The 576,716-nt window shown below is 39.1% G+C and overlaps 2 protein-coding genes across 5 annotated transcripts; both read right to left on the bottom strand.

The window, feature by feature from the left end:
• Positions 1-131,159: 131,159 nt before the first annotated feature.
• Positions 131,160-522,445, bottom strand: LOC149168517 (organic cation/carnitine transporter 7-like). 4 transcript variants are annotated; one of them, XM_089428283.1, is made up of 7 exons: positions 522,119-522,439; positions 472,156-472,329; positions 431,249-431,517; positions 354,338-354,575; positions 211,110-211,647; positions 210,669-210,871; positions 131,160-131,545 (listed from the first exon to the last, which is right to left on the bottom strand). In XM_089428283.1, the coding sequence occupies exons 3-7, from the start codon at positions 431,515-431,517 to the stop codon at positions 131,318-131,320; spliced, it is 1,476 nt and encodes a 491-aa protein (XP_089284409.1). In that variant the 5' UTR covers positions 472,156-472,329; positions 522,119-522,439; the 3' UTR covers positions 131,160-131,317. The 4 variants fall into 4 exon arrangements, 3 of the variants coding, with proteins under 3 accessions (XP_089284409.1, XP_089284408.1, XP_089284411.1); XR_016259749.1 differs by lacking the exon at positions 472,156-472,329 and adding an exon at positions 209,258-209,484 and having other exon boundaries at positions 131,321-131,545; positions 522,119-522,442; XM_089428282.1 differs by lacking the exon at positions 472,156-472,329 and having other exon boundaries at positions 522,119-522,432.
• Positions 273,529-276,082, bottom strand: LOC149168518 (uncharacterized). The gene is made up of 2 exons (XM_089426935.1): positions 274,519-276,082; positions 273,529-274,357 (listed from the first exon to the last, which is right to left on the bottom strand). Exons 1-2 carry the CDS (start codon positions 275,915-275,917, stop codon positions 273,705-273,707), a joined length of 2,052 nt encoding a protein of 683 aa, XP_089283061.1. The 5' UTR covers positions 275,918-276,082; the 3' UTR covers positions 273,529-273,704.
• Positions 522,446-576,716: the final 54,271 nt, after the last annotated feature.

Genomic DNA, 576,716 nt, shown 5'->3' with positions numbered 1-576,716 from the left:
GTTGATACAATGGCTAGATTTGATGATGTATTAGAGTTACTGAATACACTAATACACTCCACTATTGGTGGGAAGGTAAATGTTAGCAAAGACACTCTTTGTGACATTCAGACCTGCCTGCATGATGCACAAGAAAAGATTGATTTTTTGCAACTAGAATCTCAGTTCGAGCAAGATGAGCTTCAACAGATTTGTCATTCCAAATTGTTTTCTGCTCAAAACAATATGTTGTTCAAGGTTAAACCAGCAAGTGGTGAAATTAGTAAGATTGAGGTTGAATCATATCCAGAATCCAATAAAGCAGCAATTGTACATGCAGATGTAGAAACTCAGTTTGCACTTCCCAAGCCCATCATCAGACCTTGGGAACAGCTTGTCCACAACAAGCACAAAACTGGTCTTGGATATGACAAGGACTTGTCCTTTCATATTCCAGACTATGCCAAGCCCATTCAGTTTCAGAGTGCTGGATTCATTCATAATAGTTCACTTGCTCCTCATGACAGTTCAGCTTCAGCTGTTCCAGACTTTGCCCCTCTTCTACAGCAACAACAACAACAACAAAAACAACAGATCGTGAAATGCCAACACTGTGATCGAGTTGGCCATTTGAAAGATCATTGTTTTGATCTTCAACCATGTAAGCACTATCATAAAACTGGTCATTCTTCACACAGATGCTTCAGAAACAAACGTCCTGCAAGAACAAAGATTCATCTTGGATGGATCGCTTCTTGGCAATGGGCATCAACAGCCAAGAAGATATTCCAAACACATGTCATAACTTGTTCTAGAATATTGAACAGTCTTGCAGTCGAGTTTCCTCCATCATCTCACCTTGTATCTGACAGGGGGAAATGATGGTCATCTACAAGCTTCAAAGCCACATCAAGCGAGCCTGAGCCACAACCTGCCACACCAGTTTCAGAGTTGTAGCCAGAGACAAAGATACCTGAACATGCCTTCAGTTGGAAATCTGGGACACTTCCTCTAGCAGAAGACTTCAGCTTCTTGCCAATTTTGGAAGAATTCCAAGAACACAATTGAGAACACTTCCTCTAGCAGAAGACTCCAGCTTCTTGCCAGTTTTGGAAGAGTTCCAGGAATTGCATTAAGCATTCCAGAGTTGTTGGTTATCCTTAAACCATCACAGGTTGAGACTTCCCTTTTTAGGTTGAAGTTTTACCTTTTATGCGGGGTGAGACCTCCCTTTTATGGTTGAAGGTTTCCCTCTTTAAAACAATAAGATCACTTCCTCTAGCAGAAAACTTCAGTTTCTTGCCAGTTTTGGAAGAGTTCCGGGAACTGCACTAAGCGTTCCAGTGTTGGTGGTCATCCTTAAACCACTGCCCTTTATACCAACATTTCATAGAGCACATTCAGCCTAGTGCTGCCATGCATTTTTTGCACATGTTGTATTACAGCTCTCTTCTTGGACTCATACATAACCCTTCGGATTAAGGGGGGGAATGTTGGACACCTAATCCTAAATGGTTAGTGTGGAAGTTGAATGGACAAAAGCAGTCCAAGAGACCTTGGGATCTGAAACCCAAGAGTCACATAATGTACTATAAATGTATATCTTCTGTTAATAAAAAAATGTATTGCATGTTTTATCTTTCATATTGTCTTTGCTATCCATGTTTGTTTAACATGAACCTCCTCTGAAAGCTGCAACTTTTGGTGGTGGAATGAAGTCAATCCGACGAACGGTTTGCAAGATATCGACTGCCCTAGTTTGAAGCCGAAAACTACTGAAACTGAAGCTGCAACTGCAGAAGCAAAGATTGACTTGCGTGGCCTAGAAGATATCCTCATCTGAACTGTACTGTAGGTTCATCTGAACCTCCTCTGAAAGCCGCAACTTTTGGTGGTGTAATGAAGTCAATCCGACGAACGGTTTGCAAGATATCGACTGCCCTACTTTGAAGCCGGAAACTGTTGAAACTGAAGCTGCAACTGCAGAAGCAAAGATTGACTTGCGTGGCCTAGAAGATCTCCTCATCTGAACCGTGCTGTAGGTTCATCTGAACCTCCTCTGGAAGCCGAAACTTTTGGTGGTGGAATGAAGTCAATCCGACTGTCGGTTTGTGAGATATGGTCTGCCCTAGTTTGATAATGAAGCCGCTAATGCTGATGCTACTGATCTAGGGTTTGCTACTGCTGATATGAATCAGATTTATTGTACTATTTCTCTCTGCTGAATTATTGAAGATAAAAGAAGATTTGATCAAAGGGTTTCCTCACACATTGTGGGGTTTGTCTCTTGTTATAGACATTTTTGTGCCTTACAGCATGAAGCATGAAATGTCCATAATCTGAGGGATCCAAAGTCCCTAAACATGTTGTTCCTACCCCTAGAAGAACAAGGTCAGCAAACCACAACACTGAATATCAGTTCTCCACCTGAAAACACTCAAAAACAAGCTAATTCTGGATCATGTCAACTACTCCACTGAGCATCTGCGTTGAATGTCAACTGCTCCACTGTCTACCTGCGCTAAATGTCAACTGCAAAGAAGGCTACCTGCGCTGGGCGAGTTGGGACAAGTGGCACAGTCATTCCTCAAGGTGTCAATGCCCAGGAAGCTTCCAAAATGACACTTGGATCAGGGAATTCGACTGGTGATGAGTAAGAGGGTCTAGATCTCCAAGTGGAAGCAAGAGCCTCCAAGTGGACTCAAGAACTGAAGAATAACTGAAGTGGGAGAGGACACTAGTCAGCTTCATGCCAGCTACAAGCTGACTCATCCTTTCTCCAAAACTCCTATATATAGAACTCTCTCATGAGGTCTAGGGGGGCTGGAATCTTGTGAATGTAAGGAAGTGCTGTTGGTTTGAGTTTAGAACTATTGGGTGATTTGCTCTGAAGGAGGTGAAGAGGAGATTTCTTTCTGCTGGGAGGTGATGCTGGATTGGGCCTTTTATGGTTGTATCACTTCCTGAACTTTACTTCTTCCATTAATAAAGCATTTGAGGTTCTTCTATATGCATGTGTCTCAATGGTGTATTGTTATGCTTGTGTATTTGATTTATTCTAATCCTTGAATCAATTATGAATGTATGCTTCTTGTAGTTTCCCTCTCTTGCCATTTTGCAGGATCTTGGTGTAGCTGGGCCAGTGAAAGAGCAAGGAGCTGGGAGCAAGCAGCAAGGAGAGAAGATTGGATCAACCATTAGCGAAAGACATCAGTTAGTGGATCTCTTTCTCCCCTATTTTACTTTCATAAAGAAGAAATCTTAGATAGCTTTGCTTCGATTGTTGCTGAGGTACTATCACCCTTAGAATGGGATAGGGTCATTCCGTATTGGATACTTTTCCCAACAACAAATTGGCGACTCCACTGGGGATCGTATCTTGTTGGTTGTTTGTGTTTTTGCTATTCATTTCATAAACACAGGGAGTACCGAATCGAACTGCATTTGGATCTTTTCAAATGCAAAGTAGAGGGCAGCTACTCTAGCTCAGTTTCTGGGCATGTTTATGATTTGAAGAGCTGATCCACAAGGACTCTGAACAGCTTTTAGTGATAACTTTTCATCCTCCTAATTACCCTTTAGTGTGTACTTGATTGATAGCTTCTGATTTGGCCAAAAACTGTGAATTTTTGAGCAATCTGTGACCCGGAAACTGAGAAAAACGAAAGTTTATCTCTTCATTGCAGGCCCTGTGAAGGCAGTCTGCATTTCATCGCAGGTCTCGAAGGGGCTACCTGCGCTGAAGGTCAAACTGCCAGTGTACTACCTGCGCTGAACCAGTTTTGCCTAGTGCTACTGGGGTTCCCTCCTGTTTGTTGCCCTGTTTTCATTCCTGTTTTTGCAGCCTGTTATCAGTCAATGTACCTATCTAAAACCAACTTTCCTTGCCACTATTCCGCCTTGGTTGTATAAAGAAACTGTGTTTGTTCTTTGTGTATTTCTTATATCATTTGCAGTTTCCCATAACGAAAGTGAACTAGTCTTGCTGTGGCCTCTTAGATCTAGACCTGTGATAAGTGTCGTTTTGATCTTAAGAGTTAGTTTGTTTACTGTTCATAGCTGATTGAGCTTTTGCTTTCGTCATATGGTTTGAATTTATATATTTCTAGTGTCGAAACAAGTAAATCTTAAGGTGTCTTTTGATTTTGGACAAAAGCTTGTGTGCTTTCACTTGAAATTGAATTCAAAGTTATACAACAGCTTTCTTTTTGTATTGCACCAACATTAAGAAAGAGAAAAGAAATACCTGCATTGTGCATGTGCATTTTGACAGTTTGTATGTTGATTTAGGGAAAAGTGCATTAGTGTGTGCTCTATGATCTGTGTGAAAAGATGATGTCTTTCTTTTCCCTCAGTAGTTAAGATTTTCAAAGTTGAAAGATTGAAAAGCTTGCTTATCATCTTAGACTGCATTTAGGAAGTTGTATTATACATCTCGTGGTGATCCATAAAGGCAAACTGCTAAACAAGATCAACCTTAAAATGAATTGAATTTACATAACAACGCTTTGAAGCATAACGCAAACACATAGAGGTCTAAGCTAGAGACGTGTTCCGGCGTCGTTAAACGTGATATCTTAGCGTTGAGTGGTTGGGTGATTCCTCCACAGTGAAGCGATAAATATCAATACGGACTTGTGCTCCCACGTACCGTCGCGTATATATTGGGAGACCCCTATAGGAACAAAGCCTTTATCCATAGGAAGCCGTGTCGGCCGCCCTACTGATTGCAATGCAGTGAACACAGCATTCACGAAGATCGACCACCCGTACCGTAAAACGTATTCTGTGGTTTTGCGAAAAGTTTGGCACACCCTCTGCCTAGATCTCCAGAGCAGTTTCTTTTGGCCTTTTTCAAACTCTATAACTGAAAAAGTCCATCCGAGCATTTGTCACTTCGGGCTCGTTAAAACATCGAAGGAGACTAGAGTCATCTTTAGCTTTTTCTCGACTCTTAAAAAGTGAAAAAGCAAGTTGTGTCTAAAGCGTCGTTATAAAATTATTTTAAACGGAACATAATCACCTCCTATTCCTGCGTTGATCTGTAGGTTGAGAACATGGAACGCCCCAACCAAGGAATTCCACATGATGGAAATCCTAGTCCTTTCTCCTCTTGGGGAGAAGTTGGTGCGCCCCACATGGCCACATTGTCGCTTCCAGGACTGACAATTGGCCTGCCAATTTGGTTATTCTCAACCAATGTAGTTCAGAACACCATGGTTCCTGAACAGTCGAGTCAACAGTTAGATCAGTCTAGAGCTGCCCACCAGCCTTCTACTTCCTATAACTCTTCCTCCAATCCTTCATCTTCGCAAGGTAGAGCCGGCAAAAGCCAAGCTCCCATGGAGAAGAAGGAGAAGAAGAAGAAGGAGCCTAAGGCGACTAGGGGCAAGCAAAAGACATCTGACAAAAATCCACACACAGCACAGACCGGGCCTAAATCGCCATGTGTCATATGTAAAGGAGACCACTTCCATAGAGATTGTCCCTGTATTCCCCGGATACTAAGGGACTGGTCCCCTCGTTTGCACAATTCGGGAGCATCAACCTCTGATAGCCATCTTGAATGCTTACCGTCAACCAGCGAAAGTGAAGGTTCAAGACAAAGAGGGGGAGCAAGATTCCCCTGCAGGCTGTGTGAAGGTGATCACGCCATCCACCGTTGTCCCTTCTTAGACGAAGCGAAGAGAGTTTTGGAAGATCGTCCGGTTTCACCGTTGAGACTTCCTCCTGGATACAAAAAACTCGTGCCAAGTCCTTCGTTGGTTGAGAATACAGCTGGCCCACTCAAGTGGTTAGCTGAAGCGTCAGTCATTGAAAATGAACCTACTGAATCTAGACCGGACGAAATTCCAAAGGTCGAAACAGCAGTTGACCCGGTTCTTCCTTTAGAAGTTTCATCGTCAAATGACACCGTCACTGAAGATTCATCTTCAAATGACACCCTCACTGAAGAGAATAAGGATGACACCATCCAGATTCTTTTCATCAACACAGACTCTGATGAGCATCAGGGCAATGCGCCCATTCCTTTATCACAGGAAGGAACATCGTCAGGGTCATATCCGGCCGTATATTCGGTCCCACCACCAAGCAACCTGGTTGTATCCTTTGATTGGAATCAACTAGGCAGACCCCGGTTGCCAGCCAATATACCATTCAGAATCATAGTCCAAATATATAGAATGGTAATGGTCGGAACTATCATTGATGAAGGGGCATCTGTGAGTATCCTTTCCTCTATTGCTTGGAAAGCACTGGGTTCCCCGGCGCTTTTGCCTGAGATAAGAAATCTCTCGGGTTTTGATAAAGGAACCAGTCGACCATTAGGGATCCTCCCCAATGTGTCTGTTACATTGAAAGGGAAGACCGTTCAAATGAACGTGATGGTCGTTCAAGGACCCTTGGATTATAACCTACTCCTTGGACGAGACTATATATATTGCATGGGAGCAATAGTCTCCTCACTCTTTAGAGTAATGTGTTTTCCACACGAAAGAAGAATGGTCAAGCTCGTAGACCAACTTTCATTTCCGGGATCACGCATCGCAAATAGTCACATACCAACCCTGAATGGTCTATTCAATCAAGAAATGTCTCCACCCCCAGTCCTCCTTCCCGATGAGTGCGAGTGATTCGGAAAGATGGGATTGGAACCCAGGGGGCATGCATCCTGGTCTGCTTCGGGCAGAAAAAACCTTGGGTATAAGGTAGAATTTCCGCGGGAGAATATGACTAGTCCGTACCCCGTCCGTAGAGGAAGAGGGGTTGTTCTAGAATAGGATTCTTTTGTCAAGGTTACGTGTTAGACAAAGGTCATTCACCCTTGTCTATTTCGGTAGACATTGCCGAGGAAGTGTCTTGTTGAAAAAATAACAGGACCATCTTCGGGTAACCAGAAAGAGGCAAGCCTCACCCTTTAAAACAGATGTTTTGATGGATAAGTAGGGGCAGCCTTGAAATTGTATTTTATACCTGGGGGCATGCATACCTTTTGGAATGCAAGCAAAGAGCGGTTATTTATCTGTTTTTTGGATTAGTCGTTTCCAAACTTGCATAAAGAAAGGGGCGGGGCAAAGCTCAGTGAGATGAAGCTCCATAAAAAATAGAGATCTCACAGGGGACATTTCTTATCTTATGACTGGTATTTCGAGCAGTTTTACCGCGGAATTTATGCTCTTTACAAAATAGAAAAGCGAGATCCGAGCAGTTTTAGCATAAAGTTCATGCTCGTTAAAAAATAAACGCAAGATCCGAGCAGTTTTAACGCGGTCTTCATGCTCGTTAAAAAAAAAATAAAAGCAGTGAGCAATGTTTCCCCCAGAGTTTAAGCTCATTTTTAAATAAAAAATGAACCTATTCCGGTAAATAACCTTTTTGATCGTAAATTTATCAGCCATAAAAGCCTTGGTCGTGTTTGCACCTGCCACCTCCACCGTCATTTGGCCGATCGTTCACCTCCATATGATTGTTTACCCATTTTGAGGAACAGCTGCGAAGAGTGATTTCACCTAGCCATCCTTGTGACACTGCCGTGATTGGAAAATTCCAACCTGTACCTGGAATCTGCTGCTATCCCTGTTTATCACTCGTTCCTCAAAAGACGAGTCTTCTTTGAGCTCTTTTCAACTGACTCGTAAAATATGAAAAGTTTGCCGAGTTTTTGCCTTCCAGCTCGTTAAAGTGACCGGAAGAGCTATCCCTCCTCTAGATTTTAATCTTTTTGGACCTGAGGGATTATTGCACAAAAAGGTCGAGCGCTTGTTTATTCGGCTCGTTAAAGTTATCGAAAACTCATCCCTTCTATATTGTTTTATACTTTTTCGGACTTAAGGGATTAGATGATGAAAAAGGAATTTTGGAGTTATCTTTCTGTACCTTTTCAGACTCTCTAAAAATGAAAAGGACCGAGTTTTCCTTGTCGTTAGACTCGTTAAAATGATTAAATAGCGACAAACTTGTCTTTAGACGAGAACGAGTTTCCCTACCGCTAGGCTCGTTAAAACATAGCGATGGGCTTGCCCGAAGGGCAGGTTATAGAACAAGCATATGTTATCCTCCTCAAGCTTGACAAAAATAAAGAGGTACTGGTCAGAAATGACTGGGGAAAAATTGGGAGAACCTCAAAGCTTTAATGGTAGCAAGTCGCTCTTGAACATGACACTTTTCCTCCGTATCACATCGGGTTGGGTTGTTTCATTCACCGGTCTCATCACCATGGTCTCGCCAAACCATCCATATTTGGGTTAATGCTACCGATCCATCGCATCAGTGTCGTTATATGTTCAAGAGATGTCGTTCAGAAAGAGTCAACCGTGTCCCATCCACTGCCATACATTATCCTCCATCCACCCATGATCGCCACCCTGAATCATATGTCACAGAATGTTTTCACCTCCACTAAAATCATTAGCTCCGTTCCGTGTCACTGATGTGGGATTCATTAAGGCCCTCCTTTGACGGATCGCTTCTTGTCGACTTCAGCTCATTATCCAAGAAGTTGATCTAGGAACAACCCCCTCAGTACTTTGAAGCTTGCATGCCTCAATGGCAAGTTTCTCACTTCCGGCGACAGGTATACATCAATGACCTTTGACCAGAAGATTTTGCGTGGTGTTCGACGCCAAGTCCTTTATTCACACCACGTGAATTGTACTGCAGTACCTTGAGGGTCATTATCATTATCAGTGATTCCTCTCGCGCTTGTTAACGGTTTACATTATTGACCGGTAATCAAGCGATGTCTTTCCATGTTCGACTTCAGCGCAATTCTCACATGGATCGACTTGTACTTAGAGTGAAGATCGAACGAGTTTGAAGACCCCGGATCTAGTTTCATCCATCCGGGCTGCGATATATATTCAGGAAATATAAATACATTTGACATGTACATCATTACAGCAGATGATCATCCTACTCAAAGGATGATAATTTCAGTAGAGAATTATCAGTCTACCATCAGACGATCGTCTGTTATATGTACCAAAATGAATTTATAAAGCTGAGCATGGGAATGCCCGCCTCAGCTAGATCATGAAAGCAAAATGAATCATAATGTATTGTATTGTATTTTATTACAGGTCACCTCTCGGCGATTGAATGAACTTCGGATCCTCCTGATAAAGCATTTCACCTGATAAACGGCCTCATACTTTAGGGGGCAACTGTTATAGAAATTTTTGTGCCTTACAGCATGAAGCATGAAATGTCCATAATCTGAGGGATCCAAATTCCCTAAACATGTTGTTCCTACCCCTAGAAGAACAAGGTCAGCAAACCACAGCACTGAATATCAGTTCTCCACCTGAAAACACTCAAAAACAAGCTAATTCTGGATCATGTCAACTGCTCCACAGAGCATCTGCGCTGAATGTCAACTGCTCCACTATCTACCTGCGCTGAATGTCAACTGCAAAGAAGGCTACCTGCGCTGGGCGAGTTGGGACAAGTGGCACAGTCATTCCTCAAGGTGTCAATGCCCAGGAAGCTTCCAAAATGACACTTGGATCAGGGAATTCGACTGGTGATGAGTAAGAGGGTCTAGATCTCCAAGTGGAAGCAAGAGCCTCCAAGTGGACTCAAGAACTGAAGAATAACTGAAGTGGGAGAGGACACTAGTCAACTTCATTCCAGCTACAACCTGACTCATCCTTTCTCCAAAACTCCTATATATAGAACTCTCTCATGAGGTCTAGGGGGGCTGGAATCTTGTGAATGTAAGGAAGTGCTATTGGTTTGAGTTTAGAACTATTGGGTGATTTGCTCTGAAGGAGGTGAAGAGGAGATTTCTTTCTGTTGGGAGGTGATGCTAGATTGGGCCTTTTATGGTTGTATCACTTCCTGAACTTTACTTCTTCCATTAATAAAGCATTTGAGGTTCTTCTATATGCATGTGTCTCAATGGTGTATTGTTATGCTTGTGTATTTGATTTATTCTAATCCTTGAATCAATTATGAATGTATGCTTCTTGTAGTTTCCCTCTCTTGCCATTTTGCAGGATCTTGGTGTAGCTGGGCCAGTGAAAGAGCAAGGAGCTGGGAGAAAGCAGCAAGGAGAGAAGATTGGATCAACCATTAGCGAAAGACATCGGTTAGTGGATCTCTTTCTCCCCTATTTTACTTTCATAAAGAAGAAATCTTAGATAGCTTTGCTTCGATTGTTGTTGAGGTACTATCACCCTTAGAGTGGGATAGGGTCATTCCGTATTGGATACTTTTCCCAACAACATCCCTAGCTAGCCGCCACATCTTGTGTCTCTTGTCTTGGCTTGTTTTCTGTCGACCGTTTAATGTTCTATCTGCACTTTACTTTATGTACATGTGATTGCTAATCGGTGGAATATAATAAGAAAAAGAAGTAAATTGTTATAAGCATAGAACATACCATAACTTAACATGGTATCAGAGCTGAGGTGAAGACAAAGCCTGAGCAAGAGCAAGAGCAATCATTGAAGAGAAGATTGGCAAGGCTATCCTAAAAGAACTATGGGGTCCTCAATGCTCTTTCCTGCCAAAGACAAGCTCCGTGAGAAAGCTGACTATCACGGATGAAAGATGTCTATCGATCTAACCCTTGAAGATCAAGGAGTGTTGGACCATGTAAGAGGCAATATTGTTGAGCCTTCATCAAATGCATCTGCTGCTGCCTGGAACAAATGGAAAAATGGAGAATTCAAAACAAAGAAGATCATCCAGGACTCTATCGATAAGTGCTTGGTGGCCTACATCTTTGATCTAGACACCTCCAAGGAAATCTACGACAAACTGGTGAGTTTATTTAAATTTAATGATGCAAATCAAGTTTTGTTTCTTAGAAATAAGTTGAGGGAAATCAAGAAGGGTAAAGATGAAAGTATGTAATCATACTTCTTAAGAATCACCGAGATCAATAATGATCTCCTATCTATTGGGGAAACCATTACTGACAGAGAAATGGCACTCACAACTCTCGGAGGATTACCATATGAATGTTATGTGTTCAGGACTACTCTTCTGAACAATAATGTAATTCCTAGTTTCGAGGAATTAATGGCTAGATGCATTCAAGAACAAACAAGGGTAGAAGAGCAAGAAATGCCCTTGCCTAGAGGTCCTCCTGCTGCTCTTGGAAAAATAATGTTAAAGATGCTTTCACTCTTGGGTTTCGAGTTGATTCTTTATATCAAGTCGGTGGAAGTCCGCTAGGTGTCATGTCTTGCGACACAATGCTTCAGTCCGAACTTTGGCATCAGAGGTTTGCCCACCTTCATTACAAATCTCTACCCGATGTAAGATAGATGGTAACAGGGATGCCTGAATTCCAAGTAGAGAAAGAAGGTGTATGTCCGGGATGTGCCGAAGGAAAGCTCAAAAGGGGACCATTCCCCTCAAGCCAAAGCAAGACCTCCGATATATTACAATTGGTTTACTCAGGCATACCTGAGGTTGGAATTAAGAGGGAGACTTCTACACCACATACTCCTGAGCAGAATGGTGTAGTGGGAAGGAAGAACCACACGATGATGGAAGCTGTCCGGGCCATGCTACATGATCAAAGACTTAAAAAGTTTCTATGGGTTGAAGCTGCAAACATTGCCGTATATGTACAAAATCGATGCCCTCATCAAGCATTGGGTTCCAAGACTCCTGAAGAAAAATTCACCGGTAAGAAACCTGATGTTTCTCATTTTAAAATTTTTGGAAGCACTGTGCCGAAAGAGAAAAGAAATAAATTGGGAGCATCTGGAAAGAAGGGAATTTTCGTGGGCTATGGTGAAAATACTAAAGGCTATAGAATCTATGTAGCCGGTCAAAGGGAAGTCATAATTAGTCATGATGTCACCTTTGACGAAGATATGGCTCTCAGCAAGGTGATCAATCTTCCGACTTTGAGGAGCTCTCAAGAAGCCGACACCAGGGAACCGAAAGAAAAGGATGATGAATCAATGCCTGATGTAGAAGAACCCATGGATCTGATTGATCCTCATCCACACGAGCCTTCCTCTTCTAGGAAGAGGCCTTCGTGGCTTAGGGGGATACTTGATGGTGCTGAAGGACATGTTGCACCCTAAGGAACCTTCCATCAAAGTAAGGAACTTAACAGGTATCAGGGATACCTAACCATCATGAGCACGATCATACAAAATGAACCTTCATCATTCTCAGATGTCATTAACTATGGAAGGATGTTATGACCATAGAATATGAGTCTATTATGGAGAATGATGTCTGGGAAGTAGTTCCCAGACCCTAGACAAGACAATTGTTACTTCAAAGTGGCTTTACAAGATAAAGCATGCAGCAAATGGAAGTATGGAAAAGTATAAGGCTCGTTTTGTTGCTCATGGTTTCTCCCAGAAGGAAGGTATAGACTATAATGTGATATTTGCACCTGTTTCCGAATTATCCGCTCGATCATAGCCCTTGCCACTTCACAAGGATGGAACCTACATCAGATGGATGTCAATACTGCATTCTTGCACGGTTTGATCAAAGAAGAGGCCTACGTGGAGCAACCCGAAGGATTTGAGATTTATGATTGAAAATCTCATGTATGCAGGTTGAAGAAGGCTCTCTATGGGCTGAAGCAAGCACCCCGAGCATGGTATGAGAGGATCGATAGCTACTTGATGAAGTTGGGATTCACTAGGAGTGAAGCCGTTCCTAACCTTTACTTTAAGGTTGAAGATGATAAGCCTCTCATACTGGTGTTGTATGTGGATGACCTCTTTTTAACAGGTGCAAATCCTCTCATTCACAAATGTAAGAGGGAGATGGCTTCTGAATTTGAAATGAAGGAACAAGGACTTGAAGTGTGGTAGAAGCCAAGGGAAATTTTCATATCTCAAGGAAAATATGTGGTAAATATATTGGAAAGATTTGGTATGATGGACTGCAAGCCTGTGACTACCTCGAGGATCTTAACTTTTAGAAGTTATATGGTAGTGATGTCGGACCTGACTTGGGAAATGCCTCTGAGTTTCAAAAACTCATTCGCATTGATGTTCTTGGTGAACCTCTGTCCGAACATATGTTTTGCAGTTAGCATTGTGAGCTCATATTTGGTTGAGCCTCACTGGATTGATGCTAGGAATCTTCCGAGATGTCTTCAGGACACAATCTCTCATGGATTAAGATACACTGCCGGAGATGTGAGACTACTTGGATATACTGATGTTGATTGGGCAGGCAGTGTGGTGGACCGTAAGAGCACTTCCGGGTACTGTTTCACCTTGGGATCTGCTTCGATATCCCGGATGAGCAGGAAGCAAAAGTAGGTGGCTTTGAGCACCGCCAAAGCAGGATATATTGTTGCTAGCATAACCTCATGTGAGGTAGTCTGGTTGCGAAAGCTCTTCAGTGAGCTGTTTGGATTTACATTGGATACCACTGTGATTCTCTATAACAACCAGAGGTGGGATTCGATTATTGAGGAATCCAGTATTCGTCGATTGCTCCAACAAATAGACATCATCTTGGATATGGTAAGTTGATGAGCAAGGAGGCTCCATCGCATTAAGATGATGTACAGGTTGATACACCTTGTCAAAGCCCCGAGGAAAGATCTAATCTGTGATTTTCCCAAACGACTTGGAGTCGGTAAGAAACCCTTGTACAAGGGTCCTGCATGTTGCATACATTGAGCTCTGGGAGCTCTGAGGGCTTGCGGTTATTACTGGAGCAACATACGACCACTGGGTGACTCACCCTCCCCTGGTGGTGCACACTGGAACAAGATGATTCGCTCTCTTGTGGGACAAGATGATTCGCTCTCTTGTGGAACAGGATGATTCGCTCTCCTGTGTAGCAGGATGATTAGTTCTCCTGTGAGGCCTGGATTGATGTGTTCTCCATGGCGATTGTAGTAGGATTGATGTGTTCTCTTGTGAGGCCTGGATTGATGTGTTCTCCATGGCGATTGTAGCAGGATTGATGTATTCTCCTGTGAGGCCTGGATTGATGTGTTCTCCATGGCGATTGTAGCAGGATTGATGTGTTCTCCTGTGAGGACAGGATTGATTAGTTCTCCTGTCGAGGCATCCTACCCATGCAGTCTGGGACTCATGGGAAGTACCTCTCATCTGATCAATGAGCAGGGAAATGAAGTTAGGGACCATAGTAGTACCGATGGACGCATCATTGTAACTACCGTACTCCCTACGCTAGGATGACCTCCATTGATCTGGGATCAATGATACTGGTCTGGGACTAGTGGTAGGAGTTGTACCATACTATGACGCTGACTTCGGGTTGGTTGAGACTAGTCTGGGATCAGTGGTACATACTCTAAGACTGACTTTGAGTCAGTGGAGGATGATATTGGTCTGGGACCATTGGAGTTGTACTCACTATGACGCTGACTTTGGGTTGGTTGAGACTGGTCTGGGACCAGTGGTACATACTCTGAGACTGACTTTGAGTCAGTATGATACATCCTCGATCATTTCTTCTTCTTCATAATTCGGACAAAAGCTGAGTAGAACAGAACAATGCAAGAGCAGAGCAAAACAAAAAAAAATAGTACAGATCAGTGCAGGGCAGAATAAGACAAAGCAGAACAGGCAAAATAGAGCAGAGCAGGGCAAGGGTCAGGTTGTACAAGGCAGTGCATTTGATGGATGAATAGTAACAACTGATAGACAGATTGCAGATGAAGTTCTCCATGCTTGAGAGGGAGTGTTAAAATTGGCAACCAGGGAAAAACTTAATGTGGGTCATCTTATTCATGGCTAATAATATTTTTATTAGATTCCTCTCGTCGAGAGGTGTAGGATTGATATAAAGATCATCCAATTCCAATAAGTATTCATGGAGATATGAATTTATTTTGATTATGGAATTATTATCAAGCCGACCTACAACTCATGTAGGCTCAGAAGCCCAACAGTCGCATCTATTCACCCACCAACGTTGTGTATAAATATAAGAGGACTTTTCCTCATTTGGACTCACTCATCTCATCACATCTCTCTCTCTCTACTGCGCAGATATGAGTCTCTTCTCTACTGTGCTGAAATGGGTCTCTCTCTCTCACACATGTGAAGCCGGAAGCTGTTGAATCTGAAGCTGCAACTGCAGAAGTAAAAATTGACTTGCGTGGCCTAGAAGATCTCCTCTTTGGAACTGCGCTGTAGGTTCATCTGAACCTCCTTTGAAAGCCACAACTTTTGGTGGTGGAATGAAGTCAATCCGACGAACGGTTTGCAAGATATCGACTGCCCTAGTTTGAAGCCGGAAACTGCTGAAACTGAAGCTGCAACTGCAGAAGCAAAGATTGAATTGCGTGGCCTAGAAGATCTCCTCATCTGAACTATGCTGTAGGTTCATCTGAACCTCCTCTGAAAGCCGCAACTTTTGGTGGTGGAATGAAGTCAATCCGACGAACGGTTTGCAAGATATCGACTGCCCTAGTTTGAAGCCGGAAACTACTGAAACTGAAGTTGCAACTGCAGAAGCAAAGATTGACTTGCGTGGCCTAGAATATCTCCTCATCTAAACTGCGCTGTAGGCTCATCTGAACCTCCTCTTAAAGCCACAACTTTTGGTGGTGGAATGAAGTCAATTCGACGAACTGTTTGCAAGATATCGACTGCCCTATTTTGAAGCCGGACACAGCTGAAACTGAAGCTGCAACTGCAGAAGCAAAGATTGACTTACGTGACCTAGAAGATCTCCTCATCTGAACTACGTTGTAGGTTCATTTGAACCTCCTCTGGAAGCCGAAACTTTTGGTGGTGGAATGAAGTCAATCCGATTGTTGGTTTGTGAGATATGGTCTGCCTTAGTTTGATAATGAAGCCGCTAATGCTGATGCTACTGATATAGGGTTTGCTACTGCCGATATGAATCAGATTTATTGTACTATTTCTCTCTGCTGAATTATTGAAGATAAAAAAATATTTGATCAAAGGGTTTCCCCACACATTGTGGGGTTTGTCCCTGGCTAGCCGCCACATCTTGTGTCTTTTGTCTTGGCTTGTTTTCTGTCGATCGTTTAATGTTCTATCTGCACTTTACTTTATGTACATGTGATTGCTAATCGGTGGAATATAATAAGAAAAAGAAGTAAACTGTTATAAGCATAGAACATACCATAACTTAATAAGTTGTTGCAGACTTGTCAAGTTTCCGTAGCTACCTCCATGGTTGAGGTAGTAGCACCACTCTAGAATGAAATTCGACACATGGACATTGTTTCTAGGAGCTCCAATATGGATTGTGATTGTTCAAATTCCACCCAACTCACACATGTGCACCTCTAGGCAAAGATCAAGGGAAAATCACAGCAGTTTTGACCAGTCAACTTCAAATGCATTTATTGAGAAATCAAAAGCGAATTGCAGAAAACGAAAAAAATATTTTGTTCATAACGGAACCAATTAAGTTTGTAATGAGAAATTTTCCCAAATTCGTTACCATTTGGGAGACATTTCGAGTTCTTTAGGGCCCTATTTTGCAGGTTTTGTGAGAAAATGATGCACACATGTGTCAATAAATGCCCAGTCAAGAAAACAGAGGTTGGAATGGACTGTGGTTCATAAAATTCATGGAAATTAGGTGTCCATTCATTTTTTATATTTAGCCATATGAATATCCATGAAGTTACATTGTAATCACTATATAAACACTCCATTGAAGCAAAGGAGAGGGGGTTAATTTTGATATGCAACAATATTGATTTGAAATCTCTATTTCTTTTACTCTGTTAATGAAGAAGACATCTTGAAGTTCCAATGCGTGGCTGACTGATTTTTTAAAGCTTTGATACCGCCTGTTTGTGGAGGGCCCCTGCAAACAGTGAAGGTTTTTCATTTACATGTTTTTTTTATTATCAATTGTTGTAGTTTTTATCATGTTTTCATTATCATTTGATGTAGTTTCAGTTGTCTTTTATTACAATCATTTACATGATTTCTTTGATCATTAGATTTAGTCATTTACATGCTTCCTTGGATACAATCATTTATATTCCTTCCTTTCATCAATTGATACAATCATCTAATTGTGTTCATGTGCTTTTCCGTTATCATTCTTAAGTAGATTGAATTGATAGTTGCAGAGTAATGATTTTTATCATAGGATGCTTCATAGCTTCATTTAAAATTTTCATTCCTAGAATGTTTCATTTTCAAGCATGAATTTTTAGAATTCAATTTCATCTTTGGGTTTATGTAAGAATGATAGATCAATAGATAGGTAATTATGCTTTTAGAAATTTAGATGTGTGCTGCAATAGATCAATTTAGTTTCTTTAATAAGATAGTGTGAATTTTCTTAATTTCATTTTACAAGTGTGAGTTAATTTAGTTTTCATTTAGCAAGTGTGAGTTAATTTAGTTTTTATTCTGAAAGTGTGAGTTAACCTAGTTTTCATTCTGCAGGTGAGAGTTAATATAGATTTCATTCAACAAGTGAGAGTTAATTTAGTTTTTATTTTTGTAAGTGTGAGTTTATTTTAGTTTCATTTGGCAAGAGTAATTTTATTTTGCAAGTGTGAATTCTTTATAGTTTCATTCTACTAGTGTGATTTTACTATGGTTCCATTTTTCAAGTAATAAGTTTGCTTTAGTTTCATTTCACTATATAGGAATGCTGATTTCATTTTGAAATAGGAAATATAAAACAAATCTTAGAAATAAATTTTCAATAACTCAATCATTCATATTAATAATCCAATTTAATAAAAAGGGCTTCCAGCATATATTATGCACTTTCACTTCACAGGTTTACCAACTCTGGTCGATAATTTATGTAACCAATTTAAGACAATTAAATTGACAAACATACTGTTCTTAGCCTCTTCTAACATTTGAATGACAAAGGACTGGTCTTCATATTTGTGTACCTGTTGCATGAGTTTGTAGTTTTTATGGAGTTATGACAAATATGCATTGGCAATTTTAAGTTTATTCTCTTCCATCTTAGCCAATTTTGCTGATAATTTTTCTTTTTTCTAACTGAACTGCTGATAATTCATCGAGAGCTTTGGTAAGCTCTTCTGTAGATTCTGAAATTGTATTCCTTTCTAAAGTTTTTGCCACTGTAACTGTGCCTGTAGATGCTCCTGTTACTTCCCACTATTCTTTTTCTTTCTAGAATGCTTCCATGCCCCACTCCATCTTTTGTATCTATGCATTTTTCTCAACCACTATAGTAAAAAGTTTTTCTTTCTCCACTTCTACATTGGCAACCTCTTTAACATGAGGATGTTTGTGGAGGGTAGCTTCAGTTTCTTCCTCATTGCTTGAATGTATGATTCCTTGTTTTTTATGAGCTCTTCTGCTGGTTTGATATCCTTAGGATCATGTCCTAGCTTTATGATCAAATATTCCAGAGATTTGATCTTGTTATCTTTAGAAAATGATGACATATTTTCAATCTTTAACTGAGAATTAATGTTATTCAAAGATGGATATAATTTGGAAACGGTCATTGCTGAACTGATGAGTGATGAAAAGATTAGCTCCTTGGTTTGTTTATGTAAATCGATCTGATTGATTCATGTATTTCCTTGGTATCAATTGAAAAAATGGAGGCTTTATGGTCTTTAGCACTCCTGGGGGTTGGCACTAGAGGTTCCATGAAGGTCATCTGGAACTATCCTTTTTCTTAATCGAATGTAAAAAGTAGTAATTGTTGAGTCTTAGTTGTCTGCTTCCAAAACTCAGAGTAGGTGGAAGCCTTCAAAGCTTCATTCTTTAATTTTATTTCCCTGTATCTTGAAAAGATACTTTGCTGAGTTGAAATCTATGAATTGGATGATACTAGAGATTGGATTGTTGCTTCTACAGTAGGTGATTGTACAATTTTTTCTACTTGAGTAGAAGGAACGATAGGGGTCCCTGATAAAATAATTGTGGCTGATTGCTATGTGTCCCCTTCCTCTGGAGTTTCATCTTGAATAGAGATCACTTGAGGATTGACTTGAGAATCTAACTTGTGAGTATTATGATGGTCCTTGGTCTTTTTCCTTTTGAAAACAAGAAATTGTGCAGTCTCAGAGTCAGTTGAGGACATATATTCTCTATCCCTTTTGAATATCTTTTCTTTTGAAATAGGTGTTTTCATGGATGAATGAGTAACCAGTTGTTCTTCAGCTTCCTGTAAAGTACCCTCTCTCCATTCTTCCTAATTGGCATACTTTTCAATCTCAGGCCCTGGTGTGTGTGCATAAGAAGTACTTTTATGTTCCAGTCTAATCTTGGAAATGATGCCCTGAGGATCATAAGACCAAGAAAAACTAAGTTTGAATTTCATTTGACCCAAGATTGCATCTATTTATATTACAAAATATTTTGTCACACCTTCTGTTCACTTACTGTTCCATATCCCAAAGTGCCAAAACATTGACAACTATGCAGCATATCCATCATGATATACATACCAAAACCTCCCTAAAAAATCAAAGGAAAATTTCCCTGAATCCATTCTGAAGAAGGTTAACTAAAAACCTAAATTTTAGCATCAACGTGTTTTGCTACACTACCTACCTATGTTGATGGTAGGTTGCATAGTTCTACTCTAGTGTTTCCAATGTAGGTTTTGATATGAAAACCTTCTAGCAGGTTTTCCCAAACTAGAGGAGAAGCTCTGTGCACTAGAACCTTTGAGAACAATGAGATGGATATTGGTTGTTGGTGGTATGGTCGAGCTCTCCCATTTGGACCTCTTGGTCTTATAATCATAGGCTTTCCCCTTGAGATGTGGACCTTCCTCCCTCTTTTGTGGATCGCTAACTCCCTCTCCCTTCCTATAAATTCACTCCCTTGCATCCCCAAAATGTTGTTCATTGATTTTTGCATCCCTATGCTGATATTATGCTTACATGCTACTCATTCTAGCTTGGAGAAGGAGTGCTTGAAGAGTATTTTCTTGGACTTTGAAATCCACCAAAAGGAGGTCTCCAACATCAAGGCATAGGTTGTATGCTTCCCCTTTTAACTCATTAATATATACATCTGATGTTCACTTTCCATAATTGTGTAAATGTTTATGCTTTTAGCTTAATACTCCTTGATATATTAAGTAGTTTATGTTTGATGTAGGCCATCTATGCTCTTGTATTTTGCATAGCTCTTTGATCTTCCTTGTAGGTACTCGAACATGAAGAAAAAGTAAGGAGCGAGGCCTGGAGCAAAAGAATCAAAGTAATATCCAAAGGATTGAGAGATTAGCATATGAATGAGGTAGGTTTCTCCTTCTCTTTGTATTTGTTAAACATAAACTAGGAAAGTGTATGTTAGTTTGTTGCTAGACCCACTCATTAAGCTAGAGGGACCGCCTTTGTTCGCAGAGGGGATTTACCTTCACAACAAAATGGTGACTCCATTATGGATCTTCTTCGATCCTCTTCATATTGAGAGACCTAGTAATCACTCTATTATTCGACCACCTCCCAAAGGTGTCCTTCGGAAATCATCTTACAATCTGAATGTGTGAGCTGCCCAACATTACAATATTGTTGAAGATTTAGCTCAAGCACCTTCGACGATGTCTTCCTTAGAAGTTCTCCAATTTTTTCCATTGCAATGGAAAGAATTACTATCCACTATAGGAGGAATTGACCCTACTGATTCAAGTTTGATTACTTTTGACTTGGAAAATTATGTTCCATGTCTTCCACATCAACTTGCCTTTTTAATCCAAGTCATTATAAAGGGGAAGATGATTCATCTAACTTCGATTGATGAGGGTGATTCCACCTTCATTATGTCTCTCTCATGCTGGAAATCTATTAGCTCTCCACCTCTCAACCAATCTCCTAACACCTTAGAATTCTTTGATGGCAGAGGATCTCATCCTTATGGTATTCCCACAAATTTTCCCATAACGTTGGAAGGAAAAACCATTAACTTAGAAGTAGAATTCGTTGACTCCAATTTAAATTATAACCTTCTGCTTGGTCAAAGTTGGAATCATTCTATGTTTTGCATGGTTTCTTCTTTGTTTCGTGTGATCTGTTTTCCTCATGAATGGAAAATAGTCATCATTGATCAATTAGCCTTTTTCTCTTCTAGCTCTTCGAATGGCAATGTTCCATATGTGCAAAATACTGACATCCCTTATGAGAGTGTTGGGGTGGGTATTTTTAAAGACTCGTCTTATGGGAAAAATTTTCCCTCCACCTCCAAAAATCGCTCCCGTCAACATGATCTCCACTTATCATGATCCTTGGATCGTTCCTCACCCCGATCAGGTTGATTCTTTTGGCGATGGCATGTCGCTCAACCCAACAGAACAAGCATATCAAGTTGTTGTTTTGGCTTTAGTTTTCACTTTTGAGAGTCATGCTACTCTTAGTATGCATCTAGACACGTATTCATAGTCCCCTTGAATTGGTTCTTGGGATTCTTCGGATCCCTTGAACGAGACATTTCCCACCGACGAGAGTATCACCGAGGTTATTGGAGAAGCTCCCTAGAATGCATCTCATCATCGTTCCTTATTTCTCCCAAGTCTCGGAGAGAGTTCATTGTGTTTAGATACTTTTTTTTCCCATACATTGACCCATCCACTTCAAATGCCTATTTTGGTGAACGAAGTTTTGTGTGAGGGAAACATGGGGAACATTACTGCTACAATGCCCATTGACATTTTTGTTAAACAAGGAATTGTCGAGAACATCCATGTTAGGGTTTCTTCTCCAAATGAGATCAGGATTTATATTGCCCTATTAAAGGAATTATGCGATGTCTTTGCTTGGTCATATGAAGAAATGCATGGCATAGATCTCAGTATAGTTGTGCATGAAATTCCTACTTATCCAAATGCGAAGCTTGTTCGTCAGAAAATTTGCCCAGTGATCCCCAAAAAGGCATTCACTATAAAGGGAGAGGTTGAAAAACTTCCAAAGGTTGGTTTCATTTACCCCATTCCATTGACATATTGGGTTTCAAACATTGTCCCTGTGACTAAAAAACAAGGGACTATTCGTGTTTGTGTTGATTACCAAATATCAATCGGGCATTTCTAAAATATTAATTCCAACTCCTTTTATAGACCATATCATTGTGAATGTTCCAGAAGTGTGATTTTTTCTTTTATGGACAATTTTTCTAGCTACAACCAGATTAACATTATTCCCACTGATTAGCATAAAATTTCTCTTATGCGTCCATGGGGAACCTTTTCCTACAAAAAAACTCCCTTTTGGTCTAAAAAATGTTGGCACTACCTTCAAACGATCAATGTCTTCTATTTTTCATGACATCAAACACATCTTTCAATTGTATCTTGATGACTTATCAACCCATTCTTCTAAGCATCATGACCATCCTGACCACCTTCGAGCGATTTTTTTTCGTTTTAGACACTATAATATTCGTTTAAATCCACATAAGTGTGCCTTCTGCATTGAATATGGTCATATTCTAAGGTTTGTGGTATCTAAGGAAGGCATTTAGATAGACCCCCTCAAAGTTGAGGCCATTATGAATTTACCCCCTCCATTATCTTTACACCAGTTGTAGAACTTGCAACGAAAAGCTAATTTCCTTCGTCGTTTTGTACCCAATTATGCTGAACTTGCCAAGGGGTTTACTTGTTTTCTGAAAAAGAGGATCCCGTTTATTTGGGATGAAATCGCTCAAAAATATTTCGATGCATTAAAGAACACCCTCATTAGTGCCCTTATATTGCATCCCCCTAATTATCAGCACAATTACTTCTTGTACTTGGTCATAGCCGATGGTATTATTGCTATGCTACTAGTGCAAGACGATGATCATGGAAATGAACATGTGATTTACTACTTAATACAAAATCTTATTGATACTGAGACTCGATACACCCATGTTGAGAAACTGCTTTAGCAGTTGTTCACGATGTTCAACACTTTCGACACTATATTCTCTTGTGGAAAACCACGTGATTTCTAACTGCAACCCCATGACCTACATTTTGACTCATCAGTTACTGGAGGGAAAGTATTCTAAGTGTATTGTTATCCTTCAGGAGTTTGATTTGGAATTTTCTACTGCCAAATCAAAGAAATCACTGGTTTTCGCTGAGTTAATTTGTAACCCTTCCTTAACCACATCTACAACTTTTGATGACCTCATTCCTGACAAAACTCTCTCTCTCATCAGCACTCTTGCCCCATGGTACGGGGATATTATTGTCTATCTCCAAACCCAAACTTTTCAATCAGAATTGTCTAATTATGAATGTCGTCACATTCGACATCAGTCCCTACCCTATCGAATCATTGGCGATACTTTGTACCATGTTGGTGTCCATTTTATCCTTCGTAGACGTTTGACACTTGAAGAAGTTGAGAGAGTCCTAAATGACTTCCATTCTGGGGATTTTGGTGGTCACATGTCAGGATATGCTACTGCTCAGAAAATATTTCGTGTCGGTTATTTCTGGCCTTTGATCTTTAAATATTGCATTTTAGCAATCCAAAAATGCCACGCCTGCCAGATTTACAACCATAAATAGTGTGCCCCAACCAAACCCCTACACCCAGTTGTTACCTTCGGCCCCTTTACTAAATGGGGTATTGATTTCATGACATGTAACCCTCACTCGACTAGGCATCATGGTTATATCATCGTCGTCGTTGACTATTTCACTAAATGGGTCGAGGCGATGCCCACACGTGATGCTGACGGTAAAACTGCTGCTCAATTTCTTTTCAACCATGTCATAGCTAGATTCTGTGTCCCTCAAGCCATCGTTACTAATCATGGATCTCATTTCTGAAATTACAAGATAGCATAGCTCACTGATCGGTTGGGTTTGCGTCACGACAACTCAACTCCTTATTATTCAGAGGCTAATATCTTGGTTACCATGCTTCAACGCGCCATTGGGATGCATAAATAAAATTGCCATCTCATGTTATTTTCAGCTCTTTGGGCTTACCGAACCACAGCTAAGACAGTCGCAAGATTCACACCCTTTCAGCTGGTGTATGGTCTAGATGCAACTCTTCCAATTGAGTGTGAAATTCCTTCACTGAAACTAGCTGTCTAATTACTCCCTGATACCTCACATGAGCAGGAAAATTTACTTTACCTCGAAAGGCTCGATGAAACTTGTTGTCTTGCATCATTAGTAATTGAAGCCCAGAAGAAACGAATTAAGGCCCAATATGATAAAATGGGTTCTCCCCACGTTTTTATTGAGCATGACTTGGTCTTGCTATACGATCTAGCCAATGATAAATTGGGAGCTGGGAAATTCGAACCAATGTGGCATGGGTCGTACATTTTCAAACAATTTTTACAAAAATGTGCCTATGAGTTAGTAGATTATGAAGTAAATTATTTGGCTGAGCCTCGAAACGGGCTTTACCTAAAGAAGTTTTATACGTGATTTTCCTTGTAAATACTTATGTACGTTAGTGTGTTTTCATTAGTGTGCAGTGTGGTTTTGGTGTGTTATTTTTATTTTGCAAACATTTTCCTCTGCTTACCTCGTGCTGTACTTGTTTTGCAGATGTCATCCAACCATTACGTTGGTTTTGCTGATGGTTCTTGTCTTAATACACAGAATCTATTTTCCGTTGCATGGGAAATATATGACCCTAATGGTGAGTTAGTCAATTTACAAGGTATATGTTTAGGTCATAAGACTAATAACATTGTCAATATAATGCAGTTATCGAGCTTTTGTCAGAAGCTATCACTCTTGCCATTAGAGAGTTAATCGTGAAACTTGATTAACTCATTTTACTATAGCTTAATGGACAATATTCAGTTAGAAACCCTCAAATTTTGAGAATGTATTTGCGAGTTCGTCTATTGGAATGAGACTTTGATTTTATTACTTATCATAACATTTTGAGACGCATGAACACATTACAGATGCATTGGTGAACTACATGTCAGATAGACATTTACGAAACATGTAAATCATAAAGCATCACATAATGGACATGGTAAATAGAAAAAAACACACACACACACACACACACATATATAGAGAGAGAGTGTGTGTGTGTTTGCAAAAGAGTTTGCTACATCAAAATGACAAAATCTGTGTTCTGAGACACATGGCTTTATAAGCCTACAACAGTGTAGAAAGTAAACTAGAGTTGGCTATTTTCCCACATGGTGCTCATTATAGGACGAAATAGCCCTAATGACTCGGCCCAACAACCGATGCAGCTCGGCTGAAACCCCTATAGTGTGCCTTTGGTAGCGTAATGGCACCTCATCTATCGAGGCATACTCTGGAATGCCCTTGGTTTAATCTTCCAGGTTACGCTCTACCTTGACAATAGGATCTACTACTGGAGAAACCCCTGGAGGTCTCTCTAGTTCCACATCTCCAAATCATCATAAGTCAAATCTCAGTACACATACAAAAAAAATAAAAATAAAAACTTCAAAACTTCAAAGATAGTTTTTACTTGAATCGGTCCACTCTGCCCCTAGAGGAAGTGGAAGATCTAGATCTCCTCGGAAATTTGTGCCTGAATATGCCCAATCGTCAACCATGATTCATTGTTGACACAACCATCCAAAAAATGCTGGAGGAAATGAAATTTGTTGGTCACCTCCATGATGATGCATTAGCTCACCCCATCTGAGTAATCATGGATCTCTGGGTGTTGGTGCATCCATTTCTAACCACTAATAATGAAATAATGACACACATTCCAGGAAGAGCGTCACCAAAATGGATCTAAAACCAAATTGTTTTAGATTCCCTAAATTGCACTTGGTAAATTGGTGCTTCATGCACACCAACAAAACCTCACTCCAATTGAAAATTGTGGGATTCAGACACTTGATTTCGTACCGGAAATGAGACTTTGTTGCCTCATGCAACGCTTGAGCCCTAGCTATTTGAGCCATAGTATGCATGATTTTTCATAGTGGGAGATTTTTGATGGTTTTTATGTTGATTTTCCCACTTTGGGTCTTTTTGGTCCCTGGACAATTCCTCACAATGAGCAAACTTGTGCTCTCTCCTCTATTGTCCCTTTCTAGAAAACCCGGTAATGAAATAAATGTAAGAAACATCTATTTCTAGTTCTTTATCTCCTATCATGAATAGTTGGTGATCCACATCCCACCAACTGATTAGATGTTGTAATAAATTAGGTTTGGATCTAATCCCAGGAATCTTGAAGAACTTAAGAAACCCACTTTCTCGTAGGGCATCAACACAATCTTGATCCTGAGCAGCTTGATGGTCTTCAGCTTCATGTCCCCTTTCTTTCCATTCAACCACCATTTTGGACTAATTATCGTGTGGAAAATCAATAAAACAACATTTCATTAGCTTCCATGGAGACAAAATCCAAGATAAACTATTTAACATGGAAGATTTCACACAAAAAAATTTACCTCGGCGCCAATGCAACTGTTTATGAATTTTCTCGCACTACTAGCACAAGAGTCTTATTAATCACAGGGTGAGCAACGTGAATCTAATGGGTAAAACCCATGTTAGTCACCCACGATATAAAATTTTTGTAAGACCTCCTTGTAGCCTAATATATGCATGAAATGCATGAAATGAGTAACAAAATGAAGGGAAGGGACAAATCTCTTGCCTGCAACAAGTGGCTTAGTGAATGGTGTCCGGGATTGATCATGCTGTGATATGAAATGGGGTAGATTAGTAATGTTGTGATAATTCCCCATTCAGAATAAAACCTAAGATTCTTATCATTTTCCTATCAAGTGCTTAAGGATTCACCATTTTTTCTTATTTAACTGATTCCCATGAGATTTTCTCATGTAAATGTTATAAACAATTTAACATAAAACATATGCTGAACAATAGCAAAATAATAGAAAAGAACATCAAAATACAACACACAACACAGAGATTTGATGAGGAGTTCACCCCTCCTAGGCTACGTCTCCTTGTTCCAGCTTCCAATGCTTGGGCCTCTCTATTATGCTCAAAATTACAACAAAAGTGTGTTTACAATGCTCAAATTCCTCTGCAACCTGTCTCAATGAGTTCAGAATACTAAAAAATGACCATCTAGCTTCTTTTTGCATCCAATTCGGATAACAAATGAAGAATTTATGACTTCTCCTAGTTCTCCCACTATTCGTTCCACAAATTGTTCCAAAACTGACATAATCCCACAAATTCGCTCCAAGATCCACTAATTGAGTGAGAATTTGGCCATGTCGTGGGCCATAACTTGTCAGCCATATTGCAGATTGTAATCGGTGAGGTTTGGCAGGTTGAAGGTCTTGTTAACATGACAAAATGTTGCGATAGGGATATCTCGGACCCGACAGGGATATAAACTAGAATTCATAACATCTCACATACGGGAAATCTATCGCTCATCGTAATCAGCAATTGGAGCGGGAACATAAACGATGGTATTGACAGACCCGACAACATATAAACTATAACACATAAACATATCGCATCTAGGAATTATCACAATCAAAACTCATCATATTTCTCTATCGGCAGATAATCCCTATATCGATGAGTACTTGGTGTGATATGCAATTGCGATATATCGCATCACAACCCTGACTATGCTAGGGGTCGATTCTATAATTCCTCCTTTCCTGCGATTGTGATATGTGATATCGCAAATTGTAATCGACACTGCCTAGGGGAGATTCTTAATCCGATCCACCTGCGACCTGCAATATGCGAGGGCAAATGGTGGCCTGCCACTTGGCACCTCCTCATTCCCTAGGACCTTTGCCACATCATCCAATCCTGCCATGTAGACAAGTCAAACTTGAACTTTGACTTGCTCTACTTTTGCATATGAGCTCGGATTTGAGTGTTGTTCACACCATTGGATTCAAAATGATGAGCTCTTCGATCTAAAGTTGAGTTTAACAAGATTATGACACTTTGATTTTTGAGCATAAACTTTAGCACCTAATCACTCCTCCCCACTCGAAGCCTTTTGGACCCCAAAATATTATATTAAGTTATTGAATAGATGATGGTATTGTTCCCTCACCTTCCCCTCTTCAATCCATTTGGCCTTTGATGGATTTGTACCTTTGAGACCCACTCAAAGATAATCAAAATTTCCCCTCTTTGATGACCTCGTTCTTCTATCAAGTACGGTTTCTTGCTAAAGCTCATCAAGAAATTTTGGAGAAAAATATTCAATTGATGGAATCTGTACACTTTCTCCTTGATCTTTAGGCTCATACAATATCAAATTTTCAACATTAACAACAGAATAAATTTGCATATACGAAGGTAAATCAAGCTTGAAAGCATTCTTACCAATCTTTTCTAGAATTTTAAATGGACCATAACGGATTGGTTTCATCTTTTTACCTTCACCTTAAAGCCTTTCCTTACTAATGTATAGCCGAACTTCATCACCTACTTGAAACTGATGATCCACATGATGTTTATCATGCCTTGCCTTATACTTGCCTTGACTCTTTTCTAGTTGTTCTTGAACTATTCGGTGAATCAACTGAATTTTCTCAATGAATTTCTTTGGTCTATCTATGTCGTTATGTCCATATACAACTACATCTTTTTCAAAGATGAAATCCAAAGGTAATTTAGGCAAATAGTCAAGACATGCCTCAAAAGGCGAAGTTAGAGTAGAAGAGTGTTTTGCTCAGTTGTAAGCATGCTGAATATAATGTAACTCTTCATCCCACAACTTAGGATGCTTGCTGCAATATGCTCTTAGAAAATGAAAAACTTTCATGTTAACCACTTCATTTTGACCATTTTTTTGTGGATGGAAGGTTGTACTTTTCTTCAACTTGGTGTAAATCAAGTTTCATAAACTTGACCAAAAATTCACAAAAAATCGGGAATCATGATCACTTACAATAGAAGTAGGTAATCCAAAATGAACCCATACATTTTGAAAGAAAATTTGAGCTGTTTGTTCAACTGTAATTTTTTCTTTTACAAGGCATTAATATGCACATCTTGCTGAACCTATCCACAACTACGTACAAATAATCATGACCTTTTCTTGATAAAGGAATACCTCCTACAAAATCCATATAAACACTTTCCCATGGATGTGAAGGCATTGGAAGTGGTGTGTACAATCCTATTTTCCTATTACTAAGTTTATTGACTGCACATAATGAAAAACCTTTGATAAAATGAGACACACTTTCAAGCATATGAGGCCAGTAAAAATACCTCTGAATATTTTCCATTGTTTTACTTACAATAAAATGTCTAGCAATAAGAGAAGTGTGTGCTTCCCTTGTGACATATACTCTCTCTCCCTGCGGAACAAAAAGTTTTCCTAAATGATACAATAGATTACCATGTACATGGTAGTCTAATTCCTCAACTTGGTGGCCTTGACTCAAGTTGAATATAGGCTCTTGAAAGTCAGTATCATGTGCGTATTGATCAACATAAGTTTTAGGAAAACATAAATATTCTTGAGTAAAATGGCTACATTAACAACTAGTCTAGAAAGCATATAAACAACTCTATTATGAATACCTTTCTTGTACCTGATTACCAAGTGGAATTGCTATAAGAATCCGATCCAAAGAAAGTTCCTTGATTACTGCAATTTTGTTTGAGATTGAATATATTGCAAAGGTTGATGGTTGGTGTGAATAATGGTTTCTTTACCCATCAATTAATGCTTCCATTTATTCACACTTTGCACCAATGCATAAAGCTCTTTATCATACGTAGGATAGTTAATAACAACACCATTAAAAACATCAAAATGAAATGAAATAGGTTTACCATGTTGTAAAATAACTGCACCCTTGGTGTAGTCACTTGCATCTGTTTGTATTTCAAAAGGTTGATTCAAATCTGGTAATGCCAAAATTGTTGTTGAACTGATATTTCGTTTTAAAGCATTGATTTTTTTGTTGTTGTTTGCCTTTCCACTGGAAGACAACCTTCACACTGGTCAAAGCATGTAGTGGAGATGCTGTGGAAGAGAAATTGGCAATGAACTCCCTCCAATATTGCATTGCTCCCAGAAATCTCCTTACTTCTGTGACTAATTTGCGTATTGGTCAATTCACAATGACAAAAACTTTAGAGGGTTCAATCTTTAGCTCACAGCCTCCTCCAACTATGTGGCCCACATACACTATGGAATTTTTCTAGAATTCAAATTTAGACATCTTCAAAAATAACTATTATTTTTTCAAGATATCCAACAATTTCCTCACATGCTTGACATGATCTTATCGTGATTTGTTGAATATCAAAATATCATCTGAATAGACAATTAAAAACTCATCAAGAAAGGATCTTAAAACATCATCCATAACTCTCATGAATGTAGCTGGAGCATTGCAAAGGCCGAAAGGCATATCCAACCACTCAAAATATCCCTGTTTGGTTTTAAAATAAGTCTTCCAAATATCCTCCTCAACTATTCTAACTTGATGATATCCACTTCTCAAGTCTAATTTAGTGAAATGTTTTGCATTCTTCAACTGATCTAGCAAATCATATATTCTGGGTAGTGGGTATCGATTCTTTATGGTAATTTTTTTCAAAACTCAATAATCTACACACATGTGCGAGGTTCCATATTTCTTGGGTACCAAAAAAATTGGTGAACCACATGGTGAAGTATAGGGATGAATTACACCTTTATCTAACAATTCGTAAACTTGTTTCTTAATTTCTAAACTTTCCAGAATTGGCATTCGATACATACCGATGTTTGGGAGTGGATAGTCTTGTTGTAGCTAAATTTTGTGTTGAATTCCCTTTGTTGGTGGCAATACCTTTGGTTCTTGAAACATGTCTCCATATTGATTGACCACATCAACTAATTCATCTTTCAGCTTCACGTCACAACCTGCAAAGGATTCATGCTCTGTTTCATTCTTCTGCTTGATCATAAGGAGCCCGAGATTCTTGTTGTAATTGACCAGTCGCTTCATTTTCCATGCTCTTGCACAGGACAGATTAAGCTTCCTACAATGGCCTCTCACAATATACTCCACTCCATCTTTGAACAAATGATATTTTTCTCATATCTATGGAAAATGGTTTTCCTGTCATATAGATACGGGCTTCCCAACACAATTCCTGAAATATCTAGTAGCACCACATCTAATTCGACTTCATCAACGAAATTGGCAATAATTGCAAACCTGAAAATGCATTTCCATGTCACCTGAAGATTGATATCGTTGGTTATCCAACCCAATGGATACGGTTTATGATGAGGCACAGTTTCATGATTTAATTTCTTGACCAAGTCTGTAGAAATTAAATTTGCCTGAGATCCACTATCAAACAGCATATCAATCTTGGTGTGTTTGGAAATAACTTGGATATCGAATAGCTCAATTATGTTTTCCTCATTTGAAGGGTTATTGGAGTTATTTGCTGCGCTGGTGGTTGCCACGACTTCCTCTTTGTTTTCTTTTGCCATGAATTTTCCCTCAGTGATTGTGGCTGCAATATTTGATACATCACTTGAGTTAGAACCCAAGTATTGTTGTATAACAATGTTTGTCTTTTTTTTCCCTTTATTGTTAGATTTCTTCATTCTTAATTCAGGATGAAGCTTCTAGCAATGCGATTCATGATGATCCTCTTTGTAACAATTCTTGCACACGGGTTTCTGCCCTTATTTCTTAACATAAGCATTTTTCTTTTGATTTCCTTTGAAAGTTTTTCCCTTTGCACCACTCTGTAATGGCTTATTCTTACCTTCTTCTTGTACATTTTCCCCTCTTGCTTCAAGATGTGTAGCTTGAACACATACCTCATCAAGATTCGTGGGATTAAACATAAGAATGGTGTGTCAAAGATAGATATGCAAACTTCCTATATATTTCAGCAAAGTATCTCGTGACTTCAAGTGTACTCCATAGAAAAATTTAGGGGTGAATGTTCGCCCTTTGGCGAAATTAAGGGGTTTTAAATTTTTAGTGGGCGAATATTTTGTATCATAGTACATTTTTACAAATCACCTCAAATAGCCCACCTTATTTTAAGGGAGAGGGTAAAAAAGGTAAATTTAGCCCTTGAAATTAGGAGTTACAACCTTCCATTCGCCCATTTTCAAGAATAAGTTTTATTTAAGTGAATCCATTTGCCCATTTTCAAGAATAGGTTTTATTTAAGTGAATCCTATGGGCCAAAGGCCCAAATACCATATTTATAAAAGAGGTATGGTAAATTAATAAAAATATAAATAAATGAGAGGTATGGTAAATAAATAAAATATTTTTTATATTTACTCCATAAGTCACCTTATATACATGCAAGGGTGTAAACAAATAAAAATATAAGTAAAGTGGAGGTATGGTAAATAAATAAAACGTCTTTTTATACTTACTCAAAAGGTATGGTAAATAAATAAAAATATAAATAAACTAGACGCATGGTAAATAAATAAAACCTCTTTTTATATTTAGTCCATAACCCTCATTCTATTTATGAAGGCTCAAGAAAGAGGTTTTATTTAAGTGAATCCTATGGGCCAAATACCATATTTGTAAAAGAGGTGTGGTAAATTAATAAAAATATAAATAAACGAGAGGTATGGTAAACAAATAAAACTTTTTTTTTTTATATTTACTCCATAAGTCACCTTATATTTATGAACACTCAAAAAATGCGTTATATTTAGGTGAAACCTATGGGAAAAATACTATGGGACAAATACCATGGACTCGATTATTATTAATACCATGCAAAAAAACATTATTAACCCTAATATTAGTATTAATAAAAATAAAAATGGCACATGGTATTGACCCATGGTATTCACCAAAATGGCACAGGGTATTGACCCATGGTATTCACCAAAATGGCACATGCATTATATTTAGGTGAAACCTATGGGCAAAATACTATGGGACAAATACCATGAACTAGATTGTTATTAATACCATGCAAAAAAAATTATTAACCCTAATATTAGTATTAATAAAAATAAAAATGGAACATGGTATTCACCCATGGTATTCACCAAAATGGCACAGGGTATTGACCCATGGTATTCACCAAAATGGCACATGGTATTGACCCATGGTACATGGTATTGACCCATGGTATTCACCTGGAATGTAGCCTATTTAAATGGGGGAATTAAACCAGGATATTTGATACCTCTCTGGGGGATCTACTAACCCCCGAGAGGTATCAAATATTGTGATATGCAAACTAGCATAGAGTGAAAAACTATTTGATCCGATCAAGAGTAAAAATGGATGTTGTAATTTAATGTATGTTAAACATTTTAGCTTGGTTAAAATAAAAATCAACTATTAATTTTTATAAATTACTAATAGTAATTTTTAAGCTCCAGGTTTATGATAACCCATGGTATTGACACATGGTATTCATGTGAGCATAGACTATTTAAAGGGGAAATTCTATCATCTTAGATCCATCTTAATTCTAGGTCTACCAAGTGCTCAGAGGGATAAATAGATTTCATCCCCCTAAGAGTGGTAGATGTGCAGTTAAGATGGATATAGGTTGGTTTTTATGATAATGAAGATATTAAATAGACTTAAGAAATTATATTGTAAAAAAATCTTAAGGTGAATGGTTAAAGCATAGACATTGGACAAGTATTTTTGTATACTTCTGTTTTAAACTGAAACAAATCCAGGGCTAAAAGGAATGGATTGATTGCACTAGTCATTCTTCTATAACTTTCCAACATATGCTGGAGTAAACAGATTGTAATTTGGGTAATTTTTCTAATTACAAATAGGAACATACTTGTGTATTGGCAGGATGGTTACGAGGTCCCTAGAAGTGATGAATTTGAATTTTTCTTGGTTTTATATATAGTATTAGGTTTTTTCTCATGTTTTCTGTGAATGGCACGGGTGAATTTTATCCTACACCCACTAGGTTATCGATATGTAATTTCGGTAATTTTGATTTCAAAAGATATTTTAAAGAAATGCAATGATTTCATTTGTGTATTCAATAAACACAAGATTTTATAATTGAGTAAAATATTCGCCATGCTTGGTGAGAGATTCGCCAAAAAACTATATATACATATCATATTATTGATAAAATCGCCTTCCATTTTTCCTATATACCATGGAGATTCGCCTATTTATTATACATGTAAATTTGGGGGGGTTCTTAAAATTTTCCCTGGTCTACTCCTAGCATAAGAGCTCTTCTCCTAAACTCTTGAGTATACTCTTGCACATTTTGACCTTTTAACTATCTGAAATTTTTCCAATTCATGATAGCTTTTTTCATATGGGCTTAATAGAGATCTTACCATGTTTTTTAATCTTATATTGAGTCCTTGATTCCCACCATACAAGTGTTTCACCCTCCATTCTCAATGAATCCAATGAAATTTTGATATCATCCTCTTGAAGGTTCTGAATTCTACAATACACCTCCAACTGATGAATCCAGTTATCCAGTTTTTATGTGTTAACTTCTCCATTGTACATAGGAAAATCGAATTTAACATCAAGCTTTAGAAAAGGTGATTTACCAATTTCTTTTGCAGAATGATGATGAGTATGAGTAAGAGTTGTAATAGTGGAAGAGTGTGAAGATGATTGTGAAGAAGAAGATGAAGAAGATGATGGAGAGGGTGGAGGCTTGTCTCCATTCCCATTACCTCCTCTTGAAGAGCCTTCTCCTTTGGGAGGTTTGTAAATTTCTCCTTGCAATCTTCTATTCATCTCTTCATAGAGGACCTTCACCATATCTGTCATATCAAAGAAATCCTTTTTGAAGGTCTTCTCATCTTTTGTCATGATAGGTTCTCCTTCATGAGACATGGTCTCTGAAGACTCAACTGCAACTTCCGCAACTTGAGGATGTATTGGTGTAGAAGACTTTGGCAACCTTTCTCTTCTTCCCCTTGAGCCAACTATAAGGATTTAAACCAGCTTCCCTTCTCCTATTTTGAGATTTAACCTTGTTAGCATGACACAAACTTGCAAACAATTAAATCCTTATTTTGCACAAACCAAATCTAGTAAGCAAAAACCAGTTCTCTAATACCAACTTGATCTAAAATGGAGCATATTAGTAATGTTGTGCTAATTCCCCATTCAAAATAAAACACAAGATGCTTATTATTTTCTTATCAAGTGCATAAGGATTCACCATCTTTTCTTAATTAACTGATTCCCATGAGATTTTATCATGTAAATGTTATAAATAATTTAACATAAAACATATGCTGAACAACAACAAAATAATAGCAAAGAACATCAAAATACAACACACAACACAAATATTTGATGAGGAGTTCACCCCTCTTTGGCTACGTCCCCTTGGTCCAACTTCCAATGCTTGGGCCTCTCTATTATGCTCAAAATTACAACAAAAATGTGTTTACAATGCACAAATGCCTCTAGAACTTGTCTCAATGAGTTTAGAATACTCAAAATTGACCATCTAGCCTCTTTTTGCATCACATTTGGATAATAATTGAAGAAGTTATGACTTCTCCTAGTTCTCCCACTATTCGTTCCACAAATTGCTCCAAAACCGACATAATCCCATAAATTCACTCCAAAATCCACTAACTAAGTGAGAATTAGACCACGCTGTAGGCCATAACCTGTCGGTCGTATCGCAAATCACAATCGGCGAGGTTTGGCAGCCTGAAGGTCTTGTTAACACGGTGGAATGTTGCAATAGCAATATCACAAACCTGACAGGGATATAAACTGGAATTCATAACATCTCGCATCTGGGTAGTCTATCTCTCATCACAATCGGGAATCAGAGTGAGAACATAAATGATAGTATCAATAGACCTGACGACATATAAATTTTAACACATTAATGTATCGCGTCCGGGACTTATCAAAATCGAAACTCATCGAATTTCGTTATCGACAGATAGTCCCTATATATATATATATATATATATATATATATATATATATATGGGTACTGGGTGCAATATTCGATTGCGATATATTGCATCACAACCTTGACTGTGCCAGGGGCCGATTCTATAATTCCTCCTTTCTTATGATTGCGATATGCAATATATCAAATCGCAATCGGCACTTCCTGGGGCTGATTCTTAACCTGATCCACCTACAACCTGCGATATGCGATATGCGAGGGCCAATGACAGCCTACCACTTGGCACCTCCTCACTCGTTGGGACCTTTGCCATGTCATCCAATCCTACCATGTAGACAAGTCAAACTTGAAATTTGACTTGCTCTAACTTTTGCATACGAGCTCAGATTTGAGTTCTTTTCACACTTTTGGATTCAGAATGATGAGCTCTTCGATCTGAAGCTGAGTTTAACAATATTCTGACACTTTGATTTTTGAGCATAAACTTGAGCACCTGATCATGCTCCTTCCCTGAAAATTGAGGTAAAATGAGCTAAAAATGCTCTCACAATTGAAAATTGGTAAAATGGTAAAAATGATTTACTTTTTTCCCTATTTATAAGTTTTAAATAACATTTTCACCAAATTATGACATATTTCACTCATTTTTTAATATTTTTCCTCAAAATCGTTAATGTGTGTTTCCTTGTGCAGTGATAGGTCATATATTCTTGGTGACGATGATTTATATTCACTGATTCAACAAGTTTTATTTTATCACTTTTTCAGAATCATCATAAATAAACGAAAAAGCGACCCCCTGGAGTCATCTTTAAGCTCTTTTCTGACTCTCAAAAAGTGAAAATATTGTCGAGTACTTGTTGTTTTGAACTCGTTAAAGTAAATGAAATGACATCTACTCATTATGATTTTAACCCTTTTCTGGAATTAGATAGACTATTCTATGAAAAATGTCAGGCCAGGCAGTAACTCCATTAGGCAGAGAAATGATTCGTATATTCATTCAATCAGGTAGGTCTGCTATATACATGAGGGAGAGACTGTTCAGTTCATCTCTTGATGACTGTTCACATTTCTCATTTATTTATTTGCATATATTTACCCAATCACAAGGATTAGGTGTCAACATTCCCCCCCCTTAATCTGAAGGGATGTTGGTGGGTCTAAGCATCGTTTTGAATCGTTCAATCTTTTCTCTTCCAAGCGCTTTGGTGAAGATGTCTGCAATTTGCTCATTTGTGGAACAATGACGGAGATGGATTGTTTTGGCCTCAACATGATGTCGAATAAGATGATATTTAGTATTGATGTGCTTTTTTCGATCATGGAAGTTTGGGTTCTTGGCCAACTTTATTGCAGAGGTGTTGGTAATCATGAGTGGAGTTGATTGTACTTGTTTTACCTGCAAATCTTCAAGAATTTTCCTGAGCCACACAATTTCTTTTATTGCTTCAGCTGCTGCCACATATTCTTCTTCTGTTGTGGAATCTACTGGAACTTATTGTTTGCATGATCTCCAGGAGATAGCTCTTGATCCAAGACTCATAGCATATCCTGAAGTAGATACCCCAGTTTCTTTGTCTCCATCGAAGTCTAAATCAGAGTATCCGATCAAGCTGAAGTCATCCACCTGTGTGTACTTGATTCCAAAGTCTTGAGTTCCCCTAAAGTACTTTAGAACTCTTTTTACAGCAGACCAATGTCCCTCACAAGGCTTTTGCATAAACTTGGAGAGGATTCTAACAGCAAATGAAATGTCTGGTCTGGTAGTAGTTAGGTAGTTGAGACTTCCTACAAGCTGTCTATACTTTGTTGCATCCTCAAATTCTTTTCCTTCAATAGATGTGAGCTTTAAGTTTTGTTCCATCAGAGTAGTAAGAGGATTGCACTCTGTCATGCCAAACCTGTTCAAAAAATATCCAATGTATTTCTTTTGAGAAAGAAATATGGACTTTGGATGTTGGGTTACTTCAATGCCAAGATAGTAATGAACATAGCCCAAATCAGTCATTTCAAAACTTTTCCCCTATTCCTTCTTTATGGATGCAATGTAGCTTTCATTGTTCCCTATCATTAAAAGATCATCTACATATACCACAAGATATACAACTGATTTGCCAACTTTCTTGACAAATAAAGTTGCATCATCAAGATCAAAATGGTTGAAATTGAGTTTCAGAAGATGCTCAGTTAATTTTTCATACCAGGCTCGCGGTTCTTGTTTGAGGCCATACAAGGACTTCACAAGTTTGCACACTTTATGTTCATGTCCTTTCATAGCAAATCCTTCAGGCTGGGACATAAAAACATTCTCTTTTAGATCTCCATTCAAGAAAGCAGTTTTTACATCCATTTGATGGACTTTCCAACCGTTCTGAGTTGCTAGTGCAAGGAGTGTCCAGATGGTAGCCCATTTTGATGTGGGGGAAAAGTCTCCTCATAATCAATCCCTTCCTTCTGTGCAAAACATTTTGCCACATGCCTAGCTTTATGCTTGTCAAGTGAGCCATCAGCTTTGTACTTGTTCTTGTAGACCCACTTGCAGCCAATTGGTTTGGTTCCTAATGGAGGATCAACCAGCTTCGAAGTGTCGTTCTTTATGAGGGCATCATACTCCTTTTGCATCGCTTCTTTCCATTCATCATGAGAAGCAGATTCTTTGAAGGAATTTGGTTCAAAATATGTAGACAAGTTCAATTCACAATCATAATAAACATCCATATCAATAGGTGAATTAGAGTCATCTACATCACCTCCATTTTGCCGGTTTGAATTTCTGGTTCCTGTCTTTCCAACTTCATCAGGATGAACACTTTCAAGTGTCTTTGTTAGCCACTTTGGGGGACCTTTCTAAGATGGTCCAGGCTGCTCTGTTCATTGAGTTGGGACTAAATCAAGATTGAGTCTCCCAATTCTATCAATTACATCACTTGAAGCATCACCTGTTGTTGGAGTTTCATGCGGGGGAGAGTGTTCTTCAGAAGAAGATTCCACATGTTGATCTAGTATAGGAATCCCCCCTTCAAGATGTGGAATCTGATTATCAAATTCTTGAGATGATTTTGCTTTTGCGAATCTATCCAAGTGATCAAGTTGTCGCTCAACAACATTGTCAGTTTTGGATGATTCAACAAAAATTACATCTCTAGATACAACAAACTTTTTATTTACTTCATCATAGAGGTGGTATGCTTTGGAGGTGTTTGAGTACCCCAGGAAGATACACTTACGACTTCTAGCACCGAGTTTGTTTCTATGTACCTTTGTTATCAAGGCATAACAGGTGGAACCAAAGACCCTTAGATGCTTTACTGAAGGAACATGTCCATACCACATTTCATAAGGAGTCTTTTTTCTTATAGAATTAGATGTACATCTATTCTTTATATATGCAGCACATAGAATAGTATCAGCCCAAAACATTATCTTTACATTTTTGAAGAAAAGCATGGATCGTACCATATTTAAGATTGTTCTATTCATTCTTTCAGCTACACCATTCTGTTGGGGATTATAAGGCACAGTTGTTTGATGTTTGATCCCATGTTGGCGAAGATAGTTTTCAAATTCATTTGATGTGTATTCTTTTCCATTATCAGTGCGAATAGACCCAATATGAGATTGTGCATCATTTTCAATCCATTTATGAAAATTCTTGAATGTTTGAAAATCATCAGATTTGTTCTTTAATAAATAAACCCAACACATTCTGGTGTAGTCATCAATAAATGTCATGATATATTTATTTCCATTTGCAGAAGGAACAGGCATTGGACCACATAAATCTAAATGAATGAGTTCAAGTTTCCTATGTGTTCTTGAATGTGAATCATGAAAAGACGGTTTGCTATGCTCTCCTAGAATGCAAGCATCACATTGCTTAAGTTTCCTAGGAATTGTAGGCAAACCAGTAACACCATTTTTCTTCAACAAGCAGAGATTGTCATAGTTCAAATTTCCAAATCTAGCATGCCATAATAAACTTGATGGAAGTGTACCTTCTTCATGATGAGCATTGTATGAGAAATGTTGTGCATGAGTAGAGGTTCCTTGCAGTTTGAGAAGCCTTTCTTCTTCTATTCCCCTCATGACAAGTGAGTGGTCAGATGCTTTTCTTACCTCAAGCTTGCCATCAAACATATGAATGGAGTGACCTTGCTGGCGAATGTGGACTAAGGACAACAAGTTTCTCTTGAGCTGTGGGAGATATAGCACATGATCCAGAAGAAAGTCTGGAAGACCAGGCAGTTTAAGCTTGATTGTGCCAAGTCATGATGGCTTGATTTTTTATTGATCTGCAAAGTATACTACTCCATCAACATTGTTAGTGAAATCTTCAAAAAAATCTTTTCTATGAGTCATGTGGCAGGTTGCTCCTGAATCAAGCAACCAATCATTTTTCCATGAAGCAAGTGAAGCATTAAACAAATCTTCATTTACTCCAATATTACATTGTGCCTCAACATAGTGAGCAGATTCAGGTGCTTTACCTTTGTCTGTATCATCAGTTTTACCTTTCTGTTGGTTTCTTTTCTCCTCAGTTTTGTCCCATGGTAGCTTGCATGTAGAGGCATCATGTGATCCATTTCTTTTGCAGTGAATGCAGTGCAAATCTGCCTTTTCTCCTTGAGAATGTATGCCCCCCTTGCCTCTGAAATATCTTCCTCTTCCTCTTCGTCCACCTCTTCCTCTTGTAGAATCTTGAGCAGGATGCTTTTCTTTAAGAGCAAGGCACACAGTCTCTTCAAAAGATTCAGGGGTTGTCTTCTTTCCAAAAGCTTTCTCTCTTTCAGCAAACTTTTTCACAAGAGAGTCAAACGTTATATCTTTGAGATTTCCATTTGCTTGCAATGACTCAAGATAATTGGAGTAAGTAGGATAAAGTGCTGTGAGAAAAGCAATAAGAGGAATATCCAATTCAACCTTAGTAGATTTGATATCATGCATTATAGACTTTACTTCAGATGCAAGAGCAAGAGGATCATTATTTTGCAGTTCAAGAGTGAAGAGTTTAATCATGAGTTGAACAACTTCAAGTGCAGAATGCGAGTCATAGAGCTCTTTCAACTTTTGTAAGGCTTCAAAGGCAGTTGAATATGACGAAATATGGCGACTCACCTCTTCATTTACATATGCTGTGATTAATGCATAAGCTTTGCTATACTTGTTTTCCCAAATGACGAGCTCTTTGTCTAAGGTAGGCTGTACTGGGTCATTGTCTCCTTCTCTGACACACACTCCTTTCCACAACTCATTGAAAATGAGGGTGTGTTTTATCATCCGGGACCATTCAGGATAGTTCTCCTTGCCAGTGAGAACTATTCCCACCATAGATATGATTGAATGCATTATAAAATCCAAGAGCTGTAAAAATACTTCTTCTGTTAAAAGAAAATTGATTCTGATATCAAAATGTATTCTAGCCTCAAACAATATATTAAACACAGTCAAACGCAGGAGCGTTAACTATGTTAGTCACTTTGAAAACAGCTTTATGAAAAAAACACTATGGTAGTCCAAACAACACTAAGGTATAATACATATGTATGTATTATTATACCTCGCTGCCCTAAAAATCTTCACCGCATATTACATTTTAATGCATTATATGCCATGTCCATCATATAAAAGGCAATGTGAAAAAGGGCTAACATGCATACACTGTCATAGTTTAAATGTTAACACCATTCAAAAGTCCATCAACAGAGCCTCTCTTAAAAGACGCAAAGCCCAACTATGTCTCCTTATTAGTTAGTATAAACTGACATTCTTCCAAGCTTGTGTGCGCAGAAACAATAAAGAACTTCACCTTGGTTTAAAGAACATGCCATGAAGAAAACGTCCCAAGAAAAATGAAATGGCTCCTTCGACCATTCAGTCCTCCCTAGAAAAACAAAATGACTCTTTCAACCATTAGGTCATCCAATATAGGGCGTATGTAGTGTCAATACAATCGGAAAGCAGCATGTGAATGATGGTTCAACGCACATAAGAATTGAATGCAGGCATACCATTCAATGCTGTCCTTGAAATATTTTTCAACATATATCACGACCATTTAAACACCTTCACAGTCTCAGAATTCAGAACATAGATAAATGCAGAACACTCCTCCAAAGATAAATTCATAGAAAAGCTCACAATCATTTTTACCTCAACGCGGAATTTTACAAGTCAATCTCCCATAAACTTTCACAGCACAACAGAACAAGAAAACTAGTGCTTAGTAGCAATGTATACCATGTCAACCACTCATATCAGATCCAAAACATGACCACGCATACGCATATTAGGTTTATGTTGCAACAGGACAGCATTCCATCTTCTCACAATAAAAAACGCAATAACGTTCTGTCAGCCAGCATTAAAAAATACCGAAGCATTTATTCGAAGGTGTAAAGATTACCAAAAATGTGACAGCGTCCAGCATCCAACGTTCAACTCAGTCCAGCATTAAAATGTGACAACGTTCAAATGTGTGTGCAGAACAGGCCACCAGAGAGCAGAGGAACGTTTCAGGCTACCACCTAATACGTGGAGCAAGCTACCAGGACAGCGCTAATAATTATCATGAAATGCTAGGGCAGTCAGGACAGTATGGAGGAGCAGCATTGGCAGTGTCAGGCAGAGGAGCGTTTGCAATGTCAGGTGCAGGTCTGTATAAAAAGAATATAGCAGACAGGCAGAGGAGTTACAAGGAGCATGAGAGCTAAAAAGGAGTTGGCTCTGATACCATGTCAGGCTAGGCAGTAACTCCATTAGGCAGAAAAATGATTCATATATTCATTCAATCAGGTAGGTCTGTTATATACATGAGGGAGAGACTATTCAGTTCATCTCCCGATGACTGTTCACATTTCTCATTTATTTATTTACATATATTTACCCAATCACAAGGATTAGGTGTCAAAAAAAAAATACCTTAGTCAAACATGGCTAAGAGTTTCTCTTGGATATTGTTTTCTACCTTTTCAGGTTCAAGAGGCGATTTACAAAAATGGACCTTTGGAGTTTTATTTTTCATTTTTTTCAAACTCTCTAAACATGAAAAAGATATTGAGTTTGAACTTCGTCGGACTCGTAAAATGTAAACGAAGCAGGGCTTGTCACCATGACAAGACCGAGTTTCTCCTTCCTCGGACTCGTAAAACTTACTAGGATGGATTCATCCGAAAGATGAACTTATATGGAAAGCATATGCTATCCCCTTCAATTTTGCGATAAAAAATATATGGAGTACTCGCTAGAAATGGTGGGGGAAAAAGTGAAAGCGATCACCTCTTGTATTTTTTAAAGGAATCATGTTTCTCTTGTATGATACTCATATGTTTCCCGTGTCAGGTCTGGAACATCCTCACTTAGTCACTTGTCTTCCTGGGTTTGGGAAATCCATTTTGCCTCTCATATGATTTTAACATTTCATCATCATGAACTCTGATCCTATGTTGACTCAAATGTTGCCAAACTTTAGAGTTGTGTCGCCAATATGTTCAAGAGAAGTCCTATCTGCAGTTCTTTACCACTAATACATTGTCTAAATTTCTACCAAAGTCCTGGATCACACTTATCTACTCTACTACATCCTTTTGTTTCATGTCGATGATGCGGGATTCATTATGGCCCTCCTTCAATGGATCACTTGCTATCGACTTCATCTCATTATCCGGGAAGATGATCTATTAACTCCCTTCTAGTACCTTAGAACTTGCATGCCTCAATGGCAAGTTCTTTGCATTCGATGACAAGTTTACATCATTGACCTTCGATCATATGATTCCACGAGTGTTCAACTTTAGCTTCACTATTCACATTCATGGATTGTGTTGGTTGTACCTTGAGATACATTGTCATTATTGGTGGCTTCTCTTGTGCATGTTAACAGTTTACATCATTGACCAGTAATCAGGTGGTTTTCTATCATGTTCAACTTCGACACATCTATTCACATGTTAGAATTCGTACATTGATCAGGTCGAGATGGAGCGCAAGACCTTGGATTTTGTATGATAAAATCTAGGTTTCATGGAGTTATGAGTTATTCATGAATGTACACATGTTTCCACTGGACGGATCGTTGTGAGCATTCCATGGGTCCATATTCACAATCCTTTCTATTCGAATGGTTACAACCATACCGAGGATCCATACACATGATCCCTTCTATTCGAATGGCTGTGTCCATTCCACAGATTCATGTATTATTAGATGCCTATTCATGTATCATTAGGCATGATCATCAGAGATGTCAGATATGTATATGTATATGTATATTCTTGATTTACAGGTCTCCTGATTGTGTTTTTCTCATCCTTGCACTGACTATAAGCATCTTGGCCATCACTCATTTTTCTTCCTTCATGCTTTAGGGGGCATCTGTTACACAGTATATTTTCACACCTCATGTTCACTTCATGTTCCATATCCCGAAGTGCCAAAACATTGACAACTTTGCAACATATCTGTCATGATATACAGACCAAAACCTCCCTGAAGAATCAAAGGAAAACTGCCCTGAATCCATTATGAAGAAGGTTGACTAAAAACCTAAATTTTGGCACCAGCGCAATTTTCTACACTGCTTTCCTATGCTGATGGAAGGTTGCACAGTTCTACCCTAGCGCTACTAACGCATTTTTTATATGAAAACACATGGTGAACCTCTTCTGGCAGGTTTTCCCAAACTAGAGGAGAAGCTTCGTGCACTCGAGCCTTCGAGAACAACGAGCTGGATATTGGTTGTTTTTGATATGGTCAAGCTCTCCCATTTCGACCTCTTGATATTATCGACCTTATTAATATATACAACTGATGTTCACTTTCCATAATTGTGTAAATGTTTATGCTTTTAGCTTAATACTCCTTGATCTAGAAGTAGTTTATGTTTGATGTATGTCATATATTCTCTCGTATTTTTCATAGTTCTTTAATCTTCCTTGTAGGTACTCGGATGCGAAAAACAAGTAAGGAACGAGGCCTAGAGTGAAAGAATCAAAGTCATCTCCAAAGGATTGAGTGATTAACATCCAAGCGAGATAGGTTTCCTTATCTCTGCATTTTTTAAACATAAACTAGGAAAGAGTATGCTAGTTTGTTTGGTTTGTTGCTATGGGCTAGAGGGATCGCCTCTGTCCACAGAGGGGATTTACCTTCACAACATTTTCCTTTGTTGCAGCTCTGGTGTTGATGATGAAGGGCCCTATATGAGATTTTAATTTGAATAGTGCTTTCTTCTTGTAAGAAACAAAATGAACTTCATCCATATTTAACATTTTCCTAGAGTATTCCAATGCAAAGATCCTAACTGGTACAAAAAAGGGAAACCTATAAGGAGGTGATTTTGATCCATAAAATATAATTTTAGTGTAGTTATGGTATAAATACCAGTATCCAACTTTGGCTCACTCTGAAAAGTGTAAAAATTTCTTTATCTCTGGTGAAATCCTTGGGATTACATCACTGCTTAGAAAGCATAGTGAGGTATATAAAAATTTATCAACATAATCAGTATAAGAATACTCCTCTAAGCTATTTCTATCTAGATAATTCCAGTGAATGACTCACCAGGGGTTACCTTCGCTATCTGTCTTTTGTAAAGGGAATTTCATTTTTCTTGACTGATAAAATAGCATAAGGTAAACTAGGATTGACTGATACTTAAAGACACCTTCTGCTTTGAAATTGACAAACTGGTCATGGATTGAGTTGGCCAAAAACTTACTGTAATTGAAAAGGAGGGAGGGTTGTTTTCCAACTGCAAAAGTAGATAAAAATCCTAACACTATCTCATCTACCCACTGATAATTATGGCACCCAAGCAGTCAAGTTACCATAGAAATCACATGCTTGGAAATTTCATGGAAAATTGAAGCTGGATATGGGGCACTAGTCCTGGGTAATTCAGATTTTTTCGGAAGAAATACTAAAAAATCTAGGCTCTCTAAGGGAATGTCAGTTTGTTATATAATTCCATTAAAATATCAGCAGAAAAAGGATGATGGGAGGCATGATATTCAATTTGCAGGGCCTTGCAAATGCTTTAAGGGGAAATGGAGAAAATGAATTCATTGTTTTGGGAAATGACTACCCTTTGACTTGGAAAATATCTAAGGTGGCACCAGACAGAGAACTTAGAAAGGAAGTGAGTCTGGGGGAAAACAAATTGTGGGAGAAAGGATTCCCAGACACTTAATTCATCACTTTTATCCAGGTACTTTTGCTTTGCCCAATTATGGAGCTCGTAGAGGTCAAATTCATACAAGGTTTCTACAATTTTGTATAGGGTGTCTATTAAGGGGGATTTATCAAAATATGGTACTAGGGGAATGAGGGGATTTGATTATGTAGCCTTCCATTTAGCATTGTGGTTTGTCATTTTGGAAAATGAAAAACAGTGAACCGAAGGACAATACTAGATAAAAGAAAGTTGGATCAAGGAAATCTTGGAGTACAGGGTTACCCTTAAAATTGTTGATTGTGTGCAAGGAATTGACTGTTGAAAGTTGCCAAATGGTAGCAGTTTCATCCTTCATCCTATGATATCAATGACAAGCAAAATGAAATGAATTACTGGCCCCAAAATATCTTTTATAAAAGTTAATTCGGTTTGATAACGACAAGTTTAACGACTATGGAGTGAAGAGTATTTATTGGTAAAATGGGTAGGGTGCAAGAATTTAATAACATAACATTTAATTAGAAATTGGCAGAAATTTTGTATGTTGAACAAGAAAGGACACAGATGGGGAGTGAAGTGGAGTGGCGAGGGGTTACAGTTGTATGGAGGGAGGCAAGTGGCAAATGGACGAGTCATTGGAGGGAGAGCGGAGGTGGTATTTTTTTTAGGGGGGTGTGAGTAGGCGGTAAGTGGAATAGGGAGGGGACCCCCCAAAATCGCCCATCGGTTGCAATGTCATGGTCGGTAGTTTCGGAAGAAACTATTTTCCCCACCCCCGCCTTTTTGTTAACTATCGGGATCGCGGGAGGGAGCCGAAATGTCTTGTCCTTCGTAGATCTGTGTGGAGTAAATTTACACCATTGGTTCCAGCATGGTCTTTATTCAGAAAACAACAAATACCTTTGTCACATTATGCCATATAAAATACATATAAAACACTAATCAACTAAAGAATAAATACTAAGGTTTTAAACCTTATAAAATTTTTACATTTTTTGGAATTAAAGTGGCATTTCAATTTGCTCACTAGTTTTATGTAGGAATTTACAGGGTAAGTTCCTCAGACAGAACACCAAAGGACACCGCTCACAAATAGATCACGGATCAATACATGAGTATTCTTGACATGGTTAAAACCCTCAAAGAGGGAAACAGTCCACGGCCTGAGCCAACACAGCCACTTCATGCAATTTATTAATAAAAGAATGAAAATTTACATAAGCTTCTCTCATGAACAGTTACCCTACAAATGACCCTACATGCTCTTTAAATAGAGATCATGGACCAATTGGGTGTTAAGACACAAATCAAGTGTCGGTAATATCGAGGAGAGAATGAACTGTCAGATCACTACATATCATGACTGTCGGATTGTAAGTTACAACAGTACATAGTAAAGAAACACACTTTACCTAACTCTACACTAGACCAAGTTATTTTTAACTATTTCCTATGTGTCAGAATATCCTAACATCCCCCCTTAAGAACAACTTGGGATAGGATTGAAGGATGTACAAATATGACACAATAGGAGAAGGAAGGAGGCATTAGAGCCTATCCCCCCTTAGTGACAACTTCCTGAACTCCAACCATAAATCGAATTTTAGTAAACTTTGCCTTTGTGAGAGCCTTTGTAAAGATGTCTGCAACTTGATCATCTGTTGAACAATATTGCACTTTAAGAACATGGTCATGAATGAGCTTTCTGGTGAAGTGCATGTGTAGTTCAATGTGTTTGTTGCGCTGATGTTGGACTAGATCTTTGCATAGTTGAATGGCACTTGATTATCACACCAAAGTGTAGTCGGATGTTGCTGCTGAAAGCCAAAATTTGACAGGATTTTATGAATCCACAGGGCTTCCTTACTAGCTTCTATGGCACCATGATACTCTACTTCTGCTGAAGAAAGAGAAATGGAACTTTGTTTCTTGCAATCCCATGTAATAGGTCCTGAACCAAGAGTGAACACATAACCTGCAGTAGACTTTTGATCATCAAGGTCACCAACCCAAACGGAATCAGTGAAACCAACCAATAGAGGATATGCTTATGCACTGTAATGAATCCCAAACTGAACTGTACCTCGAACATAATGAAGTATTATTTTAGCTTCTTTCCAATGACTTTCATGTGTGTTTTGCATAAACCGAGCAATAGGCCAACAACAAAGGAAAGGTCAAGATGAGTATGGGTCAGATACAAACGTTTTCCTACAAGTTGACAGTATAAGGTAGCATCAACTTCAGGGGAAGTACAAGTGACTGAAAGTTTGGCTCCAAATTGAAAGGGAGAAGGGGTTGGCTTATAGTCTTCCATGTGAAAATGGCGTAGAAGGTCACAAGCATACTTGGTCTGGGAAACGGAAATACCTTCTTTGGATTGCAAGACTTGAAGACCAAGAAAATAATGCAAGTGTCCTAAGTCTATCATTTCAAAATTATTTTTAAGGCTAGACTTCACATGGTTTATAAGGTTGGGATCACTACCAGTAAGGATAAGATCAACAACATAAAGAACAAGAATGATAAGAGACTTGCCCACTTTCTTGGTGTAGACAATGTTGTTAGAATGACACCTAGAAAAGCCAGTTTCTAAAAGAAAGCTATCCATTTCGACATATCGAGCCCGAGGGGCTTGCTTGAGACCATAAAGGGATTTCTTAAGCTGACATACAAGACTGGAGTCTGTTTGTATAAAGCCAGTAGGTTGTTCCATATATATTTCTTCATGCAAGTAACCATGCAAGAAGGCAGATTTAACATCCATCTGATGGACTTCCCATTTGAAAGACGCAACAAGAGAAAGAACAAGACGGATAGAGTTCATTTTTGCAACAGGGGAGAAGTTTCAGTATATTCAATGCCTTTAACTTATGAAAAACCCTTAGCAACAAGACGAGCTTTATGTTTATCAACTTTTCCATCTGGTCCATACTTGGTTCTGTAAACCCATTTGCATCTAACAAGTTTTCATCCCTTTGGAAGAGGAACAAGATCCCATGTATCATTTGCCACTTATGAACAATATTCTTCATTCATAGCTGCGTCCCAGTCTGGATGGCCTGAAGCTTCTGCAAAGGTGTTAGGATCATAAGTCGACGAAGATTGATCCAGTAAAAAAGAGGCTTTATCAAACTGAGAACGTGTACGTCGTTGATGTGTAAGATCACCAGCAAGAGCGTCTGTTGCATCCCGAGTAGCATGGACCCATTTTGGAAGCTGAGGAGCTGAAGGAGGATCCTAAGAAGGTGGGGGAGGATTTTCACCCTCACTGTCATCATCTGAAGAAGAAATATTTTCAGAAGTAGAAGGGATAGAGAGAGGTGGTACATCAGTCGGACTAGGCTCGGAGGCTGATATATTTCCAGCAAACTTTACATCTCTTCTAATGATAACATTTTTGGACTTAAGTGGAATAAGTCTATATCCTTTGACATCTTCAGAATATCCAACAAAAATACATTTTTCACTCTTATGTTCTAAAGCTTTATGTTTCTCATCTGGAATATGGGCCCATGCTTCACTTCCACAAACATGAAAGTGACTTACATCTGGTTTAGTTGAGATCCATGCTTCTTCTAGAGTGATATTCTTTAAAACCTTAGTAGGAGTGCGATTTACTATGTAATTTGCATAGTTAATTGCTTCTGCCCAAAAATTAAGACTAAGTCCTTTAGATTGAAGCATACAATTAGCCATTTCCTTTAAGGTGTGATTCTTCCTTTCAGCTACACCATTTTGTTGTGGAGTATATGGACCAATATGTTGCATTTGAATTCCATTCTCAGTGCAAAATTGATGAATTTTTTGTTAACATATTCTCTGCCATTATCATATCTTAGCTTAAGAATTTGATGTCCATATTGTTTGTCAACAAAGGCCTTAAAGGCCAAGAACAGGTTAAATACTTCACTCTTGAGTTTTAAGAAGTATACCCAAGTGCGTCTAGAGAAATCATCAATGTAAGTTAAGAAATACGTGTAGCCAGAGAATGAAACAACTGGAAGTGGACCACATAAACCACTATGCACAAGCTATAAAGGGGTTGAGGTGTGCCAAGAGGCATGTTTTTCAAATCTATCCCGATGATGTTTTCCGAGTACACATCCGAAACAGACACCATCTCTGCAAGATACCATTGGAAGACCTGTCACCATATTTTCTTTATATAGATTCTGAAGGGAGCGATAGTTTAAGTGACCAAATCGCTCATGCCAAAATTTTCTCACTTCATCATTATGAGCAACAAATACAGAGGGAAGATTTGATGACCCAAAGTTGTTAAACTTATACAACCTTGTAGAATCAGTTTAGGATCTCTTAGGTCCTTAATTACAACATTGTGAGGTAAAAATTCAACGATTTTACCTTCACATGAACGTGTTATCTGATATAAAGATAGAAGGTTGCAGGATAAGCTTGGAACACATAATACATCATTAAATTGACCATTGTCTAGATGAACAGTTCTAGTCCCTACAACACTAAGAGATCTATCATCACCAACATATATATTTTTGGTGTTACAATCATTTAAAGAAGAAAACATGGCTTTACTTTTGGCCATGTGATAAGAAGCTCTAGAATCAATAAGCTACTCATGAGAATGAGAAGAGGAAGATACATTTAGTGCATAACCATACCAAGATGCTTGACAACCACATGCAGAAAGTGTTATTCCTGAAGATGAAGTTGAGGTTGAAGAGTGCTCCAAATGGATGTTATGCTTCTTCATTGCTGCTTCCAAGGCTTCCATCATTTTAAAGCATTTGGATTCTAGGTGGCCATCTCAATTACAAAAGTGGTAATGTCTATCAATCTTCTTCCCTTTGTTTTTATTTGCCTTATCATTTTGTGGAAATGATTTTTCATTTTGATTCTGAAATTGCTTAGGACCCTTGTTTGGTTTAGGACCATTCTTTTTAGGATATTGCTTCTTAAGATTCTTTGAATTTGGTTGTTGCTGGGCAGCTAAGGCTTTCTTAGAAGAGTTTCCAAGAAAAAGAAGACCAAGATATAAGAGCTTTTCTTGTTCTCTTATTAAAGAATCACAAAATTCATCAAAAGAGGGGGGCTTTTAGTCTTGTCCTTGAGAAATAAAGGCTTCTCTAGTAGAATGGAATGTGGAAACAAACACAGAGTATGCTGGTCCCAACTTACTAAGAATGGAATAGATAAGACTACCATCTTCATTCTTAACCTTAACACCTTCCAAGAGAAGTCTAAGGGTCTTGAACTTGGACAAAAAATATTCAATGGAATAAAAATTATTGGGGTCCAATGTAAGAAACTCATTTTCGAGTTGATGGGCTCTAATTTCATTTTTAAGTCCAAAAACTTTAGTGAGTTGTTTCATTGCTTCATTAAGAGTATCAAGTTCTGTGATATGGAATCTAAGGTCTGGAGAAATATACATCCCTATCAACCCACGTGCATGATCTTGCATATTTTCCCATTTGGCTGCCTTATCTTTATCTTGAGGTTTGGTTTCTTGGCCCGAGGCTATTCTGTAAAGACTTTACTTCTAAGTAAATCCACAATGTAGGACCACCATTGGAAGTAGTTGGTGTTGTCAAGAATAACTTGGCATGGACTTTCCATTTTAACAGAAAATGAAGCTGTAGATGCTAAAACTAATTGTTCCAATCGAAAGATCTTGAAAATTTAGGCTAATTAAAAAAAAAGGCTCTGAAAATGGCTTTCGGATGAAGAAGTTATGGCTTTTTTAAGAAAAGTTGTTGAAGACGCCGACGAAGTGCGTGAATGTGGAAATGAATGATAATGTTATATTTAAAAAAATTCCGCCCCCTTTCCAAACTTAATTTAATTAGTTCACTTAAAAAAAATAAAAAAATTATGTGACTCAATTTTATAAATAAGTGAAAGTCACTTTTACAATGGTACTTTATGAGCTACCCACTAAATTGTAACTTAAATAAAAGATAAAGAGACTTTAGAATTATAAGTGACTCACTTTTTATAATGGGTGAGAACACTTTTACATAAAATAACTTTAAAACATAAGATACATGTGCTTTTTGAAAAAGTAACTCAACAAAAAGAAAGAGTTGAACTCGAGACTTCTTATTCTCATAGAATAACTTTGGACCAAGTGAGCTAGTTTTCAAAAGCCTAGTAATTTTTTTTTTTTTCACAGAAGCTTTAGGGTGTGTGCTTACTTGAAAAAGCTCCTTTTTGCCTACAAAACAAAAACCAAAAAACTCAACACGGACATACAAAAAAAAAAGAAAAAATTATGGCTTGAAGTTAGTTTTAGCCGAAAACTAAATATTTCCCTCAATGTTTATGATTTTCTGAGATCACACTAAGGTGCAGTGGAAAAGAGCATACGCATGAGAAAAATCCTTCCTTTCTATTTCTGATTTGCCCAGATCACACAGAGTCATAGGGAAAAGAGCATACGTAGAAATGAAAGGTATAGGTCCGATAATAAAAAATAGAGAGCTAAATAAACCGAAATAAAGAGAGAGATGAATAGCTAAAACTGCAAATAAACACCGTATACCTCCAAATCTTAAAAATGACGTAGCTAGGGCTACCGGAAACCTTTTCGCATGAAACGAAAGGGGTTCCTCACTGGAACAGATGATCCACACAATAGAGCAGTCCTCTCGGCCCGAAAGAAGTTAGAAAAAGTAGATCTAGAAAACAACAGTCAAATGCAGTTGTAACGGCTTCAGATTTGGATCACCAATGGATGCAGCCATCAAATTGCTCTGATACCATGTAGGAATTTACAGGGTAATTTCCTCATACAGAACACCAAAGGACATTTCTCACAAATAGATCACAGATCAATACACCAATATTCTTGACGTGGTTAAAACTCTCAAAGAGGGAAACAGTCCACGACCTGAGCCAACGCGACCACTTCATAAAATTTATTAATAAAAGAATGAAAATTTACATAAGATTCTCTCATGAACGATTACCTTACAAATGACCCTCCATGCTCTTTAAATAGAGATCATGGACCAACTGGGTGTTAAGCCACAGATCAAGTGTCGGTAATATCGAGGAGAGAATGAACCGTCGGATCACTACATATCATTATCGTCGGATTGTAAGTTACAAAAGTACATAGTAAAGAAACACACTTTACCTAACTCTACACTAGACCAAGTTATACTTAACTATTTCCTATGTGTCAGAATATCCTAACATTTTATTTTTATAGGGATTCATTTATTTTTGGTATTTTTGTCACTTTTGTCATGTTCATTTTTTATCCCTTTTTATTTTTCATTTTCATTTTCTTTATATATTTTTTATTTTATTTTTTGTTCTTTCTTTTCTTTTTGACATGTAAATGTAAAATACAAAAGAATGTTACAACTGGTGCATTGGAAATTAATCTTGTAAGAAAATCCCTTTGATATGCTTGTTTTTGAGTTTAAGACCCAAACACCTGCCCTTGCTCCGTCCTTACTGACTACCCCATCGAAATCCATATTCAACTGGGATTCATCCTCTTCATCTTTTGTTCCAACATTTAATTTCACATCCTTTGTTTTTCTTGATTTACTTTCCAACTTTGTCACTTCTTCTTCTACACATATATCATTATATAGGATGAAAGAATCCATGTCATAATGCACTGAATAAAGTGGGTAGTTATTAGTTTTGTCTTGGTTTCTTACCATATATTTCATTAATGCTTCCCTATACAACCTCCTCTGTTGACCAAAGATAGGAATAGTTGCATATGTCATGTCCATCTACATGGTACCTTGTAACTTTGCCCCCCAAGATCTTGATAATAACATTCCATATTTGGGAGGTATATCAGCCACTACTATATCCATAACCACACTCTTTGCTAGGATTTGGGCCAGAGTCACACATAAATCCTTGATAAGACCTAAGCATTTTACTTTTATAGAATCAAAGGAGTAAAGGTCTTTATAGGGTCTTGTTATATCCAATCCCAACTTTTCCATAATGACTCTAGGCATGAGATTGTGTGAAGCACCAAAATCAAGCATGGAATTGTGAAAAATGTAGTCATGAATGTTTAGAATAACATAGAATGGTGACAGATTACCATCCTGTGACTTCCCTTCAACTTTAGGTCCAAATAATAATTTGGGTTGGTCATCACTTAGGTTAACCATATCTATTTCCTCCTCTATATTTAATGTTTTTATGACTTGAGATCTATAGACATTCTTCTTCATCAATTCAATCAAAGGAAAATAAATTTTAACCTTTGATAATTCATTTTCAATACTAGAAGAAATTTGAGGTTTATCTACTTCTTTAATACTTACATCTTGTTTCTGAGAAACTTATTTTAGGGAGTCATCCTTTATCTAGCTAGTGGAAGGTGTATCAATCTGAATCTTTTTTGGGGGGGTTTGTTGTAGCCTTCTAGCTTCTCAAATTTCACTGTTTGTGCACTTCCATAATAGCATTTTGATGTCCCTTTTTATAATCATCTAATTTTTTTGGGATGACTTCTGGTTGTGGTAACATGAACAAATCTTGTTCTTCCTTGGTTAAGAAAATATTGTCTATTTCTCCTTCCCCAAAGAGATTAATCTAATTCTCTTTAGGATCATCTACTATCTTAGTTTCCTCATCTACATAATTCTCCTAGAATGAAGTTCTGATTTGCTGCTGATCTATTGGGGCTCTTTGATCTCTTCGTTTAATTTGGGGTGGGTTCCTCCTAAAGTTGTATTTCTGATAAGCAAACCCCCTTGAATTTCTCTTGGTGGAGCTTTGTTGGTCAAACTCATTCTTTCCATCATCATTTCCATAGTTCTAACTAAAGTATCTACCTTTGCATCTGATGAAGAGGAAGAAGGTTCTTTTTTGATTGTCACAATTCTTTCAACTTTTAACTTCACTCTCTTGGCTAAAAAATTTACTTCTACACTAACAACATTTCTTTGCATTTATTCTAGGGTAGCAAGATTTCTCTATGTCAATCGATAAGCCATATCGACTTCAAATCCATCTAGAAATCGATTCAAAGCTAGCCCTCATGGAGGTTGTATCAGTACTGGAATAGAATTGTAAACATTGTTAAATCTAGTGCAATAATCCTGAACTGTTTCTCCAAGAGCTCTCCTTAGACTCTCATATTTTGCCAGGAGAGGGTTATTTTTTACTTCCCATATTGCAAGGAAACTTCGGTGAAATTGTTATAGATCTGCAATACTACGTGATGGAAATCCCCTAAACCATTTTCTAACTTCTCCTGCCAAACTTTGTGCAAAGAGGCTCATTTTCACATCATCATCATCACCTTCTTCCAAATCTAAGAAGTCATTCATCTTGTGTATGTGTTGTTGTTCTCTGATAGGACTAGTGCTATCAAATTGGGGTCTACGTTGGCCATACTTCAGGAGCATGTAATTCAGTTATGCTAGTAAAGCCAGAGGGGCATAACGTGTTGCCATGACTGGAATATGAGAAGAGGATGAAAATGCAGTTGTGATGGATGTTAGAGGTTGTAAAGAATGTGGAATTATGACTTGCTGAATTGGTATAGAAGGATTATGGATGGAAGATGAAATGGAAACAATGGTGCAAAGAGAAACCAAAGGAGGAGTTGACGATGAGGCAAAAGAAGAAAAAGTAGTTGATTGATCTGTAATGGTTTTTGGGCGACCTGATTTAATTTAGTCACCAAATCCTCAAGTTTTTCAAACTATTTTATAACATCTTTATCCAAATCTAAAATGACAGGCTGATGTGCTGAGATATAAGGTTTCAAAATATTTTCATCAAATACTGTCTCATGGACAAAGCTTTCTGATTTGTTTAGGAAAATACTCTACTCAAAATGTAAGTCAAATTCAATATCGTCAACAATTATAAAACTTTCTGGAAGGGAATTAACTCTTGGCAAATGATTATTGCTTGCTTGGATATCCGTAAAACTCTTCTTCCTAATCATCTTCTCAGGATTATTTACAATTTCAGGTGGGTTAGGATCTAGGTGGGATCTGGAGTAGATTTTCCTGGGAGCCAGATCTTCAAATAGATTATTTACAAATAGGTGTATGTACAAATTTTGGGTGGAAAAAGAGCCTAAATGGCATCTACTTCATTGTAACCCTCAAGGAATAGTTTTGGAGTTTTGAAAGGAATATTTACAAGGGAAATATGTTGTTTTTAAGGTCGTCCCCAGTATGGCCGCCATAATTTTATCACTCCATAATTTCCCTAGGCCGAGGATAGAAACCTAGAGGTAACTACAAAACCACTTTTAAAGCAAGGATCTAGACCTTCCAACTTCAGACAAGGATCTCTCTATATGATTTAGATTTCTGCTTCAGATTTTACGCTAGCTATTTGAGTTCGAGATGGGTTTCTAAAAATTTTGGTTGAAAGATACAGGAAAATTCCATTGGGCATAGAGTCATGAACCTTTGGGTAATCAATTACAAAATGACAGAGTAGCTGTAACAGGTAAGTGTGGAGCACCTGGAAGGTATGCTTTTGACAAGCAATCTAGTGGTTTTTCAATAATAATTGTAACCTTTTCTGCATTAGGAATTCAAAGAAGATAAAGGATTTTGATAAAATGTGCAAAAATAGACAAAGGAAGCTCAAGTGCTAATAATTGACGTTTTCTATGCAGGAAGACATGCAAGCAAGGAATTCCCACCCAAAAGCGAGAAGCAGAGGAAAAATAACTGTTGTTCCTCCAGTAGGGAACCAGATGCGGACACGATCAAGCAAAATCAGAATTGAATATTCCAGGAAAAGAATGCGGGATACCGGCTCCGCGAACGCAAGAAGGGTTGAACGATTAGCGAATCCCTCAAGATCTTCGATCCTGAGGGATCGCTGCTTTACTTATCTCTGATTATCTAGATATCTCCTTCATTTCTTTTATATAATGGCACAGCATCATTAAGCATGGGGACGACTGTTTTTGTAATTTTACAGTTCCAGAAAAAACTTTAATCATTGAGTCTCACTGAGACCTGATTTTGTTATACTTTTGTGAATGCGATTAATATAAAAGACTTGGTGTTTATTCCGTCTCTGCGTCTGGAGTAATCTAAGGCAGTGTACCATTGGCAGTTAAGGGCCCAGCTCCGAAGGACACTTGCTTTTGTATCATTATACGGTGATTTGTGTGCGGTTTGTTTATCTTTATTACTTAGCAGTCTGATGAATTCTTTATATGATGTGCTATGCTCTGTTATGCTTAATGAATGAATGATTTCTCTATGTAAAGACTCTGCACTGTATAATTGGATTTACACAGGGTCGAATTGTATCTTTATTCAGCCATTTCTGTAACAGAATACTGGTATGAACGTTACTGTCATTGGATTTATGTTAAACAATATTCGTGGGATTTGAGAGTAGCGTCATTCTATTTAAGAAACATAGTTGTATCATTCAATACTCTCAGATTGCTATATTAATGTAGAACATGTACATACAGGTGATGGTTGTTGTTTCATAAATCATTACGGATTGTTGTTCCATTTGATTATTGTTGTTCCATTTGATTATTGATGTTCCATTTGATTATTGATGTTCCATTTTACTGTTGTTCCATTTATTGCTGTCCCATTTCCATTTTGTTGTTCCATTTTACTTTCCGCTGATTTATTTACCTGCCTTTGTTGTTTTGGTGTGAGAGAAGGCCTAAGGCTGTACTGAGCCTCAACAAGACGCTGCTTAGCTCCCAGACCTATAAGTCCATGCTCTAATCCCTCTTCTTTAATCAGTTTCTAGAGGGAAGGGTTATTGATTCCGTACCCTTGACTGATCAACTGTTTTGTGTGATTCTATCTTTTGGTTTAGTTTAGTTACAGCTTAGCATCTGTTTTCCTTTGATCTTCTCAACCCACTGTACTACCAAGCATTACTCGGACAAATAGCCTCGGATTGAGCTACTTCCTGCAATAATAAAACGTTCCCGGATTGACTTATTAATGTGGAATAATTAGCGGTGTGAGAGACCCTAGTTACAGCTCTACATTTTGGCGCCGTTGTCATGGAAGAAGTATAGCCATTTGCCCTTTACAGAGTAGTGCACAAAAGCTGCTAGGGGGGAGTTGGATTTTAAAAACAGAATGTAAGAACCTGTGTACGGAGCATGTAAAAGCCCTGCTCCACTGTCCGCTCTCTTAGCAGAATTTCTGGTTGAATAGGATTTAGTAGTTTTTAGAGTGCATGACTAAGCAGAAAAAGCTAGAAAAGAATATCAAACCTCCAGTCAAACCTGAAAAAGCCAAAGGATTGGTGACCCTTGGCCGAACAACCTTCATAGACGAAATTTATAAGAAAACTGAATCTCAGCCGTCAGTAGGCCTCAGAAAGACTCATTCTAAGCAACCTACTAGCTCCCTTCAGGCTACAGCATCACCATCTGGAGCCTATGCTGAGGTGCATAGTCGGACTGATGAGCAGGACTTCCAAGAAATTGAAAATTCTGTGTCAGAACGGCTGCAAGAAGGGAATTTAAGAAATCTTTGTGAAGGAGAAGGGGAAACAGGGGAAATAGAGGAACCAAGGTCTCCTTCTAGGATAATCCAATTGTTAAACAGCCCAGACAGGGGGAGCGCGGCCAAAGTTAACCTTGAAGGCACCCCATTCCATCAGACAGAGATCCCAGATAAGGGAAGTGTCATTAAAACAGTTCCTGCCAAGGCCGTCCCTTCTCAACCTAGGAATACCCTCCTAGAAATTCCGGAAGGATATTGGCACATATTTGATCCAATGGCGCAGAATCAGCCAAATGCTCAAACTTCTACATTGCAATATCCTATAGTAGATTCTGCTGCAAATGCACCCATGAAAGCAATACCTCTTCAACACATCCCGACGTTTCATGGACTTACATCAGAAGACCCCGATGCATTTTTATTTGAATTCGATGTGTTATGTAGAGGGTACGATTACACCACTGACCCCCAGAAATTAAAGTTGTCCCCCTCCACTTTAAAAGGAGCAGCTCTGAGATGGTTCATGGGTTTAGGTGGTGGAGTCATAAACAACTGGGAGCAAATGAAAGAATCCTTTCTTAAAAAATATCAGGATTATTGTAGGTCGAGAGAGCTAAAAGATGAAATTTTCCAAATGACGGCCAGACCAAATGAAACTTTGGAAGAATACGTAGAACGCTTCCAGTATAATTTACAGAGATCCCCCTATGCATCACTACCTCTGCCCGATAATGTGTTGAAAACTGCATTGATTAGAGGAATGAAAGAGCAGTGGATTGAAACATTGAATATCATGGGAAAAGGGGATATTTACCAAGAGAATTTTGTTGATATCATTAATTTATGCATCAAGAGTTCAAGAGGCAGCACAAGGATAAAATCAACAGAATATGATAGGTTTGTTAAAGACAACAAAATATCAACAGAAGGGGTAACACGTGTAGAACTAGGGAATTTATTAGAAAATTTTAAAACTGATATTCTGGGGACATTAACTACTCAACTTGATATTGTGCAGGCTAAACAAAAGCAAATGGAGGCGGAGCAAAATCTGGCAATTTTCTGCCCCCGATGCAGAAGAAAACACAGCCACAAGGAATGTCCACTAGATACAGTTCAAACATGTGCTATCTGTATGAAAGACCACCTTACTGAGAGCTGCCCCTCACTTCCTGGATCGAAGGCAGTATACAAGGAAGCAGAAGAAGAATCAGAACCAGCATACTTTGTTAACCAACGTCGCCAATGGCAACCTAGGCAATCTGGTATGTTTTCTGACCCGACCTCTTCTTTTCAGCCTCCGCAGTACAATGCTCAGCAATATGGTATGTGGCAAAACCAATCTACACCCCCAGTGCCAAATTGGTCATCACAGCCGTTTCCTTCTCCAAATCCATGGATGAATCAGACAAGCCAATTCGGATGGCCAAATTTTCCGTACACCCCACCATATTGGCAGAATAACTCATACCCTCCGCAATGGATTCCCCCTACTTCACAAAGTTTGCCCTGGCAGACAAATTGGCCAAGATCGACATATCAGTCAACAGGAACTATTCCACTCCCTCAACCGACTCTGCCAGCCTTACAACAAAACCCCCAGTCTAATCTAAGGCCGCAACTCCCAGCCCAACCCAATCCCAATCCTAATAATAGACCAGTCCAATCCCTCCAAATCATAGAAACATCAGAAACTGGACTTGACCTAAGGGAGTGCAATGACCTTCAGTTACGATCTGGACGTATCATAGAAACAGAGGGAGACAAAACAGTTCACATTGATGATCAGTTACCAATAGAACAACCACCACAACAAGAGGATGTAAATAAAGAACAGACCCATCAACAAACAAATACATCCTCTCCTCCTTTCCCAGAACGATTAGTCATACCACGACCAGTACAACATCCAGACTTTGACATTCTGGGAGAGTTACAAAACCTGTACATAAAAATTCCATTCCTCCAAGCCATTCAAGATATTCCTATATACGCAAAAACTATAAAAGAATTGTGCATAAAAAAATCAAGGAGGAATACAACCACTAACCCAAGAGTCCAAGTAGTCGGCACCTTATCTGACTTATTATCGGAAAAAGAGACACCTATCAAATACGAAGATCCCGGAAATCCAATTGTGACTGTCCAAATCTATGGCCAAACCCTGACTAACGCTTTAGTTGATCTAGGAGCTGCAATCAATATTTTGACAAACTCTACCTGCCAAAAACTTGGCATCACATCAGTAGAACCTACTTCTACTTTGCTAGAATTGGCAGATCGATCTGTAGTTCGACCAGAAGGCACTTTATACGGTGTCATGGTTTCTGTAGACTCCTGGGAATATCCAACTGATTTCCTGATAATTAACCCAAAAACCCGACTGGATGGACATCCGCTAATATTAGGAAGACCTTGGCTTGCTACTGCCGATGCCTACATTGGTTGCCGGCAGGGAAATATGACCATAACTAAAGGACCAGATGTTAAAAATCTAGTTCTATATCCTCCAGCACAGCCAAGCCTGCCAATGATCAAAATCAATCAGTATCCTGTGTCATATCTTACTAACAATATCAGATCCCCATTGACTGTACAGAAGGCTTTAGATTTTAAAGATCAAATAGAAGATGATGCCATCAATAACTTCATTAGTCAAACTGAATCTAGATCTCACACACAGTGTTTTATGATAGAGGCAGCATTTGATAGTGAGCTAGAGGAAGACCCTTTGGAAGACGCACATGACCAAACAATACCAGTGACTATTGTTGCCAATAGTAAAGTAGTGGAAATTGAACCTGGTAAGGCCCTAAATATCAACGCCAACCTTACACCAGACCAAGAAGCAAAACTTGTAAATCTGCTACGAAAATATCAAGGATCATTTGCGTGGGATTACCCTGACATGAAAGGGATCGATCCCCAATTATGCACCCACCACATCTACATAGAAAAAGATGCAAAACATGTTCGTCAGCCGCAAAGAAGACTTAACCCCCATCTAAAAGAGGTAGTAAAAGCCGAACTTCAGAAACTTCTAGATGTTAATTTTATTTATCCCATCTCCGACAGTAAGTGGGTCTCTCCCCTGGTGGTGGTACCCAAGAAAAATGGAAAATGGAGGATTTGCGTAGATTACAGGGAGTTAAATAAGGCCACGCAGAAGGATCACTTTCCTCTCCCATTTATAGATCAAGTATTGGACACTTTGGCAGGAAAGAAATTCTTTTCTTTCCTGGACGGCTTCAGCGGATATAACCAAATCCAAATCGCCCCTGAAGACCAGGATAAAACTACCTTTACTTGCCCTTGGGGAACGTTTGCCTATCGAGTTTTGCCCTTCGGCCTATGTAATGCCCCTGCTACATTCCAAAGGGCTGTCCTTAGTATTTTCGCAGATCTGATAAATGACGGACTTGAAGTGTATATGGACGACTTTACACCATATGGAGATGATTTTGACCCAGCTCTAGATACCCTGGAAAAAGTCCTACAACGTTGTATCGCTACCAGACTTTGTCTGAGTCACGAAAAGTGTTACATGATGATGACAGAAGGGCTCATTCTAGGGCACTATATCTCAGCAGCCGGCATCCAGGTAGACCCGGCTAAAATCCAGATTCTTTTGCTTATTCCTACCCCCACTACTCAAACGGAGGTACGCAGTTTTCTTGGCTTTTCTGGGTATTACAGACGATTTATAGAACATTACTCACGTATTGTTGCACCTCTATATGCTTTAACTGGCAATGTTGATTTCCTGTGGATAGAAAAATGCGACCAGGCTTTTAAGGAATTGAAGAAGCTTCTATCAACAACCCCAGTCCTTCAAGGACCCAATTGGAATTTGCCATTTCAAATCTCATCTGATGCCTTGAACACAGCAATTGGTGCAATCCTAGGGCAAGAAGAGGATAAGAGACCATACGCTATCTACTATATCAGCAAAAATTTATCCTCTGCCGAACTCAATTATACTGTTACTGAAAAGGAATTCCTGGTTGTAATACATGCTGTTAACAAACTTAGACATTATATCACAAGCTATCCCGTTGTGTTATATACAGATCATTCTGCTATCAAATATTTGGCAAATAAACCTGTTACGAAAGCTAGAATAACGAGATGGTTGATCTTATTGCAGGAGTTCGACATTACAATCAAGGATCGACCTGGAAAGGAGAACCCTGTAGCTGATTTCCTCTCACGAATACCGAAAGCAATTGAGACAGCAACGGTGGAAGATCAATTTCCTGACGAGCACCTGTTTGCTGTTGCTGTTCGAACACCCTGGTATGCTGATGTCGCCAATTACCTTGCAGTCGGTAAGCTACCAAAACACTTAACCCCTCAGGAACGCAAGCAGATTGTTCAAAAGAGCACTCGGTTTTCGTGGATTGAAGGCCATTTGTTCCATACAGGGGCAGACATGCAAATCAGAAGGTGTATTCGAGAAGACGAAATCTTCGACATTCTAAAAGCCTGCCACGACAGGCCATGCGGGGGACATTTCGCTGAAAAAAGAACAGCACATAAAGTATTGCAGACGGGATACTATTGGCCTACAATTTTCAAGGATGCGAAAAAATTTGCACAAGCCTGTGACAGCTGCCAACGAGCAAGAAAACCTGGCCAAGCCGATGAAATGCCTCTGAGACCACAATTGGTCATTGAGCCATTTGAACGATGGGCTCTGGACTTCGTTGGGCCCATCAATCCATCATCAAATCAGAGGACATACATTCTGGTGGCGACAGACTATGTTACTAAATGGGTCGAGGCCGAATCATTACCTAGGGCTACAGAAGACTCTGTGATACAATTCTTGTTCCATTTGTTTGTACGTTATGGACTTCCGAGAGAACTAATCACCGATGGTGGACCACAATTTGTTGGAAATAAATTAGCTGCAACACTTAATAATTACCATGTCCAACATAAGATCACTACCCCATACCATCCACAGGCAAATGGGCAAGTAGAGAGTAGTAATAAGGTAATAGAATCAATTTTAACAAAGACCATTGCATCACATAGGCGTGATTGTGCCACTCGACTACCTGAGGCACTGTGGGCCTACAGAACCACATGGAGAAGTACTACAGGCTATTCACCTTATCAATTAGTGTTTGGAAAGCAGCCAATTTTCCCCATAGAATTCGAAATCCGAACGCTACGAACGGCACAGGAAGTCGGCCTAGATCTGAGTGAGGCACAAATCAATCGATTACAGCAGATTAATGAATTGGACGAAATCAGGCTCTCTGCATTACAGAATACAGCATTAATTCAACAACAGCGAGCTAAATGGCATGATGCACTTATCAAGAATAAAGTCTTTCATGAAGGAGACTGGGCTCTGCTATACGACTCTCGGTTTCAGGACTTCCCGGGGAAACTCCAGACTCGATGGTTAGGACCATACGAAATCCAGAAGGTACATGACAATGGGACCCTTACCCTGATCACAATTGACGGTTCTGGATATGCATTCAAAGTAAATGGCCACCGAGTTCGCCTTTATCGAAAGCCACTCACTCGGGAATCCTTCTGTCAGCAGCTACGACAAGATACTGATATGGAAATCTTAGGAGAGGAAGCGAAATCTTCCTCACCTATAATTTAAGAAATTCATTTTTATAACTTGTACATAACATCTTGTATATATGTTTCTTGATTTTTTGCTTGTATTCCAAGTGTTTTTGCTGTTCCTTTGAAAAGGAACAGCACTTGTGTTTTTGCTGTTCCTTTGCGAAAAGGAACAGCACTTGTGTTTCTTGCTGTTCCTTTGCGAAAAGGAACAGCACTTGTGTTTCTTGCTGTTCCTTTGCGAAAAGGAACAACACTTGTGTTTTTGCTGTTCCTTTGCGAAAAGGAACAAAACTTGTGTTTTTTGCTGCTCCTTTGCGAAAAGGAACAGCACTTGTGTTTTTCTTGCTGTTCCTTTGCGAAAAGGAACAGCACTTGTGTTTTTTGTTGTTCCTTTGTGAAAAGGAAACAAAGGAACAGCACTTGTGTTTTTTTGCTGTTCCTTTGCGAAAAGGAACAACACTCGTGTTTTTTGCTGTTCCTTTGCGAAAAGGAACAGCACTTGTGTTTTTTGCTGTTCCTTTGCGAAAAGGAACAACACTTGTGTTTTTTTGCTGTTCCTTTGCGAAAAGGAACAGCACTCGTGTTTTTTGTTGTTCCTTTGCGAAAAGGAACAGCACTTGTGTTTTTCGCTGTTCCTTTGCGAAAAGGAACAGCACTTGCGTGTTTTTGCTGTTCCTTTGCGAAAAGGAACAGCACTTGTGTTCTTTGCTGTTCCTTTGCAAAAAGGAATAGCACTTGTGTGATCTTGCTATTCCTTTTCAAAAGGAACAGCCTTTGCGTGTTTTTGCTGTTCCTTTGCGAAAAGGGATAGCACTTGTGTGTTTTTGTTGTTCCTTTGCGAAAAGGAACAACACTTGTGTGTTTTTGCTGTTCCTTTGCGAAAAGGAACAACACTTGTGTGTTTTTGCTATTCCTTTGAGAAAAGGAACAACACTTGAGTGTGTCTGCTATTCCTTTTCAAAAGGAACAGCATTTGAGTATCTTCGCTGTTCCTTTCTCAAAAGGGGACAGCATTTGCGATTTTCCGTTGTTCCTCTCAAAGAAATGGTATCCTACGAATGAATTCTTCTCTCAGGAATGCTATCGACATGTTTTTGCCCTTATTGAGGATGCTTTGCCTTCATGTTCTCCTCAATCTTGTAGATACAGCAATGAACTTATGCGGTGAACATAAAACCATGATATATCGAAATCAGCACATCATAAATCACTATCACTATGAAGCCAGTATGTATAAGAGGACAAGAGGAGGGACGTGAACTTTTCATCTTTGTTGTCATTGTCATTTACCGGTACCCTGGTTGGTGATCTTTATCATGACGATTCCCCTAAAAATCTTTCTTGATCATTACTTAGGAGTAAGAACGAACGATTTATATCTATCTGTTGGGATCGTAAGACTTTTTCCTCCATTCCTCGCTCTTAAGGAGTGCGGAACCACCCTTATGTGCAAATAAACAAGAGAAGGTGCTCTGCAAAAGAAAACAAAAACAAAATATGAAAATTGTCAAATGCAGGATAGGGGGTCTCATTAAGAGCCGGCCTACCATGATCATAAGGACGGAAGCGAAGTGGCATTCCCATAACGGCCACCACACCAGGGATATGGTCCGAAGGTAAATTAACAAGTAAACCTTGGAACAGGGGGTCTCATTGCGAGCCGGCCTGACCACGTTTCGCGCCTACCTTGTGAATGGCATTATGGCCATCTAGTCACCAAGCCAGCATAATGGCCTGCATTTTGACAAAGCACTCTTCAGAATATACACAAAGGATCATGGTTCCGGAGGGTGAAATAAACAACTCTGCCAAGGTTATGAACACCTGTTGGCAGCAGAGCTCTGTTAATGGCATAGAAGTCGTAATAATTACACCAACAAGTATGATACTAATTTTTTCTGTCTCTTATCCTTTGCAAAGATCATATGTCACACCCGATGTATATATCGCATGAATATTTATTACCACCAATCATGGCAACGGAACTGATAGTGACCACTGGAGACTTCGTACGCTTGACAGACGTCCCATCCCCTAGCTCCTCATTATATCACGCAGGCTCTTATGCAAAACGCGATCTACCTTTTTGCCTCGGTTTCGGCATTTCGTTGTTTTTCTAAAACATGGCATAATTTCATATGTTGTACTTTATGATTGGACCTCCGAACTGGCTGCTGCTCCTCTCTTTGACGGCTGGGGACAGCCTATCAGATCGCGGGGGGAAGGTAATCTCATTACTCCATGATTACGTGGCTGCACACCATTCGGGCGAGACAATGTACGAAGAAATGACATGGTTTAACGGTATGATGCTTCCATTCTACGGAAATTGCCATCCACGATCTTTTTATTTTATTTTAGTTGCATGCTCGGTGATCATCCTCTCTGCGTCGCAAACACCGCAAGCAGTTGTTGTTCCATTTCTGAGTAGAATCATGGGCGGAAAGACGGTCCGAAGCGAACCTCACAAGCTGACAGTTTCCACTGCTGCTCGCGAAATCCTAGAAAACGTAGGATGGTTGAATTACTTCAGCCGCCTGCAAGAATCAAATGAAGTCGTGGCGTTGGAATTCCTGCAGAATTTGCAGGAAAATTACTCCATAGTAGGAGGAAAGCGGATAGCGGTTACAGAGGATATCATCGCAGAAGTTTCAGGATTACCAGCTGTTGGACCCATATGGACGCCGAAGAAGGAAAGATTACAAAAAGCTATGGAAATTTTTCAGGACGAAGGCCAAAGCCTGACAGTCAAAGGGAAAGGAGTTCTGCTGGCAACATTAGGGGAGCCCTGGACCGAGCTAGCGAAGATAGTACAAAGTTATATCACTTGCGAAGGGAGAAAAGACGTGGTAAGACCTCGTCACCTGAAACTTTTAGCTGTTTTAAAAGGAAAATGTTCTGTAAATCTCCCTGCACTTTTAAATTCGCTACTACATGACGCGGCCCAAAGCCTGAAAAAGGCCCAGCACATAGATGCAGTCGTTAGCCACCATGGGCTGATTCGGTTGATAGTGAGCCACAGTCTCACCCAACAGCAAAGCACTTGGGAGGAACTGGTCGCAATAGTCGAAGGAGGATCGGCTGCACCACCCCCAAAACCTGAACAGTCCTCTAGTACGCCGGAACGATTAGAGAAACGCAAGAAGTCAGCAGCAGAAAGACATGCCGCTTCAAAATGGAAACAACCTTCCGATACGCCAGAACGACCAGAGGAACCCAGAGAACCTGCTGGCACACCCGACCTACCTGAGAGACCAAGGAAGTCAGCTCGGCTGGCCCGGATACGAGGAAGGTTGGAAAGAATTCAGGAAACAACGGCCCAGCCAATTGAAATTGCGGACGAACCTCCAGAACCAGAAGGAGGACCTTCCGAAGGAAATGTGGAGCAATCAGGGCCCAGGACTGGCCAGCCGGAAGGGGAAGAAAGGGCCACCGAACAGAACAATCAAGAAAATGAGCACTATGAGGAAGAAAGGGTTACCGAACAGGGCAATCAAGAAGAAGAAATAGCATAGCCAGGGGGTAGCCCATTGCAGGACCCTGTAGGTGAGGAGGAATTGGCAGCAGTTCTGGCCAATATGGGGGAATATGGCCAGCCCTCCAGCACAGCAGGCGTCCCTGACAGTCCCGCAGAGGGAGAACTACCCGAGGAAGTACATGCAGAAAAAGCAGGAGAAGAAAACCTGCCTGGTTATGATAATGAAGACAACAATCAGGGACAGTCTGTCCCCAGGACGCCGAAAGATATCCCAGATGAAGAAGGAGCGGGCTTAAGGGTCAAACCCTCTGCCGAGGCAAAGGAGATTAAGAAATTAAGGAAGAAACAGCAGAGGTTGTTGGGCACTATAGCCAGGCTCCGGCAGCAAATTCGAATTCTGAAAGCCGATTTGAGAATACAAAGGACCTCAAGGAAAAGGAGGAGGGCCACTACAACAAAAACCCCGAGGACAAGAACCCGTTTTGTTGGTCGAAACCCTATCAGGAGACCTACTGCCGAGGAACAGTCTGCTGTTCCAAATGTTAATGAGGAACAGGGTGTTGTTCCAAATAACATAGAGGAACAGACTGCTGTTCCATCTGACCCTGGAGAACAAACTGACATTCCAATTAAGGGAGAAGAGCAGCAAGATGTTCCAATGGCAGGGGAACCTCAGCAGCCTTTCATTTGTGTCAAGAAGGAGAAAGAGAATAAGGAAATCCAAATAGAGGCACCACCCTCAGGGGTTATTCGGGTTCTGAACTCTAAACAGCGCAATAAAAAGTTGCAGGCAAAATTCCCGGCCTCTACGGCTCAATGGAACAAGGATCCAAAAACGAGAAACTTGCACAGGATGATGAAGCAAGCCCAACAAGAAGCTGAACAACTAAGAGAGCAAGCAATCCCCCGGGAGAAATACGAAGAATTACAACAGCAACTTCGGAGTATGAGTCAATCCGAAAGCCAAGCCTTTGAGGGATGGCAGAAGGAACAAGATAAGGTTGCTAAGGTAACTCGTCGATTAGACAGTGTTGTTAAGCAGATGGACACTGTGTGTTCCTTATATAATGACGTTTTGACTTGTAGGGCCCCTGCTAAAAATTATGCTTTATTTTTGCTTGAACGATATTTGAGATTGAAAATAAAAGCCGTTAGGGCAGGAGCACCTATCCACATCAACACTGTTAATGATTTTATAGACTGTTGCAAGCATTATGGGGTTAAGGTTCAAAGGTTATTGTGCGAGTTTTACTTGCACAACCTTGTGCTAGACCAGGAAACTGATTTAAATCCTGGCCCTTTTGTTGGCGATATACAATTCCAAGCCTTCATCTCAATTGGGGTTAATCAGATGAAATGGCTCAGAGCTTATAACACCTTCCAGAGACAAGAAAATAGCCTAGACCTGTGGATACGAGCTGAACCTAGAGACCCAGTGACGCTATGGAGAGAGCATAGGAGTCTTATGAGGATCCCAGGTGTCATTGAAATAATAGGACCCATGCACGAAGACTTGATCCGAAATGGTCTGGAATATTTCCTGACTATTAAAGATCTTGCCCTCGATGCTGCAAAATTTCGATACCGGACCTCTAGTCCAAGCATCCAGCTCAGGGAACCATTCAAATATGAGAATTTTGAGCTGGCTGCCAGCCGATTGAACCTTTATGGGGAACGGATTCTGCAAGCAGGGCCATCCTGGTTAGGGTATCGATTTCGCAGTCCAATTATTTGGCACCCTGCACCCAGATATCAGGCCTTGTATGAGATGCCTGCAGATCAAATAGATCAGTTCTTTGATAATCTAGTCGCTCATCACGGTTGTCGGCCTCCTCATGAGATCCCTTCTTCGGCCTATTCTCTCACCGCCTTGCATGTCAACTACAATGTTTTCATGAGGCCATGAAACAGGGTAAGCAGGGGGGGTGTGTGGAGCACCTGGAAGGTATGCTTTTGACAAGCAATCTAGTGGTTTTTCAATAATAATTGTAACCTTTTCTGCATTAGGAATTCAAAGAAGATAAAGGATTTTGATAAAATGTGCAAAAATAGACAAAGGAAGCTCAAGTACTAATAATTGACGTTTTCTATGCAGGAAGACGTGCAAGCAAGGAATTCCCGCCCAAAAGCGAGAAGCAGAGGAAAAATAACTGTTGTTCCTCCAGTAGGGAACCGGATGCGGACACGATCAAGAAAAATCAGAATTGAATAGTCCAGGAAAAGAATGCGGGATACCGGCTCAGCGAACGCAAGAAGGGTTGAACGATTAGCGAATCCCTCAGGATCTTCGATCCTGAGGGATCGCTGCTTTACTTATCTCTGATTATCTAGATATCTCCGTCATTTCTTTTATATAATGGCACAGCATCATTAAGCAAGGGGACGACTGTTTTTGTAATTTTACAGTTCCAGAACAAACTTTAATCATTGAGTCTCACTGAGACCTGATTTTGTTATACTTTTGTGAATGCGATTAATATAAAAGACTTGGTGTTTATTCCGTCTCTGCGTCTGGAGTAATCTAAGGCAGTGTACCATTGGCAGCTAAGGGCCCGGCTCCGAAGGACACTTGATTTTGTATCATTATACGGTGATTTGTGTGCGGTTTGTTTATCTTTATTACTTAGCAGTCTGATGAATTCTTTATATGATGCGCTATGCTCTGTTATGCTTAATGAATGAATGATTTCTCTATGTAAAGACTCTGCACTGTATAATTGGATTTACACAGGGTCGAATTGTATCTTTATTTAGCCATTTCTGTAACAGAATACTGGTATGAACGTTACTGTCATTGGATTTATGTTAAACAATATTCGTGGGATTTGAGAGTAGCGTCATTCTGTTTAAGAAACATAGTTGTATCATTCAATACTCTCAGATTGCTATATTAATGTAGAACATGTACATACAGGTGATGGTTGTTGTTTCATAAATCATTACGGATTGTTGTTCCATTTGATTATTGTTGTTCCATTTGATTATTGCTGTTCCATTTTACTGCTGTTCCATTTATTGCTGTCCCATTTCCATTTTGTTGTTCCATTTTACTTTCCGCTGATTTATTTACCTGCCTTTGTTGTTTTGGTGTGAGAGAAGGCCTTAGGCTGTAGTGAGCCTCAGCAAGACGCTGCTTAGCTCCCAGACCTATAATTCCATGCTCTAATCCCTCTTCTTTAATCAGTTTCTAGAGGGAAGGGTTATTGATTCCGTACCCTTGACTGATCAACTGTTTTGTGTGATTCTATCTTTTGGTTTAGTTTAGTTACAACTTAGCATTTGTTTTCCTTTGATCTTCTCAACCCACTGTACTACCAAGCATTACTCGGACAAATAGCCTCGGATTGAGCTACTTCTTGCAATAATAAAACGTTCCCGGATTGACTTATTAATGTGGAATAATTAGCGGTGTGAGAGACCCTAGTTACAGCTCTATAGTAAGGATAGGCAAACTTTTGGATCTTATAGAATGATTGTGGGGTGAATAGGATGAATATGATTTGAGTTCAATTAAATATGGAGCATACTGGGATGAATTCTATATTTAAAATTAGAAATAAAACATGGATATTGCTAACAACCCAGAGCAGAGCACACTTAAGCGAATTCGGCCCTTAATTTTCTTACAACAATAAAGAGGGAAAAACATATGGAAACTAAGAAAAGAAACAATTTTACATAAGAAAACACATCACCAATTGCTTGACACGGGAATCCAGGAACAAAACTCTCTGTATTTATGTAAATTGATCACTTTGAGTACAATCCATGACTTACATCAATGTACATCTCTTTTCTTCATACAAGTTCCAACCTCATTTACATCTTTAGAAATTGTTTATATAGTTTTTACATAACAATTTTACAAATTAATAGTCATTACTTAATTATAGAAACATAGATATTTTAAGTATCTTTCAAGTTCATGTATGAAAAAATAAAAATAAAATATATTATGCGTGTCCTAGAACAAATATTGGAAAATATGCTTGTATTCAGGCAAAAGAAATATTTGTTCAACTGCTTCCCTTGAAAGTAGAACATGTCCCTAACTGAAGTTTTAACATTTCTTCTATCATAATAGGTCCCTTTGCAATAATTTCTCAAAATTGCTCCTTCTCTCTTCTCAATTCTACTGGAAAATCCTTAGCCTCTAAATTTGGAAATTGGTTCAATATTTTCAATCCTCTGCCTTTAAATCTGGAGTGGTCGTAGCTGTTTTCCACACAAATTTCAACTGTTAATTTCAAATAACCATTCCCCTCTTTCCTGCATTTCAACAACTTCCAACCCATTCATCTTCTAACATTTCCAGTAATTGTAGTATCGAGGTTCTATATGCCTTGTAATATAGCCATACTACCTTTTCAAAGCCTTTGCCTCATCAGAACGTTTGACTTAAGTAATGTTACAACAACAACGAATTTCGATATTCCCTTGGCCCCTTTGGCTTTAGCCCCTTCCCGCATTTCTTTACATAGGACCGAGGGTTGTGACCATTGGATTAGCCCTTGAGGTGCTAAGGCATTTAGGCTCTTGCCGAGGGCGATTTTCCTTTATAAACTGATTAGCGCCTGAGCTCTTTAATTCTTCATAACTGTGTGCTAGCTCCTCTATTGGAACTTTTGAAGTGTCACATGTTACAAAACATCGATATCCTTCAACCTCCGACTTGAAAACTCCGATCATGATGTCATTACTGCCATGTGGAACATTGTGAGTGGTGACATGTGTCACCCTGTTTTCCCCCTTAGGACCCCCAAAATGTTGAAACTTCTTGCCACGTGTCTGGCGTACCGCCACATCATGATGGCATCACATTAGGGGAATTTTTAGGTCTAAAATGGGCCTCCTAAGGAAATTATAAAATAATAGTGGACATAATAAAATAATATTAGATTACATCATCAAATTTTAAAGGAAAGAAAGAAAAAAGCTATTTTTTCAACTCGTATTTTCAACTTATCTCCCTATGGGTTTACTCAAATGTCGAGTGGAAATACTCGTTGGATGCAAAATTTGATTCCTCATCCAAGGAGTTCCCATGTTTCATACTTTCGATGGACCCCACTACAAGAAAAATGAGAAATACATGAAAAACGTGATTGCAATCACATGTTTTCATGTATTTCTCATTTTTCGTGTAGCAAGGTCCATCGCAAGTATGTAACATGGGTACTCCTGCGATGAGGAATTAAATTTTTCATCCAACGAGTACTACCACTCGAATTTTGAGTAAAAACTTAGGGAGATAAGTTGAAAATACGAGTTGAACAAGCAGTTTTATTATTTTATTACTTTTTAATATTTTTACTTTTTTACTCCAAAAATGGTGAATCATCCCCATGGTTGACATCATCATCTTGAATCCTATTGGTTCTTATAAAGTTTATTTTGGTTGTACATTTTTATTAGGAGGCCCATTTTAGACCTCAAACTCCCCTAATGGATACCACGTGGCTTTATCAGAACCAATTGTATTCTGCCATGTGTCCCTTATCAGAACCAATCACATTGCGCCACGCATCTTGCTAGAGAAGAAAGAAAAAGGCCCAGTCTACTCTGTTTTGCAATGAAAATCCTTTGTAAATTCATTTCAGTGTTTCTCAGTGGTTTAACACTATCAGCCCTTTTTCTCGTCACAACTTCACATATCGCAACTTTTTGCAATTGCTAATCCGCTTCATTTGCAATTCGTCGATTGTCGATAATATAGGACCCGCCAATACGTCGATCTCTGATATGCAGGGCCTCTTGATATGCGATCACCAATTTTCCCTTTTGTATTTCCTCTGATATTCGATTTCCAATGTTCCATGAACCTCCGATCATCGATATCGCTCTGGACCTCCGATATGCTCTTTTCCTTGCTTTCAAAGGTTTGAAACCTTCAAACTTCAACAAGCCATATCTTTTGATTCAAAAGTCCATTTTTGGACTTCCACATGCCATCGGAAAGATTTTTTAGAGAAATTTCCAATGGAGAGGGTCCCATGTAGACTTTGAGTCCTTTTTTGCTTAAAAAATGAATACAAACTTCTCTGCTCATTTGCTCTTTGAATAGTTGAAATTCCACTCACCATGATGATCCTCTATATGAAACCTGCAACTACCATAGGAATCCTTCTTAACCATGCATTACAACACACATTCTTACCAGTCTGGTTGGCATCAATGCCCACATTCACTCATGACAAGACACTCATGAAAACTCACTAACGACTCCTTAGGGACCTTACAACTGAAATCAAGGCTACTGGACCCCTTTTGACACACATATTTTCAATGACTTGAGCAATTTGATAACTTAGTACAAAACTAATTTAGACTATAATACATGTTGAATTTATAGGCTAAACTTTATAGGTAGATTCCCAAAATAAATAATTGGATACACAAACTTTTATTACTAGTATTATAGGACCCTAACAAGGGGTAAGAGCATGAAGACATCAACCCAGAAGAAGACAAATATTCAAGGGGCCACATAAGGAAGACTAGTTCACTCAAAAGAAAGAACGAGGAAGCAATGAAAATCCACTATGGTGACTGGCATTGCCTTCATGTGGGAGCCTTCACATGAGCGGGTCGAAGTCAGTTCCTACAAGCACCATAACGATGAGCGCGTGGGTATCTAAATATTTGCGATGTTTCTTGTTTTGATTAAGGAAATTGGTATGTCAGTGATAAGCTATGAAAAAACACATCTTGCTTGTCACCATTAACTAAATCAAACTCAAAACATGTTCAACTTTCTTTGTAAGAGTAGGGAATGTGGATGAAGGGAAGGGATGTTGATCAATGGTAGCGGCATTAGGAAAAAATGAAACGAAAGAAAATAATTAAACACTAATAAAGCAAAACATGCAACAAAATCATAACAAAACTAAATAGAGACAAACTGGAAATTGCAAATAAAAAGAAATCAACGTAACCTAAAAGGAAAGCAGAGTGTAACATGATGTCAAAGGTAGATAGAACAAGAGAAAGAAAGTAGGATTTTTTGTTTTTTATGTTATATATATATATATATATAACATAAAAAACAAAAAATCCTACTTTCTTTCTCTTGTTCTATCTACCTTTGACATCATGTTACACTCTGCTTCAAGGTAGATATATATATATATATCTACCTTTCTATATATATATATATATATATATGAAGTTGATATATGTAAAAGGTTAAGATTCAAGACTTCCCTAATGATCATATAGGGTGAAATTGAGCATATAAAAATGCATCTTGAATCTTACACCCAAGATTTGTAGTTTGTTGGACGACAATCATGCAGGAATGACCACCATGACAACCAACCAATGTGTGTAGCGATGAGAGTGGCTTAACAAGAAGTCATAAGTATTGGTGGTTTCACTGTATAACATGCCATCCAACAACTTTGTGTTTCCATGCACAAACATACTAGAAGAATAGTAAGACTCGTGTGCAACGAGCTCAAGGATCGGGTCAAGGGAAGTATCGATGCAGTCTTGGTCATAATTTTCCTCATAAAAAGAAGGGAGTGCATATGCATGACATGTTTCAACCAATGGAACTAAAGAAGTGTCTCCAAAGTCAAGAATAAATGTTCCTTCTCAGTTTCATTAAAGGATATTTTGTCATCTATATCATGAGAGTAGGAAACATTTTCAAGATTTAAAGAGGATGGTTCTCCTTTGAGCTCATTAAAGAACACTTTATCATCCTCCATGTCATGATAAAGGCTTTGATCATTGAGACTAGGTTCTAATTCACAAGAAAGGATTTATTTAGGGAGGGGTTCATTAGAGGACATATTATCTTTCATATCACGAAAACGCTCTTGAGAATCAAAGTTCCACTCACCTTGATCATACACATCATACATAACACTGCAACTAGTATAAAGAAAATCAAAAATAACGTTAGCACCAAGGTTATCATTATATATGAGAGATTCATTAAGGAATGTTTCTTCATCCATATTGTTGTCTCTCCTAGAGACAACCTTGGATTTCTTACAAGACTAGTGCCTAGGCACATCTAAATTCTATGTATCTCATATGATCCTCAAGAAACCAAAGGCATCATATGCATCTTCTACACATAGTAATTACAAATATACAAATATAAACATAACAACATGGTTTGTTTCCTTCATCCAAGGATATAAGCCATGTATTTCTGGTATCCTTTCACATATAAAACTCACAATAATAAGGATAAAACAAGTGGAGGCCGAGTAATCAAGGACTTACAGTTTAATCATATTTTGCAGAATAATGAATGAAGAGAAAGATAATAATAACTCGTCACATAGAGCTTGAAACATCAAGAGTTATATACTTATTTGAGTTAAATATAGACAGGTGGATGTAAGAAGGGTGAATGCCATGATTTCAGGAAGCACATATTTAAAGATATAATTTCAAATTTGCATACAGGCATATGTATTAACTAGTTAACATCAATGCATCTATAAGAATATAAGAGATATTTGTGGTAGATACAATTGCTTGAAATCAGAGAGGAAGTGTGAACATAATGGAAGTTTAAAAAAGAAACAACATATTGTAATACTCGAACATGGTAATCACCACTCCTTCATTCATATTAAGAAATATGTAGATCTAGAATTCGTACAACTTCAGAAGCACATACAGTTTTTTCCTAGAATTCACAACTTTTCTTCAATGTTTCTTCCTCGCTTTTATAATGAGAGGGAGGGTAAGAAAATTAGTGACAGAAATATATTCAGGTGGAAATTTACAGATGTCTGTATGAATCTTTGTCTAAGCATAAATCCTCTAACTATTACAACAGAGAGATTCCTTTCTTGAAAGAAAAATTAAATAACAATGCAGGGATCAAAACAACAAAACAAAATTAATCCATCACAATTGAAATGATGGTTTCTGGAAATATATTCATGCCACTCTTCTTTGCTGGCCTTTGGTCCTGGCATGTTCCTACTAAGTCATGGTTAATCCTCTCTCGGTCGGTTCTAGGTCACTCTCAGTATTTAACAGCCTTTGAAACAACTGCCAACTCATACGCCTTTTTAACTTTCTATTAGATAATATCGGTGCCTTGAAAAGTTTGGTGTCGTGTTTGATGGAGTACCCATGAGACTTTCGAACACTATCCTTTTAACATAGCAACACCGTGAAACAGGCGAGCCTGACTACCCTTTATGCCCTTGGAAATACAACCCCTTTCTGCTTCTTTTATGTGATTGAGGGCTTGAACCGAGCGCTTAGTCCTTTGGATGATAAGGCTTTCAATTGTTGCATTGGGGCCTCTTCCTTTGTTACTTGAAAAACCTTTAATAACCCCTTACATTGCATCGGCCAATATCCCGAATGCGATAAACTTATGAAATACAGCCTATGGAACATCGCATGAGGGGGCCCCTTTTTCTTATCGCAATCACAATCTCGCATCTGGCACTGAATACACTTCCCTTAAGTTCTTTTGCTAAGCAATTGTGATCGCCGATATGCGGGATGATGTCATCTTTGCCACGTGTTACCCTAAGAGTGGTGACACGTGTCACCTAGAAATGGTGCCATAGGACCCCTGAAAATGGCAAAACCTATGACACGTGTCCGCTTTCCACGTCAACATTTGTATTGCCATGTGTCCTCCGCACTGTGACTTGTCATCCGTACTTCCACGTCATTGGTGACGTCAACTGCCAGGTCTACTCTGAGGACTAATAAGAGGTAGCCACATGGCCCCCCCGGAGGAGAGAGAAAAAGTCTTGCCCCACCCTGTTTTTTCATTATTTTCCTTTGTATTCGGTTTTCTCAACCCCCTGGCAATGTACCACTTTGTTGCGATATCAGCGGTTTGCAGGTCTTTAAGTTGAAACCTCGTTGATCTGCCAATCGTTGATCACCAATACCACGTGGAGGAGAGATAAAGGGGGTCACCCATCCCTATTTTTTCTTCCTCTCCTGTGTTAAATTGTTTTAGTCCTTCCCCTGCAATAAACATTATATCGCAGATCATCCCCCGCAAGTTCTTGGAGTATGAAGTGGTTGTGTTCCTGCAATGACAACTGATTTGCAGGATTGTGATTCAGCCTTCAGCACCAAGAACCACGGATAATCCTTAAGTGTGAGCCCCGGGAATCCACTGATTGCAATTTTCCCTCCATACTTAGCCATTTTTTGGTCTATTTGGATTTTCCAAGGTAGACCTTCAAAATGCTTTATCATCTGCTCCAGGAGTCCATTTTTGGACTTCCATATACCGTTGGAAAGATCTTTCCAAGAACTACACAATGGGGAGGGTATGATTTAGCTCTAAGATCTTCTGTGGCTAGTGAAAGGGGCCCCAAACTTCACTGCTCTTGGGAAAATTTGACCATCTAGAACCCACAATGCAGTGAGTGACAACATTGGATCTAACTGGGGACAGTGCCTTATTCGCAAGGTGTTGAGGACCTGCAGACTAGTAGTCTTTCCTTCCATTGGGCTAGGATATATTCGTAAACAAAATATAATTATTTGAAAAGGACTTTAATGAAAATAAACTGAAAAATTCAAATAACAATTTCAACATACACACCGGATATTTACAATGAGCAAGAGACACATATCTCTAATTTTGTAAATAAAATTTTAGAAACTGACCATTTATGGGCAGTTCCAGCAGTTCACCATCCAAGTTTTCAAGCATGTAAGTGTCGTTTCCCCTTTCTTCTACAATATTTAAAGGGTCGAACCATAGCAAATCAAACTTCCCATGTTTGCCTTTGTCTTCTCATTTGACATCCCACATGAGAACTAAATATCCTTGTTGAAAAGGTTTATCCTTTTCCTTCTTGTCAAACATAGATTCCATCATTTGTTGGTAGTTTAACAGTTTGGTCCCCACCTGCTCTCTATTCTTGTGAAGCTCCACCAGCTGATTTATTCTTCTAGTCAAGGCGCTAGGCTCTTCCTCGGCTTCTTGCAGCAACTTAGCTACTGGCATTGCTAATTGGATAGGGAAGATAGCAGCCTTTCCATATACTAGCTCAAAAGGAGATTTCCCAGTGGATCTTTTGGGTGTTACATGGTTAGCCCACAGAGCAAACTTTAGTTGAGAGTCCCAGTTCCTTTGATTTTCAGTGATGGTCTTCTTTAGAACTCTCACCATAGTTTTATTAGAAGACTTAGCCAAGCCATTCCCTTGAGGGTAGTATGTAGTGGAGTGTCCAATAATGATGTTGAATTTGTGGCAGAAGTTGGTGAACTTGGTAGATTTGAAGACTTGTGCATTATCAGTGATGATTTTAAAAGGACACCCAAAGCGGGACAATATGTTCTCCTCCATGAATTTTATCACCACTGAATCAGTAGAATTCCTAGTTGGGATAGCCTCTACCCACTTGGTGAAAAAGCCAGTGGTTGTTAAAATCCATTTGTGTCGGCTGCTAGAAGGTGGGTTGATTTATTTGATGAAGTCCAATCCCCATTGTCTAAAGGGCTCCTCTACATGCACAGGAATCAGGGGGAGAGGAGAAAACTTCTATCTTTCAGCAAACAGTTGGCATCTTTGGCATGACCTGACCTTAGAATAAACATCTCCAAACAGCATGGGCTAGTAAAATCCTGCCTTGAGGATTTTATGTGTTGTTGCCTTCCAACTGTAGTGTCCTCCAAAAACTCCCCCATGGAAATCCTCCATCACTTCATTGGTTTCTCCCTCAACCAAACACAACAGTAATACCCCCATGGGGTCTTCCACTTGTTAGTTTCAGTATTTGCATACTGCCATCAGTGATCCAAATCCTCTTTCCATATCATATTAGGGTCCCATTTTTAAATTTTTGTCATTCCACTAGATCATTATGCAAAAATTTTGGTTACTGAAGGTTGAATTAGGGTTTCTTTTACTCCTTTTAGAAATTTACCCCTTGCTGGCTCATTTCACCTTTTGCTGAAGTATACCATTAGTCATGACTTGTCTTCATCATGACAGTCATTTTCATCATGGTCACAACCACTCAAAATCTCCATTAGGTCTTAGGGTTTCCAAGGTCCACTAAAACACCATCTCCTACATAAAATACCACCAAGTGTTTCATCAAAAAAATAGTTTGTAATTTGAATATTCAAGCAAAAATGTAATTTTATGGTTTTAATATGTAATAATTCTCATGTTTCCAAGTGTTGTAAGTTCAAAGTTCCATCAGCCAAAAGGAAGAGTTTCAAAGTCATTATGTTTTCAAATCCATCAAGAAGATCAAATCAGAAGATCAAGTTCAAAGGAAATAGTCAAGTGAAAGGGTAAAGTTTCAAAAGTTAAGTGAATTCCAAAGGGAGTTGTTCTTTCCCAAGGGTGTCCAAATCATCATTTTCCACAAGCACTAAACCGTAATTTCCTCTGCCACTGATCTAGGGTTGGATATGGAATCATAGACATATGAGTAGAGGAGGCATAATGGAGATCATTTCAGCAAGTATGAGGCCATTCCAACTCATAGACATCATGTCTCCATCATTTTTCAAGAAGTCATTCCAAGGGACAAATCATTTGCCACACATAGGGCCAGGTTAATTCAAACTATGTTTCTGACCAAACAAATATGAATTTTACAAATGTGAGAGAGGTGTTTTTCCATCATAGGAAAAGGATGAAAAACCTCCTTCAATGTTTACACAGGTGTCATGTTTTTAGAGAAATGTCAAAAATACAGTTGCTACAAGAAGTTTTTTGCATTTCCAGAGTGACCTTGTGAAGATCAATTTTTATCCTAGCTGGAGTGTCCAAATGACTTTCTTGATGAGTCAAATGATAACGAGACAAAAATAAATTTCCAATGAGCTATCATGAGCTCAAAATGGAGTTGAGGAAGACCTCCAAACATTTCCTCCAAGAGCACACTTCATTTTTTCACCCTCATTCTGCACTTTTTGACCAGTCTTGGGAGACTTGATTTTTGAGGGGCTATACTTGATCATTTGTAGTGTTGGATAGGTCCATTATGTAGCCAAGAGAGAGATATTTCCAATGATCTATCATGGTCTCAATTTGGACTCCAGGAAGGCACTCAAAAGTTGTTTTTGAAGATTGCGTTGTACCCCTGGCAAGTGGAGGGCGTGTTTCAGTGTTACGCTGCGCATTTGTGTTGTGCACTACACGTTTGACCAAATTTCTCATTAGCCTCCAAAAAAAATTCCATTTATCCAAAAAATTTAAGATTGGTTGTCCTCATCCTCCAGCAAGTAAGTAATTCTCAAATACACCCTCGTAGCATTCCTCAAGTCATTTTGTGGTGTTTTACATGTGATTGTAAAATTTAATGTTTTCCTTGATAGAAACCCTAGTATCACAGTCAAATCCTAATTACACATCCAATTTCACTCCCTAGTACTTATATTCCCTTCCCATATCACTATTAAACCCTTTCCCAACCCCCATATCATATCACTACTTCCCAAAGCCCTTTATTCCCAAAACCCTAAGACCTAGGTGTTCCATTTGCCTAGGCTCCCAAAACCCCCTAACCTGTAATAAAATTCCCTATCCTCAATCCCATCACATTCCCACTCCCTGTCACTTCCCTTAAACCATAAACCCCTTCCCTCATCTCTTTGAATTTCCTCACACCATTCCTAACTCCCCATACTTATATTCCACTACTATTTCATCTCCCTAGGGTTTTAGACACTAAGACACCATGGCAGAAGAAGAGAACATAAATTACAATGAGGAAGAAGATAGATTGGAGGAGGAAGATAGAAAACAGAGAATGACATATAAAGGAGGATGGCGAAGCATTATGCCATGAGGAACAAGATTGCCAGGACAAAGATTGAAGCCCTAAACAAGCAAGAAGAGGAAGGAAGACTTGATATCCTTGCTAAAGCCTCACTCCATGCATAAACAACATGATCAGAAATAATTTCACAAATTTTGAGAAGTTTTTGGGTAGTTTTGAATTTTTTGTGCTTTTCAAGTAATCATACACAGTTTTTTGACAGTTAGAATGCCAAGGGCGTAGTGCTAGGGCGCAGTGCCAGGGCACTGTGCTTTTGTTTGGGTCACTTTTTGGACAAAAGAAGACCACCATTGGATTTAGAGAAGGGAAGAAATGCAGGAAAATAACTTTACAAGCCTTGTTTTGCACAACTGGTAGGTGAAAAGGTGAAAAAACACCTAAAAAATCAATGTTCTGCCTCCTTTTTCACCTTGACGCTGCGTGTTTGACCAGTCTTGGGAGAATCCATTTTTGGAGGGTCAAATAAAGTCCATTTTGCAAAATAAAGGTAGATATGGAAACTAGATAGGATAAGATTTCTAACGAGCTATCCTGGGCTCAATTTGGACACCGGAAAGGCAGGAAGACGTGGGTATGAAGATGGTGATGCGCGTTTGACTAGTTGCCTAATTTTTCATTGTTTTTCTCTAGATTTGATTTTCCTCTTGGGAAATCAACGTTTTACTGATGCAATTGATCATGTAAATGTAATTATGGTACTTTTACTATTACCTAGGGTAAATTCATTAGGTAAATAGACTCTATGATGTTTAATGAATCAGTTCATTATAATTAGGGATGAGTCACTTTGACCACCCTACACTCTAACTATTAGTTCAGATTTTGGTGGAACTGCTCCTCCTCTCATGAATTTGACCCCTGAGGCTGGGAGGAATTTGTTTTGAGGCATATATATTTTATTTTTTAGTCTTTTTAAAGGTTAGACTCAGTTGGATGTTATATTAGTGATCAAAGACACTATTGTATAAGATTTTGGCTAATATTAAGAGATAAGTTGCAACGATTTCTTTGGGATACATGTGGTATGGATGTTTAGCATTGTTTCTTCTTTTTATCATTTGTATGAATGTTTCGTATGCTCATAAAACCATTTCATGTTTTTATATGGTAATTTTCAAGTTGATAGGAAGAATACATGTTTGCTCATGCTCTGTTTTGGGAAAGTTATCACAATTTGTCCATTTTTCTTCAGTTTAGGAAGAATACATCTCCTATGCTATTCCTAACTCCTCATCAGTCTTAAACCATCTCTACCTTTTAAGTGCTAAGCCTCTTGCCTACCTTGCCCCTCTGAATGTTTGCAATCATATCACATTTGCCCTGACCTAGTCTCTTTGACCTAATACCCTCATCTAGCAATAACCCCACCAAATCAAATCAAACAACCTTTTCACATCATAACTAGCCTAAAACCCTAATTCATTCAACTCTCTTGGTTATGATTCTTTGGAGAGAGCCCTCTTCAGCCTGGTAGGGCTAGCTACTAAGTCAAAATTTTGTTCTATGCTTACCTCAGCTGGACTCTTCCTCAGCCTTGGAGATTCGGAGGACTGATAACACCAGTAGAGCAGTCTATTGGATATAATGTATTTCTATGTCTGCAATCTCAAACTATGGTATTTTGATCTATCCAGTCCCAACGATCATCTTAGAAACAAGAGGTAATGAAAAATGTTCTTATACTTGGGCAATCCATCATACTTGGTATAGATCTTTTGTTTAGCTGTTTTAATTTTGCTTTGTTCATCCTCTAGATTGCCCTCCTCTATGATTAGGCTTATCCCTAGAGCTTGGCAGTTGGATTTAGACAAAATCTTGGCCAACCCCTGGCCTTTGATGAGCTTGGTAGGCTTGATTTCCAGCTCATATTCCTGTATTTTAGCTATCCATTTGCCCCTCTTTCCTTCGTTGCCTCCCTGCACCAGAATGTCTTTGACTGTAGTCATTGGGACAAACGATGTGATTTTGGATTGTAGTACATACATACAAAGTGACTTCAGTGCCTTGAAGTCATGGGCTGCTTGTAACCTTATTTATTTTTTTGTGACGACACAATAATAACGGTATGTGGAGAGGTGAAAGAAAAGATGTAGAAAGGCACTGAATAAATAGGGTTGCCTAGCACTAAGGCCTCAACCAAAGATTCTTTGATCCTTGTGAAAGAATCATGGGGAACATAGCTCCACTTAACTTTGTTCTCGTTCTTGCGCATACCTATGATACCTTTAACTATCTCAACATAGTTGGGTATGAATCGCCTTAAGAAATTTATCCTTCCCAAAAAGGCTTGTTCTTTCTTGTTTCTGGGCAGGGGAATAAGGATGATGGCTTAGACTCTTTCAAGATCAATCTTTACTCCCTGCGCTACTATGTGTCCAAGTAGCTTCCCCTCACTCAAGGCGAACTACTATTTCTTCGGATTCAGAGAGAGGCCATACCTTCTGCACTTATCGAAAGTGAGTTTTAAATGGAGGATATGTTCTTCATCAGTCTTAGAAAAGACTGTGATGTCGTCTAAGTAGACTACCAAAAATTTATCTTGCTCGCCCATGAAAGCTATGTCCATTGCTCTCTGAAATGTGGCCCCTGCATTTATTAACCCGAACGGCATGCGTGCATACATGAAGGTTCCCCACGGGGTGGTGAAAGCAGTCTTTCTCTGGTCTTCAGGGTGGACCACCACTTGGTTATATCCTGAGAATCCATCCATCATGGACATTCTGGCTGCACCTACTACCTTCTGCAATATATTATCCATTTTGGGAAGAGGGTAGTTATCTTTTAGAGATACCCTGTTTAAATTCTAGAAGTCCATGCATAGCCTTGTCTCTCCACTCTTTTTACAGATAGGGATCAAATTAGCTACCCATTCAGAGTATCTTATTGGGACTATGATCTTGGCCTGCAGCAGCTTCCTTACCACCTTTTCAATGGAGGGGACTAAGAGGTGAGTAAGAGTGGGTTTATTTGTCTGAGTTTTGGTTTGCATGGCTTTATCCCACCCTTCAAAGGAATTTTATGTTGAATAATATTTGTATCAAACGATTTCAAATCAGCATTGACCAAGAAAACAAATCTTTGTAAGTTTTGAATAGATCTAAATACCTTTTTCTGTATTGTAAGGGGGTTCCTTTGAACAGCCTGATCGTTTGGGATTCCTCCTCTAATCCGATGTTGCAGCCTTCTACCTACTCATCCTTCTTGGGGCCATTTGTTTGGACACTATGTCATCTTTATTGAAAATTATTTCAGGTGGAACAAGTCCACGAGGGATGGTGTTCCATTTTAATTACAAAACGTTTTTCCCATCCACTGTGTCTTTCCACGGAGTGGCTTCTTATTTTACTTCTTCTTCTTCTTGATCAATGGTGGAATGGGAAAACTCCCCAACGACTTCTATGAATCTTTTCATGTTCTCGTCATCTTTGAATACCTTCCAGTGTTTGACATTATTAGTTATTGAAGGCCTGTGTCTGACTTCTATCTCATATCTGAGGAGTGGATTCTATGGAGGTCTGAAAGTGCTTGCAGCTACTGCAAGAGAGTCAGCCATCCTGTTTTCTTCCCTGGGTAGAAATTAGATGTTAAAGGCCAGGAAGAAATTGTTGATTAAGTCCCACACTTCATTTCGATACGTCCTCAGCCTAGGGTGTTTGGCCTAGCATTGATTTCTAATATGCTTTACGACCAGTTCAAAATCTCCATAGACTGTAAGGCATTTAATATTCATCCTTTTTGTTGTTTGTATACCAAGGATCAATACTTCATATTCCACCACATTGTTTGTCTCTTAAAACTGCAGTTTGAATGAGAGGGGTATTAGGCTTCCCTCCAGAGATACCAACAATATTCCAACTCCATTTCCATATTTTTAGTTTGCTCCATCAAAGTATAATTTCCATATTTTATTTTCACTTGGTCGCAAGTCCTCTGACTGCCCTGTTAGGTGTATTGATGTTTCCTTAGGGAAGGTCTCACCCTCTTCTAGGAATAGACAAGAGATGTCACTATCTTTCCCATGCACTAGGGAGTTCTATGAGCCTTTAACTGGGGTCACGGTTTTCAAAAACCGGGATTCTCTGCACAACCTTCTTTGCTCACCTCCAAAAGTGGGAATGATGGCATAAGTCAGATATAGCTTGATAGAGCCAACTACCTTTTAACCCCAAGATATGGATAAGAGCATTCCAAAACGAGGACGTATATCAATGACCACTATATCCATTACCACACTTTTCACTGGGATTTCGGTCAAGTTTACCACCAGATCCTTTATCATGCCTAAGCACTTGACTCTCTTGGAGTCAAACGAGTACATATCCTTATATGGTCTAGTGATTTCCAAACCTAGTTGTTCCATTACTGATAATCACATGAGGTTGTGTGAGGCTCCTAAATCCAGCATGCAGTTATGCAACAAAAGGTCATGAATCACTAAAGTCACATAAAAAGGTGCAGTAGAAGGATCCAACTCTTCCACATGCGACCCAAAAAAGACCATTGGCCTCTCCTCCTGGAGGTTTAATCTATCACGGGCTAGTGTTGAGATAGAGGGGTCCATAAATTGAGATACCTGAGCTTTATAAATAGGCTGATTTAGAAGCTCAGTCAAGGGAACAAGAATTTTTACCTTCTCAAGCTCCTTCTGGAGATTGAATGCAGGTTGGACTTTTTCTGTACCTCCTGGCTCTGTTCCTTCTACCTTGCCACTGGCAGCTTTCGACAGAATAGGTGTCTCTTTTTCTATATGTCCCTCTGAACTAGTTATTTCCTCATTAGAGGAGACTTTTATCTTGTAAGGGTTAGGATTCAACTTACCCTTCCCTTTATTTAGTATTGGGGGAGCGACTTCCCCTTGTTATTTTGGTTCTCTCATCCTCTTCTTTGAAGATCTTAGATCATACTTACGTTGTGGTTGTGCTTGCATGAACTCTTCAAACTATTTGCAATAATAATCCCTATCTTCTCATTTTTTGTTTCTTCTCTATCATGGTTTGCCTCTTGGTGAGCCATATTATCATATTCTTCTTCGGTAAAAGTAGAATACATATTTCCCTGCATCTCTCGTGTATTTGATGATTGTTCATCAGGACCATCTTCCAAGTATAATGGATGGGGTATCTGATCAAGCTGCTCCTTTCTTTCCCTTGGAATTAATTGCAGTGGAGGCCTTCTATATTGAGGGTTATAACCCCGATTATTGACTTGAGCATTATGTCTGGAAAGGTTCTTGTTCTCAATTTCAAGCTTTCCAACCTTTTTTGTTAAACTCTTGACGAGTTTCTCTAGCTCGTCCCACTTTGGGTCTGATGATTCTTTATCTTGACCAGAGGAGGATGCCTCCTCTTTCCATCTTTTGGGTTTACTAGTTTCTTGCTTTACCCTTGACTTGCCTACCGAGACCATATTGGATTATACTTCAAGAGCATCAGTTTGAAGTTGGTCTAGAGTGACAGACTTTCTTTCTCTCAAGGAAAAACCAACGTCGGACTCAAAATCCCCAAGGAAAGCCACATGAGCCACAGTTGGAGAATGTTTTATGTCAGTAGGCAGGTTATTGTATTTCTTATTGAATCTTTTTATAAATTCCGAAGTATCCTCCAACTTTTTCTTAGGGAATTAAACTCAGTGAGGAAGTACTCATGATCCCTATTTTCTCCCCATTTCTGGGTGAAATCCTTTTCCAACTCTTCCTAGGTAGTGATGGAGGCATTGGGTATATCTTTGAACCATTTTCTGGGTTCTCCCTCGAGACTTTGTACAAAAAGTCTCATGACCACATCCATCTAATCCTCATCTAGGATGTGAGAAAAAGAACTGAAGGCTTCAATGTGACCCTTTGTCATGTTATCATCTTCCCCATTGAACCTAGGCAACTTCTTTAGGTGGTTTTGGGGAATTGCACTCAGAGGCTGAGGTAAAATAAGAGGTGCATACTTATTTAGCAAAAAGCCCGGGAGAGCCATCTGGATTGGTGGAGGGGGATTAAAATTTGATTGAGGAATTGGGGTCAAGACCATAGAGGTTGGAGGAGAAGCAGGGTACATCAGGGCCTTAGGATTAAATCCCGAGTAGTGAGCAATAGTGGGCTGAGCATTGGAGGCGAAGGTGGCAAAGGCTAATGAGATGGTAGTTTAAGCCGAGGGAGTTTTCTCTTTCTCAACTTTCTTGGAAAATAACTTTTCTCAATCATATAAAAATGGGGCTTTCTTTTGGGATGTATTTGAGTGAGTATGAGGCCTTTTAGAAGCTAGGGTTATGAATGATAAGGAGGGGGGTGTGGAGTCGCCAAGATGATATGAATGCAATCATAACAGACTTCTCTCACCTACATGAAGGGTGTTCAATTTGTCGTATCCCGGGGGAAAAATCCTCTAATAAGATCCCCGACAACGATGCCAAAAGATGTGGTCCCTCCCAGAGACAACATTGGATTTCTTACAATACCAATGCCTGGGCACATCTAAATTCTATGTATCTCATATGATCCTCAAGAAACCAAAGGCATCATATGCATCTTCTACACATAGTAATTACAAATATACAAATATACACATAACAACATGGGTCTGTTCCTTCATCCAAGGATATAAGCCATGTATTTTTGGTATCCTTTCACATATACAACTCACAAGAATAAGGAAAAAACAAGTGGAGGCTGAGTAATTAAGGACTTACATTTTAATCATATTTTGCAAAATAATGAAGGAAGACAAAGAGAATAATAACTCATCACATAGAGCTTGAAGCATCAAGAGTTCTATGTGTATATGAGTTAAATATAGATAGGTGGATGTAATAAGAGTGAATGCTATGATTTCAGGAAGAATACATATAAAGGTATAATCTAAGACTTGCATACAGGCATATGTATTAACTAGTTAACACCAATGAATATGTAAGAATATAAGAGATATTTGTGGCAGCTACAATTGCTTGAAATCAGAGAGGAAATGTGAACATAATGGAATTTAATAAAGAAACAACATACTGTAATACTCGAACATGGGAATCACCACTGTTTCATTCATATTAAGAAAGATGTAGATCTGGAATCCATACAACTTCAGAAGCACGTACAGTTTTTTCCTAAAATTCATAACCTTTATTCAATGTTTCTTTCTCCCTTTTATAATGAGAGGGAGGGTAAGAAAGTTAGTTACGGAAATATCTTCAGGTGGAAATTTACAGTTATATGTATGAATTGTTGTCTCAATGTAAATACTTTAACTATTACAGTAGGGAGATTCCTTTCTTGAGAGAAAAACAAAATAATAATACAGTGATCAAAACAACAAAACGAAATTAATCCATCGCAACTGAAATGATGGTTTCTGGAAATATTTTCACGACACTCTTATTTTCTGGCCTTACGTGTTCCTGCTAAGTCGTGGTTAATCCTCTCTCGGCCAGTTCCAGGTCACTCTCAATCTTTAACAGCCTCTGAAACAACTACCAACTCATACGCCCTTTTAAATTTTCATTAGATAATATTAGTGCCCTGAAAAGTTTGGTGTCATGTTTCATGGAGTATCTAGGAGCCTTTCGAATGTTGGCCTTTTAACACAGGAACATCTTGAAATAGGCAAGCCCGACTACCCTTTATGCCCTTTGGAATACAGCCCCCTTCTGCTTCTTTTATGTGATCGAGGGCTTGAACTGAGCGCTTAGTCCTTTGGGCGCTAAGGCTTTTAATTGTCGTGTGGGGGCCTTTTCCTTTGTTACTTGAAAAACCTTTAATAACCCCTTACATCGCATCGAATGATATCCCAAACGCGAGAACCTTATGAAATACAACCTATGGAGCATCACATATGGGCCCCTTTTTCTTATCGCAATCGCAATCCCACATCTGGCGTTGAATACACTTTCCCTTAATTTTTTTGACTAAGCAATTGTGATCGCCAATATGCAGGATGACGTCATATTTTCCACGTGTCACCCTATGAGTGATGACACATGTCACTTGGAAATGCCCCCATAGGACCCCTGAAAGCACCGAAAACGAGTGACACGTGTCTTCCTACCACGTCAGCATCCATATTTCCACATGTCCTTCATACTGCCACTTGTCATTCTTACTACCACGTCATTGGTGATGTCATCTGCCATGTCTTCTCTGAGGACCAATCAGAGGTCGCCACGTGACCCCCCGGGAGAAGAGAGAAAAAGTCTTGCCTGACCTTGCTTTTTCATGCTTTTCCTTTGTATTTAGTTTTCTTAGCCCCCAAGTGATGTACCACTTTATTGCGATATCAACGGTTTGCAGGTCTTTTAAAGTTGAAACCCTGCCGATCCGTCGATCACTGATGCCATGTGGAGGAGAGAGAAAGGGGATTGCCCATCCCTATTTTATCTGTCTCTCCTACGTTAAATTGTTTTAGTCCTTCCTCGACAATACAACATTATATCGCAGATCAACCCTGTGATTTCTTGGAGTATGCAGTGACTACGTGCCTGCAATGACATCCAATTTGTGGGATTGTGATATTGGCCTTCAGTGCTAAGAACCGTCAATAATTCTTAAGTGTGAGCCCCGGGAATCCACCGATAGTTGATCGCCAATTGTGATTTGCCCTCCATACTTAGCCATTTTTTGGTTTGTTGGGCTTTTCCAAGGTAGACCTTCAAAATTCTTTATCTTCTACTCTAGGAGTCCATTTTTGGACTTCCATATACCACTGGAAAGCTCTTTCCAAACACTATGAAATGGGGAGGGTCTGATTCATATGTGAGATCTTCTATGGCCTAGGAAAGTGCCTCCAAACTTCAGTGCTCTTGGGAAACTTTGACCATCTGAAACCCACAATGCAGTGAGTGACAACACATATCATGAAAGCATTATTTGTTACTAAGGTTAGATCAATCTTCATTAGAATAATAAAAAATAACATTGTGAGTGGGATGAAGAGGGTTAAGATCAGTTTTAAGATCATGACTATCATCACATATGCAAGGTTCAAGATCTTCTTGATAGAGCAGGGAATTGAATGGATAAACATGACATAGGGTTTCTTGCTAAGTCAGACAAGGCGTACGAAAAATCTAATCACACAAATTTGGAGTTACAAGTTCAAAACTTGTATACTCCCATCCATCGAAAGTGACTTGGTTTTACTTCTCTATCTTATACTACCTCTTGGCATTAGAGAGTACTACACAAGTTGTAGGGTCATGTGTACTCTCACAGAAACTAACCCAGTATTGAAAAACTGGAAAGAAAGGAAAATCATTGAAGAATTTCTAGAAAAGCACAGGGCCAACAAGACTAGAATTTCAATCTTCCGCCTCTCTAAAGAGTGTAAGGAAAAAGAAATGGAAGGCACTATGAAGTTCATAAACTCTTGTTGATCGAAAAAAAATCAAGAAATTTGTTAACATTATCCTAGGCAGATTCTATAGGAAGGACGAAAAAGATGGGGCAAATATGTCAAGGCAAGCATTCAACCAAGACTTGGAAAGATTTGCGCATGCTTTACGACAAGAAAACCAAGGAGAGCGAACCTAATCATTCCCCAGTATGGTAACCAAAAATATGTTGATGTTTTGGAATGAAGGTTTCACTCCAACACAACATCCACATCAATATCTCAAACTTCTCAGCGACTAAAGAGAAGTAACGAGAACACTATGCCACAGTTTAAAGCCACTCGAGTTGGAGTTTAGTACATGCTAACAATAATGCAACTCAACCCTCTCAATAGTCAAGGGACTATAGCTTACGAGGAAGAGTCCTACAACTAACAACCCTAACAACCAAATAAAAGAAAACAAAACCTAACTATCCTAACGCTAAACACGAAATTATATACAAAGCAACAAACTAATTAGGACTCTAAGGTTTCGGTCCTAGAGTATTGTAGATTCTGAATTGCATCTAAGTTATAAAATAAAGAAGATAAATTGACTACAATGGCCTTTATGTATGAATAATTAAATAAACGATAACCCTCCTTATTAATGTCAAACATTAAACACATAAACAAAGAAGTGAATAAGTGAAGACATATTGTATACTTTAGGTTCCTCATTAATGATGCTTTAATTGTTGTTTGATATAATTATGATATAAAAACCTCAATCATTTATATGATATGGATTATTAATTCATAATGAATAAGACTTTCTTGTACAATAATTAAATATTGTGAAATACCATTAATTGACCCCTTTATTGTATAATTTTAGTTAAACAAAATGAACTTATTAGGGCTTGAAATTGCAACCTCCAAGTTGCATGACAAATGACTTTACCACTAAACCATATGCACAACTTGTGAAATTAACTCTTTTATTATGTAGTTAAATTATTGCATATGTATTTATTTTACAAAAATAAAACCTTAATTCATTGTGTGAAAAAAATGATCAGATTACTAATGAATAGGACTTTTTTTTACAAGAATCAAATGTTAAAGGACATGTGGTCAATAAAAGGATTTATTAAAATTAAACAAAATAAAAAATTTACAAAAGTGAAACAAGATTAAAAGAAGACAACTAACTGAATCAAATAAACTAAAAGTTAAGACATTAGTTCACACATTATTTACAAAATTAGAGTTAGTGTATGAAATAGTAAAACAAAGTGAAAAGAAAAGAATTTACATAACATGAAAAGAACACACTTATTACAAAAATTCACAAAAGAAGAAATTAAAACATTTATACAAAGGACAGTAAAGATAAAGTTTGAAAATCATTAAAAAATTGTAAGCTCAAATTCCACAGACCAGCTAAAAAAGATTTTATCAACAAGTAAAACACTTCTACAAGGTGGGATATGCATGAAAATTGGAATGTAATGCACAATCATTTTAAACCCGCATAAAAGTAACAAGATCAATACAAACTTAAATAGTAAAACAACGAAAAAAATGAAATGACAACTCTTAACCTTTGCCCGACTATAAACCAGTAGAGCTATGCAACCACATTCCAGGAGACACTTGGAAAGGCATCCTGTAAAATGACATTGACATCAAATATCAAGCAGAAGTTAGTTGCATGAATAAGTCTCTTTATACATTTGAATGGTCTCGATCATCTTCGATTGGCCATCATATGAGAACTTGGTGGTTGCACCAGCTGCACTCGTTTGGAAATTGTCTCCACTTAATCAAAAACTTTGTTTAAGACTTCATTATCTGGTTCACAAGTATTAATCCCATACATTGTTTGTCTTATTTGCTTCGTTAAACAGAATACATATTTATTTATTATAATTTTCAAAACTATGTGCTCCCCTTGTTCTGGTTAACAAATGAGTTAGTACTCCACATGTAACACAAAAAAAAAATCCATCGCAGAAGGTGCAGAGCAAGGAGCCAGACATCACATGTTTCAATGAGATTTAATCGTCGTTGTGTTTACGATGACAATGTGTCTTCATCACGTATTTATCATTACACCAAATATCAACAATGTTCAGATCCACACAAGGGATCAGCTATTCAGTGTCATGGTAGTATTAGACCAAATATCAACAATGTTCAGATCCACACAAGCATCAGCTATTCAGTGTCATGGTAGTATAGCTCTAGAATGTTACGGATATTAAGTCCTAAAACTGTCTTGTTTATTACAACTAGTTTGTTTTCACAATCAACATCATCGACGTTGTAATAGTTCCCCTTACAAGAATTGAAAAATTCTTGATAATCTTTACATATCTTGCGCAGTTACTTGTGTGTAAATTGTATAGAACTACAAAGTGGCCAATACAAGAAGATAGCATGTCGAGACAACTTCTTGAAAATCCTTTGCAAAAGTGGCTTCCTAATACGGAAATCCTTCTTGTACCTCAGGACTAATCATCCTTTCCAATTACTTTGTAAGAATCCTTCATCACTCTGACAATAACATCCTTTCCCAAAAGTATCGGTTGTATATAGTGCCCATCTTATTAATTAGCAGATCTTCTGTGTTTGTTACATAATGATAGGGATCGTGTGTGTGTTTTATACTTAACTTCGAGACTTTCTCCAGGATCGAAGGGTCCATCTCAACAAAATGTATTTCTGCGAAAAATCTACAGATAGCTTCAATACCAATAGAGCTTGTTCCACTATATTTCCACTATATAAGTTTAGTTGTTGCCTTGGACACAATGATGTTGGAAAATTGTAGACATACAGACATCCTGGTCAATCCTTACAATATTTGAACTGGTCTACAGGTAAGAAATGGAGATTATTCCACTGCCAGGAGGAGGCGGTGAATCGCTGTCAAGGGATTCCTATGACAATTTGATGTTCCCATGCTTTATGTGCCTCCAAAAACCGTTCTTTAGACTGCCTTGCCCCAAACGCTGGTCAAGTGCATGCAGTAAATGGAACTCCACCCACGGAAATGTGTCTTAAAATCTGTTAGAGGATCTTGTGTAATAGAGCCATAGATCCATCCAACCTCTTTCTCATAAGTGTTCTCATGTGCATCTAATTTAAAAACATATCCGTGGACAGGACATTTTCCCAAACATCAATAAAATTTATATTAACGATCAATGATAAAGTTTCCTGAGGATCGACTCAATTTCAATGCTCTTCATGGATCGTTGAACCTGTGCTCCTCATAATTTATCTACCAGTGCACCGTTGAAACCCTATGTATCCCTATACTCCTTGAAAACTACAAGTTCAATATGATTTGTCCACAAATTCAATTTTCTATGGAAATTCTCAGCTATAAAACATGACTTGTCTTCCAGAGTTGTGCATCAATATGGACGATCCTCCTATGCATCTTGTATTTCATCCAACGCTTTAAATAGCGTAAATGGAGAAAATAATATATATCTTGTTAGATGAAAGAAATTTCCCACATCAATCATGGTACGTATAATATATCATTTTTATATTTTTGTCAGTGCCAACAATCCTTTGGACACAACAACGCAATTAGGTTGCATGTTGGTATGTACGAGGGTTTGACAACCTTTGCTTGCTGTGTGTGATTTTTTTTGTGAATCCCTATTTTTTTAGAGATTTTTTTGCGAAAATCGCATGGGATATTATTTGTAGACGCGTTTCGAACCAACTAGTGTGATTCATCGTCAGGACAAGTTGAAGAAACAGATCAACTTAACAAGTTAAATAATCTGAGCAGAGCCTCCAACGACTAACTTGACTAACATGAACGGTGAAAAAATGCATTAAACAACATAAATGTGTTTGGATAAATGCATTAAACAACATAAATGTGTTTGTCACTATCCATCAAGTTCGACGATATTGGACCCCTATTGGCATTTTGCCGGTCTTCAACTCATGAATTTGGAGCCTGCTTAAATTATTATGAGCATATGTAGAACTACGAACATATGTAGAACCGCGAGAAAGAGAAATATCGTTGACTTCTTTTGCTTAGATCTTATAAAATTAACACGAAAAGGGTAGGCACATATTTGAGGCCCCAAATATCACAACAAAATCTTCTTTCGATTAAAGGAGTCGAGAGAGGGCCTATCAGTTTTTTTTAGGACTTTACAATGATGAAAAAGTAGCATAGTTCATATGTTAGGAAATAAAACTTCTCAAATAAAAAACTAGAACTGAAAAGTCGTAATATTAGGGCCACGTATGTGGACATATGAAATAAAACTTCTCAAATAAAAAACTAGAACTGAAAAGTCGTAATATTAGGGCCACGTATGTGGGCATATATATGTAGGGACCAACTCTAAAAAGTATTCTCATTAAAAAGGCCCAAAGCTCATATGGTCAGAGAAAATCCCTTTTAATGTGTCCAATAAATTGTGATGTGTGAGTTGTGATAAAGGCTATCAAGGGGCCCTCTTTGCTTTGGAAGAAGGAAGAGTATCTCTTTTTTTCTTCTTGCAGGTTCATGTGTTAGGAGATGCGACATATGTATGAGTGGATTTGGGGATAAGAAGACACTTGCAATGGCTTGCAGAACTTTAAAGTCTTTGGTGAGCCTTAACATTGGCAACTCCAGAGGATGGTTCACATATTGCGAACCAGGACTTAGAAGAACTCTGGTGATATCATGAAGCTGAGAAGGGGGAAATCAAAGAGGGTAAATGAATTGAAGAGGTGGGACAAAGTATGAAATATCAAGGGTAAGAACATGAAGATATCAGTGCGACAGAAGACGAATCTTTAAGGGGCTATATAGTGCCGGCCATTTCACTCAAAAGAAAGAAGGGAGGAGCAATGAAAATCCACTAAGGTGACTCGCATTGCCTTCATGCAGGAGCCTTCACATAAGTGAGTCAAAGTTAGTTTCTACAAGCACTGTAAGTATGAGAGTGGGGGGTGTTGTCACACAGAATGTCTAGGTACTACGACAACGCTCAGATTGGGTGCTGTCACCCTGATCCCCAATCTCTCTGTTTAAGCTGTCTCCCTACAGCAGGCTAAGGGGGGTAGACCCTATGGAGAAATGGAATGAAGAGGAATTAGTTGGGAACCAACCAGTTCGGGAGACACAACGAGGCGATCAAGTACTTGATTAAGATTTAGCAAGACTTAGGATTTGATTATATTTTAAACTATTGATATCAGTGCCTTATAGAATCAATGATTTTGCTAGGGAAATTAAGATCAAGTAATCGGTTAGCAACTGCTACTTAGACGAATGACTATCTTATATGAAATGCAGAGCCTAAAACTAATGTGAGATGCAAGAATCTTGATTAATTTTAGTTAAATGCCCACTTAGATTGTGAATCCTTCAATCTTTTCTGTGTTAAGCCTGATTTCATAGTAATTGGCAGAGAGAAGATCAGGAGAATCACACTAAGGTGTGATTAACGATACCTCTCCTGAACTTCTAAAATACTCGGTGCCTCTGGCGTTGCAGAGAACTGTGGCTCTGATGATTGCAAGGTCATCGTTTTAAGTACTATTAAAACAAGTTTCTCAAGAATAGACAGATGGAGATCTATCTGTATATGAACCAAGCTTATGCTTGGAAGTAAATTTTATGTATGCAAAGTTAAATTATATGCAAATGCACCGGAAGCCGAGATGAAGTTAGACTCGAGGATGGGAAAACACTTATGTCGCAAAAACTCTCAATCACCAAAATGTTCTGTTTGTTTTATGGATGAAAACTTTAAAATAAACCCCTAAAAATATTACAATTAGACCACAAGTTTATTTCAAATCTTTCTGATACAATTATAGCTCAAAGAGAATGAAAACCTCTTTGCAATTTAATATTAATGTCAACGGATGTTCAAAAAATACTTGGCTTAGGAAACAGAGATATGCAATATATTATAATCCCACGACAATTTTTTTTTAAAATCGCCTGAAAATATTCGCAAAATGTTTAGCATGTAACGAGCATTAAATAATTCAAGCAATTACGATCAATTTCAATAGATGCATAATATTCTAGCAGTTAAATTTCTAGAGATCCAAAAAACTTTAAACAACCATAAAATTTAAATGTTGATCAATTCCAATCCTAGAATTAAAATGATTTATGTCTAGTGACCCAAATCTATGAAAATTTATCACCTTTGTATAGTTAATATTTAGATTAAAAAAAAATTAAGTGTGTTTAACTATAGAGAAATAAAAAAGTTTATACCACAAAAGTTCTCTTTAAGATTTTATCCTTAGCACAAAAAGACACCAAGAAGGAATTTTAAAAAATTGACAAATTTGATTAGTCCTTAGGAAAACTTTTTCAATGTGCTAAGTTTTATGAAACTAGACTTAATGTGGTAAATGATTAATCACAATATTTTTTAAATGCGATCCAAATAAATCAAAAGATTCAATAATTTTATTTTTTCTAATGGGCCAGAGGCCACATAAAAAAATTTAAAATCTTCTAATGTGAAAAATCGCCTTTGATTTAAGTTTTTAGATGGTCTCAAAATCACAATAAAAATGAAACCCTTTCTTTTATTTTTTAGTTTTTTTAGATTTTTAGGATTTTGTATATTTTTTGAATTTTTTAGTTTTAGAACTTTTTATTTTTTAGATTTTAATTTTTTTGAATCAAAATTTAAAATCATAAATAAAAAAAATAATAAAAAAAAAAAGGTAGAATGAAATCAAATAAAAAAAATAAAAACCAAATCGAATGTTCTTTTTTTAATGAATGTAACTAAAGTTGAAATAGAGAAATAAAACAAAAGCAATGTGACTAACTCTAACCAACTAATCTAATGTATATACATAAAATATAAAAATAAAGGAAAATCAAATTTGTTTAAAAAACAAAAAACAAAACCTAAACCTAAACCTAAATCTAACGCATTCTAAAACAAAGTAAAAGAAAATGAAAACACAATGTTATGTTTTGTTGTGCAGGTGCAGTGCAGGTTCGACGGATGAAGCGGTGACGGAGTTGTAGGGAGAGGTAATGAGCAGCAGACAGATGATCGATGGGTAGCGTGGAGGAAAAGTTGGACGGAGTTTAGGGATGGACGTGGGATGCAAGGGTTCGGTGGAATTGGAAGAGGGAGCTGCAATGATAGTAGCGGATGGATAGTAGCGTATTAGGGAGAGGGTCGATGAGGAAGGGAGGATAAGTATGGCAAAATTCACTATGTGAAAGTCTTTGACAGCGGATGAGGAGATTGAGGGTTTATGCAGGTCCAGGGTAGCGCGTTTATTTTTTATTTTTATTTTGTTTGCAGGTAGAAAAAAAACAAGTCGATGGATCTGCGGAATGGGCTGAGGGAATGAAGGATGCCGGCTGATTAACTAAAATGGATAGTAGCGAGGAGAAGAAAAATGTGTTGGCAACAATGGATGCAAGTGGTAGGGCTTTTCGATGAAAACAAATGGTTGCGACAGTGTTGAGAGGATGGAGGATTGTGGATCTGGAACTGTGGCCTTCTCCTAAAAAAATTCGAAATTTCTTCAGCAAGACCACAAAACAAAAACCCCAGGCAGTAAAAAGAAAAAACAGAAATTTCTCAAAAAAAAAAAATATGTTTGAAATTTTCTTTCCTGATTTTAATCATTTTTTTTTAGAAAATATGAAACCCTTCAGATGTAAAACCCCTATTAGATTTTCTCCAGATTTAAAATAAAAAATTTAAACCCTTGGATGGCAACAAATCTGGATAGTATCCCTGCAAAAATGATTTCGAGGCCAGATCTTACCCTCCAAGGCCTAGATTTGGCTTTAAAATCAAACCTCACCTTCAAATCTGCAACCTGTACCTAAAAACACAAACACCTAGAACCCGGATATACAAAAATAAATGAAACCCCAGAAACCTAAGTAAAAATAAATAATTTGTTTTACAGATCTATGCACAAGAATAGCAGATCTATTAGATCTGGTGAGTGTGAGTCCAACTCTGCTCCTAGATCTGATAACATAAGGCTCTTAAAAGCCAGATTTATCAATTTAACATAGAAAGATTTTAAAATTCTAAATTTAAACGGAGGTGCTTTGCCCAAAGCCCTTCATGCATCACCAATAAAAATCTTATGATAAGACCAGGATCAAATCAAACTAGGTTTTTTCATAAAATACAAATCGGGAGTTGGCTGGTTCAACTGAAAACTTCTCTGAATGCCCGATGATCTAAAAATTCAAGAATTTCCTGCACAACTCAATTCAACCATCGACATAGAGCGAGAAAACGACAATAAAATTCAGATCTAATAGAGATACCTACTATTATATTCAAAACTTAAATTACCATTCAAACCTCAGCAACTAAGCAAGATACTTGTACTCAAATCACTCTTCAGAGAGCTATCGTCAATGGCTTAAAAGAAATCTATGCATGAAAATGACACATCTTACAGTTTTTCCACGAAGAGTAACACCAGCAAAATTAACCCCAAAGTCTTTCTTTATTGCTCATAAAAAGATTACAAAAGAGCTTTTCACTTAGCACACGACTCCAAGGTTTGATGTCTTCAACTGACAAATGACCTCCTATTTAAAGATAAATCCCTAAATAGCTAGTTCAAGTGATCATCGTCAAAGCAATCTCAACCGTTGATGAGGATTAAAAGTTCTTTTAATATCATTCGTCGAAATTTTAAATTATTAAGGAAATTCGAAATTTTCAATTAAATGAATTTTAATTAATTCAAAAATTAAATTTTTGAATTAATTTCCTTAAAATTTTGACTTTGACTTAACCCCGAGGACCAAAGGCTTAAAATTTAGCAAAATAATTAATTTACCTTCGTCCCGAAACCTTTCGAAATTTGAATTTTAAAGAACCCACGAATTTTGCCTTTAGAAATTTTAAATTTACCTAGGACCTATAATTAATTAAATTTTTGGCTTAGGATTTTAATTAAATTTTTGGCCAGAAAATTTAATTAATTAATCTATGAGGGGATAAATTATTTTTCCAACCCTCAAGACACTTTACATCATGATTTCACATTTTTTACATCTCAAGGGAGAAAACTCATTTGCAAAAGACCCTCACAGACTACCCAATTCTGCGACACAAATATAATCCAGTAGACCAAGTAATTTGTAATAAAATAACCTAACCAAATAGTTATGATTATTCCCAAATCACTTTTACATAGACTTGATCTAGAACACTAGGAGTCCCCTAAGATCTCTAGTTACAAAATCCACTCCGTCTTTGGGGTAAGGCTGAAAGAAAAATCTGCCAATCGTCCGAGAATGGATTGGTGAGACAAAAAACCTCCCAGAATATAGATCGTCACCAGAAAAATAGGTTTATCTAGGAAATTACATACATGACATGAATCTACTAAGATTATTTAGAATTTACACATGTAGAAAGGGTTTACAATATAACATGATGATCAGGCTGATGATGATAGTTGAACGGAATGGACACGTCGATCAGGCACTATTCATTTTGCGAAAAAATGGGGGTTTACTGCTATGGGTCATTGACACGTAGTGGTCAACAAGGGAGTATCTAAATATTTGTGATGTTTATGGTTTTCATCAAGAAAATTGGTATGTTAGTGATAAGTTATGCACAAACACATCTTGTTTATCACCGTTTACTAATTCAAACTCGACACATGTTCGCATTTCTTTCTAAAAGAAGGGAATGCAGATGAAGGGAAGGGATGTTGATCAATAATTAGTGGCATTAATCATAAATGAAACGAAAGAAAATAAAAGCAGCACTAATAAAGAGAATCATGCCACGGAATCATAACAAAACTAAACAGAGACAAGTTGAAAATTGCGAATAAAAAGCAATCAATGTAACCTCAAAGGAAATCATAGCATAACATGTTTTCTAAAGAATATAAAACAAGAGAAAGAAAGTAGACTTTTTTGCTTTTTATGTTTTATGATTATATATAGGAAGTTTATTTATGTACAAGTTTAAGATTCAAAACTTCCCTGATGATCATAAAGTGTGAAATTGAGTATATAAAAATGCATCTTGAAACTTACACCCAAGGTTTGTATTTTGTTGGATGGAAATCAGGCACTAATGACTGGCATGTTAACCAAATGATGTGTGTCATGGTGAAAGTGGCTTAACGAGAAGCCAAAAGTATTATTGGCCGCACTGCATAATGTGTCAGCCAACATCTGTGCATTACATGCACAAACCATACTAGAAGAATAATAAGACTCGTGCACAACGAGATCAAAGCTCATGTCAAGGGAAGTATCGATTGCAGTCTTGATCATACTTTACCTCATAAACAGAAGGGAGAGAAAATGCATGACATGCTTCAACTGATGGAACTAAATAAATGTCTCCAAAGTCGATAACAAAATCTTCCTTCTCAATTTCATTAAAGAATATTATGTCATCTATATCATGAAAGTAGGGAGAATTTTCAAGATTCAAAGAGGAGAGTTCTCCTTTGAGCTCATTAAAGAACACATCATCATCCTCTGTGTCATCACAGGGGCTTTGATCATCGAGGCTACACTCTTCACAAGCAAGGACTTCTTCAGGGAGGGGTTCATTAAAGGACATATTATCTTTCATATCATGAAAACACTCCTGAGAATCAAATTTCAACTCAACTTCATCATACTCATCATACAAAACACTGCAACTAGGATAAAGATGGTCAAAACTAACATTAGGACCAAGGTCATCATCGTATATGAAAGATTCATTAAGGAATGTATCTTCATCCATATCATGAAAATTCTTGGTGACTAAGGTTAGACCTATCTTCATCAAAATCATCCAAAATAGCATTATCATTGGGATGAAGAGAGTTAAGATCAGTTTTAAGATCATGACTATCATCACACATGAAAGGTTTAGGATCTTCTTGAAAGAGTAGGTCATCAAATGGATAGACATGAGATAGTGTTTCTTGCTCAATCAGACAAGGGGTAAGAATAATCTCTTTACATGGATTGAGAGCAACAAGTTGAAAACTTGTATACTCCCATCCATCAAAACTAACTTGGTTTTCCTTCTCTAGCCTATATTGCTTCTTGGCTTCGAAGAGTATTACACAATTAATAGGGTCATGGGTACTCTCACAGAAACTACACTAGTATTCAAATGTGGAAAGAAAACAAAATCATTGATGAATTTCTCAAAAATAGTTGGGGCAACAAGACTAGGGTTCCAATCTTCTGCCTCTCTAAAGAGCGTAAGGCGAAACAGACGAGAGGTAGTACAAAGGTCATAAACTCTTTTTGATCAATAAAAATCAAGAAATTTGTTAACATGATCTTGAGCAGACTCTGAAGGAAAGCCGGAAAAGATGGGGCAAAGATGCCAAGGAAAACATTCAACCATTACTTAGCAAGAGTTGTGCATGCTTTACGATAATAAAACCAAGGAGAGCGAACCTAACTGCTCCTTAGTATGGTTGCCAAAAATATGTTGATATTTTGGAATGAAGGTGTCGCTCCAACACTACATCCACATCAACATCTCAAATTTCTCGGTGGCTGACGAGAAGTAACAAGGACACAACGCCACAGTGTAAAGCCTCTCGAGTTGGAGCTGAGTCAACACCAATAATAATGCAACTCAACCCTCTCGATAATCAAGGGATTGTAGTTGACGAGGAAGAGTCTTGAAGTTAATACCCCTAACAAAAAAAAAACCTAATCCTAAACACGAAATTATATACAAGGCAAAAATATAATCAAGACTATAGGGTTTTGGTCCTAAAGTATTGTAGAGTATCAGTTGCAACCAAGTTATCCCTTATGCATGAATATACATGAAATTATATACAAAAAAACAAACTAATAAAGACTCTAGGGTTTTGGCACTAGAGAATTATAGAGTCTTAGCTGCACCCAAGTTATAAAATAAAGAAAAGAAATTGACTACAACACCCTTATGCATGAATATTTAAATAAAGGATAGTCCTCCTTATTAATGTCAAACAATAGATACATAACTAAAAAAGTGAATAAGTGAAGGCATATTTTATACTTAATTTTCCTCATTATTGATGCTTTAATTGTTGTTTGATATAATTATGATTTAAAAATCATAATCATTTGTATGATATGCATTATTAATTCATAATTAATAAGACTTCATTACACAACAATTAAATATTATGGAAGAGAATTAATTGATCCCTTTATTATATAGTTTTAGTTAAACAAAATTAACTTTTTATGCTTTGAAATTGCAACCTCCAACTTGCTTGACTAATGACTTCACCACTAGATTGTATATACAACTCATGTAATTGATTCTTTTACTATGTAGTTTAATTGTTGCATATGATTTTATTTTATGAAAATAAAACCTTATTTGTTACGTAAAATATATGATCAAATTACTAATGAATAAGATTTCTTTTTTAAATCAAATGTTAAAGAATATGTAGCCAATAAAATGAGTTATTAAAATTAAACAAAAATAAAATATATACACAAGTGAAACAAGATTAAAAGGAGACGGCTAAGTAAATCAAATAAACTAAAAGTTAGGATATTAGTTCACACATTATTTATAGAATTAGGGTTAGTGTATGAAACAATAAAACAAAGTAAGAATAGAAGAATTTACATAACATGAAAAGAACACACACTTATTAGAAAGATTTATAATAGTAAAAGAAGAAACTAAAACATTTATAAAAAGAAAGATAAAGGTAAAGTTTCAAAATTAATACAAAAATGTAAGCCCAAATGCCAAATACCATCGAAGAGAGATTTGATTAGCAAGGAAATACCTTTATTTTATTGCATTCTCTCATCTAAGTACAGTTCTACAAGATGGGATATGCATGAAAATGGGAATGGGATGCATAGTCGTTTTAAATGGGCAACAGTGATCAAGAAGATCAAATCCTACATAACAGTCACAAGGTCAATACCAACTTAAATGGTAAAATAATGAAAGAAATGCAATGACAATTCTTAACCTTTGCTCGACTATAAACCACTGGAGTTGTGCAACCACATTCTAAAAGACACTCAAAAAGGGTGTTCTACAAAACAACATCGACATTACACAAGTAGAAGTTAGTCGCACAAAGAAGCAAACTAGGAATAAAAGAAAGAAAACTTTACTATTGGTCGCCCTCACTCACAAATGGGCAACATTTGGATGTGCAAAGAGGGAATCCTTTTGATTGAGTTGTTTCTTGCTTTTATAAGTCTCCTTATACAATTGAATGGTATCGATAGTCTTCAATTGGTCGTCAGATGAGAACTTGGTGGTTGCACCATTTTGGAAATTCTCCACTTGATCAAAAACTTTGTTCAAGACTTCATTATCTGGTGCACAAGTACATGTATTTGTCGTATTTTCTTTGTTAAAAAAATACATATTTATTTATTATATTTTTCAAAACTATGTGCTCCCCTTGTTCTCGTTAACAAATGCGATTGTTCTCGTTAACAAATGCGATGGTACTCCCAAGTGTAACCATAGTTACCAAATTCAGGCGTATTGGCAAAAAAAATCGCAAATTCGCTGATTCGGTTCAATTAAAAATTCGGCCAAATCGAATTTGGTACGGTGCATGAAGTATTTTTCCATCGCTTGAGCAATGGCAGGAGGAGGGAAATCAGCTGATGGTAAGAAACCTGTTCCCAGAGCTCTTCAGTTCTCCGTTGGGCATATTTCCAAAATATCTCGCCGCTGAAGTGCTCGTTGGCTGGAAAGGCCGCAAGAGATAACAAGAAGAGAAAGATTGTTTCACGCCACATTCTGCCGGCAGTTAGAAATGATGAAGAGCTAAGCAATGCCAATGGTGGTGTGTAAAGCAAGTAACCAGATGCTTGAGTTTGAAATCCAATCACGCTGGAAAACTAATATGGTATTTTTAGGGAGTCTGTGATAGGGAAAAATTAATTAAAGAAAAGAAATACTATATTGAAAACTTGCAGTTTGCAAATTCCTAAAAAAATAATAAAAAATAGTAATTTCTATATTAAAAAAATTATAAAATAATAAATCGTAATATCAAAAAATATAGAGTAATAACTTTTCAATTAACAAAAGCTATAAATAGCAAATTGGTTACAAAACAATAATTTCTATATAAGAATAATAAAAAATTAAAAAATTGTAACTTCTATATTGGATAAAATTATAAAACGGTAAATTTTAGTTTTAAATAGATAGCAAAAATCATAAAATAGAAAATTGGTTATAAATCAGTGATTCCTATATAAAAATAATAAAAAACTGTAACTTCTATATTAGAAAAAATTATAAAATAATAAATTTCAGTTTTAAATAGATAACTTTTATTAAAAAAATTAATAAGTTTAAATATTTGTAACATGTATATTATCGAATTTTTTCCGTATTAAATTTTATAGAGTCGAATTATTTCCGTATCGTATCAAATTCGAATTCGTATTCGTATTCGAATTTGGTAACTATGAGTGTAACACAAAAATAAACCATCGTAGAAGATGCAGAGCAATGAGCCAAACATCACATGTTTCAATGAGCTTCAACCGTCATTTTGTTTAGGATCATTGTTTGTCTCCCTCATGTATTCATCATTACACCAAATATCAATAATGTTTGAAGTCCTCGAACCATCTTGTTTGTTATAATTAGTTTGTTTTCACAATCAACATCATCAACGTCGTAATAGTTCCCCTTACAAGCATTGAACACTTCTTGATAATCTTTACATATCCTGCATGGTCGTGATTGATGCATTTGTGGGTGTTGCTTCTGTGTACATTGTATAGGACTACAAATCGACTAATACAAGATGTTAGCATGTCGAGACAAATTTTTGAAAATCCATTGCAAAAGCAGCTTCCTAATACAGAAATCCTTCATGTGCCTCAAGGCAAATCATTCTTTTACTTCGCAAGAATCCTTCATCGTTCTCACAATAACATCCTTTCCTGGAAGTGTCAATTGTGATGATGATGATGATGATGATGATGGTTAGCGTCCACTGAGACCAAATTGGTCTATCAGACCTACAATTTTCTTAATTTTTACTTGTCTGGCTCCTCGTCTTTCTTGGCGAGATTGGTGTTGTAGCTTTCTTTTTTTCTCTACAGTCTTCCAACTTCCTTTATCTTGCATCTCCTTCATCTCTTCTGGTTCTTGGGACATTGGTGTCTTAGCTTCGTGATCTATTGTGTTCGTTCTTTTGAAGATAGTTGGAGAAGAAGTTTGGTCTAGGAGATCTGCTTTGCTGTTAAATGAAGATTTATTTTCTGCGGTATTCGAATCCTCATAACTGTTGATTTGTTGGGGCGGGCTTTCTCCTTGCTTGTCTTGAGAGTTGTTTCTTTCTTCCCTGATTTCTTGTGACTTAGAGTTTTCTCTAGAATATTCTTCTTTGATGACAGTGTAGTGTTCTTTTTGTGCTCCTTCCCACCATGTAGATCTGTGGTGGTTTTTTCTAGCAAAATTTTTCTCAGAGGCTTTTGGGCAATTTTTGGCTAGATGCCCTGTCTCAAAGCAGGATCGACATCTGAAGAGGACACTTTCATAATCAAGTTTCTGGTTCCACACATAGTCTTTACTTGTTAGGTTTATTTCAGCTGGGAATCCGGCGCTGAAGTCCATTTCCACACAGATGCATGCATAGGTGGTTCTGGAATATTCGTCTGTTTCTGTGCACCTGCAGTAAAATTTCCCAATTGCATTTCCGATGGCTTTTAGCGAGGAGAGATTCCAGAGATGCAAGGGTAGGCTTGGCAATCTCACCCAAACTGGTGTTGAGGTTATCACTGCTGTAGAGGGATCGAATGATGGGTTCCATGGCCTCATGAATAGGCTTGATTTTTCCCAAAACCAAGGGCTGGAATCTAGAATACATTGTCTTCTTTCAGGATTTTCAAAATCTACTATAAAGAAACCCCTAGCACAGGGGTAGATATTAATTTCATTAGAAATGACAAGCTTCCATACCTCCGAGATCCAATTGTGGAGTGCTATCAGCCGCGGCCAAAAACCATTGAACCGGAAAATTAGGGCACTTTCGGAAAACTTCAAAGCTTCATCGAGTGAGTCTTGGACCACTTGGATAGTGGGAGCTGGGGCTTCACTGATGATATGGATAGGAGATCGCCCTCCAGAGGCGAATGAGCCACCAGTTATTTTTGCGAAGCTCGGAGCCATATTTTACTTGCCCGTAGAACCCAGTGGCAGAAAAATAAGGCAAAAGATAAGATTAGATCTAGATCTGGCCGCAGAAAATTAGAATTAGCTGCCTAGATCTAGATATAGCCGCAAAAAATTAGATCTAAAACCTAGCCATGAAGGGAAATGGAATTACCTTCAAAAATACCGCTGGACGTTTTCCAATAAATCTGGTTTGATTCACGCACACGGCATCCACTGAGTCACATAAGCATTACGACCACCACTCTAAAGTCCAAAATTTGTATATAGTGCCCATCTCATAAATTAGAGGATATTTTGTGTTTGTTACGTAATGATGCAGGGATTGTGTGTGTGTTTTATAGTTAACTTTGATACTTTCTCCAAGTCCGAAGGGTCCAGCTCAACAAAATGCATTTTTGTGCAAAATCTAATGATAGCTTCAATACCGACAGAGCTTGTTCCACAATCTAAGTCTAGCTACCATCCTTGACACAATGATGTTGGGAAATCATAGACATATAGACATTTCGGTCGATCCTTACAATATTTGAACTATTCTATAGTTAAGAAATGGATATTAATCCACTTCCAAGAGGAGGCGGTGAGTCTGTTGAAGAATGTAACTAGTTTCGGTCTTCCTAATTGTATTTGATTCAGGATCTAATGTATTTGTCAAAAGAAAGAAAAATAATTTCTTATTATAAAAGAAAAATTATTTATTAAGCATGGGTTTGATGCTTTATTATTTTATTTTTAGGTCAAAGCCACCATTGCAGGCTTCTAGGGTTTATGTCAAGAGTCCTTGTCCTTGTCATTATGTAAAATACCTTCTTGGGCTTCTTGAGTCAAGAAAGAAATATATTTGTGTGTCAAATATGTCATTTAGGCATCCTCCACCAACTTGGCCTCAAAGAAGGACAAGTCAGCGTCATCAAGGGAATTCAACCTCATAGATTCACTATATAGTATATATTAGCAACTATTCAATCTCATTTGAAGCACGAACCAAGAAGTTTGATTTGAAGTAGCTAGAGATAGAAAAGAAAAGTGAAATTCCCAAGGAGGAGGAGAAAACCCTAACGAAGAAGAAGGAGACATTTGTCAAGCAAGACGAATTTTTTTCTCTCTTTGAAGCAGTTAGGGAGGCCAAATTTTCAGATCTATAGTAGGGCCGAAATTTTGGATTGTTGTTGGGTTGACGCTACTAGAAAAGAAGAGACTACTGAAATTTGCATAATCATCTTGGAAGGTTGACTTGGTGGAGGAGGAAAATCGTTTGATCTGGTCTAAGGTCTTGGATTATCTCAAGTTTGATTTGAATCTACTACTCGAAGATTTTGATTGGGTTTTCCCCTATAGAGGGGTTTTAGCCCAGGTTGAGTGCGTATATATGGTTTCATTGATCCTCATGTAGTGATTTGATGATTTCTTGATGAAAGAAAGATAAAAGAAGAACATAAAGAAAGATAATAGGACTACAACAATATCATAAGTAACTACCAACATAAGAGAATGTTTTCGCCTTTTAGATTTTCTAACATGGTATTAGAGCTAAGGTGAAGGAGGAAAGAAAACGGTAGCTCGAAGGTCTATTGAAAGAAGGGATAAGAAGGAAGGAACAAAAGAAGGTATTTATGGAAAGGATCATATAAGAAGAAAATCCTATTATCTATATCAAGTAAAGGAGATATCATAAATTCTATGGCAACCTCAATGAAGACATAAAATAATCTAGAAGGAGCCTCCAACTAGAGGGCATGGAAGAAGAGGATGGATCTTATTATTGCTAAAGATAAAGTTTTGGATTTTGCTCAAAAAAGTTAAGAAACCTACATATGATGCGGGAAAGGAAATGTACACAGACACTGACATTTTGAACATGAATTTAATAGTAGATGGAGTGTAGGAAAATATAATCCCATACATATCCAATATAGACTTTTCACAAGAGATGTATGAAGTCCTCTTCATGTTGTTTACCATCAAGAACATTGGTCAAATAAATAGTCTCAAGAATTAACTAAGAACTAAAGATGACAAAAGATGATATTGTATCATCATATTTTGTAAGGATCTCTAGAATAAGAGATGAACTACAATCTATTAATGAAGTTGTGCTAGAAAAGGAACTCATGATCGCTGCACTACTAGGTCTACCAAAATCTGTGAGCTCTTTGGCATAAGGAATTAGCAGTCGGAAAGATAATCCAACCTTTGAACATATGTGCAATGCATGTAGTCAAGAAGAAGCATGCATCTTATTAGTAAGTGACAAAAAGGGGGATGAAGAAAAGAACACTTCAAATGCCTACTCTGCTCATCATAAGAAGGGAGTATACAAAAGTTCAAAGGACCAAAGAAGAAGGTTGATATATAAAAAATTGAATGCTACAATTGTCATAAGATGGGACACTACAAAAGTCAATGTCCTGAAAATCCAAGAAATAAGAAGAGAGAAAGAGAACATGCAAATGTTGGTGATGAAACTCCACCCAAAAAGACAAGACTAAAGAATCCGAAGTCAAAGACTTATACTATTAAGTCTTCTCTTACATACCTTCTAAGTCTATTATTTTATGTTTTGTAATGTTTTCTTTTATCTTCTGATTTCTAGAGTTCGTAGATCTAATATATCTTGTTAGAATTTTTTGAATTGTTTAAGTGTTAGGTATCCCTTAAAAAGAATAGATTAAGAGGGAGCCTTCACTACTTTACCAAAATATAAGTATATTGTTCCTTTTTCATCTTTCATATTTGGTTTCCTCCTCACATCAAAATTTATTTGTATTGTATATTCATAATACTTTCTTTTTTTTCCTTGGTAGGAAAGCTTGCAGAATACACAAAGGTTATGGAGGAAACTTCAAAGGAAATATTTGAATCATAAAAGAAGCTCTGTTGCAAGGGAAGCCCTTTGGAATAAACATTATGAGGTTTGTTAAATAACAACTCAATGTATGTCTTAAACTACAAGTTTTATTGCAAAGTTTTCTTCATACTACTAGTATGATCATTCTCACTTGAAATTTGCTTTATATTATTAACCTCTTTATGTCTAGGGTTTTGAATCATAAAGATTCTTGTTAGGGTAATTAATAATTAGATTGAATCTACCCTTGTTATATTATCTCTTGTCATTTTATCATTTTTGTGAAACCCCAACCTTTAAGTTTCACTATAAACCCTCGCCTCTTGATGTTAAGGGTATGTCAATGTCAATAATGAAACCCAAGTTTACTTAGGGGTTGTTGATAAAGTCTAGAACGTATAATAAAATCCTATTCTTTTGAATTTTAGGGTTTTGATAATGTCATGGTAAATACCCTAGTCCTTTATGGTTTGTTTTCAATGTCTAGCTTATATAATGAAACCCTAGATTTTTAGAAACTGGTGATTTAGGGTTTATGAACAAAACCCTTGTGATAACTAAAGTAAAGTCCTAGGAATGAAAACCTAAGTGTATATTCTTCCATATGATCGAAACCCTAACCTGGTCAAAATTGTTATCTAATTTTGGAGTTTGATATTTGAATCTAGGGTTTACAACAAAATCATAGAAAGAGGGAAATAACAATGAATCCTAGATATGAAATGATAGTTTGCTAATTTTGTTGTTGATATACATAATTTAGCTTTATTGATGAAATCTAGGGTTTTCAAAACACCCTAGTAGAGTCCAACGTGTAATTCCAAGAGCATATTGTTGAAACCTTATGATTGGATTGATATCTTGATTGAATTGTTGATATCTAAGGTTTTTTGTCTCGAAGATGGAGTCTAGGGTTTTTGACAAAATCCTAGCAAGATGTTGAAGTCTAGTATATAAAAGATGTGACCCTTGTTAATTATGAGCCTAACTAGGTTTAAGTATTTGATGTATAAAGCTTGAATGTTTTGATGCTTCCATTTTAATGACATGATTTTGATATAATTGACTTCATGCTTATGTATATTTGTATTTGGTTGTACTTGCTACTAAAGTTTTGCAGGTACATAATCTTCAAGATGTTGAAGATGTTCATAATTGAAGATGGTAATAATGATGAATATGATGAAGGAAGTTACAATAACGTTGATGATCGAGATGACCTTGATACCATGAGAAAGAAATAAAGCTGTGAAAGATTGAAGTCTCTTCAATGCTATAAAAGGAGGTTGTTGAGTTAAAGCTTGGATAGAAAAGGTATATCTCCTTACTTAAGAGGGAGTACATATTATGATAGTCATAATAAAAACCTTGAAGAAAGAATGAAACCAACAATGATTTACCAACAAGAGACTTGAGAAGTATTTAGGTTGTATTTTTTGCTACTGAAGAAGTGAAAGAAGAAAGCTTCCAACAAGTTGTATTTAGATAACTTGATGATGATATAAGTAGCATTAGAATTATTGAGGACCCCTAAGGCTTGTGTTTACTTGTATATATATTTGAAGGTTTATTACTGATTAGGATCGTGATTGTGTAGTATCTCTCTGTAAAAAGGTTGAACATTTGAAGCATGCTTGGATTGGTGGATATATCTGATTTAGTTTATTAGGAGAGATAAAACATCTTGGGGCAACAAGATGCTTGGGAGAACACCTAGCTGGCCTATGTGTTGATGTCTAGATCTTAATTAGGGAGGGTGGCCTTGGTCTTGGAGCTCTAACCTTGGACACACACCTAGATCCTTGGGTTGGTGTTAGAGCTTAAAAGCCCGATGGTACCTAAAGTGGCTAAAGCTTGAGTATACCTTAGTCCCACCTGATTAGAGTACCCTATTCAGGTATCTAATCTATAACACTGTGTGTGTTGTGACTCTTCATAGAACATACCATTTTGAGATGTTCCATGTACCTTTGTATATATGTAATTATTAATACCTCCCTAGTGAAGAGGGAATGTTAAAGAATGTAACTAGTGTCATTCTTCATAATTGTATTTGAGTCATGATGTAATGTATTTGTTAAAAGAAAGAAAAACAATTTTTAATATAAAAGAAAAAGTATTTATTAAGCATGGGTTTCATGCTTTATTATTTTATTTTTAGGTCAAAGCCTCCATTGCAAGCTTCCAAGGTTTATGTCAAGATTCCTTGTCCTTGTCATTATGTAAAAGACCCTTCTTGGGCTTCTTGATTCAAGAAAGAAATTTATTTGTGTCAAATATGTCATTTAGGCCTCCTCCACCAAGTCGACCTCATCAAGGGAATTCAACCTCACATATTCACTATATACTGGCAGTTATTCGATCTCATTTGAAGCACCAACAAAGAAGTTTGATCTACAGTAGTTGGAGGCAAAAAAGAAGAGCGAAATTCCCAAGAAGGAGAATATCCTAGTGAAGAAGGAAACATTTGTCAAGAAAGAAGTTATTTTTCTCCCTCTTTGACTCACGTGTGAAATTTTGAAGCTGCTGGGAAGGAAAAAATTTCATATTTGTAGTAGGGCCGAAAATCTAGAAGCTGGGGGCCGAAATTTTGGACTACTGTTGGGCTGAAGTTGCTATAGAAGAAGAAACTACTGAAATTTGCATAATCATCTTGGAAGGCTAACTTGGTGGAGGAGGAAGGTCTTTTGGTTTAGTCTAAGGTTTTGAATTGTCTCAAGTTTGATTTGAATCTACTAGTGGAAGAGTTTGATTGGTTTTTCCACTATAGAGGGGTTTTAGCCCTGACTGAGTGCCTATATCTAGTGTTGTTGATCTTCATGTTTTGATTTGATGATTTCTTGATGAAAAGAAGATAAAAAAAGAACATAAAGAAAGTTAATAAGACTACAAGAATATCACAAGTGATTATCAACATAAGAGAATATTTCTGCCTTTCTAATTTTCTAAAAGAGTCACCATAGTGGTTCATCGAGCAAGGGACTCATATCACAGTTTGATGTTCCCGAGCTTTTTGTGCCTCCAAAAACCATTCTCCAGACTACCTTGCACCAAACACAGGTCAAGGGCATGCAGTAACTCGAACACAATGTGTCTTAAAATTTGATAGAAGAACTTGTGTAACAGAGCCATAGATTAATCCAACCTATTTCTTGGAAGTGTTCTCACGTGCATCTGACTTAAACAAATATTTGTGGATTGGACATTTTTCCAAACATCCATAAGACTATATTAACCATCGTTGATAAGGTTCCCAAAAGATCAACTCAATTTCAACGCTCTTCAATGATTGTTGAACCTATGAAGAGGTCGGTGGAAAAGACCTAAAGAAGCTTGGGAAGAATGGGTGTGTACTTTTTAAACTTCTGGGGCAGTGGAATCGGAAAACCATTTCATTTTGGAATGTGATGCTTTCATAGACATCAGAGACAGTTACAACAGTGCGTTAACATCAGTTCCTTGACATTGTCTTTTCAGTGAGGGGACTGTTAGAAGGTTGGGTCAGCTCATCATTACTTTGAATAATAAGAGGATTGAATTACAAAAGGAAAAAAAACAGGGAAGCCAGTGGTTCCATAGACTATGGTTAATTTGATCTATCAAATAGAATGAATCTGAGACTTTAGAAGTTAATTTGAACGTTATTTGAGCCCTGGTTGAGTTTTTTCTAAAATCCATGTATTTGAAGTCTATGGCATAAAGGAGACGTAGAGCATGAACGTTGTGAGGATAGTTGAATGCAACATAAGGTTAGCCCAGTGGGACATCAAAACTATTGACTCTCTGTAAGTTTTATATCTTTTAGTCATAATGAAAGACAATTGGAGAAATTCAGTGGCATAATTTTTTTTTAGCATATCCTTGGATGTTAGAATACATGTTGGAGTTTTGAGTGCTTTTTGTTCTCAATAAAAATTTCCAATACTAAGTCGAATACCAATAATTGTTGGATTGTTTGCTAAAAGTCTAAGTTCCATGCACCCAAGGGCCGCTTGTTATTTTAATTTTGGGAGGCTTTATTTGCATTTACTGCGTCAAACGAGAGTTTACTTACAGTGAAATTTTTGAAAGATAATATTTGCATTCACAGTAAAATTTCTGAAGGATATTATTTGCATTTACTACAGTAAACAAGAGTTTAATCATAGTAAAATGTCTGAAGGATAGTATTTTCATTTACGACAGTAAACAAGAGTTTAATCACAGTAAGTAAAGTTTCTGAAGGATAATATTTACATTTACTGCAAACTGGAGTTTTTACTGAAATATTTTTGAAGGATACAAAGTTTTTATTGAAGGAATTATGAAAAATACTTAAATGAAAGATATATTTTTTTTGGTGGTTTGAATTAAATTTTTAATTGAAGAGTGGTCAATTTTCTGGTTGTTCTGGATTTAAAAAAGAGATTTTGTCTATTTATGTATTGGGTGGATGTAGGTTGCAGCCGAGTGTGAAGGGGTCTGTGAGAATTTTGCAATGAAATATCAGACTAGTGAGTAACTAACTATGTGAAGGTTGCAGCAGAGAGAGGTATAACGTAGAAGAAGTCGGAAAGCATGGAAGAAATGTGTTGGTGTCCAAATATGAACAAATTATTCAATCCTCTTTCTGACATTAATTCATCAATCTAGGTGCATACATTTTTCAAGGTAACGCGCAAGGTATATGCAGGAGCAAAGTTACAATCTTACATTAACCAAGAGTTCGTGACTAAGAAACTAAAGTATCATTGTAATAGTAATAGAAATTAAATCACAGAACTTAAAAAGGTATTCACAACAATGAAAATCTATAATAGCAATAAGGAAATAACACCATAGATAAAACAACATACATACAAAGGAACCACGCAACACCTGATCAGAAGGGCGGGCCCAAATCCCTGATCAGGGCTGTGGTAGAAAGGATCGAAGGCTAGATAATCAAAATATCAATATTGCATTAATAAAAATGAAAATACAGAAGTGTCATGTTACATTCTCAAAGCAAAACCTTCAATATCTGATCTGCTCCCCTACCTCCCCCATTTTCTCTGATTTGTGTCTTTTAAATATGCAAACAACAAAGGATAATTTACAACAAGATTGATTACAAAATAAAGACGAGATATGAGAGATATTTCCATCATGATTCAACTGGAACAAGTCGAATTTGGTCATTGCAATTGGGGCAATTTGGAAAACGACTACAACAGAAAATCTGCGAATATATCTTCTGAAGAACTTTGCTTTTCTCCCAATACAAACCGAATTTCTGAAAACTGCTCGTTGGGAAATTGATTTGGTTAGTTCTGAACAAAACCCATGTCTCGGATTTTTAAGATTATTTTTCCTTTGCCCAAAATGTCCAATGCAAAACTGTCACATTTTATTCCAGCGAGAATATTTGATTATATGTTGAAGATTAGATTTGCAATCTGTAAGAGAATTTGGAGGCTAAAATCATGAGTGATGTTATAACAAATTTATCTATAAACCATTATTAACAATATCACTCATAATAATCATCAATTTATTAAAAATAAATGAGAACAAATATTACTTATCCACAAGAGCATAATTAATTATGAAATGGAATTATATAATAAATTATGGTAAATAATGTGATAAAAGAATAATAGAAATGGATGAAATGGATGCTAAGAAGTGATAATAATAATGACAAATTAAGGACCCAACATCTCCCCCAAACTGAACATGATGTATTTCCTCATGCAACCCAATGCCTTTGTATCAACCAAGAAGGGGAAATAGTGGTTGAAAAATATGAATGAATATGCTCAGTGGTTTCTTCATGACATTCTCCTAAAATTTTAATAAATTAAAACTTATGTTATTTTACCTCAAGTTTATCTCCATAAAAATGTGGAATGACATATATGGATTGATATTTGTTGAAGTTAATGTATGCTAAGTTGATGTTGAAAGTGATGTGGAAGGTAGAAGACATGCATGTTGAAAGAAAGTAATATGAAATTGTAGCAAGATTTCCTTCCCCCAAACTCATTAGTTTCCCTGTCATTAAGATTTCTATAACACATCTCATGAGTATCCTCAATCAGTGATTCATCAGGGTTAGAATCAGAATTAGGCCTCTTTATCCTATCCCAAAATAATAGCAGTGTTGTTAAGCTAGGATTAAATAGAGATTGATTGGGTAAAACAACTATCTTTGGTTAAAGATATGAAACTTGTAGAATAAAAGAATGATAGATTAGATGATACAAAATGTCAAATATCAAATATCCTAGAAGTTTCATCCCTAACATGTAAAGTAAATATTTATAACTCAATAATAGATATAAAACATGACCACCATTATCTAAGAACTGATTAAATATTACCCCATGAACCATGAGTTCTAGCAAACCTTATATATGCAACAGTGACTTTATCGACAGTTAGTTTTGAAAAAATAAGGTAACAAAGTAGATCATAGTATTGAATTAACTTTTGTACCATAGGCATGGCCACTGCTGCCAACAGATGTCCATAGCCTCTATAGGGATGCCTTTTTAACCCATTGAGATACCGGTGTCCCATCTATTAGAAATAAGCACATAGTTACAAAATAATTTCAATTTACTTAAATGTCTACTGAAGATCATTGTTCTGACTTGGTAACCAGTTAATAACAATGCCATTCACGGGAGCAAACAAAAATGAACAAGTTCGCTCGTGATGAGACCTCTTGTCCTTCAATTTTATGACTGAAGGCCATTACCCTAGCTTGGTAACCAGTTGCGGTAATGTCACTCTATTAGGACCTATGATCATGGTAGGTCGGCTCGTGATGAGACCTCCCATCCTCTAGTTGACTATTTACGTTTAAAATTCAACTATGGTTATTGTTAATCAACAAAATATTACTTAATAGATGGGGTGGCATGCTAGCTCCTTAAAAGCTAGGGATGGCATAAAACATTTTGTAGTAACTATTTTCAACTTGGGTAATTTTGCTTCTCAAAAACTAATAACCTTCAAATGATTGTTGATAAATATATTTTTCTGTGTAATATTGGGGTTGAGGAATAATTCATTAGATAATGACGGAAAGATTTAAGTACAATTTTGTGGTCATTATCATAAATTTTACAAGATTAGGCACCTGACAAATTAGGAAAGTTGAAAGTTGGCATGATGAAATTATCCTTGCATAATTATTCCTTAAATATAAGATTATGTTTATAGATAAAAAAAGATAAATTGGTTACCCAATCATTATGTCAAAGAGGACCTAGACACTTAAAAGTATTTCCCATTCACCAAGTTAATGTCATCGTGCATGATTCAAGTTTCAATGTGTGTGGATAAGCGGGGGTTACAGATTGTTATGGATTATAGTAGTAATAATCGTGAGATGTACGAGTTGACGTGAAATTTTAACAACAATGATGACATGACATCATTATGATACATTTTATATTAAATGCAACATCTCTCCCCCACTCTAAGGTATGACCGTCCTCGGTCATGGTTGGTCATGTCATAAGTGAAACGTGAATCAAATACAAGGAGTCGATCGGGGACATACCTAGTGACTTACCTTGGCGAAGTATCAGCATGGGTGGAGTAACAACACTGAGTTCTTAGAAAAATTTTCACCACGGAGTAGCAGTACCGTAGGAGTAACAGCATCAAAGGAGTAACAACATCCGACACTTAGAAAATTTTCGAGAGTAACAGCAACGACAGAGTAATAGTACCCAAAGAGTAACAACATCTGATACTTAGAAAAATTTCAGGAGTAAACATCCAAAAAGTAACAACATCTGACACTTAGAAAATTTTCGAGAGCAATAGCATCCAAAGAGTAACAACATCTCACACTTAGAAAATTTGTGGAAGTAACAATAGCAGCGGAGTAACAACATCCAATACTTCGAAAATTTCCGGGAGTAACAATAGCGGCGGAGTAACAGCACCCAAAAAGTAACAACATCGGCGGAATAACAACATCCAAGGGGTAATAGCGTTTGACACTTGGAACATTTTCAAGAGTAACAACAACAGCGGAGTAACAACACCCAAGACTTAGAAAATTTTCGAGAATAACAACATCCAAGGAGTAACAACATCCGATGCTAAGAAAATTTTCAGGAGTAACAACATCCGACACTTAGAAAATTTTCGAAAGTAACAGCAGCGGAAGAGTAACAACACCCAAGGAGTAACAACATTCGACACTTAGAAAATTTTCGGGAGTAACAACACCCAATGGATCTGAGGAAACCATATACTGATAAGACTCGAGAACAAATAGATAAATATGGAGCAACATCATGAAACTTCAGAACTTCCTTTTATTTTGATGAAGGAACAAAATTTGTGACTTTGAACACCTGAAAAAAAAAAATATGAGAGGAATCAGAAAAGAAACAACAATTTTATTGAAAAACAATAAATAAATAAATAACTTAAGTTGTAACAACTATGATTTTGACTGCATCAATGTTGTTTCCTAAGGGAATATCAATATGTTTCCAGAAACAACAATCTGTCAATGGTAAATGAATGAAAAAATGTTTTGGCAGAAATGACATGGATTTCAAATGGAAATCAATTCTCCATTTCTCCTATTATGAATCCATTAGGTAATGAAAAGGTCTTCATGTTGTTGGTGAGAAATAACAGGGATAATTTTGTAACAAACTCTTATGATCAATTTCCATGGCACCTCGGAAGAATCAAATTTATATGATATTATATTTCTTAAGAGATGCTTGGATGAAAATATATTATTTCATTATCATTGCCTTCAATAATCACTCGTTCGAAAACAAATTGACTTCCTTTATTCTCTTGGGACTTACAAAAAAATGAGCATTTACCTGTAATAAAACATATAATCATGGAAGAAGAGAGGTGATCGGGCTCTATAAACCAAATAAATATAAAAAAATAACAAGTAGTTTACTCTGTAAAGAAAGTCCATGGAAAACAAATGACAAAGTAGAGTTAATTTATTACCTGCGGGTGAGCGGCGGCCAACCATACTAACCAACAGTGTTTTAATCATAACTTCTTTGTTTTTCATCCGATTGGAGTGATTCCAATGCCAAATGAAAGTGAATTAATATGGATATCTCCAATTGAAACAGGTTTTAAAAATTCCATGATATGATATGATATGTCCAATTTACTTAGAACAACCTGCACAATAGAGTCATTTTCGATTTCCCAACTTAGACCAACAGTTGATATTTTAAGCATAACTTTTTCGTTTGATGACGGATTGAACCGATTCAAATTGTAGATTAAATTATATTCATGTAAATATATCCAATAGAAATAGTTTTTGAAATCATGAAGAATTGATGGGTCAAAAATGTGCGAAGGAACAGTCGGAAAAACAAAGTTTTAAAGGTGCTTATTTATGATAGACAATCAGTATTTGGGTCATAACTTATTCATATAATATCAAAATAGGGTGATTCAAATTGTATTGTAAACTATATTAATAGGGTGATATACCATAAAAACAAGTTTAAAAAATGTAATCATTTAGGCTTCTAAAAGCTGATTGTCTCAACTATGTTCCTGAGCTGCCTATTAGGCATACTGTCAATGTTTTAGTCATAATCTTTTCGTTTCAAATCCAAATTGGATTAGAGAGTAGAAATAAAGGGCTACTTAGGATACAAACAAGTTTTGAAATTATGCCCATTTTGTCTCTCAAAACATGACTGTAGCGACTGTGATTTTAGCAATTTTATCAAACCCACACGCCATAAGATATGATAATCAAGCAATATTTTTTCGAAATGATGATGAGTGTTTGTAGAAATATGATTTTCAATATAATAAATCTACATATACAATTAAATTCAAATATTTATCACTAATATTGATATACTCAGCAAGTTGCAACAAACACAATTCCTTTTACATGTAAAGAAATATATTTAGTTATGTACTTATTTATCCTATTTTCTACACTAACCTACTCTACCTTGAAAAATAAAGTATACTTATGTATAAGAGCACTTCCAATGGAACCATTTTCGAAATAAGGCCTCAAGTGTGTACACACCCGAATTTGAGAAATGCATGTTAATAAATACTAAGGTATGAGATACCAACTTCTCTATTAAGGATGGTGCCAAGAATTGTTGAAATAGGGAGTGACGTTGCAAGCAAACAATAGAGTGAAACCAATCTTCAATATAGTCTTGATTTTCCATAGTTGTCATATCATGAAGTTATTTGACTAGGTTCCAAATTATGTTGTTGCTTTCATCCTTGACTTCCACCCGTGAGTTTTGAGGGCCTTCCTCTGCCCCTTTTGTTTGGATCTCTGTTCATGCAAATTGGTGTAGTGAAAATGTCAATATTTGGTCACAATGCTCAGGACCTGGAGCAGGTTGTCAAAAGACCATTCCCTCCCCAGGACGAGAGGTCAAGCGGAAATGAAAACAACTAAAGAAAAAGAAACCTAGGGTTCAGGGCCTAGAGTAGGGTATCAAAGGACCCTTCCCTCCTTAGGACAAGAAACCAACCAAGAAAATAATGCACACAAGGAAATCTAACGCTTGGGACCTGAAGTAAGGCGTCAAAGGACCATTCCTTCCCCAGGACGAGAGATTAGTTTTTCCAAATAAAAAAAAACAAAGATGCAAGAAAAATTTAAGCTCAGGACTTGGAGCAGGGCGTCAAAAGACCATTCCCTCCGTAGGATGAAAGATTGGGCCTAAAGATAAAAACGGGAAAAAACAAAAGAGAAACAACAAAACGAAGAAATGACTATGCTCAGGACCTGGAGCAGAGTGAGAAAAATCATTCTCTCCCCAGGACGAGAGATTGACCCTCTGGTCAATACAGATTGTGTCTTGCACCTTGTTAGCCTTCCCCGGCAACAACACCAAAATGTTGGTGTCTGAGTATGAACAAATTATTCAATCTTGTTTCCTACGTTAATTCATCAATCCAGGTGCGTATATTTTTCAAGGTAAGGCACAAAGTATATGCAGGAGCAAGGTTACAATCTTACATCAACTAAGGGTTTGCGACTAAGAAACTAAAACATCGTTGTAATAGTAATAGAAATTAAATCACAGAACTTAAAAAGGTATCCATAGCAATCTATGAAAATCTGTAACAACAAGGAAATAACACCATAAATAAAACAACATACATACAAATGAACCACACAACAATTGATCAGAAAAGCGGGCCCAACTCCCTGATCAGGGTTGTGGTAGAAAGGATTGAAGGCTAGATAATCAGAGTATCAATATTGCATTAATAAAAATGAAAATAAAGAAGTCTCATGTTACATTCTCAAAGCAAAACCTTCAATATCTGATCTGCTCACCTACCTCCCCCATTCTCTATGATTTGTGTCTTTTAAATATGTAAACAGCAAAGGGGAATTTACAACAAGATTGATTACAAAAGAAAGATGAGATCTGAGAGATATTTCCACCATGATTCAGCTGGAACAAGTCGAATTTGGTCATTGCAATTGGGGCAATTTGGAAAACGGCCACAACAGAAAATCTGCAAATATATCCTTCGAAGAACTTTTCTTTTCTCCCAATACAAACCAAATTTGTGAAAACTTCTCATTGAGAAACTGATTTGGTCCATTCTGAACAAAACCCATGTCTTGGATTTTTAATATTCTTTTGCGTTTTCCCAAAACGTGCAATGCAAAATTGTCACGTTTTGTTCCAGCGAAATTCTGAGTTGCAATATTTGATTATGTGTTGAAGATCAGATTTGCAATTTGCAAGAGAACTTGGAGACTAAAATCATGAGTAATGTTATAAAAAATTTATTTATAAACCATTATTTGCAGTATCACTCATAATAATCATCATTTTATTAAAAATAAAGGACAACAAATATTACTTAACTACAAGAGCATAATTAATTATGAAATGGAATTATATAATAAATTATGGTAAATAATGTGATAAAAGAATAGTAGAAATGGATGAAATGGATGTTAAGAAGTGATAATAATAATGACAAATTAGGGATCCAACAAAATGGCATTCACATTAAATTGTGGTGAAATTTGATAATTATTTAAATAAAAATTTCTAATGTGAACGCTAATTTTTGAGAACGCTGTGAAAGTTTTCTTTAAATGGAGAAAGGAATAAAAAATACCTAGGAGTAAGGAGTAACTCCCAGGATACCGCCATAATGTTCACATGTAAAATTCACTATTAAAAATATTATAGTCAACCAACAAACTGTACGTAAAAGGAGCCAAGATAAAAGAAGTGGTAAGGCTTGCTCCTTCCTTCTCTTATTTTCATTAAATGGAGTAATTTTGATTGGTGGCAAGGGGAGAAAATGAGCTTCTGGGATTGACATCAAGTTTTGATTTTGTTTTTGTTGAAATTTAAATAACAGAGTTTATGGATATAAAATCAAGAAGGGAAAATGACATTGTGGTTAGTGAAGATTATATAGCTATTTGGTCTATTGAAGGTCTCAAGTTCAAATCTTTATAGAAACAATTTTGAAAGATATTTTTTTTAAAGCTAATGTTGGGAGATATTTTTGGAGGTAAGAGTTTATGGATATAAAATCAAGAAGGGAAAATGGCATTGTGATTGGTGAAGTACATATAGTTATTTGGTCTATTGAAGATCAAGTTTAAATTTTTATAGAGACAATTTTGAAAGTTTTTTTTTTTTAAAGCTAATTTTGGGAGATATTTTTGGAGGTTGTGAACATGATTTCAGTATTTTGGAGGTTGTGAACATGATTTCGGTTTCCATCGGTTGGCGACCCCGAGCATGTCACTATTTGATAAATTTTCAACTCATGTATATTGGATATAACTAACAACAAACTTGAGTTTTCATGGTATTCATTGTATGGAGTAAAGATAAAAGTTCCTAATTGTGTAGTTGCAGCTATATAATCTCTTTATTCTTGAATCTTCTTTGTAAATGGGTGCATTTTCAATTGAACCCCACACTTGGTTAATTCATTGTAAATTTGTTTATGATGGGTGTATTTTCGATGGTATTCGACAACCTATTTTTCAAAGTTGATTGTTGGAGAAAATGGCCAATGTTAATAATTTGTTGCAATTATTACACAATTTAATGTCATCCACAGTTCATAACAGTGTTCAAGTCAGCTTTCTCACATCCACTCCTATTTGCAAAATGCGAAAAGCAAAATTGAATTTTTGGAGCTAGAATCCCAATTTCAGCAAAAAGAACTGCAAAAAAAGAATTATGAACCTGTTCTTGTTCAGAATAATAGTTTGTTTGAGCCCGATCATCAATTAGAAAATAATCAGAGTAATGCAATGGTTTCAAAAAGAAATGCAAATGAAAGTTCTTATGAGAAGTCTGATATTCCCAAAACTTTCATAAGGTCATGGGAAGAGATTAGACACAATAAACACAAAACTCGTTTGGGTTAAAAAGATGATATTCTAGATGTATCTTTTCACATACCAAATTTTGCTAAACCGATACAATTCTGAAGCATTGGATTTCTGGACGGTGTTGTTCTAGAACAAGTTGATAGATGCCAACAGTGTAACAAAGTTGGACATATGAAAGATCAGTGTTTTGATCTTCAACCATGTGAGCATTGCGAAAAGTGAAATCATCATACAAATAGATGTTCCAGAAGGAAGTCTACTGCAAGAGAGAAGGTAAATTTTGGATGCGTTGCTTCTTGGGATTGGACCAAAACGGCCAAGTAGATTTACAGGGCATATCAAAGAATATGTTTCAGAGTGATGACTAGCCTTGCAGTGATGAAGAGTACTTCTCACCTTGTATCTGACAAGGGGGGAATACTTGATGGTCTGTTACAGGTTCAAGTTCGAGATGTTAAGCGAGCCTGAGTTAGAGTTGAGTTGATCGAATTGATTGAGCACTTCCATGTTTGGAATTGTTTGAGGAATTGTTGTAATAGTTCCAGAGTTTGTGGTCACCTTAAAACCACATTTTTGGTTGTTCTGAGAACCACTATGAAGGTTCCAGAGCTGGTGTTGGTTGACACCTTGAGTTCTCGCATATTGGTTTGTGGTCATCCTTAAAAACCATTTTCTGACAGACATTTAGCTCTTGGCTGAGATGCATTTTTGCATTTTGAGCTCTCGTTCTTGGACTTTAGCATATCCTTTCGAATTAAGGGGGGATTGTTAGATAGCTTATCCTCAGGATTAACCTTGGGTAGTTATTGGAGTCCAAGAACTCCCAGAAACTAATTCAACAGTTTCCTATATGTATTTATATGTACAACATATACACAATTCTTTGAGATTGATTAATATACATTTGATTTGGTTTCCAGTCTCGTGTGTTATACAATCTAGAGTTTTAAAAAGGAAATTTCCCACATGCATCATGGGCACGTATAGTATATCATTTTTATATTTATGTCAGTGTCGAAAAGCCCTTGAAGACAACAACACCATTAGGTAGGTGGTCGCCTTGCATGTTGGTATGTACGAGGGTTTGACAACCTTTGCTTCCTGCATAGTTATTTTTTGTGCGAAGCCCTTTTTTATTTTAAAACATTAGCATTTCCCACATGCACAGTGGGAAATGCATTAAACAACATATATGCATCTATTGTTATCCATGGAGTTCGATGATATCAGATCCTTCTCGGCATTTTGTGGTTCTTCGACTCATGAATTTGGAGCCTGCTTAAATTACGAGAATATGTATAACTACAAGAAAGAGAGACACCATTGGTTTTTGTGTTTACCTCCTATAAAATAAACAAAAAAAAAGGTACAGGGTCAAGACACAAAAGAGAGACACCATTGATTTTTTGTGTTTAGCTCCTATAAAATAAACAAAAAAAGGCAAAGGGCCAAGACACAATAATATAGGCACATATTCGAGGCCCCAAATATCACAACAAAATCTTCTTTTCGATGAAAGGAGTCAAGAGAGGGTCTATTAGTTTTTTTTTAAGGACTTTGCGATAATGAAAAAGGAGCATACTTCATATGTCATAGGATAGAAAACTTTTCAAATAAAAAGCTTGAACTAAAAAGTCGTAATATTAGGGCCATGTACGTGGGCATACGTATGTATGGACTAACTCCAAAAGCTATGCTCATTAAAAGGCCCAAAGCTCATATGCTTGAGAAAATTCCTTTTAATGCGTAAGTTATCATAATCTCTAATCCCTTTTAATGCGTAAGTTATAACAATAAATTGTGATGTGATGTGTGAGTTGTGATAAAGACTATCTAGGAGGCCCTCTTTGCTTTGGAGGAAGGAAGGTGATTTTTTTTTTTTGTGTTTCTTCTTGTAGGTTCATGGGCCAAGTCATGTGACATACGTATGAGTGGAGCCGGGGATAAGAAGACACCCACAATGGCTTGCGGAACTTTAAAATCATTGATGAACATCAACATATCCCACTAAAGCAAATAAATGAGAAGGGAGCACACTATCATTGTCATTATCACACCATCATTACGATTATACATGTTTATGGTGGTGAGCTAGAGGGTGGAAAAGGGATGTGTAAGCCAGTACTTTAACAGTTATTACATCGAGTCAATGATCAATGATTTAGAGGAATATATGCTAAGGCTTCCATATGTTTTATGGTTAGATGATACTGCAATAGAAGACGCACATGGATTAACTACAAGAAGCAACCAACCAATCTTGCAGGCATATAAGATTGAAACACAACATGTCACAGGTCATAGCAAAAAGATTATAATGTAACAAAATTAGGTGTATTTTGTTGTAGCCATTTACAATGTTAAGGTTATACTGAATAGATTTGTCAATTAGCAATACAATTATTAGAAACTTAGAAAGTCGCATGATAGTTGAGTTTATATTAAAATATAACAGTGGTTAAGAAGTTGTGACCTATGAGGCTTAACCATCTCCATTACTTTGGTATATATACATATTCAAAGATTACCAAGTGGTGGGCTATCAAATAAGTGTTTATGTGCCTGGTATCTGTTGAAGATAATGGGCAATATCTTAGAATAGATAGAGTTGGTTCATGTAGCCTCGGGATAGGAATTGGTTTCTACTTCTTAAGATGTTGTTCTAACTTCCATAAAACCATGTATTCTATTTAATGTGTAATGTTGATGAACAATGTAGAGCGTTCTGCAGAGCCAAAATCTCCTGGTTTAGACTCTCTTTCGTAGCGCTGACCAATGGGTTTTATTTTCATTAATACAAACATTGCCATTTTTATCATGGTATCAGAGCGTCAGGGCTGAGGAACCTATACGCTGGCTGGTGGGTGGTTCTTTGAACCGAAATCGTCGCAGGTTTTGAGTGGATAGCCGTGACGATAGCACTATTACACTTCTCAAAATTTTTATTTTTAGATCGTTGTAGTTTTCCAGTGTACAGTTGCGACGGTCTCAGAAAATTGACGAAAAACTGTGACCGTCTCGAATATTTGGTGTATACCTGTGACACGTCTCAGAAAATTGGTGTATTTCTGCGACCGTCTCAGATATTGGGCGAATATCTGTGACAATCATGTAAATCAAAGAAACTGCATGGGGGAGCCAAGAACAACGTTGTAGCTATCAAAGACGCTGAGTGGGGAAGCCAAGAACAAGGCTGTAGCTCACAACAGGAGGTTGTCTAAAGGCTGAGAAGAAAGCCATGGTGATCTGCACGTGTGTTGTGAGATCAAACAACAATGATCTGTCTCTATCCCAGATCTAGGGTAAATTTAACATCTTTTATCTGTCGATTTTTTTTTTCTAAATCGCCAAGATGAATAACAATATTTTTGAAGCATGCATGAACGAGCATAACAAGCTCGATGGTTCCACTTATGCAAATTGGAAGTTCAAGATGCAGACTCTGCTAGAAGCGCAGAGTGCTTGGACGATAGTGAATGGGGATGAGCCGAGGCTAGCGGCTGGATCAAAATCGGTCCCAGATTGGGAGAAACGAGAAAGCAAAGCAAGGACAATGTTAAAGATGTCAGTGAAACACTGCATTATACCGCACATCAAAGAAGGTAAGTCAGCTAACGAGATCTAGGGAATTCTGAAGGAACTAACAATTCAAATTGTCTTTTGTTCCTCAAGAGTAAGATCCTGTCCATGAAGATGGAGGAGAATGAAACGATTGCTTCATTTGTAGCAAGGATCAAGGATATGAAAACCAAATTATCAAATATTGGACATAGAATGGACGATACAAATCTTATGACCATTACAATGAATGGTGTCACTAATGATTATCAGATGTTTATCACTGGGATTAATGCCAGAGAAAAGATCTCGCATTTTGAAGCACCGACAGGTACACTGATGCAGGGAGAAGAGAGGAGATCAACTCTGAAGCCCCAGAGTGCCGATCTTGCATTGGTGGCAAGGAAGAACTTCTACAAAGGGAAAGGAGGTCCACAACAGTGAAACGGAGCAAGTACACATAAACGGCCAAATCTAACCCAAGGTATGCACCCGAATAAAAACTTCTATGAAACAAAATGTTTTTATTGCAAAAAATTGGGGCATATTGCAAGGGAATGTAGGAAAAAGAAGTATCATAAAGAACAGCGGAAGCCAAAGAGACATGCAGGTCATCTTGCGAATAATGATCAGGTGCAAAATTTGAGATTGTTCATGGCAGATCGTGATGAAAATGTTGATGCAGACCTCTGGTATGTAGACTCAGGAGCGTCAATGCACATGACAGGGAACAAGCACTAGCTGGAGGATTTTAAAGGGATCAATGGAGGCGCACAGATTTACCTAGGAGATGACAGAAGTCATCAAATCAAAGGATGTGGGAAAGTTTCTATCATTCTACCTGATGATAATATCAAACAAATCTATAATATTATGTATGTGCTTAGCATAACAAAGAACTTGATTTTTGTATCAATGATTACAGATCAAGATTTGAAAGTTAAATTTTTAAAATCTAACTGTTACATTAAGGATTTGCTAGATAGCATGAAGACAATTGCTACAGGGATCCGAACAGGAGGACTGTACAAGTTGGATGTGAGACCTGCACCAGTTTGAGCATTGACAACAACGAGTCTAACTACAGAAGAGCTTTGGCACCAGAGATTCAGCCACATCAATTACAATGATTTATTGTTACTATAGAGGAAAGAGATGGTAAGAGATCTTTCTATGCTAAAGCAAGTACATAATGATTGCAATGCTTGTACTTTAGGAAAAATGCATAGAGAAGAATTCCCTGTTAGAGTAGAAAAGAAATAGAGGGATATAATAGAGTTAGTGCACACAGATCTTTGTGGTCCCATGCAGACAAAATCATTAGGAGCAGTGTATTTCCTATTGTTTATTGATGACTATACGAAGTTTTCTTGGGTGTATTTCTTAAGTAAGAAGAGTCATACATTCGAATACTTGAAGCAGTTTAAAAATATGATTGAAAGACAAACAGGGAAACAGATAAAAATTCTCCGCTTTGATCAAGGGGGAGAATACAGGGAAGATGAACTCATCAGATATTGTGAAGATCATGGAATTTTGTAGCAGTTTACTATACCCCATACTCCACAGCAAAATGGAGTAACATAACTCTAGTGGAATGAGCGAGAAGTATGCTAAAAGGTAAGAATCTTTCAAATGGTTTTTGGGTTGAAGCAGTGAATACTGCGGTTTATTTAAAAAATAAGAGTCCTACAAGAAGTCTTGAGTTTAAAAATCATTTTGAAGCTTTATATGGATATAAACCTGCAGTAAAACACTTAAGAATATTTGGATGTAAAGCATTTGCCCACATACCAAAGGAAGATAGAAGAAAATTAGACTCGAAAGCCATCAAATGTACTTTAATAGGGTATTGCTCATCATATAAAGCATACAAATTATTTAACCCCTCTACTCACAAGATCTTTGTTAGTAGAGATGTTAAATTCCATGAGTAGGATAATGAAGAACCTGATGGGCACTATGATGGATGGGACATTCCATACTTTGAGGAAGAAGAAGCAGAGAACAATCAGGGCTGCTAAAAGCAGAGGATGAACAACAACAGCAGCAACAACAACAGCAACAATAGCAGCAGCAGGAAGAAATAAGGTTTGAAACCACCACCCCACCACTCAGGAGATCAGGTAGGAAAGCTCAAATGCCTGCAAGATATAGGGAAAATGCATTTATAACTAGTATGATGAATGTTGTTGAACCGTCTAGTTATAAAGAAGCAAATGAAAGTAATGAATGGAAAATAGCCATGGAACAGGAATATGATTCAATAATCAGAAACAACACTTGGGAATTGGTAGAACTCCCTAGAGGAAAACAGGTCATAGGTTGCAAATGGTTATATAAACCGAAAATTAATGTAGATGGAACTATAGAAAAACTGAAAGCTAGGTTGGTTGCAAAGGGGTACACACAAAAATAAGGGATAGATTATGAAGAAACCTTCGCCCCTGTAGCTAAATTGAATACCATCAGAATGTTAATTGCTTTAGCTACTAAGAAACATTGGATAATGCAACAACTAGATGTAAAGTCTGCATTTTTTAATGGAGAAATGAAAGAATAGGTTTACTTAGAGCAACCGGAAGGGTTTGTCCAGAAGGGAAAAGAACATTTAGTCTGCAGATTGAAGAAAGCACTCTATGGACTAAAACAAGCTCCCAGGTCGTGGTATGAGAAAATTGTTTCATTTTTTCTACGAGCTGCCTATCATAGAAGTAAGAATGACCCTAATCTTTACACCATGAAAGATGAACAAGTGTGCGTAGTGCTGATTTCATTATATGTAGATGATTTTATAATTACTGGTGATGCTATATATCTAATTGATGAAATCAAGCAGCAGATGTCACAGATGTTTGAGATGAAGCATCTCGGTGAACTCAGACACTGTTTAGGTCTCGAGATCTAGAGAGATTCAGATCAAACATTTCTGTCTCAAGCAAAGTATGTCAAAGCCCTGTTAGAAAAGTTTAGAATGGATCAGTGTAAGTCTGCACCGGTACCATTGCAACATAATATCAAATTGCAGTGTGAGGATGGCTCAAAAACGTCGGATGCAACACTTTACAGACAGTTGGTTGGGAGTCTGATCTAACTAAACACCACTAGACCAGATTTGGCTTATGCAGTCAGCGTGTTAAGCCAATTTATGTCTAAGCCACTAGAATGCAACAAAGAATGTTTTGAGGTATCTACAAGGTACTGTAGATTATGGAATTATTTACACTGACTCTTCTGATGTTAGACTGGCAGGATTTGCAGATTCAGATTGGGCAGGAAATGTAGATGATCGTAGATCTATAACAGGTTATGCATTCAGTCTTGGATCCGGGTGATCACTTGGAGCAGCAAGAAGCAGAACACAGTCTCCTTGTCCTCAGCAGAAGCAGAGTATCAAGCCATGTGTGCAGCAACGTGCGAGGCGGTTTGGTTGCGGAGACTTCTCCAGGATGTTGGGGAAGAATAGACAATCACAACAACAATCAGATGCGACAATCAAAGTTCAATCAAGCTGGCCAACAATCCGGTGTTTCATAAAAACACTAAACATATTGATACTCAATTCCATTTTGTTAGAGAGAAAGTGCAATCTAAATAAAATCACCTGGAATATTGTAATACATGTGATAATGTTGCGGACATTTTCACTAAGCCTCTTGGAAAAGTAAAATTTCAAATGTTTAGGGAGATGTTAGGGATATATGTGAACCCATTCTCCATTAAGGGGGAGTGTTGAAGATAATGGAGAATATCCTAGAATAGGTAGGGTTGGTTCATGTAGCCTCAGGATAGGAATTAGTTTCTATTTCTTAAGATGTTGTTCTAACTTCCCGAAAACCATGTATTCTATTTAATGTGTAATGTTGATGAACAATATAGAGCATTCTGCAGAGCCAGACTCTCCTAGTTCAGACTCTCCTTCATAGAGCTGACCAGTGAGTTTTATTTTCATTAATACAAACATTGTCATTTTTATCAGTTTCCAAGTACTAAATATTGATATTCATAATAATATTTATAACAGGGATCCTTCTTGCATTTAGGTTCCTATATATTTTATGCACAAGAGAGATTATATCAATATCATTGATATCTCTAACTAGATTCCATGACCTATACTCACAAAGACTCAGAAGTTTTATATGCATCTCCAACAAATGTTCTACATATTCATGGAGTCTCTTCACAATGTTCCTGGCTTGTATCATCTTATTTTTATCCCATGGTAACTGAATGCAACAATGTACTAGTGCTGTAGCCGTTTCCCCACACAGCAATAGCTGTTCTCTGGCCTATTAACGTTGTTGTTGAGCTAGTACAATTTTCTCTAACGCATCAATCCCAAAACAAAAGTATCTTACCATCTAGCTATCAGTGGAGCATGCATGGTATCAATGGCATCTTAAGCATGTAATTATCTCATTTGTTAAGTTGTTAACCAAAAATGCTTTATCATTAACCTGGTCAAATCAAGCTTTTTTCTCCGTCCAGAAATATACTCAAATTCAAGCTTAGTGTATTCCCCTTCAAAGGGTCCTTTTTCTCAGCTAATTTTTATTATCTGGGATTCAAAAACAACAGAACTATTACATCTGGATCGCGTCTATTCCATACCTAAAGAGCCTAGCTGACAAAAAGAAATGCAGTTGATCTCAATATACGTCTCAGATCAGTGGAAAATTGAGTAATGTGTGGAAATAAAATATTTGACCTAGACGCACAACTCAAGTTAACTATTAGTAAAATTCTGAAATAGAAAAAGTTTTCCACGACTCAGCAATGATCAGAAAACTTGCTGCTAACATAAATAGAATGAAATGAACGATGAATTTTTTTTAAGAAGGTGAGCATATTGTGGGTTACATCAATGTAAACATACATTGCCACCGAAACTAAGTAGTGAAGTTAAATATACATTAGGTATAAATGTATTTATACTCTAGCTTCTACTTCAACTAGCACAATGTCATTTAGAATGGACAATGTCACTTAGGGCCCGTCCTTTGGTTTCTATAGGAAGAAACAAAACAGCAATTCCTGCCAATAGAATTACAACTTCAAATAAAGAAATAGCTAATGCCCTTCGACAGCTTTTTACCAAGCCTACAGCTATAACAGGGCATAATACTCCTCCAATTCGTGCAAATGAACTTGCAGCTCCAAATCCTGTAGACCTTATGGATGTTGGGTAAACCTGCAATAGCATCTAATTGGAGTCATTTCCTTCAATGACAGTAAGTAAATAAATAAAAAAACATTAGGATTCAGTCAAGTAGAAACAGGAACAACCTTGGTAAAGTGAAAAGTAATGAATTCATTGGCCATGCCAAATTTTCCAACCTAGAGAACTGTTAGAAAAACCTACGAAGTAATAGTCTTGTGAATTATTTTACTATATAAAATGCAATATTCCAGTTCAACAACGGAACTGTCATGAATATTTATAAAATTCTTCAATTTACCAACAATATGAGCATTACTAGGGTAAAGGCTTTCATAAAAAATGAGTAGTTTGGCAAAAAGAGATGAATAGCTTAAATTACGCAGTTCACTGAATTTCTTGGCTGCATTTTGTGTATAATATGTCAGGTGACATCCCAAGCAAGTATACTAATGATCTTCTAAGTTACACTCCAAAGAAGCTTCTCATCGAGAACTTCATAATCACAGACTGACATAACAGCCATTTATTTCCATGACAAGTTAGCCAATGTAATTAATGCATTTCAACAATAGCTTTAAAAACCATAACCAGGTTTTGAACCGGCCACCTATCTAACCAGGATTCAAACTGGAACTGGATCAAACCAAATCGAACCGGATTTAATAAACTGGATATGAAAAAAAATACATTAAATATTTTTTTTTAATAAAAAAAAAGTATATTTTAAAGATTTTGAACCATGATTCCAAACCATTAGAGACAAAATATGCAAAGTTGTTCATCTATATACCATGTAAGGGTGAATATATCAAAATGGCACAAAGTGCAATACATATCAACAACAAAATACATAATCAATGAGGCTCTAAGTGGCCTCTAGAGTCCAAAAACAATGCTACAAGTTATTGGGCCATTGGCCTACTACAAATCACTGATCAACATGATCACTCATCAAACTCATTATTGATTCACCACTACTAGAAATGGGATCATCAAAAAGGGCTACATAAATGTCATCTAGCTCAAAGTCTTCAAACTTGGATTGCTCAACCTTATAATATGGTAGAAATTGAAATTTTTTGACATGCCTAACCAATGATTTTGGTTTGAGTGAAGGTTCATTTATTCAACTTTGTAATATGGTAGAAAAAGCTTAGCATGCCTAACCAAATATATTGCTTTGAGTGAAGGGTGCATTTTTGTTAAGGCCATGGTAGAGGAGTTCAACAATCAATACCACCAAAATCAATGAAATTCAACATTCAATACCACCAACATCAAGGTACATAAAGGGCTTCATGCTCTTGATCAAATGGCAATCCCATACCCTCACACACGACAAAATCAAATGGAAACATTGCAACCCCCCAAATCATGAAATCCTGAAAACTATTAAGCCCACTGGATTTTGAGTGGGATCTAAAATTCTAGTTTTTCATATAAAATTGAATGAGGTCAGAACCACTCTCAAACATCCTGAGCCAATTCATGGTAATATTAAAAATTTAAGTAAAAAGATGAAAATGAAAGATAAAAGAAATGTCACTTCTGTTGAAGTTTTGTAGTTGCGGTTGGTATTCAAGTCAACAAAATTAAAAGAAAGAAAAATATTATTTTTGAGTTCATGTCGACTCCAGAAAGACAGGTCGGCCCCACCATACGAATGGGTTTGACCCTTGGTCATGTTGAAGAATGTAACTAGGTTCAGTCTTTATAAATGTATTTATGTCACAATATATTGTATTTGTCAAAAGAAAGAAAATAAAATTTTATTATTATTAAAATTCTTGTTAAAGCATAAGTTTCATGCTTGGGTCAATTATTTTTAGGTCAAAGCCTCCATTGCAGGCTTCTAGGGTTTGTGTCAAGTGTCCTTGTCCATGTCATAATGTAAGGAACCCTTCTTGGGAATTATTTGTCAAGAAAGAAGTTTATTTTATATTAAAAGTAGTCTTCTAGGCCTCCTCCACCAAGTCGGCCTCAAAACTGGACAAGTCGGCCTAAAACTGGGTAGCAGAATCACTATATAAAGGCAGAAACTCGACCTCATTTGTGACCAACTCAATAAGTTCAATCTACAACTTTGGGCGCTAGAAAAAGTGTGAATTTCAAGGAAGAAGGATAACTAAGGAGAAGGAGGTCTCTCACAAGCATAAGAAGTTGAAATTTTCTCTCTTCCCCACACATGTGAAGTTGTGCAGCTGCTAGAAGGGGCTGAAATTCTATTGTAACTAGGAGGGTGAAATTTTGTTGCTAGGGATTGAAATTTAGCAACTGGGAATTCGAATTTTTGGATTAGAGGAGTTGGATAAGAAGAGACTACTATATCATCTTGGAAGGCTAACTTGGTCGAGGAGGAAAGTCTATTGGTCTAGGGTCTTCATCCATCTCAATCTGAATTACTGAAGGAAGAGTACTTGACTGGGTTTCCCCCTATATAGGGGTTTTAGCCCCAGGTGTCCACCTACATCTGGTGTCCCTGATCTTTGTGTTTTTCTTTTGATAATTGCTTGATGGAACAAAGATAAAAGAAGAACATAAGAAAGTTAATATGAACATAAGAATATCACAAGTAATTATCAACATAGGAAAATACTTATGCCTTCCCGATTTTCTAACATGGTACCAGAGCTAAGGTGAAATAAGGAAGAGAAAGACAAGTTGAAGGTCTATTGAAGAAAAGGATCAAGGAAAGGTCATTAAAGAGGATCATATAAGGAGATAAGTCTACCATCTATAGGAACAATGACAAACTCAATGAAGGGAGAAAACAAACTAGAAGGAGCCTCCAACTACAGGGCCTGGAAAAAGAGAATAGATATCCCTATACAGAGGGATACATGGAATGAGATCTGTCTTCTCGAAATCTTAAGGATTAAAATTGAGAGAAGAACCGCTGACTTGCAATTTATACTCTGGTCACATGATTCTTCTCTCAATGAACTATCAATCATATTCTAAAGATTAGTCCTGATGATGGACCCACTTTGGGGTTTGAAACATCGACAGAATGAACATGATACTGTGGATAATTTGGATCATGCTACTCCAAGAAACAACCACAGAAGCTTAAAATCTAACAGAATAGATATCATTCTCGAAAAGAATAAAGTCTTAGATCTTGTTCAAGGAAAAGTCAAGAAGCCTGTTGATGAATCAAGTATTGTAGATAAAGTGAAGTTTAGAGAACTTGAAATACTGGCTATGAATCTAATAGTGGATGGAGTTAAGGATAACTTAATTCCATACATATCCAACATAAATTCTGCTCAAGAAATTTATGAGGCTCTCTCAAAGTTATTCATAATCAAGAACATTGGTCAAATAGCAAGCCTCAAGAATGAACTAAGAACTGTTAAGATGACAAATGATGATATTGTTTCATCATACTTTATAAGGATATCTAGAATCAGGGATGAACTCCAAGCAATAGATGAAGTTGTCCCAAGAAAGGAGCTCGTAATTACCGCCCTTTTAGGACTACCTAAATCTTGGAGCGCCTTTGCATCAAGACTCAACAGTTGGAAAGATATGCCAACATTTGAACAAATGTGGAATGCATGTAGTCAAGAAGAAGCCAAAATATCAATGGTAAACAACAAAAAGGAGAATGAAGAAGAAAACACCTCGAATGCTTACTCTCTACTCATCACAAAAGAAGGGAACCTTCAAGAAGTTCAAAGGACCAAATAAGAAAATGGATCTATCCAAGGTTGAATGTTATAATTGCCATAAGATGGGGCATTACCAGAGTCATTGCCCTGAGAATCCAAGAAATAAGAAGAGAGAAAGGGAACATGCAAATGTTGCTGATGAAGGACCACCAAAGAAGAACAAGATGGAAGAATCTGAAGTCAAAGACTTATTTGCTAGGGATTCTTAGGGACATTATCCCTTGCATATCCTTCTATTCTATGTTTTGAATTGTTTTCCTTTATGTTTTGATCTCTAGAATTTGTAGGTCTAACAAGTCTCGTTAGAACACCTTTTATTTTGATAAAGTTGTAGGTATCCCTCAAGATTGGATTGAGAGGGAGCCTTCACCATTTTACCGAAGATAAGTATCTTACTCCTTGTCTTATCTTTTATGTTTGGCTTCCCTCTCCTATCAAGATGTGTTTTGTATTATATGCTAATAACCTTTCTCTTTATATTTTTCCTTGGCTAGGAAAGCTTCTTAATTGCTCAAGGGTTATGTAGAAGACTTCAAAGGATAGACTTGAAGTATGAAAGAAGTTCTATTAAAACCCTTCAAGCATTGATGTCCTACAAGGTTTGTTAAGAAACAACCCAAGGTATGTTTGTATCCTATAAGCTTTGTTACAAGGATCTCTTTATATAAAGGTATGATCATTCCTTTTTTTTTTGCTCTACTTTACTAACATTGTTATGGTTAGGGTTTTGAATCGTAAGAGATTCTTGTTTGGGTGATTAATCATTAGATTGAATCTACCCTCATTATATTTTGATCATTCGTATGGAACCCTATAAGGTTCTCTATAAAACCCTACCCTAAGGGTATGTCTATAGTTATGAAACCCTAGTCTACTTAGGGTTAATGATGAAGTTTAGAAATCCTATTCTCTTGTATAAAGTCTTGGTATTGTTATAATAAAAACCCTAGTCCTTTAGGGTTTGCCGTTAATGTTTAAATGAATCCCTAGACCTTTAGGGTTTGGTAAATCAGGGTTTATGAACAAAACCTTTGTAATGTCTATAGTAGGATTCTAGGGATAAAACCCTAGGTGAATATTCCAAAAACCCAAGTATGAATAAATTGTTTTATATCTAGCTTTGATGTATTGATGTTTGAGTCCCAGGTTTACCTAGTAAATATTGATGAGAAATGCATCCTAGATATGTATATTCGAGTATGCTAACCTAATTGTTGTTGCTCATGTAAATTCTAAGGTTTGTAACAAATCCCTAATAGAGATTGATATTCTAGGATATGATGATATTGTTTTCGATATGATTTAGTCTAGGGTTTGCATCAAACCTTAGTAAAGTCTAAAACATTAGATGCATAGTAGAATTGTTATTTGATTGAATTACTGATATCTAAGGCTTTGTGTAACAAAAATAAAATATAGGGTTTATTATAATTATAGTAGAGATTGTCACATATCTTTGGAAATAATATTGAAGCCCTAGATAGAATGAGACTGATTTCTTGATTAAATTGCTTTATGTTGTAGTCTAGGGTTTGTAACAAAACCCTAGCAAGAAGTTGAAGTTTAGAAGTATGTGTCTCTTGCTGATTATGCACCTAACTAGGTTTAGGTGTTTGAATTATAGTAATATGATTCTAATATAGTTAATTTCAAGCTTCTATATATGTATTTCGTTGTACTTTCTATTGAAGTTTTGCAGGTACACAATCTTCAAGAAAATGAAGATATGTGTATAAGCATGAAGAAGAAAGCTATTAGGATGATGATGAAGATGACCTTGATAAAGTCGTGAAAGGTTGAAGCTTCTCCGATGTTATAGAAGAAGAAAGTAGTTGATCTCCCTAAGCTTAAGAGGGAACCTGGTTAGAAGAAAAGGTATATCTCCCCAGTTAAGAGGGATGGCATATTATGACAATGAATACCTTGAAGTAAGAAAAAGTACTATTGATGAATATAAAGTTGCAAACAAAAGACTTGAGAAGATCTGAGGATGTATTTGGTATCGCTGAAGAAATGAAAGTGGTAGAAGAAAGCTGCTAACAAAATTGTATATGGATAGCTTGATTTGAATGATTGAAGATCACGAAGGCTTGCGTTTACTTGTTTGTATATTTGAGATTTTATTACTGATTGGGGTTGTGAGTATACAAGTAAATCTCTCCACAAGAAGGTTGAATCACTTTGGAAGCATGCTTGGACAATTGGATATATCTAGTTTATTAAGGAGAGTTGAAGCATCTAATGGCGGATGCTTGGGAGGACATCCAGTTGACCTATATGTTGATGTCTAGATCCCAAAGAGGGAGGGTGGCGTTGGTCTTGGAGCTCTAACCTTGGATACACACCTAGATCCTTGGGTTGATGGTTAGCATGTAACCTTGATGCTACCCAGAGTGGCTAAAAGCTTTAGTCCATCTTAGTCCCATCTGGATAGATAACCCTGGTCAGGTATCTAGTCTGCGGCACTGAGTGTGCCTGAACTCTTCATAGGTCATATTGGAGATCTTCCATGTACCTCTATATGGTTGTAATTATCAATACCTCCCTAGTTAAGAGGGAGTATTGAAGAATGTAACTAGGTTCGATCTTCATAAATGTATTTAAGTTACATTATATTGTATTTGTCAAAAGAAAGAAAATGAAATTTTATTATTATTAAAATTGACTTATTAAAGCATGGGTTTCATGCTTGGTTCAATTATTTTTAGGTCAAAGCCTCCATTGTAGGCTTCTAGGGTTTGTGTCAAGTGTCCTTGTCCATGTCATAATGTAAGAAACCTTTCTTGGGAATTATTTGTCAAGAAAGAAATTTATTTTTTACTAAAATTAGTCTTCTAGGTCTCCTCCACCAAGTCAGCGTAAAAAATGGACAAGTCGGCTTACAATTGGGTAGCAGAATCACTATATAAAGGTAGCAACACGACCTCATTTGTCATCAACTCAGTAAGTTCGATCTACAACTTTTGGGGCTAGAAAAAGTGTGAATTTCAAGGAAGTAAAGGAAGAAGGATAGCTAAGGAGAAGGAGGTCTCTCACAAGCATTAGAAGTCAAAATGCTCCATCCTCACCACTCAAATTGGCAGATGCATCTATGGATGGTATAGTTCAATTTCAGGATGTGTTATTTGATGTTCCATGCAATGGTTTTCTTACATCAATGTGTTGCTAGAACTTCGAGGTCATGCCATGAAAGTGGTAAACTCTAAATGAGATCTAATAACACTTCATAATATTATAGTTTTATTTTGCCTTGTCATACCATGGGGGCATGGTTTTCCTTTAGAAGTGTTGTCATCTCTTGGTTCGATATGTACTAGTAGGAAATTATTTAAGTTTGAGTGCAAAATTGCTAGATTTTCAAATCCTTTTTAGCATCTTTTCATAACCTTTCCCTCAATTTTAGTCCTTTTTAACTTTCCCATATGACATAAACCTGTTTTACTCCATTTTCATGCTTATATGTGGGATTAAGCTCAAATTTTCAATGCATTTGTTTTAGTATTTTAAGTGAATTTATGACTAAATATTAAAAAATAACATACTTTCACTTATCTTTAACAACTAGGTTAGTTTGTTGATGATTACAAGAACATTTAGAGATTGTGATAATGCAAATGTTTATCACTTAGCTCCAAATTTGAATTTCCTCTGCAAATGTTAAAGATTTAATGAGGATTTGGGATGATTATTCAAACATTTTGGATATGAAGAGAATTATGGAGCTCTTGCTAATATTTTGTCATCAAATATCTTGGAGATATCCATGAGAAGGTATTTAGAGATATTTACTTGCTAATTATTAGCAGATGATTTTAACTACATGAGAGATTTGTGGATCTGAATCTGTTGTTGGTTATCTCAGTTTCAAAGCAAGTTTATATATAAATAAGAGTTCCTTCTCCATTCCAACAAAGGTCTCTGGAGCATACTCCAACTTATGATGGAATAGAATGTAATTTCTTAATATTTCTTTTCACATAGATTTTCATTCTCTATTTTTAGATGTTGTATGATTTGATTTAGCTTATGTTGTTATAGAGTTAGTTTCCTTCTTTTAAGGAGATTGAGCTAACTCCAAATAGATCATGGTCGTCTATTGCTTTATTTTGCTTTATGCAAGTAGATTTTATAATTGTCTTCACATTAATGCAAGTGTCTTTCCTTATGTAGCCTCGAGGGTTACCTCAATTGGTTAAGTTCCCGTAATTAAAGCACCTCGCTATTGAGAGGTCATGAGGTCAATTCTCCTTTACGCTCTCAGGGTTAGGCTTCGTTAATGAGCCAGCGAGAAGTGATCCCTTTGGGTGGATCTTCCCGAAACAATGTTTCCGTGGACGTAGTAGTCACTAATCTCCGGAGTCTATGCACCACATCCAAAAAAAAGTGTGTTTCCTTATGCAATGACTGTTTTAAGCTCATAGATTAGCTTTCTTTTCACAACAATGATTCATGGAAATAAGAAGTGCCTAAATCATGTCAAGAGATAACTTGGTGACAACAAGGTCTCGATAACATGATCAGTGTTAGTACATGATCATTGCCAAGAATGATTAAGTTTTGTTTTAATTAATGAAGTGTGGTTTGTTTCATTTTCGTAATTAATATTTGTTCATTGGATTATATTGTGAAATATACTAAACAAAGTATTGTTGTAGAAGATTTAGATCTTGAAGATTGAATACTTAACCAAAACATGATTTACAACACTTGTGGAAAGGTATAATTCAATAATGGACTTGTCTTTTGTTTCAATTATTTCATTTCACAAGTTTAAGCATCAATAGGATAAGCATTAAGCATTTTAGGTAAATCGTATTAATAATCCAATTATGCATATACAATGTTTTCATTTTAGAAGTTTACATACTTCGGATTCATAATAAAATGTTACACAAAGGTAGTGTCTTCCACATCCAAACCATAACATTTTTTGTTTTCCCTTTTCACTCCATCTAATCAATAAATAAATAAAAACTATCCCCTTTCTCATTTAACTTGTCAAACATCGTCGAAAAGGTCTAAATGAAGTAAATCCGAAGTCATTTAAACCAAGAAGGCTAAGAGATGGAGAGCCAATGAAGTTAAAATCCACACATGTAAAGCTTAAGCAATTGCCACTTTGCTATGAGGCCAATGCTCCTAGTCCCATGCTTGGTTATGAATATCTAACAAAAATTGGACTTGTCAATGAAACCAATGCTTACAAAAGAAGGAAAAAGTAGTAAGAAACAATGCCAAGGAAAAGCAATTCAATGACGAGAAAAAGGTTTCCAGAAAAAATTGTGTTAAGAATTGTTGAAACATCCAACATTTTAGGTGAACCCTTCACCCATCATTAGGGACATGAAGCAGAAAACATAGGTGAAGAGGGAAATATCTAACCTATAAAAATGTAATGGTGTCGGGAGAGAGATATTACAATTTGTTAAAATTAGAGAAGGTTTTATTATTCAATAATTAATAATATTAGTTAGAATTATTAATTAATTAATAAAATTCTTATTAACAAGGTGTAATTAATTAATTAATAATGTTATTAAGAAATATATGAAATAACCAATTATTAATTATTAATATTAAAATATATTGGAATATTAATAATATTATTAAAATGGGAGGTTAAAAATGAGATTTATTATTACTGATATTAATATTAGGAAAAATACCTATTAAAATTAAATGTAATATTAAAAATAATGAAAATATTATGATCAAAATTTAAAATAAATAATATATAATAGTGTTAATATTAAAATAACAATTAATAATATTAATAAAAAGAAGAAGTGGTGGGGGTATAAAATCCTTATTAATATAAAAACTGTAAAATTAAAATATTATTATTATTCTTAATATTGGGATTGATAACTATTAAAATTAAAATAATTAAGAATATTAAAAATTGATAATATTATTAAACGATAAAGAGAATGGAATAGTGGAGGGGGAATTCAAGAATAATGATAGGTTAGAAGGAAATAAATAATAATATAAGAAAATAAGAATTATTATTATGAAGATTAATATTCCCTATGAACTTAAGATAAAAATTATTATTCAACTCATTCAATTTAAAAAGGGGTTAAAGAAAAATAAACTAAGGAAATTGGGGGGATGACCCAAAAGAAAAGGAAAAGAACAAGGATCGAGGACAAGAAGGGAGAGGGAGCAAAGGAATAGGTTAGCGGTGGGTAGAGTGAGGAGAATGCTTAAGAGAAAGACAGTGGATGGTGGGTTGCCATGACTGACTAACTTTAAAACCATCTTCCCAGTTAAAATTGTTAGAGTACTTTTCAATTTATATGACTTCTCTAATTAGACGGGTATTGCATGTTGAATTTGGTAGTTATGGTTGGTCTTCATAATTTTTATTTTAGCCCTTGAAAATATATGTAATAAACAATGTAAGACATGTTCTTCATGTCGGCTTCAAAAGAAAGGAAATTTTTAATTTTTAATATTGAACTTTGGCTCAAAAACTAAAGTCGACCCTCTAAGAAGTCAGATTGGCTTGCCCCTATGGTCACACCAATTTGACCTCACAGAATTCTATATATGTCATTTCGTCCTCCTCCAAGTAGAAATTCGGATCACTTTTGAGGTACAATTAGGATCATCAAGGATGAGTCTGAGATCAAATTTGAAGCAGAGTAAAGGGCGAATTTGTGGAAGACTAAAGTCTGATATGAGGCAAAGCTTCTGGGAATACCAAGAATGGCAGGACCGAAGTTTTTGGGTACAAGATAAGGCTGAAATTCGGCCCTAGCGGAGTATAGTAGGCCAAGACTTTTGGGCAACATTGTGACTTGACATAAGGGCAGTTAGTTGTAAAAATTTCTAAACAAAAATTCTATTACTGCAGTAACTAATTTATTTCACCTACTTATTATTCCCAATAAGTTATTCACGAGATCTCTTCACTAAATGTTAAAATAAATTCTACTGCAGATATCACGTCATTATATAAAAATAAACATATGCACAAGAATCAATCACATCAACACAGTTATTTTTGGACAATTGTCCCCAAAAAAAACACAATGCGGGAAAACCGGTGCAGTAGAGGAGGGATTGTATTGATCTCTAGCAGCAGTTGCTTTTACAAAAAATTTACATAGACACTGGGAGAAATCACCTGAGACTTTTCTTTGAGACTTCCTGACACCCTAGAGAGGTTCCTTCAATGTTGCACGAAGCGGGAGCGAAGCGGAAGCGCGGAGCGCGGAAGCATCATTTTCCAAAAATCTAGGAAGCGAAGCGTCCGCGGAAGCGTCTGCTATATATATATATATTTTTATATTTTTTTGCATTTATACTCAAAACAAACATCCCAAATACCAAATTAATTGTAGAAGACATGAAAACATGCATATTTTTGCATAAATCAAGATAGATATGGCATCCATGATTCCATTGTAGTTACTAGTATGTACAACAATCATCTATATTCTAGCTATTACAAACATAGGACCTTTTTCATGAGGACTATGACTTTCCTCCAGTATTTCTATTTTCTTGCAAAATAAAGTCATTAAACCAAAAATTGGTTAAACATGAAAGACACTTACTTGGCAAGTGAAGAGGGGATCTTCACCTTGATGCTTCCTTTGCTTGAGCTGCCCATCACTAGTATCCTTCTTGCACTGTCCAGCACCAAGCATGACAAAAACTGCTCCAAATTGTATGTTATTATGGCTTTCGAAACTACTTTATCATCTTAAATCCTAAGGTATTTTGACTCCTTATTTGGTCTTTATGATATACTTGACATGGGACTGAGACCTAGCACGAAGTGGTATTCAACACTTAGCGTATTGTGTTGACACCAGGACTTCATGCTTCACTAAGAATTGCTACACCTTCACTGGAGTCATTGAGATCACCATTATACTAACAAAATCTATATTGAGATATTTATCTATCCATGAGAGCCATACTGAGATTTGTAACTCTGCCTTTATTAAGATCATGACTGTGTTTCCACGATTTCTTGACAGAGGATATCACTGTTACCCTTATCATCATAATTATGCCGAGAGTATATGATCCTCTTTATAATATGTATGTCGAGATTGTGTGTACTTCTGTGTGATCCTCGTCAAACATGCCGAGACAGTGAGCCCGTGATTACAGTTGTGCGTTCAGAATGCCGAGGCCAAGACTGTGATTTTGTTCCTGCATTAAGATCTTCATCATGATGGAAATGCTGCCTGTTTAGTATGCTGAAACAGAGTGTGCATCGAGAGTATGGTTCTGTGGAATCAAATTTACGTCGAGACAAGGTATGCTGAGCGTGTATTACTGTGTGGTCTCAGTTATGCCAGAACAAAGTACACCGAGAGAGTTCACCGAGATCTGAGTGCGGGTTGCGTGCGCTTCCGGGCGGGTTGCGTGGCGCAACCGGATGCCAGAATCGCCCTCCGAAGCGCGGATCCGGGCCACCGCCACCTAAAAACCAGGAAGCGTGTTTAAAAAACGGAATCGCGCCACCTGCAATTTGGAATCGCGCTTCGCCTCGAGATTCCGAAACGATTCCGCACGGGTCGCGGTTCCGGGTTAGGATCCGGGGGGGGGGGCGATTCCTGCAACCCTGGGTTCCTTTCTCTACTGCGTCATCTTTGCATCACTCTACATGGCTATGCGTTGTTCTGGTCCCTCTTTGCATCATCCCTGCATCTCACTGATCTGTGTCTCCCTTTGCACTGTCTCTCAGAGTCCCCACGTCACTCTTTTGAGCTACCCAAACTGCTGCTAATTCCCCTCTTCCTCCAACCTGCAACTCTCCCTCTAAATCGATCTCCTCTTTGAGAATCAATTTTCTTTGAGATACCGAGTATCTACTGGTGTATTTCCAAATGACCCTCAAGTATTCTCTTATACTTTTCCTGTTGATGAACCAACAACCGATATTAAGTCCCTAATCAACGACGAAGATTAAAACAGACTTGATCCTCGTCTCTTTGAAGATTCTCATCCTTATCTTTATTAATACCCATTAATATTTTTATTTTCCTAAGTTTAGACTTAGGAACCCATTAAAAATATTATTTATTTTAATAGCTCCTCATCTGGATGGAATTTCTCAAAACAATTTTTGGGTCTTGGAGGTTTCTTGTGCTTTAGCCTCTCCACCAATTTTCATGGCTAGAGCACATCCGATGCTACCACAAATCAACACTTCCTCTTAGCGAGGAATGTGCTCTAGTAATGTTCCACCACTGAACATCACATTGATCCTTCTGCACTGGTACCTGTGTTGATGCTTGGCCTGCGACCCAACATCCACTGCACTATTGCTTCCTGTATTGTTGTTGATGGCTTTGCCACTACCACTACTACATCTGTACTGCAGCTCCCTCTCAACATGCTGCCCATGTTGCCATAGCACTACCACTACTAACTGTTGCGCTGCAACTCCTGATACTTATCCATTTCTGTTACTAAAATGGATTCTTTACCATCCCCATCTTCTCCCTGAAATAAACGAACTTTGTTCTTCCTAGGGCCTTGGGGAGAACGTCTGCCACTTGTTCCCTTGTAGGAGTGTAGCTCAACTGTACAACTCCTCTTTGAACACAGTCTCTGACAAAGTGACACCTGATATCAATGTGCTTTGATCGATCATGAAACATTGGATTCTAAGAGAGCTTGATGCAACTCTGATTATCACATGTGATCCTAGTCGCATCCATCCTTATATTGAATAGGTTCACAAGAAACTTTCTGAGCCATATGGCTTCACAAGAAGCTGTGCTCGTGGCCATATATTCTGCTTCAGCTGAGCTCAGAGCTACGGATTTTTGTTTCCTACTACACCAGGAAGTCATCCCTGATCCAATGTTGAAACAGTACCCAGTGGTACTTTTCCGATCTATTGAACTTCCAGCCCAATCTGCGTTAGTGAACCCACTCAGCCTGATGTCATTGCCTCTGGTGTACAATAGTCCATGCTCGATTGTTCCTTGTATATACCTGAGAACATGTTTGGTTGCTGCCCAGTGCGCCCTCTTAGGTTCTACCATGAACTGACTGAGGGTGTTGACAACGTAACAAATGTCTGGCCTGGTATTGACCAGATACATCAGGGATCCTATGAGCTACCTGTACAAGGTGGGATCAACATCTTTGTCTTCTGATGCATCAATCTTCTTCCATTTAGTGATCATTGGAATAGCCATAGGCCTACAGTCCTGCATCCTGAATCTCTTCACGAATTCTGTAGCATATCTCCCTTGTCCAAGGAAGCTCTCACCCTTCTGCTGCCAAACTTCCAACCACAGGAGATAGTGCATCTGTCCCAAATCCTTCATGTCGAATTATGTGGCTAGATTCTTCTTGCAGTCCTTGATGAGCCTGGATGATCCTGTCAGGAAGAGATCATCCACATATAATACTAAGACTAGAGGCTCATTCTCTACAACTAGATAGTAGAGATTGGGATCTGCATCACTCTTAACGAATCCCATCTTCTGCAAGTAGCCATCAATTTGACCATACCAAGCTCTAGGTGCCTGTTTGAGCCCATACAAGGCTTTCTTCAATCTGCATACATGAGATTTCTTCTCATGTGTCTCAAAGCCTTCAAGCTGTTCAATGTATACTTCCTCTTCTATTACCCTATTCAAGAATGTTGTCTTGACATCCATTTGATGAATCTCCCACCCCGTCTGTGTTGTAAGAGATATCACGGTTCTAATAAATGTATACCCGGCTACTGGGGCGAAGGTCTCTTCGTAGTCTATTCCTTCCTTCTGATCATAACCCTTAGCCACAAACCCGGCTTTTTATTTCTCTACACTGTCATCTGCAACATATTTGATCTTGTAGATCCATCTCGAACCTACCACTAATCTGTCCTGAAGCCTAGGCACCACTTCCCAAACATCATTCACCATTATAGAGTTATATTCCTCCACCATCGCATCCACCCATACTTGATGCTGAATGACCTCCTAAAAACTGGAGGGTTCCCCAATCTGAGCTACTAAGGCCTGGCATTTTTCTGGCTGTTTTCGCTCCCTTTTACTGTTTCTGGGTGCACCAATGAATTCTTCTGCACCCCATAGAATCTTTCAAAGTTCCCGGCTCATTCTTCCTCTAGTAGTAGGTTCATCTGTTAGCTCTTCCTCTTCGTGTGATTCCTCCTGTTCTGAAGCAAAATTTATGGTACTAGTTTCCGCTGGTTGAAGTAGTTTGACCAACGGCTCTTCTTTTGACAGCGCTTCGGAAGGCATTTCTCGAGATTTTCTGAAAGCTCTATCCTCCATGAACTTTACATCTCGTCGAACTACTATCTTCATGCTCCCTGAAAGATAGACTCTATATGCCTTAGCATTCTCGCTATATCCCACAAGATGTTCTTTCTCTGCAGTTTGATCTAACTTATTCCCTTTCTCCTCAGGTATACGACAATACGCTAAACTCCCAAATATCTTGAAATGACTGACTTCAGGTGTCTTCCCGATGAAGACCTTCTCTAGAGTAATCTTGCCCAATGCCCTATGAGGAGTTCTATTCTGGACATAGATTGTCGTGTTACATGCTTTTTCCCACAGGAATTTTGGCATATCCTAATGATACATCATTGCCCTAATTGCTTCCACAATAGTCCTGTTCTTCCTTTCTACTACTCCATTCTGCTCCGAATTGTAGGGAGTTGTCCACTGTCTTCTGATGCCTTCCCTAGCGCAAAAATCAGTGAAGTCCTTGTCAACATACTCTCCACCATTGTCTAAGCGCATCACTTTTATCTTCTTTCCTATCAGATTCTCCACTAGAGCCTTGAACTCTTTGAATTGACCAAAACCTCATCTTTGGTTTTCAAAAAGTAGATCCACGTCTTCCTGGAATGGTCATCAATGAAGGTGACAAAGTATTTGGCATCACTAATAGCCTTTGTGGACATCGGTTTGCAGATGTCTGAGTGTATCAATCCTAGTACACTCTCGGCCCTATTTTTACTTCTTGGAAATGCTGCTTTGGCATACTTTCCTAGAGAACACCCTCTAGATACATCATCTCATTCAGTACTAAGATCTGGAACTCCTGTTACAATTTTTCTGAGAATTCTCAGAGCCCCATGGTGCAAGTGTCCCATCCTTTTATGCCATAGTTCATTCAAATCCTTGTCTCCATTACTGCCCATTAGTGCCATTGGTGATTCTAGCTGCAACCTGGACAACCTGTTACTTCTGATTCCGATCTGGACCTTCTTTTTACAGCTCGAGTGTTTGACGTATACTTTCTCCTTTATGAAGAAAATGTTATAGCCCTTGCTTTGAAGTTGAGATACGGAAAGTAAATTCATCCCCAGTCCTGGCACATGTAGCACATTGGTAGCTCAGAACCGCTCTCTTGTTTTTGTTTGAAAAACTATAGTACCTTTCCCTACTGCAGTACAATTTGCCTTATTCCCATGGAGATCTGGAAATTCATTCTTTCTTCCTGATAATCTAAATACATTCTCGGATTCTTGTCATATGCCATCTATATACCAAATCCCTAAGGAGGCAGAGCTTGCTACGCAAGCAACTACTTTTCCAATCTGGAAGCCAACATAGAATAATCATAATTTCTGTCTCTTGTGCATTCTTCTGAAAATCTACATGAGTCTCCTTGAGTGGATGCCTCTGCATCATGCTCTGACCCATAATCGATTTTCCCTTCCTGTCGTCGAATTTTCGCTCTGATACAATGTAAAAATTTCTAAACAAAATTCTATTACTACAGTAACTGGTTTATTTCACCTACTTATTATTCCCAATAAGTTATTTACAAAATCTCTTCAATAAATATTAAAATAAATTCTACTGCAAATATCACATCATTATACAGAAATAAACATATGCACAATAATCAATCACATCAACATAGTTATATTTGGACAATTGTCCTCGGAAAAACCCAATGCGGGAAAATCGGTGCACCAGAGGAGGGATTTTATTGATCTTCAGCAACAATGGCTTTTACAAAAAAAATTACATAGACACTAGGAGAAACCACCTGAGACTTTTCTCCGAGACTTTCTGACACCCTGGAGAGGTTCCTTTCTCTACTGCATCACTCTGCGTGGCTCTACGCTGATCTGGCCCCTCTCTACGTCATCCTTGTGTCTCACTGATCTGTGTCTCCGTTTGCGCTGTCTCTCAGAGTCCCTGCGTCACTCTTCTGAGCTCCCCAGACTACTGCTAATCCCCCTCTTCATTCACCCTGCAACTCTCCCTTTGAAATGGATCTCTTTGAGAATCGATTTTCCTTGAGATACTGAGTATCTGCTGATGTATTTCCAAATGACCCTCAAGTCTTCTCTTATACTTTTCCTGTTGATGAATCAACGGCCGAGATTAAGTCCCTAATCAACGGCTAAGATTAAAACAGACTTGATCCTTGTCTCTTAGAAGCTTGTCATCCTTATCTTTATTAATAACCATTAATATTTTTATTTTCCTAAGTGTAGACTTAGGAACCCATTAAAAATATTATTTATTTCAATAACTACTCATCCAGATGGAATTTCTCAAAACGATTTCTAGGTCTTGGAGGTCTCTTGTGCTTTAGCCTCTCCACCAATTTTCATGGCTAGGGCACATCCGATGCTACCACAAATCAACATTAGTGTTGGAAATACTGAGAGGGGGGTGAATCAATATTTCACTTACAATTAGTTAATTTTACTTTTACATGGCATTAATTAACTTCAACATCAAATCAAAAGCATAAATGAATAATACACTATATGAAAAGACAATAGACACTAGATTTTAGGTGGAAACCCTTCCAAGATAAAAACCACCAAATTCTTCTCTAATATTTTTATGAGTACACTATATGCTTTAGCTCCAACTAAAAAGGGAAGCCCTAACTTCCTAGTACTCTAGAAAAGCGTTCAATTTCCCAGCTCTAGTTGGAAGGATGCTCCAATGCCCTAGTTTTATCAACTGCTACTAATAGGATGCTCCAACACCCTTGCAAGCTCCAACTTGCCCTAGCACCACCCTGCCTCCCTAAAATGTTTTCAGGCTATAACCTGAAGGTGACTTCAATCACCTACCTAGCACCACCCAACCACCAAATATAAATTTGACCAGCAATTGTGGGCTCTCGTACCAGGGACAATGACCCACTTACAAGATATTCAATGAAACCCTTACTGCTGGACTCCTTCAACTGTTGTAGAATGAAGTGTCATTGAAACTTTGAACAATGACCAAAACTTCTTCAAACTCTGCTACTAATAAAATGATGATGAACTCCAAATCTTACTGCTGCAAGATGGAAATGATAATAGAACCCTTACTGTTGCAAGATGTGATGTTGCAAATTGATAATGAGATTGTTGCCAATAAACTCTTTACTACTACAAGATAATTACTTCATAACCACGCCACTGACAATGAAACCTTTGCACAAACTCAAAGTTCAATGACAAGGGAAACTTTGTTCTCAAGGTTTATTGTACTATGCATCTTCCACAAGCAAGCTTAAGTTATGATTAGGGAATACCTCAATCTTATGAATTACAAGTGCTCCTTCACATTTGCCCTTGATCTAGTACTATGAAAATATTGGTTATGGTTTCTCAAAAAGATTACACAAACCTCCATAAGGTGATCAGCGTATAACTTTTACAAAACAACCACTGCTACATTGAACTTTTTGCATTGTTACTTATCCGACGTCAAATTATGCTTCACAAATCAACAATGTATGGAAACGAATGCTTTCTATAGTAGAGGGTCGAGTGTCATAAGAGAGCTTGTAATATTCCTAATGGAAATATTAAGTAATAACAACCATAAATTTCTTAAATGCAACCAAGCATAAAAAAACCACAAAATAACATCACATTAACAGTTTATCCCCAAAGAAAGCTGAGCCATCTTATAATATTTCATGGTGGGAGTACAATAGGCAAGAACAAGTGCACTTGGGCTCAACAAAGGCAAGCTAGACAAATCCCAGGTGAGAAAACACGATGCCTAGATGATGGGAAGTGACTTCTCCTCTATGCTTTGCGTTGCCATTGAAATTTGCACAGCTTACTGGAAAGAAATGGTTGCTAGGGCCTTCTTCAGTGCTCAGAAAATTCTGGGAAATTAACCTCGGTCTCTCCTCCAATAACCCACAAAATTCCACGAAGGAATTGGCCAAATGTTGACCTCGGAATTTTGGCCCAATTTCCCCTAGCTCCTCTAGTTGTTGGCTGAATTGGGCCCCCTGTTTGACCCTTCAAATCTACCTAGAAAATTCTGCTAAATTAAGCTTGGCCTCTCCTCAATAAACCCAAAAAAACATAGAAGAATTTGCCCTAGTTTTGACGCTCCAAAATTGACCCCAAAATGCTTAAGCCTTCTTCTACTACTAGAAAATGTCATCTGTGATAGTGGGAGTGTTTTCTGTTCCTCAAAGGCTAAGAACTCTCCTCCAATTCCCCTCCAGTCAAATCCCAAACAATTCCAACTCCTTAATCCCACTCACCAAGCCTCCCCACAAATAGCTCCACCACCCTTTGCACAGTCCTGGGGAAAAAGACACAGGGCCAGCCATACCAATTCGTTCTGCTGAGAAAAGCACCTCTGCTCCTAGAAATTGCCTCCTTCCGACAAGTATTTGTGTGAGGAAACAACCCAGCAACAACAAATCTCTTTTCTCCGGCCCAATACCTCTGCACTAGTGCCAGGAATTCATGTTACTGCGTGGTATCCTCCCAGCTACTAAAGAAGAGAATAATTTTCCTCCCTAAGGTGGCACTCGTGGTCCACTGAAGAAGAGGGTGAGTTTTCCCCTTGGAAACGTCTAGTGCTAAAGAACACCTATGACTCGGCTAAACAACGTGAGCAACAATGTGTAAAATAACAAATTATCAAAAGTGCTCTATGTTGCCTTCAACCCCCTATTTATAATTATTACCTCCCTTTCCTTCTGGGTCCCTTAGCCAACTATTTTGACCCCCTCCCCACACAATTGAATTTTCCTCCAAGGGGTGTGTATTCCATGAGGGGTAGCCACCACCTTCCACTAAGGTTGGAATTTTCAATTTCTCCCCATGTACCCAAAATGTCTCCAATACCTAGATTACAAAATTGTGCTAGGCTTAGCACTTCCCCAATAAACTTTGTTAATCCTATTAAATGAAAAATCAAAATTGGGGATATCAGAGTCCTCCCCGCCAAAATTTGCTTGTCCTCAAGCAATGCTTGAACAAGTATCCACTCTAGTTGTTGATCCCCATTATCACTACAAAATGTGCTAGGGTCTCAAATGTGCCACTGAATCATCCCTGACCTTTGCACTGTCCTGACATGAAGGAATCCCTCAATACTAGGATCCCAAGCCATCTTGTCCAACATGAAGCTCCCCTTGCTCCACTCACTATCTTGCCCGGTATAAGTACCAGAAGCCCTCTGCATACCATCAATGAGTAGGGGATCATGATAATGTGGCACTATGCCCAACTCCTCGTGAAGTTTCTCTACCACGTAGTCCATCCCATGCACTCCAAGAGTAAATTCTCGAAGATACACCCAATCCCTAAAAAGATAACGTCTCGCTCACATGACCTTCTCCTGATATCATCCTGCTGACCAACCTGCCATGCTAATGAAGCCCCCCACTCCATCAGTGACTCGCTAAAGCCCAATGGAAGATTTGCATGATCTCCTCTGCAAGATCTCCCCCTATAGTAGCCAGCTCATCCCTAAAGGTTATTGAGCTATGAAGAGATGTAATGCTCTAGTTCCCCACTAATCTCAGAGAGGTGTCACCATGTTGACGTTGCACTACTTTGACTATGACACACTCCCCATCGTGCGCACACTATATCCTCCTCTCATAGGGCGTGGTGGCAAATGATCTATGAAGGCCAAGTTCATCAAGCCCGGGCATCTCCATGATGCCAATGTCTACCCCTCCACTGCCAATCTCGACCCTGAGCAACAACAGGATAAGTCCACCTCACCATGCAGTGGAGGTCTCAATGATTCACCCATGTGTTCAATCCAAGGTGAACTGGATCACCCTCTGCCATGATCCTGCTCATAACAAAGTGGAGTGATCCACCTGCCAATTGGATCACTGGATCCCCCAACCATACTGGGAGCTCATAACTCCCACTCTTCATGGGATGTCGTTGCATAGCACTGCTACATGCTAGAACCCATTTGGCCCTCATCTTTGACCCTTGTATGTGTCCCATGGCTGGACCCCAAGTATCAGGAGTCTGTCCGACACATGCCAACCTGCCTTACTCTTGCCAGACCACGTAGTGAAATCTGCTATCCCAAATCCGGATGATACACCTGGGCATTGCTTGGAGTCTGGGTACCCTCCTGTAAACAAAGTCTACCATCCACCGTCCCTCAAGCTCCTATGACACCTCAAACTGTCTCGCCAGAAGTGCATCAAGCAACGCCCTCGTACTCAACTCCCCACATGTGAGTCCTGAGCCCAGGAGTGGAACCTATGCTGCCTCAACAATAAGCCATGTCACCCCTAAGCCTGTATACGTCAACTCGTGCCTCCACCAAACATCTCAATTGTAGAGTCTCCTCCCCGAGCCCATGACACAAGGTGTCTCATCCAACTGCCTAGGGTGGTCCCATCATGTCATGCTGCCTGAGTGGAACGCATTAAGGGGAAGCAACCGAACACCCTGCGACTGCAAGCAACACTGGAGAGTGATGGGTGTGTAGATCCCCAAGGGTATGATCAAGAGTCTACAGGGGGAACTAAAGAATAACCCTATGGATGCCCCCTCTCTCTGCCTCGGATCTGCTGATAAACCAGTCGAAGACCTGTCTTCGTTGAACATGGCATCCTCGAGAGCTCAATTGCGTCCTTGACAATCCCAGGTGAGCTGCACCAATCGAAACACCTAATGCCTCTGTCCACAAGTCTCAATGGAGGCAACACTCCAAGGGCCCGATGTGCCGCACCATATGCCACTACATAGCACCAAGTACCACCACACTCCTCGGCATGCCACTGTATGTCACAATTTGTCCCTATACACCATAAGATATCCCCAACGACTGCTATACCATCTTGTACTGTCCGTGCCTTGTCTGTGTCAAGGCACCAATCACTCCCCGTGTGTACTCAATGCGATGTAAGACAATCCTACTCCACAATGCAATCCAACACACTACGACACACCACCATGCATCTCTATGCCCACCTATAGACCACTGCTCAATGCTAGATGCTCACACACATCCCTGGATGTAATGGCCTAGAGTTGTGTCCCTACATGTCGGCCCATACCCGATTGGTATCATCACCTCCACTGTTGCATCACTATACCTGTCGATGAATGGATCTCCACCCCAAATCCTCCCTGAGGGATCCAAGAAGTGAATCTCCTTGTGTCAGTAGTGATGCCACCACTGCTCTACTCCTCTACATCTTCTGTGCCCCACGCAAATGTGAAGAATCCCTAGCTCCATACAAGGCACCGTAAAGTGGCCTGCCAATGCAACCTCCTCCGACAAACTCCTACTAAAGTATACTGATCATCCTGTGATCTCGTGTACAATCGTCATACCAAGAAAACCCAACGAGTCTGTCCATAAACTGGTTGGCCACTGGTGCTGACTGAAAATCCCTAGCGAATGTGCGTGCTCAGCTGCTAGGTCAACTGTACCATCCAGGTCGTAGTCAACTAACATACCTGGGAAATGATAGGTAGTCCCGCTGGTGCCAAGAAGCTCCTGCTAAGCTACACCCAGCTCCACTACCATCTCCATAGCACACTCCACCGGTACCAACTTAGAATCTCTCGCCATCCAACCCCAAGAGAGGGATCAAATGCACGAACTCCCGCACATAGAACAACCCCAACATGCGGATGTTGCACCCTATGCAACTCTGATCGTCTAATCCCACTATCTAGGTCAACAGATGAGATCTGACTAGGTAGCTCCGTCTCTCTCTCTCCAATGGGCAAAGGTGACTCAACAATGTTGCTAGCCCCATCTATGTATGCCTTAAGAGGGCCGCTCCGACTCTCCAATGTGCCCTCTAATTGTACCATTAGGGAATCCAATTGTCACCCAATGTGAACTAACTTGGCCGCTGACTCGGCACAAACCACTGTCATGCCCTCTAGCTCCTCATTTTGCAACAGGGCAAATCCTATCGTACTGATGTGGCCTTCCTTTTTAATGTTAGAAGGTCGGCCTAAAACTGATGACACTGTTGTGTCCGACCATCGTCCAACACGTTTGTATCTCCTGGCGCCTCATCAAGGGTGGATACGTCTCCTGGCACCTCACCCATCTGTTGCATGTTATTATCACCCAAAAACTCGGACACGGCCCTGGTGACCACCTCAACGGATGGCACTATTGGGGTATACTCTACTCTGTCCACTATGATGTCAACTGGCACAGTCAAGGGAGTCTCCAACACGGGTGACCCCTGCATCACACTAGGTGTATCTAATTGCTCCCCATAATCTTGTGTAGATGGTTGCACCCCCACGGCCTGTGCAACTCTAGTGTCTCTTCTATAAGGACGAGGATAGATCTAGTCTGACACCTTCATCAACTGGGTCAAGAATTAGCGCATATTAAATCTCCCTTGAGCCATGGGTCATCTATGGTTTAACTCGTCAGTGTATACATGCACAAATCTTCCCTGAACTAGTTGGTTGCCCCATAGCTGGCCAAGATCATGGCTTTGATACCACTGTAATATTCATAATGGAAATATTAAGTAATAACAACAATAAATTTCTTAAATGCAACCAAAGATCAAAACACCGCAAAATAATAGCATATTAACCAGTGTTGATAATATCGGTATCGGGAAAATATCGGCGAGGGTCCAGAAAATATCTTATTGGCAATATCGACAAATATCGGCAAGCATAAAAAATGCATAATATATTCATTTTTTCCACATTTTTAAACATATAAAGCAATAGCAACATGAAATAAACACATTGGCACATAAATATGAAGAAAACACTGATATATATGATGTCAAATAAAAATGATACATCAAAGGCGATACCAAATCCTGCTGATCCCTGATAATTGTCCATTCAAGGACTCGAATGTGGAGAACCAATACAAAATAACATCACATATATAAAAGTATCTCATCATCATGAGTTATATGTAGCACAACAAATAAAACTAGCAGCTATCTATCTGAAATCACTGCCCTCTCCCCCTTTTACGGGAAAACATGATGGGTTGTTTGCCAGGCCTGCCCCTAGTAGTAGGAGGCCCTAACCCTGCCTCTGCACCTAATGTCAAATAATGAGTGCTAGGTATGGGGCTATGCTCTCCTATATCTATAGCAGATGGTGTTGATGGTGATGCTCCTGCAGTGTCCTCCTCCTCCTCTGAGTGTTGCTGCTCCTCTGACTCCGAGTCCTCCTCTTGCTGCCCCTACTCTAATGGATCATCTGCCACTGGCTCTAACCATGAAGGTGACTCCTCCAAGAGGGGCTCCTCAGACTCCACCCTCCACGGAGATAATACATCAATATTGTCTAAGCTAAGTCACATGACACGAGGACACGAGACACGAAGGACACGTAAATACGAGTATTCAATACGAAACACAACGACCTGGAAACAAGACACGGGGGACACGTTTTATATCTATATATATATATATATATATATATACCAAAATATAGTTTTTTATCCATATTAAATTGCAGGTTGCAGCTTATCTAATCAAATTAAAATATAATTACTTCTCAAAGTTCATAGTTCACTTTAAAAAATTAAATAGAATCAAAATTTACTATTTAGAAATTAGAATGTGATATGCTTGGTCTTGATTCTTGAATATTCAATGTTCATTGTTCATGTACAACTTACAAGCACATAAGAAAATAACTGAAGTCTAATCCTATTGATTTCCTCTGCCCTCTTGCGAGAAAATGCCACAGCTTTCCCTTTCCCTCTAGATGTAGATGCTGGTGCTGGTGGAGTTGGCAGTGGAGTTTGCTATGCTCTAGATGCTGAAGAACTAGAAGTAGGAGCTATAGGAGGTAGACGACGTCCTCTACTGGTGGCAGGGGTAGCCCGGGCAGGTGGTGTCACCTAGAAACATTACAATCTCCCAACCCTGAAATCCTAAAAAACTGATAAGTCTGTTGCATTTTGAATGAAATCTAAAATTCTACTTTCTCCATATGAAATCCAATGAGGCCAGAACCACTCTCAAACATCTTGAGTCATTTCATGGTAATGTTAAAAACTTAAGTAAAAGGATGAAAATGAAGATTAAGGAGAATGTCACTTTCTTTAAGAATTTAACATTACCAAGAATAGCATATCAATACTAGGGCCTAGAACGCTCAAACCCTCCTTGGTAGCAACCACATAGCTCTCCCCTTCCTTCTCCAGCAATCAGAAATGAAAATGATATGAAAAAAAACCAAAATCGGATTTTTATAGGCCGTGCAGAAATTTTTTACAGTCACCGGGCGATATTTTCGATTGTCGCGTGATATTTTCCAAAATATCGGCAATATTTTGGAAATCGCGCGATATTTTCAAAAGCCAAAAATATCGCGATATTTTGTCGGCGATATATCGGTTCGCCGAAAATATCGCGATATTTCTGAATATCGCCGATATCTCGGCGATATTATCAACACTGATATTAACAATTTATCCCCAGAGAAGCTAAGCCATTTTTTATATTTCAAGGTGGGAGTACAATATGCAAGAACAAGTGCACTTGGGCTTGCCAAAGGCAACCTAGACAAATCCCAGGTGAGAAAACAAGGTGCCCGGATGATGGGAAGCGACTTCTCCTCTATGCTCTATGCTACCCTTGAAATCTGCATTGCTTGCTGGAAAGAAATGGTTGCTAGGGCCTCCTCCAGTGCTCAAACAATTCCGGGAAATTAACCCCAACTCTCCTGCAATAACCCACAAAATTCCACGAAGGAATTGGCCAAATGTTGACCTCAGAATTTTGGACCAATTTCCCCTAGCTCCTCCATTTGTTGGCTAAGTTGGGCCCCCTGTTTGACCCCTCAAATCTACCCAGAAAATTCTGCTAAATTAATCTTGGCCTTTCCTCAATAAACCCAAAAAAACTCAGAAAGGGTTTGCCCTAATTCTGACGCTCCAAAATTGACCCCAAAATGCTTGGCCCTCTTCTGCTAATAAAAAATATCGTCTGTGATAGTGGGAGCGTTTTCTGCTCCTCAAAGGCTAAGACCTCTCCTCCAATTCCCCTCCATTCAAATCCCAAACAATTCCAGCTCCTCAATCCCACTCACCAAACCTCCCCACATATAGATCCACCACCCTTTGTGCAGTCCTAGGGAAAAAGACACAGGCCCAGCCACACCAATTCGTTCTGCTGAGAAAAGCATCTCCGCTCCTGGAAATTCCCTCCTTCCAACAAGTATTTGTGTGAGGAAACAACCCAGCAACAACAAATCTCCTCTTCGACCCCATACCTCTCCAAGCCCTGCGTAGCTCCTTTTTGTGTGTCCCACTAGTGCCAGGAATTCATGCTACTGCGTGGTATCATCCCAGCTACTAAATAAGAATAGTATTTTCCTCTCCAGGTGGCACTCATGGTCCACCAAAGAAGAGGGTGAGATTTCCCCTTGGAAACCTCTGGTGCTAAACACACTTATGACTCAGCGAAACAGCGTGAGCAACAATGTGTAAAACGAAAAATTATCAAAAGTGCTCTATATTGCCTTCAACCCCCTATTTATAATTGTTACCTCCCTTTCTTTGTGGGTCCCTTAGCCAGCTATTTCGACCCCCTTCCCACACAATTGACTTTTCCTCCAAGGGGTGCGTATTCCATGAGTGGTGGACCCCACCTTCCACTAAGGTTGGAATTTTCAATTTCTCCCAAGTCCCATGTACACAAAATGTGAAAATTCCAAACTGGAATCCTATTGTAGCAAATGGAAGTTATTCTCCTAATAGTTAATTTAGTTTAACATTTTATTTATTGTTTGCTACAACAAATACTGAATAAATCACACTGCAATCTACACACAAAAACACTACAGAAGAATAAACTCTAGAAGAAATGCTAATGCACACACATAAAATAACACAACTATTTTTTGGCCAAAGTCCTCAGAAAAACCCAACTTGGGAAAACCCAGCTTGGGAAAACCAGTACAACAACTGAGGGTTTTATTATTATGCAGCAGTGAAATAATATGAGTACAACTGGATGCCGAAACTGGCAATCCCACAGAGAAATACTAGAAAAAATCTGGAGAGGAATTTTTCTCACCCCATAGGCAATCTCCCGGCACAACTTGCCTTTAGAATTTCAACCCTCTGAGCCTTTGCGTCAACCTCTACGTAGCTGGCTGGACGTCTAGCCTCAAACTGGACTCTGATGAAGTCGTCCTGCCTTCTGCTAACCAGAAAGACGCTTCTCTGACACTCTAGGACTCCTTCCCAGCCTGGAATTGCAAATGTCAATGTCTCCCTGCAAATCGACTTTGACTCTAGAGGCCTCTGCGCTACCCCAACACCAGCCTCTCTATGGCTCTCTTGCCTCTTTGCAAATGCACTCATCAAATCTGGAAACCTTCCTCTGGCTGCACTGTCTCTACCCCTCTCTCACTGCTTTGATCTCACTAGCTCTCTCTCCGGCAATTGACTGCTGCTACTCTGGAAATCAATCTGCTCACAAAATCGAACCTCTCAAGTGTCACCTCCATCACTACATCGACCTCCTCTATAATCCTCTGTTGGAGCTCCAACGACCAAGATTAAAACATAATCGATGGCTAGGACCATCTTGGAGTCGATCCATGTGAGTTTCTAGATCATTCACATCTTGACTTAATTAATATTGATTAATTAACCATAGTCCCTAAGTTTAGACTTAGGAAATATTTAAAAACTGGTTAATAATCTAATTAAATCATTTCTAAGCGGAATTTCAAGAAAGGATTTATGGGTTTTGGAGATCTCATGTATTCTAACCTCTCCACAAAATTTCAAGGCTAGAACACATCTGATGCTACAAAAACTAACACTCCCTCTTAGCAAGGAATATGTTCTAAACTCTAGTGCTACTACACACCTTGTAGCAGCACCCTGTCTCTGCATCATCTCCTGTCACGCTGCTAATGTCTGGCCATCTGCCCACCATCCACTGCGCAACTCTGATATACGTTGCATCTGTGTTGCTACTGACTCTGTTGAACTGCTACCAACACTGTATCTGCACGACAACTCCCTCTTCATTTGTTGTTGTTGCAATTATAACATCTGCAACTGAAAAGCATCCAAAATACTGAATCAACTATGATCAATATAATGCATTTGTCACCCGAGTCTCTGACTATTGCTAGTATCTGCAGTCTCTGAAAACTCTACGTTGTTGCTGACTCTGCACTGTGCCAACTACATTGCTACAAAACCACTGCATCCAGCTGGAGATCTGCTCCACGAAAAATATTGAGTTTCTCCTTCGGCCTTTAGAATCACTCGATATGGAAAGATCGAATTTTTCTGTCCCTCACTTAGAAAAATCAAATCTCCTCAAGTAGCTCGGCCTCTTGGCAAAGTGACTGTGCTACCCCTAGGAATTTCGATTTGCTGCCCACACTAAACAACGAAATACCATGTGAAAATTCCAAACTGGAATCCTATTGCAACAACTAGAAATTATTCTCCTAATTGTTAATTTAATTTAACAAATTATTTATTCTTTGCTACAACAAATACTGAATAAATCACACTACAATCTACACAAATAAAAATGCGGAAGAAGAAATGCTAGCACACACACAAAATAACATAGCTATTTTTGGACAAAAGTCTCCGGAAAAACACAACTTGGGAAAACCAACTAAGGTTTTTATTATTATGTAGCAGTGAAATAATCTAAGTACCACTGGATGCCGAAACTAGCAATCCTACAGAGAAACACTGGCAAAAATCTGGAGAGGAATTTTCCTCACCCCACAAGCAATCTCCCAGCACAACGTGTTCAGAATTCCGGCCCTTTGAGACTCTGCACTGCTTTGCATAGCTGGATGGATGTCTAGCCTTGGACTGGACTCTGATGAAGTTGTTTTGCCTTCTACTGACCAAAACGCGCTTCTCTGCCACTATGGGACTCCTTCTCAACTTCTAGAACTGAAAACGTCAATCTCTCCCAGCAAATTGACTTAGCCTCTAGAGGTCTTTACGCTACCTTAACATCAGCCTCTCTATGGCTCTCTTGCCTATCTGCAAATGCACTCACCGGATCTGGAAACCTTCCTCTGACTTCACTATCTATGCCCCTCTCTCACTGCTTCGATCTCACTAGCTCTCTCTCCGAAAATTGATTGTTGCTACTCTAGAAATCAATCTACTCATGAAATAGAACCTCTCAAGTGTCACCTCCATCACCACATCAACCTTCTCTTATAATCCTATGTTGGAGCACCAATGGCCAAGATTAAAACATAATCGATGGCTAGGATCATCTTGGAGCGATCTGTGCGAGTTTCTAGATCATTCACGCCTTGACTTAATTAATACTGATTAATTAACAATTTCCCTAAGTTTATACTTGGGAAATATTTAAAAACTGGTTAATAATCTAAATAAGTCATTTCTAGGCGGAATTTCCAGAAACGATTTCTGGGTTTTGGAGATCTCATGTATTCTAGCATCAACAAAAAATTTCAAGGCTAGAAGCTATCCAATGCTACAAAAACTAACAAAAAATGTCTCCAATACCCAAATTACAAAATTTTGCTAGGCTTAGCACTTCCCCAATAAACCCCCTTAATCCTATTAAATGAAAAATCAAAATTGGGGATATTACAGAGCTCTCAGAATCACATGCCATTGTAACTGCTTTAGGACTTATGCCAAGCAGAAAATATCACAACTAAAGAACACTACTTGTGACTAAAAACCACGACTTGGATATAGGTTGGACTTGCCTAATTTATGCACAGGAGACTGCTCTAACAAGAGGCTGAACCATATAAGAAAAAACGTATTTTTGATATGCACATGTGCCTAGAAATATGACTGTATCAGCTAGCAAAAACCTTCAAGCCATAAGTAATTGCAGTCAACCATTGAGAGAGGTTGTCTAGAAGGACCGAGGGTTCCACTAATGTTCAATGAATACAATAGAGACCTTTTGCCATAGCTTGCCTTATGAAATCGAATTCCTATTGCTCAGAATCAGGTATAAAACTCACGATACTGCAAATGGACCACAACCAATCCTTGGTCTACTCCAAATGGAAGGCCAAAAGTCCTTGACTGAGCGCCCTATGCCAAACAATCAAAATGTGTCTCCTTCACTAGTCTACAAGAGCCACAAAGATATATGAAAATCTGTGAGCAAAACCGATGAAACCCTCAGTCGCAAGTCAACAAAGAAGTCAACCCTTCTAACCCTTCTGCGACTTCGACCTCCCTACAGGCCGAAAATATTTCAGAACCAAATCACTTCAAATGATGTGTTAGATGCAGTTTTTTCGCTCATGTGGGTTTTCCCATTGTAAATTCTTATGTCTCTTCTTTCGCAGCTTGGCTATCTCTTTATGACTGCCATTTTGTTTCTATCATTGAGATCTTCTGTGTAATTTCTTTATGATGAATTTGAATGAAAGAAAAGATTAGCTAAAGAAATCAGAAGAAGTAATTATTAGTTAGAAGATCCTATGAAAAATCAAGATGGTATCAGAGCATGTGTAAAAGAGAAGCTAGCTTGTTTCAAGTTAATATTAGGGTTTGTTCTAGCATGTTGAAGGAAATGTAACTGGGTTCGGTTTTCATTATGACTTGTAATTATAATATTATGTAAGAGATGAAACAAATGAATTATTATTCCTTGCATCATGGGTTTCATGAGCAAGATGTGTTTACCATAGGTCAAAGACTTCTTCTTGATGTCTTTAGGATTTATTATCTTAACATAAGTATTATAGAAGTCATGATGTCAAAGATCTACGCTCCAAAATGAATGTCACTATTCCCCTTGCAAGTCGGCTAAAATAAGACAGTGATCTCCTTATATGAAATGACGACTCAACTCAAAGGTTCTCATGTCGGCCTACCATACCAACTCTGGTCCCTTTATATAAGAAGCGACTTCACATTACAAGTAAAAAGTCTTTGGATCATCTTTGAGCATACAACAAAGAAGTGAGAATGCAATACAGTGAACGAAGGTGACATACAACTCTAGGTGAAGTCTATCTCATATATATATATATAAACACTCTCGATGGAAGTTTGTCTCGTGATCATCACAGAGAAGAAGAAAAGGACTTTCACAAGACAATGCAACGAAAGCAAAGGACTATCATGTTGGAGCGAAGAGCCGAGGAAGAGAAGCCAAGGACTGTAACAAGACAACGAAGTTATAAGGAGACCGAAATCTGAAGGTGTACAACAACATAAAGACAAGTGTGAAGATCGAAGATTGTGGTTTGAAGGCCGAACAGTGCAGGGGATAGTGACAAGCATCTTGGAGGTAATCTTGAGTTAACTAATTTTGTCAAGGGTATTGGTATTCGTCAACTAAACATCTATAAGAAGAGATTGAAGGGTTTTCCTCTCAAGACGAGAGGTTTCAGCCTTGGCTTGAAAGCTTAAACATTGTGTTGTTATCTTATTGATTTGGTTGTTATTTGATGTATTGAACACACACTGTAATAATGAACTAAGATAATAAGATGTACACAAGTAGTAATCAAGTAAGATAATTTTGAAATAAAACATGCCCTCCCTAAATTCTCAACATGGTATCAGAGCTATGGGTCAGTCAAGGGCATCTAAGTGTCACTTATGAAGGTTATCTCAGAAACGATCAATTACTTAACACTATCTCAAACATCTTTTCACTGTCTCATCATAAGATCACATTTCAGAGAAAGGTTACAGTGCTACATCATGGTGTCACAGTGTTGGTACCTCAAGCACTGAACTATCATCTCCATATTGGATTCCTCCCACTATCTCTGCCTCAAGGAGCTCAGACAAAATCTCAGTGAACTTATGAAATCACAATGAGCAGTCTCGGTGAAGTCTCAAAGTCATCACAGTAACAAGTTGTTTGGGATTCAATCATCTCTATGTTCTCGGTGATCCTAAACAAGGAGGTCTATGTTCACAATCACCTCCCTTACTGTCTCAAGAATATATACTTAAGTCCAAGACTTCAGAAGTCTCAATGATCACAGTAAGAAGGTTCAGTTCTCCTTTTCATCTCGGTGCCAAATTACATTATATGAAGTGTCAACAGTATATGAAGTATCAACTTCGGTAATTATAGTCATGCACTCAACTTCAATTATCAACTCATGTTCAGTTCGATAGAGTATATCAATGTCATTCCTGGGATCCTCACTTCTTGATCACTGAACCTCTTCTATGCAATAAAAGACAGTGTCGGCATAAATTATAGTCTCAGGCTAAGTCACCTGACATGAGGATTCGGGATTCGTAGAATATAGGGATTCGAGTGTCGAATTTGGACACATTGACCCCTCGGAACAGGACATGTAGGATTCGTTTTATATATATATATATATATATATATATATATATATATATATATATATATATATATCTATATATATATATATATATTTCTTACACAAATTCTCATTAATTATACAAATTCATTGATTTCAAACATAGATCTTCATCTAGATGTTAGTTTTACTATTTACAAAGTAAGTTAGTAACATTATAGCATGCATAGTACATACAAAATTCAAATACATGTCACTGTCACATAAATCATAAATGATAAATCAATGAATCATAAATTCTAAATTCATAAATGATAAATCATAATACATATTCAATTCATCAATGATCCAATAGGAGAAAGACAAGATAGTAAGATAAAGACACTGACAGCTGTAGTTTTCTCATTAAGTCATCAAATCAAAATGTGTTACATAGGTAGTGTAATGCCAATGGCAAATAGAAATAGAAAATATAAAACAACTACATACAAGCCTCAAGGCAGTAGGTAGCCCATGACTCATGATTCATCAATCCTCATAGTCATCATCAGAATCAGCATCAATGTCCTCATCATCATGGTCACCACTGCTCTCCTCTACATCCTCCTCCTCCCCTGTATCCATAGTCACCTCTGCATCTGCTGGTGTGGAGGATGACCCCTCTACAATATCACCGTCATCAAATCTAACAGGCTCTAGCACTGGATCATTGAGATCCATGTTGGCCAATGCCAACTCAACACTGTTGTCCAGACCCATATCATCAGGAAAGACATCCCACATCTTTGTCTTTCCCTTCAACCACTCTTCCCTTTTCCTGTAAATAAGACGAAGGTTGGTGTGCACATACACCATTGTCTCAACCCTGTACTGCTCGAGCCTGCTTTTCTTCACACTATACAAATTCCCATATGTGCTCCAATTCCTCTCACAACAAGAGGATGAAGTCACCTGAGAGAGGAGCCTCATGGCTAACTGGTAAAGACAAGGGCTTGTTGCCCCATGATTTGCCCACCAAGAATAGGGCTTCTTAGCCCCCATGTCTCTAATCACATCATATCCTGCAAATCGACCAGTGCCAGTGGAAAACTCTGCAAAGGCATCCTCCACCTCATCAAGCAATGCTCTATCCTGAAAAACCCACCTGAATGCATCTTTCCTCCCTTTTGAGATTTCACCATCCATGTGAGGAGGTAATCTGTGGGAAGGTCCACCATTCAGCCACTCATGGCTGTAGTATTTTGGGTTCAATCAGTGAGCCAAACAATGTAAAGGTGTGCAATTCTCATCCCATCTGCTGACAAGAATATCCTGTATAGTACCACAGAAGGCCTCTGGCGATGTCTCGTACTCGGGGCACTCACTCTATAGAATAATGCTCCTCACAGACTCAATCATGGAATCCCATCGCTCATAAACCTCTCCTAGGACGGGTTTGTCTGTATCTGCAAATCAAAGCAAAGAAATGATAGGATCCATGATCTGAATAATTAGGTCTATCCTCTCCCACCAAGCATCATCTAACACTGTGTCCTTCACCCTTTTAGAGGCTACTTGATCTGTCTTTCTCCAAAAAAACCAAAACTCAGAAATAACCATGGCCCCAAGAGCGGTCTTGACCTCCCTCAACCTCTTCAACATGATGAATGAAGAGGCAAACTGTGTATTAGCAATCTTCAACAATGAGAGATTGTTGTACTCCTTGTAGATAGTGAGGGCATTTGTATGATTTTGCACAAAGTTACGGATATGTCGTGCATCCTCAATAATGTTACCAATCCAAAGCACATCAAAAGCAATGGATTTCAGTGCTAAGTTCAATGAATGGATAATGCAAGGTGTCCAAACCACTCGTGGATATTTAGCTTCCACAATCATGCCAGCAGCCTTGCAAACAGGTGCATTATCTGTAATGATTTGCACACAAGAATCAACACCTACATCTTCAATAACTTAAATAAATAACTCACCCATAAATTGTGCATCCTTGTATTCTCCAAGTGTATCCACTGCTTTCAAGAAAACTGGACCATTCAAGGAAGACACCATGAAGTTGATGAGTGAGAGTCATGTTGGATCTATCCGTCCATCAGAAACAATGCTAACCCCAGATGTTGGCCATGATGATTTAATAGGCTCAAACATTTTTTGGACCTCTTGTTTTGCCTTCGTCAACAATGTGGTTCTAAGCTTCTCTGAACCAGGAGGCACATACCATGATGGAGACCCATGAGTTAGAGCTCGGCACATCTCAATAAATAGAGGTGAGCGTGAAACATTAGAGGATATGAAGTTTTGATAGAAAAAGAAGGCAATGGTGAGATCAAGCTCTTCCCGTTTCTCTTTTTGAAAAATCTTGTCCATTGGACCAAGTGATATTGCCTTTCTTTTTGCTGCTTGTCCCCCAATAGAACTCTCAAATGGAAATTTGGCGGTGCCTTTCCTCAAAAATGGAAGGGGGTCATCATTCTTGGTTTTTCTTGATTTTGCAGCCACATTTACCATACTAAAAGTGAACTCTTTTTCTATTTCTTTCCTATTTTGTAAAGGAACAACTTTACAAGCTCTAACTCCACAACTTGGTAGAGCCAACAAATGGCATTTCACACGGTAATATGTGCTTGTGAAAGAACTGTGGCAAAAGTTGCATCTCCAATGCACATTGCCTCCTCCCTTCCCCTTTGTGCTTGGCCCATCCTCTCTTGTGACATATTTCCACAAGGGATATTTCTCAATGTTGTCTTTAGAAGGAAGTCTTCCCTCAACATTACTTGCAGTAGACTCTGATGATATTGGGGGAGGAGGGGTATCTCCAATGGGGACATTCTTCCCCTTCCTTTTCCCCCTACCTACTGCCCTTGATTGAGCCATGAATACTGTAAAAAAAAAAAAACAAAACATGCACAAATTTGTAAAATAAATGCATATACAAACTGCTGTAATAGAAATGCAAAAGAAAGAGATGAAATGCACTTACTTGGTGCTTGAATCTCCTTGCCGAATGCTCCAAACCCTTACCTCCTTGGCCACACCTCACTATTTGCAAAAATGAATGAGAGAAATGGTAAACAATTAAAAGAACAACATTGTTTTAAAGCTGCGGGTTTCACTTTTACGGGATTCAAAACCCAAAATCAGGACACGATGTGTCCTAACGGGGCACGACCGAGATTCAATCATGTCCCATAAGGACACGTCGTGTCACGTCTTTGGGATTCAGATCCCAGTGAATAGTGTCTAATTTGTAGGATTCAGACACTTCAACATTTTTGGACGAATCCGGTTTCAGAGGTCTCAGGTATATATATATGGCAAAATTGATCCAAGGAGTACCTCTCACAATCCATGTTATACCATTGTCTCAATCTAGTTGCTGCAACAAGGTAGTTTCGGTGATAAGACAGTCTCTCTATACAGTGCTACCCACAACTTAGTTATCTATGTTATTCGGTGACAAGTTCAGGCTCACAACACAGTGCCTCTCTACACAACTCGTATGTACAGTGCTCATAGACATCACTGTCTCGGTACAGTGTCATAACAATATACTTGTCACAGTCTCGGATCTTGTTTATGAACATGATCTCAATAGCATGGTGCTCAGATCAAAACATAAGTCTCTCTATATCACTACCATAGTTTGGATAATGCTCGATATAGGTGTTTGTTGATGCACTCCTAGGAATACTGAGTGTGATAAAGTCCACTTGTGGGATAGCAATATCTCTAGCATGTCAACAATGTGTTCAAATATAGGAGTCAAAAGTACCTTGAAGATGAATTAGGAGTCAAGATGATCTCAAGGTCACGAAGCAGTTTCGGTGATGTCAAGATCACAAATGTCATGCTATGGTGCTAGAAGGTCTCCAAGAAAGTCTTGATAAAAAGATACTAGTGGTTAATGATGGGCAGCTCAAGCAAAGGAAGCATCAAGGTAAAGATCTCCTCTTCACATGCCAAGTGAGTATCTTTCATGTTTAATAAAATTTTGGTCTAATGACTTTATTTTGCAAGGAAATAGAAATACTGGAGGATAGTCATAGTCCTCATGAAAAGGTCCTTGCATAAAATGAGGAGGATAGTTTTAGTCCTCATAAATGAGCGAAGTCATTGAGTAATGTCTCCTTTCAATTCATAAGGTAGACCTTAGGGAAGCTGGTAAAGGAATTATGAACATTATAAGAAAAGTATGGTACTTAAAAGGACATAGATAAGAGGAAAAGAAAATTCATGTCACTAGATAGGATGGAAGGGGTTGAATGAAGCCCATGGTAAGAGGAAGTAGAATTCTTTAAGTTGGCCTCTCTCTATAAATCTCTTTTTGGGCTCCTACATAGAATGTGACTACAAAATATTATAGGATGTGGTGTGACATCATGAAAGTATTAGAAACAAGATCTTGTGACATCATCACGAGGGTGACTACATTCACAAGGATAAGTAAGATACCTCTGTCAACAACTTAGGGTTCCTATGAAAGAAGGCAAGTTGTAGGCAACAACTTTACAGAAACCTCAAAGACAAAAATACTCACCCAATACAGAAGGGAGATTTTGAAAGAAGTTCGCAGATTTGAACGTCACAGATTGCTCTTAACGAAAAAGAACACTGACCTTACATTCTTGAAGAGATGTAGAGATTCGTCAATTGTTCTTACCTTTGCCAAAATCAATCATTATTTGAGAAGCCAGCACAATAATCAAGTCGGCTAAGCATCTCATGCATCTCTATATATTTGACAAATAAGCCCAGTCTTTCAATTAATTCTTTCACATCCTGAAGATGAACCATTGTTGCTGGTTCAAAACGTCAATCTAAAAAGAAATTGAATGCGATGGATCCAGAAGAAAATCTACACAAACATGAGACTCGTAGAAACCTCAAAGACAAAATACTCACCCAATACAGAAGGGAGATTTTGAAAGAAGTTCGCAGATTTGAATGACACAGATTGCTCTTAACGAAAAAGAAGACTGACCTTACATTCTTGAAAAGATGCAGAGATTCGTCAATTGTTCCTACCTTTTCCAAAATCAATTATTATCTGAGAAGCCAGCACAATAATCAAGTCGGCTAAGCATCTCATGCATCTCTATATATTTGACAAATAAGACCAGTCTTTCAATTAATTCGTTCACATCCTGAAGATGAACCACTGTTGCTGGTTCAAAACGTCGATCTAAAAAGAAATTGAATGCGATGGATCCGGAAGAAAATCTACACAAACTTTACAGAACTCAAACATTTGAGGAAGACTCATCATGCAACAAAAGGGAAAGATCTGCTAGATAGGGATCTTTAAGATCCTCAAGATTCTCTGATGGAATCTTCACTAGAAGATTCACTGACTCAGGAATGAAGCAAGTGTTTTAATAGGAACTCCAACTTATGGAGTTCCTGAATGATGATATGATGATGTAAGAGCAGTTCAAGGAGTTCAAGATCTTTCAATCAAGAGAGTTGTTGAAAGAAGCTTGGATGATCTAAAGGTAACATGGATCACTAAGAAGCATGATCAAGGAAATAGGATCTCCTCCTTGGTAAGAATGCAGGAAAGCATAAGTCGCACTAGATGAAATCAAAATAATAGGTTCTCATCTAAAGTATGAGATGGATGACTATAATCAAGGAACTCTCATTGGAAGCTATTGGAAGGATATGTGTGATGAAAGGGAGAGATCACGAAGATATGCAACCATGAAGAAGAAATCGATATCCAAGAAAAAACCAAGAAGAGTTGACTAGTAAGATCTCCCGGAAAGATATGAAGTCCCTTATGAAAATATGGAAGAGATAGAGACCCTTGATGATGAATAACCTGGGGAGATGTGTCAACATGTATGAAGGATTTTGATACCTATAGAAAGATGTCATAATGAAGAACCATCTCGAAAGGTATGATTTGATTTAATATTATGTTTTGATTTCTTGAATAATATCTGGGCAATGCAGGGCTACTCGAACAAGAGTTGTAAATACAAGTACAACTAGCATTCATGTGGTGGATGGAAGAAGCATGATGAGAAAGAAGTAGTCATATAACGAAGGTTCCAGATATGAAGAAGGCCACTTTCCATGAAGAAAGAAATGACATGATGAACTAATGAGGAAAGTGATTGATGGTTGTTGCCCTACAAGGATGAAGCTCAATTGATTTTCATGACATCAAGGAGAGAAGTTGATCAAGCAATTGAAGGACCCACGAAGAAGTTGTTGATGTCTAGAAGAGTCCCTAGCTAAGAGGGAGCTCTGACAGATCCTTGATCAAGAGGTAATTTGGATTGGATCACCCTGATTAAAAAGGAATGACAGTTGTATTTTAAATTTTTTCTATTTCATGTGTCATGCACCAGACCAAGATTAACAGTCGTAATTATAGGTGAAGGCCATGAAGAAAAATGTAAACAAATGATATCCTCCCTAGTTGAGAGGGAGAGATAGACACAACATTCTTGTCTTCACTTTGGAAAAAAGAATGGAGGATTGGATAATCATTGGGCATCTGATGCTCTTTGAGGATGTGTAGGGCATCCAAGATAAGAGTAGGCAAGAGGACCGATATTCTTTGAGGGCTGGGAACCCAAGATAAAAATAGTCCTAGAAGGTCATACTCGATGAATGTTATATACCTAGGGGGGATAATATGGGGTACCAAGGGTGGTACCCAAGGTAATAATGTAATAATGGGATGGGCCATAGTAATAAATAAGGTGGTTAACCCATGTCATGTAAGGGACCACAAGTAGTTAATAATAATGTAATGGGCCCATGGTATTAGTTGATGGTATGAGGGAACCATGGTAATGATGCATGGTATTGTATGTATGAGGCCTATATAAAGGCTAGAGACTCCACATGGAGGAAGATGAAGATGAAGAGAAGTATTATTGTATGAACAAGCATATGGCTTGTGGAGTGTTCTCTTTCCTTAAGGAGTGAATGTATGGTGTTGCCCTACCTTAAGGGTTTTGATTAATAAAGTGAATCATTTCTATCTATTTCTATCTTATTTCTGGGTATATTGTGTTCTCATATATTTTTGGATCAGATCTACAACAATTGGTATCGGAGCACTTTCTTGGGCAAACCGTGGAGAATTTTTTTTTTTTTTTTTTTTTTTTTTGCAGGGATTTTTGGGTGGCGAAATTTGCAGATCAGATCTGTACGTTTTGGTGCCAAATCTGCAGAATCTAATTGCAGATATGTATTCCTTGTGAAAAAATACCCAAATTCAAAAAAAAAATCAGTTGAATCAGAGTCCGGATGAAGGAGATATCCCTGATTTAAAAATCAATGGGGTTGCAGACAATTTTCAGGACAGCGAGTTTGCGGTGCAGATCTAGAAGTCTTGGTGCCAGATCTGAAAGATCTAATTGTAGATCTGGAATCTTTGTGAAAAAACACATGATTTCAAAAAAAAAAATCAGTCGAATCGGAGTCCGGATGAGGGAGATCTCGCTGAATTAAAATCAGCTCTTTTTGCAGAAATTTTGGGTGACGGCGGGAGAGTAGCAGCGCAGATCTGAAATTTCAAGTGCCTGGATCAAGATTTCTACCACATGGGCAGATGCAGAGTGGTTGTTCCATTTCTAAAAACAGGTTATTATAGAGATTCTGAGCAATATTGACGGATCTGTGACCATTTCAATATTTTTGTGATGACGGGCCTAGATCGGAGTTCAAGGGACTTGTATAAATTTGACGGTTCTCACACGTCAACATGGCTAGCAAAAATGGATCAGTATTTCAGATTGAATCATATCCTAGATGATTGGACTAAGCTTATGGAGGGGACCAGGTACTTGGACAATGAACGATGGCTATGGGCGGAATGGCATCAGCGTTGCAATGGACCTTTTCAGAATTGGGATGCCTTCAAAAAAGCTCTTATAGAGCGCTTTGACCGTAAATCAAATCTTGTGAATAAGCACACACAGACAGACACACAGCCTAGCAAAGATTTTATTTTTACAGACAAGAAGGAAACCAAGGAACCTAAAGGGTTATTTCCTACTGGTATATCCTTATTGCAGATTCATGGATTGATTCAGAAAGAGAAGATCATTGTTTCTATCAATCCTAGTTGTAAACATAATTTTATCAGTGTTAATTTGGCAAAAAAATTTAAAGTCCCAGCAAAACAAATTGAACATACAGAGGTTGATGATAAGGATGTTCAAATTTATAAGGATTTGAAGCTTTCTATGGATAAGTATGTGTTTCATGGTAATTTTTATGCTTCAGATATGGATAACATGGATGTTGTTTTGGGATACCCTTGGATGGAATCCGTGGGTACTATCAATATTAATGTGCAGAAGAAATTCCTGAAGCTATGGTATAAAAAGATGAAAATTACATTACAGGATATTTCCATCCATAAACAGGTAGAGCACATGGAGGCTGAAGCAGAAGATGTTCAAGGGACTGACATATCAGATGATGAGCAGTTGATGGTCGACAATCAAACACAAACAGAGGCTGAAGCAGAACAAGTTACAGGGGCTGACACATCTGACAAGGGTTCAGTGATTGAAGTCATATTAGAAAAGAAGCCACGACAACAGGCACCACAGCAGGGTGAATTAAAGAAAAAGACACCGTGGGTTAAAACTTCAACATATCATCACCCACATCACCCCGCAAGAAAACAACCAACAAGATGGCAACCAACTAGCCACAATGACAAGAACCCCCGTATGATGGATAGCAAGGAGCCTAGATCCACCTACTACACATCAACACAGAAGAGCTGCCATGGTCAACTTCCATCTCAAGCGAGCGAGGCACCAGCGAGATCGAGGGTTCACCTTTCTCTTGGATGGCTAGATGCACGTGCATGGTATCAGTGGACTACTCTTTTGAGTAGATCTTATTATTTGTGTTCTTCCCATGTTTCGGGGACGAAACATGCTTAGGGGGGTGGAATGTTATATACCTAGGGGGGATAATATGGGGTACCAAGGGTGGTACCCAAGGTAATAATGTAATAATGGGATGGGCCATAGTAATAAATAAGGTGGTTAACCCATGTCATGTAAGGGACCACAAGTAGTTAATAATAATGTAATGGGCCCATGGTATTAGTTGATGGTATGAGGGAACCATGGTAATGATGCATGATATTGTATGTATGAGGCCTATATAAAGGCTAGAGATTCCACATGGAGGAAGATGAAGATGAAGAGAAGTATTATTGTATGAACAAGCATATGGCTTGTGGAGTGTTCTCTTTCCTTAAGGAGTGAATGTATGGTGTTGCCCTACCTTAAGGGTTTTGAACCACTTGTTGTAGATCTGACCCAGAAATACTATAGCTCTGATACCACTTGTTGTAGCTCTGATACCAATTGTTGTATATCTAACCCGGAAATATATGATAATGGAAATAAACCCAGAAACAATAAGAGAGAAATAGATAGAAATGCTTCTTTATTGATCAAAACCCTTATGGTAGGGTAACACCATACATTCACTCCTTAAGGAAGGAGAACACTCCACAAGCCATATGCCTGTTCATACAATAATACTTCACTTCATCTTCCTCCATGTGGAGTCTCTAGCCTTTATATAGGCCTCATACATACAATACCATGCATCATTACCATGGTTCCCTCATACCATCAACTAATACCATGGGCCCATTACATTATTATTAACTACTTGTGGTCCCTTACATGACATGGGTTAACCACCTTATTTATTACTATGGCCCATCCCATTATTACATTATTACCTTGGGTACCACCCTTGGTACCCCATATTATCCCCCCTAGGTATATAACAATGAACACTCGGGTGGGTATGTACCTTGAGAGACAATGATGAAGGTGTCTATAATCATTGGTCTCACCAACATTGTGCTTTGATCTATTGAGAGATAGAGATGTTAGTCAAGGCCTTTCTATGTGACAATGTTGGTTATAATGATGTTATACAGATGGATTACTAGTCTGACTCTTCTTATGAGATCTCTTTAGTGTTGAGAATAGCCATGTACCATTTAATGAATACCTCCCTAGTTAAGAGGAAGTGTTGAAGGAAATGTAACTAGGTTCGGTTTTCATTATGACTTGTAATTATAATATTATGTAAGAGATGAAACAAATGAATTATTATTCCTTGCATCATGGGTTTCATGAGCAAGATGTGTTTACCATAGGTCAAAGACTTCTTCTTGATGTCTTTAGGATTTATTATCTTAACATAAGTATTATATAAGTCATGTTGTCAAATATCTACGCTCCAAAATGAATGTCACTATTCCCCTTGCAAGTCGGCTAAAATAAGACAGTGATCTCCTTATATGAAACGGCGGCTCAGCTCAAAGGTTCTCATGTCAGCCTACCATACCAACGCTGGTCTCTATATATAAGAAGCAACTTCGCATTACAAGTAACAAGTCTTTGGATCGTCTCTGAGCATACATTGAAGAAGTGAGAATGCAATACAGTGAACGAAGTTGACATATATCTCTCGATGAAGTCTGTCTCATATATAGATATATATATATATATATATATATATATATATATATATATATATATATATATATATATATATAAAACACTCTCGGTGGAAGTCTATCTCGTGATCATCATAGCGAAGAAGAAAAGGATTGTCACAAGACAGTGCAACGAAAGCAAAGGACTATCATGGTGGAGCGAAGAACTATGGTAGCCGAGGAAGAGAAGCTGAGGACTGTAACAAGACAGCGAAGGTATAAGGAGACCGAAATATGAAGGTGTACAGTGACATAAAGACAAGTGCGAAGATCAAAGATTGTGGTTTGAAGGCCGAACAGTGCAGGGGATAGTGACAAGCATCTTGGAGGTAATCTTGAGTTAAGTAATTTTGTCAAGGGTCTTGGTATTCGTCAACTAAACATCTATAAGAAGAGATTGAAGGGTTTTCCTCTCAAGAGGAGAGGTTTTAGCCCTGGCTTGAAAGCCTAAACATTGTGTCACTATCTTATTGATTTGGTTGCTATTTGATGTATGGAACACACATTGTAATAAGGAACTAAGATAATAAGATGTACACAAGTAGTAATCAAGTAAGAGAATTTTGAAATAAAACATGCCCTCCCTAAATTCTCAACATAACCCTAGTCCAACTCTAGTTGTAAGGAGGATGTAAAATATTCCTAAAGGAAACCAAGATCTATTTCGTTTGTTTGTGCCCTAAAAATCCATTCTGCCTGTATGATCTATGTTTTAAATTCAAATCAAAATCCTAAGCTTGTGACAGTGTAATATCCCTAAGGAAAATTAACAGTGAATATGCAAAGCAAACATAGAAAAAACACCATAGAATAATGCCAAACAATCAAATCACAAATTGGCACCAAACCTGCGCTACTTAGTTCTTTTTATTAATGAAAATGGGTGTACAATGAGGTGTTGGAATGAGTGCACCTGGGCTTGCTCAAGGCAAGCTAGCAAAGCCCCAAATGACAAATAAGACACCCTCCTCTAATCTGCTGCTATGTTGCTCAAGGTCTGCGCTGAAGATGCCCAAAAATACACTGCTAGATGAATGGATCTGCTGCTAGGGCCCTCTCCGGTGGTCAAAAAATTCTGGAAAATTAATCTCAGCCTCTCCACCAAATACCCAGAAATAACCACAAAGGAATTGGCCTTTACTTGACTTTAGAAATTCGGCCCTATTTCCCCTCTATAGCTCAACCACTGGGTAATTCGACCCACCTGTAATTTCTACTGCAATGCTCCTCAAAATATCCCCCGGGCCTTCACTCAAAGTTTCAGTCCAATCCCTAACACACTCCTCCACCTCCCGGAGTGCTCCCACAAAATATTGTGTTGTTGTAGCTGCCTATCTCTCAGAAATTTGATCCTCCTACTGCTAGTGCGAAAATGGCAAGGCGAAACTCCCTCCTTGGGCTAGCACTCGAAGTCCACCAAAGCAAGGGCTGAGATCTCCGCTCGGAGACACTAGTGTGCTAAACAACACTTGTAGACTTAGCTTCAGCTCAAGCATGCTCTTGTCTTAGACAATTTTGTAAATGATGGATGAATGAACAAAATGAGTGTCTCTTCCTCCTTTTGTCAAGTGGCCTCCAAAATTGCCCATGTGGGCCCACATTGAACTCCTCACACCAATTCCGCTCCAACGAGAGCGTACTTCCCATGTGGGTCAAAATTCTCTTGTGGTGGCCCCCACGCTCCACCAAAGTCGCAATTTTTCCTCTAGCTCTAGTGTTTGAGTGCCTCTTAAGCCAAAAGTCAAATGTGGGTCCTCTAAGCCCACTTTTCCTAAGTGCATCTGTGGAATAAACCAAAAATGAGCAAAATTGACATTTACTTAGCAAAATACTAAGTAGGAATAGCACATTGGCTTCTTCCTTGACTTATTTTGCACCTTCTGATTTCAAATTTGCTTGACCAAAATTGTATATCCTAATATGAGGCTGACCTACCTATTTATAGTCATTGGAACCTCCATAATGAGCTGACATGAACTGAGGTTGAGCCAACGTGTCCTTTTGAGGGATTTCATTATTGTTTTGAAGTAGACTTGAAGGAGGTGACTTTATGCTTGCCTTGGAGGGCTTTCATATTTGATTAATGACTCATACAAAATATAACATGCCCAAGAAGGGTCCTTCATACATGACATTGACTCAATTTGACTTTATGACCATGAATATTCCTTGCTCATGAAACCCATGAGACAAGCATTACAATAATAATTTTATTTTTCTTCTTTTCATCAAATACATTAAATCACAATTACACGTCATTATGAAGATTGAACCTAGTTACACTTTTCAACACAATTCTTCCTTGCAAACTTCACAAATAAAACTGCAAAAGAAAATAGCGCTAGAAACTGACAAAATCTAACACACACACACATAAAATTTACATAGTTATTTTTGGACAAATGTCCTCGGAAAAACCCAACTTGGGAAAATCAGTGCAACAGATGAGAGTTTTATTATTATTATGCAACTGAAATTATGAGTACAATAAAATGATGCCAAACTAGTGTTTCTATTTGAGAGAAATGATGGCCAAAATATTTGAGGGAATTTTACCCTCCTCTCTAAGCAATCTCGGCTTAGTCTAGGCTCAGAAACTATCCCCAAAATAAACTGCGTCAACCTCTACGCAAGCCATGTGCAGTCCTTTGTATGCCCAACTTGGAACTCCCTCTGAATCAGACGTCCTTCCTGTCTCTGCTGCTGGAAGTCTTTGTCCAGGCTCTTTGGAAATTTTCCCGACCTTCGGCACCAAAAACAACTTGCTCCTCAGCTAAATTGAACTATTCCTTTGAGGCACTACTAGCCTCCTGGAGAATAATTTCGGCCTCCTCTATTAACTCTTCTAGAACTAGAAACTCCTCCAGAAAATCTCTACGTTGCCCCTCTGCCACATGCTACTCAATCACTAGCTTGATCTCACTGTTGAATCGCCTTCTATTAGGAAATTGAACTGCCTGGATCACTGAGTAGCTGCAATTGGTGTATTGGCCATCTACCCATCAACTTCTTCTTATAATCCTCTATTGGAGGACCAATGGCCAAGATTAAAACTTAATCAAGGGCCCAGATCAATTTCTTGTCTATCAGTGTGAGTTTCTAGATGATTCTTACCTTATCTCAATTAATATTGATTAATTAACCATATTCCCTAAGTTTAGACTTAGGAAATATTTAAAAATCAACTAATAATCTAATTGAGACACTTCTAGGTGGAATTCTCAGAAACAATTTATGGGTTACGGAGATCTCATGTATTTTAGCCTCTCCCCCAAGTTTCGAGACTATAACACCACCGACACTACAAAAACTATTAAATAAGAGTGGGATTCAACTTGCAAAAAAATTCATATTTCATGACAAGTCCAAGCACATTGAGATCAAATATCACTATATCCGAGATATGGTGCAATGAGGCTCCATCATATTAGGACTAATGATCAAATAGTTGACATACTTACCAAGCCTTTGCCAAAAGGGAAGTTCTTGGTTTTCCGAGAGCAACTAGGGTTGACAGATGTGACCCTTCCTAGAGAAGTTAGTCGTGGATGATTAGCCTTGGTTGTGCGAGATCCTTGTCATGTGTTGACAAGTGGATCCCCCCAAGCAGAGATGAGACTTGGTTATGTCAGATCCTTGTCAAATGTGTTATCCCTCCAAGCAGAGATCTGACTTGGTTGTGTGAGATCCTTGTCATGTGGGTTAGCCCCCCAAGGAAGGATGTGACTTGGTTGTGCGAGATCCTTGTCAAGTGGGTTATTCCCCCAAGTAGAGATGTGACTTGGTTATGCAAGCTCCTTGACAAGTGGATTATCCCCCTAGGGAGATATGAGACTTGGTTGTGCGAGATTTTAGTCATATGTTGGCAAGTGGCAACCCCCCTAAGTGAATATAGGGTGATAGATTAATCTTCCCTATTGTCCGTGGATATAGGGTGGTAGTCAGAGTTTCCCTATGATGATTCTTCTTCATTAGAGTGAGACATCATTGTTCCAAATAATATAGAGCAGAGAAAGCAGAGATTTTTTATTGCAAAAAGAAATTCCTCCCTAGCTGAGAGGGAGTGTTGAAAATTTGGCAGCTCAAGGATGAATTTCTAAAAATAGAAAGTTTTAAAATAGAATTTCTAAAAACAGAAATTCTAAAATTAGAAAGTATCAAGATAGTAAATCACCTTGCATCAATTGGTAATCAAGTATTGTTGATGGAAAATCCCTTTTGACCATCAATCAATCATAATAGTTCAATTTCAACTTAATCATCATCATTATTATTATTAAAACGAAATTCATGTCACCTAATCATGGTTCTCAATAATGTTCTCTTACACTCATTATTGACATGGCATATTCCTCTTAAAATCTCATTAATTCTCTTGCACTCTCTTACATTGAATAAAAACATGTCATAAAAGATTCCTCTTATGCACTCTTTAATGCATATGTTGCACTCTCTCTTAAAAGCATAAGTTACAAATGCATGCGTAACTCCTGAATGGCATGAGTTGCATTTCTTAAATGGGAATGAGTTACACTCCTCTTGGCATACGGATTACTCCTTTATGTCATGGATTTGTTGCTCCTCCTATATATATGCCTCATTCTTTCTCCACTCACTACTTGTGCATTGTGAAAGAAGAATTCAAACTTAAGAAAGAGTAGGAGAGAGTTGAAGAAGATTGTAAGAGAGACTTGGAGAGTAAGAGCAAAACTTGGTGAGCCAAAGTTGATTCAATGTTTCAGTGGTTCAATGTTGATTTAGTTGAAGGGAAGGTTGATTCAATGTGTGCATCTGTTGCTGCTACTTGTGATCTTCCTGCTATAGCTTGTTCAGATTTGGGTGAACTCACTCATTCTCTTGATCTCTCATTATACTTTGTATCTCTGTTGAACAATTGGTTTCTAATAGAAGAAGAATCCAGTTGGGTTTCCCACTTATGGGTTTTCCCTAATCATTGAACCTAAATTCTCTGTGTCTCACTTTTGTTCTTGGTTATCTTTTATTGTGCATTTGATTTATGTTCTATCTTCAATTTCTTATATAATATTGCAGAATAATAAAGTTTTGTAATAAGTGATTGTTACAACATAGAATATCAAAAGTTCAACATCTAAATAAGATTTGATTGGGTTTTCCCCCTTGTGGGGTTTTTCCCTGGTCTTTGACCTAATTCTTGTGTCTCTTGTTATTGTGCATTGTGATCTCTTATTTCTCCTTACTATTCATTTAATTTTTGAAAAGTAATTACTTGATGAAGTGAATTAAATTGTAAAGAAGGCTTAATACATTCACAAGTACATCCCAGTAGTTTAGAAATCCTCTTCCACTTGGTTTCTCAACATGGTATCAGAGCAAGAGTAAAGGCATAAAGTTGTGGATCACCTCTTAGGAGATACTCTTGAAAGAAGCTCCTAGAAAGTCCTTGAGAAAATCCTGAAAGGTATGATTTCTACCCTAGCTTGAGGATGCTCTCATTATACTACTCACTATTGCAAAGTCAAATCTCCATCCATCTCTGTTGACCAAGGTTATTGTCTTCAAGATTAAGCATTTGATTCTCAAAGGTTTGTTATATGAAGATCTAAAGATTTTAAATGAATTTGCATCAGTTGATACAAGTTTGTATCTGCTTGAATCTTGCATTAGCATCTTCACAAATCTCTTGAGAAGACTAGTAATTTATTCATTCTTGTTGACCACTTAAGTGTCAACTACCCTATAGCTGAGTACATTTTTTTCAAGCATTGCATCACGGTCAGAATAGTCAGACATCCAGAGGTCATAATTATCTTTCAGCAATTTGTCAAAGTCGTGTAATCCAAATTCTGCAGACCTATTGGCCATTATGTTAAAATTGTTCTAGTATGTTTATAAAGCCATGTAACACACCTAGGTAAGCCTAAGAAATTTCGCTAAAGAGTTTCACTCTAGGGATTTTTTTCCTCAACTAATTATTTGTGTTTTTCAATTGCAAATATTTGGTTGAGTTTTCTCCCAAGCATACCCCAAAAGTTAGAGTGGGGCTTGATGGTGAATTCTTTAGTGAGTCCTAGTGTATAGAGTTTATGTAAACTATCATACTAGATCATGTTTGAAATTTTGCAAAATTAGGTTGTGTCTAGAGGTGAATTTTTTAATTGTCAAAATTCCCCTTCTAAACGAGATTTCTATATTTGAAGTAAAAAGTGTTGTCTATAGAAGTTATAGGGGGTATGAGTATTTAAAATTACACCTCAAGTCCTAAAATTTCTATCTAGACACACTTTGAGGGTGGAAAAATATGTTTGAACCCTTGTAGAGTCATTATTTTTATTTTCCAGAAAAAAAGGGCACAATAATTAGCTGGAAAATGGTCAAAAAATTAAAATAAAAGAAAATAAAATTATCTCCAAGCGGAAAAATAAATTAAAAATGAAAGTGGACTTTCCCAAAAGGGAATCAAGTTAAAAATGAGAAAGGTCCCATTTCCAAGATAGAAAAATCCCACAAGAAATTCATTGGGCCAAGAAAGAATTATTTCTCTAGAAAATTGAATTGTTGGTCCAAAGGAGTTATTTGAAGGAGAAAATTTCGAGAAAAATATATTTTGAAAATGCTCCAGTAGTCCAAATGACTCCAAAGTCGAAGAATGGTCCACCCAACTCATCAAACAAGGCAAACAAATTTTTCTTCTGGACCTGTGCACTAGCATAAAGGGTTTGAATTATTTTTGGAGGGATCAAGCCACAGATCAAGTCAACTAGCAGATTTTTCCACTTGGAGGGTTATAGTCCTCCCATTTTCTATATAAGGAAGATTCAAGCTCCTCATTTGAACATTAAAAATCTTGAGCTCTTGGCCAAGTGAAGCTTCGCTACATTTGTAATATTTTTTCTGAGCAATAAAATAAAGTCTTTAGGGGCTAAGCTATGGTATTATTCTTTAGTTATATGGAAAAATCTTTCTCATCTATTGTGTTTTATGATTCTACTAATGTTTTAATATTGTTATTTCCATTAGCTCTTGAAGATTCATCAGTGCATAGTTATCTTGCATTGTTGTTTAGATTTGGAAATGCACTTTAGATAGAGTAGATCTATTGGTTTTCGGCTAACCCTTAGACTCCTCTATCACTGTGCTATCCAAATCTTTGTGGGTTTAACAAAAAAAAAATTGAAGTGTGTAGAAATTAATTGTATTGATCAAATCTTGAATACTTGGGGACATTCGCAATCGAATCAACCAACTATTAAAGGCATAGAAGCTGAAGAATCCCTAGTGGGATCATTTGAAGACTTATTATCATTCAAAATCAGAAGGGGTTTCGTTGCCATTTGCTCTAGATAAAAAATTTACCTATCTTTCAATCTCTCAAAACTTTTAGGAGATATTATTGATTTATCTGCTAAGAAAGAGATTATTAATTTTGTAAATAGATTTTGCATATATTTGTACTCTAATCCTTGTATATATTTTTCTCGTCTTGTATATTTCAATTTGGGATTTTTTCTTTTCCCTGTTTCATTTCCAGATCTGAAGAGAGGACGAGGGTTCTTTGGTTTTGTTTTGCAGGTTGATCCATCTCAAATATCAAGGAAAATCGAAAATTTTAAAGACTAAACCCTCATCTAGGCTGACAATTAAGGTTTTGTGGCAAATCGAAAAAAAAATTAGAGGGTTGTCCATTATTAGACCTCTCCTCAGGTTAATACCTAGATCTCTCTCTTTGGCAAAGCCGCTAGCCTTGAGAGACTTTTCCTTGTCATTTTTGTGGCTCAAAATTTTATTTAAATTTTTTTAGAGGCCGCAGGCTCTTGTGCATTATTTCCATTAGGCCGCAAGCCCTCTAGGGCTTGTTTTTTGCCTTTGATTTCAATATACTAACCACTGGTTTTGCAGAGATAAGACGGATTATTTTGAGGGAGGTTTTCATCATAAATTTGGGCAAAGATTATTCCTTAAAGGCTTGGCTAACTTCTTGAGGTAAGCTGCATAATTTTAGGGAGTCGTCCTCATTCTGGAAGTGATTTCTTGGAGGGCCGATTTCAAATTTCTGAAAACAAATTAAATCTTGGACATTTCCGGCAGTAAAAGCCAAAATCCCTTGAGGATCTAATCAGAATTTTAAATTTTTGAGGGAAATTTCAGGTTCCATTTGGGGAATATCATCACCTAAACCTTCGAAATTTCATATCTATTTTTGGTATGAGTCGTTTATCAATTCTAAGTCATTTTCTCCTTGGCCGCAAGCCATAAGAGGCTTTTCTCTTTATTGTGTGTTTTCCCTTTCTGAAGTAAGTTGTCTGCAATTCTTTTTAAGCCATTCTCCTTAGCCGCAAGCAATTCCATAATTAAACTCTGACCGAAATTTATTTATAAGGAGAGCGAATAATTTTATGGAGCAGAATCGGTTCTCTTGGGCACTTGGTGTTTAAACTTTGACCTTCCTCCACCCCTTGTGTATTCTCCTTTTGAGCTTGGACGTCATTGAATGAATGAAATTTTAATGTCCACGAGACTAGCTATAGCCTATGGGACCACTAGCTTCCCTGTTTTTTTCCTTTTGCAATTCAATCCTCTTATTATTCAAATTAATGATGAGAGTATTTTTTTCTTTGGAGCAAGTTGATTTCCTTTGGGAAAAAATCATTACAAAAGGAATTTATCTCATTAGTATTTTAAGGAGAGGTATTTAAATTTTTTATTTGTAAACCCTCCATGAAAGTCTTAAAATCCTCTGTTGATGTATAAGAGGGTTATTCCTTTGTAATTTTAATAATAAAAGAGGTTTTTCTTGAGGGGAGCTTGAGGTCTCCCCCCATGGTATCCCACCTTCTGTTTGGGTAGGGGGTCTTCATTTCACTGACTAACTTACTAACTTAGTAGTTAGATCGTATTGCTAACTTTTCCATTTTGCACTTAATAATTCATAATATCTAATTGTTAAATTTAAATCTTACACTTTGCTAATAGCTTTTGAATCACTGATGTTTGCCTTGATCTAACTATATGGTGATTTAACTAGCTATTTAAGTTAATTTTGCATTTCAATAGTTAAATCTAATTTGCTAATTCATTGGAATTTGCATTGCTTCATTGAGTAATTTTTCATTTGCTTCATTAAGCATTGGCATAAGCTAATCTTATTATTGTTCGAAACACTGAGGGGGGTGAACCAATATTTCTTTTCAATTGTTATTTTACGAGTTAGATTCTTCACAATTTAAATCAAATCAATGTATAATAATCGTATTATTAATCAAAAAGGAATTGTATACAATATAAATATGTTCCCAAGAACCAATATTTCTTTTCAATTGTTATTTTACGAGTTAAATTCTTCACAATTTAAATCAAATCAATGTATAATAATCATATTACTAATCAAAAAGGAATTGTATACAATATAAATATGTTCCCAAGCTCCAACTTGGTTTTGATGAGGCTCTGACTTCTAGGGCTTCGACACTATTTATTAAAGGCACCAACCTTGAGTTTAGGAGCAGAAAATCCAAGGACACCAATCCTATGAATGCTTTGTATTAGCGAATATGTAATGAGAATCTTTACGTATCACTTCACTTCATTAGTTTGTCAAGTCTATCACTGCTGCCAACTCAACCACCCTGTATCATCCTTATGAGTTGTCCAGTCATAGAGATGTCATGTCTTCAACCTCTGTCGCATAGGAAAACCTCAGTACTTGCTGGTCCACACAAGTCTCTTTTTAGATTAGCCTTGTATCTCAATTACACCACTGTCCTGAACAATCACTGCCCATAATCCTCAAAGTAAATTGATCCCTGAACCGTCCACAGTTTTCTACAAAAGAAATGACCCTGCAATCGTTAATGAATACTGAAGAGGACACCTAGTCACTGTCCAACTTAAGCCAAGAGAGCACTATCCGCAGTAGCACTGTCGGCAGTCAAGATAGAGGTTAATCAGCAATTTAGAGGAGGATTGTCATCACACTAGCCTGCAATGTTGTTGCTGTAGAAGCCTCCAAACAGCACTGTGGTAGCCGCAATAGATGTCTGCACTGCAGCAGAAGGAAAAGGTTTTTATAACCCAAACACAGACCTTATTCCAACAGTCACATCAATCCGCAAACCTGAGCCATAATCCGCAGTTATGAGCAAGGTCTTATACCCCAAAACAGAGACCTTACTCCACCCTAATCCGCAGTCAAAATGATCCGCAATTCTGAGCTTGTATAGTTCACGAGATGTGAACTTGCTGCGTCTATATTTTCTTAATGAATCTGAACTGCTCTGTCCTCCAAAGGTGCGGAGTTCCTTCTATTTATATATACTCTTTTGTGCATGAAAAAACAAAGGGACATGTCTCCTAGCTAAGCCGACATGAGATTGACAAGTTTAGGTCAGCTTACTGACCAGAATTATACCCTTATCTTTAAAAAATTCATATCTCTTAAAATAATTGTTGTTTCGGAGCATGTGATAGTTCATTAGAAAGCTAAAAATATGCTCTAAAATATGGTCTAGGTCTCGTGATGACATTCTTCCTCTAAGATGGAGAAAAATATTATTTAATGTCACTGATCATCATTAGAGCAGAAACGGAGGCAGGGCAAAGTGCCTTGGAGTGTTGGGCTTCTTCATCGTTTCGTTCCTTCATTGATTGCCACCAAGTCCCTGCCTTCTTCAATATATTGACATCAATGACAACTACATTAACAATTATAAAAGAGTAAATTGTGTTGAGTGCTAATTTAATCATACAAGTGGAATGGTATTTGCTATTGGTAAATCTTAAATACATTTCACATTTTGAAGCATTTGATTAAGATTTCATTACCAATTTTCATTAGATATCATTTACTTATGCTTTATTGAGAAATTCACAATTGTTTCTTTAGGATATATTGATCATATTAATACTCTAAAATGAACATCTTAATTTGATCAATTAAAAGTGGAGTTGTATTTTGTTATTGATACATTTGAAGCATTTCACTTTTGAAACATTGTGGTATATCTCATTGTAGCATTGCATTACATTTGCATCTCATTGGCATATTAAATCTAGGGTTGCATTCTTAAAATTTACCTCCAAGCATTGCTAAAATTGGCAACTAGGGCCAAATTCCACTTTGGACAGTTCATTTGATGGAGATGATTGCATTGAATTCCTCTTTCTGAGAGGACCAAAATCAACCTAAAGATCATCAAATTTGGACAAGGGAAAGTGTATTTTTGAATTATAAGCCCACATGTGCATATTTGATCAAGTCGGCCCTAAAGCAAATTGGACACCCTTGGAAGGCTATAAATACAAGTGACCTCCACCTCATTTAGACATCATCATGGATCATTCTTCTATTCTCTTTCTTGTTTTTGGCTCGCACAGGTCTGAGGCAGATCCGCAGAGGAATGGGTTCGCAAGAAGGTGAAATTACAAGGTCTGAAGTTCGCATCACTGTTTTAGGGTTTTGGGCCTCATTTGCAGGCATAGCACACAGAAATCTCGACCACAGTCGCTCGTTGGCCGGCTTATCTGTGCAACTGAATCATTTCAATCGCTCGCACAACATGTCCTCCATGCGACCGGTGTTGAAGAATGTAACTAGGTTCGGTCTTCACAATTGTGCTTGAAGTCAAAATGTAATATATTTGTCAAAAGAAAGCAAAAAGAATTTTATTATTATTTTAATTGACTTGTTAAAGCATGGGTTTCATGCTTGGGTCAATTGTTATAGGTCAAGCCTCCATCGCAAGCTTTAGGATTATTTATTTGGGTTAAATTCAATTTGTTGTTTGGTCAAGACTCCTCCATCAAGTCAGCCTCTTCATCCAAGTCTCCATCAAGACGACTTCCCTCAAAAGTTAAAGAACTCATGTCAGCCTACATAGAGATACATCTTTTCATGATGATCATGTCGGCTCATTTATGATGGACGAACCACTATGGATTTCAAAGAGGAAGTTTTGGTGCTATAACAGAGATAACAAGTTCAGACTTTTCCAAAAAATGAGATCTTAGCATTTCGGTGGAGGCACAGTCTTGGCATTTTGTGAAGGCATAGTATTGGCATTTCAGTGAAGGCATAATGAAGGTATAACTTTGCTATATATTTCAGAGATGGATTCAATGCTACTACAGTAAAACAATCTCGATGCAATCATTATTTCGGTGCAATCACATGATGAAGGGTTCGGTGCTACCAATGTGTGAAGGATTCAGTGCTACCACAGTGAAGGTCTCGATGCTACCACAGTGAGAAAGTCTCGATGCTAACACAGTGGAAAAAAAAGTGCTATCTCAGTGAGTAACATGACAAGGTTGACTTGATGGATGGAGGTAGTCCTAACTCTAGTTTGTAAGGGTCTTGGTCGTCTCATCTTGAATCTATTGAAGGAAGAATTTTGATCGGGTTTCCCCTAGATTGGCGTTTTGCCCTGCCAGTGTGCCTACATCTTGTGTTCTCTTCTATTTGTTGCTTGGCATTAGTCCTGATGATAAGAAAAGATAATTCAAACGAACAAATAATAATAATGAAAAACTTCACAAGATACTGTCATAATAAGAGAAATCGTTTAACTGCCACACTTTGGATTTCTCAACAATCAGAAGTTAGGGTTTGGTTTTTCAATTATCCAAAGTTTTCACTCGTTGACTGCAATGTTCGACAGTTGACCGCAGACAGTGACAGTTCATTACAGGCTTCAGAATCAAGGTTTTGAGTATGAGCATTATTGGGCTTATTTCATGGATGTTGTTTAGTTGATTTTTGTTGGATAGTTTTATGAATGAAGATATGGATCATTGAACTCTCTTTTGCTGAATAATTCAATGACAATCTAATAAGAAGAATAATTTGAAAGGGTTTTCCTCTTAGTGGGTTTTGCCCTGGTCTCCGACCAATCCTGGTGTCTCTATGTGTGAATTCTTTTCTTCTATTGTTCCTTTATGTTACGCTGCATTGATGATGATGATATCGTTCTTTCTACATAGTTGCATATGTTGCTAAATAATGATGTAAATCTGAATAATGTTATGGGGTGAATTTAATGTGTAAATGAAGAAATGAAATTATCAAAGCAAAGAGCAATATAGCCCCAAGAAAAAATTAACAAGCATAAGCTTGGTTGATAGAAATTTTAGGACAACCTTCTCCACTATTCAATTAAGAAGTTTGACCTTTAAACAATGGTTAAAAAAGGTGACCTTGCAGTACTCTTGTAGCCCAATCCCTTGTAGGAATGGAGGCACTTGGGTTGCTAGAAGCCCTGGGTAGGTATCGTTAATGAGGCCATTGCCTCCTTCCCCAACACTTCTTCCAAAAACCTTGTTCTAAGACAAGTTTTGACAATTGAGGAAGGCATACACCATAGTATGGGTATATAAATTAAAATCAACCAAGATGATTGCATTACACGTAGTCTAGTTTTGCATTCATCCATCTAACTTTCTCTCATTTTGCATCAAGTTGATTTGTGGACATTTTATCCTACATGCAACATTGCATTATATTTCTCTTGTACTTATCATTTGAATTACTTGTTCATTGTCCTTTGACATTGATTCATCTTATTTGAGCCTCCTTTTGAATTAGGCATACAAGTTTCTTTCATTTTGCAAGTTATATCTCACTGCTCATATTTCAATTTTGTGTTATCATTTTGTACTAACACTTGTCTTGCAACATTGTCTATCTTGTCGTTTGAGGTCTAATTATATTTTGCAAGTGTTATATCTTCATTGAGCATTGTTATAAGGCATTGGTATATCATCTTTATATCTTGTTGAATGCCATATTGATCTTATTGGAATCCAATTTGGTAACACTTACATTGCTCATTAATTTTCACACTCGCTAATTAATGCTTAACTCAAGTTACATTGAGTGGCAATTGTTTTACCCTTTGTCTCCTAGAATTTGTTGTTTCAACAAGTTTTCCTTTACTAATCAACTTTAGGGACTACCCCCCTTAGCTTACCTAGGAGAGAGCTTAAACGGAGTGAGTAGGGAATAGGTGGCAGCCCCTGCTCTAAGCATTGTGCCTTGAAGTTTATACCTTGTGGGGTTAGAAATTTTTCCCATGTTTAGGTGTACATCTTAAGGCAACAACAGTTCTCACTGCCTAGTACTTGGCTAAAGGAATCATGTATTTGAATATGTCTTTGTACATAAAAGGTAACCTTTGTCAAAGTATAAGAATGTTTAAGGACTAATTCAAATTATGTTTCGAAAAAGGCAATTCACCTCTCAAGCATATCCATTCGACTCTAAAAGAGCAATATATTCTATCTATTCTCGTTGAAGTCTACAACATACTGTTATCTCTGTGATATCTATCCGAGCACCTATCCAAACTCTGACATATAGTTTCGAGGTCAATAAGGACTTATTCGAATTCTGTAGCATATATATGTATTCTGCAGCAAATGTCCAAGATCATCAGTGATTAGACAAGTCAATGGTATATTTATCTCAGATCTTAATTTTGTAGCAACAAATCTGAGTTCCTTGTTGGAAAATCCAAGATTGAAGGTGACAAATCTGAACTTTGTGACATAGATCGAGTTCCTTATTGGCAGATCCAAACTTTGTGGTGTCAGATCTAAATTCTACTACATAGATCTGAGTTCTTTGGTAGCATATCCTAGCTCTGTGGTATCAGATTCGATTTATGTGACATTATTCTACGTTTTGTGTTGACATATCCTAGCTTTGTGTTAACAAATCCAAATTTTGTAATATAGATCCAAGCACTGTGACAAATATTAGCTTTGTGAGGGTAGATCTGAACTATGTGGTGGTAGATCTGATCTTCGTTGTATCAGATCTGAGCTCTGTGACATTAATTCTAGTCCAAGGGTGACAGATCTGAATTGTTTCTCTTTTAGTTCTATTACCGGTTAAGGTTTGATCTTAAGGAAGAATCAAAGTCTGTTGCAAAAGTATGTAGGCTTGGAATGCATTACGTCATAAACTCTGCTCCAAGATTCATATCTCTATTAGCCTGCCTGAAAATAAAAGAGATACCATGTGATGATCAAATTATCTCAGTATATGTGCAGAAGCTAAATCAGAATACGGTACTGAGCCATTTGAAGATACAGTACTATCTCAAGTCATTGAAATTGTGAGTTCTGAAGAGTGACAGAGCCATGTGGATATCTGATTACTTGATGTGATAGAAGGCTTGCACTGAAATTCAAGATTCCAAGTTTGAGTACTCCCTTTTCTCGCACTACAAAGGATTCATCTAGAAAGGAAGGTGTCATCAACAGCATGCTTGAAATAGAAGATTATGATGATGATTATCCAAAATATCAAAGCAAAACCCGAAGTCCTTGCTTTAGGTAATAGAGGGTGATGAAGTCATTCCTTATACATGGTGATAAGGACATTGTTCTAACATCTGATGACAAAAGATTTTTTAAAACCCCAACAAGATAAAAAATTCTTGATTGAAGTATTGGTATGATAATGTTGCAAGTATTGACAACAAGGTATCTCTATATGAAATTGTTATCTCATAGCATCCAAACATTTGAAAAAGACCTAAGGTGTGGAAGCATGTCTTGGGTTGTCCTTAGGGTTGTAAGTGTTTAAGGTTTGAAAACCCTAGCAAGGGTTTGATCTAGAATTTGTGGACAAACCCTAGATTGACCATTTCATTATGCTAATGCAAGGACGAGTGTCACATATTCAAGGTTTCTAAACCCTAGACAAAATTTGAGGAATTATTAAATTATAGGGTTTGAAATTAAAGCCCTAGCCATACAATTGTAAACCCTAACCAATCAATAGGGTTGGAAAAGAAGGCCTAGGGTTTGTGGAATGAACCCTAGGAATGATTGCTTCCGCTTGAAAGAAGAAACCTTAGCTATTGGATGATGAGGTGAACAAGGCAGATTTGATGATTGGATGCAAGAAGACCAAGATCAAGAGGGAGCCAATACACTCTCAAGAGATAAGTACCTTCTTGATTATTTTTGCTATTGTTTCATTTTTATCTCTTGTCTTTGTATATCTTGCTTGGCTTTATTTTTTCTCCTTTGACCTCTTGATGAGAATTATAGTTGTGGCAATCGGTGGAAGAACAAGATGGCAAGAAGACTTCTGATTGATGGGAATTGGACTCAGAGGGAGCAGGAAGAATTAACAGGTTTAAAATTGTAGTCTATTGTGACTTCTGTAATATGCAGAAGCTTTCTGAAGAATGTTGCTGAAGATAAGCTCTCTTATGTGCTCATGACCCATCACTAACAAGAGCAGTAGGAGTTGGTTAAAGAATCTTGATTCTACACAAGATTGAGAATATGAAGCTTGATAGACTCCTTGATGAGATCTAGTATTATGAACTTTGTGTATCCATGAACATCTGCATGATGTGGAACCTAGTAAACCTCCGCTCCTAACTTGATAAAGTCTATCGATTGGCTCATAAAAATATTTGATGCATATCTATGAAGTTTTTGAAGACTTGGTTCTTCAATGAAAGAGGGAGTTGGTTGTTGAACTGGATATGAAGAATCTTGGGTCATAAGTTTGATAAAGTCTTCCTTGAGCAAGGGAAGGTTATTATCAAAATCCTGCAAAGGCTTGGGTTGCTCATGACAACTTCCATGATAATAAAATTGAGAGAACTGACTCATTCTATTAATTCATTTTTGTACAAGTAGTAGATTGACTCTGTAATGTATTTGTTGTGTTGGATTATAGCTAACACCTTTATGTTAATGCTGACTACTACTACTCCCTGTTGTTGATGATATCAGGTTGCAAGTATTCTCTGACTGAGTCAAAAGCACTGATGCTACAACCTAGGGTTGTTTTTGACTGCTATGGTTCTTGGATAGTTTTGCTAAGGCGAAATGAGTAGCATCATGTGCAGTGACTCAAGAAGCAATTTGGCTTCTGATATTGCTTGTTGAAGTGTTTGCAAACCACAGTGTGTTATTTTTTGTAGCATCAGATGTGTTCTAGCCACAAAATTTGATGGAGGCTAGAATACATGAGATCTCCAAAACCTAGAAATCATTTCTGGAAATTCCAACTAAGAATGACTTAATTAGATTATTAACTATTTTTTAAATATTTCCTAAGTCTAAACTTAGGGAATATGGTTAATTAATCAAAATTAATTACGTCAAGGTGACAATCAACTAGAAACCCACACGAATCGACTCTAAGATTATCCTAGCCATTGATTAAGTTCTAATCTTGGTCGTTGGTGCTCCAACAGTGGATTATAAGAGGAAATCGATGGACACTTGGAGAAAACACATTTGTAGTTCGATTTTCTTGGCAAATCGAATTCCAAAGAGCAACAGCAGTTTTCAGAGAGCTAGAGATCAAAGTAGTATCAATGAGCGGTAGAGACAGTGATCCAAAGGAAGTTTTCCAGATTCGAAGAGGCAGCAACAAGGGGCCGAGTTATTCCCAGTGAGGCAGTGGAGAGGACTGAGCAGCTGCTTCAGAAGCAATTTGATTTTGCTGGAGAAAAATTCGTTTTCAGTTCCAGAGGCCGGGCAGAGGGTCCAGAGTGCCGAAGAAGTGATTTCCTCAGTAGAGACAGGCAAAACAACTTCATCAGAGGCAGTTCAGAGGCTAGACGTCATAGGGTATGTGCAAAGCAATGCAGAGGATGACGCAGAGGGTCCAGGAGGATGAGTTTCTGAAGAGAAATTGTGTTGGGATTACTTGTGGAGGAAGGGTAATTCCCTGAAATAATTTTGCCAAATTTTCTTACTGTTTGGATTGCTAGTTGGGCATCCATAGATTGTACTCAGATCTCACTGTTGCATAATAAAATAAAACCCTCATCTATTGCACCAGTTTTCCCAAGTTGGGTTTTCTCGGGGACATTTGTCCAAAAATAACAGTGTCATTTTTTATGTGTGCATGCTAGTATTTTCTTAGTTTACAACGCTATTTATTTTCCATAGTTTTATTTGTGAAGGTTGCGGTGTGCTTATTTCATTGTTGTCATAGCAATAAACTAAGTAATTAATTTACCAGATAGAAGAAATAATACCAGTTGTTGCAATAGGATTCAAGTTGTAATTTTCACATGGTATCAAAGCGTGAGTGATCAGTTAGGAAGCTCAGAGGTGGAGAAAGAATTTCACTACTCAGAGGAAGCAGGAGGCTGAAATTCTTGAGGCAGTGTAGTGCTCAGAAAGGCAAGCCGAATTGTTGGTCCAGTAGTTCGATTTTCAGTTGCAAGGGTGCAGAAAATTCGATTTGCCCAAGAGTGTTATTCCAGCAGTTAGAGGGAGCCGCTGCAGCTCAATTTTCGCTGAGCAGATTTCTGGTTGGACATAGAGGGTTTGTGCAGTAGCAGAACTAGCATCAGGTGGAAGAGAGAAGCACACACAACAAAGGGAAAAAATCTCTCAGGGAACTTCGAGTCTCAGAAGTTCGATTTTTCCTTGCAGATTGGCAGTAGTTGTGAGCAGATCTTCTCACTCCAGAAGGGAGTGCAAGTAGCAGAGTAGCAACCAAGCAGAGGGAAAGAGGGAGTTTTCGACAGATTCACAGATGGCCACAACATGACTTAGAGATCAAGAGAGGTTGGATGGCTCCTCCAACTATGTCATATGGAAGGCCAAGATGTCCTTCCTGTTGGATGTATATGGCCTGAAGTTCTATATAGACATTGTTGTCGCAGTTCCTCAGGATGCAGGCTAGCTCAAGGAATATAGAAAGGAGATGGCACGTGCGAAGCGTTTGATCCTGGATGGAGTCCAGGACCATATAGTCTCACATATAGCGGCCAAGCGAACGGCGAAAGAAATGTGGGATGCTCTCTCCACCCTATACCAGGGTACTTCCGAGCAGCGAAAGATGTTCCTGGAGGAGAAGCTGAGATGCATCAGGATGTAGAAGAGGGAAGGCATAGATCCCTTCCTCACCAAAATTCAGGAAGTCTAAGACCATCTTTCAGTTGTTGGGAGAGTGCCTCAACCTTCAAGGCTAGTACAATTGGCACTCAACAGTGTCTCAGAGGATTGGCTGGTCTTTGTCCAAAGTATATTGGGCAGAGACACGCTACCAGGATGGGCCAGAATGTGAGACGATTTGCAGCAGGAAGAATTGAGACAAGCTCTATTGAAGAGCCCCATCAGTGGCAATAGTAGCGACAGACAGAAGATGGTGAAGGACGACGCGAATGTGGCCCTCGCATCAAAGGTCCCAATCAAGGGCAAGGGGAGAAGAGAAAGAAGGACCTATCAAAGGTCAAGTGCTTCATATGTGGTGAGCTTGGTCACTATAACACGCAGTGTCCCCTTAGGAAGAAGGACAAGTCGGAGAAGCAGGACCAATAGGCAGCGTCAGTTGAGATTGACAAGTTGTCCTCTAGGTTGGAGGAAGACTTCGCGATGTTGGCAGCCATATCTCTAGGAATGAGGTGAGGTGACTTGGAATTGTAGCCCCAGAGAACTATAAATTTGGGCAAGGTCCTTGAGGAGTCCACCTCATTGATCATTACCTCACTATGGGGGCCCACAATATTTAGCAGCAGGATGGATCAGTGGCAGTTGATGGAGTCAATACCAGAGTGACAGTTGTAGACTAGTACCAGTCAGATGCTAAGGAGCACAGTGCAATGTTGACAACAGAGCAGGTGGCTCAGTGCAGAGTTAGCAGCAACGCACATTCTTCAGTGACAGTGCAGAGGCTAGAAGCAGTCAGGACTCGGGAGACAGATGCATCATGTGACAGTGCAGAGGCTAGAAGCAGTCAAGACTCAGGAGACAGATGCATCAAACTGAACACAATTGATTCAGTATTATGGATGCTTCTCAGTTGCAGTTGCAGCAGCAACAGATGAGAGGGAGTTGCGACGCAGATGCAATGTTGGCAACAATTCAACAGTGTCAACAGCAGCGCAAATGCAACATCAGAGTTGTGCAGTGGTTGGTGGGCAATATGGCCAGACATCAGCAACGTGACCAGAGGTGATACAAAGACATGGTTTTGTGGCAAGATGTGCAGCACTAGAGAGAGAACACAGTCCTCGCTAAGAGCGAGTGCTAGTTTCTGTAGCATTAGATGTTTTCTAGCCACGAAAGTTGGTGGAGAGGCTAGAATACATGAGATCTCCAAAACCCATAAATCGTTTTTGGAAATTCCACCTAGAAATGACTTAATTAGATTATTAACCAGTTTTTAAATGTTTCTTAAGTCTAAACATAGGCAATATGGTTAATTAATCAAAATTAATTAAGTCAAGGTGAGAATCATCCAGAAACTCACACGGATCGACTCCAAGATGATCATAGCCATTGCTTAAGTTCTAATCTTGGTCATTGGTACTCCAACAGTGGATTATAAGAGGAAGTCAATGGGCACTTGGAGAAAACACTTGTGGTTCGATTTTCTTGGCAGATCGATTTCCAAAGAGTAGTAGCAGTTGCCGGAGAGCCAGAGATCGAAGCAGGGTTAATGAGGGGTAGAGACTGATCCGAAGGATGTTTTTTACATCCGGAGAGGCAGCGCAGAGGACTGCGCAATTGCTACTGAATCAATTCAATTTTGTTGGAGAGAAATTCATTCAGTTCCAGAGGCCGGGCAAAGGGTCCAGAGTGTCGATAAAGTTATTTCCTCAACAAAGACAAGTAGAACAACTTCATCAAAGGAAATTCAAAGGCTAGACAACGTAGGGTATGTGCAGAGCAGCGCAGAGGCTAACGCAAAGGGTCCAGGAGGATGTGTTTCTGAAGAGAAGTTGTGTCGATATTGCTTATGAAGGAAGTGTAATTCCCTAAAATAACGTTGCCCAGATTTTCTTGTTGTTTGGATTACCATTTGGGAATCCCTAGATCGTACTCAAATCTCACTATTGCATAGTAAAATAAAACCTTCATCTGTTGCATCGGTTTTCCCAAGTTGGGTTTTTCCGAGGACATTTGTCCAAAAATAACGGTGTCATTTTTTACGTGTGTATGCTAGTATTTTCTCAATTTACAACGCTATTTATTTTCTGCAGTTTTATTTATGAAGGTTGCAGTGTGTTTATTTCGATGTTGTCGTAGTAATAAACTGAATAATTAGTTTACTAGATAGAAGTAATAATACCAGTTGCTGCAATAGGATTCTAGTTATAAGAATTTTCATAGAGTGATATTCTGTGATAATTGAAACTGCATGAAGCTATCAAAGAATCCAATAAATTGACACCAAGTATCACTACATTCTTATAGGGTGCAGAATGGAGCAGTGAGCTCCAGTATATTTCCACTGATGAACAGACCGCTGATAAAAACCTCTCCTAAGAGGAAGTTGTATATTTTAGAAATAAGTTGGACTTGTGGAGATTGCCTCTCTACTTGAGAGGGAGCAATGATCTTCTTAGATATGTTATTATTCCTATGTCACACTAACCTGGATAGGGTTGTAGTCCTTGATTCAATGTGACCTGAAGAGGGAGAATGGTTTGATAGGTTGATCAACATTGTGGATAATCATTCTCCTTATGCCTGTGAAAATTCTATCACTGCAGTAACTGGTTTACTTTTCCTACTTATTCCACCATAAGTTATTCATGAAATCACTTCAATAAACATTAAAATAAATACTACTGCAGATATCACACTGTAATACAAAAACAAACATATGCACAAGAATCAACACATTGACATAGATATTTTGGACTAATGTCCCCGCAAAAACCCAATGTGGGAAAACTAGTGCAGCAAGTGAGGATTTTATTATTCAGCAATTTTCTAGTACAACAGGGTGCCAAACTGGCTTACCCATAGATAGACAAATTCTCCAACACTTCTTTTGATCCCAGCGTCAGCCCTGCTGACCTCTGTGTGGCCTGAAACCCTCTGCGTCAGCCTGTTGAGACTCTGCGCAACCTCTCTAGCCTTCTGCATTAGTCCTGCAGCCTCTACATGGATGACGCAGGCCCTATTGGCTTTGTGCAGTCTCTGGTGCCTCTGCGTGGCTCCCTCTGGCCCTACGTCTGCCTTTTTTGCCTCTGCATTGATCTCCCGTCTCTTTGTTCCGTACTTGCTGCCTCCTCACTGCTCACCAGACCAGTGGTTCAATTTCTCAGCTAACCTTGCTCCAGAAATTGAACTGACTGGTCTCCCTCAGTGTCTTCTCCAAGTGACCCTCAAGCCTCCTATTATACTTTTCTTGTTGACAAATCAACGACCGAGGTTAAGTCCCTAATCAACAGCTAAGATTAGATCTGGCTTGATCCATGACTTTTGGACCATTCTATCACATTTTCATATTCATTCACATTAATATTTTATTTTCCCTAAGTTTAGAGTTAGGGATTACATTAAAAATATTAATTATTTTAATATCTCCCAAACTGTTTAGAATTTGCCCAAACCCTTTCTGGGTATTAGAGATCTCATGTGGCGTAGCCTCTCCACCAATTTTCATGGCTAGAGCACATCCAATGCTACCCCAAATCAACACTCCCTCTTAGTGAGGACTATGCTCTGGCAATACTCCTCACTGAGCATCACCCTGATCATTCGGCATCGGTTTCTACGTTGATGCTAAGCCTTCCTACTCAACATCCTTTGTGTTGTTGTATCATGTACTGTTGCCCATGGCTCTGCCACTACTGCATCTGTACAACAACTTCCTCTGCATCTGTGCTGCTGCTGGTCCTTTCTCCCAACACTGTATCTGCACTACAACTCCCTCTTCATTCGTGCTGCTAACACTCATTTCTAGTTCTGAAAGGGGTTCTTTACCATCCCCATCTTTTCCCTAAAGTAGTCAAATTTTGACTTTCCAAGGGCCTTGCTAAGGATATATGCCACCTATTCTCCTGTAGGAGTGTAGCTCCACTGTACAGCTCTTTGTCGGACAAAGTATCTGACAAAGTGACACCAGATATCAATATGCTTCGACCTATCATGAATCACTGGATTCTCAGAGTTTGATGCAACTCTAATTATCGCACATGATCTTGGTCGCCTCCATATTTCTTCTGAATAGGTTCACCAGTAGTTTTCTAAGCCATATGGCCTCACAGGAAGTTGTGCTTGCTGCCATATATTTTGCCTCAGATGAGCTCAGAGCCACGGACTTCTGTTTCCTACTACACCAATAGGTCATTCCTAATCCAATGTTGAAACAGTACCCAGAGGTACTTTTCCGATCCACTAAACTTCCTACCCAATCTGTATCAATAAATCCACTCAACCTGATATCCTTCCCCTTGGTGTATAAGAGCCCATAATCAACTGTTCCCTGTAAATACATGAGAACGTGTTTGGCTGTTGCCCAGTGTGCCCTCTTTCGTTCCACCATGAACTGATTGAGGGTGTCGACAACGTAGCAAATATCTGGCCTGGTATTGACCAGATACATCAGGGACCCTATGAGCTGCTGGTATAGGGTGGGATTGACATCCTTGTCTTCTGATGCATCAATCTTCTTCCAATTGGTGATCATTGGCATAGCCATAGGTCTACAATCTCCCATCCCGAATCTTTTCAGGATTTCTGTAGCATACCTCCCTTGCCCAAGGAAGATTTCTCCTTTCTGCTGCCAAACTTCCAACCCTAGGAAGTAGTGCATTCGTCCCAGATCCTTCATATCGAACTTTGTGGCTAGATTCTTCTTGCAGTCCTCAATGAGTCTGAATGATCCTATCAGAAAGAGATCATCCACGTATAATACTAAGATAAGCAGCTCGTTCTCTACGAGTAGATAGTAGAGATTTGGATCCGCATCACTCTTGACAAACCCCATCTTCTGCAAGTAGCCATCTATTCGACCATACCATGCTCTCGGTGCCTGCTTCAACCCATACAAGGCTTTCTTCACTCTGCATACATGAGACTTCTTCTCATGAGTTTCAAAGCCCTCTAGTTGTTCAATTTATACCTCTTCTTCTATTACCCTATTCAAAAATGTCCTCTTGACATCCATCTGACGGATCTTCCATCCCATCTAGGCTACAAGAGATATCACGGTCCTAATAGATGTATACCTGGCTACCGGAATGAAAGTTTCCTCATAGTCAATCCCTTCCTTTTGAGCATACACCTTAGCCACAAACCTAGCCTTGTATTTCTCAACACTGTCGTCCACAGCATATTTGATCTTGTAGATCCATCTCGAACCTACCACAGATCTGTCTTGAGGTCTTGACACCACCTCCTAGACATCGTTCACCATTATGGAGTTATACTCCTCTACCATTGCATCTAGCCAGACCTGATGCTGAGTTGCCTCCTTGAAGCCGACAGGCTCTCCATCATGAGCTACTAACGCCTAATATCTGTCTCCTTGTTTTCGCTCCCTCTTACTGTTCCTTGGCTCACCAATGAAGTTCTCTGCATCACGCAGAATCTGACGAAGTTCCCTGCTAGTTCTTCCTCTGCCAACAGGTGCTTTTGTTCGCTCCTCCTCCTCATCCTGAGAATCTTCCTAACCTGAGGAAGAATTCTTCACTTTTGTTGGTTGAAGAGGCATGACCAACGGATCCTCTTTCAACTGCTCCTCGGAAGGCATTTCACGAGATCTTCTGAAAGCTCTGTCCTCCATGAACTTTACATCTCGTTGTGCTACTACCTTCCTGCTCCCTAGAAGATAGATTCTGTATGCCTTAGCGTTCTCGCTATATCCCACCAGATATCCCTTTTCCGCAGTTTAATCCAACTTCTTCCTCTTTTCTTCGGGTATGCGGCAATATGCTAAACTCCCAAATATCCTAAAATCACTGACTTCAGGCGTCTTCCTAGTGAAGACTTTCTCTGGAGTAATCTTGCCCAATGCCCGATGAGGAGTCCTGTTTTGAACATACACAGTTGTATTGCATGCTTCTGCCCACAGGAATTTTGGCATATCTTGATCATACAGCATGGCCCTAGCTACTTCCACAATAGTCTTGTTCTTTCTTTCTTCTACCCCATTTTGCTCCGAATTGTAGGGAGTTGTCCACTCTCTTATGATGCCCTCCTTAGCGCAATAATCAGTGAAGTCCTTATCGACATACTCTTCACCATTATCGGAGCACAACTTTTATTTTCTTCCCAGTCAGATTCTCCACCAGAGCTTTGAACTCCTTGAATCGACAAAAAACCTCATCCTTGGTTTTCAAAAAATAAATTCAAGTTTTCCTCGAGTGGTCATCAATGAAGGTAAGGAAATACTCAACACCACTGAGAGGTTTGACGGACATAGGTTCGCAAATATCTGAGTGTATCAATCCTAGTACACTCTCGGCCCTGTGTTTGCTCCTAGGAAATGTCGCCTTGGCATACTTTCCTAGAGCGCATCCCTTGTATACATCATCTCGTTCCGTACTCATATCCGGAACTCCTATTACAGTGCTCCTGAGAATTCTCACAGCTCCATAGTGTAAGTGACCCATCCTTCTGTGCCATAGTTCATTCAAGTCCTTGTCCCCATGACTGCCTATTAGTGCCATTGATGATTCTAGTTGTAATCTATATAACCGATTACTTTTGATCCCGATCTGCACTTTCTTTTTCCAGCTCGAGTGTTTGACGTATACCTTTTCCTTGATGAAGTAGACGTCATAGCCCTTTCCTTGTAGTTGTGACACAGAATGTAAGTTCATCCCCAATCCTGGCACATGCAACACATTTGTGGCATAGAACCGCTCTCTCGATTCTGTCTGAAAAACTATGGTAACCTTCCCTACTAGAGTACACTTTGCCTTGTTCCCCATGGTGATCTAAAAGTTCATCTTCTCTTCTTGATATTCTGAGAAACACTCCCTGATTCTCGTCATATGCCACGAGGCTCCACTGTCTATAATATATATACCATACATCTGATGATGCAGCACTAGTCATGCACGCCACTTCTTCTTCTAGCCTGGAAGCCAACATAGGGAAACCAAAATCTCTCTCTTGCGCAATCTTCTGAAAATCTACGTGAGTCCCCTGAGGTGGATGCCTCTGCATCGTGGTCTCAACCCATAACTAATTTTCCCTTTCTGTCTCTGATTACTTGCTTTGATTCCATGCGAAAATTCTATCACTGCAGTAACTGAATTACTTTTCCTACTTATTCCACCATAAGTTCTTCATGAAATCACTTCAATAAACATTAAAATAAATATTGTTGCAAATATCACACCGTAATACAGAAACAAACATATGCACAAGAATCAACACATTGACATAGATATTTTGGACTAATGTCCCCGGAAAATCCCAATGTGGGAAAACCGGTGCAGCAAGGGAGGATTTTATTATTCAGCATTTTCTAGTACAACAAGGTGCCAAACTGGATTACCCACAGACAGACAAATTCTCCAACACTTCTTTTGAACCCAGTGTCAACCTTGCTAACCTTTGCGTGGCCTGAAACCCTCTGCATCAGCTTGTTGAGACTCTGCGCAGCCTCTCTGGTGCCTCTACGTGGCTCCCTCTGGCCCTGCGTCTGTCTTTTCTACCTTTGCACTGATCTCCCGTCTCTCTGTTCCGTACTTGCTGCCTCCTGACTACTCACCAGACCACTGTTTCAATTTCTCAGTTAACCCTGCTCCAGAAATTGAACTGACTGGTCTCCCTCAGTGTCTTCTCCAAGTAACCATCAAGCCTCTTCTTATACTTTTCTTGTTGACAAATCAACGGTCGAGATTAAGTCCCTAATCAATGGCTAAGATTAGATCTGGCTTGATCCATGATTTTTGGACCATTCTACCACATTTTCATATTAATTCACATTAATATTTTATTTTCCCTAAGTTTAGACTTAGGGATTACATTAAAAATATTAATTATTTTAATATCTCCCAAACTGTTTAGAATCTGTCCAAACCCTTTCTGGGTATTGGAGATCTCATGTGCCTTAGCCTCTCCACTAAGTTTTGTGGCTAGAACACATCCGATGCTACCCCAAATCAATAGTGCTTTGTACTATGAGTTGTATAAGGTTTTTACCCTGAGTCTTGTACACTGACCTATATAGGGATAATGTTCTTGTGACAATATTTCTGTGTCTTGTGCTTTGATCTGTATAGGGCTTAACATCCCTGTGTCAAGTAGATTGACCTGTATAGAAATATGGGCATCTTCTTGAGTCATGTATTTGACCTATATAGGGCTTAACATCCCTGTATCAATACATTGACCTGGATAGGAAGATGGAAATTTTCTTGTAAATGGCACTATGACCAATAACCTAAAGGATAATAATCATTCTCTTGATTATTGTACTATGACTTGGATAGGATTGTAGTCCATGAGTCAAGTACAATGACCTGGATAGGAGAATAGGGTTAAAGGCTATCGGGTTGGATAGGAGCCTCCCAAAATTTGGCTCTAAAGAGCTTATTATTATTCCCATGCATGGATAAGCCAATACTCTAGTACTAGTTGATTGGTTTATAAGGTACCATGGCTATGAACTTATGTGACACTAATTGATTGTTGTCTCTTGGGGAGAGTATGCATGAAGAGTACCATGGTGATTTGGTACTGGGTAGTGATGTTGGTAATCCTTTGATGATGCTAATATAATCTTGGCCTTTTCTTGGAAAACCTTTTCAACTTGTATGACATCTTGACTATGATTATGAATACCTCCCTAGCTAAGAGGGAGTGTTGAAGAATGTGTAGGTATGGTCGATCTTCATAATTATCATTGTACTTAAGAGGAACAAAATTATTATTGTTTCTAGAATGTTCTTCATGCTTTTGATTTGGTCAAAATGTACTTTTGGAAAGAAGAAAATTATTATTTTATTTATATTTTTAAGTGGCACCACAAGTGCTAACTTGCTTAGTCAGATCACATGATGGCTAGTAGGCTTGCCTTTGAACTCTCTCATTCGGATCACATTATGGCTAGTTGGCTTGCCTAAAAACTCACTCACTCGGATCATATGATGGCTATATAGAGAGAGGTTAATTTGCTCTCCTTCGTATGTTATTGGAAGTTGGAACACACATACCTTACTCATTGGCTCTCCTATGTGAAGTGATCCAAGATCTATAGAACTTCTCATTACATTAATGATCTGAAATCAATGATTACACATATGTTCATTATACTTATGATCTGAAGTCAGAGGTTCGAGATCTCCTTATTATACCTATGATCTGAAGTCAAAGGTTCGAGATCTACTTATTATCATTGATATCTAAAGTCTGGTATTCGATATTTTCTTATTATCATTGAGACCTGAAGTCTTGTATTCAAAATCTGCTTATTATCATCGAGATATGAAGTTTGGTATTCGAGATCTTCTTATTATCATCGAGATCTGAAATCTGGTATTCGAGATATGCTTACAATCATCGAGATCTAAAGTTTGGTATTCGAGATTTGCTTATATCATTGTGATCTAAAGTTTGGTTTAAGAGATTTGCTTATTATTATAGTGATACAAAGTTTGGGTTTGAGATCTAAGCCTAGGTCTAAGTTCTAATCTGACTATCTTTTGTGATACGATGTGAGGATCAATGACTCGGTGATTTTTGTTGGACATTTAGTTGTGGAGACTTAACACTTGTGGAAGCCTTCTTCGGTCAATATAATATTTGTCTCAATTTATTGTTGAAGGATCTCTCTAAGAAAGATTTGATTAGGTTTTCCCCTTGTGGGGTTTCTCCCTAGTCTTTGACCTAATTCTGGTGTCTCTTGTTATTGTGCATTGTGATCTCTTCTTTCTCTGGTGGTTATCCCAACCACAAGGAAAAAACTTGATTTTTCTTCTTTAATTAGATTCTTCCCTCTCTCCTTGGTCTTCGATCTTCTTCTTCTCTCTTGCACAAAAATCGAAGTGAGCGAGTGAGTGATAAAATGAGTTTGAAGTATCTTCCTTTTATAGCCATTCAAGAGGTCGAATAGGGCCTCTTCAACGCCAACTTGACAAGGTAGGGCCAACTTGGTCTTGTGGGACAAAATGACTCTTTTGACACAAAATAAAAATAAAAAATTGTTACACATTGTCTAAATGGGACTTTGACACATGGAAATTTTTCTTCTTGACTAAATAAAACCTAGAAGCATGAAGAACATGCTTCACTAGAAAATAATAATGATAGTAAAATGTCTTCTTTTCTTCTTTTTGCTTTTTACATGAAATACATATTGATACAAGTACAAAAATAATTATGAAGACCGAACCTAGTTACATTTCCAACATTCTTGACTACGACTTTCAGGGTGTGATCTACCAACAACTTGGAGTCATTGTTGTGACAATGACCCAAGTTCAAATCCTTTTGGACATGGTCATCCCCCATGTGGAGTTTGTTGTCATTGTTGATGTTATGGAATATTGTTGATGTAACCTTTTGTGCAAAGTATTGTATGACACTCTCTAGGTACCAGCAAACCTTATTCTTCACTTAAGTGTGTTAAAGTGGCTCAAGGTTCTTTCCACTTTTACTGCCCATAGGAAGGACAAGTTCTCATCTATTGATATTATGAATTGTATGGACATGGATTCATTTAATATCAAAGGAAAATTGTTTTTTATCAAATAATTTGTACTTCCATATATTTTTATACATGTTGAATCTTTCCCTATTCAATTCAAACTCTTCACTCTTCTACCTCATCAACTAATTTTCTATTCGAACTCTAGTAACCTTGATATATATAGTATTAAGCATACTCTCATACCAACATACCTAGTTTTTTGGGATCCATAGCAAATATTTTATCCCCATAATTACCTATCCATCCAAAATTGCTTAAAACTACATCATCTGTCATATAGGAGTGTATATGGATTTTGTCATTTAAGATTTTTCAACACTCAAGTTAATACCGCCATAGATAATAATTAAGAACTAGCAGATGTTGACTGAGCTTGTGTAATGCTCCATATTATGATTATATAAATAAATAATAGTATTATAAGTTACATGATTAAAGTTAACTTCAAGACGAAGTTCCTTGAAGGGGGGAGTATGTAATGACCCATATTACTAGATAAGTAATATAATAATTGTTAGTTTCTAAGTTTACTTAGTTAGAAACCCTCCATGAACTTTATCTGATTTATTCCTACCTACTTGTTATTTTCTTTAACAAGTTATCTTCAATGTAAATACTGAAAATAAACACTAGTGCATGCTCAACATATTACAGATCAGCAACTAAAAAGAAATAGAAACAAACACACCATATGACACCATTATTTTTAGAATAATGTCCCCGAAAAAACCCAATGTGGGAAAATCGATGCAGCTATCTGAGGGTTTTCTTATTAAGCAATATCAGAGTACAATCTGGGTGTCGAAACTGGCCTACCCAACAGAGAATTTCCTTGGCAGTAATACCTCTCAGTTTCTAACAAATCTACTGGTTGAAACCCCGGATAATCCTTCTAGCAGCTACTCAGCACCAATCTACCCCAGAAACCCCAATGTCTGCCCAATCTGGATTGCGTCAGCCTCTCCTAGCCCAGCGCTGGCCTTGCGTCAGCTACACTGGCCTCTCTGGTGCTCTGCGCAACACTTAGTTGCCTCTGTGTGAGCACTGGCTGCTCTTATGTCTCTCTCTGGCTATTCTGCTGCTCTCCCGGCACTATCTCTGCCTCTTTGCCTCTCTGTACTCAATGCCCCTCAGCTTCTCTGTGATCACTGATTCTATCTCTCTTAGCAAACCCCGCTCTAGAGAATAGAATGACTGATCACTCTAGTGTATTCTCCAAGTGACCCTCAAACCCCCTCTTATACTTTTCTCGTTGACATATCAACGATCGAGATTAAGTCCCTAATCGACCGCTAAGATTAGATATGGCTTGATCCGTGTCTTTTGGACCATTCTAATGCAATTTTATATTAATCCACATTAATATTTTAATTTCCCTAAGTTTAGACTTAGGGACTCCATTAAAAATATTAATTATTTTAATATCTCCTGATATGTTTAGAATCTACCCAAACCCTTTCTGAGTATTGGAGATCTCTTGTGCCCCAACCTCTCCACCAAATTTTGTGGCTACAGCACATCCAATGCTACCACAAATCAACACTCCCTCTTAGAGAGGACTGTGCTCTAGCAATACTCCTCAATGAGTATTACTCTGATCATCCGGCATCGGTCCCTGTGTTGATGCTAGGCTTGCTGCCCACCATCCTCTACACTGTTGTATCCTGTACTGTTGCTCATGGTTCTGCCACTGCCACTACTGCATCTATACGACAGCTCCCTCTGCATCTATGTTATTGTTGTTCCTTTCTCCCAACACTGCATCCGCATTGCAACTCCTCTCATCATGCTGCATCATGCTGCCCACTGTTGCACTGCAGCTCAGTTACTGAGAAGTAAGTAACTGATCTCCCAATTTGACCTCCCTGTTGGGCTAGAGACACCCACTGATGTTGAAGCTCCCTCTGCCGCTAACAAGTGCTCCCTTTCTAACCTCTGCACTGCTGCAACAACTCCCTGCATCTCGCACCCTTGCACACCTTTCTATGCCATCCTGCACTGGTGCAACACTCCTGTGCCTCTCGCACTACTACAGCCTGCTAGCCTTGCGCTGTCTCGGGACTCCTGCACTGTAGCTCTCTCTGCCACTCCATCCGCTTTCATCTCTACCTGACTCAACCAGTCCTGCTACTCCTCTTCAAGGCTCTCGTAGCAAGGTCTAATCCAAGAGGCTGGGTACCTCAAGGATCTTGCCCCTCATCGCCTGTAGTCCACCTGACTACAGCTCAATGTCTCCCCACTTCCGCTCAAGTGATGCGTGTACACTCATGGCACAGTCATCTTCTGTCGAAACTTCCTTCTCTGCCCGTGTTGGCGCTACCTTAGTCTCGGAAGACTATCCCTTACTCTTCTTCCTTGGACACTGGGTCACATAATGACCCAGCTCCCCACAGTGGAAGCACTTGATCTTGGAGAGATATTTCTTCTTCCGCTTCTCCTGCTTTCCCTCAGATGCTAGGGCCACATCTTCCTCCTCCTGCTTGACTTTGATCCCCTTACTGCTGTTACCTGTCTTCAACTGTTGTCTGATCTCTTCTTGGCGAAGAGTTGCCCACATCTCGTCCCAAGGTGGAAGTGTCCTCTGCCCAGTATACTCTGGACAAACACTTCCTAGTCTTCTGAGACAACATTCAGGTTTGTCCTCACCATTAGCTCCTGATCCAGTGTCGCCCCTATAGCAGTCAACTAATCTCGGATCTCATTCAGTGCTCCGAGGAAAGTGTCAATCAATTGTCCCTTCTTCATCTGATACGACCTCATCTGATTCTTGAGCAAGCGCTCTTCTCTGCACAGAATTATGCTGGTACAGCTTCTTAAGAGCCTCCCACATCTCAAATGTTGTTCACTTCTCGGTTATGTGTGGTACTACATGATCCTTGACCCTGTCAAGGATAATGCTCTTGGCCCTCGCCATCACCTCCTCGTACCTGTCATTATCACTGGGGTCAACTGGGACAGCTATTATCTTCAAGGCGAAGTTCTTGACACAATTCTTGTCAAGTACGAATAAGATTCTGGCCTTCCAAACTACGAAGTTCGATGCTCCGTCCAGTCTATCCTGGTCTCTTACTCAGTGTAGTGCCATGATGCTCCTCTACTTCCCTCCTAGAAGTTCTCTATTCAATTCCTCTGAGTCTCTACTTCTTGTCTAGAAGTTTTCTTCTGGACTCCCTCTGAGTCCTGATTTCCCTACTGGAAATCCTTCTATCGCTTGTTGAGATGCCCCCTACTCTGATCGTCTTGTGCAACTGCACCACTAATTCGGGTTCCTCGGCTAGAAACCCTTGGTAGCAACTCCTCTGGCCTTGCTCTGTCAAGTATTGTTCTGACTATAGTACCTCACCAGCTCCACTCTGCAATATTCCTGTAGCCTTCTAAACCCCCGCAACTGCCTATCTGTGGACTGCATCAGCCCGTCTCTCCCTCACGTTGGCCCTGCGTCACCCCAAATGGGTCTGCGCCAGCCTTGGGAGGCCCTACATCAACCCTCTGGGCCTCTACATCAACAACGTTGGCCTCTCTGAGGCTCTGTGCAGCTCCCAGCTGCCTCTGCATGGCCCTGGTTGGCTCTGCATCACACTCCTTGGCTTCTGTGTTGCTAGAAACAGCTTTTGTCAACTTGGGACAGCTGTTTTCTGCTGCTATTGCTCTGCTCAGCTGATGTCTTTCAGTCCTCCTGTGATCTGCAATCATCCTCTGATACCATGTTGAAGTTTCTAAGTTTACTTAGTTAGAAACCCTCCATGCACTTTATCTGATTTATTCCTACCTACTTGTTATTTTCCTTAACAAGTTATTTACAATGTAAATACTGAAAATAAACACTAGTGCATGCTCAACATATTACAGATCAACAACTAAAAAGAAACAGAAACAAACACACCATATGACACCATTATTTTTGGATTAATGTCCCTAGAAAAACCCAATGCGGGAAAACCGGTAAGCTATTTGAGGGTTTCTTATTAAGCAATATCAGAGTACAATCTAGGTGCCGATACTGGCCTACCCAACAGAGAATTTCCTTGGCAGTAATACCTCTTAGTTTCTGACAAATCTACTGGCTGAAACCCCGGATAATCTTTCTGGCAGCTACTCAGCACCAATCTACCCAAAAACCCCAGCGTTTGCCCAATCTGGACTGCGTCAGCCTCTCCTAGCCTAGCGTTAGCCCTGCGTCAGCCTATCTTGGCCTGTGTCAGCCCCAGGAGGCCATGCGTCAGCTCTCTGAGCCTCTGTGTCAGCTACGCTAGCCTCTCTGGTGCTTTGCGCAACACTTCGCTGCCTTTGATGAGCACTGGCTGCTCCTATGTCTCTCTCTGGCTGTTCTGCTGCTCTCCCGGCACTATCTATGCCTCTCTGCCTCTCCATACTCAATGCCCCTTAGCTGCTCTTCGATCACTGATTATATCTCTCTTAGCAAACCCCACTCTAGAGAATAGAATGACTGTTCACTCTGGTATATTCTCCAAGTGACCCTCAAGCCCCTTCTTATACTTTTCTTGTTGACATATCAACGGCCGAGATTAGGTCCCTAATCGACAACTAAGATTAGATCTGACTTGATCCATGTCTTTTGGACCATTCTAACACAGTTTTATATTAATCCATATTAATATTTTAATTTCCCTAAGTTTAGACTTAGCGACTCCATTAAAAATATTAATTATTTTAATATCTCCCGAACTGTTTAGAATCTGCCCAACCCCTTTCTGGGTATTGGAGATCTCATGTGCCCCAACCTCTCCACCAAATTTCGTGGCTAGAACACATCCGATGCTAAAGTATAATGATGATAATAATAATAATAACTACTTATCTAATAAAAAGAAAAACACTAAAAATATAAGATAGTTTATGGGAAAGGAAAATGTTAAGATAAAGAAAGAATTACACAATGACAAGTGGATCTTAGGGATTGAGATATTTATGATGGATGGATTCTATATAAAAAAGGAGAAGAAGGAGAAAAAGATCTCTTTTGCTTGAGCAATTGAGGACAAGGCTAAGAAGAATTGGCATGGTAGAGGAAATGGGCTCAGGGGTGACTTGTTGTTGAGAGGACTAGATTAGCAAGGTCTACAATTGGATGGAGATTTGTCCTCCACATATTTTTTTTGGTAAGCAGGATCGAGTTTGTAGCGCATTGAATCTAGGACAAACTTTGTGCAAGTAAGCTATTCTTGGCAACCATCGAGTAAGTCATTTTCTTATCAATAAATTATTAAAATTTTATTGTGGTAAAATTTAATTATGAATCTTTAGAAATTAGATCATTAGATGATGCTCATGTTTCTTAGGAGTTTACAATGTTTGTTGTGCCCCATGGCCCTTATATTAGTTCAGCAGACGGTGATGTGGAAGATACGGAGAGAAAATTTAAAAAAAAAAAAAAAAAGTGTGATAACATAATCAAAGTTAACTTCAGGATGAAGTTCCTTAAAGAGGGGGAGTATGTAACACACCATATTATTATTAAATAATTAAATTATAATAAGTTACATAATTAAAGTTAACTTTAGGATGAAATTTCTTGAAGGGGAGAGTATGTAACGCCTCATGTAACAAAATAAGAAATAGAATAATAATAAAAAACAACATTTCCTCATATTATTATTAAATAAATAAATAATACTAAATTCTAAATATTCATGATTAAATTATACCACAATAAAATTAAATTACTTTCCGATAAAAAATGATTTATCTAATAATCACCAAGATGGCTTACTTGCATGAAGGTTGACATAGACCCAACATGCTCCATAGTCGATCCTTGTTTGCAACAAATATGTGGAGGACGATTCTCCACCCTACCATAGACCTTGTTGCTTGAGTTCTCTTAGCAGCAAGTCACCCTCGAGCCGTCAATCCACGACTATGCCAGCTCTTCTTAGCCATGTCCCCAATTTCTCAAGCAAAAGAGATCCTTTTCTCCTTCTCCTTCTTATATAGAATCTATCCACAAGAAAGAACCCGATCCTTAGGATCCACTTGTCATTGTGTAATTTTTTCATTATCTTAACCTTTTCCTTTCCCATAAACCTATCTTATATTTTTTGTGTTTTTCTTTTTATTAGAAAAGTAGATATTATTAGAATCAACATCATTATACTTTATTTATTATTTTGTTTCTTATCTACATTGATATTTGTTTGTTTGATTATTTATTATTATTATTATTATTATTACTTATTTAGTAATATTGGGCATTACAACTTGGCAAAAAGATCACTAGTTCCAAGGTAAAAACTAAGCCTCATGATGATGAATTTATGAAAACAAACATTTCTTTTACTGGAGAGAAGAATACATGCTATCATGCACAACTATTCTATTTCAGAAGTGAAAGTACTCTGTAAGATGAAAATGTTCGATCTTTCAACAAAGAAGCTCATTTTGAATTTTGCATGTGCCAATAGCTACATATTTATGGAAGTAGGGGCGAGGGAATGTGCAAAATTATTAGTCATTTGAGATAATTTCAATTTTGTGTGAAATTTATAGCCATTCAAAGTTACAAGTTGAAAACCCTAGAAATTTCAATATTTCACTACGAATGAAGAAAAGAAATGCACAATAGATGAAGAGAAGTGAATGTGAATGTATATGAAAATGAGCTATATTTCCCATGCATTTATGCTAGTCAACTCCTCCTCTAGGTTGATCAAACACTTTTCCTTTAGGCTGATGCTAGTAATTTACACCACCAACTATTACATTGATCCTATCCAATCGCTGTTCAGTCATACTTTTGCAATTAGATTGGCTATAGTTTTCTAATAAATTTCCTTTCTTTCCCTTGAGTCTATGCTGTGCTTTATCTTATTAGAGATGCATCAAGCCAATTCTGCTGCAACTATGAGTGCAATAAACATCATTGAAACTAATTCAAATGCCAACATTTTCTAGTGAAAAATTCAAAATCACTAAAATCAAATCAAATCATTAACTTTCACCACCAACCTCGGGGGATGTGCTTTATCTCATTAAAGATGCATAAAGCCAATTCTGCTGTCATAATAGTTCAACTAGCTATGGTTGCAATAAACATCATTGAAACTAATTCAAATGCCAACATTTTCTAGTGGAAGTTTAAAAATCACTACCATCAAATCAAATTATTAAATTTCACCACCAACCTCGGGGGCATAAATGTAGACAACTGTAAAGGTTCCTGTGATGCATAGGCGTGCTCCAGAGAGAAGAAAAGTCGTGACAACTTCATGTTGAGGAAATATTAACGGAAGAAGAAAAACACAAGATAGGAAAAACATTGTAGCCATTGACAATTTGCGCCCAAAACGGTCCACAATAGTTGCTGACAATAGAAGCCCAGGAATCTCTGCCACCATGAAAAGCCAGTTGTAATAGAATTTGTTAGGATTAGAGCCCAGCAAACTATAATCTTGAATAAAAGTGTGAAATATGAATGTTTCATTTGAAGATAGCATAAGCATAGGTTGTACTTTGTAACATATCGTTCATTTAAGTTGCAACCCACAAGGATTAAAATTAAGTACAGAAATAGGACAAAATGTAGCAAGCATTTTGTATTCAATCACGTCAGATGGAAATCGTACCTGCAAAACTTGAAATAAAAACATCCCTGTAAAGACTACTCTCATCGGAAGCAATTAAAGGCATAGTGTCTGATGTGCAATTCCCACCTCCACCGCTCAATTCGGAAGTAAGCAAGACAAGTCCATAGTAGGAAAATGCATTTGCAAATAATACTATCCATAGAAGAAGTGTTGACCTGATTAACGACGGGGAAAAAAGACTATAGACCTGTGAGAGTACTCCAGTTTCACTTTTTATTTCCATGTGGCTCTCCTCTAATTTCCCATGGGCTTCCAACAAACAAGCTTCTTCTAACCCATCAATGGTATCTACTTCATTGAGTTCCATGCTGAGATCATTAACAAATCTCCCAGGTGGAAGTTGCTTTTTATTTACATGTGCAATTTTTTCAAGGATATGGCGTGCATCATCAGTTCTACCCTTCAGCAAAAGATACCTCGGGGATTCTGGGACTGCAACATAGAACAGAAGCAGAATCAACAAAGGTGTCGAAGATAGTCCAAGTAACCACCTCCAACCCAATGTTGGCATCACAATCTGCAATATTAGAAAATAGAATATGAATATAGTGTTGAGATTTAAACTGCAGGGAAAGAAACACTTATCAACATATAACATTTCCCGTAAAACAAATTACACCTTATAATCTATACCTGGTAGTCCCTTGTATTGTCATGAAAGACTACTGTATATTTCTATCCAGATCAAATCAAACGGCAAGGAAGCGAATTCTAGAATCTCAGCAGAGTAGATAAAAAGAAGGAATTGTTTGCTTCAAGCCAATGCCATGCAAAGAGATTACGGAAAGGTGGATTGCACCGCATAAAGGTGACAATCAAACAATGAAAAGAAAAAATTCAACCAGTAATATATACTCCTACAAACTCTATTGGACCCAAATACACTAATATGAAAATGCAGAAGATGACAATTGGGCCAAGTTCCACCACAAGACGCAAATGAACAGAGACTCCATTAAGCTGATCACAAAAGGAAACATTTTAGGAATAAAAGAACCAGAATCACATGGCAGGTTATTTTTTCAGGTCAGGTGTAATTTTTCTAACATACGTAGCAATCACCACTCTAACACAAAACTGGAATATAAGGTTCAAAAGGCAAGCAGGCCAAAGGTTGAAGTCAGCAGTCTTAAAACTGTTTTAACATTATAAAACCTAACTTATTACTAGAAGCCAAAGTGACCACTTTTGTTGACGCAATTATCAAGGGACATGAAATGGCAGTCTGTGCAGGTGCAGGAAAGTACGGTTAGAATCGACATGGATAGCAAGTTGGTGCTTGACATTTATCCAACTACTCCACTGCAGAACCCCATGTACCAACTAAATTTCTTGTCAGTGAAATAAAATGTGCAACCAGAAACTAACCATAGTCTTCACCTAGCTTTCGTACATAACTAACAAAACTTACCCTAAATAATTAATGAAAATTACCTAAAAGCATACAAACAGAAATGTAATTTCAGGAAAAAGGCAGAGGAAAAAGGAAAAGGAAGGTAAAGCAGAAATGTAAGTTCAGGAAGAAGGCAGAGGAAAAAGGAAGGTAAAAGAAGACAACCAACAGAATTCACTCTTACAACAAAGTAGACGCCAATCAGAGAGGTGAGAGATTAGTTTCGATTTTCCAAATTACCATTTTGATAGATTCTATGTTCCAGACCCCATCATACCTAGCTCAAGTTACATGGTGGAAACACAATCTGTTGAAGTCGTGACATATTGAATGATAGTTTATGAGATAATAAAAATATTTTCTCATCACTATTAACGATCTTCTCTAATTAGTAATATAAAAACTTTTCTAATATTGCACATGGAAAATTGTATTTTTTGTACACATGTACTATCACACTCTCAAGGTTATAATACCAAGGGTATCTGTAGTGCAGTGATCATATTATAATGTACATTATATAGCATAGTACTTTTTAGCAAGTGGTCAAATAAAGTGACTTAAGAAATTATGTTCATCCTGTGGTCAATAACAGTTACTCAAGAATTTCACTAAGCCATGTGCTTTTACTTCATAAAGTTTGTTGCCACCGAACTGTGTCTCTCAAGGAAGATATAGCTTTTGGACCTCTTTCAAGTTTCCACTACATCAAGCAGTATTACAGCTGGTAACAATGTTGGGACAAGAGAAGAAATGACAAAGTGATGAGGAAGATGACCATGAAGAATAAGAGGATTAAAGAAGCTGTTCAATTGAATTGAAGATGTTGCTGATAAAAGATACCAAATATTAAATCTCTAAGTGAAATTGAAGAAATTTGCAAGAGAATGTGTTGCAACAAAGTGTAAAGATTCTGCATCAAGAGGAATTCTGCTCAAGGTATGTCTTTGGAAAATTGTGATGTTGAATATAGAGGGTAGTTGCCTGATTTATTGAATCAGGGAGAGACACAACACTGGGAACTAGGAAGACTCCAAGTTGTGTAGTTTCAAGCAAGAGAGGGCGGTTGCACCATAGGGATTTGTTTATGCCACAAAGGAATGCAATTGCACTGTCTCTGAGGAGCCATGGCTCAAGTTGGTAATTGGGACTTTGAAAGCACATGTGGTATTGCTTAGAAATGATGATGCAATGATGATGAAGAAAGAGAGATAAAGAAGTGGCAGTAGCAAAGATGAATAGCAAGATTTTCACAATAAGTGCATTAATGTATTACTGCAAGTAAATATGTAGCAGTGCACATGAGAGGATGTTGAAAGAAGATAACAACAGTGGAAAATGATGGCAGATAAAAAAGAAATACAAATGACACTGTCTGCATGAGTGTATGATTTTTATTAAGCTGGGGAGTCTGATACAGCGGCATCACACCAGATTAGAGCATACCCCTTAGATGATGATTTGAGTATATGCATGAGACCCTTCAATGTGCCCGCTAGATCCACATGCCAACTAATATATGCATCATCCAAATCAATGCACTAGAATGAACTATGCAAAGTCATGTAATGTTGAGAACCATTAGAGAAGGTCAAGGGATAAATGGGCACCTGGAAGTGGACTCACCATGGGAGATGGAAGATCAATGTGTCAACATGACAGGGGATCACAACAACAAAAGGCAAACAATTATGAGGATATTTGGGAAGTTGAAGATGAACTAGTTGATGAACCCACCAATTGGGAACCCACCAATTGTTGATATAAGGTGGGATCCATGAGACTCGAGTCAGAGCTTCTCAACTTCTTGAGATTGGTGACCATAGGAGTAACCATCGGCTTGGATTCCATCATCCCAAATTTTTGCAATAACTTGATGATGTACTTTCCTTGCCCCAAATATATCTCCCTAGGTCTCTGCCATACTTCTAGACCTAGGTAGTAGTGCATCAGTCCTAGATCCTTCATCTCAAATTTCGTTGCCAACATCTTCTTGCATTCTTGAATTCTTCGTTCTACACCAATGATGAATAGATCATCCACATATAGCAGAATAATGACTAGCTCATTATTCACGACCTTGATATATGGATTCGGATCCGCAGTACTTTTCACGAACCCAATCCTTAAAATATATGCATCCATTCTTGCACACCATGCCCTAGGTGCTTGCTTCAAGCCATATAGAGCCTTCTTGAGTCTACAAACATGAGAGTCTCTACCATTCACTTCAAATCCTTCAGGTTGTTCGATGTACACTTCCTCATCAATGGTCCCATTCAAAAATGCGGTCTTAACATCCATTTGATGGATATTCCACCCCATTGTAGCAGCTAGTGAAACCAAAGATCTAATGGTAGTGTACCTAGCAGTAGGTGCAAATGTTTCTTCATAGTCAATGCCTTCCTTTTGAGAGAAACCCCTTGCAATGAACCTTGCCTTGTACTTGTCTATACTTCCATCAATAGCATGTTTGATCTTATAAATCCACTTCAATGTGACAATCGATTTGTCACTAGGTCTAGGAACGATTTCCCAAACACCATTGCTCACAATGGATTGATATTCTTCCTGCATAGCTTTCTTCCAAACCTCTTCATGCTCAATTTCCTGAAATGTAGATGGCTCGGCTTCAATCAAATTTGTCATATATGCATTATAACCAGAATACCTTTTTGGTTTCTTACTTTCCCTAGAGGACCCTTTCGCAACTTCATGTCCTTCAACATCTTCTAATGTAGATCTTAACCAATATGGCCTTTTCCTTGTGGTTGGGATAACCACCAATTGAATAGGCTCACTTGGTCCTTCTTCTTCATCATTTGGAGTAGAGTTCTCATGAAATTCATCTTCTTCAAATACGGGAACTTCTTCGTCATCAGAATCAATAGGAATATCCTTTGATTTCTTGTAAGCTTGATTCTCATCAAATATGACATCCCTGCTTACTTCAATGTATCTTCCCTCCTTTATGTAGATTCTATAAGCTTTTGAGGAGAGACTATAACCAACAAATATTCCCTTGATACTTGTCGAGTCCAACTTCTTTCACTTGTCCTTCGAAACATGGACATATGTTGGACTTCCAAATATGTGGAAATGATCCACACTCATCTTATTTCCTGTAAATACTTCTTCGGGTGTAGTATTATCAAAACTCTTATAAGGACTTCTATTTTGAACATACACGACAATCATCGCTACTTCACCCCATAAGAATTTTGGTAGATCTTGATTAAGGAGCATAGTTTTAGTGCCTTCTTCAATTGACCTATTCTTTCTTTCGGCCAATCCATTCTGCTCAAGATAGTAGGGAACAATGAGCACCCTCTTAATACCCGCATCCTTACAATATGCAATTAACTCTTTAGAAGTATATTCCCCACCATTGCCAGACCTTAGAGTCTTTATCTTCTTTTCAGTTAGGGTTTCCACCTAAACCCTAAACCCCTTGAACTTATCAAATATTTCATCTTTAGTTTTGAGTAGATAGAGCCATGTCTTTCTTGAATGATCATCAATGAATGTTACATAGTAGAGATGACCTCCAAGTGTATTGTCAAACATGGGCCCTCACACATCAAAATGGATGAAATCTAATATTTCTTTAGATCTAGATTCACTATGTTGAAATGGCTTTATAATATGCTTCCCAAAGAGCATCCCTTACATATACCTTCATGATCCAGCTTCATATCAGGAATGCCATTAACCAATTGACTAAGAGTAGGGATAACCCTATAATGAAGACGACCATGCCTTCGATGCCATAGTTCAATGGGACTTATTTCCATATGAACAAGGGCTTGAGGGGATGGAGTGATAGCCCGATAAAGACTTCCTTCTCGAACTCCAATAACCCTAGCTTTGTCAATACTAGAGTTCTTACCCTAGACCAATACTTTTCATGTTTCCATCAACGAAAGCAATTCTTTCCCCTTTATCTTCTAAACAAGAAATAGAAAGTAAGTTCCTTTTCAAACCTGGAACATAGAGAATGTTGTGGAGATGCAGCTTCGATCCATAATCCAGCTTTAATGATGTAGATCCCAGGCCTCTAAAAGCATAGCTTTTGTTTTCACCCAATTCCACTGCATGGGAGGATGGTTCCTTTGATAGTGTGTGAAGTTGCCTACTTTCACCTCTCACATGTCTCGATGCTCCACTATCAATGATCGATGCATTATCATCAGTAAGAGATCCTGTAAGAGCAGCCAAGAATCCATGACTCTTGACTTTGTTGAATAGGTGGTAGATAATCTTTTTTATCCATCTTCTACCAAAATTGAAACCCGATCTTATGTAGTTTACCATAGAGGGCAAATTCATGCCAACAAAGTGATCTTCAACTTCTTTTGACCTTAGCTCCGATACCATGTTGGAAAATCAAAGATATTATATTAGGGTTTGATTCTCCAATCTTCATAATTACTTGTGAGTGTGCTCGCTTCTTTTACTTCTTTATTATCTTATCTTTCATCAAGCAATTATACATACATGAAGATCACAAAACAAGAGACACAAGATATAGGCACATGCCAAGGAAAAACCCCCTCGAGGGGAAACCCAATCAAAGTAATTCTTCCTTTCAATAGTATTCTTTGAGACTCTTCACCCTAGACCAAGACCAGACTTTCCCTCCACACCATGTCAGCCTCCAAGATTTTTGACCTCTTTCCAACAACTTCGACTATGCAGCAAATCCCAGCAGCATGCAGCTTCCGGCAGCAGCAAAACCTTAGGAGACTTCGATCTCCTAAACCAAACCACGAAACAGAGAGAGAGAGGTGCCAAAACTTTGATTTTTCTCTTCTCTAGAGACTCCCCCAAACTCGCACTTATTTCCTTCTTCCAACAGCAGACTTCGCATCCCCAACACTTCCCAGTAGATCGCAGTAGATATCAAATTGTTGTGAGATTGATGCTTCCAAATGACTTCGACTTCCTTTTTTATATAGCCTTCTAGTGGGTCAAATTAGGGTCTCTAGGCCGACTTGATCTTCCTTAGGCCGACATGATGTGGAGGATACATAATTCATATTTTGCTTGATACAAAACCTTTTTACATGATCCGAAAACCCAAGAAGGGTCTCTTTGAATGTACAATGACTCTATAAACTCAATATTAATCCTAGGAGTCCACAATGGGGACTTTGACTAATATAATGATGACCCAAGCATGAAACCTGTGCTTTAATAAGTCATTGTTACAGCAATAAAAATTCTTTTATTTATTCTTTTGATAAGTACATTAGATAATGACTCAAGTACATTATTGAAGACTGAACATAGTTGCTTTTTCCAACACTCCCTCTTATCTAGGGAGGTATTCATAATGTACAAATACAATGGAAGATCTCAAACTATATGAAAATACGAAGAACCTTTAGGTGCCGCAGTGTCTTGGACTAGATTCCTAACTAAGGCAATCTAGCCAACCAGTCACTCAACAATTTAGGAAGATCCATTCATAGGCACTATCTTGCTTAAGGAACATAGCGTCAGGCTAACCTGTTTGTGGATCCTGTTGCACTCATTTTCTCACAGTTCTAAGGACGCAGTGGTGCCAAATTTTTCAAAAGATCGGGATCATCAGCCAGCGGATTATTATGTCATTGTAAACCCATTCTGCAAGTTTGTAATGTAAATGATGCTAGTGTGATTGTTAAATTATGTAACAACCTAGGTAAGCTTATGATTTTGGCGACAAATTTCATCCTATTATGTTTTTCGTCTCACTGATTATCTGTGTTTCTAAACACAGATGATCGACAGAGTTTTTCCCTTCAACCTCAACCCTAAAGCTAGGGTGGAATTTCTCGTCGAAGTCTTAGGTGAATCCTAGTGCTTTAGTCAAGTTTATTGTTAAAGCGATTTGGGAATAATTTAAGCTAATTGGCTAAACTATTTTATTACAGATTACTTGGTCTACTAGATCATATTGTGTTGCATAATTGGGTAAGTTTTAAGAGGATCTATAATGAACGGGTATTCCCCTTTGAGGGTTGAATTATTGTAATATCTTACGTAAAAATATTTTAGTGCATGGTCCTTCATACTTAGACACCATGGCTAAAATATTCGAAGGTGGAAAAATAATTAATCCCCTCATGAGTCAATTAATTAATTTTTCTGGCAAAAATAAACTTAAATCCGAAGCCAGAAAATTAACTAATTTAAAGTCAAATTTAAAATGTTCAAGAAATTAGTTTTTCCAAGTTGAAAAATTCGTGGGTCTAAAAGAAGTTAATTTTTGTAGTTCCCAAACCAAGGGAATATTGGAAATTTCAAGAAAATTTGGACCCTTCAACCTTGGTGATTGAGTTAAAGTCAAATTTTTGAGGAAATTAGTTCGAAATAATTATTTTGAACTAATAAAAAATGGCTTTAATGACAAATTCGAAAATTCCTCAAAAATAAATATTTTTGATGGCAGAGATTAAAAGTTGATCAAATATTTATCGACAATCGAGATTATTTTGATGGGGGATCAAGCCAACTAGCCGTTATTTTCCACTTGAAGCTATTTCTTTATAAATAGAAGGAATTTTGCTTCTATGGACATCAGGATCTTTGGTCAAATGTAATTTTGTAAACGTTGGTGTGAAGCCACTGTTCTATTGAAAAGGCTTGAATTTACAAAATAAAAGACTTTGGGGTACAGTTCATAGTGTCTTTGTCTCATTGATCTGTGGTATGTGTTGGCTATGTGCGTTCCTATATTGTGCTTCAAATATTATATGAATTGTTATTTCATTTGTAGATGATACAAACATTCTATTGGTAAGTTTTGGGCTTATCTTAGGTGATCTGATTCATTGTATGATCTAACGATTTTTCTTAAGAAATATATAGAGTTTGCAAGTTCCCTAGCCCTTCGGCTCCAAGTTCACAGACTGTGGGCACAGGCTGACCTTGTTTGGACTTCAGATATTTTATGTGATTTTCTTACTTCGCTAAGGCTGTGGTTAATATCTATCTTTCAAAATACATCTAGCCATTGTCAAAATTTACAAAAAATTATTCCTCAAAAAACCTTTCAAGCATTGTATATTTGTATATTTTGTAAATTAATTTTTCTTTGTATATAAATTTTTCTAATCTTTGTTTTACAGCTGAGTTTTTGGGGTTTTCAATTTTTGTATATATATTGGGGATTTCGATACTTGTATTTTCATTTGTGTAGGTGATAACCAAGAATATTTGTTGGATTAGAGCTAGATCTAGGCCCTTGAGGGTAAGATCTAGTCTCTGGAATATTTGCAGGGCCATCATCATAAAATTTCATAGTGAAATTGCAGATCTAAAGTAAATCCAAATTTTGGCAAGGGTTTGTAAATTTTTTTGGGCCTCTAGGCCCAGGGTCAACCCTCCTAGGCCTAGCGTATCCCCTTGAAGCCTGTCATTAGCCTCTATCTCCTTGTCATGGGATTAGAGCCCTCCTAACCCCGGTCGCAAGCCTCTAGACCTTCATCCTCCTCTTCTAACCCTTCGTTGCCTTCCTATTCCTCTTGGTCAACCCTCCAAGCCTTGTTGCTAGCCTTTCCCTTCCCCTCGCCACCCTTTCCCTACCTCCTTATCCCTTTGCTCACCCTTTCCTCCTCTCCATCCTCCTCCTTGAACCTTCCCTCCTCCTCAACCTCCTCCATTTGCCCTTGCACCCTAGTCGCAAGCCCAAAAAAGGCACCGGCTTGCCCTTGTACACCCTACCATGAGCCTTGGCATCCTTCTTTAGGCCTGTCGTGGGCTTGCCAGCCCTTCTTACGCTAAGCCGCAGCCCTCTTAAGGCTTGCGGCAAGTCTTCAAGGCCTTCCTAGCCTTATTGTGAGGCCTCATTGGCCTGTAGACCTTAGTCGCGGATCTAAGAGGCTTGTTGCCCCCTCCTTCTCGCCACTCCCTTGCCTTCATTTGCCCTCTCTACCTCTATGGGTGATTTGTCAAATTCTGGACTGATTCTTGGCGTGTTTTGCAGAGATTTGGAGTTGAAATTTTGTATTTGCAGGTGGTCTACCCCTTGGAAAAATTTTGGGCAAGAGGGCAAGCTTCTCCAAGGCCATAAGGCCTAAGGGTTTGATCTTTTAACCCTTGTTTCCTCACTATTTTCTACAGAAAGGTAATCATTTCACATCAGTGACAAGAAACACATCTAAGTGGCATAAAATTAATTGGTAAACTATCTAACACGTTGATAAGTCACTTAAGCATTTTTGGCATTGATCATTTGGCACAGATCTACATGTTTTTGGTGACTCTCATCTCTGCATAATAGGTCTGATATAACAGTGGAAATGGCATCATAAAAAGTCAATTAAATTCGAGATCTTTTGATTGGAAAAGTTGGTTTGATATTTGAGTTCGTATTGCTCATTTTTGGCAAACATACATCTCATTCAGCACCTAAAAGAGCTCTAGAACATAAGTACTCTACTGCTTTCATAACACTCAATTAGTGTTCATTGAATCATAAGTAACAAAATGAATTTCATGTTTCCATGCTCTATTGATAACAATTGTTCCTTGTTTTATGATTTTATGTGCTTTTGAGAAGAAGGTTGCTAGCATTGATTATTTCGAATCTAACATTGTGTTCTTCTTGTGAGTTCATGATCTACAACGCTATAAGTTCACATCTAACAAACTCACTCCTAAAGCACATTAATCTCATCTTGTTGAGGGGTTAATAGATCTAAGAGTTCATTGAATGTTGGTGTCTAATAGTGTTTTCATCATTGTGTCTATCTATTTGTGAATGATAATCTCATATCAGCATTAAGCTTTGCATGTTCTTAACATAAAGGTTTCTAATCTAATTGAAGAATTGGAGTTAAGTAACATTGGCATTTATCTTATTGAACTATCTTGGAAGATTTCTAATTATTACAAGTAATCATCATTGGCGCCATATATCATTGGTTAATTGTTGTTAGTAGATATCTATTGTGAGCTCTCTATATTGGTGAGCATCTTTCTTGAGCAATTGTATCTTGTGGGTATCTATTTTACCTTGTTGGCACTTGTATCATTGATCACTTTGTCATGTTTAAGATTGTCTTTCAATTTATTGTTAAGTACTCTTGTTATAAGATAATCAACATCAAGTACTTAAAGAACATTAAACAATCTTAACTCAAAAAAACAATCAATAATCTTGCATTACCATCCTAACTACTCTTGCATTTAATAACTTACCTCCAAGCATAAGCTTGGTTGATAGAGGTAGTAGGACCACCTTTCTCATCTATCTTGAGGAGCCTAGCACCTCTTTAGTGGTTAACATGGTGATCTTGCAGTCATCAAAGCCACGGTCTCTGCAGTGTCGGAGGCATCAGGTGGTTGGAACATAGGGGGAGGTATCATTAATCAAGCCTCTGCTTGCTTGTTGCACCCAAATTTTCAACTTTTCACAACGAAGCAAGATCCAAGGTGTTGAAGAAAAAATTTCAAAGTTAGAATCATCTACCAGTAGTTTGTTACATCATTGTAAACCCATTCCACAAATTTGTAAGGTAAATGATACTAGTACGATCGTTTAATTATGTAACAACCTAGGTAAGCCTATGATTTTGGCGACGAATTTGATCCTAGGATGTTTTTCGTCTTACTGATTATCTGTGTTTTTAAACATGGATAATCAGTAGAGTTTTTCCCTCCAACCTCACCCCAAAGCTAGGGTAGAATTTATCGTTGAAGTCTTAGGTGAGTCCTACTGTTTTAGTCGAGCCAATTGTAAAAATGATGTGGGAATAATCTAAGCTAATTGGCTAAATTATTTTATTAAAGATCACTTGGTCTACTAGATCATATTGTTTTGCAAAATTGGGTAAGTTTTATGAAGGTCTATAACAAACAGGTATTTCCCCTTTGAGGGTTGAATTATTGTAATATCTTATGTAAAAATATTTTAGTGCATGGCCCCTCATATTTAGACACCATGGCTAAAATATTTGAGGGTGGAAAAATAATTAATCCCCTCATGAGTCAATTACTTAATTTTTCTGGCAAAAATAAAATTAAATCCTAAGCCAGAAAATTAATTAATTTAGAGTCAGAATTAAAAATGTTAAGAAATTATTTTCTCCAAGTGGAAAAATTCGTGGTTCTAAAAGAAATTAATTTTTGGAGGCTCCTACCAAGGGAATATTGGAAATTTCAAGAAAATTTGGACCCTTGGACCTTGGCAGTTAAGTCAAAGTCAATTTTTTGAGGGAATTAGCTCAAATAATTATTTTTGAGCTAATAAAAGATGGCCTTAATAAGAAATTCGAAAATTCCTCAAAAATAATTATTTTTGACGGTAGAGATTAAAAGTTGATCAGGGATTTATGGACTGTCGAGATTCTTTAGACGAGAATCAAGCCAACTAGTCATTATTTTCCACTTGGAGGGATTTCTCTATAAATATACGACATTTTGCTTTTATTTTTCATTTTATAATGATCTTTAGTCTAATGTAATTTTGTAAACGTTGGTGTGAAGCCATTGTTCTGCTAGGAATGTTCGATTTTCATAATAAAAAACTTTAGGGTACAATTCATGGTGTCTTTGTCTCATTGATCTATGGTATGTGTTGGGTATGTGCTTTCCTATATTGTGCTTCAATATTATCTAAATCGTTATTTCATTTGTAGATGGAACATTCTATTGGTAGGCTTTGGGCTTCTCTTAAGTGATCCAATTCATTGTATGTTTTAATGAATTTTCTTAAGAAAATATATAGAATTTGCAAGTTCCCTGACCCTTGGGCTCCAAGTTCACAGACTGTGGGCACAAGCCGACCTTGTTTGGACTTCGAATATTTTATGTGATTTTCTTACTTCGCTAAAGTTGTGGTTGAACATCTATCTTTTGAAATACATCTAGCCATTGTGAAAATTTTATTTAAAAATTATTCCTCAAAAATCTTTCAAGCATTGTACATTGGTATATTTTGTAAATTATTTTTTTGTAAAATATTTTATTTTGTAGATTAATTTTATTCTAACCCTTGTTTGCAGTTGGGGTTTGGGCTTTTGAATTTTTTTGTATATATTATGGTTAAGGTATTTCTATTTTTATTTTCTACAGATAATTTTTTCAAGCTGTTAAAGAAGATCATAATTTTTTAAAGCTAGCCCAAGGGTTAGGGCTTTTAAGGGTTTCATACCATAACAAGGCCATCCAATGAATTTGGCAAGGGTTTGTAAAAATTTCAGAAATTGATCTAGGTCTGAAATGGCTAGATCTGTCCTCCCAGCGCCCTCTAGCTTCAATGCACATCCATAAAGAGGATGTCACAATTCATTGAGGTAAGAAGCAAAACGATTTTGGATGATTTTCTGAATTTTGGGGCTAATGAATTTATTTTAAAGGGGTCCAAATTTGATTTGAGCTTGGTTGGTGGCTTTACTAGGCCTCCATCATCCCAGCCGCATGCCTAGTGGCCTTGTTCTCCTGAGTGGCATACCTTGTTAGCCCTCCTCTTGCCTTCATTGGCTTGGATAGGGCATATTTTCCCTTCTACTACCCCTTTTCCCTTCTTCCGTTTTTCCTTTTTCCTCTCGGCCTTCTTCCCTTCTTTGTCATTGCCATAGCCTCATTTGTTTCCCCTCTCCTGCCCTCCATGAGCCTCTGCCATCCATTTTTTGCGTCACGGTAGCCCTCCCTTAGCTCATTGTTAGCCCTGTGGTATCTTCCCTCTTCCTGCTGCCCTATACAGGCCTATTTTGCTTTGCGACAAACCTCTTTAGGCTCTCCCTTTCCATCGGCAGGCCGGTTAGGCCCCTCCTCTTCAATTACAGACCTATGGCCCTTTTCTATTTCCCTCTAAGGCCTATTTTGACCCTATCCATCCTTCCAACCCTTACCTTTCCTACATATTGATTTAAGTTGGATTTTCATCACCAAGCTTGGTTTCGCAGAGGTTGTGGGGGCAACAATTCTTTTGCAAGTGAAGGAAGGCGAACAAATCTAGTCCTCAAGTCATCAACAAGGCTATAAGCCTATGGGGTTTGCCTCTTACCCTTTCTCACTTCACTGTATCAATACTCAATTCTACAGGCACGTAATTAATAAGATTTTTGGATGTAGCTAAGTGACTATCATCATTTTGCACTATTGGCGAGTAGCATTTTGCTCTCTTGAAAAGCACTATGATAGCACTGTTAGTATCTTGTGACACTAGCTATTTGTTCTCGCTTAAGTAAATGTCACTATACTTCATAACCTCATTGTGGCTTTTCCACAAGCAAACTCTGTTTCTTTTTTAAGGTCCATGCTAACTTGGTTGCCAGTTGTTGTCAATCTTGCTCATTAATATTGTGGGTTTCATGCTACTATCTCAAGCTTGATTTGTACTTGTACCTCATTCTTTCTAGAGAAGCTAAATGACAATCATTTGTTGGATTTGAGCATGTTGGCACATCCAATTGAGGATTTTCTAACCTAATAACATAGCTTTTAAATAATTGTCGACATTGAAAAATCCAATTGCAATTTGGAAGGTTTCCCATTGATAAGCTTGTTTCATACACATCTAAGTGGATATTGGTATTTAGCATATCTTGTTGAATGGTTTCTATGTAATGTTCCAAACTTAAACAAATAGTGATATGCAAAGCAAAAAGGATTTACAGCACGAAAATTTTAAACAATCAACAAATGTTCATAAAAACTCTGGAATTAAGAATGAGTTGAGCCATTTTATTAATCAATGGAGCAAGTACAATAGTATGGAGGAATGCACCAGGGCTTGCCTCAATGGCAAGCGTGACAGGACCAAGGTGATAATACAATGATCTCAAATGCTGGAAATGACTGCTCCTCTAATGCTCTGCACTACCCAGATAACTTCACTGCTACTTGGAAAGGGACTGCAAGAAACTCCTCCTCCGGTGCTTAGAAAATGATGAAACTTCAGCCACAAAATCCTTGGCCAAAATCCACAAAAACCCAAAAATGGTTTGGCCCAATTTGGACTTCCCAAAATCAACCCCCAAAGGCACTATTCAATCCCCAGCAATTCTACATTGTCTACTGCAAATATATGGCTTAAAACCCCACCTTTGGTGCTCAGAAAATTATGAAACTTTATATTTGGTATCCTTATCAAAAACCCAGAAAGGATTTTCATTGGTTTACACTTCTGAAATTCGACCCCTTTGGAGCCAAACCTCAACTGCAACTGCAAAACTCGGCCCACTGGAAACTACCTATAAATCCTCCTGGAAATGCCCCCAAAGTGTTGGGTTGACCCTTGCTATCAAATCCCTGACTTCCCAGGTGAGCTCTTGGCCTAAGACACATGCTCCTAAGCTCCACGAAAAACTACTGAGTGGCCTTTGCATTGTCCCCTAGCCCAACAATTCGAACTACTGGAATGTTGGCTCTGCTGGCTGTAAAACTCAGCAACAATGCTAGTCTATTGCTGCTATGTTAGCTCTCTAACTCTCCAGCAAACAATCTGATCTCTGTTGGCCTCTATCTCCCTCTGTGTAATGTTTGCTACCCAAAAATACACACTCCCTGCTCTGCGCTAGTTGGTGGTGCTATGTCACTGCCCCGGAACACCTGAAATCCTTGTAGAACTGCCTCTCTAGGGCTAGCACGGATGGTCCCTTGAAGTAGAGGTTGAATCTCCTACTTGAGAGATTCGTGGCTAAACAGTCAATTGACTCAGCTAAACAACAGAGTGAACAGTGAAGTAATTTTGTTTGCAAGATGTATGAATGAATCCCAAAATGAGAGTTGCTCCCTCCTTATAAGTCCTTGGGCCTTCCTTGCCTCATGTGGACCCCTCCATCCACCTATTCGACTTTCCCTCCAAGCTATTTGAATGGACCAATTTGAATTCCCATGTGGGTGGCCCCCACATTCCACTAGCAACCAAATTAGGTCGAATTGCTTCCTAAGTCCCTAAGTCGAAAGTGATGGGTTCTCTTCCTTAGCCAAAATTGTGCAAAATTGTGTAGCAGCACCCAGTTACAAATTTGTCTGAGAAGGGACATGACATTCTATGCCTTTGGTATCTTGTCATTTTGATCCAATTATTAGATTGGGTGCCTAGGAAATATAACCATCTAAGTAAGCTAATTAACTGACACTATAGTGTTGATACATCTCGAAAGGCTTCAAATTTACATTGTCTACAAGGAATCATTGATAAATGGTCTAAGTGAACATGTGCTCTAATTATTTATGGTTTATGGTTTATGTTGGAGATCTATTGTGAATGATAATAAATCATTGTGAAGAGCGTTAATTGTATGTCTTGCACTTAATCAAATATCCTTGGTTAGCATCTCTCGTTGATAACATCCCGTACATTAGTGATCTTTCTTTAGGAACATATATCTTGTATCAATGAGCACTTTGTCTTGCTTAAGATTATCTCTTAAACCATGGTTAAGTACTCTTGTCTTAAGATAATTAATATTAAGCACCTAAAATCAACAAGCAATCTTAACTCAAGAAAGTATTCATCCATTTTGCATTTCATCCTAGGATAGTCTTGCATTTAATAACTTACCTCCAAACATAAGCTTAGTTGATAGACACTTAAGGCCACCCTTTCTCAACTTAGCTTAAGGTACTTAGCAACTCTCTAGTGGTTAACACGGTGACCTTGCAATTGTCAGAGCCACAGTCTCTGCAGCGCCGAAGGCACCGGATGGTTGGAACATAGGGAGAGGTATCACTAATCAAGCCTCTGCTTGCTTCCTGTTGGCTTCCATACCACAACCTACTCTAGGGACTAGTTCGAAAACAATTAAGAGGGAGGTTACACTTAGATTAGGCATCTAACTTAAAATCAACAAAGATTTTGCATTTCATCTAAGTTAGTGAAGCATCCAAGCAGCGAATGTTCATCCAATTACTTCGCATTTAATTGGTAATAAGCAAGAATTCGACTCCATACGACACTGGTCTCACATTCAAATTTAATCTAATCTTTAAGTCTTTCTAAAATTAACTAAGTAGCTAGGCCCTTCAATCGTGTTTCACGGACTCGTTGGTTGCCAACCTATCCTTCATCTTCACATTTCCATAGGGACTACCCCCCATAGCCTGTTGTTGGGAGACAGCTAGAACGGAGAGGTCGGGGATTAGAGTGATAGCCCCCAACTTGAGTCGTTGTCCCAATGCCTATACAATCTAAGCGACAACACTTCCTGTTGGATTCTATCCCACAAGCTACTCTAGTGACTAGCTTCAAAATAGTCAAAATGAAGGATACACCTAGAATAGGCAATTAATAAAAATTAACCAAGATCTTTGCATCACACTTAAGTCTTAGGATTTGCATAGCATATAGGATAGTTCAGCATTCAAGCAGCGGTTGTTCATCCGGCTACTTGGTCTTTAATCGATATAAAGCAAGAAATTGACTCCTTAAGGCACTAGTCTCACATCTAAATCTAATTTAATCTATAAATATTGCTAAATCAACCAAGTGGCCAGGCCATTCAATCGTGTCTCCTGAACACATTGGTTGCCAACTTGTCCTTCATTTTCATCTTCCATAGGGACTACCCACCATACCCTGTTGTTGGGAGACAACTAGACTAGAGAGGTCGGGGATCAGAGTAACAACCCCGACCTAAGTCGTTGTCGCAGTGCCTGTACCATCTAAGCAACAACATTTTCTGGTGTCGTTGCCTCGGACCAACTTATTGGACTTTGGTTTTGCGACATTCGTCTTCATCTTCTCATTATCTCATCATTCCTTATCCCATCAACACCACATTTCTGGCACCATTGCAATCTCTTCATCTTTTCATCACCTTATCCTTTTTCCTCTCACTAACCTTTTCATCTCTTCTATCCACACCTTTAGCACCTAGATGTTTCGATTGGTTTCCTGTTTGGGTGGCAACTCCACTTATTCATCCATTTACAAGGGCTTGCTCTAGAAGAGTTCCTAGTAGCTTGGTTAACCGCGTTCCCAATCCTGAAAAGGCTCCAAGAGCTCGGTTAAACAAATTACATTCTAGAAAGCATTTAATCTTTCTCGGACAGGAAGTCCTCTCTGATATCCATTTGTTTTTTCCTGATCCTTTAAATCAATAATTCATGGATTATTATAGGCCTTGTAGCTTTGCCAACGTTCAAGGTTATCCTCATGATCTCCCAGATGACTCTATTATGAACAAGCTTCCAACTTTCCAAGGCACTAATGCAATCAACATAGATGCTCATATAAAGAAGTTAAACACAGAGATATGCTCATGCCACTACATACAATCATGAAGATGTTAGAATGAAGTTATTTGTCCTTTCATTAGAAGATGATGCATTAGACTGGTTTCATGACAAAGCTAACAATTCTTTTGACTCTTTGCGAGCCCTCACGGATGCATTCAAAGATAAATTTGGGGATAAAAGAGAAGGAAAATACTTGGTCAAAGAGCTTAATACTATTAAGAAAAGGGAAAATGAAACAATTGAAGAATTCAATCAAAGATTTAATGGTCTTCTAAGGATATGACTCAAGACTACAATCCTCCTGACAAAACAGTTTTAGAATAATATCTTGAATCCTTTCACGTTGACATTCAATATGAACTTGCCACTTTAGCCATTGCTCAAAGTAAAACAGAAGAATTAGAAAAGGATAAGAAAGCTTCAGGGAAGTCAGAGAACCTTGGTTTTGAAAGAGGTCTAGTCAAGTCTAAAGGAAAAGAAATTAAGGAAGAAGAGTGTGACTCAATTAAAGAATTAACTCAAATAATTAAGGAAATGAGAATTGAGCATGCTAGAACAATAAGTGATATGAAATCTAAGCTAATTCAAATGGAAAGAAATCAAGTGCAAAATGTGCAGCCTAGAAATAACAATAATAGCAAAGGAAACAATAATCCATGGCCAAGGAGTCCTCCTAATGATCAAGGAACTCCCATTCCACTTGATTCCACCAATGTTGTTATCCCATTTTGCATTCCATGAAGAAAGTTTGTGTGTTATTGCTAGAAAATTCTTAGATGAAGCAACAAAGGAACAAATAAATAATGTTAGTCAAACTCAGAATACTTCCACGGAAAGTCGCTGCACAAATATGATTTCTTCATCCTTCACCATAATAACTTCAGTGACGAAAAGAATCCTATCACGCAAATATATGATGAAACTCTATCTCAGGAACAAATTCTGGAAATTGCTAGAACTAAACGTTACACTTATCAAAGAAAGGCAAAGACCAGAATCAGAATAAGCAGGTTGCATCTGAAAGGTACAAGTCAAGATCAGAAGTTGATTGGGCCGCTTGGATAAATAGTATTAAGATGTTTGTCCTAGTCTTGGAACTTCAGAATATCCCTTCACAAAGCGTTACATACTTCAAATCTTTGGGTATGGCTCAACAAGATAAAATTGATAACAACCCAAAGGATGAAGAAATTAAATGAAAGGATTTAAATTGCTACATGACTAATGAGGATCATCAACCTTTCTTCTTGACTTTGGATATTAATGATCGTCTGCTTCATAATTGCATGCTTGATTCAGGTGCTTCAACAAATGTTATGACTAAAAAGGTTATGGCCTAATTGAACTTAAGGATTTCTAGGCATTACCATAACATTTGCTCTATGGATTCGAAAAAGATTGAAGTCCTTGGTGTGGTCAAAGATTTACAGGTCTCATTGGTTGATTATCCATACAAAATCATCACCATGGGCATAGCAATTATCAATGTGTCGGATGTATGGGGGATGCTTCTATCAAGGAAGCTTGCAGTTGACTTAGGTGGATCTATTCAAATGGATTTATTATATGCCAATATTTCCACTGCAACAAGTGGTATGGATAGGTTATACAAGGAAGTCGAAAGAAGTTACCATGTTGAGAATCCAAGAAGGCCAGAAAATGGTGAAGCAATTGAGCCACAGGGTCATCCTTCACAGTATAATGCAGTTGTGACCGAGTTCTTTCAGCTAGTCTATCAATTTTCTTCATCTCATCCTCTGGGCCACTTTCCAAGCAAGAAAAGAAGTAGGTTTCAGTTCAAGAAAGATATGCAGCAAAGTGATGAACATTTGCACCAACCCAAAAGGGTCAAGTTTCAGCAAGAGACATCTGATAAACAGCCTATTGATTTACTTGTCAATGAGCAGAAGTTCCAGATTGTACCACACAAATGACATTTAATGCCATTAGGAATCTTTGTATAGTATGTCTAACTCTACTCCCTTTTATTTATGTCATTAGTTGTTAGAAAATCAGAAAGGCAGAAAGATTTTCTTGTTCTTGATAATTACTTGTGATGTTTCTTATTATTATGATTCTTTATATCTTCTTTATTTTAGTTCATCAAGCAATTACCAAAGTAGTAGCACATAAAACAATAGATACCAGATGTAGGCACTATGCTAGGAAAAAAACCCCTCGAGGGGAAAACCCAGTCAAGAAATTCTTCCTTCCAATAGTATTCTTTGAGACTCTTCACCCTAGACCAAGACAAGACCTTCCCTCCACACTAAGTCAGCCTCCCAGAATTTCAACCCCTTCCCAGCAACTTTGACTAGGCAGTAGCTTACGGCAACTGACAGCTTTCGGCAACAAGCAATCTTGGAAGACTTTGATCTCCCAACCAAGAGCACAAAACAGAGAAAGAGAACCACAAAAATTTTGATTTTCCTTTTCTCCTTAGACCTCCCCAAACTTGTATTCACTTTGGCTTCCCAGCAACAGACTTCACACCTTTTCCCACCTACAAGGGAACTTTGCACTTCTTCCCAGCTACAAGACAGTTTTGTACTTCTTCCCAGCTACAATAGAAATCGAACTTGTGTGTCACAATGATGCTCCAAATGAATTGGATGAGCTTGCATTTATAGGCTCCATGTGAGGTCGAATAGGGTCCTTAGGCTGACTTGATCTCCTTCTAGGCCGACATGGTGTGGAGGTTACATAAATCATATTTGACTCAATACTTTACCTTTTTACATGATTCCAAAGCCCAAGAAGGGTCTCTTTAAAAGTACCATGACTCTATTGACTCGGAATAAATCCTAGAAGTCCTCAATGGGAACTTTGACCAAAAACATGGTGACCCAAGCTTGAAACTCAGGCTTTAATAAGTCATAATAATAATAATAATAATAATAATAATAATAATTCTTTTCTTTATTCTTTTTACAAGTACATTACATGATGACTCAAGTACATTAATGAAGACCAAACATAGTTACATTTTCCAACACTCCCTCTTAACTAGGGAGGTATTCATAATGTATTAATACAATAGAAGATCTCAAACTATATGAACCATGAAGAAATTTAGGCACTGCAATGCCATGGACTAGATTCCTGAATCCTGACTAGGGCAATTATTAATGGCAGATATAAGCAACCGAGAGATTTGCCTGAAAGCAGGCAAATGCTCAATATGCACTATATTGAACATATCTGATGCCATGCGGCATCCTTTGTATCGTATTTCTAACCCTACTCCTTGTTTTTTCCGTATTTTCATTTCTGTTTTAGGATTAGATTTACTTTTCTAGATAGTTAATAAATGAAGAGCTTTTATCTTTCTTGTGCTTAACGTTACATGATGATTTTTTGGACGGACGCTACTTATATTTTGTTGTGTGTTGCATGGATGCAGATTCTGGATTCTCGCATTCCTGCAGTGCAGCAACGTGTCCCCAAGTAGAGCCAGATGTTGACCACTACCAGTCAACTACCCATGGGTAGCACCTCATCGACGTGTCCGTGCCAGCTTGTAGTCATCAGCAGCTTGATCATTTTTGTAAACCCAGTCTGCATGTATGAATTGTAAATAATCTTAGCAGATATGAGTCGTTTATGTAAAATTGCCTAGGTGGACCTAACTTTCTAATGATAATCTACGTCCCGGAAGGTTTTTCGTCTCACCGATCTGTAATCGGCAGAGTTTTCCTTCAGCCTGACCCCAAAGCCGGGATGCATCTTGTTATTAGAACTTTAGGAGAATCCTAGTGTGTTAATCTGCTGGATTATAGTTGTGTCGCAGAACTACGTGGTTTATGAGGGTCTATGATAAAGGGGTTTTCCCCCTTAAGATGTAAATTGTAAAAGTCATGATGTAATGTGTCTTGAGGGTTGGAAAATGTTTTAAATCCCCTCATGAGTTCTAAGTCCTAGGTCCTAGGTGATGTTTCCAAAGGCTTAGTTCGATGATCCATTTAAGAAAATAAATAAAATAATAAAATAAATAAAAATTAAAAAATAAAAAAAATAAAAATAAAAAATAAAAAATTATAAAATAAAGCAAAAACCCTAAATAATAAAATAATAATATTTTGAGTGAATGCATGCAAAATATTATTTTTAATAATAAGTTAACAATTTCGACGGATGAGATTAAGAGATGTCTTGATCCTCATCGACGGTCGAGATCATTTCGACATGGATCACTCGAACTAGCCGTTGGGATCATTTCCTTTAAATAGGGTGCTAGGGGTCATTTCAGATCATTGGATCTGTGAGTCTTGTACTGAAGAAGCTCTCTTGTAATCTGTTTCTGGTTAATAAAAGAAGACTTTGGGGTCCAAATCTTGCTGGTGTTACTCTCTGGAAGTGCTGTGAGCTAATTTAGTTTCTGCATATTTTATGTTTCAGCCATTAATAATAGCTTATTGTAGAGTATTGTGAGCACAGATATCTTGTTCACTTGCTAGGGTTTGAGTGGTGTTAGGGTTTCTGAAGTAATGGCAGGTATCTCCATTACTTTTGGGATTTAGTAGCATTTTTGCCCTCTTTACTGATGGTTGTTCTGAGCTGTGCAGAAAACCCTTAACGAAGAAGATTGGTGGGCGTTTGGGGAAGTTCTCGGCTGAACCAGCCAACTCCCACAAGCATTTTTTGCTGAGCCCAGTTGGATTTGATCCTGGGTCTATCATTCAGTTTATTTTTCCTAATTTGCATGAGAGATTTTCTAAGTTCTTCATAGTGAAAATCTGAAATTTTTTAACAAAAAAAAACTTATGTTCTTATTGTTGAATCTGGCTATTAAGGGGCCAAAATTTGTAAATTATTCGACTGATAAGGGGTTTCACATTTTTGTTTTATGCATATATTATCTTCCGGGTTTTTGTTTGCAGGTTACAAGTGCACTTTTTGAGAAATAATTCAGGGTTTCTGGAGCAGTTTATTCAAAATTTTAAAAATTTTCGCTGCCAAAACCGTAGAAGTGTTATTTTACGAGTGGATACCATAATCCCTGCGTACTGTCTCCTCAACGCCGGTCCATCTTCGCAAATAAAAGCTGGTTTAGATTTTTATTTTTACAGTATATGCGTTGAATGGTAAGGATCAAGGGTTACGCATGGGCGTCAGGTAATTTTCTTTATCTTAAATACGATCCTGTGTTCGACATTTCCCCCATTAAAAATCTCTATAACTGCAAAACCCGTTCTGCTCACCGCCGTCAAGGTTTCTCCTCCCTTCTGTGGAACTAGTAAACCCTCACGCGGTTCCCTCCATCAGCAATACACGTTGTCTCTGCCGTCTCAAAGTTTTCCTGCGTCCAAACCTGCATACTGCTATACAGGACTTTTTCTCTTCGCTGGTGGCTAGCCGCATCTCCCTCAGCTATCTACGGATCTCTATCCATCCTTTCGCTGCAAGTCCATCAACCATAAGCACCTGCACCCTCTCCGTCCGCCGTCGAAGAGCATTCCGCTGTCAAAATCTGCAAATCGCACTGTAAGAATCACGTTTTCATTCATACGGGCCAAGTCTTTATGCGTTGAAAGGTAAGGTAATGTCAGCTTAGTCATAGATTTCATTTTATTTCATGAATAGGAGTTAACGTAGGTCTTTTTTTTGTTTGATTTGTTTTAGGTTTATAAAAATTTAAAATAAAAAATTTCGATTTTGCTTTTAGATTTTTTGATATATATATTGATGTTTCATTTTTTATGTAGGTTTGAAATTTTTATTAAGCTTTTGATTTTAGCATTAGATCCTTTAGGCTTAGCTTAATTTGTATAGGCTCTAGGTTATTTTTGATTCAAGTTTTAAGTTTATTTAAAAAAATAAAAAATAATAAAAATCTTTTTTAGACTTTAGTTTCAGTTTAAATTTTGATTTCAAATTTTTTTTTATAATCATAAAAATTCATTTAAAAAAAAATATAAACTTTTAAAAAATCATAAATATTTTTTAGATTTTAATTTTATAATTTAGTCTAAGTTTTATCTTTAAGAATCATAAAGAATATATAAAAATTTAAAAAATCATAAAAAATTTATAAAAAAAAATAAAATTAGGTTTTAGTTGTTGTTTTATTTTTTGGGTTTTGATTTAGGTTTTAGATTAGATTAAATTTCATTCTAATTTTTTTTAGTTTTATTTTTATCTTTTAATTTAGTTAGTTTAAATTTTTTTTTAAATCATAATAATTAAAAAAAAAAAAAAAAAAAAAAAGAGGAAATAAATTTTGCAATTTCAGTGTTAGCCTGGGAAATTTTTAGGTTTCATCTTTTGTGCTGAGGCTAATATTTTGGCGTGGGAGTTAATTTTTATCGTGTTTAAATGTTTATTTAAAGATTTACTGCATTTACGTGATCTCTGGTGGTTGTTTAAACCATTTCTTCTTTTAAGTTGCTGAGCTATTGAGCCTTTATGGTTATCTTGTATCTAGCAAAAGTTAAGCTTTTCATGATAAATGATCGCTCTTCATGGTTTATATTTTTGCAGTATCTAATACTTAATCGATTAAACATTAACTCCACAAGGCACTGGTCTTTTAATTTCTAAATCCATCTAGTGCTTATCATATCGTGTCTCCCAACCAGCTGGTCGACAGTTGGTCTTCATCATATCATAGGGTCTACCCCCCTTAGCCGCGGGAGACAGGCTTAAACGGAGGGATCGGGGATCAGAGTGACAACCCCCGGTCTGAGCGTTGTTGTGTCAATCTGCGCGACAACATTTTTTGGCGCCGTTGTCGGGGACATTGTTTTCTCGGCGTTTCAACGACAATCATCTTTCTCATTTCTTATCTTTTCATCTGGCCCGGCAACGCCAACATTTTTTGGCGCCGTTGTCGGGGACAGAGTTCTTCTGTTCCTGGAGTTTCATCGACATTCATCTTCTCATCTTTCTCATCTCTCATTTGAGCTGGCAGATTCAACATTTGGGGTTATCATTTGGATCTTTTATTACCTTATTTTTCGCCATATCAATAGCTTCTCTTCGGTTTGTTTCTTGTTTGGGTGGCGACTCCATTTTCTCATTTTTCCTAGACAAGAAGCCTTCTTCATATCTGCTTGTTGGTTGATTTTTGGATCTTAGAATCAGATTCATTGTTCAAGTGGCGACTCCACTTCTTTCATCTATTGACTTTCTTGAGCAGAGGTCTCGTTCTATCATCCTTTTAATCCCTTATCATTCATCATGGATTATTCATTTAAACCATGTCGTTTTACTGAACGTCTCCATGATTTTCCGAAAGAGGCCATTTCTAAATTACCTATTTTCTCGGGTGGTGATTCAATCGCTGTTAGAAGGCATCTAGGCTTGTTTACTCGCATAATGATCATATATTGTAGACCCCCTCAGTTTAATCATGAAGATATCAAAATGCATCTATTTGTCCTTTCTTTAGAAGATGATGCTTTGAATTGGTTTAACAATTTTCCTAAGGATTCTTTCACTTCTTTACAAGACATTGTCAATGCTTTTAAAGATAGATATGGTTATCCAAACAGCTTGCCTTCTGCCCCTAAAATTGTGCAAAAGAAAGAAAGTAATCTTATAAAAGGTCCAGCTGTTGAAGAAAGTTTTCAAGATCAGAATGTGTCATCCACCGGAAATATTGCAGACCAAGTTCATGATAGTGGAAAATCAGGAATAAACGACAACGAAAAGGAAGAGCAAAAGCAAATTATACAAGATCTAATGATGCTGGTGAAAAATATGGAAAGCAATCAAACTAATTATGTCAATGATGTGAAAACTTTATGCACCCACCTTGAAAAACGTAATAGGGAGATGGAGATTGTGCAAAATCAGCATGCTAAAGAAATTGAGGCCATGAAAACTAAGTATGAAACAAAAATTAGAATCATGCATAGCAAGATGTCAGGATTAGAGGAAAATATGGTGACCATGAACGCTGATCATGATAGGGAAATTGATTCTATGCAAAACAAGTTATTAACTATGGATGAAGAAATGACTATCATGACGTTTGATCATAATAATCAGTTGGCCGCCATGCAAGCAAATCATAAAGAAGAAATAAACTCCATGCAGCATTGCTTGATGGACATAAAGGAAAAGAACGATAAAGTAATAAAAGATATGGAAGAACACCATGCCAGACAAATCAGTGCTATAAAGGTTGAACATTCTAGTCAGATGGATGCCATTAAAATACAGGTTCAAAAATTTCAACAATGGTCAGAGGATAAGAGAGACCAGGGGACATCAACAGATCAGGAGCCTTCTCATTTGTTGCAACAAGTTCCATCTTATTATGAGGAGGTCATTGGTTCGATTGAAAGGTGGTTAATTGAAGGTGATCCAGATAGACTTAAAAACGATAAAGATCAAATGCAAGATAAAGAAAGACATGGCACGCATATCTTACATACTTCATCTGATAGTTTTGAAACAGAAAGTTCCATGTCATCAGTGATACAACCTGCCACAAAGAAAAAGCGCAAGAGAAAGAAAATGAGACGAAAATTTGATGCATCAGACGGCCGCAAGCAGTTTGATTTTCGGATAGGAAAAAGTCCTACCATATGCAGAATTGGACATGGCACATCTGATAAGCAAACGACAGATTTGCATGAAAGCAGGCAAATGCTCAGTATGCACTATATTGAACACATCTGATGCCATGGGGCATCCTTTGTATCGTATTTCTAACCCTACTCCTTGTTTTTTCCGTATTTTCATTTCTGTTTTAGGATTAGATTTACTTTTCTAGATAGTTAATAAATGAAGAGCTTTTATCTTTCTTGTGCTTAACGTTACATGATGATTTTTTGGACGGACGCTACTTATATTTTGTTGTGTGTTGCGTGGATGCAGATTCTGGATTCTCGCATTCCTGCAGTGCAGCAACGTGTCCCCAAGTAGAGCCAGATGTTGACCACTACCGGTCAACTACCCATGGGTAGCACCTCATCGACGTGTCCGTGCCAGCTTGTAGTCATCAGCAGCTTGATCATTTTTGTAAACCCAGTCTGCATGTATGAATTGTAAATAATCTTAGCAGATATGAGTCGTTTATGTAAAATTGCCTAGGTGGACCTAACTTTCTAATGATAATCTACGTCCCGGAAGATTTTTCGTCTCACCGATCTGTGATCGGCAGAGTTTTCCTTCACCCTGACCCCAAAGCCGGGATGCATCTTGTTATTAGAACTTTAAGAGAATCCTAGTGTGTTAATCTGCTAGATTATAGTTGTGTCGCAGAACTGGGTGGTTTATGAGGGTCTATGATAAAGGGGTTTTACCCCTTAAGATGTAAATTGTAAAAGTCATGATGTAATGTGTCTTGAGGGTTGGAAAATGTTTTAAATCCCCTCATGAGTTCTAAGTCCTAGGTCCTAGGTGATGTTTCCAAAGGCTTAGTTCGATGATCCGTTTAAAAAAATAAATAAAATAATAAAATAAATAAAAAATAAAAAAAAAAAATAAAAATAAAAAATAAAAAATTATAAAATAAAGCAAAAACCTTAAATAATAAAATAATAATATTTTGAGTGAATGCATGCAAAATATTATTTTTAATAATAAGTTAACAATTTCGACGGATGAGATTAAGAGATGTCTTGATCCTCATCGACAGTCGAGATCATTTCGACATGGATCACTCGAACTAGCCGTTGGGATCATTTCCTTTAAATAGGGTGCTTGGGGTCATTTCAGATCATTGGATCTGTGAGTCTTGTACTGAAGAAGCTCTCTTGTAATCTATTTCTGGTTAATAAAAGAAGACTTTGGGGTCCAAATCTTGCTGGTGTTACTCTCTAGAAGTGTTGTGAGCTAATTTAGTTTCTGCATATTTTATGTTTCAGCCATTAATAATAGCTTATTGTAGAGTATTGTGAGCACAGGTATCTTGTTCACTTGCTAGGGTTTGAGTGGTGTTAGGGTTTCTGAAGTAATGGCAGGTATCTCCATTACTTTTAGGATTTAGCAGCATTTTTGCCCTCTTTAATGATGGTTGTTCTGAGTTGTGCAGAAAACCCTTACCGAAGAAGATTGGTGGGCGTTTGGGGAAGTTCTCGGCTGAACCAGCCAACTCCCACAAGCATTTTTTGCTGAGCCCAGTTGGATTTGATCCTGGGTCTATCATTCAGTTTATTTTTCCTAATTTGCATGAGAGATTTTCTAAGTTCTTCATAGTGAAAATCTGAAATTTTTTAACAAAAAAATAAAAAAAAAAATTATGTTCTTATTGCTGAATCTAGCTGTTAAGGGGCCAAAATTTGTAAATTATTCGACTGATAAGGGGTTTCACATTTTTGTTTTATGCATATATTATCTTCCGGGTTTTTGTTTGCAGGTTACAAGTGCACTTTTTGAGAAATAATTCAGGGTTTCTGGAGCAGTTTATTCAAAATTTTAAAAAATTTCGCTGCCAAAACCGTAGAAGTGTTATTTTACGAGTGGCTGCCATAATCCCTGCGTACTGTCTCCTCAACGCCGGTCCATCTTCGCAAATAAAAGCTGGTTTAGATTTTTATTTTTACAGTATATGCGTTGAATGGTAAGGATCAAGGGTTACGCATGGGCGTCAGGTAATTTTCTTTATCTTAAATACGATCCTGGGTTCGACATTTCCGCCATTAAAAATCTCTATAACTGCAAAACCCGTTCTGCTCACCGCCGTCAAGGTTTCTCCTCCCTTCTGTGGAACTAGTAAACCCTCACGCGGTTTCCTCCATCAGCAATACACGCTGTCTCTGCCGTCTCAAAGTTTTCCTGCGTGGTCTCCTTTCGTCCAAACCTGCATACTGCTGTACAGGACTTTTTCTCTTCGCTGGTGGCTAGCCGCATCTCCCTCAGCTATCTACGGATCTCTATCCATCCTTTCGCTGCAAGTACATCAACCGCAAGCACCTGCACCCCCTCCGTCCGCCGTCGAAGAGCATTCCATTGTCAAAATCTGCAAATCGGTAAGAATCACGTTTTCCTTCATACGGGCCAAGTCTTTATGCGTTGAAAGGTAAAGTAATGTCAGTTTAGTCATAGGTTTCATTTTATTTCATGAATAGGAGTTAATGTATGTCTTTTTTTTGTTTGATTTGTTTTAGGTTCATAAAAAGTCAAAATAAAAAATTTCGATTTTGCTTTTAGTTTTTTTTCAGATTTTTTTTATATATATATTGATGTTTCATTTTTTATGTAGGTTTGAAATTTTATTAAGCTTTTGATTTTAACATTAGATCTTTTAGGCTTAGCTTAATTTGTATAGGCTCTAGGTTATTTTTTATTCAAGTTTTAAGTTTATTTAAAAAAATAAAAAATAATAAAAATCTTTTTTTAGACTTTAGTTTGAGTTTAAATTTTGATTTCAAATTTTTTTTTATAATCATAAAAATTCATTTAAAAAAAAAAAAATTATAAACTTTTAAAAAATCATAAATATTTTTTAGATTTTAATTTTATAATTTAGTCTAAGTTTTATCTTTAAGAATCATAAAGAATATATAAAAATTAAAAAAATCATAAAAAATTTATAAAAAAAAAAAAAAATTAGGTTTCAGTTGTTTTTTTATTTTTTGGGTTTTGATTTAGGTTTTAGATTAGATTAAATTTCATTCTGATTTTTTTTAGTTTTATTTTTATCTTTTAATTTAGTTAGTTTAAATTTTTTTTTAAATCATAATAATTAAAAAAAAAAAGAAGAAGAGGAAATAAATTTTGCAATTTCAGTGTTAGCCTGGGAAATTTTTAGGTTTCATCTTTTGTGTTGAGGCTAATATTTTGGCGTGGGAGTTAATTTTTATCGTGTTTAAATGTTTATTTAAAGATTTACTGCATTTACGTGATCTCTGGTGGTTGTTTAAAGCATTTCTTCTTTTAAGTTGTTGAGCTATTGAGCCTTTATGGTTATCTTGTATCTAGCAAAAGTTAAGCTTTTCATGATAAATGATCGCTCTTCATGGTTTATATTTTTGCAGTATCTAATACTTAATCGATTAAACATTAACTCCACAAGGCATTGGTCTTTTAATTTCTAAATCCATCTCGTGCTTATCATATCGTGTCTCCCAACCAGCTGGTCGACAGTTGGTCTTCATCATATCATAGGGTCTACCCCCCTTAGCCGCGGGGGGACAGGCTTAAACGGAGGGATCGGGGATCAGAGTGACAACCCCCGATCTGAGCGTTGTCGTATCAATCTGCGCGACAACAGGCTCCATGACACATATGTCCCATCCTGCTATGCCAAATCTCACACAGCTCAGAACTGCTAGCTCTGCTGTCGGTACTACTGCTCAATGCCAAAAGGGGCTGGAATGCAAACCTGTACACCTTTGCATGGCGTACACCTATCACTAGCTGAATCAGCTGGAGTACCCCTGGGATACATCAACACCTGTCCTCCCCTGAACAGTACCTCATATCCTCTGTCCTCCAACGCTGAGACGGATATGAGGTTCTTCCTCATCCCTGGCACATAAAGAACATCTGATACCTTCAAGGGAGGTTTGGACTCCCTCTGAAATGTCAGTGTCCCCACCCCGACTGCTCTAACAACTCTATCATCACCGAGTACTACCTCAATATCAGTGCCACTCTCTGAAAGCTCTGAGAAGTACTCACGGACTCCTGTCATATGACATGAAGCCCCACTGTCCACATACCAAATACCTGAAGATGCTCCGCTAATCGAGGGAAAAGTATGCTCCCTCTGAACCTGTGTGGCAGGTGATCCTACACTAGAGGACTCACACGTAGTGAATGCAAACTCCCGGTCAAAACGACCTGCAAAGTCCTCAATCTCTGCTGAAGCTGCCACATCTTGGTTCTTCCCCTTCTTCTTCTTCTTCTCCGGACACACAACTGCATAGTGTCCCATCTTTTGACAATTTTAACACTTCACCTTGGAATAGTCCTTCTGTGTGTTCCCCTGTTTACCTTTACCTTTGCCTTTGCCCCCACCACTGCTTGTGGAAGCCTGCTTCTTCCCTTTTCCTTTCTTGTCTCCTGCCACCAGTGCTACATCCTCATCCTGCTCAACTGGCTTGGTTGCCCCAAGCTGACCTTTCCTGATCTCTGTCTGAATGCAATCATCCCAAAACCTCTCCCATGTGGGAAGGGTCTCACGTGCACAAACCCCATCAGCAAAGTTCAACCATGAACGGGGGAGGCCATTCACTGCAATCCGCACCAACTCAGTGGGTGGAATGGCCTCTCCAATCGCTGCCAACTCATTTCTCACATTAGTAATCTTTGTGAGATATCCAGCTGCACTATCATTACCCATCTTAATGTTCTTCAGCTTCTCCTTCAGAACCATCTTCCGGTTCTCATTGGTACTCTGGTAGAGATTGGACAATGTTGTCCACATCTCATGGGCATTGCTCTTTCCTCTCACATGAGAAATGCAATGGTCTTTGATTCCGTCTAGAATCAACCTCTTACCCTTGTTGTTCTTTTTATTATAAGCTGTCAACTGAATAGCATCAGTAGGCACAACAACAGGGTTCTGTGTGGTATGCACCATGATATCCCAGACTTCTGCCTCCTCAAAGATACTCTGCATTCTCTCCTTCCAAACGCTGTAATTTGTATGTCCATCCAGCCTATCCTCCACCCTCAATCCCAATGACATCCTGCTGTCCTAAAACTGAAAAATAGCACTGCTGTAGTAAAGATAAAACTGTTTATGAAAAAAATCAGCTTGCTGGAATTTTCTGAGTGAAAAATCAGCAGCTGTAATTTTTCTTTTTGTTGTCCCAAACTGTCCTTCAGCACTCAAGCTCTGATACCATGTAGAAATTTCTCATTTCCCACCCTGGTTTTCAGTTTCTCCTTATTTCTCCCATATAGTTAAATGCCCTTTCCCATAACTATACATTTAACAAGCCAGAAAAAATAAATTTGCTGAAAACACAAAGTCTGGAAATTGCAGAAATAAAAATCATCAGTAATAAACAACCATTAAAACACATTTAAACACTGAGATTTTTGGTCAATATGACCCTGGAAAAACCCCCTACAACTCTTGGGGAAAACCAGTTTGAGAGCTCTTCTTTATTTCTGGAAAATGCCTTTTTACAGTAAGAGAAATATTCAGCAAAAATCAGCAAGCAAACTTTTACAACTTATCTCAGCTTTGTTGAAACTTAGCCTTGCTGAAACTCCACCCTGCTGAAACTCCGTTGCTGAAACTCCGCTCTACTGAAACTCCGCTCTGCCGAAACTCCGCTGCTGAAACTCCACAGCTCACTGTCCAGAAATATCCCTTGCTCTCTTGCTCTCCTTCTCTCAATCTGCTCATGAAAGAAGGAATCTCCTTTTCCTCCTTTTCCTCCTTTAATCTAATCCCAAGTGACTTTTGGGTGATCCCTAAATCCAATGGCTGAAATAGATTGAGATCTAAGGCTGAGATTAAATGCTCATTTAAATCTCACTTTTTATTTTTTAATTCACCCCACTTTAATAAAGACCCACTTAGTCATTTATTTCTAAAGTCACTTTTCCTTTCTAATTTTTCATTGACTTTATAAAAGTCACTTTAAAATTAGACTTAGTAACTTTATCACTTAAAGTAACTTTTAAATTAGATTTAACTTTATAAAATTATAAATTCACTTTAGGAGAAAAGTTAAATTCTTTTGGACACTTTTCTTTAGGCCAAAGATCAAAGCCTAAGGGCACCTGTCCTCCGGTACCAAATTTCAACATGTATATACGCAGCTAGGACAGGCCTTCTATATGTTACTCATACGCTATCCTAAGCCACAGTAAGGAGGCCTAGAAGAGGACCTAATCTCAGACTTGAAGGTGCTCTAATCTACTGTCACAACTAGCCCTTATCCATTGTCACAACTACAGCTATCTAAGGGAGCTTCTATACATTGCAAAGGAAGCCTAGCCGCAGCATAAAGGAGACATATATCAGCGTAAAGGAGCAACATGGAAATCCTTGTAACAGCGTGTTAAATATTGTTGTTCTAAGGCATGGATAAGGTACGTTTGGGAGCAACAATCACTAGATTAGAAGACGAGGGACAACACTGCTATTTAGGATCTTCTTTAGGCTTGTTGAAGGAGTCTACAGCTACAGGAGCTGCTTTGCTAGGCTACAAGCCATAACAAGCAACTAAGGTTGTCCCAAGGCAGTGTTACGGTTTGCTTTGAGTTCGGATGGTAGCATGGATTAGGAGAGACTCTCCTAGATGGACTGAAGCCCTTGAAGGGCTTAGTTATCTAACAGCTTGGAAGCATGATGATGAATGCAGCATGGTGATGGAATCACCTTGGAGAATCAGTTGAAGTATCAGGACCGATAAGTGTGCCTTCACCAGAGTTCAGATCTGTAGTCCTTGTCATCAGAACTATTTTGTCATCTTCATAATGAAAGATCTCTGATGTTTGATCTCTTATTTTTGCAAATCAAAGTGTTGACTTCAAATGTATTTGTACTATCTCTCTCTCTGTTGAACCATTGAAGAATATAAGAAGAATTGATCAAAGAGTTTCCCCACATTAGGGTTTGTCCCTGCTGACGCCACATCTTGTGTCCACTTGTTTTGGCTTGTCTTCTCATGTTTAGGTTTATGTTCTATCTGCACTTTACTATCATGTTGATGTGATTGCTAATCTAAATATTGTCATTGAGCTAATGTGAAAAATTGAAGCAAATTGCTCTAAGCATAGAACATACAAAAATCAACAGTTTTAGACATTCACATTAGCATACCCTTCAATTAGGGTTTTCCAGAACCTATCTAGGGTTCTACAAAATTAGTTAAGAATATGAGTGGGGTGGGTAGATTTATCAAGAGATGAATCCCCCAAAATAAAAATCATTATGATTCAATATAGCTAAACATAACAATGTTAGTAGTAGATTATCAAATGAATAATCCTTTCAATATCAATGTATTTAAAGCATACCTTAGTTCCTTGACCAACCTTATCTTGAGAGATCCTCCTTCATACTCCTTGCAGATGTTTTTCCTAATCAAGACAATAGAGGGAGGATGGTGATTAGTATTTAATATAATAAAAACTAAATGAATACATGAACCCAAACTGAAGGGAAATGAGATACTTATCTTTAAGAGTTGTTGGGGGCTCCCTCCAAAGCTTGAGGGATACCTACAAACTTATAAAAGCAATAAAATGTCTTTTCCAAAAATTTGTTAAAAACCTATAAATTCTAAAACATATAAAACAAAATATCTAAGCAAAGGACTTAGTAGTGTAAGTCCTTAATGTCGGAATCTTCGAGCTTGACTTTCTTTGAGTCTCCTTCCTTAGCAAAGTTAGCATGATCTTTATCTCTTCTTATTCTTTGGATTGTTAGGACAATCACTCTTGTAGTGACCCTTCTTATGCATTGATAGCACTCTATCTTGGACATGTCAACTTTCTTCCTTGGTCCCTTCAATCTCTTTCCTTTAATTTGAGCAACGTAAACATTTGATACTCCTTCAGGATTAGCAACCATTGAGATCACTAGTTCTTCTTGACTACAAGCAGCCCATAATTCTTCAAAGGTGGGAGCTATCTTCCAACATTTGAGACCTGCAGCAAAAGCACCCCAAGAGAGTGGTAATCCTAATAGAGCAGTGATCACGAGTTCTTTGTCTGGAACAATTTCATCAACGGCCAAGAGGTCATCCTTGATTCTAGCTATCTTCACAAAGAAAGTTGCCACAGTGTCTTCTTTAGTCATCTTCGTAGTCCTTAGCTCATTCTTCAAACTTGCTACCTGACCAATGTTATTAATAGTAAATAACTTCAACAAGGCTTCATACATTTCCTGAGCATGATCAATGTTGGCTATGAATGAGACAAGTTTGTCCTTTATTCCTTCTACCATCAAAATCATGGCCACCAATTCTAATTCCCTATATTTCATTTTGTTAGCATCACTGGAATCCCCTGTAGGCTTCTTTACTTTTCCTTTGACCAAGTCCAGTACCTTGTTCTTTTCAAGGATTAGGTCAATCCTCTTCTTCCAGGACTTGAAGTTAGAGGCTCCTTCAAGTTTGTTCTCTCCCTTTACTATGTTAGACATTTGCTTTGAATATAGTAGACTCCTTCCCTTAGAAATTCCTTTTGAATGGTTCCTTGATCAAGTGCTTGAGACTGACTTTTTCTTCCTTCTTCAACAAAGCTCTGAAACCATGTTAGAAAATCAAAAAGGCAGAAAATTTTTCTTGTTCTTGATAATTACTTGTGATGTTTTTTATTATTACAATTCTTTATATCTTCTTTCTTTTAGTTCATCAAGTAATTACCAAAGTAGCAGCACATAAAACAATACACACCAGATGTAGGCACTATGCCAGGGTAAAACCCCCACTAAGGGGAAAACCTAGTCAAGAAATTATTCCTTTCAATAGTATTTTTTGAGACTCCTCACCCTAGACCAAGACAAGACCTTCCCTCCACACCAAGTCAGCCTCCCAGAATTTCAACCCCTTCCCAACAACCTCGACCTATGTTACTTGGGAGCGGGAGCGAAACGGGGGCGGGAGCGACCATTTTCAAAAGCTCCCGGTTTGGGAGCGAATCCTGGAGCGATTTTTTTAAAATATATATATATATTATATTTTTTTAATTTTTGATACATATATGTCAACAAAAACATGTAGAATGATGAATTAGATATAAAAAACATAAAAAAACATAGATTGAACCATATAACAACAATCATCTAGAAGTTATAATCTTCATCAACCACGTTCGCAAGTTAGTAACATAGTAACATACAACATATTGAGTCTCGTGATTCATCAATCTTAAAGTTTCAAGCTTTCAAAATTCAATATATAACATTTATCATCATTGATCACCAAAGTTGTACTTGTAAGCTAAGTGTAACCATTACAACAAATAATATCTAACATGAAATGAAATGTTATAAAATGAAATGAAATGAAAAAACTTTCAACTTTCATGAAGCATCATATTCATAATTCATTACTAATGAGTTATAATTGCCAACTTCAAACTTAAATTGTCATATATTGTTTAAATAAATATCATAATAAATATGAAAGAGTCAATAGTTATAAAAGCTACTAGAAACTAGAAAAAAGAAGTAAATCTATTATCTATTTCTTATGCTTGGGCTGCTTGCCACCACGAGAAATGTCTAATATTTTAGTCTTGTTGCAAAATCAAGATCTTTGTCATTAATATCACCCTCTAAGCATTAACATAAGATAGAAAAAGCATAGCATGTCAAGTCAAGATTTTGTTTGAGTGATGCGTACATTTTTAAGAGGGTCATGATAGAGGAGTTCGACAACCAATGTCACTAACATCAAGGTACATAGAGGGATTGGTGCTCTTGATTAAATACGAGTTCCATACCCTAATACATGACAAAATTCAATGGAAACATTGTAATCCCCCAATCCTGAAATCCTGAAAAACTGATAAGTCTGCTAGATTTTGAATGAAATCTAAAATTCTTCTTTCTCCATATGAAATCCAATGAGGACAAAACCACTCTCAAACATCCTGAGTCATTTCATGGTAATGTTAAAAATTTAAATAAAAGGATGAAAATGAAGATTAAGGAGAATGTCACTTTTACTTTAAGAATTTAACATTACCATGAATAGCATATCAATACTAGGGCCTAGACTTGATCATTAAGCTGCCCCACTCAAAACTAGTTGTTTCTTTCAAAAAAAAATTGCATTTCGAACATTACTACAAAAAAATGCAAAAAAGGCAAAACGCTCCCGAAAAGGAAGGGAGCGAAAAAAAATTTAGGGAGCGCGCTCCCAACCCGCTCCTGAGTCGCTCCCGCCCAAAGCACAGATTGGGAGCGGGAGCAGGGGGGGCGCTCCCCCGCAACATAGACCTCAACTAAGCAACAACTTATAGCAACTGACAACTTCCTGCAACAGACAATCTTGGAAGAGCACAAAACAAAGAAAGAGAACCACCAAAATTTCGATTTTCCTTTTCTCCTTAGACCTCCCCAAACATGCATTCACTTTGGCTTCCTGACAACAGACTTCGCACCTTTTCCTAGCTACAAGAGAACTTCGCACCTTTTCCTAGCTACATGAGAACTTCGCACTTCTTCCCAGCGACGAGAATATTGCACTTCTTCCCAACTACAATAGAAATCGAACTTTTGTGTAAGAATGATGCTCCAAATGAATTGGATGAGCTTGCATTTATAGGCTCCATGGGAGGTCGAATAGGGTTCTTAGGCCGACATGATCTTCTTCTAGGCCGACATGGTATGGAGGTTACATAAATCATATTTGACTCAATATTTAACCTTTTTACATGATTCAAAATCCCGAGAAGGGTCTCTATAAAAGTACAGTGACTCTATTGACTCAGAATAAATGCTAGAAGTCCTCAATGGGGACTTTGACCTAAAACATGATGACCCAAGCATGAAACCCATGCTTTAATAATTCACAATAATAATAATAATAATAAATTCTCTTATTTATTATTTTGACAAGTACTTAGTACATTACATGATGACTCAAGTACATTAATGAAGACTGAACATATTTACATTTTCCAACATTAGTTAGTTTTCTTTTACGCACTTATGTTTTATGCATTTCAGTTTGTTAGAGCAGATTTTTTCTATTCCAGCAGAAATTCTATGTATGCATGATGATTTTGATTTATAATGGATATCAATTTGATGGACTTTTGTTTTCTTGGATACAGGATTCTAGTTTCTCACGTCACTTCGAAGAAGCAACGTGTCCCCATATGGAGCCATATGTTGCACATATTTTGTCATAGTTCTAAGGAAGCAGTTGTGCCAAAATTTTCAAAAGATCGGGATCATCAACCAGCAGATTATTATGTCATTGTAAACCCATTTTGCAAGTTTTTAATGTAAATGATGTTAGTACGACCGTTAAATTATGTAACAACCTAGGTAAGCCTATGAATTTGGAGATGAATTTCATCCTAGGAGGATTTTTGTCTCACTGATTATCTGTGTTTTAAACACAGATGATCAGCAGAGTTTTTCCCTCCAACCTCAACCCCAAAGCTATGGTGGAATTTATCATTGAAGTCTTAGGTAAGTCCTAGTGTCTTAGTCGAGTTTATTGTAAAAGTGATTTGGGAATAATTTAAGCTAATTGGCTAAATTATTTTATTACAGATCACTTGGTCTACTAGATCATATTGTGTCGCAAAAATGAGTAAGTTTTAGGAGGGTCTATAACGAACGAGTATTCCCCCTTTGAGAGTTCAATTATTGTGATAACTGACGTAAAAATATTTTATTGCATGGTCCACAATACTTAGACACCATGGCTAAAATATTTGAGGGTGGAAAAATAATTAATCCCCCCATAAGTCAATTAATTAATTTTTCTGGCAAAAATAAACATAAATCCTAATCTAGAAAATTAATTAATTTAGAGTCAACATTAAAATGTTAGGGAAATTAATTTCTCCAAGTGCAAAAATTCATGGGTCTAAAAGAAGTTAACTTTTGGAGGTCCCCGGCCAAGGGAATATTGGAAATTTCAAGAAAATTTGGACCCTTGGACCTTGGCGGTTGAATCAAAGTCAAACTTTTGAGGAAATTAGTTCAAAATAATTATTTTTGAACTAATAAAAAATGGTTTTAATGAAAAATTCGAAAATTGTTCAAAAACAAATATTTTCGACGGTAGAGATTAAAACTCAATCAAGTATTTATTGACGATTGAGATTATTTTGACGGGGATTAAACCAACTAGCCCTTATTTTCCACTTGGAAGGATTTCTCTATAAATAGAAAACATTTTGCTTCTATGGTCATCGGGATCTTTAGTCAAATGTAATTTTGTAAACGATGGTGTGAAGCCACTGTTCTGTTGAGAACGTTTGAATTTCATAATAAAACTCTTTGGGGTACAGTTCATGGTGCCTTTCTCTCATTGATCTGTGGTATGTAATGCTATGTGTGTTCCTATATTGTGCTTCATATATTATATGAATTGTTATTTCAGCTGTAAATGATAAGAACATTCTATTGGTAAATTTTGGGCTTATCTTAGGTGATTCGATTCATTGTATGATCTAACGATTTTTTTTAAGAAATATATAGAGTTTGCAGGTTCCACGACCCTTGGGCTCCAAGTTCACAGACTATGGGCACAGGCTGACATTGTTTGGACTTCAGATATTTTTTGTGATTTTCTTACTTCACTAAGGTTGTCGTTAACATCTATCTTTCGAAATACATCTAGCCATTGCCAAAATTTACAAAAAATTATTCCTCAAAAAAGCTTTCAAGCATTGTATATTTGTATATTTTGTAAATTAATTTTTCTTTGCATATAAATTTTCCTAATCTTTGCTTTACAATTGGGGTTTTGGGGTTTTAAAGTTTTGTATATATATTGGGGTTTTGGATACTTGTATTTTCATTTGTGAAGGTGATATCCAAGAAGATTTGTTGGGTTATAGCTACATTTAGACTCTTAAGGGTAACATCTAATCTCTGGAATTTTTGCAGGGCCAACATCAAGGAATTTTGTTATCAAATTGTAGATCTAAAGCAAGTCCAAATTTTGGCGAGGGCTTGTAAATTTTTTAGCGCCTTTAGGCCCAGCGTCAACCCTCCTAGGCCTAGCGTGTCCCCTTAAGGCCTACCTCTAGGCCTCTGTCCTCCTCTTCTAGCCATCCGCTACCCTCCTATTCCTCTCGGCCAGCCCTCCAAGGCCTGTTGCAGGCCTTTCCCTTCCCCTTGGCACCCTTTCCCTGCCTCCTTATCCCTCAACTCACCCTTTCCTCTTCTCCGTCCTCCTCCCTCAACCTTCCCTCCTCCTCGGCTTCCTTTGATTGCCATTGCAACCTAGTCACATGCCCAGAAAAAGGCCTCGGCCTACCCTTGTACCCCCTATCATGAGCCTTGGCAACCTTCTTTAGGTCTATTGTGGGCTTGGCAACCCTTCTTACCCTAGGCCACAACCCTCTTAGGGCTTGCGACAGGCCTTCAATGCCTTCCTAGCCATGTTATGAGGCCTCTTTCACCTCTAGACCTTAGCCGCAGACCTAACACGCTTGCTACCCCCTCTTCCTAACCATTCCCTTGCCTTCATTTGCCCTCTCTACCTCTGTGGGTGATTTGTCAAATTCTGGATTGATTCTTGGCATGTTTTGCAGAGATTTGGAGTTGAATTTTTGTATTTGCAAGTGGTCTAACCCTTGGAAACATTTCGGACAAGAGGGCAAGCTTCTCGAAGGCCATATGGCCTAAGGGTTTGATCTCTGAACCCTTGTTTCCTCACTGTTTGCTACAACAAGGTATTCATTTCACATCAATGACAAGAAACACATCTAAGTGGCATAAATTAATTGGTAAACTATCTAACAAATTGATAAGCCACTTAAGCATTTTTGGCATTGATCATTTGGCATAGATCAACATGTTTTTGGTGACTCTCATCTCTGCATAATACGTCTGATATAACAGTGGCAATGGCATATCTTGTGATTAGCAAAGTTGGTTTTATATTTGAGTTCCTATTGCTCATTTTTGGCAAACATATACATCTCATTCGGCACCTAATTGAACTCTAGAACATAATTACTCTATTGCTTTCATAACACTCAATTAGTGTTCATTGAATCACAAGTAACAAAAGGAATTTCATGTTTCCATGCTCTATTGATAACAATTGTTCCTTGTTTCATGATTTTATGTGCTTTTGAGAAGAAGGTTGCTAGCATTGATTATTTGGAATCTAACATTGTGTTTTTCTTGTGAGTTCATGATCTACAACGCTATAAGTTCACATCTAACAAACTCACTCCCTAAAGCACACTAATCTCATCTTGTTGAATGGTTAATAGATCTAAGAGCTCATTGAATATTGTTGTCTAATTGTTTTTCATCATTGTGTCTATCTATTTGTCAATGATAATCTCATATCAGCATTAAGCTTTGCGTGTTCTTTACTCAAAGGTTTCTAATCTAATTGAAGAAAATTAGCGATGGCATTTATCTTGTTGAACTCTCTTGGAAGATTCCTAATTGTTACGAGTAATCATCATTGGCATCCTATATCATTGGTTAATTGTTGTAAGTAGATATCTATTGTGAACTCTCTATATTGGTGAGCATCTTTTTTGGGAAATTGTATCTTGTGGGTATCTATTGTATCTTGTTGGCACTTGTATCATTCATCACTTTTCCTTTTTTAAGATTGTATTTCAATTTATTGTTAAGTATTCTTGTTACAAGATAATCAACAGCAAGTACTTAAAGAACATTAAACAATCTTAACTCAAGAAAACACTCGATAATCCTCCATTAGCATCCTAAGCTAGTCTTGTATTTAATAACTTACCTTCAAGCATAAGCTTGGTTGATAGAGGTAGTAGGACCACCTTTCTCATCTAACTTGAGGAGCCTACCACCTCATTAGTCATTAACACAGTGACCTTGCAGTCGTTAGAGTCACAGTGTCTGCAGCGTTAGAGGCATCGGGTGGTTAGAACACATGGGGAGGTATCACTAATCAAGCCTCTGTTTGCTTCCCGTTGGCTTCTATCCCACAACCTACTCTAGAGACTACCTTCAAAATAGTTAAGAGAAAGGATACACATAGAATAGGCATTTGATTAAAAATAACCAAGATCTTTGCATCACACTTAAATCTTAGGATTTCTATAGCATATAGGATAGTTAGGCATTCAAGCAACGGTTTTTCATCTGGTTACTTGGTCTCTAATCGATATAAAGCAAGAAATTGACTCCATAAGGCACTAGTCTCACATCTAAATCTAATCTAAACTATAAATATTTCTAAATCAAGCAAGTGGCTAGGCCATTCAATCGTGTCTCCCGGACTCGTTAGTTGCCAACTTGTCCTTCATTTTCATCTTCCATAGGTACCACCCCCCATAGCCTACTGTTGGGAGACAGCTAGAATACAGAGGTCAGGGATCAGAGTGGCAACCCGCGACCTGAGTCGTTTTCGCAGTGCCTATAAAACCTGAGCAACAACAGGTCCTTCCTCCGCCAAAAAGAGCTCTGCCAAGCTTGTGTGTATGGCCACGTAGCTAACCCACATCATCCATTCGATCCCTTTCACTATACTAACACAAGCGACCTTTACTTCTCGTCGGGTTTCACTTACCGGGTTTACGTTGATGGTGGGGATGTATGGCCCCTTCCCTATTGGTCCACCACAGCCAACTCCCTATTGCCACCACGACCACTCCCATGTCATCCTGATCGCCTACCTACCGACACTTTCAATTGACTCCTGCTTTCAACTTCTGGGGTGGTCTCGTCGGGCTGACTCGGCAAGTGGGCTAGTCCCTGACCAATAACATTACAACAACAATGCGGGCCCAACCACGTAACCTTCTCTTGTGACTAATCGCATAAGGAGGAAATCGGTCACACCAATGGAAGCTCTCCACATCTAGGGCTTGATCTGCAAAAGCATAAGGTTGCCTGATCTTTACTTATAAGTTTAAGGCTTGATCCCTCTGCGCCGCAACAACTTTTTTCCTTCTCATTCTATTAAAATTGGCAACTACGGCCAAACTCCATGTGGATCACCTTATTTATGGCTTCTGATATTTTTCCTAGATTCCTCTCATCGAGAGGTGTAGGATTGATCTAAAGATCATCCAATTTCGATAAGTATTTATGGAGATATGAATTTATTTTGATTATGGACAAATTGTCAAGGTCAGCCAGCAAACTAATGTAGGCTCAGAAGCCCAACAGTCATGTCTATTCAACCTCAACATTTGCATATAAATACAAGGAGCATTCTCCTCATTTGGACAATTCAATTCACTCATCTTCTCTCTCTCTCTCCTACGCATAAAAGGAGCCTATCTCTCTCACGTTTGGCTGAAAGGAAGACGTCCTAGGGCAAGGAAGACACAGAAAGAAGGACGCTAGGGCGGCAGTTCATCTCTTTGACCAGCGTTGACCAAGCATTGACCTTCCAGAAGTGCGGATTGGGTGTGGTTGCCTCTCCTAGGCAGGCCACAGTTTTTGGCACGAAAATCGAGGTGATCTGACCTCCGATTGACTGGTGTTCACTGCCCTAGTTTAGGGCTGCAAGTTGACTTCAAAAATCTGCAAATTGACTAAAAATTTGGGGCTGCTCAAGGGTTGTTTCTTCAGGCTATCCAAGAACAAGTTGACCAGAAATTGACCAAATATTTTAAAGGTCAATTTCAGCTAGTTTGACCAAGTTTGACTTTGCTGATCTAGGGTTTGTTGCCGCTGATATAAAATTACAAAATTCAGATTTTGTACTATTTCTCTCTGCTGAACTATTGAAGATAAAAGAAGATTTGATCAAAGGGTTTCCCCGCATTGGGGTTTGTCCCTGGCTAGCCACCACATCTTGTGTCTCTTGTCTTGGCTTGTTTTCTGTTGATCATTTAATGTTCTATCTGCACTTTACTTAATGTATATGTGATTGCTAATCTGTGGCTAATAAGAAGAAAAATAAGTAAACTGCTCTAAGCATAGAACATACCATAATTTAACATGGTATCAGAGCTAAGGTGAAGACAAAGCCCAAGAAAGAGCAAGAGCAATCACTGAAGAGAAGGTTGGCAAGGCTATCTTAAAAGGAAATCATGGGGTCCTCAACACACTTCCCTGCTGAAGACAAACTCCGTGAGAAGTCTGACTATCACAGATGGAAGAAGTCTCTCGACCTAACATTAGAAGAGCAGGGAGTGTTGGACCATGTGAGAGGCGGGATTGTTGAGCCTCCATCAAATGCATCCGCTGCTGCTAGGAACAAATGGACCAAGGAAGAAGTCAAAGCAAGGAACATCATCTGGGGCTCTATCGACAAGCACTTGGTGGCTTATGTTTCCGAGTTGAACACCTCCAAGGAAATCTACGATAGACTGGTTAGTTTGTTTAAAGTTAATGATGCAAATCAAGTCTTGTTTCTTAGAAATAAGTTGAAGGAAATTAAGAAGGGAAAAGATGAGAGTATGCAAGCATATTTCTTAAGGATCACCAAGATCAAGAACGATCTCTTATCTATTGGGAGAGTAATTCCTAACAGGGAAATGACACTCACAACTCTTGGAGGACTGCCATCTAAATGGTATATATTCAGGACTACTCTTCTCAACAATAACGTAATTCCTGGATTTGAGGAATTAATGGCCATATGCATTCAAGAAAAAACGAGGATGGAAGAGCAAGAAATGCCCATACTTAAAGGTCATCCCTTTGCCTTTTCTTCTCATACTAAAAGAAGAAACAATTTCGGGGCTAAATTCAAAGGAAAGGCTGGACCAAAGGGTGGAAGAAAAGGATGATGTTACAATTGCAATAAAACAGGTCACTATGCAAGGGAGTGCCCTGATTAAAGGGACTCACACCGAGACGATGATCAAAATCCCTCTCAAGGCAATCAAAGGAATGGCAGGTCAAATGGCAGAGGTAAAAAAAGTGCCGAAAATCAAGGAAGAGGACAACCATTCAAGAAGGCAAGAAATTCCAGATATGAATCTAACACTATTAACAATAAGCAAGATGAATATTATCTACCAGTAGCTCTATCTACTACCGCTCCCCCGGACTCACTGGGAAATTGGCTTATTGAGAGTGGTGCCTCAAGGCACTTCACTGGTTACAAAGAAGCTCTCTATAATCTGATAGAGAAGGAAACCAACCTGGAAATTGTTCTTGGAGATAATTCAAAATATCCAGTGAAAGGCGTAGGAAATGTCACTCTTCATTTGAATCAGGGTAATACCATCCACTTACAACTACAAGATGTATTATATGTACATGATCTCAAAAAGAACTTGGTGTCCATTTCGGCAATGGAAGACAAAGGCTACAAGGTGGCCTTCTGCAATGGCAAGGTACATGTTTGGAAAAAAAACTTTAAAGATGCTTTTACTCTTGGATTTCAAGTTGATTCATTATATCAAGTCGGTGGAAGTCCGCTAGGTGTCATGTCTTGTGACACATCTCTTCAATCCGAACTATGGCATCGGAGGTTTGCTCATCTTCATTATAAAGCTCTACCCGATGTAAGAAAAATGGTGACCAGGATGCCCGAGTTCAGATTAGAGCAAGAAGGTGTATGTCCAGGATGTGCCAAAAGAAAGCTCAAAAGGGGACCATTCCCCTCAAGCCAAAATAAGACCTCCGATATATTGCAGTTGGTTCACTCAGACATATCCAGTATGATGCCTGTGAACTCCTTGGGACGATATTTATATTACCTCACTTTTACAGATGATTATTCTCGCAAGACTTGAATATACTTCTTGAAAAAGAAGGATGAAGTGTTCTCCTGCTTTCGGCACTTCAAAGCCTTGATAGAGAATCAAACTGAAAAGAAGATCAAGATCTTAAGGACCAATGTTGTGAAAATCGTGATCGGGATTAAATCAGCGCGGGGAACAAATCAGAAAAAATCGGAATTATCAGGAAAAAATCGGAAAAAATCGGGAAAAAATCATTTGGTACAAAAATATTCATTTTTTTCAATTTTTTTAATATCTAAACCATCTACAACATAAAATAAATACATTGACATATAAATATGATAAAAAAACTAATATATAATATGTTTAATATCATTTCTAGTGCTAAAATCACACATAACATTGAATCATGTCCTGAATAGTAAGTCCTGACTCCTGAGTCCCAACTCAGCCTCAAAATATCAACAAAAAATATGATAATGTATCTCATCATGTCATAATGTCATATACAATAAAATGAAAGTCTAATCCTATTGATTTCCTCTGCCCCTCTTGCGAGAAAATGCCACAGCTTTCCCTTTCCCTCTAGATGTAGATGCTGGTGCCTGTGCTGGTGGAGATGGCAGTGGAGTCTGATGTGCTCTAGAAGCTGAAGAACTAGAAGTAGGAGCTATAGGAGGTAGACCACATCCTCTACTGGTGGCAGGGGTAGCTCGGGCAGGTGTCACCTGGAAACATTACAATCTCCCAATCCTGAAATCCTGAAAAACTGATAAGTGTTCTGGATTTTAAATGAAATCTAAAATTCTACTTTCTCCATATGAAATCCAATGAGGTTGCAACCACTCTCAAACATCCTGAGTCATTTCATGGTAATGTTAAAAATTTAAGTAAAAGGATGAAAATGAAGATTAAGGAGAATGCCACTTTTACTTTAATAATTTAACATTACCATGAATAGCATATCCATACTAGGGCCTAGACTTGATCATTAAGCTGCCCCACTCAAAAATTATTTGTTTCTTTCAAAACAAATTGCATGAAAAAACCCAAAAAAACGTTATAAAACTATGTTGTCGGGACCCCCGGCGATTTTTTAAGTTTTTATCCCGATTTTTTCGTTTTTATCGCGATTTTTTCATAAAATCGCAATTTTTTCAATAAAAATCGGCCAAAAAAAAAAAATCTGGTGATTTTTTCGTTTAATTATCGCGATTTTATAGGCAGAGGGAAAAAATCGCGATTTCTTCATTTAATTATCGCGATTTTCACAACATTGTTAAGGACTAATAATGGGATTGAATATGAATCCAATGAGTTCCATGACTTTTGCAAAGAGGTTGGCATTAAGAGGGAGACTACTACACCATATACTCCTGAACAGAATGGTGTGGCGGAAAGGAAGAATCGTACAATTGTGGAAGTTGTCCGTGCTATGCTCCATGATCAAAGACTTCCAAAGTTTCTATGGGCCGAAGCTGCAAATACCACCGTATATGTACAAAACTGATGCCCTCATCAAGCATTGGGTTCCAAGACCCCCGAAGAAATGTTCACCGATAAGAAACCCGACGTATCTCATTTTAGAATTTTTTGAAGCCCTGTATATTTTCATGTGCCTAAAGAAAAAAGGAATAAATTGGGTGCATCTGAAAAGAAAGGAATCTTCGTGGGCTATAGCGAAAATACTAAGGGCTATAGAATCTATGTAGCTAGTCAAAGGGAAGTCGAAATTAATCATGATGTCACCTTTGACGAAGATATGGCTATTAGCAAGGTAGACAATCTTCCTACTTTAAGGGGATCTAAAGAAGCTGACACTAGGGAACCGAAGGAAAAAGAAGATGAGACAATGCCCGATGTGGAAGAACCTATGGATCTTATTGATCCTCCTTTGCAAGAGCCTTCCTCTTCTAGGAAGAGGCCTTCATGGCTTAGTGGGACACTTGATGATGCTGAAGGACACATTGCGCCCTGAGGAACCTTCCATGAAAGTAAGAAGCTGAATAGGTATCAGGGATACCTGACCATCATCAGCACGATCATCCAAAACGAGCCTTCATCATTCACAGATGTCGTCAAGCATCAAGTATGGAAGGATGCTATGACCGAGGAATATGAGTCCATTATGAAAAAAGATTTTTGGGATGTGGTCCCTGTTGTCGCGCAGATTGACAGGACAACGCTCAGACCGGGCGCTGTCACTCTGATCCCCGATCCCTCCGTTTAAGCCTGTCTCCCACGGCTAAGGGGGGTAGACCCTTCGAAATGATGAAGACCAACTGCTGACCAGTTGGTTGGGAGACACAATATGAAAAGCACTAAAAGGACTTAGACGTCAAAAGACCAGTGCCTTGTGGAGTAAATGCTTAGTTGTTTAATTATCAGAGGCTGCAGGAATATAAACCATGTAGAGCAATCATCAAAGTTTAACTTGAACGATGCAAGATATCCAATAAAACCACAATGATTACCAAAACGAGATAAGATGCTTAAACAATGATCCAGCGATTAAAGCTTCAAAAGATAAAAATCGATTTTAAACACTAACCAGATATCACATTTATGCAGCTAATTTTTTTTTTAAATAATCATTCAAGCACATTTAACCACATGCAAATGATAAACATTAATCCCACATCAAAAATTTTGCCTCAGCAGAAATGATATTTCGCAAACATGGCAAAATCCCCGAGCCAAGATTTAAACTGGCAAAAAAAATTTCCCAAGAAATTTTTATCTTTTTATGTATTTTTTTTTATTTTTTATAAAATAAAATGAAACTTAACTAAACTCTAATTTTTTAAATTTTTTTTTTTTTATATATAAAAATCTAAAGAAAAATCAAAATAAACTAAATTTGAAATCTAACTAAGATAAAACTACGAAAGGATTACAAATTTTAAATTAAATCTAGAAAAATAAACTTAAATCTAAAATTTAATGAACAAAAAACTAAAATAAAATCTGATTAAAAAATTTAAACCTAAACAAAACCCTCTTTTTTTTTTTTTATAAAATTAAAACTAAAATTAAAATCTAAATAAAATAAATCCTAAACTATAAATCAAAACCTAAATCTAAAATCTAATTATAACCTAGTCTAAACAACGATTTTGATTTTTTTTATATTTGTTTATTTATTTATTTTTATTTTTAAATTTAAAATAAAAAATAAAATAAAACTAAATTTAAATCTAATTTTAAAACTAAAATCTAAGAATTATGACTAAACCCTAAAATGACCACGTGAATATTCTATATCATAAAACTAAGAATTAAATTATCTAAAATATATGATACATGTTACACTAAAACTAAAATAATCCAAATCAAAACTTGATCGAAACGAAATAAAGTGTATACCTGCATATGACATTTACCATACCAAAGCAAATGGAAAATTTGTTTGATGTTTCACCTGAGCATTTCGATAGCAAACGGCGGAAAACGCAGGGGCGAAAAATTCACACTTCTCTTGCTGTTTGCAGGGTTTCGACAGCAGCAAGGAGCCACGGCTTTCTTACCGGGAGCAGAATGTTTCACGCAGGAGAGTTTTCAAGCGGTCTGGCTCACACGCAGGCAGACCCGCGAGTAGAAAATGAAAATCGATGCCTTATTTCCTTTTGGAAAGCCGCCAGAAAGAAATTTTCACCCAAAAAACACAGTGATACTGAAACGCTTTGCCAAGAAGACCTCAGGGCGTGCGTTCAGACACCCAGACGGCGTGGACAAATACGTTTTGTGCAGGCTATTTGACAGTCGACAAAGTGAAGCGTAGCAACAGCATGAAAAAATGGCTCACGCAGGTTTGCCAATCTTGCTGTTCGAGTGGGCAGATGAATGCAGTAAAAAAAAATTCGATTTGGTGCACAGATGCACAGTCGACAGCGGAAACTGAAATCGCCTGAAGCTTGCCTGGCATTCACTGCTAAATCCGCTCTACGCCTTTGATTTCCTTGCTAGATACACAGGCTTGCATTTTTTTCTTTTTGGGACGGCTGATCTTTCAACGCATGGCTTGAGGCCTCAAATCATGACCATGTTAAGTATGCAGAATTGGTCATTTGTTGGTAGCCCGTTGTGCAGCTTCGATACCTGAGCACTACATTAAAATTTTTTACCCATCGATCTAATGCAGTCACGCCATATGCTATTACGCCTTTTGCTTGCGGCTTCCAGGAAATCAAATGACGGAGGAGGGCAATAACATAAATCGGTTTGATACTTCCCCAGCCGACAGCGAATTATCTCTTTACGGCTTACTAAATCGGCAGGCAGGTTCCAGAATTCGATCAACCCCTTTATGATTTCGAGAATCTCTTTCTGAAAATTTGATCTTGATGGAAACCCTGTACAAGAAAACAAAACCCTAATGAAAACTGTATAAAGCAAAAAATTTGAAACCCTAGATCAACTTGACTAATTTACAGATTTTGGCCCCTTAACAGCCAGATTCAGCAATAAGCACAGAAATATTTTAAAGAATAAAAACTTCAGGTTTTCACTGTGAATAACTTCAAAAAATCTCTCATGCAAATTAGAAAAAAATAAACTGAATGATAGACCCAGGATCAAATCCAACTGGGCTCATCAAAAAATGCTTGCGGGAGTTGGCTGGTTCAGCCGAAAACTTCCCCTAATGCCTGGCAATCTTCTTCAGTAAGAGTTTTCCTGCACAGCTCACTTCAACCATCAGTAAAGAGGGCAAAAATGCTGCTAGATCTCAAAAAGTAATGGAGATACCTGCCATTACTTCAAAAACCCTAACACCACTCAAACCCTAGCAAGTAAACAAGATACCTGTGCTCACAATACTCTATAATAAGCTATTATTAATGGCTGAAACATAAAATATGCAGAAACTAAATTAGCTCACAGCACTTCCAGAGAGTAACACCAGCAAGATTTGGACCCCAAAGTCTTCTTTTATTTACCAGAAAACAGATTACAAGAGAGCTTCTTCAGTACCAGACTCACAGATCCAATGCTCTGAAATGACCCCTAGCACCCTATTTAAAGGAAATGATCCCAACGGCTAGTTCGAGTGATCCATGTCGAAATGATCTCGACCGTCGATGAGGATCAAGACATCTCTTAATCTCATCCGTCGATTTATTAAAAAATGATATTTTGCATGCATTCACTTAAAATATTATTATTTTATTATTTAGGGTTTTTGCTTTATTTTATAATTTTTTTATTATTTTTTATTTATTTCATTTTTTAATTTTTTAATTTTTTAATTTTTATTTATTTTCTTAAATGGATCATCGAACTAAGCCTTTGGAAACATCACCTAGGACCTAGGACTTAGGACTCATGAGGGGATTAAAACATTTTCTAACCCTCAAGACACATTACATCATGACTTTTACAATTTACATCTCAAGGGGACAAACCCACTTAATACAGACCCTCATAAACCCCCCAGTTCTGCGACACAACTATAATCTAGCAGATTAACACACTAGGATTCTCCTAAAGTTCTAATGACAAAATGCATCCCGGCTTTGGGGTCAGGTTGAAGGAAAACTCTGCCGATCATGGATCGGTGAGACGAAAAACCTTCCGGGACGTAGATTACCACTAGAAAGTTAGGTCCACCTAGGCAATTTACATATACGACTCATATCTGCTAAGATTATTTACAATTCATACATGCAGACTGGGTTTACAATTAAAATGATTAAGCTGCTGATGACTGCAGGATGGCACGGACACGTCGATCAGGTGCTACCCCTTTCTGCCAAGAAAAGGGGGTGTACTGCATGGGTAGTTGACCGGTAGTGGTCAACAGTCCCTAGACCCCAAGACAAAGCAGTTGTCACTTCAAAATGGCTTTACAAGATAAAGTATGCAGTTGATGGAAGTGTAGAAAAGTATAAGGCTCGTTTTGTCGCTCGTGGCTTCTCCCAGAAGGAAGGTATAGACTACGACGAGATATTTGCACCTATTGCCCAATATACCACCATCCGCTCGATCATAGCCCTTGCTGCTTCGCAAGGATGGAACCTACATCAGATGGATGTTAAGACTACGTTCTTACATGGTTCGATCAAAGAGGAGGTCTATGTGGAGCAACCCAAAGGATTTGAGATTTATGATCGAGAATCTCATGTGTGCAGGTTGAAGAAAGCCCTCTATGGGCTAAAGCAAGCACCCCAGGCATGGTATGAGAGGATCGATACCTACTTGATGACACTGGGATTCACTAGGAGTGAAGTTGACCCTAACCTTTACTTTAAGGTTATAGATGACAAGCCTCTCATACTGGTGCTATATGTTGATGACCTCTTTCTAACAGGTGCAGACCCTCTCATTCACGAATGTAAGAGGGAGCTGGCTTCTGAGTTCGAGATGAAAGACCTAGGACTTATGCACTATTTCCTAGGACTGGAAGTCTGGTAGAAACCAGGGGAGATTTTCCTATCTCAAGGAAAATATGTGGTGAAGATATTGGAGAGATTCAGCATGGTGGACTACAAGCCCATAACTACCCTGATGGAGCTTGACTTCAAGAAGTTAAGTGGTAGTGTTGCCGGACTTGTTTTACGAAATGCTACCGAGTATCATCAACTCGTCGGAGCATTAATGTTCTTGGTGAACTCCCATCCGGATATATGCTTTGCAGTCAACACATTGAGTCAACATATGGTTGAGCCTCACCACTCACATTGGATTGGTGCCAAGAATCTGTTGAGATATCTTCGTGGCACAATCACTCATGGGTTGAGATACACTGCCGGAGATGTGACACTATTTAGGTATACTGATGCTGATTGGGCAGGTAGTGTGGTGGACCGAAAGAGCACTTATGGGTGTTGTTTCTCTTTGGGATCTGCCTCGATATCATGGATGAGCAGGAAGCAGAAGTCGATGGCTTTAAGCATTGTCGAGGCAGAGTACATTGCTACTAGCATGGCCTCCTGTGAGGCAATCTGGTTACGAAAGCTCTTCAGTCAGCGGTTTGGATTTACATTGGATACCACCGTGATTCTGTGTGACAACCAGAGTGGGATCCGTTTATCAGAGAATCTTGTATTTCATGATCGCTCCAAGCATATCGATGTCAAGTACCACTATATTCAAGATATGGTGCAGCGAGGAGCAATAAGGCTCCAACATATCGGTATAGATGAACAGGTCACCGACATTTTGACAAAGCCCCTAGGAAAGGTCAAATTCCTGACATTCAGAGACCCTCTTATGAGGGTCGAGTATGATGTATTGAGCACTGGGAGCTCCAAGGGGCACGAGGTACTTCTTGGAGCGACATGTGACCACAGGGTGACTCACCATCCCCTGGTGGTGCACTATGTACTGGGTAAAGGTTCAACCTTCCCCTATTTATGACACCTCGTGGTGACTATGGAACAGGATGATTAGTTCCCTTGTGGGCCAGGATGATTCGTTCTCCGTGGCGACTATGGAGCAGGATGATTAGCTCTCCTGTAGGCCAGGATGATTAGTTCCCCGTGGCATCCATTGGACAAGATGATTCATTCTCCTGTGGACAAGATGATTAGTTCTCCTGTCGAGGCATCGTACCCATGCAGTCTGGGACTCATGGGAAGTACCTCTCATCTGATCAATGAGCAGGGAAATGAGGATAGGGACCATAGTAGTACTATCAATGGACACATCGTTGTATCTACCATACTCCCTATGCTATGATGACCTCCATTGATCTGGGATCAATGATACTAATCTGGGATCAGTGAGAGTGGTTCACACTCTAAGACTGACTTTGGGTCAGTGGAGGATGGTATGATACATCCTCGATCATTTCTTCTTCTTCATAGTTTGAGCAAAGCAAAGCAGAGAGAGCAGAGTGGGGTCAAGTTGTACAGGACAGTGCATTTGATGGATGGATAGCAGTAGCGGTCTAACGGATTGCAGATGAAGTTCTCCCTAGTTGAGAGGGAGTGTTAAATTTGGCAACTAGGGCCAAACTCCATGTGGATCACCTTATTTATGGCTTCTGATATTTTTCCTAGATTCCTCTCATCGAAAGGTGTAGGATTGATCTAAAGATCATCTGATTCTGATAAGTATTTATGGAGATATGAATTCATTTTGAGTATGGACAAATTGTCAAGGTCGGCCAGCAAACTTATGTAGGCTCAGAAGCCCAACAATCATGTATATTCAACCTCAACATTTGCATATAAATACAAGGAGCATTCTCCTCATTTGGACAATTCAATTCACTCATCTTCTCTCTCTCTCCCCTACGCATAAAAGGAGCCTCTCTCTCTCTCTCACATGTGTGGCTGAAAGGAAGACGTCCTAGGGCAAGGACGATGCAGAAAGAAGGATGCTAGGTCAGAAGGTCATCTCTTTGACCAGCGTTGACCTTCCAGAAGTACGGATTGGGTGTGGTTGCCTCTCCTAGGCAGGCCACAGTTTTTGGCACGAAAATCGAGGTGATCTGACCTCTGGTTTGACTGGTGTTGATTGCCCTAGTTTAAGGCTACAAGTTGAAATCAGAAATCTGCAAATTGACTGAACTTTTGCGGTTGTTCAAGGGTTGTTTCTTCAGGCTGTTCGAGGACAAGTTGACCAGAAATTGACCAAGTATTTTAAAGGTCAATTTCAGCTAGTTTGACCAAGATTGACTTTGCTGATCTAGGGTTTGCTGCTGCTGATATAAAATTACAGAATTCAGATTTTGTACTATTTCTCTCTGCTGAACTATTGAAGATAAAGGAAGATTTGATCAAAGGGTTTCCCCGCATTGGGGTTTGTCCCTGGCTAGCCGCCACATCTTGTGTCTCTTGTCTTGGCTTGTTTTCTATTTATCATTTAATGTTCTATCTGCACTTTACTTAATGTATATGTGATTGCTAATCTGTGGCTAATACGAAGAAAAATAAGTAAACTGCTCTAAGCATAAAACATACCATAATTTAACACATTCTCTGCAATGTCTTGGCTAAGGGACTTCGGCCCCGCCTCATGCCTCATCTCATATGGGGATCTTTGCAATCGCCCCAAACACAAGTTTTGCTATTGCACAAACATCCTTGAGCCAGTCTTCTCAACCATGGTCTGTCTCAAAGATTCAGCAGACCTCTAGATCAACGTTAAGGCTTCGTGTTGACACCAATGGTTTATTAAGGTGTTCCATGGTGCTACCCCTCCTGAGCTTGGACAAATCCAACTCCAAGAAGTTGTCGGCCCATCTGCATTCCCCATTCTTGGACAAGGGATCCAACGGATACTGGCGTAGGCACTCCTATGGCCCTTACCTACCACCAGCATGGTGTGAGCTCCTAATTGGTCCCCACCTCGTCTGCCACACGTCGCCAGTACCAGAATCCATGTCGCGCCTATAAGTAGCTCCATGGTGTTGCGCAAAACCTTCCGGTGCATCACCAACATCACTAGGATGTTAACAAAAGATATCCAGCTTGTTGAGATTGCTAGGCTAAAGGCCATTTAGGCAAGGTTGATGGGCTCATTTGGCCCCAAGGGAAACAACCTTCAACGTTAATGCAATGCCTGTCGCACAGCAAAATAACTTGTAACACAAGCAAGTAAATGGATGTAAGCGAATGTAGAACCAATTAAGCATATGGTCGTCCATGTAATTGTTTCACATTAAAAAAAGGGTCTCTGAGCCCACTGTTTCCAAGCTTCTTTCCAAGCTCTTATGGCTTTTGCTATGGCCTGTCTCATGGTCTGCTATTTCTTTGTTATTCATTTATGTGTGGCTCACAACACAGTGAAACATTTATTTAGAGTAATGCTCAACTCAATAATATAGCATACTCCTTAATCTCATGCAGTGTATGCGGCACTGGATCTCAATGCAAAGACATAGCACAATATTTGTTATCATGTTGTTTCATTTACATTCTACTAAATCTTGCAGGTTATAGCAATATTAACAAATGCTTCACACAACACCTCTTTCAGTCCAGAGGACCACGTTTGAGCAATTCATATAATAGTAGCAATATCTCAAAATGCAACACATACATACATTCATGCATATTACCATAACCATAAAAGCCATCTCCACACAAAGAAGTAACACATGCTTATTATATCAACAGCACAGTTATAGTTCTAAAATCCCAAAACCATTTTAAACAAAAAAGGCATCATGATTTATCAACAAATAAACAAGTATAAGCAGATACTTATTTTTGAGCTTGAAGGGCAACTGAGTCTAAGACAAGAACTCTCCACCCAAGCATAGACAGTTGCATCCACACTTAATTGCAGTTTTCACCTCGAGCTAGATTCCAGTGTCCAAGGGGATGCTTGCTTAAGGGATTAAAACACCAGCTGCCAACTTAAACAGAGACTCCAGAGGACCTCCTTCCTCAATCCACCAACTAACCAATGCTTCCTTCGACAGCACAGGGAATCTAGAGGTACTTCACCTCACCCCCAAGTGCTCACACAGGGATTCACCCCCTTCTAGGGAGTCCAAAATTCACTGTTACAATAATGCAGTAACCACAAGTCTTCAATCAGATCTTCCTTTGATGCTGCTTCGAGATGGCCTTTTCCCACGCTGTTACAAGGCTCCAGAATCTGCTATCTCAACCCACAGCCTCTAGGGGACCCAAGATATTACAAGGCTCCAAAGATTCCATCCCAGCCCACAGCATCCAGGAACCCAAGTTGTTACAGGGCTCCAAAGACCTTTGTCTCAACCCACAGCCTCTAGGGACCCAAGCTGTTACACGGCTCCAAGAATCCTATCTCAACCCATAGCCTCCAGGGATCCCAAGTTGTTACAAGGCTCCAGAGACTAGCAGCTCAACCTACATCCCCCAGTGAACCAAAGAACCTGTTAAACACACATGGGCAGCAACATAATCTTAAGGATAAAACATGAGAATACATTTTTTATTAACAAGAGATATACATTTATAGTACATAGTTTGACCATTAGGTTCAACATCCCAAGGTCTCTTGGACTCCTTTTGTCTATTCGGCTTCCACAAACCCATTGAGGATTAGGTGTCCAACATTCCCCCCCTTAATCCGAAGGGTTATGTATGAGTCCAAGAAGAGCGCTATAATACAAAATGTGCAAAAATGCATGGCAGCACTAGGCTGAATGTGCTCTCTGAAATGTTGGTATAAAGGGCGATAGTTTAAAGATGACCACCAACACTGGAACGCTTAGTGCAGTTCCCGGAACTCTTCCAAAACTGGCAAGAAGCTGAAGTTTTCTACTAGAGGAAGTGCTCCTATTGTTTTGAAGAGGGAAACCTTCAACCATGAAAGGGAGGTCTCACCCCACATAAAAGGGAGAACTTCAACCTGAAAAGGGAAGTCTCAACCTGTGATGGTTTAAGGATGACCAACAACTCTGGAATTCTTAATGCAATTCCTGGAACTCTTCCAAAACTGGCAAGAAGCTGAAGTCTTCTGCTAGAGGAAGTGTCCCCAATTCTATTCCTGGAATTCTTCCGAAACTGGTAAGAAGTTGAAGTATTTTGCTAGAGAAAGTGTCCCATATTACCAACTGAAGGCATGTTCACGGGCATCTTTGTCTCTGGCTACAACTCTGAAACTGGTGTGGCAGGTTGTGGCTCAGGCTCGCTTGATGTAACTTTGAAGCTTGTAGATGACCATCATTTCCCCCCTGTCAGATACAAGGTGAGATGATGGAGAAAACTCAACTGCAAGACAGTTCAATACTCTAGAACAAGTTCTGACATGTGATTGGAATATCTTCTTGGCTGTTGATACCCATTGCCAAGAAGCGATCCATCCAAGATGAATCTTTGGTCTTGCAGGACGTTTGTTTCTGAAGCATCTCTGTGAAGAATGGGTGGTTTTATGACAGTGCTTACATGGATGAAGATCAAAACAGTGATCTTTCAGATGGCCAACTCGGTCACAGTGTTGGCATTTCACAATCTGTTGTTGTTGTTGTTGCTGTGGAAGAGGAACAGAATCTGGAACAACTGGAGATGAACTGTCATGAAGAGCAGGGGAACTATCATGAATGAATCCAACACTTTGAAATTGGATTGGTTTGTAGTCTGGAATATGAAAGGACAAGTCCTTCTCATATCCAAGACCAGTTATGTGCTTGTTGTGGACAAGCTGTTCCCAAGGTCTGATGATGGGCTTGGAAAGTGCAGATTGAGTTTTTTCATCTGCATGTATGGTTGCTGCTTTAATGGGTACTAAATCTGAACCAACTGTAACATTATTGACTTGCTTCTAATGGGTTGCAGTCTCAATGTTCTAAACAGAAACATGTTCAGAATGACTCCTCTGTTTTAATTCTTCTTATTGTAGCTTAGATTCGAGCTACAAAAAATCAATTTTTTCTTGTGCATTTTGTAGACAGACCTGAATGTCTGTGAGAGAAACTTTGTTGATTTGGAATGTGTCATCAAGAGTAGATTGTATAAAAGTTTTCATGAACTCTAATACTTCAGTTATTGTAGCCATTTTTCTCAATAGAAATGCACCACTAGAAACTTGTTTTAGTATGAGTTGAGATGAAAATGTACCCTAAATAATCACAATGCTTGCAACAAAATTCTGATATATCTCCATAAACATGTTAAACACTAGAGACCCATCATTCCAAGGTGCATGTATAACCAACATCGGCTTCAAAGACTCAACGTAGCACTTAACCATCAACACAATAACAATACTATACCAATCCAAAAGATATGATTTCAACGTATAGCCTTCAACGCTATATGTGAAGAGCACCTTCAATGAACATGTAAAGAGTGGAGACACACTAACCATATAACCAGCGCATGAACTACTGTATATTCACGCTATCCAATCATATAATACAACATATAGGAGGCATATATTCTCTTCACACGAACTCTTTTGTCACAAGTCAGCTTCAACATACATTCAATGTTCAATGTACATACAACACATACATTCCCATAGATTAAGAACACAAACCAATATATCTCTACCAAAATGCAAGGATGAATATGGACTATAACTCTTCCATTATAAAATCCTTCCCTGTGCCATTTATTATCATTATTCTTCTTCGAGTCTGGGGCACTTGAATCCTAGAGCCTCCGTGCAGTTCGATTCGACGGGTGCGTGAATCTGTCCAGCAAACTGTTGGATATAAATCAGATTAATCTGCAACAAAACTTTGATTTAAAATGAACATTCCAGCGAAGCGCCTTCTACAAGTCCGCTACGTTGAGTGAGGTGTTGAATTCAGTGTCCAATGAAGGATCTTTAGAGAACAAAGAAGCAAAGAAGAGAAATATTTGTTGAAATTTGGTACCGGAGAACAGGTGGTTCCCTAAGGCTTTGATCTTTGGCCTAGGGAAAAGTGTCCAAAAGAATTTAATTTTTCTCTTAAAGTGACTTTATAATTTTATAAAGTTAAATCTAATTTAAAAGTGACTTTAAGTGATAAAGTTATTAAGTCTAATTTTAAAGTGACTTTTATAAAGTCAATGAAAAATTAGAAAGGAAAAGTGACTTTGGAAATAAATGACTAAGTGGGTCTTTATTAAAGTGGGGTGAATTAAAAAATAGAAAGTGAGATTTAAATGAGCATTTAATCTCAGCCATTGATCTAAATCTATTTCAGCCATTGGATTTAGAGATCACCCAAAAGTCACTTGGATCACCAAAAAGTCACTTGGAGTTATATTAAAGGAGGAAAAGGTCATTCATTCTTTCATGAGCAGATTGGGAGGAGAGCAAAAGATATTTCTGAGCAGGGAGGAGAAGGAGACAGCAGCTTGGCACACATTCCAAGGCAGCAGTTGAGCAGATTTGTACAGCTGATTCAGCACATAGTGAAAGGCAGATTTTTGCACAAAAATCGAGGAGCAGTTTGCTGATTTTTCTGCACACAAAACGGAGGTCGTACAGCATTTATTGTTGTCCTGTTTGCTGTAATTTCCAGATTGCTGTGAGGCACGGGAAAGGAGATAAGTTGTAAATTTGCTTGCTGATTTTTTGCTGAATAATTCTCACTGTAAAAAAACAATTTTCAGAAATAAAGAAGAGCTGTCAAACTGGTTTTCCCCAAGAGTTGTAGGGGGTTTTTCCAGGGTCAAGTTGACCAAAAATATCAGTGTTTTAATGGTTGTTTTGATTGCTGATTTTTAATTCTGCAATTTCCAGCATTCTGAAAAATTTCCAGAATTTGTGTTTTCAGCAATATTTATTTTTTTCAGTCTGTTAAATGTATGGTTATGGGAATGGGCATTTAACTACATGGGAGAAATAAGGAGAAATTGAACACCGGGGTGGGAAAACAGAAATTTTTACATGGTATCAGAGCTTGAGTGCTGAAGGGCAGTTTGGGACAGCAAAAAGGAAAAATTACAGTTGCTGATTTTTCACTCAGAAAATTCCAGCAAGCTGATTTTTTCATAAACAGCGGTTTTATATTTACTACAGCAGTGCTATTTTTCAATTTTAGGACAGCAGGATGTCATTGGGATTGAGGGTGGAGGATAGGTTGGATGGGCATATAAATTACAGCGTTTGGAAGGAGAGAATGCAGAGTATCTTTGAGGAGGCAGAAGTCTGGGATATCATGGTGCATACCGCACAGAACCCTGTTGTTGTGCCCACTGATGTTACTCAGTTGGCTGAGTATAAAAAGAAGAACAATAAGGGTAAGAGGCTGATTCTAGACGGAATCAAAGACCATTGCATTCCTCATGTGAGAGGAAAGAGCAATGCCCATGAGATGTGGACAGCATTGTCCAATCTCTACCAGAGTACCAATGAGAACCGGAAGATGGTCCTGAAGGAGAAGCTGAAGAACATTAAGATGGGTAATGATAGTGCAGTTGGATATCTCACAAAGATTACTAATGTGAGAGATGAGTTGGCAGCGATTGGAGAGGCCATTCCACCCACTGAGTTGGTGCGGATTGCAGTGAATGGCCTCCCCCGTTCATGGTTGAACTTTGCTGATGGGGTTTGTGCACGTGAGACCCTTCCCACATGGGAGAGGTTTTGGGATGATTGCATTCAGACAGAGATCAGGAAAGGTCAGCTTGGGGCAGCCAAGCCAGTTGAGCAAGATGAGGATGTAGCACTGGTGGCAGGAGGCAAGAAAGGCAAAGGGAAGAAGCAGGCTTCCACAAGCAGTGGTGGGGGCAAAGGCAAAGGTAAAGGTAAACAGGGGAACACACAGAAGGACTATTCCAAGGTGAAGTGTTGGAATTGTCAGAAGATGGGACACTATGCAGTTGTGTGTCCGGAGAAGAAGAAGAAGAAGAAGAAGAACCAGGACGTGGCAGCTTCAGCAGAGATTGAGGACTTTGCAGGTCGTTTTGACCGGGAGTTTGCGTTCACTACATGTGAGTCCTCTAGTGCAGGATCACCTGCCACACAGGTTCAGAGGGAGCATGCTTTTCCCTCGATTAGCGGAGCATCTACAGGTATCTGGTATGTGGACAGTGGGGCTTCACGTCACATGACAGGAGTCTGTGAGTACTTCTCAAATCTTTCAGAGAGTGGCACTGATATTGAGGTAGTACTCGGTGATGACAGAGTTGTTAGAGCAGTCGGGGTGGGGACAGTGACATTTCAGAGGGAGTCCAAACCTCCCTTGAAGGTGTCAGAGGTTCTTTATGTGCCAGGGATAAGGAAGAACCTCATGACCGTCTCAGCTTTGGAGGACAGAGGATATGAGGTACTGTTCAGGGGAGGACAGGTGTTGATGTATCCCAGGGACACTCCAGCTGATTCAGCTAGAGTGATAGGTGTACGCCATGCAAAGGTGTACAAGTTTGCATTCCAACCCCTTTTGGCATTGAGCAGTAGTACCGACAGCAAAGCTAGCAGTTCTGAGCTGTGTGAGATTTGGCACCGCAGGATGGGACACATGTATCATGGAGCCTTGAGGACATTGCGGGAGATCACTACAGGTGTGCCAGATTTCAGTACTGATCACTTTGATACTTGCAGAGGTTGTGCGATAAGCAAGTTTGCCAAATCCCCTTTTCCCAGCAGTGACAGCAGAGCGACGGGGATACTTGATTTGATTCATTCTGATGTGAGCGGTCGGATGTCTCATGTTTCCTTGAGTGGATATGAGTACTATGTTTTATTCATTGATGATCACTCCAGGAGGACCTGGATTTATTTCTTGAAGACCAAGAGTGAGGTCTTCAAGCGGTTTCAGGAGTTCAGAGCTCTTGTGGAGACACAGACAGGTCGGAAGATCAAGTCCCTGAGGTCGGACAATGGAGGAGAGTACACCCTTGGAGAGTTTGTTGATTATTGTGCGGAGGTAGGCATTAGGAGGGAGTTCACTGTTCCTTACAACCCCCAGCAGAACGGGGTTGCGGAGAGGAAGAACAGATCCATCATAGGGGCTGCCAAAGCCATGATACATGATCAGGGGTTGCCATTGTTCTTGTGGGCAGAGGCCTGCAACACAGCTGTTTACTTGCAGAACAGGAGTCCGCATCGTGCCTTGGGGCACATGACTCCGGAGGAGGCTTTCTCTGGGAAGAAGCCTGATCTTGGTCATCTTCATATCTTTGGATGCATTGCATACTCCTATATACCCAAGGAGAAGAGGACCAAACTAGAGCCCACCGCAGAGAAGGGTATCTTTGTGGGCTACAGTGAGACCTCAAAGGCCTTTCGGATTTACATCCTGCACAGAGGAGAGTTGTTGTCAGACGGGATGTGAAGTTCGAGGAGGACAGGGCCTTTAGGAGGTCACGAGAGTTAGAGTATCTGGATCAGCCAGACCCTCAGCAGCAGTTGAGTCAGTCACAGGGATCCAGTGGGCAGGGATCAGGAGGATCCGGAGGTACATCCATGAGGATGTCAGGTCCATCAGTGAGCAGTGGCTCGCCGAGCGAGAGGGGTGGTGCTCCGGGTAGCATGCAGAGCAGTTCACTAGGGAGTCCACTGATGGACAGTTCACACGGTACCTTAGCTTCTACAGGTTCAGTTGCAGGCAGGAGGACAGTAGACAGACAGTCAGGAGTTCAGGCTACTGATGATGATGAGGAGGAGGAATTTCATTCTCCGGTGGGAGAAGTGCGCTCAGGGAAGAGGAAGCCCAAGTGGCTTCAGGACACCTTGAGAGATGCCACATCTATTGCTGAGACGAAGAGGCCGGTCAGAGAGAGTAGACCACCTGAGAGGTTTTGTAGCTATATGGCGATGGTTACCAGCATCCTTGACTCTTAGCCTTATAGCTATGAAGAGGCAGCTAGCCAGCAGGTCTGGAGAGAGGCCATGCAGGAGGAGTATTCTTCTATCATGAAGAATGATGTTTGGGAGGTGGTGCCGAGGCCAGAGGGCAAATCCGTGGTTACTTCCAGATGGCTTTACAAGGTAAAGCATGCTGCAGATGGCAGCATTGAGAAATTCAAAGCGAGGTTTGTGGCTAGAGGGTTCTCCCAGGTAGAGGGAGTTGATTATGAGGAGACCTTCGCTCCCGTGGCTCGATATACTTCGATCCGCTCCATTATATCGATAGCAGCAGAGATGGGTTGGAAGCAATGTTTTACAACTCGGACTCGGACTCGGACTCTGCCGAGGATCGACTCCGACTCAGACTCCGACTCGGTAATGACTCGGCCGGCTCGATTTCAATGACTCGGTCGTTGTAAAAAATACATTAAATATTTATTTTTTTTATAAAAAAACATAATTTTAAATATTTTAAACATAATTTTAAAGATTTTCATTCAAGTTTCCAAACACACAACATTATAATATACATGGAAGACAACATATGATCAAAGTAGGCTCATGAACCAATCCATTATATCAAAATGGTACCCAATGGCAATAGTAAATACATAGTCAACTGTAGTCTGTCATACATGATCAAAGACTCAAGAGTCAAAACAAAATACAAATAACCAAGGAGGCTAGTAGCTACTGCCAGAGGAGCCAAGATCATCTCGACCAATCTCTGGATCATCATCATCAGAGTCAGACAAGGGGCCCCATGGCTCCTCCTCATCATCATCGTCTCCAACTGCAACTGTAGAAGTGGTGCCAGTACCACTAGGCTGTGCAGCAGATGCAAGCTGAGATAGAGTACAAATGCGGCTGCGCTTCTGTCGTGGCTGAGCAGAGGAAGGCGAAGCACCTACAACTGGAGTCCTACTAGCTGGCTGTGAGACTGAGGCTGGTGGATCGGGATCTGCATTCAACTGAACAGGCTGCAGTGCATGTTCAACATCAAGTTGATCAATCTCAAGATCCTCATCAGGATCAAACTCTGGTAGACGACTCTCCACTACCCAATCTGATGTTGGATCAATGTCTTCCAACACAATGGGATCTGAATCAGGTCTTTTGTTCAGCAATTGGTTCCGTCTGAGCCGAAGGTTGTATTGGACAAAAACTAGATCATTCAACCGTTTTTGCTCCAAACGGTTTCTCTTCTTTGTGTGAATCCTCTCAAAGACAGACCAATTGCGCTCACACCCAGATGCACTGCAAGTTTGACTCAAAATACGAATTGCAAACCTTTGCAATTCAGGGCACTGGCCACCAAAGGCCTCCCACCATTGTGCTGCAAAAAACATAGGAGTGTAATGAATTATGAGTTAGATGAAGGCTGAAGCTCAACAAAATTACAAATTATATCTAACTTTCAAATTATAAATGATTTAACAAACTTTAATAAAAAAAAGTAAAATCATTAAGAAATTGAAAATTGAAATTTTTGTTTACCTGGCTCATCTGCTTCTCTTGCAATCTTTGCTAGGTTCTTCCCAAAGGTACCTGTTGCATTGCTGAAGGATGTGACCTGCTGATGTATCAGCAGCTGATCAGACTCCGATGGGACCATGCGCTCAATGCAATCAACCAGTCCATCTCTGACCTCCCCCCTCAAAGCTCCTGACTCCTTAGCTTTATAATGATACCGTGGGTTCAAAAAATACCCAACTGCATGTATAGGGCGATGGAGTTGATTGTTCCATCTTTCATCAATGATTGCCCAAATGGGCCCATACTTTGCCACTCTATCCTTGTATGCTGTCTTTATTTGCTCCTTTGCTTGATCCATAGCCTCACAAATGAAGCCCATAGCCAACCTTTCCCCATCCACCAACCGCAACACCTTAACTAGTGGCTCAGCAAGCTTCACAATCTCTGCTGCCTTTCTCCAAAAAGTTTCATCATGGACTTTCCTTTTCAATTCTCTGCCTTCTGGTTTGTTAGACCAACTGCTTTGATTCCAATCATCACTGGAAAACATCTTTTGCAAGTTTCTATGTTGGGAAAGCATAGATTGCAATGTCAAAAAATGTGTAGCAAATCTAGTGATGGCAGGCCTAATAATATCCTTGCCTCCAGTGTGTTTCCTCATGAGACTCAAAACCAGTGTATGATTGTAGATAAATTTTGTTATGCTTTTGGCATTATCTACAGTGTTTCTGACCCAATCTAATTTTCCAATATCCTCAAGCATGAGGTCTATGCAATGTGCAGCGCATGGGGTCCAAAAGATGGTCTTGTGTTTTTCCTCTAACAGTCTACCAGCAAGAACATAGTTAGAGGCATTGTCTGTGATGATTTGAACAACATTAGCCACCCCCACATCCTGAATAACCTCATCCAATAGCTGAAACAACAAGTGGCCATCTTTTACCTTATCAGATGCATCAACTGATTTTAAAAACATGGTTCCCTGTGGGCAGAAGACAAGAAAGTTTATGATGGTACGGTTTCTTTGATCAGTCCATCCATCTGACATGATGGTACACCCTGTTCTTGCCCATGATTCCTTGAAATCTTGCAAATACTCATTAATTGATTTAATTTCTTTCTGCAAACGAAACCCCCTTAGCTCTTGCATAGTAGGGCCTTTGAAGCCTTTTCCAGCAGCATGTATGGCCTCAAACATAGGCTCATAATATGGTGAACGAGCAGCATTAAAGGGGATATCAGCATCATACCACCATCTAGCTATGTAGTCACAAGCAGTCTCCCTCAATTCTTTCTTCCAATGGTCATCTAAAGTGGGCTGAGCAAGACCTTTACTAATACTAACTTCAGGACCATGTGCATCTGATGGAGAGGAGCCTGAGTGAGTGAAAAAACTTTTGATAGTCCCATCACCCTTCATTCAACCCTTTCCCTTATCTTGAACAGAAGCAAAAGAGGGAGGAACATAACGGAAAGGGTTTGATGCATCAGTTTGAGGGATAGAGGAAGAACCCTCAAACTCATAGTGGGGGTTGGCAGCCATCATTCTTTGTATCTCCCTCTTCCTCCCAATTTCAGCCTGTATCTCTTTTTTCCTAGTCTTTTCTTCTTTAAATTTTTCAAAGCTTTCCAACAAATTCTTTCTAATCTCCCCAATTTGATCAGAGGGACATGGAGTAATATTGCCTTTAATCCCTGCCAAGTGTTGTTTCAGCCTATGAATCCCCCCAGGACCCGACTTAATTTTCCTATGGCAAAACTTGCAACACATCTCATTATCAACCATTTCAACATATGCCCAAGCAGGATCTTTTGCTCTAGGTGCCATTTTTTGACTAGGAAAACAATCTGAAAATGAAAAAAAAAAAAAAAAAATTGATTCAATGTTCATTTATTTGACTAAAAACACTCTCTAAGCTATCTTGATATGCACCTAAAATTTACTAAGTAAAAACAGATTTATAGAGGTGGAAAAAAATACCTCCAGGCACACACTGCCTCCTCAAGCTTGCTCCAAGAATCAGCTCCTCAATGCTGCTCCAAATGGCTGCCCAAGAAGCTCCTCACTCCAGCTACAATGCTCCTCCAAGACTCCTCACTGCTGCTCCAAAACAAGCTCAAGAACTGCTCACTAACTCTCAAAGAAGACTCTCACTCAAATGCATAAGACTGTTGTGAGTGAAATGAGAGCATTTGGCTGTCTTAAATAGAGTTTGGGAGGGGGAAATGGACCCCAAAAGCATTTAACAATATTCCATTACCCTTTGGAATCCACAAACCCTACTTAACTTTACCAAATATCAGCAAAAAAATGAATTTTTTTTATAAAAACCGCTGCCCAGCCGTCCTTTCCATGACTCGGCCGAGTCAATACGGACCCGGCCGGGTTGACCGAGTCAGCTATGACTCGGCCGAGTCATTGGATGACTCGGCCGAGTCATAGCTGACTCGGTCAGCCGAGCCGGGTCATGGGCCGGGTCATTGGGCTGGCTATTGAAACGGTCCGAAACGGCCGTTTCGGTTTCAACTCGGCCGTTTCGTAAAACACTGGTTGGAAGATCCACCAGATGGATGTGAAGACCGCATTTCTCAATGGCTTCATACAGGAGGAGGTGTACATTGAGCAGCCACAGGGCTTTGAGGTGCATGGGAAGGAGTCCCATGTGTGCAGACTGAAGAAGGCCCTTTATGGCCTGAAGCAAGCTCCCAGAGCTTGGTACTCCAGGATAGATACATATTTGCAGGGGATGGGTTTCACAAAGAGTGAGGCAGATCCGAACCTTTACTTTATCGTGATTGGTGAGGAGCCTCTCATTCTGGTGTTGTATGTGGATGACTTGGTCATTACAGGTGCAGAGAGACTCATAGAGCACTGCAAGAGAGATCTTGCGGCGGAGTTTGAGATGAAGGACATCGGCTTGATGCATTACTTTTTGGGTTTGGAGGTGTGGCAGGAGGAGGGGCATTTCTTCCTGGGGCAGGGGAAGTATATTGTGGACATCCTTAGCAGATTCCACATGGAGGATTGTAGACCCATGTCGACACCGATGATCACCAACTGGAAGAAGCTTCATGCTTCGGATTCCGAGTTGGTGGATCCCACATTGTACAGGCAGCTGATTGGTTCCTTGATGTATTTGGTCAACACTAGACCAGATATCTGTTTTGCAGTCAACACAATGAGTCAGTTTATGTGTGAGCCTAGGAAGGTTCACTGGGTGGCTGCAAAACACATTTTGCGGTACTTGCAGGGGACAGTGGATTATGGTCTGGACTACAGGCAGGGAGATGGAGTGAGATTGGCAAAATAATTGATTCTGATTGGGCAAGTTGTGCTTCTGATAGGAAGAGCACTTCAGGGTGCTGTTTTGGGTTGGGTTCAGCAGTAGTGTCATGGTTCAGCCGGAAGTAGCAGTCAGTAGCACTGAGTTCAGCGGAAGCAGAGTATATGGCAGCCAGTCTAGCTAGTTGTGAGGCTATCTGGCTTCGCAAGATGTTGTTTGGCTTATTTGGTCAGTCGTTGAGACCTTCAGTGATTTACTGTGATAATCAAAGTTGCATTAAACTCACGGAGAATCCAGTATTTCATGACAGGTCAAAGCATATCGGGATCAGATATCATTTCATCAGAGACTATGTTCAGAAGGGAGCTGTGAAGGTTAAGTATATTTCCACTAATGAGCAGGTTGCAGATATCCTTACCAAAGCCTTACCACGGGGCAAGCATGTCTACTTCAGAGACAAGATGGGTGTGGTGAGGAACACCTTCCTCGGTAAGAGGGAGTGTTGAAATTTGGTACCGGAGAACAGGTGGTTCCCTAAGGCTTTGATCTTTGGCCTAGGGAAAAGTGTCCAAAAGAATTTAATTTTTCTCCTAAAGTGACTTTATAATTTTATAAAGTTAAATCTAATTTAAAAGTGACTTTAAGTGATAAAGTTATTAAGTCTAATTTTAAAGTGACTTTTATAAAGTCAATGAAAAATTAGAAAGGAAAAGTGACTTTGGAAATAAATGACTAAGTGGGTCTTTATTAAAGTGGAGTGAAATAAAAAATAGAAAGTGAGATTTAAATGAGCATTTAATCTCAGCCATTGATCTAAATCTATTTCAGCCATTGGATTTAGAGATCACCCAAAAGTCACTTGGATCACCCAAAAGTCACTTGGAGTTATATTAAAGGAGGAAAAGGAGGAAAAGGTCATTCATTCTTTCATGAGCAGATTGGGAGAAGAAGAGCAAGAGAGCAAGAGAGATTTCTGAGCAGGGAGGAGAAGGAGACAGCAGCTTGGCACACATTCCAAGGCAACAGTTGAGCAGATTTGTACAGCTGATTCAGCACATAGTGAAAGGCAGATTTTTGCACAAAAATCGAGGAGCAGTTTGCTGATTTTTCTGCACACAAAACGGAGGCCGTACAGCATTTATTGCTGTCCTGTTTGCTGTAATTTCCAGATTGCTGTGAGGCACGGGAAAGGAGATAAATTGTAAATTTGCTTGCTGATTTTTTGTTGAATAATTCTCACTGTAAAAAGGCAATTTTCAGAAATAAAGAAGAGCTCTCAAACTGATTTTCCCCAAGAGTTGTAGGGGGTTTTTCCAGGGTCAAGTTGACCAAAAATATCAGTGTTTTAATGTGTTTTAATGGCTGTTTTGATTGCTGATTTTTAATTCTGCAATTTCCAGCATTCTGAAAAATTTCCAGAATTTGTGTTTTCAGCAATATTTATTTTTTTCAGTCTGTTAAATGTATGGTTATGGGAATGGGCATTTAACTACATGGGAGAAATAAGGAGAAACTGAAAACCGGGGTGGGAAAATAGAAATTTTTACAATATTTCCAAGAAATGGTCCGTGGCCTTCGGAGCTATCGCGTTAACTACACATCACATCTGGTCGTGGTCGTTGGATAGTATTTCGACGGCCTACTGTCATTCCCACTCAGCCTAACAGTCCAAGGTTCGAATCAAAGAGAGGCACACTACAACGCAATTCTTGTACAAGGATAGTCTGGTACAAACGCAAATGGTTGTCGCTATTCTAGATGGTGCTCTCATTTACTTCAAAGGACCAGCATAGGCATCTGTTGAAACGGTTCACCTTATATTGAAAGAACTTGTTCGAAAATCAATTAATGAGACAGAGGACTTGAAGCGTTTCCCTCGTCTTCAAGCTGAAATCTCTGCAGCTGCAACAGAAGCTCTGGAGAGATTCCGTGATGACAGCAGAAAAATTGTCCTGAGATTAGTGGAGATGGAGTCTAGTTATTTAACTGTAATTTCTTTCGAAAACTTCCTCAGGAGCTAGAGAAAGGTGGTAATCCTGCAACATCTACCATGGATCGTTACACAGATGCTCATCTTAGAAGAATCGGTTCAAATGTTCTGTCCTCTATGGGAATGGTATGCGAATCACTAAAAAGTTTTATTCCGAAAGCAATGGTACATTGTCAAGTTCGTGAAGCCAAGCGTTCGTTGGTCGATCACTTTTACACACAAATTGGAAAGAACGGGGCAAATCATCTTCCAAGTCTCTTAGATGAAGATCCTACACTATCGGCGCACAGAGAATCTTGTGCTAAAAGGCTGGAATTATACAGAAATGCTCGAACTGAGAACATGGCCAACTGAGAACATGGCTTTAAGAAAATGGACTGAAAGCAATCAGGTAGGAGGCGTGTACTTGTTCAACCAGACACGGGCAGTTTGGAGTAGGCTAAACTGATGAATCTTTCTAGGTACAACGCTCTTTTTCCTTAGTGTCGCATTGTGCATCGCAGCCAATGGCGCAGAAGTTGGTCCATCGGATCTGAAATTTTCATATAAACAACGTACTTGCAGTTCTCCAACAAAAAGGATGGGCGTCGGCTAGATTTTCAGAGATCTCAGCTTCAGCATTTGAAGATCTTGAAGTTGAAGAGCCATATTTCAATGCTCCGATACGCCAGTTACGTTGAATACTCCTTCAAGTCAATCAACAAAAAGTATTACACAAAGAGAGCTTCCTTGGGCTTCGACTCTACCAGTTTTATCCAACCTTCAATTACGAAGAGACATTAAACATGCAAATATTGCTCTGACCAACATTCAAACCAGTAACAGACCACAAAACATAGGCACGTATTGATTTTTATCTACAAAATATATGCAGGTCGAACCAACGTTGCTTCAATAATTTCTCATCACTGTAGAACCTCCATTTTGTCTCAGAGAGCAGGACTTCGGCAATTTTTAAGAAGAGGAGGGGATGAATATCATTAAGCAAACTAGAGAAAGATTCAGTTTCTTTTTTTTTACCGATTTCCAGAGGGTGAATCCGCTGTCAATGTCTTTGACCGTGTCTCAAGTTTTCTGAAATCTTTATGGAGGGATATCGACATGAATAGGATTAGGAACAACTGCGATAATGACAACAATGAGCTGAACTTGATTATTGTATCACATGGATTGATAGCCTATGGCTTGAATGGTGGATGTAACGTATTTAGAATTGGAGGTTACTTTCAAATCTTCTGTCAAGAACAATAAAATTGATGCAATTCGTACTACAAAACTGGGCAAAAAATACAGCTAAAATATAGCCGACAAGATTTGCTCTAAGGTAAATGTAACACACAGGTTAGGGAGAAGGCAGATTGGTCAGAGAAGAGGGCACAGAAAATTATTATGGTAGAGAGCCCAGAGCGCAGGAAGGAAAGTTATGGACAGCCCAGGGAGAGCAAAGGGCACAGAGAGAAAATATGGCAGAAAAACCGCTACAAGGAGTTATAAAGGCAGGAATACTGAAAAATAGGACCTGCTCATAAAGACCATAAAACAAATGGCTCAAAGAAATTATGCAGGGAAGGAATACGCCTGCTCTGATACCATGTTAAACACACATGGGCAGCAACATAATCTGAAGGATAAAACATGAGAATACATTTTTTATTAACAAGAGATATACCTTTATAGTACATAGTTTGACCGTTGGGTTCCACATCCCAAGGTCTCTTGGACTCCTTTTGTCTATTCGGCTTCCACACTAACCCATTGAGGATTAGGTGTCCAACAGAACTAATCCCCTTCTCTTTTCTTTAGAGTTGCCTGCTAATTTGCTCATCTTGGATGCTCAAATTTCCTCTCCTTCTCTGCCAACCTCCTGCATGTCTTCCCATGCTTCTAGCCTTCCTTCCAATCAATCCTCCTATTGTCTTTTCCCTTGTTTTCCATTTTTTGTTGCGTCCTTGCTGACCTGCCATGCGCAGTCTCTCTGTTGGATTGCTTGTCCTCTTTACCTCTTGTTGTTTCTCCAACAACATGGGCCTACGTACTTTCTCTTGCAGCCCATTTAATTTCAAGAACCAGTTCATTAAGTTCATGCACCAACCAATTTTCAATGGTTGTCCTACAATTCAAGTTTCTTTCTCTGCACAAGAAACCGCAACATCCCAAGCAAGCAATCCTCCTCCCCAGCTCTAGAATTCGTGTCCCTTTGACTCAGTCCCATTTTATTAAATTCATGCACCAGCAAGTTTTTAATGGTTGTCCTGCAATTCAGGTTTCTTTCTCTGCACAAGAAACCACAACTTCCCAAGCAAGCAATCCTCCTCCCCAGCTTTGGAATCTGTGTCCCTTTGACTCAAACCCCATTTTTTTTTTCAAAATCTACATAAAGCAAAATATTTATGATGTATTTTAAGAGAGGGCCATGGGTGGGGTTGTCACAGTGCCCTCCCCCTTGAGGGGACACTGCCCTCGATGTTCATCTGCCAACATGCAACACCAAAAACAAAATGCAACACATGTTGTTTCATGTAGATTTCTACACGCAACTCTATACAGTATTTACAATCATATACACACTTGCCTTAACCAGCATACAAGTAGGGATAATTAACTTTCATGGCATTAGCCATTTCCCAAGTGGCCTCCTCTGGCCCAAAGTGCTTTCGTTGCACCTTGACTTGCTCTATGGCTCGATTCCAAAGGACAAGACTCCTCCAGTCTAGAATGCACATTGACTCTAACTGCAACTCTCCCTCTGCTTCCACCTGTAGCAAAGACCAATCAATCACATGATTAGAATCCTGTACATATCTTTTAAGTAAAGAAACATGGAAAACATCATGAACTCTAACTGAAGGAGGTAAAGCCAGAATATACACTAGGGTCTAGGTTAGAATCTTAAAATCTTTGACACTACCAAACCAAGAATCTTAACAAGAACTACTTTGCACAACAGAAAATATAAAGCAGTAAATCACATATGCACAAGTATACACAAATTTTAACAAAATTGTACAATAATGTACAACCCAATCTTTATTATATTAAACCAATCTGAATAATACAACAGTCTATGGTATACAAGATACAATGACAAACATGTCGCGCAGACTCTATGTCGTATCTTGTCAAGTCACTCCTTCGCTCCCGTACTGCTCACTAGCTGCTCCTTAGTCCTTCAAAGGACAACACATCAAGACTCCAGAGGGTTTCCACCTAACACTGATGCAAGTCATTTTTGCTGCATGTACATGGGTTGATCCACTCTACTCTCTAGGCTGGCCAATTCCCGAGCTCCAATCTGCCAGTCTAGTAGTCACTTTTGTCCATCAAAGTGCTGCACTTTCGGCACCAATCCTCACCCAACCTTCAGCTCTTCTTCGTCACTTCAAGATAGCTTGTCTAGGGCTACTTTGGGTAGCCAACATACTACCCTCCACCAGATCAATGGCACCCAATACTACACTGCAAGGTCTACACCGATGAAGACTTTCGATCACAGAATCAAGCCTCCAAATTGGCTCTCACAGGTTGCCCAACAATCTGATCCAAAAGTGGTCCAAAGTACAAACCCAAAACATCCCACAACTGCTTTCCAAGTCTGTTATTTCTATTGTCCCTAGTTAGGGCTTGTCCACGTTGCAACATCCCTTAAATACCCACACAAACAACCCTTAAATTGTTGCGGCCTAGGCAAGGGGAGATGCTCTCATTATGGGTTGTTGTTTTGGGCACTTTGCAGCCCCAAAAACTTCCACGTTGTTCCTATTTTAGGTTGGAAAGGCTTGTGGCCTACCACAGTAACTTGTTGTCACTTACAGCCAACCCAAAACAGTCCTCTCCTCACCTCTTTGTTGCCCAAACAGACCTGCGTAGCTCCTAAGGTAACTCAGCCTTGCAGCCTAGGCAAGGGGAGATGCTCTCATTATGGGTTGTTGTTTTGGGCACTTTGCAGCCCCAAAAACTTCCACGTTGTTCCTATTTTAGGTTGGAAAGCCTTGTGGCCTACCACAGTAACTTGTTGTCACTTACAGCCAACCCAAAACAGTCCTCTCCTCACCTCTTTGTTGCCCAAACAGACTTGCGTAGCTCCTAAGGTAACTCAGCCTTTTTGTTAGAGAAAACAACCATACAAACAAGTCCTAGAAGGCTCCCCGCAGCCTTATCTCCCTCCTTGTAGTAGCCTATCTCCTGCGGCCTCAACAAAATTTCCCTAGCTCCCTTGACCAAATTCTTCTTCACCTCCAATGATTTGTTCTATTGTGTCTTTGTTGCACCAAATGGATGAGGAATAGCCTCACACTCACCTTCTATTTATACCATAAATGAAGGGCTCCAAGACATCATATTTTAGGGGCTGCCAACTGTCACATGCCTAAAATCACCTTAGGCCGACCTTGACACTTATGGTGTCAACCCCAAAAATAACTTCAAAAATTCATATCTCCATTTCTACAACTCGGAATTTGACGATTCTAGAAGCGTTGGATTCTCTTTTCTGCCCTCTATCATCTCATGCCATCGCATATAGAAATGTGCTCATGGAAATGCCCAAAACATGATTTGGTGCAAAACCCCATACTTGGGTTCCAAGCCCAAGCCCACGAGTAACCATTGTGGCGCTTTGCCCTCCAAACCCTGAACCATATGGCTTGGGGTACCTCCCAAGCTACTCAAAAATCAACACTCCCTTTTAGCGAGGGAGGTACTTCCAAGACTAGGCAGTAACTCGTCATCATCATCACTACTCGCAACACTTGCCCAACTCTTGGCGCTCACAATTGCAGCAATTCATGTTTTGTGAACTACGCCTCTCGGAAGTGTCATTGTCACTCTTGGAAGCACCCTGCTTCTTCTTCTTTTCCTGTAACGTCTTCCATTCTCTCCATGATTCCTTCTTGGCAGTTGTAGGAGCACCCTTGCTCCCCACTAACCATGTGTTCTTCTTGGACTATAGAGTCTTCCTCTAAATCTACAAGCTCCCTCTCGAACTCGACTCCCTCTAAGTCTCTAAAATCTAGACCTTCTTCTCGAGAGCCTGCACCTGCTCCTTTAAAGCCTGCATCTGCACCTGCTTCTCTGAAACCTGCACCTGCTTCTCATGATCCATAGGCTTGCCCGTCAACCTATATAAACCATGCTCTCTAACTCCAAGCACGATGCCAACGGAGCTAGAGCCTCTAGGCCTGAGTCTTGCCTTCCCATCCTGGAACAAGACCTCAAACCCCTTCCTCTCGATCATCGAGATGGAAATCACACTATATCTTAGTCCTAGTACAAACATTACATCTTCGACTTGCATCACACGTTTTGTCTCCATTCTGAATGGCACAAGACCCGATCCTCAGATCTCTAACTGACTCTTGTCACCCAACACCATGTGCAACTTCGAGTCCCATTCAACTAGAGTCTCAAAAACCTCCTGTGACCCTATCATATGTTTCGTCGCACCACTGTCCATGTACCATCCATTGTCATCGATAGTACCCTGCAAGAAATGAGAGATCATAGCAAAGTCCTCCTCCTCCAATCTCCTGGTGAGATCATCTATCTCAGCAGAAGTGGCAACATCGACGACCTGCGTTCCTTTCTTCTTCTCGTCATCGTCATTCTTCTTTGTCTTGGAGATTCTATGATTGGCATATCTTGGTGATTGGATATATTCTTCTTACATCTAAGTACTATGTTAATGTTATTTTGATTCTTTATTTTGTTGCATTCATGATATTGGGATTTTTGCTATTCTAGGGTTAATTGGTTGCTTTCTTGGAACGAAATTGTGGAAATTAACTCTCTAAATAGTGTTGTATCATGATTGGGCCATGTTTGAATGAATGAATCTTCCTAGAGACATCCTTGTCTTGACAAGTCACCAAATATTGTTGAACGAAGTATAAATGACCTTGAAGCTACTTCCATTAAACCCTAATGCCCAACAAAGTTGTCTTTTAGGCCTCCTTGACAAGTGGAAATGAATCCAAACTCTAAATCTACCATGACTCCACCTCTCCCAAAGGCCAAAGCACTAGTCCTCCTCTGGTGATCACTTTAAAGCTTATTTCTTTCACCTTCCCCTCTTTTTCTAGGCCTAGCCTACATAGGTCACCTAAGGCATCAATTATATCACAATCTAGCCATCCAAATACTTTGAATTTTGGTCCACAACTGCGTTGGTGTGTCCTCAAGAAGCTTCATGAGATTCCGACAATGGGATCTTAAGATATCGCAAGCCCCAGCTCGAAGACCAGTTCTTACCCTTGGTTTCCCTTAGGCTAAAAACTTCACTGGATCCTTGCATTGCCTTTCATTGAAAATTCATTCACTGATCCCTTTCCCCTCCCTAACTAGGTCAAGTATATCATTGGTTGCTAAATCCTATTCTCTTGACCTAACCTCAAGTCCACTTAGTCTCGTGTGGTCCCATGCACTATCAAGGTTAATTCTTCAAAGATCACCTGGAACCCAAGTTTCCATAAGAATTCTAGGGCTTAGGGATCTCCTTTATAAGACACATACTCAAAACCTAACCCTTGAAATTCTCCCCAAGCCCTCCCTAGAGAGCCTTCCATCTTGTCTTCCAAGACAAGCAAGTCACAATCTCGAGCCTCTCTTGTGAATAGGCTTCTAGGATCACCCTTCAACCTATCTTTGATCTATTCATCTTTGTGATCCTTATCATATCGAGCAATGTTGCGAAAATCACGCTCAAGATTAAATTGGCAAGGGTCTGAAATCAGAAAAAATCGTCAAAATCAGGATAAAATCGGTAAAAATCAGCAAAATTTTAAAAATACAAAAATCAAGATTTTTTCCCAAAAAATCGGGATTAAATCGCGATTTTTTCAATGATTTAATCGGTCGATTTAATCGTTTTAGTGAAAAAATCGCGATTTTCGCAACACTGATACCGAGTATCCTCCCATCGGTGAAAGTACGTAAAGAGTAGGGAGCTTTAGTTGAGGTGATAGTGACAGTAGGCTATTGCTCCATTGTTTCCCTTGACCTAACAATTGTCCCTTTAGGATTCCCTCCTAGGACCCTTGCTAGTTTGAGCAGTACCATGTCCAAAAATATGTTTTAAATTTATGTGTGCGCTAGCATATTTCTCAGTTTCTAGAGCTATTATTTTCGTAGCTTTATTTGTGAAGGTTAGTGTGATTTATTCGATATGTGTTGCAGCAAACAAATTGTTAATTAATTAACAATTAGAAGAATCAATTCCAGTTGCTACAATAGGATTTCAGTGATGAAATTTTCACGTCTCACGTCCCTGGCAACGACTCCAAAAATGTTACCGCTCAATTTACAGTGGTTCTAGAAGGGGTTCCAAATGGACTACTACTAGATTAAGTGGCAACAATGGGACAAGGACCCACTCTCACCTTAGTCGATGTCCCCTGCTCTTTACGAACTTTCAACAATGGGAGGAGTCCCAGTATAAGGAAAACACTAGGAATGATGAATCAATGATAGGACAGGTAGTGATTTCGCGGTCCCATTCACAAGAGACTCAAATTGTAGGGTTTGCTTGCTTTAGAAGAAAGGTGAAACGCTTTGTAAGAAAGGCCAAGGGAGGACTAGCCCTAGGGATTAGGGGTATTACTTAATGAGAGATGCCCTGGATCTAAGATTTCGTTTAGATACAACATTCCCAAAGTGGACTTATGGATTAAGGAAAAGTTATGTTGTGGGTCCACGAAGGGAGCCTTGGGAAAGCCCTAGCTTGGCCTAGGGTTTGAATGATTCTTGAGAGGATGTGTAGGCTAAGCAAGGATGGAGGAAATTCAAATGAATGATTAACTTCCTTTGAGTTTTTGGGCAAGTAAACTTTCCAAGATGCCACTAACCAAGGACACTTAGGGACAAAAATGGAGTTGGGGCTAGGGCTTAGGATATCTCGAGATCTAGCCACAAGATTTCATTGAAATTTTGAGGACACCTAGAGAAAACCCTAGCGCAGTAATGGACCAACTCACACTTGAAAAGGAGTTCGCTAATGCAATTCACACTAGGCCCTAGAGGGTACAAGGGTTAGGGAAAGAAAAGGGAAAGAAGAGGAGAAAAGAAAGGTTTAATGTGATCACCAAGACAAGGATCAGTGCCTAGCCTATTGGGAGAATGGAGTCAAGAATGGAATCCGATTTTGAGATTTTTGTCTCATCAAGGAGCCTTATTGGAACCTAGCATGCCATAGAGAAGTAGCTACAAAGTCTAAACAAGGATTTATACTTCCTTGTGGGAATTAAATGGATTCTCAAGGCTAAACCACCTAAGTTAACCCCTAGGAACATTCACTCTTATTGCCAAATGAATAACGCATCCAATAGATCAAGATTACCAGGTGATTCAAGATTTCACATAAATTTAGAGCACAAGCAGCATCATGATTCAGTGTTCCATGCATTAGACATATAATCAAAACTTTCGTATAAAAGAGAAACTTACATGACAAGAAGAGTATATCCATCCATCATATTTGCAAGAGAGAAGCTCTAAGATAGAGTAGCAATAATCCACACATCAAAATGCATTAATGATCCTCCAATTCGTCCATCAATAAGTGGTATGAAATTCTCAAGAAGAGAAGGATACAAATTCAAGTGACGATGAGGAATGAAATGGACCTCTCATCAATATATATGATCCTCTAAGGGATTCGAATTCCCTAATTAGGCCTAATGATGCCCCTAATAATAAAATAATGTACAAATAACAACCTTTTGGTGAAAAGCCCATCAAATAGCTCCATAATATGAAAAACAACCCTCTGAAGAGGGACGAAATGATAGACAAGTAGCTAGGAGGGTCGTTGAGAGGCCAAATGGAGTCCAACATGTGCCAAAATGAATAAAAGGGCTCCAAAAATAGTGATGAAGGGGATGGTCCCTTGATCTCTAAGCAAATGACCTGTGGTGCCCCTAAGTGGCTGTGGGGGCACAAAATCATCCTCATGGGTCTCCAACTAAATCGAACAAGCATGTATCCCATCTACGAGGGCCAGAACAATGATGCAACCCTATCTTTTTCTCCCATGGTGAAACACAACCCCATCTGGGCCCTGGATCAACTGCCAAGTGTCTGGTGCAAGTGTGTAACCGACTGGGCAAGGTGTTCCAGGTGCATCATTATCATCAAATAAGTGGAACACCAGCAAGCAATGAGTGGTTTTGAAGGATCCCATGGCATGGCCATCTGCTCTCTGCTCTAGTGGAGGCCCATGGTTCTCAACGCACACCCTATAAATGTCAATACGACCCTCTAGAGGGCTCGGATCCCGTATAAGGAGACCAAACCCAAGATAAAGGCCCATCTACAATCCTACATAAGATCCAATGTGTCTCCTCACCTTCCAGTATAGCAAATCATTAGTGTAATTGAGCAAATGAGCTTACAAATCATGGAACCAAGTGGGCACTTCATAGTGGCATGCCCTTCCATAATGGGCTTTAGAGTGTACAGGTGTCTCCAAGTTCAATAAGGAAGTTACTCAAGGATCCTATTAGGTGGTTTCAACCTCTAAGGGAGTGACAGTTCCATGGTACATTTGTCATATTGCAGGTGTCATGTGATATAATGATGGAACAAAATGGGGTATCGAGGAAGGCTCTAAGCCACATGCCATGGTACAAGGGTAGCTTTGATGAGGGAAGCCCACACATGGGTGTATAGATGTAGGAGGGAGAAATCGAGGTACATGAGTTACCTTGGCCTTTGTTTTTCCACCCTTCTTCATATGCCTTTTGCCTTTTATTGATTTTTCTTTTATAATTGCTGGGAGCTCCTGGCAATGAGAGCATGATGCATAAGATATAGCAGTGATTACCCCCTTAGATTGGGCAATTCATTGCCCACCAAGGGTTGGGATAAACATGGTTCCTTAGTGATGCAGGGGGGCTAATATAATGGACCCTAGGAACTAAGGTGATGGCCATGATGACACGGGTAGAGCTCATGTTGCCTTTGCCCAAGTGCTAAACTTGTATGCCCCGACCATTTTTGCATTTTATGGTACATTTCCTATTTTAAATGGCCAAATTATCCTTTTCCTTTCTTTTTAGCTACATCAATCTTCGGGGCATCGTTCCAAGCCCGACCCAAAGCATGGACAAGGGGAGGGTGAGGGGCTAACTCCTTGTGAACCCAATGGACAAATGTTGACCTAGATGGGAAATATGTGAAAAGGGGTTATAATGAGTTGAGGGGAGTGATGAATGTGGTGTCGGGAAGCAGGACCATGCAACCAAAATCAGGATTTCCCATGTAGTGCCACCCCTAAAGCTAGTAGTCGATAAAGGAGATCCCATGGGACAAGGATACAAGCTTAAACACCAAATTGGACAAGGGGACAAGAGTACAAACCAAGCCCATTCTTTTCGCAAAATCCCCCCCACTAATCCATGCTGCCATGATAAGTAAGCAGAGATACCCAAGTACATAATAAAATTCATACCTGGAAGGCCCACCTTCAAACATACAATCATGAAAGATGCCCACTAGTGTGCATAATGGTTGGCTCAAGTGGCGGAGATAATAGCACATCGAGCTATTTGGTGGTGCAAGGGGGTGCTTGTTGTCGACTGAAGACAATCTAGGAGAAAAAAATTCTCCTATGGGTGTCACCCACAAGTAGTGGGTAACATGGCCTAAGACAAAGGCTCTCCATCAATGGATTTTAACCCTTTGGATGACAAACTATCACATTTATTTATGCTCCAAAGGTTTTTCCATTGTACAATTTGACACACAAAAAGAAATGGACACTATACTAAATGGACCATGGTTTTCAAGTAATGTAGGCCTTTTCATTACACCAAGGTTCCCAAATTTTGATGACACGACTATGGTGGTTTCTACCATGCCGGTTTGGGTGAGACTCCCAAATCTTCCCCTAACTTTCTGGCATCCAAAGGTCATAGAGGATATTGGGAACACACCTGGGAAATTCAAGAAGATGGTCAATGAAAGGACAGAGAAAGGTATCTTTACATTCACCTGAATATGTGTAGAGATGGACCTCAGTAAAGGTCTTCCTGGACACATACAAATGAAACATCAAGACTTTTATTGGAGCCAAGTTTTACATTATGAGAACACGGCTTTTAGATGTCAACAATGTTACTTGGGAGCGAGAGCGGGAGTGAGAGCGAGAGCGGGGAGCGGGAGCGAAAATGGGAGTGGGACTGACCATTTTCAGAAGCTCCTGGTTTGGGAGCAAATCCGGGAGCGATATAAAAAATATATATATATATATATATATATATATATATATTATATATTTTTTAATTTTGATACATATATGTCAACAAAAACATGTAGAATGATGAATTAGATATAAAAAAACATTAAAAAACATAGATTGATCATTGAACCATATCACATCAATCATCTAGAAATTATAATCTTCATCAACCATGTCCACAAGTTAGTAAAATAAATATTACAACTGCAACATATTGAGTCTCGTGAATCATGATTCATCAAATTCAATCTTAAAGTTTCAACTTCAAGCTTTCAAAATTGAAAATTCAATATATAACATTTATCATCATTGATCACCAAAGTTGTACTTGTAAGCTAAGTTTAACCATTACAAGAAGTAATATCTTAGATATTTCTAGGTCCTAACTTCTAACTGTTAACATGAAATGAAATGTTATAAAATAAAACATGAATAATGAAATGAAATGAAACAACTTTAGTCTTTCACGAAGCATCATATTCATAATTCACAATCATTACCAATGAGTTATAATTGCCAACTTCAAACTTCAAATTTTCATTGTCACAGTCGTATATTGTTTACAAAAAATATCATTATGATATGAAAGAGTCAAGAGTCAAGAGTCAAGGACTCAAAACTCAGCAGTTATGAAAACCAAAGTCTAATAGAAACTAGAAAAGACAAGTAAATTGTAAATCTACATGTGGCCCTTGCCACGAGAGTGTCCAGGAGTATAAGTAGGTCGTGGTGGTCTTCTAGGAGTCTCCCGCACAGACCAACGACCAGAACTAGAAGGCACATGCCCTCCACGTGAGGGTGTAGATGGAGGTGGCGACAGCAAAGGAACAAGACTCGGACCTCGAGCACTGCTACTGGATGGTGGAGGTGGAGGTGGCATCGCTGCTGCTGCTGCAGCTGCTTCATCTTCATCCCTTATAAGTTCCTCTTCCAGTTCTTCAAGATGCACTATACCATCCTCCAAATTGTCATCCTCTGGGTGATTGTCCCAAATTTTATATGTGTGATCCTCATAAGCCCGATCATAGTAATGACTCAACAACCTCAAGTTGTAGTGCACATAAACCAAGCTTTCTGCTCAGTTTTCATTGAGTCCGTTTCTTTTCACATTGTGTATGAAGTTGTAGGTGCTCCAACACCTCTCTGTAGAAGAAGTTCTATCACAACCTGTGATAGAACTTTTTTTGCCAATTTTGGCAAAAGTCCATGGCCCCCATATGTTTCCCACCATGTGAGAGCATCAAATCTGTCCCTATCTTCCATTGCATGGAAGGTACCAAACAAACCAGTGCCACTGAAGTATTTGCCTATTTCAAGGTGCACAGCGGCACATTCCTCCCTGTCAGGTATCAACTTTTCTAATGCTTGCAAATATCCACTAGTTACCTCTGCATCTAAATGGGGTTTGGTCCTAATCCCACCCCCTGGTGCAGGTTGGCCCAACCAAGATGTAGAGTAGTATTTTGGCGTAAGGATATACGCCAAGCAATGTAGTGGAAGATTAAGTTTATTCCACCGTTCACACACACAATCGTGAATCAGTTTGTACAAGTTGGGATCTCTGTTATGAACAATATCTTTTATTTGCCCCAACATGGTATCCATTTGCTCATACACCTCGCCAATCACTGGTTTGTCTATATCTGCAAACTGAATCATGTGATAAATGGGCTTGGTGAAATCCAATACTTGCCTCACACTTGTCCAAAACTGGCCATCAAGAGCAACCTCCTCCACCAGTTCAAAACCTTGCCTGTCTACTGCATTTGTAGCCCTTTCCTTTAATACCTGCCAATGTGGACTTGATACCATGCTAGCCAATGACTCTCTTACCTTCAAAAGGCACCTGAAGGTGAGGTAATAGCTACCAAATCTGGTCTTCGCAATCTTTAACAACTCCAATCTCAAGTGACTACGGAAAAGGCCATGGGTATTGCTATGATTTGTAATAAATTTTATCATTTTTTTGCCTTTCTTGTACAAATCACCAATCCATTTGTACTATGCATTTTTGTTCTTGACAACATCATGCATCAGAAGGTTCAATGTGTGAACCAAACATCCAGACCAAAATATGTTGGGGTATTTATCCTCAATAATTGCTCTCGCTACCTTACAATTAGGAGCATTATCAGTGATGACTTGGATGACATTGTATGGCCCAATACAGTCAATTGTTTCAAGTAATGCTTCTGCAATGTTGATGGCGGTCCTGAACTTGTCTGAGTAATCATGTGCAGTTAGAAAGATGGCACCACTAACAGACACAGCAAGAACACTTATCAATGGCTTGCCTTTTACATTTGTCCATCCATCAGATACAATGGACACCCCATGGTCAGTCCAAGAACTTGTCATTCTATTCAAAGAATGTGATATTTTTGCTTTTTCATGATCAAGTCCAACAGTTCTTGCCTTGTCATACCCAGGGCTCTTGTATCCTTTAGGGGCATCATTTATGGCAGAAACCATTTCGTGCCAATAAGGTGAGCAAAGAACATTGAATGGTATCCCACATGCATAGAGAAACCTGTAAACCTTTCAATCCACATCATTCCTACACCCCTCATCAAGGAAATCTGATATGGTTCTACGCCTTAAAGCTGATGACACTGTGCCTCCATATCCACTGCCTTGGGAAGATGCTGAAGGAGTTCTTTGTGCTTGTGATTGTGAGCTTGGTTCAAAGAAACCCCTTGATTTTTTTGATTTGTATTGGGCTTCCTCCTCTTCCCTTATGTATTTGGCTCTATCCGCTACTGACACCGCTGGACAAGTTTTGGTTCCTATTTGTTTGTCTCCATCCCATGGCCTTTTCCCGCAGAGGTGTTTTCTGGCACGGGTGTATGAACCTGTGTAATCATTGTTGCAATGGGGGCAATGAAATTTAGTGGTTCCACCCCCTCTCCCTGCTTCAGGCCTGTTAACATATTTCCACAATGGGGTTTGGTCTTGTTTAGTTTTATGAGAGTCATGTTCACCCTCCTCCAGCTCCTCCTCACCAGGGTTTTCATCAAATCCACTTTCTCCAGCTTCTTCATCCCCCTCTTCATTTTGGCCCCTCCGTTTCCTACTCTCCAACACCATAATAACCATAAAATGGACCAAGAAGACGAAAATGCCAAGAAATATAGCCAGGTCCATGATGTTTGATATTTGTAGGCTTTTGAATCTGCAAATTAATTTAATTTATTTAGATTAATTAATTTAATTTAGATTCATGATTTCTTTACTAAATATAGTTAATAAACTAAATAAATTAAATTAAGCTAACTAAATTACTACCTAACTAAATTAAACTAACAAAACTAACAAAATTACTAAGTTACTTACCTCTTTGCAGGCTTGCTCCTTGCTCCTTTGCTCTTGCTCTCCTTTGCTCTTGCTCTCATTCAAGTGATAATAAAATATTTTTAGCCCCATTGGGTTTTTAAAACAAAGTTTTTTTTTTTTTTAATTTGATTTTTTTTGGCATCCGCGGATCTTTTTTCTGCCTGATCGCTCCCGTCGCCGGCTGAATCGCTCCCGGAGCGAAAATTTAAAGCCCAAGAGTGATTGGGAGCGATCGCTCCCGGGCTGTAATCTTCGCTCAGGGAGCGACGCTCCCGATGTTGCTCCCGATTTTGGCAGGGAGCGGAAATTTTTTTATCGCGCGCGCTCCCGACCTGATCCCACCCGGAGTGCGGATTGGGAGTGGGAGTGAGGGGGGGGCGCTCCCCCGCAACTCTAGATGTCAACAATGTTTTCAGACTGGCCATTTATAGAAAACATGTCCCCAAGCAAAAAAGAATCCAAAGAAGAAGAGGACGACAACTAGGTTAAAAGGTTGGCAATACACAGATCCTCATTCCTCAGACACTGAGGAGGAGGCTTCTCCAAAAACCCAGGATGTCCAATCCAATGTAAAGGCTTAGCGACAACACGTTTCACCTACTGTTGCAGGTGTGGTCACTCATGGTGATGTCTCTCTCTCTCTAGATATGGTAGATGTTGAAATTCTCATGGATCAAAAACAACAAACTAAAGAGATTCACACAGAGGATGGTTTGAGGGGCACAAAACGTGTCCATATATCTAAAAGCTCAGATTCGGACAAGGATCATCCTCCAGAGACAGCAGAATGTTCTTTGGCTTTGGTTCCAGTTGGTAACTAGTATGGGGGCTTGGCAGTAGGTCCAGAAAAAGGAGGGCAAGAACGGAAAGATTGGTGTTGCTTCTTAATCCTCCCTATTTTATTTTCTTGTTTTTGTCGATGTATTTCTCTACTTTGTTTGTACATATCTATATTTCCTGGGCCTTTGGGTCTATATGACCTGCTTTAGGCATCCTTTTGCCTGTTGTTTTTTTGCAAACGGTATTATGTAAACCCTCAAGGTTATATTATTGATTGATCACACCCTCATGTGGGATCGAGGTAGATCCCAAGTGTTGACCACTCCATGTCAACTACCCCATAGTTGTGTTGAAGAAAGTGTAACTACGTTCGGTCTTCATAATGACATGATCTTTGTAATTGATGTAATAAAAGGAAAAAAAAAATATTATTTTTTTGTAATCTTGCTACCTGGGATTCATGAGTAAGAACTGTCTCTAGGTGAGAGACTTCTTCTTGATGTCTTTAGGGTTTATTTATGTGTCAAAGAGTCATGTCATGGATATCGAAACTCTTCATGAGTTTATGTAAAAGTAATCAAGCCCTCAAAGATGTGAAGAAGCCCTCCAAAGACCAAGCGTAATCCTTCACTAGAAGTCTGCAAGCAAAAGCAATGAAGAAGTCTACATGTCGGTTCACATCATGAATTAATTACATTAATGAAAGTCGTGTCAGCTTAGGTAAGAGACACAACAATTCATGGTTCACGTCGGGTCAAAGAGATGATGCAAACCACTATAAATACCCCATTTGAGTTATCCGCAAATGGCAAGAGATAGAACTCGCATTTATCTTCTGAAATGTCGATGGGTATAGAGTGCAGGAAGGCATGACTTGGGTTTCGAATGAGTTGCAGGTCGAAGATCTCGTTTGAGTGCAGGCAGATGCAACCTTGGACGTGACATAACCGTAAACAACGATTCGGATAAGATAGTAAGCCGCGATGATCTCAGCATCAATGTGATGGACCTTAGACGAAGGGACAGTGACAATGAATCTCAGACGAAAGCACAGTGATGGTGAATCTCAGACGAAAAATGATGGATCTTGGATAAAGACACAGTGATGATGGATCTCGCATAGCAGTCATGGCATATACATCTGTGCTCTTGTTAGCTAACAGTGATGAACGTTGTTCTTGATTACAATCTCAAAAATCATTATTATCTTGCATTCCCAACATAATAATGTCACTGTAATAAAATCATCATTATTGTTAAAATAATAATGATTATCAGTTGAGTCTCCATGAAATCATAATAATCTTGCATTCACTTCTGTCTCGCCATTAGCGTAAGGGTGAGAATCTAAGAACATTGTTACAGTCTTAATAGATATGCATAGTGAAAGCGTATGACAATCTCGGCATGATTATGTCCAACAATAAACTCATATCTAGTACCTCGGTTGATACGATGAATAGCTGTGATGAGGGTTCTGAGAAAATCTCTATGATATATATATATATATATATATATATATATATATATATATATATATACGTGTGTGTGTGTGTGCAGAACTTCCCCTCGACCCTGGACAAAACATGAGATCATCTCATTGATCTCATTGTTCCAAGGATGCAGAAAAACAAGTGATGATGCAATCGTTGTGGGATGTCAACGGCATGATAATCTTAGGTCCTAAGATTTCATCAAGCAATATTGAGGATCTCAGTAATGTAGCAGTATTGGCTTCAGGGATGCAGTGAAGATGATGATCAGAGAAGTGAAGGATTGATGTCTTGGTCTTGGAGAGGCAAATTGTGTTAAGGGTCATGGTCTTGCCATTCGTCAATAGAATCTCTATAAGAAGAATTTATGCATGGGTTTTCCTCTCCAAGAGGGAGAGGTTTTGGCCCTCGCAGAAAGCCAAACATTTGTGTTCTTGTCTCTTTTGTTCTTTTGGTAGCAGTTTGATGAAGTAAACACATACTCTAATAATAAATGAAATATCAAGCTAAGATAAATTGTTTAAATACTTCACAAATTGTTATCATGTAACAAAGAATCAACCTAATTGTTCATGCCCTAGATTCTTCAACAAGTTGTACATCTTTTCATGCATGGATTTCCATCATGTCTGAGCACTCGGATGATCCACAAATTCATCATTATCAACTATATGTACACTAGAGTTTTGTAAACCCATTCTGCATTTTGCAACGTAAATGATCTAGTAAGACAAACGTATGTAACAACCTACGTAAATTTATTTTTCTGATGATGATTTCTATCCTAGGAGGTTCATATTCTCGCCGATTCATGTGTGTTTCTAAACACGGATGAAACACACATGAATCTATCGAGTCTCTGTAAAAGTGATTTGGGAATAATTCTAACTATTTAGTTAGATTATTTTATTACAAGTCACTTAGTATACTAGATCATATTTTGGGTCGCACAAATGGGTAATTATTGAAGGTCTATAATAAACGGGTGTTCCCCCTTCATGGGTTAGAAATGTAATATTTCATGTAAAAAGAAATTAGTGCATGGTCCCTCATAATTAGACACCATGACTAAATATTAGAGGGTTGGAAAAATTAATAATCCCCTCATGAATCAATTAATTAAAATTTTTTGCTAAAATAAATTAAAATGCTAGAGCCAAAAATTTAATTAATTAAGTCCTTGGAAAAATTAAATTCTCCAACATTTAAAATTTGTGGGTTTTAAAGTTTTTAATTTTTGGAGGTCCCCGACCAAGGGAATATTGAAAATTTCAAGATATTTTGAACCCTTGGTATTAAGTCAAAGTCAACTTGTTGCGGTAATTAACTCAAAATAATCATTTTTTAGATAATTAAAAGGAAATTAAAAGTGAAATTCGAATTTCCTCAAAAAGTAACTTTATTTCAATGGTGATGATTAAAAGATCATTTGATCTTCATCAACAGTTGAGATTGCTTTGACGGGGATGAAGGCAACTAGCCGTTGGAGAATTTTTCTATAAATGAGAAGCCTCTCTCCATTATTTGGATCCGATTTCTGAATCGTGTACTTGCTCTAAGAAAGCTCTTGTAACTTTTTTTGGTTAATAAAACGCAAAGACTTTGGGGTTTCAGATCATGGTGTTCATATTTCTAATTTATGTGGTAATATTGTTCTTAATACTTTGTTGTTTTTATTTGCATTTATTGGTTAATAGCCTATGAGGATTGATCTGTGTACAAGTATCTTGCACAGATTTCTGGGTTTTTAGAATATCATTTTGATTTCATAGAAATAGTAGATATCTCTATTTCTTAATGATTTTATGATCATTTTTAAATCTCTATTAATCTATAACTCAGAACTAAGTGTGTAGAAGTTATCATTCAAGATTTGGGCGTTTGGGGAAGTCATCGGCTAGATCAACTGATTCTCAGTTTGCAGAATCTAAAACCGCTAACTGTCTTTTTAATTTCTTAAGTCATTTTATAGAATATCTTACTTACAAGGATTTTTTTGGGCTTGTGCCTCTTTAAAATTTCAAATTTATTTCTAAATATTGTGCAAAATTTGTGTAAATTTGGTTAATAGAGGCCTTTGATCTGCAACTCTGCTAGCCCTGTAGAATATTATTGTAGATTTGTAAATAGCATATTTCTAATTCATTGGGGTTCTGGATATTTCATAATTTTGTATATACATGCTTTTGGGTTTTCTGTCTTTTATTTGTGCAGGAAAAAATCTGAAAATTGCAAGTGATTTTTGTGGATTCCGGAGAGATCTAAGCCCCAGAGGGCATCTCCATTTTGTTTGCAGGTTGAAGAAAAATTGCAAGAAGATCGTGGACAAATTTTTTTAGGGCCTTGAGGCCCTGCGCTGGCCATCTCCCACCTCCTTATGGCCTCCCATCATTCTCCTTTCAACCTCCCTTTCTTCACCCTCCTTCATCACTAAATTTTCTCCATAAATTTCCCTAAAAAATTTATGAGCTTGGCATTTGCATTGGAGAATTTTTAGTGACTTGAGCAATCCATCTTCAAGTGTCTTCAAGCCCTTAGGGGTTGACTAGTGCACATCCTCTAAACCCATAGCTTTTTCATTGATCTAGTTGCAAGCAAGATTAACACTGACATAAAATTTTAGTTATCTGAAATTTAACAGCAAATTAGTTTGCATCTTTCATTGCATTACATTTCAGAAATATAATTACTTTCAAAAACTTTTGCATGTTATTTTTTGAATATTATTTCACTGTTTTTCAGTAATTTTCTGAGTTTTTTAGATCAAATACATCAATAAATCAGAAAGAATTAAACTTAGAAATTTTCTGAATTTAGCAACAGATTTAATTTACATTTTTTACTGTTGTATAATTGCATAAAAAGAAGTTAGCTTCAGTAACTTTTGCAAACAAATTTCTGAAAATTGTTTCATTGTTGTTCAGTAGTTTATTTCTAAGTTTTTTAGATCAAATACATCAATAGATCAGAAAGAATTAAACTCAGAAATTTTCTGAATTGTAGTTATCAGTTTGTCATTTAAAAATTTATGTTGTTATACATAGAAATCTCTGAATATTGCATGGTTACAAGACTATTGTTTTAGAACATTTTGTTGTTTTTAACATTTGATGTAAGAGCAGATTACTAGGTTGATATTTCATTAATGTTATCTAAGTTTTAAACATTTAGTTTAATTTTTGAAGTTCATTTGTTTTTTCCATGCTTATGCAAGTAGAACTAATCTAGTTTTACTTATGCATATAATGATCTTAATTGAGTATTTCATCTAAATGAATTTTTGAATTTAAAGGTGTTTTATTCCAACATTTTACATTTCAGTCCATTGTGCATTTCAGTAATTATTTATGCAGATTTTACATTTTGCAGTGTTGGTATAAGTATCTGCTTTCACATTTAGATCACTGCCTTTTTGAGTCTAAAGTTAAGTAACATTTAAGACATATTTCAGAAATAATTTTAGGCCCTCATTTAACTAAAATTAACCAAGTCTCTGCATTTCACATAGTTTTAAATTTTGCATTTGCATATGAGATAGTCGAATTTTTCAGCAACAGTTTCCCATCCTTTAATTGAACCTTATTTTCTTCGCAAGATAGTTGACTCCACAACGCATTGATATCACTTTCTTCAAATCATTTTGAATCTTTAAAATCTTGCGCAATCTAAAACAAGTATTGGTTACTTAGATGTGTCTCCCAAGTTGGTTGGTTCCCAGCTAATCTTTCATTTTGCCATTTCCATAGGGTCTAACCCCCTTAGTCTACTATTGGGAGACAACTCAAATGGAGTGATTGGAGATCAGTGTGACAGCCCCCGATCTGAGTCGTTGTCAATGTGCCTAGACATTATGTGCGACAACACTACGAAATGCACTAAAGGTGCATATGCAGAATTTTATTTTATTTTCAACTCTATGAATGGGCCACTTATTTTTCCAGGGAAAAAAATACCATGGGCCACTTATTTTTCCAGGATGACTTTACCACCTTTTATATAATTATTAAGATAATATCTACTAATTAACATGTTGACCCCCTTTTTCTCACCAATAACCTACGGGGATCATGGTAGGCTATGACTTCACTTTTTCTCCTCTACTATGGATTGGAAAGGGACATTATATTGTGTGTTTAAACGCATAATATTTGTTTTTCTATTCCTATATCCTTGTATCAAAAGTCCTAGCCATTTGATCCTTTAACCTATTGATCTAATTCATGCTTTTTCTTGCAACAAGCATATTGTCAACACATAGCACTAAGATAATGAATATACCATTCAAACCTTTGAAGTTATACACAATGGTCATAGTCACTTCTAGTATAGTTATGGCTCATCATGAAGGAATCAAACTTCTTGTACCATTACCTAGGTGACTACTTCAGGCAATACAATGATGTCTTGAGCTTGCAAACTAGTTTCTTTTGCGATGTTGCACAAAACCTTATGGTTGTTTCATGTATATCTCCTCATCTAAATCTCCATGTAAGAAAGTTTTTTTAACATCTAATTGCTCTAAGTCCAAATCAAGCAAAGCAACTAGTGCCAACACAATATGAACAAATACAAGCTTAACAACTGGCGAAAAAATTTCATGGGAATCTATGTCTTCCATCTGAGAGTAACTTTTTGCGACTAGTCTGGTTTCGTACCTTTCAACATTACCATCAACTCCTTTCTTCAATTTGTAGACCCATTTACATCAAATAACATTTCTTAGTGTTGGTTGTGGGATTTAGACATTTTCCTAAATGTCTTCAACATCTATGACTCTTTTTATCATCAAAAGCTTCTTCTTCCTTCCTTGTGTCTATAGATGGTTGGGTCTTCAACTAAATTTGTTGATTTAATGGTACTTGTTCCTGTTTAACAATATCTTATACATTGTTTGATTTAATGAGAGTAGATTCATCAAATATCACATCTCTGTTGATGATGACTTTGTCGGCAGGAGGATCCCACACTTTATATCCCTTAACTACATCATCATAACCCACGAAGATATATTTCTTTGATCTAGGGTCTAACTAAGAATGTTGATTCTTAGGAGTAAGTGCGTAAGCTTCAGAACCAAAAAATTTCAAAATTTGAATCATTGCAAGGATGACTTATCGAGACCTCTTTAAGGATTTTACAATTTATTATGACAGATGGTGATCAATTTAGAAGATAACAAGAAGTACTGACTACTACTACCCACAAAGCAAATTGGCAGTGTTGAGAATGCTTCTTGCTCTTTCTAGAAGATTCATGTTCATACGTTCTCTTACTCCATTTTGTTGGGGAGTATATTATGATCCCAACTTCTTCGCAATACTTTTCAAATTCTAAAGAAGTGAACTCACCTCTACTATCCATTCTAATTTTTTTCACGAAGCCAAAGTGGCCTCTTCCTGGTAGGGGGATCACATGGAGGACGATCCAAGCGGTCCATGGGCTCCATGGGATCATCAACAATGTCTCTCTCGGATTCAGGCACGGACGGACCTTCTAGATTTCCATATCATCACTTTCCTTCTCAGGAGGAGGCAAAGGAAGGTCCCTTGCTTTCCCAAGGGCAACATCTTCATCAAACGTTACATCCTTGCTAATTTCAACCTTCCTTTGACCCAGAATAGATATTCTAAATGCTTTGAAATCTTCACAATACCCAACAAACGTACCTTTTCTTCCAATGGCTTCCAGCTTGTTTCTTTTGTCTTTCGGCACACGAAAATATACGGGAAGACCAAATACACGGAGGTGACATCGTCGGGCTTGACACCTGTGAATACTTCTCAGGGAGTCTGGCTGTCCCATGCTTGATGAGGCACCTTGTTTTGAATGTATACAACTGTATTTGTTGCTTCTCCCCAAAGGAACTTCGACAGCATTTGATCATGGAGAATGGCTTGAGCAGCTTCTACAATAGACCTATTCTTTCTCTCAGACACTCCATTTTGTTCGGGATTATAGGGCACAATTGTTTCTCTCTTGATGCCTTCCTTCTCGCAAAAATCTATGGATTCATTTGAAATGTACTCTCCACAATTGTCAAGCTTGAAGATCTTAATTTTATTCCCTATTTGATTTTCGACCAAAGCCTTGAAATCCTCAAACAAATCGAAGGCCGCATCCTTATGCTTCAAGTAATATATCCATGTCTTCCTTGAGAAATCATCAATGAACGTAATGTAGTAGAGATGGCCACCAAGTGAATGCACGGGCATCAAACCACATATGTCGAAATGAATGAGTTCGAGGATGTCGTTTGTTTTATTCTTGCTAAAGGGGAATGGTCCCCTTGTCTTCTTCCCACTGGCACATCGAGGACATACTCCATCATGTTGAGCTTGACTATCAGGGATCCCAGAGACCAACTTCTTCAATTTCGAAAGAGATTCATAGGGGTGATGAGCTAATCTACGGTGCCACAGCTCGGTTTGATGATTAGGTCATGGACCATTGCTAGAAGGGGTCTTACAGTGACTCTATAGAGTCCTTCAAATCTAGATCCCAATGTGAAAGAATCTATCATAGGGGATCCCACTAGCCAAGTAAGTACTTTTCCTTTTATGAAGGCGACTCTCATTCCTTTGTCCTCCAAAGTAGATACAGATACCAAATTCTTCTTCAATCCTGACACATACATCACAACATGAAGCAAAATGGATTCCCTAGAGTCCCAATGAAATTTAACAAAACCAAAGCCTTTAACAGGATGAGTGGAGTTGTCTCCAAGAATAATCTTCAAATTTGACCCCCTCTCTACCAAATTAGAGAGAATCTTCTTATACCTAGAGAAATGATGAGAGGCCCCACTATCAACCAACCAACTATTCCAAGTACCCGAAGGAGAGGAACTATAAAGTGCAGAAATAAGGCTATATTCAGATTTATTAGCAGCATTACTTTCATACTTGGAATTCCTTGACTTCTTTTGAGGGCGGTGGTCTTCTTCATGATCATTCAGAGCATCTCTTCTTCTTCTTTCATTTTTCCCATTATGATCATTCCTTGAATCATCTCCTCTTCTTTGATTATTGAACCTATTATTGTTGCTTCTAGTATTATACCATGGAGCATTGTTGTCATGTCCCTTCTCAAACACATTTGTAACAGGGTGTTGCTACACAATTTTGGCTAAGGAAGACAACCCATCATTTTCAACTTAGGGACTTAGGAGGCAATTCAACTTAATTTGTTTGCTAGTGGAATGTGGGGGCTACCCACATGGGAATTCAAATTGGCCCATTCGAATAACTGCAAGGGAAAGTTGAATAGGTGGATGGAGGGGCCCACATGAGGCAAGGAAGGCCCAAGGAGTTATAAGGAGGGAGCAGCTCTCATTTTGGGATTCATTCATACATCTTGCAAACAAAATCACTTGATTGTTCACTCAGCTGTTCAGCTGAGTCAACCGGCTGTTTAGCCACAAATCTCTCAAGCGGGAGATTCAACCTCTACTTCGGGGGATCATTCGTGCCCGCCCTAGAGAGGCATTTCTACAAGAATTTCAGGAGTTCCGGAGCAATGACATAGCACCACAAACCAGCGCAGAGCAAGGAGTGTGTATTTCTAGGCAGCCAGGAAACATGCAGAGGGAGATAGAGGCAAGTAAAGATCTGATTGCCTGTCCAGGAGTTGGGGAGCTGAGGTAGCAGCATTAGACCAGCATTCTTCCTGGGTCTTACAGCTAGCTGAGCCAACATTCCAACAATTAGAACTATTGGGCTGGGGGGCAGCGCAAAGGCCACACAACAGATTTTCATGGTACTTGGGAGCAGCGGAGTTGGGCCAAGAGATCATCCAGGGAATCAAGGATTGGATAGCACGGGTGACCTTAGCATTTTAGAGAAGTTTTCAAGTGGATTTACACGCAGTTTCTAGCAAGTCGAAATTGGCACCTAGAGCTGAGGTGAGGCTCCATGGGGGTCGAAAATCAGAAGTCTACACCATCCAAAATCCTTTTTGGGATTTTCTGGGTTTTTGAATATAAAGTTTCATAATTTTCTAAGCCCCAGAGGTGGGATTTTAAGCCGTTTCTCTGCAACAGACAGTATGGAATTATTGGGGATTGAATAGTGCCTTTGGGGGTCAATTTTGGGAAGTCCAAATTAGGCCAAACAATTTCCGGGTTTTTGTGGGTTTTGGCCAAGGGGTTTGAGCCATTCGAACTTCAGTAAAGCAGTTGTTTCTAGGGACCGTAGTGCAGATTGGTGCAGCAGTTGGGTAGCCTTCAGCTCAGCGATTTTCCTACCTGGGTTTGGTGTTGCTTGTCCTTTCATACAAGCCCAGGTGCACCATTCCATCATCTATTATATTTGACTTGCAGAAATATAATAAAATGGCTCAGAAGTTCTCCATTTGCAGCTTTTATATGGGTGTTTTCAAAATATTTCGTTTTTGTAATTTGTTGCATGTATTATTTGCTTGTTATCACTTGTATTCCTATTAAGGATCATTACAGTGGTATGAGAGCATGATCTTGGCCCAGTTGTGGGAAATTAGCCAGAAGATCATGGAAGCTTTGGGTATGAGTGCACAATGGCGAGTGAAACCAGAGACAAACCCATGGCTCAAACGAAATCCAATACGCAAACATTTTGGGGTATAATTCATTCAGACGATGAGAGGTTGGCCCAATTGAGAAGGGTGACATACCAAACCCACCCTCACCCTTACAACAATGACGTTAGAGGTGAGTAGGCCATGGGGGTGCAGCCATCTGCATCGTGTGGGGAAAGTCGACCAGATCAGGGCATCAGATCTCCTAAAAAGGAGCAAAAAGGACAAAGACAGATAGAGGGTGAGACCAAAGGGCGCTTTTGCTAATGGAGACCTAGCTTTAGATATCAGGAGCCTGAGGAGGAGGTTGAGCATGATGCTGAGAGCCCACAAAATGGTGAGGAGCACATCAATATACCCGGTGTGGCGCAGAAGTCACCTTTATTAGAGACCTCTTTGATAGCCCCAGTTGACACCTTGGTGGAGAGGATAGAACCTACTCCCATAGAGCCATTTATTGAGGGGGTGCCATCCCTAGACGAGATGCCAACAATTGTTGAGGTATCTGGAGCCATGACCGAGTTTACAGGTGATAGATGCCCATGACAGTTCCATCAATTTCAATGCGACCTTATAGCATTAAAAAGGAAGGTAGCATTAGTGCGAGAGGCAATTCTGTAGCAAAACAAGGAGCTGGAGGGCATGAGACTAGTTTGTGCCTTGTCCACAGCCAAATTGACTCACATTGGGGAGCAGTTGAATTCCCTACTAGTGTAGCTAGAGTGCACATTGGAGCATGAGAGCAGCCCTCTTCGGGCATACATAGACGGGGCTGGTAGCACTTTTTGGTTACCTTGGCCCATTGGATAGACGGAGACAAAGCTACCTAGTTAGATTGTATGTATTGACCAAGATAACAAGATGAGACGACATGAGTTGCACAGGGTGCACCACCAGCATGTTGGGTTTGTTTTATGTGCGGGAGTTCGTGCATTCGATCCCTTCCTTGGAGTTGGGTGGTGAGAGATTCTGAGTTGGTACCTAGTGGAGTGGACTATGGAGATGGTAGTGGACCCAGGTGGAGCTCAGCAGGAGTTTCCAGGCATTAGGGATAATGGAAGAGCCCCGACTGGCATTGGGATCCGAGAGGGACCACCTATCGTTTCCCATGTATGTCAGTTGACTACAACCGGGATGGTGCAATTGACCTAGCAATTGAGCATGCACATTTTCTAGGGGAGTCTCGGTCAGCACTAGTGGTCGCCCAGTTTATGGACAAACTCTTTTGGTTTTCTTGGTATGGCATTTGTACATGGAATCACTAGGTGATCAACATACTCTGGCAGGAGTTTGTCAGAGGAGGTAGCATTCACAGGCCACCAGAAGGTGCCATGAATGGAGTTGGGGACTCTTCACTTTTGTGCGGGGCACAAAGGATGTAGAGGAGCAGAGCAATGGTGGCATCATTGATGACACACAGGGAGAGTCACTTCTCGGATCCCTAAGAGGGGATTTGGTGGGAAGATCCATTCATTGGCAGGGATAATGATGCGATGGTGGAGGTGATAATACTGATCGGGTGTGGCTTGACACGTAGAGACATAGCTCTAGGCCATCATATCCAAGGATGTGTGGGAGCATCTAACGTTGAGCAGTGGTCTACAGGTGGGCATGGAGATGCATGGTGGTGTGTTGTAGTGTGTTGGACTGTGTTGCGGAGTGGGAGTGCCTCACATCGCAGCGAGTACATGTGGGGAGTGATAGGTGCAGTGACACAGGTAGGAAGCAGGACAATACAGGATGACATAGCTACAGTCGAGGGTATCCAGGACTGTATAGGGGTAGGTTGCGGTGTACATGTTGATTTGGGGTAGCATCAGATGTGCTCTAGCAATGAAAATTGGTGGAGAGGCTAAAGCACATGAGATCTCCAAGGCCCAGAAATGGTTTGGACAAATTGTACCCGGTTTTGGAGATATTAAAACAACTAATATTTTTAATGGAGTTCCTAAGTCTAAACTTAGGAAAAAAAAATATTAATGTGTATTAATATAAAATTGGGTTAAAAGGTTCCAAAAGTCATGAATCAAGCCAAATCTAATCTTAGCCATTGATTAGAAATTTAATCTCAGTCGTTGAACGACCAATGAGAAAAGTATAAAAAGAGGCTTGTGGGTCAGTTGCAGAACACACCAGAGTGATCAGTGATTCATTTTGCTAGACCAGGGTTGCTAAGCAAAGTTGAATTAATGATCAGCAACAAGGGGCAGTGAGTACGAGACAGAGAGGCAGAGACAGTACTGAGAGACCAGCGCAGAAGCAGAGAGAGCGAGAGCAGCAGCAAATCCAGGCTATGCAAAGCCCAGCAGAGACAGCGCAGAGGCCAGAGGGATTGCGTCATCCACGCAGATGCTGTTGGAGTGACGCAGTGGGTCCCAGAGGCTACGCAGTGCCTCAGAGGGCTGACACAGAGGGTCCTGGGGCTAACACAAGTCAGCAGGAGGCTAAAGCAGAGGCCAGAAGCGCCAGCGCTGAGCTTCAGTTGTGTCGGAGAGGGTTTCGTGGGACAGGTTTTCTGAACACCTGTTTCCGAATATAGAGGTATTGCTGTCGTGTATTTTTTTCTGTCGGGTGAGCCAGTTAGGCACCCAATTGTACTCAGAAAGACTGCATAAAAATATAACCCTCTGAATAGCTGCACTGGTTTTTCCTGCATTGGGTTTCTCCGGGGACATTTGTACAAAAATAATGGTGTCACTTGTGTGCTTGTTTTCTTTCAATTGATGATTTGTAGATGTTGTGATTGTATTGTGTTTATTTTGGTATTTAAATGATTTAAATAATTTGTTCAGAATTTATAAGTAGAAGAAATAAACTAGAAGAATACAGATTAATTTTCTAACAAATAGACTTAGAAAATTCAACATGGTATCAGACCATGGTTGAAGATCACAGGAGAACTGAAGGCATCAACTAACAAGAGCAATTGCAGCAGAATCAACTGTCCTGAGTGACAGTAGCTGATCCTTGTAGAAGCGACAGAGGAAGGGTTGAAGCAAAGGGACTACGTCATCAATCTGCACTAGAGAGAGGTCAATGCAGAGGCTGAGGAGGGCAAAGAGAGGCTCACGCAGAGGCCAAGAGGGCTGACACAGTTGGCCGAGGGAGAAGATTTGTCGGTGTTGGGATTGCGTAGAGCCAAGAGGCTCAATCCTTCAGTTGTTGGGGCGAAGGAAGCTGTGGGCAGTTTGCAAGAGCAAAGCTGGTGGGGTAGTGTGGTTAGAACAGTACCTAACAAGGCAAGACCAAGGTAGAGGGAGTTGCTGCCGAGGCAGATTTCTAACCAAGGAATCTGGACTAGTGTTGAAGTTGCACAGACGATCGAAGACGAGCAACTTAACAGTTGGCAGAAGGATTTCCAGGAGGTAAATCGGAACTTAGAGGGAGTCCAAAAGAAAACTTCTAGACAGGAAGTAGAGAGACTCAGTAAGAGTTGAAACGAGAACTTCTATATGGGAAGTAGAGAGACTCAGCAGGAGTTGAACCGAGAACTTCCAAGCATGAAGTAGAGAGACCTGGAGGAGTCGACAGAAGAGCAGCGAGATGGTCGTGAATGGGCTGAGAGATCAAGACAGGCTGGACAGAGCGTCCAACTTTGTAGTCTGGAAGGCCAGGACCTTGTCCATCTAGAGAGACATCATATCAAGGGCTTCGCCTTGAGAGTGATGGCTATCCTAGTTCACCCGGTAGCTATGAGAGGTACGAGGAGGCAATAGCTAAGGTAAAGTGTATCATCCTTGATGGGGTCAATGATCATCTGGTCCCACATATTGCCGAGAAAGAAACGGCAATGGAGATGTGGGACACTTTGAAGACATTGTACCAGCATACTTCTGTGCAAAGGAAGATGCTCCTGGAGAATCAGCTAAGGTCATACCAGATGCAGAATGGAGAGCAGGTAGATGTCTTCCTTCGTCGGTTGAAGGAAATCTGTGACCAACTGACTTCCATAGGGGCCACGGGAGATCAAGAATTAATGGTAAGGACTGCACTTAATGCAGTCTCCCAGGATTGGGAGACTTTTGTCCAGAGCATACTGGGCAGTACGAGTCTTCCAAATTGGGAAAAACTGTGGGCGGCTCTTCGTCAAAAAGAGATCAGACCGCTGACCAAGGCGGGGAGTAGCGGCAAATAGGTCAGGATCAAGAAGGAAGACAAAGAGAATGTGGCTCTAGCATCTGCAAGAAAGCAGGAGAAGAGGAAGAAGAAGGACCTCTCCAATGTCAAGTGCTTCCATTGTGGGGAACTGGGTCACTATGCGAACCAATGTCCAAGGAAGAAAAGTAAGGGAGAGACTTCTGACTCGAAGGCAGTGCCAACGAGGATGGAGAAAGAAGTCGAGGAGGATGACAATTGTGCCATGAGTCTCATGTGCCACTTGAGAAGAGGTGGGGAGACATCGAGCTGTAGTCAGGAAGACTACAGGCGATGAGGGGCAGGATCATTGAGGTACCCAACCTCCTGGATTATACCTTGCTACGGGAGCCCCAAAGAGGAGTAGCAGGACTAGCATATGTGGGTAGATACGGATGCAGATGAAGCGGCAGAGAGTGCTACAGTGCAGGAGTCCCAAACAGCACGAGGCTAACAGGCTGCAACAGTGCAAGAGGCACGGGAGTGTTGCAACGGTGCATGTGGTGCAAGTAAATTCTCAGTGCGGACACAAACAATTCCTCTAGCCCGAGAGAGCAGGTCTAGCCACAAACAAACAATCTATGGAAAATCTCCTTAAGCTAGAATCAACTAAGAGAGCCTACCTCTTAGAACACTATTCCACTTGGTGATGATCTTGCTTCCTCACTCCAACTATCTTTCGTTTCCTTCCTTCAATTACCTAAAACAAGCAAACAAACAACAACAACAACAAATGTGATAGCATACAATATTGTATTCAGCCTACTTAATAGGTCAAGGGACATTAAGCCATAAAGATGTAAAATAACAATTCATGTAGGAAATTAATCAATAGTTTTATTCATATAAATTAGAAAGAGATTACAACCAATGCCTTGACATTGTTGGTCTCCTTCGACGTATCCAGGTTCCCACACTTCTGCTAGCACTTCATCGATAGCCCCAATAATGGAAGTTTTAAAGCCTCTTCCCTCTAGTCTCAAACCAAACCAAAACACACTATTCTCTCTCAAACATACACTAGAAACCTACAAGCTATAGATGTCTTGTTGATCTTTCAAACTCACTCCAAAACTAGTTTAGCTTCGGAAAAGAGAGGTTTATATAGCTTGGATGGATGGGAGATGGTTCCTCTCATCATGGGAAAAGGTCTTATCTCTTAGGTTTGTTCCATCCTAATAGGAGAAGGGAGCCCAAACTGACTTTCTCGACTCCATCCAGCCCAAGCATCTACCAGACTTTCGTTACAAAGCTTCTAGAGCTGGAAGCTTTGACTCCATATTTAAAAAACTTGCCGAACAAGGATCGGCGCAACTGGAAAAGGGCTCAATCGCTCCGTACGGCGCTAGGGCTAGTTTTAATCTCTAGAAATCGGCACGAGGAGGAAAATGGTCAGTAGTGTCGGTCATGTAAACTGGGATAAAAGGAAAATTCTTGGGAAATGATGCAAAGGAGAATTAGCCTGCTCATGAAGAGGGACATACTGGGAGTTTCTTCATGATGAGAAAGCGTGTTGGGTTCATTGTAGAGGTCCTCCAGGATTCTGGACGGGGAGTACAGGGACAGTGGCAAAATGTTGTGTAACAGATGCCCCCTAAAGCGTGAAGACCGAACTAAATCCGGGTAAAATGCTTTACAAGTGGATGCGGGGAACTGCAATCCGTCAACGAAAAACCTGCAAGCAAGCACAGATACATATACATCACTGAAAACTCTGGCGAATGATACATGAATCATGGTATGGATGCAGCCATCCATAGAATGATCATATAAATGGATCCAAGGCATGGGCGCAGCGATCCAATAGAAAGGATCATAACGAAACCAAAGTATGGTCGCAGCCGTCCAATGATGAGAAGGACCACATATAACAACCCATGGTATGGTCGCAGCCATCCATCTGAAAGAGACATGTATATCAACATGATCATGTCACATCGCCTCGCAACCTGGACTGATGTACTCTAAGTCTAGGGTCTTGCGCTCCAAACAACCCGATCAAAGTACAAATCCTAACATGTGATTTAATGTGTTGAAGTCGAACATGCTAGAAAATCGCTTGATTACCGGTCAATCATGTGAACCGTTAACAAGCGCGAGAGAAACCACCAATAATGATAATGGCTCTCAAGGTACTGTTGTCGCACAGATTGACACGACAACGCTCAGACCGGGGGTTGGCACTCTGATCCCCGATCTCTCCGTTTAAGCCTGTCTCCCGTGGCTAAGGGGGGTAGACCCTATGAGGTGAAGGAGACCAACTGTTGGTCAGTTGGTTTGGGAGACACGAAGCACTAAAATGATTTAGAAGTTAAAAGACCAATGCCTTAAGAGATTGGTGTTAAAACGATTACTTGTTAGATGATATAGAAATATAAAACATGAATAGCAATCATTTGTCATCAAATAACATTAGAACAGTGCAAGATATCAGTTAAAACCACAAAGTTCTTATAATGACCAAATCTCAAAAATGATATCCAGCAATTTAAAAATTTCGAAAAGATCAATGCTTTAAACAGCCACGCAATTATGAATCATTAACCAGATATCATATGCAGCTAATTCATGTGCAGACTTGTCTAAAAATGATAAACATTTATCGATAAATTTGAATCTCAGCAGGAAAAATAAAACGCGACGAGCTGAGACTAAACCTGGCAATTTTTATATTTAAAATTTAAAACTTTGAATTTATTTTTTTTTAAATTAAATAAAACAAACTAAAATTAAACTACAGCTAAAGACCTAAGCTAAAAAATAAAAAAATTAAAACATGATTTAATATATACAAAAAGTGAATCTAAAATCTATAACTATGCTAACCCCTAACATAATGCTAAAATAAGAATTAAAACTAAAACTATAGGATAATCAAAATTATGATCTATATACCCTAAAAAAGGGAATTTTTTTTTTTTAAACTAAAATTTAAACTAAACGTAAAGCTTTAAAAGATAATAAAATTAAACTATTAAAACTTTAATCCTAAACAAAAAAACTCTCTTTTTTTTTTTTTTTTTTAAAGATTCAAACAAAATAAAACGAAACTAGATTTTAAACAAAATAAATCAAACTAAAAAAAAAAAAATTAAACTAAACTAAAACTATAATGAACCTAAAATCTAAACGCTACCCCTCTTTTCTTTTTAATACTTCATGAAACCTAAAACTAAAGACAAAAACATGAAGAGCCTAACTATGGACATTTCGAAAATCATGACGCCTTAGCCCCTAAAAAAAATAGCGTGAGCTCAGGTGATGGTGGAGCGCTCAACGAGCCTGCAGGCCGATCCTGGGCGTGTTGACAAATTCGAAACCTACGATACGATGATGCACTGCAGCGGGGGTCAGAAAAAATTTTGAATCGAATTTGAAAACTTACCTGACCACTGTATTGAACGAATTCTCTTACCCGTCGATCATACGCAGTCACGCCCTTCTCGATGGCGAGTGAAAATCGCTTGATAGACTGCGGCTTCCAGCAAATCAGACGACGGTGATTTTGAAAAAAATATGTGTTGGTATCTTCCGGTCGATGGCCAACGTGCGTGTTTTCCCACGCTGTCTCGTTCCAGAGCCCTTCCCTCTGCGCGTGGATATATATATATATATATATATATATATATATATATATATATATATATATACGTTGACAACCGACGCCTTGACGGACCTGAGATCTTCCTTTTAACTGGCTCGCAAGTATTCCTCCGCAGGTAATGCGAATTATGAACTGTGCAGATGGACGTGAGCAGAGAGAGCTGGAGCGAGTGGCTTCGATGGTAGAGCTTAACGCAATCAGCCACGTCACATGTTTTGTTTGATTTGCAAGTGGGACGAGCAGCTTTGGAGCGACTTTGACAAAATCACGCGGATGAGGGGAACGACTATTGAGTAATGGATCTGCGGGTTCTAATGGTTTCCCAAGGACGCATGGGGCTCGGATGGCGGAAGAAGAAAATAAAAATGATGCATTTAGGGAGGAATGAAAAGACTGGCGTTGGATGCACGTCCCACTGTCCGGATGAAGGGCTTCGATTGCAAACGCGATTTTCTTATTTCTTTTGATTGCGCAGAGAGGAGGGAAGGATCAGACGCAAGTTGAGGGAGATGACCATGCTATCTCGCTTTCAAAAGGAAAAAATTGTCCCTGTAACAAAATTAAACACTGAGGAATAGCCAGAAAATTGATTAAACCCTTGAAAGTCTAAAAGAAAACCATGCAATCTGTAACCTGCTGAAGAAAAAGGGCAAAACCTAATAATATGCACATGAAATAAACCCTAGATGATCTAGATAGAGTTAGGATGTTTTGACTCTTGAAAAGCCAGATTTAACAATAACAACAGTAATATTATCGAAAGTTTCAGATTTTACTGTGAAGAACTTCAGAAAATCTCTCATGCAAATTAGAAAAAATAAACTGAATGATAGACCCAGGATCAAAACCAGCTGGGCTCAGCAAGAAAAATGCTTGCGGGAGTTGGCTGGTTCAGCCGAGAACTTCCCCAAACACCCGCTAATCTTCTTCAATAAGGGTTTCCTGCACATCTCACTTCAACCATCAGTAAAGAGAGAGAAAATAATACTAGATATCAGAAAGCAATGGAGATACCTGCCATTACTCAAGAAACCCTAATACCATTCAAACCCTAGCAAGTGAACAAGATACCTGTGCTCACAATACTCTACAATAAGCTATTATTAATGGCTGAAAAATAAAATATGCAGAAAATAAATTAGCTCACAGCGCTTCCAGAGAATAACACCAGCAAGATTTGGACCCCAAAGTCTTCTTTTATTAACCAGAAACAAATTGCAAAAGAGCTTCTTCAGTACAAGACTCACAGATCCAATGATCTCAAATGACTCCTAGCACCCTATTTAAAGGAAAAGATCCCAACAGCTAGTTCGAGTGATCCATGTCGAAATGATCTCGACCGTCGATGAGGATCAAGACATCTCTTAATCTCATCCGTCGAAATTATTAATTCATTAAAAAATGAAATTTTGCATGTATTTACTCAAAATATTATTATTTTATTATTTTTTAGGGTTTTTGCTTTATTTTATAATTTTTATTATTTTATTTTATTCTTTTTTTTAATTTTATTTTTTTTATTTATTATTATTATTTTTTTAATTTTTTAATTTTTAATTCATTTTAAAATGGATCCTCGAACTCAGCCTTTGGAAAAATCTCCTAGGACCTAGGACTTAAGACTTATGAGGGGATTTAAAACATTTTTCAACCCTCAAGACACTTTACATCATGACTTTTACAATTTACATCTTAAGGGGGAAAATCCCTTTATCATAGACCCTCATAAACCACCCAGTTCTGCGACACAACTATAATCTAGCAGATTAACATACTAGGATTCTCCTAAAATTCTAATGACAAAATCCATCCCGGCTTTGGGGTCAGGCTGAAGGAAAACTCTGCCGATCATGGATCAGTGAGACGAAAAACCTTCCAGGACGTAGATTACCATTAGAAAGTTAGGTCCACCTAGGCAATTTACATACACGACCCATATCTGCTAAGATTATTTACAATTCATACATGCAGACTAGGTTTACAATTAAATCGATCAAGCTGCTGATGACTGCAGGATGGCTCGGACATGTCGATCAAGTGCTACCCCTTTTCGCAAAGAAAAAGGGGTGTACTGCATGGGTAGTTGACCGGTAGTGGTCAACAGGTACCAACAGCACAGCTCACGAAATGTGAATAAAGGAATTGAAGTCGAACACCCGTTAAATCACCCGATCGAAAGCCAATGATGTGAACTTGTTGTCGAGCGCGAAGAACTTGCCATTAAGGCATGCAAGCTCTAAGGTACTAGAAGGGAGTCTCCCTGCCAACTTCCTAGATAATGAGCTGAAGTCGACAAGAAGCGACCGTGTTGAAGGAGGGCCATGATGTATCCCACATCATTGACATGAGACAAAGGGATACAAATGATTTCAGATGATGCAAAGAATCAGGAGTAAGTGTAACTGCAGAAACACTGACTCTTGAACATATCGGCAACACGACTCTGGAGTTCGGCAGCTTTTCGATCCATAGAATCGGTGGTCATGATGACATGGCAAAGATCAAATGGAAGGCAAAAATGAACGGCCCAACCCAGGAAGGTCAAATGACGGAAAGGAGGATATCCCAACCCGACACGAAGAAGAAAGTGTCATGTTCAAGAGTGAGCTGCCGATACGACTAATAGAATTTTCAATTTTCCCCCACCATTTCTGGCAAGTACCCCAATTATTTTTTATCGCAATCTTGAAGGGGATAGCATGTGTTTGCACTGTAAGTTCATCCTTCGGACGCGTTGTCGCCCAAAGTGTCTAGGCAGCATGACAACGCTCAGAGTAAGGGTTGTCACTCTTAATCCTTACTCACTCCATTTAGACTCTCTCCTAAGCAAGTCAAGGGGGGTAGTCTCTAAGGTAACTGGATGAGAAAACCTGTGGATCACGGGCTCTAGGAGATTTTAATGATAAACAACTTGTGAATCTAAACGATTAAATCAAATGAATAGATTAAACACGACCACAAGATGGAAACAATTATAAACCAGTTCCTTTAATTAACCATCAATAAAATAGGTTATCCAGAACAATCCTCAATATGTGACGAAAAATGACAATCATAAATCATCCATATAAATGCCGAACACCGCATCACACAAGATATTCTAGATTTAAAATGATTATCGTTAATGACCAAGATCTATATTCAATTAGTTTTCTCCAACAATCAATATAAATTAAAAATGTTTATCGCACCTTGACCATAGGAAAATCATAAAAATTGCATTTAATGACAAAATGACACTAAGGAACTTTAGGTTACAATTTTTTAATTATTCCTTAGGAATTTAATTTATTCGAAGGGTTAAAAAATCAAAATTTGTAATGGACCATAGGCCACATTAAAAATTCTAGAGTTTAAACAGAAAAAAACACTGAATTTTATTTTAAATCCTTAGTCACCAAATTTAGATTTGAAGTTTTTTTTTTTTTAATTTTATATTTTTTAAATGTTTTTGGATTTTAAATATTTTAGATGTTTTTAGACTTTTGAAATTTTATATTTTTTAGATTTAAAATTTTTTAATGTTTAGGATTTTTACAAAGAAATTTAATGTTTAGGATTCCTTTTTTTTTTTTTAATGTTAGAAATTTTTTAATGTTTTTTTTAGATTTTGAACTTCTAGGATTTTTTTATTTTCATGATTTAGAAGGCTTTTTATGATTTTTAAGTTTTAGAATTTTTTGACAAAAATAAAAATCATTAATTACAAAATAAAAATGAAACAAAAGTGAAAACAAAAATTGAATTTTTTTAAACTTTTGATGAATCTTAAGTTTTATTTATATGAAATCGCAAAGAAAAAGTAACTAAACCTAAACCCTAAACTAATAGCATACAAACTAAATAAAAAAAAAGGAAACAAGATCGAATTTTTTTGTTTTATGGTTGCAGTGCAGGTTGGAGGTCGAGCGAAGGGACGGCGTGGAGAGGATGGAGAAATGGCAAAGGGAAATGAGGCAGCGTGGAGAGTTGGGGTTGCAGAAAGGGAAGACGGCAGTGGTAGCAGCTCAAGCCAGCTGCGGGTTGGACGTAGAGGAGGCGCAGCGAGGGAACGGAGGAGAGATTTTCTGCATGGAGAAGTAGCGTAGGCATCTACTGAGGAAGAATCGAGAGCAGAAGGGATGGACTTGTGATGGCAGCTCAACAGATTTGAGCCACGGATTTGAGGGGATGGAGCAGCAGATGGAGGTGGCCAAAAAAGCAAGGAAAGGGAGCAGCTGGGCAGCGTTGAGGAGTTTCAGGCAACAACAAAGGGAGATATGATGACTACGGGGGTTATGAAGAATACGTGGAATCAGAGGGAGCTGAGGGATAAATGCAAGATGAGGAAAGGGAAAATCGCGGGATGACTGCGGATTAATGGGTTGGAAACTCGATGGAGAAGAAGGGAAGTTCGAATGGAGGGTTAGAGCAGAGATCTGGCAGCAACCGAGGGATCACTGCGTGGTGGCTGAGGGAGCCGCAGTTTGAGAACAGTTTGGAGCTGCGTGAGGGTTTATGCAGTGATGACGGGGAAAGGGATCTGAGGATAGTGGAATCAAGGATAATTTTAGGGGCGAATGTTCGCCCTTTGGCGAAATTAAGGGGTTTTAAATTTTTAGTGGGCGAATATTTTGTATCATAGTACATTTTTACAAATCACCTCAAATAGCCCACCTTATTTTAAGGGAGAGGGTAAAAAAGGTAAATTTAGCCCTTGAAATTAGGACTTACAACCTTCCATTCGCCCATTTTCAAGAATAGGTTTTATTTAAGTGAATCCATTCGCCCATTTTCAAGAATAGGTTTTATTTAAGTGAATCCTATGGGCCAAATACCATATTTATAAAAGAGATATGGTAAATTAATAAAAATATAAATAAATGAGAGGTATGATAAATAAATATAACATTTTTTATATTTACTCCATAAGTCACCTTATATACATGTAAGGGTGTAAACAAATAAAAATATAAGTAAACTGAGGTATGGTAAATAAATAGAACGTCTTTTTATACTTACTCAAAAGGTATGGTAAATAAATAAAAATATAAATAAACTAGACGTATCGTAAATAAATAAAACCTCTTTTTATATTTAGTCCATAACCCTCGTTCTATTTATGAAGGCTCAAGAAAGAGGTTTTATTTAAGTGAATCCTATGGGCCAAATACCATATTTGTAAAAGAGGTATGGTAAATTAATAAAAATATAAATAAACTAGAGGTATGGTAAACAAATAAAACATTTTTTTATATTTACTCCATAAGTCACTTTATATTTACGAACACTCAAAAAATGGGTTATATTTAGGTGAAACCTATGGCCAAAATACTATGGGACAAATACCATGGACTTGATTGTTATTAATACCATGCAAAAAACCATTATTAACCCTAATATTAGAATTAATAAAAATAAAAATGGCACATGGTATTGACCCATGGTATTCACCAAAATGGCACATGGTATTGACCCATGGTATTCACCTGGAATGTAGCCTATTTAAATGGGGGAATTAAACTAGCATGTAGCCTATGCTAAGGTTCACTAGGACTTTACAAAGTTCTATTATTTAGTGAAAGACTTGCCAAGATCTTACAAGATTTTATAATTGAGTAAAATATTCGCCATGCCTGGTGAGAGATTCGCCAAAAAATTATATATACATATTATATTATTGATAAAATCGCCTTCCATTTTTCCTATATACCATGGAGATTCGTCCATTTATTATATTTATAAATTTACGGGGGGTTCTTAAAATTTTCCCTGAGTGGAATGGAGCAAAAGATGATTGCCAGAGATTGGCAGCGATTGAAGACAATGAGCAGGCAGCGCAGATGAGGGTTTAAAAAAAAAAATCAAAATTTGAATAGCAAACCCTGAAACCAGGCAACAAATAAATCTCCAAAAAATGATAGCGCATAACCTGGGAATCTCACTTAAAATTTGAATTCCTCTGCTTTAATAATGAAACCCTTAAAAATTTTCCAAATTTAACTAAAATATCAAATCCATCTGCTTCATATTTGACCCTGAAACCCTCACTGAAATTCCAGATCTGAAAACTAAATTTAAACCTTTCCAAAAAATGATGCTAATGGACCTCTCAGAGATCCAGATCTTACCCTCCAAGGCCTAGATCTGGACTCTGCACAGCTTTCAGCTTCAGATCTGCAGCTGCAATACAACAAACAAAAAACCCAAACGATATACACAATGACCCAAAAAACACTAAAACCCTGAAAACCAAAGCTAGAAAACTAAAATTAATTACAGATCTATGTACATAAATGGAAAATCTATCAGATCTAAGGAGTGTGAGTTCGACTCCGCTCCTAGATCTGACAATCTGAGGCTCTCAACAGCCAGATCTAACGATTTAGCACAGAAAAATTAAAATTTTTTGAATTTTAGAGGAGGTACTAAGCTCAAAACCCTTCATGCATCACCCATAAAAAAAATATCTTATGATAAGCCCAGGATCAAATTTAAACTGGGCTCTTCAGAAAACACGGATTGGGAGTTGGTTGGTTCAACTGAGAACTTCCCCGAACGCCCGATGATCTAATAATCAAGGATTTTCCTGCAAAACTCAATTCAGCCATCAACATAGAGCGAGAAAACGATAATAAAATTCAGATTTAATAGAGATACCTGCTATTATATTCAAAACTTAAATTAGCATTCAAACCCCAGCAATTGAGCAAGATACCTGTACTCAAATCGCTCTTCAGAAGCTATTATAAATGGCAAAAAAAAGAAATTACGCATGAAAATAATACATCTTATAGCATTTCCATGAAGAGTAACACCAGCAGAAATTAACCCCAAAGTCTTTCTTTATTGCTCATAAAAAGATTACAAGAGAGCTTTTCGCTTAGTACACGATCAAAAGATCCGACAAATCTAACTAACAAAATGACCTCCTATTTAAAGATAAATCCTCCAACAACTAGTTCGAGTGATCCTTCTCAAAGCAATCTCGACCGTTGATAAGAATCAAAATTTCTTTTAATCTCATCCATCAATTTTTTTTTTTGGTAAGCACCTTCGGGGGGATTTGAACCAGTGACCTATCACAAGGAGTGCCTTAACGATGCACCCATTCACCATCAATCCAAAGCCCCATGGGCGGTTTCATCCGTCGAAATTTTAAATATTGAGGAAATTTCGAATTTTTCAATTAAATGCATTTTAATAAATTCAAAAATTAAAATTTTTCATTAATTTCCTCAAAATTTTGACTTTGATTTAACCCCAAGGACCCAAGGCATAAAATTTAGCAAAATAATCAATTAACCTTAATCCCTAGACCTGTTAAGATTTAATTTTTTAAAAGACCCACAAATTTTGCCTCTGGAAAATTTAAATTTACCTAGGACCTAGGACCTATGAGGGGATAAATTATTTTTCTAACCCTCAAGACACTTTACATCATGATTTTTTACATTTTTTCATCTCAAAGGGAAAAACCCATTTGAAAAAAGACTCTCACAGACTACCCATTTCTGCGACACAAATATAATCCAGCAGAGTAAGCAACTTGTAATAAAATAACCTAACCAAATAGTTAGGATTATTCCCAAATCACTTTTACACAAACTCGATCTATAACATTAAGACTCGCCTAGGATCCTGGTGACAAAATTCATTCCGGCATTATGGTAAGGCTAAAGGAAAACTCTGCCGACCATCCGAGAATGGATCGGTGAGACAGAAAACCTCCCGGAATGTAGATCGTTACCAGAAAAATAGTTTTTCCTAGGCAACTACATACATGACACAGATCTGCTGAGATTATTTATATCACATATATGCAGAATGGGTTTACATTATAACATAATAATCAGGCTGATGATGATAGCTAGACAACACGAACACATGGATTAGGCGTTATCCCTTTTGCGAAAAAGGGGGTGTACTGCTATGGGTCATTGACACGTAGTGGTCAATAGGACGAATCCGACCTAGTAATTTTAATGAGCTCTATGAAGGAGAAGCTCACGTTCGTCATGGCGACGAATCCAATGTCATTTAACGTTTTAACAAGTCCAACAAAGGTGTAACTCGGTATCTTTTTCATGTTTAGAGAATTTGAAAAAGACACGGAAAAGGAAACTCCACATGGTCCCTTTTCGTACATTTGTCTCTCGAGCCCGAAAAGGTAGAAAACGATACTTGAGAGAACCACTTGACCATTTCAGTCAAGGAGTACATTTTTCGTAAATAGTTCATCCCAGCCCAAAAAAAGGGTAAACATATACTGGGCGAACGACGTTTCGCAGCCTCTAACGAGTTTAAAACGACAAGAGCTCGGCAATCTTTTCGTGTTTAAAGAGTCGGAAAAGAGCTTGAAAGTGGACCCCCCATTTTTATTCTCTTTTACGAGTCAAAAAAGGAAAAATACTCAGCTATCTTTTCATTTGAGTTTTACAAGTCGAGAAAAGAGCTTAAACGTGACTCCGGTACCATCATCGATAATCCATCACTTGTTGCTACACAAAAAGGTAAATGCATTATCCAGCTTCTTAGGCAAAATAGGTAAAAAAGACTTTAAAAACCCTAATATTTCATGAAAAATGAATAAAAGGAGGAAAAAGTAATTATTTTTTTTATCATTTTACCTTTTGTGTGAAGAGCTTTTTACCCACTTGTGCCCTAGTTTTTTAGAAGCAAAGTATGGGAGATTTGGGAGGCCATTCGTCGAGCCGTCAGTTGCAGGTAAGAGCTAAGACCTTAAGCTCCATTTTCATGCTTATTTTACCTGTTTTTAACCATTTTTTGGATTTTTTTAGGAGGTTTTGTCAAAAAAAACTGCCCTCGGTCAACGCGATTTCCAGGGACGGAATCGCGCCGATCGGGGGCTATGAAGATTGTTAAGCGCACCATCGGCGCTACTGTTTTTAAAACAGTCGCGTCGACACCGTGAGCAAATTTTCTTCAAGTTTTTGCCCATTTTATTCGTTTGAATCCAAATTTCTCTGGCCAAAGATGTTTATTGACTTGATTATATGGTTTTTGCAGGGAAAAAATCGTGAAAAATGGTGGATTGGAAGGAACATGAGCATGAGGATATTGACACTCAAGCAATGGCTGACCCAAATTGCTTGAATGCTTTGAGGAACTGTGGGCTCCTCAAATTCTTCCTTACACCAGGTCTACAGGCTCAACTCGAATTGCTATGGTATCTAATCAATCTCTAGGACGTGAATCGGGAAGTTTTCATGATCCGTGACCAAGAACTGGAGTTGGAAACTTCAGACATTTATTTCATCACAAGACTGTCCCAAAGAGGGAAACCAGTCAATCTATACGGGTCAAGGCCAATTGGGGCAAGTGTGACCATGCTACTTGCAAAACATTGCCCAGAAGCACTCAAATCAAAAAATGGCAAGATCGAGATCATGACTGTTCGGGATCTTGTGCTGAGAGTGTTACTGTTGACCATAAACATAGTGGTTGAGGCCCAAGCGCAACATGAGACCAACAAGTCGAAGTTTTAGTATGATATCGATTGTACGACACCCACTATCTTCAACTTGGAGGAAGCTATGAAGGTCAACATGAAGCGCCAGCTATCAAAAGCTAAGGTAGGAAACCTGAAGCAGTTTTGCTATGGATCTGTTCTAGTGACCTCCTTCTTGGAGCGGGTTCCGTTGTTTCACTACCAGCTGGCTGAGGTGGAACCACCATTGCCACGAGACCCACAGATGGTCCGTTGGAGTGCATTGATGCCCAGGATTATCGAGGGCCAACAGATGTTCTACAAGCCCCCCTTCTTCTCGTGGCTACGACAACCACTGACATAGTGGAGGATTGGCATTACAGCGGTACCAACTTCCGTGGTGATCCGGATATGTCGCTCCCAGAGGGGGAGGATTATGATGACAGAGGTAAAAAAACAAACCATTTTAATTTTTTATTTTTGTTGTTTTTGAGATATATGTGTTCATGACATTTTGATTTTATGAATGCAGATGTTGGACCAGAGCATCCTGTCGGGATGTCCCCGATTGCCAGACACATTGCTCGGCAGTTCGAGGTCGCTCCTTATCAGGAAGGAAGCGACAATGAGGAGATCGCGCAAAACCTCGAGGGATTGACCCATGGTATCCCAGAGTATGCCCAGATGGGTGATGTCCCACGCCAGTATCAGAGGCATACAGTGGGGGTATTAGATCAGATCCGCCGACCGCTAACTCGCTTAGTCCAAGCAGTAACATGCTACCATGAGCATCATGTTGTTTGCTGCATAGGTCTAACATTCCACCTTTTTTAGGCCTGCTAGCCACGGATGTATTTGAACACACATGATTTTTTGGGGTTTTGATGTGCGACAAACATTATCGACACATACATATGTTATATTTCCTTGCTTACTATGGCACAAATGTTTTGTGTTTTGAGTTTTTACATGTTTCGCAAATGTCTATCCAACACATAATTAGCTAATGCATCTATTAATGTATTCATGTATCTAGGAATATAATGATATGTAATGTAATCAAAATTTCTCTCCAGTAGACGAATACATAGATACATTCTCAATATCTGAGGGTTTATGACGGAATATTGCCCGTTGAGTTGAAGGACAAGCAGCTGTGAATCAAGGTTGACAACCAATTCTCGGATGCCAAGAGTGATAGCTTCAGACAACAATTCAATAATTGTGCTATACTCAACAATGTTATTAGTTGTTTGACCTAGACAAATACCTTGAAGATCAATCAACTCAGCATGGGGGGCATAAATGGCCCATGCCGCGAATGATAGATTCTGGGTACTATGACAAGCACCATCAACGAAATCGATGTGAGGAGACACCGACATCTACAAAGCAAACAAAAACATAATAAGTAGGAAAGTTGCTTGCAAAACAACACACCAAACCACACTGTACAAAAATGAATAACACACTATTATACAAAAGTAGTTATGCAAGATGACCTAAGCATAGTACTTTTTGAGATAAAGCCCATTACGAGGCTTGTCTAAGGGATTGCCCTCATAGTCAATAAGCTCATAGGCCCCTTTTTGTGACTCACGTTTAACAATGTAGGGCCCATGCCACATGGGCTTGAACTTGCCTGCCCCCAGCTTATCATTAGCCAAATCATACAGAAGAACCAAATCACCCTCGGAAAAAGCTCGAGGAGAGATAGACTGATCAAAATGGGACTTGACCCGCTTTTTCTATGCTTCGATGACCAAAGCAGCAAGACGGCGAGTCTCATCCAGTCGTTCTAGGTACAAGAGGTGCTCTTCCTGAGGTGAGGTCTCGAGGAGAAGTTTGACAACCAGCTTAAGGGATGGAATTTCGCATTCAATCAGTAAAGTTGCTTCCAGACTATAGACTAGCTGGAATGGTGTGAATCCAGTTGCGTCCTTAGTCGAGGTTCGGTAAGCCCATAGAGCTGACAAGAGCATGAGATGCCAATTTAACTTGTGCATCCCAATGGTGCGATGAAGCATCATAACCAAGACTTTGTTCATAGCTTCAACTTGGCCAATGGCCTAAGGGTAGTATGGGTTGAGCTATCGTGGCGCAAACCCAACGTAGAAGTCGGCTCAGCCATCATGTAATCTCAAAAATGGGAGCCATGGTCAGTGACAATGGCCTGAAAATAACATGATTGAATAGAAATTGAGTCGTCGTTTTACCGTTCACAGAGTATGTAGGGATCGCTTCGGCCCATTTGGTGAAATAGTCCACAGCAACAATAATATACCCATGCCCCCCCAATCAAACGAGGGTTACAGGTCATATAGTCGATGCCCCATTTGGCAAAAGAAACAACGGTAATAACGAGGTGTATGTGAGCAGGTGGGGCGCGCATCTTACGCTGACTCATGGCACTTGCAAACAGCATGGATGCAATCCTTGAAGATAGAGGACCAAAATAACCAGCGCAAAGGATTTTTTGAGCAGTAGCATATCCAAACAGGTGACCGCCACATGCGCCAGAATGGCAGTCATTCAAGACTCTCTTAGCCTCCTCGAGAGTGAGACAACAGCGAAGAATTGAATTGACACTAATGTGGTATAAAGTGTCTCCAATGATACGATAAGGTTGAGATTGATGCCGAATGCGTCAGCGATCATCCTTGGTCAATGCAAACCGGAAAGTGGAAGTCTGGAGATATACGATGATATCACCGTAACAAGGGTCGAGAGTGCTAATCAAGAAAAGAGTCTCGTCTAGCAGGTGCTCATCGGCACCAGCAGGAAGAGAAGTGAAGGGGAGGGAGAAAATCAACTCAACGAAGACCAGTGATTTCTTAGATTTGGCAGTAGTGAATACCAAATCGAATTCTTGGAGGATAACAATCCACTTTGAGTACCTGCCCCCCAGCAACTGACGAGTCAGGATGTAGGTCATGGGGTTGCACTCTGAAATCACAATGGTGGTGCGAAGTAGAATGTAATGTCGAAAGCATTGAACAGCCTGTACGGCAGCCAAAGCCAACTTCTCGACATGAGCATAATGCGTTTCGGTGTCAAGGAGGTTGCAATTGAGGTAATAAATAACATGTTCATTGCCTTCGTCGTTGTCCTGTACCAGCACCATATTGATGGTACTAGAGGCTGCAGCTAGATAAAGGAAGTAATCGCGATGATAGTTTGGAGGGTGCAGCAAAGGAGCATTGATGAGGACAACCTTTAGGTCATCGAAAGACTTTTGGGCAGCCTCATCCCAAACAAACGAGGTTCCTTGCTTGAGCAACCGAGTGAACCTTGAAGCTAGCTCAGCATAGTTCAGTACGAAACGACAAAGGAAATTTTCTTTTCCCTGCAGACTCTGCAGTTGATGCAATGAAGATGGAGGGGGTAAATTAACTATGGCCTCGACTTTAAGAGGATCAAGGCGAATGCCTTCTTTCGAAACGATAAATCCAAGGAGTCGTCCAGATTCGACGCAGAAGACACATTTATGCGGATTCAGCCGAATGTTGTAGTGTCTATAGCGAAGAAAAAATTGTCAGAGATGATCAGGGTGATCATGGTGTTTATGAGAATGAGCGGGGAGATCATCCAAGTAAGGTTGAACGATGTTTCGAATGTCGTGGAACGCATAAGACATCGCTCTCTGAAATGTGGCCCCAGCATTCTTAAGGCCAAAAGGGAGCTTTTTATACGCGAAGGTCCCCCACAGACAGATAAAGGTTGTCCTATCTTGATCAATCGGTGCAATGTTTATCTAGTTGTAACCAAAAAAACTGTCCATAAAGGAAAAGAATTCAGTCCCAGCACATTCATCAATGATCTGGTCAATGAAGGGAGTGGGGTAATTATCCTTAGGACAAGCACGATTGAGATCACGGTAATTGACGCAAATGCGAATAATGCCATGCTTCTTTGTCACCGGTACGATATTCAACACCCAATCTGTAAGAGGGATTGGATAAATAAATCTAGCTTTCATAAGTTTTTCAACTTCACCCTTAAAGGCAACCGCTTTTCTAGGGTGCATTGGACGAAGTTGTTGGCGAACGGGCTTCGCATGAGGATAAGTTGGAATCTCATGCACGACTATACTTGGGTCAATGCCGGGCATTTCTTCATATGACCACGCAAAAACATCCCGGAACTCTTGGAACAGACAAGTATAGAGCTTGATCTCTTCTGGAGAACAAGTTACCCCGATATGGATATTTTCAATGACACCAAACTTGACAGAAATATCAATTGGCATCGTTTGGGTAATGTTACCCATGTTCCCTTTCAACCAAACTTCACGAGTCATGATCGGCGTTTGAAGTGGTAGGGACGGGAACTAAGAAGAGAACTCCTTGAGACAAGTAGACATGACTGTCGGGCCAAGCAAGAACGAGGAACGATGATGAGTGTCACTCCAAGGTACTTCCTCCAGAGACATTACTTCCATGATACTCTCGTCGGGAAAAAAAAAAAGTCTCTACTAAGGGATCGGTGGATTCTGAAGAACCAAGCCACGAGGATTAAGAATACGCATCGAGAGATGTTCTCGAAATAGCATGATTAGAGGATACTGAAGGCGAAGCCGAAACAATTTCCACGTAATAAATTTCGACAGGACTTAACGGCATAACCTCGCCCCATGTATCAACAAGATCCGGCAAAGGAATGACCCAAGGATCAGACCTAACCGAAATCATGTTGACGGAGGCAACACGAGGAGGTGGGAGCGGAAAAATGCCCATCAAGGCAGGATCTTTAAAGAGTCCTGCCCCCACACTCTCATAAGGAGCACTGGTGTGCTTGACATACGGAACATTGCCATCCGAGGAGGAAGAGGCAAAGAAGGACAGTTGGTCGACTGTAACTATCTTCCCTTGACAGGGAAAACGAATCACACAGAAAAGGAAGGAGGCTACAGCATGCATCGCATGGGTCCAACTCCGTCTGAGTAGAAGATTGTTGTTAAGATTAGCGTCAACGATATCTACTTCAATGTGTACTATCTTGCCCTCCAAAGTAATGGCAAGGTTGGGAAGGACACCGAATGGTCATGAATCGCGTCCGTCAAAAGCTTCCAGAGTGTTAGGGGACTGGTTCAGAGTAGGAGAACCAATTGCCTTCCAACAAGCGACAGACATGATGCAGGTAGAAGCACCTTCATCAATGACGATCCTATGAATGGTTTTCTCATTTATGATTACCTGAATGAGAAAGGCAATCTGATGAGGTAAACGTGGAACGTGGTTTTCCAGGTCAAAACAGATGAGATTAGAGTCAGTTGGATCAATACCCCCAATAGCCAACAGTAATGATTTCCGCTGAGAAGGACAGCTTTGAAGGACCTCGAGAGCAGACATAGTTGATGGCGCTTGAGCCAAATCTTCAACAATGTTATAATGTTGAGTGGCTCGAGCGTTGGGATTGTACGAAGACTTTCGTAGCACACCTCGAGAAGGTGGTCAAATGGCGGAATCAGGATTAGGTCGTTCTATATGGAGAGGAACAGAACAGGGCAGGGTAGAAGAAGATGGGGCACCTTCTTTCTCTTTCCCTGTTGTCCAAGTTTGATAATCTTTTGCCCTGGTAGCCACGTGAATCGGGGTACTCATCATGAACACTTGTGAACCTGAGGAAGCGGATGACTGAGGTTAGTCTACCATTTGAGTCTACTAGGATAGAAAGGGCTCTTTCAGGACCGCTGGGGTCCCTTTGAGCAAATGACTAACTTCAGACTGTCTAGGACAATCCTTAGTATAGTGATCCTCACAAATGAGGCATGGATATTTGGGTTTCATTGGGAAGCATCAACAGCAGATGACTTAGGAGGACCCTGTTTCGGGGCATTAGCTTTACCTTTGCCTTTGCCTTTCTTCTTACATTTAGAGGATTTATCCGTTGTGGTAGACTAGATATTGTAAACCTCCGAGGTTTTACCAGGGCATGATGAATTGCGAGAGGAATCATTGGGAGCAGTGTTGGAGACCGACTTTTGTTTGGAAGAAGATTTTGCAGGGGTATGAGTCACTAAACCAATTACGCCATCAACAGGAGGTGTAGACGGAGACTTAGATGTCGTCAGATCAAATGATGGTCTGGGCACATCGGGTAACATATCATATAATGTGCCGAATTGTGAATAGACGAGGTCTAGATACTGGGCACGCGCAATGTCTTGTTCCTCAGTGACACATCCACCTGTAGCAATGTCCTCAGCAATTTTGTTGACAAATGATTGGGTGAACCACTCGGTCAACAACTCATCAGCAATCTCGAACTTAATCAGACGGTGCCTACGTCTCCATTCATGGATATGATCGGAGATGTGGGTTGCAGTGTCTTGCTTGAGCGACGTTAGCAGATGGGTGCCAGTTTCAGAGCAAAACGGCAACTGGAAATGTGTGAGAAAGGCCATGGCGAGAGTGTTAAAGTCAGGATAGGTATTTCGAGCTAACATGATATACCACTTGGCTGCAACACTTGTAAGAGTTCATTGGAAAAGTCGAAGACAAATGGAATCATCAACTTAGGAATTTAAGGAGCACCAAAGGTGATATGTCATCACGTGGGCTTCAGGATCCTCTTTGGCTTTTCCTTCAAACTTCAGACAATGGCTCGGAATCTTGGACAAAACTAGAGGCCAGTATGGCGAATGAAGAATCGGGTCATTCATGAGTCTAGACACATCTGGCAATTCCAGTGTAGCCAAGAATCGTAATTAGGTATTGAAAGTCATTTGAGGTCGATAGGCGGGCCCAACTCGCAGGGCCCATCCTTGTTGGTAAGGATTTTGTCCCCATAGTGGAGGATTTTGTCCATATGGCATTTGATTTTTCCCCCACTGTAGGTTACCTTGCCCGTAGGGAGGAGTCCGACCTTGAAAGCCTTGAAACTGTCCGACCAAAAGTTGTTGATAAGCATTATAAGAGTTAAAAGGATGTTGAGCTTGTTGGCCTTGGACATATGGATTTTGCACCTGATGTCCCTAAGCATAAGGGTTTTGGACCTGCTGCCCCTGGACGAAAGGGTTTTGGACCTGTTGCCCTTGGACGTAAGGATTCTGCACTTGCTGCCCTTGGACATAAGGATTTTGGACTTGTTGTCCTTGGACAAAAGGAGGCTGAACCTATTGCCCTTGGACATAAGGATTTTGTGCCTGCTGCTGCAGGACTTGACCCTGGCCTTGCCCTTGCAAGGGTTGACCCTGTTGATATGAGTATAAGGGTTGCTGCTACCCGGGTTGACCTTCTTGCTACAAGGGTTGACCTTGCAGCTGTAAAGGTTGTCCCTGCGGCTACAGAGGTTAACCTTGCGAAGGCATAGGCTGGGAAGATTGCAGCGCATACTGCATTTGCGGCTGCATGGTTTGCTGCAACTATTGCAAGGGTTGCCCCTGCGATTGTTGCAGTTGTCCTTGCTATGGCATCATCTGGCCTTGTTGCAGCATGAATGGCCCTTGCTGCAATGAAGGTTGCCCTTGCTGCTGCAAAGGCACTTGAACAGTTCTCGAAATGACACCTTGAAATTTCCCAAACTGTATCTGGCCATACCCACCAGGCGCAGCGGACAGACCAGGCTGGACATAAGGTCCAGGCTGAGGGATGTAGGGCGGATTAACTATCACTTGTGAACCATATGGAACATAAGGAGGTTGGTACTGAACTTGAGCCATATTAGGTTGCTGGTACTAAATGTTACTTGACCCAGACGGACCAACAGGGTTCGGCTACTAGTACTGGATATCACTCGATCCAGCAGGACCAACAGGGTTTAGAATGGCACCCGAAGAGGGTTGGTTCATTCCAACCATGTGAGCTTGTGAACCACTCACATTGGTTGTACCAGACGTCATCGACACTTTCAGATTTTGCCCTCGAGGCAGTGGCACAGTCTGTCCACTCACTGGAGGGATCGAAGAACTAACAAAGACATGACTTGAGATCGTCGGTTGAACCAGACGAGTTACTTGGACCGACGAAACAAGAGGATTTGGAATGGTGGGTTGCGTCGGGACTGAAGTAACTGCAGAAAGCACTGTCTGTTGGGAGGTCGGGTTCTAAATGAACGGACCCGAGGTAGGCATAGCGCTAGATGCCAAAATAGGGTTGTGATATAGCAATGAGGTAGTGGGCATGCCTGAAACCAACTGAGCTAAAGTCACGTAATTACGCGGTAACTCAGGATGAACACTGGTCAGAATGCTCCCCGTGTAAGGAAAACCTTCAGCAAGGAAAGAGTATTCCTGCCCCTCGACTGTGCATGGAGTGGAAACCTCCGAGTGACCCGGAAAGGAGACCGGGATTTTGCCCTCTGATGTCATGGGTGAAAACAGGTGACGACAGACTACCAAAGATGTTCGAGGGGATAATTCCAAAGGAATACCCGGCTGATCGTATGGACTGTATGGACGTTGCGGTGATATCACAACAGGATCGAACAAAGGATTCGGAGGATAAACAACCAGTCCAAGCTGACCTTCAAAAGTCGGCGGACTCTCGGGAGTCTGGATAGGATTATCCAGAGATTCCGGGCCAATGTCAGAAAGTGACCCAGTATCTGAAGGGGGAGGATGAGATGACAAAGGTTGAATACTCAGAACAATTCCAAGCTCAACACCTTGGTCCTCAAGCGACTGCGACAATTCAGGAAAAGGCTCCTTAGAGAATCTTTCAAACAGAGGAGTGGAAGAAGAACTAGGCGAACCAGTTGGTTCAGCCACGATGATTTTGTCTCAAATAACCAGAAGAGAGATTGATTTAGAGGCTTTAAAATGTATTTAAAGGTATACTCACAATGTGGTCTAAAAAAGACTAACAAGGATGTTATAAGATAGTGGGCAACAATTTTTAAGACGCAAAAACAAACTGGTGCTCTTTCATGTTTTAAGAGTCGAGAAAGAAGCAAAGGTGACTCTATCACTTTCAATTTGAAACGAGCTCGAAAGGACAAGCGCTCGGGCGATCTTTTATATTTAGGGAGTCAAAAAGATCAAAACGACTACTGAGGATGATCTAGGCAAAATGGATTACCAGGTAACCATGAACAGCATAATACCTCCCGACGAGCCGAGAAGTATGGGCAGGCAATCTCCCCGAATGCTGTGTTCGGAGTATCACGTTTACAAGGCGGCAGACTCAGCTTCCTATGGATAAAGGATTGCAACCTAGTGGTGTCTTCCTTTATATATGCGACGGTATGGAGAACACAAGTCCATACTAGCGTTGTCTAGCGCCGAAGCGAACAGCAGCTGCTAGGTTTAAAGACGCTGAAACACGTCTCTAGCCTAGACTTTCTAAATTTGATCGTTAGGTTTCAAATTCGCCTTAGGTTAATTGAGTACATTTTAAAGTTTATCTTGAAATTATGTCTCGGTTTTCAGGCCTTATCGTTGTGACTCGAAAAACACCTATATGAAACTAAATGAGACAAGACCCTTTCAATTCAATGAATTGTCTACACTAATGAGAGTAGAAAACACACTCAAATGCAACAAAACAAGCAATTGAAATCAAAATGACCTCTTCACTATTTCGCTTTTGAAAACAAAATGATGAAAAACTCTTTTGAATTCCTATCTTTCCTATCAAACACACTTCAAGTGGTCCTTTCACTAGTAAAGAGAATTCATTTCTTTTCCAATGCAAATGACGATGCAACTCTAGCCTTCAATGATGCTAACTAATGTAACACATTGATTCAGCAAAACTAGAATTAAGTATTTTTCAATGAAATGACAAAATGAATCTTTCACAAACACTCCACATTTCAATGAAACATTTCCAATACAATCAATCACAAGCAAATGCAAAGCACAAAAGAGAATTCCTTTCAAACTAGTGAAGCAAAAACTCAACCAATAACAAGATGAGCAACGTGATCTATGCTCGAAAAGAAACGTTCAAACAACAAACGAAGCTTTTCAAACTTGTTAAATGGAAATCAAAGCAACAAAAGGACTAATCAAACAAAATGCAAGGAGCAACTTTGGCTATCTACTTGACTTGCCGAGCACACAAACAAGTGAGTGGATGACAACCTAAATGCCCTAGGGTTACGAACCATCCAAGAACTCAAGAAACCAAGTGAAGAAAATGCAAATCAAACAAGCATACAAACCAAGCTAAAAGAGCTTTCTAGCCAGGGAGAACACAGTCAAAACACGTTGAGAGACAGAAATCAGAAGGGCAAGATACACTAGCTATGATCTAGGGTAAACCCTGATCTTCACCTATAGGAATCGGCGCGACTGCCTAACTAACAACAAGCGCCAGAAGGGGGTCGGCGCGAATGTTTTTGAGAAACTCGCCCTAATCGATGCAACAGTCAGAAAAATAAACACGCTGACCGAGGATTCAAGGAAAAAATAAAAAAATTCAAAGGCTAAAACCATACTTGCCACTGTAAATTTCAGGCTCAAAGCAGTAAACCAAGCAAAGAAAAGAACACTAAAGGGAAATGGTGATACTAGAAAAGTTCACACAAAACCATAAAATGACAATCAATCAAATAGAAGGATTGGCTCCCCAGTATAGTCGCTAATTTGTGGTGTAAGTAAATTCTCAGTGCGGATACAAACAATTCCTCTAACCCGAGAGAGCTAGTCTAGCCACAAACAAACAATCTATGGAAAATATACTTAAGCTAGAATCAATTAAGATGGCCTACCTCTTAGAACGTTATTCCGCTTGGTGATGATCCTACTTCCTCACTCCAGCTATCTTCTGTTTCCTCCCTTCGAATACCTGAAACAAGCAAACAAATAACAACAACAAATGTGATAGCATACAATACTGTATTCAGCCTACTTAATAGATCAAAGAACATTAAGCCATAAAGATGTAAAATAACAATTCATCTAGGAAATCAATCAACAGTTGTATTCATATAAATCAGAAATAGATTACAACCAATGCCTTGACGTCGCTGGTCTCCTCCGACGTATCCGGATTCCCACACTTTTGCTAGCACTTCATGGATAGCCTCAACAATGGAAGTTTTAAGGCCTCTTCCCTCTAGTCTCAAACCAAACCAAAACACACTATTCTCCCTCAAACATACACTAGAAAGCTACAAGCTATAGATGTCTTGCTGATCTTTCAAACTCACTCCAAAACTAGTTTAGCTTGGGAAAAGAGAGGTTTAAATAGTTTGAATGGATGGGATATGTTTCCTCTCATCATGGGAAAAGGTCTTATCTCTTGAATTTGTTCCATCCTAATAGGGGAAAGGAGCCCAAACTGACTTCCTCGGATCCATCCAGCCCAACCATCTACCAGACTTCCGTTATCAAGCTTCTAGTGTTGGAAGCTTTGACTCCATATTTGAAAAATTTTGCCAAAAGAGGATCGACGCCACTGGAAAAGGGCTCAGTTGCTCCGTACAGCGCTAGGGCTGGTTTTAATCTCTGCAAATCGACGCGAGGAGGAAACTGGTCAGTAGCGTCGGTCTTGTAAGCTAGGATAAAAGGAAGATTCTTGGGAAATGATGCAAAGGGTAATTATCCTTCTCATGAAGAGGGACATACTGGGAGTTTCTTCATGATGGGAAAGCATGTCGGATTCACTGTAGAGGTCCTCCAGGATTGTGGATGGGGAGTACAGGGACAGTCACAAAATGTTTTGTAACAGTGCAGGATGGCACAGAGAGGTGTGCCACGGTGCGAGATGCAGGGAGTTGTTGCAGCAGCGCAGAGGTTAGTAGATGAAGGACTTGTTAGCGACAGAGAGAGCTTCAGCATCGGGAGTGTTTCTATCCTAACAAAGATGTCAGAAGTTGGGTGGATCAGTTACTTCTCAGTAACGGAGTTGCAGTGCAGTAGCAGTATGTAGGAGTGTGATGCAACATGATGAGAGGGGGATGTAGTGCAGATGCAATGTTGGGGGAATGGACCAGCAGCAGCTCGGATGCAGAGGAAGTTGTCGTACGAATGTAGCAGTGGAAGTGGCAGAGCCATGGGCAACAGCACAAGATGCACCAGTGTAGAGGATGTTGGGTGGGGAGGCCTAGCATCAACATAGGTACCGGTGCCATATAATCAGGGTGATGCTTAATGTGTAGTATCACTATAGCACAGTCCTCGCTAAGAGGGAGTGTTGATTTTGGTAGCATCGGATGTGCTCTAGCCATAAAAATTGGTGGAGAGGCTAAAGCACATAAGCTCTCCAAGACCCATAAATGATTTGGACAGATTGTAGCTGGTTTGGGAGATATTAAAATAATTAATATTTTTAATGGAGTTCCTAAGTCTAAACTTAGGAAAGATAAAATATTAATGGGTATTAATATAAAACTGGGTTAGAAGGTTCCAAAAGTCATGGATCAAGCCAAATCTAATCTTAGCCATTGATTAGAGATTTAATCTCAACCATTGAAGGACCAACGAGAAAAGTATAAGAAGAGGCTTGAGGGTGAGTTGGAGAACACACCAGAGTGATCAGTGATTCATTTTGCTAGAGCAGGGTTGCTAAGCAAAGTTGAATCAGTGATCAGCAGCGAGGGGCAGTGAGTACAAGGCAAAGAGGTAGAGATAGTACTCAGAGACCAACGCAAAATAAGAGAGCGAGAACAACAACCAGTGCAGGCTACGTAGAGCCCAACAGAGACAGCGTAGAGGCCATAGGGACTGTGTCATCCACGCAGAGGCTGCTAGAGTGATGTAGTGGGTCCCAGAGGCTGCGCGGAGCCTCTGAGTGCTAACGCAAAGGGTCTTGGGGCTGACGTAGGTCAATAGGAGGTTGATGCAGAGGCCTGAAGGGCCAGCGCTAAGCTTTAGTTGTACCGGAGAGGGTTTCGTGGGACAGGTTTTCTGAATACCTGTTTCTGAATATAGAGGTATTGATGTCGTGTATTTTTCTTTGTCAGGTGAGCTGGTTAGGCACCCAGTTGTACTCAGAATGACTGCATAATAATATAACCCTCTGAATAGATGCACCGATTTTCCCGCATTAGGTTTTTCCAGGGACATTTGTCCAAAAATAACGGTGTCACTTGTGTGCTTGTTTTCTTTCAGTTAATGATTTGTAGATGTTGTGACTGTACTGTGTTTATTTCAGTATTTAAACGCTTTAAATAACTTGTTCAGAATTTACAAGTAGAAGAAATAAACTAGCAGAATACAGATTAATTTTCTAACGGATAGACTTAGAAAATTCAACATGGTATCAAAGTGTGGTTACAGATCACAGGAGAACTGAATGCATCAACTGAGTAGAGCATTTCCAGCAGAATCAGTTGTCCCGGGTAACAGTTATTGATCCTTGCAGAAGTGACAGAGGAAGGGTTGACGCAGAGGGATTGCGTCATCAATCTGGGCCAAAGAGAGGCCAGCACAAACGCTGAGGAGGGTAGAGAGAGGCTCACATGCCACGCAGAGGCCAGAAGGGCCTGCACTGAGCTTCAATTGTGCTGGAGAGGGTTTCGTGGGACAAGTTTTCTTAATACCTGTTTCCGAATATAGAGGTATTACTACCGTGTACTTTTCTCTATCGGGTGAGCCAGTTAGGCACCCAGTTGTACTCAAAAAGACTGCATAATAATATAACCCTCGGAATAGCTGCACTATTTTTCCCACATTGGGTTTTTCCGGGGACATTTGTCCAAAACTAACTGTCACTTGTGTGTTTGTTTTCTTTCAGTTGATGATCTGTAGATGTTGTGACTGTATTGTCTTTATTTCGGTATTTAAATGATTTAAATAACTTGTTTAGAATTACAAGTAGAAGAAATAAACCAAGAGAATACAAATTAATTTTTTAACGGATAGACTTAGAAAATTCAACACTACAGTGGCCTGTCCAGGAGTATTGGGATGATCGATGGTATGCAGTGGCGTATGTTGTTGCACAACGAGATCTTGGAGTGTTTCCTCCATGTACAGCCATGGACGGAGATAATGGGCATACCTTTGGGTGTAGTTCACCCAAGATCGATGGGGACACAGATGAGCGATACTTGATGCTATATGCGGGGACTCACACCCCTGATCCTCTTCTACGTCACTTACATCAACGGGTGATCTGGTTGTTGTCCTTTGACACTTTGGGCACAAGTAGCAGGGGACGGAGAGCTCACCCCAGATATTTGGATGACACTTGGTGCGATAGAGGGGAGACTTCTCAATGAGGGCATCGTGCACACCGACAAGGATGGCATATCATTCATCATTGATCCTATGCTTGGGGAGCTGGTCACAGGGGAGACATGTTTCACTCTTTCCATAGGGTATATCTGGACCATGCATGAGCAGAGGATGTTGTGTACGCCTAAGATAGTTGTCTAGTATGTATCCAAGTTCTCGACATTGTATCGACACGTTCTCCACTGGGCAGGTAGCCGAACCAGTGGCGATGGTTGGCAAGAGTAGGATGGATCCGCAATAACTGAATCGATTGCACGTATCATATACCCATCTATTGTTGCATTTAGGGGGTAGCTATTTGGCACACGTCGTTTGCAGTAGTCACCAGTACTACACAATTGTAGCCATCGGATAGATTAGCATGCCTCAGATTAGTTCATGATGTATGGAGCCTATATATGGGTGGCATGCAGGGACTAGATATGAGGGCCAAAGGGATTCCATCGATTGTCAGGGCTATGTCGCAGCAGGTTTGCCTATGGGATGCAGGGATTTAGTTGATCGATATATCACTCGTGATGAGCGGAGTCGTGGCAGAGAGTGATATAGTTTGCTCTTGGGATGACACATGGGGGTTCACAGAGGGTTTCATCATATGGGGAGGTAGACATTCTCTATTGCTACACAGGTTCGGAGTTAGATTTGGATGGGTAGGCCTTGGTGCCATGGAGATGCCCAGGCAGGATGTGTCTCGCCTCTTTCAGTATTCCACCATCGAGTTCCAAGGGAGGAGGATACTGTTTGTGCACAATGGGGAGTATGATATAGTCAAAGTAGCGCAGCGTCAGCATGGTGGCACCACTCTGGGACTAGCAAGGAACTGGGGCGTCACAACTCTTCACATCTCAATAACCTTTAGGGATGCGCCGGCTACTGCAGGGGGAGATCATACAGATCTTCCATTGGGCTTTAGCATGTCACTGATGGAGCAAGGAACTTCTGGTACTTGCACTGGGTGTTGGAATTTCTAAGTCTAACCCGTTAGAAACACTTCATGTACTTTACTGATTTATTCCTACCTACTTGTTATGTTAATTAACAAGTTATTTACCATGTAAATACTATAAATAAATACAAGTACATGCTCAACACATTACAGATCATCAACTGAAGGAAACAAAACAAGCACACAAGTGACACCGTTAATTTTGGACCAATGTCCCTGGAAAAACCCAATGCGGGAAAACCAGTGCAGCTATCTGAGGGTTTGATTTATTAAGCAGTTTCATAATACAATCTAGGTGCCAAATCCGGCTCACCCAACAGAGAAAAATCTCGGCAGTAGCACCTCTCTACTAGGAGGCAGATATTTCGGCTGAAACCCTGGATAAACACTCTGGCAACTCTACAGCTCCAATCTGCCCCACGAAACCCCAGCGTTAGCCTCTAGGGACAACGTCAGCCTTTTCTAGCATAGCATCTGCCTAGCGTCACTCTGGCTTGGCCTGCGCCAGCCTCTGGAGGCATTGTGTCAGCCCTCTGGCCCTCTACGTCACCCAAGTTAGCCCTCTGAGGCACTGCACAGCTTCTGGTTGCCTCTGCGTGAACCCTTCACTAGTTCTGCGTCCCTCTCTCCGACTGCTGCGCAAATCCTCCCGGTGCTATCTCTGCCTCTCTACTTCTATATTCATTGCCCCTCAGCTGCAACTCTGATCACTCTCTTAACTTTCTCAACAAACCCAGCCCCAGAAAGTCGAAATCTTGATCTCTTGGTGTGTTCTCCAATTGGCCCGTTGACAAATGAACGGCTGAGATTAAGTCCCTAATCAACAGCTAAGATTAGATTTGGCTTGACCCATGACTTTTGGACCATTCTAACACAGTTTTATATTAATTCACATTAATATTTTATTTTCTCTGAGTTTAGACTTAGGGACTGCATTAAAAATATTAATTATTTCAATATCTCTCAAACTGTTTAGAATCTACCCAAACCCTCTCTGGGTATTGGAGATCTCATGTGCCTTAGCCTCTCCACCAATTTTCATGGATAGAGCACATCTGATGTTACCCCAAATGGAGCGAGGGGAGCTTCATGTTGGACAGGATGGCCTCGGATCCTAGTATTGAAGGGTTCTTGCATATTAGGACAGTGTTGGGGTCAGGGACGATTCAGTGGCACATCTGGGACCCTGAGACATGTCGCAGTGACAATGGGGAGCAACAGTTAGAGAGGATGCTCGTTCAAGCATTGCTTGAGGACAAGCGATTTTTGGAGCGTTAGAAGAACTTGCTGGATGAGGATGCCGCCTGGGAGGGTGAGCACATATTGGAGCACCCAACTTTGAGGTTGCTTGAGGGCAAGCAACATTTGGGAGGGAAGGACTGTCATGTCCCTTCTCAAACACAATTGTAAGTTGTAACAGGGTGCTGCTACACAAGTTTGCACAATTTTGGCTAAGGAAGAGAACCCATCATTTTCGACTTAGGTACTTAGGAGGAAATTCGACTTAATTTGGTTGCTAGTGGAATGTGGGGGGCACCCACATGGGAATTCGAATTGGCCCATTCGAATAGCTTGGAGGGAAAGTCGAATAGGTGGATGGTGGGGCCCACATGAGGCAAGCGAGGCCCAAGGAGTTATAAGGAGGGAGCAGCTCTCATTTTGGGATTCATTCATACATCTTGCAAACAAAATCCCTTGACTGCTCACTCTGCTGTTTAGCTGAGTCAACCAGCTGTTTAGCCACGAATCTCTTAAGTGAGAGATTCAACCTCTACTTCAGGCGACCATTCGTGCCTGCCCTAGAGAGGCATTTCTACAAGGATTTCAAGAGTTCTAGGGCAGTGACATAGCACCACCAACCAACACAGAGCAAGGAGTGTGTATTTATGGGCAGTGAGGAAACACGCAGAGGGAAATTGAGGCAAGCACAGATCTCATTGCTTGTCCGGGAGTTGGGGAGGTGAGGTAGCAGCATTAGACTAGCGTTCTTGTTGGGTTTTACAGCCATCATTCCAACAATTCGAATTGTTGGGCTAGGGAACAGCGCAGAGGCCATACAAAAGATTTTCGTGGTACTTGGGAGTAGCTGAGTTGGGCCAAGAGATCATCCGGGGAGTCAGGGATTGGATAGCACGGGTGAACTCAGCATTTAGGAGAAGTTTTCAGGTGGATTTACAAGCAGTTTCCAGCAAGTCGAAATTGACAGATAGAGTTGAGGTGAGGCTCCGAGGGGGTCGAAAATTAGAATTCTAAACCAGCGAAAATCCATTCTGGGTTTTTCTGTGTTTTTGACAAGGATCCCAAATATAAAGTTTCATAAGTTTCTAAGCACCGGAGGGGGGGTTTTAAGCCGTATCTTTGCAGCAGATAGTGTGGAATTATTGGGGATTGAATAGTGCCTTTGGGGATCGATTTTGGTAAGTCCAAATTGGGCCAAACCATTTATGGGTTTTTGTGGGTTTTGGCCAAGGGTTCTAGTGTTAAAAGCATATAAATCTTTGGGAAATTTTAGTGCACCTTCTAGCCATTCAAACTTCAGTAGAGCAGTTGTTTCTGGGCAACGCAATGCAGATTGGTGTAGCAGTTGAGCAGCCTTCAACTCAGCCATTTTCCTACCTGGGTTTGGTCATGTTTGTCCTTTCATACAAGCCCAGGTGCACCATTCCATCATCTATTGTATTTGACTTGCAAAAATATGAAAAAATGGCTCAAAAGTTCTCCATTTCCAGCTTTTATATGGGTGTTTGTTGAATATTTCGTTTTTTTGATTTGTTCCATGCATTATTCACTTGTTATCATTTGTATTCTTATTAAGGATCATTACAATTGTTCTTCTCAAGGAAATCTCGAGCATAGTGACCTTTCTTGTGACAATTGTAGCATTCAATGTGGGACAATTCCATGTCTCTTGCATTCCTTCTATTAGAAATTCGAGGAGGTGGCTTCCTTGAACCTAATGAACCTCCTTTTCCTTTCTCTTTCTTGTTATGAGTAACAAAGGCAGCAAGCTCTCCTTCTTCATGATTTTGTATCCTACCTCTTGAGATCATCCTTGATTCTTCTTGAGTGAGGTTTCCAACTAGCTCATCAAATGATGGGAAAACATTGTTATTCCTTATAGTGGTAATGAAGGTTTCCCAAATAGGAAGGAGACCTCTAAGGGCTACTACCACCAACTCCCTGTCAAGCACAGTTTCCCCAACTCTCTGCAATCGATCTCGAAGACGAGATATCCTCATAATGAAGGATTGCACAAACTCTCCTTTATTCATCTTCATATGTTTGAGTTGATCTTTCACGGAGATGATTTCATTCAAATTATTGACTTGATACATGTTAGTTAGCTTATCATACATGTCCTTTGACTTTTTCAAATTTCCAACATATGCAAGTAAATGATCTTGTAAACCATCAACTATAATCTTCTTTGCTTCTAACTCACCTTTCTTGTACTTGTTCTGGCAGCAATGGGAGTATTTTCCAGAGGCTCGGGAACTTTTCGTTGTATGTATTCCCAGACATCATTGTCATCAACTATGATTTCCAACCTAATCTTCCAAGCAGCAAAGTTAGATGAGTCACGCAGCGTCTCATTTTCCTTGAAGTAAGAGTTAGACATCTTGACATGATTAGATAGGCTCCTTCAACTTTTCCAAAGATGATTGCTTCAGCTCGTCTCTTTTGGGCTTGTCCTTCACCATGTTAATTTTTGCACTGCCCTGCTATATCAATTACTTTAGCCCAATTCAATTCTTCAATTAGCAATCTTTCAACAATGATTAATATTTCCAATTATCAACAATGGTTGAAGATAGAACCGTAAATGCAATGACAATAGGAGACAATCAACACGTCAACAAGAGACACTGATTTGGTCAAAGACCAGGGAAAAACCCCTCAAGGGGGAAAACCCTTTGAATTTCTTCTTCTATTAGATTATAATCAAATGTTTAGCAAAGAGTACAATGAGCCAAATTCAACAATAACAATCAAAGTCAAAGCCCTGACTTGTTCAACAATTCAACTAACTTAAAATCCAATGTTGATAATGAAATAGTAAATTCTGGTCAACTATCAGAAAACTACAATTCTATCCAAGTCAATAGCAGTCAAAGTCTGCCCTAACTAGTCAACGATCAACCCTTCCAAACTACTCGGTCAAATTCAACCCAAAACAGTCAACAAAAGTCCAGTCAAACTCAATCAAATGAGAGAAAGTTTGTGGTCGAGGTATGAAATTTCCTGTGGTCAACACAGGTCAAATAACCCATAAATTCTCGATTCTTGTGCCAATCAACTCAACCTTTGAAAATCAGAAATTTCCCACTCAAAGCAAGTCAAATGATGAAGTCAAACTCAATCAAACTAAAGTCAAATTGTCCAGCTAAAAATCCAACTCATAAATAGTCTTCTTGGACCCTTGCATGTGTGAAAGAGAAGTTGCCCCTTGACTTGTACGAACCAATCAAATTCAGAGAGAGAAGAAGAGATGTTAAGTTCTGATGATGTCCAAATGAGGTTGAGGTCACTTGTCTTTATATGTGTTGGAGGAAGGTTAATTTGTCCTTCGCTCGACCTTGACAATTTTGACACTGTGGACTTCACTTCAAAAATACACTTTCCCTTGTCCAAATCCAGTGGTTCAAAGATCAAATTGGTCCTCTCAAAAAGAGGAATCTAGTCTAATGATTGGAATTTGTGACTAAGTTTCCAAATTAACACTTGGAAGGATTCAACAACAAGAGTAGAAGTGCTTGCCTCAAAATCATTCCTCCTGGTGGCTAATCCTTCCATTTTTATCCATAATTTCTCTGGCCCTAGCTACTTTTCCCTAGAAGAAACCCTAGTTTGGATAAGCTTCAACTTGAGGGATTCTTGAAGGTTTCATGAGACATTGTCTTGCTAAAATTCATTGTCAAAAACCTTTTCTTGGTACCTTGACTTTGGGTTGTTCCGATTTCCACACTATTAATCAAACCCTAGGTCTAGTGTGCCCTAGTTTGGCCTCTCCAAAGGATTTGAAATGCCTCTCTTCATTGCTTGAGCCTTGTTCTTAAGTTGTGTCATCCCTTAAAAGCCTTTTGTGTCACATTATACCTATAAAAACTATAATATCTCTTAGGTGACCTACAAATCGGTACTCCTCCCATTGGAGAAAATTCATAAAGCGGAGGGGGTAGTAGATGTGACGCTTGTTGGTTTGAAATGCGTCGGCCAAAAATTTCTCTTATGTGATTTCTACCGAAAGACTTTGCTTAATACCTTATTGTTGTCACTTCGTCTAGTGATTACCTTGTAGGGTACACCTCCACAAGGCCTACTAGATTTTGTGGCAACAAGCATGATATGCATGGATACTCTCGAGGATGAGTGCCTATATAGGAGGGGTTTGCGCTCAAAAAAATATTGGATTTTGATTGTTGTATATCCCTTGCCATTCATGTGCATTTTGACCTTTGGCTTATGATTTTTCTTTCCTTACAGTTGCATCAACCTTGGGTATTTCCAACCCCTTCTCACAAGGTGAGGTATACAAGGAACCAGTAGGAGTGACTAACAAAAACCTAAGTAACCTGACACGTGGATTGGGGATTCGTCAGATACGGTGATTCAAGTGTCGTATTTGGACATGTTGACCCCCCAAAACAGGACACGTTCGGATACGTTAAATATTATTTTATTACATATATATATATTAAAAAATAGATATTTCTTACACAAATTCTCATTCATGATACAAATTCATTGATTTCAAACATAGATCTTCATCTAGATGTAAGTTTTATTGTTTACAAAGTAAGTTAGTAACATTATAGCATGCATAGTACATACAAAATTCAAATACAATTGTAATTTGTGACATGTCACATAAATGATAAATCAATGAATCATAAATTCTAAATTCATAAATAATAAATCATAATACATATTCAATTCAACAACGATCCAATCGGAGAAAGACAACATCGTAAGATAAAGACACTGACAACTGTAGTTTTCTCATTAAGTCATCAAAATCAAAATGTGTTACATAGGTAGTGCAATGCCAATGGCAAATAGAAATAGAAAATACAAAACAACTACAAGTATACAAGCCTCAAGGCAATAGGTAGCTCATGACTCATGAGTCATCAATCCTCATAGTCATCATCACAATCAGCATCACTGTCCTTATCATCATGGTCACCACTGCTCTCCTCTGCTGCATCCTCCTCCCCTGTATCCAAAGTCGTCTCTGCATTTGTTGGTGTGGAGGATGACCCCTTTACAGTATCACCATCATCAAATCTAATAGGCTCCAGCACTGGATCATTGAGATCCATGTTGGCCAATGCCAACTCAACACTGCAATCCAGACCCATATCATCAGGAAAGACATCCCACATCTTTGTCCTTCCCTTCAACCACTCTTTCCTCTGCCTGTAAATAGGACAACAGTTGGTGTGCACATACACCATTGTCTTTGCCCTGGACTGCTCAAGCCTGCTCTTCTTAACACTATACAAATTCCCATATGTGCTCTAGTTCCTCTCTCAACAAGAGGATGAAGTGACCTGACAGAGGAGCCTCATGGCTAACTCCTATTATTAAGTTATGGTATGTTCTATGCTTATAACAGTTTACTTCTTTTTCTTATTATATTCCACCGATTAGCAATCACATGTACATAAAGTAAAGTGCAGATAGAACATTAAACGAACGACAGAAAACAAGCCAAGACAAGAGACACAAGATGTGGCGGCTAGCCAGGGACAAACCCCACAATGTGTGGGGAAACCCTTTGATCAAATCTTCTTTTATCTTCAATAATTCAGCAGAGAGAAATAGTACAATAAATCTGATTCATATCAGCAGTAGCAAACCCTAGATCAGTAGCATCAGCATTAGCGACTTCATTATCAAACTAGGGCAGACCATATCTCACAAACCGACAGTCGGATTGACTTCATTCCACCACCAAAATTTCGGCTTCCAGAGGAGGTTCACATGAACCTACAGCGCAGTTCAGATGAGGAGATCTTCTAGGCCACGCAAGTCAATCTTTACTTCTGCAATTGCAGCGTCAATTTCAGCAGTTTCCGGCTTCAAACTAGGGCAGTCGATATCTTGCAAACCATTCGTCAGATTGACTTCATTCCACCACCAAAAGTTGCGGATTTCAAAGGAGGTTCAGATGAACCTACAGCGCAGTTCCAAATAGGAGATCTTCTAGGCCACGCAAGTCAATCTTTACTTCTGCAATTGCAGCTTCAAATTCAACAGCTTCCGGTTTCACATGTGTGAGAGAGAGAGACCCATTTCAGCGCAGTAGAGAAGAGACTCATATCTGCGCAGTAGAGAGAGAGAGATGTGATGAGATGAGTGAGTCCAAATGAGGAAAAGTCCTCTTATATTTATACACAACGTTGGTGGGTGAATAGATGCGACTGTTGGGCTTCTGAACCTACATGAGTTGTAGGTCGGCTTGATAATAATTCCATAATCAAAATAAATTCATATCTCCATGAATACTTATCGGAATTGGATGATCTTTATATCAATCCTACACCTCTCGACGAGAGGAATCTAATAAAAATATTATCAGCCATGAATAAGATGACCCACATGAAGTTTTACCCTGGTTGCCAATTTTAACACTCCCTCTCAACCATGGAGAACTTCATCTGCAATCTGTCTATCGGTCGTTACTATTCATCCATCAAATGCACTGCCCTGTACAGCCTGACCCTTGCCCTGCTCTGCTCTATTTTGCCTGTTCTGCTTTGTCTTGTTCTGCCCTGCACTGATCTGTACTGTTTTGCTCTGTTCTGCTCTGCTCTTGCATTGTTCTGTTCTACTCTGCTTTTGTCTGAATTATGAAGAAGAAGAAATGATCGAGGATGTATCATACTGACTCAAAGTCAGTCTCAGAGTATGTACCACTGGTCCCATACCAGTCTCAACCAACCCAAAGTCAGCGTCATAGTGAGTACAACTCCAATGGTCCCAGACCAATATCATCCTCCACTGACTCAAAGTCAGTCTCAGAGTATGTACCACTGATCCCAAACCAGTCTCAACCGACCCAAAGTCAGCGTCATAGTACGGTACAACTCCTACCACTGGTCCCAGACCAGTGTCATTGATCCCAGATCAATGGAGGTCATCCTAGCGTAGGGAGTATGGTAGTTACAACGATGCGTCCATCGGTACTACTATGGTCCCTAACTTCATTTCCCTGCTCATTGATCAGATGAGAGGTACTTCCCATGAGTCCCAGACTGCATGGGTAGGATGCCTCGACAGGAGAACTAATCAATCCTGTCCTCACAGGAGAACACATCAATCCTGCTACAATCACCATGGAGAACACATCAATCCAGGCTGCCATGGAGAACACATCAATCCAGGCCTCACAGGAGAACACATCAATCCTGCTACAATCGCCATGGAGAACACATCAATCCAGGCCTCACAGGAGAACTAATCATCCTGCTACACAGGAGAGCGAATCATCCTGTTCCACAAGAGAGCGAATCATCTTGTTCCACAAGAGAGCGAATCATCTTGTTCCAGTGCGCACCACCAGGGCAGGGTGAGCCACCGTGTGGTCGTATGTTGCTCCAGTAACAACCACAAGCCCTCAGAGCTCCCAGAGCTCAATGTATGCTACATGTAGGACCCTTGTACAAGGGTTTCTTGATGACTCCAAGTCGTTTGGGAAAATCACAAATTAGATCTTTCCTCAAGGCTTTGACAAGGTGTATCAACCTGTACATCATCTTAATGCGATGGAGCCTCCTTGCTCATCAACATACCATATCCCAGATGATGTCTATCTGCTAGAGCAATCGACGAATACGAGATTCCTCAATAATCGAATCCCACCTCTGGTTGTTATAGAGAATCACAATGGTATCCAATCACAATGTAAATCCAAACAGCTCACTAAAGAGCTTTCGCAACCAGACTGCCTCACACGAGGTCATGCTAGCAACAGTATATCCTGCTTCAGCGGTGCTCAAAGACACCGACTTCTGCTTCCTGCTCATCCAGGATATCGAAGCAGATCCCAACGTGAAACAGCACTCGGAAGTGCTCTTACGGTCCACCACACTGACTGCCCAATCAGCATCAGTATATCCAAGTAGTCTCACATCTTCGACAGTGTATCTTAACCCATTGTGCCACGAAGATATCTCAGAAGATTCTTGGCATCAATCCAGTGAGGCTCAACCAAATATGAGCTCACAATGCTAACTGCAAAACATATGTTCGAATGGAGGTTCACCAAGAACATCAATGCGAATGAGTTTATGAAACTCAGAGGCATTTCCCAAATCTGGTCCGACATCACTACCATATAACTTTTAAAAGTTAAGATCCTCGAGGTAGTCACAAGCTTGCAGTCCATCATACCAAATCTTTACAATACCTTTACCACATATTTTCCTTGAGATAGAAAAATTTCCCTTGGCTTCTGCCACACTTCAAGTCCTTGGTCCTTCATTTCAAATTCAGAAGCCATGTCCCTCTTACATTTGTGAATGAGAGGGTTTGCACCTATAGAAAGAGGTCATCCACATGCAACACCAGTATGATTGGCTTTTCATCTTCAACCTTAAAGTAAAGGTTAGGATCGGCTTCACTCCTAGTGAATCCCAACTTCATCAAGTAGCTATCGATCCTCTCATACCATGCTCGGGGTGCTTGCTTCAGCCCATAGAGAGCCTTCTTCAACCTGCATACATGAGATTTTCAATCATAAATCTCAAATCCTTCGGGTTGCTCCACGTAGACCTCTTCTTTGATCAAACCGTGCAAGAACGCAGTCTTGACATCCATCTAATGTAGGTTCCATCCTTGTGAAGTCACAAGGGCTATGATCAAGCGGATGGTCGTATATCTGGCAACAGGTGCAAATATCATAGTCTATACCTTCCTTCTGGGATAAACCACGAGCAACAAAATGAGCCTTATACTTTTCCATACTTCCATTTGCTGCATGCTTTATCTTGTAAAGCCATTTTGAAGTAACAATTGTCTTGTCCAGGGTCTAGGAACTACTTCCCAGACATCATTCTCCATAATAGACTCATATTCTATGGTCATAGCACCCTTCCAAAGTTAATGCTTGACGACATCTGAGAATGATGAAGGCTCATTTTGTATGATCGTGCTCATGATGGTCAAGTATCCCTGATACTTGTTAAGTTTCTTAATTTGACGGAAGGTTCCTCAGGGTGCAGCATGTCCTTCAGAATCATCAAGTATCCCCCTAAGCCATGAAGGCCTCTTCCTAGAAGAGGAAGGCTCATGTGGATGAGAATCAATCAGATCCATGGGTTCTTCTACATCATGCATTGATTCATCATCCTTTTCTTTCAGTTCCCTGGTGTCGGCTTCTTGAGAGCTCCTCAAAGTCAGAAGATTGTTCACCTTGCGGTGAAATTTTCTTCAAGAGTCTTGGAACCTAATGCTTGAAGAGGGCATCGATTTTGTACATATACGGCGGTGATTGTAGTTTCAGCCCATAGAAACTTCAGAAGTCTTTGATCATGTAGCATGGCCCGAACAGCTTCCATCATCGTGCAGTTCTTCCTTCCCACCACACCATTCTGCTCAGGAGTATGTGGTGTAGTAGTCTCCCTCTTAATGCCAACCTCAGGTATGCCTGAGTGAACCAACTGTAATATATCGGAGGTCTTGCTTTGAGGGGAATGGTCCCCTTTTGAGCTTTCCTTCGGCACATCCCGAACATACACCTTCTTTCTCTACTTGGAATTCGGGCATCCCTGTTACCATCTGTCTTACATCGGGTAGAGCTTTGTAATGAAGGTGGGAAAACCTCCGATGCCAAAGTTCGGACTAAAGAGTTGTGTCACAAGACATGACACCTAGCGGACTTCCATCGACCTGATATAATGAATCAACACTAAACCCAAGAGTAAAGGAATCTTTATCATTTTTTTTCCATATACATACCTTGCCATTGTTGAAGGTTACCTTGTAGCCTCTGTCTTCCATTGCCAAGATGGACACCAGGTTCCTTTTGAGGTCAAGTGCATTTAATCCATCCTGGACTTTCTAGCCTTCCTGAATGGTTGTCCTCTTCCTCGATCTCCAGCTCTCCTCTTACCTTTGCTGTTGAATTTGTCATTCCTTTGATTTGCCATCAGAGGGATTTTGATCATCGTCCCGGTGTGAGTCCTTTCTTCTCTTTGCATGAGAAGAAAAGGCAGCAGGAGGACCTTTAGGCATGGGCATTTCTTGCACTTCTACCCTTGTTTGTTCTTGAATGCATCTAGCCATTAATTCCTCAAAACTAGGAATTACATTATTGTTCAGAAGAGTAGTCCTGAACACATACCATTCAGATGGTAATCCTCCGAGAGATGTGAGTGTCATTTCTCTGTCAGTAATGGTTTCCCCAATAGATAGGAGATCGTTCTTGATCTCGGTGATTCTTAAGAAGTATGCTTGCATACTTTCATCTTTACCCTTCTTGATTTCCCTCAACTTATTTCTAAGAAACAAAACTTGATTTGCATCATTAACTTTAAATAAACTCACCAGTCTGTCGTAGATTTCCTTGGAGGTGTCTAGATCAGAGATGTAGGCCACCAAGCGCTTGTCGATAGAGTCCCGGATGATCTTCTTTGTTTTGACTTCTCCATTTTTCCATTTGTTCCAGGCAGCAGCAGATGCATTTGATAAAGGCTCAACAATATTGCCTCTTACATGGTCCAACACTCCTTGATCTTCAAGGGTTAGATCGATAGACATCTTCCATCCGTGATAGTCAGCTTTCTCATGCAGCTTGTCTTCGGCAGGAAAGAGTGTTTAGGACCCCATAGTTCTTTTAGGATAGCCTTGCCAATCTTCTCTTCAATGATTGCTCTTGCTCTTGCTCGGGCTTTGTCTTCACCTCAGCTCTGATACCATGTTAAGTTATGGTATGTTCTATGCTTATAACAGTTTACTTCTTTTTCTTATTATATTCCACCGATTAGCAATCACATGTACATAAAGTAAAGTGCAGATAGAACATTAAACGATTGACAGAAAACAAGCCAAGACAAGAGACACAAGATGTGGCGGCTAGCCAGGGACAAACCCCACAATGTGTGGGGAAACCCTTTGATCAAATCTTCTTTTATCTTCAATAATTCAGCAGAGAGAAATAGTACAATAAATCTGATTCGTATCAGCAGTAGCAAACCCTAGATCAGTAGCATCAGCATTAGCGGCTTCATTATCAAACTAGGGCAGACCATATCTCACAAACCGACAGTCGGATTGACTTCATTCCACCACCAAAATTTCGGCTTCCAGAGGAGGTTCACATGAACCTACAGCGCAGTTCAGATGAGGAGATCTTCTAGGCCACGCAAGTCAATCTTTACTTCTGCAATTGCAGCGTCAATTTCAGCAGTTTCCGGCTTCAAACTAGGGCAGTCGATATCTTGCAAACCATTCGTCAGATTGACTTCATTCCACCACCAAAAGTTGCGGATTTCAAAGGAGGTTCAGATGAACCTACAGCGCAGTTCCAAATAGGAGATCTTCTAGGCCACGCAAGTCAATCTTTACTTCTGCAATTGCAGCTTCAAATTCAACAGCTTCCGGTTTCACATGTGTGAGAGAGAGAGACCCATTTCAGCGCAGTAGAGAAGAGACTCATATCTGCGCAGTAGAGAGAGAGAGATGTGATGAGATGAGTGAGTCCAAATGAGGAAAAGTCCTCTTATATTTATACACAACGTTGGTGGGTGAATAGATGCGACTGTTGGGCTTCTGAACCTACATGAGTTGTAGGTCGGCTTGATAATAATTCCATAATCAAAATAAATTCATATCTCCATGAATACTTATCGGAATTGGATGATCTTTATATCAATCCTACACCTCTCGACGAGAGGAATCTAATAAAAATATTATCAGCCATGAATAAGATGACCCACATGAAGTTTTTCCCTGGTTGCCAATTTTAACATAGAGGAGGGCTTGTTGTCCCATGATTTGCCCACCAAGAATAAGGCTTCTTAGCCCCCTATCTCTAATCACATCATATCCTGCAAAAGGACCAGTGCGAGTAGAAAACTCTGCAAAGACATCCTCCACCTCATCAAGCAATGCCCTATCCTGAAAAACCCACTTGAATGCATCTTTCCTCCCCTCTGAGATTTCACCATCCATGTGAGGAGGGAATTTGTGGGAAGGTCCACCATTCAGCCACTCATGGTTGTGGTATTTTGGGTTCAATGAGTGAGCCAAACAATGTAAAGGTGTGCAATTCTTGCCCCATCTACTGACAAGAATATCCTGTATAGTACCACAGAAGACATCTTGTGATGTCTCATACTCAGGGCACTCACTTTGTAAAATAAGGCTCGTCACAAACTCAATCATGGAATCCCATCCCTCATAAACCTCTCTTAGGATGGGTTGGTCTATATCTGCAAATCGAAGTGAAGAAATGATAGGGTCCATGATCTGAATAAGTAGATCTACCCTCTCCCACCAAGCATCATCTAGCACTGTGTCCTTCACTCTTTTAGAGGCTACCTGATCTGTCTTTCTCCAAAAAGACCAAAACTTTGAAATAACCATGACCCCAAAAGCGGTCTTGACCTCCCTCAACCACTTCAACATGATGAATGAAGAGGCAAACCGTGTATCCGCAATCTTCAACAATGATAGATTGTTGTACTCCTTGTAAATAGTGAGGGAATTTGTATGATTTGGTACAAAGTTATGGATATGTCATGCATCCTCAATAATGTTACCAATCCAAAGCACATCAGAAGCAATGGATTTCAGTGCTAAGCTCAATGAATGGACAATGCAAGGTGTCCAAAACACTCGTGGATTTAGCTTCCACAATCATGCCAGTAGCCTTGCAAACAGGTGCATTATCTGTAATGATTTGCACACAAGAGACAACACCTACATCTTCAATAACTTTAATAAACAACTCACCCATATATTATGCATCCTTGCATTCTTCAAATGTATCCATTGCTTTCAAGAAAATTGGACCATTCAAGGAAGACACCATGAAGTTGATGAGTGGGTGTCGTGCTAAATCTGTCCATCCATCAAAAACAATGCTAACCCCAGATGTTGGCCATGATGCTTTAATAGGCTCAAGCATTTTTCGCACCTCTTTTTTTCCTTTGTCAACAATGTGGTTCTAAGCTTCTCTGAACCAAGAGTCGCATACCATGATGGAGCCCCTTGAGTTAGAGCTCGACACATCTCAATAAATAGAGGTGAGTGTGCAACATTAAAGGATATGAAGTTTTGATAGAAAAAAAGGCAATCGTGAGATCAAGCTCTTTCCGTTTTCCCTTTTGAAAAATCTTGTCCATTGGACCAAGAGAAATTGCCTTTCTTTTTGCTACTTGTCCCCCACTAGAACTCTCAAATGGGAATTTGTTGTTGCCTTTCCTAAAAAATGGAAGGAGGTCATCATTCTTGGTTTTTTTTTCTTTTGCAGCCACATTTGCCATACCAACATTGAACTCTCTTTCCAATTCTTTCCTCTTGTGTAAAGGAATTTTTATACAAACTCCAACTCCACAACCTGATAAAGCCAACAAATGGCCTTTCACACAGAAATATGTGCTTGTGAAAGTATTGTGGCAAAAGTTGCATCTCCAATTCACATTGCCTCCTCCTTTCACCTTGCTGCTTGGCCCTTCCTCTCTTGTGACATATTTCCACAAGGCATATTTCTCAATGTTACCTTTAGGAGGAAGTCTTCCCTCAACATTACTTGCAATAGAGGGAATACTTGCAGTAGACTCTGATGAAATTGGGGGAGGAGGGGCATCTCCAATGGGGACATTCTTCCCCTTCCTTTGCCCCTTACCTGCTGCCCTTGATTGAGCCATGAATACTGTAAAAAAAATAAACAAAAAATGCACAAATTTGTAAAAGAAATGCATATGCAAACTGCTATAATACAAATGCAAAAAAATAGAGAGGAAATGCACTTACCTGTTGCTTGAATGTCCTTGAAAACGCTCCCACAAGCTTTGCTCCTTACTCCAAACCCCTCACAGCAAACCCACAACCAACCTATTACAAAAAGAGATAATTGAAAATGATGAAAAGAACAACAATTTTCACCTTTTTATGGCCACGGTCCCTTTTTTCCGGATTCGTGTCCGGAAATCGAGACACGATGTGTCCGATTGGGACACGATCCGGATTCGATCATGTCCCAATCGGACACGAATTGGCAGGAATCGTGTTCGATTCGCCAGATTCGGGACACATCAGCTTGTTTGAACGAATCCGGTTTCAGTAATGAAATAAGGAAATAATGACAATTGTTAAGTATGAGTAACATGGAGTGCTACCACAATCAAAGTTTCAAACCCTCCTATTTGTGCCCCTCCTAGACAGTTTAATAAAGACCCTAAGGATAGTCACATTAGACTAGAAACCAATGATAACCGCCAAGGTGAAGTAAGGGAACAAGTATACCACCAAAGAATCATGGTCTATAATCCAATTTCAACTCATGATCCATACTAGAATGCCAAAAACATTAAATGAGAGCACTTACACGCAAAAATGGTTGATGTACCTCACGATAGGTTCACCTTCATCAAATGAATATGCTAGATAAATGGATGTACTGATCAAGGAATGAGTGAGAAACATTTGAAGTTGACTATCTAGGGATCATGGTAGCGGTTGCTGGCTGGCAAGCTACATCACAAGAGAAAAATTTCCTCCTAGGGTTACCCATGCATATGGATGGGTAACAAGTACATAAACAAATTTAGAATTGATCTTTTATCTCTTATAAGCAAGTGCGTTGAACTCCATTGCTTAGCTCCAAATCTACTTGCAATTACTCAGCCTTGCATTGTGTTAATTGATCTTTAAGGCTAATTGGAAGTCTTACTTAAGTTGTGAACCTAAAGCATTAATCATAATCATAAACATTAAATCAAATAATAAAACAAAGCTCTCTCTTGCTCCCACTTCACACTATAACACATTGAGCTTAATTGACCTCAAGGAAGCTCACCTTGACTAGGACCATCCATAGTCTAAGGTGGGAAAGGAAAAGCCACTATGGTGACAATGGTCGCTTGCCTAAAGTTTCCATTGGGGTTTCATCCTTGTACTCGGGACTTTTTACACCTGGTGAGAATTTGGGAGGTAACAAGCCCTCTTTGGCTTGTGGTTGTTACTTATGTGATGCATTACAAGCTATACTACAATGGTGTATCCCTATGGTGGTGCTTCTCTCCATATTGTTAACTAACCTACTCTTGCTATGTGTGTGTGTGTCTTGTGAATAATCCCACTTGAATAACAGCTATGAGAAAAGGGGGTTTACAAAGCAATACCCACACCAATATTTGTCAGTCCAAAAGTTGCTTTTAAGTCCAAAAGTTGCTTTTATATGCAAGTTCCCAAGTTGATGTAATAGCATCCTCCCTCACTCCAGTACTAATATTGTCAACAGTATTGTTGCCATGCCTTTGGGCTCTCTCCTGTGGATGTCATCTATGTGAGAGTATTACAAGCTCTTACTGCAGTGGTATATCGCTATGCCGGGATTTTCTTCCATATTAATAAGTACCCATGCAGCAGTTTTGTAAAAAAGTTAATTTGTAAATTTCTTCATGCAATTATTTTGTCTTCACAGGGAGGTAAATAAGCATTACCAACCTAAAGAATAGGAATATGGACCAGCATACCAAGTTTCATCTCTGAGACCAGGCATTGTTGTGAATCACTACTAAAACGTCTTCATATAGGAAAGAGATTGTAAAACGTTTCTTAATGCAATTATTTTGTCCTCATGAGTAAAGAAAGCATTATCTAAGTAATCAAGAATTATTATTTTTTTTCCTGTGCAATTATAACGAAGCGAATTTTTCTTTTGAAATAAAAAGTTACATGATGAAATAGGAAAAATTATCTTACCCATGCTAGTGAGGCTTCGAATAATGTGCCAATAGTCCAAAATCCTGAAATTATGACCATCCAAAGTCCTCTGTTGGGAGCTGGGATAAATTCTAGAAACCAAGAGGAAAGCACAGGGCCACCTCCCAGTCCAACACCAACCAAGCAGCGAAGAGCGACCAAAGCAAGGTAATTTGTAGAAAATGCACTCAAGAATCCTGCACTAAAGGTCATCATTGCAGTGGCAAAAAATCCATACCTGATGACAAAAAGCAGCACCTCATCAGATAACATAATTAGTTTATGAAGTTTCAGTAAAATAAAGATAAAATTGAACAAATAATTTTATTTTTACTACCAACTTATTATAAATGTACAATCCCACAATAAAATTCATTCTCACTGTAAATCATGATACTAATGCATTAAATTGTGCTTTAAGGTTTAAAAGATGAATCTTATATTGTTCATAGTTTGATTTAATGTCCTAGTTTGATGGTTCTAGACCAAATCCTGTTGGACTTCATAGGCATAACTCATATAAATGAGAATTATACTTGTAATTAATTGGATCATGCATATTCTGAATGACTGACAAAAAATTTCTGTACTATTAATTAACAGGTGAGGTTCTGATATATTAGATGTCAGATAAAAGAAATTTGATGTCGAAGGACACGTGAAACCAAGAAAACACCTAGGTATACAGATTGGATTGATACAGTTTTGTACCTAGGTGTAGAAAACAACAGTTCTCTGAAGTTCAAATTAGCTTCTACATCTGCAGTAGGTAGAGCAAATCTTTGAATCAACAATGACTGTTATCGAGCTGATGAGTCGATGGTCAGATGGGTGGTTAGGGCCCTCACATATCTTGCATCATCCAAGGTAGTTACAGGTATGTAATCACCATTATTGCTCATTTTGTGGCAGATACAAAAGCTGATTTTCATTTGAAAGCGGAATGTGGTGTACACTGTATATGTGGGCCATTAAGATGTGAGATGGAGGGAAGAACGGAAGATTTATAGGGTGACTTCTACCATCATCATATTCAATTGTTGATCAGTCGAATTTTTTTAGAAGCAGATTGCAGGCATGCTAAAATACTGAAATTATATATGGACATCATGTAGTGAATTTCAGATGCTAATCAGTGCTCATTCAAAATTACCACTATAACAATGAAGTACGATCATCATATATCAAAGAGAATACTAAAACTAGAATTTGCAAAGAAGTTTGAAGGACTTCAAGACAAAGTAAAAGACCTTCAAGAAGAGCTCATGTTTTCCAAACTATAACAAGAATGTCATTGAAAAGAAAATGAAGATATATGGAAGGAAAATGTAATGTCCCTTCCTAAATTAATTTGGAACAGAATTAATCACTACATTTTGGGGCCAATTTTGGAGGTGATGAGACCCATTCGATTTTATTAGGAGGTTTAGACTTTAGTAGAAGTTATTTTGGTGTGGTTAAGTTACACGTGGGGGCCACCCACACTAGGAGAATATGCACTCCCTAGTTCGAATTGCATGAGAGGGGAAGTCGATGGTTAAGTGAGGGGCCCACGATGGAGGGAAAATGGAGGGAAAAGTGCTCCACGAAATCTATAAAAGGAAGGCAGCTCTCCTCATTTCATCATCTTTGGCATATCAAATTTCTTTTTGGTTGCTCAAGCTACTTAACCGAGTCATTTGCTGTTTAGCAAAAGTTCTTCAAGCAGAGAGCTCACCCTTTCTTCGGGAGACTTCGAGTGCCACCCTAGAGAGGTTCATCTACATTCCTTCGGAGGAAGATTTCATTTTGATTTCCAGCAGTCGCATCCATCATCTCCAAGTGGTGCGTATTTCTAGAGGACGCAATGAAGGGAGGTCGAGTTGTGATTGTGACATCTTCCAGAGGAGCTTTGGCTGGGAGAAATTCCGAAAAGGAGGCATAGGTGTTTGGCTGCCATTTTGGTGAGTTTTGGAGCTGGAGGAGAGAGCTCTATTCAGTGTGACTTTCACACTCCCTGGGCCAGCGCAAAGGAGGAATATTGTGCACACGTGGGAGGTCGAGTATCAACTATTGAGATTGGTCTTTGTTGGAAGAGTCAAGGGAAGCACTTGTGGAGGAGATTGCTACTTTTCCGGAGCCTTGGAGGAGGATTTTATTGGTATCTTTGCAGGTCGTGTGCTTCAGCAATCTTGGAGGGCATAGGGCCTCTTGAAGGTCGATTTTAGGAGGTCAGAACCAAACCAAACCATTTATGGGTTTTGGTGGGTTTTGGTCAAGGAGCTTGGGTTTAATTTTGCATCGTTTTTTGAGCACCAGAGGTGGGGTTTCTAGCAATTCCTTTCCAGCCAGCAGTGTAGTTTCTAGGCAATGCATAGCATTAGAGGAGCAGTCATTATCAACATTTGAGATCATTGTCTTATCACCTGGTTTCAGTCACGCTCGCCATTGAGGCAAGCTGAGGTGCATTTCTCCATACTTGCTCCATTGGGTTAATCAAATGGCTCAGCTGGTTCTTACTTCTAGAGTTTCTATGAGAATTTGTTGAATGTTTAAAATTTTTGTGTTGTAAATCAATTTTGCTTTATATATCACTGTTTATCCAAGTTTGGAACATTACAGTGGTATCAGAGCTCAGATCTTGGCTCAGCCATGGGGGATTTTCCTATGAGTGAGGAGGATCGACAAAATATTACTTACAGGAGGCAAAGGTACCGGAGCAAGGAGAGGGAGTTGGAGATCACTCCAGACACAGAGGACCATGGGAAGGCAATGGTAACAGAAGACATGGGGGAGCCCAAGAGCAGAGAAGAGATTGCCTTTGACAGTCTCTTGAAGGCTCTGAGCGATTTAGCAAAGGGGCAGAAAGAGATGTTGGATAAAATCAAAACACAGAACCGGGAGCAGAGCACTCACCGGGAATTTATATTTGGAGAGACTTCGTGGGCCTCTCAACATCTTGATCATCTCTCACTCACTGTGCAGCCTCCATCATCGAGTGGGCAAACTCGAGACACTCTACCTTCTTTCTTATCTTTGGCACAAGGTGAACTGGGAGGAGTTGAGGATCAATCACCTATGGGGGAGCATTTCAAGGAATGGCAGTCCATGGGAGCCGAATTCAAAGAGGCAATATCTTTCAGAGATTTTTGGCAACTCAAACAGAATGAGAAGGGGAAGGGTTATGGAGCCCATGGAACGCAGAACTATGAGCTGCAGCGCACCATTGGGAAGATGTACTTTCCCACCTACGATGGCACTACCAAGTGCACATCACGTGCTTGGGCGGAGAAGTTGGACACATATTTCCAGCTCAACTGGACGACGGAGGTAGAGGCGATTAAAATGGCCACATTGGATTTGGAGGGTGAGGCACACGACTAGTGGTTCATGGCTTGTCCACTTTGGGGCATGCCAACATGACCTCCTATGAGGACTTCACATGGAGAGTATTCGAGCGTTTTAATCGAAGGGATCCGGAGGCTCACGTCAGGGAGTTGACCAAGCTCAAGCAAACTGGACATCCCAAGCATTATATTTCAGAGTTCCTGAGGGTCTCAGTCATGGTGCCATATTTGTCAAATGCTAGGACAGTATACACATTTGTGGAAGGGTTGTCAGAGCCATTGCGAGGACTAGTAAAGTCACGCAGACCATCTACTCTACTAGAGCCAGTGACTTGTACGAGAGATTTGCAGGGGGGCATCCCCAAGAACCGGGCACCCTTTCCTCCATACACTCCCTACCCTCAGAAGGGAAGTGACACTAGAGTGCCCACAATGCAGAGAGCAGCCCAAGGCGGGGATAGTTGGACGATGAGACCAGGAGAGACCTCAGGAGGAGTAAGTTGTGTTCTACATGTCGAGAGCCATGGGCACCAGGCCATCGGTGCACAGCAGGTAAGGTTCATTACATCAAGGTCTTCCCGGACAGTGATCAGGAGGATCAGTTGGAGTTGGGCCTTGGTGGGGGAGACAGCGAGGATCCAGTAGAGAGGGGACCACCACCACCACCACCACCACATGGGGGAGCATCTTTTGCACCGGCTAGGGGAGTCCTAGCTTCTTTGTGCAGGGTTCCCAAATTTTTGACCATGAGGATCAAAGGTACAGCGCAGGGATAGCGTGTCTTAGTTTTAGTAGATAGTGGGGCAACCCACAAATCTATTGATGCTCAGATGGTCCAGAGGAGGGGCACACCATTGCAGAGTTTGAGGGGTTTTTAGTTCTAGTGCCAGGAGACAAGACTATGTAGTGCACTCGATATGTTCCCGCTCTGCCAGTGACCATGGGGAACTATTCGATGACAAACCACTTCTTCATGGTGGATGTATGGACACCAATGTGGTGATGGGTGTCCAATGGTGGTATTCCCTTGGCCGAGTTATCGTCGATTGGAGGCAACTAGTGATGGAGTTTACTAGGCCAGATGGTAAGCAGGTGGTTCTTCGGGGCATGCATTTGTATCCTCCACAGACAGTTTCGACCCACAGGATGGAGGCCGATTTGAGGCATGGAGACATAGTGTGGGCAGTAGAGCTGAGGATTTCAGACGATGGGGAAAATGCCAAGCCACCACATTCAGACATACAAGCGATACTGGATAGATATTCGGTAGTTTTTCGAGACATACCACCAGGACAACCACCTGACAGTGGGTTCGAGAACATTATAGAGCTGGAGCCTGGTGTGCAGGCAGTCATTACTACACCCTATAGGCATCCCAAATCCTATAAGGATGAGATTGAGAGGGCTATCAAGGAGCTATTGGCATTGGGCCACATCAAACCGAGTTCTAGTCCATTCGCTTCTTCAGTCGTACTAGTGAAGAAGAAGGATGAGACACTCCGCATGTGCATTGACTACAGGGCCCTCAACAAGAAAACACTGAGGAACCGGTATCCCATTCCGCATATTGATGAGTTGATGGACGAGCTTAGAGGAGCCAAGTACTTCTCGAAGATAGATTTGTGGTCTAGGTATCATCATATTCGAGTGAGGGAGCAGGATATTCTGAAGATAGCCTTCAGGTGTCATTATGGGCATTTAGAGTTCTTGGTCATGCCTTTTGGGTTGACCAATGCACCTGCTACCTTTCAATCATGCATGAACCATGTGTTCAGAGGACAACTGAGGATATTTGTACTGTTGTTCTTTGATGACATCTTGATCTACAACAGGATGTGGGAGGAGCGCTTGCAACATCTAGAGACAGTGTTGTGTATCTTGGACGAGCAGCAATTCTATGCCAAGATGTCCGAGTTGGAGTTTGGGCTAACAAAGATGCTCTAGTTGGGGCACGTCATAGTCGCAGATGGGGTCAAGGTGCACGACGAAAATATCAGGGCATTCCGGATTGGCCAAAGCCTAGAGATGTGACAGCGCTGAGAGGATTCTTGGACATATGTGCTTATTATTGGAAGTTTGTTAAGGGCTTCTCACAGTTGGCAGGACCCCTTACTGATCTGACTAAGAAGGGGGCTTTTGCATGGACAAATGGAGCTTAGGCAACATTCGATCGCCTTAAGGAGGTGATGAGTTGTTGCCCAATATTAGCACTCCCGGATTTCACACAGCCTTTCACATTGGAGTGCGATGCATCGGGTGAGGGGATTGGGGCAATCTTGTCCCAAAGAGGGCACCCCATTGCTTTTGAGAGCCGAAAGCTCCTACCACATGAGAGGTCGTATTCCATATACGACAAGGAGATGTTGGCCATAATGCATGCATTGGCCAAGTTTAGACAGTACTTAGTGGTCAACCGATTTCGGGTGAAGACGGATAATAACAGTCTTCGCCACTTCATGGGGAAATAGGGCCTCAATGATAGACAGCAGAAATGGGTCAGCAAGGTGCAGGCCTATGATTTTGATATTGAGTATGTTCGGGGAAAGCATAATGTGGTGGCATATGCACTATCCAGGAGACCCCGGGAGAGTAAGTTCCCTGTCAGGAATGACTTCTCCAATTGAGAGTCGATCATTCTTGATCTCAGTAATCCTCAAGAAATAGGATTGAATGTCCTCGTCCTTGCCCTTCTTAATATCGTTCAACTTATTCTTGAGAAATAGAATTTGATTAGCATTACTAACCTTGAACATGTCAAACAACTTATCATTAGATCTCCTTAGAGGTCTTCAATTCAAAGATGTAGGCCACCAGATGCTTGTCAATGGAATCCCTGATAATCTTCTTTGCTTTGACTTCAACCCTATTGTACTTGGTCTTTGCAGCTATCGGTGCATTTGAAGGAGGTTCAGGGATTTTACCCTGCACATAGTCCATCACTTCTTTTTCTTCCAAGGTCAAATCAAGAGACATCTTCCATCCATGATAGCCAGATTTATCATGGAGCTTGTCTCCAGCAGGGAAGTAGGATGAGGAACCCATTGAACCTTTTGTCTATGTCCAACTGTCTTTGGTGATTGCTCTTTCACTCTTTCTCGGGCTTTGTCTTCACCTCAGCTCTGATACCATGTTAATTTTAGGCAACAATGGTATGTTTTATGCTTCAGAGAAATTTTACTTCAATTTCTTAATTAGCCCAATATCAATATCCAGTTTAGCAATCACATCAACAAGATAGTAAAATGCAAATAAAACATAAACATAAACAGTATAAGACAAGCCGAGACAAGAGAACACAAGATGTGGCACCAGCCAAGGACAAACCCCAATGTGGGGAAACCCTTGATCAATTCTTCTTATAGTCTTCAATAGTTTAGCAGAGAGAGATAGTACAATTTACAGATCTGATAATTTATAACAGCAGCAAAAGAGCCCTAACCAGAAAAGTCAACGCTGGTCAATAGGGAAGATCTGACCCTCAACAATTTGGTAAAATTCAGTCAACTTCGGCCTCCAAACATTGAGGATGAATAGGCATGATTGTTGGGCTTCTGAGCCTACATAAGTTTGCTAGCCGACCTTTACAATTTGTCCATAATCAAAATAAATTCATAACTTCATTTGTACATGTCGGAATCGGATGATCTTTAGATCAATCCTACACCTCTCGGAGAAAGGAATCCAAGAAAAATACCAGCTGTCATAAATAAGATGACCCATGTGGAGTTTGGCCCTAGTTGCCAATTTTAACACTCCCTCTCAACTAGGGAGAACTCCATCTGCTAATCCCTTTTCCAATTGTACTATCTTTGCCATCAATGCACTGCTCTACATTGTTGAACTATGAAGAAGAAGAAGTGATCGAGAATGTATCATACCATTCTCTACTGACTCAAAGTCAGTCCCAATCAAAGGAGAGTGTGCCATACCACTCTTACTGACCTGAAGTCAGTTTCAATCAAAAGAGTCTCATACCACTCTTACTGACCCAAAGTCACTTCCAATTGATCTCAGATCAATATCGGTCATCCTAGCATAGGGAGTACGGTAGTACATGATGCGTCCATCGGTGGTACTATGGTCCCTATCCTCATTTCTCTACTCATTGGCCAGATGAGATGTACTTCCCATGAGTCCCAGACTGCATGGGTAGGATGTCTCAATAGCAGAAGGATGAACCACTCATCCTGCCTACATGTCGCTAAGGGGTATCGCAAGGGAAGGCTAAACCACTCACCCTATACACAACAAACCACTAGGGGAAGGCTGAACCACTCACCCTGTACACAGCAAACCACTAGGGGAAGGCTAAACCACTCACCCTATGGTTGCTCATCAGTCCAAGAAGTACCCCAAGACCCCCGGAGCTCCCAGAGCTCAATGTCCATCTCATACAGTACCCTCATAAGAGGGTCTCACCACGACTCCAAGTCATTCTCGGAAGGCCAAGAACTTGACCTTCCCAAGGGGCTTTGTGAGAATATCGGCGACCTGCTCATCAATCCCAATGTGATGGAGCCTTATTGCTCCTCGTTATACCATATCCCAGATAAAGTGGTACCTGATATCTATATGCTTGGAGCGATCATGAAACACGGGATTCTCTAATAATCAGATCCCACTCTGGTTGTCGCAGAGGATCATGGTGGTATCCAGCACATGTCCAAACAACTCACTGAAGAGCTTCCTCAACCAGACAGCTTCACAAGAGGCCATACTAGCAGCGATGTATTCGACCTCGACGGTGCTCAAGGAAACCGATTTTTGCTTCCTTCTCATCCAGGATATCGAAGCAGAACCCAAAGAAAAACAACATTCATAAGTGCTCTTGCGATCCACCACATTGCTAGCCCGGTCAACATCAGAATAACCATGCAGCCTCACATCTCCGACAGTGTATCTCAGTCCATGAGTGATTGTGCCCCGAAGATATCTCAGAAGATTCTTGGCACCAATCCAATGTATATGATGAAGCTCAACCATATATTGGCTCAATGTGTTAACTGCAAAACATATCTCCAGACAGGAGTTCACCAAGAACATCAGTGCTCCTATGAGTTGATGATACTTAGAAGCATTTCCCAATTCAGGTCCAGCAGCACTACCACATAACTTCTTAAAGTTATGTTCCATCAGAGTAGTCACAAGCTTTCAGTCCACCATCCCAAATGTTTCCAATATTTTCACAACATATTTTTCTTGAGAGAGGAGAATTTCACTTGGCTTTTGCCAAACCTCCAACCCTTGGAAATAGTGCATCGTTCCTAGGTCCTTCATCTCAAATTCAGAGGCCAACTCCATCTTACATTTGTGAATGAGAGGGTCTGCACTTCCATCAGCTCTGTTAGAGTCGGTCTAGTAGCCCTCCACCAGAGATCAAAGCTCTTTGCATTTCATGATTAGGTGTCCCATCAGTGTGACCATGTTGCATTCCGTTAGGCATGCCATAATCTTGGTGGAAGGAGTTTGTGTCGTTATTCCCCTCTTGTTTGGCACTGCTGGTTCAGGTTTGTTCAAGTAAATAAAGTCCTCAAAGGGTCATTCATCTTGCTTTAAGTTTTAAGGTCTTAGGTCTAGGGTTGAGTCTAATTTTGTCTTGAGAGGTCATCAAGGACCAGCAGGCCAGAGGGATGTCCTTCATTAAACATTTCTTATCATTGTACAGCTAAATTTTTACCTTGTTCTCAAAAACTCTGTTTTTGAAAACAAGGTCATTATCTCATTTTTGTAAAAATTCTCAAAATTTCAAATTCTTCAAATGTCGAAGTGCAGCCTTGGTCTCCTTTGCCAAAGCATCCCAGAAGCTATCCCTGCAAAAATTTTCAGAAGAAATCATCATTTCAACCAATTTTTCAAAGAAATGAAATTAAAGGTCAGAGCCAATTAAATCAAAAAGTGTCAACATTCAAAACATTACAAAGTGGGTTTTGGGAAACTAAAAATTAAAAGGAAGCCTATAAAAGCATGCCATTCCTCATTGGTAACTCATTTGCCTCTCAACACTTCAAGAGAATACTTGTCAAGTCAATTTCGAAGTACATTGGGCGAATTGGGCGATTGCAGCGGCGCGCTACGCATCAGAGGAGGCAAGCTACGCGTTGGGGGCGCGCTATGCATCAGCGCGCATTTTCCAGTGCAAATTAACTCAGGCGCTACGCGTTGGAGGCGCGCTACGCGTAGGGTTTCTTGCTCAGGAAATCGCCAGCAAGCCACCAAAACTACTTCTCTCTCAAAATCTTTTCAGGTAGGCCTCTAATCCATGGTGATTTTGGTTTGGCTAAGATGAATGAGCAATGAACATGCAAAAAAATGCCATGCAAATATGGAGTAAAAAACCTACCTTGCTGTGTCAACATTTAAAAATGTAAATGTGCTAGGGTTTCATTGAAATTTGCTGCCCAAGGTTACCCATTTTCCATTCCTCTTTCCCCATATTTTCATCACCATTTTCCTTGACATTTTTCCATGCAATCATATAATTTCCCTATTAAAAATCATTAAAATCCCTAAACCCTACTAATTCCTAAAACCCTATGTAAATTTCCTAAACCCAACTTCCCATTAAAATCCCACAAATTATGATTGTATATGTTCCATGTTCCTTTCCTAAAATTTCCTTTCACATTTGTTTTCCCTAATCCCCTCAATGTTCCCTTTTCCCTAACATTTCCCATGTGTGTTTGTCCCCTTGGTAACAGCATTTAAACAAGTCAAAACAGCAGTTCATTGGGTGCACAGTCAGCATTATTTTTCAGTCACTTGCCTCGAAAACCATGTCAGAAACCGAAACAGATTATGAGCAAAGTGATGACCGTGAATCAACACCAGAGGTAGAGGTGCCAAGGAGGCATCACAGGGGTCGTAAAGGTGGTCAGCATGTCAGGGAGGAGCCCACCTCTTTGGCTTATCTACAAGCTTGTCCACTTGCAGTGACATGTTTCCGATACCAATCATGTTATGAATATTGCGAGAGAATCTCCCAAATTCAGCACCACAGGGAATTGGTCCGCTTGTTTGTCCTACATTTGCACAATGGGCATGTGAATCTTGCAGGAGTGGACTTCACATTGTCACCCGAGATTGTTGCTCAAGCAACAGGGATACCCAATATTGGAGAAGAGTGGAACAAGCGCCAGCAGTTGGACACATTTCATTATGAGCCATATATCAAACCTGTATATATGAGACACCTAACTGCTATTTTTCCCTTCAGATTCTTAAGAGATGAGTATGCACCTTTGATGAGGATCATCATTTGCTACTTCACTTGCGAGGGCAGATTTTCACGTTTATATTCGTACCATATCCGTTTGTTGATGCATTTCACATGGGTACGAATGATGAACATTCCATTCTTCATGTGCCGAAATATAGAGAGGATGGTGCCCTTGGTGCAAAGAAAGAGCCCAGCACAGCAACACAAGAGCATCTATCATATGCACTGATCAAGATTGTGGTCATGCATCAGTTGGCACAACAGGGTATTCCATGGGAGGATTTCATTTCTCGTGACTTGTTCACAGTGCCACAGCCACCTCCTGAGGTTGTCCGTGATGAGGGAGGGCCTTCACATCAATTTGACATTCCAGAGCCCGAGCATGTCAGCTCCCCTCCATTTGTCACATATCAGAGAGGCCACAGGGCCTTATTTGCATCTGCACGGCGAGTATTATCTTCACACCAGGTGGAAGGGGTCTCGCCTTCTTCATCAGCACAGTGAGTGTTATCTCCACATCAGGTGGAAGGGGCCTCGCTTTCGACAGCAACACAGGTACCAGAGAGAGGCAAGCAACCCAAGATTGATGAAGGGTCATCAGGTGTTCCAGCCATAGATGTTGTTGACCTTGATATCATTTCTCCTAGCCTAGAGTCAAAGGAGATCATCCAGCAACTAAGGGCTGAAAATGACTTGTTGCAGCAAAAGTTGGAGATGGCAAATTGGACAATTACTTATTTAGAGCAGCGCAACAAGCAATTAGAGGATGAACACTCTCTTGATGAGTTGCGGAGGATCCGAGAAGACCGGAACTTGGCTCGCAAGAGACCCAGTGATTTGACACCTAAGGAGCAAAGCTCTATGCTCATTCAGGTGAACACACATTTAGAGAGGTTGATAGCAAAGGCAAACAGGGAAAAGGACATGCTCCGACACATGAAGAATCACTATTGGGCTCGAATGCATGTGTGTAAAGCAAGAATGAAGGTACTCAAAGGACGGCTGGCCAAGGCACTAAAACGGAGAAAAAGGCCCGATCCCCTTCATATTTTGGCTGAGGCTTCCTTGAACGAGCATGGCACTAAATGACACACCTTCAGCTCAAATTTCAGAGAATTTGGAGCAATTTTGGTCATTTTTGAATTTTTTGGTCAAAAACAGGTTTTTGTGCTCAACGCGTAGCGCGCCGCGCGGTACCCTAAAGATGGGAAAGTCCATTTCTCAAAAACTCAGCATTTCTGGATTTGTCATGACAAATTACACTTGCTCAGCAATTGCCAAGACATTTCATCAGGTTTTGAGCTCTCAGAAGGTCAAAAAACATGCAAAAAATGACTTTCTGCCACTTTTTGGACACACAGGAAGCAGTCTTGGGAGATTGCAATTTTGGAGGGGCAAATGACCACCAAATTGAGAAATTCCACTTGGGCTGGAAAGTAGACATCCAGACCTTTCCAACAAGCCTACTTTTGCCTCATTTGGATGCCGGGAAGTGCCTCAAAAGTTGGCTCAAAGGCGCGCTACGCGTAGAGAATTGGGGCGCTACGCATCAGGGAAATTTGCCAGATTTTCACCTACAGCTCAGCAAAACGCAGATTTGACTAGTTCTGACTTTTTGGAGTGATTCTTCATCCTCCTTGATGTAATTGATGTAATTTTATGATGTCATGGCACTTATTTATCTCTTCTAGAAGATTCATTCATAAAAAGTCAAAAATTTAATGAATGAATTGGTTTCCTAGCTTATAGAGGCAAGTTGTTTTGACTGCCTAGATTTTAGTGCTCAGTTTAGAATTGGTTGAAACAGCTCCTAGAAGGATGAGCTCGACCCCTAGAGGCAAGGAAAGGTGTTAGCTTGCCTATATTATGTATTTTCTTAGTCATTTTCATGGTTGGACCCTTCAGGGATAAGCTTAGACTGTATTACTCTTTGTATCTCTGCAATTTTGGCAAAGGAAAGACCAGGGTTTTGCAGCACTGTTTGGGATTCCTGTGGTTATTTGTGTTGATGGTGTGCTTCTCTCTTGTACTTGTAAGTGTGTTATGTGTATCATTTTCCAATTTCTCTTTTCTGCACATTAAGTAAATGAAGTGTTAAGGTAGAATTCATAATTTATATGCTCTGCCTTTAAGTTTGCTTAATATCTATGTTTTCCTCTGTCTAAAGAGAACTCTCGAAAGTTTCTTGCTCTCTTTAGCTCCTCACCGGTCATTTCTAATCATTCACTTAATTCAAAGGCATCAAGACAATCTCCTACCTTGCCCCAAAAAGACCTCTGCAAAAATTGTGTCTCATCCCCACACCCAAAATTGCTGTGCTCAGTTTTCCACCAAAACTCTAAAAATTTAAAATCAAACTTTCCCTATCAGTTTACTAGCCTAAAATCAGTGTTCTTAATTGGTCATTTCCGCCTTTTGAAGACCTTTCGCTGGGATAGACCTGGAGAGAGCCCTCTCCTGCCCCGTAGGGCTAGCTATGAGGCTAAGTGGTTTGATGTTGCCTTGGATTTTGTCCTTTTCAGCCTGAGGCCAAATTCAAGCGCTAACATATTGGCGACCATACTGGGGAGAACAAACTTGTTTGTGGATTGATGTGTTTGTTTCATAAGTCTTAAACGGAGTCTGAAGTTATGCCAGGTAGCCTTCGAAACACTTTTGCTTTGCATAGGCGGAAGTAGATAAACGCTGCTTCAGTTAATCTCCGTGAGCTTGTGAATACGGCCACTTCGATTGCATTTCACCCCAGATCATTTGTAAACTCTGAACTTTTGGATGATTAGTTGAGAGTTTTCACAGGCTGATTGGTTATTTGTTCCTCGATATCCAAACTGGCTTCAGATTCTAATCACATATTCAAATCTCATTCATGTCCAGCTGTTTTTGAGTATCTTGAAGACATCGATTTTGACGAGAGTTTTGAGTTGTCCTTGTTCAAAACCAAATCTGAAAGTGCACTTGATTCTCTAGTTCCCAACCCTGATTTTGCTACTGCTCTTGAAATCGAGAGACATAATAAATTGGTTGAAAATTTCATCCTAAGACACCTTCAGACAGATATCCAAGTCACTAATCTTGCTGATTTCCTAGAAACTATATCTAGCAATATTGGATCTACTATCACGGCTTCAGCTCCGCACGAACAGACCAATCCTCCTTTTATTTCTATATCCCCTATAGTCACACATCCTGAATCAACAGTCAATTCTCCTTCCTCGTCACATACCGCTTCTCCTCTGCCTACACCTCCCTATACCCCTCATACTACAGCTACACCTACTCCACCTGCTACTCCTAGACCCAATCTACCTAAAGCAATGGCTGCCCGGTTTGCCCCACTTGCTCTTCCTCAAAATCTGCATGATATGCCAGCTGATTATCAGAGTAAAATTTCCATGTTTGATGGCACTCCTCAGGGTGTTTCCGCTCAGCAGCATATAGACAAAATGACAACTTTCTTTGATCTATATGAGATAGATGAAGAGGATGTAACTATGCGTTTGTTTGTACAAACATTTGATGGAGAAGTAAGAAAATGGTTCAGAGGTTTGACAGCTAGAAGCATACCCACATTGGAAGAACTTCAGAAGCAGTTTCTAGATCGATGGGAAATCAAAAAGGATCCACTTCAGATCAATGCCGAGTACAACAATCTCAAACGTAATCATGGTGAGTCGGTCCAAGATTACATTATCAGATTTAACACAGTTTACAATGCTATTCCAGATGATTTAAGGCCATCTAGAAAATCAGCACTTCTCAAATTCCCGGATGGCTTTGATCCGGAGATGGCTTATTCATTGCGAGATAGAGATCCGCCTACCTTGGAGGATATGCAGAAAATCGCTGTTAGTGTTGAAGCGAATTTGAATGATAAGAGAGCGAGGATGAAAGCCGAAAAGCGAGTGACAATCAAAGAAGAAGCTTCTACATCAGATCAGCTCCTTCGCAAGGTAGAAAGGTTGCTTGAAAATACTCATCTCAGCAAGCCGGAACCGCAGATTCGTAATCCTAATTTCCGAGGTCCACAGCAGCCACAATACATAATCAAGCAGCGTGAAACAAGGGCACAAGAAACAACAGTTCAGCAGCAAGTAAAACCTCCGCTTCAGCAGAATTTTGTTAGCCAAGAATCCGAGGACGAAGGTGATACTATAGGAGAGGAAAATCACTTTTTCACTCCTGATGATCTGCCTACCTATATTACAGAAGAAGAAGAATTTGTGAGAAATTCCATCATACATCAAGATGAGAATTATATCTTATCAAATGAGGCAGCACTTGAGGAAGAATTGGAGGAGTACCAAAGAGGATATCTCAATGCTTTGTCCGCTCAGCAGAGACAATTAAGAAACCGAGTTGTTCCCATAAATCCCATTCAGAAAAAGAAAGATGCTTCAGCAAAAAATGATTCAGCTTCCCCACAGACAAAAGGAAAAGACATAATTGATCCCTCAGCAAGTCAATCATCTTCAGCGGATAAGATAAATCAGCCAGCAAGCATAATGAAGGATAAAGTCGAAAGAAGAGAAGTTTCGGCCGAAGAAGGTGAAAAAGTTTTAGCATCTAGTTTGGAGAATGAAATTTCAAAGCTGAAAGTGTCTATTCCATTGACTGAAATCATGAAAAACACCACCTACCGAGGTCAAATTTCCAAAATTCTGAATATTGATCCAATGCTTGACACGGTAAATGTAGAAGATGATCAGCCGGAATTAATTTTTGGGCCTGCTTTGAATGGTGAGTCTCCTGAGAATCATGTTCCTCCCTTCTATATCAGTTTGAGGTTGCACGAGTATATTTTACATAATGCTATGTTTGACTCGGGTGCTTCGCACAATTTGATGCCGAAAGCAATCATGGAAAGGCTGGGATTGGATATCACAAGAAAATATCATGATTTGTATTCATTTGATTCCAGCCGGGTAAAGTGTATCGGATTGATCAAGGACTTGGTGGTAAGCCTAGATCAAATTCCAGCTAAAAATGTTTTGATGGATGTGGTTGTAGCGGATATTCCTCCGCGATTTGGTATGTTGCTTTCAAGATCTTGGGGAGCTAAGTTGAAAGGTACACTTCAGCTAGACTTTTCTTATGCTACAATTCCAGTCTTCGGTCAAATGAGAAAGTTATATCGGGAGCAAAAGATGAAATACATGATAACTAGCAAAGAAAAGCCAATAAATCATCCTGTAAATTATGTACATACAGATTTGGAGTCGTTTGTTTTGTTTGCTGATAATTTTAATGAGGTAGATAGTCAGTTAGTTCAGGCAGAAGATATACCAGAGATTACTGAAAATTTTAGAGAAGTTCTACAAAAGGAAAGAGAAGAAAAGTCAGCTGCCATGAGGCAAACAGATGAAGCTAAGGGGCAGCAAACAGAAAAAACAGAGGCAACACAGTTTCAGCAGCTGGAGGAAGATGAAGATAGTCTTTGGACCATGGATTTCGATGGCGCTGTGGGCAGCGATGGTGCTGGTATTGGTGTGTAGATTCGAAGTCCCTTTTCTGCCCGAGACAAAGTTCCGAACAAGGTGAGAGTATGTTCTTATAAACTAGCATTCGATTGTTCAAATAATGAGGCGGAATATGAGGCTCTCATTGCTGGCCTTAAAATTCTTCGAAAGCTGAAAGAAAAGAAGATTGCAGTCTATGGCGACTCCGAGTTGGTAATAAAGCAAGTGAAAGGTGAGTTTCAGGCCAAGCATCCTCGTATGAGAGCATATCGGAATGCTGTCCTAGATATTTTGAAACTGTTTTCTGAACATACTTTGACATGTTTGCCCCGCATACAAAATGGTGTTGCTGATACATTGGCTAATGCAGCAAGTAACTTAAAAATTCCCATGAATTCCAGCAACAAATTTGAGATTTATGTGAAGCACCGTCCTACAGTTCCGGACAATCAAAGATGTTGGCAAGTCTTCCAAGATGATGAAGGAATTAAAGATTTTTTGCAAGTTGAAGGTGAGTTTAAAGACATCTCCATAGATACAGAACCTGATGAAGTAAATCAAATGGATGTGATGCAACTTAAGGATAATTTTATTCCTAAAGGATTGATTCCTTTGGAAGAGTTGTTTGATCAAGATGATGTGGCCCGCAAGCCGACATTGAGACCAACCGAAGAAGGTGTTGAGGAGGTAAACATTGGAGTAGCTGAGAATCCTAAGATGGTAAAGTTATCTAAGTCATTGTCACCAAAGGTAAAGAAGCAGTATGTCAGATTGTTGTCTTCGTTTTCTAATGTCTTTGCATGGGATTATTCAGATCTGAAAACATATGATACTAATATCATTCAGCATACTATTCCTATAAAGCCAAATCAAAAGCCTTTCCGCCAAAAGTTGAGGAGAATCAATCCTAAATTGCTGCCATTGATAGAAAAAGAAGTCAATAGGTTGTACAAGTCTGGAATCATAGTACCTATCAGATTTTCCGATTGGATATCAAATTTGGTGCCCGTAAGAAAGAAGACCGGTGAGATCCGTTTATGCATTGACTTCAGAAATTTGAATAAGGTGTCTTTAAAGGACAATTATCCGCTGCCCAAAATGGATCATATATTGCAGCGAGTAGTTGGAGCATCAAGGATGTCGCTACTCGATGGCTATTCCGGGTACAATCAGATTTTGGTGCATGAGGATGATCGTGATAAAACTGCATTCACTACTCCATGGGGTACATTTCATTATGCAAAAATGCCGTTTGGTTTGAAAAATGCAGGTGCCACTTTTCAGCGTGCGATGGACATGGCCTTTGCCAATGAGAAAGATGTCTTTTTAGTTGTTTACCTTGATGATTTGACTGTATTTTCAAAATCCGATGAAGAACATTTATATCACTTGCAAATTGTTTTTCAAAAGTGCAGTAAATATGGTATTTCACTGAATCCAAAGAAAAGTTTTTTCACCATGAGTGAAGGCAAGCTCTTGGGCCACATCATTTCCAAAGATGGCATCCGTATAGATCCTGCACGTGTTGAAGCTATTCAGCAACTTGAGCAGCCCCGGAACAAAAAAGAAATACAGTCCTTTAATGGTAAGTTGAATTTTCTGCGTCGCTGCATTCCGAATCTTGCCGAGCGTCTTAGAGAAATCACAAACATGCTGAAAAAAGACAGCCAGCTAAAGTGGACTGAAGAGGCGGTAAAATCTTTCAATTTGATAAATTTGGTTTTATCTTCAGCCCCTACTCTAATCAGTCTGGATTACACACAAGATTTTATTTTGTTTTCATTTGCTTCTGAGCACACATTGGCAGCTGTACTAATGCAAAAGAGATATGGAGTTGAGAAGCCTATTGCTTTTTTCAACCGTATTATTAGAGATGGAGCATTAAAGTATAACATCATTGAAAAACAAGCACTTGCACTTGTGAAAGCCCTCAAGGATTTCCGTGTGTATGTATTGCATTCCCACATTATAGCTTATGTTCCTAACGCGGCAGTAAAGGATGTGTTGGTACAGACAGAACCGGAAGGAAGGCGGGGAAAGTGGATTGCCGCATGATGTGGAGATTAAACCCACTAAGTTGATCAAAGGGCAAGGTCTTGCCAAATTGATGGCTGAAACAAATCTACATGTCCTAGACATCAATTTGATAGCTGCCATGTCCGATGAAGATGAGGAGAATTCAGCACAACAGGTATTTGACATCTTTATTTCTTCTCCTTGGTATGTTGATATTGTATATGTACTTCAAAATTTGTCTTCACCTCCCGGGATGCCTCGAAATAAAAGTAGGACATTGAAGTTGAAAGCAGCCAAGTTTTGCATCCTTAAATCTGCACTATATTGGAAAGACCCCGGTGGAATATTGCTGACTTGTTTGGTTGAGGAGGAAGCCAAAACAGTGGTGGAAGATTTTCATAAAGGTGACTGTGGGGGTCATTTGTTTTGGAAGACTACAGCAAATAAGATCCTAAGAGCAGGTTTTTATTGGCCTTCATTGTTTTCAGATGTATATAAAGTTGTTAAGAGTTGTCATGAGTGCCAAATTTTTCAAGGAAAACAGAAATTGCAACCGTTGCCTCTCAAACCAATTGAAGTCAGCGCACCATTTCAGCAGTGGGGCTTGGATTTTATCGGTGAGATTCATCCGGCATCGTCAGGACAGCATAGATGGATATTGACAGCCACAGATTACTTCACAAAATGGATTGAAGCCATTCCCACTCGGCAGGCCACAGATGCAGTAATTATTTCTTTCCTTGAAAATAATATACTGTCACGTTTTGGCTGTCCAAGTAAGTTAATTACAGATAATGCAGCAGCATTTAAATCAAAGAGAATGGTTGATTTTTGCTACCAGTATAATATCAGCTTGGGGCATTCTACTGTCTACCATCCACAAGGAAATGGGCTGGCAGAATCTTCAAATAAGTCCATGGTAAATATCATTAAAAAGTTGTTGGAAATCAATAAGAAGAGCTGGCATAAAAAGTTAGTGAACGCACTATGCGCTGATAGGGTCAGTCATAAAAAGTCAATTGGCATGTCTCCTTTTGAGCTGGTGTACGGGGCAGATGCAGTGTTTCCTACTTCGCTTGCTATTCCGATGGTCAAATTGCTTCAAGAAATTGATAGTGAGGAAGATCCCATGCAGAGGCGGGTTAATCAAATGATTCATTTACAGCAGACACGGGAGGAGGTTCTTCATAATACTCTCAAGTTGCAAGAGCGCATAAAGAAGACTTATGACAGGAAAGCAAAATCAGATGACTTTCAAATAAATGATGTGGTTTTGAAGTGGGATGCTCGGAATGAAGACAAAGGGAAGCACGGCAAATTTGATAATTTATGGAAGGGTCCCTATAAGATCGCAGCATATCGTGGCCAAAATGCTTTTCTTCTCAAGGAAATGAACAGAGATGATTATCCCGGAGGGTCGATCAATGGTCGACTGCTGAAGAGGTACCATGTCTGAGCATTTTTGTTCTTCTCACCATCATTGTATATACCATTTTACTTTTGTTTTATCGCATGTGTGTGTTGATCTTTCATCCTCAGTCTGGGGCCCGCGGTGAAGGCTATAATTCTGAAGATGGAGATTGGTTGGTTTGAGGTTTGTCAAGGTGTTTTTATCAGTCCATTTTCTGTTCACTATTGAGTTAGTTTGGGTCAAAGTTGTGTCCAATTTTCAGTCAAATCTGCAGTCATTAAAGCTGTCAGAGTTTGTGTCAAATGAGTAAATAATGACTCCATCGCCCAATGGTTGAAAACACTGGTCTGCTCTCCCAGAGGTTTGCGGTTCTTGGCACCTCCAAGGAGCTACCATCCCCATTGGAGCCAATGTTAGAGTCGGTCTAGTAGCCCTCCACCAGAGATCAAAGCTCTTTGCATTTCATGATTAGGTGTCCCATCAGTGTGATCATGTTGCATTCCGTTAGGCATGCCATAATCTTGGTGGAAGGAGTTTGTGTCGTTATTCCCCTCTTGTTTGGCACTGCTGGTTCAGGTTTGTTCAAGTAAATAAAGTCCTCAAAGGGTCATTCATCTTGCTTTAAGTTTTAAGGTCTTAGGTCTAGGGTTGAGTCTAATTTTGTCTTGAGAGGTCATCAAGGACCAGCAGGCCAGAGGGATGTCCTTCATTAAACATTTCTTATCATTGTACAGCTAAATTTTTACCTTGTTCTCAAAAACTCTGTTTTTGAAAACAAGGTCATTATCTCATTTTTGTAAAAATTCTCAAAATTTCAAATTCTTCAAATGTCGAAGTGTAGCCTTGGTCTCCTTTGCCAAAGCATCCCAGAAGCTATCCCTGCAAAAATTTTCAGAAGAAATCATTATTTCAACCAATTTTTCAAAGAAATGAAATTAAAGGTCAGAGCCAATTAAATCAAAAAGTGTCAACATTCAAAACATTACAAAGTGGGTTTTGGGCAAGTAAAAATTGAAAGGAAGCCTATAAAAGCATCCCATTCCTCATTGGTAACTCATTTGCCTCTCAACACTTCAAGAGAATACTTGTCAAGTCGATTTCGAAGTTCATTGGGCGAATTGGGCGATTGCAGCGGCGCGCTACGCATCAGAGGAGGCGCGCTACGCGTTGGGGGCGCGCTATGCATCAGCGTGCATTTTCCAGTGCAAATTAACTCAGGCGCTACGCGTTGGAGGCGCGCTACGCATCAGGCTGGGCGCGCTACGCGTAGGGTTTCTTGCTCAGGAAATGCCAGCAAGCCACCAAAACTACTTCTCTCTCAAAATCTTTTCAGGTAGGCCTCTAATCCATGGTGATTTTGGTTTGGCTAAGATGAATGAGCAATGAACATGCAAAAAAATGCCATGCTAATATGGAGTAAAAACCCTACCTTGCTGTGTCAACATTTAAAAATGTAAATGTGCTAGGGTTTCATTGAAATTTGTTGCCCAAGGTTACCCATTTTCCATTCCTCTTTCCCCATATTTTCATCACCATTTTCCTTGACATTTTTCCATGCAATCATATAATTTCCCTATTAAAAATCATTAAAATCCCTAAACCCTACTAATTCTTAAAACCCTATGTAAATTTCCTAAACCCAACTTCCCATTAAAATCCCACAAATTATGATTGTATATGTTCCATGTTCCTTTCCTAAAATTTCCTTTCACATTTGTTTTCCCTAATCCCCTCAATGTTCCCTTTTCCCTAACATTTCCCATGTGTGTTTGTCCCCTTGGTAACAGCATTTAAACAAGTCAAAACAGCATTTCATTGGGTGCACAGTCAGCATTATTTTTCAGTCACTTGCCTCGAAAACCATGTCAGAAACCGAAACAGATTATGAGCAAAGTGATGACCGTGAATCAACACCAGAGGTAGAGGTGCCAAGGAGGCATCACAGGGGTCGTAAAGGTGGTCAGCATGTCAGGGAGGAGCCCACCTCTTTGGCTTATCTACAAGCTTGTCCACTTGCAGTGACATGTTTCCGATACCAATCATGTTATGAATGTTGCGAGAGAATCTCCCAAATTCAACACCACAGGGAATTGGTCCGCTTGTTTGTCCTACATTTGCACAATGGGCATGTGAATCTTGCAGGAGTGGACTTCACATTGTCACCCGAGATTGTTGCTCAAGCAACAGGGATACCCAATATTGGAGAAGAGTGGAACAAGCGCCAGCAGTTAGACAGATTTCATTATGAGCCATATATCAAACATGTATATATGGGACACCTAACTGCTGTTTTTCCCTTCAGATTCTTAAGAGACGAGTATGCACCTTTGATGAGGATCATCATTCGCTACTTCACTTGCGAGGGCAGATTTTCACGTTTATATTCATACCATATCCGTTTGTTGATGCATTTCACACGGGTACGAATGATGAACATTCCATTCTTCATGTGCCGAAATATAGAGAGGATGGTGCCCTTGGTGCAAAGAAAGAGCCCAGCACAACAACACAAGAGCATCTATCATTATGCACTGATCAAGATTGTGGTCATGCATCAGTTGGCACAACAGGGTATTCCATGGGAGGATTTCATTTCTCGTGACTTGTTCACAGTGCCACAGCCACCTCCTGAGGTTGTCCGTGATGAGGGAGGGCCTTCACATCAGTTTGACATTCCAGAGCCCGGGCATGTCAGCTCCCCTCCATTTGTCACATATCAGAGAGGCCACAGGGCGTTATTTGCATCTGCACGGCGAGTATTATCTTCACACCAGGTGGAAGGGGTCTCGCCTTCTTCATCAGCACAGCAAGTGTTATCTCCACATCAGGTGGAAGGGGCCTCGCTTTCGACAGCAGCACAGGTACCAGAGAGAGGCAAGCAGCCCAAGATTGATGAAGGGTCATCAGGTGTTCCAGCCATAGATGTTGTTTACCTTGATATCATTTCTCCTAGCCTAGAGTCAAAGGAGATCATCCAGCAACTAAGGGCTGAAAATGACTTGTTGCAGCAAAAGTTGGAGATGGCAAATTGGACAATTACTTATTTAGAGCAGCGCAACAAGCAATTAGAGGATGAACACTCTCTTGATGAGTTGCGGAGGATCCGAGAAGACCGGAACTTGGCTCGCAAGAGACCCGGTGATTTGACACCTAAGGAGCAAAGCTCTATGCTCATTCAGGTGAACACACATTTAGAGAGGTTGATAGCAAAGGCAAACAGGGAAAAGGACATGCTCTGACACATGAAGAATCACTATTGGGCTCGAATGCATGTGTGTAAAGCAAGAATGAAGGTACTCAAAGGACGGCTGGCCAAGGCACTAAAACGGAGAAAAAGGCCCGATCCCCTTCATATTTTTGCCGAGGCTTCCTTAAAGGAGCATGGCACTAAATGACACACCTTCAGCTCAAATTTCAGAGAATTTGGAGCAATTTTGGTCAGTTTTGAATTTTTTGGTCAAAAAACAGGGTTTTGCCCTCAACGCGTAGCGCGCCGCGCGCTACCCTGAAGATGGGCAAGTCCATTTCTCAAAAACTCAGCATTTCTGGATTTGTCATGACAAATTACACTTGCTCAGCAATTGCCAAGACATTTCATCAGATTTTGAGCTCAAAAGGTCAAAAAACATGCAAAAAATGACTTTCTGCCACTTTTTGGACACACACGAAGCAGTCTTGGGAGATTGCAATTTTGGAGGGGCAAATGACCACCAAATTGAGAAATTCCACTAGGGCTGGAAAGTAGACATCCAGACCTTTCCAACAAGCCTACTTTTGCCTCATTTGGATGCCGGGAAGTGCCTCAAAAGTTGGCTTAAAGGCGTGCTACGCGTATAGAATTGGGGCGCTACGCATCAGGGAAATTTGCCAGATTTTCACCTACAGCTCAGCAAAACGCAGATTTGACTAGTTCTGACTTTTTGGAGTGATTCTTCATCCTCCTTGATGTAATTGATGTAATTTTATGATGTCATGGCACTTATTTATCTCTTCTAGAAGATTCATTCATAAAAAGTCAAAAATTTAATGAATGAATTGGTTTCCTAGCTTATAGAGGCAAGTTGTTTTGACTGCCTAGATTTTAGTGCTCAGTTTAGAATTGGTTGAAACAGCTCCTAGAAGGATGAGCTCGACCCCTAGAGGCAAGGAAAGGTGTTAGCTTGCCTATATTATGTATTTTCTTAGTCATTTTCATGGTTGGACCCTTCAGGGATAAGCTTAGACTGTATTACTCTTTGTATCTCTGCAATTTTGGCAAAGGAAAGACCAGGGTTTTGCAGCACTATTTGGGATTCCTGTGGTTATTTGTGTTGATGGTGTGCTTCTCTCTTATACTTGTAAGTGTGTTATGTGTATCATTTTCCAATTTCTCTTTTCTGCACATTAAGTAAATGAAGTGTTCAGGTAGAATTCATAATTTATATGCTATGCCTTTAAGTTTGCTTAATATCTATGTTTTCCTCTGTCTAAAGAGAACTCTCGAAAGTTTCTTGCTCTCTTTAGCTCCTCACCGGTCATTTCTAATCATTCACTTAATTCAAAGGCATCAAGACAATCTCCTACCTTGCCCCAAAAAGACCTCTGCAAAAACTGTGTTTCAACCCCGCACCCAAAATTGATGTGCTCAGTTTTCCACCAAAACTCTAAAAATTTAAAATCAAACTTTCCCTATCAGTTTACTAGCCTAAAATCAGTGTTCTTAATTGGTCATCTCCGCCCTTTGAAGACCTTTCGCCGGGATAGACCCGGAGAGAGCCCTCTCCTGCCCCGTAGGGCTAGCTACAAGGCTAAGTGGTTTGATGTTGCCTTGGATTTTGTCCTTTTCAGCCTGAGGCCAAATTCAAGCGCTAACAAGCTCCATGCTTGATTTTGTAGAGCCACTTAGAAGTGACAACCGATTTGTCCTGGGGTCCGAGGACCACATACCAGACATCATTCTTCATAATTGACTCATATTCTTCATTCATAGCATCCTTCCATACTTGATGCTTCACGGCTTCTCTGAATGATGAAGGCTCATTTTGAATGATAGTGCTGATGGCGATCAAATATCCTTGATACATGTTTGGCTTCTCGCTTTCACGGAAAGTCCCCCTCGGTGCAATGTGTCTCTTAGGCACCTTCGAGAGTCTCCCTAAGCCATGAGGGTCTCCTATTGGAGGAGTAGGACTCATGAGGAGGAGGATCAATAGGATCCATAGGTTCATCAACATCAGGCATCGTTTCGTCCTCTTTTTCACCCTGATTTCCGTTGTCAGCTTCTTTGTCCTTCCTTAAGATAGGAAGATTGTTGATCTTCCAGAGGGCCACATCTTCATCGAAGGTGACATCATGACTTATCCCAACTTCCTTTTGACCAGCCACATAAATTCTATATCCCTTAGAATTTTCACTACAGCCCGAGAAGATTCCTCTCTTCCCAGATGCACCCAATTTGCTTCTTTTCTCTTTCGGCACATGAAAATATAGGGGGCTTCCAAAAATTCTAAAATGCGAGACATCGGGTTTCTTACCAATGAACATTTCTTCGGGAGTCTTGGAGTCCAATGCTTGATGAGGGCATCGGTTTTGAACAGAGTTGCGGGGGAGCGCTCCCGCTCCCAATCCGTGCTCCGGGCGGGAGCGGGTTGCGAGCGTGCTCCCGATAAAAAAATTTCTGCTCCCTGCCAAAATTGGGAGCAACATCGAGAGCGTCGCGTCGCTCCCGGAGCGAAAATTATAGCCCGGGAGCGATCAAGGAGCGATCGCTCCCGATCGCTCCCCGGCTTTAAATTTTTGCTCCGAGAGCGATTCGGCCGGCGACTGGAGCGATCTGGCGAAAAAAAATCCGCGAACAGCAAAAAAATCAAATTAAAATAAATAAATAAATAAAAATTGTTTTAAAAACCCAATGGGGCTAAAAATATTTCATTATCACTTGAATGACAGCAAGAGCAAAGGAGAGCACGAGCAAAGGAGCGAGGAGAAGCGAGGAGCAAGGAGCAAGCCTGCAAAGAGGTAAGTAACTTAGTAATTTAGTTATTTTTGTTAGTTTAATTTAGTCTATTTAGTTTATTAACTATATTTAGTAAAAAAATCATGAATCTAAATTAAATTAATTAATCTAAATAAATTAAATTAATTTGCAGATTCAAAAGCCTACAAATATCAAACATCATGGACCTGGCTAGATTTCTTGGCATTTTCCTCTTCTTGGTCCCTTTTATGGTTATTATGGTGCTGGAGAGTACGAAACGAAGGGGCCAAAATGAAAAGGGGGATGAAGAAGCTGGAGAAAGTGGATTTGATGAAAACCCCGGTGAGGAGGAGCTGGATGAAGGTGAACATGACTCTCATAAAACTAAACAAGACCAAATCCCATTGTGGAAATATATTAACAGGCCTGAAGCAGGGAGAGGGGGTGGAACCACTAAATTTCATTACTCCCATTGCAACAATGATTACACAGGTTCATACACCTGTGCCAGAAAACACCTCTGCGGGTAAAGGCCATGGGATGGAGACAAACAAATAGGAACCAAAACTTGTCTAGCGGTGTCAGCAACGAATAGAGCCAAATACATAAGGGAAGAGGAGGAAGCCCAATACAAATCAAAAAAATCAAGGGGTTTCTTTGAACCAAGCTCACAATCACAAGCACAAAGAACTCCTTCAGCATCTTCCCAAGGTAGTGGATATGGAGGCACAGGGTCATCAGCTTTAAGGCATAAAACCATATCAGATTTCCTTGATGAAGGGTGTAGGAATGATGTGGATTCAAAGGTTTACAGGTTTCTCTATGCATGTGGGATACCATTCAATGTTCTTCGCTCACCTTATTGGCACGAAATGGTTTCTGCCATAAATGATGCCCCTAAAGGATACAAGAGCCCTGGGTATGACAAGGCAATAACCATTGGACTTGATCATGAAAAAGCAAAAACATCGCATTCTCTTAATAGAATGACAAGTTCTTGGACTGACCATGGGGTGTCCATTGTATCTGATGGATGGACAAATGTAAAAGGCAAGCCATTGATAAGTGTTCTTGCTATGTCTGTTAGTGGTGCCATCTTTCTAACTGCACATGATTACTCAAACAAGTTCAGGACCACCATCAACATTGCATAAGCATTACTTGAAACAATTGACCGTATTGGGCCATACAGTGTCATCCCATTCATCACTAATAATGCTCCTAATTATAAGGCAGCGGGAGCAATTATTGAGGATAAATACCCCAACATATTTTGGTCTGGATGTTTGGTTCACACATTGAACCTTTTGATGCATAATGTTGTCAAGAACAAAAATGCACAATATAAATGGATTGGTGATTTGTACAAGAAAGGCAAACAAATGATAAAATTTATTACAAATCATAGCAATACCCATGGCCTTTCCCGCAGTCACTCGAGATTGGAGTTGTTGAAGATTGCGAAGACCAGATTTGGTAGCTATTACCTCACCATCAGGCGCCTTTTGAAGGTAAGAGAGTCATTGGCTAGCATGGTATCAAGTCCACATTGGCAGGTATTAAAGGAAAGGGCTACAAATGCAGCTGATAGGAAAGGTTTTGAACTGGCGGAGGAGGCCGCTCTTGATGGTCTGTTTTGGACAAGTGTGAGGCAAGTATTGGATTTCACCAAGCCCATTTATCACATGATTCGGTTTGCAGATACAGACAAACCAATGATTGGCGAGGTGTATGAGCAAATGGATACCATGTTGGGGCAAATAAAAGATATTGTTCATAACAGAGATCCCTACTTGTACAAACTGATTCACGATTGTGTGCGTGAACGGTGGAATAAACTTAATCTTCCACTACATTGCTTGGCGTATATCCTTATGCCAAAATACTACTCTACATCTTAGTTGGGCCAACCTACACCAGGGGGTGGGATTAGTACCAAACCCCATTTAAATGCAGAGGTAACTAGTGGACATTTGCAAGCATTAGAAAATTTGATATCTAACAGGGAGGAATGTGCAACTGTGCGCCTTGAAATAGGCAAATACTTAAGTGGCACTGGTTTGTTTGGTAGCTTCCATGCAATGGAAGACAGAGACAGATTTGATGCTCTCACATGGTGGGAAACATATGGCGGCCATGGACTTTTGCCAAAATTGGCAAAAAAGGTTCTATCACAGGTTGTGAATACTTCTTTTGCAGAGAGGTGTTGGAGCACCTACAGCTTCCTACACAATGTGAAAAGAAACTGACTCGGTGAAAACTGAGCAGAAAGCTTGGTTTATGTGCACTACAACTTGAGGTTGTTGAGTCATTACTGTGATCGGGCTTATGAGGATCCCACATATAAAATTTGGGACAATCACCCAGAGGATGACAATTTGGAGGATGGTATAGTGCATCTTAAAGAACTGGAAGAGGAACTTATAAGGGATGAAGATGAAGCAGCTGCAGCTGCAGCAGCCATGCCACCTCCACCTCCACCATCCAGTAGCAGTGCTCGAGGTCCGAGTCTTGTTCCTTTGTTGTCGCCACCTCCATCTACACCCTCATGTGGAGGGCATGTGCCTTCTAGTTCTAGTCGTCGATCTATGCGGGAAACTCCTAGAAGACCACCATGACCTGCTTATACTCCTGGAGACTCTCGTGGCAAGGGCCACATGTAGATTTATAGTTTACTTGTCTTTTCTAGTTTCTATTAGTTTTCATAACTGTTGAGTTTTGAGTCCTTGACTCTTGACTCTTGACTCTTTCATATCATAATGATATTTTTTGTAAACAATATATGACTGTAACAATGAAAATTTGAAGTTTGAAGTTGGCAATTATAACTCATTGGTAATGATTGTGAATTATGAATATGATGCTTCGTGAAAGACTAATGTTGTTTCATTTCATTTCATTATTCATGTTTCTTTTTATAACATTTCATTTCATGTTAACAGTTAGAAGATAGGACTTAGAAATATCTAAGATATTACTTCTTGTAATGGTTAAACTTAGCTTACAAGTACAACTTTGGTGATCAATGATGATAAATGTTATATATTGAATTTTCAATTTTGAAAGCTTGAAGTTGAAACTTTAAGATTGACTTTGATGAATCATGATTCACGAGACTCAATATGTTGCAGTTGTAATATGTATTTTACTAACTTGTGGACATGGTTGATGAAGATTATAATTTCTAGATGATTGATGTGATATGGTTCAATGATCAATCTATGTTTTTTTATGTTTTCTATATCTAATTCATCATTCTACATGTTTTTGTTGACATATATGTATCAAAAATTAAAAAATATAAAAAATATATATTTTTTTTAAAAATTGCTCCTGGATTCGCTCCCAAACCGGGAGCTTCTGAAAATGGTCGCTCCCGCTCCCGTTTTTGCTCCCACTCCTGCTCCCAAGTAACATTGGTTTTGAACATACACAGCAGTGTTTGAAGCTTCAACCCATATAAACTTCGGAAGGCCCTGATCATGAAGCATGGCACGAACAGCTTTTGCAATAGAGCAATTCTTCCTTTCAGCCACACCATTCTGCTCGGGAGTGTATGGCATTGTAGTCTCCCTCTTAATGCCAGCTTCTTTGCAATAATCTTCAAATTCATTGGATTCATACTCGGTCGCATTATGAGTCCTCAATATCTTGATTTTCTTCTCAAATTGATTTTCGATCAAGGCTCTGAAGTGTCGAAACCAAGTGAACACTTCATCCTTCTTCTTCAAGAAGTCGATCCAGGTCTTGCAATAATAATCATCCGTAAAGGTGAGATAATATAAGTATCCTCCCAAGAAGTTTACGGGCATCATACCAAATATGTCAGAGTGGATCAATTGCAATATGTCTGTGGTTTTGCTATTGCTTGAGGGGAATGGTCCCCTTGTAAAATTTCCTTTGGCACATCCCGGACATACACCTTCATGCCCTACTTTGAACTCAGGCATATCTGTCACCATCTGTCTCACATCAAGTAGGGCCTTATAATGAAGATGGGCAAACCTTCGGTGCCATATTTCAGATTGTAGAGATGTGTCGCAAGACATGGCTCCCAATGGACTTCCTCCAACTTGATACAAAGTGTCAGCGCTAAACCCAAGAGTAAAAGCATCTTTAAAATTTATTTTCCAAACACGTACCTTTCCATCGATGAATGTCGCCTTGAATCCTTTGTCCTCCATGGCTGAAATGTACACCAAGTTCTCCTTGAGATCAAGTACATATAGTACTTCTTGCAAATGAATAGTGTTACCTTGATTCAATCGAAGGGTAACATTCTCTACTCCCTTCACGGGATAGGTGGCATCGTCTCCAAGGATGATCTCCAAGTTTGTCTCCTTTTCTATCATATTAGAGAGGGCTTCCTTGTATCTAGTGAAGTGCCTTGCGGCACCACTATCAATCAGCTAATTTCCCAAAGTGTCTAGAGGAGAGGCAGTGGAGAGGGTCAATATAAGATAGTACTCTTTTTGCTTAATATTAACAACATTTGATTCTTCATACTTGGAGTTCCTTGATTTCTTGGAGGGTCGACCATTTCCTTGATGTACCACATTCCGTTTTCCTTTGCCATTCCTTTGATCGTTGTTGCTGAAGTTTCCCTTGGAATGATTGTAATCTCATCATGCATGTGTCCCTTCTATTTGGACACTCCCTTGCATAGTGGCCAAACTTATTGCAAACAAAGAATCTTCCCATCCTTCCATTTTTGAATCTCGGTCTTCCTTGACTTTGCTTCTTTGAACCTGCATTGTTCTTCCTCTTGGCATGAGCGGAGAATGCAGTGGGGTTGCTTCAATTAGAAGGCATTTCTTGCTCCACCACTCTTGTTTCTTCTTGAATGCTTCTCGACATCAATTCTTCAAACCCTGGAATTCGATGATTGTTGAGTATAGTGGTTCTAAATACATACCACTCAGGTGGGAGACCTCCAAGAGTGGTGAGAGTAAGTTGTTGGCATTATGATTCTGGTGTGGCTCTATGTTACAGGTGTTGTACTTGATGGCAACTCACTCAAGTGGCAATGCTCTGTTCAGGCTCTCAAAATGTTGGAAATTAAGAGGTACGCAGGTGAATGGTTCAAAAAGTGTGGACCCGCAGGTACGCCTGCCAGGAAGTGTGTTCATATCCGCAGGTTACCCGTTCATGAGGTGCGGACCCCTAGTTCACTCACTTCAAGGCAGAGAAGCGCGCTCACGTGGTATTTAGCCCGCCGTTCTTGATTCTATGGTTTGGCCCTTGGTATTTAGCCCGCCGTTCTTGATTCTATGGTTTTGGCCCGTGGTATAGGATCTAATTTAGCCCTGGTTTGGATCCCTTGTATTGGTTATTGATGGTTTTGTCCCATGGTGTGAATAAGGGCTTGACTATAAATAGGGAAGGAGATCACTTGGCTAAAGTATCTTTGAAAGTTGAATATCTTAAGATCTGAATTTTGGGTTATCAGTTTTAAAAAACTAGATCTAAATCAAGGTAAAATTTGAAGGCGAATCTTTGCCAAGTCGTGATCTCTTGGGCGCATGATCAGATCTGTGGATCTGACTGTCTGTAGTACATTGGAGGACTGTTAATTTGGCCCTAATCAGAGGTTCGCAGGCGATCTAAAGCGAGAGTGCGGGGGTACGCAGTACAGAAGAAGGCGCAGTGCGGGTATACGCAGCACAGCTAAAGGCGCATTGCGGGGTACGCAGTACAGAGGAAGTCACAGTGCGGGTATACGCTGAGCAACTGAAGGCACAGTGCGGGGTACGCAGTACAAAAGAAGACAAAGTGCGGCTATACGCAGAACAGTTGAAGGTGAAGTGCGGGTATCCGCAGGTTTATATTGGTGAAGTTGTGGACCTGTTTTGAAATATTTGTTGGCTGCCTGTTTTCTGTTTGCTGTTGTGTTCTAGGTTTAGGATACTAGTGTTGGTTTTCTGTTTACAGCATTCTGAGAAGTTCGGGTGGCTCAATGGTTTGATTGTATAAGGAGATTGGTTGATTCACATGTACTTGATGTTTATTTGATGTTCTTAGATCCAGTCTGAAAATTAATGAAAAGTGGTCCTTGAATGAAAAGAAGTAGGGGGTTGTAGCTCCCTTCCAGGAGAAACTGGAAAACTAGAGAGAGTTGTAGCTCTCCGCAGGTTGTAGCCTACGTACTGGTAAAGGACTGCACCAGTACAAAATCATTGTAAAAGAAGTTTCTAATTGAAAGAAGATAGAGACATATTGCAGCAGGTGGTTTTCACCCACATTGGGTTTCCACCTTATATCTGGTGTTCTATGGTGTGACTATCTGTTTTTCATATTCTTGTTCATTATTATGCATAAGTTAATCATCAATATCTGAAGAATAAGTTGAAGTATAAATTTGGATGGTATATTGAAAAGTTTTAATAATACTGATTCACCCCCCCTCTCAGTATTATTTCCAACAATTGGTATCGGAGCCAAGTTCTTCAGAGAAGCTTGATCGCTTGAAGGAAGATCATTCATCATGAGCAACTACGAGAGGGAAGCATCAATCAGGCCACCAATTTTTGATGGGACAAACTTCAATTATTGGAAGGTAAGAGTTACTGCCTATCTTCAATCTCTTGGTACAAAAGTTTGGGATATCATAGATACAGGCTACACTTTTCATTCAGCTACTCCTACAGATCCGGCCGAGAAGAAGAAATATGAAACAAATGCTAAAGCAGTCAATACTCTGCTGGGATGCTTATCTCAAACAGAATTCGTGAAGGTTATGCAATATAAATCCGCAAAAGAAATATGGGACAAGATTGTCTTGAGCTGCGAAGGAGATGAACAGGTAAAGCGTGCTAAACTTCAAACCCTCAGGATTCAGTATGAGAATCTCAAAATGTATAATGATGAAAGTGTGGCTAACTATTTCCTTCGGTTAGACGAGATTGTTAATTGCATGAAAAACTTGGGTGAAGAAATAAAAGAGGCTATTGTGGTTGAAAAAGTTCTAAGATCATTGTCCCCCAAGTTTGAATCTAAAGTGTCTGCAATAGAAGAAAAGGAAAATCTACGAACTCTTACTATGTCTCAGCTACACGGAATTCTAACTGCCTATGAAATGAGAAAAGGAGGTCCATCAGACAGGAGAGAAGCTGCCTTTAAGGCTTCAGGCAAAGGAGACTACTATGAAGCAAGTCACGTGCCAGAAGAAGAAGAATCAAATTTTGTTGGAAATATTCAACGGGGTATTAGAAGGTTTAGAGGTAAGTTACCTTTTAAATGTTTTGCTTGTGGAAGAGTAGGTCATTATGTTGCCAAATGTCCTCATAAGGATAAGATTGATAAAGGAAAGGAGCCTGCTAGATGGAACAAGAAACAGAATGCAAATAAGAAAAGCTACTACACTCATGAAGACAGTGATGGTCTATCAAATAGTGATGAAGATGAACGAAGTAATGACTGTAAAATTTTAATGGCATTTGAAGATGATGATTACATGGATGCTATGGATGTGGATAGCTTTTATGAAGAGATTTCTAGACTCGACATGTATAGAAGAAAAGAATGTGATAATTGATACCCTACAATTTCAAATTGATGAAAAAGAAAAACTTCTTGAAAAGTTAGAATGTGAAATTGTTGGCCTTAGAAAGGAAATTGAGAAAACAAAGGCTATTAATCTTAAGTTTGTCAAAGGATCTGAAACTCTGGATGAGATCATCAATGTACAGCGTTCTCCACTAAACAAGACAGGTCTGGGATATAATGGAGAAACATCTCAAGCATCCACCTCAAAGAATTATCTTGATGCAGCAAGAATGAATGAGCAAAAGCACAATGGAGATCACCAGGTAAAGCAGGGACGAATTACATCGAGAACAAACAAAGACTATCAAGTAAACCAGGGGCAATTCATCTTAAGGGTGAACAAAAGCTACAACCAGCCACAGGTAAAATCTTCTCAATTTGCTTCAAAAATGGATGACAATAGAAATTACAATCATTTGGCCGGTAGACTCGATACTCGCAGAAGTTTTTTCAATGGACAATGTTTCTCTTGCCATAAATTTGGTCACAAAGCAGGTCAATGTGTTGCATATAAAACAATCATGACTAGAGAAGCTCAAAAACAAAGAAGTATGACCGGGTTTACAAAAAGGACCTATAACAACTTTTCGGCTCTTGAAAATGAAGTTGAATGTTCTATTTGCAATAACTTTGGTCATGAAGATTCTGAATGCAGGAGAAGGTTTCAGCAGACAAAGGAACAAGCCTCAAGCACCAGAACATGGAGAATAAAGGAACCACAAACAGAAAGATGTGGGATAGCATTTTATGCAGAGGGACAAGAAAATCTATGGTACATCGACAGTGGATGTTCAAAGCATATGACAGGTGATAAAGAAAAACTTGAATCATATTCTGCTTTAGAAAAGGGTAAGAAAGTTTCTTTTGGAAATGATACTCCTGTAGCTATAAAAGGAAAAGGCACTACTCAGTTAAAAGAAAAGGTCAAAGCTGGAAATGTTTTGTATGTTGATGGACTGAAGAATAATCTTCTGAGTGTCAGCCAGATGTGTGATCAAAGAACCGAGGTAATATTTAGATCAAATGGATGTCGTGTTCGTGATCTTAATACAGGTGAAACAGTGATCAAAGGTAGAAGAACTCCAAATAATCTATACATATTTGAAGAAGGACAACAACAATGCTATTTGAGCAAGGATGATGAACACTGGTTATGGCACCGGAGGTTGGGGCATCTAAGCTTTTCACAAATAAGGAAAGCATGCAAATATCACGCAGTTCGTGGTCTTCCAGATATCAAAATTCCAGACAACACCATATGCAAATCATGTCAGTTTGGAAAGCAAACCAGAACTAACTTTCCGGAGAAGGAAGAATCATCCAACATGCCTCTTGAGCTAGTCCATACAGATGTATGTGGTCCATTTAGGAAAAGGACACCTCGAGGAGAAGAATACTTGATATTATTCATTGATGATTTCTCCAGGTTTGTTTGGTTATGACTTATGAAGCACAAAGACGAAGCATTCGAAAAATTCAAATCCTTCAAAGCGTTGGTTGAAAATGAATCAGGTCACAAAATTAAGTGCCTCAGGTCCGACAGAGGTGGGGAGTTTACCTCAAATGAATTCTTCGATTTCTGTGAAGAACATGGGATAAGAAGAGAATTCTCTACAGCTAGAACTCCTCAGCAAAATGGAGTGGTGGAAAGGATGAACAGAACGGTCCAACAAATGGCTCGTGCTATGCTTGATGAGTCTGGAACTCCCGCAACTTTCTGGGGTGACGCTGCATATGCTGCGGTTGTTATTCTCAACAAAACAAATGTCCGAGTGAACAGCACTCAAACTCCTCATGAGCTCTGGTATGGTGAAACTCCTTCGATAAAGCACTTCAAAATCTTTGGGAGCAAATGCTATATTAAGAATACTGATGAGCAACTTGGAAAACTTGAACCTAGAGCAGATGAAGGCATTCTACTTGGTTATTCTCCACACAGCAAAGCATATAAGTGCTACAATAAAAGACTTGGAAGAATTATTGACAGCATTGATGTAGTGGTTGATGAAAAGGAATACATTCCTAGGCAAGTAAATCATGAAAATATCGAAGAAGATGAAGACTACCCTCAAAGACAGAATGATGAAGAAGAAGAACCTCAAGAAGCACCAGAGGAACAGATAAGGATAGAAGAGAAGACTCCATCCAGGTATGTTCAGAAGAATCATCCAGAATCTCAGATTTTGGGGGAGAAAGAAGCAGGTGTACAAACAAGAAGAACAATTGCAGAAGCTTCAAGCTATCTGGCATTACTCTCTTCCACTGAACCACAAAATGTGAAAGAAGCATGCAAAGATGAATGTTGGGTCAAAGCAATGGATGAAGAACTTGAACAGATCGAAAAGAACAACACTTGGGAGTTGGTTCCTAGACCAAAGGATAAGAATGTTATAGGGACAAAATGGGTCTTCAAAAATAAGTTGAATGAAAATGGGGAAGTAATTAGAAACAAGGCCAGACTTGTTTGTAAAGGGTATGCACAGCAAGAAGGAATAGATTTTGAAGAAACTTTTGCTCCTGTTGCAAGAATTGAGGCCATCCGAATGTTCCTTGCTCTCTCAAGCTTTCAAAAGTTCAAAGTATTTCAAATGGACGTGAAATCAGCCTTTCTGAATGGAGACTTAGAAGAAGAAGTATACATTGAGCAGCCAGATGGTTTCATTCTTGGAAATGATCCAAATCTTGTATGTAGACTGAAGAAGGCTCTCTATGGTCTTAAACAAGCTCCAAGGGCTTGGTATTATCGGTTGGACAAATATCTTCATCAACAAGGTTTTTCAAAAGGATCAGCAGATAGCGATATTTATATAAAAATTGAAAATGACAAATTGCTAATACTTATTGTGTATGTAGATGACATTATCTTTGGCAGCAATGAAGAATCTATGAGTCAAAGCTTTGCCTCAGTGATGCAGAAAGAATTCGAAATGTCCTTGCTTGGAGAATTGACATATTTTCTTGGTTTGCAAATCCAACAAAAGGAAGAAGGAAGCTTCTTGTCTCAAACCAAGTATCTCAAGCAGATTTTGAAGAAATATGGCATGGAAGATGCAAAACCAGTATGTACACCCATGGTCACAGGATGTAGCCTCAGTGCAAATGATGAATCAGCAACAGTGCATCAACCAACCTACAGGTCTATGATTAGAAGTCTACTTTATTTGACAGGTACCCGACCAGACATCATGCATGCAGTGGGAATAGTTGGAAGATTTCAGGCAAATCCAAAGGAAACTCATCTTCAGGCAGTGAAGAGAATTTTCAAATATCTTCAAGGGACTCAAAATTATGGCTTATGGTATCCTAGAGATACAGATCTCACACTTCATGCTTATACAGATGCAGATTGGGCCGGAAGCATGGATGATAGGAAGAGCACAAGTGGTGGTGCATTCTTTATGGGTTCCAGATTAGTATCTTGGTTCAGCAAGAAACAGAGTTCGATTGCCTTGTCTACAGCTGAAGTAGAATATGTTGCTGCTGCATCTTGCTGCACTCAACTCCTTTGGATGATGCAAACCTTGCAGGATTTTCAAATCACTTGTATACCACCCATCTCCATCTTATGTGATAATACAAGTGCAATCAACATTTCAAAGAACTCAGTCATGCATTCAAAGACCAAGCACATATCGATCAAGTATCATTTTCTCCGGGAACAAGTACTTGAACAAAAGGTCAAGCTGGAGTATGTTCCTTCTAAGGAACAAGTTGCTGATATACTCACCAAAACATTGCCCAGGGAGACCTTTGAATACCTCAGGCAAAAGCTGGGGGTTGTTAATGCATCATCTTGTTGATTGAATCTCTTCTTATTGTTGGTTGTACGCAAGCTTCATCTGGGGTATGTGCGTACATATGCTGGGTTGCGGTTTGGTCGAAGATCGAATTGCACAGGTTCAGGGGGAGCATATAATGCATTGTTGGCATTATGGAGGAAGTACAGAAGGAGATCATGGATGCTGGTCTGAATATTGCTGCAATATGTCTCTATCTCTTTCATGGTCATTTATGGTGTTTGGTGGATTATGGTGCTTCTTTGCAGATCTGGTTTATAGTCAGGGGGAGCATGTTCTTAGGGGGAGCATCACCCTTTGCCCTTGATGTCAAAGGGGGAGAATGACGTTGGTTATCTTGAGGTTGCCATCAAGTCCAAAGGGGGAGATTGTTGGCATTATGATTCTGGTGTGGCTCTATGTTACAGGTGTTGTACTTGATGGCAACTCACTCAAGTGGCAATGCTCTGTTCAGGCTCTCAAAATGTTGGAAATTAAGAGGTACGCAGGTGAATGGTTCAAAAAGTGCGGACCCGCAGGTACGCCAGCCAGGAAGTGCGTTCATATCCGCAGGTTACCCGTTCATGAGGTGCGGACCCCCAGTTCACTCACTTCAAGGCAGAGAAGCGCGCTCACGTGGGGTTTCTTATGTTTGGCCCGTGGTATTTAGCCCGTCGTTCTTGATTCTATGGTTTTGGCCCGTGGTATAGGATCTAATTTAGCCCCGGTTTGGATCCCTTGTATTGGTTATTGATGGTTTTGTCCCATGGTGTGAATAAGGGCTTGACTATAAATAGGGAAGGAGATCACTTGGCTAAAGTATCTTTGAAAGTTGAATATCTTAAGATCTGAATTTTGGGGTATCAGTTTTAAAAAACTAGATCTAAATCAAGGTAAAATTTGAAGGTGAATCTTTGCCAAGTCGTGATCTCTCGGGCGCATGATCAGATCTGTGGATCTGACTGTCTGTAGTACATTGGAGGACTGTTAATTTGGCCCTATCAGAGGTTCGCAGGCGATCTAATGCGAGAGTACGGGGGTACGTAGTACAGAAGAAGGCGCAATGCGGGTATACACAGCACAGCGAAAGGCACACTGCGGGGTACGCAGTACAGAGGAAGTCACAGTGCGGGTATACGCTGAGCAGCTGAAGGCACAGTGCGGGGTACGCAGTACAAAAGAAGACAAAGTGCGGCTATACGCAGAACAGTTGAAGGTGAAGTGCGGGTATCCGCAGGTTTATATTGGTGAAGTTGCGGACCTGTTTTGAAATATTTGTTGGCTGCCTGTTTTCTGTTTGCTGCTGTGTTCTGGGTTTAGGATACTAGTGTTGGTTTTCTGTTTACAGCATTCTGAGAAGTTCGGGTGGCTCAATGGTTTGATTGTATAAGGAGATTGGTTGATTCACATGTACTTGATGTTTATTTGATGTTCTTAGATCCAGTCTGAAAATTAATGAAAAGTGGTCCTTGAATGAAAAGAAGTAGGGGGTTGTAGCTCCCTTCCAGGAGAAACTGGAAAACTAGAGAGAGTTGTAGCTCTCCGCAGGTTGTAGCCTACGTACTGGTAAAGGACTGCACCAGTACAAAATCATTGTAAAAGAAGTTTCTAATTGAAAGAAGAAAGAGACATATTGCAGCAGGTGGTTTTCACCCACATTGGGTTTCCACCTTATATCTGGTGTTCTATGGTGTGACTATCTGTTTTTCATGTTCTTGTTCATTATTATGCATAAGTTAATCATCAATATCTGAAGAATAAGTTGAAGTATAAATTTGGATGGTATATTGAAAAGTTTTAATAAAACTGATTCTCCCTTCCAGGAGAAACTGGAAAACTAGAGAGAGTTGTAGCTCTCCGCAGGTTGTAGCCTACGTACTGGTAAAGGACTGCACCAATACAAAATCATTGTAAAAGAAGTTTCTAATTGAAAGAAGATAGAGACATATTGCAGCAGGTGGTTTTCACCCACATTGGGTTTCCACCTTATATCTGGTGTTCTATGGTGTGACTATCTGTTTTTCATGTTCTTGTTCATTATTATGCATAAGTTAATCATCAATATCTGAAGAATAAGTTGAAGTATAAATTTGGATGGTATATTGAAAAGTTTTAATCATACTGATTCACCCCCCTTCTCAGTATTATTTCCAACATAAGTTCCCTGTCAGGAATGACTTCTCCAATCGAGAGTAGATCATTCTTGATCTCAATAATCCTCAAGAAATAGGATTGAATGTCCTCGTCCTTGCCCTTCTTCATATCCTTCAACTTATTTTTGAGAAATAGAATTTGATTAACATTACTTACCTTACACATGTCGACCAACTGGTCATTGATCTCCTTGGAGGTCTTCAATTCGGAGATGTAGGCCACCAGATGCTTGTCAATGGAATCCTTGATAAACTTCTTTGCTTTGATTTCAGCCCTATTGTACTTGGTCTTCGCAACAGCCAGTGCATTTGAAGGAGGTTCAGGGATTTTACCCTGCACATAGTCCATCACTGCTTTTTCTTCCAAGGTCAAATCAAGAGACATCTTCCATCCATGATAATCGGATTTATCATGGAGCTTGTCTTCAGCCGGGAAGTAGGATGAAGAACCCATTGAACCTTATGTCCTTGTCCAACTGTCTTTGGTGATTGCTCTTTCACTCTTGTTTGGGCTTTGTCTTCACCTCAGCTCTGATACCATGTTAATTTTAGGCAACAATGGTATGTTCTATGCTTTAGAACAATTTTACTTCAATTTCTTAATTAGCCCAATATCAATATCCAGTTTAGCAATCACATCAACATGATAGTAAAATGCAAATAGAACGTAAACATAAATAGTAGAAGACAAGCCAAGAGGACACAAGATGTGGCACTAGCCAAGGACAAATCCCAATGTGGGGAAACCCTTGATCAATTCTTCTTATAGTCTTCAATAGTTCAGTAGAGAGAGATAGTACAATTTACAAATCTGATAATTTATAATAGCAGTTGTTGTCGCACAAAGTGTCTAGGCACGGCGACAACGCTCAGAGTAAGGGTTGTCACTCTTGATCCCTACTCACTCCGTTTAGACTCTCTCCTAGGCAAGTCAAGGGGGGTAGTCCCTGAGGTAAATCGATGATAAATCCTATGGAACACATGCTCTAAGAGACTTAAATATGGAAAACTTGACGAATGTAAATGAATCTTGATTAACTCAGATGAATAGATTAAACGTTAATGTAACCAAGACACGACAACAAGATATAAATAATTATAGACCAATGCTTTTAATATTTGAATTAACCATCAACTAAATAAAACAAGTTATCCAGAAGAATTTTCCAATATGTGATGAATAGTGACAATCAGGTATAATCAATATAAACACCCAAAAACCGTAACATGCAAGATATTCCATATTTAAAATTATTTTCGTTAGGAAATCAAATCTAGAATTAAGCCAATAAAATTTAAAACATTTATCGCACTTGACAATAGAGAAATATTAAAAATGCATTTTATAACACTAAAGATCTTCAAATTTGAATCTTAATTATTCCCTAGGTAATAACTAAAGAAATAAAACAAATCAACAGGTTAAAAAAAATCGAATTTTTAATGGGTCGTACGCCACATTAAAAATTTTAATGTTTAAGCACAAATCCCTTCAATTTATTTTTAAACTCCTTAGTCACCAAAAAAAAGAAAAATAATTTTTAAATGCTGAGATTTTTTTTTTTTTAAGAATTTTAAATTTTAGAGGTTTTTTCTTAGATTTTTATGATTTTTGTTTATTTTGAAAAAAAATTAAAATTTTTTAAATATGTTTATGATTTTAAAAGTTTTTAGATTTTTTTATTTTTAGATTTTTTTAAGTTTTAGAATTTTTTGGATTTTTAAGATTTTTTTTTATTTTTAGGATTTATTGAATTTTTTAAATCATAAATAAAAAAACGGAAAAAGTAAAATGTCAAAAAGTTAATTTTTTGAAAGTTTTCTCAACTTTTTTATTTTATATTTTTTGAAACTTTATATTTTTAAAATCATAAATAAATATATATTGAAAAAAAAATCGAAAATCTAAATTAAACCAAAACTAAACAAAGCTTAAATGAAATTTGATTATTCTAAATTAAACTAAATAAAAGTGATATCTAACCTAAGTCAAAGATTAATGAAACTAAAAAATGTACATATGCTAACCTAAGTTAAAAATTAATGAAACTAAAATTAACCAATGAATATAAACAAAATGAAATCAAATGTATAAAGGGAACCCTCCCACATTAAAACCAAATAAATAAAAAATCAAAATGAATGTTTTTGTTGTTTGCTGCAGACAGGACGGCGGAAAGGGTTCGAAGGCTGCGTGGAGGGAAGGAGAATGACGGAGGAGACTGCGGGAATGATAGCAGCGATGAAGGGGAGCACGAACAGGGATAGCCAAGAGAAGAGATGGAGCAGTATCGAGCTGCAGTGGATAAGGATGGAAGAGTAGTTGTGGCTAGGTGAGGTAAGCTCACGCAGACAAGGAGAATTGGGGTTGAGGGCTGACAGAGTGCAATGAGGAACTACGCAGGCCAACGTGAAAGGAAGGGAAATGAGGAGCGGATGAGGGAGAGCTGCGGGGGGGACGAGAGGGTTTATGCAGGTCTTTTTTGCAGGTTTAGGGTGAGAGCAGAACGCGCAGAGGATAGAGGGCTAGCATGCAGGTTTAGAGACTACATGGAGGAGGAGCGGGGTTATGAGGGTCGAGGGTTTGCAATGGACAGCAGCGTAGGGCAAGGAATGGACGCCGCAAATGAAGAAATGGGCTGGCAGATAGGGGATGAAGGCAGGTTGACGACAGAGAGGTGGGATGGAAGAAAAGTGATGGTGAATGAGAAAACCCAGGCAGCAAACATGCTTGCAGATTGCAAGAGCAAAGGAGCCGAATGAGGCAGCAGTGAAAGGTTTTTTCGAAAGGCTGCGAACAAGGTTGGCACAGCTAATCGCAGAAAGGAGGGAGCCATGGAGCGATGATAGAGGCAGCGTACAGGTGATGAGGAGCTGATCTGACGGTAGATTTTGCAGCAGACTTAGCTGGCAAGCACTGTAAAAAAATTTCAAAAAAATTGCACAGTAAACCGTAAAACCAGGCAGCCAATCAATCTGCAAAATGGTGGCCCAGGACTTCTTTAAATCAATCAGAACCTCTAAAAAAATTTCAGCAATCTTAATTTAAAATTTTAAATCCTTCTGCTTCAGATTTCTTAATGAAACCCTCACGAAATTTCCAGATCTAAAAATAAATAAATTTAAACCCTTGGACTGCAAAAATTGGATATGATCCCTGCGAAAATGATGCTGATGAACCCCAGAGATCCAGATCTTACACTCCAAGGCCTAGATCTGGATTCTGCACAGCTTTCATTTTCAGATCTGTAGCTGCAAGACAACAGGAAAACACCCAAATGATATATATATATATATATATATATATATATATATAATGACCCAAAAAAAAACTAAAACCCAAGTCAAAAAACTGAAAATAATTACAAATCTATGTACATGAATGGCAGATATATCAAATCTAAGGAGTGTGAGTCCAACTCCGCTCCCAAATCTGATAATTTGAGGCTCTCAACAGCCAGATCTATCGATTTAGCACAACAACAAACAAAAAAATTGAATTTTAACGGAAGTATTGAGCTCAAAACCCTTCATGCATCACCCACAAAAATATCTTATGATAAGCCCGAAATCAAGTTTAAGCTAGGCTCTTCAACAAACACGGATCAAGAGTTGGCTGGTTCAACCGAAAACTTCCCCGAACACCCGATGATCTAAAAATCAAGACTTTCCTACAAAACTCAATTCAGTCATCAACATAGAGTGAGAAAATGATAATAGAATTCAGATTTAATAGAAATACCTGTTATTATATTCAAAACTTAAATTATCATTCAAACCCAAGCGACTGAGCAAGATACCTGTTCTCGAATCACTCTTCAGAAAGCTATCATCAATGGCTAAAAAGAAATCTATGCGTGAAAATGACACATCTTACAGTATTTCCACGAGGAGTAACACCAACAGAAATTAACTCTAAAGTCTTTCTTTATTGCTCATAAAAAGATTACAAGAGAGCTTTTCGCTTAGTACACGATCCAGAGATCGGATGATACTGACTGACAAATGACCTCCTATTTAAAGATAAATCCTCCAACGGCTAGTTCGAGTGATTCTCGTCAAAGCAATCTCGACCGTTGATGAGGATTAAAATTCATTTTAATCTCATCCATCGAAATTTTAAATCCTTGAGAAAATTCGAATTTTTCAATAAAATGAATTTTAATTAATTCAAAAATTAAATTTTTTAATTAATTTCCTCAAAACTTTGACTTTGACTTAACCCTAAGAACCAAAGGCTTATAATTTAGCAAAATAATTAATTTACCTTAGTCCCTAGACCTCTTAAACTTTAATTTTTCAAGGACCAACGAATTTTGCCATTAGAGAATTTAAATTTACCCAGGACCTAGAATTAATCAAATTTTTGGGTTAGGATTTTAATTAATTTTAGCCAGAAAATTTAATTAATTAACCTATGAGGAGATAAATTATTTTTCCAACCCTCCGGACACCTTACATCATGATTTTCACATTTTTTACATCTCAAGGAGGAAAACCCATCTGAAAAGGACCCTCACAGACTACCCAGTTCTACGACACAAATATAATCTAGCAAATCAAACAATTTGTAATAAAATAACCTAACCAAATAGTTAGGATTATTCCCAAATCACTTTTACATAAACTCAATCTAGAACAGTAGGACTCCCCTAAGATCCTAGTGACAAAATCCATTCCGTCGTTGGGGTAAGGTTGAAGGAAAACTCTGCCGACCATCCAAGAATGGATCGATGAGACAAGAAACCTCTCGAAATGTAGATCATCACCAGAAAAGTAGGTTTACCTAGGTGATTACATACACAACACGGATCTGCTGAGATTATTTACATTATACACATGCAAACTGGGTTTACATTATAAGATGATGATAGTTGGATGGCATGAACACATCGATCAGGTATTATCCCTTTTGCGAAAAAAGGGGATGTACTGCTATGGGTCGTTGACACGTAGTGGTCAATTTTAGGCAACAATGGTATGTTCTATGCTTTAAAGCAATTTTACTTCAATTTCTTAATTAGCCCAATATCAATATCCAATTTAGCAATCACATCAACATGATAGTAAAATGCAGATAGAACATAAACATAAACAGTAGAAGACAAGCCAAGACAAGAGAACACAAGATGTGGCACTAGCCAGGGACAAACCCCAATGTGGGAAAACCCTTGATCTAAGTTGCAGGAAACGTGGCCCTAGGGGTCGTTTCCCCGTACCGTATGGCCTGGAAACGCGTTTCCAGCCGTATGGGCCACGTTTCCCCAAAAAAATAGTTGTTTTTTAATTATTTTTTTTAAAAAAAAATTTAAATTTTTTTAGGGTTTCCAGGATGTTCTAGAAACCTATTCTAAAGTTATAAAAGAGCAGTTTGTCTCATTCTCTCATCACACTATTCAGCAAGTCGTTTCTCTTGGAGACTGGCAATTGTTTCAGCTAGGGTGTTTTGAGCAGTGAGCAAAGTAGATTTCAGGGGTCCAGAATACAACAGTGGTCCTTCTAAAGAATGGGATGTGGATGCAGAAAATCCTAATTTGGATCTCTCTCTTGCTGCCCTGAATATTGAGGACGATTCTGGAAGTGGAATTGGTGCATCATCTTCTTCAGCACCACCATCCACTGTTGAGCATTCTGCTGCTTCTATTTTTGATGAGGATTGTTATGATGAGGATTAGTCTTTTGTGACTTGTCTCTATAGTTCTTGCAGCTTTATAGTCTTTATTGTACTTGCAGCCTCATATACTAATATAAATAAAGGCTGATTTTGGATTTTCAAGTTCCTATATTTTTATTTTCATTATGTGATTATTCATGACTCATGAGTAAATGTGATGTAAATTTAATCTTAATGTTTAAATGTAATAAATTTTGATCATATAATGTAAATGTATCATTAATGCTTTACGATTGCAGATATATATATTAATAATTTTTAAATATTTTTAATATATATATATATATATTCGCGTTTCCCCGTTTCCAAAATTTGGGGAGGTCGCGTTTCGTATCGCTTCCCGTTTCGGAAACTCGTTTTCGTTTCCCCGTTTCATGCAACTTAGCCCTTGATCAATTCTTCTTATAGTCTTCAATAGTTCAGCAGAGAGAGAGTACAATTTATAAATCTGATAATTTATAACAGCAGCGAAAGAGCCCTAACCAAAAAAGTCAACGCTAGTCAACAAGGAAGATTTGACCCTCAACAATTTGGTCAACTTCGGCCTCCAAACAGCAAGATGAATTAGCCCTCAAAACAACCCAATCAAAATCTGGTCAAACAGCCAACCTGCGGTCAGCCCTAGTTGCAGTCAACACTGGTCAAAGTCAACATTTGGCCTAGACTTCTGTGCCCAAAAATGCGGCCTACCCAAACAGAAATACCTCACCCAAAAATGCAGTCAAACAAGTCAACGTTGTTGGTCAAGACATGGTCAAACTGTCCTTGAATTTGGTCAACTCCCAAAACAGAAATTTCGCCCTCATGAAATTTCGCTCTCCTGAAATTTCGGCCTCCTGAAATTTCGCTCTCCTGAGATTTCGAACGTGTGGAGAGAAAGAGGCCCAAAATCCATACCCAATCAATGCGGAGAGAGAGGCCCAAAAATCCATACTTAATCAATGAGGAGAGAAAGAGAGAAGTGTCAAGATGAGTGTGTCCAAATGAGGCTAAGGCATCATGTATTTATAGCAAACATTGAGGATGAATAGACGTGATTGTTGGGCTTCTGAGCCTACATAAGTTTGTTGGCAGACCTTGACAATTTGTCCATAATCAAAATAAATTCATAACTTCATTTGTACATGTCGAAATCGGATGATCTTTAGATCAATCCTACACCTCTCGGAGAGAGGAACCCAAGAAAAATATCAGTTGTCATAAATAAGATTAACCATGTGGAGTTTGGCCCTAGTTGCCAATTTTAACAGTTTGAAGGGAAAAACTCTACCAATCATTTGTGTCTAAAAACACAGGGGAATCAGTGAGACGAAAAACCTCCTAGGATACAAATCGTCATCAAAATAATAGGCTTACCTAGGTTGTTACAGACATAATGGTCTTACTGAGATCATTTACATTATAAACATGCAGAATGGGTTTACAATTTTAACAAACTGAAGACTGATGACGAATCTTGGATGATTTGAATGATGAAATCCCTTTTGCGAAAAAAGGGGTGTACAGTGATAAGGTCGTTGACACGGAGTGGTCAACATCTAGCTCTACTTGGCGACATGTTGCTTGACCGAAGGAATGTGAGAATCCAGAATTTGCACCCAAGCAACACACAAAATCGTATAAGTAGCGTCCATCCAAAAAATCATCATATAGCATTAAGTACATGAAATAGAAGCTCTATAACCAGTAACAATTCTACTAACATGAAAAGTAAATCTAATCTAAAAACATAAATGAAATGTTGAAATGACAAGGTGTAGGGTTAGAAATACAATACAAAGGATGCCCTATGACATCAGATATCATCTTTGAATAACAACTTGAGCATTTGGCCATTCGCAGGTAAGTCAAGTGGTTCACCATCCAACATGCTCAAGTGGAATGAATTTGGTCTAGCGATGTCTCTGATAATATAAGATCCCAACCACAAACTATCAAGCTTCTTGTGATTTCCTGGTTTCTCATTTCTGCGATCCCAAAGTAGTACCATATCTCCAACTTGCAAAGATCTAGCTCGAGAAGATTTATCAAAGCTTTTCTTAATATTAGATTGACTTTTACACATATTATCAAAAGATTTTCTTCAAGTTTCATCTAACTCCACAATTTGATCAATTCTATTTTGGACAGCATCTTTATCAGTGGAAAAATGTTGAAGGAGTTGATAAGCTGGAAATTTAAGGTGCAGAGGTAGAGTTACATCCGAACCATAGACTAATTCAAAGGGACTTTTACCAGTAGCTTTTTCTTTGTAATTTTATATGCCCATAATGCATACTTGATTTTTTTATCCCAGGACTGCTTATTTTCTCCTACAATCTTCTTGATAATAGCTATAAGATTTTTATTACTTGATTCAGTAAGGCCATTACCTTGAGGATAGTAGTTAGATGAATGAGATAATACAATGCCATACTTAAATCAAAAAGATGAAAACTCAGAAGAACTAAAAGTCTTGGCTTTATCAGTGGCGATTTTAGCTAGGACACCAAATCTAGTAATGATGTGATTTTCAATGAAATCCATAATAACCTTTTCAGTGGCATTCTTAGCAAGAATGACTTCAAACCATTTAGTGAAATAACCAGTAGCAGTTAAAATCCATGAGTAGCCATTGTTAGAATTTTCGTGAAATTTCCCAATGAAATCCAGACCCCAATGTTGAAAAGGTGCCTCAACAACCACAGGTTGTAAAGGCAGGGCAGCCAACTTCTGTTTCTCAGTGAATAGTTGACAGGCTTGGCAACTTCTAACAAACTTATGCACATCAGAAAAGATTGAAGGCCAATAATAACCGCTCTAGGAATTTTGTGGGCGGTAGTTCTCGCAGCGAAATGGCCACCACAAAATCATGAATGAAACTCAGAAATTAACCTCTTGGACTCAATTTCATCAACACATCCAAGTATAATACCCTCAGGATTTCTCCATTCGAGGCCATGCTTCATAAGGAAATACTTAGTTGCTTTTAATCTAAGAGCCATTCTTCTATGACCAACTAAATGGTCAGGACATGTAAGATTTAACAGATAATAAATGATATCCTTGTATCAATCATGCTCTCCTAATCTTTGCAGCTCAGGTGAAGATGAATCATTTACACAAATCAAACCAAGAGATTTTTCATTACCTTCAGCCAACATTTCAGCCAATCCTTGACCTTTGACCAACTTAGTGGGTCTAATCTCCAAGTCATGCTCTTGGATCTTAGTAACTTTGTTGATTTTGGGTAGCATCAGATGTTCTCTAGCCATGAAATTTGGTGGAGAGGTTGGGGCACATGAGATCTCCAATACCCAAAAAGGGTTTGCGCAGATTCTAAACAAATCATGAGATATTTAAATAATTAATATTTTTAATGGAATCCCTAAAGTCTAAACTTAGGTAAAACAAAATATTAATGTGTATTAATATGAATCTGTGTTAGAGTGGTCCAAAAGACATGGATCAAGCCAAATCTAATCTTAGCTGTTGATTAGGGACTTAATCTCGACCGTTGATATGTCAAAAGGAAAAGTATAAGAGGAGGCTTGAGGGTCACTTGGAGAATACACCAGGGTGATCAGTCATTCTATTCTCTAAAGCGGGGTTTGCTAAGAGAGATAGAATTAGTGATCGAAGAGTAGCTGAGGGGCATTGAGTACAGCAGTCCTGAGACAGCGCAGAGCTAGCAAGCTGTAACAATGCAAGAGGCACAGGAGTGTTGCACCAGTGCAGGAAGGCACAGAGAGGTGTGCAACAGTGCGAGATGCAGGGAGTTGTTGCAGGGAGTTGTTACAGCAACGCAGAGGTCAGAGAGGGAGCACTTGTCAGCAGCAAAGGGAGCTTTAGCATCAGTGGGTGTCTCTAGACCAACAGGGAGGTTAGTTGGGAGATCAGTGACTCACTTCTAAGTAACTGAGTTGCAGTGCAACAGTGGGCAACACAATGCAGCATGATGAGAGGAGGTGCAGTGCGGATGCAGTGCTGGGAGAAAGGACTGGCAACATCATGGATGCAGAGGGAGTTGACATACAGATGCAATAATGGCAACAGCAGAACCATGGGCAGCAGTACAGGATGCAGCAGTGCAGAGGATGTTGGGCAGGAAGGCCTAGCATCAGCAGTGGTACCGATGTCGGATGATCAGAGTAATACTAGGTAAGGAGTATTGCTAGAGCACAGTGCTCACTAAGAGGGAGTGTTGATTTGGGGTAGCACCGGATGTGCTCTAGCCACGAAATTTGGTGGAGAGGTTGGGGCACATGAGATCTCCAATACCCAGAAAGGGTTTGGGTAGATTCTAAATAGATTAAGAGATATTAAAATAATTAATATTTTTAATGGAGTCCCTAAAGTCTAAACTTAGGGAAAATAAAATATTAATGTGTATTAATATGAATTTGTATTAGAGTGGTCCAAAAGACATGGATCAAGCCAGATCTAATCTTAGCTGTTGATTAGACTTAATCTCGGTCGTTGATATGTCAACAAGAAAAGAATAAGAGGAGGTTTGAGAGTCACTTGGAGAATACACCAGAGTGATCAATGATTCTATTCTCTAGAGCGGGGTTTGCTAAGAAAGATAGAATCAGTGATCGGAGAGCAACTAAGGGGCATTGAGTACAGAGAGATATAGAACCAAAGATAGTGCTGAAAGAAGCAAAGCAGCTAGAGAGAGTGACGCAGGCGCATCCAGTGCTCACGCAGGCCCACACAGAGGTAGCTAAGTGTTGCGCAGAGCACCAGAGAAGCCAGCATCGCTGACGCAGAGGCTCAGAGAGCTGATGCAAGGCCTCATGGGGCTGACGCGGGCCAAGATAGGCTGACGCAGGGCCAGCGCTGGGCTAGAGAGGCTGACGCAATCCAGATTGGGCAGACGATGGGGTTTCTGGGGCAGATTGGTGTTGAGTAGCTACCGGAAGGATTATCCAAGGTTTCAGCGAGTAGATTTGTCAGAAATCGAGAGGTATTACTACCAAGGAAATTCTCTGTTGGGTAGGCCAGTTTGAGCACCCAGATTTCACTCTGATATTGCTTAATAAGAAAACCCTCAGATAGTTGCACCGATTTTCCCACATTGGGTTTTTCCGGGGACATTAGTCCAAAAATAATGGTGTCATATGGCGTGTTTGTTTCTGTTTCTCTTTAGTTGTTGATCTGTAATATGTTGAACATGCACTAGTGTTTAATTTCAGTGTTTACATTGTAAATAACTTGTTAAGGAAAATAACAAGTAGGTAGTAATAAATCAGATAAAGTGCATGGAGGGTTTCTAACTAAGTAAACTTAGAAACTTCAACAAACTCAACCAGCACGAGTCCCTAAGCAATCAGTCTGAGTTAATATATCTTTACCGGCCAAATGTGGGACAAAAGCAATGATTTTAGAATAACCCACATAAGTCCTGAAATGCTTAAGAAAACTGACCAAGGCATATGCTGGCTTTTCCATGGTAGTATAATTTAATTCAAAATTTTGAAGAGTTGTACTCATGAAAACAATAGGTTGTTTGTGACCTTCCTCATTCTTTTGTAACAAGACACCAACAATTGTATCTTCTAAAACAAAATAAAAACCATGAAATCTTTAGAATAATCAGGGCTAGCCAGAACAGGAGCTTTTGCAATAGCACCTTTAATTTCTTGAAAACCCTTTTTAATGTCTTCTTTCCACAAAAAAAAAAATCATCTTTCTTAAGAAGACTTTGAATAGGTTTGTCTATCTCCGTGTAATTTGGAATAAATCTCCTAAGAAAGTTGGTCTTTCCAAAGAAAGACTGAAACGATTTGAGATTATTAAGAAGAAGAATCTTTTGGATTGCCTCAACCCTTTCAGGATCTATCTTGATCCCATATTTTGAGATGATGTGACCAAATAAATTCCCTTCAATTACTCCAAATATAGATTTAGCAGGATTCAAGGAGATTCCAAACTCTCTACATTTGTCAAAAACTTGCCTAAGATGACCTATATGACTGATACCACCCTTAGAAAAAACCGTAAGATCATCCTAATATATCTCAATGATTTTACCAATTAAACCCTTAAAGGCATAATCCATGGCCCTCTGAAAGGTAGCTCCAACATTAGTTAATCCAAAAGGCATTCTAATGTATTCGAATGTACCCCATGGTGTGGTGAAAGTAGTCTTGTGTCGGTCTTCTTTCTTAACCCATACTTGATTATATCCAGAAAAACCATCTAGCAATGACTTCATTCCTGAACACGTTACTCTTTGCAACAAGGTTTCCATGTTTGGAAAAGAGTAATTATCCCTTTTACATGCTAGATTGAGGTTTCTAAAATTGACACAAAGTCTGATTATCCCATTCTTTTTCCTAACAATCACAAAGTTATAACACCATGTTGAATGCCTAGTTTGAGCAATAATTCATGTTTAAAGCATCTTTGAAAGCTCCTTTTGAACTAAGGGGGCCAACTTAGGATTTATCTGCCTAAGATTTTGACAAAAAGGTTTAGCATTTTCATCTTTTAAAAGGATACTGTGTTTCATCACATCTTCCTTATAACCTTTTAACTCATCATAAGAAAATGTTAAAACGTCTTTATATTCACGAAGTAAATTAACCAACTTTTTTCTTTCTTCATCCCTAGCACCTTTACCAATTTTTACAATCTTAGGGTCACTAGAGGTACCAATATTTACTTCAATGTACTCCCCTGTATCCATCTTAATTTCATCCTTTTTCTTTGGAGCATCATGACGATCAAAATGTTGCTCCAAAGCTACAGTGTTCTTGGGAGTAGGATTAGTTATATCTTCATGATTTTCAAATCCATCTTCTTTATAACTAACCTCAAAATTTTCAAATTCATCCAACTTATTAAGAAATGAATCACCTGTCTTTCATCATCAAAAACTTGCCAATGCTCCATATTGTCAAGTACAAAAGGTCTAAAAATAATTTCCATTTTAACCTTATCCTTCAACAATTCATTAGATAACTGCAAAGTAGATGTTGCTATAGCAAGTTCATCTGCCAAGTTATTCTTTTCTCTAGGGATAGCTTCTAGATCAAGAGCATCAAAACATTCCATAGTATCCCATACAACATTTTGATAGTTTCTTAATCTTTGATTCTTACAAGTAAATTTGTTCTTAATCTGCATGATAATCAAATCAAAGTCTCCCTTGATACTAAGCAACTTAACCCTCAAATCTTTTGCCAATTCAAGACCCAACAATAAAGCTTCATACTTGGCAACATTGTTGGTTGCTTCAAACTCCAATGTATAGGCAAATTTGAAAATGTGACCAAGGGGATGTAGGAATTTACAAGGTAAGTTCCTCAGACAGAACACCAAAGGACACCGCTCACAAACAGATCACAGATCAATACACCAGTATTTTGACGTGGTTAAAACCCTCAAAGAGGGAAACAGTGCACGGCCTAAGCCAACGCGGTCACTTCAGGCAATTTATTAATAAAAGAATGAAAATTTACATATGCTACTCTCATAGACGAATTACCCTACAAATAACCCTCCATGCTCTTTAAATAGAGATCATGGACCAATCGGGTGTTAAGCCATGGATCAAGTGTCGGTAATACCGAGGAGAGAATGAACTGTCGGATCACTACATATCGTGACCGTCAGATTGTAAGTTACAAAATGTACATAGTAAAGAAACACACTTTACCTAACTCTATACTAAACCAAGTTGTACTTAACTATTTCCTATGTGTCGGAATATCCTAACATCCCCCCTTAAGAACAACTTGGGATAGGATTGAAGGATTTACAAATATGACACAAGAGGAGAAGGAAGGAGGCACTAGAGCCTATCCCCCCTTAGTGACAACTTCCTGAACTCCAACCATAAATCGAAGTTTAGTGAACTTCGCCTCTGTGAGAACCTTTGTAAAGATGTCTGCAACTTGATCATCTGTTGAACAATATTGCACTTCAAGAACATGGTCGTGAATGACCTTTCCGATGAAGTGCATGTGCAGTTCAATGTGTTTGTTGCGCTGATGTTGGATTGGATCTTTGCATAGCTGAATGGAACTTTGATTATCACACCAAAGTGTAGTCGAATGCTGCTGCTGAAAGCCAAACTCTGACAAGATCTGATGAAGCCATAAGGCTTCCTTACTAGCTTCTACGGCACCACGATACTCTACTTCTGCTGAAGAAAGAGAAATGGCACCTTGTTTCTTGCAAGCCCATGTAATAGGTCCTGAACCAAGAGTGAACACATAACCTGCAGTAGACTTCCGATCATCAGGGTCACCAGCCCAATCGGAATCAGTGAAACCAACCAATAGAGGAGCTGCTTTGGCACTGTAATGAATCCCAAACTGAATTGTACCTCGAACATAACGAAGTATTCTTTTAGCTGCTTTCCAATGACTTTCATGTGGTTTTTGCATAAACCGAGCAACAAGGCCAACGGCAAAGGAAAGGTCAGGACGAGTATGGGTTAGATACAAAAGTTTTCCTACAAGTTGACGGTATAAGGTAGGATCAACTTCAGGAGAAGTACAAGTGACTGAAAGTTTGACTCCAGACTGAAAGGGAGAAGGGGTTGGCTTACAGTCTTCCATGTGAAAATGGCGTAGAATATCATAGGCATACTTGGACTTAGAAAGGGAAATACCTTCCTTGGATTGCAAGACTTGAAGACCGAGAAAATAATGTAAGTGTCCTAAGTCTGTCATTTCAAACTTCCTTTTAAGGCTAGACTTCACATGGTTTATAAGGTTGGGATCACTACCAATCAGGATAAGATCATCAACATAAAGAACAAGAATGATAAGAGACTTGCCCACTTTCTTGGTGTAGACAGTATTGTCAGAATGACACCTAGAGAAGCCAGATTCTAAAAGAAAGTTATCCATTTTGGCATACCAAGCTCGAGGAGCTTGCTTGAGACCATAAAGGGATTTCTTAAGCCGACATACAAGGCTGGAGTCTGTTTGTATAAAGCCAGTAGGTTGTTCCATATAGATTTCTTCATGCAAGTCCCCATGCAAGAAGGCGCATTTAACATCCATCTGATGGACTTCCCATTTGAAAGAAGCAGCAAGGGAAAGAACAAGGCGGATAGAGTTCATTTTGCCAACAGGGGAGAAGGTTTCAGTGTAGTCAATGCCTTCAACTTGTGAAAATCCCTTAGCAACAAGACGAGCTTTATGTTTATCAACTTTCCCATCTGGTCCATACTTGGTTCTGTAAACCCATTTGCATCTAACAAGTTTTCGTCTCTTTGGTAGAGGAACAAGATCCCATGTATCATTTGCCAATAATGAATGATATTCTTCATTCATAGCTGCTTCCCAATCTAGATGGCCTGAAGCTTCTGCAAAGGTGTCAGGATCATAATTCACTGAAGCTTGAGCCAGTAAAGAAGAGGCTCTCTCGAACTGAGAACGTGTACGTCGCTGATCTGTAGGGACCACCAGCAAGATCACCTGCTGCATCCCGAGTAGCACGGACCCATTTTAGAAGCTGAGGAGCTGAAGGAGGATCCTGAGAAGGTGGGGGAGGATTTTCATCCTCACTTTCATCATCTGAAGAAGAAATATTTTCAAAACTAGAAGAGATAGGGAGAGGTGGCACATCCGCCGAACTAGGCTCGCAGGCCGATATATTTTCAGCAAACTTTACATTTCTTCTAATGATAACATTTTTCGACTTAAGTGGAATAAGTCTATATCCTTTGACATCTTCAGAATATCCAACAAAAACACATTTTTCACTCTTAGGTTCTAAAGCTTTATGTTTCTCATCTGGAATATGGGCCCATGCTTCACTTCCAAAAACACGAAAGTGACTTACATCTGGTTTGATTGAGCTCCATGCTTCTTCTGGAGTGATATTCTTTAAAACCTTAGTAGGAGTGCGATTTATTATGTAATTTGCACAGTTAATTGCTTCTACCCAATAATTAAGACTAAGTCCTTTAGATTGAAGAGCCATTTCCTTTAAGGTGTGATTCTTCCTTTCAGCTACACCATTTTGTTGTGGAGTATATGGAACAGTATGTTGCATTTGAATTCCATTCTCAGCGCAAAAGTTGATGAATGTGTTTTTAACATATTCTCCGCCATTATCAGATCTTAGCTTAAGAATTTGATGTCCAGATTGTTTTTCAACAAAGGCCTTAAAGGCCAAGAACATGTTAAATACTTCACTCTTGAGTTTTAAGAAGTATACGCAAGTGCGTCTGGAGAAATCATCAATGAAAGTTAAGAAATACTTGTAGCCAGAGAATGAAGCAACTAGAAGTGGACCACATAAATCACTATGCACGAGCTGTAAAGGCGTTGAGGCGTGCCAAGAGGCACGTTTTTCAAAACTGTCCCGATGATGTTTTCCGAGTACACATCCGAAACAAACACCATCTCTGCAAGATACCATTGGAAGACCTGTCACCATATTTTCTTTACATAGATTCTGAAGAGAGCGATAGTTTAAGTGACCAAATCGCTCATGCCAAAGTTTGCTCACTTCATCATTATGAGCAACAAATACTGAGGGAAGATTTGATGACCCAAAGTTGTGAAACTTATACAACCTTGTAGAATCATCAGCAATGCCAGTAGCTAAAATCTGTCTAGGATCTCTTAGGTCCTTAATTACAACATCGTGAGGTGAAAATTCAACGATTTTACCTTCACCTGAATGGGTTATCTGATATATAGATAGAAGGTTGCAGGATAAGGTTGGAACACATAATACATCATTAAACTGACCATTGTCTGGATGAACAGTTCCAGTCCCTACAACACTAAGAGATCTATCATCACCAACATATATATTTTTGGTGTTACAATCATTTAAAGAAGAAAACATGGCTTTGTTTTTGGCCATGTGATAAGAAGCTCCAGAATCAATGAGCCACTCATGAGAATGAGAAGAAGAAGATACATTTAGTGCATAGCCAGACCGAGATCCTTGACAACCACATGCAGAAAGTGCCATTCCTGAAGATGAAGTTGAAGTTGAAGAGTGCTCCAAATGGATGTTATGCTTCTTCATTGCTGCTTCCAAGGCTTCCATCTTCTTAAAGCATTTGGATTCTAAGTGGCCATCTCGATTACAAAAGTTGCAATGTCTATCAGTCTTCTTCCCTTTGTTTTTATTTGTCTTATCATTTTGTTGAAATGATTTTTCATTTTGAGGCTGAAATTGCTTAGGACCCTTGTTTGGTTTAGGACCATTCTTTTTAGGATACAACTTCTTAGGATTCTTTGGATTTTGTTGCTGTTGGGCGGCTAACGCTTTCTTAGAAGAGTTTCCAAGATGAAGAAGACCAAGGTGTAAGAGTTTTTCTTGTTCTCTTATTAAAGAATCACAAAAGGAATCAAAGGAAGGGGGCTTGTAGGTTTGTCCTTAAGAAATGAAGGCTTCTCTTGTAAAATGGAAAGTGGAAACAAACACAGAATAGGTTGGTCCCAACTTAGTAAGAATGGAGTAGATAAGGCTACTATCTTCTTTCTTAACCTTAACACCTTCCAAGAGAAGTCTAAGGGTCTTGAACTTGGACAAAAAATCTTCAATGCAAGAAAAATTATTGGGGTCCAATGCAAGCAATTCATTTTCAAGTTGATGGGCTTTAAGTTCATTTTTAATTCCAAAGACTAGTAATCTGTTTCATTGCTTCATCAGGAGTATTAAGTTCTGCAATATGGAATCTAAGATCTGGAGAAATAGACATCCCTATCAACCCACGTGGTTGGTCTTGTCTATTTTCCCATTTAGCTGCCTTGTCTTCATCTTTCGGTTTGGTCTCTTGGCTTGTGGCTATTCTGTAAAGACCTTTACTTCTAAGTAAATCCACAATGTAGGACCACCATTGGAAGTAGTTGGTGCTGTCAAGAATAACTTGGCATGGACTTTCCATTTTTAAAAAAACTGAAGCTATAGATGCTGAAACTAAGTGTTTCAATGGAAAGATCTCGAAAAATTAGGCTGTTTCAAAAAAACGGTTCTGAAAACGGCTTCCGGATGAAGAAGTTATGGCTTTTTGAAGAAAATTTGATGAAGTCGCCGACGAAGTGCGGGAATGTGCGGAAATGAAAAAATCCGCCCCCACAAAATGAAGACTTGAGCCCAAGACCTCTACTCTCATAAATTAGTTTTGCACCAAGTGAGCTATACAAAAAGTTTGAGAGAGAGAGAGAGAGGGGGGTTGATGCTTTGGGTTGCGTGCTTGCTTTGAGAAAGCTCTTTTTCCCTACAAAACAAAAAACACAAAACCCAACACGGACATACAAAAAAAACGAACCTTGCGGCTCGAAGTTAGCTTTAGCCGGAAACTAGATATTTTCAAAAACGAACCTTGCGGCTCAAAGTTAGCTTTAGCCGGAAACTAAATATTTTCCTCAATGTTTCTGATTTTCCGAGATCACACTAAGGCGCAGCGGAAAAGAGCATATGCATGAGAAAAATCCTTCCTTTCTGTTTCTGATTTGCCCAGATCACACAGAGTCGCAGGGCAAAGAGCATACGCAGAAATGAAAGGTATAGATCCGGTAATAAAAAAGGCTAAATAAACCAAAACCGAAATAAACAAAGAGAAAATGACTGTAAACTGCAAATAAACACTGTATACCTCCAGATCTTAAAAATGACGCAGCTAGGGCTACCGGAAACCTTTTCGCGTAAAACGAAAGGGGCTCCTCACTAGAACAGATGCTCCCAACACAACAGAGCAGTCCTCTCGGCCCGAAAGCAGTTAGAAACAGTACATCTAGGAAACAGTTGTCGAGTGCAGTTCTACCGGCTTCAGATTTGGATCACCAACGGACGCGGCCCTCAAATAGCTCTAATACCATGTAGGAATTTATAGGGTAAGTTCCTCAGACAGAACACCAAAGGACACCTCTCACAAACAGATCACAGATCAATACACCAGTATTTTGACGTGGTTAAAACCCTCAAAGAGGGAAACAGTCCACGGCCTAAGCCAACGCGGCCACTTCAGGCAATTTATTAATAAAAGAATGAAAATTTACATATGCTTCTCTCATAAACGGATTACCCTACAAATCACCCTCCATGCTCTTTAAATAGAGATCACGAACCAATCGGGTGTTAAGCCACGAATCAAGTGTCGGTAATATCGAGGAGAGAATGAACCATCGGATCACTACATATCATGACCGTCGGATTGTAAGTTACAAAATGTACATAGTAAAGAAACACACTTTACCTAACTCTATACTAGACCAAGTTGTACTTAACTATTTCCTATGTGTCAGAATATCCTAACAGGGGAAACTTTAATACAATTCCAACACCTTTACCATGCCTAGAAGATGCACCATCAAAATACATATACCATACCTTATTTTTAAATCACCCACCTTCTCATCAACCTTGACCTCCAGGGGAATTATAGTGTTAGACAGAGTGGCATAATTCCCAGGGCTAGGTTGTTCCTTTATTATTTCATTATGGGGACTCTTAGGATCTTCAATATGGAATCTTCTTTCAGGCTCTCTGTTAAGCCTAACAAATACATCACCTCTAGTAGAAGGAATCATAGCATATGACCAGTTCATTTAAATACTTCCTCCCAGATCAGAGGCCCATTTCTTAGACAACAACATGCCCCAAGCATCAGGAACATCGACTACAACTATGTCCATTACAATCATTATGTCAAAGTAGACTAATAAACGAACTTGTAAATACTTAATCAGCCCATGAACTTCAATCTTCTTAGAATCCATGGCACATATGTTGTAGTAAGGCCTAGAAATTCTCAAATTAAGTTGTTCCATGACCCTCTTGGTCATAACACAAGCTAAGGCACTAGAATCCAACATGCAGTTATACAATCTACAACCATTAACCAATAAAGTGATAAAAATAGTTGATGAATCTTTGTTATCTGAATCCATACTTTGCAAATATATGGGGGCATCTTGATAGATAGTCTCAGGAACCTTCTGTTGAGAAACATTAACACAAGGAGCTTCAATGGCTTTTAATAACTTAGCCTCTTGGGAAGGAATCTTCAATATCTCAGTGACAGGAACCCATATTTTTGCATTATTAAACCAACTTCCCAAATCAACATCCAATCTAGAGCATGAACCAGGGTTAAAACTTCGAGGGGGAATTTGCTTTCCACTTTGATCCTTATCCCTTCTTTGATAAGTCAAACCCTTATCTTTTGCAATTTCCAACACTTGCTCTGGAGAAGGTTTTTCACTAAATAATTCAACCATCAAATTCTTTTCATGATCAAAATTATTTATACTAGAGGAAGATGTAGAAGGCATGACCTCATGACTATTTTCCCTAACTTCCATCCAATCTTCCATAGATAATGAAAATTCCTCGCCAACCACATTTATTTGATTAATTGTTCCAAACATCCCACTATCCAAAATCCTCTTAAAATAAGGAGCATCATAGGCCCTAAAATAAGGAGGTGTTTTATCCACAAGGTTGGCAGATTCAAGAGGATTTGGCGGTCTATGGTCATTAGACGGGGCCTTTCCTTGCCAAGCATTATTATTTCGATTATTATTATTATTTCTAGGTTGGGAACTTTGTGCTTGAGACCTTTCCATTTGGACCAACCTAGACTGCAAGGCACTTATTTCCTTAGCATGATTAGATATTAACTTTGCTTGGTTTAGCTCCATGCTTTCAAGTTTCTGCATCAACTTTTGCATAGGATCATCATCAGATTCTTTAACCTCTTTTCCTTTAGGTTCTTTCAATTTGGTTGAAGCCCTATCAAAACCTGGGATTTCAGACTTCCCAGATGCTTTCTTATCCTTTTCAAGCTCTTCAGCTAAAGTCTGAGCAACTTTATAGTCACGATTCTTAGCACGTCTCAATTCATAAGAAGTATCAGCATTAAAAGCATCAATGTAAAAATCCAAAAGAGATTTATTAGGAGGCTTATAATCTTGAGGTAATTCTTTAATAATACCATTAAATCTCCTATTAAACTCTTCTACAGTTTCATTTTCCTTCTTCTTTATGACACTGATAGCCTTAACTAGATGCCTTTCTTCTCTCTTATCTCCAAACTTTTCCTTAAAGGCATTAATAATCAATTGCAATGAGTCAAATGAATTATCGAGATTTTCCATAAACCAATCAAAGCATCTTCTTCCAAGGTAAAAACAAACAGTGTCATCTTCACATCTTCATGATCATAATCGACATTTCTAGCATGTTTACCCAACCAAGAGCTAAAAACTTTGAGATGAGCTTGAGCACTAATTGCATTATTGCCCTGAAAAGAGGGCAATTTGTCAATCCCCTTCTCCAGAAGATCATTGGGATAACCTTGAATGTTAGCAAAGTTACAAGGGGCAAACAAGTCCATGATGTCTTGCTTAGCCGGGTCAAGAAAAAGCAAATGGATATCAAAGAGAGCTTCTTGTCCGAGATTAACAAGAAGTGTATGAGAAGAGAGCTTGTGTAATCGTACTTTGAGAGCCCTTTCAAGATCAGGAGCATGATTAACCAAGCTACTTGGATGTCTTCTAGTACACACTCTTGTAGAAGATAAAAGAAATGGAGTCGCCACCCGAACAGAAATCTAACTTTGATAAACCAAGATGCAAGAAAGGAAGTTAGTAAAAGGAACCAAGGACAAGGAACTTATCCTGGTGAGAGATGAAAGGATGAGAAATGAGGAGATGAAAATGATTAAGATGAATGTCGCAAAGCCAAGGTCCAAAAAATTGGTCCCTGGTAACGGCGCAAAAAAATGTTGTTGCTCAAAATGTATATGCACCGTGAAAACGACTCAGGTTAGGGGTTGTCACCCTCATCCCCAACCTCTCCGTTTAAGCTATTTCCCAACAACAGACTATGGGGGGTAGACCCTATGGGAATGAGATGAAGAAGGACTAGTTGGGAGCCAACTAGTCAGGAAGACACAGTTGAGTGACCAAGTACTCATTTAGCTTTAGTAATATGTTAAGAATTCGATTAGATTTACGAGATTTGAAACCAGTGCCTTATGGAGTTCAATACTCTTGCTTTACAAATTTTGAGAAAGTACAGGATGGACAACTGCTACTTTGATGAATACTATCCTATATGAAAATGCAATTCCTATGACTTGAGTGAAATGCAAGAATCTTGGTTGATTTTATTTAATTGTTTATTCTAAGTATGTAATTTGATCTTTGTCTATATTGAGCCTAAACTTTATAGCGAATGGCAAAGAGAAGTCAAGGTGAACCACACGAGGGTGTAATTAACAATCCCTCTTCTTGAAATCTAACATACTCAATGCCTCTGGCATTGCAGAGGTTGTGGCTCTGATAACTGCAAGGTCATCGTTTTAGACACTAAAAAGACTAGACTTCTCAAGAGAAGACACTAAGGTGCTCCTATCTTTCTTTCAAACAAGTTTATGCTTGGAGGTCAATTATTAAATGCAAAATTAACTTAGAATGCAGATGCAAAGCGAGAAAAGAGAATGATTATTTAGAAGGGGGATGTTAATGGTTTAGAGCACTTAGATTATAATTTATCTTGAGCTACGCACTAAGTACTTATTAAAGATATTCGATAGATAATCCCAATTATGCCAATTTTGAAAATGCTCAGAACATGAAATGAAAATACTTAACTTGAGAACTGAAAGATATACAAATTATCACAATTCCACAATAGAGCACTTATTCAATCTCAATGTAAAATGCTAACGATAATTATTTGAAGCTTCAAGGAAAATATACAAAAAATGCACAATTAGATCTCAAATCATTCAATTATCTGAAACCACAAATTACCTAATAACATGCAAGGGAAATAGCTTTCAGCACAATTACCATTTACTTAATCAAGGAAACAAGAATGCTTAAGAGAGGCAAATTTCATCAATTTCTCAGAGTTACTTGCAAGACAAAATAGATGAATTTAAGTGTTCTTTAAACCAGCAAGCTTATGTGTGTGATCTTAAGCAAAATTTCAGATTTCAATATCACTAAACCTTGTTGAAATGAATACTGAGGACAGTCACCTTTAAAACAGAAATTATACTTATGACAGCAGTAGAGTTGTGATATCAAACTAGTGCCAGATATTTCAATTAATTCTGAATCAATGAGCTAATAACAGAGATGTATTAAGGACAGCAGTGAAAATAAGGTGTTGAGCCAATGCCAAAATGTGTCAAACAATTGTAAATCGATTTCCCTTTCAAATGCAATTCAGTAAATTCAAAAGATAACCAGTGTTGGGCCTAGATGCTAATGCCAACAAACTTAACAATGCCGCAAATTTCTTTCTCAGATGATCTTATAGTATTAAAACTCATAAATTTATATTCAGGACAGAAAAAAACTATCAGTGAATTTAAGATGCCAAACTAATGCAAAGTATGACAAACAGTCCTCAATTCAGAAATATCAAATTTTAGGTGAAAATTTCTGTCACTTAAATTCTGGGTTTACATTCAGTGTTTATCCTTTGTCAGTGTCTAAATTAATTAACTTAATGTATGGACAGAGAAAGAAAAGGAGGTTAAGAGGGTGGAATCTAAGGCCCTAGGCCCTGAAGCTACTTGCCAAAAATTCTTCCAGTGATGCGCAATCTGAAAACGCAATCTCTATCCACACTTCTCTTCAACTTCAAATTCAGATTTCAATGGCAAAACCCTCTTCAACATAGAAAAAAAAATCGAAATTTCTTTTTATCACAGTGAGGTGAGATATCAAGGTGATTTTGCCTTCTGCGTTTAGACTAAGATGATGCCCTTTAGGGCTCACTGTCACAGTGATGACAGCCCTAAAAAAGGGCTGAGTTAAGCCTTAAGATAAGGTTGCAAGAGCCAGCAAAGGAGGAGGCTAGGACTGCAAGGAAAAGCAAGAAGGCAGCAGGAGAAGAGGGGATGAGAGAAGGGTTAGACAGCGGAGGGATAAGGCACTGCAAGGGAGAGAAGGCAACCACAGGGAGAGGATTGGGACTTTGAGGGAGATGGCAGGGCAGCAAGGGTTGGCAGAGGAAAATGGAGCCGCAGGGACAGCGATTTAGGAGGGGCCACAGGCAAGAAAAGAAGAGCGAAAGCCAGGGAGAAAGGACAGCGAAGGAGAGGAGGACGGCTAATGCAGGAAGGAAAAGAGCAGCATTAAGGCTGCGGGCAAGGAGCCGAGAGGGGAAAAGGCAGCGCTAGGCCTCTAGGGCCTTTAAAAAAAAACTGCTCAATGCTTCACGAAATTTTTAAATCCCAATATTCTTCCTTCAAAGAGATAAAAGTCGATTTTTGTCCCTGCAAACAAAATTTGAGACAAGATTTTGCCCTCCAGGACCTAGACCTATCTCAAAACCCCAAAAATCTCCTTGGCAAACTTCAGATCTACACTTGTACAAGTAAAAAACAAAATACCAAGACCCGATATATACAAAATATGACTAAACCACAAAACTCAAATGTTAGAATTTTAAAATATTCTATAAAAGTTTCAGATCTATACAATTAAATTACGGATCTACTAAATCTGAGGAGTATGAGTTCAACTTCGCTTCCAGATCTGTAAATTTAAGCTCTCTCTAGCTAGATCTATTTATTTAGCACAAATTATAAAGGATTACTAATTTAAAAAATGAAGGTCTAGCCCCAAATACCTTGCAAAAGGAAAAATCGTAAGATAAGTCTAGGAATTTAGATCTGGAAGGCTATTCAGATCTTATGCCTTGGGAGTCAGTTGGTCCATCCAAAGACTTCCCCAAATGCCCAAATTTTTAAATTCAAATGATTTTTGAACACTTCAGATTAAACCATCAAATTAATAGAAACATAAAATAACAATGTAATTTTTCTAGAATTAGAGATATCTGCTAACTCTATTAAATTAAAATGTTATTTTAAACCCAATAAACTATGCAAGATACTTGTGCAATAGATTATTCCTCAAAAGCTATTAACCAGCAATTTATAAAAATAATATTCAACAAAACATTAAAAACAATATTACTTTAAGATGCAGAAGAAGAACATCACCATCAATGTAAACCCCAAAGACTTTGCGTTACTATTATTCCTGGAAAGATTACAAGAGAGCTTCAAGAGCAAGTATGTGACTCAATGATTGGATTCTTTGATGTGACAAATGACCTCTACTTTATAGATAAATTCTCCAAACGGCTAGTTGGCTCGATTTCTATCAATGTAATCTCGACCGTTGATAGAGATTTAATTATTTTTTAATCATCACCATCGAAATTATTTATTTTTTGAGGAAAATTCGAATTTTTCATTTAATTGATTTTTAATTAACTCAAAATTAATTATTTTGAGTTACTTTCCTCAAACAAATAACTTTGAATTAACCACCAAGGCCCAAGGGTCCTAAATTTCTTAATATTTTCAATATTCCCTTGGTGGGGGTCCTCCAAAATTAATTCTTCTAGAACCCACAAATTTTTTAATTTGGAGAATTTATTTTTCCTAAGACTTAACTTTGACTCTAATTAATTAAATTTCTGCCTTATAGTTTTTAATTTATTTTTGCCAGAAAATTTAATTTAATTAATTATTTTTTCCAACCCTTTAATATTTTAGCATAATGGCTAAAAAAATTTTTACATAAAATAATTACATTTAACCCATGAAGGGGGAACACCCATTCATTATAGATCCAAAATTGTTTACCCAGTTTTATGACTCAAATATGATCTTGTAGACCAAGTGATTGTAATAAAATAATTTAGCCAATTAGCTAAAATTATTCTCAAATCACTTTACAGAAGACTCGACTAGAACACTAGGACTTACCTAAGATCTTGACGACAAAATCCACCCTAGCTTTGGGGTGAGGTTGGAGAGAAAAACTCTATCAATTATTTGTGTCTAAAACCACAGATGAATCAGTGAGACAAAAAACCTCCTAGGATAGAAATCGTCACCAAAATAATAGGCTTACCTAGGTTGTTACATACATAATGGTCTTATTAAGATCATTTATATTATAAACATGCAGAATGGGTTTACAAATTTAACAAACTGGAGATTGATGATGAATCCTGGATGATCTGAATGATGAAATACCTTTTACAAAAAAAGGGATGTATTGCTATAGGGTCGTTTGATATAGAGTGGTCAACAAGACCTTTATATGTAAGTGAGACATTTTAAATGCAATTATCATCTCAAGAGTGGAGACAATGTAATTGTACACTGAGTGCAATATTCCTAAGGGAAAATTAACAGTGATAAACAAAGCCTCAACTGAAAATGCAACACAAAATTCACACATAACATTAAACACCTAGAAATACTCCAAAAATTGCGCCAATCTGAGTCATTTTCATTATAAATCAATGGGGTACAATATAAGTATGGAGTGAATGCACCTGGGATTGCCAAAGGCAAGCTAAACAAGTCTCAGGTGAAGAAAGCAAGTGTCTGGATGGTGGAAAGATATCCCCCTCAATGTTCTACGCTAGTCCTGGAAAACTGCATTGCTCGTTGGTAAGGATTTGTTGTTTGGTACTCCTCCAGTGCTCAGAAAATGGTACTCCTCCAGTGCTCAAAAAATTCTGAGAAATTAACTTCGCTCTCTCCTCAAATAACCCACCAAAACCCATAAAAGGTTTGGCCTAGTTCTGACCTTTACCCCCAATTTCCACGTGCTCCTACAATAGTTGGGTAATTCAACCCACCTAGAAATGACATTGTTCAACTCCTCCAAATTGATGCCAGATGCTAGCTAAACTCCCCACTGGATGCCTCTACAAATCCCAACTCCATGCGACCCCAAATGTCTATCCACCCAACTCCCGTGTGTGGCCCAGAAACTGCCTCTATGCAGGCCCACGCAGTCCCTGAATTGGTGTCAATGCTACAGCAAAACCTCCACAGAAATGTGTTTGCCCAACACTCCAAATTATAATATTCCTAATGGAAATATACAATGTTAAACAAAGCAAACATAGCAGAAACACATACAAAAAAGTACAACACATTTAACAACCAAAAATCTCCATGAATTACGTTGAACTGAGCCATTTTATTAATAAATAAGAGGGTTCAATGTGGTGCTAGAAAGAGTGCACCTAGCTAAGCTCAAATGAACAATAAGAAATCCCTCTCAAATCTGTTGATGCTCTCTCCTAGCTCTGCGTTGAAACTACCTAGAGAATATGTTGTTGGCTAAAAAGTATTGTTGTTAGGGCCTCCTTGGATGCTCTGAAAGTTCCGGGAAATTAACCTTGGGCTCTCCGCCAATAACCCACAAAACCCCACGAAGGAATTGTCCAAATTTGACCTTGGATTTTCGGCCCAACTTTCCCCTAGGGAATGTAACTGCTTGCTGAGTTGGGACCCCTATTTGACCCCTCAAATTTGCCTTGAAAATTATGCCAAATTAATCTTGGCCTCTTCTCAATAAACCCAAAAAAACCCAAAAAGGGTTTGTCCTAGTTTTGATGCTCCAAAATTGACCCCCAAATACTTGGCCCTCCTCCACAACCAAAAGATGTAACCTATAACAAATGTTGTATCTACTGCTCCACCAAAATTTTGGAAACGCCCCCACAACACTTCCTTGGATTCCACCTCAAGTTTCAGCCCCTAACTCCCTTCACTCCACAACCTCCAATAGTGCCTCCTCCAAGAGTTGCGCAATCCCTATATTGTTGCTGCCAATTCTTTCCCCAAACTTGCACTCCCTGCTACTAGTACGAACTAGTATAGGTAGCACTCCCTCCTTGGGTTGGCACTCGAAGTACACTGAAGCAAGGGTTGAGATCTTCGCTCGGAGACACTCGTGTGCTAAACAACACTGCAGACTTGGCTTCAACTCAAGCGTGCTATGTCAAAGACACAATTTTTGAATAGATGAATGAATGACCAAAATGAGTGCCTCTTGCTCTATTGATCAAAGAGCCTCCAAAATGCCCATGCGAGCCGAGCTCGCTTTCCCGACCAACTTCGCTCCAATGAGAGTGTCTTCCACATGTGGGTCATAATTCTCCATGGGGTGGCCCCCACGCTCCACTAGAGCCACAATATTTCCCTTCCTTCCTAATGTTTGGGCCCCCACTTAATCCCAAAATTCATGTGGGACCTCTGAACCCACATCTCCTAAGTGCAAACATGAAATAAGACAAAATTGGGCAAGATTGATATTTCCTTTAGCAATATTGCTAAGTGGGAATATCACAGTCCTCCCTGCTAAAACGTTGTTTGTCCTCAAGCAATTACCGAATGAGCGCTCTCTCCATGCTGACCCAATTACCACTGCGAGCAATACCGGGGTCACAATTATGCCACTCAGCCACCCTCGATCCATGTGCTGACTTGTCATAAAGGAGTCCCAATGGCAGATTTGGGTGGCCTCCCCCTGTGGAAACCCACTTTCCCCAATCTATAACCCAACTGCTCATCCCTATAGCTCCCTAGTCCCAAACTAATCTTAAAATGAGTCCATCAAGTGGATGTTGCCCCGTCCTGGTCATAATTGCGAGCCACTCATGCTCCTGCAAAGTCATCCACTCTGGTAAACCTCTGTTATGCACCCAATAACGAAAAACTCCACTGCGCACAGGTCTATCCGGCCAGATCACCCCGCCAAGGTTACCATCTACCGATGCATGCCCCGACTCCTGTCGAAATAATAGCGAGAATGGCCTTCCTCGCCCCATAGTGATCATCCCGTTGGTCTCTGACATGTCATCCGAAGGAGGATGCAATCCAGTCTCTGTCATCCCCATGATCCTCCCAAAACAAGGTAGTCCTCTAACCCAATGGATCCCTGGATCCCACAACCAGATTGGAGGCCCATCACTCTCAATTCTTGGTGCCTGCCATTGAGTAGTGCCAATGACCGCCAAAACCCATACGTGTCAATCACCTTGCCATACTAGCACAATGTCGTAGGTCATCAACGAATCTCCATGGGGAAAACTACTCTCCGTGGAACTGAAACCCAATGGAAGACCTGTAAAATTTTCCCCTATAGAAACTAGCGCATCCCTGAATGTGGTTGAATTGCCAAGCCTTGAGAGGCTAAGATCCCATGTTGATCGCAAAAGGAAACTTCCATGTTGACGCTACGACTCTCTAGTCATAATCGGCTATGCAACATGCTCATACTACCCACTGTGTGCGGATTGTACCCTCCTCTCCTTAGGCCTAAAGTCGAAAAACATATGAGATCCAACCTCATCCTGTCTAGGCATCTCCATGATGCCGATATCTATGCCTCTACTTCCAATCTCGACCCTCAGCAACAACATGATAAGTCTACCTTGCCATGCAGTGGAAGTCTCAATGATCCCCCATGTGTCAAGCCAAAGGTGAACTGGATCACCCTCTGCCATGACCCTGCTCATCACCAAGGGGAGTAATCCACCTGGCAACCACATCCCTAGATCCCCCAACCATACTGGGATCTCATAACTCCCACTCCTTGCGGAATGTCGCTGCGTAGCGCTGCTACCTGCTAGAACCCATCTGGCCCTCATCTTTGATCCTTGTATGTATCCCATGGGTAGACCCCAAGTATCAGCAGTCTGTCCCGCGCAAGCCAACCTGCCTTGCTCCTGCCAAACCACGCAGTCTAGTCCGTTATCCCAACTCCTGACGATACATATGGATACTGCTCAAAGTATGGGTGCCCTCCAGTAGACGAAATCTACCATCTACCGTCCCTCAGGCTCCTGTGACACCTCACACTGTCTCGCCAGAAGTGCACCATACAGTTCCCTCGCAATCGACTCCCCTTGTGTGAGCCCAGGAGGGGAACCTATACTACCCCGACAATAAACCAATCCCTAAGCCTGCATTTGTCAACCTGTGCCTCCACCAAACGTCTCAACTGGAGAGTCATCAGTGGGGAAGTCCCCAAGGGAAGGATCAAGAATCTGCTAAGGTACTGAAGAATAACCCTATGGTCGACCCTCTCTCTATCTCGGATCTGTTGATAAACCAGGCGAAGACCTATCTTTGCAAACCACAGGATATCCCCGGCTACCGCTATACCACCCTGTACCGTCCCGTGCCTTGTCTGTGTCAAGGCACCAGTCACTCCCCGCGTGTACTCAATGTGATGTAAGACACTCCTACTCCACAACACAATCCAACACACTACGTATACCACCATGCACCTCCATGTCCACCGGTAGTCCACTGCTCAACGCTAGATGCTCCCACACATTCCTGGATGTGATGGCCTGGAGTTGTGTCTCTACATTTCGAGCTACACCTGATCGGTATCATCACCTCCACCATCTCATCACTATACCCATCGATGAATGGATCTTCTCTCCAAATCCCCCGTGAGGGATCCGTGAAGTGAATCTCCCGATGTGTCAACAGTGATGCCACCATTGCTCTGCTCCTCTACATCCTTTGTGCCCCACACAAAAGTGAAGGGTCCTCTACATCCTTTGTTATTTTACTTAACAAGTTATTTACAATGTAAATACCGAAAATAAACACTAGTGCATGATCAACATATTACAGATCAGCAACTAAAAGAAACAGAAACAAACACACTGTTATGTAAAAATTATTTATTATTTTAATTTTAGGTTTATTATTTAATTTTAGGTTAATTAGACGAAAGGGCACGATCATAAGATCATGCCCTTTCCCCAAAGGGTGCCCATGGCGGTATATAAGCCAGGAACCCCCACTGTAAACAATCATCATCGGTCAATTAATTATTAATAAATATATATATATATATATATATATATCTGTGTATCAAAAAGGTTTATCACTTCATCTGGTACTTATGCCACCAACCATCAAGTACAATTCATAAAATTCAAATGGGGAGGTCAGAAGTACAAATTACACGGATTCCAAGCACCAGAGAATCAAATTGTATCATCATCTCAGATGATGAAGACAATTCGAAAAGGAGCACCCGCTTATGTAGTACAATGTCACCAATTAGAAATGTTATCTGCAAATATGATCAATGAAGAATCACTAGAGGTACAAGATCTAATTCAGAAGCATGAAAAAGTATTTCAAGACCTACCTATGAAGATGCCTCCTAATAGGGAAATTGAGCATACAATAGAAGTCAAAGAAGGGTTAGACCCCGTCAACATCAAGCCATACCGATATCCACATCACCAAAAAACAGAAATTGAGAGATTAATCCAAGACCTTTTAAAGTGTGGGATCATCTCGAAAAGTAAAAATCCTTACGCTGCTCCAATGGTATTTGTAAGAAAGAAGGATGGTTCATTCAGGATATGCATTGATTGTAGAGGATTGAACAAAATAACAATCAAAAACAAGTTCCCAATTCCCTTTATTGACGAAATGTTGGATGAGCTACATGGCGCAAAGTACTTCTCAAAGTTGGACTTAAGATCAGGCTACTATCAAATTAGAATCAGCTTGGAAGACATACCAAAAACGACATTCCGAACACACGAAGGTCACTATGAATTTAAAGTAATGCCATTTGGATTAACCAATGCACCAGCAACGTTTCAAGCAACTATGAACGAATTATTTCGTCCACATCTTAGGAAGTTTGTATTAGTATTCTTTGACGATATTCTAATTTACAGTAAAACTTGGAAAGAGCACTTGCAACATCTGGACAAAGTTCTTACACTACTAAAAGAACATCAATTTTATGCAAAAAATCCCAATGCACCTTTGGAAAGGAAGAAGTAGAATACCTTGGACACATTATATCCCATGAAGGCGTAAAGGTGGACCCTAATAAAATCAAGGCTATAAAGAATGGACCAAACCTGTCAATATATCCAAGCTAAGAGGGTTCTCAGGTTTGACTGGATATTACCGAAGGTTTATTAAAAACTATGCACATATAACCGCACCTCTGACAAATCTTTTTAAGAAGAATTCGTTTCTATGGGATGAGGAAGCAGGAAGGTGTTTTGAAAAATTAAAGGAAATTATGTCTAATGCTCCCGTATTAGCAACACCAGATTTTTCTAAACCATTTATCATTGAGTGTGATGCTTCCGGATTCGGTATGGTGCAGTACTAATGCAACAAGGGCATCCAATAGCTTTTGAAAGTAGGAAGCTCAACAAAAGAGGATGCCTCAAATCCACATATAACAAAGAGATGCTCACTATCATGCACGCACTAGCTAAGTGGAGGCAATATCTTTTGGGAAATAAGTTTTCCATTCGAACAGACCACAACAGTGTCCAGCATCTCCTTCAAAAAAAAACACTTTCCGAAGAACAACAAAAATGGATTGAAAAAATTGTCGCCTTTGACTTGGAAATACTACATAAAAGAGGAAAAGACAATGTAGTAGCAGATGCCCTATCCAGGAAAGATGAAGAACCAACACTACTTGCAATTTCGGTTGTTGTTCCTAAATGGCTTAACGAAATTCGAAGTGAGTATGCCAAGGATCCAGAAATAACAGCAATAATCAATAACCTTCCCAACAACTCAAAATTTGAGTGGAAGAATGATATCCTATGGTACAAGAGAAGAATCTATCTAAATACAAATTCCAAGTTTAAATTTAAGATACTCAAGGAGTCGCATGACTCACCGTCAGCTGGACATGTAGGATTCTTTAAGACGTACTACAATGCACGTCAATCCTTCTTTTCGAAGGGAATGAATCACGATATTCAAAAGTATGTAGCAGAATGTGACACATGTCAAAGGAATAAAAGTAAAAATATTACGACACCAGGATTACTTCACCCTTTAAACATTCCAAATCAGAAATGGGAAGAAATATGGACTTTATCGAAGGATTACCAGTATCTGAAGGCAAGGACAAGATTTTCGTAGTAGTCAACAGACTCACCAAATATGCTCACTTTATGGCAATAAAGAAATCATACTCAGCAGAAGAAATCGCTAAAATATTTTGCAAAATTATATACAAGTTACACGGTTTTCCGAAAGTTATTGTGAGTGATAGAGATGCCAAATTCAAGGGTAATTTCTGGAAGGAGTTGTTCAACCACATAGGAACCTACCTAAATATGAGTTCCGCTTATCACCCTCAAACAGATGGCCAAACAGAGGTTGTCAATAAATGTTTGGAGGCCTACCTACGTTGCTACGCTACAGAAAAACAAAATAAGTGGGCTCAATGGTTACATCTCGCTGAGTGGTGGTATAATTTTACTTATCACACGTCAGCAAAAATGACGCCATTTCAAGCTTTATATGGGTATAAACCCCCAAAATGGAAGGATCTAGTTGTTGTCCAGACAAATGTACCTGTTGTTAAAGATCAACTAGAAAAAACCCAAAAAATGGTCCAAATATTAAAAGAAAACTTGAATAATGCAAGGAATCATATGAAGCAAGAAGCAGACCGAAACAAAACCGAAAGAGAATTTGAAGTCGGAGAATGGGTGTTTGTCAAGCTCCAACCATACAAACAATTATCCTTAAAACAGAAAGGAAAAAACAAATTGGCACCAAAGTTCTATGGACCCTATTAGATCAACAAAAAGATTAGCCAAGTTGCATATGGTTTAAGCCTTCCAGAGACAAGTCGTGTTCACAACGTCTTCCATGTATCCTGCCTTAAAAGGGCACTAGGCAACAATCAATCAGCACAAACAACGCTTCCATCTCTGGATGATGAGGGAAGGGTCATTCTAAAACCAGAAGGTATTTTATCTACTAGAGAAAGAAAGCTTCGACATCGTACAATCAAGGAATATCTGATCAAGTGGAAGGACTTACTCGAAGAAGACGCTTCTTGGGAGAATGAATCATTTTGTCAACAACATCCGTCGTTACGTATGCTTTGAGGACAAAGCATTCTTTCGAGAGGAAGGCAATGTTATGTAAAAATTATTTATTATTTTAATTTTAGGTTTATTATTTAATTTTAGGTTAATTAGATGAAAGGGCACGATCATAAGATCATGCCCTTCCCCAAAGGGTGCCCATGGCGGTATATAAGCCAGGAACCCCCACTGTAAACAATCATCATCGATCAATTAATTATTAATAAATATAAATATATATATATATATATATATATATATATATCTGCGTATCAAAAAGGCTTATCACTTCACACACCATATGACACCATTATTTTTGGACTAATGTCCCCAGAAAAACCCAATTGGGAAAACCAATGCAGCTATCTGAGGGTTTTCTTATTAAACAATATCAGAGTACAATCTAGGTACCGAAACTGGCCTACCCAACAGAGAATTTCCTTGGCAGTAATACTTCTCAGTTTCTAACAAATCTCCTAGTTGAAACCCCGGATAAACCTTCCGACAGCTACTCAGCACACATCTACTCCAGAAACCCCACCGTCAACCTCTCACTCGACTGTGTCAGCCCCTCTCTGTCCCACAGTAGCCTTGCGTCACACAGGATGGGTCTGCATTAGACCTCTGGCCCTCTGTGTCAGCAACGCTGGCCTCATTGAGGCTCTGCGCAACTCCCGGTTGCCCCGGCGTGAGCCCTGGCTGTCTCTGCGTCACTCTCCCCAGCTACTGCGCTGCTCTCCCGGCACTATCTCTGTCTCTCTGTCCTCAATGCCCCTTAGCTGCAACTCCGATCACTAATTCTATCTCTCTTGGCAAACCTTCTCTAGAGAATAGAATGACTGATTACTCTGGTGTGTTCTCCAGGTGACCCTCAAGCCCCCTCTTATACTTTTTTCATTGACATATCAATGGCCGAGATTAAGTCCCTAATCAATGGCTAAAATTAGATCTGGCTTGATCCATGTCTTTTGGACCATTCTAACACAGTTTCAGATCAATACACATTAATATTTTATTTTCCCCAAGTTTAGACTTAGGGACTCCACTAAAAATATTAATTATTTTAATATCTCCTGAATTGTTTAGAATCTACCCAAACCCTTTCTAGGTATTGGAGATCTCGTGTGCCCCAACCTCTCCACCAAATTTCATGGCTAGAGCACATTCGATGCTACCCAAAATCAACACTCCCTCTTAGCGAGGATTGTTCTCTAGCAATACTCCTCACTGAGTATTACTTTGATCATCCAGCATCGGTCCCTGTGTTGATGCTAGGCCTGTTGCCCACCATCCTCTGCACTATTGTATCTTGTACTGCTGCCCATGGTTCTGCCACTGCCACAGCTACATCTGTACGACAGCTCCCTTTGTATCCATGCTTCTGTTGGTCCTTTCTCCCAGCACTGCATCTGCACTGCACCTCCTCTCATCATGCTGCATCGTGCTGCCCGCTGCTACACTGCAACTCAGTTATTGAGAAGCAAGTAACTGATCTCCTAATCTGACCTCCCTGTTGGGCTAGAGACACCCACTGATGCTGAAGCTCCCTCTGCCACTGACAAGTACTCCCTCTCTAACCTTTGCGTTGCTGCAACAACTCCCTGCATCAAGCACTATTGCACACCTCTCTGTGCCATCCTGCACTAGTGCAACACTCCTGTGCCTCTCGCACTGCTGCAGCCTGTTAGCCTCGCGCTATCTCAAGACTCCTGCACTGTAGCTCTCTCTGTCACTCCATCTGCATCTGTCTCTACCCGACTCAGCGGGTCCTGCTACTCCTCTTCAGGGCTCCTATAGCAAGGTCTAATCCAAGAGGCTGGGTACCTCGAGGATCCTACCCCTCATCACCTGTAGTCCATCTGACTACAACTTGATGTCTCCCCACTTCCGCTCAAGTGGTGTGTGTGCACTCATGGCACAATCATGGTCTGTGAAAACTTCCCTCTCTGCCTGTGTTGGCGCTGCCTTAGTCTCGGAATACTCTTCCTTACTCTTCTTCCTTGGACACTAGGTCACATAATGACCCAACTCCCCACAGTGGAAGCACTTGATCTTGGAGAGATCTTTCTTCTTCCGCTTCTCTTGCTTTCCCTCAGATGCTAGGGCCACATCTTCCTCCTCCTGCTTGACTTTCATCCCCTTGTTGCTACTTCCTGTCTTCGACTGTCGTCTAATCTATTCCTGGCGAAAAGTTGCCATCATCTCATCCCAAGGTGGGAGAGTCCCTCTGCCCAGTATACTCTGGACAAATACCTCCCAGTCTTCTGAGAAAGCATTCAAGGTTGTCCTCACGATCAACTCCTGATCCAGTGTCGCTTCTATAGCAGTCAACTGATCTCGGATCTCATTCAGTCCTCTGAGGAACGTGTCAATCGGCTCTCCCTTCTTCATCTGATACGACCTCAACTGGTTCTCAAGTAGCATTCTTTTCTGCACAAAAGTATGCTAGTATAATTTCTTGAGAGCCTCCCACATCTCAAATGTCATTTCCTTCTCGGCTATGTGTGGTACTACATGATCCTTGACCCCGTCAAGGATGATGCTCTTGGCCCTCGCCATTGCTTCCTCGTACTTGTCATTATCATTGGGGTCGAATGGGATAGCTATTACCTTCAAGGCTAAGTTCCTGACACGATTCCTGTCAAGTACAGATAAGATTCTGGCCTTCCAGACTGTGAAGTTCGACATTACGTCCAGTCTATCCTGGTCTCTTACTCCATGTAGTGCCATGATGCTCCTCTACTTCCCTCCTCAAAGTTCTCTGTTCGACTCCTCTGAATCTCTATTTCCCGTCTGGAAGTTATCTTTTGGACTCCCTCTGAGTCATGATTTCCTTCCTAGAAACCCTTTTGCCACTGTCGAGATGCCCCCCACTCTAATCGTCTTGTGCAACTGCACCACTAATCCAGGTTCCTCGGCTAGAAACCCTTGGTAGCAGCTCCTCTGGCCTTGCTTTGTCAGGTACTACTCTGACTACAGTACCTCACCAGCTCCACTTTGCAATATTCCCGCAACCTTCTAAACCCCAGCAACCTGAAGGTGAGAGCTCCTAGGCTTTGCACAATCCCGGCACCAGCAACCCGACCTCCTCAACCAACTGCATCAGCCCTCCCAGCTACTGCGTAGCTCTGCGTGAGGCTCCTTTTTGCCTTCTTTAGTCTCTGCGCTACCTTTTCCCGGCTCACCCTTGATGACGCAAGCACTGCGTCACCCTTGTTGTTGCTCTACTAGAAACAGCTTTGGGTCACCTCGGGATAGTTGTTTCTATTGCTATTGCTCCACTTGGCTGATGTCCTTAGTCCTCCTATGATCTGCAATCATGCTCTGATACTATGTTGAAGTTTCTAAGTTTACCTAGTTAGAAACCCTCCATGCATTTTATCTTATTTATTCCTACCTACTTGTTATTTTACTTAACAAGTTATTTACAATGTAAATACTGAAAATAAACACTAGTGCATGCTCAACATATTACAGATCAGCAGCTAAAATAAGCATAAACAAACACACCATATGACACCATTATTTTTGGACTAATGTCGCCGGAGAAACCCAATGTGGGAAAACCAGTGCAGCTATCTGAGAGTTTTCTTATTAAGCAATATCAGAGTAAAATCTGGGTGTTGAAACTGTTCTACCCAACAGAGAATTTCCTTGACAGTAATACTTCTCAGTTTCTGACAAATCTCCTAGCTAAAACCCCAGATAAACCTCCCGACAACTACTCAGCACAAATCTACTCCAGAAACCCCAACATCAACCTCTTTGCACTGTGTCAGCCCCTCTCTGTTCCACGCTGGCCCTGCGTCACCCTAGATGGGTCTGCATTAGCCTTATGAGGCCTTGCGTCAGCCCTCTGGCCCTCTGTGTCAACAACACTGGCCTCCCTGAGGTTCTGTGCAGCTCTCGGCTGCCCCTGCGTGAAACCTGGTTGTCTCTGCGTCACTCTCCCCGGCTACTGCACTGCTCTCTCGGCACTATCTCTGCCTCTTTGTCTCTCTGTCCTCAATGCCCGTCAGCTGCAACTCCAATCACTAATTCTATCTCTCTTAGCAAACCCTGCTCTAAAGAATAGAATTATTGATCACTCTGATGTGTTCTCCCAGTGACCTCAAGCCCCCTCTTATACTTTTCTCATTGATATATCAACGGCCGAGATTGAGTCCCTAATCAAAGGCTAAGATTAGATCTGGCTTGATCCATGTCTTTAGGACCATTCTAACACAATTTCATATTAATACACATTAATATTTTATTTTCCCCAAGTTTAGACTTAGGGACTCCATTAAAAATATTAATTAGTTTAATATCTCTTGAACTTTTTAAAATTTGCTCAAACCTTTTTGGGTATTGGAGATCTCATGTGCCCCAACCTCTCCACTAAATTTCATGGCTAGAGCACATCCGATGCTACCCCAAATCAACATTATGTATGGATGACGAAATAATCCCATTTAAAAGCAGTTAATTCATAAAATATAACTATAATTACCAAAAATAAAAAGCGATAGTTGAGCTGTGCGATTGGAAATGCACCTAAGAAAGGCCGTGAGTTCAAATATTAACTGTCCATTACATTTTAAATCTCAAGCTTTGGAAATTTGAATGATAATTTTTGGAAAAAATTACAAGTTAGCTTTATATGCATAAGTGTTTCCCTCAACCAATTTTTGGCCACATGTAAAACTAATAATATCAGTAACATTGTAAAAAGAAAGAATATACCTTCTTCCTTTTGAATCTGAAATTACGCCCCATAAGAGTGCACCCACCATCATACCCACAAATACTACACTCGTTAGCATACTTTCTTGATGAGGAGACAATCCCCACTCAGAATGAATTGCTGGTCCTATAAATGAAAGTAACATCATCTCCATTGCTTCAGCAACTGAACCTATCCCAGCATATGCCAACAAAAGCAATTGGAATTTCCCAAAGCCCACAGCCAAAAATGCGTCATCCACAGAAAATACCTTATTGTCATCTTCCATCTGCAAACCATTAACATTAAGCCAGAATTATTGGGCATGTGGCACATATATACAAACAATCATATACGCAGGAATCTTAATTTCAAGAAAGATTTAAACAAACAGTAAATACGGTAAGAAAACCTCCCAACTCATAATAGAAAAGATTGCAGAAAAAGGGACAAAAGATTCTTTTGATTGTGATACCTAAAGCAGCAGTTAAAAACATTGTCTGTATGTGTCAGTGAGAAACCATTTACACACTGGCAAAACCAGCATCAACATCTCACCATATCAAACCAGTAGAAACCCAGCTATATGCTTGTCTTAGAAATCCCTTACGCATGATTTTCAGAGACACCTCATGGCCAGGAAATAGGAGTTAAAAACATAGTGCCTGCACATTCCTATGCAGAAAAGAAACCCAAATAGCCTACACAATTTCAAAGTAATTAACACTCATAAATAGAAATAGACACCAGATTTACCTAGACATTGCAACTCAGCAAATGATCTGCCAACAGATTGTGTCTAGAGACCCTCCCAGTAAAATTTAAACATTTCTTAGAAATTGGATAACAGTTTTGTATAGATTACCTCCCTCTTGTGCACCTCTCGTATCCCTTTTAGTCATAAGATGAACAAGCTACTTCCTTGGCTGTCTCATGGCCGTATATTGTTTGCCCAACAAATTGTGACCTGATATAATTTGCACTACCACAAAATGTGTCCATCCATCATATTTGCAATGTACAAGCAATGCCTTTTTCTACAAGGTTTAATATCCCTACTTACCAACAGAAGCTTCCAATAGTAATACTAATCAGTATTATCTCTAAAATAGGGTGTTCTATGTTTCCCAATTTAATATTTTGCACGTTTGTCCTAATTTAGATAAGCATTACGTTTGACTTCAATTGTTATATGTACTTATTTGTGAAGGAACGCTTACTAAATAAACTCTCTTCTTCAATCCGATTCAAAAGTTCATAACATGATTCAGAGAGGAATTGTTTGTAATGAACACAATTATAAAGGGCAATCAAAATGCCCTCCGTGACCAATTTCTATATCTCTTTAGATGAGCACTTCAGGAAACAAATGTTTAAGTGGAAACATAAGAGTGAGTTTTTTAAGAGGAAGCTATTTTCTTACTATGAATAATTTCCAAGAACTATAAAGGCCTATCTGGGACCCTGGCATCTTTAAACTAGCGAGTCTTACAGGCCAAGAAATTGTATTAAATGCTTCAACATTGACTACAGAACTTTGGGGCTACATTCAAAAAACTTGCCCATAAGTGAGACGTGTATTATACTATTAACCTCTAGGCATGGGCTCACCAGTACAACAAAGCTTTTATTTGGTTGTGAGACTGATTTCGATTAGGCTCTAAAATCCTTACTTATAATAAGTGGGTATATAGAGCCATAGTAAATTAAGGCTAAGACGGCCCTATAGAAGACTAGGAGTCTTGCTAAATGAGTAATTACTTGAGGCATTTAATGCCAATTTTGTATTTAGGATCCTAGATGGTTTTGGTGAGAAACGAAATGTATTGCAGTAAAGCACCTTTGATCTTGACACTAGTACCCCCATTTCCGACATTAATGCCCTCTATTTGGTTTTAAAAAATGAAGTTTCGATAATAAAGTGGTACAACAGCCAACTTTCACATGGAAAGGGCCCACAATATGTCAGTCTGACTGTGATGTTCCCACTTAGCAATTTTTGCTAAGAAATACATTTTTGCACAATTTTGACATTTTGACATGTTTGACTTAGGAAAAAGTGGGTTAGGAGGACCCCACTTGACATTTTGATAAAAGAAGGGTCCAAACATAAGAAAAAAAGGCAAATTAAAAGGTTAGTGGAATGTGGGGGCCACTCCAAGAGGGAATTCGCACCCCTTAGGAGAACTTGCACTTGTGGGAAGGAAGAGAGAAGGGAGTTCAATTTGTGGAACCCACATGGGGAGAGGAGGAGCAGCAAGGATAAATAGAGGGTGAGGACCTCATTTTGGAACTTTTGGCCAAATTCAGAATTGAACCCTTGTTAGCTTGAGCCGTTGAGCCAGGTCAACATGTGCTGTTCAGCACAAGAGGTCTCCGGGCAGGTATCTCACCTCCTTCTTCGGTGGACTTCGAGTGCCACCCTAGGGCAGCCTCTTGCTACATTTCAGTGCTGTTCCGGGAGGATCTACAGGTGTATTCAGCCATCATTTGGAGCAAACTGGGCGCAGAAGAAGAAGCACGCATCCTTGGCAGAAATAGTTGCAGGGCATATAGGTTGTTGGACTTTTCAGAGGGTGATTGCGTTGTTATTTGCCAGAGTTTTTGGGCGTTTTGCAAGTCTAAAGTGAAGGGAGTTTGGAGGGGGTTTTCTGGTGCTTTTTGGTAGTGTGCAAAGGGTTACGGGTTGGACCTGCGCATGGTGTAAAGCTGTGGGATTTGGGGAGAGATACTGTCGGGATTTGGAGGTATTGCTAGAGGAATTTGCAGGGAATCTTTTAGAGGGATTTCCAGAAGGGATTTAGGCTTGCAAGTAGCATTCTTCCTTCAGTTGTGCGTACACCAGGCAGAGAAAGGAGTGAACACTTTTGGGGCTTTCCAGACTAGGTGAAAGTAGGCCAACCCCTTGCTGGGTCTTTGTGGGTTTGAGGTGTAGAGGTTGTTGTTGATTTTGCTGAATTTCCTGAGAAGTTTGGAGGGCTAAATCAGCAGTTCATTTCCAGCAGTTGCAGAAGTTATTTCTAGTTGGGCGCAGTCCATGCAGCAGAGCCATTTTCAGCACTTGGGTGCCTTCATCTCCACCTAGGTTTTTGCCTTGCTTGTTGTAGCAAGCCCAGGTTCATCTATCTCCATATATTTTTACTCCATCTTGTTCTATTAATAAAATGGCTCAACTTGGCGCAGTTTCTGGTGTTTTACATTATTGTTCATGCATGGGTTAAAATTTGGTATTGCATGCTGGTATTTTCTATTGTTATCATTGTTATTTCTTGTTAGGGATATTACAGTGATATCAGAGCTAAGTTGTACGAAGCATCAAAGTACGTTTAGAAACGTCACCTCCCAAAAATAGAAACGTTGGTCGAAACATCAACCGAAACGTCATATATATATATATATATAAAGAAATTTATAAATAAGTGAATAACACATTATCTCGCAAGAAAAAAGGAAATAAGACCCATAGATGACAATTTAGAAGGAAAACCAAGTCTACATTAACTCATAGATGATTACATGATGGTCGAGTTTCGGAGTTTTGACTATCGGTGTGGCTCAAAACGTCGAGTTCCTAGAAGTTTCATGCAACATAGTATCAGAGCCTTGATCTTGGCCCAGATGTGGAAGAAAACCCTTATATGACCCCAGAAGACAGACAAAATATTTCTTATTGAAGGCAGAGGTACAGGAAAAGAGAAAGGGAGTTAGAAATTACCACAGATACGGAGGTTCTTGAGTGGGAAACAAAAGAAACAAGAATGGGGGGCAAAGAGGACGCAGCTTTCTAGAGCCTCTTGAAGGCTTTGAATGATCTGGCAAAGGGGTAGAAAGAGATGTTGGAGGAGATTGAGCAGCAGAATCGTAACAGGCAATGTTGCACGAAGCGGGAGCGAAGCGGAAGCGCGGAGCGCGGAAGCGTCATTTTCCAAAAATCTAGGAAGCGAAGCGTCCGCGGAAGCGTCTGCTATATATATATATTTTTTTATATTTTTTTGCATTTATACTCAAACCAAACATCCCAAATACCAAATTAATTGTAGAAGACATGAAAACATGCATATTTTTGCATAAATCAAGATAGATATGGCATCCATGATTCCATTGTAGTTACTAGTATGTACAACAATCATCTATATTCTAGCTATTACAAACATACATCAAATTTTTAAGCATATTATAAAACATAAAACATTTAAGCATATTATAAAACATAAAACATAGAGCATATTATGATTTATCTAGCAAGTGAGCAACTGTCAACATTTGTCATGTCCAAAATTCAAATAATAATGTTTACAAAATATGTCACTTGGTCACCGCCAAGCCAAAAAGGTTCAAAATTCAAATTCACAAGTCTACAAGTCTAATGAGTAATCTATGACAAAAAGAAGTAGATTGTGAATATATCTACTAATCTCTCCTCCTTCCACCACGAATAGAACGTGATGGCGGGCCTCCACGTGGTGGCAATGAAGAAGATGGTCCCTGTGTAAGTCGTGGCACTGGAACTGATGAAGAAGAACCCCCTGCCGTTGGTGTTGAACCATGGAACCTAGAAACCAAGGGACCAGATGGGGGTGGGGGTGGTGGCATATCAACACCCGTGTCATCATCCTAGAATCGCTCAAAAAATTCATGCAAAAAAAAAACACTAGTTAACAAAAAAATTAAAAACATGAATTAGAGAAATGCTTTATAAGGGAAAATTGGAAAATTCATACCACAATGGACATACCTGGATAAGAGAATCCTCTAATTGCTCTAGTCGCAACACTCCATCCTCCAAATTGGGCTCCTCTGGATTCTTGTCCCAAGTCAACAAGTCTTTATTAGACTTTGCATCTTCACAGTAATGGGACAACAATCGCAAGTTGTAATGAACATAAACCAAGCTCTCTGCCCGGTCTAAATTCAACCTGTTCCTTTTAACACTGTGGATGAAAGAATAAGAGCTCCAACACCTCTCTGCAGAAGAAGTGTTTACCACCTGTGATAGCACCCGCAATGCCAAACTCTGTAGAAGTGGAGTAGGCCCTCCATGCATGTTCCACCACTCAAGAGCAGAAAAATGCTCTCGATCTTGAATTGCATGCATGCTCCCAAATGGACCAGTGTTGCTCGTATAGTTGCTCACCTGTCTCCGTACCAATGCAGCCTCCTCATTATCAGGGATTAATCTACTCAATGCAGCCATATATTTTTCGTGAACCTCTTTATCTTGGTGTGGTTTTTTCCTGACTCCCCCCCCAGGTGCTGGTTTTGAAAGCCATGATGGATGATAGTATTTAGGTGTCAAAACATATGCTAATGCATGCAATGGAACATTTAGCATATCCCATCGTTTTTCCACCTCTTCACGAATATAATTGTACAAGGTGGTATCTCTAGGCTCAACAATGTCTTTAATCTGCCCCAACATGCTATCCATTTGCTCATACACCTCCCCAATTACTGGTCGATCTGAATCTGCAAACTTGATCATGTAATAAATTGGTTTGGTGAATTGCAAAACATATTTAACCTGTGACCAAAAGTAACTGTCAAGAACAGTGTCCTTGACTTCATTAGCACCATCTGTGTCAGTGTTAATTTCATCCCATGTTTCAGCACACACCAGATTAGTTAAAGCTTGTCTCACCCTCACTAGCCGCCTAAAGGTGAGGTAATAACTAGCAAATCTTGTCTTTGCAATTTTAAGCAATTGCAACTTGGAGTAAGTGCCATAGAAGTAGTTTACCCTTGTATGCCCTGTGATGAATTTAATGAGCTGCTTCCCTTTCCTGTAAACCTCAGCAATCCACCCACAATCTTTGTGTTTCACAATATCATGCATCAAAAGGTTCAATGTGTGAACCAGGCACCCAGACCAAAAGATGTGTGGATGAGTACGCTCAATAATTTTTCCTGCTAACTTACAATTTGCTGCATTATCTGTGATCACTTGAACCACATTATTCGGACCAACATCTTTGATTGATTTCAATAGGAGATCTGCAATGTTTGGTGCAGTTGCACTGATGGAGGAGGAGTCATGAGATGCAATAAATACTGCACCACTAGAAGAAACACCAAGAACATTTATCAAATGTTGGTTTCTAATATTTGTCCACCCATCTGATACAATGGATACCCCAGAATCCACCCACTCATGTGTAAAACGTGTCAAAGCTCTTTGAACCTTAGCTTTTTCTCTTTCTAATAACACTGTTCTAGCTTTCTCATAGTTGGGGGCCTTGTATCCTTTTGGGGCTTCATTGATGGCCTTTACCATTTCATGCCAATAGGGAGAGCGAAGCACATTGAATGGTACACCGCAAGCACAAAGAAAACGGACTATCTTTCCATCCACATCATCCCTCCCAGCAACATTAAGGAAATCCCCTATTGTTTTTCTACCTCCAGAGGTTGCAAAAGTACCATGAGGAGATGGGCAACTACCAAATTTAGAGGTTGCACTTGATTCAGAATGAGTTTTTTGTTTCTTGTTTTTTCGTTGTGCAGCCATCTCTATTTTGATGTATTTTTGTCTTTGTTCACTTGAAATGTTTGGGCAAATGGTTACCCCCACAGAACCCTTTTTTTCATCACTGTCTAGCACCCCACAAAGATGCCTCCTCAGACGGGTATATGAACCCGTATATGGTTTTCCTCCATGACAACCATGAGGGCACATCCATTTGTAAGATCCACCACCCTTTCCCCCTTCAAGTTTGGTCACATAGTTCCACAAGGGATTTGATGTACCTTTCCCATCTTGTGCTTCAGTGTCCTCTTCAAGTTCATCCCCTTCCTCTTCAAACCCTTCCTCCTCATCATACATTGGGTCACTACTATTAGGACCAAGTTCATCCCCTTCCTCTTCCCCTCTATTCCTCACCCTTGCCATCATTAAAACCAAGAGTGGAATGATACATAGAAGCCAAAAGAACACCATCTTGGAATATGGATATAGGTGGTGGACAACCTGTAAATAAAGGAGCAAGTAGAAACAATGGGAAAGAGTAGGAGAGGGAGGAGAAAAATACATTTTTTTTTCAAAAAAACAAGGGAGTTTGGGGTTTGAACTTACCTCTTTAGCTCTTGTAGATGAAGTCCTCCAAGCTCTTGCTCCAAGCTCCTCCTCCTTCTCCTAGCTCCTCCTTTTCACTCCTCCAAGCTCTCCTCTCTTCTCCTCTCCTTTCCTCTCTTCTCTTCTCCTCTCCTCTCTTCTCTTCTCCAACTCTCATAAACTCAAAGTGAGAAAATGAGAAGAGAATGGGGGCTTTATTCTTTTCTAAAGTCACCCTAAACTCACCCTAAACTCACCCTAACCCACCCCCTCATGCTAGTTAAGTTAAATTTTAAAAGAAATTAAAAAAAAAATACGTTTAATTCGCTGCCTCCGCGGGTTGCGTGCGGGTTGCGCCTGGGTGGCGTGCGGGTGGCGTGCGCTTCCGGGCAGGTTGCGTGGCGCCACCCCTTGCCCGAATCGCCTCCCGAACTGCGATTCCGGGGGGCCGCAACCTCAAATGGCAGGAATCGTTTTTTTAACCCGGAATCGCGCCACCTCAAAAACGGAATCGCGCTTCCTGTGGGGATTCCGGATCGATTCCGTACGATTCGCGATTCTGCCTTTGGATCCGGGGGGGGGGGGGGGGGCGATTCCTGCAACACTGGTAACAGGGGCATCCATAGGGATTTCATAGGAGGAGAGAGCTCAGGTGCATCTCATCAGTTCGACCACCATTCCCCTACGAGCCACCCTCACATTTATAGTGGGCCAACTAGTTCTACCATACCCACGTTCTTGGCTCCAGGTGTTGGGGAGCTGCAGGGTCAGTACGAGATTCCTATGGGGGAGTACTTTTGTGAGTGGCAATCCTAAGGGGAGGAGTTTCGAGCTGCCTTGAGTTTCAAGGATTATTGCCTACTCAAGCAAGGCAATAAGGGCAAGGGAGTGGGAGATTCATACACGCAGAGCTTAGACCTACAGCATACTTTTGGGAGGTTGTACCTTCCCACATTTGATGGGTCTTCCAAGTACATCGCTAACCCATGGGTGGAGAAACTAGACACATATTTTCAGCTTAATCAAATGACAGAGGTGGAAGCCATTAAAATGGCTACCATGCACTAAGAGGGGGAGGCCCATGATTGGTGGTTCCATGGACTATCTACACTAGGGCATGTTAGTGTGCCTCTTATGAGGAATTCACACAGAGGTTGTGGAGCACTTTGACAGGATGGACCCTGAGGCACACTTCAGAGAGATGTCCCAGCTCAAGTAGACAAGCAACCCAGAGCATTACATAGAAAGTTCTCAAGGGTGTCAGTGACAAGTACAAGACTTGTGGGAGCCAGGAGAGTTTCTTTATTTGTAGAGGGCTTAGTTGAGCCCTTGCGTGGGCTAGTGAGGTCGAGCAGACTTGCTACTCTCCAGGACACAATGAATCGTACCTGGGATCTGCAGGACGCAATCCCTGAGACCAGGGCACCAGTACCAACTCGGCCCACTTTTCCACAAAGAGGCAGAGACACCGGACCCCCACCACAAAGGGAGATTCAGGTGCATGGGCAGTTGGATGAGGAGACTAGGAGAGACCTCCGAAGGAGGAAGTTGTGCTTAACTTGTCAGGAGCCATGTGCATTAGGGCATCGGTGCACCAAGGGCAAGGCCCACTATATAGAGGTGTACTCAAACAGCGAGCCAGAGGGTGATCCCGAGCAGGAGGCAGATGGAGGAGACAGTAAGCTGCAGACTATTGGAGGTGGAGGAGGAGGCCCACCACCCCCACCTAGAGAAGACCATTTCGACCCATTGGAGCAGCCATTACTTCCCTGAGGGGAGTCCCCAAGTATTTGACATTGAGGATTGGAGGCACAGTGAAGCGACAACGTGTGGCAGTGTTAGTGGACAGTGGGGCTACCCACAACTTTATTGATGTGTAGATGGTGGAGCGGAGAGGTATACACACGGAGGGCTTTGAGGGTTTTTCAGTTATGATACCAGGAGACAGGACCATGCAGTGTACCAAATATGTCCCTAGTCTAACTGTGACTATGGGAAATTATTCAATGACCACTCATTTCTTTGTCGTCGAGGTGCCAGACACCAACGTGGTTATGGGTGTCCAGTGGCTCTATTCCTTGGGGCGAGTCATTATTGATTGGAGGAAGCTAGAGATGGAGTTCACGAGACAAGATGGGAAGTTGGTGTTGTTGAGGGGCATGTGCTCGTGTCCACCATAGGTAGTGTCAACTCAGACATATAGAGTGGGTAGTAGAGCTCAGGATCTCAGAGGAAAGGACTTAGCTGCGACCATTGCATCCAGACATTCAGGCAATATTGGACAGGTACCTAGTAGTATTTGGAGACATCCCTCCAGGTTGGCCACCGAACAGGGGATTTGAGCACATGATTGAGTTAGAGAAGGGAGTAAATGTAGTCATCACCACACCTTACAAACATCCCAAGGCTTATCAGGACGAGATCAAGATGGCCATAAGTGATTTGCTGGCTTTGGGGCACATTACGCCCAGTTCTAGTCCCTTCACTTCTTCGATGATGCTGATGAAGAAAAAGGATGGGACCCTCCAAATGTGAATTGATTACAGGGCCCTAAATAAGAAGACGTTGAAGAACCAATACCCGGTTTCACGCATAGATGAGTTAATGGATGAGCTTAGAGGAGCTAAATACTTCCCTAAGATAGATCTGCGCTCGAGATACCATCAGATTCGGGTGTGGGAGCAAGACATCCCAAAGATAGTTTTTTGGTGCCACTATGGGCACTTTGAGTTCTTGGTGATGCCCTTCCACCTAACCAATCCCCAATTATCTTCCAGTCTTGCATGAACCATGTGTTCCACAAGCAACTTCGTAGATTTATGCTGGTATTCTTTGATGACATCCTGACTTACAATAGGACTTGGGAGGAGCCCCTGAGGCACTTGGAGGAGGTGCTACCTATTCTTGAGTAGCAGTTGTACACAAAGGTATCCAAATGCAATTTTGGACTGACAAAGATGTTGTACCTTGGCCATGTGATCAGTGAGGATGGGGTGTGTGTACACCAAGAGAAGATCAGGGCCATTTTGGATTGGCCTACGCCACAGAATGTGACAAAGAAACGGGGATTTTTGGGTATTTGCACCTACTACAGGAAGTTCGTGAGGGGGTTTTCACAGTTGGTAGCACCCCTCACAAATTTGACCAAGAAAGGGGGTTTCGAGTGGACTGATGTGGCACAGAGGGCCTTTGAGCGCCTCAAGAGGGTTATGAGCGGTTGCCTAGTGTTAGCCTTGCCAGATTTTACACATCGTTTTGTCTTGGAGTGTGACGCATCTGGAGAGAGTATTGGGTTTGTTTTGATGCAGGGAGGCCATCCTATAGCTTTTCAGAGTCGAAATCTCCTTCCTCATGAGAGGTTGTATGCTATATATGACAAGGAGATGTTGGCCATTATGCACACATTGGCCAAGTTCTGCCAGTACTTGGTGGGAAATAGATTCAGAGTGAAGACTGACAATAACAGCCTTCAATTCTTTTTGGAGCAGAAGGAGCTCAATGAGAGGCAGAAAAATTGCGTCAGTAAGATCCACGCTTATGACTTCGGCATAGAGAATGTTAAGGGCAAGCAAAACGTCGTAGCTAATGCTCTATGCAGGAGGCCCGCAACACTCTCCCTTATGATTATTTGTCAGGATTGGAGAGCGCAGTTGTTAGTGTTGATTTGGGGTAGCATCGGATGTGCTCTATGCCTCAAATTTTGCAGGGAGGCTTGGGCACATGCATTCCAAAGAACCCAGAAACCGTTTTGGGAAATTCCACCCAGAGACGATTTTATTAAAATAATTAATATTTTTAATAGGGTTCATAAGTCTAAACTTAAGGAAAATTAAAATATTAATGGGTATTAATCTAATTGTAGGTGAATCTTCTAGATAAAGACAGAGGTCAAGTCAAAACGATTTGAGCCTTTGATTAGGAGTTAATCTATGACGTTGGTTATCCAACAGGAAGATATAATAAGGGGCTTGAGGGTCATTTGGAAAACACACCAAGAGAGATCAAGAAATCGATTTTCTGAAGTGAGAACTTCTCAGGGGGAAAATTTGAATGACAAGATTTCTTGCAGTTGAGGGGCAGGCACAGCAACTTCCAGAGAGAGAGATTCTCAGCAGGAAAATCATCAGCAGAGAGAGGCAGAGAGTGATCCAGTAGCCTTGATGCAGGGCCTGAAGAGCCACGAAGAAGTAGCGCAGAGGGAGAAAGAGAAAGTCGACAATTAGAGCAGAGAGTCAGTTTTAGTAGTCGGAAGTCGAGGTGTGAGATCGAGAGGCTGAGAGCAGTGACTCTGGGCTACTGATCAATTCCCTAGTTGAGTGACGATGTGCCTAAGAGGGTTGATGCTGGGATAGCGTAGAGGCAGCGCAGAGACAACGCGAGGCGAGCCAGGGGCACCTCATCCAGCAGCCGGAACAGCGAGGACTTTATTCTCAATGATTGTGTGAGGTAATGTCACTAAGCTTCTGCCAGTATTTCTCTCTGTAACTGAATCACCCTTTGAAGTATTCAACGATGTATTCAGAATTTTCTACTGCTTAATAATAATAAACCCTCAGAGTTGCTGCACCAATTTTCCCACATTGGGTTTTTCAGGGCACATTTGTCCAAAAATAACGGTGTCCTATGTGTTTGTACTTACTTGCTCAGTTTCTATGTTTCAAAATCATATTTAATTTGGTGTAAGCTGCTTCAATAATTTACTTCAATATTTCAAGAAGAAATCTGAAATAAGTTTGTAATGTAATTTACGATCTAGGTGAAGTAGATCCAGCGAGTTGCAGTACGATTCCTGAGATTGTTACATCTAGGAATTTTCACATGGTATCAGAGTTGTTGATGTGAAACAAGAAGAGCATTTCTAGCACTGAAGCAAGGGCCAACTTGTTGCAACAAGCAATAGTTTGAATCCCCTGAGGGATTGCGCAATTTTAGCCAGGAGGGCTATATGTTCGTGGGTGTCTCTCTCGGAGTGAGCCGACAGAGAGATAAGACTCCCGAATCGAGAATTTGCCAAGGCAGAGGGAACCACGCAGAGCATCAGCGCAGAGCTAGAGGGACGTAGTTTTCTGCAAGCTAAGAGCAGGGCAGAAAAGTCGTTGAAAGAAGGAAGCAGATAGCATAGAGAGGGAATACTTCCCCAGTAATTTCTTGCCAAGGAAATCAATATTTCTCATTTTCTAGGTAGCAGAGGAGCAGCAAACTTACCAGCTCCATCAAGGAGTGCGTAAGCCATTCTAGAAGCTATGCAATAGGGAGAAAGAGGGAGTTGTTCGACAGTTTTCAGAGGATATGGCAACCAGTGGCTTGAGGGATCAGGGCAGGTTGGACGAAGCTTCCAACTATGTCATCTGGAAGGCTAGAACGTCTTTTCTTCTAGATGAGCATGCCCTCAAGACATATGTTGATAGTGTGGTAGCTGAACCTACGGATGCAGATCCGCTAAAGAAGTACAAGGCTGAGATGGCAAAGACCAAGAGGATGATCCTGGATGGAGTCAAGGATAACGTGGTGTTCCACGTTGCTAACAGAACAACTGCTAAGGAGATGTGGGATACTTTGGCCACATTGTATCAGGGATCTTTCGAGCAGCGAAAAATGTACATGGAACAGAAGTTGAGATCTATGTAGATGCAGAACGGAGAACGTGTGGATCCATTCCTCACGAAGTTGAAGGAGACCCGTGATGAATTGTTGGCTGCGGGGCATACACCTCAGGATTCGGAGTTAGTGAAACTGGCCCTAAATTTTCTCTCAAACGAATGGCAAGTCTTTGTCCAAAGTATCCTGGGCAGAGCAACATCGCATAATTGGCGATGAGATGTGGACAGATCTAAAACAAGAAGAGCTGAGGAGAGACCTGGTCAAGGTCAAACTTGACGGAAGCAGCAGCAGCAGTGGGTCGAAGCCCAAAGGCGAGGAGAAGAATGCAACCCTTTCATAAAAGGGGCAGCAGGGGCAACAAAGACGAAAGAAGGACGTCTCCAAGGTGAAGTGTTTCACATGTGGCAAGATGGGCCACTATGCATCCCAGTGTCCCTTGAAGAAAAAGGACAAGGATGAGAAGCATGATCCTAAGGTTGCAACCGCAAAGATTGAACAGGAGGAGTTTGCCATGACAGCCAAGATACCTCCAAGAGGGAGGTGCGTTGATTTAGAAATGTAGTTCGATAGAGCTACAGATGGGCAAGATCCTTGAGGAGCCCACCTCTTGGATCATCACCTTACTGCAGGAGCCCATGATCAGTAGTAGCAGAATGGAGGAGTTATCAATTGGTGCCATGGAGTGTTGATTCGACAGATGCAGTAGTTAGCAGCGCAGAGCAGAGAGGCAGCAGTGCATGCAGGCACAGTGCAGAGCTTCAGCAGCGCAGTGGCTTCAAAAGACAACATGGGACTAACAGTAGTCAAGCTTTCAGCACCGAGGTGTATCCACTAGATACTTGTCCAGTTTTGGGCACTTTCAATTGCTTCTCTCAACAATTGAGTTGCATGTAATATTCCAAAATCGCTTGTCCTCCAGCAATGTCTGAACAAGCACCTCCTCTGTCTGTTGATCACCACTATCACCATCAATGATACCAGGGTCCCAAATGTGCCACTGAGTCATCCTAGGTCCCTGCACTGTCCTGACATGAAGGAATCCCTCAATACCAGGATCCCAATCCATCTTCTCCCACCTGAAGCTCCCCTCACTCCACTGACTATCATGTCTGGTATATGTAAAAATTTCTGATTTCCCACCCCGGTTTTCAGTTTCACCTTATCTCTCCCATGTAGTTAAATGCCCTTTCCCATATCCATACATTTAACAACTGAAAATAATTATTTTTTTTTGCTAAAAACACAAATTCTGGAAATTTTATAGAATGTTGGAAAATGCAGAAATAAAAATCAGCAGGTACAAACAGCGATTTAAAACATTTGAACACAGTGATTTTTGGTCAATGTGACCCTAGAAAAACCCCCTACAACTCTTGGGGAAAACCAGTTTGAGAGTTCTTCTTTATTTCTGGAAAATGCCTTTTACAGTGAGAAATATTCAGCAAAAATCAGCAAGCAAATTTACAACTTATCTCGATTTCTGAGCCTCATAGCCCATTGGAAATTTCCAAACAGCAACACAATGTTGTACGGCTACTGTACGGACAGTACGGACAGCTGCACGGACGGTACTGACGGTACGGACAGTACAGACGGGCTGTACGGACTGTACGGACAGACTGTACAGACCTTGATTTTTGTGCAGAAAATTAGCTGCCTCAATTTCTGTGCAAAAATCTGCCTTTTATTGTTTGTTCATTCAGCTGTACAGATTTGCTTAACTACTGCCTTGGTATGTGTGCCAAGCTGCTGCCTCCTCCTCCCTGTCTAGAAATCTCCCTTGCTCTCTTGCTCTCTCTCTCTCAATCTGCTCATGAAAGAATGAATGATATTTTTCTCCTTTTCCTCCCTTAATCCAACCCTAAATGACTTTTGGGTGATCCCTAAATCCAATGGCAAAAATAGGTTGAGATCTAGGGCTAAGATTAAATGCTCATTTAAATCTCACTTTCTATTTTTTAATTCACCCCACTTTAATAAAGACCCACTTAGTCATTTATTTCCAAAGTCACTTTTCATTTCTAATTTTTCATTGACTTTATAAAAGTCACTTTAAAATTAGACTTTAGTAACTTTATCACTTAAAGTCACTTTTAAATTAGATTTGACTTTATAAAAATTATAAAGTCACTTTAGGAGAAAAATTAAATTCTTTTGGACACTTTTCCCTAGGCCAAAGATCAAAGCCTAAGGGAACCACCTGTCCTCCGGTACCAAATTTCAACAGTATAAATACCAGAAGTCCCCCATGCAATCGGTGACTCGCTAAGGCCTAAAGGAAGACCTAAGTGACCTCCCCCTATTGCAGCCGGTTGATCCCTAATGGTCGTTGAGTTGTCTAGTACTGTGATGTCTGGGTCCCTTGCTTGCCATAGAAGGGTGCCACCATGTTGTCGCTGCACCACTCTGGCTCTAGCGGACTGCCCATCATGAATACTGATGGAGGCGAAACACACCCTGCCTGACATTTCCCTAATGCCAAAGTCTACCCATCTAGATCTAACTCTAAACCGGTGCAGCCATAAAGAAATCTTGCCTCGCCCTCCGATGAAGGTCACTGCGTACCCCCATGTGCTAATCCCAGAGTGAACTAGACCACTCTTTGCCATGACTCCGACCATCACGAGATAGAGTGATATATCAATCAACTAAATCCTTGCATCCCCTAGTTCGACCTGCTGCAACAGAGCTCTAACAACTATAGGAATCCATCCATGCCTCATCTCTAATCCCCGCATGTGATCAATATATAGGCTCAATATATCGTGAGCTAATTTGATGCATGCTAATCTGCCCTGTGCCTACCACTGTGTAGTACCAATGATCGCTAGAAGCAACGTGTGCCAAAGAGCTACCCCCTGACTGCAACCAAAAGATGGGTATCTGACGCTCGTAATCGACTCAGGGTATGTGGATCCCTCCTGTCCCTGCCAACCATCTCCGCTGGGTCTACCATCTACCCTCTCGATAATGTGACAATATAAGGTTTGGAGCCCGGACACATACTGGGAAACTACCTCAGTCGTACCTGATATCCTCACTCATGCTTGGTCACAGCATGCCCCGAGAAAAGAGTGACACATGTCTCCCTCGGGACTAGCTCCCTAGACGTAGGCTCAATGATGAATGATATGCCACCCCTGCAGAAGATCACCTCATCCCCCAACCTGTGGTTGTCAACTGACGCGCCAATCCAATGCCACTGCTGAAAAGTCTCCCCATAATGTGTTGAGTGTCACCCAAATATCTCGGGTGAGCTCCTCGTCCCCCGCTGCTCATGCCTAGAGTGCAGAAAGTCGACAACAAAATCTACTGCGGTCGTGAGGGATGTAGAAGAGGGTCAAGCATGTGAGTCCCAGCAAATACCATCAAGTATCGCTCATCTATGTCCCGGTAGATCCTGAGTGAACTACGCCCAAAGGTATGCCTAGTGTTTCTGTCCAAGGGTCTCCATGGAGGCAACACTCCAAGGCCTCGTTGTGCAGTACTATCAGTGTTTTAAAAACCGGTCGGTCTAAACCGGTAACTAGTCAAACCGGCCGATTAGCTAGCCCACTGGGCCAAACCGGCAGAAAAACCTAATTTGACCCTCTTTTTCACCAAAAAAGTGAACAAACCGGTCCTAACCGGACGGTTCTGTCCTAAACCGGTCGGTTAGCTGCCATACCCACGCAGCACTGTTTTCCAAGTGTTTAGGGTGTTTTGGAGGGAAAATAAGTGTTCTTTCCCTCCAAAAACACCCTCTCCAAGCCTTTAAAAGGCCCTCCTCCCTCTCATTTGTCTCACACATCTTATTTGGAGTATTTTTGAGTTTTTGCTGGAGTAGTGGAACAGCAAAGAGTTTAAGCTAAGTAGTAGTCATCATGCCTCCAAAAGCCAAGGATACTGCATGGGTCATTGTGATATGATTGATGTCAAAATGATCTGCAAATATTGCCAAAAATCTATTGGAGGGGGTATTAACAGGTTCAAGCAACACTTGGATGGGATAGTAGGCCATGTAAAGCCATGTGAAGCACCAAATGACTCAATGGGGCATATTAGGGCAGAAAACCTTCCAAAGTTTGAGACTCTAGTCACTTAACCAATAGAGAAGTTTGTGACTCAAGCAGTTGCAAAGTTTGGGAGTCGAGACTCAACCAACTGAGTTTGATCATGATGACTCATGAGAAGTTTCAACTTTCAAGTGATAATTTTGATCACTATTATCATATATGTTATTATGTAGACTCGTAGTAGGCCATTGGCCATAGTTTGTAGGCTTTGTTTTTGCACTCTAGAGGCTATTTAGAGCCTCATTGCTTATGTATTTTGTCGATGATATGTATTGCACTCGATGCCATTTTGATATATTCACCTTTACATGGTATATAAATGAGCAATCTTTGCATATTTTGTCTCTACTAGCTTGGAATCATGGTTTTAAATCTTAAAAATAGCTTTTTCATTAAAAATTAATTATTTAATGTATTTTTTTAAATCAATTCGTTTAGACCTTACCAGTTCCGATTCCGGTTCAAAACCCAGTTCATTAAGTGGACTGGTCCAGTCACCGGTTCATGTTTTTAAAACATTGAGTATTATACACCCCTGCATACCATCGATCATCCCAGTACTCCTGGACATGCCGTTGTACATTGCGGCCTACCCTTGTACACTATTGGATACCCTCGACTACGGCTATGCCATTCTGTACTGTCCTGTGTCCCACATGTGTCACTGTACCTGTCACCCATCGCATGTACTCAATGCGATGTGAGGCACTCCCACTCCACAGCACAATCCAACATACTATGGCACACCCCCATGCGTCTCCATGCCCATCTGCAGACCACTTCTCCACGCTAGATGCTCCTACCCATCCTTGAATGAGATGGCCTAAAGTTGTGTCCATATGCGTCGGCCCGCATCCAACCCATATCATCACCTCCGCTGCCGCATCATCATGCTCTCCGATGAGGGGACCTCCCCTCCAAGTCCTCCCTAAGGGACCCAAGAAGTGAATCTCCCCAAGTGTCAGCAGCGATGCCACCATTGCTCTGCTCATCTGTGCCTTACACAAATGCGAAGAATCCCCAGCTCCATACAAGGCGTTGTCTGGTGGCCTACTAATGCCACCTCCTCCGACAAACTCCTGCCAGACTATGTTGATCATCTTGAGACCCCGTGTACAATTGTCAAACCTAGACAACCCAAGGAGTCTGCCCAAGAACTAGTTAGCCATTGGTGTTGACCGAAACCCTCCTAGCAAGGGTGCACGCTCGACTGCTAGGTCAACTATACCCTCTAGGTCATAGTCAACTGATATACCTGGGAAATGATAGGTGGTCCCTCCCGGATCCCAATGCCAGTCGGGGCTTCCAGCATCCCCAGTGCCTGGAAACTCCTGTTGAGCTCCACCTGGGTCCACTACCATCTCCATAGCCCACTCCACCAAGTACCAACTCAGAATCTCTCGCCACCCAACCCCAAGAGAGGGATCGAATGCACGAACTCCCGCAAATAAAACAACCCCAGCATGCGGGTGTTACACTCTGTGCAACTCAAGGCATCTCATCTCGCTATGCTGGTCAATGCATAAAATCTGGATTCTGACTAGCTAGCTATGTCTCTCTCTGTCCAATGGGCCAAGGTAACCTAACAATGTTGCCAACCCCATCCATGTATGCCCGTAGAGGGTTTCTCTCATGCTCCAACGTGCACTCTAGCTGCACCAGTAGGGAATACAACCGCTCCCCAACATGAGTCAATTTGGTCGTGTACTCAGCACAAACAGCTCTCATGCCCTCCAGCTCCTTGTTCTGCTGCAGAATAGCCTCATGCACTAATGCAGCCTTCCTTTTTAATGTTAGAAGTTCGGCCTGAAACTGGTGGAACTATCGTGGGCATCTATCGCTTGTAAACTCGGTCACAACTCCAAATACATCAGCAATTGTTGGCATCCCATCCATGGGTGGCTCCTCCTCAACAAATGGCTTTATGTGTGTAGGCTCTATCTTCTCCACCAAGGTGTCAACTGAGGTTATAAAAGAGGTTTCTAATAACGGTGACTCATGCCACACCGAGTATATCGATGTGCTCCTCGCCATCCTCTTGGCTCTCAACATCATGCTCAACCTCCTCCTCCAGCTCCTGATATTTGAAGCCAAGTCTCCACCAGCAAAAGTGCTCCCTAGCCTCACCCTCTAACTGTCTCTGTCCTGCCTGCTCCCTTTCAGGAGATCTGGTGCCCTGATCTGATCGACTTTCCCCACATGATGTAGATGGTTGCACCCCCACGGCCTGCACACCTCTCACGTCCCTGCCTTAAGGGTGAGGATGGGTTTGGTCTATCACCCTCCTCAACTAGGCCAACCTCTCATCATCCCAATGAATTCTACCCCAAAATTTCTGCATATTGGGTTTCCCTTGAGCCATGGGTTTGTCTCCGATTTCCCCCATCACTGTGCACCCATACCCAAAACTTCCATGATATTCTGGCTAGTTTCCCACAGCTGGGCCAGGATCATGCTCTGATACCAATGTAATGTTCCAAACTAGGAAAAATAGTGTTATGCAAATCAAATAATAAAAACAACACCATAAAATTGAAACATTCAATGCACAACGATAAAAAGTCCAAGAATATCCAATCGCTGAGCCATTTTATTATAATTTGGGAGAAAAGTACAATGATGTGGAAGTGGTGCACCTAGGCTTGCCTCAATGGCAAGCGTGATCAAACCCAGGTGGTAATATGTCAAGCCCAGATGGCATAATAATTGTTTCAATGATGCCCTGCGCTGCCCCTGTGAAATTGTGTTGTCTACTACAAGGATGTCGTTGGAAACCCCACCTCCAATTCTCAGAAAATTATGCAAAATTACCCCCTTCCTCTCCACCAAATACCCAGAATAACCCACGAAGGAATTGGCCAAATGTTGAACTCGGAACTTTGGCCCAAATTCCCCTTAGCTCCTCTAGTTGTTGGCTGAGTTGGGACTCCTGTTTGACCCCTTAGATCTAACCAGAAAATTCTATAAAATTAGGAGTGTGATCCTTGCCCAAAACCCAGAAAAACTCAGAAAGGGTTTCCCTTGGTTCCAAACTTCAAAAATTGACCCTTCACAACTTGGCCCTCCTCCATTTTCGAATTTTGTCATTGTGAGTGATCCTGTCAATCTATGCTCTCCCAACTTCAGCGATCCTTCTCAAATGGCCCTCCAAGTGATTTCCTACCTCTCCCGACCAGTTCCAACTCTACGATTCCTTCCTCCAACTCCCACGTGAGCCCAATGATGGCTCTCTGCGCAGGCCTAGGGCACTGTAAATCGAACTGCTCCAATGCAGCAACCTCCTGCTCCAAAACTATCCCGGAAGGTTGATCCTGCACTGTAGCTTCTGTAGGAATTTACAGGGTAAGTTCCTCAGAAAGAACACCAAAAGGACACCGCTCACAACCAGATCACAGATCAATACACCAGTATTTTTGACGTGGTTAAAACCCTCAAAGAGGGAAACAGTCCACGGCCTGAGCCAACGCGGCCACTTCAGGCAATTTATTAATCAAAGGATGAAAATTTACATAAGCTTCTCTCATGCACGGATTACCCTACAAATGACCCTCCATGCGCTTTAAATAAAATTCATGGACCAATCGGGTGTCAAGCCACGGATCAAGTGTCGGTAATACCGAGGAGAGAATGAACCGTCGGATCACTACATATCGTGACCGTCGGATTGTAAGTTACAAAATGTACAACGGTAAAGAAACACACTTTACCTAACTCTACACTAGACCAAGTTGTACTTAACTATTTCCTATGTGTCGAAATATCCTAACATCCCCCCTTAAGAACAACTTGGGATAGGATTGAAGGATTTACAAATATGACACAATAGGAGAAGGAAGGAGGCACTAGAGCCTATCCCCCCTTAGTGACAACTTCCTGAACTCCAACCATAAATCGAAGTTTAGTGAACTTCGCCTCTATGAGAGCCTTTGTGAAGATGTCTGCAACTTGATCATCTATTGAACAATATTGCACTTCAAGAACATGGTCGTGAATGAGCTTTCTGATGAAGTGCATGTGCAGTTCAATGTGTTTGCTGCGCTGATGTTGGACTGGATCTTTGCATAGCTGAATGGCACTTTGATTATCACACCAAAGTGTAGTTGGATGCTGCTGCTCAAAGCCAAATTCTGACAGGATCTGACGAAGCCACAAGGCTTCCTTACTAGCTTCTACGGCACCACGATACTCTGCTTCTGCTGATGAAAGAGAAATGGCAGCTTGTTTCTTACAAGCCCATGTAATAGGTCCTGAACCAAGAGTGAACACATAACCGACAGTAGACTTCCGATCATCAGGGTCACCAGCCCAATCGGAATCAGTGAAACCAACCAATAGAGGAGCTGCTTCGGCACTGTAATGAATCCCAAACTGAACTGTACCTCGAACATAACGAAGTATTCTTTTAGCTGCTTTCCAATGACTTTCACGGGGGTTTTGCATGAACCGAGCAACAAGGCCAACAGCAAAGGAAAGGTCAGGACGAATATGGGTTAAATACAAGAGTTTTCCTACAAGTTGACGGTATAATGTAGCATCAACTTCAGGAGAAGTACAAGTGACTGAGAGTTTGACTCCAGACTGAAAGGGAGAAGGGGTTGGCTTACAGTCTTCCATGTGAAAATGACATAGAATATCACAAGCATACTTGGACTGGGAAAGGGAAATACCCTCCTTGGATTGCAAGACTTGAAGACCGAGAAAATAGTGTAAGTGTCCTAAGTCTGTCATTTCAAATTTCCTTTTGAGGCTAGACTTCACATGGTTTATAAGGTTGGGATCACTACCAGTAAGGATAAGATCATCAACATAGAGAACAAGGATGATAAGAGAGTTGCCCACTTTCTTGGTGTAGACAGTATTGTCAGAATGACACCTAGAAAAGCCAGATTCTAAAAGAAAGCTATCCATTTTGGCATACCAAGCCCGAGGAGCTTGCTTGAGACCATAAAGGGATTTCTTAAGTCGACAAACAAGGCTGGAGTCTGTTTGTATGAAGCCAACGGGTTGTTCCATATAGATTTCTTCATGCAAGTCCCCATGCAAGAAGGCAGATTTAACATCCATCTGATGGACTTCCCATTTGAAAGAGGCAGCAAGGGAAAGAACAAGGCGGATAGAGTTCATTTTGGCAACAGGGGAGAAGGTTTCAGTGTAGTCAATGCCTTCAACCTGTGAAAAGCCCTTAGCAACAAGACGAGCTTTATGTTTATCAACTTTCCCATCTGGTCCATACTTGGTTCTGTAAACCCATTTGCATCTAACAAGTTTTCGTCCCTTTGGTAAAGGAACAAGATCCCATGTATCATTTGCCAATAATGAATGATATTCTTCATTCATAGCTGCTTCCCAATCTGGATGGCCTGAAGCTTCTGCAAAGGTGTCAGGATCATAATTTACTGGAGCTTGAGCTAGTAAAGAAGAGGCTCTCTCAAACTGAGAACGTGTGCGTCGCTGATCTGTAGGATCACCGGCAAGATCACTTGCTGCATCTCGAGTAGCACGAACCCATTTTGGAAGCTCAGGAGCTGAAGGAGGATCCTGAGATGGTGGGGGAGGATTGTCATCCTCACTTTCATCATCTGAAGAAGAAATGTTTTCAAAGGTAGAAGAGATAGGGAGAGGTGGCACATCCGCCGGACTAGGCTCGCAAGCCGATATATTTTCATCATATTTTACATCTCTTCTAATGATAACATTTTTGGACTTAAATGGAATAAGTCTATAGCCTTTTACATCTTCAGAATATCCAACAAAAGTACATTTTTCACTCTTAGGTTCTAAAGCTTTATGCTTTTCATCTGGAATATGGGCCCACGCTTCACTTCCAAAAACACGAAAGTGACTTACATCTGGTTTGATTGAGCTCCATGCTTCTTCTGGAGTGATATTCTTTAAAGCCTTAGTAGGAGTGTGATTTATTATGTAATTTGCACAGTTAATTGCTTCTGACCAAAAACTAAGACCAAGTCCTTTAGATTGCAGCATACAATTAGCCATTTCCTTTAAGGTGTGATTCTTCCTTTCAGCTACACCATTTTGTTGTGGTGTATATGGAACAGTATGTTGCATTTGAATTCCATTCTCAGTGCAATAGTTGATGAATGTGTTTTTAACATATTCTCCGCCATTATCAGATCTTAACTTAAGAATTTGATGTCCAGATTGTTTTTCAACAAAGGCCTTAAAGGCCAAAAAGGTGTTAAATACTTCACTCTTGAGTTTTAAGAAGTATACCCAAGTGCGTCTGGAGAAATCATCAATGAAAGTTAAGAAATACTTGCAACCAGAGAATCACACAACTGGAAGTGGACCACATAAATCACTATGCACAAGCTGTAAAGGGGCTGAGGCATGCCAAGAGGCACGTTTTTCAAAACTGTCCCGATGATGTTTTCCGAGTACACATCCGGAACAAACACCATCTCTGCAAGATACCATAGGAAGACCTGTCACCATATTTTCTTTACATAGATGCTGAAGGGAGCGATAGTTTAAGTGACCAAATCGCTCATGCCAAAGTTTGCTCACTTCATCGTTATGAGCAACAAATACTGAGGGAAGATTTGATGACCCAAAGTTGTGAAACTTATACAACCTTGTAGAATCATCAGCAATGCCAGTAGCCAAAATCTGTTTAGGATCTTTTAAGTCCTTGATTACAACATCATGTGGTGAAAATTCAACGATTTTACCTTCACCTGAATGAGTTATCTGATATACAGATAGAAGGTTGCAGGATAAGGTTGGAACACATAATACATCATTAAACTGACCATTGTCTAGATGAACAGTTCCAGTCCCTACAACATTAAGAGATCTATCATCACCAACATATATATTTTTGGTGTTACAATCATTTAAAGAAGAGAACATGGCTTTGTTTTTGGCCATGTGATAATAAGCTCCTGAATCAATGAGCCACTCATGAGAATGAGAAGAAGAAGATACATTTAATGCATAGCCAGACTGAGATGCTTGACAACCACATGCAGAAAGTGCCATTCCTGAAGATGAAGTTGAAGTTGAAGATTGCCCCAAATGGATGTTATGCTTCTTCATTGTTGCTTCCAAGGCTTCCATCTTTTTAAAGCATTTTGATTCTAAGTGGCCATCTCGATTACAAAAATTGCAATGTCTATCAGTCTTCTTCCCTTTGTTTTTATTTATCTTATCATTTTGTTGAAATGATTTTTCATTTTGGGGCTGAAATTGTTTAGGACCCTTGTTTGGTTTAGGACCATTCTTTTTAGGATATGACTTCTTAAGATTCTTTGAATTTGGTTGCTGCTGGGCGGCTAACGCTTTCTTGGAAGAGTTTCCAAGATTAAGAAGACCAAGGTGTAAGAGTTTTTCTTGTTCTCTTATTAAAGAATCACAAAAAGAGTCAAAGGAAGGGGGCTTGTAGTCTTTTCCTTGAGAAATGAAGGCTTCTTTTGCAAAATGGAAGGTGGAAACAAATACAGAGTAGGCTGGTCCCAACTTAGTAAGGATGGAATAAATAAGGTTACTATCTTCTTTCTTAACCTTAACACCTTCCAAAAGATATCTAAGGGTCTTGAACTTAGACAAGAAATCTTCAATGCAAGAAAAATTATTAGGGTCCAATGTAAGCAACTCATTTTCAAGTTGATGGGCTCTAATTTCATTTTTAATCTCAAAAACTTTATTGATTTGTTCCATTGCTTCATGAGGAGTTTCGAGTTCTGCAATATGGAATCTAAGATCTGGAGAAATAGACATCCCTATCAAACCATGTGCTTGATCTTGTCTATTTTCTCATTTAGCAGCCTTGTCTTCATCTTTCGGTTTCTTTTCTTGGCCTATGGCTATTCGGTAGAGACCTTTACTTCTAAGTAAATCCTCCATGTAGGACAACCATTGGAAGTAATTGGTGCTGTCAAGGGTAACTTGGTATTGACTTTCCATTTCAACAGAAACTGAAGCTGAAGATGCTGAAAGTAAGTGTTCCAATGGATAGATCTCGAAAAATTAGGCTGGTTTAAAAAAACCGGCTCTGAAAAAGGCTTCCGGATGAAGAAGTTATGGCTTTTTGAAAAAAAGTTGTTGAAGTTGCCGACGAAGTGCGGGAATGTGCGGAAATGAAAAAGTCCGCCCCCACAAAATGGAGACTTGAACCCAAGACCTCTACTCTCTTTAAATAGCTTTGAACCAATTGATCTATACAAAAAATTTGAGAGAGAGAGAGAGAGGAGAGAGAGAGGGGGGGGGGCTTTGGGTTGCGTGCTTGCTTTGAGAAAGCTCTTTTTCCCTACAAAACAAAAAACACAAAACCCAACACGGACATGCAAAGAAAACGAACCTTGCGGCTCGAAGTTAGCTTTACCCAAAAAACTAAATATTTTCAAAAAATTGAACCTTGCGGCTCAAAGTTAGCTTTAGCCGAGAAACTAAATATTTTTCTCAATGTTTCTGATTTTCCGCGATCACACTAAGGTGCAGGGAAAAGAGCATACGCATGAGAAAAATCCTTCCTTTCTGTTTCTGATTTGCCCAGATCGCACAGAGTCGCAGGGCAAAGAGCATACGCAGAAATGAAAAGTATAGATCCGGTTAAAAAAAAACTAAATAAACCGAAACCGAAATAAGCAGAGAGAAAATAACAGTAAACTGCAAATAAACACTGTATACCTCCAGATCTTAAAAATGACGCAGCTAGGGCTACCGGAAACCTTTTCGCGTGAAACGAAAGGGGTTCCTCACTGGAACAGATGCTCCGAACACAACGGAGCAGTCCTCTCGGCCCGAAAGCAGTCAGAAACAGCAGATCTAGGAAACGGCAGTCGGATGCAGTTCTACCGGCTTCAGATTTGGATCACCAACGGACGCGGCCCTCAAATTGCTCTGATACCATGTAGGAATTTACAGGGTAAGTTCCTCAGAAAGAACACCAAAAGGACACCGCTCACAACCAGATCACAGATCAATACACCAGTATTTTTGACGTGGTTAAAACCCTCAAAGAGGGAAACAGTCCACGGCCTGAGCCAACGCGGCCACTTCAGGCAATTTATTAATCAAAGAATGAAAATTTACATAAGCTTCTCTCATGCACGGATTACCCTACAAATGACCCTCCATGCGCTTTAAATAGAATTCATGGACCAATCGGGTGTCAAGCCACGGATCAAGTGTCGGTAATACCGAGGAGAGAATGAACCATCGGATCACTACATATCGTGACCGTCGGATTGTAAGTTACAAAATGTACAACGGTAAAGAAACACACTTTACCTAACTCTATACCTAACTCTACACTAGACCAAGTTGTACTTAACTATTTCCTATGTGTCGGAATATCCTAATAGCTTCAATGCCGAAACTCCCCCAGTAGTTGCTACCCAGATGAACCCACAAGCAACACTTGCGTTCTGCGTCCTCCAAAAACACGTACTAGCTGAGACAAATGCTGAATGATATCACTGTGAAACTCCACCGGCTCTCCTCCAAGGTAGTATGAATTGCCTTCCTAGGGTGGCACTTGAAGTCCACCGAAGCAAGGGTAGAGATATCCACTCGAAGACACTTGTGTGCTAAACATCATAGTAACTCGGCTAAGCAACTCGAGCAACTAAGGTTGAGTTCAATATGTCAAAAGATACCAAAATGAGGCTGAGCCTCTTTTAGTTATAATTTGTGGGCCTCTTTTCCCATGTGGGCCACCTCCAACTAGCAATTCGACTTTCTCTCCTTAGTCATTCGAATTTCCCTCTAAGGTGGTGCATATTTCCTCATGTGGGTGGCCCCCACGCTATGCCAACAAAACATTTCGGCCCCTTTTTCCTTCCTAAGTCTTTTCTCAAAATCACATGGGTCCCATGGCCTTCAAAATTGTCAGAATTGTATAATCAATAAACCTGTAACAATTTAATTTCGAAAGGGTCATTACATTGCAGTACGGATGAAGTGTTACCAGTGGTAGTGCTAGCAGCATAGCAGATGAACATTTGAGAGGGAGTTGTAGTACAGATGTAGCATTGGCAGTGGTAGTGTCCAAGGGAGTAGTACAGTTGCAACAGCAACGCAGTAGTTGGTGGACAACATGTCAGGGATCAGCAACGCAGTGATTGGTGGACAACATGTCAGGCATCAACAGCGCAGAGGACGATGCTTCAGAGTCAGAGCAGTATGCAGCAGTAGTATATTGCTAGAGCACAATTCCTCGCTAAGAGGGAGTGTTGATTTGGGGTAGCATCGGATGTGCTCTAGGCCTCAAATTTTGCAGGGAGGCTTGGACATATGCATTCCAAAGAACTTAGAAACTGTTTTGGGAAATTCCACCCAGAGACGATTTTATTAAAATAATTAATATTTTTAATGGGGTTCCCAAGTCTAAACTTAGGAAAATTAAAATATTAATGGGTATTAATTTAATTGTGGGTAAATCTTCTAGATAAAAATGGAGATCAAGTCAAAACGATCTGATCCTTTGATTAGGAGTTAATCTAGGTCGTTGGTTGTCCAACAGGGAGAAATAAGAAGGGGCTTGAGGGTCATTTGGAAAACACAACAAGAGAGATCAAGAAATCGATTTTCTGAAGTGAGAAGTTCTCAAAAGGAAAATTCGATTGAGGAGATTTCTTGCAGTTGAGGGGCGAGGATAGAAACTTCCAAAGAGAGAGATTCTCAGCCGAAGAATCATCAGCAGAAAAAGGCAGAGTGTGATCCAGTAGCCTTGACGCAGAGGCTGACGCAGGGTCTGAAGGGCCACGCGGAAGCAATGCAGAGGGAGAAAGAGAAAGTCGAAAATCAGAGCGGAGAGTCAGTTTCCGCAGCAGGAAGTCGAGGTGTGAGATTGGGAGGCTAACAGCAATGACTTTGGGCTACTGATCGATTCCCCAGTTGGGTGACGTTGTGCTTGAGAGGGTTGACACTGGGACAATGTAGAGGCAGCGCAGGGCCTACCAAGGACACCTCATCCAACATCCGGAACAGTTGGGACTTTTTCTCAGCGATTGCGTAAGGTAATCTCACTAAGCTTCTACCAGTATCTCTCTGTAACTAAATAACTCTGTGAGGTATTCAGCGAAGTATTCAGAATTTGCTACTGCTTACTAATAATAAACCCTCAGAGCTGCTGCACCGGTTTTCACGCATTGGGTATTTCCGGGGACATTTGTCCAAAAATAACGGTGTCTTATGTGTTTGTATTTCCTTGCTCAGTTTCTGCCAGTATTTCTCTCTGTAACTGAATAACCCTATGAGGTATTCAGCAATGTATTTAGAATTTGCTACTGCTTAATAATAATAGACTCTCAGAGTTGTTGCACTAGTTTTCCCGCATTGGGTTTTTTCGAGGACATTTGTTCAAAAATAACGGTGTCTTATGTGTTTGTATTTCCTTGCTCAGTTTCTATGTTTCAAAATCATATTTAATTTGGTGTAGGTTGCTTCGGTAATTTACTTCAATATTTCAAGAAGAAAGCCGAAATAAGTTTGTAATGTAATTTACGATCTAAGTGAAGTAGATTCAGCGGGTTGCAGTAGGATTCCTGAGATTGTTAGATCTAGGAATTTTCACAATTAGTAGAGTAGTCCAAGGACAAGTTGGCTTGTGAAATCTTGGATGGCACTTATGAGGATGACTAGTATAGGGTCATGAATGAGGTAATCTATTACAAGGGGAGGATTGTTAGTTTTTTGTAGCATCGGATGGTGTTCTAGTCTCAAACTTTATGGAGAGGCTACACATGACTTCTCCAAAACCCAGAAATCGTTTCTGGAAATCCCACCTAGAGATAGCTCAATTAAATTAATTGACCATCATTTAAATTTATCCTAACTTAGGAAAACAAGTTAAATAATAGTAATTAATTGAGAAATGTGAGAATTCTCTAGAAACCCACACGGATTGACTTGGAGATGATCTCAACCATCAATTAAGCTTTAATCTTGATTGTTAGGGACTCAACTACAAATTATAAGAGGTGGTTGATGGGTAGATGGAGAAAAGAATTGAGTGAGAGCCTGTAGTGTGACTTCCTTGGGAGATCAAGCTTCCAACAGCTAAGCATAGGAGTTTGAGCCAAAGAGGGGACGCAGAGACAGTGAGTCCGGAGGAAGCTTTCCAGTTTTGAAGAGTCAGCAGAAAAAGAGTCGCATTTCCCGAGAGGCTGCGTAGATAGCTTCAAAGGGAAATCAATTTTGCTGAAGGGAAGGATGATTCAGTTGCAATTGGTCCAAAAAATCTCTAAGAGGCCAAGCAAGTCACTTCCAGAGGCAGAGTCAGCCAGGACATCATCTTTCTAGTAGTTTTGGGGCATAGCGAGTAGAGCCTACACAAGCACTGCGTAGAGGTCCTGGCTAACTATAGGGTTTTTCCTAGGTCAAGAAGTCAAAAGAGTCATTGTCATAAGTTGAAGACCCATTCAGGCACATTATAACTTGTAAAGAAAATTATTTTTGTCATTTAAAGAGTAAAAAATACCCTCCAAGACCAAGTCAGCCTGGCAACTGGCAAGTCGGCCTAAAAGAAAGAGCCATGTCCACCTTCAAGAGCCTATATATAGGAGGAACTGACCTCCTTGAGAGATATTCATCCATCACTCATTCTAGTGAAGGAGGAAGAAGAAGGCAGTGAAGCAGGAAGAGGAAGAAGGAGACTTTTGTTTGGGATATTTCTCTCACACGTGGTAAGAAGGACTAGGGTTTCTACCACAGATCTAGGGTTTCTATCTACAAGTTTGATCTTGGAGAAAAGAACGAAAGAAGGTCAAGCAAAGATCACCAAGGGTCATCCTCAAGCTCTAAAAGTCCAAGAAACACAAACGAAGGTCAAAGGGAGGCTCAGAAGGCAAATCGAGGCTCACACGTGTGCCGACAACAACTGTTGGCGGGGGGGCGGGGTAAAAATTTCAGAATTGCAGTGGAGGCCGAAATTCTGCAGTTGGAGTTCGAAGAAGTGCTACTTGACGAGATTTGACTAGGTTTGAGTAGATCAAGGTTAGCACATCATCTAGAGAGGTTGGTCTTGGTCTTGGTCTTGGGGGGTATTGGTTTTAGTCTTAAGATCTTGAAATTCGTCAATTGAAGAATCTATAAGGAAGAGAAGGGATTCGCGGGTTTTCCTCTCAACTGGAGAGGTTTTGGCCTTGGCTTGCAGCATATATTTTGTGTTCTTGTTCTTCTTGTTTTTTGTAGTTGTTTGATGATACACACTATAATAATAAGTAACAAAGCTAATAAGTAAAAGACATCACAAGTAGTTATCAAGTAAAGAGAAACCGCTCAAATCATTTCCCTATAGATTTCTCAACAAGATCAAGACAGATTAGAGTGTGCATTAAACTATTGTATCTGAAAGTCCAGGATGACATTCCTGCTAGACGATTATGGTATGAAGACGTACGCAAAATGAGTTGAGTCGTGCCTACAGATGCAGACCAACTAGCGAACTACAATAAGGAGATGTCCAAAGCAAAGCGGTTGATTCTCGACAAAGTTCAAGACCATATAGTCTCACACTTAGTGGCCAAGAATATGGCCAAAGAAATGTGGGATGCTTTCGCATCACTCTACCAGAATCCTTCTGAGCAGCGGAAGATGTTCCTGAAGGAGAAGCTGAGGAATGTTCTAATGCAGAAGGGTGAAGGCATCAACCCCTATCTCACCAGAATTCAGGATATCCGAGATGAGCTTGTAGTCATAGGAGTATCGCCTCCAGATACAGAACTTGTGTGTTTGGCCCTAAACAATGTCACCAAGGAATGGGAGACCTTCGTCCAAGGCATTTTAAGATGAGATCATCTGCCTAGGTGGGACCGGATGTGGGCAGACCTCACACAAGAGGAGATGAGGTAAGCTCTAGTAAAGAGCTCCATCAGCAGCAGTAGCAGCAAAGGGTCGAAGGGTGTGAAGGAGGAAGAAAATGTGGCCCTTGCATCGAAAGGGAAAGCAAAAGGTCCCAGTCAAGGACAAGACTCGCAAGGATAGAAGAAGAAGAAAAAGGATCTATCCAAGATCAAGTGCTTCAAGTGTGGCAAGTTTGGCCACTACAGTACTCAATGTCCTCAGAGGAAGAAGGAAAAGAAGGAGAAGCAGGATCAAGCAGCAGCATCCACAGAGATAGACCATGTGTCCTCCAAATTGGAGAAACAATTCACTTTGTATGCAGCTATACCTCCAGGAGTGAGGTGGGAAGACATAGAATTCTAGACTCCAGAGTTGCACAGAGCTGGTCAGGGTCCATCGAGGTAAGCATTGGATGGTGTTTTCTCATGGATCATTACCCTTGCTTCAGGGGCCCATAGTATCCAATAGCAGATGGATCAATGTCAAATGGCGCAGTTAGTTCTTGAGGGACAATTGCAGACTAGTTGTAGATAGATGCTGAGAAGCACAAAGCAATGTTGGTAGCAATGCAGAGGGCACAATGCAGAGTCAAAAACAACACAGATTTCCCAATGGACAGTGGAGAGGCTAGTAGCAATCATTGTTATCGAAACCGAACCGGTGATCGAACTGAAAAACCTTGTCGATCAGGAACCAGTCAAAATCGGACCCGAACCGGTAAAAACCGGAAATTAATAAAGTAATTAAAATTTAAAATTTAAAAAAAAAAAAAAACATTTACCAATAACACATTAAATATTCATATTTTAAAGAAAAACATATATATACATGTGCATCCATATGAATCCAAACCATTTATACATTATTCATATTTTAAAGAAACACACATATATATACATGTGCATCCTTATAAATCCAAACCATTTATACACAAATAAACAAGAGCTCTCATTTATATAGCATGTAAGGGTGCACATAACTAAAATAACATTGAATGATTGAGTGCAATCCATCCCTAACCCGAAAGTATATCAACAATAGGCTATATATGGCATCTAGCATCCAAAAAAACTCATGATACAACAAATAACTACATATCATCAAAATCATTGCCTATATTGGGATCTTCATCATCAATATAACCCTCTAAGCATTAAAATAAGATAGAAAAAGCATAGCATGTCAAGTCACGATTTTGTTTGAGTGATGCGTACATTTTTCGTAGAGTCGTGCTAGAGGAGTTCGACAACCAATGCCACTAACATCAAAGTACATATAGGGATTGGTGCTCTTTATTAAATATTAGCTCCTTACCCACGAACATGACAAAATACAATGGAAACATTGCAGTCCCAACGATCCTAATATCCTGAAAAATTGTCAAGTCTGCTAGATTTTGAGTGAAATCTAAAATTCTACTTTCTCCGTATGAAATCCAATGAGGTTGGAACCACTCTCAAACATCTCGAGTCATTTCATGGTAATGTTAAAAATTTAAGTAAAAGGATGGAAATGAAACATTAAGGAAAATGTGACTTTTACTTTAAGAATTTCACATTACTATGAAATGCATAACAATAATAGGACTATAGGCTTGAATATTAGGCTAAGGGCCATAGGCTTGAATATTAGGTTGACCTAGGTGCGAATTAGAAGTAAGCCAACCAAATGAAAAATTCAAAAATTAAATAAATGGGGCAGATTTTTTAAGTTGACCTAGGAAGGTACAAATTGCACAAAACCGGTCTTGAACTGGTCGGTTCGGTACCGAACCGACCTATTATGGTTTAAAGGCCCCGTTTAGACTGATTTTGGGCCAAAAACAGTCGGACCGACCGGTTTCACCAGTTCCGGTCCAGTTTTGATAACATTGGTAGTAGTCAGAGACTCAAGAGATAGTTGCAAAACAAAGACACAGTTGATTCAATATTTTGGATGCTTCTCAGTTGCAGTAGTTGCAATAGTAGCAGCACTAGTGAGAAGGAGTGTTTGCAGTGCAAATGCAGAGTTGGCAACAATACAAGTTGCACAGTGCAGTGCCAGCAACAGCACATATGCAGCGTCAGCAACAGCACACATGCAGCATGGTTCAACTACAATTGATAGCAAATGGATCTGAGTTAGCACAGTGGTTGGTGGACAGTGGCAGGCAGCTACAGTTGTCAAACATCAGCAACGTGGGGAGGATGTTATGGAGACATTAGGAGAACACCTTCCTCGCTAAGAGGGAGTGTTAGTTTTTTGTAGCATTGGATGGTGTTCTAGTCTCAAACATTGCATAGGGGCTAAAACACATGAATTCTTCAAAACCTAGAAGTTGTTTCTAGAAATTCCACCTAAAGATAGCTCAATTAAATTAATTGACCATCATTTAAATTTTTCCCAAGTCTAACTAAGGAAAATTGGTTAATTAATAGTAATTAATTGAGAAAGGTGAGAATTCTCTAGAAACTCACACGGATCGACTTGGAGATGATCTCAGCCATCGATTAAGCTATAATCTTGGTCATTGAAGACTCAACTCGAGATTATAAGAGGAGGTCGATGGGTGGATGGAGAAACAAACTGAGTGAGAGCCAATAGTGCGAGTACCTTGGAAAATCAAGCTTCCAACAGCTGAGCAAAGAAGTTCGAGCCAGAGAGGGGACGTAGAGACAGTCAACGGCAGAGATAGTGAGTCTAGAGGAAGCTTTCCTATTTCAGAGAGTCAGCAGCAAAAGGGCCACATTTCCCAAAGAGGTTGTGCAGAGCCTACGCACATAGCTTCTGAGGGAGATCAATTTTGCCAAAGGGAAGGGTGATTCAGTTGCAGTTGGTCTGGAAAATCTCCAGGAGGCCAAGCGAGTCACTTCCAGAGGCAAAGTCACCTAGGACATCATCTTTCCAGCAGTTTCGAGGAATAGCTAGCAGAGCATGCGCAAGCACTACATAGAGGTTGTACAAGCAGCTAGTTTTGCCAATTGTCGAAGCTAGGTCAATGGTGGTGTTGAGGTATTTTCCTCACATAATATGTTGGCCATACTATTCTATTGATTGGAGTGCCAGTTGGGCATCCAAAGATTGTACTCAGAATTGCACCGCTGCATAATAATAAAAACCCTCAGTTGTTGCACCAGTTTTCCCACATTGTGATTTCCCGAGGACATTTGTCCAAAAATAATTGTGTCATTTTTATGTGTGTGCTAGCATTTCTCAGTTTCCAGCACTTTATTTTCCGCAACGTTTTTATGGAGAAAATTGCAATTGTGGTTTTATTCGTTGTTTGTCATAACAAATAAATTGCATAATTAAATTTACAATTAGAATAATAATTTCTAGTTGCTACAATAGAGTTTAAATTTTCACAAGGATATACTTGGTACTGGGTTCACAGTTGAAAGAGAGGATCATGCAGCTAGCACATGACTCCCCTTTAGCAAGGCATCAGGGATTCCTCAAGACATACCATGCTATCCAGGAGCGCTTTACCCGGAAGGGTCTCAAGGGAGACGTTTTGAGACACGTGCAGGAGTGTGATGTTTGCCAAAGGAACAAGGGGAGTTGACATGTCCAATAGGTCTACTTCAGCCTCTCCCTGTTTCTGAGGGGGAGTGGGAGAGCATATCCATGGACTTCATCACAGGGCTACCAGTGGTACAAGGGCGTGATTATATTTATGTGGTTGTGGACAGGTTGACAAAAATCACCCACTTTTTCGTCATCTCAACCAAATATTCAACATCACAAGTGGCAGAGCTCTTCTTCAAAGAGATCTTCAGGTTGTATGGTCTTATAAAGACCATCATCAGTGATCGGGACAGTGGGTTTATGGGGGCATTTTGGCGAGAGCTTTTCTGGTTGGTGGGTACCGAGCTCACGCCCAACACGAGCTATCATCCCCAGACCGATGGGTAGATCGAGATCATGAACAAATGGCTGGAGAGGTACTTGCGAAACTATGCGACAGGACAGCGATGTGCGTGGGTGAAGTGGCTACACCTTGGATAGTATTGCTACAACACCACCTATCATATGTCTATTGGTATGTCTCCTTTCCGTGCTTTGTATGGTTACGATTCTTTGACTTTTGCTGACATGATTTTTTGAGATAGCAGGGCCCCAAGGGCCAAAGATTAGATTCAGGAGAGACAAGAGATCCTTAGAGCTTTCAAGGATAACTTACAGACCATCCAAAACCAACAAAATATGTATGCTCACAAGCACATGATTGAGAGGCACTTTGAGGATGGGGGCTTGGTTTTCCTAAGGCTCCAACCATACAAACAGTCCACTTTGAAGCAAAAGGGAGCTGAACAGCTCAAGCGACACTTTTATGGGCCCTACAGGGTGACTAGGTGGGTTGGAGAGGTGGCATATGAGTTGGAACTCCCACTAGGGAGTAAAGTACACAACGTGTTTCGCGTCTCGTGCTTGAAGAAGGCCTTGGGACAATAGGTGACAGTTGCCATGGAGTTACCACCTTTAGATGATGAGGGGCATTTGGTTTTGGTACCGGAGACCATTTTGGAGGTGAGGGAGAGGAAGCTCAGGAACAGGACCATACAGGGAACTTCTTATGAAATGGAAGGACCTACTTGAGGAGGATGCCACTTGGGAAGGAGAGCAGGTACTTCAGCACAATGTTGCAGGAAGCGCCCCCCCTCCCAACGGTTCCAAGCCCGGAAGCGCGTCCCGTGTGGATGCGTCTAAGAAGCTTCCCGCTTTCGCCTGATTTTGCCGCTTCCTAGAATTTTCCGAAGCGTGGCTCCGAAGCACGATACCAGACCTTCGAAGCGCGCTTCGTACGGCGGTTCGGGTGTACGAAGCGTGGCGCTTCGGAGGGAGAAGCGCACGCTTCCCATACGCTTCTAGAAAAGGCCGTGTGCATGATGAAATTCGGTTTTTTTTTTTCGTTGACTTGGCATAAAGGGGGTGGGTTAGGGTCAGGAATGAAGGGAATAAAGCCCCCATTCATTCCTCATTTGCTCACTTTGAGTTTATGAGAATTGGAGAAGAGAAGAGAGGAGAGGAGAAGAGAAGAGAGGAAAGGAGAGGAGAAGAGAGGAGAGCTTGGAGGAGTGAAGGAGGAGGAGCTAGGAGAAGGAGGAGGAGCTTGGAGGACTTCATCTACAAGAGCTAAAGAGGTAAGTTCAAACCCCAAACTCCCTTATTTTTTGACATTTTTTTTGCATTTTTCTCCTCCCTCTCCTACTCTTTCCCATTGTTTCTACTTTCTCCTTTACTTGCAGGTTGTCCACCACCTATATCCATATTCCAAGATGGTGTTCTTTTGGCTTCTATGTATCCTTCCACTCTTGGTTTTAATGATGACAAGGGGGAATAGGAATAGAAGGGAAGAAACACAAGAGGGCGGTGGTCCCAATATGAGTGACCCAATGTATGATGAGGAGGAAGGGTTTGAAAAGGAAGAGGATGAACCTAAAGGGGAAACTGAAACACTAGATGGGAAAGCTGCATTAACACCCTTGTGGAACTATGTGACCAAACTTGATGGGTGAAAGGGTGGTGGAACTTACAAATTTGTGTGCCCTCATGGTTGTCATGGAGGAAAACCATATTGCGGTTCATATACCCGTGTGAAGAGGCATCTTTGTGGGGTGTTGGACAGTGATGAAAAAAAGGGTCCTGTGGGGGTACAAATTTGCCCAAACATTTCAACTGAAGAAAGAAGAAAATACATCCAAATAGAGGAGGCTGCACAACAAAAAAACAAGAAACAAAAAACTCATTCTGAATCAAGTGCAACCTCTAAATTTGGTAGCTCATCTCCTCATGGTACTTCTGCAAGTTCTGGAGGTAGAAGAACAATAGGGATTTCCATAATGTTGCTGGGAGGGATATGTGGATGGAAAGATAGTATGTTTTCTTTGTGCTTGTGGTGTACCATTCAATGTGCTTCGCTCTCCCTATTGGCATGAAATGGATAAGGCCATCAATGAAGCCCCAAAAGGATACAAGGCCCCCAACTATGAGAAAGCTAGAACAGTGTTATTAGAAAGAGAAAAAGCTAAGGTTCAAAGAGCCTTGACACGTTTTACAAATGAGTGGGTAGATTCTGGGGTATCCATTGTATCAAATGGGTGGACAAATATTAGAAACTAACATTTGATAAATGTTCTTGGTGTTTCTTCTAGTGGTGCAGTGTTTATTACATGTCATGACTCCTCCTCCATCAGTGCATTTGCACAAAACATTGCAGATCGCCTATTGAAATCAATCAAAGATGTTGGTCCAAATAATGTGGTTCAAGTGATCACAGATAATGTAGCAAATTTTAAGGCAGCAGGAAAAATTATTGAGTGTACTTATCCACCCATCTTTTGGTCTGGGTGCCTGATTCACACATTGAACCTTTTGATGCATGATATTGTGAAGCAAAAAGAATGTGGGTGGATTACTGAGCTTTACAGGAGAGGGAAGCAACTCATTAAATTCATCACAGGGCATACAAGGGTAAACTACTTCTATGGCACTTACTCCAAGTTGCAGTTGCTTGAACTTGCAAAGACAAGATTTGCTCGTTATTACCTCACCTTTAGGCGGCTAGTGAAGGTGAGACAAGCTTTAACTAATCTGGTGTGTTCTGAATCATGGGATGAAATTAACACTGACATAGATGGTGCTAATGCAGTCAAGGACACTGTTCTTGACAGTTACTTTTGGTCACAGGTTAAATATGTTTTGCAATTCACCAAACCAATTTATTACATGATCAAGTTTGGAGATTCCGATCGACCAGTAATTGGGGAGGTGTATGAGCAAATGGATAGCATGTTGGGGCAGATTAAAGACATTGTTGAGCTTAGCGATACCACCTTGTACAATTATATTCATGCAGAGGTGGAAAACCGATGGGAAATGCTAAATGTTCCATTGCATGCATTAGCATATGTTTTGACACCTAAATACTATCATCCATCATGGCTTTCAACACCAGCACCTGGGGGGGAAGCAAGAGAAAACCACACCAAGATCAAGAGGTTCACAGAAAATATATGGCTGCATTGAGTAAATTAATCCCTGATGAGGAGGAGGTTGCATTGGTATGGAGACAGTTGAGCAATTATACGCTTAACACTAGTCCATTTGGGAGCATGCATGAAATTAAAGATCGAGAGACTTTTTCTTCTCTTGAGTAGTGGAACATGCATGGAGGGGGTACTCCACTTCTACAGACTTTGGCATTGTAGGTGCTATCATAGGTGGTAAACACTTCTTCTGCAGAGAGGTGTTGGAGCTCTTATTCTTTCATCCACAGTGTTAAAAGGAACAGGTTGAGTTTAGACCGGGCAGAGAGCTTGGTTTATGTTCATTACAACTTCCGATTGTTGTCCCATTACTATGAAGATGCAAAGTCTAATAAAGACCTGTTGATTTGGGACAAGAATCCAGAGGAGCCCAATTTGGAGGATGGAGTGTTGCGATTAGAGCAATTAGAGGATGCTCTTATCTAGGTATGTCCATTGTGGTATGAATTTTCCAATTTTTCCTTATAAAGCATTTCTCTACTTCATCTTTTTAATTTTTTTGTTAACTAGTGTTTTTTTTTTGCATGAATTTTTTGAGCGATTCCAGGATGATGATGATCGTGTTGATATGCCACCCCCACCCCCATCTGGTCCCTTGGTTCCTAGGTTCCATGGTTCAACACCAACAGCAGGGGGTTCTTCATCAGTTTCAGTGCCACTACCACAACTTCCACAAGCACCATCTTCTTCATTGCCACCACGTGGAGGCCCGCCGCCACGTTCTCTTCGTGGTGGAAGGAGGGGAGATTAGTAGATATATTCACAATCTACTACTTTTGTCATAGATTACTCATTAGACTTGTAGGCTTGTGAATTTGAATTTTGAACCTTTTTTGTCTTGGCGGTAACCAAGTGGCATATTTTGTAAACATTATTATTTGAATTTTGGACATGACAAATGTTGACAGTTGCTCACTTGCTAAATAAATCATAATATGCTCTATGTTTTATGTTTTATAATATGCTTAAATGTTTTATGTTTTATAATATGCTTAAAAATTTGATGTATGTTTGTAAAAGCTAGAATATAGATGGTTGTTGTACATACTAGTAACTACAATGGAATCATGGATGCCATATCTATCTTGATTTATGCAAAAATATGCATGTTTTCATGTCTTCTACAATTAATTTGGTATTTGGGATGTTTGTTTGGAGTATAAATGCAAAAAAATAAAAAAAATAAAAATATATATATATAGCAGACGCTTCCGCGGACGCTTCGCTTCCTAGAATTTTGGAAAATGACGCTTCCGCGTCCCCGCTTTGTGCAACATTGCTTCAGCATCTATCACTGCAGTTGCTTAAGGAAAAGCAACATCTGGGCAAGGAGGACTGCGATGTCCCCACTTGAAATTTTTGCAAAAAAATACATTTTTGCACAATTTTGACATTTTGACATGTTAGAATTAGGAAAAAGTGGGTTAGGAGGACCCCACTTGACATTTTGATTAAAGAAGGTTCCAAACATAAGAAAAGAAGGCAAGTTAAGAGGTTAGTGGAATGTGGGGGGCACACCAAGATGGAATTCGCACCCCTTAAAAGAACTCGCACTTGTGAGAAGGAAGAAAGAAGGGAGTTGATTTGTGGAGCCCACATGGAAAGAGGAGGGGCAACAAGGATAAATAGAGGGGGAGGGCCTCATGTTGGGATTTTTGACCAAATTCATAATTGAACCCTTGTTTACTTGAACTATTGAGCTAAGGCAACATCGTGTTGTTCAGCACAAGAGGTTTCCGAGCAGGAGCTCGCCTCCTTATTTGGTGGACTTCGAGTGCCACCCTAGGGGAGCCCTTGCTACATTTCAGTGTTGTTTCAGGAGGATCTATGGGTGTATTTGGCCATCATTTGGAGCAGACTGGGCGTAGAAGCACCACACATCCTTGGGAGAAATAGTTGCAGGGCATATTGGTTGCTAGGCTTTTCGGAGGGTGATTTCCTTGGTATTTGCCAGAGTTTTTGGGTGCTTTGGAGGTCTAAAGTGAAGGGAGTTTGGAGAAACTAGGGCTTTTTGGCAGTGTGCAGAGGGTCACTAGCTCAGCCTGCGCATGGTGTAGAGTTGTGGGATTTTGGGAGAGATACTATGAAGATTTGGAGGTATTTCCAAAGGAATATACAGGGAAGATTTTAGAGGGATTTCCGAAGGGAATTTGGGCTTGCAAGCAAAACTCTTCCTTCAACTGTGCATACACCAAGCATAGAAAGGAGTGCGCATTTTGGGCGCTTTCCGGACCAGCGAGAAGTAGGCCAATTCCTTGATGGGCTTTTGTGGGTTTGAGGTGTAGAGGTTGTGGCTAATTTTGCTAACTTCTCTGAGGAGTTTGGAGGGCTAAATCAGCAATTCATTTCCAGTAGTGGCAACAGTTACTTCTGGTTGACCGTAGTCCTTGCAGTAGAGCCATTTTCATCACTTGGGTGCCTTCACCTCCACTTGGGTTTTTGCCTTGCTTGTTGTAGCAAGCCCAGGTTCATCTACCTCCATATATTTGTACTCTATCTTGTTCTATTAATAAAATGGCTCAACTTGGTGGAGTTTTTGGTGTTTTATATTGTTGTTCATGCATGGGTTAAAATTTTGTATTACATGCTACTATTTTCTATTGTTATCACTTTTATTTCCTGTTAGGGATATACAATGACTAATATATGAGTAAATCAGTTAGGATGGCATCAAGCAACACAAAACTAGTACAAAATCCCTAACTCTTCCTCATACATAAGGAATTTGTCATTATGCATTGTATCCCTGCATAAGTCTATATTTCTTACACATTTAGTAAATTGTTTCTAAATCAAGAATAGTGGCTCTGACAAAGACCATAGTATTTTTAATTTGAAGGTATCATCTCATCAATTTTATCCATTGTATTTCTACATGAAAAGGGAACCATCTGCCTATCTTATGTGGCCTTGTGAAAGACGGAATTCTAGAATAATAAGAGGGGAAGTGTATGTACTTCTATATATTTCGGGTAGCAACATGATTTACTTACATTATATGTTAAACATGGAGCACAACCTAACAGAAAGTGTATTTTCGGAGGGATTTCCACCTTCTTGCTTAGTTCTTGTTGCATATTGTGTAGTTTACATTAGAGTTATCAGAACCAAACCAGTCGAAGCCAAAACTGGGAACCAAACCAAAACTGGGAAAAAACCAGACAAAAAAGTGGTCGACCAAAAAAAATATAAAATATTCAAATTTAAAAGAAAAACATATATATTCATGTGCATCCATATGAATCCAACCATTTATACACAATATGCAAATATTCTCATTTATATAGAAAAAGTGCAAATAACCAAAATAGCACATAGTGCGTCAAGTCCCACTAGCACAACCGATTGAGGATGGGCCTCGTTAGTAAGGCGACCCGGGATCAAACCTCACGGGGGGTGGTTGTGCCCTGTGCTAGGGGGAGGAGGCATGATAAAAAATCCAGTCAACTTATGGTTGGTGTGGCCCAAGCCAAGTGCGATCCCCGAGTGACTTCGGCGATTAGTTGCCGCTGGGTCGCGGCTCCTCAAGCCACAGGGCAAGCCTGGAAGATCACAGACAACTTGACAAACAAACAAACAAAAAATAGAACTTAGTGCAATATCTCTAAACCAAAAATACATCAACAAAGAAGCTCTAGACGAGCTCTAGTGTCAAAAAAAAATTATGCTTTAACAAATATCTACATATCAACAAAATCATTTCCTATATTGGGATCCTCATCATCAATATGACCCTCTAAGCATTAAAATAACATAGAAAAAGCTTCACATGTCAAAATGAGAATTTGTTTGAGTGATGGGTAAATTTTTTACTAGGGTCGTGATAGAGGAGTTGAATAGTGAAAGCCACTAACATCAAGGTACATAGAGGGCTTGGTGCTCTTCATTAAATGTTATTTCCATACCCTTGTACACAACAAAATCCAATGGAAATGTTGCAATCCCTTCAATATTGAAATCCTAAAAACTATTTTCTTTGTTGGACCCTGGATTTTGATTAGGATCTAAAATTTTGCTTTCTCATATGAAATCCAACGAGGTAGAACTAGTATCAAACATCCTAAGCAATGTTATCAGAACCGAATCGGTGATCAAACTGGAAAACCCTCTTAACCGAGAATCAGTTGGAACCAGACTAGAACTGATAAAAAAACCACACCAAAAGACCAATTGAATGAAAATTCATAAAATATTCAAATTTTAAAGAAAAACATATATATTCATGTGCATACATATGATTCCAAACCATTTATACATAAATAAGCAAAAAAATTCATTTATATAGCATGTAAGGATGCACATAACCAAAATAGCAATGAGTGCAATCCATCTCCGAACTGAAAATACATCAAAAAATAAGCTCTAGATGGCCTCTAGCATCCAAAAAAAATCACGCTACAACAAATACCTGCATATCATCAAAATCATTGCCTATATTGGGATCTTCGTCATCAATATCACCCTCTAAGCATTAAAATAAGATAGGAAAAACGTAGCATGTCAACTAAAGATTTTGTTTGAGTGATGGGTACATTTTTAGTAGGGTCATGATAGAGGACTTTGACAACCAATGCCACTAACATCAAGGTACATAGAGGACTTGGTTCTCTTGATTAAATACTAGTTATATACCCTCGTACATGACAAAATCCAATGGAAATGTTGCAATCCCCGCAATCTTGAAATCCTAAAAAACCGTTAAGTTTGTTGGATTTTGAGCGAGATCTAAAATTCTACTTTCTCCGTGTGAAATCGGAACCACTCTCAAACATCTTGAGTCGTTTCATGGTAATGTTAGAAAGTTAAGTCTTGAAGAAATTAACATTACCATGAATTGCATAACAATAATGAATTGCATAACAATAGTAGGGCCATAGGCTTGAATATTAGGCTACCCCACTCAAAAATTCTTGTTGTTTTTTAAATTGTGTTTAGAATGTCTTTGGTCACATTATGTGTAACCAGTCAATTTAGTGAAAAAAAAGGTCAATTTGATACCAAACCATTCGATGCCATTACAAAACCAGCCAGTTTGATACCAAACCAGTTGGTTCCAGTTCCAAACCTTAAACCGAACTAGTTTGACCCCCAAACCGATCAGACCAACCAGTTCCACCGATTCCAGTCCAGTTCTGATAGCAACGATCCCGAGTCACTTAATGGTAATGTTAAAAAATTTAGTAAAAGGATACCTTTTACTCTAAAAATTTAACATTACCATTAATTACGTAGCATTACTAGGGCCCTAGGGTTGAATATTAGGCTGCCCCACTCATAAATTATTGTTTGCTTTAAAAAAAATTGCATTTGGAGGGTCCTTGATTGCATTGTATAGAACCATCCAATTTTGTTTGGAACTGACTGGTTTGGTGAAAAAGGGCCAGTTCAGTTTCGAACCAGCCATTTTCAGTTCATTCCACCAATCTGTTCAATTTTCTAAAAGATGTACAGTAGAATACGATTTTCTGCCAGATAGTTACTTCCTAATGATTTCCAACCAATATTTATGCCACTACTAATATTGAATAATTATACTTCAAAAAATCTCAACAGTGAATGCAGCGGAAATAGTAAAAATCATAGAACGACAGCCATGCACAATAGGGGCAACAAATTTTACCTTGGGAACCCAACCTTGGGAGAAATCCCAACAAATTTTGTTAGGAGAAATTATTCTTCAGCTCAACAGTTATTACAAAAGTCTATGTAGCAGCAGTTATTACAAAAGTCTGACTGCTATAATGACTTTTGTAATTACTGCTGCTATAATTACTTTTGTAATAACTGCTGCTGCAAGTCTATATAGCAGCAGTTATTACAAAAGTCTGTGTAGGCTCTTGTGCGCAACAGAGAGCGAGGAAGGCACAGTTCTGTAGGAGAGAAGAGGACACATGTGTGCCCCAATCTTAGCATATTTCTAGTTTTGCTACCTTCAGTGCAACTCAGTTCACTACTATTCCAAATTTTGGCAAGTTCTAGTTTCTAGTTTGATTTTGTTTTAGTTTAGTTTAGTTCAGTTCAGTTTAGAATGCACACATGATCTATTCTTTGGCAGGGCACAAATCCCTAAGTTGCCTTAGGAGCTTGTATGGATAAGATTCCACTTTAGCTAAAGGATGTAGTTGTCGAGGAAGAGGATGCATGCTCCAATTAGTATTTCAATTGAGGCACACATACTTGGTACACTTATCCATGCAGCTAGGGTCCACTCTGTAATTAGACTAGGTTTAGGGTTTCACTGAGTCATCTTGAGTGTTTCAAGCATGTGAGCAAATACATTGTATCTTCCCTTGTCTCTTCTACTATAAAAGGAATAAAGGACATGCCACTGCGTTGGTTTGCGAGTGTTACCTCATTGTATGAGGCCTTATATCATGTTTGAAGACCCTACCTTGGGCAGGTTGCATTGGAGTATGATTGATTTGAGATGCATTTTGTTCCTGTTGTCGCCCAAAGTATACACCAAAGGCGAAATGCTCATAGTAGGGGTTGTCACCTATTCCCTCCTCACTTTGTTTAAGTTCTCTCCTACACAAGCTATGGGAGGTAGTCCCTAAAGTTAAATAGAAAAGGAAACCTTGTTGGAACAACAAGTTCTAGGAGACTAAGGGCAAGGCAATCACCTCTCTAGACAACCTGATTAAGGATTAGCAAGTCAGATTATTATTATTGAACAAAGTGGATGCTAAAAAATCGATTTAATTAGATTAGTATGACACTTAATGAGATTAAAAGTGAGAGACCAGTGCCTTAATAATAGTGCTTAGATATAAATTAAAGTACTTGCAGATAACAATACAATATCAAGTTGCGAGATAGGCAATGCTGCAAGGAAAGTGTTAGTACAAGAAATCAAGAGATTATCAGCAATTAAAGATATGAGCGACAAGAGATAAGCCTGCAGGAGGAATAGAACTAGCACTTCAAGTAAAGATGATATTCAAGAGACAATAAGCTTGAAATTGACAAGTGTAACAATGTAAAACTTGCAAGTATAGAATGAGCTCATAATTCCAATGACAAAAAATCAATTGAAATGCAAGATGAATGCAAGACTAATCTATGTGAGATGCAAAGTCTAGGTAAATTTTACTTATATGCCTAAGCTAAGGGTGAAGACCTTTCCCTCAATTATCAAAGCAAGTCTTAGAACAAGGTTGTTGGGAGAAGCGCTGGGAAACGAGGCTAATCCCTCATTAACGATTCCTACCTAGGACTTTTAGCAACCCAAGTGCCTCCATTCCTACAAGGGACTCGGCCACAAGAGAATTGCAAGGTCACTCGTTTTAACCATTGTTTAAGGGTCAAGATTCTCAAATTGAATGATGGAGAGAGTTGTCCGAATTCTCTATCAACCAAGCATATGCTCCGGGGTAAATTTTAGGAATGCAATCTAGATCTAAGACTTAAATGCAAATGCTTCAATGTGATCCAATCAATGATGATGCTTCAACATAGGAAACTTATAATCAAGATTTATGATAAGCACTTAGAACACAAGATTATTAGCTTACACAATGATCAATGAACCAAATTTTAGGATTACTCAATGAAACAAGAGAAATGCAATTAGATTTGGATGTTAGAGCAATATCCCAAATGCCCTTTACAATAAGTGCTTCCTAAGATGTTCTTAACTTATATTAGATAATGGAATCAAATAAAGTTGTATGACAAAAGCACAAGTTAATGATGGAAAATGAGATTGCTAACAAGGGATTAGAGAGACTACTTTAAATCTACAATTGCAAGTGAAACAAATGCAAGGGCTATTTCAAATGCAATAGATCAAATAGTTGTTGAAGAATCTAGGGAAATTAGTATTAGTAGGATTCTTCTAGACTTGATAACAATTTGTGAAGTGCTTTTACAATTTATCTTAGCTTGATCTTCTTATTATTAGTGTGTGTGTTTCCTTCATCAAACTTCTACCAAAACAAAGAGACAAGAACACAAGATGTTTGGCTTTCTACCAGGGCCAAAACCTCTCCCTCTTGGAGAGGAAAACCCGCATAAAATTCTTCTTATAGAGATTCAAATTCATGAATACCAAGACATTGACCCTTGACATACTATGCCACTCCAAGACCAAGACACCAATCCTTTTTTAAGTCACTGCTGAGATTATCATCATAGATGTACCAAAACTGCTTCTTCATCTAGATCACTGTTGCACCATGAGTACTCCTTCATCTAGATCATTGTTGCACTTACTAAGAACATCACTATTGTGTTTCCATAGAGATCTTTCCTGTATCTACAAGGTCATCATATCGTTCTTCATTATGACCTTATCTTCGGAGGGTTTATGATCATGACTATGTAAAATATGCTGATAGAGTATTGCACCAAGACAATTTGTATGCTGAGATAGTGTATGTCTTTGTGAGAGCTATTCATAAGGGATGCCAAGATTATGATTGTATTCTGAAACAGAGATCCGAGACCTTCTTCCTTTCACCCATGCCAGGACTTATACTTTTGTGGTATACATCTGTAATTGCTTCACTATTTGTCATCCTAACTGTGAGGATCCCATCCTATAAATGTCCAACAGTCATGGTGAATTCGAGTCTCTGTCCTTATCCGAGCTTGTAGATGAGTCTGAATTGATACCTTCCTGTAATGCGGATTACAGTCCTTGTTCTTCACAGAATCATCTCAGAGAAATGCGAGTTTTGTACTTCATTTTTGTGGCGACCCTGACTGGGTATATATAGTGGTTATGCCTCCATTTTTTGAGCCGACTTGAACAAGTGAAGTGTTGTGTCATTTATATGAGCCGACATGTCATCTTTTAGTTGTTTAATTCATTTTTGCAAGTCGACATGATGTTCTTTTTTGAAGAATGGCGCTTGCATTGGAGGGCTTCTTGACACTAGGTTGACCCATGTACATTACATAAATGCTCATAAAGAGCTCTTTAACATAATCTTGACTCTTTGACTTTCCTAGACCTATATCATTCATATAATTTTATAAAAATAATATTTAGTTTTCTTGACAAGTACAAAGATCAAAATTACATTGACAAATACCGAACCTAGTTACACTTTTCTTCAACACTCCCTCTTAACTAGAGAGGCATTTACAATGGTACTTGGTTATTCTCAATCTGAAGAATTTCTCATATGAAGAATCAGATTGGTAATCCCATCTGTATAGCATCATATCAATCAGTGGTGTCATAGTGCAAGGCCTTTACTAACACCTCCATCTCTACACGATACCATGAGCTACAATGCTGGCAACACCAATGATTTATAGACACCTTCAGCATTGTCTCTCAAGGTACAGACCCACCCGGGTGTTCACTGAGTATGACCTTCAAGACTATTCTTATCTTGGGTTCCTACCACTCAAAGAATATCAATCCTCTTGCCTACCATTATCTTGGATGCCCTACACATCCTCAAAGAGTATCAGATGCCAGATAATTACCCAATCCTCCCGTTCTTTCTTCCCAAGTGAAGACAAGAATGTTGTGTCTATCATGTGTCTATATTTCCATTCATGGAATTTAGACTTACAACTATTAGTCCTAGTCTAGTGGAAAAACACAATTGTCACTCCTTTGTAATCAGGGGTGATCTTAATTCAAACTCCCTCTTGATCAAGGAAGTGTCAGAGCTCCCTCTTAGCTAGGGACTCTTCTATATATCAACAACTTTTTCTTTGTGGGTCCTTCAGCTGTTTGATCAACTTCTCTCCTTGATGTCAAGAAATTTAGTTGAGCTTCTTCCTTGTAGGGCAACAACCATTGATCACTTTCCTTCTTATTCCATCATGTCATTCCTTTCTTCATGGAAAGTGGCCTTCTTGGTACACATATGAAGCCTTCTTCATATGGCTACCTCTTTTCTCTCCATGCTTCTTTCAGGAGTTTCCATCCATCGCATGAATGTTGGTTGCATTTTTACTTACAAGTCTTGTTCTAGTAGCCCTGCATGAACTCATCCAGATACTATTCAAGAAATTAAAACATTATATTAAATTAAATCATACCTTACGAGATGGCTCTTCATCATGGCATCTGCTTGTAGGTATCAGCATCCTGCACACATATTGTTACATCTCCAAAAGATATCCATTATCAAGGGTATTCATTCTTTTCAGATTTTCATCAGGGTCTTCATATCTTTCTGGGAGATTTCCTAGTCAAATCTTCCGAGTCTTTTCGATGTTGATTGCCTTCATCATGGTTGCATATCTCACAATCTCTTCCTTCCTCACACATTCCATAGCTTTCAATCAGAGTTTCTTTATTGTAGTCAATCACTTCATACTTCATATGAGAATATATTATGCTGATTTCATCTAGTGTGACTTATCCCTTCCTGCATCTTTTCAGAGGAAGAGATCCTTTTTCTCTTGATCATGCTTCTTAAGATAGAAGCAAAGATCCATATTACCTACAACCATACAACATGACATTATAATATTAAACACAAGCATACATACCTTATTTTACCTTCAGGTCATCGAGGCTTCTTCCAGCAGCGTTCTTGACTAAAAAGATCTTCAATCCCTTGATCTGCTTCATGTCATATCATCATCTCATGGATTCCATACGTTGGAGTTCTTGTTGAAACACTTGCTTCCTCTCAAGATTAGTGAACCTTACGATGAGGATTCCATCAGAGAATTTTGAGGGTCTTGTATATCCCCAACTGGCAGATGTTTCCTTTGTAACTTGATGTATGATGAGCCTTAGATGACTCCTTTCTTGCCTTCAATGTCCATTGAGGTTCCCAAGAGCTATATATCCTACATGTTGTCTGCCATGGATTTTTGTCCTTCATGATCCCTATGGAGATGTTACGTGCTCTTGTTTCTAATGCTTCCATGATGCCATGATGCATCTTATTATCATTGTCATATCTTATAACACAAGATTTAGGAGCTTACTATAGGACCCTTTCGTGAGGGATACTATCTTACTCATAGGATAGATTTGTTACTCCCTCTTTCCTTGGCCCTTTTCTTCAGCTTCCTCCATCTTTCAGTGATATGAACTTCCAAAATCTTTCTATAGCATTGAATCTTAACTATACTTATTTTTGTCTTGCTTGAGGACCAACCTTGCCTTTCTTTTCTACACATGGTTAAGTTCTTTCAACCTTCAATATTTTTGCCATCAACTTGTCTTTCTCTATCTAGCATAGAGACCACAAGTTGTTGAATAGGTAACCTTTTGTTCATGGACATTTGTTACCTTGCCTATCAGTTAGAAGGATGATCATTATCTTCCTTCCTAGATCTTGTATATGGGATCTTATGAAGATATCCTACATCCCTTGATGCCCTTTTTACTTTCATGAAGAATAGATTCCATGTGACCTTCTTCATTGCATCTTTAGAGAATGAGTTTATCACCTACATCACTTTGATGTCTCCAATATTGCTATGTGAGGGGATCTTTCATGAGCATCCCTTTCCATAAATTCAGAGGAGACCTATTGATATGTTTAATGACTTCAGCTACTTAGAGGATTATGTCTATCCTCCTTCCTCATGCAAGGAATCTTGTTGACCCATCCAACCTATAGATGTCCTTGCAATCATGAAGTCATTTAACCAAATATATAAATTGAAAAGATACTTACTTGTCATGTGAAGATGAAATCTTCACCTTGATTGCTTTAATGATGGTTGAAGCAGATGCATTGATGCTTCCTTCAGATGAGATCCTTGATGAAATGGTATGAAGCTTGCCTTCTTGTCTTCAAATTTCTTCGCCTTCTACATCTGATTCTTATGATTAGCAAACTGTTGATGAACTTGAGATGGCATTGTCTTGCTATCACATAAGTGGATTATGGAATCTTGCAGCATTGTGTAGAACCATAGGGTCTTGATGTTGCTTGCCATGATGATCATTTTATAGTAGAGACCCATCACCGAACACCTTCATTCTATATTGAGATCCCTGTGGTATAGACTAAGACTATGAAAGGCATCGAAAACTGTTGTCATGAACTCAAGTTTTAAGTACTTGTGATCAAAACTTCATTCTTTGACTGAGGTTGCTTAATCCTATTGTGGCACCAAGATCTCAATAGTATAGTACCGAGACTGTGAGTAGTATAGACTGTTGAAGGTTGTATAGGAAAAAAGTCTTTGTTGTTGTAGACTGCTTGTTGTAGACTTGATCCTTCAACCCTTAAACCTTGCTTTGATGTCTCTTTTTACTGCCCTTCCTTTGACTTCAGCACCTTAGCTCTGATACCATGTTGAAGAATCTAGGGAAATTAGTATTAGTAGGATTCTTCTAGACTTGATAACAATTTGTGAAGTGATTTTACAATTTATCTTAGCTTGATCTTCTTCTTATTATTACTGTGTGTGTTTGCTTCATCAAACTGCTACCAAAACAAAGAGACAAGAACACAAGATGTTTGGCTTTCTGCTAGGGCCAAAACCTCTCCCTCTTGGAGAGGAAAACCTGCACAAAATTCTTCTTATAGAGATTCCAATTGACGAATACCAAGACCTTGACCCTTGACATACTATGCCACTCGAAGACCAAGACACCAATCCTCTTTGAAGTCACTGCTGAGATTATCATCATAGTTGTACCAAAATTGCTTCTTCATCTAGATCACTATTGCACCATGAGTGCTCCTTCATCTAGATCACTATTGCACTTACTAAGAACATCATTGTTGCATTTCCATAGAGATCTTCACTGTATCTACAAGGTCATCATATCATTCTTCATTATGACCTTATCTTTGGAGGGTTTATGATCATGACTATGTAAAATATGTTGATAGAGTATTGCATTGAGACAATTTGTATGCTGAGATAGTGTACGTCTTTGTGAGAGTTGTTCATAAGGGATGTCGAGATTATGATTGTATTTTGAAACAAAGATCCGAGACCTTCTTCCTTTCACCCATGCCAAGACTTATACTTCTGTGGTATACATCTGTAATTGCTTCACTATTTGTCATCCTAACTGTGAAGATCCCATCCTGTAAACATCCAACAGTCATGGTGAATTTAAGTCTTTGTCCTTATCCGAGCTTGTAGATGAGTCTGAATTGATACCTTCTTGTTCTTCACCAAATCATCTCAGAAAAATGCAAGTTCTGTACTTCATTTTTGCGGTGACCCTAACTGGGTATATATAGTGGTTATGCCTCCATTTTTTGAGCCAACTTGAACAAGTGAAGCGTTGTGTCATTTATATGAGCCAACATGTCATCTTTTAGTTGTTTAATTCATCTTTGCAGGTCGACATGATGTTTTCTTCATCGTTTTTCTTGTAGTCTTCTTTGTTGAAGAATGGTGCTTGTCGTGGAGGGCTTCTTGAAACTAGGTTGACCCATGTACATTACATAAATGCTCATAAAGAGCTCTTTAACATAATCTTGACTCTTTGACTTTACTAGACCTATGGAATGAGCAAGAAACTCATTCATATAATTTTATAAAAATAATATTTCCTTTTCTTGACAAGTACAAAGATCAAAATTACATTGACAAATACCGAACCTAGTTACACTTGTCTTCAACAATAGCCAATTAATGAATGCAACATAAGAGATTAGATCTAAGCTATGAATGCAAGAGAGACAAGTTATTAAGCTGGATCTAAAGACAAAGAGAAGTAAAAATAGAAACCCTCCCTTTTAAATAAGGAGGCGGGATAGCATGGGATTGAGATCCCAAGCTCCCTCAAAGAACAAGATCTTTATTACTATATTACAAAGGTAGAAGTCCTTTAGACAAAGAGAAAGGACTCTTCAACTCAAGGAGATTTACAATGATGAAAACTCCACAAAAACAATCTCCTCAAGATACAAGGCCAATATAGATCAGATCCGCTTATGATTTGATTGCAAATTATCTAAACCAATTGATCTAACCCTCTATGAACCATAATACACAAGATTCCTAGTTTGGATAAAAGGACCCTCAACTGGAGGCTCTGCGGTGAGGACAGATGGCGATGCGCCCGATTAGGTGGCCGAGTATAGGGTTAGGGTAATTTCCTTGGTTTTACTGCAGCACGACCATTTTCACCGCAGGCTCCCTGGACCACTAACTAAGTTTGTTCACCTCTCGCAGCTGTCTCCCTCCGCCGGCGGTTACGTCGTTTCTCCTGTTTCAGCATGGACGAGGTCATGGACATCGAGGAGCTCGACTATTCACCGAACCCATTTCCCGAACAGCCCATTTTCGGAAACCCTAACCCTAATCTATCGATTTCTGGTCCCCCTCCGTCACCCGCAACAGCTCTGTCCTGCTCCGTTCTGGTGGTCTCTCTCCCCACCTTCAATACTTCATCACTCCATTTTGGCTCTCTTTCCATTGATTCACCTTCTTTGAATTGTCCGCCATTATTACCGGGAACCCTGCACTTACTCACAGCGGTCTCTCCGCACTCGCCTTCTTTCGAGCCAAACCCTCCAGTTGTTCACCTCCACCCGACTAGCTCGACGCCGAGTTCGTCTCAGCCTGTGGGAATCCATTCAATCCCGGACAATAATCCGCCCTCCTACGCAAATTCACCGTCTGGGTGTTTTGAAACGCCCGCAATTAGGGTTAAGACAGCGGCACAATTGCAACAGGAATGGCTCGCCTCCTCGGACCCGCTACAAGATCATCCATCAGCACCTCAGACTGGAAAGCGAAAAACTAAGTGCGTTAAGGTTTCGTCAAAGGATCTCACCATTTGCTTTGGAGAGGGTATTGAAATGGGGGAAGCCGCAAATATGGCCGGTACTGTCCTGGTTGGACATGTCCATGGGAGGGCATATACAGCGGAAAGATTGACTCTCTTGGTGCGTGAAATTTGGGGCAATACCCTCAAAGAACTATCGGAGGTACAGGTTCTTCCTCAGGGCTGATTTGCACTGCACTTCGCGAAGGAGGAATACATCGATTTGGTCCTAGCCAGGCACTGGCACATCCAGATGGCCCGAGTTCTTCTCAAGCATTGGAGCCAGCCTTTCTTGCGAGTTTGGAACGAGCAGAGCCAGCATCTGAGCAGTCCAATTTATAGTTACCTAGGCCTGAGCAGAGAGCCATCACTAGGCTCACGTGGAGATGAAGGAAGAAATTATAGAATTGGAGCTGGCCGGAAGAAGGAGATCACTTGGAGGGCCATTTGAGGAGGATTGTTGGAGTTGGGAGAGCAGAGATTGACAGGATCAGTCATAGCAACAAAATTCGAAATTAGAGGAGGGCCAAGCTGTGAAGGGTCAATTTTTGAAGGTTGGAACCAAGGGAAACCCTTTCTGCGTTTTTATGGGTTTTGGGCGAGGATCACACTCCTAAATTTATAGAATTTTCCGAGCAAACCTAAGGGGTCAAATAGGGGTCCCAACTCAGCCAACAACTAAAGGAGCTAAGAGGAATTTGGGCCAAAATTCTGACGTCAACATTTGGCCAATTCCTTCGTGGGTTTTTCTAGGTTTAGGCCAAGAAGCAAGGAGCTAAAATCTCATAATTTCTGAACACGGGAAGCAGTGATTCCAACCCTTCAAATTCAGCAGACATAGTAGTTTTCTAGGGCAACGCAGATCAGTTTGGTGCAGTAGTTGTAGCAGCTTTCAGTTCAACATTTTCTCACCTGGGTTTTTCATGCTTGTCCATTGAGACAAGCCCACGTGCACCATTCTATTTTACTATTGTATTTACTCATGAAGAAGTAATAAAATGGCTCAGCAGTTCTCTATTTCTAGTGTTTCCATGGGTGCTTAATGTATATTTCGTTTTTCTGATTATTGGATTGTTTGCATGCTTTGTATATCACTTACATTCATGTTTAGGAACATTACAGTGATATTAGAGCATCAAACTTGGCTCATCTTGTGGGTTCAGGTTTTCAGTTTTAAGTATTCGAGGGTTTATTTTGGAAGTGCCAAAGGGCCAGCCTTTCTTGCGAGTTTGGAACGAGCAAAGCCAGCATCTGAGCAGTCCGATTTATAGTTACCTAGGCCTGAGCAGAGAGCCATCACTAGGCTCACGTGGAGATGAAGGAAGAAATTGTAGAGTTGGAGCTGGCCGGAAGAAGGAGATCACTTGGAGGGCCATTTGAGGAGGATTGTTGGAGTTGGGAGAGCAGAGATTGACAGGATCAGTCATAGCAACAAAATTCGAAATTAGAGGAGGGCCAAGCTGTGAAGGGTCAGTTTTTGAAGGTTGGAACCAAGGGAAACCCTTTCTGCGTTTTTATGGGTTTTGGGCAAGGATCACACTCCTAAATTTATAGAATTTTTCGAGCAAACCTAAGGGGTCAAATAGGGGTCCCAACTCAGCCAACAACTAGAGGAGTTAAGAGGAATTTGGGCCAAAATTCTGAGGTCAACATTTGGCCAATTCCTTCGTGGGTTTTTCTAGGTTTAGGCCAAGGAGCAAGGAGCTGAAATTTCATAATTTCTGAGCACGGGAAGCAGTGATTCCAACCCTTCAAAGTCAGCAGACAGAGTAGTTTTCTAGGGCAACGCAGATCAGTTTGGTGCAGTAGTTGTAGCAGCTTTCAGTTCAACATTTTCTCACCCGGGTTTTTCATGCTTGTCCATTGAGACAAGCCCAGGTGCACCATTCTATTTTACTATTGTATTTACTCATGAAGAAGTAATAAAATGGCTCAGCAGTTCTCTATTTCTAGTGTTTCCATGGGTGCTTAATGTATATTTCGTTTTTCTGATTATTGGATTGTTTGCATGCATTGTATATCACTTACATTCATGTTTAGGAACATTACAGTGATATCAGAGCATCAAACTTGGCTCATCGTGTGGGTTCAGGTTTTCAGTTTTAAGTATTCGAGGGTTTATTTTGGAAGTGCCAAAGTCATCCTTAGTTGCAAAATTTTTATTTTTGTGCCAAGATAGTTGTTGCTAGTGATTTTTCAGTGAATTTGATGGATTGAAGAGGTGGAGCATTGTGATATTAATTTATCTTATTTGGCGCAGTGTGTCGAGTTGGGCAGAGTAGGAAACTTGCACTAAATTGGGGCTTTCTGTATCTTTTGGAATCTACCTAAAAAAATTATGGGTTTTTCTGGGTTTTATGAGAGAAGTTCGTGGTTAGAATTTCAAAATTTTTTGGGTAGTATGCGAGTTGTAAATTAGTGTTCCTTCATCATTTTGTTTTATCAATGAATCTTGATCTTGGATCTTGGATCTTGGATTTGAGTATTGTTTTTGAGGAGAGGTTTGAGAACGTGGTTCTCTACTTCAGCAGGACCCAGAGGACAGAAATCCTCGGGTGATTCAGTGAGAGTGGGCGAGCACCCATCTCTTCCCTTGGTGGATCCATTCAGGATTCGCAGGTTGCTATGTATTGTCTTTCAGTGGTTTTTGGAGGCCAATTGCGACATTATTATAGATCTATTTGAGGCCATTTTATCTCAGCTATATGGGTTATATGTGCATATAAACCCCAGTTCTTTAATATAATAAAGTTAAGTATTTTCATGATCATTGTGTTATGGAATTACATGCTCTATTTGTTTAATTTTTACATGGCAATCTTCTGTTTGTGAATGAAATTTTTATCTTAAGGGATTGTTCCAAATTTTCTGCATTTGGTACATTACTGTGGTATCAAAGCGATAATCTTGGCTCAGCCTATGGGAAAGGTTAGAGACAAACAACATGGTGATCACCTAGAATGAGGTGGTGTGGATACAACAAATGATGATTGATGTGGGGAAGAAGTTGATTCATTCCTCATTTGGGAATCCGGACATGATTGCAACTTATGTGGAGTTATTGGGGTAAAACTGGAGGGCATACCAATCATTGGGTCATGGCATTCAGGCGTCCCTCGCTTTTTGGGAATTCTGTGAACTAAAGGGTATGCACAAACCCATGGAGATCCAGTGGGATTTTGCAGGGATGATGACAAGTATTAAAAAAAAAGATGGAAGAGTAGTTGAAGGGGCCATGGTTGGCAAAGAGACAGTTGAGCATACACCCATTGATGAGGCATCATCCATTGATGAGGTATTCGGGATTGTGACCGAGTTCTCAAGTGATAACAATGCACCACAGGTTCGCGAGGTGTCGGTAGACAACTCCACTGTTGTTGAGGAGCCAATAGGTACAAAGGCCTCCAGATCTATGACGAAGTTGCCAGACGACAGTCGCCTACAACTGACTGGTGAGCATATCATGCATATTGGGTTGTCTATGGAGGAGCAGTCGAAGGCTCATGTCGAGCCCATGATGGAGGAGGATATGCAGCGATCCCTTGGGCTAGCCATTGATGAGGGGCAGCATAGAAGTCACGCGTTGGGCTTTCAGCACAGTTCACTTCAGAGGCCCACTGGTAGGGTCTATAGCATTATCAACCCACCCTTATGCATTGGATTGAGGGAGGCCGAGTTGTCTAGACGTACCCGAGCGGGTGGACAGGTTAGCAGAATTGAGCTGAGCATGATACCACATTATTTTGGAGGGCTTGTTCCTTCCACAGAGGATTACACATTCGATCTCTCCTTTGGGATTGGATGGCGAGAGGTACTGAGTTGCTACTCGATGGAGAGATTTTATGGCGACATTTGGTGGCAGTGTAGGCTCCTGAGAGATTATTATGGGCAACGAAGGTTTGAAAGTCTCTAATCTGAGATATCGAGGAACCGTACTATGGCTATGAGCCATTTTTGTAGCATTTTTATGGCAACGGCCCCTACTTAAGTTTATACCTGGGCAATGAAGTGAAGTATGTGACAGCAAAGGTTCAGAGGCATCGAATCATCCCCCTGTGCCATTATTTGAGGATAATTGTGGCAGCACAAGAGCCTAAGGCATAATTAAGGCAACCATCAATCTAAGAAGCCTTCTTGGAGACAATGATGTCCCACTAAAGCTCTGTAATCAACCACGAATTACCCCTACACTGTTACTTGTAACAGTGGATCCCTTTTTGAAGATTAAATTGTGTAGTGGACCCTTGCTAAAGGATCAATTGTGCTAGAACATACTTTCTGAGGAACAATTGTGATAACGAATCCTTGTTGGAAGGTTAATTAAGGAAGAAAATCCATCTTAGGGTCAATTAGGGTAGCAAAATTCCTTTTAAAGATCGATCTGGGGAAATGAGGCCTATTAGGGCACCGCTAGCTAAGCAGCAAGGTGTAATCTAAGTATTGAAAGGCATTGTTGGGGTGTTTCCTGAGGCAGCAAGGAAACTGATGATCCTATAAGTTGAGTCAACCAAATGCACAGTTTGGGATAGGATTAACCAGTACCATAACCTATCTGTAAATGTTTGGTACATTCAATAAAAGGTTGCAACTGTTTATAAACTTATGAATATTATATAGCTGGTATAAAGGATTTTAAATTGGTAGCCTATTATGTACTATTGGTATTGTTGGTGAAATCTACTACTTGATTACGCTATTTGTGCATTTAAAATTATCTCTATTTCCAGAAAGTTGAAGGAATACTATGATACTACCTAGAAAACATAATTTGTCACGTGCTCTTTCCAAACCTAAGGTCAATTTTACCCTAATAGTTATTACAATGGTATTAGAGCAGTGCATCCTGCCAACCTATGAGCATATGAACCCTGGATGTTTCCAGAAAACAGGGAGAACATTATAGTCATGAAGAAGAGGGGTGCCCACAACTCAATCATGGAAGACAAGGAAGATCAAGAGAACCCTTTTGGTATCTTTAATGTGTTGAAATTTGGTACCGGAGGACAGGTGGTTCCCTTAGGCTTTGATCTTTGGCCTAGGGAAAAGTGTCCAAAAGAATTTAATTTTTCTCCTAAAGTGACTTTATAATTTTATAAAGTTAAATCTAATTTAAAAGTGACTTTAAGTGATAAAGTTACTAAGTCTAATTTTAAAGTAAATGAAAAATTAGAAAGGAAAAGTGACTTTGGAAATAAATGACTAAGTGGGTCTTTATTAAAGTGGGTGAATTAAAAAATAGAAAGTGAGATTTAAATGAGCATTTAATCTCAACCATTGATCTAAATCTATTTCAGCCATTGGATTTAGAGATCACCCAAAAGTCACTTGGATCACCCAAAAGTCACTTGGAGTTATATTAAAGGAGGAAAAGGAGGAAAAGGTCATTTATTCTTTCATGAGCAGATTGGGAGAAGGAGAGCAAGAGAACAAGAGAGATTTCTGAGCAGGGAGGAGAAGGAGACAGCAGCTTGGCACACATTCCAAGGCAGCAGTTGAGCAGATTTGTACAGCTGATTCAGCACATAGTGAAAGGCAGATTTTTGCACAAAAATCGAGGAGCAGTTTGCTGATTTTTCTGCACACAAAACGGAGGTCGTACAGCATTTATTGCTGTCCTGTTTGCTGTAATTTCCAGATTGCTGTGAGGCATGGGAAAGGAGATAAGTTGTAAATTTGCTTGCTGATTTTTTGCTGAATAATTCTCACTGTAAAAAGGCAATTTTCAGAAATAAAGAAGAGCTCTCAAACTGGTTTTCCCCAAGAGTTGTAGGGGGGTTTTCCAGGGTCAAATTGACCAAAAATATCAGTGTTTTAATGTGTTTTAATGGCTGTTTTTGATTGCTGATTTTTAATTCTGCAATTTCCAGCATTCTGAAAAATTTCCAGAATTTGTGTTTTCAGCAATATTTATTTTTTCAGTCTGTTAAATGTATGGTTATGGGAATGGGCATTTAACTACATGGGAAAAATAAGGAGAAACTGAAAACCGGGGTGGGAAAACAGAAATTTCTACATGGTATCAGAGCTTGAGTGCTGAAGGGCAGTTTGGGACAGCAAAAGGAAAAATTACAGTTGCTGATTTTTCACTCAGAAAATTCCAGCAAGCTGATTTTTTCATAAACAGCAGTTTTATCTTTACTACAGCAGTGCTATTTTTTCAGTTTTAGGACAGCAGGATGTCATTGGGATTGAGGGTGGAGGATAGGCTGGATGGGCATATAAATTACAGCGTTTGGAAGGAGAGAATGCAGAGTATCTTTGAGGAGGCAGAAGTCTGGGATATCATGGTGCATACCACACAGAACCCTGTTGTTGTGCCCACTGATGTTACTCAGTTGGCTGAGTATAAAAAGAAGAACAATAAGGGTAAGAGGCTGATTTTAGACGGAATCAAAGACCATTGCATTCCTCATGTGAGAGGAAAGAGCAATGCCCATGAGATGTGGACAGCATTGTCCAATCTCTACCAGAGTACCAATGAGAACCGGAAGATGGTCCTGAAGGAGAAGCTGAAGAACATTAAGATGGGGAATGATAGTGCAGCTGGATATCTCACAAAGATTACCAATGTGAGAGATGAGTTGACAGCGATTGGAGAGGCCATTCCATCCACTGAGTTGGTGCGTATTGCAGTGAATGGCCTCCCCCGTTCATGGTTGAACTTTGTTGATGGGGTTTGTGCACGTGAGACCCTTCCCACATGGGAGAGGTTTTGGGATGATTGCATTCAGACAGAGATCAGGAAAGGACAGCTTGGGGCAGCCAAGCCAGTTGAGCAGGATGAGGATGTAGCACTGGTGGCAGGAGGCAAGAAAGGCAAAGGGAAGAAGCAGGCTTCCACAAGCAGTGGTGGGGGCAAAGGCAAAGGTAAAGGTAAACAGGGGAACACACAGAAGGACTATTCCAAGGTGAAGTGTTGGAATTGTCAAAAGATGGGACACTATGCAGTTGTGTGTCCGGAGAAGAAGAAGAAGAAGGGGAAGAACCAGGACGTGGCAGCTTCAGCAGAGATTGAGGACTTTGCTGGTCGTTTTGACCGAGAGTTTGCGTTCACTACGTGTGAGTCCTCTAGTGCAGGATCACCTGCCACACAGGTTCAGAGGGAGCATGCTTTTCCCTCGATTAGCGGAGCATCTACAGGTATCTGGTATGTGGACAGTGGGGCTTCACGTCACATGACAGGAGTCCGTGAGTACTTCTCAGAGCTTTCAGAGAGTGGCACTGATATCGAGGTAGTACTCGGTGATGACAGAGTTGTTAGAGCAGTCGAGGTGGGGACAGTGACATTTTAGAGGGAGTCCAAACCTCCCTTGAAGGTGTCAGAGATTCTTTATGTGCCAGGGATGAGGAAGAACCTCATATCCGTCTCAGCTTTGGAGGACAGAGGATATGAGGTACTGTTCAGGGGAGGACAGGTGTTGATGTATCCCAGGGGCGCTCCAGCTGATTCAGCTAGAGTGATAGGTGTACGCCATGCAAAGGTGTACAAGTTTGCATTTCAGCCCCTTTTGGCATTGAGCAGTAGTACCGACAGCAGAGCTAGCAGTTCTGAGCTGTGTGAGATTTGGCACCGCAGGATGGGACATATGTATCATGGAGCCTTGAGGACATTGCGAGAGATCACTACAGGTGTGCCAGATTTCAGTACTGATCACTTTGATACTTGTAGAGGTTGTGCGATGGGCAAGTTTGTCAAATCCCCTTTTCCCAGCAGTGACAGCAGAGCGACTGGGATACTTGATTTGATTCATTCCGATGTGAGCGGTCGGATGTCTCATGTTTCCTTGAGTGGATATGAGTACTATGTCTTATTCATTGATGATCACTCCAGGAGGACCTGGATTTATTTTTTAAAGACCAAGAGTGAGGTCTTCAAGCGGTTTCAGGAGTTCAGAGCTCTTGTGGAGACTCAGACAGGTCGAAAGATCAAGTCCTTGAGGTCGGACAATGGAGGAGAGTACACCCTTGGAGAGTTTGTTGACTATTGTGCGGAGGCAGGCATTAGGAGGGAGTTCACTGTTCCTTACAACCCCCAGCAGAACGGGGTTGCAGAGAGGAAGAACAGATCCATCATAGGGGCTGCCAAAGCCATGTTACATGATCAGGGGTTGCCATTGTTCTTGTGGGCAGAGGCCTGCAACACAGTTGTTTACTTGCAGAACAGGAGTCCGCATCGTGCCTTGGGGCACATGACTCCGGAGGAGGCTTTCTCTGGGAAGAAGCCTGATATTGGTCATCTTCATATCTTTGGATGCATAACATACTCCTATATACCCAAGGAGAAGAGGACCAAACTAGAGCCCACCGCAGAGAAGGGTATCTTTGTGGGCTACAGTGAGACCTCAAAGGCCTTTCGGATTTACATCCTTGCACAGAGGAGAGTTGTTGTCAGACGGGATGTGAAGTTCGAGGAGGACAGGGCCTTTAGGAGGTCACGGGAGTTAGAGTATCTGGATCAGCCAGACCCTCAGCAGCAGTTGAGTCAGTCACAGGGATCCAGTGGGCAGGGATCAGGAGGATCCGGAGGTACATCCATGAGGATGTCAGGTCCATCAGTGAGCAGTGGCTCGCCGAGCCAGAGGGGTGGTGCTCCGGGCAGCATGCAGAGCAGTTCACTAGGGAGTCCACTGATGGACAGTTCACACGGTACCTCAGCTTCTACAGGTTCAGGTGCAGGCAAGAGGACAGCAGACAGACAGTCAGGAGTTCAGGCTACTGATGGTGATGAGGAGGAGTTTCATTCTCCTATGGGAGAAGCATGCTCAGGGAAGAGGAAGCCCAAGTGGCTTCAGGACACCTTGAGAGATGCCACATCTGTTGCTGAGCCGAAGAGGCCGGTCAGAGAGAGTAGACCACCTGAGAGGTTTTGTAGCTATATGGCGATGGTTACCAACATCCTTGACTCTGAGCCTTCTAGCTATGAGGAGGCAGCTAGCCAGCAGGTCTGGAGAGAGGCCATGCAGGAGGAGTATTCTTCTATCATGAAGAATGATGTTTGGGAGGTGGTGCCGAGGCCTGAGGGCAAATCCGTGGTTACTTCCAGATGGCTTTACAAGGTAAAGCATGTTGCAGATGGCAGCATTGAGAAATTCAAAGCGAGGTTTGTGGCTAGAGGGTTCTCCCAGGTAGAGGGAGTTGATTATGAGGAGACCTTCGCTCCCGTGGCTCGATATACTTCGATCCGCTCCATTATATCTATAGCAGCAGAGATGGGTTGGAAGATCCACCAGATGGATGTGAAGACCGCATTTCTCAATGGCTTCATACAGGAGGAGGTGTACATTGAGCAGCCACAGGGCTTTGAGGTGCATGGGAAAGAGTCCCATGTGTGCAGATTGAAGAAGGCCCTTTATGGCCTGAAGCAAGCTCCCAGAGCTTGGTACTCCAGGATAGATGGATACTTGCAGGGGATGGGTTTCACAAAGAGTGAGGCAGATCCGAACCTTTACTTTATTGTGATTGGTGAGGAGCCTCTCATTCTGGTGCTGTATGTGGATGACTTGATCATTACAGGTGCAGAGAGACTCATAGAGCACTGCAAGAGAGATCTTGCGGCGGAGTTTGAGATGAAGGACATCGGCTTGATGCATTACTTTTTGGGTTTGGAGGTGTGGCAGGAGGAGGGGCATTTCTTCCTGGGGCAGGGGAAGTATATTGTGGACATCCTTAGCAGATTCCACATGGAGGATTGTAGACCCATGTCGACACCGATGATCACCAACTGGAAGAAGCTTCATGCTTCGGATTCCGAGTTGGTGGATCCCACATTGTACAGGCAGCTGATTGGTTCCTTGATGTATTTGGTCAACACTAGACCAGATATCTGTTTTGCAGTCAACACGATGAGTCAGTTTATGTGTGAGCCTAGGAAGGTTCACTGGGTGGCTGCAAAACACATTTTGCGGTACTTGCAGGGGACAGTGGATTATGGTCTGGACTACAGGCAGGGAGATGGAGTGAGATTGGCAGGATACACTGATTCTGATTGGGCAGGTTGTGCTTCTGATAGGAAGAGCACTTCAGGGTGCTGTTTTGGGTTGAGTTCAGCAGTAGTGTCATGGTTCAGCCGGAAGCAGCAGTCAGTAGCACTGAGTTCAGCGGAAGCAGAGTATATGGCAGCCAGTCTAGCTAGTTGTGAGGCTATCTGGCTTCGCAAGATGTTGTTTGGCTTATTTGGTCAGCCGTTGAGACCTTCAGTGATTTACTGTGATAATCAGAGTTGCGTTAAACTCACGGAGAATCCAGTATTTCATGACAGGTCAAAGCATATCGGGATCAGATATCATTTCATCAGAGACTATGTTCAGAAGGGAGCTGTGAAGCTTGAGTATATTTCCACTGATGAGCAGGTTGCAGATATTCTTACCAAAGCCTTACCACGGGGCAAGCATGTCTACTTCAGAGACAAGATGGGTGTGGTGAGGAACACCTTCCTCGGTAAGAGGGAGTGTTGAAATTTGGTACCGGAGGACAGGTGGTTCCCTTAGGCTTTGATCTTTGGCCTAGGGAACCCGGAAAATTGTCCAAAAGAATTTAATTTTTCTCCTAAAGTGACTTTATAACTTTATAAAGTTAAATCTAATTTAAAAGTGACTTTAAGTGATAAAGTTACTAAGTCTAATTTTAAAGTAAATGAAAAATTAGAAAGGAAAAGTGACTTTGGAAATAAATGACTAAGTGGGTCTTTATTAAAGTGGGGTGAATTAAAAAATAGAAAGTGAGATTTAAATGAGCATTTAATCTCAACCATTGATCTAAATCTATTTCAGCCATTGGATTTAGAGATCACCCAAAAGTCACTTGGATCACCCAAAAATCACTTGGAGTTGTTATATTAAAGGAGGAAAAGGTCATTCATTCTTTCATGCGCAGATTGGGAGAAGGAGAGCAAGAGAGTAAGAGAGATTTCTGAGCAGGGAGGAGAAGGAGACAGCAGCTTGGCACACATTCCAAGGCAGCAGTTGAGCAGATTTGTACAGCTGATTCAGCACAGAGTGAAAGGCAGATTTTTGCACAAAAATCGAGGAGCAGTTTGCTGATTTTTCTGCACACAAAACGGAGGCCGTACAGCATTTATTGTCGTCCTGTTTGCTGTAATTTCCAGATTGTTGTGAGGCATGGGAAAGGAGATAAGTTGTAAATTTGCTTGCTGATTTTTTGCTGAATAATTCTCACTGTAAAAAGGCAATTTTCAGAAATAAAGAAGAGCTCTCAAACTGGTTTTCCCCAAGAGTTGTAGGGGGTTTTTCCAGGGTCAAGTTGACCAAAAATATCAGTGTTTTAATGGCTGTTTTTGATTGCTGATTTTTAATTCTGCAATTTCCAGCATTCTGAAAAATTTCCAGAATTTGTGTTTTCAGCAATATTTATTTTTTCAGTCTGTTAAATGTATGGTTATGGGAATGGGCATTTAACTACATGGGAGAAATAAGGAGAAACTGAAAACCGGGGTGGGAAAACAGAAATTTCTACATAATGAGCTATCAAGGGGGCAACAACAAATGGCTCAACTGTTTGCACAAGGGCAACGGCAGATGGCCCAAGGACAGCAGCAAATGCCCCAGTTTTTTGCCCAATTCATGGCAAATCTAAACATTACAGGTAACAATGTTGCTAGTGGATCTAATGGTGGAAACAAGAGTTTTGCAAAGGGGAGCAACAACCATAATCCTGCCTCCAACAACTTTGCACAAGCAAACACAGGGGCGACCAGTAGAAGGAACCATAGGCCTCTATTACCCCAATTTCTAGATAGTCAAGGGGGCAGCAACCAAGGGAGTAGCAAAATAGAATGGAGATTTCACATGATATTTTTGAGAGTATGCATCGCTAGGAGAAGATGTTCGGGCAGCCATGACTTTTGATGAGTTTCGTAGCATCAATTACCGAGATAGGCCCAAAGCATAGAAAAAACATGATCTACTATTCAAGGTTGGGAACCTGTCCATTCCCTCCTTCGATGGGTCATCCAAGTGCTCGACAAGGGCTTGGGTACAAAAACTAGATACCTACTTCCAACTTAACCCCATGTTGGAAGCAAATGCTATCAAATTTGCCACTTTGCATTTGGAAGGGGAAGTGCATGAATGGTGGTACCATGGATTGGTCACCTTGGGACATTCCAACATCACTTCTTATGAGGTCTTCGCGCAAAAAGTGATAGACCGATTTGACAAGGACCCAGAGGTACACTTCAAAGAGCTAGCACAACTCAAGCAGACCTGCACTCCAAATGCCTACACTGAAGAATTTCAACAAGTGGTTATTACAGTGACAAATATATTTGAGCAAAGGTTGGTCATGCTCTTCACAAAGGGTTTAGCCGAGCCACTACGTGGGTGGGTCAAGGCCTTCAAACCCACCACCTTACAAGATTTCATTACCAAGGCATGACATATGGAAGATGCAGTACCAAAAGTTAAATTTCCATTCAAACCATTTATCCCTCTGAAGGACAAAGATAAGAAGCCATTTCAGAGAGATTGGACTAGGAAGGACAAGTTCGATGAGGTGACTCGAAGCGATTTGAGGAGGAAGAAACTTTGCTTCATTTGCAAGAAACCATGGGAACCAAAACATAGATGCTTGGGAAAGGGGAAGGTCCACTATATTGAAGTAGTGTCTAATAGTGACGATGAAGATGATACAACACTAGCACCAAGCAAGGAGCCTAGCATTTTCAAAGAAGAGTAGTCCCTTGAGGAGGCAAAAGGAGATAAGAGACCTCGTACAAGAATTAAGGGTGGTATCATCGCCTCCCTCTATGGAGTCCCTAAATATCACACCTCAAAATTAGGGGGATAATAAAGGGGCAACGAATAACAGTTTTGGTCGATGGTGGAGCTATGCACGATTTCATCGATGCAGCTTTGGTGGCAAGGAGAGGTATTCCCACAAAAGAATTTGAGGACTTCAATGTGATGGTAGTTGATGGGTAAAACATGTTATGCACATAGGTAATCCCAGGTTTGAGTGTGACTCTAGGTAATTACACATTCACAAATGATTTCTACATAGTAGATCTTGCAAATACCAATGTTGTGTTAAGGGTATAGTGGTTGTACTCAATTAGAAAATTCTCAATGAACTACCAAGTGATGGAAATGGAATGTAGGGCCTCGAATGGTAGCAAGGTAGTGTTGAGAGCTATGTCCAATGGTGGTCCTTGAACTATATCAGCTAAGAAAATGGAAGCGATATATAGGCATGAAGATGTGGCTTGCATAGTAGAATGTTGGATTACAAGACCAAGTTTGTTAGATAACATCCTACATGCCTATGAGTTTGGTTCCAAGTACAAGAAGAACGTTGTGATTGATGCGCTCTCCAGGAAAAAACCACATGCACACTCATGGAAATCACCAAAGATTGGAAAGCCCACCTCCTGGCAGAATATTCAAAAATAAGTTTGCTTACTGGGATGACAAGTACAGAGTAGAGGATGAGGCCATTTTCTATAAAGACATGATATGTTTGGTCCTTGAATCTACACTCAAGAAGGAGATCTTGAAGGTTGTTCATAACCCACAACTAGCAGGACACCAAGGGCTCTTCAAAACATACAAGCAGATCGAAGAAAGGTTTTCTTGGAAAGGCCTCACGGATGATGTGTTGAGGCATGTAAGAGAGTGGAAGACTTGTTAGTAGAACAAGCCTAGGTGTACACTTGTAGGCCAATTCCAGTGCTTATAGATGGGAATGCCAAAAAGAGGCAACACTTGGGAGAAATTCTTGAACACATAAGAATTAGGCATTCAAGTAGCCTAAGAAGTGGATCATCATATGAATGAAGAATATGAAGCAGCCATAAAGGTGTTGAATTTTTCATTATCTTCTAATCTGATAATTACTTCCAAAGATTTCTTAATTAATTCTTCCAGGATGACAAGTACAAAGTAGAGGATGAGGTCATTTTCTATAAAGACAGGATATGTTTGGTCCCTGAATCTACACTCAAAAAGGAGATCTTGAAGATTGTTCATAACTCACAACTAGTAGGACACCAAAGGCTCTTCAAAACATACAAGCGGATCAAAGAAAGGTTTTCTTGGAAAGGCCTCAAGTATGATGTGTTGAGGCACATAACAGAGTGGAAGACTTGTCAGCAAAACAAGCCCAAGTGTACTCTTGTAGGGCTACTACAGCTCGGACCAATTCTAGTGCTTATAGATGGAATGCCAAAAAGAGGAAGCAATGCTTAGGAGAAATTCTTGCTACACATAAAGAATTAGGCATTCAAGTAGCTTAAATATTGGATCATCATATGAATGGAGCATATGAAGAAATAATAAAGGTGTTGAATTTTTCATGAACTTCTAATCTGATAATTATTTTCAATGATTTCTTAATTAATTATTCTCGTGTTATATTCATCATTAAGCAATTCTACATAGAAAATATCAACTGTAAAACAATAATGACTGTAGGATCATGAAGAGATAGTCAAACACAAGAGACACAAATTTTTACCCTTAAAGAACCCTAACTAGGGAAAAATACAACCTTTTCTTAAAGAAATTGTCCAATTCAACAAGACATACAATCTGATGTTTCTAGTCAAACTAGGTCAAACTGACCACAAAATCCAATGAGTCAAGCTTGGTCAAACAAACCACATTTTCAGCCTCCTACAATTTAGTCAAAGCCTGGTCAAACAGGCCGAATTTCAGCCTCCTACAACTGCCTTTGAAACCTTAGACAACTGCGGTAAAACTGCCCAAAAAGTCTTGGTCAATGTTGGTCAAATTTTAGTCTTCTTGACTCTCTCTCCCCTTCGCACGTGTGAGAAAAAATCAAATGATCTTGGGTGATCCAAAATGGCAATATATAGTGGTTGAAGGAGTTCGAATTGGTGTGTCTCTTAGCTGGGCTGACATGACTTTTGGAGGAAATTTCTAAATTCTAAATTTAAATTTTCCCTCTTTTATTTGGAGTCAACTTGAATTCAAATTCGCATTTTCATTCTCTTTTAATTTTTATGGGCTAATGCAATTGAAGAATACTAACCGCAAATAACAAAATTCAACACTCACTCTTAGTTAGGGAGGTATTCACTTTGACTTCTTCAGATGTATCTCTTTATTGAAATTTTTCTTCATCCCAATAAAACGTTGAATCAGCTAGCTATTATGATGTATCCATCCACTTCATGTTCTATACTAGAACCACGAAAAGCATCCTACATCAACATCATGCAAAGGAATCTAGACACTCACTAGATACATACCCTTTGCAAATGGATCTAGTCACCCACTAGCAAAAACCCTTGGCAATATGGTCAGAAACTTTTGACCAAGGTCAATATGACTAGTGCTGGGTCACCAGCTCAACAAGTCGTCACTTAGAGTCATGTCAGGAACCCCTTGAAAAATGGCGAAACCCTTGGCCCATTTACCATTCCCACATCCTGTCACATGCTATTGAATGGAAAAACACTTGCCCGATGCTATACGGCACTCATTCAACCCACTAGCCAAGTAACCCTTGGTAATATGGTCATATAACCCTTAATCGAGGGAGCACTCCGAGCCTTGATGCTCTCTAGGCCAATCTCCCTAGCCACATTATGTGGCTCCCAATCAACACCCATGACCTGGTCAATACCCTTGACCTAGGAAGAATCTTCGCCCTTGATGCTACAACATCAACACTCCCTTTAACCAAGGAAAGCATTCTCAACCACTCCAAGTTTGCCCCTAAAGTATACAAAATTCATCCTGGGACAGAGGCTTTGTGAAAATGTTAGCAACCTGCTCGTTTGTAGAAATGTATAAGAGTCTCATTGCTCCCTTTTTGTACCATATCTCAGTACTTGATCTTAATATGCTTCGACCTATCATCATGGTCATCTCTAGCACCTGATCAATCAATCCTACGAGAAGCTTCTGAAGCAACACTGCTTCACAACTCGCCAAACTAGTTGCAATATACTCAACCTCTACAACGTTGAGTGCAACAAATGTTTGCTTCCTACTCATTCAAGATATCATAGTAGAACCCAAACTGAAGCAACATCCTGATGTGCTCTTCTTGTCTTTTGCACTCTCTACCCAATCTAAATCTGTATATCCCTGCAGCTATACTTCATTATATCTCAATCCATATCCAATTGTATCATGTTGATACCTAAACACATGTTGTGTCACATGCCTTGGCTCAACCATAAACTGACCAGCTTCCTTCACTGGATCCATCACCACAACCACTTTTCGATTACCCTGAATGGGTGCTTCCTCTGACACTGAAACAGATCATGTTGTGGCAATCTTGGTTGCTCCCTCTACTACTCAGCTTCTTTAGATTAGTTACTACGGGAGTGGCCATGGATTGTTGTCCATCATCGCAAATCTCTGAAGGATCATAATAATATGCTTCCTTTGACCAAGGAAGATCTCACATGGCTTCTACCACACTTCTAGTTCCAAGAAGTAATGTATCAAATCTAGATCCTTCATCTCAAACACAGAGGTCAACTCCTTCTAACATTGAAGCAAGGCTTCGTGTGGTCATCCTGACTACTCCCTCTATCATGGAAGCAAATCCTCCTACCATAGTTGCTTCCTCTGTCACTTAAGTCCTTCTGCTCCCATCTGAAACAAGTCATATAATAGCAAGATCAACTAAGATTCATCATATGTCCATCAATCCAAGAATACCATGACTGAGGTCCGTACAAAGCTTTCTTCAGTCTACAGACATGAGATTTCCTCTCATGTACCTCCAAACCCTGAAGTAGCTCTATGTACATTTCTTCTTCCTCAATTACTCCATTGAGGAAAGCAATCTCCACATCCACCTGATGTAATTTCCAACTCATAATCGAAGCAACAGAAATAATAGTTCTAACATAAGTGTACCTGAAGACTGGATTAAATGTCTCCCCATAGTCCTCTCCCTCTTTCTCGTAGAATACTCGAATCTCGCTTTGTACTTCTCTATGTTGCCATCCACTGCATACTTGATCTTGTAGATCCATTTGGAAGTCACCACTGACTTCTCTTCGGCACAATTTCTCTCCATCATGACATCCTTCAAACTTGTTGGCTTGCCTACTCCCTCTAAACTAGGAGCTCTTCCAATCATCAAAACAATTTCTCCCTCTTGAACAAAATCACTCTCGTTGAGTTTATGCTCAATCCTGGGAGATTTCTCTTACCACAAACTTTGCTTAATTCTTCCTGATGCTTTGATCTGCTGCCAAAGCCTTGGAAGCCTTCACGACGTCATGGAAGAAACGATTATAACCAAGTAAAAGATACAAAGGCAAGAGGCTAACTAATAGTAAAACAATAATAATCAAGGAAGAGAGATATAAAGTACTTATCTTTTGAGGATTGTAGGGAATTGTCAACTCCCTCTTGATCCTTGTCTTCTTGCAGAAATCATTGAAATCCATTTTGCAATCTCATGAAGCTAGAAATGCTCATCCTCGTCCTCACCATTAGCATGTTGCATTCCTTTCCTTTCTGGCATGAGCTAGGGTTTCTTCTTTTAGCGGAAACATCGATCTAGGTCTAGCTCTAGGGTTTTATCCACAAACCCTATGGATTTCTCATCCAAGACTTCTAGTCTTCTAAGGTTTACAAACCCTAAGATTTCCAAATTTTATCTACACCTTTTGTGATTCCAACAAACTTTGACATGAGCAAATTTTCTTTGGGTAGCCAATATAGATGGGATAATTCATCAATTTCATGTCCAAATGTCCAAAACCATAAGTGGAAAAGAATGTGCCATAGAGTCCCCATGCCTCTACATATGTGATGAAATCCATCATGTCATCAATCAATCAAGGATGTTCCATCTTGGTATCATTCCAAGCAAATGTATCAAGATTAATGATCCATTATAGCTTTTGTAGGGCTTGTATTCTACCTCTTTATTGACTAGCACTATAAAGAAACGACACCCTCCAACTATTGTCAACAAAGACAAAAGATTGCAAATTGAGCCATAAGTACAAATCTCCAAAGAATACTTCATGAAAGTTCAAAGGAGGGAATAAGGCTATGGCTTTCCAATGTCCTTTATAGCATCTTAAAATTGGACTTGCTCCATCAACCAAACCTTAATAAATGAGCAAGTGACAATCTTCAAGTGGCACCAGCATGGTTCAGACTTCTTGTCTACAAGTTTTGTTCACAGATTAGAGGTTTCGGCCCTCTTCTAGGGCGCAAACAAAATACTTGGAAGATCTTAGATGATTGCTCTCAGCCCTTCCAAACCAAGTAGCTCGACCTCCTTAAAGACATTGTACCAATAACAACAATCTATCCTTCAGTTCTGAAAATGACTCAACCTTTACAAGAGGATTTCGGTCTCCAAAATTAATGAGGAACTCAGTCCCTTCTTCATTGTAAACTTATGAATGCCCTTGGCCTAGCCATATTCGTTTCCACTTTCAAAGGCGTAGATTGCACTTGAGTTTGAGGTACTCTGTTGATTTTTCCACGGCAATTCAGCTATAGGTCTATGTCTAAAATCATGATAATAAACACACCAAAATACCTCAACACTACTACTTTGCACAACAGAATAACATATATCAATGAATCAACTTAGTGCACATAACAATTTTTAACTTTTAACCCACTACATGTCATATTACAAACTTTAACACAACAGCATTAGGACTCCCATACTAGGGATCATGGACCTTACATACGGACCTGATACAAGAACACAACTAGGGCTTGGTGTCAACAACTATGACCACCAATTTGCCCTGAACAAGATACACTTAACCTACTTGTTGAAGGTGTGCACGCTCAACCCTTTCAGTCCAACTACCTTGAACACATCTAGCTGGTACCTTGCCTCCCCATCCGCTGATCACTACAATTGCATCTCAAGCAGTCCAATTTGCCACTATCAACCACAATTGGCTACTCCAAGATGACTGAGCTTTAGCTCACTCGAACTACCCACTAGCAATCACTGCTCTTAGGGTCTTTGTCAAATTGACCTCTTATTAGTGAAATGCCTCTTGCAATCACTGAAATAGGGCACACCAATCTACCTCCTAACAGTCCCTTCGCTGCTCTAAGGCTCATTATATATGAGGTCTTCAAACTGCCCACTAGTTGTCCTTTGCTCCTAAACGACACCAGCACATAGGGTCTTCAACAAATTGCACTCATATTACTAAAGTTGTCCATCTGCAACCTTCTAAACTAGGGCACACAATCTGCCCTCATGTTGTCTCTTGGTTGCTACAAGAATGACAAACCTAGGGCTTGCACAATTGGCCTCGTACCACTAAAATGCCTCCTGAATTCATTGATCTAGGGCTTCATCAAGCAACCCTCTTATCTCTGATTTGACAACACCAAACCATTGAACTAGGGCTCATGAACAATCTACCCACTATCTGACTCATTATTACTACAATGATGCCAGAACTTAGTGCAACCAATCAACGCACACTTAGTGATAGAATTGCCTCCTAATATTGTCCTTAGGGCTTATTGCACAGCCTCTAATAGTCCACAAAGGAGTTGTTCATTGGTTGTTCCAATCTTTGCCCAAACACACTGAACAGACGCTCCAACTTAGCAAGACATCTCCTTGTCGTTTGGCAACCCACTTAACTTACCAAGCCTACCACAATGACTCAAAACCCTACCAAACTCAAGCAAGTTTGCGGCCTCCAAAACAAGTCTTGTAGAAAGGGTTATTTGGACACACAGGCCTCTTCTCTTCACGCTAAGGATGGGTACATCTGGCTATAAATTTCTTTGGCTTTAAGGCCTCTTTTCACATCTCAAGGCCTGCAACCCTTCTTCCACAGATTTGTGCACTATCACAAAGGTCTCGGTCCCTCTTTCTTCTCTTAGGAAAGATGTTACAGGGTTGTGGCCCTCCTCCTTCAACTAGTGAGACACACAGGGCTGATGGACCCCTTTAGGATAGCTCTGAACACCTTTGTGGCCCTCTTCCACAGGCAGCGAAGTCACTTAGGGAGGCGGCTCTTTCTTGTAACAAAAACTAGGCCATTCGGCCTCCCCAAATATGCCTAAACTAGGGTTGCAGCTTCTCCACATACCAATGAGAAACCCTTGTACTCTTGGCTGCCAAAACCCTCAAGAGACTCCACAAACTCACTAAGGACAAAAGCCTCCTTCTTTGTAGCTTCTTGATACTCCTTCCTTGAGATGTCTCACACTTGGATGGGTGATCAAATGAGCCTCTCTCTTCCCTTATTATAGTGTTCTATGAGGGTGAACGTTAGCCCTCAAGGGGTGTCTCTTCAAGCCTAGGTCGACTTGAACTTTTGGGAATAACCCCAACTAACTTAGGGAAATTTATCTCTTCATTTGATCAATACCCTCCATATTTGCCTTAGGTCCCCTTACCTTAGCCAGGTTCTTCTTTTTCTAAGGACCAAATTTCCCAAACTTTCCTCTTCTCTTTGCCATAGCAGCATATGCTTGATTTTGCTCATTGGATCCTACATCAGTTTTTTCCTTCAATCTGGTTTCTTCAATTTTGCATAGAGACCATAGATCCTAGAATGGAGTAGCTTCTTTCTTCCCATAAATACTTGAAGTAAAGTTACCCCATTCCTCTGGTAGTGCATTTAGTACTACAATGGTCATCTCCTTGTCAGACATTATTTCTCCCAGATCTTGAAGTTGATCCCTTATTTCAGATATCCTCATAAAGTATGAGGCTATCCCTTCTTCTTTGGATATCCTTAGCTTGTAGAGTTCTTGTGTTAGAGAGATAAATTCTCCTGCAATGCTTATAGAAAACAACTCTACCAATCTATCATATATTTCTTTTGAGGTGTTGAGTTTAGATACATATGAATGAGGGGATCCGTGATGGATTCTATGAAAATAAATTGAGCCCTCACTTCCCCTTTCATAAACTTTGCAAGTGCTTGAGCATCTTCCTTCGATGGTTTGGTGATAGAGCCTTTGACATGATCCATCACATAAGAGAAATTTTTGGCCGACGCGTTTCGAACCAACAAGTGTGGTTCATCATCAGGACCAAATGAAGAGGCAGACCATGGCAAAGGCTTAAATAGAGAGCAATGTAGAGACCATAATTTGAAGTAACGACTATATTTGAACAATAATATTTAAATAATGATTAAGTTATTAATATATTAAAAACAAATATTATTAAGTAGCGGCTATATTAAACAGCTAGTTTTTGAAAAATAATATTTAAATTATGATATTAATTTATCAATTTATTAAAAACAAATATTAATAAGTAACGGCTATATTAAACAGCTAGTTTTTGAAAAATAATATTTAAATTAATTTATTAAAATTAAATATTATTATAAAATTCTATTACTAGGAAATAATCGAATTATAAAAAATAAAAAATAAAATGTCAAACTCCAAACAAGGAGGGAAGTCAAAAATTATAAAAAGGAGTCAAGATCCTAATTGAGACAAGATCGTTTAATAAATAAAAATAATTAATGGAAATAAAATAAACTAAAATAAAAATAATTAATGGAAAATAAATAAAATAAAACAAAAATATACACAAGTCAAAAGACCATCTCAACACCTTAGCGACTAGAGCTTTAAGAGTTTCTAATGACAACCATCTCAATGAAGAGAAAGCACATCTCCTAAGTGTTTTCTTTAATAATGGGTATAGTAGACACCAATGTACTAAGGCTTTCCTCAGAGCTGAAAAAGGTCCTAGTGCTAAGAAAGATACCAAGGATCGATTTTTTGGTGTTCATCTTCCTTTTATCCAAGGGACCACTAACAAGATTGCGAGGATCCTAAGGAAGCATAAGGTGGCTTCAACCTTTAGGCCTTTAAATACCATCCGGAGCTCCCTTAGATCTGTAAAAGACCCAGTGGACCCCAAGAATATGAAGGGTGTTTACATTATCCCATGCTCTTGTGGGACTCCCTACATTGGTGAGATTGATCGTTCGATTAATCTAAGGATTCGTGAGCATGTCGCTAACATCAAGCATGGCAGGATTCACTTCTCTGCTTTGGCAGAGCGTGCAGATAAATCTAAGCATCACATCTGCATTGAGGAGGCCCAAGTTGTTGCTAGGGTTAGTCATTTCCATCATCGTAAATTGAGGGAGGCCTTAGAAATCAAAAAAAGACCCAATAATTTGAATAGAGACGATGGTTAGATTATTAGTAGAAGTTGGGTCCCTATCCTATCCTCCTAGTTTTTTAGGTTTCCTTTTTTGGGATCTATTTTGTTTGTTTATTTATCTATCTAGGTATTGGTGTCCTTTTTTTGTTGTTGGTTTATTCTTCATTAGAGTTTATATTCTTGATCCTTCGTGTTTTCTTAAGTATTTTATCATCCTATTTGTTCTTAACTCCGTTCAATATTTTTGTTATTTGTTTAATGGGCCTCAGCCCCATTTTTTTATTGTTAACCCTGTTTATTTATTGATTACTTTTCTTTGAATATATATATATATATATATATTCAAAGAAAAGTAAATATATATATATATAATTTATTTTTATTTTTATTTTATTTATTTATTTATAAATTTATATTTCTTTTGATTTGTGTATAGTTTTGTTTTATTTTATTTATTTTCCAATTATTTTTATTTTAGTTTATTTTATTTTCATTAATTATTTTTATTTATTAAATGATTTTGTCTCGAGCGTCTTGACTCCTTATAATTTTTTACTTCCCTCCTTGTTTGGAGTTTGACTTTGATTTTTTTTTCGATTATTTCCTACTAATAGAATTTTTTAATAATATCTGATTTTAAAATATTGATTTAAATATTATTTTTCAAAAACTAGTCGTTTATATAGTCATTACTTATTAATATTTGTTTTTAATAAATTAATATCATAGTTTAAATATTATTTTCCAAAAACTAGTCGTTACTTAATAATATTTGTTTTTAATATATTAATAAATTAATCATAATTTAAATATTATTGTTCAAATATAGTCGTTACTTGAAATTATGGTCTCTACATTGCTCTCTATTTAAGCCTTTGCCATGGTTTGCCTCTTCATCTGGTCCTGATGATGAACTACACTTGTTGGTTCGAAATGCGTCAGCCAAAAAATTCTCTTATGTGATTTCTACCAAAAGACTTTTCTTAATTCTTTATGGATCACAGAAGCCTGAATTCATAAATGATCCATCACCCCATTTTCAATGAGATTCAAATCTATCCTCTTCTTCCATGCAAGATAATTTGAAGCCCCAACCAATTTGTTGCTTTCCTTGCAAAAGGACATTTTGACAAATTCAGACATAAATATACTTACTTGTGAAGATGCTTCTTCCACTTGTTGCCTCCTTGAATTTTGATGATGATATAGTTAATAGAGAGCTTCTCCTTGATGAAGATAGTTCTCTTCAAGAATGATCCTTGACCCTACAAAGAGGGAGATCACTTTAGATCCTTTGATGTTGATGTCCTTGATGATGATCAATGATGACTTCTTGATGCTTCTTAGATGATCTTCTACAATGGTAAGGTTCTTGCTTCAACGAGAGGAAATCGCCCTAGAACTTCTAAAGATGATGACAATGTACTTGATCTTGCTTCTCTAGTAAGAAAATTGATTTATAAGTCCCTTCATCTTAAGTAGGGTCTTTGTGGTCCTTTGAGGATCCCAAGACTTCTTCTGGTGTAGACTTTTTCTTTGATCTAGGGTTTAATACTTCTTTGTAGATCTTGACTCCAAGATGATATTCTTAGATTTGCTTTGATGTCTTTCTCGAGTTTTGATCCTTGAGTGTCCCTTGATAAAATTCCCTTCCTTGACTTTGTCACCTTAGCTCTGAAACCATGTTGAGAAATCTCCGGCATAGTGATTAGATGATTTCTCTATAATGATAACTGCTTGTGAATGCTTTATACTTCTTTAGATCGGGATCTTCTCTTTACTTAGATTCTTATTATTATGTTCTTCATCAAACAACTACCAATGCATAAACAATAATGAGACAAGAGACACAGAATGTAGGAGATTAGCCAGGGCCAAAACCTCTCCAACTTGAGAGGAGAACCCAAACGAATTCTTCCTCTTTTAGAGACTTCAATTGATGAATATCAAGACCAAGACCCTTGACCTATTTCACCTCTCCAAGACCAAGTCACAAGGTTTCCTTGATGAGTTTCTTCTTCCTTGAGTCAACGATAGTCAAACTCCTTGCTTCTTCCTCCTTCTCAGCTCTCCTTCAAAATTTCAATCCCTTGGAACAAATCTGCAACTTTTGGCTTGCTTCAAAAACCCTAACACGTGTGGTTGACTAACTTTCAACCTTGAATTTTTTGCGTTCTAGGTGGAGACTTCTTCCTTTCAAACTCGGCTTGAGATTCACCTTGACTTCCTCCTTGATTTGACCTTCAAGTATGACTGTGATACTTCGGCTCTCTCTACAGTTCAGACAACATAGATTCTTCACACGTGTGGAAAATTTCTAGCCCAAAACAAGTTAATATACTACAGCTTCCAGACTTCCTTCTCTTTGCTTGATGTGTGGCTTCTCCTTCTAGCTTTCTCGCACCTTCTCTTGTACTTCAAATCCTTCTCTTGATGCTCTCATCATGAGCAATAGGACCTAAGAGGTTCATCAGAGATAGTTGGATGGGACACGGTGCATCGGGAGAGAGGCTTTCCAGCTATGGCATATCATCAAGGCGCAAGTTGGCGAATGTAGGCTTGGGGGTTAGTCCAATCTTCTGCAGAGGTAGCACTCACACCACCCTTGAGACCACACTCAGGCATGACCCCCTTTTGGCGAGACATTCTGAGGTGTCTCAGGACATCTACAGCGGTTGGTGGACCTTACTTGCAGGCGAATGTTTAGACTCCAGCTAGTATTGGGAAGCACTTTCAGGAGGCAGGACGACAGATCCCACTATGTGGTATGACCGGCGAAGGGCAGTTTCACACGGACCAGATTGGTTCGTGATGTCTTGAGTCCATATATTGATTGCACGCAGGGACCTAAGACGTGGTACAAGTTGGTGCCAGCAACTGTTAGGACTATGCCGTCGTCGTTCTAGCTGTGGGATCCAACGATTTGGTTGGTTGATTAGACACTTTGTCTCGTGATGAGCATGATCGAGACAAAGGATGACGCAACTCACACTTGGTTTGACATGCAAGGGAGCGTTGAGGCCTTTGTTGCATGGCAAGGCTGGTTTTCCTTGTTGTTGCTACGAATCAAGGTGAGTGTTGGATGGGTAGGTCGTGACATTGTGGAGATGTCGGGGCCAGATGCATTGGGACTCTATAGATATTTTGTCATCAGGTCCCGAGAGAGGAGGATATAGCTTGTGCACGATGGGCAGACCATCATGGACAGAGTTGCGCAGCAACAACATGGTGGCACCCTTTTAGACTAGCATGGGATCCAGGCATCACAGGACTTGGCAGTATAGCTACCCTTGGGGATGAGTTGATTTCTACATGGGAAGATCATTTAGATCTTCCATAGGGCTTTTGTGGCTCGTTGATGTCATGGGGGACTTCATCAGCATGGCAGGTTGGTCAGTAGGAGGATATCAGGGGAAGCTTATGCACGAGAGACTTCATCCCCACGGGGATTGGGTTGTATCTTCAGGAGTTTACCCTTGGAGTGCAAGAGGGGGACTACTAAGTAGAGCAACTTCATGTGGAGTTGGACAAAGTCCTACATTATCACGATGCTCTACTTATTGACAGTATGCAAAGGGATTCTAGTACCTATACCTGGGGTGCTTCACAAGTGATCAGGATGGCTTGGGATCCGGGTATTGAGGGGTTCCTTCATGATCAGACAGTGCAGAGATCGAGGATGACTCAATGACACGTTTGGGACCTTGGTATTACTGGTGGTGATAGTGGTGATCAGCAGTGAGAGGGGGTGCTTGTTCAAGCATTGCTTGAGGACAAGCAATTTTTGGTGGGGAGGACTATAATATCCCTATTTTTTATTTTCCACGTGAGAGACGATTTTTGGAAGAGGGGGAGATTCTAGCATTGGGACTTAGGAGGAAAAAGGGAAATTACAGCTCTAATGGAATGTGTGGCCCACAAGAGATATAATTTTGGCCCAAGAAGGGAACTCGCACTCATGGAGGAGAAAGGAAAGAGGAGCGGGTGCAAATTAGGAGATATAAAGTGTGAGGGGCACCAAGGGAGAAAAGGAGGCCAATGATTATAAATAAGGAGAAGAGGCCTTCATTTGCATCTTTTGTCAACTTTACTTCTAAACACAAGTTCCCTTGAACTGTTTAGCCAAGACAACCAATGTTGTTTAGCACAAGGCATTCCTAAGCAAGAATTCCACCTCTACCTTCGGTGAACTTCGAATGTCACCCTAAGAGAGTAAGGGGGAGTTTGTTCTAAGTGTTTGAGGAGCTAATTTGCAAATATTTCATCAGCTTGGACATGTTTTTTCTTAGGACACAAAAAGGGAATTCGTGGGTTGAGAGGAGCTAGCAAGAAGTGGAGATTGGGCCAAAGATTTTGCAGGAATTTATCCATTGGAAGGGCAAGTTTCCTCTTTGTATTTTGTAGGGCTAAGAGTGTTGTATTTTGGAGGGCCGAATTGTCTAAAATTTGGGTTTGAGCAGAGATCACTGGAGATCTACTACGCAGCCATAGAGAGCTAGGAAATTTCATGGGAGTTGGGCAAGGAGAGATAAAGAGATTTGGAGGAGTGGTTGTAGGGGTTGGAGGAGATTTTCCAAGAATTGATTTGGCTTCCTACAACAGGATTCTTTCTACAGGGCGTTTTTCCAGCCAGTTGGAGCCACATGCACTTCTTGGGGGTCACTGGGGCATGTTGGATTCAACCCAAACCCTTTCTGGGTTTTTGTGGGTTTGGTGAGAGGAGGCTAGGATTAATTTTACAAAATTTTCTGAGCACTTCTGAGGGCAGAATTCCTAATTCCATTCAGCAATCAGCAGCAAAAATTATTGGAGGAGGGTACAGTTTATCCTGGGACTATTTCCACCACTTGAATCTGTGAGGTATTTCTAGGTTTGGTTGGCGCTGGAGTGGAGAGCTTACATTTAAGTTTGCATAATTTTTGGAGCAGATCTGAGGGTCGAAATCTCAGTGCATATACAGCAGCGATGGCAATGATTTTTTGGGTCAGTGCTTAGGTTTTCTTTTGGTGGAGTCATTCCAACACTTGGGCATCATAATTCCAACATGGATTCTTGCCATAGCTTGTAGTAGCAAGCCCAGGTTCTGTTGATCTCATTTATTTTACTCATATTTATCAAAATTAATATAATGACTCAAAGTTTTTGCCCATATTTTCGTTTTCAAATGTGTATGGTTGTGCATTTCTGAATTTGGTAGTTGTCGCTAGTTCATTGCTTCTGTTATCTATGATATTTTTCCATTTGGAATATTACAGCCTCATTCTAGTGATTTGGTTCTCTTTCTTGCTTACCATAACAGACTTTTGGCCTGGTTAATTCTCTCAACCAGCAAACAAAGGTATTGAGGGCAGTCTTCTCCTTCTTTAATCTAGCAGACAATATCCTTTCTTCTTCAAGGCAGAATCAAAACCATCATTAACTTTGTTCTCTCTTACTGGCTTGAGGTTTGTGTTGGAAAATGTAACTATGTTCGGTCTTTATTAAACTTGAGTCATCATGTAATGTACTTGTCAAAAGAATAAAGAAAAGAATTTTTATTATTATTATTATGACTTATTAAAGCATGGGTTTCATGCTTGGGTCACCATGTTTTAGGTCAAAGTCCCCATTGAGGACTTCTAGTATTTATTTTGAGTCTATAGAGTTATTGTACATTTAAAGAGACCCTTCTTGGGCTTTTGAATCATGTAAAAAGGTTAAGTATTGAGTCAAATATGAATTATGTAACCTCCACACCATGTCAGCCTAAGAGAAGATCAAGTCAACCTAAGGACCCTATTCAACTCCACATGAAGCCTATAAAAGGAAGCTCATCGAATTCATTTGGAGCATCATTATCTCACAAGTTCGAATTCTCTTATAGCTAGGAAGAAGTGTGAAAATCTCTTGTTGCTGGGCAGAAGTGCGAAGTTCTCTTGTAGTTGGAAAAGGTGCAAAGTTTGTTGTCGAGAAGCCAAAGTGAATGCGAGTTTGGGTAAGTCTAAGGAGACAAGGAAAATCGAAATTTTGGTGTCTCTCTCTCTCTGTTTCGTGTCCTAAATTGGGAGATCGAAGTCTTCCAAGTTTCACTATTGCCGGAAGCTGCCAGTTATCATAAGTTGTTGCCTAGTTGAAGTTGTTGGGAAGAGGTCAAAATTCTGGGAGGCTAACTTGGTGTGGAGGGAAGGTATGGTCTTGGTCTAGGGTGAAAAGTCTCAAAGAATACTATTGAAAGGAAGAATTATCTTGACTAGGTTTTTCCCCTCGAGGGGGTTTTTGCCCTGGCATGTGCCTACATCTGGTGTCTATTGTTTTATGTAATTGCTTGATGAACTAAAGAAAGAAGATATAAAGAATCGTAATAATAAGAAACATCACAAGTAATTATCAAGAACACGAAAATCTTTACTGCCTTTCTGATTTTCTAACAGTTTGAACTAAGGCAACAGAATTATGTCTAGGGCTTCTTTTCCATGGTTGTTCTTTCACCTAACCCTCTGATACCATGTTGAATTTTCATGATCTTCTAATCTAATAATTACCCAATGATTTCTTAATTAATTCTTCATGTGTTATATTCATCATTAAACAATTATACATAAGAAATCTTAACTGTAAAACAATAATGGTAGTAGGACCATGAAGAAACAATTAAACATAAGAGACACAAATTTTTATCCTGGGAAAACCCTACCTAGGGAAAAACCCAACAACCTTTTCTTAGAAAAATTGTCCAATTCAACAAAAGATACAATTCGATTTTTCCATTCAAACTAGGTCAAACTGACCACAAAATCCAATGAGTCAAACCTAGTCAAACATACCACATTTTCGGCCTCCTGCAATTTAGTCAAACCTACCACATTTTCGGCCTCCTGCAATTTAGTCAAACAGGTCAAACTTTGGCCTCCTGCGATTACCTCAGAAACCTTAGTGAACTACAATCAAACTACCTAAAAAGTCTTGGTCAATGCTGGTCAAATTTTGGTTTTCTTGACACTCTCTCCTTCGCACATGAGCAGAAATTAGATGATCTTGCTTGATCCTAATTGCTCCAAGTGATGAGGTTGAATGGCAATATATAGTAGTTGGAGTCCAAATTGGTGTGTCTCTTAGCTGGGTTGACTTGACTTTTGGAGGCAATTTCAAAATTCAAAATTTAGATTTTACCTCTTTTATTTGACCCTTGAATTCAGAATTGAATTTTCATTCTCTTTTAATTTTTGTGGGCTAATGCAATTGAAGAATATCAATCGCGGCTACCAAAATTCAACAAAAGTTACCACGGCTCGAGAACTTTGCATCCCCAAGATTTATACTAAATGATGCTAGTAATTTTAAGGGGAAACAAGATATGGCATCAATTGAAACAGTGAACCCTACTTCTAGTATTTGATGCCCTGAAGATGTTCCAAGAGTGGATAAAGGCGATAAGTGGGACTTGGGCATAGCCTCAAAAAATGATATTGATGAGCTTAGGAATGATGATATAAGCATCTCAAAGAGAATTTGAAGGTCTATTTGGATTATTATGGATTTGGGTTTTCTCCATGCCTGCAACAATTGTAGCTTTGAGAATCTTCTTCATTTGAGTTGTGTGAGACACTTGCGAACCTGAGTTTGCATGCATTTAAAGAAATACTTGAGAAAGGTATTGTTGAACATGATGTTCGAAATAGGATCATGGATTATCTCATTCTTCCGCAGAGGGAGTATAGCATGTTGTTCATTATGAGTGGATACTTTGCCTTCAAATTTCTTGCAGAGGCATATCCAATTCACCAGAATAAAAGGTTGTTAACCATATTTGTTGATGGAAGTGAATTTCTTAACTGGATGGCTCAGACTCCTAGAGAGAAGGGTGCCAAAATACAAAGTGCTTGGTGCAAGTGGCCAACACTTCGGCTATGTAGTGCAAGGCTTAGAAAGCTACTCAAACATAAGAAAGAACAGAAAAAGGAGTCTGCGAAATGGCCTTTTGTGTTCCATGTCCAATCTAGGGTGACTAGAACTAAGTATTCTTACCAGTGGATGTCGTCTCTAGCACAGCTAAAAAGTTGCATGCATTGTTGGATGCAGCTACTTTGGGACCAAAGAAAATATGGATTATCTTGGACTATCTCTCTTTAAGCCAGATTTTACAAATGAATTAAGGTTTTTTATGAAGTCTTCATGATATGTTACATTTTTATTGGCTCTAAAATCTCCAAATGCAAAATTTATCACCAAGTATCTATCAAGGAAACCTAGAATAGCATTCCTTGAATTTAAACCTCCTCTTTGTGAAAGTCGCTATAGTTAGATTGAGAGGTTCTCTTCTCTCTTTCTCTCTCCAACCAAGGTCTTCCACCTTTGCCCTCAGTCGTTTGACTCCATATACTCAATTGATTGAAGACACTAGTCATTGTGTGTCAATCTTCACTAAAATTTTATCTTTTCTTATTTTTCATTGTAAACTAGGGTTAGGGTTTTGCAAAATCTGCATTAAATAGCATAAAACACGTTAAATGTCATATAGTTGAAGTTAGGGTCTGCATCTACTAAGTTGAAAATTAAAAATATCACTTTTTATGCGTTTTCCAACCATAATTCTAGGGCTGGCGTCTAGGGTTCCTAGCTGTTTTGTGCATTTCAGCCATTGAAAATTTGCTTTAGCCTTTCTCTTGGTTACCTATTCAATAGCCTTTGATATTTTATTGTCTATCATCATTTATAGGCTGTTTTTTATTATTGTGGTTGTAGATTTTGCATGTTGTAAAGTGTCTTTATTTCAAATCCTAATTAATAACAGCAATTCTTTAATTAATGGTAGCATATATTTGGAATCAATTTGAGCATCTTCTGGACTTATCTCAGCCCTTCGGATTGGCCATAGGTTCTTTGAACTCATTACTTCATTTTCACCCAGAGCCCAACCTTATTTAATACAGTTCTGGGGTGTCTAATTAACAGGTTTCTAGAAGGGTATTTAGCTTAGGATTCATTATGTTACTTAATCTCTAAGGCCTGTTGGGAAGCCTTCCTTGTGGGGATAATATCCAACCATAGAACTACAGAAGAATCAAAAAATCAAAATTCAAACAGAATATGGGAATTCTAACGTAGCAAGTAGTCCCCCCAACAAGCTATCTACAAACAAACAAACTATTCATTGGGATGACGTTGGGCACCTAATTGTGCCTAAATTCAAAGAGAATTTCATTGATCCTATTTGTTCACCGAATTACCAGCGGAATGCTCAAACATGGAGGCTATTCACTTCTAGAAATTCTACTCTCTTTGAAAGTTCACTTCAAATGAACCATTCATCATCCATATTGGCAGTTTTTCAAGCATATCTTCATCGAAGATTAGTTCAAAAGTTTCAGATTGAAGATTGAAGATGGTACCAGTTTACGCAAATACATCTTGTTTTACTAGTATAACTATTCATACTTATGATTCAGGTGAGGTTGAATGTTACATTGTGACTCCTTAGACAATCACAAAGTCTAAACACCTTCTTATTAGTTGTCATCCTTATCTATTGATGAGGTGTTGTCATTATCCACTAAGGATTTTTCAATGAGATCTGGATCTAGACGCAGTCAAATCCTGGTACTATAGATTAACATCCTGAGAACAAGTGTTGAGAACGGCTTAAAGCCTTTTCCACCAATTCTTGTCTTCTTATGCTTTTGCTCTTTTTCTTAACAAGGAATGTATGTTCTCTTTAAAAAAAATTGCAATATTTGAAAAAGACAGCCCTTAGGTAGGCATTTATTCTATCCAAACACTTATCCACACACAAAGCATCCCGGGCTAGTATTTTGTTATTTTTCCCAATTGCTAGTGTTTAATATGCAAAACAACTACTGTCAAGTAATTACCTTTTGAAAGACATTTGTGATTAATAAAGTTGGCTTTGAGAAGTACTTTTTGAATGCTTGTATAGAACTCACATATATGTGAGTGTTGGCGGGGGGGTGTGGTGCAGTGTATCTGCTATCTTATTCTGTCATAATTGACATACAAAACAACCACTGTGGAAAACCATTCGATGTTTTGCTACTTATATTTGATGTAGGAACAAATGAATCATGTTAATGTCCCCTTAGGCAACTCATCTATTGGGCATTTGAGTTGCAATTTCAATATACTGACTAGGCAATTCATATTCCAACTTTTCTATAATAGATTTCCTAGCAAAGATAATAAAAATCGATGTGAGGGGCGCGGGGTGTATGCCCTATCTTATTCCATCATACTTGATATACAAAACAACCATTGTTGAAAACTGCTCCTCAATGTTTTGCTACTTATATTTGACATAAGAATAAAATAATTATGTTAATGTCACCTCAAGCCAGTTCATTTATTGGGCCTTCGAGTTGCAATTTTAATACCAATAATAGATTCCCTAGAGAAGACATTATTTTTGAATGTGGGGAAGGGAGTGTATGCCCTGTCTTATTCCATCATACTTGACAAACAAAACAATCATTGACGAAAACTGCTCCTCAATGTTTTGCTACTCTTATTTGACATACGAATAAATGAATTATGTTAATGCTCCCTCAGGCTAAATCATCTATTAGGCCTCACAGTTGCAATTTCAATATGCTGACTAGGAAATTCATATACCAGCTTTTTTATAATAGATTTCCCAGCAAACATAATATTTTTCGATTTTTCTCGAATATGTTGAACATCTCAATATTGTATCTGTACGTTGGTCATTCCTTTTATATCTTCTCCATTGCATATCTGACATGCTGACTATTTTCTCCATCATATATCTCAACGCCTCCCTGAACCATTCTTTGTGTTATGTGAATTTGTATTATTGATTTTAAGCTTGCCAAGGATGGGACTCGAATGTAACTTCATGCCCATTATGCAACCATGTCCTGAACATAGCTTGAAAGGTCCACACTGATTGCTTACAAATTTTCAATCATTGTGGTCTATCAGCTTGTAATCTTGTTCATAGCAATCCCAGTGACCTGAGACACTCTTCAAATCATCTTTCCCCAAAGTATCCGGCATAGTTTCTTGAAAAAAGGGGACTAGATGTTAGGAGCCCATTAGTCAGTGGCCAGCCTCTATGTGCCCTAAAGACATAGCAAACTCGGCCCAGTAATGAGATATCGTAATAATCCATGTCATATAATTACAAATATCAGCCTTGATATGCACTACCGCCTGCCAATGTTGAACATCCAAACAAATACATAGGAGAATTACGTTGCCACAAACATCTTGAGTTCACATCAAAGCTCAACAGGCAAAGTCCATACATGCATTTATCTGACAGCATGCAAAATCCAACTTGATAGTTACGCTTTTCGCACCTTCTCTTAATTGCCAGTGCTTGGCATGGAAACAACATCTTGGGAGTTTTATTTTGCCTACAAATGTCTAAGGGAGGAAGAGCCGTAGATGGAATAATTGCATATTTAACAAGAAATTTCAGTGATATGATGGAAATTGAAAATCCTGTGGTGCGAATTGTTAGAGATAATGGAGAATATCTTAGAATAGTGAGTTGGTTCACGAGACCTCAGGATAGGAATTAGTTTCTATTTTTTAGGTTATGGTTCTAACTTCCCTAAATCTGTGATTACTATATAATGTGTGATGTACATGAACAATGTAGAGCGTTCTGCAAAGCCAGACTCTCCTGGTTCAGACTCTCTTTCGTAGAGCTGACCAGTGGGTTTCATTTTATTTAATACAGAACATTGCATTTTTAACATGGTATCAGAGCGTCAGGGCTGAGGAACCTGTACGCTGAGTGGAGGGCGCGACTGAACCGAAATCGTCGCAGGTTTTAAGTGCACAAACGCGACGATCCCACTGTAGACCTTCTGCGCGTTTTCATTTTGTCGATCGTCGCAGATATCAAGTGTACATGCACAAAGACCTTCACGAGTCCGTGGTGCTAACTCACGCCGACTGAGCAAACAAGTGAGGGGCTGCGTGGAGGCCGAGAGAAGGCTGCGTCCTGGCAGAGGCTGACAACAGAAGGCTGTCTGGAGGCCGTGAAGGAAGCCACAGTGATCTGCGAGTGTGTTGCGAGATCAAACAACATTGGAGATCAACGATCTCTGTCTTTGACACAGATCTGGGGTAAATCTAACATTTTTTTTTACCTGTCAAACCTTTTAAATCGCCAAGATGAATAATCAAATGTTTGAAGCATGCTTGAATGAGCATAACAAGCTCGATGGCTCCAATTATGCGAATTGGAAATTCAAGATGCAGACTCTGCTAGAAGTGCAGAGTGCTTGGACGATTGCAAATGGGGATGAGCAGAAGCCAGCAGCTGGATCAGCATTAGTCCCAGATTGGGAGAAGCGTGAGGGTAAAGCAAGGACGCTGTTGAAGATGTCAGTGAAAGACTGCATCATACCACATATCAGAGAATGTAAATCAGCAAGCGAAATTTGGGGAATTTTGAAGGATCTGTATGAGATCAGGAATACAAATCGTCTTCTGTTCCTGAAGAGCAAGATCTTATCCCTAAAGATGGAGGAGAATGAAACAGTTGTTGCCTTCATAGCAAGGATCAAAGATCTGAAGAACAAATTGGTAGACATTGGTCATACAGTTGAAGATACAGATCTTGTAACAATTACCATGAATGGTGTGACCGATGACTACCAAATGTTCATCACTGGGATAAATGCGAGAGAGAAAATCCCAAAGTTTGAAGAACTGACAGGAATACTGATGCAAGAAGAAGAAATAAGATCGACTCTGAAGCCCCAGAGTGTTGATCTTGCATTGATGGCAAAAAAGAACTTCTACAAAGGAAAAGGAAATCCGCAATAGCAAAACGGAGGAAGCTCACAGAAAATACCAAATCCGACCCAAGGTATGAATCCGAATAGAAACAACTCTGTAATTAAATGTTTTTATTGCGAAAAACTTGGTCATATAGCTAGGGAGTGCAAGAAGAAGAAATATCATGAAGAACAACAGAGGTAGAAACGACATGTAGGTCATCTCGCGAATGATAATCATGAGCGAAATTTCAGATTGTTCATGGCAGACCGTGATGAGAATGTTGATGCAGACATCTAGTATGTAGATTCGGGAGCATCAACACTTATGACAGGGAACAAGCAATGGTTTGAATATTTTAAAGAAATCAACGATAGAGCACAAATATATCTAGGTGATGTTAGAAGTCATCAGATCAAAGGATGTGGGAAAATTTTTGTCATTTTACCTAATGGTAATGTAAGACAAATTTATAATGTTATGTATGTGCCCGGTATAACAAAGAACTTGATTTCTGTATCCATGATTACAGATCAAGATCTTAAAGTTGAATTTTTTAAATCTAACTGCTATATTAAAGATTTGCTAGATGGCATGAAGACTATTGCTACAGGAATTCGAACAGGAGGTCTGTACAAATTGGATGTAAGACCAGCACTAGTTCAAGCTTTAACAACAGCGGGTTTGACTACAGAAGAGTTGTGGCATCAGAGATTTGGTCATATCAACTACAATGATTTGTTGTTACTTCAGAAAAAGGAAATGGTAAGAGATCTTCCTATGTTAAAACAAGTGCATAATGATTGTGATGCCTGTACATTAGGAAAGATGCATAGAGAAGAATTCCCTGTTCGAGTAGAGAAGAAACAGAGAGATATACTTGAATTAGTGCACACAGATCTTTGTGGACCCATGCAAACAAAGTCATTAGGAGGTGCACTATATTTTTTAATGCTTGTTGATGACTGCACAAAGTTTTTTTGGGTATATTTCTTGAGTAAGAAGAGTCACACATTTGAATACTTTAAGCAGTTCAGAAATATGATTGAAAAGCAAACAGGGAAGTAGATAAAAATTCTCCGCTCCGATCAAGGGGGAGAATACAGGAAGGATGAGCTTATCAAGTATTGTAAAGACCATGGAATATTACAGCAATTCATAGTACCCCATACTCCTCAGCAGAATGGAGTAACAGAAAGAAAGAAAAAAGCACTGGTGGAATGCACTAGAAGCATGTTGAAAGGTAAGAATCTGTCGAATGGTTTTTGGGTTGAAGGATTGAATATTGTTGTTTACTTAAAAAATAGGAGTCCTACAAAGAGTCTTGAGTTTAAAACTCCTTATGAAGCACTATATGGATTTAAGCCTGCAGTAAAACATTTAAGAGCATTTGGGTCTGAAGCATTTGCCCATATTCCAAAGGAAGACAGAAGAAAACTAAATTCAAAAGCCATCAAATGTACCTTTATAGGGTATTGTTCACAATATAAAGCCTATAGATTATTTAATCCCTCTACTCACAAGATTTTTGTTAGTAGAGATGTCATATTCCATGAGCAGGATCATGAAGAATCTAATAAGCACAATGAGGAATGGGATATTCCATACTTGGTGGAAGAAGAAAGTGAAGAAATAGGAAACAATCAGGATCAACAGCAGACAAAGGCAGAAGATGAATAGCAGCAGATATAACATCGAAAGTAGCAGCAACAGCAGCAGACAAAGGCAGAAGATGAACAACAACAGATATAATAGCAAAAGCAGCAACAACAGCAGCAGCGGGAAGAAAAAGAAAATGATGATCAGACAAGGTTTGAAGCTACCCCACCACTTAGGAGATCAGGTAGGAAAGCTCAATTGCCTGCAAGATATAGGGAAAATGCTTTTATAACTAGTATGATGAATATTGTTGAACCTTCTAGTTATAAGGAAGCAAATGAATGTAGTGAATGGAAAACAGCTATGGAACAGGAATATGAATCTATAATTAGGAACAACACTTGGGAACTGGTTGAACTTCCTAGAGGGAAACAAATCATAAGTTGTAAATGGTTGTATAAATCCAAGATTAATGCAGATGGAACTATAGATAAAGTAAAAGCTAGATTGGTAGCAAAGGGGTATTCACAAAAAAAAGGCATTGACTATGAAGAAACCTTTTCCCCTGTAGCTAAACTAAATACCATCAGAATGTTGATTGCTTTAGCTACTAAGAAACATTGGATGATTCACCAACTAGATGTAAAGTCTGCATTTTTAAATGGAGAATTGAAAGAAAAGGTTTATTTAGAGCAACCTAAAGGGTTTGTCCAGAAAGGGAAAGAACATTTAGTCTATAGATTAAAGAAAGCTCTTTATGGACTAAAGCAAGCACCCAAGTCTTGGTATGAAAAAATTGATTCATTTTTTCTGCAATTTGGCTACAACAGAAGTAAAAACGACCCTAATCTTTATACCATGCAAGATGAACAAGGGCGCACAGTGTTGATTTTTTTGTATGTAGATGATTTGATTATTACAGGTGATGCTACTCATCTAATCAAACAAATCAAGCAACAAACCACAGGTGTTCGAAATGAAACACCTTGGTGAATTAAGATACTGTTTGGGTCTTGAGATCTGGAGAGATTCAGGAAAAACATTTTTGTCCCAGGGAAAGTATGTCAAAGGACTACTAGAAAGATTTAGGATGGATTAGTGTAAGCCTACAACAGTACCATTACAGCAAAACATCAAACTGCAAAGTGAGGATGGCTCTAAAGAGGCAGATGCGACACTTTACAGACAGCTGGTTGGGAGCCTAATCTACCTGACCACTACTAGACCAGATTTGGCTTATGCAGTCAGTGTGCTAAGTCAATACATTTCCAAGCCACTTGAAAGTCATTGGAATGCAGCGAAAAGTGGTTTGAGGTATCTACAAGGTACTGTAGATTACGGTATTATTTATATTGATTACTCTGATGTTAGATTGACAGGATTAGGGAGTGTTAGAGATAATGGAGAATATTTTAGAATAGTGAGTTGGTTCACGAAACCTTAGGATAGGAATTAGTTTCTATTTTTTAGGTTATGGTTCTAACTTCCCTAAATCTATGATTACTATATAATGTGTGATGTACATGAACAATGTAGAGCGTTTTGCAGAACCAGACTCTCCTAGTTCACACTCTCTTTCGTAGAGCTGACCAGTGGGTTTCATTTTATTTAATACAGAACATTGCATTTTTAACCCGAGACACTCTTCAAATCATCTTTCCCCAAAGTATCCGGCATAGTTTCTTGAAAAAAGGGGACTAGATGTTAAGAGCCCGTTAGTCAGTGGCCAGCCTCTATGTGCCTTAAAGACATAGCAAACTCGGCCCAGTAATGAGATATCGTAATAATCCATGTCATGTAATTACAAATGTCAGCCTTGATATGCACTACCGCCTGTCAATGTTGAACATCCAAACAAATCCATAGGAGGATTACGTTGCCACAAACATCTTAAGTTCACATCAAAGCTCAACAGGCAAAGTCCATACATGCATTTATCTGACAGCATGCAAAATCCAACTTGATAGTTACGCTTTTCGCGCCTTCTCTTAATTGCCAGTGCTTGGCATGGAAACAGCATCTTGGGAGTTTTATTTTGCCTGCAAATATCTAAGGGGTGAAGAGTCGTAGATGGAATAATTGCATATTTAACAAGAAATTTCAGCGATATGATGGAAACTGAAAATCCTGTGGTGCCAATATTATAAATGAATTATGTATTGGAATTATAGAATAGGGATTGCTGATTGCCGGCATCCGGTGCTGAAGTTTATAAATCAAATTTGAGAAAAACTTACCGCTAAACAGCGAAGGATGACGTATAGACTGAATATCGACCGCTCCTCCGCCAAGGATCTGCGAGAGGAAGTGAACAGCCTGCTTCGTGTACACAAGAAGGTATGTTCGCATCTGGGTTTCCGTCGCAGGGCGTGTTAGATCTAGCATGGAGAGAAATGGTGCCGCCACTTGGTTCGGCTCTACTCTGAGGTCAATGGCGTGAAGTGGAAGTTAAATTTTGAGTTTTATAGTCAATGCAGGTACCGACGTTCTCGTGTACTTTAATATATGGGCATCACATGACGATTAGTATGTATTACTATCATCCATCTCTACAAATGTTGTTATCGACATCGGCCTGTAAACGTTCTCTTTGGAATCGTATAGGCATCACATGATGCTGAGCATTATCCATCTTTATAAACAAATAAACATCATCATGGGTCGGGTCGGGTCGGGTCGGGGGTAGGGTAGGGTAAGGTTTATAATTAATATAGAATTATTTTAAATACAGATTTAACTTTTTCAGGTGTAAAAAAAAATTGTGAGTTAACATTATTGAAATATTTTGTATAGTTATTTAATTTTTTTTGTTTTTAGATTTTTCATGATTTTTATTTTGGTGGACATGAGCCAAATTTCAGTTCAATTTTGATGACAACAGCGTTGCACATCATATTGCATTGTAGAATAAGCATCTCAAATCAATTTAAAAGTATATCTAACATTTTGTTAGATACCAAATATTTCACAGTCGGTAAGTAGGGGATATTTACCATTTTAACTTTATCACAATTTGACTCATATTATGTGTGAGAATTGAACTTATGCTTTATGGCTCCGAGGAAGTTAAAGTTGCAAAGTATTCATGGGGTTTAGGATCCTTGATAAATAATCAAGTGTAAGCATATTCTCTCTACTAGGGGCAGGGGATTCAATTAGCCAAAGAAAAAAGGTAACTTCTCTCACTATTTTGGGAGACTCCCTCTTTCTTATTCAGTGTTTGGTGAAGGGTTCCTCTCTAAGGAACAAAACATTAGAAAGTCTTATGCAAAGAATTAGAAAAGCAAAAGAATTGTTCTCTTTAATAAAATATATCCATGTTCTTTGTGATCTCAATAAAGACGCGGACTTTTATGCTAATGAAGGGTGTAAATTAAGATTAGGAGATTTAAAAGTCAATGGTTGAATCAAGTGTTCTCCTATTTTTAATGTTAAATGGAATGACATCACACACTTATGAAGGACTACATTATCAATCAATTATAGTATGACTTTGTTTTATGATAGGTCAATTTTGTAAGGTATACACCTACAAAACCACATTTTTTGTTGTCCAATTTGGAGCTCCTCTCAAAAAATTTGTATTTTTGTTGGATAAGAGGGCTGAGGAAATTTTTTTGAAGATATAGCTATGTACTACTTGATGTATTTGTTGTGATCGATGCACAGACTTGCATATAAATATGAAGTTCTCATTTTGGTTTGAAGAGAGAGAGAGAGAGAGAGAATTGAACCTAGGTGTGAGGACAACAAACAATCCACCCAATTACCTAAGCTATGAACCTTAGACAAGCATTTCAAGAAGTTTTAGCTAGCATACATTTTAATAGGGGAAGGGAATGTCAAAGGAAATAAAGGAACATATACATTTTATGAAGTTATAAAGAATTTGTTTTTCTTTAGTGTTTCATCGAGTCATGTAGTGACATTAAATGAGGGCAATGTTCCTTCAAAAAAAAAATTAAGTGTTCGCATTATATTGGGAGCAAGATTCAAGTGTGTTATATTAACCTTTCATATCCAAATAACTAGGTAAATCTTACCTCTTGTGATTTTCCAATAGTATAAAGTGTTTTAGGGACATGATATATGATTATATTATGCTGCATAATGTTTGGGTCCTCTAGGAGTTGAATTTGCCTAAGTATTTGAGTTGAAAGGGCTATAGAATAGTGTTAATTCAAGGGTTGAGTCTGTCTAAAGTCTTGTGATTTTTACGAGTTAAAGGAATAGAAAATCTAGTATTCACCCTAGATTATGAACCTATCACATTTAATAATATTTTGAATTCAACTCATAGCTTTTCACTAGTTTTAAAAAGAAAAGCATTAAGCACAGATCATGTTGGTGCCATGTGGCACTCTTAGAACCCTGCATTGTTGTGTTGACACCACCATGCACACTTGGCAAGATCCTATTGGTCAAGACCATGACAATTATTTTAACCATCTTATTTATTGCAAGTTAACCAGTTAAAGTAATTAATCAATTTAATAACAACCCAAGGAACAAAATTCTTAAAAGATATCGTGCATTATATGTGCATGCCTCAGGTCTACTCACCATTGATTCTATAATTATTTAATAGACAAAAATTGCATTAATAATCTAGGAATGGAAATTGCATTTACATTTTAAAGCAAAATTACATCATTGACTCACACTTGCAATTGGAAACACACTTTCATAAATTGAATTAGCAATCCATAGTTGCATTCAACATAATCTACTTCTATCAAATAACTCATCAACATGATTCTAATGTGTGTGGCTAATTGTATGATCCTACTCAAATCAAAGGAATCGACATACACTATGAAATAGCGTAGTGAAAATAATAGCACATTTGTTTTGACAAGTGGACCTTGCCTCTTCATTTTAGAGCATTGGAACTAATTCGCGACATAACTAAATAAGGCCAATTAACTCACAATTTCTCATAGAGATAGATGAAAATAGATCAAGCTAGAGCTCCTTGTATTGTCAGAATAGATCATCAATAATTTAGATGTTTTTTTCATCCAGAGTCTACTAGCTCTCTGAGAGGCACCAACCCATATTTCTATACATAAACTCACTCATACATATTTAAGCAATGAAATAATAAACAAACAAAAAGCCTTAATTTAACATACTTGATAATTGAAGATTCTCAAGTAGTTATACAAGTTTCCTAATTCTTATGTAGAGACCAAAAATATATACCTAATTACCAAGAATATAGGCAAGCAAACTAGATTGTTACACCTACTTACCACTATTATTAATTGTACAATTGTTCACGAGAAGGATGTTATAGTATGAAATGTAACAACATTTGGAAATTTCTGTAGCAACCTCAGATAAGTCAATGTCAAATAAATTCATGGCATTATCATGTTGGTTTCATTGCCTTATTTATCCATCACCCACTTCTTGCACTTGCAACTGTTGAATTTTGTAGCTATAGTCAGCCTTCATAATTAGTATTTTAGCCCTCCAAATATATGTAATAATAAATTCAAGACATGTTCTTCATGTCAGCTTTAAAAAGAGGGAATTTTCAATTTTTCAAATATTAAATTTTCGCCTCCAAATGTAAGGTTGGCTTCAAGTCGGCCCTAGTGAAGGGTCACACCATTTTAGCCTCCTAGGATCATTATATATATGTCATTAGACTTTCTCCTCTTGGCCAATTTGGATCTCACACACAAGTATCTTTTGCTCATCCATGCAAAGGAGACAAGGAAAAGTAAGGTCGAAGTTAACTAGAAGAAGACTCTCTCTCTCTCTCTCTCTCTCTCTCTCTCTCTCTCTCTCTCTCTCTCTCTCTCTCTCTCTCTCTCCATTTGACCTCACGTGTGTCACAAACAGGTCGAGATTTCCTAGGCATCTTCACTGCGAACAGCCTAAGTTTTTCAGTGGAAGGAGCGGGTGTGAATTTCGGCGTATTTGACTAGCCTTAACCAAATCTTCAAGCAACATCTTATCTCATCTTGTGGGCAGATTGACCAAGTTTGACTTGGGAATATTGTTGGTCAGTTTGATCTTGTTTTGACTAGAAGAATTAGATTTATTTCTTGATGAACTGAATAATTTATCTAAGAAAAAGGTTGTTGGGTTTTACCAGGGTAAAACACTTGTGCCTCTTGTTTGGGTGTCTCTTTATGGTCCCACTGGCATTTTGTTTCTACTATTGAGATCTTATGTGTAATTTCTTTATGATGAATGTGAATTAAATAAAAAATAATATAAGAAATCGTAAGAAGTAATTATGAGATTAGAATACCCTTGAAAATCAACATCAACAACTTATGAAAGCTATAATAATGCACAACTGATTCTACAGCCATTATTTACAATCTATAACAACCCTTAAAACCAATCATTAACACCAACCAAATACAAATCATGATTCCATTAGATACTAGGAAATGTATTGGAAATTACCTCATAACTTTTATCTAGTCATTTGGCATTAAAAATGGGTAATGAAAAGGTTTAGATATAAGCAAAAAATGGATTATGAATGAAAAATGATGTTAAAAAGTAACCAGAACAAGGATCCATCGTCTCCCCTAGCTAATATTGTTGCACGTCCTTGTGCAACCTTGCAATCTCCCTACTAATCCTATGGATTGAAGGAATCTTCATTAGAATGGTCTTCGTGGAGATTCTCTGGATAAAAGGAGTATGATCATTTTCCTCCATCGTATAGTATCCTAACTTGAGCTCTACATTGGGCCATAAGGCTACTTCCCTATGCTCAATTCTATGAAAACTAAATTGATAATTAGGTGAAGGGAATTAAATGAGGGGAAAATGAAACCTCAACCCAAACCACTATGTGCCACATCCTTCCAAATAATGCATGTGCAATTTGGATATGTTTAGGGCTATATTACAATTAGGGGTATGATAAGAGTTCCCTTCTCCCTAGATAAATAGATAAATCATCCTAGCCATTGGCAACTCAATTGGCAACTGCCATGAAAATGAAGTGTCATCCAAGATATTTGTTGTTCAAGTCCCCCCAACTTACCCATGTCCATGAGAGGGGCATATTTAAGCACCTAGAGGTTATAGTGGTAGAGGCCGGAATCGACCACATGTCACATGAGTACGAAACTAGCCTAGTTATTGATTCATCTAGTCACAAAAAAAAAAAGAGTAGACAAAACATATCACCTTTTCTAGTATTTAAGCATACAATCATCATTGATCTATTCCTTTCTCACATTTAACCAATGTAGCTCTTTGATCACATTATATATAACCATAAATATGAGGTTGTTTCAACGATTATCTATACTCAATTATTGCAAAAAGTCAAAAATCGCATTCACCCCTTACCCATAGATCAACACATCAACATTGCATATTTCAATTGTTCTGACTACCTGTTCCATTGAACTTTGTATTCCAAGAATGAAAGTGAAATCCCTCAATTGAATGTCCTTTACAAATGGGTTAGGGTTTTGTTTCTTTTAACCACCCATTGAGAATTCATGTCGATTCAATTCACTTAATATATTATTATTCTCTTGGTCATGTGCAAAATACAATTTGCAAAAATGATCAGTTGTGGGGATATTACAAGAATTAATTGCAACCAAGGAATGGTGTTGGAAAGATAACCACTACTCCTTTAACAAAAAAACATATATAGGATAAGGTTATTTTAAAATAAGGTTTTCATGGGTCAAATGGCACATAATCTCTTTATTTAATTTCAATTACCAAGTAGCTCTCAGGGCTCCTTCAATACTCTATCATTCTCTCCACAAATACTCTCATCTTTCCATTGATTGGGCATAGAATTGAGCCCACTACTCGTGGAGATTGTAAATAGCTTGATGACATGCTCGTAATGATATCATACCTTAACCTAGATAGCATGAATCCTCTAATTTTCCACTCCAACCCTTTACCAAACAATATTAAATGGCTATGATGTTAAGATCTGAAGCATAACATTTTGTAGCACATACTCTCCTTTAGTTATTACTTCCTTCTAAATCACATCCTTGTAGAAATTCTCATGTAGATTAAACTGATAATGAAATGTAACTAAAGCAATATACTTAATCTACTTCTACAATCAAACTTGAGGAAGCTTAATCGATTTTGAGCAAGATCAAATAGAACACATATAACAGATGAAGAAGAAATCAATCACACATGACCACAGAAGAATACTCTGGGGAAAGCCCCAGCTAAAAACCCCGCTATCTGTATTATCATACAAGTGGAAATATCTCAGGATTACACAAAGCTTTAGCTCACAAGCTATCCAGCTCTCAGTACAATCCCTCACTGTTGCTCATAGACATAATAGACAACACTTATGCCTTCCTTCAGTCCTCCAAGCCTCTTATTTCCTTGCGCAGTTTCTCCTAGGTCCTCAAGTTGCCACCTGTGTGTAATAATTCCTCACACGCTACTCTAACCTCTGAAATAACTGCGCAATCCTCAAGGAATGAATTCCTTCTGCATGCAAGAGATATCCTCATGGGAATATTCCTACAATTGATAGTACATTGTCCCATCCTTTGATCTCAACTGGGTCTCTGTCTGAACTGACATGCATGAGTTATTTATGAGAGAATATTCAGTTATCTGAAGTACACTAGTTGCATGCATGCATGCATCGACTAACTGAACTCACAATCAGTTCCACAAATTGTTGGAACTAATCTAACTGGAATTAACTCAGTTAACTGAGCTAACTAATTACAACTCAAAGTACAACTCATCCTGGTCTCCTTAATTAAGGGATAACTTCCTCAATCAAAGGGATAACTTTTGCATGCCTTCACATAGACTTCATGTTTGATTTTCTCCAACTAATTTACTCAAGATGAATTAATTAATTATTTTACAAATAGCTACTGAGATCAAATTCGAATTTTAATTCTCAATTTTAATTTAGGGACTAATTAAAATTGGAATGTATCTCGAAATGCTATCTATAACAATGCTATTTTTAGCATTTCTTGTTGCTATTTTCAACAATCCTTGGGTAAAATTTCTCCCAAGGAATCCCCATTTACTATTGGCACATCTTCTTTTTGAACTTCTACAAACTTTTTTGCAAAATTTAATAAAACTTTTGGCACGACCTCTTCTAGTATTCATACTACAACCTCTATAACATTTTTTAAGTCCTTGAGTGCAATTGCTTCATGAGAAAATTGTGTAACAATACCAACCTTAACAAGCTCTATTACATTTTCAAGTTCAGTAGGTTTTATAATATCTTCAACTTAATTTTCTCTATAGAAATATTAATTACAACACAATATATTACAACATTTTTAAACCTATTTCCATGCCATTAATACCACCTTTAAGTGAAGAAGAATGTTGGTTTTTCTTCTTCTATTGTGCTACATATTCTTCATTCTATTTCAAGTTGTTCCTTTATATTTTTTACTTGAAGTAACCATGTTGAGTTTAGGCATAAGATGTTCTCTTTCTTCCTAGGCGATAGTCAATGTTTGGCATAACCCTTTATTCATCCTTTTCAAAATCCTATTAATATTCAGCAACTTAGAAGAAGGCCTACTTTTTCTAAGACCATTCATATTAAAATGCTTATTAGAAAATTTGTTGATTCTCATATTATCTTGCTAAGTCAAGTTTCTATGGCGGTTGCTTCTATATATATTGTAACAATGTTTTCCTTTTGTCTTATGTTCTTCTTACCAAGTTGTGTTTTTATGACAATTTCTTATGTATGAACAACTTTTATAGCAATGTGTGTCCTAGGTTTTCTCTTCTTCTACCAAGTTGAGTTTCACTGATAATCGCTTCTATAGCTACAATTTCTATAGAAATTCTTACCCCGGTTCTTTTACATTGGAATCCTACTTGTATAATAATCACATTTCCCTTACCCCATTTTGGTTCATAACAAGGGTTACCTCTTGAATTGAGTTTTCAAATTCTTCATCCTCATAATGATTAGGGCTTGTTGTTTCAACCAAATATTCATGTGTTACCTCTTTCTAACCCCCTTCCATTACTTCCTCTTGTTTATACTTAGCAACAAATTGTTCATAAGTTTGACCATCCTTAAAAAGAGCATACATAACTAATAATTTGATCAATCATGGTAGGATAGGCTCCTTTCAAAACGTTGATGTTGTCCTTTCATTCTTTCCATTCATTGCAAATTTTGAGAAAAAGGAAAGGAACATTGATGAGGCAATGGTGTTGCAAACATAAAAGAGGTCTGAAATGTTATAAATAAAGTGGATGTGTTGACTGTCACAGCTGAGATATTTCTAGATATAGTAGGTGATTTTGAACCATGTCATGCTCAAATATACTTGCTTAAATCTTATTAATTGGCCACTAGAAAATACAATAATATGTTAATAGCCATAGTCCATCACTCAAACTAGTGTTCACCTTCCATGGATAGCCCTATCAACTGTGAAATAATTTATTCTGTAATTGGAACATGAAGGCCCCTTACTACAATTGAGAACTTGTGGGATGTTGTTGCAAATTTAAAGGCTATTCCAACATCAAATCCTTGAAAGCACTCAAAATAGATTAACCAACAAACATCTTAAAAAAAACCTCATCATTTCCAGGTTGACTTGTAAAATGCTAATTCTTATTGGCTCATGGTGCATAGTTGAGCCGCCTATGGTTTCAAAAGAAACAATGGATACTATTTGGGAGAAGAAATGTCAGATACTTACTGGGCTGAGAAATGGAAGATACTTGTTGGGACAATTGACAATTTGAGATGTGGAATGGCAAGGAATGATTAGGAGAGTGAAAGATATGAAAATAACTAGCTTAATTTAGAAAAAGTGTTAACACATGGGAGAAGTGAAGTAAACATGGGTTAATCCATATTGGCCACGTTGAGTGTGATTATGACATAAGATGGTGTACCCTCCCCACCCCCACCCCCCACCCCCTAAATAAATAAATAAATGAAATTATCCTTTTCATCCCCATCAACAACAAAAAAATTGTTAACATAAACCAAAACCAAACCCAAAGAATGTAAAGGAAACTATTAAACCTACACGAATAATGGAAAAATGCCACACCTACCCATATCAATATGGTTAATTTTCATAATGATTTCCTTAAGATGTGAAGAGTTATGCTAGAATTGGAGAGTGGAGTTGTTAAAAATGTGAATGGAATGTCCCTCATAGTAAGATGTTAATTTTTTTGCAATAATGTGGAGCCAAAGGAATTTATTGTGTAAGGACCAATGAGCTCACATATTGCAAAAGGGATGGTGTAATGTGAAAGGAGGAGGGAATGACACTTCTTAGAATGAATGAATTGTTTCTATAATTGTGAAAATATATGAATTAACTTGAAACATGTAATGTGAAAGGAGGAGGGAAGGTAACTCCTTAGAATACTTAAATTGTTTCTATAATTATGAAAATATATGAATTATCTCGAAACAATGTTTAGTAGCCATTGGAAAATATTAGCAATGACCTAATTTTTTAGTGACTAGGAAAAAAATGTTTTCATAGTCAGTAATGTCACCAATCAAGAGTTTTGGAAAGTTAAAATTGAGAGTTGATGCAAATAACCAAAACCAAGATAAACAATTGTAAGTCAAATTTATTGCTTTGGAAGATTTCTTTTTTCCTTTTTATCATCAAACATTGTTTATTAGGAAGATGATTTTTAGACAAACTTTGTCCAAATGCACCTAAATGGTTTTCGCAATTATATCTATTTATTGCCAAGGATTGCAAGCGAGATATTGGTTTGCTAACACTCCAAGGTAAAATGGTACCTAAAATAGGTTTTCACCATTAGATTATTATTATTATTATTATACTTTTTATATTTTATTATTTTAAACCAATAGTGAACCCTCTAAAAATCAAATGGATCAAGGTCTGAGTAACATAGTCGCTTTTGATTGTTGAACAATAATTTGGATGAAATCTTCCTTGGAAAATGACTTTCAATACATTTTCAAATAATATTCATTCTCCATTAGAGAAATTTGATCATCATTAGTAGTGTGAAGCTTGACAAGGCCATTATCATATACTATGACAATTTCATATAGCTTAAGCTAATGAGTGAGGAGCTTGCCTTTAAATCCTTGTATATTTAATAAAACAAGACAAACCAATCACTTGTTTGAAATTTATGCTATTAGATAAATGTGTCATGTCACTTAAGCCTTTATTATTGAACAAGAGAAGTATGTTTCAAAGCATCCTAACAATTTTCATCCAACTCATGGACCTATTCCAAATGATGCTTTTGGACTTCAAAAAGATTCATACCAACTTGTAATAGAGTCGTCTATTTGGATCTCAACTTTGTTTGGAAGGATGGAATTCTTACTATACACAATTTCATAGGGAGTGGAGCTAATAGTGTTTTCCCATGTAGTGCAATAGGCCCAAATTGCCTCTAGAAGTCCATAAACTAATCCTAGTGATGCATTTGTAGAGTATTGGTCATCATGAGTTCTAAAACTCTAATGTGATTTCAACCTACCCATTGACCTATGGATGGTATGGAGTGGAAGTTCTATGCCTTATAGGAATTGGTCCTATGTATGCCATTTAAACACATATATATGTTCTTTTTTCAAAACCCAAAACAAACATGAGACAAGAATACACAAATTATTATATGCAGGATGCCATGCTTGCATTTTTATTAGCAATTAAGTGTGCTTTCCAAGTTAGTGAATCACAAGGAAATAAGCAGTGGGAGGTTTTTTTTATAAAATTAGACATCCACTAAATAATGAGGACCAACATAAGAATCATACAATAATTCAAGGCACATATATTGACAGTCAAGAATTTTACAAATATACATGATTTCCTTAACTTTTACAATCCGATAAAATTTTACAACAAATAATCAAATAAGAGATTTTTTTTTTAACTATTGATACCGTGCATCAACGGGAAATGGAATCTCAATCTCAGCTTCGTTGATCCTTGTGCTTCATTGATGTAGTCCTTATACATGTGTAGAGATTTATACGCTCCGACCGAACATTTTTGGCTCATTGGTTGACCTCCAAGCATACTCCTTGAGTTCTCTTCTTCCCCACAAACCCTCGAGTTGCAATAGGGTTGTATGTTAGAGGAATAACACTAGAAAGTGGAGGAGAGCATTGTAGCTCCACAGTTCCCACTCTAGGAACCTCCACTTCACTAAACTAACTATATATGTTAATAGTCACTCTCACAATAACATTAGGAAATTCATCCAACCACGAGGAAAAAAGAGTCTATTCTCTCATAGCTTGCTCCTTCTTTGATAGGATACTTTTTAAATGCCACTTGTCACTTCATGCAAAACAATTATTTTAATTAATCCAACAATTTTTGTACTCACTTATCCATGTGTCAACCTTTCACCAAGGCTCTCTTAAAATTATTTACTTAATTTCTTATTAAAAATGATATTTTCTGTCACCCCAACATGATTTCCTATTTCTTCTCCTAGTTGTCCTTGATCCCCTTTTTATACTCCTCCTTTTGTGTTCATCACTGAAGTGAACTGGTAGGTCTCAAATTTTGTCCCCTAATTACACCCTCGTTTAACTTGAGTTGAAATCTTGGATGAAGGTCTTTGTGTTGTACTCTTGGCACATGGAGGTTCTCTCATGAAACTAAATTTCTCTAATTTTTAAATTATCTCTTTAATTTCATACACTACCCTATTTTCTTAATGAGGTTAAATTATCATTGGATTAATTTTTTTTAATTAAACTCTATGTCCTCTCCCCCCTTTGTTATTAGAACACATAAATACTTTTGGAGTTATTTTAATACACATTATATATTTAATATTTTCCAACGTGAGGAGGGCACAGCTACTCATTTGGTCCAACTTTTATAATTCTTCATATTCACCATTTTTCCAATGTTTACTCTTGATTTAGTTAATTTGATTTAAAAACCCACTCACTACATTATGTGAATTAGTGCTCATTATTACATGATCATCATCCCTTAACTATGTTTCAGTTTTTTCTTCCTGATGCAAAGGGTGTGAAGTCAATCATGCCCTTCAAGAACTTCCCTTTGAAGTTTCAAGGGTGTTGTGTTGCTTTCTCTTCAAGCATCCAATGACTATAAGGGGAAAAACTAGGCACGGCGATAAAGATCATTGTCGTGCCCCATGTCTCCCTTTATGGTGATACTAAGGGTGATGGGGATCAAGGAATCTACCTTGATGCATGCCCTCTAGTAAATCATCGCGAGCAACCTAATCTGAAATCCACCCTCACAACATCGTGAGTTTCAAAGCGAAGGTATCCTAACACTATCCAATCCAAGTCATGGTGGGGATGCCAGTGGTTGAAATCAAGGACATTGTCCCACCCCTCCCATGAAGTTTCATCTATCCTGTACAACGCCATCACCCATGTGTGAGTTGCTTGGCCAAGCAACTGATTTATACCTACAACTACTATCATACCATTAATAATCATAGCATAATATTAATTTGTACTTCAAAGTTTTAGTGTCAATAGTATGAAATTGATCAAAATAGAAGTCGTTGACTCATAACATGCAGGTGCATACGAGTGGTCTCCTACCACACTCAATAATCATCAATAATATATGTTCATAATGTTAGTCATTGATATAATTGCACATGTTAAATTATCATCATGACCTAATTATCAACATAATCACTAACTGTGAGCAAGAAGCTAGTCCTCATAATATGTAAACAAGGCAACAAAATGAATTCATCAACATGAATACCCATAGTCATCAAACATGTCCATCACAACCATCATCATCATAACATAAAACAAGTATATCCACTAATAATACAAGTAAAATAACCAGATCCCCAACCTGACATCCTCAAAGAATAATGTATGAGACATAAGGCTATATCAAGGTTAATGTAATATCAAAGTAGTCAACTAGAGTGGGGTGCTACATCCCAGTCCATTAGGGACGAATGCCTTTACATTTGCAGTAAATATCATGATTTTTCCAAGTTCTTTATGCACTTAACCTTATTCAAATTTGTAAATTTATTTGTTGACTCTCACAGAAAGCTTTTTTGGGAGAACATCCCATTTGTGGTTCTAAAAAAAACAATAGGAATCTCATGAATGATTTCCTATGCTCTTATGAACTTAAATGCTTGAAATCATTTTACAGCTCTCTGATATCTAGACTATACTCTTATTTTTTTCTATAACGGATTCAAATGTGTCCCCAAATGTTGTGTGAATGGATGAATGACATGGAATTTTTTTTGTTTGTTTGTAAGCTTGGTGGTACTCCCTTTTCTATTAATTTTTCATAACAGATAGTCAAATATGGTTTTCAAAATACTACTGGTGGCCTCAATCTGCCCGTAGGAAACCAAGTCTATTGGCCACCTATCCACATAAAAAGTTGTCCAAAATTTAAACAGTTTAATTCTTATCATCTATGCTACATTTGCTACATTATCTACTATATGCTTCATAATTAAAAAGTAAATGCTAATCGACATAATAAAAAATTTCTACTAGCTGGACTTCTTCTTCATTCATCTAATTAATCTACTAAAGTCGGGTCTTTCGCACTCGACCAAGGTGCTTCACTTTGTAGCAGTGTCTGAAGCTGTTGTTCAATTCTCTTCAAGCAAAGATTGTTATGATATTGCTACATTTGAACTGACTAGATCTCCTTCTGGAGATCTTTTAGTCTTGGTTCTGCTTGTATGTCCACTTCTGGCTCTTCTCTATCCTTGTAAGTTGTCATTTCTTTAGCCAGCATGTTTTTCATAACCTAATATTGTTGGATGGTCTGCCTAAACAATGTTTAGCGACCTCAGGTATGGTCTGGATCCTGAATTATGGGCTCCCATTCTGCTACCTGAATTTCTTCATTCTCTATGTTGGAATTTAACTCTCTTTTCCATTCTGAAATGATTGCTTTTACTTCAGCCAGGGTTCCTACATAGTAGGCATTGATTAGATTCTGCATACTTTCCTGTCTTGTTTTTCTTCCCCTTTTCCTCGGTGGTTTGCTTGCTGATATCTCTGGGCCTTTCATTTTCTTCTCAGTCTTTTTTCTTGTTCTTCTGCACCATTTTCGTCATTGTCGTCTACCTTTCTTTACCATCTTTGTCTGCTCTGTGTTCTTACAGTCCTTGCACTCCTGTTCCTTTTCTTGATTCAAGTTCTGGTGCGTCGAGGCCTAATGAGCACTGGATTTTATACTACCTATAAAGTGAACCAGTAGTAAAACATTAAAATATGGAATAATTTTGTCCTTAGTATTCTTACTTTGTTTTATGGTCTATGTTTTGGCCTTTTCTCTGCCAATTTTTCCCGTATTCTTCCCATCGTTGTCAATTTGAAACCACTCTGCTACATTCTCAATCCTCGACTCTATGCCCCCTCTATTTCTCATTCCCCATAAGGATCCCAGGTAACCTCCTCCTTGCTCATGGTCTAACGGGCTAGAGATTTTACTAACTTCAGGGTAGCTGAACTTTGTCGGCCATTCCACCATCGGGACGGATTTCCCTTGGGGTTTTTTGCTAGTTCCAGTGTCTATCCTTCTCCCCTACCCGATCCAAGGGGCAACAGTTCCCTCGACATCTCGTAGAGGCCTCCAGGCCTTTCGTCTTCGAAATTCTGTGGCATTCCTATAGGTAGGCAGTCTAGGTTCAATTTTTCTCCCCTGCCTCTTACAATGCCCTTTTTTCACCACCCATCCCAGCAGGATAGTCATCCCTTTATTCTGAGAGATTATCCTCAGGTAATTACAGAGGGAGACGCTTAAAGTATTTCTACTTTTAGCATCTATATGTCCCGATAGTCTTGTTCTTCCCCATGACCAGTTAGTCGTCTTACAGGGTTTGTTTTTTCCATCCCACCCTTCCCGGAGAGCTATCAGGTCGAGCCCATTCCAAGTTAATAGACAATTATCCTTGACTACTCGGGAATTTCCATTCCTTCGCTCGACTGGGAGACTAGTAACATAGAGCCAACATTCTTGTAGAATTTTCATTACTTTTCTCAAATTCCAAATTCTGATCAGATTCCAAATTCTTATCAAATTCCAAATTCTTCTCAAATTCCATGGCATTGTTACCTTATCGACATGGGGGGAGGCTATAGGTACATACCAGGTGTTGCTTATGAAGGTCGTTTACTGGTCGTCACGCCCCGTCTCTTAGCATTCACCAGCTTCGTCTGATCGTTCTTCCTCCTCTACCTGCATGCAATTACCCATCACCCTTACCACCTTTTTCCTTAACTTTCTCTCGCACCTAACTATCCTCAATACCGAGGTACCCTCCACTTGCCTTGCTTCGTTGTCCGCATCCCTTTCCTTCGTGTGTAAGTCTCGGTCTAGGTGCCTACTTGCTTGCCATTTATTATCCTCCATCATCACCTTTCCATTTTTGGCTGCTCTTGTCGTCTTATATTTTTCATTTCCCTTCGACAACTTGCCTACCCTCCTGCCATCTGTCCTATCCTTATTTCCTCTACCCTTCATTTCCCTCCATACCCTGATCAGGGATGTGGAATGAATCTTGAATAACATAATTATTTATATTATCTTCTTTTTTAAACACCTAATCCACTCTCAGGTGCATGTGTCGAATGTCTACGTTTGATGTTTAAGTTATTTTGAATATCTGAGTGTGTGCATAAAGAGGAGTACCACCTCTATAAAAATACAGAGGGAACATGAAAACATGCCCTAGGAGGTTGACCCTTTTCCCTGTAGGTTTTAACCCCGTACAGAGATTACCTGCATATGGATTCTAAAAGCAGAGAATAAACAATGGCGAGAGCATAACACATAAAACAAATATACATAGAGATTTTTCCCTGGATCACAAAACCAGGACTACCAAATTGATTTTTCATTATGTTCCTTTCAATGTTACAATACATATACATACATGTCGAAGCATCCATAAACCCCAATCCATTAAACCTGGATTAGAACATAACCATAGTTCCGTTGACTGAATCTACAAAATACCATGGGACGAAAACCATCACGCACAAAACCATGTGCGAAATCCATGCACAAAACCATAGGTAGGTCTGCCCACCTAATAGAGGGTCCAAAGAATATAACGAAACCCAAGATTCTCCCACTTGTTGTTTTATTTCCACATGGGGCAACAAGAGAGCTTCGTCATTGATCCAGCCTTGCAACGCCCATTGTTTCTCTACACCAAGAGAACTTCTCAGAGCTCACAAACTTTGTCAATGCATCTGCAGTATTCTTCAAAGTGTCCACCTTTACCAACAACACCTTTTTGTATTCTACCATATCCCTCACAAATTGATACTGAACATCAATGTGCTTTGTCTTTGAATGATAAGCAGGGTTCTTTGTCAAGAAAATTGCACTTTGGCTGTCACAGTCAATCCTTATAGCTCGCTATACTAACCCCATACTTGAATACAATCTCTGCAACCAAGCTGCTTCCTTGCTTGCTGGAGTGCCTGCCATGTATTTTGCCTTTGTAGTTGACAGTTCCACCATAGATTGTCTCTTACTCATCCAACTGACTGCACCTCCAAATAGGTTAAACACATACCCACTTGTACATCTTCTTTGATCCAGATCTTCGGCCCAGTTTGCATCAACAAATCCATGGATGTCCAAAACTCTGTCCAATCCTGGTCTTCCTTGGTAGCACAAACCATAATCACTAGTGCCACGCAAATACCTAAAAACCCGCTTCACTACTATCCAATGTTCCTTCTCTGGTTTTGACATAAAAATGCTCAGTATTCCCACTGCATGTGCAATGTTTGGTCTAGTACAGACCATTGCATACATCAGACTACCAACTGCACTTGCATATGGAACACGGGACATGTCCTCTTCCTCTTCTTATGTCTTGGGACATTGTTCAGCAAATAACTTTACACCTACAGGAATAGCAACCTTCACCGGTTTACGATCCTACATATTAAACCTTTGCAGTGTTGTCTCAACATACTTCCTCTGGTTTAACCAAATCTTCCTCTTTGCCCGATTTCATTTAATTTCCATGCCCAAAATATAGTTTGCAACGCCAATATCTTTCATGTTGAATTTGGAGGACAATTTGGTCTTCAAACCCTGGATAATTTCTTTGTCATTTCCAATCAACAACATATCATCCATATACAAGACCAGATAAATAACACAGTCACCAATTAATTTAAAATACACACATTGATCTACTTTTCTTCTGGTGAAGCCAAGTCCTCATTTAAATGTATCAAATTTCTGATATCACATCCTTGGTGACTGTTTTAACCCATACATAGACTTTTTTAACTTGCATACTAGTTCTTTCTTACCATTCACCGCAAAGCCTTCAGGTTGCTTCATGTATATCTCTTCTTCTAGATCCCTGTGAAGAAATGTTGTCTTCATATCCATTTGTTCTACCTCAAAATCAGAAGCAGCATCAACAGATAAAAGTATTCTAATAGAAGCTAACTTGGCAACAAGAGAAAAAATATCACCAAAATCAATTCCCACCTAGGAATAACCTTTTGCTATCAATCAAGCTTTGTATTTCTCCACCTTTCCTTCTACATTCATCTTTTTCTTGAACACCCATTTGCTACCAATGGGTTTCCTTCCATCTAACAACTCCACCAGATCCCAAGCCTCATTTTTGTGCAAAGATGCCATTTCATCAACCATGGCATCTTTCCACAGTTTTCCATCCTCTGAATCTACTTCTTCCTTCACAGTTCTGGGATCATCATCAGTAATAGATAAAGAAAAATTTGAACAAAAATCAAATGGAATATACCTTTATGGCCGCCTTCTTTCTCGAATTGATCTTCTCACGACCGAAGTTTGTGGCTCTTCATCTTCTGATTCCTCTTCTGTTGTAGAGTCTGATTCTTCCTCCTTTAGCTCAAACTCTATCTTCTCGGGTTTCTTTGGTAGGACTTCATGTTTAATAACATATTTCACCTCTCTAAAGACCACATCTGGTTGTACACAACCTTTCTTGGTACTGGGTTCCAAATCTTATAACCTTTTAAACCATCCTTATAACCAATAAAGATGCACTTTTCAGATTTACTATCCAACATTGTTCTTTTCTCCTTTGGAACATGTACATATCCATCACCTCCAAATACCCTTATATTTGAAAGAGAAGGTTTCTTACCAGTCCATACCTCTTGTGGAGTCTTATCCTCCAACACCGATGAAGGTGATACGTTGACCCGGTAACATGTTATCTCCATCGCCTCTACCCAGAATTCCTGTCCTAACCCGACACCACTGAGCACGCTTCTTGCCCTTTCCATCAACGTCTTGTTAATTCTTTCTACAAATCCATTTTACTCAGGTGTGTATGGAGTAGGATTATGTCGTGCTAACCACACTTCTTACAGAACTCTTCAAGTTCCTTCTTGCAAAACTCTCCACTGTTATTTTTCCTCAACACCTTTATCTTCTTCTCTATCTGGTTTTCCACCAGACCTTAAATTCTTTAAACACGTCAAAAACTTCAGATTTCTTCTTGAGGAAATATATCCATGTATTCATTGAGAAATCATCTATAAATGATACATAATACACAGACTTACTCAGTGATGGAACCGACACAGGTCCAAACACATCACCGTGTACAAGCTCTAATATTTGTTTCACTTTCTTACCACCAGAGGGGAAACTCACTTGATTCTGCTTCCCATATACACAATTTTCACAGAAATCAAAATCCAGAGAGCTATTAGACATACCTTCTACCATACCTTTACCATGAAGTATTCGAAGGCCCTTCTGTCCAATATGTCCAAGCCTTTGATGTCATAACATGGTCTTTTCTCGAGAGACCACTAGATGTTCTGCTCAACTTTCATGAACCACATAATTGTTGCACTCATCAATATCAATGCTAACTTGTAGCTTGTACATAATTCCAATTTGAACTCCCCGCATCAATACCAGTGTTCCCCGAACCATCTTGCAGGTATTTTTATCAAACACTATTTTTACACCTGCATCATCCATCTTACTTACAAAAATTAGATTTCTAGCTAATGCGGGAATATGCAAAACACTCGGAAGTGTTCTAATCCTTCCACCTTGCAACTTCAACTTGATTATTCCGTGACTAATGATTCTAGCCTTCTTGTCATCCCCTAAGAAGACATTACCACCATCATATTTCTCATACTCACAGAACCACTCTCTATGGGTAGTGAAGTGAAAGGATGCACCTGAGTCAATCAACCATGCCTCATGATCTACATGTGTACTTAAAGAAGAAGCCAAGTACACATCCCCACCTTCATCTGAGGTGGTTTTCGCCTCTGCAAAAGGAGCATCATCAGATCCATTTCCTTTGTCAGGAGCTTTAGATTTACAGTCCCTTTTGTAGTTCCCTTCCTTTCCGCATTTCCAGCACACATTTACAGGTTTTCCTGGAGATTTAGATCTCCCACTCGAGGACTTATTTTGTTTATGTTCTGGGATCATCCTCGTACAGACAAGGCATCACCATTCTAGCTCTCCATATTTTTCCGTCTCATCTCCTCCGCTAGCAAGGATGAGACTATTTCATCAAACTGAAAGGCAGTTGCATTGCTACCTATTGCAACAACCAGACTATCCCACGAATATGGTAGAGAACACAACAAACTGATGCACTTATCTTCATTTGAAATTTTAATATCAACAAATAATAATTGACTTACCACAGTATTAAATGCGTTTAGATGCTCTATCACCGAGTCTCCATCTTTCATCCTCAGGTTATACAACTTTTTCCGTAGGAACAGTTTATTCACCAGAGACTTAGATTGGTACAAAGTCCCTAACTTGTCCCACAAATCCTTCGTCCTAGCTTCTCCTGATACATTCAGAAATATTGAATCTAAGACACACAATCTTATTGTGCTTTTTGCCTTCTGATCCAACTTCTTGCAGTTTTCATCAGACATTGCCATTGGTTTAGCATTTGGATCTACTGCGATCCATTGATCTTTATCCACCAACAGATCCTCCATCTTGAGTTTCCACAACTCAAAACTCTGAGCATTAAATTTCTCGATCTCTATCTTTCCACTGCTCACCATCTTCTTTCACCACAAGAATTGATCTCGCAGATTTCCCACTGAACAGGGTCTACCACAGGCCTGAGCAAATCCCCTCAGCAACAAAGGCGTCCCCTTGAAGTAAAAACAACTCCGATACCAAATGTAGGTTTTAACCCTGTACAGGAATTACCTGAAAACATGCCCTAGGAGGTTGACCCTTTTCCCTAATAAGAAAAGACATCAATAGTTACATACATACAATATATTAAAAAACACGACTATTAAATTATTTAGTCAATCATCAGATTGACTTCCTAATCCTTCTCAAGTAGCTTAGGTAAGGAAAGACATTACATATATGATTTGGAATTGCTTTATTTCTATTTGAAATAAATCATAAGTGAATTGCACACCTTGATTAGTGAATTTCTCTCAATATCCCTAAAATGAAGGAAGATCTCCTCACATAGAAAATCTGCAAAACATTTTTCTATTGTTTTGGAAAATATTTAGCCTCAACCTACTTAGTAATATAATTAACACACACCAAAATGTATACATTTAGTTGGATGGGGGGTTAATAGGCCACACAAAATCCAATTCCCATTTTTCAAGTTGGGTTTGAAGAGGCATCTAATTTAATTTCATAAGTTATCCTATTCATTGGCAACCATCATAACTCCCCACATACATTTTTTGTTTTCCTTAAAAAATTGTGGCCAATAATAACCAACACACATGATTCTGCTGATATTTCTCAAAATCTCCTTCACAAGGTTCATCATGGAATGCCTTCAAGACATCACAGGTCATATCTTCTCAAACATAGAGCAAATGACAAGATCCAATCATAAATGTTAGAACATCTTTCGGAATAAAATCACATACAAGCTTTTTGTCAATGCGTTTCGAACCATCCAATGTGGTTATTCCGACAGATGTCCTAACATTTATAGTTATTGATCCGAGGATAGAGATACCTGTAATGCTTGTGGGAAAACTGTGATCCTAACAATGTGTGACCTAACAAATGGGCTTTGGTGGCAAGGGTTTTGTGTGGTTGACCCATAACCGTGATGAACGATGATCGAAGGATAGAGATACCTTGTAATTCTTGTGGGCCAACTATGATGCTTACAGTGTGAGACCTAGCAAATGGAATTTGGTGGCGAGGGTTTTGTGTGGTTGAACCATAACCATGATGAGATAGTTCAATTTCCAATCCACCTGGTAGAGATCTAGTGGCTTAGCTTTGTAAATTATCACTATATAATGATATTTTGTACATGCTTCTTTCAAATACTGAAGTTTCACATTTGTGATTCCCATTGTTGTGATTTGATAGTCCCACCATGACAGTACCTTGGCATTAGGAGGGGTATTTTGTCACAACTAGAAGTACATTTCAAGATAGTCACCAAAAATAACCTAATCACCATGGGCACCCTTAGTTGTAAAATGCATGACTAGAAGGCAAGAATATAAAATGTCAACATGCCCTATCTGGCTTACGAACATATAATGTATCAAGAAGTATGATCCCTGAAGAATCATTACCAAATTTCCCACAAATACCAATGGCACAAAAATTCCAAGCCATAAAAGGACTAAAGCAAACATAGTCGCAAAAGGAATTGCCCGAGATGATTTCTCACCCCATATCAGTGCATTGAGAATAAGGAAAATGCAAAAAACAATCCTTCAAAATAAGGATGATGTCTTCAACATGTTCGTCTTCCATTCCATGCCCTTGAGAATCTTATATAGACGTGACAATGCATATCAAATAAACAAACCCATAACCACCCATAGCAACATAGTTGTCCTTAAACTTGCATGGTTCGAAGGAGAAAGGAAATCAAGGACCACCGATATCATGTTAACAAATCCTTCGGGATTGTTATTGTATATTGTATAATATGTAATTAGTTTTACATTCCATTTTTACGGTTAATAAGTTACCAAGACACAACTATCTCGTACCTAGATTGCACATGTATAAATAAGTAATTTTATCATTAATATGACGCTCTTTCATTGTGTTCTTTCATTGTGGAGTTTATTTGGGCTTGTACAGTGGTATCAGAGCCCTGGTTGAGTTGTTCATAAACTCCATGTATTTGAAGTCTATGGCGTAAAGGAGACGCAGAGCGTGAAGACTGTGAAGATAGAGTGCAACAGAAGGTTAATCTAGTGGAACAATGCAGTGGGATGCCCAAACTATTGACTCTCTGTAAGTTTCATATCTTTCAGTCATAATGAAAGACGATTGGAGAAATTGAGTGGCATAATTTTTTTTTACATATCCTTGGAATTTAGAATACAAATTTCCAATACTGAGTCAAACGGGAGGCTTTATTTGCATTTACTGCATCAAACAGGAGTTTACTTACAGTGAAATTTCTGAAAGATAATATTTTCCTTCACGGCAGTAAACAAGAGTTTAATCATAGTAAACTTTTTTAAGGATAGCATTTGCATTTCCTGCTAGTAAACAAGAGTTTTACTGCAACAAATAAATTTCTGAAGGATACTTAAAATGAAGTATATATATTTTGGTGGCTTGAATACAACTTTTAATTGAAGAGTGGTCAATTTTCTGGCAAAGATATATATTTTTTGGTGGCTTAAATAAAAATTTTAATTGAAGAGTGGTCAATTTTCTGGCGAGGATGTATATTTTTGGTGGTTTGAATTAAATTTTTAATTTAAGAGTGGTCAATTTTCTAGTTGTTTGAAACACATATTGTTTTAAGAAGCCATTGGTAAAATAAAATTTGTTTTTGGAGGCTAACAAGATTTGAACCTAGCTCTTTGCTAACCTATTTTTGATACTTACCATTAAACCACAAAGCCAACTTTGTTTGAAACAAGAGGATAAACGGATTTATATCTTTTTGGAAGTATTGCATATATTTTGAATTTGAAAGGATTTGAAAAATACTTGGTTACATAACAATTATGATTTCAATAGCTTCCACAGTTGGAGTTGTTCTTAATGGAAAGGAAAATTATCAAGAGTGGTTTAGAAAGCCTAAAAGTGCCCTTGTTTTTAACGATTTGTGGGAAGTCTGCCAAGGCAAGAAGGATAGTGATGGAAAAGAAATTGCACTAGAGCTACCTGATAATGAGAAGAAACTTGCAATTTGGGAGACAAAAGACAATAAGGCATATGCATTAATAATTGCATTGGTGATAGAAGAGGTAAGTAGATATATCATTTCTTGTGGTACTACATTCTAATCACTCAAGAAGTTGAAATAATTGTACGATTCACACTCAGGACTCTGAATCAATGATTGTTAAAGTTGTTTAATTTGGAGATGAAGGATAATGATCCTTTGAAGAGTGCCTCTGAAATAAAATCCATTTTTCATGATATAAATGCCACTCGAATTAAAGTAGATTTACAATTTATAGTTTTTATAAAAGTCCTTCACCCTGTCTATTCAAACTATTTGGAATCTCTCCAAGCTAGTGGGAAGCTAAAAGACATTACATTTGATAAACTAGTAAGCAAAATAGTTGAGAGAGAAAAAGTCTTTGGGAAGAAAGAGGCTCCACCTAACTCTAATGCAGAAGCTTTGTGCCTTGCAGAAAAGGATCAGAAGTCTCACGCTGAAACTTCTAGAGGTGATAAAAGTAGTAGAAGTCGTGGTAGGAGAAATTACAGAGGCAAGGGGGACAAAAGTAATCAAGGAGACAAACAACAAAATGATAGACAACAAAGGAATTTTAATGATAGACTAGCTATCAAATGTTTTAGATTTGGTAAAATTAGTCATACTGCTACTAACTATAAAATCCATTGGGAGAAAGTTAGTGAAAGGAGAGAACAGTTGAACAAAAAGAAAGATTAGCCACCACCTGATAAGGGAAAATCATCAGAGTCTGCACAATACATTGTTGCTCACTGTAATTTTAATATTAATTATGTCTTCAACACTACATTTTCTTCATGGCGAGATAGTTGGATTTTAGATTCAGGAGCCACTCGTCATATGACATTTAGGTGAGATTTTTTTGAAACATTTAGTGATGATATTGATGGTGTTATTTAATTTGCTGACAAGTCTCAAATTAAACCATCTGGAATTGGGTCTATTCGTCTGAAGATACCGAATTTTGTAGATTATGTTCTACATGATGTACTTTATATTCCACAGTTTCAGCGAAATTTGATGTCTCTTATCCATATTCGGCAATAGGGGCATTCTATTCATAGGTTTGATGGCATCATCAAGATAAGAAGAGCATCTGATCATGCAACTATTATGACTAGTGTAGAAGAAGGCACACTTTTAAAATTAAATGATACTTCATCTACTAATTCTCGTGAAAATTTTGTTCTTTTGGCGCAACAAAGTGATATCCTGTCTCCCAACTTGTTGTGGCATGCTCGATTTGGTCACATCAATTATGGTAGCATCAAAATTATGAAAAAGAAAGGTATTAAAGGTCTTCCTATAGTTCCAAGAAAGATTACACCTTGTGATGCTTGTATTCTAGGAAAGCATTGTAAACAACCTTTTCATAGTTCTTCTTTCAGATGTACACGAAAATTAGGTCTCATACATTCAGATTTATGTGGACCTATGCCTGTTGCAACTGAAAATGGAAATAAATATGTGTTGACATTTATTGATGATTACTTAAGAATGAGTTGGGTGTATTTGTTGAAGAATAAGTCACAAGTGTTTTATGTTTTTAAAAAATTTCATTTGATGATTAAAAATGAAACTCAACAAAATACAGGCATTCTTATAACTGATAATAGTGGCGAGTACACTTCTCATGTTTTTGAACAATATTTGAAGGACAATGGAATCAAACATCAGACTACCATACCTTATAATCCACAACAGAATGGCGTCGCAGAACGTATGAATAGAACTTTTCTTAATATGGTTAGATCTATGATGTTCTTTAAGAATGTTAAGTTGATGTTTTGGGGAGAAGCAATGCTTTGTGCAACTTATATTCACAATCATTGTCATTCTTCTGTTATCAATAATAAAACTCCTTATGAAATTTGGTATAATCGTCTTCTTGTTGTTCAACATTTTAGAGTCTTTGGTTCTCTATGCTATGCATTAATTCCTAAACATCAACGCAACAAGTTGGGTGCTAGGAGTCGCAAATGTATTTTTTTGGGATATTCTGCTACTTCCAAAGCTTATAGATTGTATGATGAGGAGAACAAGAAGTTCATTCTTTCTAGAGACGTTATTTTCCTTGAATCAGATAAAAGTAATTCCACTGTTGATAAGCAATTGGCTAATTTGGAGAAATTTGCATATAATAAGCTCTATATTGAATCCGATAATGTTCTTCCACACACTAAAGGGGGGGTTCCCATTCCGGATCAGTATGTGGTTATTCCATCTTTGACTCATGAGAATGTTATTTGCTGAAGCAAATTTGGTTAATAGTGATGTTTCTGCAGGAACAACAATTTCTCTTGAAGAGACTGTTCTTGAGCCTGTTTTTCAAGATGAGCAACCATCACAACTAGTTCAACAACCTTTACCAAGATCTACACGTGCTCAAAAAGTTCCAAGCAAGTATGACGATTTTGAAACAGGAATGTCTTCTAAAGGTGATTTAGGTAATGTTTCTCATGACTATGAATTCAATCATTGTACACTTAGCAAACCTGATTGTTTTGAAGAAGTTGCTAATTGTGATGAACGGAAGGATGCAATGCAAAAGGAATATGATGCGCTTATTAAGAATGGAACTTGGAGGTTAGTGGATCCTTCTGCAGGTGTAAAATCCATTGGTTGCAAATAGGTGTATAAGATCAAATACAAAGCAGATGGTTTGCTTGATAAATACAAGGCAAGACTTGTAGCAAAAGGCTACGCTCAGAAGGAAGGCGTTGACTACACAGAGACATTTGCTCCTACAACAAAATGGGGCACAATTAGAACTATGTTTTTTCTTGCAGCTCAGAATAGCTGAAAGATACACCATATGGATGTTAAAACAACTTTTTTGAATGGTGATTTGAATGAGGATGTTTATATGTTTCAGCATAAAGGTTTTTCTGTTAAAGGAAAAGAACAAAAGGTATGCAAATTGGTTAAGGCTTTGTATGGACTGAAACAAGCATCTCGTGCATGGTATGAAAAGTTAACGAAACACTTTCTCAAGTTGATTTATAAGTTATTTGATTTGGATGATGCAACTCTTTTTGTTAAGAAAATTAGAAAGTCAGTTGTATATTTGGTTGTGTATGTAGATGATTTGATGATCACGGGAAACAATGATGACTATATAGCATCCGCTAAAAGAGAATTATTGAAAATTTTTGACATGACAGATTTGGGTTTGTTACATTATTATTTAGGGATTGAAGTTGATCAGAAACCCAAATATATGTCATTTCTGAGAAAAAGTATATTGGACAACTATTGGATAGATTTGGGATGCAGGATTGTAATCCTGTCGCTACTCCTATGGAGCAGAATTTGAAGCTTACTTGCACTAAAGGAAGTATGTTTGAAGATCCAACAAAGTACAAACAACTTGTTGGAAGTTTGAATTTTCTAACTACTACTCGACCTGACATAACTTTTGTTGTAGGGATACATACCAAGTTCATGCATAAGCCACGTGAAGGTCATTGGAATGCAGCAAAGTGAGTGCTCAAGTATTTGAAAGGCACTAGAACATATGGAATCAAATATTCCAAAGTCACATATTTCCATCTCACCGACTATTTAGATTCTAATTTTGATGGAGACAAGGAGAATGGAGTTTCTACTTCTGGTTATTTGATGAGTCTTGGACCAGCAGCCATCAGTTGGAGATCACGCAAGCAATATGTTCCTGCTGATTCTACCACCGAAACCGAATATGTTGCACCAACTCAAGCTACAAATAAATCATTTGGCTTCGCAAAATACTTGAAGACTTGCATCTTCTACAATTCAGTTGGCCAAGAATCCCAAGTTTCATGATCGAAGCAAGCATATTAACATCAAATATCACTTGATTCGACATTATGTAGAGGCCAAATTTATTATCTGACACAATGTCCTACTTTAGAGCAGATCACAAACATATTTACAAAGCCACTGGGACCTGAAAATTTTGAAAAGATCAGAATGTTACTCGACATTCGGATGTCCCTTCAGATTAAGGGGAGAATGTTAACTAATCCTTCAAGATTTTTATTGTATATTGTATAATATGTAATTAGTTTTACATTCCGTTTTTACGGTTAATAAGTTACCGAGACACAAATGTCTCGTACCTAGATTGCACATGTATAAATAGGTAATTTTATCATTAATGTGAGGCTCTTCCATTGTGTTCTTTCATGGTGGATTTTATTTGGGCTTGTACATATCATTGTAACTAATACCATGACAAAAAAAATAGAACCGTAGTTCCCACATAGCTTTTGATCGTCACAGTATTCTAAGCCACATAATGATGTGGCAAAGGCACAAGATTTAAAAAAAATGTGATCTTCATCCGGCCATAGCACCCACCCGAGATGGCTTCTCGGATATCCATCATTGAATGGTTTGATAAGATAAGCAACAAATGAAGTATTCTTTACTCAACAATTGTGGTCAATTAGACCATGCATAATTAGGTGTTAGCTGTTCACTTATGAGCCATTTAACAACATTAAAATGGCAAAAGAAAGAAAGCTTTCACCTGCTATAAGGGCCAATTTTGTCGGAGAGTTGATTCACCAGGTGAAGCAATGGCATATGATCTTGGCACACTCGAGCTTGCTTGAGTTGATAACAAATTCAAACTAGGTGAAGTTATGGTGTCCAAACTTACATCCAGATAACCTTTATTAGCTCTCAACAAGTCCGCACCCTCACTAGTTATACCTTTGCATCACCAATCCTATTTGTTCTCCATCCGTCTATATGAAAGTTCGCAGTTTTCTATAACCATTTGCAATAGCTGCAAGCCGAATGTTATGGCATTCCAGTGCCTTAACCAGGTGCAAGGTTTCCAAGATTGCCAATGTTGAAACTGCTAGCAAACATGTGTCACTCACATGGAATATTTATAAAATAACCTCAACAAGGCTTGTGACACGCTAAGTGATGATATCACGATGATACCCAATTGAGTATCCTAGTCCCCCGGGTATTTAGAAAGCTTAAGAGTTTGTATCCCTTCAAGCAAATCCTCTTCAGAATCCCATCTCTAGGTACCACTGGTTTAGAAGGGACCTCCCTTGTGCTTCCTAATTATTTGACAACGAGATATTCCAAAGATTTGCAATGGGTCATTACATCATTGATCCCTAGAGTACCAAATGTTCATGACTCACAAGAAAAATTCTTCACACGAATCTGTGAATGTCGTAGGCAGTGTTGGTCGTTGTCGAATCTTTGGTTGTTTATCAACTGTCGCAAAGCCATTGGGATTAGAACCGTTAACGCCACTGGGAAGAAACACCAAGCTTTTAAACACCATAGCTCAAGGATTTAGCGGGAGATTATGATGATATCTATGGGTAGAATTGGAACTAGATTCACTATCATGATCGCTCTGGTAATTCTAGTTTATATGAGTAGAGCCGAAGGATTTAGGCCATGGCCTCCCAATGATGAGAAGTTGTGGAATCTAGACCTATACATGGCCTCCATGGCCAATGATGGCTCATCGTCGTATTAGAAAATGGAGTATCACATGGGCCCCATTCTCACCGGGGGAACGCAGGTCTACATGATCTGGTATGGAAATTGGGAGGCTGCTTAGAAAAACATTATCAAGGACTTTTTGAACTGCATCTCCATGCTTGGTAACATTGTGAAAGGCTCTTTAGTTCAACAATGGTAGAGATCATACAATTATATACCGATCAGACTAGATCGAACATTTCCATGTCCATATCTTTGGTTGGCGAGGCTGAGGACAACTACTCATAGGAGAAGTATATGAGCAAAATTCCAGTGTCGGAGGTGATTAAGAGTGCCCTGGTGGAGCACAACGGGTCCCTCTCCGCGGCCCCCAAGCATGACATGTGCCTCTTCTTGACCGCAGACGATGTTAAGATGCAGGACTATTGTTGAGCAATGTGTGGCTTCCGTTACTTCACGTAACCTTCCATCATTGGTTACATTCTCCCTTGCGCGTGGGTTGAAAAGTATGGTCGGCTGTGCCTATCCCTTTGTGGTTCCGACGTACATGGGACTGTCCTCTAAGGTGTTGAAGTCTCTGAATGGAGACGTCGAGATTTACAGCATGATCAACATCGTTTCCAATGAACTAGCAGAGGTATTGAGAAATCCTTTAATTAATGTGTGGTTTGTTGGGGGAGATTCCACTGCTTCGGTGGAGATCAAAATTTTGTGTGAAGGGTTGTATGGGACCAACAATGGAGGGGGTTACACTAGAATAGTGCTACAGGATGGAGGCAGAGCCAGTTACAATGTTGTTGGTGTTGGCGGTAGGTGATTTCTGGTCTATTGGGTGTGGAGTCCCATCTGGAATGCTTGCAATCGACCCCCAATCAAATTCTTTTTAGAACAAATTTCTCACCTTGGCCAGATCCCTTTTCCACTTGTAGAACGAAGGATTATGAGTAGATATTAGAACTTCCACTACTAACTCTTAAAACCTGATGGCCATGGAGTCATAAAGGGAGTCTAGAGCTCAAAACACTTAGAGAAAAACTAAAAGCACAAAAGACATAAAGAAACATCTTACTAAAATGAGCATAGATTTATCTTAACCATTGATCTAACATGAGCCAAGAAGGATCAATTTTCTTCACTTGCAAACTTCTTTAGGGTGTAAAGTATCATGTGCAATTTTTCATTATTTAAATTGTATTTTTGAATGCTATATAGAGTATATATATGACCAAATAAACGTTATAACCATAAAACTTATTTTTTTCATGATATATTAATATTTTTTTAAAAGATACATAATATATACATAATTGACATTAATATATACATAGTTTACATAACATGTACATCGATACATTTTATCAACGCAAATTAAAATGGTTTTTTTATTATTAATGTATTTTTAAGTATATTAAAATATTTTATTGATAAGGCACATTGAATATATTTTTATATACAACATTAAAATATTTCATTTTAACAATTTTTTTTCTTCTATATATACATATATGAAGTTGATATCGACATAAATTAGTTAACATAGGTCTTCAAATAGTTTATTTAAATCTCCTGTTGAAATATATTTGAAACGTATAAGGTTTAAACATCCTCCTCACAGGTTTTTTCTACTTCTAATTACTTTACATAATATTCATTTTTTTTTAAAATTATAGACGACATTATTTTTCCATTTAGAGTATAATTTATTTATTTTTACTTTAAAAGGCAAGATGAACACAACTTACACATCCCCTCATACTGGGTTGTAGAATGAGCCTTTCAGCTCAATAAAGAAAATTATTCCAGCTACATTGTGTGGACCACTTTGTCATTTTACAAAGTGAGACCGAAATTTATAAACTTTTGAGTTACAATACCATGGAAAGATACTATGGGTACATACCATGGATGGATGCGACTTTCTATCCGAATCTTGTTGCCAAATAGTTAGCAATATCTACAAACCATGGTGTGTTAATAGATAATGTTAAATTTTTATCAAGAAAAGATTCATGTATTGAAACAACATCACATCATTGGTAAGCTGACACATAAAATGAATAACCACATTTTCTCTACTAAGATATTCAAGAATGGTGACATTGAACTCCTGTAATAATAACAACCACCTATTTAATTTAGTATTGACCATATACTTATTTATTAAACAATGAATGCCAAAGAACCATATAAACAAAAACATAATAATATATGACATAGTGGTGGAACTTGTTGAGAGCATGCACAACAATGACACGACCTTTCTCCAGTACAATGTAATTAAGTTCAATAGGATTGAGATTTATATCGATAAAATTGATGAAATAAGGTCATAGTGCTTCGTTCTATATAAGGACTACACTAATGGTTGTATCAGAGGCATTTGTGTGAATGTAAAAAGACAAGGTCCAATTTGGCCCTCATAACAAAAGAGTCTTGGACATCTTTAATTTGAAACATTAGAGGAAATTAGTTGTCTAGTTAAAATTTGCATCTTTCAAAAACAATTTAAATAGTGGAGATGAAATCTTATTGGAATTAGCAATGAAACTATGATAATAAACAACATGACCAAGGAAACTACAAACATCTTTATCTATCTTGGGCATGTGAAGATTTACAATTATCTGAATGTTAGCTAGATGCACCTTAATAATTATAGGAGAAATATATTGACCAAGAATAATTTGCTTTGATAATAAGACATAGAAATTTTTAAACTAAGAGATAGATTAGTTTCTTGACATCTTTCCAAGACTTTACAAAGGTTATTCATAGCTTCTTTAAAATGTCACCATAAATCATTAATCTAGGTGGATATTGGTGGCCACTTGCTTATTCCATTTGGAACCCCAACATTGTTTCCTTTCAGTTTCTTTAGTTTTAACACAACTTTCTATTTTTGGCAGTTTTTTCAAGTCGTGAACTTCCATGGCTATTTTGAGGCTCTAAACGACATTTTTTGGAAAACGCACCAAGATTGTAGCTTGTATGGTAGAGACTTGTTGTGAGAATTTGTTATCTTCGAATAAATATTTCTAACAAGGTATCATGCGTGCCAAACATAGATCATATGCCCAAATTACCTCCCTGGGAAGTTGGCATTCCAACTAATCCCAATGGGGCCCACAAACTTTTTGCGCTTAATTTCTTAGGGTTAGTTTTTTGGATGTTTAGGGTTTTCCATCATTTCCCTATAATAAAAAGGTATTTCAACCTCATTATAACACTATTTAAAAGGCATGTAGCCATCACATCTCTTTTCAAAGATAATCTACCATCGACTAAGCTAGTTTGATTCTCTCATGTATGTAAACAATATTCAATAATTGTTATTTATTAATTGAAATTTTGTTTCACTGTATCTCTATGTTTTGGTTCGAATCTGTATTTCATTTAGTTCTTGCATAAATTTGGATCAATGGTATTAGAGCGATCTATTCTTTCTCTGTTTTTTTGTGCATGTCCCAATGAGGTCGAGGTATAAGGAGTTTGGAATTGAATTGGTTGAACCCTTGCAAGACCAACGTCGCCGACCTCGACGACCTCCCATGGCAAAAGAAAATAAAGACAAGGGAGAGGAGAGCCTTTCAAAAAATTGCTCGAAGAAGCCCTCAAGTGACAAAGAAACGAGACAATGGACGTTTTTTCCCAAATCCTTTGGTGGGTATCAGCGGGCAAAGCATCTTCATCCAATATTCACTTCGGAGGAACCACCCCATTTATGGTACAAGTTAACTTTGGCATCCCTATATTTGAAGGCCAAATAGACACAGATGCCTTGGATAGATGGATAAATCTACTGGAGGGATATTTTTGGTCCATAATTTCCTGATAGGGAAAATATAACTTTTTCACTCTTCAAAGCCACCCCCCATGTCAAGGACTAGTGGGAATCTTACTGTGAATAGAGAAACGAGGAGAAACCCTCACTATTTTCAGCCACACCCTCCTGGAATTCTTTCCAAGATGCCATCAAGGAACAATATTACCCTACCAGAAGCTATGATGATAAGTTCATAAAGTGGACCTCATTGTGGGAGGGAAGGGACCAAGATGTGTGAGAGTTCACAAACATTTTACATACACTACGTACGAAGCTGGATATCAAGGATTATAAGTAGCATCTAATACTCAAGTATCGTGCTTGTCTGCACAAATGCATCCAAGAAGAAATGGAGTTCCTATATGTCTCGTCGCTTGGTGCAACATATCGATACATTGTGAGGATCAAGCGAAAGTTTAAATAGAAGAAGTGGGACTTTAGATATGTGAATCTGAAGTAGGGAAAAGGCACCTCCAAATCACAGAACGAAGGACAAAACCAAGGTGGAGTGATCCAAGACAACCCTTCGAAGCCACAATCAAAGAATAGCACCACGAAGGAAAAAGAGGACACAGTTACAAAGAGGTGTGAATTACACAAGAGCCCCACCAACAACACAAATGTGTGTCGAGCTAATCAATCACTAATGATTGAGCTAAAAGTTTCAGAGTCAAATGCATGTTTTGACTCTGAGCCAGAAACTGATAAGGAGAAGTAGATTATTGATGTAGAACCTAGTGCCACTATTGCCACCACCAAGGTCAAGAAGATTGAGCCTGAATATCTAGAGGATGGCGAGCATCTCTTCCACTCACATATGTGGGTGAAGGGATCGCCGCTGCATTTCATTGTCGATAGTGGAAATTAAAAGAACCTCATCCCAACTGAGGTCATGAAGGGGTTGGGGATATAGACAACACCACACCCACAGTTTTACACCATCAGATGGCTCCACCAAGGGTGGGATCTTTGCGTCAACCAATAATGCCACTTGCCTTATAACATCAAGCCCTTCATGGATGAGCTATTATGTGATGTTTCTCCCTTTGAAGTTTGTGATGTATTATTAGGTCAACCATATTTGTGGAAGTGTCATGTTGTATATGAGTCCAAGCTTTGCACTGTCATTATTACTTTGGGCAGTAAGCTATACAGGATACCAGAGGTAGCCCCGCCTATTTCCATTTCTTTGATCTCTGCTAAGAAATGCAATAAGATCATCTCCCATACCAGGATTTTTTTTTCTTTCTGATTCTCTCTCAAAGTAAGGGGAAGATCGTTGCTACATCCATGGCCCTCAGGAAGAGTTCCTACATGTAGTAAAATCAAGTGGATAAGGTCATGGAAGAATACATGGAATTCTTCTCAGGGGTACCTTTGCACTATCAGGTCAAGCATTCAATCGATCTGACTCGTGGAGCACCTCTACCCAATGGGTTGATATACCACTGCTCTCTTATGGAAAACAAAGTAATCAAGTGACATATCTAGGAGTTCCTACAAAAAGGGCACATTTGACCAAGTTCCTCACCTTATGGGAGACCAATTGTACTCGTATAGAAGAAGGATGGGAACTAGATATTCTGCATTGATTATTGGGAATTGAATAAAACCACTATCAGAAATAGGTATCCAAACCCATGATTAAGGACCTTCTTGACCAACTCAATGGGGGCTAACTAATTCAATGAGATTGATTTGAAGTTTGGTTATCACCGGGTTCCAATAGAACCCACAATTGTATGGAATGCCACCTTCAAATATAAGGAGAGCATTTTTGAGTGGTTGGTCATGTCCTTCGGGTTGACAAATGTCCCTGCAACTTTTATGAGGCTAATGGATGACATCTTGCGGCCCTTCACCAACTCATTTGTTGTTTTATATTTGGACGATATCCTCATCTTCAATAAGAGTTAGGAAGAGCACTTGCAACATATTTGGTAGGTCCTTCAAACCCTGCAGCAACACAAACTATTTTCCAACTTGGAGAAATGCACCTTTGGCATGAACCAGGTCCAATATCTAGGTTACAACATTGAGGAACAAGGTGTGCATGTGGATCCGACTAAGATCCAAGTCATTCAAGATTGCCCAACCCCAACCACTCCAGCATAACTTGACAAATTTTTGGGCCTTGCCAATTTCTATCGAAGGTTCGTGTTGGGATTCTCTCATATCACTTGGCCTTTGAGTCAAGTTACTAAGGGTGGAGTGAACACAATTTTTTTTATGGTCTGAGTCCCAACAGATGGCGTTCATTGAGCTGAAGCACCACCTTTTCTCTACACCAGTACCCACATTGCTAGACTTGTAACAACCATTTGAAATTGAGACAGAAACCTATGACTACGCCATTGGTGAAATTCTCGCCCAGAAGGTGGCCCATCACAATGATACACTCTCTGATACAATTCAGAAATACCCCACCTAAGTTAAAGAGATATATTCCATCGTGTAGGCTTGTCGATAGTGGAAACATTACATTCTAGGGAAGGAGACAATCATCCACACAGATAACTGACCTCTTCATTTCATACAAACACAAGGGAAGTTGCAGAACAACCATCATGAGAAATGGTCCACATACCTACAACAATTTCATCTGAACATTAATTACAAGAAGGGAAATGCCAATAATGTTGTAGATTGTCTCAGTCGCCCATCAGTTGTGGCGCTAACCACTATTCTCGACTCTTGTGGGCACGAGACTTCTGGATGGCTGCAACTTTACAAAAATGATCTATAATTTTCCACCACATATCAGATGTTGATGGATGGAAAGCAAGTTATAGACTTCCGCCTCTGGGATACACTGTTATGTCACTTGGTGTTAGAAAATGATAAACTGGCAGATTATTAAACTTATTTTCTTTAACCATGATACTTGCTTGTGAATCTTGATCTTCTTTATGTCGCTTCATTTAGATATTTTCATCAAACAATATCAAGAAATAACAACAACAAAAAGGACACAGATATAGGCTCTCATGCAGGGCAAAACCCCTCTAAGGAGAATAACCAAAAACTCTTCTATTCTTAGAATCTGCTTCAAATGAGATACAAAGACCCAATCCCTAGATGAAGTCCTTCTCCCGGTACCAAGTCAGCCGTTCCCCAAGTCCTTTCTTGAATCTGCACCACACTGCTACACAGTGCAAGTTCAACTTACCAGCTACAACACTACTACTCGACCTGCAACTTCGACCATGCAATTTCAGCCTTGTGGCTCCTGAAGCAAGCCTAAATTGATCTTCTTCTAGGACCTTTCAAGAGAAAGAAAACTCTTCCTAAGGTCAGTGAGGTATAGACAAAGTTTCTTACCTCCCAGCTACAAGATGTTGCACTTTGTCCTACTATAATTCAGTTTTGCAACTTCGACCTATTTCTGCGATCCAAAAATGCTATAATTTTGCATGTGTGAGAGAAGTAGAGCCAAAAAACCAAGAAATTTCATCCTTCTTCCTTCTTCTTGATATTTTCTCTCCTTCTTGCAGTTACCCAACTATAGATCAAACTCTTTCTTGTAGATCGAACTTATTGAGTGAGTGTTTCCAAATAAAGTTGAACTACTCTTTATATAGCCTTCTCAAGGGGTCAAATTCCTTCCTTTAGGCTAAATTGTACTCTTGGAGATTCTAGTACCTTCTAGACTCAAATAATTAGTTTTACAATTTTAAATTGCCTGGAAGGGTCTTATAAACATGATGTTGACTCCTTTGACTCATGACAATAAATCATAAGACCTAAAAAACCCTAGAAGCATGAAGAACATGCTTTTACCTAAAATTGATGGGTATCCTCTTAAATTGGATATTGGCTACAAAATCATGGAAATTGTTGGGTACTCCCAAGAGTATACCAGGATAACTACGATTGGTCTTTCAACGCATTGAAGGAATGTGGGGATATGATGTAAACGAGGTTATCTAAGTTTCTCTACATTTTTTTGGTCAAGATGTTAATGGTGGCCCCTAAATTGATTAAGGTATTGAGAATGAGAATATTCTTAAGGTGAACATCAACTATAGGGTTGCTAGGATTCACAAAATTGGTTTAAAATATATTTCATTAAATCCATTGACTCACCAATCACATGAACTGTTTATAGCTCTTTTTTCCTATTACTAGGTTTTGTTAAACGCTACTCACAAATAATATTTGCATGGAGCATCCTTATTTTCTTGAAATAAGGGAATTTTAATACATACATTTAGTAGTTTTCCAAGAAATTCAAACTTAGGTTGAACGAGTGTTTTCCCAAGTACAATCTTTCTACATAAAGAGGGCTCTATTTAGACATAGATCCCTATGTTTGATTTGAATTTATAGGGGAAGAAACATAGATCCCCATGTTTGATTTGAATTTATAAGGGAAGAAACATATATCCCTATGTTTGATTTGAATTTATAGGAAGAAATATCTATAAGAAGACTAGCTTCTGCGAAAGAGTTAACTTCCTCTTCTTATGGACTAACGATTTGGGAAGTTTGATGATTTAATATTCTCTCTGATCGTAATTATATTTTTTGGTTTTCTATAACATAAATAAGATATGCAGGGTAACTAAATAACTTAACATTATAAGTAAGCTAAACTACTTTATTTTGTAGGTTAGGTGTGGGTTGAGCAGGAAGTTGACGAGTCTTTTGTGGAGAGTTATTTATACATAATGATAATTGATGTTGTTATGGAATCTACAATTGTTGTTGTTATTGTGGGAGCTAACATGGTTGTTGTTGTTGTTGTGGGAACCTTTGTGTTGATTGTTAGATTTTTGCAAAAAAATGACTTCGCCAATCTTATTTTCAAGGAGGATTTTGATTAGTTTGGGGAGCCTATTGTTGCCAAGGCATATAAGGATTCCAATTATGGGGAGGATATTGAAAATTGGGTTGATTATTCTAAAACAAATTATAAAATTGAGAACAAAACAAATTTGTCTGGTCTCTTCATTGGTCCCTTTGTGAAAAATTTCCTTCATAGCAATGAAAGGTAACTACTAGTTTTATGGTTTTAGGTATATATTCCATAGATGCCAACTTTGTTTACTGATTAATCTCACAAAAGCTACTTCTTCCCATACTCAAAACGAAAGATTGCTAAAACAAAATTTACTTCTTTAAACATTCCTTTTTTGCAATGCATTTGGTGGAGAACTTAGAGAGTTGAGAATAACTATTTTAAAGTCTTCTAACATATTTCTTATTTCTACTCAACTAATTCCTTCTCTAAATGATTTTGAAATTTGATCACCAATATTCCTGTGACCCTTGCCTTGCTTTTTAGTGCCCCTAGAGTATCATTTGTGTAACTCGCAAATTTCATTGTAGCTCATTTGAGAAACATAATTGGCTCACGTCAAATTATGTTAATGCAATCATTCCAAATTTTACTTAGGAGAGTGCTTTTCAAGGTTTCATTATCCAACCTGATTTGTTTTGACATTTGTAAGTGAAATTGGAATTGCTCTACATAGTCTTCCAAGTTTTGATCTTCCTTCCAAAGTCATTCTAAAGATTTTTTTCTCTTACATCTCATGATTTACAATAATCTCAATATTTCTTTAGAATTTCCTATCACATTTCATCTCAAGTTCAAATGTTGTTCCCTGCAAGTCCCATAAACCAACCAAGTGTTAGATTTTTTTGTGTGGCTAGGAACAATTGCAATTTCTAAGCAAAATGGTGGTTATCATTTATATTAATGTTACCAACTTAATGAGAACTATAACCTCAAAAAGAGAAATCTACCCTAAAAAACCATATTTTTGTGCAAAAAACATGAAAAGACTCACTGAAATAGAAAAATAGTGAGGTTGCATCACCCCTTTTATTTTATGGTTAAAATTTCAACATTTTTCAGACATGAAGTTATAAACCAAAATTATGATCATGGAAAACTTTATAATTCAAATAATTTCCAACCATGACATTAAAGATAAAATAACATGGCTCCAAAAAACTTTAAAATTTTGACATTTTTAAACCATGAAATTTAAACCAAATATCATGAGTACAAAAAAAACCTTAAAATTTCAACAATTTTCAACCATGGCAATAAATCAAATATCACAACTAAAAAATCCTTAAAAATCAACACCTAAATAAAAAAGTAACTGTATTAAGATCAATTTTTTTTTTTAAAGGCTAGAAGTATGCTCTTTTAAAATCTTAGCCTAAGACAATTTGACCAATTTTCTTGAGTGCTAAAATTGCAATATTTTTTTAACTATGGCATATAAAACCATCATTAGTGTACACAAAATCATGAAAAACACATTAAAAAAAATGACATAATGGTCTCCTCATGGGATGATCGAGAGGTTGGTACAATCGGATTTTATGCCCTCCACCCAGTTTCACATTGCACAGGGGGACATATTTGGCCATTGTGATAGGCTCAAGGAGTAGGCTCCCCCATTCTCGTGGAGTCTAGACTCTTGCTAAGTCATACATACCTGATATATCAGGTTTATGGGCTGCTAGATATAGTCTTGGTGTTATAGTATAAAAAAATAAAATAATAATAATAATAAATAAATAAATTTAGTAGAAAAACAAATTAATAAATTATATATAATTGATGAAAATAATTAAAAAAAAAACCCATTAAAAAACCTCAGTTTAAATATAGCTAAATTAAAATCTATAGTATATATACCTTTAGTTTTAATATAGCCTTCAATCACTTATAAATATTAGTACTAGTTAAAGTTTTACTCCTTAATTTTATGGTATAAAAATCCTTTTACTAAAAATTTATGGGCTTATTCATAGTTAATATTGAGAATTCAATCTTTGTTATTTATTGTCATTTAAATTTATTTATTTGTAAATTAGTTAAGGTCTTATTATGGGTTGTTCAGTGATTTCCATTTCTATTAGTTATTTTTTGTTTTTAGCTTTATTTCCTTTTTATTTAACTTTTTGTTTTCAATATTTTTTTTTTCTATTATTTCAGGAATTATAATTTTTGTGTGTATTTTCAATTTAAAATGATTTATTATTATATTAAAAACATATTTTAATAAATTTAAGTATAAAAATAATATATTATTAAAAAATAACACATATATAAGTGTATATATGTTAATATAAACAATATTAGTAAATCTTATTTTTTAATTTTTGGTGATGGTATTCGACAATACAATATTTTATTAGTTGTTTTATTTTTGTGATAAAATTTGTCTTTATTGTTTTTTAGTTTAATTAAGCTAAGCGAGAAGTACTAGCTACTATATAGCACTTGTATAAAAACTTGAAATTGTTGTTTTTATATATTGTTTTGTATTCGTCATAAATGTTGTATTAGGTGTTTATAATTTTTTTTTTATAAGTATTGAATGGAAACATTATGTGTTATTTAGAGATTAACATCATTCCTTTTTTGGAAATTTGTTGCAACAAAATTTCCATTGTTATGCCATTTGTGGAACACATTATTTTAAGTGAATAACTTTTTGGGACAACATTCATTTGATGAACCAAGTAGGTTTTACCATTTAGAAAAATAAATCGTATTATTTGAACCTACAAACCATATAAAATCAACCCTTTAAAAAATTAATTATATATTGATGGAGGAGCATCTACCCACCTCCAAGAAAATAAGTGAGAACAAGGAACGAGTTCCGGAAGGTGTAGTTATGAAAAGGTAGGGTAATATCTATTTTGTAAAGGATTAAAAATGTGAAAAATCATATCCTTGAAGGATCTTAGGGATCACATTGAGAGCTTTGTGGAGAATATCAAACCACAAGATGTTCTAGTATTTTTAAATAAAATTATCTCTGTGTTTTGCTTCTTGGGTTATGGGGTATATGCATGTGAGGTGGAGTAATATGTGGACCACATATTTTAGGACTGCATGTGTATTGTAAGGTTCTAATATTGTAGTTTTTAGCGTGATGAAACATGAAAAATACTTTTTTTTTTTCTTTTCATCATGTGGTATAAGAGCGCAGAAGATTCTTGCATGTAATGTGGAGGAGAAGCAACAAAAGAAGGTGAGGTACCTAACCGGGACATTCCGCGATTAAATCGTTTGAGAAAATAACCAATGTGGCTTATGCAAGATATCAATGGGAGTCGCAAAGGAAAAACTGTGCATGCAATCTGTGGCGTAGACACAGAATTAGGAATCTCCAACGGATAATGCGAGCTTGGATTCCAGGATGGTGGAGATCCTTTGGTAATTTCTCTTGTCTCTAACTTCTGGTTAGTTTCAACCTGTTTTGGTATGCTTTGCCTGCTATAGATGTCTTTCCCCATTGTTTAGTGGGTTGGGCTTTACGAGAAGTGGGCTCGGAGGATGCTTTGGGCGTCGTGGTAGACGGGCTGGTTTTCCCAAGACTTTACGTCGGTCGGGTGGAATGTACATGGATGTTTGCGGGATTGCTTGCATTTTTTAGGTTCCTTTTTAACTTTGCTTTCTAGGAATTGTTATATTTAGTGCATTGGGGAATTAATCCTCTGGATTCTGCATATGTGATTGAAGTGCAAACTGTTTTATTACTTGGGGTGCCCGGAGAAATCTGAGGAGCGACGAAGCTCCTTCTTCGATTTTTGTTAAAGGGACGATGCTTTGAGACACACCATTGCTTCATCCTAGTGAGGGAGATTTGACAGAGGTGGAATTATCAGTTTTTGGCGAAGTGGAAAGTGTTGTATGTATGTCGTGTGGGCTTACAGAGGCAGGAAAAGTGCCCATGGAGTGATGTCTAGTGGGAGGTGGGAATTATTGGCCTTGTGAGTGGGTGACGACTTCGGGAGGGGGGATCCTTCGTTCAATTCCTTTGAGTGTTGGCAAAGGTAGTTGGGTTGAGGGACATGAGCAACCTCTGAGAGTGTTGAAGTGGTCGCGGTGGTGTCGGGAGCACAAGAGCCCAATTGCTGGTGCACGTAATCGTTGGCTATCTAGGGTTTCCTGTGTTGTAGGGGAAATCATGAAACCGACCCTGAGGTCCTATCGTGTGGTCCGAGACTCTCTAGCTATGCCTGGTCCCAAAAGGAAAACTCGACGAGGGGGTGCCATGGTCAGTTGTGGTCGTGGAGGTGGCGATTGTTTAAGTGGGGGTCATGATTGTGGAGGTGGTGAAAATAGGCGCAACAAAAGAGGTGGTAGTAGAAAAGTGACTGGGAATGGTTGAGTTTGCGGGGGTACTCATCGTCATAAGTCTCCATCTAGGTCTTCAGGGCATATCGTATAGGCAATGCTGGAGGCTTAGGACATAGCTCGTCGGGAGGAGCATGAGGCAGTGATGTCAACTCTTCAGTAAGTGCAATATTTCCAAAGCCATCTTTGTGAGTGAGTGATTATGGTGGGGCGCGACCAAACTCTTTTGTTGGCCAAGATGGATAAATTGGAAGCATAACTGACTCATCTAGAACAAAAAGCAAGTTTCTAATTTCACCCTCCTCCCCCTCGGGGATAGGGCTTGACAATCCGACGTCCATCACTTCTGATGACTAAATATGGTGACTAGAGGACTATGCATTTTGTAGGTGTTTTGCTGCTTTTGGCCTCTTATTATTTAGACGACAGCTCCTAGTATATTTTGGATATTTTGTAATGGTCTGTTATCGATGGTCATCAAACCTGGTCAGGGTGAGATCACTAGTTTTTTGGTATGCTATGTAAACTTTTTTTATATAATTAATAGAAAAATTGATAAAAAAAAAAATGTTATTTTTTAATATTAATTTAATTTATTTATAGCTAGTATATATTATATGATCTAACTTTCTATTATTATAATTTTTATTTTCTAAAAGATTAAAGTAATACCAATTTTGAAGCTTGTGTTGTTTTAATGTTATGTGTTAAAAAGTCATTTAACAGTAAAAAAATAAGAATCACTCCATTTATATAGAGGATTTTGCACAAATATTTGTTTTCAAATAAGTAAAAAGTAAATTTTGAGATTTTGAATTATTCTAAATATGTAAACAATAATATTTTAAAATTGCCTAAAATTTTAAGTATAGTTAAATTTTAAATATTAATATTTATATGAAATAAATATAGATAATAATTTAAAAATAGTTTAAAAGTAATATTTTCATTCTTTTATATTTTCATACAGCTTGAGTGGGCCTAATGGTTAAGAGTATGTGTTTCCTCCTAAGAGGTCACAGGTTCAAAACCAGAGGGGGGTAGAGTATGTATGCCTTCGTAGACTTAGCAGTCAAATCACTGTGCGGAGGTGGGTCCCTTGTCCCACAAACAAGGGGGTCTCATACACCAATTTGGTGTCTGGCTTGGCTGTGACCTTAAAAATGGATATTATTATTATATAAAACATGAAAAAAAACTATAATCAACTTATCAATACAAAATCTAGGAAATTTAATTACAAAATCTATAAAATATATGGTTCACTATGATTTCATAATTAATATAAAAGTGAAAACAATTTTATTAATCAATAATACTATTAATAAATAAATGTAATTTTTTAATATAATTTTTTATAATTCATATAAAAATAAAAATAATTAAAAAAATAAATTAAATACTAATACTAAAAGATTAAAGTAATACCAATTTTGAAGCTTGTGTTGTTTTAATGTTATGTGTTAAAAAGTCATTTAACAGTAAAAAAAAATAAGAATCACTCCATTTATATTGAGGATTTTGCACAAATATTTGTTTTCAAATAAGTAAAAAGTAAATTTTGAGATTTTGAATTATTCTAAATATGTAAACAATAATATTTTAAAATTGCCTAGAATTTTAAGTATAGTTAAATTTTAAATATTAATATTTATATGAAATAAATATAGATAATAATTTAAAAATAGTTTAAAAGTAATATTTTCATTATTTTATATAAAACATGAAAAAAAAAATCTATAATCAACTTATCAATACAAAATCTAGGAAATTTAATTACAAAATCTATAAAATTTATGGTTCACTATGATTTCATAATTAATATAAAAGTGAAAACAATTTTATTAATCAATAATACTATTAATAAATAAATGTAATTTTTTTATATAATTTTTTATAATTCATATAAAAATAAAAATAAATTAAAAAAATAAATTAAATACTAATACTAAATTTGTAAAATATAAACTATATAATTAATTTTCTATAATGATAACTTTTATCTATTTACAATTTTATTTAAAATTTAAAGTAATAACATTTTTTTTTTAATTTTGTTGTTTCAATATTGTTATGATAAAAAGTTAATCAATATTATTATTTAAAAGTTTGTACGTATTTAGATTTAAAAAATAAAATATGTCACTTTTTGGCATTCTTTAAAATATATTTAAAACAACTTTTCATTGTAAGATTTAAAACACTCACTCATTTGTCAAAAAGATTAAAACAACATTTTCTAAGAAATCATCATAAATCTTTTTGAGAAAATGTTGCAAACCAAAAACAAGTTAAACAATCAAAGTAATGAAAAACAAATTTACAAAAAATATATTTTTCCATTATTATAACATTTATCTTATTAAAATTTTATTTAAAAAATTAAAGTATTTCGAGTTTTGAAGCCTGTGTTGTTTCAATATTATTACAATAAAAAACCAATCTCATAATTTCTGAGCACGGGAAGCAGTGATTCCAACCCTTCAAAGTCAGCAGACAGAGTAGTTTTCTAGGGAAACGCAGATCAGTTTGGTGTAGCAGTTGTAGCAGCCTTCAGTTCAACATTTTTTCACCTGGGTTCTTCATGCTTGTCCATTGAGACAAGCCCAGGTGCACCATTCTATTTTACTATTGTATTTACTCATGAAGAAGTAATAAAATGGCTCAACAGTTCTCTATTTCTAGTGTTTCCATGGGTGCTTAATGTATATTTCGTTTTTCTGATTGTTGGATTGTTTGCATGCTTTGTATATCACTTACATTCATGTTTAGGAACATTACAGTGATATCAGAGCATCAAACTTGGCTCAGCTTGCGGGTTCAGGTTTTCAGTTTTAAGTATTCGAGGGTTTATTTTGGAAGTGCCAAAGTCATCCTTAGTTGCAGAATTTTTATTTTTGTGCCAAGATAGTTGTTGCTAGTGATTTTTCAGTGAATTTGATGGATTGAAGAGGTGGAGCATTGTGATATTAATTTATCTTATTTGGCGCAGTGTGTCGAGTTGGGCGGAGTAGGAAACTTTCACTAAATTGGGGCTTTCTGTATCTTTTGGAATATACCTAAAAAAAATATGGGTTTTTATGGGTTTTATGAGAGAAGTTCGTGGTTAGAATTTCAAAATTTTTTGGGTAGTATGCGGGTTGTAAATCAGTGTTCCTTCATCATTTTGTTTTATCAATGAATCTTGATCTTGGATCTTGGATTTGAGTATTGTTTTTGAGGAGAGGTTTGAGAACGTGGTTCTCTACTTCAGCAGGACCCAGAGGACAGAAATCCTCGGGTGATTCAGTGAGAGTGGGCGAGCACCCATCTCTTCCCTTGGTGGATCCATTCAGGATTCACAGGTTGCTATGTATTGTCTTTCAGTTGTTTTTGGAGGCCAATTGCGACATTATTGTAGATCTATTTGAGGCCATTTTATCTCAGCTATATGGGTTATATGTGCATATAAACCGAGTTCTTTAATATAATAAAGTTAAGTATTTTCATGATCATTATGTTATGGAATTACATGCTCTATTTGTTTAATTTTTACATGGCAATCTTCTGTCTGTGAATGAAATTTTTATCTGAAGGGATTGTTCTAAATTTTCTGCATTTGGGACATTACTGTGGTATCAAAGCGATAATCTTGGCTCAGCCTATGGGAAAGGTTAGAGGCAAACAACATGGCAATCACCTAGAATGAGGTGGTGTGGATACAACAAATGATGATTGATGTGGGGAAGAAGTTGATTCATTCTTCATTTGGGAATCCGGACATGATTGCAACTTATGTGGAGTTATTGGGGTAAAACTGGAGGGCATACCAATCATTGGGTCATGGCATTCAGGCGTCCCTCGCTTTTTGGAAATTCTGTGAACTAAAGGGTATGCACAAACCCATGGAGATTCAGTGGGATTTTGCAGGGATGATCACAAGTATTAAGAAAAAAGTTGGAAGAGTAGTTGAAGGGGCCATGGTTGGCAAAGAGATAGTTGAGCATACACCCATTGATGAGGCATCATCCATTGATGAGGTATTCGGGATTGTGACCGAGTTCTCAAGTGATAACAGTGCACCACAGGTTCGCGAGGTGTCGGCAGACAACTCCACTGTTGTTGAGGAGCCAATAGGTACAAAGGCCTCTAGATCTATGACAAAGTTGCCAGACGACAGTCGCCTACAACTGACTGGTGAGCATATCATGCATATTGGGTTGTCTATGGAGGAGCAGTCGAAGGCTCATGTCGAGTCCATGATGGAGGAGGATATGCAGCGATCCCTTGGGCTAGCCATTGGTGAGGGGCAGCATAGAAGTCACGCGTTGGGCTTTCAACATAGTTCACTTCAGAGGCCCACTGGTAGGGTCTATAGCATTATCAACCCACCCTTATGCATTGGATTGAGGGAGGCCGAGTTGTCTAGACGTACCCGAGGGGGTGGACAGGTTAGTAGAATTGAGTTGAGCATGATACCACATTATTTTGGAGGGCTTGTTCCTTCCATAGAGGATTACACATTCGATCTCTCCTTTGGGATTGGATGGTGAGAGGTACTGAGTTGCTACTCGATGGAGAGATTTTATGGCGACATTTGGTGGCAGTGTAGGCTCCTGAGAGATTATTGTGGGCAACGAAGGTTTGAAAGTCTCTAATCTGAGATAGCGAGGAACCGTACTATGGCTATGAGCCATTTTGTAGCATTTTTATGGCAACGACCCCTATTTAAGGTTATACTTGGGAAATGAAGTGAAGTATGTGACAGCAAAGGTTCAGAGTCATCGAATCATCCCCCTGTGCCATTATTTGAGGATAATTGTGGCAGCGCAAGAGCCTAAGGCATAATTAAGGCAACCATCAATCTAAGAAGCCTTCTTGGAGACAATGATGTCCCACTAAAGCTCTGTAATCAACCACAAATTACACCTACAGTGTTACTTGTAACAGTGGATCCCTTTTTGAAGATTAAATTTTGCAGTGGACCCTTGCTAAAGGATCAATTGTGCTAGAACATACTTTCTGAGGAACAATTGTGATAACGAATCCTTGTTGGAAGGTTAATTAAGGAAGAAAATCCATCTTAGGGTCAATTAGGGTAGCAAAATTCCTTTTAAAGATCGATATGGGGAAATGAGGCCTATTAGGGCACCGCTAGCTATGCGACAAGGTGTAATCTAAGTATTGAAAGGCATTGTTGGGGTGTTTCCTGAGGCAGCAAGGAAACTGATGAACCTATAAGTTGAGTCAACCAAATGCACAGTTTGGGATAGGATTAACCAGTACCATAATCTATCTGTAAATGTTTGGTACATTCAATAAAAGGTTGCAACTGTTTATAAACTTATGAATATTATATAGCTGGTATAAAGGATTTTAAATTGGTAGCCTATTATGTATTATTGGTATTGTTGGTGAAATCTACTACTTGATTACGCTATTTGTGCATTTAAAATTATCTCTATTTCCAGAAAGTTGAAGGAATACTATGATACTACCTAGAAAACATAATTTGTCACGTGCTCTTTCCAAACCTAAGGTCAATTTTACCCTAATGGTTATTACAATGGTATTAGAGCAGTGCATCCTGCCAACCTATGAGCATATGAACCCTGGATGTTTCTAGAAAGCAGGGAGAACATTATAGTCATGAAGAAGAGGGGTGCCCACAAATCAATCATGGAAGACAAGGAAGATCAAGAGAACCCTTTTGGTATCTTTAATGAGCTATCAAGGGGGCAACAACAAATGGCTCAACTGTTTGCACAAGGGCAACGACAGATGGCCCAAGGACAGCAGCAAATGCCCCAGTTTTTTGCCCAATTCATGGAAAATCTAAACATTACAGGTAACAATGTTGCTAGTGGATCTAATGGTGGAAACAAGAGTTTTGCAAAGGGGAGCAACAACCATAATCCTGCCTCCAATAACTTTGCACAAGCAAACACAGGGGCGACCAGTAGAAGGAACCATAGGCCTCTACTACCCCAACTTCTAGATATTCAAGGGGGCAGCAACCAAGGGAGTAGCAAAATAGAATGGAGATTTCACATAATATTTTTGAGAGTACGCATCGCTAGGAGAAGATGTTCGGGCAGCCATGACTTTTGATGAGTTTCGTAGCATCAATTACAGAGATAGGCCCAAAGCATAGAAAAAACATGATCTACTATTCAAGGTTGGGAACCTGTCCATTACCTCCTTCGATGGGTCATCCAAGTGCTCGATAAGGGCTTGGGTACAAAAACTAGATACCTACTTCCAACTTAACCCCATGTTGGAAGAAAAATGCTATCAAATTTGCCACTTTGCATTTGGAAGGGGAAGTGCATTAATGGTGGTACCATGGATTGGTCACCTTGGGACATTCCAACATCACTTCTTATGAGGTCTTCGCGCAAAGAGTGATAGACCGATTTGACAAGGACCCGAAGGTACAGTTCAAAGAGCTAGCACAACTCAAGCAGACCTACACTCCAAATGCCTACACTGAAGAATTTCAACAAGTGGTTATTACAGTGACAAATATATTTGAGCAAAGGTTGGTCATGCTCTTCACAGAGGGTTTAGCCGAGCCACTACGTGGGTGGGTCAAGGCCTTCAAACCCACCACCTTACAAGATTACATTACCAAGGCATGAGATATGGGAGATGCAGTACCAAAAGTTAAATTTCCATTCAAACCATTTATCCCTCTAAAGGACAAAGATAAGACGCCATTTCAGAGAGATGGGACTAGGAAGGACAAGTTCGATGAGGTGACTCGAAGCGATTTGAGGAGGAAGAAACTCTGCTTCATTTGCAAGAAACCATGGGAACCAAAACATAGATGCTTGGGAAAGGGGAAGGTCCAATATATTGAAGTAGTGTCTAATAGTGACGATGAAGATGATACAACACTAGCACCAAGCAAGGAGCCTAGCATTTTCAAAGAAGAGTAGTCCCTTGAGGAGGCAAAAGGAGATAAGAGACCTCGTACAAGAATTAAGGGTGGTATTATCGCCTCTCTCTATGGAGTCCCTAAATATCACACCTCAAAATTAGGGGGATAATAAAGGGGCAACGAATAACAGTTTTGATCGATGGTGGAGCTATGCACAATTTCATCGATGCAGCTTTGGTGGCAAGGAGAGGTATTCCCACAAAAGAATTTGAGGACTTCAATGTGATGGTAGTTGATGGGTAAAACATATTATGCACATAGGTAATCCCAGGTTTGAGTGTGACTCTAGGTAATTACATATTCACAAATGATTTCTACATAGTAGATCTTGCAAAATACCAATGTTGTGTTAAGGGTATAGTGGTTGTACTCAATTAGAAAATTCTCAATGAACTTCCAAGTGATGGAAATGGAATGCAGGGCCTCGAATTGTAGCAAGGTAGTGTTGAGAGCTATGTCCAATGGTGGTCCTTGAACTATATCAGCTAAGAAAATGGAAGTGATATATAGGCATGAAGATGTGGCTTGCATAGTATAATGTTGGATTACAAGACCAAGGTTTTTAGATAAAATCCTACATGCCTATGAGTTTGGTACCAAGTACAAGAAGAACGTTGTGATTGATGCGCTCTCCAGGAAACTAACCACATGCACACTCATGGAAATCACCAAAGATTGGAAAGCCCACCTCCTGGCAGAATATTCCAAAAATAAGTTTGCTTACTGGGATGACAAGTACAGAGTAGAGGATGAGGCCATTTTCTATAAAGACATGATATGTTTGGTCCTTGAATCTACACTCAAGAAGGAGATCTTGAACGTTGTTCATAACACACAACTAGCAGGACACCAAGGGCTCTTCAAAACATACAAGCAGATCGGAGAAAGGTTTTCTTGGAAAGGCCTCACGGATGATGTGTTGAGGCACGTAAGAGAGTGGAAGACTTGTTAGTAGAACAAGCCTAGGTGTACACTTGTAGGCCAATTCCAGTGCTTATAGATGGGAATGCCAAAAAGAGGCAACATTTGGGAGAAATTCTTGAACACATAAGAATTAGGCATTCAAGTAGCCTAAGTAGTGGATCATCATATGAATGAAGAATATGAAGAAGCCATAAAGGTGTTGAATTTTTCATTATCTTCTAATCTGATAATTACTTCCAATGATTTCTTAATTAATTCTTCCAGGATGACAAGTACAAAGTAGAGGATGAGGTCATTTTCTATAAAGACAGGAGATGTTTGGTCCCTGAATCTACACTCAAAAAGGAGATCTTGAAGATTGTTCATAACCCACAACTAGTAGGACACCAAAGGCTCTTCAAAACATACAAGTGGATCAAAGAAAGGTTTTCTTGGAAAGGCATCTAGTATGATGTGTTGAGGCACATAACAGAGTGGAAGACTTGTCAGCAAAACAAGCCCAAGTTTACTCTTGTAGGGCTACTACAGCTCGGACCAATTCTAGTGCTTATAAATGGGAATGCCAAAAAGAGGAAGCAATGCTTAGGAGAAATTCTTGCTACACATAAAGAATTAGGCATTCAAGTAGCTTAAATATTGGATCATCAGATGAATGGAGCATATGAAGAAACAATAAAGGTGTTGAATTTTTCATGAACTTCTAATCTGATAATTATTTTCAATGATTTCTTAATTAATTATTCTCGTGTTATATTCATCACTAAGCAATTATACATAGAAAATATCAATTTTAAAACAATAATGACAGTAGGATCATGAAGAGATATTCAAACACAAGAGACACAAATTTTTACCCTTGAAGAACCCTAACTAGGGAAAAATACAACCTTTTCTTAAAGAAATTGTCCAATTCAACAAGACATACAATCTGATGTTTCTAGTCAAACTAACCACAAAATCCAATGAGTCAAGCTTGGTCAAACAGACCACATTTTCAGCCTCCATCAATTTAGTCAAATCCTGGTCAAACAGGCCGAATTTCAGCCTCCTGCAACTGCCTTTGAAACCTTAGTCAACTGCGGTAAAACTGCCCAAAAAGTCTTGGTCAATGTTGGTCAAATTTTAGTCTTCTTGACTCTCTCTCCCCTTCGCACGTGTGAGAAAAAATCAAATGATCTTGGGTGATCCGAAATGGCAATATATAGTGGTTGAAGGAGTTCGAATTGGTGTGTCTCTTAGCTGGGCTGACATGACTTTTGGAGGAAATTTCAAAATTCAAAATTTAAATTTTCCCTCTTTTATTTGGAGTCGACTTGAATTCAAATTCGCATTTTCATTCTCTTTTAATTTTTATGGGCTAATGCAATTGAAGAATACTAACCGCAAATACCAAAATTCAACACTCACTCTTAGTTAGGGAGGTATTCACTTTGACTTCTTCAGATGCATCTCTTTATTGAATTTTTCCTTCATCCCAATAAAATGTTGAATCAGCTAGCTATTATGATGTATCCATCCACTTCATGTTCTATACTAGAACCACGAAAAGCATCCTACATCAACATCATGAAAAGGGATCTAGAAACTCACTAGACACATACCCTTTGCAAATGGATCTAGTCACCCACTAGCCAAAACCCTTGGCAATATGGTCAGAAACTTTTGACCAAGGTCAATATGACTAGTGCTGGGTCACCAGCTCAACAAGTCGTCACTTGGAGTCATGTCAGGAACCCCTTGAAAAATGGCGAAACCCTTGGCCCATTTACCATTCCCACATCTCGTCACATGCTATTGAATGGAAAAACACTTGCCCGATGCTATACGGCACTCATTCAACCCACTAGCCAAGTAACCCTTCGTAATATGGTCATATAACCCTTAATTGAGGGAGCACTTCGAGCCTTGATGCTCTCTAGGCCAATCTCCCTAGCCACATTATGTGGCTCCCAATCAATACCCATGACTTGGTCAATACCCTTGACCTAGGAAGAATCTTTGCCCTTGATGCTACAACATCAACACTCCCTTTAACCAAGGGAAGCATTCTCAACCACTCCAAGTATGCCCCTAAAGTATACAAAATTCATCCTGGGACAGAGGCTTTGTGAAAATATTAGCAACCTGCTCATTTGTAGAAATGTATAGGAGTCTCTTTGCTCCCTTTTTGTACCATATCTCAGTACTTGATCTTAATGTGCTTCGACCTATCATCATGGTCATCTCTAGCACCTGATCAATCTATCCTACGAGAAGCTTCTGAAGCAACACTGCTTCACAACTCGCCAAACTAGTTGCAATATACTCAACCTCTACAATGTTGAGTGCAACAAATGTTTGCTTCCTACTCATTCAAGATATCAAAGTAGAACCCAAACTGAATCAACATCCTAATGTGCTCTTCTTGTCTTTTGCACTCTCTACCCAATCTAAATCTGTATATCCCTGCAGCTATACTTCATTATATCTCAATCCATATCCAATTGTATCATGTTGATACCTAAACACATGTTGTGTCACATGCCTTGGCTCAACCATAAACTGACCGGCTTCCTTCACTGGATCCATCACCACAACCACTTTTTGATTACCCTGAATGGGTGCTCCCTCTGACACTGAAACAGATCATGTTGTGGCAATCTTGGTTGCTCTCTCTACTACTCAGCTTCTTTAGATTAGTTACTACGGGAGTGGCCATGGATTGTTGTCCATCATCGCAAATCTCTGAAGGATCATAATAATATGCTTCCTTTGACCAAGGAAGATCTCACATGGCTTCTACCACACTTCTAGTTCCAAGAAGTAATGTATCAAATCTAGATCCATCATCTCAAACACAGAGGTCAACTCCTTCTGACGTTGAAGCAAGGCTTCATGTGGTCATCCTGACTACTCCCTCTATCATGGAAGCAAATCCTCCTACCATAGTTGCTTCCTCTGTCACTTGAGTCCTTCTGCTCCCATCTGAAACAAGTCATATAATAGCGAGATCAACTAAGATTCATCATATGTCCATCAATCCAAGAATACCATGACTGAGGTCCATACAAAGCTTTCTTCAGTCTACAGACATGAGATTTCCTCTCATGTACCTCCAAACCCTGAAGTAGCTCTATGTACACTTCTTCTTCCTCAATTAATCCATTGAGGAAAGCAATCTCCACATCCACCTGATGTAATTTCCAACTCATAATCGAAGCAACAGAAATAATAGTTCTAACATAAGTGTACCTTAAGACTGGATTAAATGTCTCCTCATAGTCCTCTCCCTCTTTCTCGTAGAATACTCGAATCTCGCTTTGTACTTCTCTATGTTGCCATCTACTGCATACTTGATCTTGTAGATCCATTTGGAAGTCACCACTGACTTCTCTTCGGCACAATTTTTCTCCATCATGACATCCTTCAAACTTGTTGGCTTGCCTACTCCCTGTAAACTAGGAGCTCTTCCAATCATCAAAACAATTTCTCCCTCTTGAACAAAATCACTCTCGTTGAGTTTATGCTCAATCCTGGGAGATTTCTCTTACCACAAACTTTGCTTAATTCTTCCCGATGCTTTGATCTGCTGCCAAAGCCTTGGAAGCCTTCATGACCTCATGGAAGAAACGATTATAACCAAGCAAAAGATACAAAGACAAGAGGCTAACTAATAGTAAAACAATAATAATCAAGGAAGAGAGATATAAAGTACTTATCTTTTTAGGATTGTAGGGAATTGTCAACTCCCTCTTGATCCTTGTCTTCTTGTAGAAATCATTGAAATCCATTTGCAATCTCATGAAGCAGAAATGCTCATCCTCGTCCTCACCATTAGCATGTTGCATTCCTTTCCTTTCTGGCATGAGCTAGGGTTTCTTCTTTTAGCGGAAACATCGATCTAGGTCTAGCTCTAGGGTTTTATCCACAAACCCTATGGATTTCTCATCCAAGACTTTTAGTCTTCTAAGGTTTACAAACCCTAAGATTTCCAAATTTTATCTACACCTTTTGTGATTCCAACAAACTTTGACATGAGCAAATTTTCTTTTGGTAGCCAATATAGATAGGATAATTCATCAATTTCATGTCCAAATGTCCAAAACAATAAATGGAAAAGAATGTGCCATAGAGTCCCCATGCTTCTACATATGTGATGAAATCCATCACGTCATCAATCAATCAAGGATGTTCAATCTTGGTATCATTCCAAGCAAATGTATCAAGATTAATGATCCATTATAGATTTTGTAGGGCTTGTATTCTACCTCTTTATTGACTAGCACTATAAAGAAACAACACCCTCCAACTATTGTCAACAAAGACAAAAGATTGCAAATTGAGCCATGAGTACAAATATCCAAAGAATACTTCATGAAAGTTCAAAGGAGGGAATAAGGCTATGGCATTCCAATGTCCTTTATCGCATCTTAAAATTGGACTTGCTCCATCAACCAAACCTTAATAAATGAGCAAGTGACAATCTTCAAGTGGCATCAGCATGGTTCAGACTTCTTGTCTACAAGTTTTGTTCACAGATTAGAGGTTTCGGCCCTCTTCTAGGGCACAAACAAAATACTTGGAAGATCTTAGATGATTGCTCTCAGCCCTTCCAAACCAAGTAGCTCGACCTCCTTAAAAACATTGTACCAATAACAACAATCTGTCCTTCAGTTCTGAAAATGACTCAACCTTTACAAGAGGATTTTGGTCTCCAAAATTAATGAGGAACTCAGTCCCTTCTTCATTGTAAACTTATGAATGCCCTTGGCTTAGCCATATTCGTTTCCACTTTCAAAGGCGTAGATTGCACTTGAGTTTGAGGTACTCTGTTGATTTTTCCACGGCAATTTAGCTATAGGTCTATGTCTAAAATCATGATCATAAACACACAAAAATACCTCAACACTACTACTTTGCACAACATAATAACATATATCAATGAATCAACTTAGTGCACATAACAATTTTTAACTTTTAACCCACTACATGTCATATTACAAACTTTAACACAACAACATTAGGACTCCCATACTAGGGATCATGGACCTTACATACGGACCTGATACAAGAAGACAACTAGGGCTTGGTGTCAACAACTATGACCACCAATTTGCCCTGAACAAGATACACTTAACCTACTTGTTGAAGGTGTGCACGCTCAACCCTTTCAGTCCAACTACCTTGAACACATCTAGCTGGTACATTGCCTCCCCATCTGCTGATCACTACAATTGCATCTCAAGCAGTCCAATTTGCCACTATCAACCACAATTGGCTACTCCAAGATGACTGAGCTTTAGCTCACTTGAACTACCCACTAGCAATCACTGCTCTTAGGGTCTTTGTCAAATTTCCCTCTTATTAGTGAAATGCCTTCTTGCATTCACTGAACTAGGGCACACCAATCTACCTCCTAACAGTCCCTTCGCTGCT

This window comes from Pinus tabuliformis, chromosome 4_2 (assembly GCF_031772625.1).
Source record: "Pinus tabuliformis cultivar Carrire ecotype Pingquan chromosome 4_2, CPIR1, whole genome shotgun sequence".
NCBI lineage: Eukaryota > Viridiplantae > Streptophyta > Pinopsida > Pinales > Pinaceae > Pinus > Pinus tabuliformis.
The sequence above is the reverse complement of the archived record's forward strand: the minus strand, read 5'-3'. Positions and strand labels throughout refer to the sequence as shown.

Bases quoted from the DNA above. Each gene is read 5' to 3' on its own strand.
- LOC149168518 (XM_089426935.1), bottom strand. From the start codon at position 275,917: ATGAAGGGTGATGGGACTATCAAAAGTTTTTTCACTCACTCAGGCTCC. The intron at 274,358-274,518 runs GTAAACAAAAAT...TGTTTTTTGCAG, and splicing joins AAGAGAAGCAGATGAGCCAG to CACAATGGTGGGAGGCCTTT.
- LOC149168517 (XM_089428283.1), bottom strand. From the start codon at position 431,517: ATGGAAGATGACAATAAGGTATTTTCTGTGGATGACGCATTTTTGGCT. The intron at 354,576-431,248 runs GTATATTCTTTC...TTTTGTCATCAG, and splicing joins TCAGATTCAAAAGGAAGAAG to GTATGGATTTTTTGCCACTG. The intron at 131,546-210,668 runs GTTGGTGGTGAA...ATGCTATTGCAG, and splicing joins TCTACATTTATGCCCCCGAG to GTTTACCCAACATCCATAAG.